Source organism: Anopheles coluzzii, chromosome 3, assembly GCF_943734685.1.
Source record: "Anopheles coluzzii chromosome 3, AcolN3, whole genome shotgun sequence".
NCBI lineage: Eukaryota > Metazoa > Arthropoda > Insecta > Diptera > Culicidae > Anopheles > Anopheles coluzzii.
Window position 1 is genome coordinate 1,670,436 of NC_064671.1, and position 576,716 is coordinate 2,247,151.

Below are 576,716 nucleotides of genomic sequence, written 5' to 3' on the forward strand. Positions count from 1 at the left end.
ATGTGTGCAAAATGCAGCTGAGAGCTTTAGTACCTGGAATTACCGACCAACTGCAGGGCAAAAAAATAGACATGCCACACGAAAATCGAGTGCATCTACCTTTATTTTTCTCCCCTTTGATGCCTCCCGCATGCAGCTGGGCCAAAAAATAACCTCACGATATCGCGATGGTACCACACGCACCACGCGTTCGTGGATTGTTTGTGCACGCAAACGTCGTGGCGCCTGTTGGTGCGTATAAATGACAACAAACTGTAGGCAGCCGAGTCGGGAGACCCAAAGTCCAACCGGCCAGATGGTCACGGGATGGACTCATGGGTGCTAGTACCGTGGTGCCGTCTCCCGGAGGGTCTGTTGATGCTGTTTTAAGCGTGTGTTTGCATAAGCAAATAGCTTCCGTAAACTTCGGTTCGCGTTGCGGCATGTTAGCCGGCGTCAGGTGGCATGTGTTTAGAAGGTTTTTTAGACTGAGGTTTTGGAACGTTTGTAATAGTAAAGGCAAGATCTTGTTTAAAACAGTATAAACTACAGAAATGAACTAGTTTAAAATGAATTCGAAGTAAAGCTAGGCGGTTGACTTTTCTTCTTCGCACTGTAAAGCGTACTTTGCGAAGGTGTGATAGAGGAAATAGAGAATAGAGGAGCTAGATGTACAAAAGGAGCTAATTTAGAAATCAAGTTTCTACGTTTGAATGAGCTGTATTCTTTAAATTAAATGGAGTCTGAGTAGACTCCGAACAAATAACTTCAATTGAGAGCTTAAATTAGGATTCGATTTCGGTGGTGGCATTATCATATGATTTGGAACACAGAGCACCTCAGAATGATGGATTGGTTGAGCTATTCTAATGCGTTCTTTGCTTCAATTAAAGCCTCGTACGCGACTGCAAATAAAAAACCAACCGCTACCGAGGTTCAGCTCCCAATGTCCCCGAGACGAGGGAACGAGTTCAAACCATCGAGTCCCCGCGTGTGTGTAGCGGCATACCCGTGTACAATAACTCAATTAAGATCATTCATCCCTCGTGAGTCAATCCATCATCAGCCAGAAATAATGGCATTGTGGTTTTCGGGTGACTTTGAAGCGCAGACAAAGCGAGTAAGCGAACAAGAAGCAGCGAACAGCGAGACAAAATAATGAATCCGTAGCACAGCCATTCTAGGAGGAGATGTGTATCCAGCTTTCCTGGTACCAGCGAAACGACTCTGGCAGGTCCAGGTTAAGACGTCCTTTTGTCCTTGTGATACCTTCGGAACTGTGGGGTTTTTTCCTCCTATTCTCGTTCATGCAGCAGCGTATAATTCGCCCGTAACGAGCCACACAATGGCACTCCTAATCGAATCCTTTTTCGTCCCCATCATGCACACACACGCTCACTCCTTTCCACGTGGCCGTCTAATGAGAAAGCAGAGGGATTCCCTCTGGTCGAGCGTCGCGCTCAGATGCATGCACAATGCGCACCTAATTAGCACCGTCTATCCAAATTAGAACTTGCCATACTCACGCGAGGTCCATTGAATGCTAGCAGAGAGGTGGTTCGTTAATTCTGGTTTTTTTTTTCTTTCTTCTGTTCACTCACTCTTAATTCAGCGCTTCAGGTTCTGTGCAAGGCGTTGCCTGTGGCCTCTGGATTCGAAGGTCTGCTGGTGCTTTACAACCTTTTCTCACCCCTTTTCTTCTGTTCTTGCAGCACAGTTACAAGGGCTTACACTCAGTCTCACCTGCTCGGGTCTGTCCGGGTTGTTAGATCCCGCATGATCCTCTTTTCTACCGATCTGGTTCTGGTTTATCATGTCTAGCAAGATGTTTCGCTATGAAGGTAACCTTTGTAGCATATGCTTGCCGAGCCTTCACACACATTCATCAGCGACAGCAGGGCTTGAAGAAGGTTGGGGCAGTTGTTGAATTTATTACTCAACACTTTTTTTTCGCTCCCTCCACTTGCGCGCTGCGTTCTTGAAGGCTACATGAGCTTTAACGGGCGGGCAGCGATGTAAAATAGACATGGTGAAGCGAAGCGATAGTTCAGCCTTATTCTTCACCTTGTTTTAAGCACTTCGCAGGGAGATATCTTCGCATTTTGGTGCTCTTTCTCACTCATCCCCGGAGCGAGATTAGATAGTCGCGCTCCATTAGGGGTCTGGTCGAGAAATTTGAGGACGAGGTCGTCGCGTTTCCCTTCCTTCTTTCAAACGCTTGGAAGATGGTGCGCTTGGTCTTGTTGTTGTGTTTTCTCGTACGAGCTTTCGTAAGGAAGTGTTACAGCGTGCAAGGTTTGCCCATTAGCACATCCTAACACTTTCGCCGCCTGTTGACTAATAACTGACAAACGGGTAATAAAGGGAAGAAGGAAAAAGAGGGAGAAAAAAAAACACTAACCACGTAATGGACGCGTGTTGATACACTCACCTGGATGCTAATCGGATCCCGTCCGTCCTGATGGCGCTTGGAATGTGTACATTCACACACACACAAGCTCATCACATACAACCTGCTGCCCAAGCAAGATCTTTATTATGATGTTTGTACATGACTATTAACACATCTGCCTGCGGGGGAAGGGTTAGAGCATTGGTTGAAAGTTTAATGCATTTTAATGTAATCGAATGCAGTTTGGCTCTCATAACTCGGTGGATAATTAATCTTTTTGAAATAAAAAAGACGAACCAATCGCTCGGTTTAAGACGGTTAAGATAGCGTAACGTCAATAATGCATAAGATAAGATGCCTCTCCGAGCGTTTGATCGAGCTTGGCGTTTTGATAACGCATTAAAGAAAGAGGTAAGACAACAAGTCCACCTAGCCTCCAGCTGCTGGTGGAAACTGGTTTCACGGTTTGTTAACGAGATTATCGCTGAGTTGGTGTTAAATCTGCTAACTGGATAATAAGGTGATAAATGGAGTCGAGACTCGTTGCCAGATGGCTCTGAATGCAAATCGTTACTGGCCTTGAGGGAAGGTGAGTTTTACGGTGTTTTGTTGGAAAAAATCCAAACATTATTTCCCACTGTCCCACACGGTTTGTAGCCTTCGCGGGCCGTTGTGACCTGCAGCAGCATTGAAATCTTTTGCCAGACTGAAGTCAGCACGCCACTCGCGAACGGAAGGGAGTGGAGCACGTGGACGGGAAACGGCGGACGCTTTTGACAGTTAGCCTCTTCACGTGACAAATTCCTGGTGCTTCTGGTGGTTTTTCGGTCGCCGTCCCAACTCATGCCGCAGCAGCTCCATCCATCATCGTTTCAACGAGCCGGCGATGACGGTGAGCGGTTGTTGATTGGTCGTTTTTCTGTGGGGGGGGAGTAACGTTGCGGAAAGCTTCACTCGCGGCAGGTGAAATATGTTCACTTGAAGCATCGCCTTGCTGACAACACGACCCATATACGAGAGCGAGAGAGGGAGAGAGAGAGTGAGTGCGGAGACTGCCGCCCTCGGGACGCCGGGAAGAGGCAAATGCAACATTCATCACAACGAGTCCCTTCGTGTGGGTTGCTCCACTCTCTGGGCCAAGATTTTCAGTGTGTGAGGCATGTGATACACCTCAGCACTCATAAAAAAGCGTCAAATAAGGCGCTTTAACGTTCGTTTGCACGAGCCAGTGCGTGTTGAGGTTTGTGGTTATCGGGGTGTTAAAAGGAAGAGAGTGCAAACACAACAGCAGCAGCAGCAACAAAAAACCAAACCTTGGAAACAGTTTTGGATGCATTCGTGCAAATGCAGACGAGCCAGAGACGTGACGGAGATCTGGCAAAACATAACACAACGCCTCAGCCATGAACCGATTACCGAAATTTTCCATGTGCGGCTGGTGTCGAGACGCACAAGGCGACCCGGGAGACGAGGGAGTTTCCCTCTCGTTTGCTTCGAACGTTTTGTAGCTTCTGGCACCGGCCACGTCCTGTCAGGGTGGGGCAGAGAAAGCCATCACAAGTGGAGCGTACTTGAAAGACATAAAAAGGCTATATTCTTCCAACCGCACGGTCAACCCTACAGAGTCACGGGAGATCCGGGTGCCGGTGAGGGTGAGCGCGATGATGCTACAAAACGGCCGACTTGGGTCGGTTGGTTGGGGGACTGTCCGTCGGGGAAGGGGAAAAAAACCAGCTCAATGTTTATGCAAATTGTTTTATGCTTCTTCCAGCTTGCACTGCTCCTCCCAGACCTGTTCGAGGTGTGTTTGAGACGGTTTTTTTCCATGTGAAACTGCTCTCGGTGTCTCTGCGACTCTGCATCTATCGGTTTGTGCTGTTTTGTTGCTTTTCGTTTCGGGTTTTTTGTTTCCCACTCTTGTCGAGTACAGTATGAAATACGGGTTTGCATACGGCGTTTTCGAGTGCGGTTGGAATTGTTCTAGCGCTCTTTAACGTCATTCAAGATGGATGAAGTTATTGAAGTGAAATTCTAAGCAAAATTGCATTTCATGTAGAGTCCCACAGCAAGAGCTAATTTGGGTGTCGCAATCCGTACATAAAAGACCAAATTAAATCCAAGATAATGTTGAAATGTATCGTTTTTCATAGTAACGCTTAAAGCCAAGATGGTGTAATCCCTTCAGCAGCTCTCCAAGCGATATTGATTTTCATTGGAGTTCTTAATGACTCACCATTAAACGAGTAGAGTGAGACGCGTTACCAAACCATTTCCCCTTTCGCTTAAATCCCGTCCCAAGCAGCAGCAGCAACAGCAGCAACACCGCGACCTGTGTCGTGTCTTGTGCAGCAGTAGTCGTTGGAAAAGGGCACACAAGTCAGATCCTCCTTAGGTGTTGAAGCACTGGTTCGAACGAAGGTGAAACAATCCATCTAGCAAGAAATAAAAAACGTAAAAAAGAAGAAAAAGAGAAGATACCGATAGAGTGAAAAGAGCTTCCTCCTACGCGCTAACGTCCGAACATGCCCAAGAGTCATCGTCGGTGAACCCGGTGAACGCGAAGAAAACGAGGACAGTCGAGGGACGGTGCATAAATTATAACGGTTCCCTATAAATCACGCGCTTAGTGGTGGGTCCTCTGGGGCAGGGGGAGGGTGAAAGAGTGTGTGCGACTGCTCGCCGTTGTTGTTGGCGAGTGACCCACGCTCACTCGCTCGCCCGTCTTCGGTCAAAGCGCGTCTGCCTATCGGACCAACGGTAATACCGACGTGGCGATGTTGTTGTATGAAGAAGAGACCTCCATGACCACCACTACCACCAACAGTCTCAGCCCGACAGTCTCCCCTACGGCGTCTCCGGGTCAGTGTTATCCAACAGGTCGATGAAGGCCTCTCGACGACACTCTCGAGTATCCCGGACGAAGCCTCCGAGTGCCTTCCATTTGCACCCTCTGCTGCAGGCTGCTGATCGGTTTTGCGGACCGTTGCTAAGTGTGGGCCGACGATCCGGCGAGTGTATCTGCTGGGTGAGTTTAGGCGTTCAAGAGGCGTTCGCCTTCTGGAATAACTCCTTCGATGTCGGTTCGAGTCCGGGTGTCTGTGTGTGTTTTTTTTTTGCGCGTGACACGAGCGTCGAGATGATTGACCGATGGTCACATAAATAGCCTTTTTGGGCCAGTCCACCAGTAGAAGTGGTTCAGAAGTGTTTCCTGTATTTGCCTTCAATTGATCGAGAGTCTTGAAGATGCACAGGAAGAAGGCATTGCCGCTGGAAGAGGGTGAGTCATAGGTCATTGTTTGTATTGCTAAGGGGGTTGGACTGTAAAGGACTGATCGTTGGACGAAATGCATACGACCGTTTAGAATGCAATCCATAGTGTTGGATTGAAGTTTCGAGCTTCGAGAGGCTTCTTCTACCGACTAAAAACCCACAAGAAGTGGCTAAGACTAATGTGATGCAGAAAAAAAGACATCGTTTCATAAATCATTCACTCGGATCGAGGGAGTGTACGAGAGCGGTGGCGTTTTGGCCTACTTTAAGTGGACATCCCTATTGCCCAAACAAGAACCATCGATCAAATTACGATCCCCACTGACAAAATTCGTCGGTTCCGTGGACCGTGGCTATTTCTGGCTGGTTTCGTTCCTAAACTTCTTGAACCTGTTGCAATCATGTGTTTGAATGATTAGATGCTGCCACGGTTACCCCAACAAACCGAGTCGACGCAGCCGGCGAGTTCTGCAGAAGCGTCTCAGCTCGTATGCTCTCTGTCGGAACAAATCTGACGTACACGACGCGAGCTGTTGTGGGTTTTGGGTATGAACATTTCGTGGAAAAAAATGCCCCAAAAAGTCCCCGTTTGTTTAGAAGTTGACCGCAAACCCTGGTGGAGTAGGGCCAGTAAAGGTTTACTCCTTCTGTCTTCCGTGGGGTGTGCTGTTTGGGAAGATTCTAATAATAACAATAAAGAACCAAATGATATGAGCATAGAAGGGGGTGAAACAAACACACACAAAACCTCACGATCGCCAGCCAAACGAAACCATATGACCGCGAGGTGTTTATGGCCGTGTAGAACAAAGCGTGTGCGCGATGACGATGGCGTTGGCGACCACCGAAAGAGAAACGCAATGAAAAACATACCAACAAACACACCATGCGGATTGGCGGTTTCGGTTACAGTTTAGTATAAATTAATTTAGTCGTAAACTGGTTTCCTGGTTCCGAAAATATGGTTTTGCGCGGCCCTGGGGCTGGACTGGTCCACGGGCGCTGTAAAACGGCGTCGGGTTTTACAGAATTATTGAGGAAGATTTAATGTTCGGAGTGTCCGGACGGCGAAGACCCAGCCGTTGGTAATAAATCTTCCTCCATCAAAAGCGACGAGTGACGCTGTGGATGTTGTTGTTGTCCGACGATTTGAAGCAGACTGTACGCCGGGTGCCAGTATGTTCAACCACGTTCTGTGTGGAGATGTTGCTGCTGTATGTTGTAGCGTCTCGTTGACTTTTCTGGCGATACATTAGATTCCAAAAGAGCCGGTTCTTGGGATTTTGGGCAAGAAGTCCGGGCCTTTCGGGTTGAGCCTGTTTGGGTTAGGTTTTATGACCATTTTTGCATGTGTCCGGAAGAGAAGTGAACTTCACACGTACTACTTCGGTTGAATGTGTCTCTCGAGGCGTAAATATGATTAAAGCCTTTTTACAATCCAATAACATGCAATAAGACGAGTGAACATAAATTAGCGTTTATTACCCGGACGACTTGAGGAATGATTTTAAAAGAATTGTTGTGATCTTCGATTACATTTTTACAGCTCATTGATTATTTGTTGAGCTGATGGAGAGGCATTTAATGAGTTGCTGTGTTTTTGTATAGCCACTCACCTCACCGCTCAGATTGATCGTATTCTGCAAACTACCTTTTAAGTGCTAATCAGTATAGATTTGCTCCTAGGGCTAGGGCACAATGACGATGCATTAGAGCATTAGAGGAATGCCTTAAGCCGTTGACCCACTCTGCATGATCGCCTCCGGTAAGTGATCTTCCGATTGAAGAACCACACCACCAATGCAGCTAAACAATCCGCTTCCATTCGCAAGGTTTAAGCTTCGTCGCGCACCGATAAGCCAGTGGCAATGGCTGCGCCGCGTCACCCGCGGAAAACCCCACGCCAAGCTTGAGGAATGTCATCTTAGAGCAAAAGAAACGTGGCAGAATGAGCAGATATGTGTTAATGCTGCGATTTGAGATTTGAAGGCCTTGGAACACCCTTCCAGGCTTCCTAGGCTGAGCGGTGGAAGGGCGAGCAAATCGTGACTTTGAGTCATGCTCGCGGTCGATGCGATCCACGGACAGCCCGCTGCAGTGGAATCGCATTTTGCTTCGCTGTTCTCATCGTAGCATGCAGCGAGCCGCTGTCGTACATTCCTGGGTACAATCCCGAGGACACAATCTCCCGCGGTCACAAGAGCGGCTAGAGGCTCCCCTGTTTCTGCCCGGAACATCCAATGATGTCTGGGGTGCACCGCGTATTTCTATTTCCCATGAATTGGGGAAGGAGTTGAGAGAAGGAAAGAGAGAGAGAGAGAGAGAGAGAGAGAGAGAGAGAGAGAGAGAGAGAGAGAGTTTGAGGGCGCGCGCGGGCTTTGCTGTGCGCGTGTATCAAGGATTCCAACGCGCGGGAATCGTGGGGAGGAAGAAATTCAATGGCACATAGAAGCGGGCGAGTGGAGCACTGCTCGGTGGGGGAGGAGGGAAGCAACAACAGCAGGAGCAGCAAGGAACAATAAAACGCTCATTCGGATAATAACCGGGTCATAAATCATCTGCAGGTGAATATAAATTTCTTCCAACCGCTTGCTCTGTGCACCACCCAGCACCCCTTACGGGTTCTACAAAATCCGGCCGGTCCGTCGTCCTTTTCGTTCGCTTCCACCGTCGTCCTTGCTTGGAGGGAAGCAGCTTCATGGAAGGGATCTTTTTTGCCTGTCTCTGTGTGTGTTTGTTGTAGTTCGGGAGCAGTTTGGTTGTTGTTGATGTTTTTTTTGTTTCTTCTTTTGCGTGAGCACTTTCCATTGCGGGCTGCTTTCGTGTCTTGGAGGAAGCAACTAGCATGAAGGGCGGCATGTTGAGATGACAATTTCCATAACACGAAACGCATACATAATCCGGCAGCGTTTGGATGGATGGTTGTGTGCCGTTTTGGCGGGATTTGTTAGTGGAATTGCGTTGGTAAAGTTTTTACGACACTTTGAGCGCGCGTTTGCGATATGTTTGCTTTCACTTTCATAATAGGAGCTGCATGGACGCTACTTAGCTTGTATAAATATTGAAACATTTAAGTCTTATGCTTATGTTTATTCTTGATCTTTTATATATCATCTTTCGAAGTTTAAATGTAGTTTCCAATCTGCTTCTTCACAAAGACGTATCGACAGAAAGGCAAAATTATTGCGTCGAAGCCAGTTGGCGGTCTGTTTCGTCTTCAGCGTACGATGACACTGTGATCGATGTTCGGGTTGGGGTTGAAATAAGAAAAACCAACCCTCAACAGTCTCTGTCCGTACCGTTTACGCGCGTTTTGGTTTGGTTTTGTTCTCTCTCTCTCTCTTGTTCCCGTTCTCCTTTAGAGCAGGCCCATTTCCGTCTCCATTTCAGCGCTGCTTCTTACACACAACTGCTCGCGAAGAAGGAATCTTCACCCGACGCATGTTTATTGTATTGGCGGCACAATTATCATAAGATTAAGGCAAATTGCCGATCATAATTGCGTATTGATTGCGAGCCGAAACGATTGATGACGATCAGCCGCGGAAATCGATCGCGACAAAGGGGGAAGGCTGGCTGGCTGGCTGCTTCTTGGGCTGGAAATTGCTCATATTTGTCACAGCACCTTCACAAAGCACCGGGGAGATCTTCTTTGGGGTTAAAGTGATGGGTCAACCGTGGCTCCACCACCACCACCAGTCCACGAAGGGCTAAGGACTATGTTTCAATCAATTCGATGTGAATTATTCATCTTGATTTGGTTTGCTACATCAATCAATGCGCAGCGGTTCGGAGCTTTTTCGCCGCGCATGGTAAAAAATCCCCCGACCCGACCCGGCAGCGCATAAAGAAGCGCAACATAAACGTGAACTCACGGTGGTGTTTCTCCCCCCCCCCTCGGCCAGTTTTCCCATCCACTCGCGTTAAAAACTCATTACATTTACCCATTTCCGCTTCGCACACCTGCGCTGTTGCTGCTCCGCCCGTGAGGTCGTCCGTGTTATGGTTTGCTGCAAAAACTCATTACAAAATGGATGTCTTCCTTTGCTTGCGTGGCCCCACCTGACCTTTGTGTCTGTGTGCCAAAGTCCGGTGGTGTTCGGGGGACGGGGGGCTGCTAAATGCATTTCACAGTGCCCGAGCAGTGCACTTAGGGGGGGGGGGGGGGGGGGGAGTGTGCATCAATCACAAATCAATAATAACCTTTAAAGTACGCCATTAACCCGACTGTGGACTGGTGCTGGAGCTCCCTCGTCCCATGCGCATTTCGGGAATGGGTGGCACGCGGCAAATCGGAACAAATGGGAAACAGATTGCTTCAAAGCAGTGGGAGTCCTCACACACACACACACACACACACAAACACGAATGTGTGCGAGGGCAGTAGCTTTCGGGTTGGCGAACAACAACAACTTTCCCGGAGACGCTTAGAACAGGAAATGGGAAACAAGGCGGTGGATCACAATCAGTGTGTCTTTGTTTTTCCGCACCGATCCGCGACGGAAAGTGTAAGCGCAGCCTGGGTGAGGTGTGAGCGCATCCGGTTGATGAGGTGCGGCGATGAAGGGCAATATAGATAGTTACACGGTGGATTTTCGGACGGACGGTGAGTTGTTTTCGGGACGAGTTGGTTTTTGTTATTTTTGGGGAGTTTTTAATGAAGTGCATTTGTTGCTGGTGAGCAGCAGTTTGTCCGATGCACAAATGAGCTACAAATCGTGGGGGAAGAATGGTTTAAATGTTACAAAGAAAATGTAGTTTTTTTTAAACAATTCCATAGCTAATTGCTCACACACAAATACATTCTACCACGTGTGAAAAATACGCATTTCAATCACTCCTGCGACGTCAATGTGATAAATGCCTTTCCATCATGGCCAACGACAAATGGAGCTCTTGTGAAGGTGAGGGCGCACCATTAGCCTGAAGCTCGGCAAATCCGCCGCCAAATCGTGTCACGTGTCGCTTATCAACAGGCCTTCACACAGTGCCAACCAAACCAACCTCCCCCCGAAAAATGAACTATTGTTTCTGTTGCATCGTTTCGGCTGCAACGTGCGCGCGCGAACCGTCACACCAATCAAACGTGGTTCCGTTCCGTTCTCGTAATTGCCCGTAAAGCCCACGTCCTCGCCGGTGGAGAAGGATCTTCGCTTGTGAAACGACCGTTTCTTCAACCCGTACTGTGCACTGAGCAACAATGGTGGCAATCTACGCGGCAGCCAACCTCGTCCAACCTGGACCTGGAGAGCGAGTGCGTTTTTCGGCTTCGGCCTCGGTCCCGGCTTGAAGCCTTTTTGCAATCAGCCCGTCAATTCTATAAGCGATTAGGTTAGTTCATCGTTTGCCTCGGCAAAGGGAAGAAACCCCGCTTGATTGGATCCCCGCGGGTGTGTGTGTGTTTGCCGGACCGTCCACCGGTCCACCACTTGGGGCCGGGTTTTTTGGAAAATGCGCGTCAAAATCCGCGCCTCGCGCCGTTGTTTGTGGAGAATACATTCTTTAACACCACCGATCGAACCGAACGATGGCTGGCCAGTAGTTGCCGCACTGTTGAAGCTGCCGTCAACGCAGGCTGTGCGATACATGATACTGCGGGCCCGTGCGGGCGACGTTGAGTAACGACCCGCTGTCAGAAGTGCCAAGGACGCGAACGCGGTGGAGATTAAAATATGACCCAATCAACACAGCTCACGTTCAGCCGAGGCGGAATGTTAAACGGTGAGATACTCGGCGTACTCTACCGGCTGCCCCGTGCAAGTTGACAGTTTTTAGAGAAATTCTAACCCAACGCATGATCGCACAAACACAACGAATCGAAAAAAAACCTTGCTTGAAAGTGTAATACATCTCGACGTTTCGGTGCAAAACCGTTGTCCGTTGCGTTTGCATGGTTGGTGGTTTTTTTGTTGAAGCCGATTGGTTTAATTAAGTTTCGACCTGGTCGCGCGTTTGTAATGTTATTCTCATTGATCCGACATGCAAATTGAACGAGGGCGGTGGAACGTTTGAGTTTTGAGTAGTCGTCGTCGTCGTCGTGAAAAAAAAATCGTTCCACTCGTTCCCTTTTCAGGGTCTGGCTGTAATTAGTTTGTGGTTCCTTTTACGCGCGAAAGGCTCGCCACCCCCCCCCCCCCCCCCTCGCGGTTGGGAAACTCGAAATTCAATTAACACGCCAACGTGCGACGCCAGATTAACACGGATAATCGAATCAAAGTTTCCACCTGCCGTCTCGGGGACGTAATTTCCGGAAGTGTCAATGATTCTGCAATTTCCGGCAGTCTGCCCCACCAGCTTCTTAATTCAATAATGCTAAAGCGAAGAAGTAACTCGCGCGTCGGTCGATCGGTTACGTCTTTGCGTGTCTCTGCGTGCTGGAGCGGCGGCCCCGCGAAATGACACAAGGCTCACATTGAAAATCGATCGAAAAAGTGAACAACGGTACAAACCCAAAAAAAAAAAAAACCCCTCACAGGCATAGTCAATTGTGCAATTATTTTCGGTGCACAACCGGATTTTTCGATTCGATGCCAGCACCTTTGCCGCGAACGGAAAAAAGGCATATTTATGCTCCACAAACACAATTTCAGTCGCCAATCAACAGGAACTGGCTTGGGCTCCACGAAACCCCCCTCTGTCCATGAGCTCACGAATCTATTTCGAAATTGCTAGCTGCATTTGGGAGAAACAGTATTCAATTTCCTAACCTCACCTTCCCTCCTCGTGCCGCTGTTTTGTGCGCTCGATCGCTCGGCCAATGTTTCGAGTGTTGTGCTGTTTTTATTTTCTAAACTACACACCCGAAAGCACGATTTTTATGTGCGTTAGATTATTTAATGCTCACTACACGCTTGGCCGCTGTTGGGGTTAGAAAATGGTGGGACACGCGAGGTAGGTGAGAGATTCCTTTCTACGCACCGTGTGCTTAGACTGTCCACACTTGGGGCGCATTGAATCATGGTGGTCATTGGTGGTGTCGTTGGTTAAAAAAATGCGCCGTTTTTTTTGTAAATTCATTTCCCAGCACTTTCTGTCTATTGCGCCTGTACGCGCCTCTACTACACCCCTTTGCTCGCCCCTTCCCCCCTCCCGCCGCTATCCCATTTTGTACTGTTTTCAATAAATATTGTTTGTAGCAATCAAACAGGAAAGCAATGTTTCGCTATGGCTACGAGGGCCGCGCGCGCGCCTCGGACTTTCCGATCGATTATTGCGAGTTTTTAATTAAATTTTTGGGGCAACTGCTGCAGTGTGAACGGCCGGCCGGGGTTGTCATTGTTTTGATCGCCTAGTTTGGTTTAGTTTTTGTTGGTGGGGCGAGGTGGGTTGGCGGGAGCGTCCGTTCCGGACCTGGAAGAAGCATTACGGGGGGAATTGTGTTTTCAAATCGATTTAGATCGGAGGCGTGTGTTTTTTACGGGGTTCTTTTTCCCCTTTTTTGAGTTGTGGATGATTTGTCGAAATGGAGGCAGCAAAATCAAGCTTCATATTTATTTTTTATGTTTTTAAGAATAAATAAACAATTAGGAAAATATCGTGCTTTTACGCTTTGGTAGCGTAAATATTCCAACATTTTGAATATAGAGCGACAACTTATCATATTTTTTTTCTTTTTTTTCAGGTGCGTGTTAGCTCATTGTTTGTGTAAATATTTTTCGAAAAAAAAAAATCTAACACAATTAACAACACTCCGCACAAAACACACGCACCAGCAAGTGAAAAAAGCGCCTCAAATTATCTCCCCAAACACGTGTACCGCACAACGGATGCATTGATAAAACAGCTTTCGTGTGAATTAATTCCTTAATTAGGAGTGAAATGATAACATATTTCCCCGGCCAGCACCTGGAGCCATCCACAAAACGAGGAGAGGAGGTGCAACGTGCGCTGGAGGTGGCGCTCGATGCGTTAATTGCGTACGTGAACAGGAAATAATCATCACCCTACATACATCCACACACACACGTGTACACGCTTCGTTAAAGCGCAAAGGGTCGGGACGGAGGGAGGGCACCGAAAGGGGAGAGTTGTTGCACGCTATGCTGATGCAGTCATTTGGCATTAATCCCTCCCTCTACCCTTGGAACTCGGTGCGTGTCTGTGTGTGTGTGGCCACAGTGCCCCGTGTGTGACGCAGTTTTGTTTATTTGTCTAGCGATGGGTGTGTAAAGTCCAATATGCGTTGATTAGCGTTAATTAGGACGAGAGATTAGATGGTTCTTTTGTGTTGGTATTTTTTCCCCCGCCCCACAGGTTGATGAAGTGCTGTGCGGTTGTGCGGTTTGTGTGCTGCTGCTGCTGTTTGTCCGATGCATCCAAATGTGTTAATTAATGAAAAGGTTAGCTTTGCATTAGCTCGTTGAGTCAGCAACACCCCTTGCTGATGATGCAGTGGGTTTGAAAATCCCTTTTAAAAACAAACTCCCAAGCTTAAAGAACGTACTTTAAGGGTACGCAAAACTAGACCGCTTTTTGCAGCCATCGGCAACCAGTAACCTCCCCATTGGTGCTATGTGCAATATTTCATCGAATATAATTGGCTGTTAGTGGCGGTAGAAGCAATAATTACCGGCACCGGTGGCATAATGTGGCTTTCAAACCCCCATCCCGGTTGACGACGGATGTCCGAGCAGCAGCCGCAGCAGCAACTGGACCATCCAGCAGGAAGAACTTTTGCAGTCTTAAGGGAATAGTGCGCAGACGGCTGCAGTGTGACCACCTTGAGTGTGGCTGTGTGTGGCTGTGTGTGTGTGCAATGCAGCGACGGTCGAGCGCTCTCCGGTATCGGTATCCCAATTAGGTGTCCTACCTTTAGGGGGCTGTCATCGCATCCTGCAGGGGCTCTGTGTGTCCCAGGAGCGCTCGGTGCGATGAAGATGCGCATGAGATGGGTTGCATAATCACATCCCAAACTCCGGTGTGGAATTTCCGCACCAACACCGCACGCTCACGGTTGATGAATTTCCCCCCCCCCACCATCAAACACACGGGGTACGAAGGTACGGAAGGTACGTTTCGCAACGTTCGCACCGAACACTGGCTAATGATCAGGAGTCGTTCTTCAAAACCTGTTTCAAAATTTTCCAATTTTCCATCGGAGATAAAGCGGAGGTTCCACTTCTTCAACCGTGTGCTGCCGGACGATGCTGCTGGACCGCTGTAAAATCGCTCACCGCTCGGATGCTGCAGCACACACATACACCATTGCTATCAGGAGTGAATGGGAGGGCTGGTTGGGAAATTTGGTCCAGCTCTCGTCCCGGATAGCAAAAGCTTCCCATGCGTTGTTTTCTAGTTGTGTTTTTTGTGTGTGCCTTCCTTCAGCCTTCCGTGCTGGCCGGGGATAGTGGTAGTAGCTCGTTATCGGGAATAGTAGTAGTACCCCAGACGGACGGATGGGGATAAACTTTACGAAAACCCTCCCTGGCGATGGCGTACCAATCGCGCAATCGCGCCGAGAAGGTGATTGCTTGACCATCGCTTGAATCGCATCGGAACGACCGAGCCGGAGTTGGAGTGTGAGAGACACACACAGACACACACGATGGCGCAGTCCAACACGGCTGGTAATGGCTAGTTAATGTTCAGCGCCGAGTGCACTTCTCTAGCGCTAGCACTCGTCCCCGTCCCAATGTCCCAGCGTGTGCGAACCCCCAGCAAAGTCGGTCTATGGACCCTAGACCGGTTCCTCCGGATTCGATGGTTTCCAATTATCTGAGCGGTGTTTTATTTGTTTTTAATTATATTTACCTTCGCCATTTCGAAAGGCAACTAATATAATTAACTCGAAAATTGTTCGGATTATGGTGCGATTGTAAACGTTGCCCATTCGGTGGATCGGTGGGTCCGTGTGTCTGCGAGCGTTGTTACGGCGAGTCCACCTTCGAGCATGTGATATCTTTCGTCTCGTTTTCCAGCAGCCTTTCGTGGCTTGAGCGCGAAGACTTTCGTCGCTGTCGCCATTAACCCCTTGGGTGACCTTTCGATGGGTTGTGATAGCACACACACACACACATGCACACAGAGAGCATCACAAACATAGATCGGAGCGGAGGGAAGGAAATCAGTAAGTCATTAGAGGATTCCGATTTCTTCATACCACGATCGAGCCGTTTTGTCGCCGAGGAAAAAAACACAGCTTTGCGCTTGGGAGTGCCTAATGATCTACTCCGATCAGCTGTTTCCGGGTCATCCTGGACCGTGGACCACCCGGGCTGGGGTCGTGCGTGCGAACTGCCAACACACTGCATCACTGCTGCTGCTGCTGCATGAATGGCCTGAAGGCAAATCGGTGAGATCGGGCCAGGTACTGCCAACCCCGTGAACAATGTCACGTGATTAAGAAATGCTCGCGGAAAGCCACCGAATGCGTTGATTACGTGATGCTCTCCGTGTGTGTGTGTTGAGCCGATAATGAACGCTATAGAAAGTTCAATATTGACGGTGTGTGTCGTGGCCGAGGGGCCTCGATATCAGATGCAACGGGAGACAGACAGTGGGACCCGTTGTGATGTAAACGGGAGTGCATTGGGAGTGTCGTTAGCGACCCTTTTGAAAGCGATGATTGTTTGTGATTGTTTTTGTTCCCTTTCTTTGCTTATCTAAATTGGTGGCTAGGTAGGTTTGATTGGCGGATAGAGTGTGATTTAATCGCTATTAGGAGGTATTGTTTGCTGTGTGATGATTGTTAGGGGCACCTGAACCTGTCATCCAATGTCTAATGGAGTAGATGTCCTACAAGAGTGGACATTTTAATGAATTTTCGCTCCCTAGGGATCATCTCCAATATAGATTAGTGTCGATGCAATGCCTCGATCGCTCCAAATTCCTATTCCCGCCCCAAAAAGAACCTCAATTTACTCTCAAACACCAAGATGTAACAGAAAAAAGGCCAATACCTTCCAATTGCCGAACCGAATCTTCGCAGTCCATCTTCATTTCCAATTGCATCCGTCTGTGTCTGGTCGTTTTGCTTCCTTCCGTTTCGTCCGTCCGTCTGTGGGGATTGGTGACGTGACGGCCACTTTGTTGCCACTCCCCATCCCACCCATCCTCCTCTTCCGGACGCTGTCACCAGCCGGGAATTCCATCCATTTATCGCTATAAATGGCCGTCCAAACGTTGCGCTCTTCCTTCCATCCCACATTCACCCACGCCTTCCCAATCGTCATCATCACTCGCTCTCTCTATCTTGGGTGAGGAAGATGGCGAGGAGTGAAGTAAAAAAGTACGACAAAAAAAAAAACACATCGTACATGCACATCCAACCCCAACCCCCGGCCGCCATTTCCAAACCATGGTCCCTAGGTCTGAGGACGCGCGGCTCACTTTTCCCGCTTGCGAGGGTTTGGCCGTGGCGGCGATAAATCAACGTTGACAGAACGAAAATAAAATCTGATTTATGCGCTCGGGTTTTCTTTGGGGCCGATTTCCTCCACTCCCTCCTCCCCCTTACCCCTTGTCACCCGTTGGACGGTCGGGTTTCGGTCGCAAGATTTCATGACGAAAGATTTCCAACTCCGCCACGGAACGGCCTCGGCTGAAGGACGGGTTTGCAGCAGCGAACGGGGCACATGCACGGGGGCATACGATGTGGCCACGAAATCGTGGTTTTCGCCGTCGCCGTCAATGCACGGCACCGTAGCAGCAATCGCGATGGTTTACTTTTTTGCCGCTCTTTTTCTTCGGGACCGCCGGTGTTTGTCTTGCCGGGCCGAGGCTGCGTTTCGAGGCCGCGTTTTTCGGCAGCGCTCTCTTTACGTTTGTATGCTGCATTTGGGAGGAGAGCCTTTTTTTGTTGTTGGCTCGCTGTTGTTGTCTTCCCGGTCCAGACATTGCTGGTTTTTGGCCGTCCCCGTGGTCGTCCCCGTGTGCGCCAAAACTTGCACGCGCTGTGGTTTCTTGTTTTGGATCTCGGTTTGGATTCTCGGTGCAGCTTTGATTGTTGGGTTTCGCCTTTTTTGCCTTTTTGCACGGCCACACTTACGCCCAAACTGTCAGCTTACGTTGTTCTTCATTTGACACTTTTACGGGATTTGTGGAAGGTTGGTTGGCTGGTTTCTTTTGGGCCAGTTGGTTCGGTGCCATTTCCCCCGCCGCAGCCGGTGCATCTGAAATCAATTCCATTTCCACAATGAGCTTCACATTCCGGAGTGGCTGGAATGTAATACAATGCAATGAATTAATTAAATCTGTCTTGCGGAACAAAGCAGCGTTTTCTTAGAGAAAGATAGAGAGAGAGAGAGAGAGAGAGAGAGAGAGAGAGAGGAAGAACCATGGCAGTGTGGCCTTGAATGACACATTCAGACATTATCGCGCTAGCGCACATCTTGAGCTCGTCGAAGTCCTCGTCCAGCATCTCATCAATTACGCAAGAATGTCAGTCGGTAGAGGGTCAGTTTCGATACCTAAGTAACTAAAGTCTTGCCACTTTTTCTTCTTTTACTCTGCATCATCTCCTTCCAATCAACCATTTTGCTATTCACCGCATTCGGGACATCCGGACAGGACAGCGTTTTTTTTTCTTGCTCTCCCCATTTTCCACGTTCCCCAAGGTTCTTCGCGTGCGTGTGCTGATGATCCGTTTGTTTGTTTGTTCTTTCTCTCTAGGTTCAGCTTTAGTGCGAATTGTCGCATCATCGTTTGGGTGTCCATTTCCACCTTCAATCCTTCGTCTCGGTCCCCCACCCCCCCCCCCCTCCAGCAGCAGCCCTCCCTTCCCTGGTTGCACTTCACTTACGAAAACTTCACTAATTTCTCGATCCACTCGGATTTTCTCACTTTAATGAGCGCGGAACCGACACATTATTATTTTGCACTGTACGGAAACTGCTCGGGCTGTGGTCCGCGCCAGCCTACCGGTTCCAGAACGGAAAACGGAGAAACGGTCGGAACCTGCTGCACGGTGCTCGCTCGATCGTTCGCTCATTATCGCGACGCGTCGCGTCGGGACTCGCGCAAAAGGGGCGAATCATTCTTTTATCCTTCCGGCGGCGTGTCAAGATGCGACGGCCCACCCGTCGTCGTGCGATCCGCGTGTACCCGCAGCAATCGATAAGGTGATCGAATTAGTTCGAACTCCCTTTTCTGGACCGCCGCCGAGGGCCACCATCGGGAAGATAAATTGACACATTCGTGTGGTTGCGGTTGCGCGACTCGGTCATTATAAGCGCACCGAGGGCTTGAGGGTGGAACAACAACAAAAACGAGCGTGTAACCGAGTTTTGTCATATTTCTCAGCTCACTGCGTGCGTTCTAATTAGATGGACGTAAATGAGCCGGGCGACGAGCCGACAGCATCGCGCGGAGATTGCGCCGTTTGATGTGGGAGACATCGAGATCTAGGCGACATGCTCCAGTTTCTTCGATTTCTTCCTGAAAGATGCGTTTTTTTGTTTGTGAGAGGTCACACAACGACAACTTCAGCAGCTATAATTATATCCGATAGAAATCCAAGACCAACCAGACAACGTTCTCCATACAGAAGGATTAAAAAACAGGGAACAGGAGTTGTTTTTCGTGCCCTTGCAACGGTTGTACCGCAATCGCGATCGCTGACACTGAGTGAAGGCTACTGGGCAGCAATTAAAAGCGAACATCAAATCAAATTGCCATTCCCGGGGAGCCAACGCTGGTAACAACGCTTTGTCTGCGGAAGCCATGGCGAGCTGAAAAAAAAACCCCAGCTAGACGCCGCGATAAAGAAGGAGCCGCCACGATAAGCCGCGATCTTTTGCAGGTCTTTTTCGCACGGCAGGAGGGAGCGTCGATGATCTGATGGCGTACGGGGTTGATATCGCGCAAAGGTGACAACTGCTAGTCGACAGCGTCGTCGTTGTACTCGTCGTCGTCGTCGTCGTCGTTCGGTCGTCACTGCTCGAAAGCTCAGATCAGATTAAGCTTTCAGCCGGGCGCGACAGCGAGTAGTGAGTGTCAGCTTGACAAGCCCCAAACGTCACTGTCACGGGGAATGTTTTCAGCAGAAAAACGGTTTACCTTTAGTGTCGTGTAAAAAACACACTAACGCATACACTTGCCTGCTCGGACATTCGATAACTATCGAGGGAAAGCGTTCGACACACTGCACTGACACTGGTTGGAGATTATGACAACACGCTAGAGAGTGATTCGGTGGTGATCGATCTGTGCGTTGACATCGTGTTCTAGGCAGCCTGATGAATCCTTGAAGAGATGTTTGATAAGAGCTGTTTCTCACTATTATTTTGAGTTTGAGTGCATTCAATCTGATATACAGAGCGAAATCTCGAGAGTCATTGAACTTATAAAACAGTTCTTCCGATTTGTTTTTATTTCTGGCTAACGATTGGAGATGTTTCATTGCAGCTTAATGTTTTGCTGGAGCCATAAAAATGCACTCGCTTCAATTCATTACACTTGTTTGCATTCGATAAGTTCAGTGCACCGACTCAAGATTTAACGATCCGGATTTAGTCTTTTACTGCACTCATCTTCTCACGTGCACGTCATCGTACCCTCTGTCTGTCATCGGGTTTCGCACCAGTTTATTGTGCAATCGTTCAGGCCTTGCAATCCTTCCGCACTTGCTGGCAGCTAGACGGCATCGAGCCAGCAAGCACAAAAAAGGGCCGTAACACCATCGCTAACACCATGCACCTCGGTAGGTGACCACACACACACACCAAAGCATTCTTGGTCGGTATTTCAGCTCGTTTGTGGTTTTTTGGAGTGAAATCCGCTACATAAACAAAGCGCGCGCGCTGGTCCTGTGGGCAGTGCTGCAACGGGATGAACGATCCAAATCCCTTCAAAACCGTCCAGCGCGTTGTTACTGCAAGGATCGTTAAAACAAAAAGAGGAGGAAAAATCACAAGAGAGATGCACCGTTTTACGGATGTGTCATTGTGTACCGGTGTGGTGCTGGCCTGCTCGATGCCTGGCTGGCTGCCGACAGCTTCTCACGTCACATCTTCCGGCGGGCTTCCTTGACCGTACCCAAGAGCTCTCGGCTGACCACGCGAGATAAGACCAATAAATTTTATAGATCATCATAAAATTATAGATTTCGACCGTTCCGCGGTGTGTGAGACGCTCCACGGGGCAGAGAGTTTGAACGATTTAGAACGAGGATCGTGGTTCGGTTCCTCGTTAGGGGTGTAAAACTCCGCAGCATCGTTTCGCTCCAACAGGGCTTTGGAAGAAGGCAAAATTTATTGGCTTTAGCTGCACTCCGGTGCTTGGTGCTTAGTGCGAAATTGCACCGGGATTTGTTGGGCCCGCAGCAGCAGTACCGAAGGGAGGGGAGGTTACACTAATCGGATTGCTGGCCAATGCTGTACAACAGTGAAGTGAAGTTCGATGAGTAATGCTGATCAGTCGTGTGAGGGCGTTGAGAGTGATTTATATGCAGGCTGATGCGGCTGAAGGCTATCGCGTGAAGATGAAAACATCAAACTGGAAGCTTTTCTCGCTAGACATGTGCAACCATAGCAGGAAGGTTGTTGTTTTAATTCCGTGGTCGTGGTTGGTGTTTCATGATATCTTTTTAATACGCAAGAGCTTTTCCATTAAAATATAACAACTCTATAGCCTCGCAGTTTTGTTTGTGGCAGTTTATTTTGCATACTTTTGGTCCTTATTACTCAAACATTCAAAGCTTGTGGATTTTTGATTGTGTTAAAATCTATTTCAGAGTAAGTCCAGTGAACATTATTTCACAAAAATAAATGTTTCTGATCGTAAAATGAACAAACAATCGCACCTGACGTTGATAAATAAGTGCAGGTGAATGATTTATGAAAATTTATTGTTTCAATATTGATTAAATTGATGGAAAGTATGCAGAGCCGCCGAAGTTGCCCCAATAAACTACCCCTTGCGACAGAGCCTAACTCGGAACGGTTCAAGCCAGCTGCAATTTGGTGCAACCAACAACCAACCGGTCCGTCGATGATCCCTCGAGGGTCTAGAGCAATTTGGTACCTTCCCATTTCTCTCAAAACCCTTCTGCCGAATAATCGATGTATCGCCTCAACTCGAGAGCATCGTTGAGCGTGGCAGTATGCCCTCAAATCCCCGCGGGTGCCATGTTCGACCAACAACAGCAAAAAAGCGAAAACGATTATTCAATACACCCCGGACCCGCTGCTTGGGGTATTTACGAAAATAACCCCTCCACGTTAGCGAACGCCAGGACCGGGTCCAGCGCTCGAAGCAGAAAAGCACAAGAACCGCATCGTACAGCAACAATCTGACCCGCTCGGGGGCTTGTTCTGCAGAGAACGCCACAAAGAAAATTACCGATCAATCGCGCATGGTCCGAAATGGGCCCAACTTTACACTCACTTACACCTCACCAGGGTCCCGGCCCCCGAATTCGAAGGACCATTCCCCATATGCGGCCGGGAAGAGCGGCCGTCTCCGTCCGTCATAAAACTGGAGCATAAGCAATGTGAAGATGCAGCACCGACTCGCACCGAAATGCACGCCTGCTGTAACGGCTTTGCCCGCTCCGAGATGCATGAGTTGCGATAAGCGCGCGATGCCAGGGTTTTGGGGAGGCTTTGCAGGAAGCAAACCATCGCTTAAGGCGTGAGAAAATGATGGGGTGATGGAGGTCCGCTTCGCCCAAAGGTCGAGCGGATTGGAATGTCGGCATGTAGCTCGAGCTCGGCGTTCCGAGGTACCGATTGGCGATCGTTCAATTCTGTATCGTCGTGAGTAAAAGTCGAAGAAAGGTGCTTTTAATTTTGGGTCTAAACTTCAAAAATAACTCCACGCAAATTATGAGTGCCTTTAAAATATTATTATTAACTCATTTTATGGTAATTCGCTTGGGTGGTTTTGTTATTCAAATTATAGTATCGATTGTCATACAAACATAAAAGAGTCTCGAGTTTTCGCTTGTGTTTGGTCTGATTTATTACACCATAATATCCAGAAAAGCTAAATGACCAAACCCACCATTGTATTTTCACCTTTTTTTCATCCTCAACCATCCCAAACAACCCGAAAAGAATGCAAAAATTGGTGGAAAATGAAACATTTAACCTTCTTCATTGAAATTGGCCGAATTGCCGACACGTGCATTAAACACTGCACAGTGAAGAAGAGTGTTATCCATTTCACCCCCTTTGCCCATTATCGGTAGAAAGGCCACACTCTCCCACGCCCTTGAAAGAGTCATCGGAGCCGGCAATCGAAAGCACAACAAAAATGCACAAAAATCGTATCATCTTCCAAACAACGTTTGTGCTGGGTGAGGCACCGATGAGCTTCGAACTGTGGATTACGTTACCGCGTGCTTTCGTTGTTTACACTTGCGTTTTAAGCGCGAGGGAGCGCACATTTTATGGCAATTTGTGAAGAAATCAATCTCCCTTTTGCCGGACCGGAGCCCTTTGCTGGTCCAGTGCTGTCCGGGTTGAACGTAATGCAGCCGCCTTCACCAAGATAGAAAGACTCACACACACACCAAGAGAGCGGAAGATGCTGTGGCTGAGGGCCGAACCATCGTGTAAGCGTGCCCTTAAACGATGCCGGCTCATCATTCCGAGACGAAAGGTCTTCATCGTCGTCGTCCCGTGGTCGTCGTTCGTTCGTTACCACCGGCGGTCCGGGCCCAAAATGCTCCCTCCTCTTCACATACACACACACACCTGGTCGTTCGTGATGCCACTCGGGTGGCTCGGAGGGTTTGTCACGAGAGATGACGGTGTTCGGTTGGGAGAGTGATGGCGCTGAAAGGCATGCTATTAATTTTCTGCCTGCCCTGCTAGAATTTCCCGCGCCCGGCCTGGCGTGCGTATGAATAGCATTTGCCTCATCTCGTGCGCTATTTATTTTAATTAATTCCATCATTATGATGTTCTTATTTGAATTTAATTAGCAAAATTCATGGCATTGTTTTATGACAATGCATCCGCATCGCGCAATTCACGGGCGCAATGGTGGTGGTGATGAGTGACAGTGACAGGGGAGGGGGGGGGGTATCTTTGTCTGTAGCGACGCGCGTTGAGGGTGGATTTCGTGGGGTGGAAGAAGAGCGATGAGGAGATGACAGAAAGCGTCTGAAAACGCGCGCAAAACGAGCGCATTATTGTTCGTGCCGCGTGGTGCAATGTGACGGTTTACGGAATGTTGTACAGCCCACCACCACCATCACAGTCCTATCGCTGTCACCATCGCTTCGCATCGATTTACGTGTTGGATGCACGAGACAGAGGGTACCCAGGTACTGCTCGATGTGTTCTGTGTAAAGTGAGGATGCGTTTTATCAACACACACACACACACAAAAGCAAACGATGTGCAGGAAGAGGATGTCACACACAGAAAAACGGAACAAAACGAGCGTGAAAGTGCAAGAAAATGTCTCTAAACTCGAAACGGGCGATCCACAACAGCAGGTGCTGTGCATTCGAACACATTGAACGAGGGGTAGGGGCTGTGTTAGTCAAATTTGCATGCCAAAACATGTCCCCCAAGGGCGAGAGAGATTCTGCTGGGAAAACTTCATTAATTAGAAAGTTTACACTCTCCCGGCAGTTTCGTGTCCTTTTTCGTGTATTTTTTACGGCACCACCCAACAGTTTCACTGTGCTGACCACAGGACTCACCGTATCATCGGCCGTTTGCTTCTTCATGTCTTCTCTTCCGCCCTTGCTTTCCTTTTTGCGTCGAATTCATTCATCATCAATTTTGTGCAGTATTGCTTTTGGAATGCAATTTGTGTTCAATTTTTTCCTTTCCTCCCTATCACTTCTCCCACACTCCCCCCAAAGCGAGAGAAAAGTGATGGGCTTTTCCGATGTGTTTTTCCCACCACTTGCATTCTTTGCCATGGTGAACAGCAACACTTTACCCTTCTCTTTCTCTCTCTTTCGATCCAACGTTCACCAGGCGAGCTTTCCACAGAAAACTCCGGTATTGAAATGTCAATTTTAATGATTTGATTCGTACGATAACGGCATCTCTTCTTGTCGACGTATCCAGTTTCCATTCCCGGAGCAGTTTCCCCTTGCCCGCCCGGGATCGATTATCGATCGTGTTCGTGCTCTTCGCGTCGGCCGGGTGGTGGTGACGATGGGAATAAAATAACAAAATATCAATTAAAAAGTTTAACAAGGGAAAAATCTGTCCGTTACCTTTTCGGAGTGAAGCGCGGTGAGTGGTTGGTAGGAAGTTGGTCGGGGACATTTTTTCTTCGTTCGATCCGTCAATGGCAACGAGGGAATGATCCTGTTATTATCTGTTTGCATTTGCTTTATCGCCACCATCATCATCATCATCATCAACTATGACACCCCTTGCTGGCAGGGAAACTCTCAGAACTTTGAGGAAATGCAAATTTTCCTCCACGTAGTTCAATCGAGATAAGGGTTTACACAAACTTCGTCAAACTTCAGATAAAAACCATTTTCACTGTCATTAATCAGACATGCTTTTAAATATACATTTTTTACAATTTTCTTACATGATATTTCCGTTTTATTGTTTATCTCCTTCAATTTGGAATGTATCATTTTATGAAATTATTTTGATCATTCCATTACCGGCGTCTGCATGTCTGGAATGTGTCAAATCATACACGTATCCTCAATGTCTGCCGAAAAAAGGCACACTCTTCCTATCTATCTTCTCCGTAACAGTTGAACAAGGAAATCCAACCATCACATGAAGAGATACAGCCCGACCAAACAAACCTCGTCTGATCCGAAAAAAAAGGATGCCAAAAGTGCGGACATTGGCCGATGGCACTGTTTTCAGTTTTTTTTTGTTGTTGTTCACCGGTCACTCACGCCGTGAAAAAGGGCAACACGGCAAGGAAAGCACGCGCTCTCACACACACACACCGTTGGATGTGTGTATTTGTACGTACGGTATTGTGTGTCGATGACTGGTACGATAAAAGGTTATGTTCATCTGTCAATTAAATAGATGACTTGGCAGAAGCCATTATAGCCCAGGGAATCCGCACGAGACTCCCCTTCCCGCGTTGAGATTGCCCAAGAACGTGGATCCCTTCGCTCGGAGCGCAGAAACTCCAGCTCCAACGCTCCAGCTCTAACGCCCACCGTGAGGATTGCGCTCTGTATGTGTGCGCTCTCGAGTGCAGAGCTCACTGTCCAGCCGTAAAGATAACCGACCCCAGCGTCTGATGATGTATGTGTATGTGTGTAAGTGGGGCTGCAATGTTTGGGATGCTTTCCGTATTCCGAACTGCAGGAGTCATAAGCCTTCGTTTATGTTTCCCCTGTGCGGGGAATGGGTTCCCGGGTGAATGCGGAAGCTGGAGATAACTTTTTCGCCTGCTCCAATCATCCAACAGCGTAGGGTCAGCGTAGGGCCCTGATGGGCAAGATACGGGAACGGGTCACGGGTACTTTGGAAGTTTACTGTGTGAGCCCGATGCTCTCCTGTTGATTATCACCGGCGGCCAGGCTTACGCGGACCAGGGTCGAAGGATATTGCAGATCGATTTTCCCTCAACCTCGGCGAAGAGATAGAGCATATACAGGGAATTGTGGGGTTGTCCAATCAATTAGTCTATCGGCAGTTGTTTTGGTAACTGGTTTGATGGACCAGTTCGAGGATCTTCGATTGGGAGGAGAAAAAATACTGCAACCAGTTGCAACTGTTTATTGGGGGAACATTGGAAGCAATTGGTACTATGGTTTGAGGTGTTAAAAAATACCATACAAACTAAACAAAACAGTCTAATTCTAAGCAAACTTCACGTTTTGCAAGACATTTTCTGTGTTTAATTCGAACCCAAACTGTGAGCAAAACTCTCAAACATTCATCCGGCATGGCTCTATATTAAAATACTTGGAATAGTTTGTCCAGCTCTGAACATACAGAAAAACCCCCCCGAAAAACTCTCAAACGAAACACTTAAGGGGGAATGCGTACCGTGCGGTGTGGTAACGGAACAAGTCATTATGACTATGCTCTTGAAACTGAACCTCCTCCCCGTCCGACCAGCTGCTCCTCCTCGGTTTACACAGCTTGGCATTTTTTGGAGCTCACACTCTCCTATTTCTGGTACGAATCGGTCCGCTTGCCTCATCGCCATTCCCACTCCTCCCGAGTGTGTTTTTTTGCTTCCCCTCCCTTCCCATTGTCCCTTCGCAATGGTGTGGGTGGGGGCTTTGTGGGTGACCCGGACCCCGAACCCGGAGTATTATTGGTTTCCATTCTGCCTCTATGCTGAGGGCGGGTATCGGGATCACAGCGTGAAGAACGGTTGTTAAACAGCATGATGCGAGATTTGAATATCGATTCGGTTTTGGAAGTTCTTCGTTGGCACTTTCACCCCGTGGTGGGTGATGAAGGGGAGGAGTGGGAGAAGGCGTAACGAGCAGTGTTTGAGAGGGGGCAGGGAGCGTGAAGCTACACGTGGATGACAACTATTCTTGGTTCCTGTGGAGCTGTGGAGCTATTCCAAAGAGGAGGAGGAGAAGAACCAATCTCCGGAATCACCCTACAGGAGAGGACCAGGCGGGTAGATAATTGATTTTCTCATTAGGGATCATTACGTTGGAGTTTTACCGGTCGATGGCGGTTGGGGCGGTGTTACTCTCTGTCTCTGTTCCCTAAAATCGGTCCCATGGATGTGGGGTGTGCTGCTGGTCTAGTAATTCCGTTCCCTGTCATTTCCTCGGAATGACTGGGCTACCGTTCCGAATTCGTCTTGGTAGAGTGGGGGGAGTGGACGGGTGGCCGATGAGCAGACACAGACGGGGGAGAGAAACAGCGTGAGCAAAACTATCACGAAGCGATCGCGCTTTGATCGAACCCGCGGGCGATAATTAACCTAACGATGCCGGGAGTTTTGGCCGCTAATTGAAACGATCGTTTTAATGGGTTTGCCTGGGTGTCTGCGTGCGTGTGTGTATGTGAGTGAATTTGAATTTCTCTCCGACTCGTCTAGGTGTGTGTTCTTTTTGCTAGTTTCTTTCCCCTTGAGGAAGTAGGTGGGTGGGAATCGTGTTGTGTTTATTTTGGTTGTGGTCACATGTTTTTTGTGTGTGTGCTTCCTCGCTTTCCTTGCTCGCGGTTAATAGAGGAGCTCATATGTCAGTGACACGATTGATTGGATTCGTTTTAATGAGCTGTTGAAGAAATTGTGCTAAGATGAACAAGGTATTATGTAGGTAAAATTAGCATAAGCAGGGAAACTTCATCATTTGGAAACATTTCATTCGCTTTTTTGGGGCAGTTTTGTAGAAAATGTTTCCTTCAATATGTTCCTTTTCTTTTTGCTTATGTTTTTTCCCCCAATTCCCTTATTGCTTTTTCCGTGATTGAGAGCTTCACATAATAATGTGGTTTGTTAAGGCATTTTTTCCACTAATACCTTTCCCATCTCCCCACTCCGTCGCTGCTCATTATTAGCTGAGCGTGAGCGTCCAAGCCCTCTCGAAGAGTTCTAGGAATGCTCTCGAAACCTTCGCCTTCCTACCGCGCCACTTTAATGAGCCCGTTTAATAGATGAGCGAGCGCACACCCTTTTGCGCGCTGTGGAGCTGTGCATTCCCGTGCTCGTGGGTTTTATGGATTGCCGCCCTTGACCGGCTCCGACTCTTCCCCAAGCACGGGTGCGGGGAGGCGCTCTCGAGTTTCCCCCGTGCGGATTGGCGACAGCCGTTTTGCCGTGGCGAAATCCCTCCCCTGCCTCACCCGCCGAATGCCCGAAAGGGCAAACATCAAAGGCAAAAGGCTCATTTAATTATACCAATGATCATAATTAAGATAAGACATTGGTGCAGAATGGAAATTTTATACATTCTGCTTTCTGGTTTTGAGTCTCCCCGTGCCGGCGAAGACCGGCGGTCGGGTTGAAGCTCTGCGCTAGAGGTTGGGATGCGTTTGATGATGGAACGGGCCCTCTAGGCAGACGGTCTCCACATTTTGCACTGTAGCTGTGCAGCAGCAGCAGCAGCATCTTCTTCTTCGGCAGCAGCGGCGACGGTGCAAAGGAATGAAAACGACACATAAAATGCAACAAGCATTGCTAAAAGTTTTTGTTGGTATCTTCTACTAGGGCGCTCGGATAGGGATGGCCATTTAAATAATTATGCTCATCGTTCTTTGAAAAACGGTGGTGGAGAGGAGCAGCGGCGGCAACTAACATCGCTGGAAGAGATCAGAGCGATCGTAGACCCTTATTTCATTCTTCTGCACAATCGATCAGCTCGAGGCGAATCGCGTTATGGAGTGGAATATCTTGAGAGCATTAATTTTTATGCGGTTCTTTCAAATTAATCAAATTAGTGTGCCTTTTTTACAAAGTTAGATAATGCTAATAATAAGCAGTTAAGCGTCAGTCTTTTGTCAAGTAAAAATGTACACCAACCATTCGCAAACATGTAATGTGATATGTGGAACGATATATGTGCCATCCTGCAAGCTCTTCCCATCCACGTTCTTTTACACACACACACTTTGCCAGGAGTGTGTGTGTCCTCCTTCAAAAACTTGTGCAAGCAATTCAATTATTTTTAATAAATAGCATTTGCACAAAAACAAACGCTCAAGCGCCCGCAACCAACGGGCGGCTTAAGTATCAGCACCACCGCTCCCCCACCATCCCGGGCATTATGTGTGCGGCGACACTGTGCAAAACATTTTAAGCCAAATTGCTAATAACCCTTATCACTAATGAACGGTATAATGAATGAAGCCATGAAAAATACCTCCACTCTTTCATTAGCGTATTTTACAAGCGAGAGCCCCAGCCAACCGAGCCGAGCCGAGCCGGGCGCAACGGCACTAACGTCACATCCCCTTGGTTGTAGTACCAGGTACTGCTGGCTGGCAGTAACATGCACCTAACAGCAGCAACAGCAGCATAACCACCAGGCAGTCAGTAAGCCTACCGACGCCGTCCCTTTCATTTCCCACCGCGCCACCGTGCCTGGCAGCAAAAGTTAATGAATGAAAAATAAATATTTGAATAAAAACACACAGGGGCACGGCGAGCAAGGAAGGGTGCATGGTTCTACCATCCTGCTTCTCGCACACCTCCGCTCATGTCAATCATATCGGGCGCTATATTCTTGCGCTTGGCGCACACAAGTAGTAGTAGTAGTAGCAGTACTGCACAAGTGCTACTGCTGCACAAACCCCAATCAGCTCCCGGCCCGCGGGTTTTGCATGGTCGTTTTGCACCATGACAGCGGGTGGTGGGCGGAAATCCGCGCGCACACCGCGTAAGCGCACGCGGGCGGGGGGAGGGGATTTTTCATTAGCTAAAATAGTAATTAAATTTAATTAATAATTCCCTCTTGCGCAGGTGCTTGATTATGGTTTTCTGCCATTTTGGTTTTCGGTGCGAATAATGGAGCCTAGATGCAAAACCACCCCTTTTGCGGGAGGTGGTAAGGGAGGGGGTGGTGTGTGAGAGCATGAACTCGGAGATGGTGTTTTGTTGCCAGCCAGCAAGCGCTACCAATCACCGGGAAGGAATAATAACGCGATTAATTAAAATCATACATCGAGTGAAGCATGTGATAAGGTGCGGTAAAGTTAAAAATTGGAACCAATCTCTGCTCTCTTCCCGACTGCTGTTACACTCTCCACCCTTCGGCCCCAATTGGGTGTTGGAGCTGTTGTTTTTTTTGTAGAGAAACGAGAGAAAATGCAACTAATCTAATCGAAACCGCAACCGCGCACCCAGCCAACAATCCGTGTGGCATCTCATTAGCGCTCGCTGTCCTGGCAACTGGCAACATAAACCGTGTTTGCTCAATTATGCAGCGAAAGAATACCACAACCAGGTGCGCAGATTATTATCCCGCCCGGCCTCACGTCCGCGCACTCCCACCACTACTCTTCGCCCGAACTAACTCTACCGGTTTCGTCACAATTAGAGACTAGTGGCTCTTAATTGATACCATGCGCTATTAATCACATACCATTCCATAATTGATTGTTATTCGGTGCAACAAATCCACCACCACCGTGTCCCTGTTCCACCATCCGGCCCGCCCCCTCTTTGACATGCTTCCGGGAAAATCCCAACCGACGCATTTCGCCATAATTTAGTCGCAAACTAGCTGCTCCACTTCTCCGCCCCGCACCATTGCAACGCCTTTCCATTCCGGTTGAAATCAATTCAACAGCTTCCCTTCTTTCCCTCTTCAACGTTCAGTTCCTACCTGAGTCCTGTCCCACGCATAGTTTGCATTTTCCATTTCGCCATAATACCATTGATGTTCTAATTTTGTTTCATTGAATAATTACAAGCTGGCTTCGGGTGTGTGCGTGGGTGTGGAGTGTGCCGTGGGTTAGTGGTGGATTTATTCATGGTGGAAAATGGTATCCCGGGTGTTACCTCCGCTCCGCTTTTTGGGTAGGAAAACTTTCACCTAATTACTGCATTTGATGCGACTGTGGTGGGTGCGGAGAAGGGTAAATTTTGCGCACAGCGAAGGGGAAACTGTATTGGAGAGTAAATTAAGCATTTGGAGCTTTGGTTGGAATAGAACAAGAGCTGGATGAATTTAAAAAAAATAGAACTAGAGCGATGGTCCTTATAGTTTTATGAGTTTCAATTCGGGAAAAGTCAGAAAACGTGAAATTACACATGGAAAAATATCGTTGAGCCACTTCATCTAAGAGGATTGGGACAGCTTTTCGAGTATATGAAGCATATTGAAGGGAAAAAGCACAACATAATCAAAGATTTACAAAAACCTTCTATTTAATGAGATCAAACCATTGATCTTTTCTACTGTATATTCTAAGTTATCTGCTTGTTGTAAGGTTTTTTGTTACATTTTGTCCGAATGAACCTATTTCCCACTAACCGGGATTAGCAGCTCTTTCCTCCACGCATCATACGTGTGCCAACTCAACCCAAACCACCGAAAACCAATCACGCCCGTTATGCTCCAGGGACCGCGAAATGATGCGGTTTCCGTGTATGAAACGATTCGTGACACCTTGAGCCACCCATCACCCGGTGAAAAACCACACCAAGGAAAGGATTTGGCCCATGGTCGCCATCCCCCATCATCGTCCCCCCATCCCCCATACAAATGATGAGTTTGTGGGTGGGTGAAGCGATGTAAGCGATGGGATTGACGCATAATTAGGCTAATTAAATGATACTGCATTTAAGGAGATGATCGAAGGAGGGGCTCCGGGTCAGTGGGCGAAAAGGAACGCATGCAAATCGCAAGATTAAAGCTCTTGTGGAAACTCTCACCTTCCGACTAGGTGGGTGAAACGGCCGTGCTCCACTTCTAATTGAATTGCGACAAATTGTGCCCACAAAACACCGAACCTGCTGGGTGTGGTGGTGATGGTGGCCGACGCGAATGATGGAGAACGCTGGTCAGTGGTTTCCCTGACCCCTCTCCCCCCTCCGTTCCAGGTCAACTGGAAACCAACGCTAACGTTCCCACGACAGGGCTCGGTACACCGCAGTGCCAACCTGCCTTGGCTGGTGCGCTTGGATGGAGACGCATGGTACAATTTCGGACGCGTTTCTTCGTGACACCTGGGAAATTCATTTCCCCACGCCGGCACCCCTTCTCCCTCGACCTCCATCGTCGTGGACGAACCTTCACCCAGGCTGACCGACAAGACGCCGTGGCTGCCGCCAAATGGAAAACTTTAATTTTCGATTCACTTCCCTTTTGGATTCCTTCCGCGCTCGCAACACGTGATTCGTGCCAAATGAAGGATCAGCTTCAGCATGGGAGGGAGCTGATTGCTGAAGGGGAAAAGAGGCAAGGAGGAAGGGAAGGATAGGACCGTCGTTCCCTGCGCCTTATCGCACCCAGAATGCCCTGTTTCATTATTTTAATGGCGTTTACTTTCACTCAACTGAATGACTCAAGCTGCGTGCCGCGTGCTGTGTGGGTGCGGAGGTAATGGACGTTCGTGGAGAGAGAGAGTGAGAGTGATATTGTGGGTGGTTCGGTAACTCATTCGTTCATCCATTTCTTCCACTGCCCCATTTCTACCATGCATTCTGCGCCAGGCCCCTCGGATCGCCAGCCCGCCCCGTAGGCTTTTGTGGTGATGAATTGTTTAATTTCTTTTATCTTCCATCGCACGCGAATGCCACCGATCCGGAATGGTGCGATGAAGTACAGAGAGCGTGGAGCGGCGAAGCGGGGGAAAAGGGCTGGGGAAAACTTATGTTCTAGATTACGCGGTAGGACGCGAAGGCTCGCGTTTGGCGGGGAGAGCTGTTTAACATAAATTTAATTACGTGCGAGCGCGTCGTTTTTTCGGGTGGCGGGACAGGAGGCGGGGTGGGTGGTGATGAAGACGAAGGGACGATTATGCAGTTCGCAGTTCGTATTATAAGGCAATGCCCTCCCAAGCCAGGAAGGGATAGGCTTTGCTGTTTCTGGGTGAATTTTCTGTTTTGCATCTTGATTTCGGGTAAAAGTTTTGATGAGACTTGAGAGCAAACCTTTCTTTTCCTTGATATATGGAGCTTGGTCTGTGTTGACATCTTTTGGGTTGATTTTATTAAAATAAAAGGAGCTCTAATGAGGGTTTGTTTTACTCTTTTCAGCATTTAAAGAAACAAACATTTGATAAGAGACGAAGCCTATTAAAAGCCATGATAAATGCCTCTATCTAAATACGTATAACACCTTAACGAGATTAAACGCAAACTCCGAGCTTCGTGTTTGTTATTATGGACCATTTTCATGAAACAGAGAGCTCTCTTATTCAACAATAAAGCCACTACCACAGCCAAAAACGAACCCTAAAACACTGGCCTATGATTATGATAAGTTCGCCGCTCGCAGGCGTTGATGAATGATGAATGATTCATGCGCGGATTAAAACGCAACATAAAAAGCGCTATAATGCGCACGCTAGATAAATCCGCTCAGTGTGCCAACCCAAACAAATGCCATTGGGAGCGAACTATTTATTTTTAGGGAGCTGGAGTTGATAGCGACTAGTACCAGCACGGGCTGTTAATAAGCTTAGAGCCACGGCTGTGTGAGATAAACTGGTTAGTGAGAAATTATCAGACGGCTAAATCTAAACATGTTTTATGCACTGCATTCGACCCTTACTTCGTTTCCAAACGGAAGCGCGTCTTAACGTCTTACCACACCTCGTATTGATGTGATTAATATCGTGTGGAGTGCATTCGCTATCTTATCTTTATGAACGGAGGATTTATTTTTATTTTTTTGAACACGAAGAAATGGGAAAAAGTCATTCATTTTTATGACCCCCTCGGCAAGGGTAGCGAATAGCATAATAATGCATTAAGGTGTGTGTTTGATGACCACTTTCTGGGCGATGAAAATAAAGGTCCGAATTAAATAATTGTGTAATAGCAAATCAAATGCTCTTTTTATAAACCCATCACAGTGAAAGCGGCTCGCATAAACTTCTAATCCTCAGTCCGACATCCAACGAAACTCCACAACCACACCCTGCCTTTGCACACCTTCCGATTAAAGTGCAATCATGAAATGCTAATTGGACATTATCACTTAACGCACGGCGTGAGGCCTCGCTTAGCTGTTCGTAAAACAATCAGCATGTGGCCGTTTTCCATGTCTTGGCTGTATTCATTGTACGCCCGTAGCTGCTTTGCGCCAAGACGTTTGCGCGCGGTCTTAGCTTTCCACATGGGAGACATGGGTCTGCCGCATGAAAGGTTTTATCTGTTCACACGCTCACGCATAATCACGCATCACGCGCCTTTTTTTGGGAAGGGTGATCTGCAACATGACAAGGGTAAGTCTGCCGGGTTAAAATCGAAACATTGAAGCACTCCTGGGGGGGTGGGGAATAAATTTGGCCTGTAACTTGTTTCGGTGGCCCACCGCTTCGCTATAGGTCATTTATTTTAACTGCTTCTGCTTTGTCGAAAATGATATACGCAGGTCGCGCTGCGTATTAGCGTATTAATGCGGGAAAGAATAGCTTTTATTATTCATAAACGGTCGTAAAGTTTGATGTTCAAAAGCACTTACGTCGATTTAAGGTGTCAGTTTGACTTAAGCAGGGGAAGTTGGTTGAGATCGAGAGACGGAGAGAATTAGAAGTACTTGCTGCATGCATTAGATGTGTAATAGAATAGTAAATAGATGAGATAAAGGTTGGTTTCGTAAAGGCTCTCGTTTTGAAGACTAGACTGTTACCGTTGGCGTTGTTTTATTTATGAAGATTAAACAGAATTATCATTATTCGTAATAAATAAAACACCATCCTGGTCCCGGTAAAGGTGTTGGAAGTGTTAAGGTTGAAAGATAATAACGAAACGACCGTTGAAACGATTTAAAGTTTATAGTTTTGTACTTTACTAGATGAAATTCATTATCAAGTGTATAATGTATCGTATTTTTGCATTATTTTCAGACTTTTCTACAAATCGGACTTCACAACAGGAAACTTATTTGGTGTGGTAAGTAACAAACAGCGAACAGTTTTATCTGAACACTTCACCTGGCCTGGTCAAGTGCTTATCAATAAACGCATTGGTAATAAGCCGTTCTGCTACATGAGCATTAACTCTATTGGAAACATCGGTTGCTTACCTTCGCTTCAATCCATGTGTATTGTTGTGAATGTTTTGCCGAAACGGTTCACTGTCCCGCTGATTGATTGCCCGGGCTGTAATTAATCAGCAATTAAATTGATTTCCAGTGTAATCGCTCATTTATCCACCCCGTTCTACATGTTTTCCACACAGAGCGTGTAGCTTTCTGAGCGCAATGTAGGCCCCGGAATGGGATAAGATAAAGTCGTACAATGGCTTTCATTGCTGATATTTGCTACGGGAATAAATGCTGCATTTATTCCCGCCTCCCCCCCCCCCCCCTCCCTCCGTCGAAGCAGCTGCAGAAATATTAATCACGTAAATATTTGTCTGTCGTCGGCATTAACGGTTTCTTGGGGCAGCTTTTTTCATCACACACCAAGATGAGCCCGTACAGAGCCGTTTTTATTACAACTCGATAAAAAATAATTACCCACCGCTCTCCGTTCACTCGTCCTCCTCGCGTTAATCAATTGCACCGCCAAAAATGGCTGCTTATTGGGCGCTTTTTTTATCAATTGAAATATTACACATTTGAGGTATCAATTTAAAAGGAAAAAATAATAAAATTCCTCCCCTTGGCAGCAGCAGCAACAGTGAAAAAAAAAAAAATACAAAAACGGGAACGAAACACTTTGCAAAAATTAATGACCTTTCTCTTCCTCTCTCTCTTTTGATGCTCACAACAAACAGCAAAAGGTAATTCCGCTTGGGCTTCTTCTTTCCGGCCAGAGCGTGCGCGCGCGCGGCCGGCTTCATTCAATTTGCGCCGTGCCGTGCCGTGCATACGTGTACGTACATCCCGGAAACGCGAACCCTGGTGGCGGTAATTAACGGTGCAATCTATAATGAACGTCAACCGATCCCTGCTGGATGATCCGCTCCCTTTCCCTCCGGTTCCGGCGAGGGTAGGATTACACTGTGGGTGATGATGATGACGCTGCTGACGATTGGGAGCAGAATTGGGAAAAGCAACTTGCAATTGATGTTTAATTACGTCATTACAGTTAAGCTCGTTCGGGATTGTCCGTCAGGGCCGGCGTATTATAATAAACTCTTTTTTTTTATTCCCCATTTCATTTCCACTTGCCGGTGGCTGTACAGGGCGGAAGAAGGAGAGAAGGGACGGAGGAGCGTGTGTGTGTGTGTATGTACTTATGCTCCATCAATGTTACCACTCACCGGACGGGGATGCATTTCTTTTGAAGTGAGATTTGTATCGGAATGATTAAACTAGAGGTTTCTGATCCACCCGCCCGTCCGGATGGGATTGCTCGCGTGCATGTGTGTGTGTGTGTGTGTGGACAGTCATCATTACCATTTGGGGTGGGATTCCGTTTTTATTTAAACTGTAACGATGCATTCAGCGCTGGGGGCTGGGGCGCGGTCCACACGATGACGCGAGGACAGAAAACATGAAATGGCAATCAATAATGCACTTCGTTTAATTGATGGATTGAGCGATAGAGTAAGACGGTTCGATGATAGCCGCCCGAGAGCGTAAACTCTCCCCCAGGGAGGTGGGGTAAACCTCGCCCTCTCTCTCTTTCTCCCCCCATCGTCTGCCACCTTCCATCGTTCGCATCATGCCTGGAAAACAGGGGGTTCAAGTGGTGGCGCTCTTGTTTTTCATTTGCCCCGATGCATTCTGGTCTCGCGTGTGGGGTGGAAAGAGCGAGAGAAAGAGGGCAAAAGAGACAGAAAGAGAGCAAAAGGAAAGCACTTTGTAATTAACTGATTGCTGATAAGCGCGGGAAATTAGACCCTGATGGGTTGTGTATTTATTTTTATACAGCTCTTTCTTCCCCAAACCCGCTTTTTGCCTGCAACGGGTTGCTTGGGAGGAAGTGGCGCGGTTGTGCGTGTGCATTTGGTCGTTTCCATTACAGGAATGAGTTTCATTAAGCTCAATCTGTAGTTTAATTGATGACAATGTTTGAAACATGTCCACCAGGTCGGCATTGATAGTAATGAAAACGGTCGGCTAATGGCTAGGAAAAGGGGTTGGCATTAAGGCGTGTTAAAAACGGTTATCGATCAAGTGAGCATTTTGTGTGTCTATGTATGGCAATGTGAGCGTTTCAGTTGAGTGAAGAAAATTTATCAGAAAATCAATCTAATGAGATAAGTACATTTAGGGAGAGAGCTTGAACGCAATATATTTACTTGCTATTTGCTCCCATGAAATAGTTTCTAAACTGTTATACAAACACTGCGTCTTGTCGTGTGCAAACCTCTTCCAATTAGCGTTTTTTTTCGTAGGCTCCTGCCCATCAACTTCAAACCCATCCAACAGGCCTGCGAAGATGAGCACGCTGGTTTGCTCCCGAAGGGATAATTAATTAGCCAAACAGCTCGAGGATATTTATCGACCTTCTCTACCTGAGCTCCTCGCTCTTTACGCTTCGAATCCTTTCGATTCATCTCGATCAATTGCAAATCGCACCGGCCTGCTCATCAATTGCCCTGCGGCGCGACGGTGTGTCGGCCGTATCACGTGCCCGATTAGATTGGTCGGCCAGATCCTAGCCAGAACCCTTCTTCGGTGCCATGCTCCGTGTACATCATTATAGCTGCGGCTCTATTCGTCACTATCAACGGCAGGGCTGGGGTGAGGAAGCCGCATGCTCTCTTTGCGGGAGAGCCCTGCTGCAGCACAATGTAACGCAGCTCTGTAATTGGCATTTTTGCGTGCAATCGTCGTTGTTTAATTAATGCCAAGGGCGGGACGGCGCGAGGGATTATGTTTCGTGAAAAGCGGGTGTGGATGGTCTGCATCTTACACTAATTACTTCCGCTCTGACAAAAGAAGCTCTCTCCTGTGTGTGTGTGGCTGTAAATTGTTAGCCCCGCAAATAACGGGTAAAATGGTTTGCAAATTGAAAATCGACTTTATACAACTACAGCAACTCGTTAAAAATGTGTGTGCTTTGGACCAAAGTTTTTCCACCATCCATCCGCGGCGCTGTGTGCCGCCTGCTGGCAGGAAAAGTGCATAACGCACACTGTGCTTTGTGTGTTTCTTGAACTGTTTCCAATTAAAGCAACCAATGTGTGTAATGTAGCCAATTACGAGCCCTTCTTTGGCCCTGTCCACGAGAACGACAACAGCAACGACGAAATAAAGAACACTGCCGTCCCCCAAAAAACCCAGTTGCCTGACAAGCTTCGAACAACAGCGGGTAAGGCCACAACATTGGCCGTCGTTGTTGTGCTCCCAACCAGTGGGGTCTGGTGGCCTAATGAAGGAAAACCTTAGGGGAAACTTATGCCTCCGAGGGAAGTGCGCGAGAGTGTATCCTCGACACAAGGAACGAATAACGCACACCACACAAAACCACCCCCGAATGCAACGCGCCCGACGATTACGACCCAAAAGCGGTGGCTAATGCTGCTGCTGCTGCTGCTGCCAAAAAGGTTCGTTCGTTAGCAAAACGGTGGCGCTTAAGGGTGCGGGGTGGGTGCAGGTGTTGGGGAGTTGCATATCGAAAATAGCAATATTCTAAAGCAGGTATGTCAAACTGGCGGCCCGCGGGCCGCATGCGGCCCGCGTCTATTCTGAATGCGGCCCGCGAGAGTATTTTGAGAATTGCTAAAAGCACTGCAAACCATTAATCTGTTATTACTATTTGTCAAAGTGTATTAAATTTTCCAGAGAAGAACAATTCTTTTGTTGGTATATTTTTCGAAACTAACATGAATGTACCCATAACATCTCATAAACTTATTCTACACAAACGTACATATCAATCGAGACCCTTAAGAATCATTGAATCGAATGCAAGCTCATTCGTATTATGTTTAGATTAAATATTGAATATTATCATGTTCAGGCACAGCCCTGACACTTCATATCGTGCTTAACGAAACACGAACATTCTTCGTTCAATTTCGAGTGTTCGGCTCGATCGAGTAGTTTATAAATAACCGTGAATGTCGCGAATAAAAGCTCTCTTCCAATTTTGCTGCACAACGAATAACTGCTGGTAAATATTAAAGGTTTGAAGGTTACACCGAAACGCGGAAAATAAATTATCCGAAATAGTGAGATTAAACAAGCATAATTTTGTGCACACTCGATTGCACATTCTGTATGGAAAAATAGATTTGCGTCAACTGTCTACAAACGAAAAAGGAATGAAAATAACTTGATACATACACTAGGAAACTTTGCAACAACTAGTGATTGATTGTCTGAATCGCATCCACGGCTCAAAACCATTTCCGATCATAGTTATTCCGACTTTGAATTCGGCCAAATCAAACCAACAGTTCCGTTCGGTGCCGTCCGAAGCCTATAGAGCCGTTTAGAGCCATTCGGAACCGTTGGAGTCATCGGTTGTCCCGCCGAATTTGTCAATCTCCATGCCCCCGACTGCCGAGTAAAGGATTCATTCGGCTCCGATTTTTTTCCGACCTTAGAATGTTACATCATTGATATTCGATTGGAGCCACTTCTGTTTTTTGTCATAATCATGCCACCAGAAATGTTACTAAAAATGATTGCAGGCAAGTTCGAATTATTTGTTCCCAACATTCTGCAAGACGGATTAATGTAATTTCCAACCTCCCCAAAAATCAAATCAAAAATGATATGATTACGCTTAAGCCTAAAGGTTTTAGATTAAGGATAAAAACAATCGAAATGCCGAAGCCTTGCAATACAAAGCTTATTAATAGATTAGCTCACACAGTCCTCAATTCCTCAATTCGCGAATCATCTCCCTTCAAGTGTCAAAAACAGATTTGCCAATCTGTATGGGATCACACACCACGACTCTTCGTCAGATAAAATTATCGTAATTTAAAAAAAGTTATTCGTAAAATACGGGTTCTTGTTATAAGAAATTAATATATATTCAGAACACTTGGAACTTGGAAATTAGCGAAAAATAATGTTTAAACACGCGTTATTACAATATTTCTCTTGATCTATCAAAAAATTGCAAGCAAATATTTTTGTTATTCATCCAGTGATGGATAGCTCGGATTGCTTGAAAAAGATTCACTACAGGCTGCTAGACTTCTCCTACTTCAGTGAAAAAGTGTGTTTGACAGATATTTTTCTCATATAATAAAAGAGCACTTATAAAAATAACATCGCAAATTTGTACAAAACAAACGATTCCATATAAGAAGCGAGGAGTACAAAAGGTCAATTTGTTTAACAATACAAATGTAAAAACGTATTTTACATAAACATTGGGGTATATTTTCCATTCTCAACTTTGCGGCCCGCGAATCACTGAAAATTTGTACTTGCGGCCCTCTGATGAAATGAGTTTGACACAGCTGTTCTAAAGGGTGTACAGTGTGGCCAGAGAAGCTCAAACTCAACGCCAGTGAGCACCCGAGGCCAGTGAGTGCGCGCTTTTCCCGCTTCCCAGTGTGTGTGTGTGTGTGTGTGCGTTGGCATACCGCGCTGACACCGAGCGCCGAGCGTCGCGCGTTTTTGTTCGTGGGAGATGAACCGGGAGCGAACGAACTGTGCCGGGCCTGGGTTTGGTCAGACAGACGGGGGCGCCGGGTGGATGTGTGGTGTGTTGGTCGGGCTGGCGTGCGGCAAGCGCTGGCAAAAGTTTCCAGTTTAAAAAGGATGTATAACGAGCTCGGCAAGCAATTTATTTTAATGATCGTCCGTTTGAAATAGAAGTTTAGTTTTGTATAATTGTACCGAATCTATATATTATAATGAGCGGGCGTTGTTGCTGGTGTGGGTGTATGAGCTGAACGCCGTACAATCATTTCCCCTCTCTCTCTCGTGGGGAGGGAAGAAAGAGTTTTTAATGGCCCACGGGGAAAGTGGGAAGGAAGGGATGAGAAGGGTCGTCGTAATGTGCCCGCGTCGTACGATGACTTTCTCACACACACGCAGGGTGGTGCTGGTGGTGGTGTGGAAATGAAAGCAATCGGAAATTAAACGGTTGGAAATAAAGGCGAGAAAAAGGACTTCGTTTAAGGAGCAGACCTCATGTCATTAGCGATTGGGTGGAATTATTGTGTTGTTTTGATCGTTTGGAAAAGGTTTCAACTATTTGCTTCTCGTTAAAGTTGTTTATTTCATCGAAGAAAAGCTTTTTCTATGAAGCAATTAGTTTAAAATTGTTTTGCTCACTTTTAATGACAATTTTTGAATGTCCAGCTGACTTAAAAAAGCATTCAAAAAGCCAGTTTACAAATCAATGATCGATTGTTTGACTGATTTCTCGACTCGTGCTGGGCATTCATCTTGAAACGGCTCAACTCACCATCCTTGTTGAATCTCGTTAGTGCTCTGCTCTGGCTTCCAATCAGCACCAAATGGCCACACAGAGTGAGTGAGAGAGAGAGAGCAGGACATCTCCAGTTGGTCCGCTTCGATACCGAAAGGCTTTGCATGAATGGCGGCTGCTAATGAGGAAGCCATTGTGTCACATCTTAACGAGCGAAGATGATTTCCCGGGTAGCCGGGTCGTCCCAGCTGTTTCAATCCAAGCAGCCATCGCCCCACCCCTCCTGGTTTGCATCACGTGCCTTTGCCACCAGTCGCTTCCTGCGTGTGTGTGCTTGTGCAGTGCAGTAGTGAACAGACAGACATAAGTCAGCATTTTCGACGGTTTTTTTTTCGGTCGGTGCGGTATAAGTTAGCTGCTACATGCAACATTTAAAACCCGGGCTGTGTATTGCAACATCAAAAGTCGTGCTGCGGTTTGTTGTGTACCATTTGTTTTCGGCGGATTGCAGTACGACCTCCCGCCCTCCATTCCCCCATCAGCCAAATATATGTGTGTCGTGACATTCGCAGAAGGACGCAGAACCCCCCTCCCAAGGTAGGGTAGAGCAAAGCGTCATCCATCGCACGAACGAGGAGCGCCCAGCAGCAACTTCCTTTGGAGCGAGTAATTATTTTGAAATTTAATTAAAAAATTAATTACAAAGAAAATAACTATATTGCAATAATGCCTTCCCGCTCCTTCCCCATTGCTCTGAACGCCCCCCCAGTAGGTAGGGCAGGGTGCTTGTTCGTCCCTTTTGGTGCTGTTGTTGTTGCTGCTGCTTCGCTCCCTTTGGGGCTGTGCGGCGAACAGCTGTGCGCCGGCGGCAGCGCAAGGCAACAGAAGAAAACGTGCTCTCGCGCGGAAGTTAATGAAACGTACACAAAGTGCATTAAAGTTTGCACTGTCCCTCCGATCTGCCAACGTTCCTACGCTCCCCTCACCCCCTGAAGTGGCCAGTACACGATGATGCAATAGAGAGAGAGAGAGCATTGGGAGGGAGTGAAGGCTTCGTTCGTTTAAGCGTGCAAAAGACTTGTGCATTTGAAGGAACGCTAGGAGCGCGTTCGTACGTGGTGCAACTGTGGGGCAGGGTGAATCCTGCCTTTGTTTACTTACCCATCTGCCGATGCTTAGGGGAATAGGGGAAGAAAAGGGTTTGAGAGGGGCAAAATGAAGCATATGTACCGGATCAGACCAGTTCGGTGCAGGCGCAGGGGTTTGAAATTAGGCGAGGGTCAAGCAGCTGATTGAGCGTTTCGGAGGTGGCTGGGAGGAAGTTAAGGGCACAGACGGAAGAGAGAGAGAGAGAGAGGTAGGGAGTTTGGTTCGCTTAACATGCAAACGGAGCGATCTTTAATGTTTTGCAACAGCTGTTACAACCATAATGTTTCTTACCGAAAGCATTATCAAAACTAGGGGCTGTGTGTGTCAATGAAAATTAAATTAGTTTGCTTTTGCACTGAGGGTGACGGAAGGACAATAATTTTGTCAAATACCGCCCTCTAATTCATTGTCATTTACTGAATTGTGGCTATTTAAAAACGGGGTTTTTTTCTCTGCAGGAAACACTTTGAACAATAAATTAAACTGAACCAAATTGCCAACCATCACCAATCTTGCCATCGACACCACTTTGTGCAATCCAATCAATTAGACGGTGGGAAGGTTCTACCCTTCGACAGCTTCTACCATCCATCCCTGGAACCGATGGGTGTCCATTGGGTGGGTAAATAAAGATGCAAAAAAGTGCGTACCAGCCAGTCCAGCCAGTCAGTACAGCACCAGCGCGGCGGACAAAGCGGGAAGGAAGGCGTTTGAATTTTGTTCCGCTTTCATTCTGCCACGCTTTTGCCACGCCGAAACCGATACCGAAGGCATTTGGGTGTGTGGGTGGCCCGGTGTGGGTGGCGTGTATCGTGTACTCTTGTCCAAGTGCCGCCCATACCCATCCCTAGCGCCCACTGTGGCAGTATAGCTGATAATTTAATTAGAAAATTAATTAAATTTCAATTTTATTTATTTCATTTTAAACTGTGTTCCGGCGCTGTTGGAACTTTTTGCACTCCGGCACAGTACTGCTGGTGTTGGTTGGTTGGTTGTGATGGTTTTGCAGCCTCGGCTGTGTGTGTATGTCCACGTGCTGTGTCTGAAAGTTTGTACCATCTATCGTTGCTGTGTTGTGTTGTGTGTGTTTTTTTTTTTTGCACTTTGTCAGAGGAGCGAAAGTGCCGAAAGGAGGAAAACGAGCTGGGAGGAGCTGATAGCATTTAGTTAAACAGCACAACAGCGACTGTAAGAGTGGTCCTGTTCGATTAAAACACTGTAGCAACAGCACGAGTACCAAGTGGCACGTTGAGTACGGAGGTGGATGGGGTGGGTGGCGAGCAGAATCCTTTCCGAAACGGGATTCATTTAGAACTGAAGTAGCCGATAGTTGCTGTTGATGTTGTCGGTAGCAGCAGTCAGTTTGTCGTTTATCATCCGTTGATACTTTTAACTAAGTTTTTTTTTGTATCTAAAGTAATGAAATGTAGTTTTTGGACAAAATTGACTTTATCTTCCATTAATTGAAAAGTATGCTTAATTTGCTACTACAAATCATATAAAACTTAAATGAACAGTATTAAAAGCTTTGAATTAGTCGGATTTGACATAAAAGAGTACAACAGTATCCCTTTCGTTTCATCGTTGTTTAATTTCCTCACACACACACACACTAGCCATAGCTGTTTACGATTGTTTCATTCCATATCGAGAAGAGAGAAAGAGATAGAGAGAGAGAGTGAAATAGCAAGAGTAGTATCACGGTTGGTCGGATAGTAAGTGAAAACAACAGGACTGTGGAGTGAGTTCGATATAAATTAAATTAAATTAAATGTGTATCGCCACCAACATCATCAACAGCCGTCTTTCCCACCGTCCCCTAAGCGTCTCGATAGAGTAATGGAAAATAGTTAAGAGATCCTTCATCCTTCAGCCCTGTTTTTTGCACCTCCCGACAGAACGGATCGTAGAGCCGAGCTGAGTACACGCAAATAATAAATAACATTTGATCAGAATCCATTTCATTGTGTACTGCTTGCCTGGTGGCTCTCTGTGTGTGTGTGTGTGGAACTCGGGATAACTGAAGGCAACCAAGTCGTTTAGTAAACTTCTCTTCTCGCATCAACCAACCCCCCCGGAGCCCGGAGCGGGGAGTGATAAGCACACACATGTACGTGTGTAATAGCTCGATTAAGCAAAGTGCTGCTGCACACACAGAGCAGCCACGACGATGGACAAACGAACGGTGGAAAGCTTGCCACTGGCAAAGGGAAAACGGAACGGACGGGAGCAAGCCAGGGAGTGAATTGTTACAAAAACGTACCGAGGAAACGTGATGCCGGAAGGAAGGAGCCACAGAAACGAAGTGAAAATTGCTTTTGGGGCCACTTCAAATCGAAAGCTTTTCATCGAAGTTTCCATCCGCAAGTAAGAGTGAGTGTCGGCTGAACAGGGGAGAGGGGCAGGTCGTATAGACCTGCCTCATTAAGCTACTCAAGTGGGAAATCCTATCCGTAATCCTTGCCTTTAGCTTCTCGCTCTCTCTCCTTTTCACATGTTCGGATGCTCTCACTTTCTCCCGGGTTTTCCTGCAATGTTGCCCGTACAAGATTGCTTTCTTCTGAGTGGACGATGGAGGAGCTTTTTCGAAGAAATCTTGCCCAGTGTCTAGTTTAATTGATTTTACCCTTCGTTTCCGGCACTCTTCTGTAGGGTTCTCCTTTGGCCGTAATCTCATCATATCCCTTCAGCAAATATTACCAATTGAAGCCGGAGCCTCTCGAGAAAGGTGCAAGCAAGTTGACTGGAGGCTGAGCTTTGGTAAACTTACTCGATTATAAGCAATCTCAGCAACTGGTAGGCTTCGTCGATTGCAACATTATGGCAGAGCAAACGATGCTATCGTTCGCAGAGCGTTCAGCGGAGAGGTTTAGCAAGTATTTGTTTTTAAGCTGATTTTGACGGGTGACGGACGGACTTGCCGGTAGAAAGTCAACGCAGGAAGACGCCCCGACCAACAGGCCAACGATTTGCGGGAAGTTTGTCGGAATAATCTTGCATTTTGGTTAATTAAAACTGAGACATTATCGAAACAATCGTCACTTTTTTATCAATAATAACTATTTTTCCTTTCAATGGAAATCGATTTCATGTTGAGGGACGCATCCGGCATTAATCTATTCCCACTGACATGCCCTTGCTTGCTGCTGTGTGGCCTTCCGCTCCTTGCAAATTCCCACCGCTCGACTCGATTGCCTTTAAAGCTCCTCTCAGTAAGCAAGGCAAGGCTTTAATAGTTCAGTTGACCATGGGTTTGCAAATAATAAGCAACTAACAGCGTGTCGTCCGTCCAGCAACAGCTTCACAATAAAATTATGAACACGAGCCAACCGAGACACTCATCGCCGTTGCATCGCCGCGCCTCCTCCTTACCTTACCAGACAATTTATTGGAGCCGGCTTTCAAAACCGAACCGTTTGAATCCGTTTATCACCACGCCACGACATCCCGTAGTCGGCCGGCAGCGGGTGCCACCAACGAACGAAGCAACACCAGCTGTCGGACGGACCTCCGATGGTGCTGGTGCGAGAAGACAGCACCGTAGGAGTAATGTGACGTTAATTAAGTTTTGCTTGATTAAAAATTTATGTAAATATCGGTTTAATTACTTCTTGTGTATTGTTTGCTTCCTTCCCTCGTTGTGCTCGAGCTTGTCCGTCGCGTCCACACTCCGTCTTGGTTCTTGTAGACATTGAGCAGGATTTTATCTTGCTTTGTGGCATCTCCCCGACTGCATGTTCCGTTTCTTTGGTTTATCTATGTGTTGATTTGCTCATTTATATGTTTCAGTTGTCGTTTGTTGATTATTTAACTCATTTCATGTACTAGAATGTTATATGTTCCATTGCAAAGGCCCAATGTTGCAAGGGAGCATTGAAATACCATTGCATAAAAACGGATGTGAGCATTGTCTCTGCTATCTTTAATCTTGTGCAAACTCTCGATGCATTCAATAGCCCTCCACGCCCTCCTTCTGATGCTTTTCCTTCGCATCCTTTCCTTCGCGACCCCGATCCCGCCCGCACAGTGTTCGCTCGCTCAGTCACTGCTTCGTCCAGTGGCTTTTGTTTATGCAACCGTTGATTTATGTGATTGGGGAGGCCGCCGTCGCCGCCGCCGACTTGTCTGTGGGAGCTGTCGGTCGCCCCAACGCAGGCAGAGCGGCATTGGGCAGGGCGGCATCGGTCGAGTGCTGATTGGCTTTAATGTTTGATTATTTGCCTGCCACGCTCGAAGGTAAATAAACAAATATCACTATCAGATCGAGTAATTAAGCGTGTGATTGAGCCAATGTTGGGCGTCTGTGCGGTGGCTGGCAGTGCAGAGGAGGGTCAGATTAAGGGAATCAGTTTTCTTAGAGTATTTTTTTTTGTGCTGCAGTACAGAATCAATAGTTACGAGTAATGTTTTAATCAAACAGAAATGATGGCTAGAATGATGATGTGTTCTTGAAATTTCACATTTATTTCTTCACAATTTCTGTTCTACGTCACGTTGAAAGTGTTTGCTTCAAGACTCAACAGCGTTTCATGCGTTTCGAAGCGATGGCCAAATCGGAATTCCTCGTCACATTTTGGACAGCTTCAAGTGGACAGAATCGTAAAATTGCTCCAGCTTATCTGGATTGCCTTCACAATTATTTTTTCGTAGCAAATAATTCTGCTTTCCGTCCATCTCGTGCTGGTATCAATTGATTAGGTGAAAATGACGACTGAAATTCTTACGAAAGCAATGTTTTGGTAAGGGGAAAACCCAATTCGCTTGTTTTAACTCACTTATTCGGGGTAGAATTTCTCACCAAAACATCAAACCTAAACCAAAAACTGATCAAACTCTATCCTCGTGCGGTGCGGCGACGAGTCGAAAGGGAACCCGTTTAATGTTAGCACCGAATCGGTTTCTATTCCACTCCGGTGGCCAATTTCACGGAGTCTCCTCCACTTCCCCCAACCACTGGTGGCCCGCATTGTGAATATGAAGAAACTAATATAAATTATTCAATCTCCTCCTCCTCCTCCTTGCTGGTCCGTTTCCACCCGTCGCAACGGCATCATCACACCAGGTTCCTCGGGCCAGAAGAATTGGAAATATGAACACATTTCAATTTCGAAACTCCATTAAAATGTCAATCAAACAAAAAAATAAAAGATGAGTAGAGGCCCCCGTCCGCCCCACTGCCACTGGTCGGATGGTCGCTTTACGTTGACTGGAGCTACAGCACACACACACATATATACATCGGCAACCACCGTGGCACAAGCGTGAATTGGTTAGCTGGCCTGGGTGGAAGCTCTGGGAAGGAAGCAGGAAGATGGAATAAAAGTACTTATTTATCGGATGGATTCCTGTTAGAGGTGTTTTTTTCTTCCTCTCTCTCTCTCTCTCCCTCACTCTCGCATTTCATTTTCATTGGCTTAGCTGGTTGGACATTTCTAAAAGGTTTTGTGGAAGACTCGGCCAAAAAAAAAGAGGTGGACTTCCCCAGAGCCAGTGAGAGGGAATGGGCTAAAATGCAAAAGAAATGCACAGTGAACCCGCTTTGCATGATGGAGGGGTTTTCGGGGGTTTGATGGATAGAACAGGTTTCTGGTTAATGTTTTTAACAGATACACGTGATCGTTGCGTCCGCAAAGCGCTGCATGAAGTGGCAGTTTTCCATCCCAACGGCTGCGAATGGAACTGTGATAATCAGCAACGATGTGGCCGATGATGATGATGATGATGAAGGTGGAACAGGTTCAACATACCCTCACGTTACAACATTTAATGCAGCTCCCGATTTGCATACAGAGGGTCCCGGGGTAGGTGTCTCGGTGGTGAAAGTGCTTGTTCAAATATTAGAATAAATTTGCCACGCCTGCCTTTGTGGAGCGAACGTTTCACACCGTTTAATTGCTGCAAATGGATCTCCAGATCGTGCGATAAGTAGTCGGTGCGTCGGATCAGCTGCGGATGAATAATGGATGAAAACGGTCAAAATATTAGCCCATTTCTATCAGCGCGAGCAGAAACATTAGACGCTTGACATTTGACCCCTTTCTCGATGGGAGTGAATATCACTTTGTTACCCGATTTTCGTATTTGTAGCACTTAATTTGTGTGTGTGTGTTTATTTTGGGCGGAATTTTAAATGATGAAATGCTTTATCCAACCAACCTTTTCCCACAGTTGCAGGCCCACATGCGCCAAGAACGCGCCCAATAGACCCGAACGATGATTAAAATCTAGACACTGAGTCTGAGCACACACACACTCAGGCCGGTGTTGTTAGCGATATCAGCGCTCCCGACCCAGTGGAATGTCAAGCATCTTAATAGACCTCAAATCGTTCCGCGACGTGCCGTTGTTGGGCCAGTGCCAAAAAACGTGACACTTGGCAGCGAGTGGCAGCATTACGCTCGATTGTGGGGCGCTCTCCCAAACGCCCGTACTCTCGTGTGTGTTTCGTCTATTTACCTTCATTAATTTATTTCAATTAGAAGCTGCAAACGCCAAACCGCCGGTATGTGGCGGCATGTCCTGGGGCCTGGGGTGCGCACGCCGACGCCAAGATCGCAACACAACCTGGCCTGACACGGGCTGGTGTGTTCCGCGTGTGGGGTTGGGATTGTGCCCGATGCTGTCAGGCTGATTTGACAGAACAATGGCCAATCGAGAGGTGGCAAACGCGTGGACACGTGAACGTTTGGCAGCAAAGACGGTGGGGAAATAGAGACACAAAATGAGGTCAACGTGTTCTTTTCTATTAAGGTTCGAAAAATGTTCTTGTTCTTTAAAGGTTTAAAATTTTACAACACAGTATTGTTTTGAAATACAGTCTACAACCGTAATCGTTCTCCAATTTTGTGCCACTGAACCACAAGTTAAATCAGACTCGAACCGAACCAAATACGGTAGCTCAACCGGAAACTTTCAATTGGCACCAATTAAATCCCTAGTATCTGTTGACCATCTATCAGATGAACGGTTTTAGATGGTCTTTTATTGGTATCAAGGATTCGGTTGCAAGGTGACAACAAGATGCTAGCTCACTTTGGAAGAGGGCCAGAGCGTAATTTAGGTCATGCAGTTTACAATTTGATCGATAATTGCCTTACACCTTTCGATTGCTTTGGGAACAAAATGATACTCTGAGCGGGTTTGTTTCTTTCCTTGAAATAAACAAGCTTTTCTTGACTTACCTGCATGACGTCACGTTTGGCTCGATGGCCAGTTGAAGTGGCATACGAACGGCACGACGATCCGGTCTACAATTCCGGACCAAAAGCGCTCTCCACATTCGTTTGAAGAACAGTTCCTTCGCCATAGGTACAGGATTCCGGGCCAACTGCTTCCTCCTCTCTCCCGTCTCCCCCTTCTCTTTTCCTTCCCGACGGACGTGTCTTTTCGTTAAGGTAATAATCACCTCAGGTGGATTAATCACGGGAGAATAAATAAATAAGGGGCTCAATTTATTAAGTGTCAGTAAGTGGTTCATTAGTGAATGGAATTGAGCTGCGTGGTGAGTGTGGGGGGCGACGATACGCCACTCGGCCACTGAAGAACGGTTGAATTTGCTGGCTTTGGGTTCGGGCTCGAGCCGGACCGGGCTGTTGCCTTGAAGTGTACGCAAGTACGCGAGGTTAAGTGGCTGACGATTGGGTGAGACAAACCGCCTAACCACCGCGTACCGCGCACTGTCTTTATGCTGGCCGTTGGCTCCGATGCAAATGGGCACAACAGACACACACACACACAGCTCACGAATGAATGGGCGAAAGTAATGAAGAAATTAAAGTTGTTCCTTCCACGTACAATCGCGCAGCCACATTCCCAATGGTTCTTGTTCCCTTTTTTTCTCTCGAGCTCGATCGCAAATGCGAAATATGATTTCGTCGGGAAGGCGTTGCCGTAAATCAATTATGATGAACGGGCAGGGCCGGGGCTGTGGCCAAGCCGCCTGAGAGACCATTCGGCGACCACGTACCAATAATGATAAATTATGGGACGGTGCGCCGGCTTGATGTTGTTTGCGCTCTTCCCGCTCAGCCCCCTGTATGGCTCCCCTAGAACTGGCAGCCCCTAGTGTGAGCATGTGTCGACCTAGGTGCCTGTTAACGAACGCGCTCCGATCATCATGATGATGATCAAGATTACGATCACGATGCGTGGTGGCGATGATGATGATGTTGTTCCTTTTTTTTATAAGGCCTTTAAGCCTCTGCCTGGGTCTTTTGCTTTTTGTTGGTTGTCGATTGGAAATAGAACAGTTTTGGAAACGAAGGAGAGAAAAAGAGGCAAAGAAAACAAACAATCTTGTTCCGATCGTGATCGAGGGCTTCGAGCGCGATTGAAGCTCACACGCGGGCTTGTAATCGGCTGAATTGCACTAAAGGAGAATGAAATGTCAGACATAGTTAGCGACAGCGGTGCGGGTGCTAATTTTTTTAACGAACTGAAACGCGGTTGAGGGTGATCATCGTGATTTGGCACAAAAAGCACCGAAATGGGAATAAGATCGATCGGTTTTGGTGGGTTCTGTTGGGATGTTTTTGATTCTATGCACGTGGTTTAGGCATTTTCTGCTAAGCATTAATGAGATTTTACACATAAAAGCAATGTTATTTTGTACCAAAAAACTGTCAGAATAGTTGAACCAACACTTTAACTCAAGTGTGTGTCTCAAACACACTGCACATCGTACCGGACGGAACAAACCGGAAACAAAGCCACTGGAAAGGATCGCACAAACACGGTCCATCCGCACTAATAAGGCCTTAAAGCGGAGCGAATTATGAAAAATTAATCATCAGCAATGTTACTCGTTTGCTGAACGCTTCACGCGCTTCGCTTTTCCGGCCCGTTTCGGAAGGAGGTACGCGAGCGCACCAGCACAACTGATTGAAACGTGCACTTTCTTAAATCGACCATTAATTAAACTAATGAACAACGAGGCGCGCTGCCCAAAACGTAATGAGAGCCATCGACCACCTTTCCCTTTTTTTTTGTGTGGCCTTTTTTTGCTGCCCAGTGCTCGCTTCCTTTTTTTCTGCAATTAAAAGAATATTTCCCGCTCGGTAAAACACTCGCTCGCGTTTATCACTCTTCGCCACCGTTCCGGTCCGTGTTTTGCGATCACTGCGGGCGTCTTTATCGATCGATTCCGTAGCGTGTGCGAAGAAAAGCGATCGAAAATCAACATCCACGGCCCAGGAGGTGGGGGGGGGAATGCAGTGAAGATGCACAAAAACCACATCACATTCACTACATAAGCTAAGCAACATATACATGGTATGGTTTGTACAGAAGTCTCTCTCTCTCTCTTTCTCTCGGCATATGGATGTGTCCAACGCACTTCCGTCTTCAGGTTGAGTTTTCCCCCGCGTGTCGTGGTTCGTTCTTACTCACACTGGCCAATGTATGTGTGTATGTGTATGTGGCAGTGTGTTTGCTCCCGGTGACTAATTAAGATAATTAACGATTTAATTCCCCATTAAATGCGATCCAATTAACGATGGATTTATGGCGTTTCGATCGTTATGTGTTTCGGATCGCACCGATCATCTTCCATCGGTTTCCCATTGCGGTGGCACCGCTGGAAATAGAAGGGGAACGGGAGGGGGACAGGTTGGTAGGGGAGGCATTTTCGGAAGTCCCGCCTCCCCCCCTCTCCTCTCTTTACCCTTCTACCAGCGATTGGTTTCAGATTGGAAGCAGATCACCTCTAATCACCTCTATGCCGTTGTCGCCGAGGTTCGTCGTCTTCCACCGCTCATTACTGGCCGAAAACAAAAAAAAACTCTCAAATGATGCCGCAATTAGTCAATGGTGGTTTAGTTGTTGACTGTTGAGACGTAGCTTTTTTTTCTCAACTGCTTTCGTTAGTTTGTTTGCTTTTTCGCTTTGTTTGGAAAGTTTTTTAGTAGTTCCTGTCGAGCCGGCCGGGTGACGCTTCGTCCATTTAACAAGCTACTTGGACGCTACTTCTTGCTCTTGTTTTTGTGTGTTTTGCACTGAGCGACTAATTAAGGGTAGGAAGCACTGGCATGTGTGTGTGTGTGTGTGTGTGAGTGTGTGGTGATATCTGCGTTTAATTGGGTGGTCCTCCTTCGGCAGCATGCAGCAGCAGGTCCGGTCGGTTCAAGCCGCCTCCAGGGTCGGTGCACAATGTTGGAGGCGACGGGTCGGGTTTTTGCTGTGCCGTCGTCCACAGCACAGTTAATTGGTAGAATGAATAATGTCACCCCTATTTTTGCTGAATCGATTCTTGATAGGGTGCAGTAAGTTTTCCAAAAGCAGCAGAACTCGTTTGTTTGATTCTGTTCGTTAGTTTTGATCAAGCAAGACGTTCTTTTCTTCGACCAATCCAAAAGGTTCCAAAGTTTCAATCTATTACAGCTGCAATCCAATAAACAGAATAGAAATGCTCCCATTCTACTGCTCCAGCAACGCTTTATGGTGCAACCCTTCTGCTGGTTTTTTTTCCCTTTTTCGTGCAATTCAACATAAGGGCTTCATAGTTAATGCTGAACAATTGCTTCTTGATATACGCTGCTTGACGTCTGGCCCCGATTGAGCATTACCGTTCTGCGCCCGTCTAGCGTGCGATTGGTCTTCCCCCAAAAGAATCCGAAAAAATACGTCCAGGTGAGAGAAATATTCTACTGCAGGCCCGAATAGCCTTCCTTCTCCTTCCTGTGCAACACTCATCGACATCCATCATTCTGATTGAGTGGATTTATTACATGCATGGCGTAAAGAGTTCCTGCCCAATTTTCTGCCACAGCTTCACCGTTCGCTTACTCCACACGTCCGCAAATCCCACACGTGAGACCTCTTATCGCTCTCGGAATCGTACGTTCCTTTACCTTCGTTTTTGGCCTGGCTGGCAAGGCGAGTGTTTCGCGAGCCCGACGAATCAATGTATGAAAATTTCATTTCCCTGTCCCCCTTGTGTGTGTGTGAGTGCGCTTTCAGCAACGACGGTTCCCTTCGGTCGGGCGGTGCCGAGTCCAATTTCAATCGAAACCGAATCATCGCTCCATCGTTTAGTCTTTGGCCCGTTCCCTTTTTTTCTTCCTCGGGACTCAGATTGGCCAGACCGTGGCCATCCCGTGTTTTGGGTGCCCGCAAGGAGAGTGTGTGTTTTCTCCTCCGTCCAAGGCACAATCGGGGAGAAAATTGGAAAATCAAAATTCTATTATCCGCATCTTGGATTGCACACCGGGATTGGCTTCGATTGTTGGAATACGTCCAACAATCGTTTATCGCAAGCAGTACGTGCTGTTTGGGTGTCAATGTAAAAGGTAGCCATTTGGTGTTGGCGAGAAAGGGCTAGACATCTTCATCATTTTGGAACACTTGAAGGGTCTTTGTTGAAATTTGCACAAAATACTTTATGCTAAAGATTTTAACGCACAACAAGTTCCGCTTAAACAATACAAAGCGATTCCATCCTTCGCCTTGGAGATCGCTCGCCTCACTTGTACTTACTACACACCATCACGACAAAGGGGCATTCCCGTCCCGGTAGCGAATGTACATTTTTAATGTCCCGCTAATTAGGAACATTATTAATTAATTCATTGATATTCAGTACATGCGTTTAATGAAGAAGTTTTGCTGCTGCCCGCCTTGTTACCGTGACCCAACCGGGCAGCCAATTCCCGGTAGCGCTGTCGGAGCCCGGAGCCAACATCTCACGGCAGGCGTTTTCCTCCCTGCCAAAGGTGTCTCTTGTCCCTTCTCCAGTGTGTGTGTGTGTGTGTGGTGCGGTGCTCGGTGCTTTTTTGCCTTTCCCGTGCATTGCAGTGCATCCCACCGGAGCAATGTGCGATCGACACGAACAGCGAAATGAAAAGTGATCCAAATGGTGGGGAAGGAGCAAAATGATGATGGACGGAAGCTGGCTGGAATGGAGCGCGATCGCCAAGCCATGACACGACATTCGCCATAACAAAACAAAAAAAAACCCTCACATCACAAACAGCCACTGCGGTTCGCTTGTAGCGCTGAGAGACGAGGGAAGACACCGATGGTGTCAAGGGCATTTTGCACCCTGCACAGTACTGCCCCGTTTCGCCTTCCAACAGTGCAGCAGAGCAGGATAGAGACGGAGCAGCTTGTTACGAGCAAATGAAGACGCCCCCGGGGGCCAGCCGCGCAAAAAGGTGGCCGCGAATTATTAATGAACTTATCATTCTTGTTTTCAATTAAACACGGATTCCCTGTGTGCCCTCCTCTTCGTTGCCCACCGTGTGCTGCACTCCGGCGATGGGTGCAGGTGAGCCTGCGTTTGCACAAATTGCACGCCAATGCAGCCGCAATGATGGAGCGGTGCTCTCTGCCGAAGTAAACTGTGTGTGTGTTGCAGCGTTTGCTTCTCTTTCCCGCTTTCCTTTTAAGGGGTTTGGGGGTTTGGAGTAAGAGGCTAATCAATCTGAAGCCAGACCAATTGGAGCAGATGAATGCGGGCAAGATCGAGGAAAGATTTGAACGTAAACGAAAGAACATGCAGCAAGTAGCATTGTGCGTTGAAGTATGACAGATCTGGATTATTCATATTTTGCATTTAATTAGAACAGACCGAAGCTTTGTAATGGTTCTCCGACCCACAACTTCATCGTTCGATAATGATGATCCTGACGAACATCCCATGATACTGTGCGAGATAGCAAGCAGGATGTCAACACGCCACTAATTAGCCTTCGTTTCTGGCAGTTCTGACAACTTCTGAGAAAGGTAGAGCAAAGGAGAGACAGAGAGAGACGACGACGACGATGGAACAGCTATACACCCTGCAACGGTACCAGCTTCGGGCCAAAATCAAACAATTGCTCTAATTATTTCCCATCATCGCCTTCCATCGGTGCTTGGTTTCGCCGTCGCCGTTCGTCGCTTCCTACTTTCCATCTCTCCCGGAGCTGCTCTCCCCGGGCTGAATGCATTCCAGGGAAGCAAGGAAATTGGCCCGGGCCCGCTACCGGTGCACCAAAACAACTGGCGCAGGGCTGACGAAGGAGGGCCCAAAGGACGAAAGATCCTGGTGGAAATCGTTCACTAATTGAGGGAATCCTTGCCGGGCCGTGATTGTGCTCGGGATACCTTCCTTCCATTCCCCCCCCCCCCTTTCCGCTCGTCCGCTGTTCTGGGTTGATGGCTGCCGATGCCAAACGTCACCGTTCAAATTTCATATCTTGCATCGTCCCTCCAGCAGCACCAATCCGCTTCCAAAAGCGCTTTTCCCTGCTAGAGTAGTGGGAGCTGCAGAAGAAAAAAAAAACACACAAACACACCTCCTCTCGTGCGTTCGAGTTTTTCCCACCAGCATGAGAGGCGGCCCCAGAAGCGAACGAACGGGTTTTGCCATGTGCATGTGAGGCACACCCCATCGTTCGCTTCCCTCCGCTTCAGTCCCCCATTTTCCGGTGGCGTTGACGGTGGCTCACTAATTGGCTTCATTTATTAGACTTCTTGTTCTGTGCGAGACATCGATAAGAACGCAAACCTCCCCCCCCCCCTCTCCCGAACGGTGGAGAAGCGGGTGGGGCTTTTTTCGGTGTCGCGTTTCCATGCATGATTGCCGTCCCCCGCACACACACACCCACATGCCCCTCTTCCAAAAGCGCGATGAATTGTGTTTTCGGATTGGAGGCGAAAACTTACCTCGCCCGTGTAAACGCAACGTCCCAGCGAGCGGAAAATGTGTGTGTCTGTGTGTGTGTTTGTGCATGAGTATGAGTGTGTACGTTGCAATTACATGAGCGTCCTCGGCAGTCCCCCATGTCCCCCCCCAGCGCAGCGCGCCCCCGTCGCTCAAGGGCTTAAGGCTTTAATTAATTAATTGATTGAATCGAAGCCGCAACGCTATTCCCGGGGCCGTCCCGAGACCAACCGACCGACCGACCGAGCACGCCGTTGTTTGTTGCGCTTTCCTCACTCGCTCGCTCGCTCGCTCGCTGGCTGCAGCACGGCCGTCATGATATGCATCATCCACTTCATCACCCGATGTTGGCCCGCTGCCCGCCGAGGAATGCCAGGGTTTTATCGTGTGCAAAGCGTGCAGGAATTGGTCGGTTTACTGCGAGGAACGAGGGTGCTGTATTGATGTGACGTGTGTGTATGTGTGTTGGTAGTCACCGCACTTAGTGACTGCTTTTAATGTTATAATCCAGAAGAAACTTTACAAAAGCTTGACGCGATGACGTAGGATATGAGTTTCTATAATTTATCGGTGAAGCACTTGCGCTATCATTCATTAAATATGAAAGTAAATTAAAAGGGAATACGTAAAAAAAAACACCAAACGTAGATAATCTCCGACACACCCAAGTAATCCCCCTGCACAAAGAAAAACCCTTACCTGCTGATGATGAAGTCTAATTAACCTAAATCTAGCCGCACGCCTCCAACCGTCCCCGCGCAGTGCGCCTCCGAAAATGAGTCCGGAAATAATCAAATGACGCTGTTCGAGGCCGGCCGGTACGTGTGTGCCCTGAAGGTGGGTGGTAATGGTGGTGGCGTTGTCCTTTTTCCTGCCCAGCGCCCATTTTTGCATCCTTCGCCTCCAACAGCCAAAGGAGGCATTTAATAGCTTCTTCCTCCCTCGAGGACGTCACTACGACGCTACGTCCGTCATTCCGGGGTAATTGAGTGTGCGCTCGGTGACGGGTGCTGCGGGTGGTTCGGTTCTGTTTGGGTGGGTAAGCCTTTTGTTCCTGCTATCCCCCCCCCCCCACTAGCCCATTTCTCATCTTTGCCCATGTTTACCTCTTTCTTGCCGCTTCCATCTATTTTAATGCTCTGTTTTTGCTTTGTCTCTTCCAGATTATGCGATATTATCAGCGTAATTAAGGATATAATTAACTTAAAAGGATAATACACATCCACCGGGCAAGGTAAGTTCTTTTCTTTTGATGATTTTGCTCTCTCTTTCTTTTTCTCTTTTCGGTCCCATTTTCTCCACTCTTTTTCCGTTTTTTTTTTTTTTTGCTCCACTGTAAAGATTTTGCCCGTTAATTATGTCGAACTGTTGGCAGAGAGAAAGACAGAGCGAAGGAGAGTTGACACACGCAGGAAAAAAACCACGCCATACCAGTGCCAATTGAATCTTTTCTTTTCCTTTTTGCTCTCCCACACAATGAGACCCCCATTTTGTGTCCTCGTAAGCTTGCAAGGGACATTTTCTTCAACTGGGGGAGCGCCAGTTTTTCTTGGTTTTCCATTCTAAAGAAATCGCTCTCTAAGGAAAAAAAACGCAGCTCCATTGTAAAGAAAAAATAACTAAAACCTGGGACAAAACACACCCAACCGTCGATCAAAACTGACTCCAACAACGGCAGTCTCCGTGTTTCGGTGGGCATTTTCTTACAGCATGCCATTTTCTTACCCACGAGATGATCTCCACGCCCGGGCGGCCGGACACACACAAAAAAAGGGGGAACGGGGTCGGCGTGCCGTGCAGCTCGGTTCGTTATCTGGCGCTTGTATCGTTCTTAATTTGAATAAATTAATTAGGATTATACCTTTGCGTCTTCTCTGAGCGGCGGTCGAACCGGGCCTGGGCTGGGCCAAGTGGAAAAGGAAGCTCAATTATATGGGTTAGGGCGGAAAGCGGCCGAAAAAAGAAAGGATTTTTAAACGAACCGTCATGGTGGTTGGTGGAAAATTGCTGCGAAAAATTCATTCTCTAATTTAACCAAGCGCACCCACAGGGCGTTGGAAGGAAAGGGGAATGTGTGCTGCATTTCAAGAGAGAAAGAGTAAGAAAAGAGGCTAGAAAAGAGGTTTTATTGTCAAATTTCTAAGAACCCTGACCGAGTTTCCCAGGGCGATGAGATTAGAAGAAAAATGCCTCCAGATCGGACAGCGTGTGTCCACTGAGTGTGTGTGTTTTCGGGCAAGAGATATTTCCCTTTTCATCGTGCATGGGTGCTTTAGTTTTGGGTGGCACTCCCACAACCATGCAGCAAAGGTGGCGGTTATTCCCCCTTAATTTGTTGTTCGTGCCGGAGTAAAATGAATGTCGACGACAGTAGTAGAAAAAACACCACCCCAAACGAGCAAAAGAAAAGGAAAACTCCTCCAAAGATTACACAAAGATGGATCTGGTTGCGCAGCGAAAGAAAAGCGTCCAAATGGTGGTGGTGGTGGTTGTGCCTACCTTCGAAAGGTTCGTGACAGCGAGGCGCCGAGTTGATTACAATTTTAATTGGATTGTGTGCCTTTCGGTAGCGCTCTGGAGGTGGGAGGAAAAAGAAAACAAAACACAGACAGTTGAAAACAGACCATAAAACGCATCCTTCCCTGTCCCTGACGATGTTGAAGCGAAACAAAACGCCACCGACAGAAGGAACCGAATTTTGCTACGACCTCCCCGTTCTTTCACTTTGTGTGTGGCTGCCGATTAACCTTCGGGGTCAGCAACGCAACCGAACACATCATACCACACGGGGATGTACCACAACAGGGGTATCGTTGCCCAGACCACCACCCTCCAATATCAACAGACCATCCTGGGCAATTGTAGAATATGTGCGAATAAAAAAAACTGAACCCCTTTTTTGTCGTTAGCTCAATCGAGGACCGTTTGGCTGAAGGTTTTCCCTTCTTTTTCTAGAGAATAGTTTTTCCTCTAGCTCACACACGGCACCGGGGCAGCAAGAAGGCCAACCTTCCCCTTTTTTATTTCGACACACACACACACGGAGTTCGACATAGGGGAAATATTTTGACACAATAATCCGCTGATTTATGTTGCTTTGCGGTGGTCCACGGTGGCCGTTATCGGAATGGCATTCTGATATCGAGCGTAAAATGATGCAATTATTCAAAGCAGGACGAGCACGCGGAGGCCGGGAGGCTGTGCACGGGTAGCTGCATGTGTGTGTTTCTGCTCTTTATTGTGATTTTCTCTTATCGCCTTTGATAAATTGCTTTCAAATTGTTTCCAACAGCGTGATTGGTGTGCACCAGATGATGGTGATGGTTTGAAATAGCAATGTTTATAGTGCAGGGAATGTTATTTGAATGTTAGGTGGTAGAAAAAAAGATTCCTCCATCGGTTACACGAGGGTGCCAAAGGACTTTAAATAAATTGAAGTTTTATTTTCACGCTTATTTTAAATTGGCTTTGGAAAATGTAATATGTAGTTCAAACTTTTAACTCACTTGGACTATTAAACGACTTTTGACAAAAGTAGAGATCGGTAACATTTATGGTTTAAATTACATTTTAAGAGGGAATGCTTTATGGTACAAATGGCTAGCATAATTCATTCACAATCGAGGAACAATTAAGTCGGCCGATAATAGTTCAAAAGTTTAACTTAAGTATAATTTATAACGATTTAATTCAACGCGACTCATACTTTAATATGGCCTGAACTTGAAATAAACCCTAACCGTTGTTCTCGTCCTCAATCTGGATACATTTTTCTGCACTATTTCCACCCCATTGCTAACGAGCCACAATTATTTTCCGAAGTTTGCCATTGCTCATCGCTATAACGACTTGTATCTCTCGCCCCAACGCTCGCCTATGGCTCTCTGTGTGTGTATGGATGGGTAGAAACGCATGCGTTTTAGTGTAGGTTAAATGAATCGGAGAAATTTAATTATCAACTACCCTTACTTACACCCGTTGCGGAATCATTCCACCATCATTCGCCTCAACCACCATCAAACAGCGCGCTCTCAAACGTCTCTCCCTCTGCGTTTGGTAATTGAAAATGGGAGAAGAATCACTGTTTGCTGCTGTGGCCCACCGTCGTCTAGCCCCCCCGGGCGTGCTGCGATTCGATTTGCATCACCATCTTCAGCCGCTGTTTGTCATAAATCCTGCCATTATTATTACATTTATTGGATTACACTTGTTTCAATTATTCATCCACCCCTCACCGATCAGGCCAACCGATGATGCTGATGAACGTGAATGCTGAGTGGGGGTACGGGGGCGACTGCTGGGAAAGCCCTGCTGGCTGCGGGAAATGAACCAATTTAATTAGATGCAGGGTATTTTTCATAATTAAATTCCATTGATTGATGTTAGCCAGAGTGCGGCGTGCGGACCATTACACGCTCCCGGTGCCGCTCGGGTAAGGAAGGACACTGGGAAGGAGAGAGAGAGAGCATGGGAGAAGCAATAAAGAACATTGCGAACCCCATTGTACATCTTGGCACAATCCATCTTCTGAATGATTGCTACGAGGTACGAGAGGAATGTTCTATATTCCCTGGCAAGACGTTTTCCCCTTAAACATTGCGAGAGTTCAATATAGAGATAGGAATTATTGTACAAGAATAGTTTACAAAGTTGGACATTACACTACAAAACCCTGTACTACATCAAACGCCCAATGTAATATCCTTGCAAATGTTCGATTGCAATTAGCTGTGTGGAGTTGTTTTTCCCTCCATGCTGTTTAATCAAAACCGTCCGTACGTAAGTGACTGATTGCGTGCCCAAAATCAATTAAATCCCATTCATCATCGAACCGGCCCGAGTTCGTAATCGCTTGCAAGGACATCGATTGTCTCACCTATTTCGCACGGGCGCACTTTGTTATCTTTCCCTTCTGCTGCCTCCGAGTAAACGCAACGCAACGCAAAGGGAGCACGTGCACGTGCTCCATGCGCAATGATTTATGCCAGCTCATCGTCCTCAAGAAACCGTTGTTGATTACGACATCATCTCCTTCCGCACCGGGCGCATGTTGTACGTATTAACGACAATGAATTCCCTCGTACAATGTAAGTCTTGGAACATCGAGGAACACTGGCTGAGGAAAGGTGTTCTAACAGGTCAGGTTTAGTGTTCGTGTTGAGCAGCGATGAGCAAGAGGCAAGAGGGTTTCCCTGCAAGTCCCTCCAAGAGGCGAGCTGGGGTAACGGTCAACGCAGCCGCAACAATTCGGCCAACCCATGCCTAATTAATGAGCCGTAATTTGTAGTTTGCGTTCTCCAAAACCCAACCGATGATTTTTTAATGAAGATGAAATTCTTCTCCCCACTACCAACCAATGTGCGAATGTATGTCGGATGGTTTGTGTGAGCACGGCAATATGAACGTTTAGGGATGTTCTAGCTAGGACGATACAAATGCGTAGTTTAAACAGTCAATCAGTACAATACCAAGGCACTTCTAAGGCCTTTCTTTTGTTACTGCGAAGAATCGTTTTAGCATGAATATTTGATAGTATAGAAAAGGAAAATGGTTGATTAAGGATCAGTAAATACGAAATACTACAAATTGATTCACCTTATACAAAGAAACGGGCGTTATAAAAATCACTCAAAACAGTAACCTATAAGTTAGACGAAATCACCAACCGAAATAATAGGTTTGACCCTGTCTGTCCAAACTACACTGCACCCCGAGCCAAAAGGGATTTATAATTAATCGGAATATTAACGCAAATCGTCTAATGGTATGATAATCTGTTTTTGATTATTATATTACGTGCAAAGAAATAAACGTGCCCTTACCAATGCCACTCACGCCACGCCACAAGCGAAATTGCCGGCAAAAGCGAAGGACAATCTATCGCATTCGAACTTTCTTTCCCTTTTGGGCTGCCATTTTCTCTGTCTACGAAGCTTGCCCGCCCGTCCGGCCACTTACCGGACAGACATTCATCTTTTTGTTGGCAAGGCAAGGTCTAACCTTCGGCTTCAGTTCCTCCCGGTTTCGCCCACAATTCCATCACAAATCCAGACACAAACCGTGGGGTTTCGTTGTGTGCTGGCTCGTTTGCTGGCCAACCAGCACCGCCAAGTGGTTTAGTGTTTAATGTATTTCTGTGTGTTAAACATAACGCTACTTCCTTTTTTGTTGATTTCTTGCCGAAGCGAATTAAACGCAAGCGGACGGGGGTTTTCTTTTTTTTTTTGCTACCGCGCTTTCTTCAAACCAGAGTTTGGAGAACTAGCATTATAAATCACTTAAGCACCTTTACGTGAGCAGAAACAATTTCTCGCTTTGCATGACCGCACCGAAGGAAAGGCACCGAACGGGTGCGCGGGCATTATTATTATTCAAATCAGTGAGCAATATGCTTATCAGCTTCATTATTATCACCATCGGGCTGGGTAGTGAGTTTGACGAAAGGGGAAAGGGAGGATTTGTTCCATTTTTTCGAATTAATCATATTCACTTGACGTTCATCATCATCATCAGCAGGTCGTTAGAGTGTTTGATTTGATCGAATCAACTTATTTTTTGTACCCTTATTTATAGTTTTTTGTGAGTCTTTAAAAGAAAACTACAATATGTCTCGTTAAATGAAGCATTGTCATTCCCTTCAAATGGGAATTAAAATGTAAATAGTTCCCGCACCACAGGTACAATGGAAAATACGACTCCAGACACACCACAATCGTCTTGAAGAAAAACACAACACCGAGCGGTCCTGTGACCAGTCCGGCTTAGCAGTCGGCAAACTGTACTCTCTTCATTGTCTTGCTGCACCTGTCAAAGTTCTCAACCCGTGAGCAACTCCACAACACGGCAAACTGTCCAGTTTCTTAACAGTAGTTGGGTTCGGTAAAAATCTTGCAATCCCGCCCAACCAAACCGAAACCACCTTGCCGACGAGTGTTGTGGTTTTTACTCCCTCAAAGAGAGACACAACAGCAGCAGCAGCAGCAGTGATTGTTTGTTCTGGTTGGGCGCGTGCAAAGGAAAGTACACAAAAATGGGACATAAAGGAAGCGCCCTCTAATCCCCTTGTATTGAGGAATGCAATTGAAAGACGGAATTATGCGGGGAATTATTACTGCACCGTTGCGTTTTCCAGCTGCTGCTGCTGCTGCTGCCGGTGTGAATGGGTTGTTTTTGCTGCGACAGTAAATATGTCGCTTTTCCCAGATTTGCGTTGCCCGCGAGGAGAAAGTGTGAAAGAAAATGTGTGTTTTGCATAGAAAGGAGAGCTTAACAGTTTCTTTTGTGGGTGGGAATGAATGCATTGAATCATACTTCATCAGTAGTATAATGTTGTTCCTCTCATTGAAGTTAGACTTTCCAACAAAATCAGCCTCTTTCTCCAAATTAGCTTGTACCCTTTTAACACACAACAAATATGCAATTTGTTTAATGTACTAGACATTCGAATATTCCTTCAAATGTCTACATTCCCCCAAACTTTCCACGGAATAAAGGTAACAATCCGTTTTTCGTCACGCCTTACCTGGCGCCTCCATTCCCTAGGAAGGCGAGGGACGCGCTTTGGTCCTTTCAGCGTCCCCCTTCGTCGTCCGTATGTGGGTCGGGAAGTTTTTTTGTTACGAAATTCAATTTAATATACGCTTACAAGTAATCAATCATCTCGACTATTTCAGTGTATGGGGAAGTAGCTAATGGAATTGAATTAAATTAAATTCCGTCAAAAATTGCTTCATTCTTAGGCTGATATCGATTTTATTTGCTTTCTTATAGACCTTTAGGAGACTTTCTTTGTAGTGCGCTCATTCTCCGTAGTTATAATTCCAAATTTTATAGTACTCAATCTTTATTTTTCTCTAATAAAGTCTCCCAATAAATGCTGCTTCCCGAGAAAACTGCATATTCATTTCCTATTGCAATATTCAGGAGCTTCCTTGAAGGTGTGTTGCGAGTTGCAGATTGCATCCTTTATGCTCAAATCAAACACCGGCAGCAGTCGCCTGCTTTGCTACCCCCTAAACATTCCCCCGTTTCTTCTGCAATAATACCTCCTGCAGTCAGCACATGCCGAGCCGGAGACTGTTGGAGGTACGCGCCACACTACCTTATCGTCATCGTCGATATAATTTCCGGTAATACGAACATAATTTCATTCCCCTTCCGCCCCGCTTGCCGCTCTCTGTTTGTCCATGTGTGTGTGTGTGTGTGTGTGTGTGTGTGTGTGTGTGTGTGTGTGTGTGTGTGTGTGTGTGTGTGTGTGTGTGTGTGTTTTTCCTTTTACAATCTCTCTCTTACACACACAAGGCACAACTTTATCGTCCTCGAACCACTTGGCGCGAGCGCGTGCGGCAGTGATTCGTTAGAAAAAATAAATGTATCGTCTTCGTGGTTCGAACGGTGCCAGACGCTTTTGCCCGTGCCGCTTGCTGATTGAACTGCCGGCTGAATACGCTTTCCCGTGCTTCGATGGAGCGCTCTCTCACCCTATTTCTCTCTCGTTCGCTCACTTTCTTTGGATTGCTTTTGGTCAGTCGCTCAGGCTTAACCTTTCCTTCGCCGACAAACTTTGCACCTTCGCCCAGCACCACCAGCACCGAGTGTCGCAAAGTGTGGTTGTATGTATTGGTGTTTGGAAAATCGCTCACACTCGGGCCACCCTGCTCCATCCCGGGCTCGGCTGCAAACAAGCAGCCCAACACAACCGAATCCGAAGCAAAATCGAGCAAAGGAAAACGAGGCTAAACAAAACAGCATGAAACGGAAATTGGAATGAATTCTTCGTAGTTCGAAGGCGTCGAAAAATGGAAAACTTCAACTCTCAATGTCGTGTTTGGTGGTAGTGGTGGTGGTGCTGGTGGTGGTGGTGATGTTGCGCGCCGGTTTGAAAGAAAATCAAAGTATGTCCTGGACGCGCTTTATTGCGCTGAATGTTGGGAAAGGTCGGGCACGCTGGCCGAAACGAGCGACACCAGGACGAAAGAGAGACTGTTCGGTGATTGAAGTGCAAAGTGTTTCGATTTTTGGGATTTGGATGCATTTTGTGAGTTTGATTTAATTTTGTTTTATTTTATCGAAGCTTAAACCCTCCTGGGCTCGTATTTAACATTTTATTACAAATTAGGCTTCCTGGTTTAGTGCTCATTAACAGTGAATTTTTTCCGAAGCCTCCCAAGGAAAACACTCCAACCTAATGCACAAGCCTCACGTCGGTAGCTGCTGCACACTGTACTTGGCACACTCACATGAAGGACATCGTGAGCATCGTCAACCTCATTTCGCTTTCTCAAGCACCACCAACCGCAACAGCATACGATCCTCCTCATCATCATCATCATCATCGTCACCATCTGCAACGAGATTGTCAAACAAGCGCGCCCTGCGAGACGCCGTGTCCTCTCGAAACGAACGGTAAAGTGTGTGCGTTGCCGCCCGGGGAGCGTGAAAATTTTGCGGAAAAGTGAAACATGCTCATCATTGGTTCTTTCTATATGTGTGTGTGTGCCGACGGGCACAAACCAACAAAAAATCCCAATTAGAGTCTGACAATTTACACTAATTAAAAAGTGGCTCCATCCAGCAGCAGCAGCAGCAGCAGCAGCATCCGGGAGGCTACGGTGGCGGCGTTAGGATGGCGTCGCTCGAGATGCTGTTTGCACTTGTGGTGATGGTTAATTTTACTTATTTTCCTTATTATCTACTTCTGCGTTCGTTTTCGGGGCGTACTGGAAATGAGTTTTCGAGAACCTCGTCCTGCTGATTCTTTTCTCTACTGGCTGTCATTAATTACGCTGCAGTACATTTGAACCAGTTTTTTTGTACGTTAAAAGGAAAATAACTACAACCAGTCTCTCAACCCTGAAAACTCGTTTATAAGCTTCCTTTTTGTGCTTCGACGGCAACACCTTCCGATTCGGTATCGAACGGCAAGAGCACGCCCCCTCCCCCCACCCGGAACGTCAAGCCAAAACCGACGGGTTAGCGTTCTCGATTTGACGCTCGGAAATTGGTTATCCTTCAAATAAACACGGTCAAACCCGGCGGTGCTGTTGGCCCAGTTGTTCGCTCCGCTTTGCTCGAATGAGTTTCTTTCCCTCGCGCTGCGTTTAAGTGAAAGGTAGCAAAATCAAAGTTCGACACAGTTTTCACGAAATAATAACGCAGCCACCACCACCACACAGTTTAGCACACTTTATTGTTACACTTTAGTGTTCCCCTTTTTGTTCTGTTCTCGCTAATGTTGCATTGCGAATCAATTGAAACGAAATTGACAAAGACAAATAGCGCCTTGACTGACACATTACGCATTGCTCGGGGAAAAAGAGAGCGAACATGGTACCAAAAAAACAAAAAAAGCCCCATTGATAAGAGAAACTAAAACACAAACAAAACTGCAACGTTTACATGAATCGGGTCTTCTTCGCTCGCCGATCCACCTCATCGCCTATCTGCGGCGCTTTTTCCCTTCGGTGCCGGTTTTTTGCACAATCGCACCACAATCAAAGGACAAATTGCTAATTTATTCAAATGTAAATTTGATTTCCTTTCAAACAGCACATCCTAAGCACAGGCACACAGAAAAGGAAAAAAAGCGGAGGGTGGAAAAAATGTGAAGCCTTCGTTACTCGTTCGGCCCTTTTTTACTCTCGCTCTCTCTCCCTTTTTCTGTGGCTCAAGCAATCAGATGATTCGTCTTGCTGTCATACCAGGGTAGTAGGGTAGGGGTTGACGCTGAGAAATCATCCATGTCCGAACGTTTTGTGGTTCATCACTGTCGCTATCCCTCGGTACGGTTTCGTGGGTTTTCGGTGGTGTGTTTTAGGACCTTTTTTACTCACTTTAATACTTGATTTATCTTCATCAGCTTCGAGAGGACGCTGCACAATGAGACGTTACAGTTAGAGACTGTGGGTAATGTGTTTCTTTGTGAAGAATTTTAAGCCAAATATTGATAAAAGCAGTTCGCAATTAAAGTTTAGGCAAGATTTTCTTACTTGAAATGTATCTGGTGAATAGAATTTTAATAGTATAATGGTTCCTCAGCTGATGAAAGCCAGCAAAACATGCAGTATGACTCCGATCAGGATTATCGACTTTATGTTAGACATATTTTCCTACCAATTTCCTCCATTTCACTCACACAAAACACGACGACATGAATCAAGCTTCTAATTTAGTGGTAGTAGTGGCAGAACGCAACCCGTTCCCAAATCTACTGGATCGACTCCTTCAGCTTCCCAAAAAACGGGAGCTCCAAATTGCATTTCCTTCCACCGCCGCTCCTTCCAACAACCCCAGCTCCAAAAGCCAAAAATTAAAGACACAACGTGCGCCATACTCCTTCGCTTGCCCCTCAACGGACCGACCGATGCTGATGTGCCGTTGTCAAACAGCCCGAGACATCGTGTCAGTAAAGGCTCCAGAATCATATCTCCCTTTTGCTGGTCGTCGTCGTTGTCGTTGCTGTCGTCGTCATCATCGTCGTCGTCGTCGTCGAAAAGAAAGGGACAGGGCCGGCCCCAGAAAGGATCGTCACCGGACATAACCGTCGGTAGTCATTAGTTTCCGTTTTCAATTTGGCTTCATATTGACTTCCCTGGGCCACCGTTGGAGTCGTCGCTGCAGCCGGCCGAACACACAGATCGTCATCATCGTGTCGTGCGGGTCAAAGAATGCGACGCAAGAGTGATGAATTAGGATATTGGATTCAAGGGAGCATTACGCTGGCTGGTTTATTGAATGTGCCCTTGACTGCTGGGGCAATCGTGCTGCTCCGGGTGCTGCTTCTTCAAAAGAAAAAGGCATGGTGGGGGGTTGGGGGGGGAGGAGAAAGGGCACACATCTCCCAAGCGTTCGTTTTTGAATCCATATTCGAGTTGATTTTGGAATTGTACTCGACCGTGTGCTGGCCGTCCTTGCAACCTTGCACCTACGCAAGCACATACGCTCCCCGGCTGGTGCTGGTGGATCGAGCAAGGATGATCGGGAAAATGAAATCCTATTTCCGGTGCGGATGTTGAGGTTTCCGGCTTAGGTGTCAAATGCGACCCCGGGGTCTCTCTCTTCACAGTGGCATCTCCAGCCGAAACCGGGCGTTGTGTGCACTATGTGCCATTCGATGCACCGAAGTAGTCTTTAACCTTTGCCAACCAAGCCTACGACACGAGATGGACTGGGGAGAATGTCGCAGCCCTTTCACAAACATTTTTGGCTAATCAACATGCTCAGAAGTCCCCGTCGCAAAAGGTTGATTTGTGATACTGTGATACGTCTGAAGAATAGTTAACATGTTGTGAATTTGTTTAGAGACGTTAATTGGCTTTTAAAAGTTTTACAAAAATCCTCACAAAAAAAGCCCAACACAATTAGTAATCATTCTAATTATCTACACCTTCGTCTGCGTCTTCAAACAACGCCGTTTTAACTGGCCAAATCACACACTTCTGCACACACACAGACACTTCCACCTTCTTTGTGTCTCCCTTTCTCATTACCTGGGAACTTAGGCGACGGCCGCCCACTACCGCCTCACGTTCACCGTGCTTCTAATGTTACACGAATGGCGTTTTGTTTTTACGATACTAATTAGACAAACTCTTACTCTTACTTCTACCGTTTCACACTCCCAACCACGGCCTTCCCCAGGACTCTCCCGAGCCGACGAGCAAACAACCGCACGATCGTGCGCTGCCGCTGCTGCTGCTTTGCTGCAGGCGCGTAATTTCTTCTGCTCAAACTTCTCCAGCCACGCCGAGAGGGAAGTTTCACGCTCTCGGGGGTTCTCCCACTGCCATCCTTGGCCCTTTTTTAGCGCCATCTAAAAGGGAAGGAGAGAGGAAAAAAACAGACTGGCACCCCAAACCACCCCACAACGAAACCGAATGCCATCCGGCTCTCATTGCTGGCGCACACGGAGGAGAAGAGTTCTACGCGTACCAAATAGAGAGAGAGAGAGTGAGAGATAACAGTGTGATGGGCGAGACATAGTGGTGGGACGGGCGAAGCACGCAGCATAACCATAAAAACCGTTTACGGTGAACCGACCCCACCGAACAGAAGCCTGTGGCCGCGCTCGACGCACGTAATGAGCTAATTTAGCTTAAAAATTTTCAACACTAATTGACAATTAAAAATCTAATTAAATTAACCGAGAAAACAAATTTCGGGCACCGCACCCGCTTCTGGTGCGCGCTCGTTTCCCCTCTCCCTTTTTGTTTGCCCCTATCCCTGTCAGCTCCGGGTGGCACACGACCGTCACCGGTGTAACAATAGCTGTAACAGAGGGTGTTTTGAACCGTTTTTTGTGCTTGATCCACACCAAACGGGGAATGATGGTTTGATTCGAAATCAATAGCCATTTGGTTCGTTTCATTTTGCAATCGAAAGTGTTTAAAGGAAATGAATTTAACCAAATCCCTTACCCATTAATTTAAATAAATTATTCCAAACAGTAGACGATGATCTTCTTCTCCGCCAGAGGAAAAAAAAGATTGCTTCCCTTTTTCTCGATTTTCAACATTGCAATTTAATACCGAAAAACGCCGCACTAATCCCAAACCGGTCACAAATCGGTGATCGCTTTTCAAATCGCAAAAGCCGCACCTAATTAGGGCCGCCAGATAAGCGGATTTTCTCTTTTATTTGCCTTACCTGTTTTTGCTCGCCTTCCTTCCTCAGAACCCGATCGGTAACGCCGCTCCCGGCGGCACTTTGTTGCGATCCGATCGTCAAAGATCGGACCGATCAGATTAGACGTGTGGTCCACGGACTCAAGGTCAAGAAAAATGGGACTTCAAACCGATCGTACAGCGCTCTTGCGGTCGATCGTTTGCTGGTCTAACAGCCGAACGCCGAACTAATAAGTCGGATTAAGTGGAATGGATTAGAGCGTGTTTTGTGTGTGTGTGTTTCTCTCCCTGTGTGTTGTAGGTGATGCCCGTTTGGGACGGTTGATCTAATTACGATAGCCTTATAAGGGCCGGCGCGCGCTGTGATTGGGCTGGAAAGCGAAGCGAAGGAAGAGAAAATTAGCATTAATCTTGTGGTCCGTTGCCCTTACGCTACGCGTAATTAGGACGTAATTCATTTCTCGTGACGTATCTCCCGGGGGTGTCGGTTTCAGAAAACCCTCCAAAAAGCGTTTGCTTATCATTCGTAGCATTAATCTTGCATCGGCCGACAAATGAACCCGTGCAGCATAAGATAGGGAATGGGGCAACAGCGAAACACCAAAATGCATGCGTGAGTGCCTTATCTTATCGTCTGTACGTGTGTGCGTGTGTGTGTCCAGGTCGGAAAGAGGGAACAACGTTGTCATGCCTTGAAGTACAATTTTTCATTGATAAAGCTTAATTTGACATGTTTTGTTTAATTGTTAGTGTTTCGATCCTCATACTGTCTGTTTCCTTTTTTGTGTAATCCTTTCACATTTTTGGGGCAGCAATAAACAAAAAGCAGCTAAGAAGTGGGATTGCACGCCTTTTTGTTGTTCTTAAAAACAACTACGAAAACATGTTTCACACACACAATTCCACGGTGTTACGGGGGCACAAGTCAGTTCGCGAGCACAGCAGCACAGGACGAAAATATCTTAATGAGCTCCAAATTCCTTCCTTCACACATTTGCTCTCAATTTTGTCAATCAGTTTCTCCCGTGTTGCGTCTTGTTGGCCACATCAGACGAACAATTCATGCATCGCTTAATTGTTATCGTCTCCGCTTTTGTCTTGCAGTTTGCCGGAGCAAAAGGGCAGACCGTTTGAATGGGTAAAGCACTGGATTAGCACGAAGTTTAGCGGAACTGTTCGATTACTTCAATAGTTACAAACACCTTTTTATGCAATAGCCGTACGCCGTTTCCCACTGTTGTGTGTTGTTGGTGAAATGATAATTATCTTTTATTTCCTTCATTCTGCTCCACATCAATCGGTGACCCAAACACCTTCCTTCCCATGTCCCGGTCCCTGTGAACCTTGTCAACCTGTCCGTCAGTCCGTTCGCGCAGCCGATTGAAGTCGTTCGCCGTTACGCGTTCGGCCCCCGTTGCCTTTTATTAACTGCACTTCGCCCCGGTTCCGCCAAAACACGAGGGGTCGTGTGCGACCAGTGTGCGGCGGAAATCTAGAACTGAAAACCGAAACCACTCACCTAATGAGCAGAACCACCTTCCACGATGCCAATTCCAACACCAGCGACCGGTTCGCGGTTCCCTCCGATTCCTCCGCACCTATTGCTAGGGAGCGTTGCCAGCCGAAGGAAGCTTAAGTGTACGTGTGTGTTTGTGTGTGTGAGTGATTGTGTCGCTGAGTCCGTAATGGCGTGCAGGTCGCGATTAGCGTATCGAAAAACTGGCGGATACTGTTCTTGTAGCAAACCGCGAAGAAAGTGCATTGGATTTTTCTGCCTTATTTTACTAATTATGGGATATTTATAGAAATTTCACATAAGCGTTTTGAAAAGCTTAACAAGACCAGGAAGCTTAAATAATGTAATCTTTCAATGGTTTTCCAATGCTAAATTTAACAAGTTTTAATCCCCATCGACAGCGCTTGGTGGATTCGATCGTCTCGAGCAGCCGTCGTCCGTCCCATTTGGCGACTTTCAAATTTATCTTGATTCCTTTTCGATCTAATTAAATTTGAGCGACACCTGAGGAGCGGAACGTACCGCAAAACAACGGGCCACGCACGGGTCCCACCAGCAAAGGAACGGTGGTGCACCGCAACAGCCTCACCCATCAGGACCTCAGACACAGGTAGGGCCGAACGGCTACTTGGGGAGAGCTGGGGAGAGACGGAGCGAAAACGAAAAACCCGCGAGGACGCGTAGCCAGCGACGTACGACCAGCGACTGTAAACGTGAGACAATAATCGGCGTCTCGGCCACCGGACTTACTTGCTTGATTGGGTCGTCGACTCACTCCTCCTCGGGAGCTAATGAAGTACGCCTCACTCCTTGCGCACTGCCGGGCGGAATGGAAACGGCACGGTAAAGAAGGGATAAAAAATCAACAAACCATATAAAGCTAGCTAATGGGATTTTTCCAGCCACCCTTGTGCCTGTCGGCCCTTTGAGCCCACTTTTGTCGTGCTCTTCCGCTTCGATTGTGTCAAAAAAAAAACCGACCGAAGTGGAGTACACCGTTTTTGGAAGCGCTGGTGGTGGTTTTGAATATAATTTAGTCATAATGAATTCTGCAGTTCGGACAAGTACCATAATACCGGCAACGTGGGGTCTGCAGAAAATGAGGCATAAACCTACAACAATTGCTCCTTATTAGGCTTTTGCGTTGTGTGTTTTACGAAAGGTAAAGGACGAGTTTTATGATAATTTTTGGAGTTCCCCTTTCGCGTTGGTGTACTTTGCTTCGAATCCTTTCCGTGCGGTTGGAAGGTGCGAAGCGGTGCTACCGTTGAGCAGAAAGATCCGATTTCAGCATCTTATCACATCACGCCCCGAAATTCGAGGAGAGAGAGCAAGATCGCGGCAAGGCTGAGGGAACCGTTTTTGATGAGGAATTTGTAAATTGGAACCAATTCCGGAACCGGTCCGCGGGTGTTTTCGTGAGCCGGAAAGGCGACTGACCGCATTCAACGTGCCGGCGGACCCACTTTCATGTGTTCTGCAGCGTGTCCCGCTACCGTCTGGTCGCGCTGGTTTATGGCTCCAAGCCGCTACTTCATACTGGCGGTTTTTAATTAATTTCTCGTGCTGCCTTTCCTCAATGTCCTACGAGCAGAAAAGCAACAAACAAAACAAAAAAACACGATCAGTAAATATTTGATTAGCGCATAAATTAGCACAACCATCGTGACAAGCAGCGCTAAGGGAAGGTGCTAAGGAGCAGGATGGTTGTGCAGGGGTAGTTTTATACCGTTGTGAATTTTTGGCCAACTTTTGCTCCGCTCTCTTTGGTAAGGGGGGGGTGAGATTTTATATTGCTTCGGGGTTTCTTTTCACCATATTTCATATCTCACTTTATTGGCAAAGCGAAGCAAAGTCTCTATCATATCTCACCGGTCTCTATGCGTTTCTGATCCTCGCGTAACAAACCAGAGGCATCACTCACATGCACAATTCCCTTCTCTCCTTCCAAGAAGCCTGCCTGAAGCTGCTGTTGCTGTGTCGTCGCTCGGAGAAAACGGAGCGTGAGAAATTGACGATGCTTGATTAGCGAGAAGCGGATGCTTCAATGTGCGCTAATAGATGAAAGCACTAATGAATCGAGCTCCATTAGTCACCGATTCATCTGCGTCCTTTTATCGGACCGAGCGTCCCGATATTGCTTCCAATGGCACCGGCTACTGTGACACTAGTTGTACTGGATGGTGCTTTAAGGATACAGAGCAATGGTTTAAGATAATTTTATATTTTTACACTTTGAATATTGAACAACAAATATTTCCTATTCTACATGCTGAAGCGTCAGGCACGTCATAAATACGTGACTCCAACAATATGCCTTTGATGCAACTTTGGTCGCTCTAGTGTATTTCATCTTAATCCTACCCATCCTTGTGAGCGACCAAGTGCAAGCTGCTCCCAAATGCCGCTAATGAGAATTTTCTCCTTCAGCTTCATCCCAAACTAATGCCTACTGGCCCTTCGCTAACCTATGGCCCTATGCGTCTTCTAATGAATAGTTCAGTCCCGTGGCCAAGCGTACGAGGATCGAACTCAGATAAGCTTTAGTGATAAGTTTTCGGTCACCATGTCCCTTTCTTCTTGCTCGTTCAGTTTTTAATGAGTTTATTGGTTTTTTGGATGAAGATGAAGTTTGAGATGATGGTGAGTATGCAGATTAATCGTAATAATTGTCATCAATGTTGCCGCTTTCTTGCTTTGTAAGACACTATTTAAATAATTGTTTTGCTTCTATTGCATCTCGCCAATGCAAAATTCAAAACTAATAACATCGCCTTAAACACAAACACACATCAATCACGCTGCATAGAATTATGATCTATTAAACCACATCTCCAAAGTCCATTTCGAATGCGAAAGCCTCGCATAGGAAAGCCTACGTGTCGGGCAGCTGGCGAGCCCAAGGGCCGAACCGTCCAACCATCCAGCACAGTCCAATCCAATCCAATCCATCTCCATTGCTCTCCAACAACCATCGCCATCCATGGCGCACGGTCGGTCGGTGGCAGCGAGGTCCGTGGGTAGGCGACGGCCCTGGATCTCCTGGGGGCCGTCCCCATTGCGACTCCCAAGACGCGGTGGCGTAGATGGCGTACGAAGTTTAATTAAATTTAATTAAATTTGAATTTAATATATCAAAGGGAGAGATTGTCAAGCGATAAGAAAGCGACGGCTGGAGCCACCCCCTCCTTCCCTCCCTCCCTTCTGGTGGGGCGGGAATGGGCGAAATATTGCTGGTGAGCGCGCGCGTGTTGCGCTGTCGACAATGACGATGACGCTGTTGATGATGGCGCTGATGACGACAATTAAGCTAGTGTGTGCGGCTCGATTCGATACTGAACGATGAGGCGGAGGAGGACGATGCTTTCTCACGGTCTTACCGGCGGTTTCTGCTTCTTCAGATGCAAATTTAGTAGGCGGTGAGCGAGAGATAGTGAATGATGATCGCTCTCGCTCTCTGCTGCTGCTCACTCGCTCTCACTGCTCGCACTGCCAGCAACTGCATCTTGCTCTACCATCATTAGTGGTCGGGCTAAAAGTGCTGAGGCGCTGGTCTCAGCTTTCCGGGCGTCCCAGGATCCCACGGGCGGGCGGGCGGGCGGTGTTCCGCACTCGCACTCGTTACAAAAACGCAACTAAACGGTAATGATGGCAGGGTTGCCTTCCCTTTTGTTCGTAACGGGTCGCCCTGTTCTCGTACGTTCTCTTCGAGCGCGCGCGAGACCCCACAAAACGATGAGACACACACTGATCACGCGTCGGAGCTGATGATGACAATAATGCTAACGATGTGGTTCCTTGCCTCCCTGTTCCTTTTTAGGTGTGAAGCGGGAGGATGTCTATATATGTGTGTGTATGTGAGTAAGCAAGATAGCTCATGCTTGGGAGGGTGCCTTGGATGTCTGGTGATGCTGAAAATGCTTCCGGAAAATGTGGCACCCAGGGGAAGGGCTGGAGTTGGTGGACGCAGGTGGACGAAGGCTCTCGAAATCGAAGTAATTGGATGCGAAAGGAGCGAACTGTTGCAAAGTTCAATTGATAGTTGCAGTAGTGAGTGAATCCAAGCCGGGGGGAAAGCAGAGCGTCAGAAAAGGAGAGAGCTGTAGTATTAAAAGGAGTATGGCGAAAGGATAGCACAGTGACATTAGTTTTCCATTTCCGCACTTTTTTTACAGGGAGAGCTTTTACCAGACGTTTGGAGGTAAGTTTTTGGTAGAAATAATTGATATTGTTACGTTATTTACACCCGAAATTATGCTCAATATAAATGAAGAAATGGAAATGGATAATAAGGTTAACTTTTGCTGTTTGAAGTGACAACTTAGTAATGTTTACTGATCCCATTTATTGTAATAATTGGATATTTTTGATAAACACTCCATTTCTACGATTTCTTTTACGTCATTAAATCAACTTCTGTGCTTTTAAATCCTTCTTCTTAAATTATCATACCCATTGTTGAATGCATCTTCAACCATTATATCTGAAATAACATCAATTAAAATTTATTAACACGCAACCATAAATTCCAATGATTTATGCTTCACTTGCTTTTCATCACAGCTAAAACTGAAAGAAAAACTTTCGCTTTTTTGTGTGTGTGTTGTGCGATAAGCCAATAAAGCCTCTCTCGCACACACTCTCTCCGATGAAAATGATTCAATTTTAATCCCCCTACACTTTACGCTGCAAGTGCCTTTTGCAACTTTATTAACTCAACTTCATCAACCGGCACCGGTCCTTCGATGCACCCGTAAAAACCCGAACCCCGGGCCTAGGCAAAACCTTTTGTGTGATGCAAGCCGGGGCTTGGATGAATTTATGTCACTACTACCGGCCCGAGTCCGAAAACTTGGTCCCAAAACTGCATTGCCCCCGTGTCGTCTCCCCGCATCCCACCTGTAGATAAACGCGCCTCACCATGTCGTTACGGCTACGAAACTGACACTCGGCTTCGCTCATTGGGGCGCCTGTCTTTTGTCCTGTGTTGGCGTCCGTCCGTTGCACTGCATGCGTTACGCTGCGGAGACTGCGGAGAATATTTTGCATCCTTCCTCGCATGCCGCCGGCGTGTGAAAGCGATTTTTCAGCCAACAAAGAGGAGCTGACCTAGAGGAGAGAAGGATGCAAACGCAAACGTTCAACAGATAAAATTTGAGCAAAATGAATGATGCAGGACTGAGTGCTGCAGTGGCCGGTGCACGCGACAAGCAACGTTCTCGCTATAAATATGGGTTGGCCGCTATCGGCGACACGGGGCGTACGGTGCGCTATCGAATCGCTTTAATTAGTGCATCCTTGTATTGAGTTCCAGCAGGACCACGACTACGACGACGACGACGGTGATGAGCATGATGATGATGATGATGATGATGATGAGGTGCACCATGATGACCGAACGGCTGGAATCGTTATGCATTATGACTCATTATTATTATTACCGGATGGTGGCAGTTGTGGTGGCTGATATGTGCGGGCGACACGGTGCCATGGATCGGTGGACTTTTCCGTCAACCGCAATCAGTCTCGTCCGGTCCGGTTCGGGGTATCATCGATATCGATCCTTTGCTGAGGGCAGGGCAGGGTCGTGTTTGGGTTGCTGAGTGGGCGCCGGTGGTTAAGGAAACAAATTAAATGGATATAATTTTAGGTGCCAGTCGTGCTTGTTGGTGCTTTGCAACAGTTTGTATCTGTTTGACTTGCTTGTGATATGTTTTTGTTTCTAATTGCTGGAGAAAAAATACAGAAAAGTAGTATAATTTCGTTTGTTTGCCATACATAAAATGTTAGTAAATTTTGTAGATGAAACATCTTTCCCCATTCAATCCAAATCTGTCCTATTTACACGTTGGAAGATTGATCAATTTCCAATTAGAAAAACTAAAGCTATTGAATGGATTTTGTTGAACGCTTTCATCAATTTCTCTATTTTGTTTATTCATTTTAGTTCAATACTGTCGCTGATTCTGCTCATTCACTTTTCATTTCCCTTTTGTTCCATTTGTTCTTTACTGTGTTTGTGCTCTCGCCAGCACACGATTGGGCTTGATCGTTGTTTATTTTAATTTAATTCAATTTAGTTTTAAAATATTTATTTCATCCCCTTGGCCTTCTTTTTTCGATGCTTTTAACGGTCCATCATTCGCTCGCACATGTCCTTGGTGATGTATCTCTTCCTATTTTGGTTTCCAATTCCGTTCGATTTTATTAATTGCCGGTCAAAACATCACTTTCCCTCCCTGCTTTGTAAACTTTATCCTCACTATCCTCACTACGAATGATCTACCGCAAAGCAAAGCCGTGCCATTTTGTGTGCGTTTTTTTGCTGCTTCTGCCCGAACCGAAAAGGCTGTATTTAATTAGTCGAGCAAACGGATCAGGGAACCGCGGAACGAGCGGGAAAACTTTCACAGCGTGAGAGCGTGAGTGAGCCGCCGGCAGGAATATTGAGCCTTGGAGCGCGCTTCAGTGAGCCAGCGAGAAAATCCACTTCCAGCTCCTTGCCGGGGCTAAACTAAATTTGCCAATGAAAAGCTTTCCTTCAAACCCCTCGCCCCCTCAGGGGAGCTTCCTTCCGCCGGCTGCTTGTTGAATGAATTCTGGTGAATTTAATGAAAAGTGAAATCAGAGCCGGAGCGTCGGTTGGAAGGGAGATGAGATTTCGCCGGTTAATTGTTTCCTCCGATGATTGATGATACAACCACCGTCGCTCCACCGCTGGTTGCCGTTTGCTGAATCTGCGTAGATAACGGCCCTTCGCTCACTGCAAGGGCTCTCTGGCGCAGGGAGAGCTGGGGTGGACGTAATTAGTGAATTATTTACATTTCCAGTAATTAGCAGGATTTGCTCTACACAATAGATTGATGTTTTCCATTCGAGCGAGAAGCGATAGCAGCAATCTTTCGCGACAGCAAAACCAACCCCCGGGCACACCACCTCCAGGCGCCACCGCGTGCCTTGGTTGGACACGTTTTGATGCTGCCAGGCACACCGCCCGGGCTGACGAGATTTTCGGGACGAGTTTCAATTAATATCTAATCAGCAACGTCGAGCACGTCAGCGCCGTGTCGCGCCGCGTCGTGTAGTATCCGGTTGACGCCGTTGCGTTAATTTTAAGGGCGTAGGCGTTACAAATTGGCTCCACACTATTAGCGGTGATTTATCTAGTTTTGGGGCGGCTTTCTTCTTCTGTTGCTGGTGGTGGTGGTGGTGGTGTGATGCACATTACATCGGTTGACATGGAAACAATATTTCAATTAGGCTTGAGTTAGGTTTGAAGCTTACACATATCCTTTATCGGTTTAGGAATAATCATATCAAACAGATTTCCGAGAGCTCAAATTTCAGTACCAAAGTGAAAATAGAATCAAACACGGATCTTTTACATACAACGCTACTAATTGATGAAATGTCATTGTGTGTAGTATGCTCTTTGGCACTAGAATGCTTCTCTCGATGGATTGAAATCAGACAAAAGGAGCCGCCGCTAACGAGATGGACGAGATCATTGTGGAACAGCCTGGAACTACCACCCACAGACAACTAATTAGCAGCGAGCCAGGCGAAAGCTAGATATATTATGAAATTCCACGAACTTATTAACTCCTTTCCTCCGTTCTATACACTACAAATAGAGGGACTGGATGCCTAATCTATCGACAATATTGCATATTACGGCAGGACATTAGTGGCCAGCAAGGCCAGAAGCACTCGCTTTGATCTGCTTTGGGTGATTACATCCCGGGGTTAGCATTTTGTCCAATTGAAGCTTTCATCAAATCAATCAATTTACGGTGAAATTTGAGCTCCGCACCGGTCGAAGGCGTTTGTTCGGTTATTAAATATGCATCCCAACCATCAGCAGCACCTTCCCGCGCGGGCGATATGAATTCCAATGTTTCACAAAACTAAATTGACACGAAACGGATTGCGGTGGGTGCGGGTGGGGATGATTATTGATTATTTGTAAGGCTTCCTCCCTTTTGGTGGTTGGAGTTGGTGGAGGCGAACTTAATTAAATTTCTCAATAATAATAATAACAATAATGAAACACGGGCTCGGGGTGGATCGAAAGGGGTTCTAGAGGGAGTTCAGTTTCGAGATTTCGATTCTACGATTCTAATGGAACGCATAATCGTTTCTAAATGAGCGGAAACGAAGAATTAAATCGAAATTAGGATCATTGTGGACGGTGGCAAACTGGTTTGCGCGCACGAATGTGAGCCCTAACGGCGATGCTCAATTAAAATACACTTTAACTTTTGGAGAACGCGCTTTCGGCTGCATTTTGTTGCGATGTTTCTCTTTGCTGGAGAGCGTCATTGGGCGTCCTTGGTGTACGTTTGTTCTCATATGGCGAAGTGAAGGATGATTATTAAAATCACATTAGAGAACATTCCAGTTTTGGACTGTGGAGGATAATTAAAAAACATTTCTTGAGTGTTGAGAATAAAACCAAAAAGAATTGGGGTGATATTTTAAAGTATAGTTTAATGATGTCAGTCTGAGGATCGATTCAAATGGCAAGGCAGGATTGACTGACAAAACGCTAACGGAAAACTTCAGGGTGTCGGAGAAACTTTTCCCTATCCTCAAACTCCCATTCCCGATCGTTCTCCTCTTCCACCCTTGCAGAGGCTGTTCCAGCAAGAAAGCAGCAAAGAGCATTTCCACCATTTCCACAGCTCCAATACAGCGTTTGCGTTACTTCGGGGTGCACCACTACCACCACGATACAACACCATGCCAGCGCGATCGGACGAAAGGACACACTCAACCCGCCAGTCCGCCCAGACTCACCCCCAGCTCCGACGACGACGCGGAAAGCGAAACTCGCCCGCTCGCTGCGAGACATTGGAAGAGATAAAATTTTAATTAAAAGCATCACGGACAAAACTGAAACATGCTTACCCCGTTTTCATCGTCACCATCACTCCCTCTTCATCACACCCCGTTTCGCCGAGTGCGATTGGACAGACACGCGGATATTATTACCTACCACCCCCTACCCCTCCTTGACGACGGGTGTTGGTTGGTTGGTTGGCCGACTTTTCTAAACTTGGCGGAAAATGGCTCGATGTGCCATTTCGCTCGGAAAAGTGTTCAGGGGGCCACCGTGGAGAGCAGGGGGGGTTCGAAGGAACCCCCGAAAAACTGCTGGAAATTGCATTTGTACGAAACAATGGTGTCGGAAAATGTTTCTACATTTTGCGCGCTCAAGTTTTTGGGAGCAAGCGGGCAAAGGGAGAGCAGGCAAGTTCTTGTTTGGTCGCGGGGGGGGGGGGGGGGGGGGGGGCAGACAGGGAGACTCCATCGTGCGCATCGCAACACGAAACGGGGAATCGTATCGCTTTTATGATTTTATTTCAGCACGAAATTGAATATTCATTACAAGTAAATGTTTGGTTTTTCCGATGGTGGGTGGGTGGGCGGGATAGGGTGGTGTTGGTGTTGCCTCCCAAAACCTCTAATTATATTGAGTTTAATTTTATCAATTTAGTGAACCAATTAAACTCCGATCATTTTATGGTTGTTTAAATGGTTTCACTTAAACAAAACAAGTTGCGTCCCCCTTTCTCGTATCAGGATTCTTCCGCTTTCTTCCGGCCCCGGGAAAAAGTGGGAGAGCCTTTCCCCCCCCCCCACGTATTTCCCTCCCTGCGCGGCAAGGGTGTCATAATTAGCCCGGAGCGACTTTCCGTTCTTTCGCGCTCGCACCATAATAATGAGCGAAAAATGATCATTTTTCCTTCAAATCGGGCTCGGGCGGGCGTGTTGCGCTCATTGTACGTGCCGCGGGAAACCCGAAGCGCGGCCAGTAAACACGAAACCCTTCTCCTCCGGCGCCCTGTCCGGTGCGGGAGGACAGATAATTAGTTATAAAATTATGGTAAGTGTGTATTTTCGTAGTATTTTTTCTTTAATTATACGCCACGCGGGAACCTGAAACGTACGCTCCAGTGTCTCTCTTTCTCTCTCTCTCACTGTATCCGTTTATTTGGTGACGCGCATCCTGGCTGCACAATGAGTGTGAGAAGGTTAAGTTTCCTCTATGCCGGTGGAAACTCCGGCACTTTTCTTCGCAATCCACAATATTCCCCGGCCGTGAGTGTCGCGCGAGTGTTTGGTTCGTTGCTGTTGGCCCGCTTGGGCGCCCCTTACCGAGCCATGAGTGAGTTGAAGTTTATCCCCACCACACCCACCCACCCCCGGTCACCCTCCAACGGGGAACGGGGATGAAGGACCGCAGTAAGCGAATAAGAATAACAACAGCGGCAATGGTAACAGTAGTAGTAGTAGCAGCGCATTTAATTACGTTCCGAACTGGAGCAAAATGGACAGCATGCAGCGGGCCCCAACCATCCAACCGACCAACCGACCGACCGTTCGCCAAAAGGGAAGGATGCTGAAGAAAACATCCGTCCGTGCCCCTCGCCACGGTACCTTTCACTTTTGCGTGAATTTTCTTCGGGCCAGGGGCAGCCCCGGGAAGAAAATGGTCCCGTTTTGCGCAAACAGCATCCCGGTGAGACGCAACGAAAGCTGCGGGACGTTTGCGCAACCCAACGTTTGGCGCTCACCTCGACGAGAGCGCGTTGGAAAATGGACACCCGCTTGCCTTTCTCGCTCACACTCAAACGGGTGGGGTGGTGCTGGAGCAGAGGCAAGCAGTGGGCAGGGAAAACCGTTTCGGTCGGAACGTGGGTTTGACAAGTTGGCGTGAAAATAATTAACGGAAAAATAATTGGATTCATTAAAGTTGCAAAGTTGTGTATTTTCAAACGGGAGGAGAGCTGAATGAAGGATGGGGACGGGGAGGGTGGATGTGACGGAAAAAGAGTCATCTTGGGGTTGGAGTTTGTTGGAGGGTGTCATTCTCTCTCTCATTCGTTCTCCCCCTCTTGACGGCAGAGTGACCGCTTGTCCCGAAACTGGCGTGTTTGTGATTATTAGTAGGAATATGTATGTAGGAAGCCCAATCCCCAAGGCGCTTGCTCATATCGTTATCATCATTTTCCAGCTGTGCGGTTAAGAGGCAGGGGAAGAAGGAGTTTTTTGGTGGGCAGAAGAAGGTGCACGGGGTTGATACCTTTCTCTACCGCAGCAGGGACGGTGTCTTGTTCGGTGTTGATATGGCGAAACAGTAGCGCAAACGTGCATTTAATTAGCTTGCACCACACGCCGCAGTAACACATGGCCCTGATTGGAAGTGTGGCACAACAGAGCTTGGAAGGGGGGTGTCACAACAAATGTTTTCTCTTGCTCAATGTTGTTTAACTGCTTTATTATTTCATTAAAAAAACAATATTTTATACACTTTACTGAAGCTTATTATTGTCCTAAATTATTCAAGTAAATGTGTAGATAATCGAAATAACAGAAGGAACACATTCCACGCATAATAAACTCCACCTCGCATAGATTGAACACCTCGTGCAGGGGGGATAAGAGCAAACATCTGACATCTCGCCACACTCGCCAGCCAGCCTACCCAGACATCAGCTGAGATGCGACTCGACCGGGATGCTTCTTCTCCCCGTGAGTTGCAAGCGTGACATGCTGCACGGTAAGGAGCAAGTAAGGATGGTGGTTACGACCCCCGGGAGTGGGGAGGAGGTTGCGAATAAGATAAACGCCAAGGCGCGATTGCCTCGCCTCGGTGTAAAGCAGCAGTTAATTAGGACTTGAAAAATTAATGAACATTGCTGCTGCTGCTGCTGCCGCTGCCGTCTCCACGCGAAGTGTCCTCCATCGCACTCTCCCCCTTCCTCACACACACACACACACTCAGCATAAACTGATTTGCTTGTGTCGTTTGTGTTGTGTACTTGCGATTCGTTTCCTGCTCCTTGTATACACACATACGGTTGCAGCAGCTGACAGAAGCTGCTGTGGTTCTCCCCCACAGAAGATGGTGTCTAATGGTATGGTATGCTGTTTCGAGTGCATCCGATCTGCCGAGTAGAGAGCTTGTGTGTGGGTGTGTGTATGTGTTGTTACGACCAAAGTGTTTGATTTTATTTTCAAAAAAAGGGCGCAAGAAAGGGACACAACAAAACCGAAAAACACATACACACCTTCACAGGCGGGCGGGGGGCGAAAAGCGGCGAAAACACGCGCGGCCCGCGCAGCATAAAAAGGAAGCGAGATGGGAAGCGGTTTTAATTGGAAGAGTTGGATTTTTAATTAATAAATAAATGCCATGCAATTTACATGTGCGCGGGGGCGTGAGAGCTACAACAGAGCGCAATGGGGTGGGGCGCAACGGGAAGCCCGGGTACCCGGGATTGGGTGCAATGTTACCAATGTTGTTTACTTCTCCCAGCCCTTCCGCACACCACGACCGTCGGCCGGTTTGTCGATCACGATCGGATTCGCGTTCGTGCGCATAAAAGGGAGCAAAAGTCGCATCGAACGAAAGGGGGGTGTGAATGTTTTTGCCCATTTTCCTCGGAGCTGCCCGGCTGACCTGCCGTGACGGGCGAGATGTTTTGGGGGCTGCATCATTAAAACTTCAATTATAGTTGAATTAAAATGTTTAAAATTAATTCCAATGTCTGTGTTTCTTCCGCAGAAATTCCGCATCATTCGGCCAGCCATCTCTGCGGGTGCGTGTCGGGCAGCTAAGGTAAGAAGCGGTATTGCAATCCTGCAAATTCATTTATTATGGATGAGCTTACATTTTCGGCAGGGGGGGAGGGGGGGAGCTAGTGAAATATTCAGCAGTACTGCACTGCACTGCCAATTAAGGCCCTATTTTACCTCCCTCTTGCTGGGTGTAATTAAACAAAATCTTGCTCCTCTCCGTCCCTGTTTGCTGCAATAATCATTACCCGGTTCCATTTTCAAAGATATCCTTTTTCCACATCAAAGGACTCCAAGCATCGTCTCCCAAAAACAGAGCTGAAAGCGGGACACAAGATTGGCCCAAGTCCCATGTACTTGTGCGTGTGTGTGTGTGTGTGCAGGCCCACTGCATACGATCGACTTCTTGGCAGCGTCTCAAACGGGGCGCGCTCCGTCTACCGAGCCAGGTTAGCCGTGAAGGAGAGCAGGAAAATGAAAGCAGGCAAGATTTAATTTCCCTCCGCACACTAACGCGCGACCGTGCTCTTCCCTGCTGCCCGTTCAAATTCAGTGCCAATTAACTCCATATGGTGGAAGGGTTGAAACTCCTCAAAGAATGTTTTCGTATGTGTGCATGTGTGTGTATTCTCCTTTTTTCCTGCAGCTGAGAGGGAAAAAAACCAAGCACGCATAAGAACTCTACTCAAATCTGCCCCCTTTTCTTCCCTTCAATCCTTCTTCGAGAGGGAAATTTCCCCGTCGGCTGCAAGATTAGCTTCAATCTGGAAAAAGTCCTCACGCTCTTCCGGCAACCAGGAGGGGGCGCTTGCCATAATCCTTTCCTTTTACCTTTGTAAGATTACGACAATAATTAAAGCGAAACAAAAGAAAGCAGCAAAAAACCCTCACTCAATGTGTGCGCTTCACTATGGATGTGTGCGAGCGTTGAGTGAAAGATTCTATATTTTAATTTAAATTAATTAAGTTTTTCAAAAAATATTCTCCCGCTCGTCAGGATTGTGTGACGTGTGTGCGAGCAGACAGTGCGATGGTTCCGGGGTGCATGTGTGTGAGTGTAGAGGCAATGCCAGCCGCGAGGGAAATTTTAATCGTTCCAAGCCCCGTATGTACCGATGGCAAGAGTTTGAAGCTGGAGAGGATCTTACTAAATTAAAGCAATTGTTGTCGTTGCTGTTGTGCTGCAGTCGTATGGAAAGGGATGGATGCGTGCGAGGAGGTTTCCTTTGGTGGAAAAATCGAGCACCTTCTAACTGGTTTTTCCTTTCCTGTTTTGATGATGCAAAGGGAAATGAAAAGTCTGTAGAATAAACAGCAAATAATGACAAAAATACTGCAAGAAGAGAGGATGTTTTACCTTATTTTATTCCTAATTATTTGCTTTATAATAACCCTGAAATGTTTTTAATTTTATAAGAGCTTCTTTTCCTTTACCAATCAAGTTTAATCTTGCCGGAAACCCCGTACACATTTCCTCGATTAGCTGAAGCATTAGGCCACGCACACGCAGAAGTAGATTTGCGGTGAAATAGCGTCTTTGATGAAAAGTTATAAACACAAGCAGAAGGAGCGTTGTGACATTGTCACCAAACTCTTTTTACCCGCAGCACAACTGTTCCCTTTCCACTTGCACACTTCTTCTTCTGCGTTTTAATTTCCTCCTTGCTGGATCAATTTAGCTCTTCCCTGCCCCGGTGTTATTAACCTACCCCAACGCGTACAAATCCTTCCAATCTTATCTAGCTCAAAGCTGTTCCTAGCTACTGCCAGTAATCAACCCATGTGGCACAGCGTAGCGCGGTGGTTTATCCGTGGGTAATGAGTAAAAAATAAAACGCACATACACACGCACGCACGGGCACACAAAAAGACGCTAAAACTCTCAAAAGGCTTCAAAGCATTAAACGGATTAGGGAAGAAAGTTGCGCGTTTTTCGGTATTTTTTTGTGTGTTAGGTTTCTCTCCCTCAAGACGGAGTGTCGGTAAATTGCTTACTTACCATGGAAGATGGGTGAATTCCTTTCCCGGCTTCCCTCGGGCGAGGTGGAAGCGTTCGGGTGGATGAAGAATTTTTACGGCAAACGGAAACTTTGCCTCGGAAACGAATCCTTACTGGTTGGAAGGAGATGCTTCCAAGAAAGTGTGGTGAGAGTGAAGGGAAATTAAAATTGTCTCTTCTCTTCCACCCGGCGCTGGTGTGGGGTTTGGTCTGGTTCGCGCGATATGCATACACCCCTCCCCCGTACAACCTGTGGACAAAGACTAACGGGGAAAAGGAAGAAAAGGGCTAATAATATCAATTAACTGAGCAGATGGTTTTCGTTGTGGAAACAATTACTTTTTTTTTGTTGCTTCCATTGGGGACGTTTAAAAGAAGTTTAATAACGGCAAAAACACAGTGCAAAGGGTTGGAGTTTATTAGCGAAAGAGTTGATAAGTGCGTAATAGATCCGTTGTATTCGCCTGCTTAAATACAGGACCTGGTAAAGCAACACTTTAGTACTGCTCTTTGTATAAATTTGGGTTGTGTTAGTTATTAGTAAAAGACCCATCAACATGAGTCACTCTTTGCCCATTTCCTAGAATCAAACATTGCTTCCCGAAGCTGAAAATAGCTTTCAAGCGGCTTCGTCAGTTTCGTCACCGTCAAATGCTAAATTGTTAATTAATTTCACTTCCAGCTTCTTTCCCCGAATCGAGCGCCATTCTGGTAATTGAAAAAGAAAATCCGGCCCGGGCAAAACTAGCAAAACGAAACACCAAAAAACTGTAACCATCGAAACCGACTCCCGACTCCAGCATCACCTCGGTTTGCTGGTGTAGGTACACGGACACTTTCCAATCACGCCTTGTTTTCCTCCCGTACCGTACCTTACCGTGTTTGCGATACAAATGGACCTCACGCTCAATATGATAAATGGATCGTTCTCCTTGATGCATCGCTCTCTGGTTCGTTCCCCGGTTTTTTTGGACACCCTGGAGATGGCTTTTGTGGAGGGAAGGGGATGCTGCTACTGAAGAAGCCATCCACCCCACAGTCCAGAGACTCCAGAGCTTCCAGCATGATTAGATTGTGGATGGGTGAGAAAACCGTTTTACCGCCACCACCTCTTCGTTTGTGTGTTTTTTTGGGCCCCTGTTTCTTCCCCCCATCAGCAAGCAATCTTCCGGTATTTATCGAATTCGTTCAACCCGAACTCATTTCAATTAAGATCAATTGTTTCTTACTAATTCGGTTTTCGTACACGAAAACGGCAATGAGAGTCAGTCCTGTTTGGAGTTTGGGTTCGTCGCCAACGTCCAAACGTCTCTTTGCGTCGGTGGTTGGTGTTGGTGTTGGTGGGGGTCGCCTACTCCATCGCTCACTCCGAAATTCTGCACGTTTTATAGTAAAATTCCATCAATCATCCCCCTGGCCATTCCCTCCGCTTCCTCTCTTGCCCCTACGTCGCTCCCCAATCAATTGCGGTTCGGAGCCGGAATCAAATGACTCAAGCCTTTGTTACCACTACATCCACACAAACCATGTCTAGTGCTCTGTAGCGTCAGCCGACCGGTTTGTCGCATCTCGAGGGCAATCAGGCAGGGACACCCCCCCCGCTGCCCACACAGACACAAAGCCTCCTTCTTTTCTGCTGGAGCTGGAATGGTTTCGCGTCTTTGTTTACTTATTTTCTAATTAACATCCGTCCCTCAATCAAATCTTGCCCTCGCCCTTGTGTGTTGCCCCTGTTTTCCCTCGCGGGCGAGCGAGTGAAACGGAAAGCAACGATAGCGGGAAAACCCCTGCAGCCAAAAACGTGCGCCGTTCGTTCGTTCGTTCGTTCGTTAGGTTCGTCTCGTACCGACCGAAAGGATGTGCCGGAGCGAAGGAGAGCGAGCAAGCGAGGACGAAAACAAGGACGAGATGTGCGTCCTCCTCCCCCTCCCCCCCCCAAACTCTTACCATTGCTTTTTTGTGTCTTTGGGTCCCCTTTGGCACAATTCAATTAGCGCTAAGACGCGAATGGAGCCGCTGCGGAGGATACGGTGGAGCGCAGATCTTCTAGAAAATTGGCTGCATTTGGAAGGAGGGAACGTTCCTGGCGTTTCCCAAACTCCTACTGGGTGGATGTGTTTGTGGGTTTGTGTGTGTGTGATAGCTCGGTAGTATCATCAGCATTCGATAGCTTTCTCGCGTTCTCAATTACATTATCCGCGCGTTCTAATCGTGCGATTAGTGGCCCTTGAAACGACGTGTTTGCCTGCGACGAGGTTTCGAGCGGTGATGGGCGGGGATGTTTGATTATTCGAGTAATTGGAATATTGTTGGAAAATGATCAATTTCGAATAATTACTTTAAGGGGAATACGAAATATGAAATGAGATTTTCGGGTATTTTTACATCAATTTTAGTAATAATGGATAATAAAAACAGTAACTAATATTGATTATTTTACAAACTCACACACACGAACTTATAAATTCTACTGAAAACTGTGATTCACATAGCAGGAAACTCAAAAACATTTAACGAATTCTCCTTTGTCCAGTGTGTGGAAATGGGGGTTTCCCCATCTAAACGGTGTCCTCGCGTGAAACCGTCCCGAAAGGAAAGCGATTAGATTTTTCGTTCTTTTCTCTACCAAAAAAACAGAAAAAAGAAAGGCAATCCAACATCCAACGACACACTGAGCGTCAGCAGCACCGGCACCGATTTTCCTTCTTCGTGCAATATTCTCACTCTCCCTTCATCCCCACCCAACCCACTTGCGCGAACTTTCGCCAACGGTTGGAGCTGCAACAGCTCCACATCCTAAGGAACGTTTCCACATGCTTCTCTCTCTCACTCTCTTAAAAGATACGCAATCTCTCTCGCCCTCCTGCTCATCGACCACCCCCAACGCCGTGACATCGTCCCGCACACCGCACAATAATGATAATTAAATTTTAATTAAAAATTTATGTCATTTTAACAAGAAGCTTATTAAAAATTGAAGGGTTGAATTAAAATTTTCTAATTAATGGTATGGCTCGTCGTTTTTTCCCTCCCACTCCCCCCTCCATCTCGAGCCAGAGAGGGAATGATGCTGTGGGGGTGGCAGAAACACTCACCATCTTCCCTTCTTCCTCCACCACCACACCCACCGACCCAATCGTGCCGTCCGCCCGGCTAAAGGGGTGGTTGCCATTTTTATCCTTTGGTGCAGCCGAAATTTCCCTGGCCCGGCTAATGGGATGTTGTTGATTGAAATGGGATGCTGCCCGGGATGGGTGGGAGGGATTGGGAAAGGGGGTTGGGATTGGTAGATGGGGCTGAAATGAAGCAAAAGTTTCCTGCTCGTGTTACGAACGCGTAATGAACGAACTCGATGGGTGGGTGGAAGGAGGAGGGTGGGAGGGAGCTGGCAGAGCGCGTGTCCTTTTTTCACGGTGTCAAATGCGCGCTCGAAGCGTTACAGTGTGTTACAATTTTCGTCAAAGTGTTACAATCAAGTCGCTTTTTATTTAGAGAAGGATAAAGAGTGTAGAATGTCGTGCTCTGTTCTGAATTACTTCTATTTAGTATTTCTTTTTAGCTGTCTATAAACGTCTTTAATTTTACTATTGCTTAAGGGCAAAATAGTAGTAGACGTTCGTAAAGGAAAAGATAGCACACACACACGCACAGTGAATTGCTAGAAACGATCGAGAAAACCCGTTCCCATGTTGGCTGCAACACCGGGTTGAACGGTTGCAATTAAATTCTGTACAAACATAAATATTGCAATCATTACTCCCATCTCGAGAGCTTCTTCTCCTCGGTGGATAGGACACCTACATCATGTGTGTGAGTGAGGGTCCGTTTCTGTGTACCAACCGTTCGCCTGTTCGCCGGGCGTGTGTGTGCCCGTTGCGCTGCGCTCCTTGTGCCTTGTGCATTTGCGCCTGTTTCAATCGGTGTTTCGATTTCGATCCTTCGACCGTCAAAGGTCGCTCCACTCATACACACACACCCATACACACACTAGGGAGGGTGGACTTGTAAATGACTGAACCTGCACTGGACTGGACTTGGACGGGCAAAGGCAAAGCAGGCGAACACGAAAGGGACGAGGAAGACACGCTGTCTGCACTTCCGATTTTCCCTCGCTAGGATTTTCTTTCAGGATGCGGAGGGGAGGCGGCGAGCGAAAGGGAAGGAAGAGAGAAGGAAAGCGGCAACTCTAATCGCTTTCCAGTCGCGTTTTCCCGCTGCACAGTTTTCCTTTTACTGGCAAATGGATGGTTGCTCGGTGGGAGAGAAGAGGTGGAAATCGGAAAGAGAGAGAGAGAGTGAGCGAGAGAGAGAACGGGCTGAATGATGGAATGTTGACCGGTGTGTGGGGGGTGATTTTCCGGCCAGCCAGTACCGTAAATGGGGGGAAAAGTCCGGGGGTGGCCAAGGGAAAAGTCCTTTTCGGGTGGCGGTCCAGGGATCGTTCGAAGTTCGTTCATTACGGTGTCGGTGTTGGAGAATTAGGATGCAAGGACGCAGACCGGCTCCTAATGGGGTGTACGGGTGTTTGTGTGTGTGTGTGCCCACGGGAGGGGTGAGTTTTAGTGCGAAGGGAGAAGGCCAGAGCGAAACAGCGGATGCCGGAGCGGGTTCGGAAAGGAGTCGAAGAATGTTTTATTAATTTGAAGTAAGCGCGGTCTGAGTGCGTGCGTGTGTGTATGTGTGTCTACAGGGAAGGGGCAGCTTCTTACTGGGGAGAACGGAATACGTGCCCGAACCCATTTCCCCGGGTGGGTGGGGGAGTGGTGCGTCGTTTTGGTGGTAATTGGGTGTTTGTAGACATTTCGGGACCCTACCACCCTTCTACCTTGGACCGGTTTGGCCGTGGACGGGGAGTTCGAATTTCGATCGAATGCCGGACCAAGAATGTTCCGCTTACCAGGCGCGAACTTTTGTGCACCGTTAGGACATCCACCCCACTGGGGTGGTTGGGTTGGTGCGTGGTAGTGGGGGTGATTGTTTTCCTGCCATTTCTATGGCAACTATAGCAACAGCGACAGCGTAGCCGTAGTGTTTATGTTCAGGCAAGATCAAGACAAAGCAGCGAGGGAACGCTCCCCAACAAATGGGTAAAAGCAACGACACGAAAGAGAGAGAGCACAACGAAGATATCTTAAATTTCCACGCGGTTTTTATTTGTTTTCCCCTTTTTTTCTTACATCTAATGACGGCATTAGCGACAGCACAACGCGACGCACCGTGGAAAGGGCAAACGCCGTACGAAAGAAGAGCGAGAGAGAGAGCGCGCGCTGGAGAGCAATGGGGAATGGAATTCGGTTTGCCGTCGTGTGAATGAATGAGCGAGAGAGCGATTCGTTGCGTCTCACTCGCTCCACCTTGCACGCACGCACTCTCCGCGGTTGTCGTTGGCAACGGCCGGTACCAAACGGTGAGCGAACGAGAGAGCCCGACGGTTCGAGACGAGTTTTACGCTCACCCGGCTCTCAGTTCACTCGCAGCCACGGTCGTGCAAAGACGTTTCTGCCTTCGGGAGGAGTGACGCGCGTTTGTCCGCTTTCGAGTACATCCATCCGCATACGTTTGTCGTGTGTGTAGCCCAAGGTAACCGTCGGTTTAGGTTTTTGGTGTTCTTCTGCTCCGCCAACATCATTCAGCTCCGGTAGGTGTTTCCGTGTGCGTTCGGTGGTGCTGTATCGGTTAGTTTTTGAGGCAAATTCTGCTTCCGTTTATTCCGGTGTGCTTGTGTGTGGTGACAGAAATCGAAACAGAAATTCTTCCGCTGGTGGTTGTGGATAACGGGCCAGAGCGGCCGTGCTTTCAGACCAATGATCCCCGTGTGCTTTGTGTGCGGAAGCACTGTAACAAAACAAATAGAGAGTGTTGGTGTCGGTTTCGTACGGCGCAAAACAAAGGCTAATATGGAACATCCAAAGTTCTGCCTTTAATGTTGTTGGTGACTACTGTGTTGTGGCTGTGCTGTTGCTAGTGTTACCCTTTTGAAAACGTTCGTACAAATCGTACTAAAAGTCCATCTTACGGTCGCTTTTAAATGTCTTCCCTAGTTTTGTGCGACCCTGTGCTTATTGCTTTTGCTCAAATTTCCTACCCCAAAGAAAGAATGAAACAAAAAAAAACAACAAGCGAATCAACAGAAGAACCACGCAGAGTGATTAACGGTTGAAGCGGACGATGATGATGAGTTGTGCGAACAAATCGACCGAACACACGACGGTCTGCTGCGATATCTGTTGTGACTCTGTGCGTGTGCGAGAGCAAGAGAGAGAGAGAGAGAGAGAGAGAAGCGTCCTGGCCTGTGTGCTATGCCTGTGCAAAAGAGAAAGAACGAATCCGTGGCCTCCCTTTTTTGCTGCTCTCCGTTGCCCTTTTCCGTTTTCGCACACACATCGAAAGCGAATCCTTCTTCGTCCCTGTGTGTTGTTTCCTGTGTGTTTGAGTGTGTGCGGGGAGAGCGGTGCGCTTGAAAGTGTGTGCGTGCGTGCGTGCGTGTGTATGTGCGGCGAGTCTCTGTCCCTTCACGAAGACGCGCCGTGTGTCGGAGTTTTGTGAGTTCGCGCGCTCGTTTTTCTCGCGCGCTCAGATCGCAATGCCTCCTCGCAAGATCAAAATGGCACACAAAAGACGGCACAAAAAAAAAAAACACGCACACACCAAGAACGAACCAAGACAAATCTCAGAGAAAAGAAGAGCAGACCGCGGGAGCAGCAGCAGCAGCAGCCAAACCGAGCAGACACAAAAAAATGGCAAACGTGCTGCTGCACAATTTGTTATGCGAAAGGGGTACACGGCACAAGGGGAAAGCGAGAGGGGTGAAGCAAAGGGTGATGGGATGTGAAAAGCCGGTACGAAGGGTGGGAAACGTCGTCGGAGATGGAAACGCGCGCGCACACAAGCGCAAGAAAAGAGAGAGAGAGCAAGAGAGCGAGAGGAAGAAGACGCGAGTGAAAAAACCAAAATGCTTTAATTAATTTAATTAAAATCCTCACTCATTACTGCTGCTGCTGTTGCTGTTGCTGCTGTTGGTTGCCGGCTGTTTTGTGATACGGGATGCTACGATGTTCCTGCGTTTATGTGTGTGTGTGTTTGTGTGTCTGCTATCTGTCTGGTGCTATGTGCGGTCTTGTGTGTGTGTGTTTTTTTTGCTGTTGTTGTTTTGTTGTATTTGAGGCAACGACGGCAGGCTTCTGTTTGACATCGAATTTGTTCATTTGCTTCTGCTTTTTCGATAGAACCATTTAGCCCTCTCTTTCTCTCTGCCTCAGTGTGTGTGTGTGTGTGTGTGTGTGTGTGTGTGTGTGAAAGTTGTGTAGAAAATGATGGTGATGATGATACTGATGATGATGAATGTCTCTAGTACGCGCCGCGATGATGTGTTCCTCCCCATAAACCCCCCTTTGCGGTAGAAGAAAAAACACAGCCTAATCCATCTTAATTTCCCCATCGCCAAAAAACAAAAAAGATCGTTCACTTTTATTGGCCATGTTTTACACATCCTTTTTCGAGGGGGGGTGTTGATTGGGTGGGAGACGCGAAATGCGATTGCACTTTGCGTGGAGAGTGTAAATGATAATTAAAAGAACGACGCTGCTTTTTTGCATACAGTAGGCCACTGTTCTTGTTTGATTTCTTTCGCACTTTCTTCTTTCCCGCTTTATCCCCTCGGTGGTGACACCACCACTCTCCGGTAGCTTGGAATGGGGGGAGAGGGCGAGTGTGTTTGATTTTGTGGTGTGACGCGCGATTAAAGTAGGCCATTTAGAAAATTAATATTTTCATCATTTTGAAACGGGGATTGTTTTCTCTCTCTTGTGTGGTTTGGTGTTTGCAGTGTGTTTGTGTGTGTGTGTGTGTTCATTAAAGAGAGTGATCCGCGTGAGTCAGCCGGCCACAGCGTGCTGAATGATTTATTTTGTTCTTGCTTGGTCGGGAAGGGCCTTTCCCTCTTCATCCCATTAATTGCTTGCCGATAACGATCTATACGAAAGTGGCTGTCTATGTGTGTATGTGTGTGTGTGTGAGTGATAATCTCTTGTTGGTTTGGTGTGTTTTTGTTACTTCCCCTGTGTGTAAATGCGTGCGTCTGTGCTCTATGCTCGCTCGAGACGCTTACACATTCCCTTTAATTGGGGATAGGAAAAACGAATTCCAGTACCATCGTATGTGTGTGTGTGGTGTGATAAGAAAAAAAGAAAAGAAAATTCGACTCGGTGTTCCATGGCCCCAACAAAAACAGAGACAAAAACAAAACAACACCCCTATGCATATATAAAAAAACCTTTTTTTCGAAAACCAATCTCGGCGTTGGAATTGAAGTGCGCCCTAAGTCGTGTGCCGCCGTCATGCCTCCTCTCTCTCCCTCCCCTTCTCTTCCCTTCTCTTTCTGTCCCTTTTTTGCGCGAATGTGTGCGTGTTTTCCCGACACTCCGTCAGCTCGTATTGAGAAGCGCGCACAAGTCGAGGGGGGGGGGCGGCTTGGGAGGAAAATCCATTCGCTAATTGGCCATTTCTCTCCTTTAGCTAACAACATTGCTCATACACACTAACGAGCGTCCCCCCCCCCCCCCCACATCCACCCCCTACTCCCTTCCCGTATGTTTGTGCGCGGAAGAAAGGTTCCGAGGTGGCGGTTACTTTGGATTGTGTGTGCTCTGTGGCTCTGTGCCGTGTGCGCCGATTTGGTATATTGTGTGCCGGGATATGGAATATGTTTGTGTGTGTGTGTATGTGTGCGGTAGGGTTTGATGACGATTGCTTTTGTGGCCAGCGGAAAGGAGGCGGCTGGAGGGTTTGTTTGTTGGAAAGATGCATTTTTATTACAGCAAAAGGGGGAGTGCACGCGCGTAATCGATAAAAAGGGCACTCACATTTGATTGTGTGGGCGGCCACGCGATTGGAATGCAATTTGGGCTAGACGAAGAGACGAAGTGTGTATGCTTAAAATCACAGATTAAATATCGTTATTATGTAGTTGAATACGTCTCAGAAATGTGTAGAGTATTGAATTGTGCTTAAATGTGATGTGCATTTAAACAAATAAGAATGTCAAAATTCAAAATTAAACAATCTTGTGAATGAATTCAATTTATAGTTCTTGAATAATCCTCAAGTAAAAGATGTAATTAGATAGAAATCCTTCCATCATTTGCGTCGAAAATAAATATTGCATCAAACCTAATCCTTTTCCAATTATTTCTACCATCACCCTTGCACCGCTTCCGTTTGGTGCGTTTCCCGACGGCTGTTGTGCACGCGGTCGGTCTCAGTAACTACGAGAAACGTCCAACAACACCGTTTCTATCAACAGCCCCTTTCCGTACCTCATCCTTGCTAACTGCAATAGCAAGGCAAACCCTACCATTCGCTCACACCTGGTGTGCAATGCTTCCAATATAATCGCAACCACTCGCTCGCACACTATGAAACGCAATAAAAAGGACAACATGAACGGTTTTGTCTACACATTCCAACAGCAGCATAGAAACATAAATGCGCGCGCTATCGAGCAACATGCTGCTCATCTCACCGTGTGAGAGTCGATGCTCTCACTACTCGTGAGAGAAAGAGCAAATGCGTTAACGCTCCCTCTCTCTCTCACACACTCATACATTCACTCAGTGTGGGCAAGCAAAGAGAGAGAGAGAGAGAGAGAGAGAGAGTGCCATCAAACTGAGTTACCATGCGTAGTGAGACACAGTGAGCTTGCGTTTGTTGGGCGCGTGAGATGAACTTGTATCTCACTGCTCGCCACACCAGCGCAGGGCGCACAATCGACGCATTCTGTTTCGCCGTTTTCCCGTTCTGGCTGATGGGGAATAGCCCCCGTCTCCACCATTGCACCACCCATCACACACACACACACCCCCTTGCGCGGCGGTGCGTGCGTATAGGGCCACGCGGTTTTTTGGGAAAACTCGTCAGCACGAACGCTGGGGCTGTTGACGTTTCAGTTGCCGTACGACAACGAACGCAAACGCATCAGCTTTTCGGGATCCTGGCGGTGTTGGCAGCAGTTTTGGGAAAATTCTTCAACACACACGTCGTCGTCGTCGTCGTCGTAGCTCGTAAGGACATTCGACCCATCAGGCTTGCTTTATTTTCTGGGGTTTTTGGGGATTTTCCCTTCATTTCATCAGTTGCCTACCTGGTCGGGGATTTCTTTAATTCAATTATTTTATTGCTCATTTGTGAGGCAAAACGGTAAAGCCAATAAATCGGTCCCTCGTTAATGGGGTACCAAACGTTTGGTGATAAGTTTTATAGTGCTCTGCATCCTTGGAAGCAATAAAATCAGAACCGGGCACAGCATGTGATGGAGGAAGACGCCGAGGCGTTGAAAATGGAATATTTTTCGGGCTTTTGTTTTTATCCCAACGCGCTCCTCTTATCGGCAGACACGGCTGCACGGCAATGCAGTTCGGATAGTTTTGGAGTTGAGTCGTTTTCAAAATTTTATTTTCCCTTTTGCGCTCTTGCCACCATTTGCGCCCGCGTCATATCGTAGACGAGGGGACGATTTTTTAATGTCCCTTCAACATATTTATTTATCTTCCTTTATTTCCACTCCTTCGCAGCGCTTGTTGTAGTTCACGAACACCGAAAGATCGTTTTTATCCCCTTCACTTTGTCTACCGCTTTACCCCCTTGGTACTAATTGTGTGTATTTTCTTTTAAACCTTTCTTCTCGTCTTTGTCATCCCGCTTCCAGGAAAAAGAGAACGTCGTCGATCACGCTTCCAGCAACCGAAAGAGGCTATTTGTTGCTTGTGCTTGTGCTTGTGTGACGACGTCGCTTGGGCTTCGAAAAACGTTACCAACTGTCTCGCCTGCAAGTGCAAGAAGGTGTGTGCAAGTGCAGTGAAAGAGGCGGCAAGCAGTGCTTCTTAATGTGTGTGATTAGGTGTGTGGTTGTGTCGTGTCTCGGAAAGCAATTGCGTGGTGACGTAAAGTGTAAAGTGTGAAATTGTGCAAAAGAAATAAAGTTATATTTGCAAACGTCTGGTCGTTCATTGTGGTGTCGGAAGCGCGACAAGTGAAGGTGTTGGTGAAATTGGTGTCTAGTTTTGTGTGAAACTGTGGCAAACGTCCATGTGCAATGTTGGTGTAATATGTGTACACAGATCTGCTGTTGAAAAATAGTTTAACAAGCCAACCCATTAAAAAGATCGATTAAAACTAGCTCTAAATGCGTAACGTATTTTACCCACTGACGCTGAACGATAGTTAAATGCTCGTCTGGTTCATTCGAGCAAACATTCTCACGTTCCAATACAAACGACAGATTTCCGATTGCTGTAAGTACTACTGTTTAATTAAAAATAATTGTTAACACAAAGCGCAGCAATAGCTAGGTGAAACGCGAGGTAAAGTGAAGCGAGAGAGAGAGAGTAGGGCCGCTTTCCAGAACCCTAAAAAGTGTCGTGTGAGCAGCAGATTGAGGAAAATATTTATATGATTTTAATGAGAATCAAGATAAGCGTTGCAAGGCCAGGAAAGCTAGAGCTGTGGAGGGGACACACAATAAAATAATAGGCACCCGGTTAGCGTGAGCAGGGCTTAAATCCGGTAGAAACAGTACAAAAAAACCGAACCATTCCTACTGCATTGGTTTGCCCGTCGTCCGGGGGACTTTTGGGACGACACGAAACGAAACGAACGCGGATCGCGAATCAAATAGTAAAATAAATAGCCAGGAAAACAATGCGCCAATTAGACAAACAGTGGATGCAAGTACTTCCACCGGGTGCAGGAAATAATAAATTTTATCTTATCAGACCGTAAGGGTAGTGGAAAGGAGCGCGTTTGAGCTCGGGCTCGGGGATGAGAGAGATGCGCGATTTCCAACATAATGTTAATCGGTTCCAAAATGGACCGTGTGTGGATTTGGAAACTGGGCCCAACATCGCGCACATTAAACATTGATAAGAAAACTTTTGCGAAAGGTTCTTCCCCTCTTGCTACTACTGTCTGAAGTCAGTCAGGGAAACAGAAAAGGTTCGTCGTCTACTCGCAATCTTTCAGCGCAAGGGTGAGCAGACCTAACCTAACGCGCCACGATAAAACGCGTTTTATCTTCTTTATTTGCTCGCTCAGTTTTACTTGTCCAGTTCTCTCTCGCTCGCTCCCTTTCTCTGTCTGCTTCTTCTTCTTCCTCTTCTTCTTTTTGACCGCTTCATACCCATTCGATTCGATAAGAAATGGAACGGAAGTGAGCTATAGTTTTGCGAATGCAGCGAAGTTGAGGGGCAAAAAGTGCATTCGAAGCAGCTGTTGTTTGCTGCCGCTGCAACGTCGGTCGTCGTGGTCGGTCGGTCGGTCGTCGTCGAGGTTGCATTTATCTGCTGTTTGCACTTTTCTTACTGTTGGTGGTTTCAGTGACGATAAGTTCGATTGTCGGGCGGACGAGCGTCGTCAATGGGGTGTGCTCGCTGATGAACACACACGGTCCGTTTGGTGTTTGGAGTGGGCTTGCAGTTTACACAGCGGCTCTGTGTGTTTAGCAGGTTTTTTTTTGTTTTGTTTTGTAAAGCGTGATTTCATTGCCATGAATGAAGCGTTTGTAGTTTTGCAGCAGGGAGTTTAACAAAGAGACAGGGAAGAGTAGACCGTTGTGCATCCAATCACCAACACCGAAGTGGATGACCCGTTTAATAATATTTGTATTATCTCTCTTTCAGACTCGTAGGTGAAAACTGCAGAAACGTAGAAGAGTGGCCAATTCAATGTGTTGTGAATCAAGAATAAAACCTGCGCAAATGAGTGTAAAAACCTCGAACCGAAATCTCTAATTACAACTTTTTGTGTGGCTGTACTGTAGTGTCGAATCAAGTGCATCAACTGCTTCTTCCGATAAGTGAACGAAAACAGTGGAAAGGAGAAAAACACAGAAAAGTGAAAAGCGTTAATCTGCTTCCCATTCGACGGGAAAATCCTCGTGTGTCCGTGTGTCCGTGTAGTTCTTCTTTTTTTACCTTACCCACCCACCCGTGTGCGTGTGCGTTGTCGCGGCCGTCCAACACGCCGTTACGACAAACGCGTCAGCCAAAATCCGTCAAGCTGGCCGCCTCAATAGCAATGAATCCCCACTACCATCCGTACTCGGATCTGTCCTCGCCACACTCGCCCAGCCCGGACAATGCCGGCAGCTACCCGCAGCTAACTCCGCACCATAATGGGCACGGTGGGGGTGGCGGCGGCGGTGGTGGTGGCGGCGGTGGTGGTGGTGGTGGCGGCGGTCCAAACTCGATGGTCAGCCAGATGGACGGGCAGCAGGGATTCCATCAGATGAACAGCGGCAACGGCGGTGGACCGGTGAAACACTGCGCCGGATGTGGAGGTAGGTGTGGAAGGGGTGGCTCAGGAAAGGGGTCGGGAAAAGTGGTGCCCGCTAGCAGTCGTGACTAATTGTTTGATCGTTTCACCTCCGTTTCCCCCAAACGCAGGCAAAATCACGGAACGCTTCTTTCTGCACGCGCTGGACCGATATTGGCACAACTCCTGCTTGAAATGTTCCTGCTGCGGTGCGATGCTGGCTGATATCGGTTCCAGTTGCTACACGCGCAGCGGCATGATACTCTGCAAAGCCGACTACTCCAGGTTAGTAGCTGTTTAAGTTTAAACTATTGAAACGAGATTGTTGAAGTTTTGGTTGAATACATTCAGACATTGTTCCAAGCTAAGCCTCTTTTCCTTTGAGTGTTTGGTAATTCAATACAGTGTTTGAGGGTTAGGCTTTCTCTCTTTTCTATTGCAATCGTCTCAAAACACCATAAAAAATCTCTTCATAACACCAAACATAAAAACATGTCTGCACGCGTGTCGTACAATCAATGTCAGCAGGGGTTCTTTCGAACGACGTTGCGTGGTGGCGATTTAAAACTTCCAAAATCGAATCCTCACAAGTGCACGCGTCTTGTGGTTTAAAAATTCTGCTCCCCACTCACCCATTGTCTAACCACAACAGTTTGTGTGCGTTTGTGTGCGGTTGGTACACGGAGGGTTTTTGTCTACCGTAAATAAAAGGTGTTTTCTTTCCCATTTTTGTGAAGGTGGAAACATGATACCCTCACACGGTGCGAGCCAAGAGTTCGAAGAAGGATTTCTTTTACGTCTTTGCAGCTCCGATTTATGTTCCTGTACGAAAGCTGAGCTTCGCTCGGTTTGAAATGTATTTCTGCTCCCCTCCTTGTGGTTTCGCTTGGCATTTGCATTGAACACTTGTTTATGTGTCTCAGCATAAATATATAATTAAAGCTAAGTGCTACGGACAAAGCAACACACTGATGCGTACGAACGGCTTTCCAAATGCAGTATAAAACACATTCTTCGGGTCGTGGTGCCGTCGTCTTCACTTCAGGAAGGAACACTTTTTATGAGCAATTTCACAAACGAGAATAAGTGCCGTCTTTCCAATTCCAACATCGCAAGGGGAAGGGAGCAACATCATCATCCCCCCGGACACGATACAAGCCTCGCTTGCACATTCTGACTGCTTGACGGGCGAGCGAGAGAGATCTGCCATTGCTTGTTCATGGTGCAGTCCACCCCGTTTTGTTAGTTTATTACTGCATCAAGCTAATTGCGGAATTGTGCCAAAACCAGTCCGCCGCCAGTTCGACCGGGGGGAAATGGAGTTTTATTTCGGTTCCCTTCCCTTCTTCTTCCCCCTTATTTTTGGTGGTCGCGTGCGGCTGAAAGATAGACAATGATTTGATTACGGCATCTCTCTCTGTGTGAGTGTACAATACAATAAGAACAACTATTGCTGCTGCTGCTGCAACGTTTCAATTCCATCCGACACGTGACGCTTTTAGGAATTATTTGAGCAACTCGTGCGTCAATATTGTGCAGGGAGGAAAAAAGGGAGGGAAAGAAATACAACCACCCATCCCGATCGTAGGCCAAGAAGATTGATTCTTGTACGTCTTAAAAACGGGTTGCTTGAACCTTTCTGCTGCTGCTGCTGCTGCTGCTCTCTCTCACTGCTACTGCTGTATGTGCAGTGCTGGTCGTACGTGTTTGCGTGCTTTCGCACTAATCCCGATCCGCTTTCGGGTTGCCTTTTCGTTTTCTAATTTGCTAAAGCCAAAGCTCACATCACTCTGGGGGGACCCACACACACACGCAACGCAATGGTGGGGAAGAGCCACGGGGAGAGGGGGGGGGGACTATATTGCAAAAGGAAACCCCACGCGCGGTCCACCCCGCTGCATGCAGCGTCGTGCCCTTCATGAGCACTGGATCGTTTCTCAATCTTCCGCAGCGCATGAGAAACAGCCCTGGCTCTGCCGTTGCTCTGAGTAATTGAATCATAATACTGCTAATTTAATTAAGAAAATGTCAATTAGAAACTCACTCACTTCGGGTGTAGCGGCCGGGCCCCCGGGTGCCTACAGGGGTGCCCCATCCCTCTCGTGCACTGGTGGTGATGGTAATGGTAATGGAAGCGAAGGGGAACCGCCACCCACATGCATCCACAGCAGCAGCAGCAGCAGCATTGGCAGCAACAGCAACATGAGCATATAGATGAAACGAGTTTGCTGTGGCACTGCCGCCGGCGCCGCCGCCACTGCTGCCTAGTGACGACCTAGCCTTAAGCCCGCCAGCAGCGGTACGCTTCGTCCTAGCCGGCGGGTGGACGCAGCCGGAAGAGTGAGTTGAAAAGTTTTGGCTAAATTAACTTCCAACATTTTCGGCAAGGCTTTCGGGATGGGTCTTAAGGGATTTTGGGAACGATGTGAAATGGGCAATATTAATTATATAAAAGCTTATTGCTTTGGTGCGGTCTGCAGCATTCCAAGATATTGCATTTGGATGTTTCTTTTGTGCCATAAAGTCCATCTTCGGATAGATTTTCAATTTAAAATGATTGTTTCCTGTCCACAATTTGGCTGTCGTCTTTGTTCCATAAACTTTTCAATGCATTCAAGCTTACCAGTACGTCTTGGTTCATTCTTAGGATCGTCACCGTTGAACCACGAGTCGTCGGTGAGTTCGTATGAGGTGCGTGTGTCTAGTGTTCCACCTACAAAACCCAGACCGAGGCGGCATGCGAACGAAACTAGCACGTTATTGCGTGCGTGCAGGAACTCCCCGTTTCACACACAAACACACACACACACACACACACACACGTTGACTCACATTCTATGTGTATGCCTCGGATGTGTACGTTCTCCCCCAGGGGTTGAAGTGTCAATCGTTGTGCGAGTCGGGCGCTTTCAGGGCTTCGTTCCTCGGGGCTCCCCAATTGCCGCATCCTGCACCATTTACGCTCGTTTGAGCCCATCGTCAGCTCGATTAGCACCCTTTTCCTCCCCCCCCCCCCGCCCATGCAGCACTGCCCGTGCTCCTGCCTCCATTTGGGTGGGTGTTGGAGGTTGACCGCCCTTTCTTCGGGAGGCGCTTTACTACCGTTGAACTTGCGGAAACGGATGGCGAAATGATTCATACTAGACCTTCTTGCCAACGCCGTGTGCGTGTGTGTGCAGGTGAGTGCCAGCTGAACCTTCGTTTTAGGTTAGGTTTTTTTTGTGTTGTTGTTGTTTGGTATTATTGCCTAAACATCGCGACTACACGTTCAATCAAGCAGCTACATACAGGGTTTTAGTGGATAATGGTTTTCACAATCGGATCTTGTTTTGGAGAAATTAGTGGAACGTTCTATTGCATTTAAATAGCAAGTTTTGTTTAAGTGTTAAATGAAGAATTTTTATAAAGAACCAAAGGAACATCAAGCCCTCATTTCGCCTCATGTTGGTTCGAACTTTCATGTTGGTTCAATTAATTAAATTAGTAATCTTTTCATGTTTCATCTGCAAACGATCAAAGATCATTAATGCATTATGTTTGAAGAAGCTCTAACATTCTTTTGAATCAAATTTAATTGCAACGACTCCTGCTTGGTCGAATACAACAGTAGCACAGCGGCAAAATTAGACCAAAAATTTCCGATTTTCTCATCTTACGTTCTCGCCTGCTCTCACCCTAACCTACCCACCTAACCCCAAATCACGCACACACAGTGAAGGTTAATGATGTTCGCAACGACACTGTCACTAATGATGTCAAAAAGGATACTCGCGTGACAAAAAAGGCTCTCATACACACACACCAGGGGCACATGCTCGATGGAGGGACCGGAAGGAACGAACAAAAAAAAAAAAACACATCAAGACTTGTGCCTAATTTGAATCCTGTCCTCGAGTGCCACCGCCGCCACCGAAGTTCTCAAATCAAGATGTTTATTGTGCCCTTCCCCGGTTTTACACCCTTCGTTTTGTTCTTTCGGCCCGCTTTTTTTTCGGTGCAACCGGGCCGGCGGTTCATTAGCGCGCGTGCGACGGCACCGAGATATTGGAGCTCTTTCGTCGCAACAAAAACCCACAAACGGCGCTCATCAAGTCGCCGGGCCCGTCAAGCAACAATGCAATCCCTAATTGCACATTGCTTTTATTGATTCTTGGCTGTGCCGCTCTCGCTCTCCCTGTTTCTTTCACACACGCACGCAAACGTGCAGAAGACTTTTATTACCGGTGCGCAAATGTTGCAAATGCCTCTGTGTGTAAAGCTCGTGTGGAGAGTTGCGCGTTGCATTTCGCCTTTAACCTAAACGCAACAAACACATACAAACACACAATGGTCTCGCATCTACCAATTACGAACATTGGACATGAACAATGTTTCGTAATCAGTAGCGATTAGGTGAGTAGCGATGCACACACCAAACTGGGAGCAGGAACAAGAAGGGATGGGCAAATTGCATACCACACTCACGACGCAATGCGAAATCAATATATTTATGCGAAATCCAGGGGCCGCTTGTGTGTCCTTTCCTTCATTAGCTGAAACTGTGTATCTCTGGGTGTTGCAATTGCGAGTTTTTGAACATTTGTTGCATCGTTGCACCTTTGCCCCGAAGGGCCAGATAAGGAATACATAACAGCGAATCAATCCAGCAGCAGCAGTACAGGCACCTTCGCTAATGATGGCTTAAACTGCTTGCGCTCGTCCTGGTTCCTTGGCGTTCCTCTGCCATCAATCAACGGTCCTGTAGCAGACACATCTTCAGCAGCAGCACCGTTCGATTGCCATCATATTTCACCTTCCCGTCTTCCAGGGGGGGGGAAGCTTTTCGATTCGATCGATCTCCAGGTTCCGCGATATGATCGCAATCGGACGACCCTGGGGACGTCCGCACTGCATACATCGCTGCCCTTGCCCGCTAATGATGCTACAATGTATCGCGTCCCGCTTCGCTCCCCACACCAAAATCCTCAAAGGGTTTTCGGAAGGCGAGAGACCTTTTATTTCCACTCGTTTGTTTTCTTCTCTCCTGTTTCTGCCACCCTTCTCTTCTAGTATGGTGTGTGTGTGTGTGTGTGTGTTGATGTCGTTCTCTCTACGTCGACGGCGTTTCGTTCGCACGCGGACGGAAAGGAGAACACACGAAACACGTCGAAGCGTATTGCGCAAATTAAAACAGCTCTAATCAGTGCACGCTTAATGAACGGGACTGTCTTGGGCTGACGCTCTCGCGTCTTGACCCTTTCGCCCGGTTACGGCTGCAGGGTGTGTGAGTGTGTGTGTGTGGGTGCACGTTGTGAACAAGTTGTGAAAATGCAGACTCGACTTTGGGGGATTGGGACCGGTTTTCTGGCGGCGGCGATTGGCTCGATGCAGTTGCGAGCAGCCGACTGGCCAGAGCCAGAGGACCGTGAGAGATAAACGATGACGTGTAAAGGGCACCGGGAGAGGTTCAGCAAACAAACTGGAAAACCCGCCGGTGGTTCTTAAGGTTCCGCGCTGCAGCCGCGAAGGTTGTACGCGGACGGTGAACGGCGTAAAAGGGCGATATCCGTTCGAAATGTTGCTTAATTTGACAAATGAAACGGAGGGGATTGGAAATGTAGTTCACATTGTACTAATTAACAGAGCTGTTTGTTTTTTTTTTCTTTCTGGAAAGCAGTGAGAGCAGCAAGATCCAACAAAATTAATGACTTTTTGATCATATCGCTTGGCGTTTTGTACTGCTGGTTCTAATGAAATGAGAGGGCCTGGAAATTGATACACACAGCACAACCTCTATGTCTTTGCAATCTAATTGAACTTGCCTAATACCGCCAACTTTGAGCAGCATAAAATTGTCCAAACGCCACGGAAATGGCGCTTCCCTTTTGCCCGGCCGTTAATCGCGTAGCATAATCTATCCCGTTTCGCCTTTGCTAATTATCCCTCATTAGCCATGTTCGGTTGAAACCAATCGCTATCTATCCTTGTGCCGCGCGTTCGGCACAACTGCGCGATAAAATCGGGGTACAATGTTACCCGCGATAAGCGATCGAGCTCGACGTTGGATCGAATCCACTCCCTTTTACCCCCATGTCCTGTAATCGTACGCCGCTGTAGTGTGATAAAGAACCTCCACTGCGCGCAGAAGGGGTAGAGGACGCCCTTTTTCCCCTTTTGCCCCGTTGCATCGAGCGAAGAGTGACTGCTGCTGCTGCTGCTGCAGCCACTCACACACAAACGAAACGGTTTGTGAACTTCGCCGTCACCGTAATGAGCATCGAATTCTCTTTCCGCCGCTCATCCGTCATGCTGCTGTCTGGCTCCGGCACTTCTTCCCAGCATTACACAGTCGTTCCGCGGGCTTTGGAGTGTCTGTGTATGTGTGTGTGGGGGGGTATTTTGAGCTGTTTTTTATGCTTCTCCTTTGCCTCATCCTGCGTGCTCCTCCGAGCGGCCACGCTTTATGGGCCCCGAATCCGAAACGTGCTCAAATTAGCAAATATACCCCCAATTTGAGCCACCGGCGGCTGCAAATTGAAACATTGTAGCCACAAATTGTGGGTTTGCGTCTCAATTCAGCCCGCGGCGAGCAGGAGAGGACTGCCGTCCCTGTATCGGGGCCTGTTTGGAGCCATCGGTTTTGACTGTTGCAGCGGTTGACTTCCCGCGTGGGATGATGCTATGCAGCAGAGAGAAAGAGAGCTCGAGGGAGCGCAGAAGAGGGAAAGATGAGTGTATAATTACGGATGTTTGTGGTTACATTAATTAAATTACTTACCTCAACCTGGGGCCCCAGCTGCATCGTGCCATTGCCACCGGGCGGGCATCGATGCTGTAACAAATCGTTTCTATTGGGTTCACGATGCTCGATATCGATGGTGTGGCACGATCACGTCGATGATGATGATGATGATGATGACCATGAAGGGTGCTCACGTACGATATTGATGGGCCCCAGAAGGGCCTGTCGATGCAGTAAAGCAAATAAATCGTTTTTTTTTTTACTGCAGAGGAAGAATTGCACGCCGGCGGCGGGTTGCAGAGCGATGGCAGTGCGCATAATTGGTCAGCCACACTCTGTACCTTTGTTTTTAAATCACATCTACTTCGTGAGGGATTAGAGAGATATCGCACTGCATTGGAGCATTGGAGAGGATGTATATTGCATTGCCACTTTTAAGCGTTTGTGTTGTGCTGGCTGTGCTATAGTTTAATGACTGCACAGCAAACAGGAAATCTTGCAGAAAGTGTAATCTTATCCGTTCGCTTCTAACCTCCAATGTACTCCAAGTGTGCCGGGACGCGCACTAATTGCTTCACAAACGGGATTAAACGGTCCAAGATGTTGTATCCTTTTGCGGTGCTCCAGGGCTTGCCGATAAGAACTCCTTCCTTCGAGCCTTGTAGGAGAGGGTCCTCTTTCTTCCTTACAGCAACAGTGAAGGAAAAAGGAAGAGCAAGAACAATCGCATGCGAAGGATAATGAATGTTCTTGTTAGCTGGCACACCTAGGCACGCCTCGGGCTTTCGTGGGTCGGTGAGAGAAACGTTTAATAACAAGCGAGAGACAAGGGGGAGCGAAAGCAAATCCGAATGGAAAAAAAGCATAATCATCAGCCGGATGTGCGCACCAGGAAGAGAAAAAATGCTCATCTTTTTTGTTATTATTTATTACATTTGCTGCGGGAAAGAGTTTCTGCGTGTCTGTGTTGATGTGCGAATTGTTCAAACGCTGCTGGCGAAACTGTTCTCAATCCTTCCTTTCTCACAATCGAAGAGTTTCCACTAATGAAAGCAATCACAAGTCGTCTGTTTTGTTCGCGATAATTGAAATCTGAAGGAGAAGAAGAAAGCGTTGCTTTATTGTTGCCTCTTTTTCCATTGATCATCAGTGTTGATTGTTTTATACTTCCATTAATCAGTGATAGCAGTTTGCATGTGTGATAATGCATTTTTTTATTTATAATCATAGTGTTTTGTTGTTTTAAGACATATTCGATAATATTTAACGTTAAGATTGATTTGGAATCCATTTTGCAGCAATAAAATAATTTGCAAAACAAATGCAACCGATTTCAATTAGCGATCGAAGCCACAGAAACAAGATTAAATTTCTAAACATGAAAGAATGGCGCCAACACAAAAGCCCTCCACCTGCGACGAAACATATGAAAATGGGAAATATATTTAAAAAAAAAGACCATCGGGGTGCATTCGTTATCAGCTAGAATATTCAATTATTTCGTCAACGCGATATTTCTAACAGCAAGCTCGGTCTGCTGGGCTGGCGCTTGTTTCTGTCGCTAAAAACAAATACTACACCACACACAGACACACATGCTGGGAAGTGTTTCCTTTTTTTTATTGCTCCACCACCCACACACACGTGTTGGGGGAAGAAGGATAAGAGATCCAATCTGGTTTACCCCAATTGTTTGGCTAGTCATAATCAATCACTGACCCACCTCTCGCCCTGAATTGGTTCTATGCTCGGCTGTACTATTCGCTGCCGTGTCCGTCAGCTTTATCGGGGCATTTTCCCCCCTCCCTGTTGTGGTGCGTAGTAGCACGTAGCGCCCTGGATTGCCTAAAATTTGTTCTAGAAATTGGCTCATGAAGCGGCCCTGAGTGCGAGGCAGCGCATAACACAAATTGTTCTAGTTGTATATAGTTGTGCCGCGCGGCTTCGCGTTATCGTTGTTGCGGATTTTCGCGCGTCCCTGTTGTCGTTTTTTTTTTTGTTCGCTCGCCTTTTCCGTTAGTTTCCATCCTCGCTCGTTTTTGTGTGTGCTGTGTTGTGTCCAACATGTTCAAGCCCTGCCGATGGCGCGGATCCGCTTGTTATCCGAAACGATGGCGTTCGCGGCAAGCTCTTTCCGGGCCAAACACTCAACACACTGTGTCCCTGCTGCATCTGCGGGCGCAAGGGCAGAGTGCAGCGCCGAAATGAAGTCAGAGAAATTCAATCAATCTTTTGTTTTAATCCGCATCCTTTTCGGAGCCCGCTGGTGTGGCGCCTTGCAACCCACCTCCCCCAACGGGAGGGAGAAAAAAAGTCCCAATCGACACCCCCCCGAATGATAAGAGCTTAGAGGAGGAAGTGTGTGAGGCAACAACAGCACTACACACACACATTGGGCACGCTACGCCATCGATTGGAAGGTTTGTTGGTCACTGTTCGGTGTGCCTTTTTTGCTGCTGAAAGCGTTCAATACGATCATTTGTACGCGCGGAACCGCTCTGTCTCTTCGTGTGTGTGTTATGTCCCTCCGCATGACTATTCCAATTAGTGTGCAACAGCAAAAGGACCTCTAAACATTCTCGGCTTGTTACGGGCTTAGATGAAGCAGGCGCGGGGAGGGACAGCTCCACCCCAATTTCCCCGATTGTGCCTTTTTGTCATTCTCTCGGGTGACACTCACGGGGGAGGGCCCAAAATCGAGCCTGAGCTGAATGACTGACACTAACGCGCAACGTGGCTAAGGGCACTTGAGTTCGCGAGGCGTTCCTGCATCTGGGGGCCTCGAAAAACGGGCCAACAAACACGCACACACGCTCACTCGACACGCATTTCCGTAGAAGCAGGAGAGGAGGCAGCTGTTTTGTTTTTATATCGATGGGCTGGCAGTTTTGGTTGCCTTGCCCGGCGGCGCCCGCAGTGGGTCGAATGCAATTTATGAATTTTTTAATTTGATTCCTCTCGACAACGAACTCTCTTGCACTCGACATGAGCGTTTGGATGGTCCAGCTTAGAAAAACGGGTTGGGTGCAGTGTTGCTGTGTTTGCTACAAAATTAGTTTAAAGCATTCTGTGAGCCTTTCGGACTTTCGGTGTACTGGTAGAGCGTTAGATGCAACCGTTGGGTAGCGTACGATGAATTAAAACAATCTGTTGAGCTACTTTTTAATGAAATCTACAAAGACACGCCACGTGGCCAGGGCGAACAGAGCGATGAGCTTCACAGCACAGAGGGTTTTTAATAATAAAAATAATGTTGAGCCACTCCCTGCTGCTGCTGATTCTACATATTGGCTTCTATTCTCTCGGACTTTCGCTAGAAAATGAATGATTCAACTGGCAAACAAAATGCCGGCTAAAAAAGTGTACCTCCTCTTCCCTACGATCGCTCATCAGAATGCAGAGCCACAACTCATCAAAACATAACTCTAGCAGCTAAATAAAAAAACTTCAAACCAGCAAACCGAATATCCTGCCGCCGTGGAAGCGGCTTTGTACGACGAGTGGTTAGTTATTTGATTTTGGCTTAATTGGAAAACAACTAGCCTTTTCGCTACGGCTGTCCCGTTGTATGTGGTTTTGTTGATCAAAACTATGTCATATTGGATCCATTGATCGAATCCGTTGAAATGCACATTCACTGGGATATGGAACAACATGCTGCGAGTGTGCTCCGTTGTTTAGAACGAATCGATACGGGTTGCATAAATTTGGTGCTTTTATTTTCCCAACAGAAGATAATAATATAATGCTGAAGTGAGTTTCGCAACAACAACCAAAAAAACAGACCCATTTCACCCCAAAAAATGTAATAAAGTTTCGTAAAGCAATCAAGATATCGCCTTACTTACCTCCCCGGCTTCACAAAAATGGAACCAATCAATCGATCAATTGAGCCCGTGCCCACGTCGCCAGCATTCCCTCATCCTTCCGGGTTTTGCGCACTTAATTGACATGCTCATGCGTTGCATTTCAATTACTCGTTCGTTACGGGGTGGGTGACGGAAAAGAAAGAGAGGGAAAGAGAGCACACAGTAACAACAGCCAACCATGCACAAAAAAAAAACAGGACGCTCGTTGCAGGACACGTCCTTGACAAGGTATATCACCCTCACACCCTTTTCTAATCAGTCCGAGGGCACTCCCGGGATCGAACAAATTTAATTATTCACTCCCAGGAGAATGGAAACGATCGTCATCACTGGGAGTGTAATGGAGGGGGTAAAAACGTTCAAAAAAGCAGGAAAAGGTGGTTAAAATTTAATTTCCTTAAAAAAACTATACACTCCTGTGCGCCATTTTCGTTTCCCCCTTGGATCATGTGCAATTTTTTATTGTTTTTTTGATGGCTTGCTCTCTCTCACTGTCTCTGAAGCGTTGGTTGGTTGGAATCGAGTCAATTTCATTGCCCCCCAGTCGTCCTCGCTCGTCATCGGGTTATGAAGAGGAGGAAGATGTAGCTGGCTGGTTCTGGTGGCCTTCCGACCCTTTCCAGAGACCGGGCGGGGAGACACCACGTACACATCCACGTACACGTCAGCTTGCAGATGAGAAGCAGGCGGCGGCAGCAGACCCCCCCATTCTCCTGACCTTTGCCCCTCCAGCCGCTCAGGAGGACCAGGAAGAGAGGGAAAATTTCGATGGCGTGGTGAATTTTGACGTCTCGCCGGTTCGGGTTCTAATTGACGAGGGTTGACGGGGGTACTATCGGTAGCTGTCACTTACGAATCGGTTTTTCGTTCTTTCTTTCCCTCTGTTTCCGTCGCTCTCTCGCTCTTTCCCTCGTCTTCGTTATGCCTGTTATTCCTAGACGAGGGATAATTCCTTAATTTCGAACCGCCTCGCTGCCCCGCCTCTCTGCGTCCGCTGTTGTCCGAGTCGTGTGGGTTCGTGTGTGTGTGTGTGTGTGCAGCATCGGAAATGTTACGTTGTGCTACAACCTACAACACACGGAGACGAAGACGACGAATGTGGTGGACGAAATGTAATTGGTTTTCTCTCATCCCTTTTCTCCCCAAGCGGATTCCTGCCCCTTGGTGTGGTGTAACCGGAGCTGCCCTGTGGCTCTCGTTCTACTCGTGGTTTGTCCGTTCTCGCATGTGTGTCTGTGTGTGCATTGGTGTGGTCCGATGCGGTGTCCGGTGCAGGGTTCAATCCCACGGGGAACTCTAATTTCGATGCTTCCCCAGCTTCCAGCTGTTTCCTCTCGAAGGCGCGTATTTTACCACCAACAAGGGACCGAATACCGCCTGTGTGTGTTGTGTGTATGTTTGTGTTCGAGAGCGTTTAAAAGAGGAATTAAAAACTTGTTCTTGATGGGTACTTTTTGCTCTCCGGTCGCCGGTGGTGGCCGCAGAGGTAAGGAAGTGAATCTGAAGCTCTTTTTCCACCTCCATATGTGTTTCGGTTTGATGTAACTGTCGGTTCGGGAAAGGTTAAAATACTCACAAACCGAATGTGAGAGAAAGGAAACTGTATCAACAAACAGAAAGTGTAGCACGTCGTGGGTTCGTTGGGGGAATGTCCGGCCAGCGAATGTCCTCAAAATAAATCAACATTTTTGCAGTGTGTTTCGGTTGTTGGTGCCACTTTTCCGGTTCATGGCAATGGTCACAGGAGTGCCAATGGGAGTGCTAGCTGTTTCTATTACACGCTTTGTGTGATCTACGTAATTGGAGCCGGGGAGAAAGCTGTTTTCTGCTGCCCTTGGAGAGCCGTAAGGCGTGAAAGACTGCATTTGGAAGCTGCTTGATGTATTATCGATTTAAGAAATTCTTTCTTCTTTTCCATTGGTGTGAGTTATCGAAAAAGAAACGCTCAAGAACACGTGCATCTTACGACCCAATTAAAAGGAACATTGGTGTTTGCGCGCTCTCTCTCTCTCTCTCTCTCTTCCTCTCAGCGTCTTGAACTTTATCCAGGCACAACCGCAAAGCAGCGGCGAGACGCGTCCATCCCGCGCGCACTGTTACGAAAGGCGTTGTGAAAGAAAATAGGCGGAAAATTAAGCAACAATTCATTTCCCCTGCGATTCCAAAACGGCAAAGCGCGCCCGCCTTTTCGCCAACGCGCGTGAAACTTGACCAACTTTTAGCAAGAGCGAAGGAGCAGAAGGAGCCAACGAAGACGGCATCGGCATGATCCACTCTAATTGCACAGTTGCACATTCCGATTTGTTTGCGAGTTCGGCTCCAAAGTTGTCCGTGGACTTGTTAGTTCTTGGCCATCTTTTTGTGTGTGTGTGTGTCTGACCCTGCGTATCACTTTTTGTTGTTTCCCCCAGTCGATTCGTTGGCTGATCTTTTGATTAAATAAAAGCTCTTCTTCGGCAGCCTCTTTTGGCGCTTGTTAGGCACCAGCTCAGAAGTGAGCGCATAAATAACAAGGAGAAAGGGATCGGGTTCGGTGTGGTGCCCAATGAAGCGAGGGCCTCTCATTATCGACAGCTAATCATTGCTTTCCCGCTCGCATCACAACTCCTACAAAGCGGCAGCCTTCAATCGATACGGTGCGCAAATAAAACGATTCGGCAGGAATTCCGAAATGGGGGGAAAGGAATCAAACGAATGCACCTTCCAGCACCACGCACACCGTTATTATTGGGCTCGCGAGCCGCGAGCTTCTTCTTTGAGCTCAGGTCGCTGGATCTCATAAATAACGACCACGACTGATGGCCACGATCCAATCGAACGGTGCACGATCGTTTGGCAGGGCAGTCGGTGGTGCGATGATGGTGCGTTTCGGGGGGTAACACATTGTTGCACAATGTGTGCTGCCAAGACCGTTGCGTGCCCATTTGCAAAGGGCTTAACGCCGCTGTACGCTTATCCCCTCGTGCGTCCCACCCTGTAAAGACATGTAATAAGACAGCTCGACTGTCTTATTATTTCTTTCGTCAAGTCTGTCGGTTGGTTGGGGTTTTTTTTTCGGCAATCAACACGGTCATTATTCGTTGGCCGCATTTTGATTTGTTTTAATTTGGTGCTCGACACGTTTCGGTGTATTTTTGCTCCCTTTCAGCAGCTGCTTGTTGAAGGTCCCCGGGATGACATCGAGCACTGGAGGAGAAAGCAACAAAAAAAGGGCACACCACGCAAGAATGCAAAACAATTCCTCGAATAACGATCGCAACCACGCATCCAGCGCGCACCAACCGACACTCTAATGGTGGTGCGTTGGTGGTGGTACGTGTATGTATATCGCTTACCTACCTTTCCCTCCTGGCAGCTGTGTGAGGAGGAGAGAGAGAGAGGCGCCTGCAGAAGGACGATTCCTGTTTCCGGGGCACGCAAATTGTGTTGCTGAATGATTGGTTCGTTAGCGACTAATGAGGAAAGCAGGAAGGATTCGCCCATACCTTTCATGCGCTGTGGGCCACTTTAAAAATGGAAGAGGCAAGATGGTAGAGAGCTTAGTTACTGAAGGAGGTTATTTTGTATGCGTTGTTTCGAATATCTTCGATAGGAATGTAAAATAACTTTAATAGTGGTGTTTGTTAGACTGGGGTTTAATTCAGAACTGAGGGTCAGTAAACAACGCTGCGTGAAACGTTTGCTTCTAAGAAGCTTACACTGAACTCACTGAAGGAAAGCAATGTTCTTGGCTTGGGTAAGAAGATGTAGAATATGAATGTGGATAGTTTTCCTCTATTAAATTGAAATCCTCCTGTCCGTGGTGCTTACTGAAACGTTCGTAATTAAACTTCGAATGAAATGCGCCTAAATGTATGCAATTGGCAAAGCTTCATACTGAAATCGTCCCATCGTTCTGTGAAGCAGTAATTCAATTCTTTATCTATCAAGGCAGAACATTCGCAAAGCAACAAAAATGCAACAAAAACGACCCATCTTTCAAATCTAATTGAGCAGAAAATGTGTTTACAAACACAAAAACAATACACGCCCGTGTGGTGTTAAATTAATTTAACTCTGTTTACCTTTCTTACGGTTCCGTAGTTCGTCCTTACTCCCCCACCTCGTTTTTTGGCTGGCACATAGAGCATCAGGAAGCAAAAACCTTCCTCCATACCCTCCAACACATTCTCCTTTTTTTTAAACTGCACCACACACACACAAGCTCTGTCGCAGCAGGACTGTGAAATGGATGTGAGTACCCCACGGCACTCATCGCAATCCAATCAACACACCGGCAGCCCAACAGGTGAATCCTGTTGCTAGAGTCTGTTCGGGCTGTTTCTCTCCTACGCGCTCACACCGCAGCTGCAGCCGCCTCCTGCTCCCTCCTTGAGCGATAATTCGATCAAAGACGCATGAAGCAAAGACGGGGGACGCAAGCTCTGCTGTGGTGCCGGCTCCACCATCAATTCAATCCCGCAAAATCCCTTCAGCAAATGAACCTAAATTCAATCAGCAAAATTAGCTCAACATGGAATCATCATCATACAATCAGACAGGGAGGGAGGTGGAAGATGGCAGCCGGCGGGTGTAGCGGTTTTCTCCAGCCACTGATCATCATTACAGTTAGTCATTTCCCCCGTCCGAGGAGGTTTCGGTGTCTCGTGTCGACGAAGAAGACACGAGAGACAAGGTTCGAGGTTTGAAGGCGAGAGAAAAAAGGAAAAACGGGAAAAATGGAACCCGAAGGAGGGAGCCTGCAACAACGTCCCTGGCTGGAAGTTGGTGGAAAACCACGCTGGAAGAAAATTGCTCCCAAGCCTTCCACCGTACCCGTGCCGAGGCCAGAAAACAAAGACGTCTTCTGATACGTTAGTACCATGCTGTGCCGCCAATCTTGGTGCTTGGTTTTGAGTGTCTTGCCACCACGGACTTCATCCCTGCCCTCGAGTCCGAGACTGTTGCTTGCATCTCTGCTGTGTGTCCCGCCACTGTTGCTGGCAACGGCCACACTGTTGCAATCATTTTCCATTTCTATAATCTCTAATGAATTTTCACCAGCCCAGAGCCGCACCCTCTCTTCCCGCTCTGTGTAAGTGTGTGTGTGGCGAGTAGCTGTGCAAATCGTTCGCTTCCTACTCTGGTGGTGTTGCTGCTGCTGCTCGTTCGTAGCTCCCAAGTCATATGCAGACACACAAAGTGTGCCAGTTGCCCGGGACGACCGCTAGCAACCATTTCAATTCTCTTCGATCATTCCAATTTATATTGTCCGTGCCGTTCGCTTTGCGCGCGTCAAAGGATAACCTATGTAAAGCTGGGGTAAAGATGGGGAACGTCGGTGTGCCCTCCATTTTTCGCCCCCACCCCTCTCTCAATGATCTATTTTGAGTGAATTTGCTAACAGACGGAGCCTATAAGGATGGACGGAGCCAGCGCACACAGTGTGGGAGGCTCTCACACACTACTCAACGACCCGACCCGGGGCAACTATATCGAGACGGCTCTCGGTGCTTGCTCGGTGTAAGTTTGTACTGTCGCTTTCACTCGACAGTGTCCTGTCGAGGGGCGTCGCTTCCTGTTTCCTATCCTTCCTTCCCGGCGTGTGTTAACTGTGGCAGCACTACCGAAACAACCGATAAAATTAATTTAAGTGATGATAAATGGGTGTAGCAGAGGGATATGGTTTGGGGGTGAAAAATATCATTTCCACTGATTGTACGCAATTTCATTGAGGCACGGGTGAAGCGCGGGGGCCGCCGAGGGAAGTGGAAACGCTTCCACACAACGACACAGAGCACGATGGAGCCAGCTCAAATTGGATGCGTAAAAGCGGTAGCCCTGGCCCCTGGTACATGTAATCCTTTCCTCCCGTGTGTCTCCGGCACCCACTATTCCATCGCTCCAAATTCCATTGAATTGACGAAAGGTAGTGGACGCATCACACTCACACATGATGAAACGATTCGTCTCGAATCACGATCACGGACGCAACATGGGTGTAAGGGAAACACAGAGAGAGAGGGAGAGCTCCAGGCTTGCATGAAGTACCATGCGCCTCCATGGAAAATCGGCCCCATCGTGCTTGGGGATAAGAGAAGTGGCAGGCAGAACAGGTCTATTAGAATGATAACAAGTGCCGGATTGAAGCCAACCATTTCATTCGGCACTAATGATCGGAGTGAAATTCACTACCGATGCTAACAAACCCCCGAAACCGACCCCTCATTCATCGTTTTAGCGTTTAGTTTGGCGTTGTGCTCTGTTTTTCTCCATCCTTTTTTTTGTGCCTCTCCAATCACGAACAGCCACCCTTAGTTACAGTGATTGCGTGTTATTTACGCATACGCATGGTGGAGATATGGGTGGGTTTGCGTGCGTACAAACGGTCGTGTAAGCATTTCCAAATTACCTGCCACCAGCAACCGGCAGCAGCAGCAGCAGCAGCAGTGACTTTTCGAACCGATGGCGATTGTTTGCGTGGAAGGTGTGTGTGTTTAAGGGTGCGTTCCGCCTATGTGCTGGAATGTCCGCTGTTACCATGAGTGCAGTGCAAAGCGAGTAATTAATACGATAAATTCTATACTCAGCTGGGTGCAAATTATTTGCTGTGGTTCGTCCGGGTTTCTAATTAATTTAGATCGATTCTAAGCTCGTTAAACGTACACTTTGGAGCAATTTAGTTGAAGCACTTTTAAGGTGTACGTTTTACAAAAGAGACAAGTTTTAGTTTAGGACAAGAGAAAGAATAGCACCCGCTAACTTCATGACCGCATGATTTCAATCAATTTTCATTGCCAAACCACTTTCAAGCATTAGCAATACGTGTTTGTATGTGTTCATGCTTTGCTCCGCTCGAATATCCACACCTCCGTATCTGTTGCTGGCTGTTCTCCCCCATTTCTCTAGGGATGCTAGTGAAAGGTAGTTTGGTCCGATTGTCCCTTTCAAAGCGTCAGCTGATGAGTGATCACAGTGGGCATGGCCACACATTGGACGCTTAGAATGACACTATTTTCATAAAACTAAAACCTAATGCAAAGTGGAAATGTGTGGAAAGAAGAAGTCAACGGTTAGTTAAAAAAATGGAAAACAAAAAAGGACACATTTTGGACATCAAACACATCACTTCTTGTCCACATTCCCACAAAGGAATAAATCATCGTTCCATTTCTCATTGCCAAATGCGTTTTCCCTTGAACGGCAGCCCGCCCTGTGTCCCAAGCACCAACCCCACCAATGGATCTGGCCTGTGTGTCTGCACGTCGTCTGTTTCATGATTTCTTCGTCCTGTCTCTCCCCCCTTTACTCGCTCCTCATTTAAGCTCCAATTCGTCCTGATTGCTGCGTCCGTCCGTCAGTGGGCGCACCCGGCTGCATCCCGCTCGTCCGCAGACGGCAAGTTGGCGACGAAAATTTCGCCCTATTCATGTCACCCGTTTGTACGTGTGTATGTGTGATGTGTGCATGTGTGTGTGTTTGTGTGCGAGTGTCATGATTTTCAATCACAATTGTGTATTTGATTTTCTATTCCTTCAACTTTTCTATGGCACATTAATTTCTGTGACGCACACTGAGGGCAAGAGAAAGGGAAGGGGAGAGAGTTGGGAGAAAATTGGAGTCATCTCCGTACTTCGTACTTCGATGGTGGTGAACGTTTTGCTGCTTGCTGGTCGATGTGATAGTGTGTGATTGAGGGGTGGCGGCGAGTACGACACGCTGTATGTGTCGTGCATGTGTTCTGTGTTGTCATCGTCGTCGTCGTCGTCTAGTCGCATTTTTGGCATTTCTTTTACTCGATCAAGCTGAAGAGCAACCGTAACAACCTTGACGAAGGGAAGCCTCGTTGGCTTGGGACGGGATGGATGCTTGTTTGATTCATTGGTTTCGAGACAACTCTACGAGCTCGTTTCACTCTTCCTTTTGCCCCCAAAAGCGAGCAGCAAAAATCATTCAATAAGAAACATGGCGAGGAAATGACGGAGGGAGTGCGTTTTTTCCTTCTCAAACAAATTCATTCATACGTCTTTTGGCAGTCAGCAGGTCGTGCGAGAGATAGAAAGAGAAAAAGAGAAAGAACTCGTGGCTCGTTGCTTTGAGTGAAAGTGTGTTTGTATGTGGTTCACTTCCGGTTTGCATTGCCTTCGCCTTGCAGACTGCTCGGGCTCATCTTCTTGGCAGCGACTGGCAGAAGGCAGAACGTCGAAGAAGATGTACACAATTAAGCTGTGATTGTGATATCAGCGCTGAGGTTTACGAGTCTTGAAAAGCGAACTAAATTAATCGTACAAGAAGCAACTTCCGGGCGTGCTGGATGTATGACACGACTAGATGAAGCATTAAGTAAACAATCAAATCTGGTTTCCTGGTGTGTGCATAATTTAGCGGCTCAATTTAAAATGCAATCTTGTTAAATAATTAAATTGAACGCTTTGAGAAATAAAATCTGCACTGTCTCGCGTTCCTCTTTTGGATAAGAAATAATCAAAAGCAAATCCAAACAGCCCGCGAACTCGTCAACGGCAACGGCCTAATGATAATGGCCCGGCCTGTCCGCTTCTGTCCCCTCCTTTGCCCCGGGTTTGATGACGATGATGGTGATAATGAAAATAATAATGATAATAATCGGCATCGTTAGTCGTTGCCGTTGGTATCACACACCGCAGACACCACCGAACGCCGCCCCGCTCGCTATCTCCGGGCTTCAGGTTTGTGTCGCCGATGATTTGATATTGCTGCAACCAACGTCGAACGCGACCCGCGGGAAAGATCAAGGTTTAAAGCGGTCTTACACCACACCCCACCGGCCGAAGAGATTTGCTGGCGTCCCCTTTCTACGGTGGCTGCGGAACTCTGCCGCTCTCGTTATGATGATGATGATGATGATTATTATTATTATTGTTGTGTTCCTCACTTGTTCCTTATCCGCCGCGGATGATTATTGCTAACGATCGTGCGCTTTGTGATTGCGGCTGGATGGTTGCTCTCTTTCGCTTCATCATCACCGGGTCTCACTTTCTCTCTCTCTCTCTGTTTCTTTCTGAAAAAATGAAAAATGTGAAAAGGCAACTTCACTCATCAAAAATAGCGAACCAGCAGCCGGTACCGATTTCAGCCACATGGGGGAGAAAACGAGGGTTGTAAATTGGTCAAATTTTCTATTTCTCTTTTGCCCGGGTGTGTTACCCCGATTTGCACCCCGGCGGGTGTCGGTGAATGAATGGCACGGTGGAGTACGCTGGTGTGGCACAAGTGGTAGGGGGGGGGGGGGGGGGGGGGTAGTGCATATTGTTCCCTTCAAGAAGAGATCCTTAATCGCTGTCAATGAGATCCTGTCGAGCGATTGTGCATTATGAATTCATTTATCCTTGCTTTATTACTTCTCCCTTTGACGCCGTCCCTTTTTTTAAGGGTGTGTATGTGTTTGTACGGATTATATCAATTCGGTTTTTCTTTTTTAAAAAGGACCCTTCGATCAGGTGAAAACAAACTCAGCACCTCCTTCTGCGCCGAAAATCGAATCAAACTAACACCCAACATCAAAGCGTGCAAAATTAAAGTGAACGTGAATTTCCGCTGCAGCAGCAGCAACTCTGCTTGTTTATTTTCTTGCTTTGCGCGACACCATTGCCGTCCCCGTCGTTGTGATTTCATGGGGAAAATCGTAGCAAATCACGTCGCGTTCGTCTCGTCCCGTCGCCGCTGTCGTCGCTCAGATGGCTTTTCTTGTGCGGCAAAGTTTTCCCTCGGCTTCGGTGGTGCATTCTAGAGACGTTTGGGTTTGCAAATTCACCATCCCCCGCCCACCTTTATCCTTTCTTTTGACCACTAGCCGTGAAGCTTCTCCTCCCATCGCCATCGTTAGAGGGTGTCGACAAAAAACGCGCCGAGCGCGCATTGTCATCATCATTCGCGTGCTCACGGTTTCGCGCTTGACTATTTCAATATTATTTCGTTTGATTTCGGGCTGTCCCTGCTCCCCTGCTGCTTTGCTGCAACCATCGCCCATAAGCGTGTTGGTTGTGCCACTCCAAATGGCGGGGGGAAAAAGGATGCTAAAAGGTAAACAGCATTGATCATAAATCAGCCAAACGCCAGTGCTTTTTGATTTATGCTGGTAAATAAAAGCCAGACACACACACAGAGAGAAACACTTTGGCGCTTCCGTACAGATTCCGTTTTATTCGGCACGTTCCTGCCTTCCACGAAACGAAACATTTACCTGCAGCTTCGGTTCGTTCGTTCGTTTGGTCGTGATTTTGTTTGCATGGATTTGCTTGTCTCTAAATAAAAAAGCGAATCCTGCTTGCTTCTTGCCCCTGTTCTGTTGACGAGATTGTTTTTAAACGGCAGCTAAATATGTTTATGCAACGTTTAGTGAGGTTTTATGTATGCTTCGTAATGAGAACATGGCAGCTTACAGCATTGCGTGAAAGGAATTTCCCTAATGAAGTGTTGGAATAAAGCCAAAAGGTACTTCTATGGCGACGTATCACTTCCCTCTGAATGCATTCGTTACTTTTGAAGAGGCTCAAGCAAGCAAACAGTTTCCTCTTTGGTATTCACGCGGTTGTGATTAAACATACACACACTTGAGCAATATTATTCGCGTGTATCAAACTTTACGGCTCAGTGGTGTTTCTGTGTGAAATCGACGGGAATAGTTCTCCAAAAGGGAGCGAACGCACGTGCTTTCTGCGCCCCAAAATGGATGCGCATGGTGGCGTGTTGTAGTGAAAGGGAGTTTGTCGAACTTCTCGTCGAACTGTTCGCTGTTTGATAACACAGTAACATGCGAAGCATGCTAACGACCTCCAACCTTAACACTAACATGTATGTGTGTACGTGTTTGTCTGTTGTGCAACACCGTAAAGGTGCGGAACCACTAATTAAGAAGGAAATCTAAAACGTGAGCAAAGTAGGGGCGGCCGGGCTGTAGAAAGAGCACATTTCTTTAATTTCTCAATCATCTCCCCGTGCCGTGTCTAGCCGTGTCGACCTCAAACAGATCATCCGTGGTGGATGGTGGTGGCTGCACCTGAAGCGCACAAGCGCGCACGCACACACACACAAACTCTCCACCCGAACAACAACAACAACAGCCGACCGGCGCGTCCTTGTCAGCAGCGCGCTCATTATCCTAGCGCATTGTGTTCGCCGCCCAGTCCTCCCCCTTAACGATGAAGAGAGATAAAGAGAGATAGAGCGAGCGAACGTTTCCCGAGGACTATCATGTTCTTTAATTAACTTATCTTATTAATTAATTAATTAACAAATTAATTACCCGTCGTGGCAAACAGGCGGTAGCAGCCGGCCGGCAATAGAAGAGCGACTGCGGTGCCGCGGGGGTAATATGAAGCTCTTCCGCTGTTGGGGTCCCCATCCGCCGCGCTGACAGATCTTCTGCAAAACACACACACACACACACACACACACACACACACACAGAGTTCGGTTTAGACTTAACGCTGGAGGGCTTTGAAGGGAGAGAAAGAGCGAGAGACAGCGCGTTGTCTGTGCTCATCAAACTGTGTATGTTCGACAGCATCAACCGCCGCTTCCACCGTGTGGCGTATCATGGACACTTTCGCCCCGAGGACTGATATTTGATAGTGGCTGTGCGAAAGTGTAGACATTGGCTGGGAAGAGCGACAGGAATAGTGAGCGTGGAAATTACAGGTGCATTCATTTTCACGGGCAGAAGAGGCCTCCTGTGGTACGGTGCGATTTGCATGGTGGAAAATTACGCTCAGCTCGACGATGAAGTCTCGCCCGGTGGGATTGAGTTCGTTTGTTGAATCGGGTAATCGATGGAGCCTTGCGGCGATAGTGGCCTATAATAATAGTGGTGATTTTTGTCTCGATAGCAGTAGAAGCGTATTATCTGACCACAACTCGCAGAGCAATTTGATAACGCATACATTAACAGCAGCTATAGGGTATCAAATCTCGATTAGACTCAAATGTTTGACATTTTTTTGTTAATTAAACGTTGTATAACACTCAAAAAGACTTAAACTTCATGGTAAACATACAATCATTTACCAAATAATTGGCTCTTGAGATAACATTCAACGTTATTTATTTGGTTTCCTTGAATATCTACTACCTGCACAACTCCAGCAACTCTCTCTAGATGTAGTTAAATTAAACAGTCGCTTGCGTGTGTGTGTGTGTGTGTGTATGCCACATCCGCAAGAGGCATTAAACTAAAACTTACACTAATTGGCAACACCCGCCCGTCGGCAGTTGGTGTGGCGGCGGGGTACGGCGTGGATCGTTCATTTTACTCGTTTGGTCCTTTGCTTCATTGTGGTTTTAGTGTGGCAGAGAGAGGGGAGGTGTTCGTTCTCTCCTTTACCTGTTCTCGCCTCTCTCTCTCGCTCTTGATTATCCCCATCTGGGGAGGAAATAGCTCAACATAACGGTGGTGGCGCACGGAGCACGGCGGCAGCAAACCGAAGGCAACCGAGGGCAGGTGTCTGAGAGGATTAAAAGATTTGACGTGACCCGAAGCCGAAGAACCGCGAACCATCACTTCGTGCGGCTTGGGCAACGGGCGTTAAGGACACACGCGGTGGCCTCCCGCGCCCTGCTTCGAGCCTCGGCAGGCACTCTTGGAGGATGCATTTTGTGTGCTGTGTGTTACGTGCCTGGAACTCGATTTCGTGCGGCGTGTGGCTTAAGGACACTGCCCCCCTTCCCCTCACCCACGTCTCCCTGCGTCCCTCCATCGTGGCCGACGACGACGACGACTTCTCCGATGACCTGAAATGAAGCGTTGGTTGTTGTTAATTTAAACTCGAAACTACCGAACGGAATATTGCTAATGAGGGCTTAGAACGTGCCCTTTCCGTTTGTCCGCCCGGGTTAGAAGAGGTGAAAGAGAGAGGCAGAGAGAGAGAGAGGCCGCGTTGTTGTGTGCATGTTTGCCTCGGCTGTGTGGGTGGTAACCGCCCTCCGGTGTCCTCCATTGTCTTGCTCAATGGGGCGGAGGGTTTGTGTTGGCACGGCATGGCCCGGCAGGGTGGAATTAAATTTAACTTTCGCACCTTTACTGGCCCCCCCCCGACAATAGGATCTCGAGCCACACAGGAGCGGACGATGGGGATTGATGGGGAAAGGGTAAAGTTTCGCCTAATGAAAAGGAGCGCCAAATGGGATGTTTGCATAGGGCCATGCATAATTAGAGACCAAACAATGACTCAATTATGCTTTCGCCTGGCGCTGAAGAAAGGGACAGAAGCCTTGGAAGAGGGAGGAACAAGCGGGGGGAGCGGACAAGAATAATGCTTCTAATTGCGATAGATTATTCGTCCTTAGAAATTATTAACGACCCGTTCGGTTCCGACGAACCTTCGATACCAGTCCGCCCCCTCCACACTCCCGCTTTCCGCTCCGATGTTCCTTAATTAACGACCGTTTGCATGATGATGTTCAACTCGTGGGCTTGTGGTTGGTTCGGTTCCGGTCAGGGTCCGGGTCACATTAGTGGTATGGGTGGGAAACATTGTCATGGCATTCGGTTTTCCACCTCCTTTTTCCCAAATCTCTTCCTTTCCGGTTTGTGTTTTTTCTTTGCAACGACATTTTCCACAACATTGATTACGCATTTCCCGGTGCAATATGCGATAAAGAGATTTTGCAAATGCAGTACCTTCCAGCGACACACACACCACTACTACCTTCCCTCTTACCAGTAAACTAAACTCCAAACTACGGACTATAAACTGTTAAATGGCGACACTTTCCACCCCCCACCGTGCGAGCCGGTGTGGCGAGAGACGGGCGTCTTGTTTGTCGAAGTAATTTTCACCCAACTTTAACACCACCCACAACACTTCCCCACTCTCGCTCCGACTGCCCCCCATTTTGCCTCACCTCAATGGCAAAACTCCTTATGCAAAACTGAGACGGAGAAGATGTTTCTTTTCCAGTGGGGTTGTTCCCTTTTTTTTTTTTGCTTCTTCTTCTTTTAGTGAAGTGCCTTTCGGTCGACTCCCAGCATCTGTTCGACTGTGCACTGTATGTGTGTGTGCGGGTGTGCGTGTCGGTAAGGGCGCTGTGTATGTTGTGTGTTTGGTTATGCTTGTTGACAGAGTTGATCAAACAAATTTCCCGTAATTTCCCGTCAACCGGTTCACTACCGCTTGATGTGTGTGTGTGGGAACGATGCGGGGGGGCTTTTTTGTGCTTGTTAGTGCTTCTCCGCACTGTATGTGTGTGTGTGTGTGCTGAAGTGGAGGGAGAGTGTTTGATTTGGCGGTACGGAAGGGGTGCTGTGGACCTGACTCGATTTACATAAGTGATTTTCAGTTCGCCTTCTTCCCGGCCGCTTCATGCCCAAAAGGGGAGCAAACGAGTCCTGCCCGCTTCTTCCTGGTCGCTGCTGAAGGCTTCCTCAAGTGCAGGAAGTCCATTGATTCGTGAAGAGCTGCTTTTGAACTCTTTTATTGCAGCAATGCACACTAATAAGTGCAGGAGGAAAAGGAACATAGGAGCCCTTTTGGGGCCTACAACACTTGTAATGAGGAGCAGCAGGCTATCGGTTAAAACAAATGATATTTTTCTTCTTTAAACAGTTCTTTAACCACTCATTTCACACATAGTATAAAAGGTAAAATGCACACACACACACACACACACACTTACACCGAACAAATCTCCGGAGCAACCGGAAATGGCAAAAGAAAAACCATAAGGTCGAGGTGTGTCTCTGTGTGTGTGTGCTACTCCCTTCCCCCCTCTGCCGGTTTCTGCTTGCTTGCACAAAATGTAAACGGAGAAAACACGATTAAACAAGCGCATGGGGCGAAGGAATATTCCTCGCTGGAAAAAGGATGGGAAACAACAAACAGCCGTCGTGTGCCGCGTGTCCGTTCAGCTCGGCGGTCTTGCTCGGGGTGGTGGCAAAAGCGCCACGGCTGGGAGAGGAAACACTTGGAAACGAAAACGGAAGGCGACACGACACGAACGACAAACGACGATGCAAACTTCCCGCCCCAAGATCATGGCGCACTTGTCCCCCCGAACGGGCCCTTGTTTGCTCGCTCACTCGAAACTGTGGTGGTACAGAGGAAAGGGAGGGAAGAGGAGAGGTTGGTGGTTGTTTTGCGCGTTCCGTCGTGTCGCCCAAGGACGTGATTTTCTGTTTTGGTTTGGCGATTGCTTTTTCGCTCCTCGTTCGCCTGCCCACTTTTAACTGTGTGTGGGTGGCGATGAGAGGGAAAGGTGGGTGGTTTTTTTGTCGCAGCTTCCGGTGTTTACAGTTTGGCGCGCGTTGTAAGTGTCAGGCGAGAGTGCCATGCCGTTTGCGCCTGGACGCGCTTCCTTGTGGTTTTTATCCCCTTCCACAGTCGGTCTCTTTTAGTGGTCTTTTTTAAGTGTTTTTTTTTTATTATAATTCTTCTCATAGTTTCGAATCTTAATTTACTAAATTCCGTATCTCTTCTCGCTCTTTCTCACCTCCCCACGCTCATGCAGGTTATTCGGTTCCGGTGCTTGTTCCGCCTGCCATCAAACGATACCCGCCAACGAGTTCGTGATGCGAACGACGTCCCACACGACGATAAACAACAACCTGAACAACGCCGCCAACAACAACAACAATCAAAACGGAACCGTCAACAACAACAACAACAATAACAACAACAACAACAACAACGGCCAGTCGGTCCCGCAGCACCACGTGTTCCATCTCAAGTGCTTCCAGTGCTCGAAGTGCGGCAGCCATCTGGTGCAGGGCGACCGGTACTACATGCTGGGCGGCAGCCTGGTGTGCGAGCCGGACTGGCACAAGCTGGTGAAGACGACCAACAGCCAAACGAACCCGCCGCTGCGCAAGGGCAAGGTCGGAAGGCCCCGGCGCTCCCGCGACTGAGATGGTCCCCGGCTGGGTCGTCCGCCGAAGATGAAGCGTCCGCCCGTGCCCGTCCAGCCGCCGCCCCAGCAGCCGCCCCTGTCCTCCCAGCAGCAGCAGCAGCAGCCGCCACCGCCCGGGATCGCCTTGCACCCGTCCGGGATGGGCGTGGACGAAGCGCTGTCCGCCATCATGGCCAGCCGGTCGGCCGTGGGCGCTTCAGCGGCGGGCGCGGCGGCACCGGGCAGTGCGGCCGCCGCCGCCGCCGCAGCCGCTGCAGCCGCCGCCGCTGCTGCTGCGGCGGCCGGCGTCATGCTGGACGATCTGGACCTGGCCACCCAGCGCAATCTGGCGCTCGCGCGTCTCAACGCGTCCCCGCTTCCATCGGCCGCCGGCGGTCTCAATCCTTCCCCTTCCAGCGGCGGCTCGTCGGCGGCGGCCGTCGCAGTGGCGGCTGCTGCAGCAGCGGCGGCCGCCGCCGCCGCCAACGGTCCCGACGGTCCGGCCCTGTACGGGCATCTCTACGGCAAGGAGATGGGCCTGATGCGCAAGCTCTCTGCGATGGACGATTTCGGCTCGGCCGGCGGGACAAACTCGCCTTCGTCAGCCGCCATGCGCACCTACCAGCAGCTGCTGCAATCGGACGGCGTACTGTCCTCGATGCAGCAACAGCAGCACCATCATCAGCAGGGGCAGCAGCAGCAGCAGCAGCAGCAGCAGCAACATCAGCAGCAGCACCATCAGCATCTTCACCATCAGCACCACAACCAGCACCAGCATCATCCGTCAGGGTCTGCGGGTGGCTCCAACTACAATCAATCTCAACAACAGCAGCAGCAGCAACATCCCCACGCAAAGTTTAACGGCGGACAGTTCGGTTATCCCAACGCAGGCGGACTGCTGAAACCATGCTACGACTACGGTTCGCCCCAGCAGCATCAGCAGCAGCAGGCAGTGGCAGCCGCAGCAGCCGCTGCAGCCGCCGCACTAGCCGCCCAACATCAGCACCAGATGCAGCCGCCCAATCAGCCGCCAGCTGCGACAACCAACGGCTCAAACAACGGCGTCGGACCGCCGATCAAGAAAGAGCTCGGTTATGCGGGAGCGGCCGACCTGTACACTCCGCCCCTGACGCCCTCCTCGATCGGAAGCGGTGGCTCCAACTCCGGCCAAGGTCCGCCCATCGCCGCCACCTCGACGGCCACCTCCACATCCTCCTCGACGACCGCAGCGGCTCTCTCCTTCATGAACAATCTGTACGGTGAGGCGGGCCACGGAGAACCGTTCGCCAACGGTCCGCCTGCATCGTCCACGGGCAGCCAGAGTTGTATGCGTCCGGGCGGCGGCTTAAAGGCGGACCAGCAGGCCGCAATGCTCGCGTCGATGGGTGGTGGCCGGGCGCCGGGGGCCAGCTCAATTATGAATAGTCTAGCGAATAGCGCCAAACACGAACCAAATACGCCGAACGATGGGCTCGCCAACGATCATCTTCATCATCAGCACCATCAGCAGCTCGGTGGCGGCCACCATCATCACCAGTTGCACCAGCACCATCATTCGATGCATCTTGCGCATCATCCCGGCAATGGTGGCGGCGGCGGCGGCGGCAACAACAGCGCCACACCGACACCGCTGAACGGGGCCGGCGGCGACGACGACCATGATAAGCTGTCATCGCCGCTGACCGGTACCACCTCGACGCTTACGTCCGACCTGCACGATCCGGACAATGATAGCAACCCGGACGGGTACACGATTCTGTAGATCGGGAGGATTGGGGCCCATTAGTGGCATCCCATTGTTACGGTGCCATTTACACTGACACGCGGGTGTGTGTGCCTGCTGAACCGTTGTGAATATTACTGATGGAATGGGAGACAGCACCGTCCCATTTCTCCCCCTTTTTGGCTGGCAAAGCGAGGCAAAGCTCCTGTGTTGGTGCTTGGGGCAGCTGCTCTGGGTACCATTTGGCGCATTTGGCGCGGGACGGACGGAGGAAAACGACTCAAGCGACGAAACCACGACGAATCGTATTGTGATGTTAAATAAATGAAAAATACACTAGCTCTAATGAAGGCACTGTACTGTAGTGAGAGAGAGAGAGAGCGAAGATAGCTTTTAAGAGAGACACTGAACGCGGCTAATAGAAAAGGCCAAAAAGAAGGGATGGCGTAGTGAAGCTTCTCTCCTTCACTTCTTGCAGCTTGTGATGTCGCTGTCGATTGATACTTGTAAAAATATTGGAACGAACGTTCGAATTGAGGTTTACTTTCTCTCTAGAACTGGATGGAAAAAAGAATACACTTACACAGACACATACAGCAAAGAACACTAGGAACATTGCAAAGGAAGCGAAGCAGATGAACGTTAATTGATCAAACAAAAAACGCAAGGAAGCTTATAAGAATACAGCGACTAGAAATTAGTGTTAAGATAGTTGTAAAAATCGAAGGAAACAATCCCTTAACTTTAATTCAATGCAACCGTGACAGTGCTGCAAGCAGCAGCAGAAGCAGCAGCACCATCAGCAGTAAATAGAGAAAAGTTAATTGCAGCTAGCCATTTGCAGCCCACAAAACCCACTCGGAATTGACGGCTGCTTATAAGAATCATTCAGACCCATACACACACAGACACACATTTAACTTTAAACTCAAACTCTCTCTTAGTCTCCTTCTTGGGCCACTTTTACTAAATGGCGACAAAAAGGATACCGTTAAGCGAATGCTACTGACTAACTTTTTGTTATTTAATTTATAAAAAACACACACACACAATCACGTTTTGCTTTTAAGGGTATAAACACACACACTAGTAGTTCCGGGGGAGATCCCCCGATTAATTAAGCGAAGCGGTGTGTGGACGAACCATCATTGCGCGGGCCTGTGCTTCAATTTTGCGCGCCGAAACGAACGAGCCGGGCTGCGAGCAGATGGTGATTGTAAATTATTGCAAACCTTGTAATTATTACCTTATCGTAATGCAGTTTAAGACGAGAAAATGTGAAAATCTTGGGAAGAAGATGAAAAATCCGGCACTTGAAGCTGAGTGACAAACCAGAAAATCCCCTTTCAACCGGTTATAGTTCAGCCAAAACAGAGGACAAAAAAGCTTCATTTAGCATGAATTTAATGTAACAGAAAGACACAACCAAACCAGGAAAGAGGAAGAGGAAACATGATGCTCAACCAGAATCAGTAAATGGAGGGGAGGATGAGATGTTTTGCATTCATTACAGAGTCACACCCAATACAAGCGTACACGAATGGAGCGGTCATGTTAGAGAGAAGGGGCTATCCGTGTTTAAATTACAATCGTTATTAAATGATGGATGTAAATTCGCAAGTTCAACACACATCAACACACCCGTAAATTCACCCACCAAGACCCAGCGCATAACAGAAATATGAACAGTCAAACAGTCACAGTCACCGTACCCGAGTGCAGGCAAGAAGGCGGAAATGTTAAAGGAAAAGAGCTTCTTTCGAATTGTTCCTTTCCCAATTGCAAACCCCTTTTTATGATCGATAGCATATTGATCCGAATCTGACCGAGCCAATACTCCCCATCACTACCATCACCAATACCACCACCACCACCATCGTTCGCTGTCTGTGAATATACGTTTTAATGTTACAGTGGATTTAAACGACTAGCGTGGATGAACATTATTACAAGAGAGTTACAACACTTCATGACAGTTGCGAAAAGTATTGCGATCGTGACATACAAAAACACACACATTCATTCAGGCTATTCGGAAACACTTCACTACCGAGAGCATTAACGCTAAAAAGGGGTGCATCAGTTCTTATCCCAGCAACAAAAAAAATGGAAGAAAATTGAAAAAAAGTAACCATTCAGTGAAAGGAAGAAAATACAGAAAATTTAAAAACATACAAAAAACAACATTGCACGTTTGGCCGCGTTTTCTTTGACGAAAGCTTGAAAGAACCTGATGGAAGGATGATCAATGGGTAAGAAAATTTGGTTCATTAATTACATTTATATCTCTTATTGACCTTTTATATAAAACAATAAATCCCAACCGATATTCCAGTAAAAACTGAGCCGTTGGAGTTGATTAGATTTCGCACGAATTTTGCTACATTCGTGCAACAAATTCCCGTGAAACCTTTCAACAGAATTAGTACGGCATTGCTGCTCAATCGAGACAGAAAAAAATCAGTTGAGAACAATCATTTTCAATCAACCCACTTCCAAGAACAAACTAGAAACATTTTATTTGCCCAACATGTTTGAGTGTCTTTCTCGAAAAAAAAAAGAAGGGGGCATTTTAGGGGATGGAAATGGGAAACACTGGGCCCACACACTGGAAATAAAAGCGATTAAAAGCATTACCATGCCACACACACACTGTAATGGCTTATCACTGCTGAATGCGGAAAACCAGGGCTTCCCGGCCGACTGCAAATTGAAAGCCGAATCTCTAAGGAAATGGAAGCATGGAGAGAGAAAAAAACAATGTGGCGAATGTGCTGCACCATAATAGACCAGCATTTAATCATGAAAATATGTGCACTCTAATGCTCAATACACACACACACACACCCTCTCTCTATGTAACGGCGCTACAATGGGGTGCGGGTGGGTAGCTCATTCTTTCTAAACGCTTTCCCCCATTCCCATCGGCCTGTAATTCAAAGAAGTCTCTGGTTGTGGTAAAAGATGGATTTCCACGAAGGAGAAAAACAGTCACACACACACACATACGAGAATGGGGTAATGGAACGAAACAACAACAACAAAAAAGTTTCTCCAAAGACGGTGTACATTTCGACGGCGGACGGGCAGGAAGCAGTGCGCGCGCGCCCCATATTCGTGATTAATTTCAGTGAGCTTTGAAATTAGCAATCAGCTAAATGGCCTGCCTACCAGTGCTGGGGCATTATTTTTTTTCCCCCTCGTGGCGCGTAGTAAAGACAGACGAAAGGGCTGTGCGAAAGCCAGCGAAGTGGAGAGCGCGAAGGGAGACGTCTTCATGTGAGCCGGTTTTATTTTTGCACCACGTGAATCGCGCGCGTCACAAATACGGTACACCCACACTGAGGGGATTGTATTGGCTTTTGGGAATTGATCGGCCAAGATGTCGGAAAAGTCGGCAAAAGGCGTGTTGCAGTTGAGTTTTGTTTTCCCATTTTGTTCCGGGGTCACAAAATGAAAAGTCACTCTCATTAACTCGCGCCGCGTTGCGCCATTCGCGTTTATTACAGAGCGCTGGAGATGGATGGAGTTGTCTTTGGGGAAATTTGAAATATTAGTATGGGATGTGCGCCTTATTGGTGTTATGTTTAATCGAACGAGCTTAACGGAAAGGAAAATTCATTCGAATGAATACGATGAATACAAGCAGACGCTGGCGTTACTTGGTTATTTTTCCAACCGATTGATAATTGCATACATTCAGGCTGAATAGTGAGCATTGCTTAATGTGGCGTTACATTTATTACAAAGCGCCTACATGTATGCAACGGTAAGCTTCATTATTTCCTATTAGCCATTTTTAACGTTCCAATAGCGCAGTAGTGGTGCAGTTTTCATTCTGAAGCAAAACAATAGCTACTAAGTTGTATACGTAATGTTTCAAACGTTCCAATAACGAAGTTATCCTGAAATTAGGCAAACCAATTACATCGCGCAGTACGATTCAAGCAGTTTTAGTGTTCTAACCGCTTAGAAATGGAATTGAGTTTTTCGTTGTACTTCCACCCTAAAAACAGGACCGAATCTGTCCGCCTCTGGCATAAAGACATTACACTAGCGCAGTCTTTCATTGTCGCTTGGAATTAGCTTCCGCTCGCAGCATCATCCCCGCAGCAAGAATCGACGCTCGGAAATAATACAAACAGCAGCACCAGCACCACCATCAGCAGCAGCATCATCATCATCGTTATTGCCGTCATCATCAACAAGCGGCAGCAACAGTAACAAACAACGGGGACGCATCCGCCCAGGCCACTGCAAAACCCATTCAAATGAGAAACGGCACCCGTCACCCGGCCTGACGGGAAGTGCTTCTTGGCGTGTCTCTCATTTCAACTCTCAACCCCCCCCCCCCCCCCCTTTACCGCTACGTTACTACGGGAAACGCAAGACTGCCGAGCTGCGCCGGCAAAGACATCGAGCAAGTTGGCTAAATTGCTGTATAATTAAATATTAATTTGTTCTTGTCTTGTGCCCAGCGGAGCCGACAACGGCGAGCTTCTGTCCTTCTGACGCCCGGCCATGCCCCCTCCCAGCCAACCCACCGCTGTCGGGAAGGAGTGCAACATCGTACCACCGTGCTGTGCAATTTCGGTTGGGGACAACAATCGCTTCACTTACCACGTAAGCTCTCCCCCACTCGCTCTACAAGTAGTAACAGAGGCTGGGAAGGTTGGTAGGACACAAAAAGATGCTTTCTAAAACGGATGAATTCACCACCACAGTAGCAGAAAAAATAATCGAAGGAAGGATGGGTAGGGAAAGTGTAAAGTGAGACGACGATGAGGCTGCAAACAAAAACACACCCCACACACACAGGCACTCACACAGAGAAAATGAAACGAAATTAAGTTAAATTAAATTAAATGAAAATGAATAGAAACACTGAGCTGTTTGTTCTTGGAGGCTGGGGAAGAGGAGAGAAGGGGGAGGGTCGAATGAGGTGGGTTCTAGTTGCGGCCACAGCAAAGGCACTCAGGCGCTAAGGACGAACTGGACAGGTACGCTGCCGGTGGAGGATCGCTCGGTCGGTTTAGCGTTTAATTGTGGGCGCAAAATTGTGAACCACCCCGGCACACGACTGAGGAAGAGAGAGAGAGAGAGAGAGAGAGAGAGAGAGAGATAGAGAGAGAGTGAGAGAAAGGGAGAGAATTTGATACCAGAGCTCACAATGGCTACGACAAGTCCTCACCTTAGCCGCCGTGCGTGTGGGTTTAAATTGAGGTTTTACCGGCACAGTGTAGTGGTGGGTTGGAAAACTGTTGCTGTTGTGCTTTCAGCTTGACCAGCTTCAATTTTGATCTCTTTTTTCTTATATCAAAGTAGAGTGTTTCATATAATTCTTATAAGCAATATTCAGTGAATAATCAGTGAAACAATTTCTTTTCGATCGAAAAATAACCACAAAACCTTGTCTTAATCAATGTCCCGCTTTACTCCAATCAACATTGTTAAGTGACTGTGAACAGGCCTCTCCCCCATTTCACACCTCCAACTAAGGGAGGATGGCCAATCGGCTATGTCCATCGATCGAACACGCTTTCGGAGTTCATTATTTCGCCCATTGACCTCCTTTGGACCGTTGCAACGGTTGGCTCGCCGCACACTAAGCGCATTGGATTCGAATATAAAGCAACCGCCCAGTAACCCTCGTCTTCTCATCCCTTTTAACACGCTTATCTCTCTCCTGCCGGGCCCGTGCAATCGTTTTCATTCGTAATTTTAATGAAGTCATGTACCGCTTCCGGTTTTTTTGCTCTCTCCTGCTCTTCGTACACTCCTCGAGACGCACCTTTTGCGCCGGAGGTACGGCAACGTGGTGCGCGACTCACCATGGTGCACACCAGGGCCTTTCGTGCATGGTGGAAAAGTTTTTCCTCTATTTTAATTGGTTGTTTGTTGGAGCTGCCGCTGTTCTGCTGGGGCTGGTTGAGGGCCTCATCAGTTCTATCCCTGCAGAAATAAGACCCTGCAGGGAGGGTGAAAAACAGGGAGAGAGAGAGAGAGCGAACGAGCAACCAGGCACCGAGAACACGAGCTTGCCTTGGTCCTGGGACCCGGGACCTTTGTGCCTTCGCCCCGCACACAACCGGCGCGGCCGACCGGCGGCAGGAGCCTATTGTTGTGTGGAAGCTTATTGTGAAAATAGAATTATAGAAACACAAAAACCTTTAATAAAGTTAATTAACGCCGCTTGTAAATGTTTCAAGATTTTTTGTCCGCAGGCTCCCTCCCCGCGTGGAGGGGTTGCGAGTTTGGCCCAGGTAACACAGGGCCAAACTCGGAGTGCGAGCCGGTGAACACACTGCTGCAACACGCTGCTCGCATTTTCTGCCTTCTACTGTGTGTGCCATGCTCTGTGTGTATGTGTGTTTCGTTTTTTGTGCTGCGAAAACGGTTTCGGTCGGGATTCTGCTCGGTGAAACAGCTCAGCCTTACGTTCTACTCGCCTTAAAGGGAGCAGCTCCGGGGTGTGACGGTCCCGATGGGAGTAAGGATGGTTCGAGGGGGGAGGGGAGGTACGATGCGCCACTAATTAGCTTGCCTTTAACGCTGCCCGGCGGGGCAAGGGACGAAGACAGGACGAAGACAGGTGGCTCCGTTGTCTAGAGACGAATGTTCGGGGTGGATTTTCGGGCTATTTCGACGCTTCAACGTTTCGCTTCCCGGGACGATGTTGCGATTGCAGGGTTGCATAGAAGCTTTGCTTTATTTACTTGCCATGGAAAAATGCGATGTAACAGATCGCTTTTGCTTGGGCAAATTGCATACAACCAGGCGTAATAGGTCTAAATTTAGGCGTTGCATGCTGAGATGCTTTACGGAGCCTAACACAAGGATACACATTCAACTGTCCTTTCTTCAAACAAACACAAACTCTCGTCACTTTCTTTGCCAGCTGTTTGTGGAACATCTTCTTTAAGAACTCACATTTCAAACGCTCGCCCGAATGAGATCATTTGACGCAACCAGGAAAAGGCGTGCCACAGTCATTTCCTTTTAACAGTTTGTGTCTTTTTCGTCCCATAGAACATCGTCCCTCCACTTGATTGCTGACAACTCGCCTGTGAGATGTGAAGTCGATCAATGGAGGGAAACCTTTAGGAAAGTGTACACGATCACCGACTGCTTTCACCGCACAGTGTGCCACTCCGTGAGCGTAATTTATTCGGAAGTTTCATTCGCAAAGAAAGTGCTGCGTCTCGAATGGTAACGAATGATTTGAATTTACGTATCCAATCCAACCCATCGTCTGGGACGAGCTAGCAGCGCGAAAAGATTTATTAGAAGAGTTCGCCCAGCTGAAGCACGCACTCACGCATTTGACCCTTTCAACGCATTCTACGGGGTGAAAGTGGCCACCCAAAAAATACGGGGTGGATCATCCGAACGCCCCCTTTTCGGAAGGGTTTGCTCTATAAATTCAGTCTCGATGCGTTTGTGTGACTGGCTGTGGCACGTTGAGGAGGAGGTTCACGTTGAAATTAGCATAAAAGAGTAGAATGTTGCGAGTAGCGTTGTTTATCTGCCCGATCTCGTGGCTGCTGATAGTGCACAAAATCAAACCAGAGAGTTTGTTTTATTACAACGCAGTGGCCTTTGTGGCCGTATTTCTTGCAAATTTGTGCTAAAAAGAAACGCCCGACATCGAAACTGCACCCTGCGCTGGGGCTGGAATTATCCGAACATAGCTCGAGATATAGCTCTGTTCGCCATTCGGTGGAACAGCCACTGAAACTGCTCGGCCCCCAGGTTTTCCGGGAAAGCTCACTAACATGCACCGAAATTCCAGTACACACCATTTCGGAACAGCCAATTACCTTAAATACTGCCACCCTCTCCCCCACCCCCAAAGGCTCACCACGGATTCACTGGAAGCGGGCCGATGTAGCAGGTCGGGCCCACCTGCTCCCACAGCGCCGAATCGCAGTACGGATCAGCAGAACCATCAGCAGCATTGAATAGCAGTCATCAACGAGATGACATCGAATTAATGCCATTTTGATAATTAAACCATTTACTTAATTAAAATTTCTTCTCTCCATCCATCCGGGAAGCCGGAGGCGACGGTGGCGGCACAAAAGAAGCGAACGGATACCATGTCACTCTGAGTGTGTGTGTGTGTTTGGAGGCAATGCGTATCATGTGTGTATGTGGGCTTCGAGTAACGTTCTTGCGGGAAAGGATTACTGCCTTACACACACAGCACTTTACCTCTTCTCTTCATTTCTTCCAATTCAGTTTTGAGAAATGTAACCCACACTCACACACACACACACACACGCAGAGAGAAAAACCGTTCCATCCATTTTCGGGATGCATCTTCCATCTCATTACCGACCAGGGCTGCTTATTGCGCCGGCTGCACGACTGCCGATGTTGACGTTCGGTCGCTTTTTTGGGGCCGCGTTCACGTCATTCCTCTTCCGGTCGGCGTACGGGCCGCTCTCAGCCGCTCAGTGGTCCAGTGGTCTGTTTGCAAGTCGGCAAAAGCCTTTCGTAACCAAGGCCCCCAACAAAAAACAATGACACTTCGATGATGACAGCAACTCGACACAGCGAAAGGACGAGCGGCGATGGCTACTATGACGACGACGACGATGATGATGACGATGTCCAAGGAGCATTTATTTAGATTGAAGTGTTATTATCCCATCGTCCCGAGCAGAAGCGTAATGACGTGGGTCTGTTGTGAAAAGAGAGAGAGAGAGAGAGCATGCCGGCTGATGGACTGCCCCTTCAGATCTCGTCCTTGCAGTGCTGCAAGGGCCAACGATTTCCAGCACAATGCAGCACACGATGCAGGAAATTTAAAATGGAACAATAGACGCTTTTCCAATGTCACATACTTGTGCTGTGCAGGGAAGCAGTGAGATCACTGCACTTGATCACTGATTACAGTAAAATGGGCTCGAAATGATACAGTGTACGCGTGTGATGAATTAAATTGTATAATTACATTCTTATCTTTTCGCTGCTTTGCTGTAATAATGAGCTTAAAAAATATAAAATTATATTTCAAAAAAATGTTTAATATACCCAGCTTATAAATAAATAAATAATACTTCTCTCAGTAGTAAACTAACAGCCATCACTGTTTGATTTACTTCACAACATCCTTTGGCGCTTCTTCTCGGTGCGTCCAACACGCCGAAACGCAACGACCGGTTCGCCGCTGGTTTCAAAAATGTTTTGTCCAAATCAAACATAATGATTGGCCAGTTCCGAGGAGAAACGCATTACGCAGGACGCAGGGAACGCAGGGTACTCCTGATCGAATGCACTTCAAATCACGCACACACATACACACTAAGTACTGGCCGCATTGACTCCACGTCCGCACAGATTAAGAGTCGTTCGTACCGCGACACATTACGCCGTTTTTGCTCGACTGCGTGCGAGCGTGGCTCGAGCGAACGCTCCAAAAGGGACGTGCTTTTTGACGTGCTGAGCAGCAACCGGGCTCGTTGTAAAGTAATTGAACGGGATCTCGGACAGTCCGCAATGAAGAGAAGGTCTCTTTACCGGAACAATAACCGGTCGATGTCTGCGATTGGCTTTTATTGGTGAACGGTGCTGGTTGGTGCATCCGATGAGCATGATGATGGGTTTTGGGATAATGCGCCGGAATCAGTCTCCGATGGACGGTTGGCGAAGTGGTTTGATTTGATTAGGACCTTCCCGGCCCCCCGTCCTACCACTCGAGTATTGACAGGTTATTGTGTGCTTTTATTCATGACATCCTTTTACGTCCTGCGAGGTTTGGGTAGAGTCCGCTGAAGAGTTGGAGGCTGCACGCATGTCAGCTGTCTGTATTTGGGCAACTTGATAAATTAGATTTGCTGCGAGTGTGCTGCATGCTTTTCATCAAGCAGGAAGAATCAAGCAGGGAAACAAGGACAGTGTTGTTAAATCATTGCTAAGGACGATAACAAAGCGTCCCAACAACTCCGAAGCACAACAGTTCGAGTGTAAATGTTACAACAAACAGCCCGTGCACAACAGATGGGAGCAATTTTTAGCAACATTCACTGCACAACACATTTCACAACACATTTGCATTCCCCTCCGGCTTGTTTTTGTGCATCATCGAGCATTGCACTCGCACGCTGCAGCTGTCTGCATATTAGAGCAGCATTTAAACATCGACAATCGGACTGCCGGAGTTTCTCACGTTACAAGACACCGGCCCAGGCGGCCCAACCCGGCTCCCAATTCCGGTACAAAGAGCCGGCTCCGTTCCGTTCCGTTCCCAACAGTTGTTCGGTTCCCATTTTACAATGCACCAGTAAGTGTAAGCGGAATGGGTAAATTGCAAATTGTGTTTCAAGGCGCATACAGAAGACGACCACCTCCAGCAGTGTGCTGTGTCTTGTGAAGCGTCTTGTGGTTTCAAAGGGCCGTGTCAAAGGGTCAGCGCGGGAGAAGACGAACTCAAATCATCTTCTGGCCCGAAAAACACCGGCGCCGGCGACTGCTGCATCCCGAGAAAGCGATAAATATTTGATGATTTGACAGACATGAAATTTCTTCCGGTTGGCAGGAAAACATGCTGCTGCTGTTGCACCGAATGCAGCTGTTGCAAGTGATTAGAGGAGGTGAAGGGTGTTTGGGTCTTGTACCAATGAATATTTCCAGTCGAGAAACGATCCTGTCGAGCTCGGAAGCACGTGGCAACAGCAGCAGCAGCAGCAGGTCAAAATGTGTGTTTAATTTATTTCGATCGAACCGGAAAAGCTCCAGTATAATCGAATCGGACCCTCCGCTCTCCCAACGTCGCTGTTTGTGTGATTCAATTTCGAATTTGGTGTCTTTTTATGTTTCGAGCTGGGGACTTCCCTACTTGACCTCCACCGATCGAGCACGTGCTCCATCATCGTGAGGGACCGGGCGTCTCCATGAGGTTTTTTGAAAAAGTACTCTTTTTTATTTAATTTTTCTTCTTTCAGGCTTATTCTTATCACGTTTAGAAGCTCACATGGGGTGTGGAAAAGGGGCAGCTTGCTTCCCACCCGGTAAACGGTATTAACATAAATTGAGTTGAAACAATCAACGTACGCGTGCACCGACGAATGGCCGAGTCCGAGCGACTCCGTTCTCGCTAACACTCCTCTCTCTCTCTTCCCTCCCAAAAACCAACCATACCCACCCGCCACCCTCACTCCCCACTGCTGGGAACGACTGGCGCGTTGTCAGGGATGGTTTCAACCGCAACTCGGGAGTGCCGCCACAGGGATGATTGCACGTAATAAGGCATGAACGCTGCTAATGATCTCATCCCACACACATACACACACAGCTGCCGAGTCTGTCCCGTAGGGCAACTTGCCCCCCACCCTTCCCACTGCTGGTGCGTCAGCTCAAGATGACAGTTCAGCACAAGGGGCACGGCAACCGAGCTGGCTGGCTGGCTGTGAGTGAGTCGTTCGAGTTGCTTTCTCGTCGCGTAGCGTCAATCGTCGGGCTGACGGGCTTTTTACGTTTGCCTTGGCTCGGTGGGGCAGTGGGGCCAGGGAGCCGTTGCGCTTCGTACGAATGTCCTTCAAATGAAACAGAAAAGGCAGCGAAAAAGAGAGAAAGAGAGAGTGGGAAGGCGATTTTCCCTCCACACTTTTTCTTATCGCCGCCTTCGCCGAGCAGCAGCAGCAGCACGGCCTGGTGGAGAAGAAAGGCTGCTCGAGCCTAATGATGTACATCATCCATATATGCAGTGGCGTACGCCTTTCTCCTCTGCCCATCTGCCCACCACCCGAGAGTGTCTATTAATGTAGAACATGGCGTACATTAGTATAATTGGACATTAGTGGAAATGAAAATTTTTGCCCTATTAGCAAAAGTGGTATTAATTATAGTGCCGTTCTTGGAGTGGTGCGGCTCTGTTTTTCTGACATGTGGGAGCGGAACGAGTGTGAGAGAGAGAGAGAGAGCGAAAGGGAGAAGTGTTGATTGGGACTGGGGGTGGTGCGAAGAGTAAAAGTTGCACCCGTTCGTGGCGTCGCAGCAGGAGAGACAAGGAACAAGGGGAACTGGTGGCATTTTCATCCCCGAAGCGAATACCGAAGCGATTGCGGAAGATGATTACGGGAGTGATAATTTGCACTAAAGGGTAAGTGTGGCTGTGTGTATGTGTGTATGTGTGTTTGTATTCTTTTTTGTTGTGCGAAGAGGGATGGGATGTTTTGTGCTGGGTGAAGATTACCTTGTGTGAGGAGTGTCGTTCGGGAAAAGGTGGAAATTCCTTCCATCCCAATGACGAACGTCAGTCATCATCGTCTCATCGGCTGACTAGCTTTTTTGTCTCTGTGTGACTGTGTCTGTGTGTGTGTGTAATTTGCCCAAAACTAGCTATTTGCTAATTAAATGTTAAAATCCATTCCAGCACTCTTTTCCACACTCTTCACCAAAATGAACAAATTACTTATCGCATGGTGATGGTTTTTGTTTTTTTTTCGGGGAAAGTGTTAAATTTCTCAAAAACGAAATAAAATTACCTCCCTTGCTCTGCAAAAAAGGTAAGCAAAAAGAGCAGAAGCTTTTGTGGTTTTTGTAGCTGCTGCCGTTTGCTAGCTCCATTGAGAGGCGAACGAGAGCCGAGCTGTGGAAACATTCAATTAATTGAAGCGAATGTACGAAATCCAACCAATTCGGCGCTAATTTCCCACATCGACCATTAAAACCATTTTCCCCGTGCACTCTCTGTGTCTTAGTTTGTGTGTGTATGTGTGTGTGTGTGCCTCTCTTACTTACCCATCCAAACAGTGCAGACACACAATGTGGTGCAAGCTGGACAGGTGGTGAACTCGCCCACCTCTCTCTCTCTCTCTCTCTCTCTCTCTCGCTCCACACACGTGATTTCACATACAATTTGAATGAACCTCGACAGTTTCCGGTTGCTTAAGCCGTGTATCGGGTTTTTCGGTATCGTTTGCGCCACAAAACCTTCCCCGGCCACCCCGGTCGATTGAGTTTGGTTGGGATGTCCGTATGTGTATGTGTGTGTGTGTGTGGTTAGGGCATAACTTTGGCACAATTCTCGAAGCCGCCCGGTCGTGGTTGCAGAAAACAAAATCGCTCCCACACCACAGCCCGGGCGAGCATGCATGTAAGAAAGCGCTGCCAGTGTGTGCTTTCGCCAATGTGGGGCGTGTGGGTTGCAGGGTGCAGCCGAGGAAAAGGTTAGCTTTTATGGCGATTATAGCGTGTCTGGACGACGACGCAAAACGTGTTCGTGTTCGACAGTGGCCAGTCCGTGTCCGGGGGAAGGTTTTTAAACGGAATAATAGTATTGTATTTTAAGTTAAGCTTTTTACTGTTGGAGATATCGCTTGCAGCAGAAAAGAAAGTTGATTTTTTTAGTATATTTAGTATACTTTTACTAAGCAATTTCAATACTCAAAATCTAAGTGATGTCAAAAAATGTCAATTTTTAGTACAAACGCTCCTTATCAAACGCAACGCACTGTAATCGTTTCAATAACAAAGCAATTGGGCTTACCTTCCACCATATAGACACCAGTATAACCCGCCAAAAGCACTTCCAGAACGCCCCCTCTAGTAAGCCTCCTCCCCCCCCACCAACACACACGAGCGGGAGGAGATTTGAAATTCAATGTAGTGTGTGCTTAATTAAATTTTAACTATCGGACTATTTAAAGTGGAATAATTGGTTTCGTTACGATCCTCTCGCCAGCTTCGATGCGGCACGAGCAAAGGCTGGTTTTCGTAGCCAAGCGCGCTGGTAGGAAAGGCTCGCTGTAAATACACACACACACACATACACCGAAGCACACATACACACGGATCAATGGATGAGATCAAATTTTAATCGTGCTCACGATACGGGTTGGTGTTTTGATACGGTTTGGCAATTGTCGCCACGATTAGGAAGGATATTGTTGTTTCTTTCTGCAAGAAAACGGGCAGATAGGAGACGCCTGAAATTGAATAAAGTTGTATTTGATTTTTATACAACTTTTTATATAAAATTTCATATAAAGTGTGTAAAATTGTGTGCTAAAAAGCGATTGATTTAATATTCACAAAACACAAAATTGATGTTTATGACAATGATTTATTTATGCATGATTTGTCTTTCCCTACAGAGCCTCGATAAGTCGATAAGAGAGAACAAAACGAAATGGTTTGCAGCTGACACCCAACAACAACAAAAAACACAACGATCATTTCGCACACGACACGCTTCACTGCTTCCCCCGGGTCGGATGCGTGACGTTACTCATTTGTGTTGACTGTTTGTTGTTTCGTTTTGGGTCCATTTCACGAGCCTCCACGGTTCCAAATATTTTACGATTATGACACTGCGAAGCTTGTCGTTTTTTTTAGTTTAATCCATTTTGCGCGATTTTTGGCGTTGCTTTATGTACGTTTTGTGTGTGTTTTGTGAACACACTTTCCTTGGAGATTTGAGGCGCCTTTGATTCCTCCCAGCAGAATACATGCAGCACAAAACAATCCATTGGGCTGTTGTCAGAAATGGGTCAAAGTTAATTTTACATACTAATGTGGGCGTAGAGCTGCGGCCAAAATAAAGCAAAAGCCTCCAACTACATGACCAGATACCATTCGAGCTGAAACGAATGAAATGAATGGTGATAGGGGAAAGATCAAATTTGCATTCACCCCAGCCACGCAGTGGAAAGGATTTTTCTCTCTTCCTTCCATCACACGAGTTTTATGATGTTTTTCGTCATACCTTTAATGACCCGTGCATTCCAGCGACATCGCAACTCATTTAATTTCTCCCCCCGTCTCCCCCTCAGAATGCTCCATTGGGACGGCAAAAAAAGGGAGTGATAAAATCCATCGCACGCGTCACATCAAAATGGGAAAAAAGTAACCAGCTCCGGTCCGGAAAAATCAAACCAAGCGCGCACGAGTCACGAAAGCCGATAATAAATTAAATGCGCGTTTCCTGTTTCCTGTGTGTGTGTGTGTCCCTCTGTCTGTCCCTGGTGTGTCGTGGGAGGAGAGTTTGAATCCCGTTCGACATTTCGACCTTTTTGGAAGCTTTTGCATTCTCACACACACTCACAGCTTTGCAACGAGTATGTGTGATGGAGATATTTAGCCTCTCTCTTTCACCATTTCGGTTTTTATGTTTGTACTTTACTTTTATTAATTCTCGATTTGTTTCTTCAGCCGTTTTTTTCCTCTATTTTCTTTCTCTGTACATGTGTGTTTGTTAGTTTATAGTAAAACATGATAAACGCATTGAATGACAGCGCTTGACATTTCTGACGCATCGACCGGCAAAAAAGGAAAGAAAAATGCATCCGGCCGGAATGCGGGATGATTGGTGCACAGCTGTCATTTTCTTGTTAGTTTTTGGGACGTGGGTGACACGGCGAAGCGGCAAGTGAATTTAATTTAGCATATTGAGCGTTACCAAATTGCCATATAGCAACACACACAAAAAAGATCGTGCATTGGTCCGCTGCCCGTGACGTCAAAGGGACAGTTTTGACGAAAAACCGGTACAAAACGTGTGATTGTTGTAAATTGAAAATAGCATCACATAGAAATTGTTTAATTCAATCAAGTTTAACTTAAAGGGTTTTCAAAAGTTTTAAAAAAGTCCTAAAAGTATCATTGAATCGATCGTTTGGATTTTAGTAGAAGAATCAATTGAAATAATTACGCTGAAAGTGGCTCATGGTCATCGACAGCCTAACTGCAGGACCGTTTTTCAAACATTCCCCACCAAAAGCATCGTAATGATGCACCTGCATCCTTTAGAGAACCCTCTCTCTCCCAAGTGCACAGTAAATGCAAGACAACAACGAAACGGAAGGCGGGAGTTCGTTACAGGAGTTTATTTGCACGTTTGAATGCGCTTTACCCGAAAGAAGCAAACCGTCCACACGCACGTTCGTTCGAATAGGGCATTTTCGAGACCAACGGCCCGCACAGCACTAGCATACAGCAGCACAAGTAAGCATGGCACGGGCTGGCATCCGTCGATGGATCTGTGTGCTTACTACGCCTTGCCGTGCATTGGGCCTACCAGTTAGGGGCAAGCTCATCGCAAACCGTGGTTAATTCTGTCACCAATCCCGTACCCACGCGCATACTCCCCTTTTGCCTTGCCAAACAGGGCGTTGTTTCGATTTAATTTCGCCTCCCATCCAGCTCGAAGCTGGTGGCAGCATTGACCCAGGTGGTGAGAACGCACCGTTTACCGGATAGCCCTGGGACGGTCCTGGGCAACTAGCGTTCCAGCGCACCAAGGACCTAGCACGGGAGCCGAATGGTTTCGAATTGATTAAGAATTACAGCTGTTGATGTTATATTGGCTTCGTGGCGGTGCGGACTGGCAAGGTTTAAAATTCCAGGCCCAGAATCGCCCGGTTTCGACGTTTGCCGTTCGACTCGCCGGTAAACAAATTTCCGCGTGGATTGGATTTAATCTGATCAGCCACTGGCAACACGTCCGACGGCGAGTGTTCCTAGCCGACCACCAATCAACGACGACGACGACGATGACGGTGACGATGACCACGATCCTACGCATCCTTGCCCGGATACTGCCCGGACCGAGGGCCATGCAAACAACGGACTCTAAAACCGGACCATTCTCCAGCAAGCTGGCAGTGCCGATCCGGGGCCAGAGTTGTGCCCGTACAACAGTTGGGAAAGTGGAAAACATCATTGCGTCACTGCTGGTCACGAGCTCGGTGAATTGGAGCGCGCGGAGAAGCGCGTCATTCCGTCTCCACCGTCACCCTTGCGCAAAAGGGGTTCCTTTCTTCCACCGCTTTGATTAATCATTCCGGAAGTTTAATTAACGAAATAGCGCACAGCCAATCGCGGGAAGTGCTGCAGCAGACATACACACACACACACCAAACCGGAGCTGCTGCCAATAGTTGCTCCTGCCCCTGAGCGAGACGTGCACGCCGAGTTTACAAGAAACGGCCACACATTTTGCTGTTGTGCCCTTCTCCCCCCCCCCCGCGCCTCTCGTGCAATGGCTCCACAAACATTGAGGGCTCCGTTTTCCCCCCGGTCGTGGTTCGAATTAGTTAATTAGCACTTTTCCAGATGAAAATTGGTCCGTACGAGCGGGCGCACACCGAACGGATGGGCTCTCGCTCAACGGGGATCATGGACGGGAGTCGCGCGCGCCCGATAGGATCGTACGCGACTAAAACCCCCACACACACACACCCAACGGTGATACGGATGGGGTTTGTGCTTTGCGCGCTCGCGGTAAAGAAACAGACAGTCGACGGACAACCCGGGCTCGGGCCTCATTACATTACGCCTTTATTTTTGGGATGCGATGGATCGGGCTCGGTGGATACACACGGGGAGGTTGCTGGTGTACTTTGGCGTGCAGGGGTTAGACATCCGGCAACGAGACGCAAATGACGATGATTAGCGGCACTATCGGTGGAGCGTAAAACGGTAACGGTTTTCGATCTGGATGGTAGCACAGCGGCCAAAAGAATCCGATGAGTGTGTGTGTGTAGATTTGAGTAGAATCACTTTTTTGGGAAGGATAATAGCATTACAACTTAACATTATTTCTTTTTTATGCAATAACTTAAGAGTAAGGGTTAAGACACGAAACTGAAAACCATCTAAAAGATCTTATTTTGTGGAAATGTGAGTTTTGTCGCGCTTTCATAACCTTTGGCTTTTAACTTATAGCTAAATAAAGTTTACCGAAGTTTGACCTACACTAATATTCGTCCAAAAAAGTAAGCAAACAGTCACAATGGCTAGTAATATATATTTTTTTCCATATTTTCGGTGTATTTCATTAAAAAAAAACATTTCCAATCAAATTTTCTTCTTAATTTGGGGATTGTCATCATCATCTTATCTTCTTCTTCTTATTTTGCTCGGCAACTTTGGTCCATCTAGACCTACCTAAGTCATTAATAACCTTGGTAATATGTGACTTGTAATTAGTGGTGGGAGCTCGGAATCGAACCTACCCGATTCCGATTCCATGTTCGGAATCAATTCCAGAGCCGATTCCGATGCTGGAATCGATTCCGATTCCGGAGCCGATTCCGGAGTCGATTCCGGAGCCGATTCCCGAGTCGATTCCGGAGCCGATTCCGGAGCCGATTCCGGAGCCGATTCCGGAGCCAATTCCGGAGGAGATTCTGGAGCCGATTTCGGAGCCGATTCCGGAGCCGATTCCGGAGTTGGCTCCGGAGCCGATTCCGGTGTTGACTCCGGAGCGAAATCAGTCCGGGAATCTCCATGAGAATGGATCTTTTACAAGTAAATTTGGATTTTTGCGGTTATCAATACGTAGTATGATTGGACCCAAACGCCTTTTTTTATGGCGATGCCGAAACTGACTCCGTTTGGTAGCCGATTCTAATTTATGAGCCATTTCCGAATCGAGAGCCGACTTCGATTCCGGAGTCGATTCCAGAGTCGATTCAGGAGTCGATTCCAGAGTCGATTCCGGAACCGATTCCGATTTCGGAGCCGATTCCGATTTCGGAGCCGATTCCGATTCCGGAGCCGATTCCGGAGTCGATTCCGGAACCGATTCCTATTCCGGAGACGATTCCGGAGTCGACTCCGGAACCGATTCCTATTCCGGAGCCGATTCCGGAGTCGATTCTGGAAACTGATTCCAGACCTACTATCCGGAATCGATTTCAGAAAACTGCGGAGCTAGCCGGAATCGATTCCGACAAAAACTTCATTTTTCCCATCACTACTTGTAATGTATTCGCAGCAGAATAAGTTAATGCTTTGTGTATGCTCGTTCCGATCCATAGGGGGCTTGAACCCATGACGACCATGTTGTTAAATCGTGCTCGTTAACGACTCTGCTAGGCGAACGCCCCAAAAATCACCAATCGAATTGACTGTTTTGTCATTCTGCAAAAGCTGCCACGTGTGTAAACTGTCACGAGAAAAGCTTCCTTTGACGGTCACATCGCATATGTTGCTAGTATTTTGTCCTCCAAATGAGATTTGATACCTTTTGAAGACTTGTTTTAGCTTGAACGACAATTATGCACACTCTATAACCTTATCCAATAGCTAAAATTCACTTAAAACAGCCTCGAAAGAAATTCGCTCGTCTGAAAACTGATAATGATATTACAAACGATCGCACTGCATGCACACGTAGCCATGTCCGAAAACCTTAACAACCCTTGCGGCTTGTTATTTCTAGGAAGAATGCCTCCCGAAAAAGACCCTCTCCCTTATCCTTTGATTCGTGTTTGCTTGCGTGTGCATGCACGGGCATGCAAAGAAAGCGCCGAAGCGTACAATCGGCGACAAGGCGACACGTATACGTGGCGTACTTCAGGCAAAAACCGCACCGTGTCCATTGTGTCCACCATTGTGTGGCCGGGGTGGCCATTGTTCCGATACCGCTCGCAGTCGCTGCTTTGATGTCGCTGTTTCGCCGTCTAATCGTATTTTTCCAACGAAATCAAATCGGAGCTGTCGGAGTTTTGGCGAGATTAATTAAAACCTCCCGAAACTCCTTGGCTGTGAGTGCGGGAGACTGTGCGTCCAGTTTCCGTGCAGGTTTTACCTGCTGAATGTGATCCGTACCTTTGCACCAAAAGAACCTGCTGCACACTGTCGAGGGAAATTCCTTTCTGAACAGACAGACACACACAGACCCCGGACATGATTCAATCGTTTTGCAGCAACGAAACACTGCAACCTCTTTGGACGAGGCTTAGCACGGCACAACTTCGTTATCGATCGCCTTTGAAGGCAGAACAGGAAGGCCATGGGTGGACAAGGGGTTCGAACCTCGAAACAGAAGACAACAGCCGAAAGGAAATGCGCGCACCATTGACGAATTTGTCATCCCATCCGTCAGCAGTTCGCAGAGCCAGAAAGACGATGGCAGCATGTCCGGTCCCGGGTGCCGTCGCTATCGTTGCGCGCCTCCTCCGAAGCATGTGTCAGATTTGAAGATTAGCTGCACCAAACCTTAGCCGTGTCCGCTGTGTCTGCTGTGGGACTCAAAAAAAAACAAGCACCGCAAGTACACAGAGATGCCTTTGCAAAGGAGGAACGACTTTGGGGAAAAAGCAAAGTCGCTTTCGGATGCGGATGCGATTCGGACCGGAATCGAATGCAAACATTTTTATTCCATCTTCACTATTCTACCGTCGGCGCATTGACGCATTGTTTCCGTCGGTGAAAGATACGATCGACCGGACCCGCCAAAGTGTGAGTGTGTGTGTTGGGGAGTATCATTTCCCCCAAAATTCTGTACACGACGCCATACGGTACTGAACGGTACGGTTTTAGTGTCGCAATTTGTCTCAATGTCAGCATACACACACGTTCAGCGCTGGAAAACTAATTTTCCGGCAAGTCCGGCACGATGCGAAACGACTTTGATGAAAACGGTCCTCGGGGAAAGAGTGTTTTTGTGCGCGGGCGGGGAAAGTGTAGAAAACAGTCTCTAGGTGCGTAATGGTCGCAAGAAACTCGCCGGCAGCCGTTGCGCAGGGAACACACTCTCTCTACAGCGACTCGACGACTGTGTGGACATTGGCACATTAACGAATTTATCCGTCAATCAGCCAGAAAAGATTCGCGGAATCGATCCAATCCGCGTGTGATTTTGAGAAGAGACTGGTATGGGAGTATAATAGCAATCACGACACAGACGACACTAAAAAAAAGGGTTATTGATGGGGTTTTTAGCTGATGAACAACATTGGACGATATGCTGGATTGTGTTAGCACTTTGAACGCCAATTGGAGATCATTATTTCTGTGAAATATAAATCACAATATGGCGGAATGTTGGCGTTAGCTCATTTCTGATTCTGGGTTCATAGCAATTTTCACGAAGTACCTCTTTTCTTCACACAAGCTAAGGAAAGAGTAAGAACAAGATCCGATCGTCGAGGCGCTTAAAGAGTAATTGTTCAAAAATCATGAGACATTAGGCAACACCGACTATTTCTAAGAATATTTTTGAAACAGAAACCATTTCCTAGTAACTTGAATAGCAATATCAATTAAGATGTTAAGGTCTGGATGATGATGTGACGACATTCTGATCTTCAATACATGTCATTGTACGATATTACCGATCAGTTTGGGTTGCTAATGGAATCCGATACAGGATCTTTGGATTAAATCATATCTGACCATGCAAAACCGGACATATCTACGTGTCCTAGCTTGAAATCTGAGAAGATAGATAGCTATAATTATTGATTGTTACTACGATCATAACATCTATATCAAGGACTAACTACTCGTATCTTGTTGCTGGAACTAAAGGATCTTGAGGCTATATCATTTGGAGGTCTTCTTCTTGATACCGTTAGCAGCTAAGAGAGTTATACTGATGTAGTTAAGTTACTAAACTTGATTGGGGGATATCATAATAGAGAGATATTACACGAAGAAGTTGTATAAGATTTTGATGATGATCTCACTATATCAAAGATCTTGAGTTGAAGATATCTTATAAAAACTCGATTTATATTGAGTTCCAGATATTCCAGACATTATAAACTTTAAATTCAAACTAACAACAAACTTCCAAAACTCATCAGATCTGTCCTCATTCGAGCACATTTGGCATTAATTACTTTCGAGTTTATGTCAATTTGTTACACACCACACCCACCCGAGCTAAAAGCCCACCTCACATCGAACCAAACAAAATAGCTAATTGAAACAGTTGACGTAAGCATTAGCTACACTTTTCCACAAACACTTCTTACCCGAGCTGTTGCGAACAGAACCGAATGGCAAGTTGCAACAACTCCAACTACCAAACGGGCTCTGTCCGTTTGCTCTGTCGTCGTTCCGTCGTCCGTCAGCCCCGGGTCGAACCCCAGGACCGATACGAAACGCCCGATAGTCGTACGTACGCGCGGCCCAACCGCGTGTGTAGGTAGCAAGTTCGACAGTTAGCCACCGACAGGACCGATCAACTCCAAACACTAAAGAACCCGCGCCCCTCTCCCCCAATCCGTCCTGCTTGGAGAGGAACATTATTTATTTATCGTCCGAAGTTAAATTGAGTTTAGAATTTCAATTCGCGACTAATCAAATTCACATTTTCGCCAGATATTATACACAAAATCGACTTCTCGCGCGACCAGACATGTATCGTGTGGCCCCGTGTGTACGCAGGTAAGGTAAAAAAGGTGACGGTCCTCTCGCCCATTCCGTCCTTTCTCCCTCGGACACGGACAAATGCACTTTGCCAATTGACTGCAGTTTCACCCGTGCAAGCAGTGCAGCAAGGTCATGTCGGTCGTCTTCCGGAAACCGACCATGCGAGTGTTGATGAACAACTCCTGCGGGTCTGCTGCCCCGCGCTCGTCCCGGCCCGAAGTGCCACGGGGTAGAAAGGTAGTTTTGCAGACGACCGAGCCATCGTTGTGCATCGTTGCAATAAGTGCAGTGCAGGACCGCCGGTGCCTGCACGTACAATTTGCACAGTGCACAATTGGTAGCGGCGCGAGCGAGCAAGCGTCGAGGCCTCGCGGGGAGTTCCCCGCGGGGACCCCGTGAACCCGGTAAACTGCCTAGTGTGGAAGTTTTGCACTCGACTGCACACACCCGCGGCCAGTTGCCCGGAGTGCGCGCACGCGGTGCATTAGGCTAACAAAGCGCCGGCCAAATCACGGCTCTCGGGTGTGTGTTGGTGTAGTTGCCGTGTGGACGAGAATCCTTCCCGTGGAGCCACAGCCACATAGGAAGGAGACGACAGGCGCATAAAAAGAACAAACACACACACACACACATCAAGCTGCAACCGGACCGACGGAAAGGACCGCTTTTTGTGCGTTTTTTTTTTTGTTGGTTCACGATGCAACTCGGATTGCATGGTGCATGACCCGTTGCACAATACTCACTGCACGCACTGTTTAGACAGGAAACAGAACAAACCAACAGAAAACTGCGGACTACTATCGGTGTGTTCGTTAAGGTTAGTGGCCGTGTTAGTCGCGTTTTTTTTTTCGCGACGAACCTCCCGTGTTTCTTCTGCTCTGTCCTAAAAAGGCAGTCTCCAATTTCGGCTAAACGTTCCATGCCGGAAAGTCAGCGAAAAACCGCGTCGTGTATGCAATTTTTCAACCGATCGAAAGTAAACTGTGCAATTAGTTATTTGGCTGAGCACGGTAAACAACGTTAGCACGGGGGGGTCAGCTTAGGCACATTGCTGGACGAGGGTTTTCGTCAAGAGGGAAATGATGGAACTACAGAGAGAGAGAAAGTGTGTTTGAAGCGGGATTTGGGATGTTTGAAATAAAAATTATTCGCCCAAATCTGTCATACTCTAGCTTACATGCCGGGAACACTCCAATGCACTGTCAAATGTGTCCTGAAACTTCCGCTTTTCAATGATTGAATCACGAAATGCGAAGCCGGATTTGCATCATAAATAACAATACGCTCACCACTACGCTGTTGCACCCAAAAACCTTATCCAACGGAGAGGCTCGTTCGACCGGGTCCGTCTCATAACGATAGGTTCATCAGCAGGAATGGCATGAGCTAGGCCTGCACATACACACTCTCGCACTCTCTTCCGGACATTTGACAACCATTTGTCAGCTGTGTGAGCAATAATTTAATAAAACGAATTACCTTCCCCACTTTTCCCTGGGAATCGAAGCGAACCTTTTTGGGGACCAGAAGCGTTCGAGGTTTCGAAGCGTTCTAACGAATTTCAATCGAACGTCAGGCCGAGTTACATCGTGCTCGGTGGAGATGGTGCAATTTTATCTGCCTGTACCGCGGGACCCATCATCATCACCATCATCGCCGTAGTCGTTGGCGTCATCGTCGTCCATGTTCTCCGGCGTTGTCTGACAGGGTGGATTGTGGTATAAAACCTACCACCGATGTGTTTTCGCGACAATGCATTGGAATTAGAACTGAAATTGTATTACTCGCATTTGGCCTACAGATTGAATGGGCGTGGAATTCTTCTATGAAATTAAATGTCCTCTTCCTGTAAGATATTCATGTCTAACAACTACCGTTCATCTCTCATCACCCTTTAAAGCATATCTTCAATTCCCCATTCTAGGACTTTCGGCGATGAAGAACAGCCCAACAAACTACTACACACAGAAAGTGACTAATTCTGCTCTGTCTCCCTCCAACACAGTCGATTGACAACATTCAACAAAAAGCACACACAGCAAAAAACCCTCCCTGCCCATCCCCGAAACCGAACGCACGTGACACATTCGCCCGCGATGCCCGATGTGCGACGAAATTGAATATTGTCAAGCACAATCCGTTCAGCTGTCACTGGAGTTTTCGCATTCGACCGACCGGCTGCACTGCCTTCTGCACTGCACTGCACTGTGTACCGGTGTATTTCCGGTCTTATTTATCCTTATGAATAATTTCTGCGGCTTCAATTATGGCTCCTCGATGGTTCGATCATTCGTGTGTGTGTGTGTGTCCGAGGACCGGGTACCGGAACCGATCGGCAAATGCAATCCAACTGTACGACCAGCCGGCGTTTAAAGCGTGAGTAGACGTGTCCGTGTCCGTGTCGATTTGCTTACTTCCGGTGGAGATTCCTGTGCACATTTTGCGGACCAGGTTTTTAACTCACTTGTCCATCAAAACAGCGCTTAGCTGAAAGTTGATTCGACGGTGAAAGTCACTACGGTGCGTTAAATGTGTATGGGCAAGTGTCGGCCGGTTTTTTCTTCCTCCCGCACTAGCAACTTTTATCCTCACGGCGAATTGTTTAGGGAATTGTTTCAACACACACACACACACACACACACACACACACACACACACACACACACACACACACACACACACACACACACACACACACACACACACACACGTCGTGGTGTGATGCGTGTGAAACTTTGTCGCCAGGTTTGTCCGGAAATTGGCCGCTTTTGGACACCGGAACAGGCGTTTGAGCTCGAGCTCGTTCGATGGCAAAACTGTTGCAACCTGTGCCGCGTGATTCGACACTCGACACCAACACTTGTGGACGTCTATTTTTTCGTTTGACGTTTGAGCAACAACGTAAGCAAAACTCCTGGTGGACTAAACGAACAATGAAGTCGTTTGAAGATTAGATTGACGGGTGTGATTTTGGAGATTTTGGAGGAAAAAGCTTTGAAGTGATTGTGACATGTTTTTAAGTAATTGTGTTGCTATGCACGAAGCAAAAAAGTGAGCGTTATTTCTAAATCAATTCAACACCACGTCACTTTTCCTTTTCCCCGAAATTCCACCCATTAGCACACTGGTTAACTGATCAACCAAAGTGCAAAGTAAATAATGCAAAAATTCAAGTCACAGACAAACACAGGGCCAAAGGATCAACAGCCACAAAAAACTCTCGCTATAAAATATGCTCCAATTTGCAGGATATGCAGCCCTGCAGTTCGCCTTAAACAGTAGAGTGTCTCGTTAAAATAACGATTTCAGTGTCGCTTCTTCCCGCTTTTGCAACGGTCAAAACCAGCCCAACAAAAACCAAAAAAAAAACACAACCATCGCCCTCAGCTCAGGCATCGATTTCAGCGCAAAACGTCCTCCGATCGACGTCCTCGAGATCATCATCATCATCATCCGCAGCAGAGGCATCATTCGCGAAATCTTCTCGCGTTCGCCCTGTCCGTTCGTCCGGCGGGGCGCGCACCGGCCAAGCAGTGATTAAAACCGGATCCCTCCTCTTTTCACCCCCTTCCCAGTGCCTCTCTCCCTCTGCCTCCTTCCCGAAAAAGTCGAACCGTTTCCAACCATTATGTCCGAATCAAAGTAATTGGCTACCAACGAGTCAGTTTAATTGGAGCCATATTTTTTCCTCACACTTGCTCACTTGCCCAGGGACGCGAATCCATCCGTTTCGGTTCGCGTCGTTTCTGGCTGCGTTTGCGATTTTTCCTTCCACCTTTTTTTTCTCTCCTTCCTCCCCATCTCTCACCTCCCCACGGTCACTGGGGTCAACCGGTGTGTTGCTCTGCTGCTGCTGCTGCTGCTGCTGCACATCCTTCATGCCGTTTGGTGTGTGATTTTGATGCGAAATCCAAACGAGATGCATTCGTCTGCGCGTCTTTGCCGTTGGATTGCATTTCTGCATCCAAATTTCCCTCACCACACGGAGGGATTTTTTGCTGTTGTTGTTGTTGTTGTTGTTATTGTCGTGTGGTTCTTGCATGGGGCTTTGGTGTGGCCGGGTACTGCCTGCCCGTGCTGGCTGGTTTGTGGTGGCCGTGTGGCCTGTGGCGATAAACTTTATTTACTTTAGTGGCTTGTTTATTTGCTGTTGTAGGCGTCGTTTGTACGCCATCGACGCCATTGTTCGACGTTTTTGGGATGTGACCACTGGATGTTGCTGAGTGTGTTGTTCTACAAATAAATTAGGCAACAGTATCGATAGCGATAGAAATTTGCAAATGTGTGACTCCACACACAGACACGGAACGAACAGTGGAAACAAGCAACAAAAAGTGTAATAAAAAGCAAAAAAGCCTCATAGTAAAATTGCACACAATTGCACAGCTTCTTTGTCCTTGGGTTGTGAGATTGGGAAGTTGCAAAACCACGCGACCGTTTGCTGAACATGTGCTGTGCTGCACGGCACAAATTATTCATCATTCAAGCCCGAGGTTCTCGTCGTTTTCGTTGCATTCGTTGCCCGACATTGCACACATTTACACAAACGGTCTTCTCCATCCACAGTCCCCCACCCTAAAAGTGCACCAGACTGCACCGATGCACCGTATCGCCCCGTTCAATATGCTTTCTTCTCGCTCTTTTACAGCCCCGTACCGAGTTTGTGCTGCCGTCTGTGACATCGGAGAACGGTTAACGAGAATTCCAACAGGTTGACCACTGCAGAGGGAGTCTTTTCGGGCATCACGCTCTCGCCGTCTCCCATTATGGTCCAAATAATCAGTTAATTAATTTCACATTTGATTAAAACATAAGCCGCCCAAAATTGCATACCACTGCCCTCCCCCAGAAAAAAGCGCTTCCGAGCCGATAAAATGTTCAATTAAAATTAATTCTCCTATCTTTGCCATCTTCCACGGTGCGACAGGGTTCTGATTTTCTCTCCTCCTCCACTTTCCTTGGACTTGTCGCTTTGTTTTCGTCATTTACGGAGCGGTTCCAGTGCCTTTTTGGAGTCGCGATCGCGATTCGGTTGATCGTGCCGCAGCAACACACACACACAGACACAGACACAGTACAAAACCGGTAAGGATGTGTGTGCCGGCGGCGGCTGATTGACCGTCTTCCGTCTTTTCCGTATCGACCTGGATCTATGTTGGTTTTTTCGGGCTGTGTGCATTCTTTCCATTGCGCTGCGAAGCAAAGGGGTAATGTTATCAAATTTTCGCTCCATCACTTCGGTAGGCTACATTCGAATTCGTTCGCGGAAAATAATTGGACTCGCAAGAGATCAAACTTGTCCCTAAAAAGAGCAAACCTCATCGCGGATAGTTTGATGAATCGCATTAACTCTCGCAGCCTAATGATGTGAAGGTCCCCTATCGCGTTTGAGCTGCGCCCTTCACTGAACCGCACTCCTTTTTCTTTGGGCTATCCCAAGGACGTCTCCGTGTCCGAAACACTCCCCCCCCCCTTCCCCTTGGCGTGGAGGCATTTTAACTAACTCGTTCGTTATTGGGATGCTTTTTTGGGCGCTGTTTTGGAGTTGTTTTGTGGGCTTGCGTTGGGCGTTGGGGAAAGCTGCTACCTGTCGGGAAGCATTTTAATGAGTCGTTTCTGTTTGTTGACATATTTCTTAGAACTGAAAGTATTTCTGTTCATTCATTAATGAGCAGTTGGTGCAACAATGTTGCTTAGTGGAACGAGGTGCATTACTGGAGCTCGTATTTTCTATTTTAATTGATGTTCATGGTTTGGTTATACCTTTTGTACTCAATTTCAACGTTTGTAAAATCAGTCCAAAGACATTTAAAACATCCAAAATTATAAAAATGCTTAAAAAAATCCAATTTTGTTTTTGTCGACTTTTGGTCCTTCGAACCGGATCACTTACTTGTTAGTTTAATCAGTTCTGTATAACAAGTGAATGAAAACTAATCGTTTGATCCTCTGAAGGCTTGACTAAAGTATAAAAATGAAGCTTATGATGTTACTTTTCATACGTTTACATACTATCAATTGAATACGATTTTGTTAAGTTCATTTCCACTCCCTTCTGCATCGCTTGCTGCCATCTCCGGCGATCCTATTTCCCCTCCAAAAACCACCCACAGACACCGTCCCGCGCGAAAGAATACAGCGGCTGATTGAAATAATTTTGTCCCATCCTTGATCAAGCACACGCTGATTAGCACACAAGCACCTCCCTGCCTTTCCCCTTTTCCCCTTCATTGCGTTTCAAAACGCTAACTAACTAACTACAAGGTTGTACCAGTTCATAATTTTATATTTGGCCATGCATGCCACCTCACCGACACCGTCATCACCCCATTTCCAGCAATGCTCTCCCCAGCAGTGATGATGGTCGTGGAAAGACTTTTCCACCAAAGACGCGATCTCCGTGCTGGTGTATGTGTGGTGTGTGTGTGTGTAAAGTGCACCATTTTGCGGTCGGTGAGTCAAAAAGCGGCGTCAGACACAAGTTGACAACTAATTTGGGTGCTGATTTTGGTACGCTAAATCAACACCAGCATCCTCCCTTCCCCACTCACCATCCCTCATCCCCTTCCTCTCCCCTCCAAAACGTGTCTCGGTAATCAACGGAACACAAACACGATTGATTATGTGCATTCAAATGAGGGCAAGGTGTACGGGCAAGGGGCACCGCATTGCCACCGATGTGCAGAAAAGGGAGGGCCGAAAAAAACCGCAAAAATCAAACATCTCTCACCCGGGGCGAGAGGGAAAACGGTTGCGAACCATTCATCGAACCAGAACTAACGATTCGGGAAAGGTGTCGGAAGGGAGGTTGGCGGTGGGAACGTTCAGTAATAAATTGGGTAAATCAATGTCATCATCAAATCTCTACCTTTTCCTTCGCTGTGCGCGCACGAGGACCGACCTCCTGTTGGCTCCTCTCCTGAAGGTGACAAAATGCGCCCGGAATTGAAAAATACCGCGTACCTATCGACGTCTTCTGGCACCTCTCCCCGGGAGCCCTCTCTCTCTTTGGGGAAAAGTTTCACGTTAAATAAATTTCAAAGACATCGAAATAATGTATTAGCTTCAGCTTTATTGAGTTTGCATGCAAGGCAGTTGATTTTGAGCACAGCCCCGGTTTTCCTTCCACTTCCACAACCGCACGCAGCACACACAGCACACAGCACACAGAGTGAAGAGCTCTGCCACGGGACTGGTCGCGTTTCCTGTGGTTTGGCCGCCGTGTGGCAGTACGAACTGCACGGAAAGCAAGTACACTCTTGCTGTGGAGTTCTCCGGTGGGCGTTCGGTCGTGGTCGGTCTATCACTCTTGATTCGCTTATCCTGTTAAAAGCGGCCAAGGAAGATCTCTCGCTCGCTCGCTCGCACTCACTGCGCTTTCCATTTGTACCATCTACACCAGCAGCAGCTGAAAGGAAATGATGGAGATGCGTTCAAGACAGCGCTCAACAACCAGCCACTGGAGGGCTGATGGCAGATGGCAGAAAAAAGAAACCTCCCAAACCTCGTCCGCCCTCCCTTTTGTGGACACACAGAACGGGCCACCGAACAAGAGGCGAGGAGGGAAAAATAAATGTTTCCCGATTCCGAACACGTCGTCTCCTAATCCGTCGTTAACGAGGCACGATTATGGGATGATGTGTCTTCCACCTTCACCGGGGGGCCCTTCCGAGACTTCTTGGTTGGGTTCGTTTTCGGGGAGGTTCGCTCGAGGCAACACTTGCTTCTTCACGTTTTCATGGGCGTTTGGGGGTACGTGCTGTGCGCCAAGACGTTTGGTCGTGTGCACTTTTGTCGCGAGCGTTTTGGTTTTGGTGTGGCAAATGGCCCGGCAGCCCGCGTTTCTGTGCAGCACTGCAGCGCTGCACACTACTGCTGTCAGCTGTCAAATTAACAAAATTCGGATAGCTTCAGTGATAAAATATTATTTCGCTCCTTGCGCGCTGCGTTGAGAGAAGGGGAGCGAAAAGGAATAATTGAAATCTTCCGCCACATGGAGTGCTAAAAGGAAGCCATTTCCTATATCGCTCACGCGAGCAGAAGGACACATAATTGACCCCATGTAATGAGCGGGTCGAAGGCAGGAACGCATTAGTCCACATTAAGCGTCTCGTTCCATCCCATCCTTAAGCCTGCCCAAATTGACGAAGCATCCCATGGCCCGGGGGATAAAGTGGGCAAAACACGTAACCGGATCCAGCGGAAAATAGGCAACAACAAAAAATACAAAAACCCTGGAACAATGGGTGGTGCTATTTTTCAGCCTCGCCATCATTTATTTCCACCCGGGTTTTGCAACGTGTCGCCCGCTTTTCCCTCTATTAATTGCTGCAAATTAATTTACACGTGCTAAGCTCCTTAATCTTACTTTCTTTTGCCTGCTCCCCCCCCCCAACCCCCCAAAAACTCCAGTTTTTCCGGGCAGCGTACGTGAGATCGGCTTTTTTGGCGAAGGAGGTGGGGTTGGAGGGATTGGGGTCTGCTGCTTGAGGTTGCTCCTGTCGATGTTTCGCTGTCGAAAAACAAGTCGAAGCAGCAACAACAACAAAAAAACACACACACACAGGAAGGTAACTAACGGGAAAACTGTGGAATCACGCTGGAGGATTACCCCATCGAAGGGCGAACGAGAGAGAGAGAGAGAGCGAGCGACGAGGGAGATAAAAATACGTCATGGCCATCCTCGATGGTGCTGGTGATGGTGGTAGTGGCACGCTAATCGTTTGCCTTACAGGGACCATTGTTTTCTTCAAAGCGACGTCAAAGTGAGGATAATTAATTTTAATTCCCCAACCGTACGGGACGGACGGGGGAGAGAGCAGGATGCTGCATGGTAACCGTAAGTAGAGCTGCCGCTCAAGCACACCCCACTCACCCCTATCTTGGATGACTTGCTTGGATGGCTCGGAAAAGGTAAATTGGTCTCCTCCCGAAACCGGGTGGCATGCTTTCATCTTTGCATCCTTGCTGTGGGAGTGTGGGTCGGTCAGTTAGGATAAAAATGGATCAGCAGCGGCATCCGGCAGTCGGATGAGCACACAGACACAGCACACAAATCCTGCTTAATTATATTCAAACAATAATTAACACATTTAATTGTATTTACTGACGAATTGATAAGTGACCTGCTAATCCTATGGAAAGTGTGAAAGAGAGAGAGAGAGAGACGGCCGCCTGGCTACAGTTCGGCTCGGCTCAAAAGGTGTTAGGGATTTTGGGGGGTCCAAAATGGCGTCGTTTTTTACCACCTGCTTGGTGCGATGTGCAGCACGTGTGTGTGTGTAAAGGTTGGGGAAGTTGTACCCTTTTGTAGCGCAGCTTCACACACGCCGACACGGCTGGACGGATGGATGGATGGGTGGCTCGATACGGCAAAACAACACAGGCTCCAGCGAAAATGCTTCCAAGCGTCACCCGCCTCACCCATCGCTTCCCGTTCCAAGGATGAGCTTCAAAGGAATCGTTTAACGCACACATGCTCGCATCCGCAGACACCTCGCTGCTTCTTCGGAGGCGGAAAAGGGGCAAACGCACGCTTGTCTCCTTCACGTGTGTGTGTGTGTCTGTTTTTCCAGTGCGATAGACACATTTCGTTTAATGGTGCTAAAGTCCTCGTCCTTCACCATCCCCCCCAAAATCCCCCCGATCGCACACGTACGTATATGCCGGATGCCGAAACACTCGCCCCGGAAAACGGACGCTCCCTCGGTCATTAAACGAAAGAGCTACTAATTAAATACAATGTGAAACATAAATAAGACATAACTTCATTAGTTCGGCATTGTTTGTAGGGGGGGAATGGGGGGGGGAGGTGGAGATTGGGCACAAAACGGTGAGTTAATTGGCGCATACGAAAATGACCATCTCCGGTTTGTCGCCTTTCCTCCCGGTTCGCCATTTACCTGAGCTAATGTTGTCTAACGGCGTGGAAAGATCTTTTGAAGTTGAATGTGTTTCTTTTTTCCGCATTGTGTGTGTCTCATGGGGATTTAGCGTGATGGAAGGAAGGGGATGGGATGGGTCCTGTGACCGGGGTTTAGTCTTATAACAAAACTGTAATTATAGAGTTCAATTCCTTCGAAATAATGTTAAAATACAAGAACCAAGCATAGACTTTTCAAATACAATTCCGTTTCCATTTTCCGTCACAAAAAAGGGTGAAAAAACCGCTGAACCCTTCACGGAGAATTATGCATAATTGAACGTGCTAAAACTGTCTACATTTCAACGCATTTGCTCCCGAAACACTCACAGGCGGGACAGTTGGCATCGAAGCAAAACTGTCACGGGAAGGTGCCTGAAAAAAAACTCCCTGGAACCTTTTCTCGATTGAATAAAACCCGTCGACCGTTTGCTGGCATTCTTCCAGCAACTTTTGGTACTGATCATTTTTTTTTGTAGTGCCAACCCCGAGACTGTGAGATAAAACACACACACACACACACCAAATCCAATCCGGCGCTAATTCCAGCGCCAATCCGTCCGAATGGTGGACGTTTAATTCGCTTGATCTCCACCCAAAAGCTGAACTTGAATAAATAAACATCACCGGCAGACGTAGAGCGTGGATGGTAAATCATTTTCCAAATTCGAATCCCAACACCATACTGCCATACCTGCTCATGGTGTTGCTGAAATTCGTGCCATTGAAAGTACAAGCTTTGCTCATAAGGAAAAACATAATCAAAACTTTAAAATGCTCTGTGGGGAAGATAAAAAACCACCCACCCACCAAACGTCCTTTGCAAGCTGTCAAAAACCTGCCAGCTAAAAGAAAACAACGACTATTCGCGTATACTAACAAAAGCCGGCAGCTCATGCGTTAGTCAAAGGCCTGCTCCCAAGCCTGCCCAAAAAGCGTCCTGCCGCCCTTTGCACTTATACGCCTACAGTTATGCAAGCAAGCTGTTAAAAACTGGCTCCAACAAAAACCATGCGATTCATAAAACCAATCAAAAAACAAAACACACCCGCTAGGCTGAATCAAACAAAAACAAAACAAAACGCAAAAAACGCAAGCCTCACAAAACTGTTTACCCTCACCTTCGTTGTGTTTTAAGCTCAAAATTCAAACAGGATTAAATGATCGGATTTTTTAAACTCTCAAACTCTCAAATAAACTCCCCTCCGCGCCAAATCGTGTCCGAATAATGACGCGTTGTGCAAAAAGTGTGCAATAAATGTATAAAAAAAAGGCATTGATGCTGCTACTGCCCCTGCGGTCGCTACACGCGAAAGAACAAAGCAGCAAAACGAAGCAGTGTTGTGAAAAGTATGATTAATATCAACAACAAAACTTCCACTAATTTTCCAACCAAACGGATCGCATTAATTACAATTCAATAAACATCAACCCCGAGGAGGCCGTGGGGCGAAAAAACTCCTGTCGAACGGACTGACGGGACGGGACGGAGCGGTTGAATCTGCTTTTGACGGCTTACGCCCGGGAAAGCTTCGCCTGTGAAGGAGGGAAAATGCGTCGTCCGTATGCAAAAACCTTGCGTGTGGATTGCTGCACAATAAACTGTTTGGCGAGCATGTGAAAAAAGATATATTAAAAACACATGACAGCTTCGTTAGAAACGGTAAAGGAAGTAGTTGAGCATCGTTTTAAAATGGCAATAGATGCATCAAACTAGCTTTAAAAGTAGTCAAAATGGGCGCATAAATGAAAGTAAAGAAAATATTGCTAAAAACTTAACATCATTCACTAATAACAGACTCATAAGAGAAACTTTCTGCCTTATTTTAGGTGTAATAACAGTCCTGCTAGCTGCTGCGTTTACAAAAACACCCACGCTCGACGCCACGTGATGAATCTATGCGTTTGTTCCAGAACGCTCATTACACCGTTGTGCTTTGCATTAGCTCAGAACCTCACCTCATAACGCACACTCTTCTGCATGCTCGCATCGTAAAACATGCCACTTTTACCGCCCCAAACACACACATACACATGCGTGCCGCCCGAACGAGGACGAACGATGGAGCGAGGCGAGTGGGTTTAATTAATTAATTCTATCCGGCCCCGTGTGCTGACGGCTTCGGATGGCTTCGGATATCTTTGTATTTTACACACCTCTTCGCGCAACCAATTGCTTCACTCGCACGCCATTTTCCACCCCCCTCCCACCCACAAGGTGCGGTCTCGGCGATGGGAAATTGATCGAATGCTCGGCTGATAATTGTAACGTACATAATTAATTTCCACTGCAGACGTCCGCCAAACCCACCCCCGGTCCGCTCCCCGATCCCCGTTTTTCTGTGGTTTGGTGTGTGAGTAAATGGGTGCGTGCTCGGCTAAAAACTGTTGTTAGCCAGCCTGTCAGTGCCAGCGCTAATCATCGTTATATTAAAATATTGATACCCATCATTCATGCCGTGGCGTTATTTAGCGCTGCGCTGGTGTTTTGGAATGAAAAGTGTGCTACATTTAATACGCGGACTTATTAGTCGTAAGCGTTTTCTTACAGTGGGATGTAATTAATAGTAAAATTGGATACATTTCTTTATTGATTAACGTTCAGTTTGCTAGCTGGAATGTAACAACAACGGTTTAAAGTGTCTCGATGAGCTCGTAATGCAAACAAAAACCATACAAATTGCATACCTTTAGGCGTTGCAACGCTAACGTACAGTGTAATTACAAATTGCATAGCTTTAGGCGTTTTTGTGTGAAATTCCACAACAATGTATTCTGTGTATTGAACAGCCTTTCAAACATGCATACATGAAACACGTTCTCAGAAATCGAGCAGGGACAACATTCATTTCCTTCGATGAGTTTTCCCAATCACTCAAAACGCAGCTCAAAGCAACCGTTCAAAGTAACTGGGCCTTTGAACCCGATCGACATCAACCGACACCGATTGAGTTAACCGGAAGTACACCAGCAAAAACGCCCCGTTTTTATCGGAATCGAGATCGAGAATGTTGCACACGCAACCCGTTGCCTTGCTAGAATTGCAAGCGAGAAACCCCTACACAGGACACACACACATACAACCAAGTGATCGCTGTAGAGGGCATGATGAAGAAGAGGAAAAAAAGCCCGCTTCAAAACACGGGAAAAACCACCCTTACCTCGCCAGGAAAAACAAGCCCCTCTATCCCAACGTATGAGGCCGTTGTGTCATTCAACGTGTCGGTGTTCGGGGTGTGTGTGTGTATATAGCCATCTCGGCGGCACACCTCGTTACGGTGCGCTTGGGCTCCCCCGCATCACGCCCCCTACAAGAACTCGCTTGATGCCGATGTACAAAGGCAGTCGTCAGCGGCGCTCTCTGGCTCGTATCTGGTAAAACTAATTAATTAAAATTTCCAGCAGTTTGTTTAGAAATCTGTGTACGCTGTATGAGCCTGTGTGCGACGCGAGATGTGTGTGTGTGAGAGAGAGAGAGAGAGAGAGGGAAAGAGTTAAAAGCACGGCAATACCTGTCTCAAGCTTCCAGCGTAATGTATCCTATCTCTCTCTTTCCATTTATTTCCATTCTAGAAGGACACGCTTTTCCACCCAGCAAACACACACTCACACATTCCACGGGCCCCAGTCTCAACCCAACCCCTTCCGCCTCACCCCATTCCCGTCGCTACACGTGCTTTTCATCTAATAAAATTCATTACAAAGCTCGGTTTCAACTCGATTGAGTTTCACATAGCGTTTGTTAATTAAATTTCTCCATTGAAAATATTTTATTCCATTTCAACCGACGACCGACGGGCTACGTTTGTGTCTGTGTGCTCTGCTGCCACCGGTTTCAGTAGCAGTATGGTGGAAGGAAGGTGGAGGTGAAAGTTTCATTATCAGTTTTCATTATGTAAATTTAGAATTTGATCTAATTGAGCATGCCGATATGAAACAAATTCGTGCCGCAGCGGAGCGAGGCGAGTGAGCGAGTGACTGTGGACGGGGAAAGACATTCAGCATGATGATCACCTCCTCCCAGTCCCTGTCCTTACCGTTTGAGTCCCAGCAGCATTGGAAAAGGAGAGCATTTCCCGTTAATTGTCCACATCCGGGAAGCGGCCAAACCGAATCCAATCCGTCTTGCGCCCGGACGCTTGATGAGCCCCGAGTCGGTACCTTGCGCCGTGCTGACAAAAGCGAGCCCGAGTTTCGTTACCATCATCGTCGTCGTCGTCGTTGTCGTACAATTAAACGACCGTTCCATGCTTCCAGGCACGGCACTCGGACACCTATGCATTCGGCCTGTGGAATGGTCCATCTTCTTCCGGTAATGATGATGATGCAACGCGTGCAAGGCACGGGCGAAAGCGGACAAAGCGTCTGCCATGCCTGGAGCCGGTTTTTGGGGGCCCGGCCAGCTCGGCAACGTGACACACACACACACACGCAAGCAGGCAGGCACACGGCGACTCGGACACCCTACGGGTACGATGTCGTTGTTGCAGAATAATCGCCTCCTCATTATCACTCACCCAGTGCTGCCAGTGGATCGGAGCGTCGTTTTCGGAGGTGGATGAGTTTCACTCGCCGGGCAATGGCATGGGTTCTTTCGTCCGCCCTTCTATTGTGTCCCGGGGAAAGGAAGACACACCACGATGCCTCCAAGGCAATAAGCACTCTTTTCGAGTTTCATACCTCTCTATCGCACTTTTGTCGCAGTGAGGAAGTGGAGGTTCTCCCCCGATTGTGGCCGAAAAGGCCCCCCACAAACGGACTCCAAACCCGAACTCCGGGCGCGCGCGTGATGATGTGTCTCTTTCGCCAAGTTCCTGGTCTGATGTGTCCAACGAAACTTTAAAGTAGGGTTCCCCTGTGTCCACCGTCTCGTCCACCTGCTGTCAAACTCTTCCCTCCCCGGGCAGGGGGATGGAAACGGAAGCGACAACTGGACAACTGCTCATTGATGAGACAATAAAGGGATGCACGGTATGAGCTGCACGGGATGGAAAGGGGTACGATGCTGGACGCAGGCAGGTAATGTCATCCCGTGTGGTTTTGCCATGCGGTCTTCGAATCGACTGTGTGCGACGACCAGCGTGTGCGACGACCAGTACCATACACGGGACCCCCTCTTTTCGCAACTCGTCACTCACACCGACGAACGCTCCTTCGGTCAGTGTTCCACCCCCGTGCGAAGGGACCCAAAGCATCATTATCATCACCATCAGGCTCCCTATTCAGCGGAGAACTATTTCTCACTAATGAAGGTGCATTTCGCCACACGTTTATTGGTCGTTCCTCGTCTTTTCCAATGGTGAGAGTGAGAGACAGAGCGATAAGGGAGCAATTTTTGTGCACCCGAGTTTTGCTGTATGCGTCTGGATAGCGAAATCCAGAGCTTCCTCTTCCAAAGTCCGGCGAAAGGATTCACCTCGTACCGAAAAAACGAACCCCTGGACTAGGGGGAAATTGGAGATTAGAGTCTGATTGTATACTTACCGGCAAACGGGACCGGGAGCACACAGCACGCATTGATTTGTGCTGGTGATTTGGAGATAAACTACTGCTGGCAAGTCGCTGTTTCGAGTCGACTTGTGCTGCAATTACCAGCCTTCGTTCGTACCATCCAGGCGCCGTGTCAATGGGTGGGTTTCAAATTCTAATGTGTCTAAACCTTTTTAACGATAAAGCATTGAGATGAGCTGGTGTTGAATAGTTCGCTTTTACATTTAAAAGTCATCATTTGAAGGTGTTTTTACTTATTTTTTGCATTCATACCGAGTAAGCAGCCTAAAAGTATGCAATCCACACTACAAAGCTATCCCAAAAGCGTCGAATGACGTTTGCAATGATGGAATCTGGTTTTTTTTTGCATAATTATTATGAAGCTTTCGAATAAATAAACATTTCAAAAGACTATACAGAGATAAAATTATATATTAAAAAAGTAACATCCACATGAGTTATTTTCAACAAAAAACCGATTTACCCTAGCCGGGCCTTTATTTCACCACCACAATAACGAGTTATCGAGTCAAGAACTTAATCCTACGCTAATCAAATGTAGCTCCCTTTCCCTCCCTTACTAATCGCTAAACATCCGCATTCATGGACTGAACACGAAACACCCAAACCCAGGTGAAAATAATCCTATTGGTGTTTGGTGCTTTTTCCCTTCCACTAATTCCCCTCACTCGCCTCAATACCCCCTACCAAATCAGTGCAGTTCATCAGTGCAACGTGTTAGCTTGGGGTCCAGTGAAGTGAAAATAAAACCCAAACCGGGTTGATTGTATCACATCGACCAGATCTCTAGTAATAATCTGACATGCAAATCCCACCGACACCGCGCTGATGCTGCCTAAACACAACAATCTGACAAAAAATACGAAAACTCAACACACAAATCTGCACAAAAACGGGCACCCGCATCTATAAAAGGTGACTTTTTACCTCTGACCGTCTCGCACCCCATCCACCCAAATCGATTTTATCGATTGTTTAATGCACTGATGTTCGCCTGGGCGTATGCAATCCGCACCGCACCAGTGCTGCGGCAGTGGTATAATCTGGCTGTTAATTAAGAAAATTAGAGCGGGAGGGCTGTGCGAGGGCATCAAACGAAATTAATAATAATTCGGTGGTTTCATTAATTAAAACAATTGAAAATATTGTCCCTAAGGGGGTGGTGGTTTGGGTCATCATGACCAGCGAACCAACATGAAAATGGCTCCCTCTTCGCTGCTGCTGCTGCTGCTTCCCCTCGCGCTGAGTCAGTTTGAGGTTAAGCTTAATTTAATCCAAAATCAAATGAAAACCCTCCAACGAACGGGCTGCTGTTTTTTGGAGAGGGGGACAGTGTATCAACATGAAAATTAACCAAACCTGAGTTAATAAACCCACTCACTCACACACACGCAAACACCGGCAGTGTTGAAGGCTTATCCCTTTTTGCCCCGAGATGCTTTCAAACCAGACGGTACACATTTTTGTACATTGAATTCAATTGGAACAGCCTTTTTGCATTCAAAAAGAGCATTTCATATCCTCCCCCCCCTCCCCCTCACAACTGTTGCATTCCTCCACCGTCCGGCCCCAACAATACATCACCACTTCGCCAGCTGTACAGTGGTTTCGAAGGCACATACTGTTGATGTTGCACATTTATTATATCATAAAATTACAATTGTGCACGTCAGCCACATTTCAACCGGGCCTTGTCTCTGGTTCCCCTTGCACCGCCCACTCACGTTCACAAACGAGGCGCAATAAAGTGGCTTTCACTGGCACCCACTGGCAGCACAACTACTCTTGGTTCCGGCATTCACCTCCAACGCTCGGTGGTTTGGTGGAAAAAAGGAGCACAAAACAGTGGAAAAAAGAAAACACACGCACACACGCACACACCAAGCTGCCCACAATCGTTCTCTGCTGCAAAGCTCTCTGACCTCCTCCCCGCGGCGGAGCATGGGCGAATGGGGAAATTTATCGTTATTATTATCATTATTGTTATCATCGTTGTTATTATCCTCATTATGATACAACTGATTTACCTGCGGGTTGGTGGGTTTATCCGCGAGAGGAGAGGGCACTGTGGACAAGGCTGTTGAGCTGTTTTTTTTTTTGCTTTCGCCCCTGTCCAATGCCGCGAGTTTTCACCAACAATATTGAAGCAGGTGAGCAGGGAAGAAAAACGCACGTAAAACACATTCGCGCATTGTTGCGCATTTTATGCTGGCCCTGCCCTCGCGCGGTGTCACGCGGTCCCTCACGCGTCCATCTGCCTTGCTCATTTGTGCGGTGCCTAAATCCTAGCCGCATTTCCTTTCCGGCATAATCGAGCAGCAGCAGCAGTAGCAGCAGTGTGGCTGTGGTGGTTCTTTTATTCTTTTTATTAGCTTGTTGCAGGGGCAGCGAAATTGAATTTTTACCGCCCAATGGGGTTTGAATTATTGGACTGTCAATTGCAATAATGAGCCTAGCTTTGTACGTTATTGTTTTATAATTGTTTTTCATTGCTTTCCATTGTTTCTTTGTCTGTTAAATTATTCTTTTAAATTCTAGATTGTCGTTTTATTGTATTGTTTGGCGTGACTATTAATTTGTTGTATATTTTATAAGTTTTATCTTTTATGTCCTTTTTATATATTTCACTGTTCCTGTTGCTTATTTTCTTATATTGTTCTTTTTTATACATATATATTTTATACAATTTATACAATGAATATATTGGTTTTGCTTATTGCCTACAAAATTTTATTCTTTTTTATATTTATGATCTGTTCCTAACTTCCAATAAGTTAGCTGTTATCATCAACACCGTTTTGTCCTCTTGCTAGAAGAAAAAAAAGGTCTCGTCCTATCTTTATGTCAATCATAGGGACTATTTTTATTAGCAAAACAGCACACACATACACATAAAAACTCTCTCTAGTTTGCTGCCATACACACCAACCCAAACCATTGCGTCTCTTTATGAAAAGCATCCAATTACATAAAGCAATTTGATTTGTGGCTAGCGCAGCACGATCGGATCAACTTGTCCCTTGTGATCGCCTAATGCTGCTGCCTGCTGGTGCACATTTCAAGTGTAAATGTGCACATTAGCAGGACGGTCCGATCCGATAGCGTGCAGTCAACGATGCCAACGACGCCAGCAACTTAACATAAACGATGAGCCTGCAGTGATAAGAGCGATCGGTATGGTACACAATTCCGATTTTTTTTAACAGTTTTCTTCAGGGGGGAGGACAAAAATCGTGTCACCGCCACGTCGTCGCAAAGTGTGGACAGCTCATCCGTACCCTCCGTCCCGAGACTCCCGGGCTTGGGCATTACAGTAATCTCGCTCTAATTTACTATTATTATCCTCCCGCTTGTTCTCGGTGCGGAGCGATTTCGAGGCCGGCAAAGTGGACGCGCGCATATCACAGTGAAATGATCGACAAGGGAGAAAGTTTTCCCATGAAATCCGGCGCTCGCTGTCGCTTGTCCGGGGTCGTATTTTATTTCTTACACCCCTTACACTCCTACTCCACTACTACTACTACTCAAAATTTGCTTCCGATAAGCATCAACAATTATCGTCAAGCGTCACTGTGTGGCAGTGTTGGCTGCTAAGCGCTAAGCACTTCCCAAGCGGGCTTACCGAGGCAGTGGAAATACAAAAAAAACCCCAGGACATTCTGACAATCCACACACATTTACAGCTAGACAACGTACCCGGGGATACGAAATGTGAGAAGAACAACGCTTCACTTTCTTCACTCTCCACTCTATCGGTGAAACAAAAGCAATAAAATTTGATGATGTCTATTTGTTCGGTCCAGTCGTCCAAGGTCCAGTCCATGGACTAAGGTTGGAAGATGTTATCGATGAAATGAGTTTTCAAAGAACTAACTCCAAAGCCCAAGCCACTGGCCGTCGATGTTCCAGAGGATACGTGCGTCGTGAGATGGATGAGAATGGGTCCCGGTTTCGTTCTTTCTTCTTGCGTAAAAAGAAAGGAAGTGGACATTAGCTTCTGCTGCTGCAGAGAGAGAGAGAGAGGGAGCGAAAATACCGGCAGCGGTAGGATCACTTCACGTAATGGGTGGATTTGTTTGACGAGCTCGCAATTCTTGATATGTGAAGCCTGGTGAAGTTCTGCCGGTGTAAAAATGTGCTGACTTTGAAACGGGTTATTTGGTGTAAGCTTACCACAGTTAAGGGCAGTTTGTCGCTCATCGCGCAGAAAAGATCTCTTGTGTTGTTTTTTGGTAAAAGTTGCACACGATACCCCCAAACGCGACCAGGGAATTCTGTGTTGCTGCAGCAAAGGAAAGCAAACTCCAGAAGAAGAAGAAAAAAAAACCTAAATCACCCGATAATAGATAGACGATAGCATTGTTCCTCGGGATACCAAGTAATGTTGTTAAAGCGATGAGCCATTTCCTTGCGCGTTCGAAGCGACCCTTTCATTCCTCTAAACGCTCCCTACTCGCACATTGGCAACTCATCGACAGTGCAGCCGCGAACGATATCTGCGACACTTTGCACCAGCTACCCGTCCACGCTCCAATTGGAACAAGGACGACAACGAGGACGACCATGCCACCAGTAATCGAGAAGATACACTCCACTCCACGTGCTGGTGTGTGGCTCCGTGCGGAAGGCGCAAGATACACCACGGACCACGGCAACGAAGAGAGACAGAGAGAGAGAGAGAGAAACTTCCATAAACTAGGCATCCAGAGCGCACCAAGCAGCATACCCAGCGTGTTCCCCTTTCTCTCGTGCTCGACCCTCGCGCTAGTCCTCCCTCTCTTCCTCCAATCTCTTGATTTTTTGCTGATTTTATGGATATTCAACAGAACGGAGAACAGAATACAAACGCTCAACTGGCGATGCCTTGGAAAGGAGCTCGAGCGCAGTGCGGCTCTCCTTGGACCAATTCCACCCACCAGACCACCCACAGCAAAAACCCCACACCCTTTGCCATCAGATTTGAAAATCTCGACGTTTTCCCGCTGCGTTTTTGTGTCTTCCTTTGTGTATGTGTGTGTTGGTGTATGTGTGCATGATACTTCTCCGCTTTTATGGAGAGACGATTAGGGGGATCAATTGTCAATTACGTTTATCGCTCTTTTATTGGTATCGACATCCTTTTTTTTTCGTTTTTCGCTTTTTTCCGTAGCACTCCAGTTCGGGGCCATGGAATTTTTGGGGAATTCTAGCGCCGTGTGGCCCTGTGTGTGTGTGCGAGTGTTTGCACAGATAGACTCGTGGCGCGGTTTATTGTTTGTAGGCATAAATAATAAAATCCTTCAAGATGGCGAACGATGGCCATAATTTTTCCCGCCGAAACGGTTGGCGTTTTGGTCGCTGGGAAGGTTAATTTCTCTTCACGTCACGATAATGGAATAATGGGGTTGCGATTACGCACTATGCGTCAAGTGTCCCAATCCCTCTCCGGTCCGCGGTCGACCATATTATGCAGCAGTGCATAAATCAAGCCAGTAGGCAGGAACAGACCAAGCCACGACCAGAAGAGGTGCTTGATAAAACAATAGAGCATTGGTGGGATGTTCCCTACGGGGGAACGGACTAAACAGAGAGAAAATGTGAAAGACGGTAGTACCCCAAATTTGTCACCAAACGGTTCGGCGCACCACACAACACACGCCCAATATATCGAACCGATTTTGCAACCGATTTTTCTTCCATCCCTTGATAAATACAATAAATCATGACCGCATATGTATGCGCTTTTTTGGTTGTCTTCTTTCGATTGCTTCTCCTGCTCTGCGGTGGACATTGAGCAACACTATACGCAAAGAGCGGGGAAGAAAAAACGTTCAATAAAAACACAACATCGACCATCGAAAAATGGGTATTAATACACGGATGTATGGGGGCTTTTTATGTGGGCATGAAAAGAGTGTAAAATTGATACCCGAACCATCGCCATCATACGGCACGCCGAAAAGAAAAATATATTTCCATGTGGTGGATCGCGCGCGCGAAAAAATGAATGACTGTGAATCCCTTCAGGGATGCTCAACCTGTCAATTCAAGGAAACGTTCCGTTTGTCTTTTATAGACGTCAAAGCGCCTGGATTTGGAGCTGGTCTCGTGGTACAGTCGTGTACTAGTACGACTCAATAACATGTCCGTCATTGGTTCAAGCCGCAAATAGATCGTGTGTCCCCATACGTTTAAAACTCTGACTATCCTCTTATGGCAATCAATAAATCACTGAAAGCCATTCCCATTAGATGGTACAGGGAAGAGGCCTTGACCGACAATGACTGTGTTGAGCCAAAGAAGAAGAAGAAAGCACCTAGCGATCTTAATAACACACACTGCAAGATATGTGAGATCGTCGAACAGCTTGTATTGCTCGTCGTTGCAGCGGCTCCTTCTTCTTCTTCTTCTTCTTCTTCTTCTTCTTCTTCTTCTTCTTCTTCTTCTTCTTCTTCTTCTTCTTCTTCTTCTTCTTCTTCTTCTTCTTCTTCTTCTTCTTCTTCTTCTTCTTCTTCTTCTTCTTCTTCTTCTTCTTCTTCTTCTTCTTCTTCTTCTTCTTCTTCTTCTTCTTCTTCTTCTTCTTCTTCTTCTTCTTCTTCTTCTTCTTCTTCTTCTTCTTCTTCTTCTTCTTCTTCTTCTTCTTCTTCTTCTTCTTCTTCTTCTTCTTCTTCTTCTTCTTCTTCTTCTTCTTCTTCTTCTTCTTCTTCTTCTTCTTCTTCTTCTTCTTCTTCTTCTTCTTCTTCTTCTTCTTCTTCTTCTTCTTCTTCTTCTTCTTCTTCTTCTTCTTCTTCTTGGCCTGCTCATGTACGAGCACGTCTAGTAGACATGGCCAGGTCGCCAATCCGTTTCCAGGAAACTCGGTCCTGGGCTGCAGTCCTCCAACCACGGCTGCATCTGATCTCCCACAGGTTCGACTCCACCTGATCCAGCCAACGAGCTCGCTGTGCTCCTCTACGCCTCGTGCCGAACGGGTCGCTGACGAGTACCATCCTGGTGGGGCATGACCGGCTCCTTCAGATTCTTCAGATTCCTGATGTCTCAGAGTCATATGTGTGCACTGGTACTATGAAGTCAAGATATCCTAGCTTTAACCGTCTAGACTAGGTTCTTTGAGGTGAAGTGTATTCTGAGTCTATAAAAACAGTTTGGCAGCCAGCATCCTGGTGCACAGTTCAGCATCCATGACCTTTGCAATCTTAGACGGTTTGAAAATGGCGTTCACCTATCATTACCACTACGTAGGTGTGTTAGTAGAACCAATCATTAGTGCCGAGGATCTCTGTGGTACACCAATGATGTCTATATCATGAGCATATACCTGGACCTGGATATAATTAAAGAATATTCCAAAAGAATTCAAAATTATTGCAATAAATACACATTAATACATTTCGCCATAAAAAGATTGCCTTTCCCTGCTCTTCTCATCCAAAGTTCTGAAGTCCTCGTACCCAGCTCTACCAGCTCCCACCCCGCAATGGCATCAATTTTTATGTATAGGAAAATAATTCTTCCATCCCTTTCTCCCTGTTCTCTTGGCACCTCCATGAACCACCCACAAAGGATATACTGTTTCCGCGTCGTGCCAATTCTGTCTGTGTGTGTGTCTGTGTGTGTGTAAACATGCATAAATATGCGCCATGAGCCCATTTATTAAATCAATTTCGGACGTCCCGACCCGCACCGACCATTCCGCCAATGCCGGTTTCTTATTATCAATTACGTGTTGGCAAGGCTGTTGTTGCACATGTGTTTTATCTTCACCAATCAACCGGCGGTGTGTGTGTGTGTTTTTTTTGTGTTCCTTCTCATCCTATCAACTCCCCAGAGGGCAGGGGCAAACGCACATAGAGACGCGGGGCGCATCTATTGGCGCAACGGTAAACGCTCATAAATTTGCTCCCTCCAAATTCCGCTCCCAAGCATGTAAAACGCGGTCCTCGGTCCTCGATGAGTGACAGGCTGTGTGTGTGTGTGTGTTCTCTCCGCAGCATACACATGAATCATTGCATCCACATAACGCCCGTTATCGTTAAGTTTGCTCGTAATTTCGGGGGTTTTTATTTTGCCTCAAATGTGCCTCAATTGATCTACAGCATCCCCTCCGACTCCGAGGAAATATGTAGATTCGTTGGCCCCCACTCGTCGTTTTTTGTCACTGTCACCGTTCGTTTGAATGACAAATTGGTGCAATGTGTGATGGGACTAGACCCGTGGACTATAAAGCGGTGTGTGCAAAGTGGTGTTGCGAAATTAGGAAGACGATTTTCGGCACGATAAGGTAATTGAATTGCTGTATTAGATGCTGGGAAGGATGCTTCCCCCCAGTTTAACGGCCCATAAAGCACATTATAGGCCCATTGGGAAGGGGGAGACGAAGGCAGGCAGGCAGGCTGGAAAAGATTGCCCCAAAGAATAATGAAACGTGAAAATGGATTTAATTTCACACATTTTCCATCCTCGCCCGGGTCTGCGTGTTTTCCCTCTGTCTCTACCCTGTACGGATGTAACCTTGCTGTCTCTTCTCCTAAACGAAGAAGCAACACTCGCTGATTGGGTTGATTATGATTGATTGTAATCAGTTTATTAGCATCCGAACAACTGGGACCACAAATTGGGGAAAGCGCACGCATGTGCTCACGTGTTCGTCTGTTTGATGATGGGTACGTGAGACATCTTGTACGCTTTTCTTCGTTCGTTCCATACGGTTGAGCAAAAAAACGGAAGCTTCTTTGCTTTCTTCAAGATCTTTGCAAGACCTTCTAATTGCTCCAGACGAAAACGATTTAATTTTAGCGCGTTTTTTTTTGTTTCGCCTCCCAATTTATTCTCCAAAAATAGTGTCCATTTGCCGGCAATCGGATTCTCTAATTGCTTTTGGATCCATCCAGCTCGGCGCCCCGATTTTTTGGACCACATTCAAATGTTTATCGCGCTGTTTTCTACGGAGTGAAGCAGCAAAACAGCTATTAGCAGCACTGTGCGCCCTGCAAATGCGTCCATCGAACGAAGAGTCCCTCCCTTCAAAGCGACTACACCATTACACAAGCTAATCTTTTAATGGAAACTCATACAATTTTAGCTGGCTTCCGGCTGTGCGGAAGGGATGAGCGATAAAGTGGATAAACCTTCTTCCTTTCCCTTCCAGTCGCTCGAAAGCTTCTTCATCTAGATGCCGTTTGAAGATCGTGTCGTTTTGGTCGAAAATGTGCTTTTAGTGGTCCAAAATGTTTAATGTTTAAATATTGAAACACGAAACACGCTGGCTAGCTGGCCCGGCCTGGCACGGACTGGCACGGACTGTGGAGATTCATCATCAGCGCGGGCACGAATCCACAATTAATGCACGACACAGCCTGTACGCCCCACGGTGCACACATTCCAGCGAGCGATTGATAATTCAAACAAAGATTTGTTCGCATTTCACGCGTCCCCGGTATGGCCGGAAATAAAGCGTTTTGTCCTTCCGTTCCGTCCGGCTGTCAACTAATCGCTTCAAATCACAAGGCACACGCGGTTGATGAGTCGAACTGTTTTGGGTCCGGTGCAGCATCATTACCCCCTTGGAGAGGGAACGAAAAGGGTGCCGTCAACCTCCCTGATGTTTGGATTGATTATAGTTTAATAATAATTACACTTATCAGATCCCAATCAAGGCCGTTCGGGGATGTGTTGGAGCGAGAGTCCTTCCTGCCCACGTGGCTTGATTCGTTTGCTTTTGCAATAAAAAGCGTCGCGAATTGGTTCGCAGCTCACAGCTCGTGCTCGGACCCCACAGCAGACACTAATTTGCTAATGTTGTGGCAGATAATTTTGCGCCACAGAGGGCCAAACTAATACTATCTTGCTGCTGTGTAGTAAACAGTAAAGGGTGGAGCTTTTAAGGAAATTAGTGCAGTGAGTTTTGGTGGATGTTGTTGTTTGACTGATTGACACCATCGCTCGGTCTCGTGCGTTATGTTTTAGTGGCAGTTCACCCGTGGTTTTGTCGGACATTGCACCTATTGAACGAAGCAAAAAGGACATAAAAACGGTGGCCATATTTCACACCATCAACAACTCCATCAACATCCCCATCATCATCGATGGAAGCACACACCAATTCTTGTCGAAACTGGACCAAAAGCTGCAATTCTTCTGTGGGACGATCTGTGTCTCTGATAAGGCAGCCGAAATGAAAGCTGTTATTAGTTATTGTAATTATTATAATAATTACACTTATCAGATCCCAATCAAGGCCGTTCGGGGATGTGTTGGAGCGAGAGTCCTTCCTGCTCACGTGGCTTAATTCGTTTGCTTTTGCAATAAAAAGCGTCGCGAATTGGTTCGCAGCTCACAGCTCGTTCCGACCCCACAGCAGACACTAATTTGCTAATGTTGTGGCAGATAATTTTGCTCCACAAGGGCCGAACTAATACTATCTTGCTGCTGTGTAGTAAACAGTAAAGGGTGGAGCTTTTAAGGAAATTAGTGCAGTGAGTTTTGGTGGATGTTGTTGTTTGACTGATTGACACCATCGCTCGGTCTCGTGCGTTATGTTTTAGTGGCAGTTCACCCGTGGTTTTGTCGGACATTGCACCTATTGAACGGGCAATCCGTTTTTAAGAAAAAAGGACATAAAAACGGTGGCCATATTTCACACCATCAACAACTGAATCAACATCCTCATCATCATCATCGATGGAAGCATACACCAATTCTTGTCGAAACTGGACCAAAAGCTGCAATTCTTCTGTGGGACGATCTGTGTCTGATAAGGAAGCCGAAATGAAGGCTGTTAACGTTAATGGGTAGCAATAATGAGACCGATGATGGGGGCCGTTTATTGTTCCGGAATAGTTACACACAGACAAAGGAGGCCTCTTTTCGGTACATGCCGCTAAGTTGCTTTTACCACATCAATCTGTCGGCTGTGGTAAGCTGTAAACATTTATCTTATCGTAGCTCTGCTTCCTTTCCTTTGGCGATGGTAGCCGAGAAGTATGACTCCTTGCGCTACGGAAGCCTACAAAGAGGCTGTATAGTAGTAGCTGTATAGTGAAAAGAACAAACATGTCTCTCTCTCTCCCTTGTGTCTGTAACTCAATCGTGAAAATGATCGTCCATATTTCAAACCTAAGCTCCCCTGTCCCACCCCTACACAGGTCCTACTGCCCCCTGGTGCCAAACCGAGTCAATTATTTCATTCGACCACTTAAAATGCGGTCTCCAACAACCGTTTGTATGCGTTTTGCGTCTAATTAATTGCGCACTGCTCATTGCAGCCCTGCGGTGGGTGCTGCGTCTCATTGTGCGCGCGTTTTCCCGAATGAAAATGGATACCCGCTTTTCCATGTGTAAAATGGAATGGAAGGGAGTGTGTTTTGAAAAGAAATTTTGCAACCCAATTTACATGACGCGCGCGCGGTAGACGAAGCTCATGTGCTCCCACCACCTGTTCGTCGTCATCATCATCCTCTTTTCCTCATCATCATTTATAATAGAGTGACCACGAAAATGGCAGAAGCGCTAATTGGCAGCGGCGGTTACCGTGGGGTTCGTGGAAAAGGCCACCGAAGCCAAAAGTGGTACGGGTGGAAATTAACGATGTAATAAAATATATATGTACGTATGATACCATGTCCATCCATCCCTCTCCGTGCTGCCTTTTCAATTACCCTCGCTCATTTGAACGGTGTGGCTGCGCTTTATTAGGCTCGAGCCTCCCTTACCTCCATCCCCCATGCTTTGTTTTGTGCAATCAATGCAACCAGTTACATGCACTCTCGATGCTGCCCCCTTATAGACCCCACCCATGGCTATCATCTAGCAGGGCAAAAGCTCCCCGAGGCGGAGGACACAGCGCCGTTTGGTGCCGTTTGCGCTGATTTGCCGCTACCGAAAGCGAAATCATAATTAGTTTAATTATTTCGCATTAATAACAACAGTCTGGTCCGGTGGGGGGGGGGGGACGATAAAGGGAGGAGGTGCATATGGGTGAAACATTAGCCGGGCGCAAAATTGTGCGAGCTCATTTTCGGTGGCCGAAAAGGGCTTTCCCCCTTCCTTGCCTTTCCGGAACTGCACGTTGTGGAGCTCTGTCTCTCTCTCCCTCTCTCGCCATGCTTTACTGTTTGATTTTTGGCGTGTGAAATTCGCGTTTGATTGCGTGTGGAGCAGTGTCGATGTATTTATGTGTGTATGTTTATGTTCCGCGACAGGAAAATAGAGGACAGTTCGTTTGGGGGATTTGGTCTCAAATATTAAGCTTTTGTTTCTAATTAAAGGTAAACTTTTGATAGTTCGCTGGAACCAAGAAAATAGTGCAATTGTTGGTATTAGAGGCTTACACTGTACGCGGTTTTGTCAGTTTTGGTTTGTACTTTTAGGATAATTATCATTTTTCCCAGGGATGCATTGACGAATCGTAGATTGTGGCAGTTGGTGGCAGATATGTATGCTGTCTATTTTAGATTTTATTTTTATGTTGCTGATTTTTTCAAATAATTTTAGTTATACTAGTTTAATTTAGATTTGAAGCTTCAATATTTAAGTTACTCAAAAGCTTCGTTCTTACAACTGGTGTGTGGTAGCTTTCTGTTGTTTTGTGTGATGGTTCGTTTCAATGATATTGCTTGCAAACACAGCGCTTCCAGCGTGTTTGTTTTTTGTCCTAGCGAACAAAGAGAAACATATGTGAAAGAGGTATTAATTAAGAATTGTTTGAGTTAGTGTCACTATTACATCCTGAAATGGGCTTTTCTTTACCACCAGTATGATTGCAACGGCTTTTTATAACAGTTCAAACGTGTATGGCAGTATTTGACAGCAAGAAAATGCACAGTGGGATACCACATTTCTGATGAGAATTGATTTTTGCTTCAACTTTTTGTGTCGGATTAATTTCATGTTCAATTTAGTTCTTCAGTTGTAAAAAGAAATTGGAATCGAATTTAAAATTATTTGTGAACAAATCAGCAAAACATTTGCCCCCGGACTATTGTTTTATGATATTCAATATAAAATCATCGAAACTTTTTCTGTCCGCTATCGTCATGTGCGCGTCCCACTGTTTGACGTCCCCGTGCCGCTGTCAAACTGTTATGAAACAGTTGTTGACGTTTAAAGCACCTCGTTCGCGTAACAATTTTCACCCGGAACCGTAGTGTTTTTCGTCGAGTGAAAAAGTCCACTTTCCCGGCCATTTTCCAGCAGCAAAATGTCGTTCGCCCTGCGTAGCGCTCGCCTGGCCGCCCTGGCCCGCCCCTCGATCCGCATGGTGCAGTCCCGCGGCTACGCCGACGAGATGGCCTTCACGCTGGCCGCCGCGAACAAGGTGTTCTACGACAGTGCCAACATCCGGCAGGTCGATGTGCCCTCGTTCAGCGGTGCGTTCGGTATCCTGCCGAAGCATGTGCCGACGCTGGCTGTCCTGAAGCCGGGCGTCGTCACCGTGTACGAGAACGATGGCGCGGTGAAGAAGATCTTCGTCTCCAGCGGCACCGTCACCGTGAACGAGGATGCCTCCGTGCAGGTGCTGGCGGAGGAAGCGCACCCCGTGGAAGACCTCGACTCGTCCGCCTGCCGGGAGCTGCTGTCGAACGCCCAGACCCAGCTGTCCTCCGCCTCGGGCGATAAGGACCGCGCGGAAGCTGCCATCGCCATGGAAGTCGCGGAAGCGCTTGTCAAGGCGTCCGAATAAATCTGCCTGCCTGCTAATAATTCCCCCTTGCTCTAGGTCCTGGCGAAAAGGATCCGTACGATAAATGGTAAGACTAGCTGAGCTACACACCGGCGCGTGTCATTTTGGCTGACCTTTTCCTTTCTTTTACACCGGCACAGTTAACCCCGTAAACGGAACATGGGATCGGGAAAACCCCAATGCCAATAGTTGGACGCCGGGAATCGGATTCGCTGCATTATGCGTTCTAGCGTGTGTGGTAAACTACATCAAATTGGGCGAATAAAATAGAGTTGTTCCTTTAAACCCTCTCACCATCTTATGTTAAACCGGCCGCTTCTTTTACTTTCCTATGCAGTAGGCGCTGGAGGAGTGGGGTTATGAAAGAAATCTTCCGGACGATGGCAGGTACGAGCTGAATCGCGAGCCGGCAAATTAAGATTTCATGCAAGTCAGTGAGCAAGTCGTATGCAACTTTTGTGTAATATCTGCAACTTGGATGAAAAGACTGATGAAAAGATCAGCTTTTGGTGATCTTATTGTTATTTTAATGCAAAATATTTGTAGAAAAATGGTCATTATTACAGTCCTGCCAAGAAGTACTTTTACATCTTTGTTATATTGAGAATTTGCTTCAATTGAACTTGAATTTCGGTGAGTAACACCTCATTTCCAAAGAGTATTCGTTAAATAGACAAGATTACAGTAATTGAAATGAGAAGAAAGCATTTCAGAAATCCTGCCAAGTTCATACATCCTTAAAACTCAACGTTTATATTCTCTTTAAGCAAATTCATCGATAGATGGTGTCATTTTGATCACACGTCTTTTACTTAAAATTGGTAACGATATGCTCAAATTTGCTCAAATCCCAAAAATAACGATCAATTTAAAAGAGCCACCCTTCGATCCGAAAATCGAACGCACCGACCGGGACAAAATTAACGTCATTCCCCCTATACCGGTGTGCCTCGGGTGTCGTAATCATGGCTAGCAAAACAGGTAAGTGTGATAGTGCTAAGTGGCCGTAGCACGCAAACACAAACTGCACATATTAAGTGTGTGTGAATGTGTATTGGTGCAACGGCAATGGTGTATATCCGATTAACAACAAAACCTTTCCTGTCCCTTCACCTTCGTCTTTCTTTCAGGCCAGCCGGTCCCTCTTGCGAGGGGAGGGGGGTCTGCTAATGGAGTTCGCGTCGCGGAAAAGCAATACCGCATGTAAGGCGAGGTCAGTCATACAGCGCGGGACACAAATGTAGAACGGGTGCGATTTAAATGCGGTAACGGTTGTGACACGTGGTTTAAGGTAATTTTCAAAAAGGAGAAATTTGCACTACAAACACTTGACACGAACAACTACATACAATGATAACCTTCCTAGGCGTTAGAAAATAAGGAACCCTCTCACACACTTGCACAGCACACACTGTACCATTACCGTACCATTACACTATCGATGACGACGACCCACATGCGTTCCGGTCGCAGTGACAAACGGTCAAACAAATTTAGCTAAAATTAGGTTTTTTTTTGTTAACAATTTATCAAAAATGCACCCAAACCCAAAACCGAATGGCCTGTGTGTGTGTGTGTGTGTTTGTGCCTGCACTTTAGACTTTGCTCTCTCTATATTTAGGGCATCGCGGTGCCATGTGCTATGGGGTGCGCACCCATCATCATCGTTTTGGTGCGCGCCCCATAGTGTGCCGGTCGCTCCCTTCCAATAACGGTTGCGGCGTCCACTCTCCACTGTCGTCGTCGTCGTCGTCAGTCACGTTCGCGTATTCAGTTCGGTTCTACAAGGCGCGGCACGAGGAACTGCCTGCGCTGCGCTGCCACAGGGCGATGATAATGGTGTGCACCGATCGGTTTAAATTTAATCAGTAAAAGTATCCCCCAGTGTGTGCGTGTGCCTGTGTGTGCGTGTAGTAGAGAGGTATGCCAGCATGTTTTGAGGGTGTTTTTGTTAGAAGGACAGGACGGGGGAAGATTTGTTGTGGAGCAATGTCCAACGGGAACGTGCGTGCGGGATGACGCCGGGCCTGGTTTCTACGTCGTACATCGTTTTGTTAGTTTTTGCGGTCGACGCAGGGTATCTTCTCTCGACCGGGAATCGACCTGTACGTAGCCTGTGACCATGCTGATAAGCCTCGACTGACTGAGAGGCGGCCGCGGGCGTCGTTGCTTAGAGCGCGCGTGTGTGCGTTAGCGTAGCTTGAGCTGTTCCTTGATCGCGAGCAGCTGATAAGCGGCGGGCGAGAAGCGTTGTAAAGCCGGTCCGGCGAAGATCGATCGCACTGTAGTGTTGCACTGGATGCAGTACGGTGCAGTGTGTCGGCACTCAGTTTCCCCGAAAAGCTTGTGTGTGCGTGTGTGTGTGTGTGTGTTCCCGTACAGAAGGTACAACTGGTGCGGAAAGGAAGTCCGTCACGGAAGCAAGTGCATTCTAACCGGCCTTATGTAACGACGCAACGGCCGGTCGACATGTGTTGAGAGAACACGATAGTGTTTTGTGAAGGAAAGAAAAGAAGGTCAATAACATTCCCGCGCATCCATGATGGCGCGGCGCGTGTTCCGGCTCCGTCCTCCGAGTTGCATGTGTGTTTCCTTATGGAACTCTCTTTCTCTCTCTCTGTTGCTTGTCGTCTTCTATACAATGCACACATGGGCAACATTAACGATCAAAATTTCGAGCGCGAAATGCTCAAAAAATGTAAACTCGCTGTCTCTCGATCGAGGGCTTTTGTTTGTACGTACACACAGACACAGTGTAAGATCGCGAAAACAATTCAAACGGACCGAACAAAAAACCTGTTTTTTTGACCATCTTGCCCGTGTCTGTGGATGGAGACCGGGCCGTCTAACCTTGGACAAAGTGTATGTGCTTGTGCTGGCTGTGTTGTGTCCAGGTGGTGTACGATAATTAACAAGTGCACGGCCGCATGGTGAGGGTAAAGGTGGACCCAACCAAGTACTCCACAAGGTTGATCGGAATGTCGCGGTGTTGTCTGCGGAAACTTGAAAGACAGCAAATGATTCCTTCCCTTTCAACCGTTTACTTTAGAAAAGCGATTTAGAACGCCAGAAAGTCGTTTGCCACGGCGTCATAAATCCACTCCACACACGGTTGCATCACAAATTCTAGTGTGGCGAACGGAAACAATTGAATTATGAGATTAAGATAACTGCAACTCACCTCACCAGGCGATTGGCGTCGGTTAAATAACGGCGTACGATCGGTGCGTTTGCGTGCGTTTTGTGGGCGCGGAGACAGTTCCCATCAAAGGTCAAGTTCAACGCCACGACACGGTTGTCACGGACACGTGCATGACGCATCGAAATGAGTGCGTTAGAAGCAGTAGAGACCTCGTACCATTTGCACAAACCAACCGAATGCGAGTTTGTCCATGTTCCCCCGAGGCCATCTACCTTTCGGTTGATGGCGACTTGTTGCTGCACTTGGAGATAGGAAGTGATGTGCAGTGAAACTGCATCTAAGTGTGTGTGCATAGACAGTTGCAGTTTTGCAATCTCGTTGACCCCGTTTCAACGGCATCAACAGCTGGCAGTGCATCTGCCGGCCCCAGACAGAGTTTGTTTTTCTTATCAGTCGTGAGACAACGGAGGACACATTCTACATTTTGCTTTTCCACTTCCATTCTGCAAAGAGAAGGAAAATGAAAGAATGAAAACTGATAAGATCCAGATGCACCTCAGAGAGAGATGACACTTTCAATGACCCTTGAAGGGTCAAAAGGTCATAAAAGGTGATAGAAATGATCATATTGAACCGTACATCACATCTGATTGTGTTCCCGTAGGGTAGTACAGGTTAAAGTCAGCATGATTTAAGCAAAATCCCGCCTTACTAATCCCGATATCAACGCCTCAAAGCTTTATGGCTTTTACCCCCCTACGTGATAAGAAACGTGCCACACTAAAACACCTCTAAAATCGTGTGTTTGCTCTTATCAGTGTATCGAGCTATCCAGTAATTTCCAAGCTTCTTCAAGATGGTTGTTTCTTCCTTTCCAGACCTTCGTCCCGGTTTGTGTCCATCCTCTTTCGTTCCCTGTGTAGCACACACCAAAGACCCACCCGCCAGACAGTGCAAGCATGTCGGGCGAAACGCACCACTCAGCGGCGGCGGAGGAGAACAAGGTCCGGTACCGGCGGACGCAGAGTGTAACGCGGGCGGAAGAGATCACCAAAAAGGAATCGGAACAGCGCAAATCACAGCCGGACAAACCGTGAGTAAGCAGCAGGAGGGGTAGGCGTAATGACTCATCCCGCTCATTTGGTGACAAAAGTGCAACCGTGTTTAAGACCATGGAGGGCTTTGGCAACCTTGAGCTTGTTCTGCCGTGTCATGCTGCCGTGTCGGAGCGAAGGTTCTGGGGTTGCAGCCTTATGTTCTGGGTCAAGGGAGTTCTGCAGTAGCAGCAGCAGCAGCCGTTATCAGCCGTTGCCGGTTTGTTTAACTCATTTGCGCGGGTTTTGCGTGATCATCCGGGGTGCACGTAACGAGGAACTGCCCTTACTTTGGCAATGATACGTCCAATGGAACTGATACACTGAGTGGGCATGTCGATCGTAGGGATTTCTTGCTGTGGATGAACCAGAAACGCTGTGTTTCATTATACAATTGCATTAAATGTGCACGCAAGCAGCAGTTTTTTCCACCTGCAAAACGATGACTTTCAGCGTTTTGTTGGTTAATTCTAAGAAGCCGTTATGCAGACACATTAAATGTTCGTTCGGCCAGACAACATCGTTGTCTAAGCGCCACTAATGGGCCATTGTCATTCTTTGGGGGGAATTCTTTGAATTTAAAAACCATTTGCTCTCTTCCCACTTTGCCGGCAGATGTCACCGACCACGGGATTCGCTGTTCTCGTGGAGTTCCGGCTTCGACAACTTCACCGGTCTAGTCAATTGGGGCTTTCTGCTGCTCACGATGGGAGGCATACGGCTGGTGCTCGAGAACTTTATCAAGTACGTACTGGCCCTGATGCCGCCCGACTATGTTCACTTTCTAACGGTTGTGTTCGATCTTGCCAGATACGGTATCCGCGTCGATCCGGTGCAGTGGTTCACGGTGCTCACCGGCAAAGGTGAAGGTGAAGGTTATCCGTCGGTGTTGCTGATCAGCTGTAAGTATTATCCCCCCCTGGTGTATTGTATCGGGGCCGTTTGTCAACCGATTTTTTGAAACGATCGCGCTGTCCTCCACAGACTCCCTGGTGCCCGTCATGATTTGCCTGATGATGGAGCGTGCGCTGGCGAGCGACATCATACCCGAAAGTGCCGGAATGGCTGTACACATCGTCAACATTATCGTGCTCGTGCTAATCCCGATGGTTGTGATACACGTGAAGGGGCACATATTTAGCTTAGGTAAGGGGTCGCGGGTGCGAAATGAACGGGTTCGCGTATAGATGGAGTCGTTTTAATTGCCGCTTGTGTAACAACTTCATTCGTGCCCGGCCAGATATGACTGCGATACGGCTCCGTTTGAAGGCGCACAGGCCTTGAACTTGTGGAACCCGTGCGCCCCCGACACTGGCGCTGTAATTAGTGTAAGGGCGTTACGGAACGCAAACACCTCCTCTAACGTTTCTCTCTCTCTCTCTCTCTTTGCCTCCTTCTTCTCGCAGTGGGAGCTATGACGGTATGCTTCATCTATTGCATACTGTTCCTGAAGCTTTGGAGCTACGTGCAGGTGAATCTGTGGTGTCGCGCGGAAAAGAAACAGCACCGACACAGTCGCTCCGGCCGGCGACAAAGCATAACGATAGCGCAATTGCGTAAGTAGCACAACCTTCTCCCCCCCCCCGATCGACCGTTTGCTTTTTGCTAGTTGACCTAATCACGCGCTTTGCACTCCCGCGCTTTGCAGAGAATGGAAGGGAACAGGAAGCGGAACGTACGGCCAACGGAAGCGCGACCGGTTACTGCAACGATAAGGACAAAGTACCGGCCCTGGTACACTATCCGGACAATCTGCATCCGGTCGATCTGTTCTACTTCCTGCTGGCGCCGACTCTCTGCTACGAGCTGAACTTCCCCAAGACGAACCGCATCCGGAAGCGGTTCCTGATCAAACGCATGCTGGAGGTGGTGATCGGGGTGCACATCGTGATGGGTCTGTTCCAGCAGTGGATGATCCCGTCGGTGCGCAACTCGCTGGTGCCGTTTTCCAACATGGATCTTACAAAGACGGCCGAACGTTTGCTAAAGCTTGCGGTAAGTGAAGGTGTGAAGGTTGTATGTTTGAGGTACTACTGACCGCACCGCGTTTTGATTTGTCCGACAGATTCCAAACCATCTGATGTGGCTGTGTTTCTTCTATCTGACGTTCCACTCGTTCCTAAATCTGATGGGCGAGCTGCTACACTTTGCCGACCGGAACTTTTACAGCGACTGGTGGAACGCGAACAACATTGACACGTTCTGGCGCACGTGGAACATGCCCGTGCACAAGTATGTACAGGATTTTGATTAGAAATGACGTCCATTTTAACGATCCTGTCTCTCGTTCTTGCTCCCCAGGTGGTGCGTTCGCCATCTGTACATCCCAGTGGTGGAGCTCGGCTACTCCAAGGTGGCCGCTTCGGTGATCGTGTTCTTCTTCAGCGCCTTCTTCCACGAGTATCTCGTCAGTGTGCCGCTGAAAACGTTCAAGGTGTGGGCATTCACCGGGATGATGGCGCAGATCCCGCTCTCGTTCGTTGCCAAGTACATGGAGACGAACTACGGACCCCGGTGGGGCAATATGCTCGTGTGGGCTTCGATAATTCTAGGGCAACCGTTGGCCATCATGATGTACTATCACGACTTTGTCATCACCAACTACAACGATGTGCTGGTGTAAGAAGGGATACACTTTTTGACCACACCATTGTGCCAAAAAGAGAGAGAGGGAGAATGCGGACATTCCACAGTACACACATCACGTAATCTACATTCACACACACAGACTGCTGTCCATCATCGTTCCACGGCCCGTCGCCGAAGATCGCCAATTTGTACATCTTTTTGATAAAGCCGTTTTTGTACAGGTTAATGTTTTCATGTTTTCTTTTGTCTTTTTTTTAATAATAAAAAAAGTATTTTGTTCTTTCCGTCACTTTTTTACGAGACAATAATTCAGTTTTGTTTAATCAACACGTTCCTTCGACTACCAACGACAAAACGATCTCATTATACTCACTCTACAACTTGAATGTGATATATTCGCTTCTCTTCCTCGCTGATCGGGACGGGCGCCTTCGAGAGCGGATCCTTACCGTCGGCACTCTTGGGAAAGGCAATCACGTCCCTTATGGATGGCGCATTGCACAGCAGCGCAACGTAGCGATCGAGCCCGATGGCAAAGCCGCCGTGCGGTGGGGCACCACTTTCCAGCGCGTCCAGCAGATGGTGCAGATGGGCATGCTCGATCTTCAGCACATCCTTCAGCACCATTCGCTGTAGCTGGCTGTTGTGTATACGGATCGATCCACCGCCGATTTCGACCCCGTTCCATACGAGATCGTAAGCTAGCGATCGAATTTTGTAAATGTTTTCACTGCAACCGTCGGACAGGGCGGCCGCATCTTCTGGGTGGGGTGCCGTAAAGGGATGGTGGGTGCTTTCGATCTGGCCCGTCTCTTCGTTCTCACTAAACATGGGGAAATCCACCACCCAGAGGAAGTTGTGCGCGTGGGACTGTCGTTTCGGTGCTAGATTGCGCTCTTCTAGTGCTTCGTACGTAGCCAGTCGTATTCTACCCATCAAGTTTTGCTAGAAAAGAGGAGATTTAGTGTAAATTTCAACAAGTAAATGGATTATTCAATAATACCACTTACAACGTAAGTTTGCTTTCCCCAGCCAAGCAGCAGTAGATCGTCCGGCTGCAAGGACAGTTGCTCGCTCAACGCGTCAGCCGATTCCTTGCCAAGTAATGGTTGAATCGGTCCCGAACTCCACTCGGGCGTCACTTTGCTCTGGGTAAACTTACAAAAGTTACTCTGTTTCGCTATTTCCTCCAGCGATTTCTTCAACCCCGTAGGCAGCTTTCGAGCTTCCTCCGCACGAACAACGACTCCGTACACCCGAAAGTCCTGCTGCCGTACACCTGCCGGCATAGTAAGTCCAGCCCCAAGCGTTTTGGTCACGTTTTGCAGTTCATAGCCGAATCTCGTGTCCGGTTTGTCACTCCCGAATCGCTCCATCGCTTCCGCAAGCGTCATGCGTGGAAACGGCGCACGAATGGGATTTTCGCTGTAGGGCCACGATTTCGTCAACACTTGTTCGATCAGCTGGATAACGCTTTCGCGGTCGGTGAAGGAAAGCTCGATATCGAGCTGGGTAAACTCGGGCTGCCGATCGGGTCGGGTCGATTCGTCCCGGTAGCAGCGAGCGATTTGGAAGTAACGATCGATTGCTCCCACCATCAGCATCTGCTTGAACTGTTGCGGGCTTTGGACGAGTGAGTAAAAGTGTCCCGGTTTCCTGGACGGGACGACAAACTCTTGTGCCCCCTGTAAGGGAAGTTCGGGTTGATGAGTTTTTCAATGGAACGGTGTCTTCTTGTTAAAACAACATACCCCAGGAGTTCTGCGGAATAAGGTGGGCGTTTCGACCTCCACGAAACCGTAATCGTTGATCATACATTCTCGCATCCGCATGATTATTTGCGAACGAAGTCGCAGGTTGTGCTGAAGGTCGCGATTTCGTAGATCGATGTACCGGTGCTCAAGGCGAAGGTTTTCTTTTGCTCGGTTGTAGTCCTTCACGTTGATGGGAAGTCGTTTCTTTGCTTCGTTCAGCACCTCTAAGCCGCTCACATGGATTTCAATCTCTCCGGTCGGGTTGGTTCTATTTGCTTGACCTTCAGGACGAGGCTGTACCGTTCCTGTGACGCGCAGGATTGATTCAAAGGCCAATCCATCCAAGCTGAACCCTTCGCTCACTGCTTCGGGTAAAAGGGCTTGCACCGTGCCGTAACCATCGCGCAGAGTGAAAAACTTATTCATCCGGGAAAACTCCAACCATCCACACAGCGTGACTTTCTGGCCGACATGGGACAACCTTAACTCTCCACAATTATGAGAACGTGTTGTGAATTGGTTTGTCGAGGACGAGGACTTTTGCGGTGCTTTCTGCTGTGGCGAATGTGTTTTAAGCTCATTGAGCTGGCTCCATGTCGTGGTGGTGTTAATGGCACGCCTTTGCTGAATGATGTGATTATGCTATAAGAGAGGGAAAGGCCATTGAATGCAAATATCGTATCTGCGACTGATAACGGAGAAGTGGGATGAAAGCCTTACCATTCCCGAAGCACAAGACTGATGCAATGATATCTTATCGAAGGACCCATTTTTGCAGAAGACTGTAGGGCCTAAACAGGGCGGCGAACTGCAAGCAGCATGCACGATACGACATACTTTACTCCTTAACATCGTGATAACTTTAAACAAAACACTTAACGAAATAAATTAACAATTTTTGTGTAATTTGTTGCAATGCGTAACGAAATAATGAACCGGCAGCAAAAAATTATTTGTTGTTGTGGGAGCAAAAGCTGTCAGAAATCGTTTGACAGCATTTTGACAGCGTGCGTTTTGTTCGACATTCCTACCCCTCGTAGAAGGCGTTTTGTTGTGGATTCGGGGTTTGTTGACAAAAATACAAATCTCGTCTCTTCCCCTTCACGCACTGCACGTGCTTGTTTCTAGTGCAATAGCTTTAAGCAGCGATAGAATTAGAAAGTTTTAACCGAATATTGTATAGTTTTAGAAAATGAGCTCCCGTAACGTGATGTCCCGTCTGTTGGTGTTGTCGTCGGTTGGCTTCGGTGGCTATCTGACTGGAACGTATCTCGAGCGGAAGAGGCTGACCATAGCCAGTGATTATATAAACACCGGCAAGGCAGCGGAATCGTTCTGCTCCAAACCCGGCCTGCCTATATTTGGAACCGTGTCCGCAGCCACTCCCATTCCGGCCGACAGTCCCTCCTCGGCGGTGGTGAATGTGAGCCGCGTCGGACAGATTATGAAGTACGGATTCCCTGGGCTGGACAATGTACGGTCGTTCGACGATTATGTGCTTTCGTACGATCGAAGGACACGTGTTGCTCACTGGGTGTTTGAGCATCTAACGCCCGCAACGGTCAAACACAATGATGCAGTGGATCGGGCCAAGTGTGACTTTAAGCCGGACGAAAGCATTCACCCGTTCTTCCGCTCGCTAAACACGGATTACAAAGGGTCCGGGTTCGATCGGGGCCATCTGGCAGCGGCGGGAAACCACCGGATGGAGCAGAAGCATTGTGATCAGACGTTCTACCTCACCAATATGGCACCACAGGCAAGGGAAAATGGATTGATTTTGTTGGATTTCGTTGAATTAAATGGTTTTGTTTCCGCTTTTTAGGTTGGAGTGGGCTTTAACCGTGACAAATGGAACGATCTGGAACGGTACGTGAGAAAACTGACAAAGCAGTATCCAAATGTGTACTGCTGCACCGGGCCGCTGTATCTGCCCCGCCGGGAAGATGATGGGAAACTGTACGTAAAGTATCAGGTGATCGGATCGAACAACGTGGCCGTCCCGACGCATTTCTACAAAGTAATCGTAATGGAAACGTCCGACGGAAAGCTTGAGATGGAGTCGTACGTACTGCCAAACCAGAAGATAGACAACGGCACGCCAATCACGATGTTCCAAGTGCCACCGGAGACGGTTGAGCGAGCTGCCGGATTGCTGTTCTTCGACAAGCTGGCAAGAAACAAGCTAGCCAAGATAAATGGCAAAAAGGTGTGAAAGGGAGAGTATTGGAATGTGCGAAATAAAGCTACCGAAACCAAAATTTCACTATTTCACACCAAATTGGTGGATTTTTATCACCAAAACAAAAACGACCGACAAAACAGCTGATTGTCGGTTTAAAAAACTGCGTAGCAAAGATCTCACACACACCACTACACGACCACTGTACGACAGCGTTTGACAGCGGTTTGTTTATATTTAGCTGTCCGTCGTCTTTGGACTGCGTCGTTGCGTTGTTTCTCCGTGACTTGCGACTAGTGAAAGTGAAATTGCGTGTTTTTGTGTTTTCCTTCCGGAGTTTTCCCCCGTTTCCCTAACCGATTGGACCGTTCCTCCACCCCACAAATACAATGCTGAACGAAGAGGTCGACGATACGGAGTTCTTCCAGCAGGACTTTACGACGGCCTCCGACTGGGAGTTGTTTAATGCGCGGCTGGAGGAAATATTTCACGAGTGGAAGCTGTCGTTTGGTCAAACCACTTTCCGGAAGCTTGCCCACCACGAGCTGGCCAGCTGCCGTTGGAATGTGACGCGCGAAACGATAAAGTTCGCGGACGTTGAGCTGCAGGTGATGCACTACCGTGCGCAGCTCGAACCCGACCTGACGGAGGGAGCGGAACCCGTGGAGCCCGTTTCCGGATGTCAAACGTTTGTGGATTTGCTGTCGATCGAGAACGACTACTGCATGGCGTACGGACAACGGTCCGATGGGGATGAGGACGAGCAGAAACTTCATCCGCTGGCGCAATGGTACGGGTTGCGCGAGTTTGTGATCGTTGCGCCGGTGAAGAAATCGATCTCCAACGAAAGCAGGATCCGCATCCTGATGAGCTCGGTGCATATTGCGGTGTCGGAAAGTAGCTGCGATGTGCCCGTGTTTGTGCAGGCGATGGACAAGGTGCAGCACGTGTATCTGGGCGTGTGTGAGTCCGGCCCGGTGCGCATGTCGTTCGATATTGTGCATCTGCATCTAACGCCACCCACCTGCAAGTATCTTTCGGGGCTGTTGGAGGTTTTCAAGGGCAAAATTGGCGTAGCGTACGTTGATCCTGTCGCGGTGTCGGTCCGTTTCACCTACCAGCTGGCACGTTTCGTTTCCGGCAGCATTGTAAGCGATAAAAGTGTCCCGTTCACCGAGGGCTGGACTGGGACGGACGCCGTGTCCCTTCCGTTCGGCGTATCGATCGATCCGGTTAGCGAGCTGATCGTTCACTGCACCTGGCCGCAGGTGGCAGACAATGTGGTGGTTGATTCGCAGACCTACTCCGACTTTGATCCCTTGACGGCACCGCTCTGGAGTCTACGGGCGCAGTTCGAGGACACGCCCGTCTGCTATCTGGCTGACTGTCTGCAGGAGTACCTGCAAATTTCAGACTCGCGGCGCGCTCTAACCGAATACTTCAGCGAACTTGCGTTCGGTGGCAACGCTCCGCCGATCGAGGGCGCTAATCCACTCGATCTGCTCACGGAATCGAAGATTCCACGACTGTCGTCTGTGCTGCCGGGCAGAATCGTTGCTCCCAAGGTCGCTCCGTCCAAGCTCGAGGGCCCACTGAACGACGAACAGCTGAAGGACATGCTGTACTACCTGTTTCCGGACGCACAGCGTGAGCCACGGTGGCCGTACGCCGCATCCGTCACCGGACCGGCCGAGTTCGATCCGCTGCGCATCAAGTCGGCCAATCCGGACTCGCTAGTGCACCGGCTCGCCACCCTGCTGGCCCTCTGCAATGCGTGCTTCGGGGGGAAGCGAGCCGTGGCGCAACTGTGGGCCGAATTCGCACAGGAAATGCGGTACCGCGTCGAGCGCTGCATACAGATACCGGGGTAAGTAAGGCGCGGAATGTTATCATTTAAATTGATCTTTATTGATTTGATTATTGTTATATACAGCTTGTATTTAATGCGTGTGTCCGCCTGGCGTACAGCAGGGGCTGGCGCTTTTGCGTTTTCGTTTTAGCTTTTGTTTAATTTGCCAGGGAGTGGGAATTTATAGCGTTTGTGGCGCACCTCGGGGGGTTGTGTTTTACTTTTCGTTTAAATATATACGCGGGTGTGTCTGTGTGTATGTTTCTAGTTGTGTATATTGTATAAATATTATTCGAACTAACTCGTCTCGTTCTCGCCGTCTCGTTCACACTTCTCTTAGTAGTAGTCCGCTCTTTCCTCATTGCACTTGGTTTTTATCCCGTTCCTCCGCCTCCCGTCCGATGTCGATCGGTCGCAAAGGGGGGATAAGGATTAGTTTTAACAATTAAATCGTTCGATTACTACACCAAACGGAGATTTAGAGGGTACAGAGTGAGAGAGAGAGAGAGAAAGAGAGACAGTGCGTGTGTATGTGTGTGTTTGTGGCTATTATTAATGATGCCATCCTAACGACCTTAACACTAGCGATGGATGATGCTCCTATCAGAACTTTACAACATCGTTTCGGTTTCCTTCTTCTTCGCCTCCTTTCAAATGTTAACTTTCAACTGTGTTCATTTTTCCCGTCTTCATGTAATGTCAAGTTTTCGTATCGGGTTGAAGGGATGAAGGGGTTGAAGGGGTTTGGAATGAGCTGATGATGGGTGGGTGGGTGAATTAGGAGAAGATGGGGATTGGAGGGAGCGTACCGACAACGGAAAACCTGACATCAGTTTCCAACGGCGAAATGGGAGAAAAAAGATATCTACTTAAAAAGTAAACGAGAGTAACGTTTCCATTTCCTACCCTTAATTAGTCATATTACACTATTACACACTAGCAGTTATTGGTCACGCTTCCTTCACGACCACGTGGCGCTTACATGGAGTTACATGGGAATTGTTTCAACACATCACGCAAAGCAATCAATCAATTGACCTGCCGTTTGCTGTCCTTTCTGCCATCTTTTAAACATTGCATGGCCTACCTATTTACCCTGCTCTCTCTCTCTTTCCAACACACACTTTTACATATCTAGATGAATGCGACCGTTGCTACTACGACTAACTACGTTATGCAGTGCGCAAATTGAATGAAATAAGGCTACGATTTGCATCATGCGCAAGCACCTTTCCCGGACACGTGGGGATACGCAACCGTGCGGAAAGCTGCAGCTGGTTGCGCGCCGCACGTCCCTTAGCTAATGCTTGATGTTGAGTATTTTTTCCAGTGGTTTTCTGTTGGTTTTACGTACAAAAATAGATCCTACAGTGGTTTCCCTTCACACAAACCTACACACATGCACACACACAGTACTTCTAATGCACTTCCTTTTCGCTTTATAGTTTATAGCGAATGTGTTTAAAAATAAGTTACGCCACGCTTAACGTGTTTCTTTCTCTACCTTTCGCGTTGTCTATCAATATTTGGTGTACGGACATTAATTTTGATGTTTAATTGCTAATGATGAATTTTAGTTGCACTTTGTTCTGCCTTCTCTTTCTTGCTTTTTTTTGAAACCGAATCGTTTTTTGATTTTCTTGGTTTTGTTCTTGGGTTGGGAAGGGCAAATGAGTGCTGCACACGCAGTAAAGGCCCTTTCCTTCTGTATCTGTAGACGACGAAACAAAACAAACAAACAACACCTAATACACACCAGGGGTTAACTATTTCGTTTCAATTCAATTCGTTTGTCTTACAAAACAGCTAGCATTACTCTATGTACAGTTCAGTAATTACTTATCGCTAGGTTTTAACCATATCCACCATCTTTAGTCCCTCCCACGTCCTATGCCAATCCCACTATCTTAAACCCAAATTTTTAGACCTTTGATTTGATGTTACTGGTTACATTGTGTTATATCGATTGTGTTGCTATATTTAGATTTTGTTACTAATCGACAATAGGTTTGGGAATTGCACTGTACTTAGAAACGAGCTACAATTCTCTGCGCACATTCGGCGGATAAACACAAACAACAAAGCATCATATTGCGATGCTTGTATGTGAGCGTACGCCTGTGCATCTTAACGCTATGCAGAAATCTTTCCGAAGATTTCCCGTCGATCGCTTGTTAACTATCAAATGTTAAACATAGGTTTAGCACACGACGAAGACGACGACGACGACGGTGATCTAACACTCTAACACTTGTAATTTACGAACAAACTTAACAACTGTGTATTCATATCGTTCATATCGAGGAGGAAAAAGGACCACGGGGGTTTGGAAGTTTTGTATGAAAAAGCAGCGCAAAATAAATAAAACCTAAGCGCCTGCAAATAATTAAAATACCCCAACGATGGAATGGAGTTTGGAGGGTTTTTTTTTCGGACATCCATCCGACCCGTTCAACAGTTCCATACGTTGGGTTATTTCAATTGTAGAGAAGAGATTAAATAAATGAGCGCACTGCACCAAACTACATTCCTACATTGCTGACATTGCTATTTGGTCCGTTGTTTTGGAAGTGTTACAGTGTGCGTGAAATTTAGCGATGAAAACCTTTAAATCAACATTTGTTTCAAACAAACATAGGAAAGTGCAGAGAAAATCTCAGAAAAATGAAAAATAGAGTAAAGCAAACCGAAACATTGTTTTGTTTTATGATGTTTGTAAGAAAAACTAGAACCCAAATCGGGGGGAAAACCAACAAAACACACAAAAAACAGTACAGAACCAAAAAAGCAGAGCCATAATGCATAACACGCCACAGGGCAGAAACCAATGTGATAATAGCGTGTGGGGAGGGTTTTGTTTTCCCGGAAAGGAAGGTTGCGATGATTATTTACAGGATACGGTTACATCGCACCTTCGCTTTCGCGGTGTGTGGGGTGGGAGGGTTGTGGTTGGAAGTAGGACGAACGTGTAGGAGAAGGGGTGAGAGAAACTGGGATGAGTACATATTGTGAAAGCCCGCTTTGCTCCGAATGTTTGCATGTGTACGAAACAAACTGTATTGCATCATCCTAAATATCCGTTTTGTTTCCCCTATTCCGCTTTCTGGGTGCGTTTTTTTCTTCTTCTTCTTTTTGGGATGAATCGTTATCGCTGTATGCTTTCTATTAACACTGCTCGCCAGCCGCGCGACTATTTGCCCTTACTATTTGTGCTTATTCATTTTCATACAATCCGATAAGTTTAAACTGCTACGGGTTTGGGTCGTTTTGTTTCGATAATTTCGCCTCCCTTTCGGAAGCATATGTGGATGATATGTGTGCGTGTGTCTTTTGCATGTGTTGAAATCTTAGCTACGCACGTCTTAGGTGTGTCTCAGTCGCCGGTCGATTCGTTTATAGTTCACTCGTTTCTACTACTCTTACGGCTACTCTTAAGAAAGGCCCAGCATTTGTTATGCTTCTTAAGGATACGACGCGCTTCCTTCGCTTCTAATTAGACTAAACTACAACTCCCTCTCTCTCTCTCTCGCTCAACGCTCTACAATTATACTTATACTCTTAACTGGTCATTGAAATGTTTACGAATAGTGATTTTAAATATTATATGTTATCCCGATCTCTCTCTCTCTCTCTCTCTCTCTCTCTCTTTCTCTCTGCTTGCTTGCGCACTCGTCAAAGAGACTGGCTTGTTTTACAAGTATATTATTGCCTACCGTTTGCTAACTGCTAAACCCTTTGGAGGACACCGTAACGTACCGCCGTCCCCACCACTGTTACATTTACTTCACCCTTACCCCCGTTTTCCAAAAAAAAAAAAACAATAAATCCAAAAGAAAACTCCCTCAGTACTGCAGGTTCTCCTTCAGCCGATTGCAGTAGTTCTCCAGCTCGACGTACCCGGGACCGCTGGGCGAACCGAGCAGACTCTGCAGCGGTGGCGTAGTTGGCCGACAGTCGCGCACCTTCAACCGTGGCTGGGGCGTTCGAGCAGGCCCGGTGTAGTCGCACCGTCGCATCGTCGTGGCCAGTGGGATCATCGTTTCGTGCTCGTTGATTTCGCTGTACTCGGGCGGGGCTTCGTCGGGCCCGGCCGCACCACCGCTAGACGGAGCGTCCGGCACGATCAGCGTCAGGGTCGGCCGGCGGTCGTCGATCGTGGGGCAGCGCCCCGCAACCGTCCGGCCGTCGGCGGGTAGTCGCTGTCAGAAAAGTTCGCCGTAATCGTGCGCCGGATCGCCGTATCAGGAAACGAGCAGCCGGTCTCATAACGGCACCATGCCGCCGTTGCGGGCCGTCGGGTTGCGCGCCATGTAGATGTCCATGTCGTGGTCGGTCCAGTTGTCGGACGTGTCGCAGTAGTTGTTGAGCGTGTGGGTCGAGCCGGCGGTGGAGTAGCTGGTAGGGGCGGGAGAAAGGGGAGGTCGTCCATTAGAGTACCGAGAAGTTTAAAGGGAAGTGGTCAAATGTGTTCGGTGCGTTGGTCCTTTGAAGTGTAAGATCCACTTGATACCGCAATTGGACACTTAAGGGAAAGGGTTGCGTAGAGTTCTTGGGATAAGATTCCACTTACCGACTGCCGGGACGGTGCTGATGGGTGTGAATGTGCGCTCCACTAAGCTGATCCCGCGATCGGGACCTTGGCCGGGTGCGTCTCGTGCTGGAAGCGATGCTGTGGGCCGGTCCGTGCACGATCGACCCGGCGTAGGACGCTCGGGACATGCGCTCCGACGCGGCTGCCAGTGACTGTCGCGACTGTCTCAGCTCTGTCGAGGACAAAACACAACGCTCATTGAATACACTGATGTAGTGTTGACGGGAAAACACACTCCATCCCTTACCTGGTCGAGAGTTCACCAGATTGCTCGGGAAGGCCGACCCGAGATAGCCGCGCTGGGAGTGGTTGGAGAAGCTGTGGTGCGACTGTCCGTCCGCGATCGAGCGTGCCTTGCCCACCTTCGGAACGCCGCCACCACCACCACCGCCGACGGCCGAAAAGTGCGACACGTGGCTGCGCAGATCGTCCGGGATGGCCTGGTTCTCCATCGGGTAGATGCGTGGCCGCGGTATCGAGCGGCCACTGTACGCCGACACCTGATCCCAGTCCTGCTGCACGCCACAATGCACCGCGGAAGAGAATGCAGCAAGGAAGAGACGAATATTATCAGCATGAGCAACGAGCAGGCGGGGAGAAGCTCTGTTTTAACACCACACCATCACCATGACCGTTGTTATCTTCATCATCATCGTAACCATCACCACCATAAACAGCGTCACTGTCAGTGTGTCATTACAATCGTTTCTGCTTGACGCTCTGTCCTGTTTTTTTTTTTTGTTGCGCTTTTGCTCCGAGTAGCGCCGTGAAAATCATTATAGCTATTACCACCCAGCACACCAAAACCACACACACACCCATCACCATAACCTCTAGTTCACTCTGTTCCGAACGAGCTGCCAATTGCAATCAGCGTTTATTGTCCTCCTCCGCTCACCGGCGCAGGTCGCGCGGGACGGAACCATTCATCTCCTCATCGCCATCAGCCACGTTGGCAGGTTGCATCCCGGGTTGCACTTCTTCTTCTGAACAAATGGCCGTTTTCCTCTCACTCGCTCTCTCTCTCTCTCTCTCTCCCTCTCACTTTTTATCTATCTTTTCCTACTGCAAAGCTCCACGTGTTTGGAATAATGGACGGAAAAACAAACCACACACACACACAGAGAAGCGGGAGGGAAAAACGTGAAATAAAACAGAAAAGAAAATGAGCATCCGTAGCTGGGAAGAAGGAAGAAATAGTAGGGGGGTGCCACTCTGGGACGCTCTAGGTGTCGTGTGGCCCAGTTTTTCCGGATTATTAAATGCGATAAACATGATAAGCTAACAAGAGCCATGCCATGCCACAATGCATCTCGGTCGTACTTTGGAGCTTTCTTTCCAACCTTTTTTTTTTGTTGCCACTTTTCTACTTTGTTTCAGGGCACGTGCTAGGCAAGACCAAGGGACGGGGGTTGCAGTGTGCATGCATTCAGGCGCGGTGGACGGAAGAAATTAAAGTTAGCATTGAAATTAATGGAAAATTGCAGCTCGTTCCGATGCACATGGGGGCGGAGGGCGTGGGCAGCATTGAATTAGAATAATAATTAGAGTGTAAAAAAAAACAACTGTTTCTCCCTTTCGTTTGCCTTAGAAGCGCAAAGCGATCAACAACACCCTGGCTGGAGCTGCTGCGGGAAAAAATGGGAGTGAAAAAGGCAAACGAGATGCAGTTCGGGGGGATGGTCGGAAAATCGCTTTCATTTATCGTAATCGGTGAATCTTTCCCTGGCTTCCTTCGCCCTACATGTGTGAGAAAGTGGCACACACACACACACACACGATTGTCAGTATGGATCGTCGGAATATGCGCTTTCGAAAGGCAGATTGCGGCAAACACATATATTTGGCGCTGCAATTTGGCGATAAAATCACTCAACCAGATGACCAGCTGGTGTGTTTTTGTGTGTGGGTGTGTTGAGTGGAAAAGTGGAAAACCCCGCGTTTATCGTGTCGGTTGCATTTATTGCACATGGGGAGATCGGAATTGATGCAACCGTAAATGTGCATGTTAATGGAGCGTATTTTAAATTAACATTCGCCACGGTATGTGTGAGCACAATAATGGCACAATATTGTAATTGAATATTTGCAATATGTAGATTTCTAGTGATTTCAAAACAACCCATCAACACACCATTGAAGTGCATTGCAAGTAAGTGTTAGTAATGCTACGCAATGCAATCAAAGCTCTGCCAAGCAGCGGCATTTGAGTATCATTAAAATCATAAAGCCCTGTTTCGAATGTCTTTTTTATTGCAAACACACAACACTCATTAAGGAACAAAGTTGCTCGTTCGCTGTTCCTGTTCCTCCTGTTGTTAGATGCACATGCACCACACTTACACATCCACAAACTCTATCCTTGCATTTTCTGGTAATCCTTTAATTGTCTTCCGAATATTCTCACAGTGTTTGTTTAGTGCCGTTTACGAGCAGCGGCAGCGGCAGCAGCAACAGTAGGAAGTTTTGCCCCTTAAACTCAAATAATGGAGTCGTAATGCGAGAAGTGTGATTGATGTTGTTGCACAAATGGCATTATAGAGCTCTGTTGTTGCATCGGGGTAGGAAGGGGGTGTTCGGGTGGCACGGAAAGGAAGGAAAGAATTTTAAAATTTCATTACCCCAAAGCTCGGGCGGAATGCACAATTGCACTTTTGTCAGCCGGTGGCTGGGTCGGAAAGTGAGAAAAGTTTGCTCATAAACGTGATTCTAGTCAGGCTTGGCTTTCAAGGGGCGAAGGAAAGAAAGGTGAGGTACACTACGAAGGAGTCACGTTCGCGAACGATGGAAATGGATCCTGGGTCGTACCGGCGGCTGTGGGTATTAGCCCGTCGGAGTCGAACTTGGACGAGGTGAAAGTTGTGTCCCCTTCCCGACATTTCTTCTACCCGCAACGGTGTGTATGTGTCAGTTTTAATCACATTTATTATCGTTTTAAAGTTACATCGGTGCAAAGATGCAGCGTGCAGTTTATATTCATTTGCTGGTTGGAAATGCACACCAGTTTGCTTGTTACTGAACTTTGACTTTGGCCTGGAAGACACTTTTTCCTTCCTCCGGTGGTCGTGGCAGCTAGCTACTAATTTCATTGCTGCATCGTCCGACCTTTAAACCGTCAGACGTAGTTGGTGAGTTGATGAAAAAAAGAGAATGAAAATAAACCAAAAAAACCGTCACTACTGTCCAGCAGACCTGGCAGGTCCTGGCTCTGTTTGACGGTGACCACATTTTTGGACACTCTGCAAAACCGGGTATGCACTTCCGACTCGGGCTGTCGAAACTGTGATGCAAACACACACACAGTTTCGTGCGGGTGGTTGAAAGTTTTTCCGTGTGGAAAACTCTCTAGTTAAATATTTTTACTCCCCATGCCTCTCTGCCGCACGGCGGAGCGATTCGTCATTTATTTGGCATACTAAACGAGCGATCCTGCGAACGAACGTGAATGGATGATGGTTTTTGCCCGTCCGTAGATGCATTTTTGGGGTTTGCTATTCAAAAAACGCGGGCAGCATTATAGGGAACATACAGTGCAGAGGAACTCTTTGCAATGCAGTGTAAAATTAATTTCCGTTTGTTAAAGCCGGGTTGGGTTGGAAAAGGTGAACAATTTGGGGGATGGCCAGCCATGCTGAAGGCCGGTCGCGCTGTCATGCTGTTACCAGCCGATACACAAGCGAGTGAAAATGGGTAGGAAAATTAAAAAGATGGAAATATATTCATGAAACCCCTCTGCTGCACCGTTTTGCGTTCGACAACAGATGTCACGGACATGTCCTGCATTTGGGAATGCTTTTGGCGATGCATTGTAGAGGCGTATCTGGAGGAACAACCTTGAGCTTGCAAGTCGTCCTCATTTGGGTCAGTTTGTAGAGATTTGCAAAGTATTTCTTACATGGTTTGGTGTGTTTCTTATTTTATTTTCCAACATGAAATCGATCCTCGGTATGGTTTGTTTTCCTGTTTTCCATCTATAAAGTTCTGTATATGCCTCTCTCTATGTGTCTCTCTGTCTGTTCTGTTACGAAATGCAACCTGTAGCAACTCTTGTTCCGGGAAGCAGCTAGTCTTTGGTAGAGCTGGTAGATCCTTCGATGTAAAGACGCTGCAGTTCGGTGGGATCAAGCTTCCTCCCAACGGGGGCAGCTTCTTCATCGTATATTATGGCGAGTATTATATTATCATTTACTTAGGCGTTAGGATGTTAGGCGCGCGCAACGACACACAAACACAACAATTACAGATAACCCTTACGCTAGGATTAATCGATGAATTAGTACTAAAAGCAAGATTTTAGCTACCACAGTTCACTAACTACTAACATCTACAACTATTGCTACAACTACTACGATCGTTCTAAAACGTTCACGGTTCGAGGATGCCGCACCCCTCACAGCTTGGTGATCGTTAGTTTGTTACGGTTGCCAAATATGCTTTTCTTTACCTTGTGCGAGTTGAACGCGGACAGCGTGGCGAGCGAACCGAGCGGCCCGTTCGGGCTCGGCGTCGGTCCGCAGCAGTTGACGGGCAGGCCCGCGATCGGCAGTGCGCTCTTCTGCTGCGACAAGGACTGCAGCTTCTTCGAGCGTCTTCTGAAAAGAATCCTGGCGTTGTAGACAATGCGTTGTTGTCGGGCACGAGGGGGTGAGTGCGAGTGTGCAGTGGTGGGTGGGGGGGACAGGGTGCAGGTGTGCAAGGGTGCAGGTGTGCAAGGGTGCAAGGATGATGGGTTGAACCGATTGTGCAGAGAGAAAATAAAAAATATAAATAAAAAGATAACCAATGGTGCAGATGTGTAAAGAGAAGCGAAAGAGAGTCATGAGAAGTGGTGCGTGACTTGAGCAAGCATATTGGGAGATTGGGGTTTGGAGCATTCAGGATTAAAAACAAGAGAGTTGAAGGAGTTATTTCGGCAAAAGATGTAGGATTTATCAGCATTTTCCAACAGAGTCTCTTGCTGCTTGCTGATAAGTACTACATGCTTGCCTTTTCCCCTACGGTGCATTCCTACCTGCTGGCGGCAATGAAGACGATCACCGCGACAATGATCGTGCCGCAGATCGCCGCACTGGCCGCGATCGTAATCTTGTCCATGTTGGACGCTGGCGAGGCTACGGTGCGCACCTCCCGGCACTGGGTGTAAGGCACGGTGTCGGGCGTTACGTTGATCTCCTCGAGTGACACAACGCACACGATGATGCACTCGGCCGATGGTACGTTCTTGATCTTGAACTCGCGCTCGCTCGCCTCTAGAGGCGGTCCCTGCTTGAAGCTCTTGTCGCCAAACAGACGGTAGACCACGCGGAAGCCGAGAATGTTGGCCGTGTCCGAGTCCCACTGGATGATGACCGAGTTGTCCTGGCGTGAACTGCAGAGAAGGTGTGTGAGATACGCTAATGTCTGGTGTATTGCTGTTCAAAGGTCTTACCTGAAAGCGTTCTTAACCTGCACCTCCTTGGAGTCATCGATCTGAGTACCTCGCTGTGGTGGGAAACCTAGCACAAGCGGAGGTCGCTGCTTGTGGGGAGGCGCGTTATTGCTGGCACCGTTCGTGCGCCAGTTCTTCGTTGCAGGCGTTTTCGAAGTCGTTGTGGTCGTGGCAGCAGCTGCAGCAGTAGCCGTTGAGGCCGTGGTCGATTGTTTCGTTGTTGCCGGTGTCGTTGTGGTAAGCGTTGTGCTGTTGGAAGACTGAGTTTCGACCGCGTAGGTCGAAGATCCTTGCTGCGTAGTGGTTGGAGGTGATGTAGCAGCAGTTGTAGCGTTGGTCGTACCGCCAAGCGTTGTCGGTTGCGTCAGCAGTGTGGTGACAGTAGAGGAGGCGGTCGTAGTACGTGCGGTGGTCGTTTTGGGCAGTAGAGACTCCACCACACCGACTGGACCTTCGAGTGCTACCTCCGACTCGGGGCAGGTGAGCTCCTCCGGCTGGATCGAGTAGAAGCCACGCTCTCGGAAGCGATTGGGAGAGCCACAGAACTGGGGATTACGTTCGCGTGATGTTACCTGGAAGATACAAAGGATGGAGACAATTGCAGTGAAGCATGGAGAAGTAATTGAGCCTTGAATCTACCTGTAGATCACCATTTCGGATCCATTCAGCCACCCAGCGCAGTTTGCAGTCACAGTGCAGGAAGCGTCCACCGAGGGACAGACCTCGCAGGGTGCGGTTAAGATGCGCCAGCGCTTTCTCCGGCACAGTTGGCAGTGGGTTACCGTCAAGTGCTAGCAGCGTCACGGCCGGATTGCCCCGGAAAGCTGTCTCTGGCAGTGCCGTGAGCAGATTGAAACCAATATCAAGCACACGCAGCTCACGCAATGAGTGAATGGCACCGACCGGGAACTCGGCCAGCAAGTTGTTTAGCAGGCTGAGGGAGCTGAGCGTTTTTCGTACTCCCGAAAAGGCCGTCTCGCCGAGACTTTGAATGAGGTTCCGCTCGAGATTGAGTGCGGTGAGAGCGTCCAGCCCATCGAAGGATTTAACACCTGCTCCACCCGGCAGCTCGCGGATGCCGTTCTGTGAGAGATCCAGGAAGGCAAGGGTGCGTAGTCCACGTACCGCTTCAGGCACTCGCTTCTGCTTTGTGCCTTTCAGATTGAGGTTCTTGAGGCTGGCCTCCAGCCCACGGAAGGCGAACGGAGCGAGAGTGACATTGTTATCGGAGAGCTTCAGTGTGGACAGCTTGCGCAGTCCAGCGAAGGCGTCGTTCGGTACGGAATGTAGACGGTTCTTCGACAGGTCCAGGAGGTTCAGGATGGTCAGGGGTTTGAGCGCTCGGATCGGTACCTCCTCCAGCAGATTGTCCTGCAGGTTGAGGTTCTTCAGCACGGCCTCCTGTCCCTGGAAGGCTTTATCGTCGATGCGTCGCATCTTGCAGCTGCTCAGCTGGACGTTGTGCAGCTTGAGGTTCACAAACAGGCCGCCTTCGAGCTGCTCGATCGTGGAGTTATTCACGTACAGCAGATCCAACGGTGTCGCACGCGCATACTTGTCTAAGGCTTCAACTAACACAGGAAAATCAACCTAGAGATGGGGGGAAGTGGAAACCGATGAGTTTGAGCGATCGCATTGGGTGACCCTCCATCACTACTCACTTGATCACATTGAACGGACAGCTCCTGTCCGAGGTTGTAGGCACATAAGCACGAATTTTGCAGATCGGGTACCTCCCGCTGCCAGGGGCACTGAGCCATCACCACGGTAGTCCGGGCGGTCAGCACCACTAGCAGGGCACCGACCGACACCCACCAACCACTAGCACCGCGTCGTAACATGACGTGACCGTGCAGATCGGCCAGAGACTGAGTGCAAAGAAACCCGCAACAACAAAAAAACAACACTAAACACAAAACGTAAACGATCGTAGCTGTCTTTACCGCGGCATACGGACTCGGGCCCTGCGTGGACTGCTTCTAGCAAACAGTTTGCGCACACTTTCACACCTTCACCTTTTCCGTTCACTGACCGGACATTGGGACATGGGGCACACGTGTGACCTCACCCAGGGGAAGTGTCCTTCGACCGAATCCGAATGGGGTTCGTCGTCACTGCACGCTGCTGCTGCAAACAGTGCAGGCTAGCGTGTGGATCTCTGGGAGCTCTGTCCTGCTACAGGTTCGGGACCGGATTAGCGCGCGTGCCCACACCAGCTCGGGCGGACGGTGCGGAGCAAACGCCCGACGGCCGACTTCCGAGCGAATTTGGCTCTCGCCGAAGCGCCCCGAGACTGCCGAGACGGCGCGTCGTTTCGCGCACTAGTTCTCGCACCGTTCGCGATCTATTTCGCTTCCGCCGGACCACGCCGGATGGGTTGGCAAACGATGCAGTCGTGCAGATCAGGATTTTCGCTTTCGTTTCGATGCACCGTGGAAAATCCGGGCCGGCCGCTCTAGCTTCTCTAGCCGTCCTGCGTCGCTCCGGTTCGGTTCCTATCGGTTCGGTTCGATGCCACCGTGCAATCTGTAATTGGAGAAACACAACAATTCGTTAGCAAACATGCAGCAGTAGACGGTGGCGGTGGGTGTGGTTGGACGGGAAATGTGATGCACACGCGATGCACTTACACACACACACATACGTGTTTGGTGAAATGAAACGGTATGCCTGCAGCGGGCTTTGGATTGCGCTTTTCTGTTGTGCAAACCGTCCCTCGCTCCCCGCACTTCCTTTGGCTGATGATCGATCGGTGTCAAAACGAACGAGTTGCGAACGATCATCAAACGGCGAAGATGTTTGCGAGGGAAAGGTGATGCGGCTTACAAGACCGTACGATGTTTTCTAGGCTAGCCTGGTGGCTATATTGACGAGTTTTCAGGGAGTTTTGCACGTGAGCGGGCATATCTGCGAGCTAGTTGTGTCTTCGTTTTTTGTCCACTTCTTTCAACTGTTGCAAAAAAAAGGAAGAAAGCTTGGAGCAGCTACTGTTAACCATTGGTATCTTATTTTCAAATAAAATCTAATGCATTTTCTTGCCATAGATTATATTCGGTAAACCAGAACACGAAATAGCGAGAAGCAACGCAGTCCCGCAAGTTCTCCATCAATCCCTTTGACAAGTTTACAAAGCACTTACACTAATGGGTTTAATGCTCGAAAATGACCGACTAACTGCCCTGCTTAGTGGCTGCAACTCAAACTGACAGCTCGCTCCGGGGGCAGCTCCAGTTCCTTCCTTTTCTCATTACCCGTAGGAAACTTTAGACTTTTATTTCTGCGACCGACCGATAAAGCTTGGGTGCCAGTCATGCTGACTGGTAGTTTTCCCTCGTGGAAAACCTTCAACCGAAAAGGCGAGAATCCCACCAATGCGAGAATTAGTTGATTGAAAATAGAACTCACATTTTTAATGAATCGATCGATGAATGGTGAAAAATTGATGCTTTCGCCCGGCGATGGGAACAGTAATGGAATGAACAAATGGTTTATGAATAGTGCAAATACGCAATTGTGTTCGGCAGTGGTAGCAAATGTAATTTTCCCAAAAGCTTGTTTGCTGGCGCCATGCTTTCCATTAACACAAATCGCTCCTCCCACAAGTCGCTTGCATTTCTTCGCTAACGAGGGAATGCATTTTTATCTACCATAAAGCAGGATGATAAATAATGACGAATTGTTCTGGCGAATGGTGAAGCTTCTGAATGATGCAGTCAGGATGGATGGACGAGCTGGAGAAAGAGCGTCAGAGATGGTGGTGCGGGAGTTTTGTCTTTCGTTTGCTTTCTCCTCAAGGAACGAACAGACAAGATCTTGCCCAGTCATGGTGGCTAAGAAGGTTGCGGTCATTGTTTGATACTGTTGTTTTTCCTCCTTTTTCTGCTCCAAAGATGGAGAAAGAATTTCGTTAAAATTTAGACTCCAAACGAAGTTGGGGCAGTGTTGTAGCAAGGAGAAGCAGAATCCTATTTGATGGTTGATTTCGATACTGACGACACGGCACGATGTGCAAAGTGATAAAGTGGCAGCACTATGCAACGCGATCTGCCCACTGACCGGAGCACCATATCCATCCTAGCTGGGCTGACCATAATGTCCATTCTCGAGGAGCCGGTTGGAACACTGAGCCATTTTTATTTCTTTGCCTCGTACACATCTGTTTGTGTGCCACTTTTTGCCAGAGAGAGAGAGAGAGCGAGCGAGATAGGACTTGAAGATTGATTACGGTTTGTCCAACCATCTACACACCACTTGGTTCTCGGTTGTTTGTTCTGCGTCTTGCTTGAGGAGGCCAGTGGAGCGTTAAACCGACCATTGATAATCGGAATTGCAAGTGGTGGACACGAGCTGGAGGCGTCGGAAATGAAATAGATTGGAAAAAAGGCTCCATTTTCGCCATTCGCGCCATTGGAAGGTGAGGGTGGTTGGGAAATGAATCGAAAGTAAACATTTGGGTTGGCAGTGTTTCAAAAATTAATTGCTCATACTAGACGATCAGACAAAGAAATGGGAGAGACTCGTAAGTGCAGTTCAGGATGTGACATGTTGTTTTTTTTTAAAATTATGGATAAATTGTACTTGGAAGGTGTAATGGTTTCAGCAACATCAATTACGTTCATAATGTCCTGCATTCCCTAGACAGTAAACAACCCATTGAAATGCATTACATATTTGCATCGACAAAACATTAAGCCCTCCATTACAATTGGGGTGTAATAAACCTGGAAATTCAATTTGCATGCTCATCTTTCCATCGATAATCGAGACACGGCCGGTGCGAGTGTTAATCGCATTTATGATTTCAACTTCAACGATCATCATCGCGCGGATCACCCCAATTGATGGCCTGTCGGCATTGTCGACTTCAAAGAACACCTACCGCACCGGGTGCCACCTCATTTGTCTTGTTCTGGCGGCGTGTAAACGCGCTACTCAATTAAGCCTTCAACGTGTGTGGGGGTTGTGAGCGTACTTGCCGCCTCCATCGTACCGCACCGAACTGGGCCAGTGCGATTCCTGGAAGCGCAGTTGCGCTCCAGCAATTACGCAAATTTAAACATGTGTCTGTGTGTTGTGTTATTTATGCCAGCCCTTCCTCTTTATGCTGATTTTTGCTCACGCATGGTACACTTTCAATGCTCTCGTAACTCTTGTAAACGGTTTTATTTTCACGTTCAAGTTCACACCGAACCGCTTGCGCTTGTCCTACTCGCTCGCTCTCTCTCTTTCTCTCTCTGCTCCGCCATCGTTTCCGGCCCATTGCAAACACCACCCCAATTCATTCATCATCAAAGCCAATTGTTGCTATCGAAGCATGAACTTCTTCGTGCACTTACACGCCACCAGCAGCACAGCACAGTGGGCTGGGAATCAGTGTGCACCGTGTAAACAAACGGCTTAAAATCGGCAAAGTAGCGGCATTTGTTTGCCTTGCTGTCAGTAGGTTATTTGCCTGGCCTCTCTTTCTCTTTAGCTTCCTCTGATTTAGCCTGGTGAGGGCTTGGCGATACAAAAAAAGCACACGTGCCCTCCACCTCGCTACCTACCCACACGAAGCCTCAAACAGGTTACACACTGCACGCAACCCGGCACTTCCGCATCCACGCCCTGCGAGTCTACTTTTACGCGACCGCATAAATATTCAATCCAATTTTCATGATTAAGGTCATGCATGCGATCCTTCGGTGGAGGCCATGTGCACGTGCGTGGTCGGGCGGGTAAATTTGACGTTTTTCTTTTTATGGCAAAGGATGATTTATAGGACGTTAAAGAGCGCCGGTTGGCCGGGTTCGCTTATGAAATTACGCGAAATTTAAGCTTCCGTAGACGGGAAACCGGACGTGGGAGTGATCGAAGATTAGGCTGCTTATGGTTGGCCTGGATGGAATTGGAGGGATGCTGTGAATAAATTCTCGGGCTATTTTTATTGTGGGTTATTGTACGCTGCCTTACATGCATAGGTATTGAATAACGAAAACATACCGTGTCCATTTCGTCGAAGAATCTCACTGCAATGCTTTCGCTTTTGTAACTTCCATCTACAGCCGTTCCTATCGATTGATTCTAACTTTAACGAGACGAAGCGTTTGCGAGTTTGGAGCGAGTTTGCCCGAATTGAATCATGTTCGTACGTGAGCCGATTTTCGGAGTGTAAATTGTGCTTCCAACCGGGTCCACCGGGTTGCATTGGATGGCGAGTGAAAAAATAACATTTGGAACAGTTTTGCCATCGCTTTTGGGGGACGAAACAAAAAAACAAAGACAGTAAACCAAGGCAAAAGGAAAATGGGAAAAGTGGAGTTTTCTCTGCTCTTGAACCGGTGAAGATTGCTGATGGGAATTGAGTTATACGTTTTGGAGGGTGATTTAACAATGCTCGGAAGCGATCGTTTGGGGAAAATCGGGTTTCGAGTTTGGTACAAATGATAATAAAACGCCATCTCCAGGCGTTCATTCTTGCAGCGTGGCTAGCTTCGGCCAGTTAAATCAGGGTGAGGTTAAGTTGTTTATTTGTCCTTGCACCGTACCGCACCGTGTCCGTTGGCAAAGACAACCGGTTTGTTGGGAAAAAGCACAGTAACTTTTTGTTCTAGTGCTCTTTCAGTATTTGCGAGGAGCTTGGGTTGTTTGAGGCAAGGCTTGGCATTGTGGTGTAGAATGCACCGGTTTGCACACATGCACACTGGCTTTGATCGGTTGTGGTTCAATCTGCTACGGTTCTATATTTATCTCGTGCATTTTTATGCGGTTCTCCATTCTCCATATGCTGCAACGAGAGAGGGTGGTGTGTGCGAGAGCGCGCGTTCGATTGCACTCGTTTAGCCCTTTCACTTTGGGGATTATAAAGGAAATGATATAAACGGTTGGGTTGTGTTGGAATTTGCGGTGGCACGGTGTTTAGTAACAGTATTATTCAATAACGTTTCATTGAAAGGGAACAAAAACATGTAGGCCCGTTGGAGAAGCCTTTAAAGCGCCATAATAAAATGTAGAATTAATTGCATAATTTGTGGCTGATACGTCTCTTTCATAAACTCCTGTTGGAATTGTTTCCTTTTACCGTCATCCGACATCTCCAAGACTGCGTCCTTCTTCGTTAAACGCAAGACAAATGCATCCATAAACATGCAGCATCGTAAAAGTGCATTGATGCGGCATTCCTCGTTGGCTGGTGAGCAGAATACCACTGCCAATGTACGTAATAACGTTTTCATTACCCACCTTGATGTGTGTTTGACAAGTCAATTTTGACCGATCACTCAAAAGCTCACATTACGTGCCAGCGGAGCGAGAATGGCATAGGTGTTCTGCTACATTTGCTTCAGAGCTACTTGCTGCTGCTGCTGGCTGCTACTGCACTTCATAAAATGTTACCGAATTCAGTCGGTCGGTATCTTTGGGGTGATAAATCATTTTGACACTCTCTCGCTCGCAACGAAACCGAAGTTGAAGTAGAATCCCTCAACCGGGGAAGCCAACCAGAGACGGCCAATATGTCCTTCAGGTGTGGTGGAGGATGCGAAGATGTACGGTGTCGGTTTCCGTTCTTCCCGTAGCCCAAGGGAGTAACGCATCGGAATCGGCGAAAGAAACATGCCAAAGTGACAATCGTTCACGAGACGAATGAAACATTTTTGCAGTAAGTGGCAGTCAGAATGGAAAAGTGGAGGATCGAGTATGGGGAAGGCAAACTAAGACGAGAATTGAGTGTGTTTGTATGCCCGGGTCCATCCGCTTAGGGCGGTGACTGTGCTGTTCTGTGCATCCCGGGCCCGGGTCTTGACTTGGAGCAATCGATCTTCACTCGTTTGAATTCTGTGCCCCTTCATGCAGTGCGGGATATTTCTTTTTTCTTGACGCGCTCCCTCTCTCTCTCCTTCTCTCTCTCTGCTTCACTTTGCAAGATTCAAGGGCGTTCTCGGGGAGTTTGTCTTCGTCATTGGAAAACCATTGCAAAACATCAGGAAACCAATTACAGCAATCGTAGCTAGCGGCGGAACCCCGTTGAAGGATTGAAGTTTCTTTTGCGCCTCGCCGCCACACCAACGCCGCGGCCGAAGGAAGGATATTAAACGCTAACCGAATAAATCATTCCGGTAACATCTTTCTTGCCACGGTGGATTTTTTCCTCTTCTTATCCCGCCTCATCCGGTGCACCGATGGTGGGTCGTCGATCCCCCCTGCCCTTTTATGCTGGAGTGTGTATGCAAAGCAACATGAGCATAGCACAGAATGTCGTCTGCAAAACGGAAATCATTCGAACGTTGCTAGACGAAACGAAACAGTTTTTTTTTTTCGTTCAACCAATCGATCTTTGTACAGTCGTTCGTCCTGCAACGCACCTCCGAATGGAGCGACCGAAGAAGGAATCGATGACAGGTGAACCTGCAACAGCGAGCAGTGTTGATCGTGCGCAAAAAAAGAAGTAAATCTCCGCTGCTTTGTTTGTTGAAGCAGCGATTTAAACAAGCTGTAATTGGAATTTGATTACAGCGTGCCCGGGCTGGGATGAATGCACTTGCTGATTGCAAACGTAAGTCCTCTCTTTGCCGGTAAGTAGCGAACCAAAGTGGTGAATTACTGATCTGTACATCAATGGCAACAATTGATCGGTGCTTGTGTAATTGCTGTGCAGCGAGGCGAAGTCGTCGATAAGAGAAGCAGTGTAATCAAACTCCAGAAATCAGGAAGACGGTATCGGTAATCGTTGGGAAAATTGGAGCGAGAGCTGTGATTGATTGAAGCTAGTCAATCCTAATTGCAGACAATAAGGTTGTTCTTGTGTATGATGGCTAACAGTTAACTGCTAGTGGAGATACTTGACAGAGACACAAAAACCGAAATCTTTCTACACCTCAAACTGCTTTGTATCACATAAGTAGCTACTCCACCCGCCATTGATTATGCAACAAACGCCAGATACCTTTTCCACCTCTTCAATTGAACATCACTTTAGTGAAGGTCGGACCCAACGCAAAATATAAACACCCAAGACCCAACAATGCAACCAGCAGCCAGTGTTTACACTCGACCGGCGCAATAAACAACGTAAACCCCCTGCTTGCCCGAACGGTTAGCAATTTTCCACCTGAGCAGTCCTGAGTCCGCAGGTGAAAAGATTTAGGAACCAAGTCCGAAAGTGCTACGAAAGTTCTCCTGCCCCCGGTGAAAAGAGAGTTAAAACCGGGCACGATGCATTGAGGAACCATGACCCGGGTTAATGTTTCATTCTTTATGCACCGTCGTCCCACCCGGCTGGCAGTGGAACCAGTTCTGCTGGGTGCATTCCATTGAATACTCGCGAACGGTGGCCTTTCCATTGTCTGTTTGTGGCGCTAGAGGCTGGCTGGCCTCGTATCTTGGGCATGGTGAGATGACTTATTTTTATACGCTGCAATTGCTTTTAACCATCGAAGTTACATGAGGCTGTGTGTGTGTGTGCTCTGGGAAAGGGTGTGTCCGGCGTTTTTGTTTGCCTTTTTGGTGGACTTCGTGCGCTTTGGATCTTGAAAGTGGATGTGTTTATTGGACTCTGTTGAACTCTTGGTTCTTCTTTAGTTCGTAGGCGCCTTTAATGCAGTGTGCATCGAGCAATGCTTCTCTGCTGGACTCTCGAATGATACGGGAGTTTACATGGAATGCACTTGTTTGGGTGGTGTGTAAGGAAGAATTTTCGAGGAAGCACATTCGCTATGCACATTCTGTTTGATGTTGGCTGCTTTCTGTGTGCATGCAGTTTCGCAAAGCTACGATGTGGTCGGTACCTAAATCAAGGCTTTTGATTGCAATTTCACTCCACTAGAGCTTCCATTACTGGAGTCCATACCGGTCTGTTTACTGACTGTGTGTATGGAGAAGCCCTCAATAGAAACCCGGCCATAAAACGGCCGAAAACAACACAGGAAACAGCTCGATATCAGCGCTGGAGCTGCGAAAGGTAGGCCCCATAATGTGGGTGATTAGATTTCCGGCTGCATATGGTCGAGCAATTGGGCATCGTTTCCTCTTTTTTTTCTGCACTCTCGCAATGGGATGTTCAAAGTAGCATATTGAGCCTCGCGATCGTATAGGTCTCGTGAGTGTACTTCCCATTTTTCCCAAGGCTGGGGTCAATAAAGAGGAACAGAAAAAAATACACAGAGCGTCCAAATTGCACTCACCCCCGCTCACAGGTGATGAAGACGACGATAACGTGCGGAAATGTGGCTTAACGAAGAGGGATCTCGCAAAAGGTGCCTCTCGTCGGTGAAGAATTTGTGGAATTGGCAAAAAGCTTTCAGACAAGTTCTCTGTTAGCATCTCGAAGTTGGCTAGCTAGCGTGGATTTTGCCGTTGTTTTTTGTCGTGTGTGTCCGTGTGTTGTCTACGTTCGCTTGCTCACAGTACATCCTTTACTTGGCCCCGGGATGCCATTTCTGGTCGAAAGTTTTCCCCCTTACTGCCGTGTCCCGTGAGTTCTCCATTCGTCTCTGGAGCGGACAGTAGTGGCAGCAGTACCGGTAAAGCACATTTATTCTTGCCCATTTGGTGGAAGATTTGTAGAAATTGTGTGCCCTGGACGGGCACGGGTATAAAGTAGTTTATTAAATGCCGCCGCGCACAAGCGAACCCAGCAGGCAAGCAGGCATCTTTTCCCATCACAGGCCCCGTCCGGAGGGGAGGAAAAAAATTGTATCGAAAAACAAGTATAATTCTAGAATGTCGTTATTTCGTAATAGCCATAAATATATCGGTTCCCGATGGCAAACGAATTGGCGCTGTTACGGGCGGTTACGGTCGATATAGGATTGGCGGCAAAAGTTTCCCGCCAACTTCTTCGGTTGGGCTATTTTGTCTTATTTGGTGTGCATTTTTTTTTGTATTATAAGAGACTCTGGGGGAATGGGTTCTGTCCTAGGTGGCCATAAAATAACGACCCTTGGTAATTCCTGTAGCTTTCTGTCTGCTCACGGGTTACCAAGGTTTCAGTCCGGCTAGACGATTGATGGAGTCAGTGAGAGAGGAACTGCTCAAACCTGTCGGACTACGGAAGAGTTAAGAGACGAAGTTTGTCCAAAGTGGATGTAAATTATTGTAAGCTTTATAATTGCAAAAGTCGGATCTGTCTGGTGGTGTCTTTGCATTGGAGTAGGTGCAATTTGCTGCTGGATGTGTGAGGCAAAATGGGACGTAATGATGTGCTCCATTACTTGTCCATTCATGTGTAACAAGCTCTTAATGGGCATGTTCGAGGATCCTTTGGGAAAAGGCAACAGCAAGCAATTGCATCAGAGTGCCGCTCTAGTTGATTTCCCCATGTGTGCATGTATTCTTGAAAATGGAGCTTTCGATTGGCGAAGAGGCTTCCTGTATTGCCAGGTTTAATTCACAGCATGTATACCTCCAGGACCAAAGATCCTGCAGGTTTGTCCTGGAAAAATGGGTTTATTTAATAATTAATCACAGCCCCACAGTACACACACACACGGAGCCTGTTCAGCTTCCATTGGAGGCCTTTATGCTGCTAGTGTTTGACAGCGCCCTGCAGAGACCGACCGACCGAGCGAGTAAAAGCATAAAACAAAGCGCTTGTCCGGGAAAAAAGACCCATCGAATTATGATAAATCTCCTTCCGGAAGCTTTTGTGGGTTCGGGTCGGATGTTTTATGACTCTCGAATGCGCAATTACTCCGTCAGTGCCCGTACTCACGGCCAACCCCCACAGTGTACACACGGGAGACGCTATTGTTTCACGAAAAGCTTGGAGCCTGGTTGAGCATATCAGGCAGAGCCGGGGACGGTGCAACTACATCGATGCAGAATTAATATCCCGTTTAGCATAATACCGGATACTCCGAGCAGAAATGTGCTGCCTTTGTCTCTTTCTTTCCTGTTCCCGGTGCCAACGGCAGGAGTGAAATTTTATTTCCTCATTTTTCCTTTTGCTTCCCCGTAGCATTTTCCAAGGTACACCAACAAGTGACTAAATTTCGTATATATTTTCTGTGTTTCTTTCTGTTCCCATTTTCAGGTAAGTGCAGTTGTCGTCCCAGCCTCGTTTAGGGTATGCTTTCCAGCTTCCAGCTTTTTCGATGCATTGCTTATGAGGTTCCGCTTTTCCCTTGCGGAAGCAGTCGTCACGTTGGAAGGCCCGGAATGAATAAAGTAGGTGGATGATATTTCGGCACCGAACCACTCGGTGGGTGTCGTCGTCAAGCGGCGTCCCATACGAGGAAGTGCACACGGGAGACACTTGGTTGCATTACTTATTCATTGCACAAAGAAGGAAGAGAACTGCTGCAGGGTAAACCTGGGGGAGGGTGTCCCTTGAAAAGGAGAAAAAACACAATCTACACAATAGCAAGAACGAAACACCGCGCCCACAGTTGGATAAAATCATTGGATCGATCAGTAGTGACAACGACGCCAACTTAAAGTACTGAAATGTACGCGCGCCCTGCGCGCAAAACACGGGAGCCGCCTGCACCTTTAGATCGTCCGGATTTAAATCGACGACTGGGTGACACGTTCTGTCCCGAGCAATCCATCAATCATGACCACATCCCTCAATCACAGTGCCTCAACCAAAAAGCAATTATTAATCACTTTCGCCAACAATCGGTTGACATGTGTGTGCATCGAAATGTCAACCTTTGTCTGGCGGATGTTAATCAACGGCGTGTGTGTGCACCGGGGCGGATTGATGGTATCCGATGCTGCCAAGATTGCGCACCTGCAGCCTGCATCGGGCCGTAGTTGCACCGGCGCTCCATGGAAACACGTACGAAATTCCTCGAGCACACACACCGGCTGGCAGCGATGCCGATGTGCCCGTTTGATGCCCGTCGCGGAGGCTTATACAGCGTTGAGGTTTTTGATCTCGTACGTGTGTTGTGTGACTGTGTTTTCAGCCTTGTCATGTTGGGTGAATGGAGAGGGTTTTTTTCGTGTGTGTATGTGTCCCGTCTCCTTAGCTCCGTGGCTTCTGTCATCTGGGGTTGGTTTTTATTCTTGCAACTGCAGCATGTCCTTGTCAAGTGATGGGCTGCAGACACGCCGTCAGTCGGGGGCCTTTTTTCGGGACCCTCCTTATGATAAAGGTGATGACAGCTGGTGCTGAAGGAAAGTAAAGAAAGTGAATAAAATTGTCATGGCCACGTGATGCGCTTCCGTGGTGTGGAGCATTCTTTTTCGCAGAGAGAACATCATGTACGACTTGTGTCACGCATCAGCAATGCATAAAGCAATTCAAATGCTTGTCGCGCTTTAAAGCAAACCACCCGGAGTACGTGTATGCTTAAAGAAAATCAGCTTTAGAAACGCTCATCGTACTGAACGCGACTCTAATAGCTTTGTTTGTGCCTTCAGTTCACTGTCGACCCATAGATCTATCGGTTCAGCATAGCCGTTCTGCTGGTACCGAAGGATGCGCACAGAATAATGCAACTGTTTCGCATCGGATGCATCGTCGCAGCGAGCGAAACGGGTGCGATTAGCCCTTTCGCTTCGCTGGCACATAACCTCCTCTATCATCCCATTATGCCCGGGATTGCGTAAACGGTGCATAAAAGGACGATGCTGTTGTTTACCGCTCGCCTCGCTCGACTCGCCTGGCGCCATTAATATTTCGCTCGTGTAATGCAAGCGTAATGCCGCGTAACGGGTGCCGGGAGTGTCCGTTGCGACACCAGTATGTCGCTTCACGCCGGTGTTATGTAAGAACAAAGAATAAAGCTCCTGTTAAAATGGCAAGAACAAAACGGTGCCAAAAGGGATGTATCGGAATCGGGAAGATGGATTCTGCCCGCGGAGCGGGGAAGCACAAAAGCCACGGACGGATGAGGATAGGACGGAAGTAGTGTGGCATTCGCTTCCGATCGGAAATTGCTTCCAGCATTATCAGAGCATGATTCTAGCATTTGTGCGGCAGCGAATCAACGGCATCATCGTCATTCGAGTTCGATGGCTTTCCGTTAGCGAAATGATGGAGAAAAAAAGTAAAAAATGGCATCGTATATGTGTCGTACGAGTGGGTTTTAAATGTTTCCCCCTCACTGTGCACACATTTTGTCATAGTTTATGACGATTCCCTCTCAGTGGGAAGGAAAACGTCGCGACAGTACCCAGGGAATTGTGACGTTAAAGCTGCCTGATGCGCTGTCAAGCTTCAATGTTTCGTTATCATTGACCTTTTCTGTGAAGTGGCCTGGAAAAAAGGTGGCTGTAGGCGAAGGAAAGGCCATTCATCTTTCACCGAAGGTGTCGTTGGTGTCCGCGCAAGGCTCATCGCATCAAGGGGAATTAGAGGTGAAATGTCGAGTCGCATCTAATACACTCGGAATGCAACGTGCTGGAAGCGATCCCAGTTCTGAGATCAATATTTGGTACAAAATTACCCTCCCCATTGCGGGATGGGCAAAAGAAATGTTGGACGCATTTGATGGACGGTTGTCCTCCTTTCGTCTGTTTGCCAAACCATAATGCATTTCAGTGAAAAGAGTTATCTGTTTACTCCCTCTGGCTCCATGTTCGATTGTCCAAACACAGTCCAAACGCTGACCGGCACGGGCACGACGCTATAAAAGGAAATTTTTCATCTGTACTCTACAAAGAACCCTCGACGTATGCCGTAATTGAGCACATCAATTGAATTATGTGGGTTGAGGCAGAGTGGAATGCAGAGAAGGGAAACAGCGCTGCAACAAAATAAGATTATTTTTCCTACATATGCTCATTTTTCCAACTGAATTACACACACACACACACAGTCGCTGCCTGCATTCTTCTTCATTCCTGAGCCACTTTTGCTCGGGACACATACCGGGCAGACACGGAGACACTGATTAGATGCTTCTTTCGCGCTTGGACGAGATTCATGAATTTCATGACGGTCATCACCTGGGGTCGGTCGGTGGACATGCATAGCACGGTTCTCGCAGGAACGGGCACTGCCATTTTTCTTGCCCTCGCTTTCACCCCGCGGGGACATACAATCGGGTCGAGGGCGTGTCCCGGGTTTCGCCGCAGGCCAGTGTGGTATGCACTTGAAAATTGCAGCAGCATGCTTTCAAGCGGCGATGCAAAATCTCGCAAGACTGAGTGGTCCCGGGTTTTGTTCGTCCTTGGTTTTGAGTACGCGGACAAAGGCATGGGGAAATTCAAGCATTCACATACGCGGCCGGGGACGTAGAAAACGCTGCGAGTGAGTCAGCGGTGGTGGGAAAGCTATCTAAATCGGAAAATATGTTTATCGTTATGGACCGCTATTAGCGTTGTTGTGCTTTTTTGTGTGTGTTTCGTTGTTCCATCGTGCCATCGTATCCATATCGAGAATCCCTATTGCGGTTCGTTTGCTTGAGGCCAGCTTCTTGAACCGTTTTGCTTGCTAGCGGGCGGTGTGCCTGGTGGCATGCTGTGGTAGTTTCGAGTAAGCGCAAGTCTTGCCGTAAGTTCTTCCATCGTACCGATGGTCCGTTAGTGAGCAAATGGGAAGAAATTGTTCCAACGGAGCATCATCAACCACGTCAAGCATGCGATGGACAGCACCGTCGGTGAGCGCAATAACGAAACAAGGACATCGCGACAGAATGGAAAATGAACCGCACACACTTCCTGCACGTCTTGCTGGGCTGCTTGTGGTGCGCTTCCTACGGTGTGCAAAAGAACGTGGCACTCTTTTAATTAGAGCGTGTGGCGGCGGCGGCGGAGGTCATGCAATCACCGGGCCGAATGGCATCCCGCCGATCGGACCGGCGGGCAGGTTATTGCGAGGTTAGTTATTATTTACGACATTATCATTACGGTTATTATCTTGGGCGCGATCGTGCCGTAATCGGTATGGTTCTTAATTCGCTGTCAGTTCATATTTCCTGGCAGCTTTGTTTTTCGCTCGCTCGTGTCCTGGGAGTTGAACGATTCTTTGGTGGATGCTTCAAGGGACGATTGAGAAGGACTGCTCTTCTCTTCCAGTTTGCAGAGAGCTTTAGACACTTGATAAGCAGCAGTTGTAACAATCCTTTTGCCGTCTTAACACTTTCCTGCTAGGGCAGAATAAAGTTTTCTGATAAATGACTGATAAGACGGACGCTGAGTTGGTGTGGTGCCTCTTTGGCCTCTCAGGCGCAAGGATAAATCATCTCTAAGTAGTTTCTTGTGGCATTTTTTAATGATAAGTCTGGAGCCGATTTCGGCCTTGTCCTTGTTCTTATTCTCCCACAGTTTGTTCAAATGTTCTCAGAGCAGGAATACTTCAGTAGACGACTCCTCGGAAAGAGTAAATGACATTCTGTAGAATATCCAAACAGCTCACCCGCTGGCTCAGTAGTTGGACAATAAAGTTGTCAAAATAAAACTGCCAGCCTGACAGCAGCAGGACAAAAAACGGTCAGTACACTTTAGAATGCGATGAAAACGCAAGAGTGCAATTGAAAAAGCACACGACCTGCAGCTCTTTCCATAAATCACGCGACGTCCGACAGCGACAATCTTTGACCATTTTTACCCTCTGTTTGCTGGGAGTGTACTAGTGTTGGGAATTTCGTTTAAAAAAAGGAACGGAACGGAACTAGTTCATTTTTCAAAAAGAACGGAACGTGAACCTGGGGTGCAAAAGAACCGACCCAGAGCTTAGACGCCAAACTGTCATCCGGGGGGGGGGGGGGGGAGTTTGGAGTTTAGTATTTAAACAACAGTATCGCCGTTCTAGTTCTAGCGATGCATAACTTCAATGCGAAACCATACAACAGTACAGAGGAAATGAGAAAGCTCTCCTCCAAGCGATGAAGCTCAACTGGTTGGGATATCCCACCAACAGATAGCGCCATCAGCTTTTTTGCTATTTTTAGAATGCATGAGTCGTTTGCCGTCTGCTAAACGAAGTCTTTCTATATTCCGTGTAGGTAGAGTGCTTGAGTCGTTTAGAAGCCGTTTAGTGGTCGTTTAGTGGATTTGTGGCACTTGGGTATTCCTGTGAGCATGGGAGAGTGCACAGGCAACACATACTGTATGCGAGAAAGAGTGAACAGTTATCTTGCATGCAGCAAGCAACAGCCGGACAAAGCCGGTTTTTTTAAAGAACGGAACGCACGAACGACAACACCTTGCTAACAATATTGAAGCGGCAAAGACCGGAACGGAACGGAGTGAACGGAAAGAACGAATTGAACGGAACGGAATGAACGGAACGGAATGAACGGAAAGAACGGAATGAACGGAACGGAACGATTTTGTATAAAGGATCGGAACGGAACGGCCTACATAAAGAACGGAACTTTTTTACTAGGTTCGGACCGGAACGGCCAACACTAGAGTGTACTGTTACTCAAGCACAAGAAGAGTCACTTGTACCGAGGACTGGAGTGGAGTTGAATCGGAATAAATAAAGCAACTGGGACTACTGGGAGGAGGCACTCCTCCGGACAAACAGTAGATTTTATGTTTTTTGTTTTTTTTTTCTTCTTCAGACAAACATAAGCCCAGTAGACGAATGCAAGAGCAAGACCTCTATCTCCTTCTCTCTGGGAGCCACTCGTGCCAAATCATCGCCGGTGAAAGCGGAACCGGCGTGGCCAACCCATCGGGATGGGTTGAAAACGTGGTGCAAACGAAGTGCTTAACCGGGAAAATAGTACACACACATACATCAAAATACGACCCCTTGGTGTGGGACGGCGTACGTGAAATGTGCGGACCGCGTTTCGTTAATTTATAGGTCAAGTCTGGCGTGGCTTCCCAGCGTCTTCCAGCTGGAGAGTAGTCCGCACCTGCACGGGAAGCACCTCCCCGGAAAGAAAAATAGCATACGCGTGCGTGTGGGGCTGGTGTCTGCAGGTTTTTCGTGCCAAGGTGGCCAACCATACCGTGTGTGTGTGTGGCTATTGTGCATTATAAATTCCCAGCTTCCCATTTATCAGCCTGTGCGCTCGCAGATCGACACATTGGTGAACGTTAGCTCTTAATTAGAGCTCACTTCCTCGGAAGTCATTACGGGCGTAGTGTAGGGCAAGGGGGGACCATTCGAACTGGCGAGGGATAGAGTGGCAGCAAGTCATAGACATAAATTAAGCTTCAAAAATAGTTTTCGCGTGGCCTGGAGAAGAGCGCGTGCCATGGAACGGGGCGTGGTGGTCGTCGTTACCGTTCGGCTGGTAATTAGATTGAACTCCGGGATCTGTGCTCCGGCAGAGTGTCTGGTGAGCTCACGGGTTGTGCGAAATTCCAACGGCGCCTAACACGCTGGCACGTTCGTGTCACAATGCAGAAGACTTGCGTTATCTGGAACACGGCCTGGGTGGGTTCGTTTCTTTCTTCTTCCATCCCATCTACACCTGGGGAGTCTGGGAGGTCCCGTTTTTTTGGGGGAAACTGCTGTGGGTCGGAGCACATTCAATTAAGAAGCCAAGGTGCTAAAGGTACGTACGGAAGGCTCTCGAATCGGGCCGGGCGCAATTTATCGTACCGCCGGGCGGTTAAACGCTTCATCAGGTGGAGGGGGGGGCTGTTGCGTGTGTACAGTCCGCCGGGAAGGTTCATTATGATTATGTCGTACGAACGAGGCAGGCTGCGTAGGAAAAACGCCGCGACTGTTATTACAACCAAATGAGGCGATAATATGATTTTTATTACACCCGGTTCTGCTCGAGTGTGTGTGTGTGTGGGGAAGCGGTGTGTCGTTAGCGTCGATTTTGGTTTTTAATTTGAACGAACGAGCCCGAACACGAGCGCGGTAATAGGACAGGCTTCATTCCAGCCCTTCGGTTCCAGGATTTATTATGGCATGTCATTAATAACCGGGATAACGTGTAGCGAACCGCCCGGACATTGTTGTTCTATCGGCGAACGAACGAGGAAATGTGTGGTTTTATTCACTTTATTTTTTGGTCGTTGGGCTGTTGTTTTTCCGCCACTTTTCGTCGATGTAAAAACATGTTTTTCCTGCTCACATTTCACCGCCAAAATGGAGAGGAGAGGGATGGGGACCGATGGGGACCCATGAAATATGGGTGACAGTCTTTTTATTTGTTTGTTTGGGCGCGTTTTGTGCGGTCTGGGAGTTCATCTTAGCCCGTGTGCGGATCGAAACCGAAAAGACATAATAAAACGAGCGAAACATAATTTAACACTCTACTCAAGCAACTGTGTTAGGGAAAGGTTATGGAGCAGGAGGTGCAAGGCCCGTTCTATTTATTATTGAGCTCCAAAAATATCGTTTATCTTGGCGTTTTGCGATAGTAGTCGTCCAGGTTGCAAAATAGAAAGGAAATATCGTGTCACGTGGGAATTCGGTTACGATCTCAAGGTTTTTTGTTTCCTTCGCAATCAGCTGACTTTTTGGTAGCAAGAATGCATTGAAAGGCTTTCAATCCATAAAACACAGCTTTGTGGTTGAAACCGATAATCTCCACAAGGTGATCGGGTTTGTTTTTTCCCTCTTTAAGCTAAGCAAACGTCAGTGCGATCATTTCTCACGCGCTGGCCTCAATTCCGTTTTTGATATCTTTATGGGTTTAATTTTTTACAGTATTTGCTCTCGATGTCGGTCACCGTCTCTCGTCTCCCAGCTAGCCAACGGGTAGCACATTGTTCTCTGTGTACACTTCTTTCACAACAGAAAATAAAAAGGGAGCAGAAGCGTATGTATAAAATATGTTTGAGGCAGTAATTAAATTTTGTCCAACCCAGCAACAACGGGCGGGTTTTGCGACATTTTGTATCAATTTCTGCGCTCGCTTTCCGCTGCACAAAACCATTCTATGCATCGTTCGTTCCAGCAAACGTTCGTTAGCACCATTTCGCCCCGTTGTGTTCGCCGACGTACGATGGCTAACGACACACAGGACATGACTTTGTTAGTGCTGGCGGAAATGAATTTTCCTAAACGTTTTGCGAGCTAACAGCAGCAGCAGCAGCAGTAGCAGAAGCAGCATCGTACTGTTCGTTTATGAACTGTCGTTACTATTTGTCATCGGACTGCATTACCTGCCCACTGGGTACTGGGTACTGGGGGATTGCCGGTTGGATATGCTGGGGCAACAGTCACACCACCTGGCTACCAGCTCTCGTATGTTTGTGCCTTTTTGCCGGTTGTCATTTTTATGAAGCATAAGCATAAAGTAGCACACCGACACCGACCGAGAAAATGTGTGTAGGATGAAATTTCTGTTATGAAATGCGGCAAAAACGACCCACCCGCACAGCGCAGTGTCCCATCCTTTTACGTGTATGACTGTCGATGGAGTAAATGTTATAGCGGTGTGACCCATGCAAATCTAGATCGATCAGCACAAAAGGGGATGTCTTTTAGTGTGCTTTTTGCCATTTCCATTTGAGTGACTCTTAAACATTCTAGCAAAAGTGTTTTTCTTTGAATCGTTATACTTTTACTGGTTTGTTTGAGGTCCAAAGGTCCAAAAGGTTCTGATCATACTGACCTAGTTTTACGAGTGGTTACTATGCAATATAATTCATATTTTCAATTCTTAATACGTCACTAACTGCTCCCTTTAGCCAAAACTTAAAGCGAATGGCATCGCGTAAGAGCTTTCGAATGTCCTAGTTAGCGTCTTCCGATTGGAGTATCTTCCATTTCCGTTGAATCACAGCAAATTGCGCACCGCCACACCCGTCCGGGCTCTGATGCGTGTGTACGCTGGCACAAGCCATCACGGCTGCAATCACGTCCCTTCACCGGAACATGTGTTCTGCGCCCTTTTTCGAGCCCAAACCTCACCGCCAAACATAAACAGCTCGCGTGACGCGCGTGCCGGGTGAAGTTGGTTAATTCATCTTCATCGCTGCTACATGATTTGCATAACACACAGGCAGGAGGAACACATCCACATCGCCACCGTACGCCGACAAGCATTAATCCATCATCGTTGTTTGGATGCTGTGTGGCAGCTTCGCCAGGCAGTTTCGCCCACCATCCACCCCAAGCCCTCCCAAGAGTTGTACGAAAATGCGAAAATGTAAGTAGTTCTGTGGCAGCAGCCGCCGCCACACAGATCATGATGGTTGATCTTGTCGTTGATGTGGTTATTAGCCAATCTGCACCATGCTCCATGTTCTGCGTGCGGCGGTGCTGTACCGATGAGGTGGAAATGTTAATTTATGACCCAATCCACCCCGTCGTCGTGCGTCGTCGCTCATTTCCGGCCATCGAGTTCCGATCCGTGGGCACACCGTTTTCGATAGTGATGAATCGTGCGGCGATGCGGCACGCTCGCCAAAATCTCGTTGTAACGCGGGGGAAAAGGTGATGTCGTCATCAAGCCCCACTGATGGATGTTGATGGCGTTGGTGCGATGCACTAGAGGCACAGTTTTTTGTTGTCGTTACGCCTCATGTCCTAAAAAGCCGCCTGCGTGGCGTCTCCTACGGGAAGGTAATGACCTCCGGTACGCCCGTGGTTGGAAATATAGGGCCAAGGTTGGCTACGCAAAACAGGGCTCGGCTGCTGCACGCCTTTCCTTTTCAGTAGTTTTGCATAATAGAGTGCTTCTTCAAACCAAAACGCCCAATGGTTGGCGTTCCCTTGAAATCCCACTCGAAAAACACGGGGGGGAATGTCATTAGTGCGAAGTTCTGGTGGCATCGATCGATCGTGTCGAACCGCGCTCGTCTAGCGGCTGCATGTAGGTGACAACGGCTCTCCATCAAACTCGCTCGATCTGGGCGAGCTGATGGGACGGAGAAGGTGATGGAAAATTATGCAAATCGAGAGGATCTATCCCATCAGTCGCGCAATCCCTTTATTTTGTGTACTACGACCGGTATTGGTGTCGTTAGCAGATTTGTCAACATTTGCGTTCCGAAGCATCGGAGGTTTAGTCCCCACACACACACGCACACACGCACGCATACGAAGTGGATAATTAATGAGTAGTTAAAGGCACGGTTCGTAGGATGCAGTTCCGATGGTCGCGTTGCTTCATTAAGGAAGCTCCAACTTTAAGTGCGGCGCATCCACACATGGACGCAGCTGTAGAGGGCGTACACACAGCAGGACTGAAGCACTAGCAGCCAAGGTGCAGCATGTTCATAAATACTCTGGTGTCTCTTTCCATAAGTTCGCTCGTGCGCGCTTGCAGCTGTATAGATCTTGTTTTATGCACTCCAGTTTGCAGCATGTGTGTGAGTAGAAGGTACGTTTTTACGTCGAACAGAGTATTCGAACCAGTACTAAACGACCATCGGGAAGACCGACAACAGCAACAGCGGCAATAAACATCGAACACTTGCTGGCAGTTTTAAAACAGCAAACCCTCCTCTCCTAAAGTAAGCGCCCGGGCCCAGTGGGGTATCTTCCCGCTCTTTTTACTTGAGGTTTTGTGCTGTGTTGTGTGGTGCAAATTTTTAACAGACAACACATTGCACATCGTACACCGAGCAGCGTCGAATGTGTAGCAAAACATAAAAGTGCGATCGAGAGCTACACAACTAGCTTTAATCGTCCGTTTCACAACATTCTAGGATGGGAAACGTACATGAAGCATTTAAACTGTTTTTTTTTAAATGTGCGACCGCCTTGACGCTTGGGAGAGCAAGCAAAAAATAGAAAGGATACACACAAAAGAAAGGAAAGCATGATATAGGAGCTTTAAAATCGTTCCTGCAGTAACCTCTCGGGAGCAATCGTTTCCGTTCCGAGGTCGAAAACGAAGCAATTTCGCTTTATTTATCACGGTGCAGTGTGTGCGGAATCTTGCCACGTGCTTTTTTTCTGTTGGTTCTGTTAGCTCCTTTCTTCCTTCTGTTGCTGTTGATGTCGCCAGTCAGGGAACGCTTTGGTTTGTTTGGCTTAATGTCAACGGGTTTTGCGCCATTGCGCAAGGATGCCTCGTTGTTGTTGCTCTTTTTGTGGGTTTGTTTTTTTCCCCTCCTAAAGATGGTAAATAATTTGACTCTACCATAGTCTGTAACACCGTGCTGCGAGAGCTGTATAGCATATATGGCTCAATAATCGCGCCTTACGCCATTACCGGAAGATCCGGCTCGAAGGACCAAGTTTACGATAGCGAGGGGTTTTATTAACCGCATTTGATTTATGCTCGTGATCGGATATTTAGAAACTTTATGACAACCGTTACTCCGGTGCATACGACAGAATGCAGCTCGGAAGACACGCAGACGAAGGGACGAAAGAAGCTCGGCAAGGATTTCGCGTAAGGATTTCACCGAACACAACCTAATGGCGTTACGAACCGCTGCGCTTCTCGTTTATAGCTTCTCAGCATTCCCGGTTCTTTGGGCCATTTCCAATGTTTTCCCAGTATGTGTGTGTGTGTGTAGGTATCATGCGCAAAATACTACTACTGCCATTGCTAGTAGAGCGTTAAGTGGCAACCACTTAGCGGCTGCAGGGTGTAAATCGCTTGCGAAATATGATTTTCTGATACTTACGGGGCAGTGTGCTTTTCGCTTCGGCGCCGGTTCCGCTCAATCTCCTTGAAGATCGTTGCGGGTTGCGGGATGCTCTGCAACGATAACGATAAAAGATGATACGGTATTATGAATCGAGAACAAAAAGGGGCTTATACGTGAGCGAGAGAGAAGGATAATAGAAGGACAAGCCAATTGAATTGACTGTGATTTGATTTCGGACGTGCTGGATGGAGAATAGAATCTTCTTAATGGTGGGGAAAATTAGACACGTTCGGAGTCAACAGGATAGAAGTGATTCAATTTGGGATGCTTTTAGGATGTTTTGAAAGTGTTTATTAGATTAGAAATTGAGCTCCAAAGATGGAGGCGGCGATATCACGTTTCGTTCATCATTCAAATGAGCTTTTTGTGCCGCTTTGTGTTGTGAAGTAATAAATAATTAGCCATTTCCAGTCTCACAATACCAATTTCACTCACAGAACAGCTGTCCACTATCAGCTAGGATTTAGCATATCATGCAAAAGCGCAACCAGATCGAGGTTGTGCATTTAATTGAATAATTTTTGGTGGCAGCAAGCTTCGGAAACCGCCTCGGTCTCGGGTTTGATTTTTCACCACATGTGCATGTGTGCCTGTGTGCGATAGCGATAGGCAATTTGGAAGTGTTTTATTGAAATATGGTCGCTGCTGCGGTCGGGCCCCGGTCATTATGCGTGATTATGCTTTTCCGCAACGGGTGGCACGCTACCGGGAAACCTATTACCATTAGTGTTGGCACGCTGCGGTTGTTTAATTTGTGATTGTCAAAAATAGGGAGGCAGGGCCCAATTTTTCGCTCCCGCGTATACGCCACGATGTGTGTGCACTCCACGCGGCACCATATTGCTGCGGATGCAAAAGAGTGGCCGGTCCGGGGCGGGGACGCGGTTTCAGGTGACGTTAACGGTAATGGTGTAGGAAGCATCGTGTTGTGCATCGTGTCGGGGAAATTAGTTCATGATAAAACCGTTTAAACAGCCGTAAATATTAATGAAACATCACAACGATTCACAGCTGCTGTACAGCGGTACATCAATAATAGCCACGATACATGCATGCCGGTGGTACGGGGAAATTCGGGAAAAAGTGTACTGTTCCTATCTCTTTCCTGAATTGTTGCTAATTGCCTAGCACATTTGTAGTGTTTGTGATCGTTGAATGTTGATCTTTTTTTTTGAAGTTGAAGCTTAAGGTATCGTAGTTCGCAAATGCAATTGCAAAAATCAGGCTTTTCCTACAGATTGCGAAGCTTTTCAGTCAATTGATAACATTTACCATCCTTTTAATTAATACTTTCACATGCCTGAATGCTTCCATTCTGTGCCCATAATCCAATTTACAGTGCTTTGCATTAAAAATAATTAAAACAATTTCATTAAGAAATTAATATTCCCTGCCTGTCCGATCCATTTTCCCTCACTTTTTATTTGCAATGACACGAACCAATCAGTCTCGCTTCGGACCTGTTAAACGACCGTCGGGCCGATGATCGTGACCGTTTATATGGCAGGGATTTTCGATAAGCGTGAAAGCGTGTTTTTATTGCCTCGGACTGGTCATCCGATCCGACGTTCATTGGATTTAAAATCGAAGCTCGAAAGGAAAGCTTCTGGCATGGGAGAGACGGAGGCAAGAACAAAAGATGCCAATTTGAATGGTTTAATAAAAAGGGGTAATGGTGTTTTTTTCTTCCGCTGTTGTTCTGTGCTTATCCCACATTAACTGGAAAGCGTAACTATCGAATGCGGAAAGGAGGCGACAGTTTTGTGTTGAACGGGTTCAATTTCACAGTAGGATGATGTGGATGATGCTCGCACTGCTCGCTTTGGGATGGATGTGGCACAGTGTGAGATCGAAAAATGGTCATCCCATTTCGGAAGGGAGCCGAAGCGGGTCGAAGGGATGGAAAAACAAATTTAATTTGCTACCGAAAGCACAACACTGCCACCGTTCCCTCCGGGGGGGCTTATGCAGAAAGTGCGTATATGTTCCGCCTGTCTTTTCCGACGCTTTCCCCGGGGTCCCCGGTCGTCTGCATTCGATGATGTTTTTAACCACCTCATTTTGGGATACAGTTTTTCTTTCCCATCGGCTTACTGAACGCAGCAGCAGAACGGGAGGAACAACAACAGCCGGTATGGGAAGAAAATCGTTTTGGGGTAAGCTGCAAAAAGCTCCCTTCATCATTATTGCCAACTTTCCGGCGCCATTTATATTCCGATCTGATCGGTAACCGGCCGAAACTGAGGAAAACTGGGGGATGATGAAGTGATGCTCCGGCCGCCAGGGCGGAGAGTGGACAAGTGGCGTGTCTGCGGTAATCGATTACGGCCGGTATAATGGGATTATGTTAAGGAAACGGGCGTGGAAGGGCGCGAATGCGGAAGACAGTCCATTGTGTCCGGATTGATCCCGAGGAGGCGAGACGCGAGCCCGATGCTCCAGCATAAAAGGCCGAACCACACGCGAATGATACGGTTGCGGGGCGCGTTTGAGCGTGAATCGTTTGATCGAAATCGAACGTAAATATACCTCAAGCAATTGGTGCTCGGCTTGTCGCTTCCAATGTGTGTGTGTGGGTGCGTGTTTGTGTGTTTGCTCGAATCGGGCTGGAAAATGCTCTCGGCAGTGGGTGGTGGTAATGGGTCTGTGCGTTGTCTGTTTTTCTTCCTCGACCGTAAAAGGACAATGACGGAGCGCGTCAGTACGTGTAAATAAATATTTATTTAATGGCCAAACACACACACAAACTGATAGGGGTTGGGGTGGTAGGTGGTGTTGGTTGAGCTGACACACCTCCTCCATTCATTGCGAAAAAGCAACCCCCCTTTTTCCGCCGGCGGGTGCGGTAGAGTTTATTACTGGTTGGGGAATTATGCGCAATCGATCATGTTGAAAATTTCAAGAATCGAAACGCACCACAAACGGAGCGATGGTGGCTGGTGTGAGGAGAAGCATGCTGCAGCAAGGCGACAGTAAATCCTTTCATGGCATTTTTGTGTTGTGTGTGTGTGTGTGCGGAGAGGGGAAAAAAGCGCTGGAGCAATTTTCCTACAATACCTACCGCTTTTCTCTGCTCCAGCGCATAAAAGAGAAGGGCGAGAAGAGCAGAGAGGCGAAGAGAAAACAGCGCAGGAATGAATCAGGATCATGTCTGCGAGCCTGCTGCATTTTATTGCACAAACAATGGGCGAGCTGTGAACGGAAAATATTAAGCCTTCACTGATCCGGATGTTAGGCCGCTTTTCAACGCTTCTTCTCGCTTCGTTCGCGTCGTGCTTTTCTCTTTCCCGCTTCGTCACGGTGTGCGCCGTGCGAAAGTATCAACATTTGACGGATGAATAGGTTTTAATTTCGTTAAAGCGCATAAAATGGACAACAAAACATGATAGGCGCACAGGTGGGCCCGTTGCCCGACCTGGTCGTCCGTAAAATGGAGACGCGCGCGCTGTGCGGTACGGTTGGTACGGGTTTTTATTGCCCGGCTACGTGCAATGGCCGTCGTTCCGGGTGACACACGGATTGTGGGTCGTCGGAGTGGTCGGAGTGTTTTTAAGGACTCATTTTTTAACCACGATAGGCATGGGACATGGATCCTCTTTTTATTGGTTTACCAGTTGTTGAAAGGTGTGATGATGGCCCATCAGTGATCAGTGAGCTTATCCAAGCATGAACAACGGTTGATACTTTTAAAAGCATCGGCTCAAGAAACTGTGAAGGATCGAGCAAAGTGTTCAGATATAGCTGTCACCAATAAGCAAATAATCCAAAAAATAGTTGAATATGTTTTGGTGTAATTAGACATAATAAACATGATGGATTCTGTAATCTCATAACATCATTGTTATTTTCACTGCTGAGGTTCTGATTCCAATCGTTTACTGTAAAGCCATCGAATGGCGGGCCACCACTCAGTGCAGTATTGAATCACCGACATTCCATGTTTTGTCGTAGCTACGCTGGAATTTCTCTTGGCACGGTCTCGCGTGCTCAAACCCCAGACATTCCAGCCAGAAGGCAAAGAGGCTTTCGAGGGCAAAATTGTATTCACCATCGAGCAGCAGCATGCGTCGTGTGTGTGTGCGCGCGCGACGAAAATTCCTGCTTCCGGCAGTGCTTTTCCGGTGGCAAAGTATGCACACACATCGACCCACACATACACACACACACTCCGACGATGGAATTCCGGTCGGGAACAATTCAGCCGGTTCCTTCCTGCCGATGGCGTAAGAAAGTGTATTCCATTGATGGTAGGTGCTGTCGTCGAGCTGGTAGGCAAGTGTGTGAGTGTGTGAGTGTGGCAAGATCACATCTCACTCAACAGCTCCGAACGGCGAGTGGCTGAACGCAGGTCAGCCAGTGGTGCAGAACCGCTTACTGGTGCCGGTGAAATGGTGGGAGGCTGGGTGAGGTCGCCGAGACGAGCCAATTGGGTAATTGGGTAACTGAAGACGACCGGAACTTCCCGTGCACAGGTGTGTGAGTATCGGTAGAAACGCACACTCACACACACACACACGTACTCACTGCTGTGAGATTGCCGCCCTTAAGGATGTGCCCTTGCCACTTGGAAAGAATCAAAGTCCGAAATCGAGCAGGGGCTTAGCTCATATCCGTTCGTAAGTGGCTATAAATAAGTAAACCCACGCCATCATGCTGATGTTGGCGACGCCGTCGCCGTCGTCTTCGTCCCTACCTGGAGTAGGAACCTTCTCCCTGTGTGAAGCTCCTGCTGGTGGGGTTAAAAAGGCCCGACACATATGCATGTGAAAAACGGGATGGAAACGAGGGATTGTTTCTTTGTCTTGGCAGGGTACGCTCTCTCAAGTGCGGAAGCTTTGACTGTGAATATATTGGGCCGATTTGGCTCCGTGCATTAAAGGTGCTTCGGTGTGGAAAAATATGTTCACTACAGAGCCATTTGGCATTATCGGAGCACGGGGCCATTGAGAGGAGTCATTTCAGCTGATTGAAGTGGGCTTTCGAGTGCTTTGAACAGGTAAGCCGTCAGTTTCAACAGATGATTGCTTATCATAATTTAAAAATAGAAAATTCTTATCCTTTGGAAGATAGGTTCTCAATTTTAATGCGTTTTTGTTTGAGTTGTTGAAAGGGGTTTGGCTGTCTCTTGAGTTAATTGAGTTTTTTCTCTTTCTTTTCTCTCCTTGCAGGTATGTTTCCGATAAGCAACTTTAAAACTTCCTTCTGGACTAACCGTAAGTGTGCTTTTTAGATGGGAAAACGAGAATGGGAGCGCCACTTTTCATCTCGCGTGGCATCCCTATTCACGAAAGTGCAACTCTTTGATTAAGAACCGTTGCAACCGGCAATGCACCAGTGCCTGCCGGATGATCCATTTCACTTCTATCTTTTTGCATTTTTTGCTGCACTATCTGCTGTGTGTGTGTGTTTAAAATGGATGATTTTTCTGGTAGAGCATGGACCGCTCTACACACGGAAAGGCAATCGAAAAGGTGTTCATCCAATCGAAATGAATCAATTTATTTCGTTCTTCGCCACGCCGAAACACTTTTCCCCGCCCGCGGAAGTGGCCGACGAACATCAGCTCATTCCGCGTGAGATGTGACGAAGGCATCTCAAGCCATACTCCGTCACCGTCCGTCTCCGACACCGAAAGAAAGCAAAAGCGACTGAAATGCGGAAAAAATGTCTTAAGCCCCTTGTGCTTCCGGCAGTTTTTCGGGGCTTTCGGGTTTTTGTGTGTGTTGTTTTCCCAATGCCTTCTAGTGCAATATAATTTTAATCACCGGAAAATTTCACATTTCCAAAAGATTTTTATTTCCTTTTCTCACTCCCTGGGGCGGGCCTAGGCGTGGTGCGCGCTATCGGTTCTGCTCAGTTGGATGATTTTAGCCACCGACCGGCTTCTCCACCGGCTCCCTTCTGGGTTGGGCTTTCTACTGTTTCGGCTGTGATATCGGATTATCGTGACGCTCTCATCCGCGGCACACAGAACGAGAGCAAGTGAAGGGGGAAAGGGGAGAAAAAAATACGACAAGCCCTTCACACGGAACGATTTTTTGGATCGAAATGATGGATAACTGGCAGGCTGGCGGCAGCAGTAGCACGGGAAACGTGGTGAAATGGGAAATTTATTTTTACAACTCACGAAATGCTCCAAAGGCATCCATTCCTCCCCCCCCCCCCCACACACACACACACACACACACCCAGAGTGAAGGAGAAAGCGCAATGAATCAATCGCATGGTCCGGTGTGATCAATGTTTTTTTTTCGTAATCTAAGGGTGGGTGCTGCTTTTCATTCCACGATGCTGCACGAAAGATGAACCAGCGCTGGGACGCGAACAGTCGTCGTGAAAAACTGCACGCATGAATGCACACTTCCGTGGGTGTGCGGCTGCTGAGGCATTTGAGGCGTTCGTTGCACGGGTCTGTGTGTCTGTTCGTATGATCGATATGACTCGTGGTGTTGGGGTGAGCGGAAGGAAGAAGAAGGGTACGTTTGCCATTTTCGGTATGCTTTTCAGGTTTCGTTTGTTTCTCTTAAATCATGCAACGGTTCGATATGTGGCGTATTCATAATTTACATAGGAGCAAAAACCGCATACGAATTGAATTGAATGCTGAAAAATGTATGCTTTACCGCTTATTTATGGATGTATTCGTGTTTATCTTTCACTGTCACGAGCTATGACGATAGCTTTTTAGTGCAGGAGCAGGTTTATGAGCATGAACAAAATCGAAAAGAAAACTTTATTATTAGTCTCTCTGGCTTTGGGCCGGGAATGGTTTCATGAAAATGGATCACTTCCGATCGAAATTAATCTAACTTATTTCTAAATATGCAAGAGTGTGAGTAGAGACTGTTTTTTTGTACATTCTTTCCGTGTTCCTTCTGCTGAAGAATAAAAAGAAAACAATTTCAACTCTACCGAAAGGCGTAAAATCATCATCAGCAATAAAGGTTCATTCCGCGGCGTAAGCGGAAGTTAATTGAATTCCGTAAATTCAAATTCGCCAGTCTACAAAGCGGAAATACCCCAAAACAATAGACTATTTATTGGCGCTCGCAGGGCTTTCCCTTTTTCCCTTGTTTTTGCTTCTGCCTTTCCCTGCCCGATGATTTTCTTCTCCGATCTAGGGCAGGGCTATTGATTCGCGGGCACTGATTTGCTTTCTCCCTGAAGGAAGAATCGCTAATTGTGCTATAATTACTTGATCGATCGGCCGAGCAAAACGCTGACAATTGCAGAATGTCTATCTTTGGGTGAATTTCGCCTGGATTATTTATTTCACGAGTTTTAGAGCAGTAACGAGCGGGAACGAGAAAAGGCGAATAAGACATTCCCTCTTCGTTCCATGCGCTCTTGTGTTCAAAAATTAAACACACAACCATCGTTTGGAGAAACCATTTTCGCCATTTGTATGCGCCTGTAAGACTTGTTAAGCTTGCCCAGTCCGCTCGGGTGCCATTTGTTCTTGCCATCCAAAATAGGGGGAAAGTACGGTGCAGATACGGTATGCTCGCTTTATGCAGATTATATCGTAAATATCGCTGCATCTCGACGAACCATCCGTGGCAGCGAGTAGGGCAATGATTTAGTGGGTACCGTGCGTTGGATTGGTGCACACCAACGAGACCCCCCGAGCAGAGAGAGAAGCGGTATACATTTCGGTTCGGATATTTGCCACTGGACGGCTGCAGATGGATCCTCCTCTCTCCCACTTGTTCAAGTGCTTGCCCCCGGGGTTTTGGTGGGAGCGAAGGCGAAGCTGGAATTTTAAAAGCAGCACCATTTTGCCAAAACCCGCGAAATCCGAAACTGGGGTGCTCGTGGCAAAACTCCCCCAAGAGAGAGAGAGAGAGAGAGAGAGATAGAAAAATAGGGGGTTGGCGAGTGTGTGTGTGTGTGTGTGGGCACGGTGCTGTGTGTGCATATTAATATTGAATTACAAAAGTGTCATGAATCAATTATGGCAGGTTTTCCTGCTGCTGGCTCTCTCCGTAGCGTACTACCAGGGACGCACTTGGTCACTTGGTGAATTTGTGTGTATTGTGTGTTGGGTGTGCATGTGAGAGCGAGAAAAGGATAACAACGGCAAACGGGGACAGGGGAAGCTGCATAAAAAATCCAAAACTACCCAAAACCGGAAACAGCGCTAGTGACAAAGCCGTCCAAGGGTAAGCGCTGGCAAACAAGCCAAACACGCAAAAAGGAGAACTTACCCCTCTCTCTTTCTCTCTTTCTCCTCCTGCACTCCAGACTAGGTACGGTGGGGAAAGGATATGGCGAAATATAAACAGAGGGAAAACACAACATTTGCCCGACATTCATGTGATTCCATAAATATGCTAATTCTGCTGCACATTCGTTTTACGCCATTTTGTCGCCGGGGCAATAGAATGGGAGAGCGGGAGCTGCGGGACGTCCATATTGGATAATGCAAGATCGGGGTGTGTGTATGTGTGTCCCGTACCGGGGGGTTATCAGTTAGGAAAACGAGATGCGTCCGATACAATTTCCCCGAAATAGGGCCCACACACACACACACGCACACACAAACCCACAGACTAACTATCGAATTGTCCACTTTTATGCTTGAAATGGTCTGCACCTGGAAAGGCACGACCAGCGTGCGGTGGGACGAGCGGCGGTTCGGTTTAGTGAAGCCGGTGGAAAATTGACAAATTTGTTAAACATGGTTCGTGTATGAATATTCACACACAAACGGATAGTGAGGGCTTGTATTGTACTGTTCGTGGAATTATAACTCCAGTCTCAGTGGGAGACGGAGAGGATCCGCGTTGTTGTATCAATGCATTGTATGGTGTGTTTTAATTATTGGAGCGCTACTAATTACAGTTTGCTACGGAGAGTAGGATTATGAAGCGCATTGATAAGCTATAATTTAATAAGCTGCTACTCACGGCTCGTGCTCGCTCGGTGGAGAGTCAATTCTGCAATAAAAGAATAATTAAAACGAATTAATTGCCGGTAGGCGTTTGGAAAAGGGATATGAGTGGCTGCAATTTAATTATATTCATAAAACAGAAACGCCTAAACAAGCGACTTATTAGTACACGTCCCTTTGCTAACTAATGCGGATTGTTTAATTTAATGAAGTGCAGAGAAAAAAAGCATAGATTTATAATGCTTTCGCTCGTTCGTTTTTTGCCATAAGCCACCCTTATGCAGCCTTGGCCATAATTATCTCCAGCTGGTGCATCCATGTCATCGACCGGATCGACCCTATTAGCGAAGCATAATGTTCGATGACATGCTGACACTAAACACACTGCCCTTGAAACTGATCTTGGCCGCTAGCCATCAGCCAGAGGTTTATCAATTTGCTTTGAATGGGCACTGTGCTGCTTATGTTGGCGCGCGTTTTGGCCATTTTGGGAGGGGCGTAAATTGCATAGCACACAATGCAAGTTTTAGAACAGCTGTGTTTTTTTTTTGGTTTGATGCCCGTTCGTTAGAGTTTATTTCGCCTTGGCTGTGAATGGGTGCTTTTTGGGTGGTTTTGGAACCAACAAAATAGAGGGTACTTCATTTCCGGCGAATTTTGAACGGAATAGTGAACGACAAATTGTGGGTTTGCTGTTGGCAGAGCAGCAAATTGATTTAAATATCTTTATCAGAACCGGGCAGATCCCGAAGCCGATCGATTGTGATCCTTTGTTTGGCGATGGAAGGAAGAATGTATGTTTTGGCCGATGTCTCTAGTCATAACTTCTGGGGTTGGGAATGTTTTGCTTGCACACCGTCCACAGGCTCGGGCGGTTGTGCGGCGTTGTGCTTTTGTGTGAAAACACACATTAGGTTTTGGCTTCACTTTTTTGTTGCTGCTGGATTGCAGCGTTCATCGAACATTGGTTCGTTTCGTTCGTTCGTTCGTTCGCTGTGTCAGATTTCACAAGAGCACAGAAAGCCAACCGTTGATTATGTTTGACCGGATTATCGATACAAGCAAGCCCACTCGAATGATGCCTCACAGGGGTGCTGTTCGGTTCGGTGGAAACCACTTTTTCAAAATCCCATCCCAACCCCACGAGACGATCATAAATTGAACGACAGGATTTTGTGATCGGTTTTCAAGCACTGCACACTGAATCATTGCACCGTAACACGTGTTAGCAAGCGTTGTTTTAGCCCACCAGGCCCACCAGCACACCGGAAGCGGCTAAATTCCGAATCCGATTTATCGTTCATCAATTATTATTAATGCAAAACGTACCGCTTGCTGCGTACGTTTGGGAACAATGCGCAATCGAAAGCTAATATTGACGTCGTGCCGTAGAATGGTGTGTTCGCTGTGTCGGGGGTCCTTTGTACTTTCGTATCGATTCACATTTTTGCAATTTTGCAATTTCGTCGTACATAGCCTGAGTGGTCGTATCAATTTCTGAGCTAACCAGAAAATGGTACCTCGATGTGACGAGGCTGAAAGAGATTATTGTTTGAATTCGTAATGATGAAGCTGCATCATAATGCTTATGGAAAGTTTACCATGATCTCATCGTAATCACAATTAAACCATAGTTTGTATGACATATTAATGTAAAGAAGACAGGGAACCCTTTTTATTCATCCATTTATTGGTTCATTTATGTTTTCCGTATCTCTGAATCTTTACGCACTGCCATTACAAACGTTAAACACTTTATCGATCTTAATACAATCTCCTGCAGCTACCCCTTTCCGTGCGTTTTGCGTGTAAAATACTGCCACGGTTTTGCAAATTAGCGGCATCCGGCTTCTGCACGCGTTCAACCTCTCAGCCTCAATATCCTTTTAAGTCGTAGCTTCTCCTATCTTATGGTGGAATTATCGCGCATTATTTGCCTCTACACAGGCACAGTGTCACACTCGATTCACCCAATGGGCTAGCGCACGCTTCTCCTTCCCAGCCAGAGAGCACACTTGAAGCATCCTGCCACGGTGGCAAAGACCCGGAAACCCGTGTACCAAATTTGGCATCCTTTTAGCGTACCAAAGGGAGTGCGCTGGGGTGATGTTGGGAAGGGCGGGATGCCCGGTTTATCAAGCACAAAACATCCGGCCGCCGGTTGTACATGGGTAAAACACCCGCGTTCGGCGTGCAAAACGGTACGCTCCCTTGGAGATGACGTACCATGAACACCTGCAACACCACCATGCAGGTTGGATTTTTTTTTCTGGATGTCGTTGTAGCCGTCGTTCCTTGCTACGTAACACACCTCCGCTTTCGGATGTAATTTTAGAATTTTACATCCCATGTCCTCCCCCGCCCGTTTTCCGGTATGCGGGTATGCCCCACAAAGCTCCGAAATGTCGACTGCCGACGGAAGAATGCCGGCAGGTTGACTGCTATATGAAGAAAAGGAAACGATTGGCGCCGTGCCCAGGATTGTGAAGCTCGTGGAATCCGTGCGGAAATCCAGTTACACACGGTCGGTTGGCTTGCAGTGCAACGCTCAGGTCGTGACATTGTTCACCTGGCAAAGGAGGCAAAGAAGCTGCTGCAGGTGGTAAACCTTGCAAATCCGTAAGATCTGCAACTCTGGCCGGGATATCCTGGGAGGTGTGTGCGCGTACGTGTTGTTGATGTAAAAAGGTGACGTACACAAAGAGCTGGAGCGATGAGTTTAAAAGCCAAACGCAACGTAACGTTCCGGCTGCCTGATGACGGTGATGATTGCACAGAAAATGATGATCCAGTGGGAAACTGGCTGTGCGGGTCAGCAAGTGGTGTTGATCCTGACACGGGGGTTTCTCGCCGTACGTGATGCGATCAGCAAAGCTTAGCATCGCAAGCGCCGTAAATTGGATGGTGTCCGGTGGGTAAGCTTGTGTGTTTGTGTGTGTGTGTGTGGGAAATAATTTAGAAATCAGTTCACTTTTCCAATCTTCCGAGCCATCGCGACTGGAGTGAAGATGTATTGCACAGGTCTTCGCCGAACAAAAAACACCCTAAACATGAATGTATTGCTGAAGGGAATTTGGGAACGATTCTTATCATTGTAGTAGCGTTGCAAAGTAGCTGCAGCCTCTCTGTGTCCCGGCTGCTCGGTTGCGGTGGGAGGGCGAATGCAGAAAAATGGCCACCAGGAGGCAAAAAGATGTTTATCGGATGAAAGGCACACGATTCCATCGGCAAGTCACCGAGGGCAGCTCGTTTAATCTTCCTCTGCCACCGTTATTGGACGCAACTTTATGACGGTTTTGGCGTGGTTTTGCCGCACGCTATCGATGGCAATGTGCGAACAAAGCAGAATGTGCAGCATTCTCGGTCGCGTTGCATGCTACGACGCGTGGCTTCCGGTAAGAATCCCGCTTTCCCGCTTAAGCGAAGGACCTCTGCCATTAAGCATTAAGATAACGGCGGGTTTGTGTGTGTGGGTTTTTTGTTTTTATTACAGTTTCCCCTGGAGAGATACCGCAAAATGGTCAAGGGAATAAAAACAACAAACTTTCATACACGCTCCTCCGAATGTGTGCGGGTGCGTGTGATTGTTTTGTTTCATTTTTGCAGCCTCCAGACATGGCTGGCAAGACGATTGGCTGCAGAGCTGCAAAGGCCGTTGAAAAATAAAAACAACGCGCGTATAAACATCGTCATCGGTTATTTGTATTTTCAGCTTTCCCGCTTTTTCGCCCTACCTAGAGTGTACAATTTTCCAATCGGCCATTTTCCTGCGGACAAGATGGGGAGCCTCCGATACCGATTTGCTTTGTTTCTTTTGCCCCAACCATCGGTGTGTGTGTGTGTGTGTGTGTTTTATATCGCCTTTTTCCGTTGCGGTGCGCTTAGACTATTTCACCGACGCGATGACGCGTTTGTTATCATGAAGCTTTTCCACGCGCCATACGCCACACGCTCGTTGCGGTATTTTCTGCACCACTGGCAGCGTCTGGTGAATGGTTGGATGGATTTATTTCCAACCGGTTGGTGCTATTAAACTGTTCGTGGGCACTTGCTTCGCAGTCCAGTGCAGCTGGAAGATGCTATGATGCTTTTAGTCTACCGTTTTCCAACGCTAGCAAACGATTCATTTCTCCAAACAGATAGCTCTGTCATCATTCTCGGCCACTGGGTCAGTAAATACTCTCCTTGGATAAAGAATTATTGCTTTGCATATTGCAATACGTTCAAAAGTGAAGATTAAGGTGAAGCTGCATTCTATTAGAGTTCAGAATTTGTTGTAGAAACTATTTTCTTTTTTCTGTGAAGTTCACAGGAGCTATTCGTGCAATACCCAGGAATTTCCTTTCTACTCAATCAATCTGTTCCAATGATTCTCCAGATCAACTGGCCCGGCCTCACTTGGCGTACAATTTGCTCGAAATTACACAAGCGAAAAGTCAAAGGCAGATCGCTATAATGAACGTGCATAAAAGGCAGTTCCGGCACATCTATTACCTCTTCAGCAACGGTGCCCGATCGCTGGAACTCAAATAGATGAATACCTTCAATTGAATTAATTGGCCCTTGACTATGCATGTCACGGAGAAGGAAAAGTGCCCACGCTTTCAGGACTGCATCCGCTTTTCCGAGTGGTCGTTCTTTGCCCTTTCTTTTATCGACCGATTTACCTCTTGATAGAAGTTTTTTTGTTGCTGTTAGCTATGCCTTAGCCTTTGGTCGATCTTTTCCGCCATTCAGGATCGATTAAAAGTGGAGGAAACGATGCACCAAGATTTCCTTATTTTCCGCTTGCTGGAGTTTTTCGTTGCGCCACTTCTCATCCTCGTACGACTTACCCTACTTAATGTCGCTGAATGCAAGAAACTTGGAAGTGCAAGGACTCGAAAGGGGCTCGAACGAAGTTAAATCGCCACTGAATCGGAAACACTTGGGAAGAAATATTTGATGCACCGAGCGGATCGTTTATCTTTAACCCCTCTTTTACCGTCCTACCTCTGGCTCTAGCAGCTGCTCCAGGATGAGCTTACGACGGTCAAAAATTAGTTCTCATTTTCCACTTCCCCCAGGCTCGGGGAGTTGATTTAAAAACATTTGCTCCGCTTCATTCAGCTGCAGGTTCTTTGCATTGGGTTGGGATTATTTCACCCTGTGCATCGTGTGCGCCAAATGGGCAACATTTTTCGTAATCACCGAACGTTGCGCGCTGCCACTGAACAGAACTGCCGGCGCAAGCAGCAGGCAAATCCACTGATGCCGAAATTGCAAACACAAGTATGTCCTTCTTTTCGCTTTATAGCGGACTTCCTTTTCAAGGGACCGTGCTTCAATGGGGGGAGGGTTATGTTTTCGGCACGGATGTTGCTCGTAGTGAAACTCTCCAAACATCATGGTGCTTCCCGGCAGCATAAAGCGAGCAATTGGAATGTTAAGATAAATCCCCGTTTGCCCGGGAACTGCAGCAATCAATGTGTCTGCGGGCATGTGCTTTGTATTTATTTATTTTCCGAAGTGCTTCATAGAAGAGTGAGTCTTGTTTTTGGCAAATGGTGCTTGATGTTTTAAGGGAAGAGCATAGAGAAGGTGTTTTTTTCGTACCTTTTGGTCCTAAGCGCTAACTTTTGTTACATAAACGTTGGATTACAACCGTTTTGTTCTATTCACAAATGGCAAAATTAATTCCTCACTTCAGGCCGTCTCCTTTCACTTTTTGGCCCTCTTCCTTTCGCGTAAATTAAATCACGAGAAAAAAGGTAGCTGCATTGCCAATGATGGACGAAGCATAAAATTCCGATTTTGCAACGCAACATAAAACGGTGGGAAACCAAGATTTGAATAATTGCAACATCATCATCATCACCCACAAAAGCGATATGGGTGGTCGGTCGTGGTGTTTTAGCTGAATATGGGTGGCGCAGTGTCTTTTTTGTGTCCCTCTACCTTTTACCGCAACCTATTATTTTACACCCATTTTCACCTTCTTTGTCGCACGTTCGTCGTTGGGATGGCATAAAGCACGCTTGTTATCCGCCGCTTGCCGCCATTGTGGTGTGGAGCATCGTGGGAGTTTTCGGGCGGACTTACCGCAGAAGACGACCTGCAAAACACTCTTGACCCACCTGTGCAGCAGCAACTGCTTGTCCATCACAGGGCCCACGGCAACCGTCAAACTCTTTGGACAAACATTCTATCGCTGGTCGACGGTCTGAGCGTTATTTATCATATTTTATGGGACAAACCGAGCAAACGAAAGGCAAATCTGCAACACCAGCAGCATCAGCAGCCCGAAATCTTTGCACGCCTTGCGTAACTGCAAAGATTATGATAGACAATGGTGTCACTATGCAACTAGCTGGCCGTGGTGTGGGTTGGGGATGGGTGGCGATGCGAATGGTGCGAAGAATTTATGGTTGTGAATGGTGAACCACAAGCCGACGACACACCGAGACATAGTAGAACTTGATGGTCGTCACAACAACACAACCGGTTTTGGGACCATTTTACGCTGTCACTTAGGACGATCAACTCGCACAGTAAAGGCAAAAAATATCGGCGTATAATAAAAAAAAAAGAATGTAAACAAAGCGTTCAAGACCGCCGTTTTTTTGGTGGGTGGGATTTTTTCTCCCTTTTCATTCCATAATATACTGTGTGGGAAATTGGTTCACCGTGTTGCTGAAGAAATGAACGAACCAGCTGTGAGGGAAGGGTTGGACCGGCAAGTGGAAAAGGCAAATCTCGTCAGAGGTGACTCAACAGAAGGTGTGCGGGTGAGCTGTATAATAAACCAGCCAGACAATCGGGTCACCGGAGAAGCGCGATCTAATTAAGGCACGACGAAAAATCGTGACAATCTACTCGCCGGCGAGGGGCATTTTTCTTTCGCCTGTGTTGCCCGGACTACGATCGCTGAGGGAGAACAGGTAGCCTAGCAGCTTGATTGACTGCTTCACTTTCGACCAATCTGACTGTGCGGGGGGAACTGTCAGGCGGCGTTTGACGACAAGCGTGGATGTAAATTAGGGAATGAGGTAGATGCGGGTGTTTTATTAGATAATTGTTTTCGTGGCTTAATTGGTGTGTGTGTTTTGCAATCTTTAGCCTGAGGAAAGACATCAATTCTCTGTTTAAATCCAATCAAAATTTTATGTATGTTGATTTAAATAAATGCAATGCTTTAAAAAACTTATCACAATGGCCATAACTAAAGAACCATTTGCAGCACACATAAATCCCACTAAAGAGAAACACCGAAAACTAAAAGCAATCTTCACGCCTGACCTTGATTTGTTGCACCCATTTGTGGCTCTCGCATTTGTTTCTCCACGTAACGTGTAAAAAACAGCCACGAAAATAGCCGCTTCTTGTGCGCAAGTTCCGTTTTTCCGGTTGCGCACGCTACTAAAAGCGGCTCCGAGATGCAATTTCGAAACTACCGTACGTATCGGTGGAAAATAATGATAAAAACTATCAACTACCTGCTGGGTGTATCTCTTTCCAACTATATCCATCATCATCATCGTCGGCACCAGCGTGCTCATAATTTCAGTTCACTTTTGCAGAAGAGCCACGAATGCATGCGAGATAAAGAAAAAGTTCAGGCAACATAGAAACAACAAGAAATCATCAGCGTAATTGAACGATAGTCGGCCAAACGGAGCTAATCCGATAAAGCAGTTAAAATATGAACCACCATTCCCGCGTACGATCGTTTCACTTAAACTACACGAGTTCCACCGAACACACACAAACACACACGGTAGTGCTGCAATTCACGTGCAGATTACAACTGTGTTACAGTCTATAAAATACAAAACCACATGCGATGCTCCAATTCCCGGGCACTCACGGGTGGATTTCTTCGCGCGGGAAGGCACTGAAATGGTGGAAAAGGCGCGGTGCGTGTTTCAATAAAACAACGACTGCGGCAACAAATCTACTCTAAATTGCTCATCCATCCGTTCGCGTATAATATCGTCTTCCGTGGTTCTCGTTGCAACCACTGGGGAAGGAGGAGAACGATACACCACCGTCCACCACGGTGGTGGGTCCTTTACGTGGGACTCCAGGGCAGCACCCCTTGCGGGCGAATGGTTGGGGCAGTTGTTGCAGTTGTTGTTTAATTTAATTAAGCTCTAATTCAATCGTATTTACGTTTTCCTCCACTTTAGCAGTGCGCCGAGCAGAGAGTGCTCTCGTGCGAGCTCGAGGTTGAGAGAGAGTGAATTCCCCCAAGCCACACTACTATTGACGACCCGCACGGGTGTACGCATCTGCACTTGAGGCTGTACGATTCCGCTAGGAATCGGGGAAAAGGTCTTTCCAATTGTTGTCTTAGGACACGGGTAGAGTTCGACAGGAAAGAAGCTTCTGAATGAACCATTCAAGCATTCAAGGCTATAGGAGCATAAGCAGAGAAGTGGAGAAAAGCAAACAAAATCTGCACAACTCTTTGCACAGCAAACACATCGCGCAGACCTTCCTCAATGACAAGCATGTGCCTGGGTAGTAAAAAATGGACCACTTTTCTTACCATGTGAACCCCAATCGTTGTTCCGTATCATGCCGTGATCTACGGTCATTTTAACTCCCCACACACACACATAGCACCGAAATCATTTAGCGAGAGTGGTAAGAGTAAGGTCCCGTTAATCCACCCGGCTGAAGCTGTAAGGGCGTCCACTATGCTATCGTTTTAAACATTTTTCCCTTTTTCGGAATTACCTTGGAGACGAAGACGAGGTTTGGGTTTCATCCTTCATCTATGTCAACGAAGCAAATGTAAACAATTTAAGACATCATTAAGTTGTTACAAGCGGGACGGGGTTTTGCTTCATCTACTACTTGTGTGGCGACCGTTATGAATGGAAGGGAGGAGGAAGTGGTCAGAAGACATGCACGGTATGTGAGGGAGACTGTGATGCTGGATGGCACTTGCACCATGAGAATAGATGCTTCTTTCTCATATCAGTGCATTCCCACGGGCATGCGTTCCTTTGAAATCTATCCAACCTATTCTCGGCATGTGTATGCATCGCTTCTTCTGCTTATAGAGTTTGCATGTATGTGTGTGTGTGTGTTTGTGGTGGTTTGGTGTTTATTTTTCATTTGGTAGGTATCATAGCATGCTGCGAAAATGAAATAATTTCCACCTTGCTTATCTCGTTGACTGTGCGGGCCACAGACTCAGAACCCACCGGGCGTCCGCAGTTGTACTTCATCATTAGGCAGCTAGAGCTAGTAGCTGGAGCGGAGAGGAGTTCAGGTCGCAGAGCTATGTTTCCCGGAGTTTCCTTTTTTAATAAGAGCAAATTTCATCTTATTCACTAGCTCATTTATGCGTTGGTAAATTCTAACGAATGACACTGGCAGGTATAGAAGCGGAGCAACTCCCCCCCTCTACCCAAAATCATCCTCGCACAGGCTGCCCCGTTTAGCTAACACGCAACCCTTGGGGCAGCAAAACAGGGAACGTCCCCCTTAGGGTGCAAGCTCTCCCTCGCTTGGGGCTTTCGGTAGTAAATGAAGATAAGTGGCCAACGCGAGCTGCCCCACCCGGACGGCTCTCCAGCCGGGAGACTTATGAGAATTATGATTTATGCAGTGGGAATTTTCAGAAGCGCTACGACATGACTCTCTGTGGTGCGATTGCCCGTTTCGCTCCGTCCGCATGTATACACCGGGTGGTAATGGTCGGTTCTCATCAGGGTTTGCCTTCCTGACTTCTCGCCACACGCCACATGCGCCGACCCTTGCATTCTGGCGGTAGATGATGTTGGTGAAGCAAAGTTATGGCAGTTGTCCAACCTAATCCGATTAGCGGGGACCGATTTGTGGCGTGCTTTCACTCGATACAGAGGAGAGTGCGATTTATCCACCCGTCTAAAGAGCATCCGAGTCGGAATGCATGTCTCTCTAGCAAGGTCGTTGGATCACAATGTTCTGCTTAGAAAATAATTAATGAAAGGTAAATGAAACCCACGCTTAAAGGTTGGTTAGACCAGCGCAGTTTTTTCTGTAGTAAGCTCCTCAACATGTTTAAAATTGCCTTCTGGGGGATGGTTCTTTCTGCCGGTCCTTTCTTCTTTGTTTTGTCTTGAATTGTTAACAAGGATTAGACTCCTCGGGGGTAATTGTGTGAGATAAACACGCTTTCTTCTTTGTTGCATACGGGCTCTGCTGCTCACCGTCTCGGTTTGTTCCACACCGTGTTAAGCGGTACGCTAATTTCATGGTAGGATTTGGCCTAACAAAAAGCGAGCCCAGTTTTCCGCTCTCAAAACGCTGTGCCCAAAAGATTGTTGGGCATGATAAATTAGTGTCGCCTTCCGTTGCTATCCTAGTCGCTAGTTCGCAGTGCTCAGACATGGACGTCCTTGAGCGGTAAGACAAACTCTTCCGTACAATAGAATCCATGTCTCATGGCACAGGGTGGGGTGCATGAAGAGTCGTCGCAACCCCACGGTCAAATGCACTGGGAATGAATCTCAGCAAGGCAGAACGGTGCCAATTGCTGCTTAAAATCCAAAGTGCAAGGAACTTCCGGGTTTTAAGCAATGTTCGCAGGGACATCGCCCCGGGGGCGAACTGGAAACTCTGGCTGTGTCTAGCGTCTTCTGTGCTGTATCCGGGAAAGATGAAATTTTGCGTCCATTCTCCCATTTCTTCTTCCCCCCCTTCTCCATCCCCACACACACACACATTGGGAGAGTTTTCCATCATACGTTCGAATCGTCGTCCACTGTAGACGAGAAGGATAAACTTCCAATGTTTGCTTTGTTGAAAGATTTTTCTCATCTTCGATAAAGTGCATCCAATCCGCCTCGGGTGGGGGACGGGAATGGCTGGATCGTGCTTGTGGAAGGATTAGCGCCTCGAAGAAGGCAAGGACCCAGACAGTGCAGGACAGAACGAGGCAGAGAGATAGACAGAGAGAAAGAGAGTATTCCGTGTGCGTCTGTCGAGCCAACACGAACACTTTTCCGTTTTCGTGCTGTTACCATTGTCGGACGGGCATAGTACTGTGCAGGGATATTTCGGTGTAGGAGAATTCCAAAACCTTGCCGTGCCGTCGGGTGAGCAAGAAGTTTGAATTCTACACACTCTAAGCACACACGTGCACACACGCGCTGATTGTGCACGGTGCGAAATAGAAAAAGTTTTTCCTTGCAACTGCAACAACTACCCTCACGGTGGGCGGGCGTCGGCGGTGTGTGGACACACACGTGCACTTGTGCAATGCCCGTATCGCATTCCTACGTGTGCGTGTGAACGTGATTTTACTTGCGCAGAACTTTCGCTGTTGCTGATGCTGGTGCACTTGATCCCGAGCCCGAGAGGCGCACAGTCGTCCTGGTACGGTATTGCAATGAATATTCCTTCCTCTTGGGCTGAGTGAATTATTGTTATTATTATTGTCACCCCTGTTGGGAGAAAACTGCTTACGTGAATGTATACGCAAATGTAGTTTTCCACTTTCTTCAAGTTGCGCTCCTACCCCGGGGAAAGGGTTGGAGTGTGATATCAGCATAAAATTCATCTTTTCGAGCTACTTGAACAGACCAAAGTGTGGTCGTTTTGTGAGCCACTTTGGGGTGGGCATTTATTGAATAAGTATGATATTTTTTTCGTCCCCCACCGGAGGAGCATCGTCATTTTTGTCGCCAGCGCTCATATGTTTAGAGGATATGAATAAATTTCGTGCCTATCGTATCCTTTCTGCAGATGGTCGTTCCCGAGTGGCAATAGCGTGCGGATGGGTTTGGGCATGGAAAACCAATCTTTTTTCCCCCGTTCTATGCTTTGGATGGATATTGATATTGGATTTTCTTCTTTCTTTCATCGAAAGTACGATTTTTTCCGTAATAGAGATTTTTTTCAGTAGTTTATCATTTTCAGTAGTTTGGAGTGCACACCAAACACTCCCAAGAAGGACTGCTGGTGTGTGTGTATGTGAATATGAGTGTTTGAGGCATATGTTGCGGTATGAAGTGAAAATAACAACAAAAAAACATTTATTTTCGATCCCCAGAAGCGTCCAGACACGGAGAAGCGGAAGATTTCTATTCATGAAGTTTATTTTGTGCGATAAAAACACTCCCAGACAGGTTTTTGGTGAAGCATTTCACTTCACTCCGCCACACGAGGGAAGTTTTTTCGGCATTTACCACCCAGTTCGATGGCCGTCGGAATCATCGATCACAGTTTATTTATTTTGGGGTGTTATTTTTCCTCCGTTCGAATTATTTTGGTTCGGTCGAAATGGACCGACCACTCGTCGGCTATCAACACGGAGCAATCGGACGGCAATATTCCTTTGAGAAGACATAACAAGAATGAAGGTCGACTGTGGGTATTTGTAGACGTATAATGGTCTGTAAATTAATTACTGCAGTATTCTTAAAACAAGCGACTTGTTCTGCATTCAAAGGCAGTGTGCTCTTAAGTGTTATTTAGAAATGTAAAACAGCATTCGTTACCTCATTCCGCTGTAGTTTAGGCAACATTCCAAAACAAACTAGTCAGGTGAGATTGGTACGGTTGATTAGTTGGCTCACTGCAAGATTTATGCACGAATCTGATCCGAAACATCGTGCGTTCCGCTAGATCGATCGCCGTGGAGCGAAGGTACACCCATTCTCTACCACAATAAGCGTCACGCGCACGCGGTCACACGTGCCACGCGTGTCGTGATCGGTGCAAAAAACAGAGGGAGTGAAGGATTTATTTTATGTGAGTTTCGAAATGACCAGCCACGGGGGGACCACGGCGACGATCTGGCAAGTGATCAAAAGTTTTGGCGTTTTTGGCGATCGTGTGTCCATGAAATTAGGAACGAATGTAATCACGCTGCAGTGACCCAGTCAATCAGGGTGGACAGGACCGAAAGGACCGTCGAATGGATCGAACGGAGCGATAGCATAATGAGATTACGGTTGCAAGAAAGCAATTCAACCGTTCCAGAGGAGTGTCTTAAAGTTGACAAATGGAAGCGATAAAAAGGGCAAAATTGTGCTTCATTGTTTCCCACGGTGTAAATCGTAACACACAGTAACAGTGTTTGCCACACATCAACGGCAATAGAAAACATACTAGCAAAAAAATACACATACTTTTACTTCAACAGGAAAGAAAAACAAAGCCCCATTCGAATGGGGAATTTCGAACGACGCCTTTTTGTTATCTCAATCGCGCCCGTCCGAGGGCTTCCTTCCGATCCGACAATCCATCCTTGGCCATAAATCATTCGATTATTTGTCGTAAAAATCCAATATTCATGGTCCCGAGGGATCCACCCACTTTCACACGCGCGCTTTCGTTTGTGTTGCCGGTTAGGTTGTTTGCCGTTTTTTCCTGCCCCGTTTTCTTCCGATTACTTGGATATCGTCCATGAAATAGGCATAACTATCGCTCATCTATCGATGCTTCTCGGTGGGCCAGCCTGTGGCAGCGTGTTTTTTTCTTCTTTTCTTTTGCCCTGGCCTTCTCCCAGGGTGCCCCGAAAACCGAACTTCTCACCCGAAAGTAACATGATTGACAGCTTTTCTGGCAGCTGTAACTGGGAGTTCGACAAGAAAAGGGATGGAACCGAGAACCATTCCGCTGGACCAGCGCCAAAACATGGAATCCCCCTCGGGTGTTAGAGAGAGCGTGGGGGAAGAGTCTCGTCAGAACTAGAAGTCAATATTAGGATTCATGAGACAGCCATATCTTCACGCGTCTCCATCGGACAGATTAGAGAAATGCATTTAACATGAGATGGTTATGAGCGTGTGTGTGGGTGAGTTGCGATTGAATTTATTACGGTTCGATTACACTCTTCGAATCAATCCAAGGCTGGTTGCGCAAAAGGAGGTAGTCGAATCCCAGCTAGACGTGGATGTGAGTGATTACATTCAAGTGTAATAATGGGACCGTCCCGTGTGTGTTTGTGTGCGCATCTCCGGTACAGCTCAGTTGCCTCATTACGCTTCACCGGACTCGACATTGGTCGGTGCGCGTTTTCTTGACAGCTTTCGGTAAAGACCCGGTTGCGTCAATTATTGCGAGCGCACGTGTCCTTCCAGCTGGAAACATACACTTTAAAGTGACACACATTCAAAACAGAATCTGTAGATGGGTAAAACACGCTAAACTTGCTCTACTTCAAACGTTCGTAGCAAGTCGGGTCAGCTGTCGTTGACAGTGGCTAAAACTGTCGCAAATCACATTGATTGCATTTTGGTAGAAGAAAGGAAGAAGGAAACGGCCCGACATGGGTCACATTTTCTGCAGCGTCCGTGTGTGGGTGCGTGTTTGTCATTGCTCTGACCTGGGGACGTCCCTTAGCCACAAATGTCAGCTGTTGTTTGGTGCTGCATCCACTGTCAAATGTCACCGTGCCTCGGTGGAGTAAGGGTCAGATGACATTACGATCTTGGTTTTACGGCTTAATTAATTTCACTCCCCTCCAGTCTCTCGTACGCTGCTGCGAGTGCAATCAATGCACATGGCCAAGGCACCTCTGTTATCGATGACATTTCACCGATCGGAGTTCTCTTGTTTCCCCGCAGTTGGTCCCTATAGTTTATGAAAAATCAATCGCTTGTGCTTTCAACCATCAACATCCTGTGTTGGGAAAAGATGGGGCAGGATACGGCTGACACAAATTGAATCCGACCACCATATCCTCCACTCAGTTTGGTGTGTCCGAATGGGTGACGCATCGATGAAGATCCTGATCGTCCTCGAGTGTGCGTTAGCTTGCGGACGGATGATGACAGCGATATAAATAAATCTGGTCGGTTTGATAAAGCCGTAACGCAATGTCGCGACTGGTTTTCAGCACTCTGGCACTCTCAATACAAAACAAAAATGGGTGGCAGGGGGGGGGGGGGGGTCTATCAACCAAAACTCCCGCCACACCAACTCGTTGTTGTTGGTTTAGTGAACTGCGGGGAAATGCAAACTTTATTGATTGATTACATCAAGTTTATCAATCAAAGTTTCCGCCACGGCCAAGCATCCTTTCCGAACGGCAGTTGGGTGGTGGTCCGATTTGCTTGTTTTGTCGCTGGCAAGTTGGCAATTTTGGTTTCCGATTACGGCGCCGCCCGGTGCGGCGGTCAAGAGCGGTGCCCCGGACTTGTAGCGCAGAATTATTGTCGCGACCGAAACGGAACAGTGAACAGTTGTCGAGTTGTGTTGACTTGCCGCTGACTGATTGGAGTTGTTGTAGTGCTGGCAGGGGCGTGAGGCGCTTGTCGCCGGTTAAGTAAATGCTGTATGTTTCGGGGATGGACAAAAGAGTGAAACGGCGGCACTTACCAGCGATGGTTGGGATGTTGTTGCTGGAAGATAGAAGTTCCGCCTGGATGAGAAATAAAAAAACGATGGAATTGATTCATTAAATAGTTTCTGCAACAACTGTTTCTGCTATTGAATGTCTGATGAATTTTTCCTGAATAAAAGAGTAATGAAATATATTCTCAAACAACAATTCTATCGCTACCACATGAAAAGTTTAGCTTGAAGTTATGCTATTATGTGCTGGAGTCTTACTTTTGGGAAGCTTTTTATATATAATGAGTACAAGTACAATACAAACGAGCAATCAGAAGTTATTTTAGCTAAGAGCTTCTCTTCCTCTTAAAATCCTCTTCCCGGTTAATGCACCCTTTGTTCAACTGTCCGATTCGTGTGGTACAAACTTGTGCTAATATTTGCTAATAATTAGCACCAAGATATGCTCTCTGGTACGAAATTGAGACGAAATATTATAAGCAGAAACTCGATTGCAAACTCCGCTGGGAAATAATCCCTCCAGCTAGAGTGGGGACTGCGCTTAAACGAGCCTACTTCAACTAGATTATAATGCCTCCACAAACTATCACTGGGGAGCGCGCGCGACGATGCGAAAGCTTTGCGGACGATTCAATTACCGTGCCTGAAGACAGTGCAGCCGGAGAGCAGCAACCCTGTTAATGAGCTTGTTTCCCCGTTTTCCCGTGTCCAGCGCCACTGAACCGTGCGCTTGGACTAAACTGATCACGGCCACTTTTCGATTAACGACCATAATCAATTTCCAGCCCTAATCGACCGAACGTTCGAACCACAACAATGGTCCGTTTTGCTCGATTGTGGTGTGTGCGGTTCAGGCTCGCGCGTTTAAAGCTTGCCACGGACTGTGTGTTCATGCCGTCCGTGGTGGTTTTGAGGCGCAGCAGCAACAGCACCACAAACACCAATAGCCCGCTTATTATCGAGTGCCGAGTGGTAAACTCCTCTTCTTGCGGCAGGGTGAATGAATTGTGTTGGATCGATTGATAATTACATGCACCGAAAGATGCACTGCACGTTGGTGTGCAATGGGTGTTTAGGAGACTTGTCCAGGTCGTCTCGCTTTGCTGAAATTGGTCACCCTGTGTGTGTGTGTGTCTCTCTCGGTCACCGGATGAAGTTGACCCAGAAACGAGAGCACTTTACGTCCAGCGTGTCAAATGCAAACGTGCGCTTAAATGGGAACCATAAAAATATTGCCTCGCAACGAGGGAGAGCGACAGTGTGGCCACGGTAGCTAATTTGATTGAACCGCTGGTTGGTTGGTCGGTGATCGCTCGGTCAATTTCGAAACACGGTCCGTGTATCCGTGCTCCCGCATGCCCTTCGCAACGAATCTAAACCACAGTCAGCGCACCCCTGCGGTGGCGTATATTGCCACACACTCACTGGAATGCATGCAGGCACCGGCACCCCGTAATGGAGTTCTTAGCGAGTACGGTGCGGAGTACCTCAAGACGCCCGGTGTCAAGATTCGTGTGAACCTAGTAATTCTTCTCGCGTGTTTACAGCGTCAGGAATGTTGTCCGAACGGCGGTGGCAGTGTCGACGGAGCTACTAGCTTGCTACTTGCATCGACGGGGTGCAGGTGCATCATTAAAACCAGTCCTTTTCGCGTGTATGATTTGATGAACTGCATCGAATGGGCTCCATTTGGATGGTATGTGTGTGTGTATGGTTGTTGTTTTTTACTTCTACTGCTTCTTACTGTCGCTCGCAGTTCAGTATATTCTGATCACCCGGCCGGAAAGCCATTTTCTCACGGTCAATTCCCCAGCCGCAAGTATGTTGCACAGCGTCTCAAACGAGCTACTTGTTAGGGAAGGCAAGTAGCAACAAAATAAAGCCGCCAAATGGCATACAAAATCGATAGTTGTATGGTGTGTCGGAAAGGGTCAAACCTGTTGGTGTTGTTTGCAGGCAGCTGAAGGAGTTGAGGTTGTAGGTCGACTCGACCCCGCAAGCCATCGTTAATCTGTGCGAACGTTTGAACTGTGGCTAATGTAGGGGATTATAGCTGAAGCCTCCGAAGCATGCATAATAGTGTCTAGAAACAGTGTTCTCACTAAGCTGCTGCAGTTGGTGGATATTTCCCAGGCTCACGTGGAGAGCTCCCGTCGTGGACGATCACTTTCTTACGACAGTCTCCGAAACTCAGACGGCCATTACATGGGCCGGAAATGATATCACTCATATCTCGCACCGAGCATGTCTACGCAGACGAAACATTCAGCCCGATTCGAAGAAAGTCCAAGTAGCGTCATCGACAGCGAAAACGGCATAACATCATCAGCCGAGCCGGGTGCGTTGGATTGTGTCACTCGGACGCACAATCGGCTTCCGAGAAAAGAGAGGAAGAAAAGCGCCGACATCTAATTGAGATAAACGTAAAATATTCATTCCGAATGTTTAACAAAAAACGCACGGCCCGAAACAAACGCAAGCCAAACTCGACGTTGCCGATTCCGTTTGCTCGTAAAACTCACAATCTCATCGCTGCAGATAATGGCATGGGGTAGCCAGTTAGAGTGAGGGCCTGCGTTACATCGTCCGGCTGGATGGCGGATGCATGAATTAATGCAAATGGTTCGTCGGGCTGCTAGCTCCCCTCTTTCCTGGCGCCACTACCACGTCAGTCGTAAAACCGTAAGACACACAGTGGTTTTGGGTGTTCGCTTATAGCGGTCGGAAGTGACGACAAAGTTACCCCGAAAACAAAAAAGGCTAAGTCACTGTCACTTTTCCCATCGCATTCGACACCTGCGGCACTTCTCCTTGGGGGGGGAGAGAGACCCGTGAGAGTAGCTTTAAGCCGGAGAATGCGTGGCGTGGTGCGTCTGTAAGTGAAAATGGAAATGACGGAAATGCTACCGAAAGAAATCACGAGCTGTCATAGTGGCGGTGGCGATGATGGTAATTTCAGTGTCCAATGTTTATTGTGAGCTTTTTTGTTCGTTGGTGACGAGATATTCAACATCCTCGCACCGTCTATAAGTTTATTGCAGCCTTAGGAGTTGGGAGCGGTTGAATATCCTTTGATTTGAATATAAATCTTTTTTAGCTGCAAAGGCTAACTTAGTATTTTGAAGCACTAGTAACAATAAAAACTATAGTTTCCGCCCATTTGCTAGCATTATAACACTCAGATTTTGATATTTAAAAGCTTCTTTCTTAAATGCTAAACGCTCTGTAACTCTACCACGCCGACTGAAATCAAATCGATCCTTCCTTGAGTAAAGTGCAATTTCCATTTCAAACGCTGAGACGGAACTGATGTTGGGAGTGATTTTATTCTGCACTTTTAATTTCATCCCAGACCAAGCCCTCTCTTTCACACGATAGTGTACTATAACAGGAGAGCCAAACGCCGAGAAAGGTTTCGGTTTTCGATTAAAAAATTCCAACCGATCCTTTGTTGCGTTCGGTCCGTTTCAGCTGTTGCGTTGATGGACGTGCTGGAGATGCTTTGCGTGGTGTGATTTTTTTCTAGTTTGTGTTTGTTTGTCCCACAAAGATAGACTTCCAGCTCGAATGGAACCCTGCATCCTTCCGGAGGTTAGCACTGGCACTATTTTCTTTGACTCGTTCTGGTTTTGGATTTCACTAAGGGTTGCGGAATGGGTCCACTTTCAACTAGCGTTCAGATTTGGGGCTTTCCCCGCCGACAGATAACACTACAGCGGAATTTCTCGTTTAAGCGTGCCACAAAAGCGAGAGCAAAAGCGTGCTTTCAGAGCACGAAACTTGGCAGGCTCGATCACTGTCATCCGTCACTGCGCTGTAGGCAGTTGAAGCCGCGAAAACAGTTTCCTAGATAGATCTGCAGTTCCATGCTGCAACTATTACATTTCATTTGCATCAGCACCACGCGCCACCCATTCGCGATGCGTTTGGTTGTGTTCCTTTCCATGCATTGGAGATGCATATCCTCTTCCTTCATTTTTTCGCAGTTTTTGTTCGCCGAAAACACAAACTGAATTCAAAATTGGTGGAATATCGTTCTGATTGACGATAGTAGGGAGGTAAAAAAAAGCTTGTAGAAAAGCGTCGTTCAAAAAAAACCCAAATCCATAGAATGAAGTCCGCCAGAAAGCAAGCAAAGGAAGGAGGCCTTTGTGTCTTTGTTTCGAATGACCAGTTTGCATGACAATTTGCCGCATACAATCGCCCTACCAATCCCCAAACACACAAAAGCTTCCGTACTTGATATTGTCCATTCCGAACGATGATGATGATGATGGCGGGTGATGATGGTTGTCTAAGAAAAAACTGTCACGTTTCAAACTGTGCGGGCGCTCGGGCGCTGCAAAACGGGGTGGAAACACAACTACTGTGTGTTAGCGCAAAGTCTTCTTTTTGTTCTCGTTCCAGCCCTCATTTCCATCAATCTGCGGTGGGCTAGGCCAGGGAAAAGCTCCACAGACAGACAGACAAACGATTCTCGATTCCATTTCCGGTCCGTTGCGGACGATCTAGTGACACACGACGGTGGTGGACGGTGACGGAGTGTGGATACGATTCGGTTTGCATTTTCGAACGTTAAGTTAACGTTTTTAACCTGCTCCTGCTCTTAGGTTGGTGCACCAAGTTGCTGCGGCTGCTGGCGACTGGAGCACGATCCCGGGAAAACAAGACTCTCAAACGCCCCGAGGGAGGCTTGCTCGCGTTGAGACACTGAAACGTTACCACCAGGAAGTGGAGCGCATATCGTGAGGAGGGAAAGGGATCGTGGTGACTTTGGAGACATGGTTCCGTTGTTCACACTTTGATAAGCACAAAAGTTATTTGCTGGTCATTTAGGGTGTTGGTTTTCCCACTTTTGTGAGGATGAGGGCAAACATATTTAGTTCTTTCCAAAAATACAAGCACCATCACTGGACGACATGGTGTGAGCTTGCTCAAGCATCATCTCAAACGAGTTTCACCCTCGCTTTTAGATGGTACTCGTCAGTTTCGTTAAAAGACTGAACATGAATGCACAGGATTCTGACAGCATTATATCGTTGCGGTCCAACGGGGGGAGGGCCTCTCTCTCTATCGCTCTGCGGTGCATAACTTTTCGAAGCTTTCAAACCGTACAACCGTGCGACACAGGGGTATAATGTCATTCCGATGCACTAAAAACCACACGAGACTTTGTATAAAGCGTAGCAAATGTCATAAAAAATTCAACCGAGCGAACTGTGTGGCCTAAACCCTTCCACACTAACGATGCGAAAGGGGGTTCCCTTTTTTAAATGTGCATCAATTTCTGTGCGATGGCAGTGCAAAATGCAATTGCATTTGTGAGTTGAATCGGAAGCAGCAGCAGCAGAAGCATAAGTTCATGCAGCGTAAAAATAAAAACGCTCTTCGACGTTCGCGCGCATGCAAATGAGAAAAGGATATTGCACTCTGGCAGCACCACACAATTCGCTTATCACTTCCGGCAGCCATTTGTCACCGTATTTGTAGCGTCAATCAGCTGTTCCAGGATGTTTGAATTGTGCTTTATGTGAGTGTATTTTTATGCTTCTTCCAGCGTAGAAATCGATTTTTCTCAACCACCCAAACTCTAATCCAAACACGTGAGAGGATGTATGTTTGTGTGTGGCGATTGAATCGTTCCCCGAAACGCCACAATTAATTCACGTGGTTGTACCACACGACTCGGCTCGGGTGTATGTGTGACACAAAAACGTGTGACTGCTCTTCCGGTGGGTGGCTGTCAACACCGGTTTTAGCGTGCCCAGTAACCCAATCTCCGGTTGGCGCACAGGACCTATCCGTACAAAAAAACTCCGCAAGAAACTCAGCTCCAACTCGATACTGCCCGTCTGATGGATGCGATATGACATGACCCAGCCCGAGCAAACTAGGCAGTGGTTTTAGAGGAAGAAGGGGTGGCATCTCCTTTGCTCCACAGCTTGGCCAGGGAAGTCTAAAGTGACAGAAACTTTTACGAAACACTAAAGCCCGTCGGCTTGGACGTGTGGTTGAGATCATTCTACATCACCGCGGTGCTCTCCATCCCGCTCCAAATATCCCCCTTCTTGTGGGAAGACAATAAAGAAAAGTTTTATTTTAAATTAGCTTCTGCTGTCCCGCTCTGTTTTTTGTTGTTGTCCAAAGGACGGCTGAAGGGCTGTCCAGTGACTCGGTGATGTTTCGTCCTCCTGCAGTCAAACCCAAACGAACGCTAACGAAAGTGTGTTTTATTTTACTCGATTCCATGCTTTGCCCCTTTGTGATATGAAGAGCGTGTAGTCGTCGGGTGTGACACTTGTGAAGTGTTTGGGCACCAACTAACCATCAAACAGAGGAAAAAAGCAAATGGGAAAACAAAAAAAAAGGTTTTCGAACGATTTTTTCTACTACTCGTCCATGTGTGTGTGTTTCTGTGGTTTTTCTTTCACCAACAAGCTCCAGTAAAGAGTAGTCACTTCTTTTCTAAAGTTGTGCCACTTGTTCCAGTAAGTTAACCACTTCTCGCAACCAGAAGCTGCCCTAACGGTTGGACTTTTGTGCATTCGATTTCGTGTAATGACGTCTGGGGAAGGAACAAACACGAGTGGCTAAGGGAATTCGGGAGTCTTTTTGGTTCGCTTCCGACGCTGTAATTGAACAAACCACCGCTGACGGGTCTGGCTAATGAAGTTCGAAAGAGTCTTTTAAAAAGTGAGCTTGAGTTTCGTCCCTGGTCCGCTCGGCCTTCAGTCCAACGCGGCGAGTGAGTTAGTGTGAGTGGTTTGGTAAGGGAAATGAAATAAGCGCTTGTGAATTTCCACCGGGGTTCATTGCAATTTCGTGTCTTGTGCACAAGTGAAGTAGATGCATGTATTTTCTTCTCCCATTCTTCCTTGCCGTCCTGCAACTGCTTTGGTTTGTATTGTGCACAGAGTGAGAGTGTATCACAAATGAAGTGGAAGCTTATTTGCTACACAATCCTCCTCCGCTTACACGTGTTTCAAACCCGGGGCAGAAAGGGTAAGCTGTAGTAGAGCACGTGTTTTTCAGCTGGTTTTCCACACTGTCCTTTCTTTTCATTAGGTTATGTTTGCATTGTGCGTCATGCGGAGCAGTGGGGCGTTTTGTTTTAATTTAAATTGAATTTTAAATGCTTCTTTGTGTGTTTGTGTAATGGTAAGACTACAGCATGAGTGTATGAAACGTGTCTAATGAGGAAAAATAGTACAATAGAGCAGGGGCTGACACTGGGTATCCTGGAGGGTGAAATGGCTTTTAAATGACTAAACATTAAGGTTAGTGGAATTGATTTTAACTCTCTTGGTTTCGCTTATTTTACAAAACAAACCATGATTCTGATGGAATATTGAAATGAATTCCAGTTCTTTGCTTCAATTTTCCCATCGCAAGTCACTCCTTGGTACCATTATGTTGTTCCTACTCTACAAACAATCCCTACCAGCACACTTATAAGGCAATTCGATTCCACTTAGCGTCCATCATCCTCTGCCTAACCGGCTGCAAAGAAGCGTGTAATTGTCTCGCTTCCGATTAGGTCATACCGGTACTATTTTGAAGACAAACAGCAGCAGGGAAACATTCTCACGCGAAACATTCCAGCATAAACGGGCAATGGCAACGAACCACCTACCAACATGAAAGCTGTTGTGATTTGCAAGACACACACGTGGGGCTCACAACACCACATAGGCCAGTCGCCGGACAGTGGGCAAGCTTTCTGCTGCGGGTCAAATACACACACACACCTGAGAGGGACGATTTCCAAGCATGTTCCAACAATTGCGTACCACAAAAATTCCACACTTGATTATGTCATCGGTGGAATGAGCGGCCAGACGACACTGGAATGGTGCAAATATTTGCCGACCGCTCGTAATTGTCATGCGATTCGCTTTTAGTCTGCGGGTGAATTCTTGGAGAGGTCTTCGGAATCTTCATTATCTTGTTTCTCGTACCGCGGTATGGAGGTGTTGAAGGTCCAAAAGTGATGCTTGATTGGAATATCTTGCTCGAATGCAAGGCAAGAGAAACTGGAGATTCTACTTTAAGGGAATGGCATGATTTTGTGACTTGAATCCGCTCAACACAATCACATGTCACATCCTCTTCTTGATCATTCTTCCAATGCCATGATTGGCACGGGGTAAGAATTAATTACTTCAATTGATGCTCCTCGGCTCAAACTGGATAACATCCATCCATACTCAGCATCAATCAGTATCACCGTAACGACAGGGCTCGTTTGGGCTGAGGACGCAACGCGATCACTGATGAATGACAGCTGCCCCATCCGATCCGTCACCCCAACAGGGGTGGGTGGCGAATGTCAAACATAATTTAAAAGTATCATGCCTTCAACGGAACGAGCTCAATTTCCCGAAACCGAGATTGCGGTGTTGATTTTGTTTGTGTGTGCCAGCACACCCATTTCTCCGTTAATTCTTCTTGTACGCAACGAGAAACCGAAAGGCAAGGGCGCCGACGCCCGTTGACTGATGATTTCATCAGAACAAATCATTTGGTTCATTAGTGAAAAATGGATATCAGCACCCTTGACTCCTGTTCCAATTTTCCAGCCGAGGCTGGAGGAGAACATTGATTCGGTTCGATCGGAGCGAAGTTTGTTTTCAATCAAACTTTTCTTTTCCTCCCGTTCAGGAAAGCTCCTGCTGATGCAACGTGATACGCACGTACTGCTGTTGTGGCTCGGCTCGAGGTCCGTTTCGGGGATCGGGAAATCAACGGAATAAATTAAACCCAACGAAGCTTGAACGTGCGTTCGATTAAAATCGAGCCGACCAAGCCCACTGTGACAACGGGCTGTCACAGAAAAAAGGAGCTATAGCGATAGGACCGCTGCTGTTGTTGATGAAGCACCTAAAGGGGAAAAAATGGCAAAATGATATACGCAGCAACATTTTATGCTGCTGTTGCAAAACTGTGTTGCAATGTAAACGAATATTGGAAGGGAAATTCAATATCATATTTTCAATATCGGAAAAAATAGTTTTTCGTGTTTTAGGTCATTTTTTCTAACTACGAACTATCGTTTCGATTTTTTAGAACTCTCGTTAGCTGAAGCCTGTTACAATGTGCAAAAGGACCTCCTTCTCCACACATCCAATCACTCATGCATGAGTCAGCAGTGGGAATTGATCCTCTTTTTCCCTTATCTAATCCAATGTAACTAACCGACTTGGGTTTGGGCTGGGTGGGAAATTAAATGAAGATAAATGGTTTCTTCGAGAACGATGGAGAGGAGAACAGGAGCCAGCCACACGCCAAAGCCAAATCCAATGAGTGCATTACGGTGTCCCATTCTCAGAACGATTGCTGCAGCTCTAGTTAACGACTGTGAGTTTGTCATCGTAACCCTGTTCTTGGGTTTTACAATTCTCGTTCAATTTAAAGCGATTCGGAGCGCTTCGTAAATTGCTGCACAGCCCAGGAACTGCTAGCGATGACACGATGTGCTCTCTATCATTCGAATCTCTCCATGGACTTGCGTCCGGTACCGGTTACTAGGACGGGCAATAAAAAGAAGCCTGCCTGCCTGCTCAACATTACATCTTCTTTACGTTGTTCCATGAAAATTGTCTTGCACTTCCACTCCCAGACTGGGGAAATATCTCTTTCTCAGCTGAAACAAAAGCACAAAAAGCAAGAAGAAGAAAAAACACACAGCAAATAATTTGCAAACTGATGGAATTGGAAATTCCTTGCATTGGCCCCACATAAATTAGTAAATCACGCAGACGAGAGCGAGAGACGCCGAGCCTTTTGTTATGTTTGTCTTTTCCTTCTCCCATCCCCAAGGGTGATAAATGTGTAGCCCATTTCGTTTATCTCCTGCTAAGGCCTGCTGCCGCTTCCACCCACCTCACCGGGTTCCGGGTGCTTTGGAATGCCGGCATCGCTTGTACCGGCAAATGTCGTGCAATGTCTCAGGAGAGTACGCGAGATTGTGTGTGAGTGTTGCTCGGCGTTGGCACCGAGATGTGAATGGAATAAATTTCTTCCCTTCAACCGGCTGAGTGGAGTGGGGGAATGGAAGGGTGGATTTGTGTTGCGGTAATCGTCTACATTTGAAGTAAAATGGTGTAATACGGGATGGGGGAACAAATGAACAAAAAAACAAGTAACAAACCACGACAAAATACCAACGGAACGCTCCTCCAGACCCCAGATGTCTGAGTTTACCAGCTCCTCGTCTGCTGCTGCTGGTAGATACACAACGGAGCAGGTCTGTAAAATATGGCTCTAGCTTCGTTGGGGTTGGTAGAACATCCTGTGCGATACTATTTTTAGAAAACAGAAGAGCGTAACAGATTTTCTGCCACAAAGAGTACACAAATTTCTTAACCGAACTCCATTAGTAGTTCGATCGATTATGTTTGTGTGCCTAAAACTGTCAATGCCAGGAAGTTATTCAATTCCGGCTGGGTATTTGGGCTCTGAGAAATTGAGTTGCCGAAATGTTCTTTGATGATGAAAGTGCAACCGAGAATTTCACACAAATTGGTTGGTCCTACGGTGCTTGTAGAGTGTAGATAAAATTCTATTCTGTTAGCAACAGCTGACTTCGTTGTCAATGTGCTTTCGTGCAAGTTGGGTGTTTCATGTCCATAGCCAGGATCTCGCACATGGGATCACTATTTGAACGCGCGGGAGATCTAAACTCGGTCGCTTGATTTAATTTGTGCTAAATCCTTTTGATCGGCGCGGCGTACAAAGTAAATAGGCTATGGCAGAGGGTGCATGTTCTGATGACCAAAATTGCAGCTGAGCATATAATAGAGCTCACATTCACATTAAACATTGAAAACGATCCAATTGAAAGCGAGCTAAAATCTGAATTCAATTTAAAATTCTTTCACGCGATCACATTCTTTAGATTCTTTCAGTGCAATTTGTTGCTGCAATTCTCTCTTTCAACCGTTTCGCCTTTGCACGCTCTGAATTCTATTCGTGCTGTTTTTTTTTGCCATCCCTTTTTACCCCATTAACATCCGCGGTCTGGTGCTTTATTGATCTCGGCTGACGCGTACCGTAGCCTTCGCTGGGTTCGCTTTTGTTTTCGCCCATCTAGCGTTGCAGTGTTTTTATGTCCCTTTGCTGCAATTTTAACTACCAGCTTCTGCACCACAGACAACCTCTTTTACCATACATACAAACGCACAAAAAACTACTACCCCGCGCCAACATTCCCGTGCGTTTTGGAATCTGTCCCGTCCTCGGCAACTGGCAACAAGGGTCTAGAGAACCGGGGCGTTATAGAAAGTACGGCGAGCGCATAGAATGGTGGACGTTTTTCGATGACAAATTTCTGTACGGTTCATACTTTATGCCACTGCTGCCGTCGTGTCCTGTCCTGTCGATGTGACAGACAGTGCCGGAGTCGGAGTTTCGGGAGGGTTTGGGAGCTGGAATGAATCCATTCGACCCATCGGCCTACAGCAGATTCACGCTGATGGTTCGCTCGGAAAATATTCCACCGAAAATAATAACCACATGGAGTGAAGCTTTCGTAAATGCACATTTTCCTCCATCGCTTTATCCGGCGGCACTCCTGCTAGTCGTTCCGGAACGCCGTGTGTCTGTGTGGGCCGTTGTTGTGCGAGCAGGTCCTTTTTGCTGTGTGTTTTTGTTTAGCGCTGGATTAGTATTTTTTTGCATCGGGACAGAATCATATAAACACAATCACATGGACCTACGAACAGACACACACGCCCAACGGATGAACTCCAGCAGCGTAAGTGGCAAGAGTCGCTTCAGGCGGCCTGCAGTTCGATGGTACAGGATGATGAGGAGGACAAGATTCTAATTAAATTTTGTGCGCCATGGGAGGCAAGGAGAGAGCGAGAGAGAGTGAGAAAAAAGCGAAGCGATTCTTGGCATTAATTAATTTTTAAGATCATAATAAATTTCCCGCCCGTGGAAGGATGAAGCAGAGGTGGGATGCAAACACGCACAGAGGTGTGGGGTTGTGGGTGGCTGTGGCTCGGTTGCTTGGAAATGAATCCAAACCCAGGCAGAGACGGGGTCCGCCTGTACTCGCGGAAAGGAAAATGATGATGCTGATGATGTAGTTCAGCATGATGATGCCTGAAGTAGGCAATGAAGTTGAAAGAAGACGCACATACAGACACACACACGTACGCACTGACAAGAAGGCTCGTTCGTCCGACTATACAGAGCAGTAGTAGTATGTCCTTTAACGTACGAGGCTTTTGGAGAGAAGACGTTGCACACACCTTCACGATACCAGCAGAAGAAGAGGGGAGGGAGAGAGAGAAGCGTCCGGAAAATTATACCATTAGACTAAGCCGCATGGATGGAGTAGATAATGGTATTATTAACGCGCTGCCGCGTACCTCCTGATGTTTGCATAACTATGCAGTGGGGGGAGGGGGGATACAGAAGAGAACTCCAAAAAAGAAACCCCAAGTCCTGCGACGCGGCACCGTACACGACGTACATAAACATTTGTAAATGTACACCTGACACGGGTACTTGAGCGCACGGAAACGGTCTCGTGGGGCCGCTTTTCTTCTGATCCTCTGGGTGGCATGGGAGAGCACAACTTTGTTTTTCTTCTTCCATCCGCACGAGTTTTTTGGCGAGACGGCGTTGTTGTTGTTGTTGTTGTTTTTGTTGTGGACGAGAAGTTGCACCGTGTGCCTTCCTCCAGAACCACTCCACGCTCCGATGTAATGGTGGCGCCGTCTCGACGTCATCCGGACGGTACAGCGGGAGTTCCCGACCACGATACCACCTCCTGGGAGGGAAGTTACTGCGCCAGACCAACGGTTCGCTGAAATGTTTTCACCCAAATGGATGCAATGTAACGCACTACACTGCTGTGAGTCGAGTAGAGGGACACTAGCAAAGAGACATTCCCTGGGTTGGCGTCCTAGTTTTGTGGGAACAAATGCCGCGTGGGAAAAGCAAAAAAAAAAATTCTACGTCACCCAACCGTACTCGAACAACAATAAAAAAGCTATAATCGTTGAGTTCTTAAAAAATTTGCATTCCAGTAGCGAAGGCAGGAGAATCAGGGTAAACTTTTGCATGGAGGAAGGAGCCAGGTCGGTAAAAACGGAAACTATGGTGCTAAAGAAATTCCACCGCACATCGTTAGGGGTAGTTTTGTCTCAAGCTTCTGGTGCTTCTCGTGATAAAACAGTTTAAAGAGGTTATACACAAGAATAATACAAAAAGAGGGGTTTGTTATTTATGGTGTCATTTTACTGATCCCGAAAATGATTAAATAGAAAGAAAGGCACGGCTTTGCCGCGATAGAAAGGGTAATTGGAAAATGAATGATGAGTTTGAATGTCATAAAAATCCCACCTCTGACGTAAATGTATCACCACATCGACATTCGTGCCGCATCAATTCTTCCCAAAAATGGCCAAAATTCTCTTAATGCTCCTCCGCCGTTGGGGCAGTAGAAAACGATTGGAATAAAATATGGCATTTCAATAAGGACGACATCGTCCAGATGTCACACCACTGGCGGAGAATGAACGTCCACCAAGTGACCATTAACGTGCGTACGACGCACCCTTGACCGCATGATAAATGGATCCGAAGGCATAGGCGAGGCGGGCATACACAAGCACACACGAAACAGCCGCAGGACTCCAGCCGAAACTAATATCCTGACGCTTCCACCGTGTCGACGGGGTGCTAATGGTGTCGGTTTTCAACGCGCATCGCCACGATTGCTAGACCTAGACCTTGCTGGGTATGCTGATGGATGCAAATGACAGAAGCAGATGAGACCGCTTTGTCAGGGCGTACAAGGACGCGTTGCATTTGCACTCACCGCTCTTGAAAGGTTAGAAAAACTACCGCCTCGCTGGGTGGTTTAGAGAAGTGCCAGTGGTAAGTAAGTTTCCACGGCACGACACATTCCAGTACACGATCTATCCACTCATTGAGCAGTGCGATCATCATCATCATCATCATCATTACCATTAATACGCCTCGACGTGGGGACGCACGCCAGAAGAAAGTCATTTCTTTTCCCGTTTTGTATGAAAATTTCCATTTTCCGGCTCCTCCTCCGGTAAGGTCGGGTTTTGATTTAGGGCTTTCGGGGCACGGAGACGGCATGGAATGGACACAAAAGCGCAGATTAAATGTCGTCGTCAAACAGCCAGCTGCCCGTCTTTGCACATCGTTACCGATGCTGGGGACGCTTTGATATCCCGGACACGGTCCTTGGCGCGTTCATATCCCGAACAAGGACTTCTTTTTTGGTGTATATATGTGTGGGGGGGAATGAACGGGAAAAAGTCAGGGCAGGGCAACAATATTCGATATGGTTGATGAAAAGCTGAGGGAGCGTGAGGACGCAAATGCTACTTAACATAAGAATAATGATAATGGCTCGCCAGCCAGATGTGAGGCAGCTGCTCCTTGGTGCCATATTTTGGAGTGACTTTAGAGGCATAAACCATGGTGCATGGAGCGATATACGTGGCGTATCGGTGCGCTAGGGTGGACACGCTCGGAGCTTCATAAAGTTCCTTTCTTTCTCGGTTTTATGTGGTCCATTTCAGACGCCTTCATCTTGAAAAGAGGCAAGCTGTGGGTGCTCTTTTCACGGGCAGAGCACATACATTAATTTGTCGTTCTCAATTTGGCCGACATTGTGCCGCGGGTAGTCCCCTCGCAAGCCCTTTGCCTACTAGGGTGGTGGTGTGCATTAGCGTTCGATCAGAGCTAAAAAAAGAACTGCTTATTGCAGTCTATCCTTTCTGAAGCTTCGAGTGGATTTTCCCTTGTTTCCCTGTGAACTGAAATTCCTTTGAGAAAATCCACAAAAGCTGTGTGTGTGCGCGCGTCATTTGCATGATGGGAAGAATGGCAAACTTCACTTTACGGCTCTAATCTTGTCACTGAGAAATTGATTCATTTTACGCTGCGCCGAGCATCGAACCGTGGATTGACGGTGGTGGCAGCGCGAATGTGAGACGTCTAGTGCATCGCGGGAAACATTCACTGCCACTTTGCATTTCACCTTCGCTGGCGTGACCCTTTTAGGCACTTTTTTTTCTCCCCCCGGGAAAGGCCCGAAGAACCTCAAGCCATCCATCGCACCTTAATATATTGAGGCGATTCACCACAAGCGCGTTCGTCGTCGTATGCATCCTTGACATGCTTTCTCCCAAAGCGCTCTCTCAGAAAACGGGGTTGGAGGAAGAGTGTGATGGGTTGTTTCCATTTGTTTCCGTTGCTAAATCTGGGTGATTTTGCACTCGTTTCGTTGTCATTTCGATTCCATTAAACTGTCTCAAGATTGGCGCTTCTTTTTTGCTCTCTAAACACACATACACGTTCACAGCTCAGGCAGGCAGAACAAGGAGAGTTTGCATCGTGATTCTTTCTTGCCTTCCAAGCCACCTCAAAGCACGGCTACCCCTTGGTGGCAAGCAGATGCTTTATCCTGCCCGGGAGAAGGTTTAGGAAGACATTTTTTGTTTGCACGTTCCCGTTTTGGTTCGTTCTGCCATTTTCCATTCTGACTAAGAATGTCCGGAACATTGGTGTGTGTGGCCATCTTGAAACCACTGTTTCCTCGGGAGCACCGGATACAAAATTTGCAGCCGTCACCGCATGTCGTTCTTAATATTTTGTGTGTCTCGTTTCTTTTTCCTACGCCCCGTGTGTGTCAAACGGAACCGAAAATAAAGGATGCTGCGTTGCAGAGATTTTCTCTGAGAGCGACCTCAATTCTTAGCCGTGGAAAAACGGACGACGGGAAACCACTGGCCGCACCGGGAATGAATGTACTGTAAAATTTTAATGATGTTTGTGTTGATAAATATTTTCTATAAATCCTGAACGACCAACACAAGGGAAGATGCTTGTCTTTGCCGCTTTGGATGAATAGCAACTGACCCCAGCTGGTTGTGCGTTGCGTTGAGGTAAGAGGGAATAGAACCCCCGGGGAAGAAGTGATGTGCAAACTGGTGCCATTTTCGTGGCCATTTATTTTCCACGTTCTCATACATCCGGGAACTCGTGTGGTTTGTCTTGTCGCAGCAGCGTCTTCGTGTGGTGGTGAAATGTGGACTGTCGGTGGAAGTGTCTCCCACTTTGACCACTAGCATAGGGACGCTAAAAGGGTTGGAATGGAGAACCTTATTTCTCTTCCTTTTGTTAAATACATAATTTATCATGTTCTTACTTTTCTTTCCATCGAACCCATGTTTCATGCAACTCAAACGATGCATACAAAGAAGAGATAACTTGGCAAAGGCGCATTAAAGAAGCACAAAACTTGGAACGTTAAAGCATACGCATAAAGTTGAGAAATAGATTGTCTATGGAGGCTTGTTTTTCGTACAAAGTTGTACCTACAACGCTGATATTTACCTTCAGTGACTAATACTTTCTAAACTAACCCAAAGCTTTAATTGTTCCTTTTCTTAATGTTCCAAGCTAACGATTCTGCTGTTTATTTACAGTACAGTTATCTTCCATCTGTTACGTTACAATCCAGTTTAGTTGTAGCAAAAACACCGAATCACCGTATCTTATCGAGTGACAGCAACACGTCGGCTGGATCAGCTAATTAATTGTAAAACAAACTCGCCCGACCAAATGCACCCAAAGAACGTAACAAAACAAGGCAAGAAAACACAAAAATGCTCTATCCCACACCGGTAGGCGCGGAGCGGATTAGTTAGAGCGCGAAGGGTTTAATGTTATGTTTTGGCTGCACGTCTTACATCTTTACTGCGAATCTGTCGGTGCAATTAGTTCCCGGTTTTTCCACTATTTCCACCCAGCCGCACGGGCAGAAAGAACGCACGTTCTACTTGCGAACCGTCTTATCGAGTGAGCAAGTGTGTGAATCCGTTAGTTTCCGTCGATCCTCCGTTTCTACTGAGCCCAGGGTGGATGATCACCAGGTACGGGCGGGCGGGTTCGTCGATGAAGCAGAAACACGCACCCAACACGCTATCGGTTTGCGTGTCCGCTCGCGGATGATTGCAGTGCCTTGCTGACGTTACCGTTGTGGCGAGCCCCGGCTGCTATAGTAGCACAGACGCACAGCCGCAAGTCACCCGAAGCGGTCGGGGAAAAAGTCGGGAAATGTTTCGTTCTAAAGCCCGGTACGGTTGAACGCACCAGCGAGCTTTGGAAGTGTGGAGAGAACGCACCGGGGAAGAGAGGTGAGCCAAATGTGGGATGTTTTCCCGACCCCGATCGAGAGTTGGGGGGAGCTGATAAAACGGGGGCGCACGGGAAGAGCCGCTCGTCAGACACATGTGGCTTTGGGTTTCGGTGTGAAAATGTTAGCTGCTTCCCGCATCGCCAACCAGCGGGCACTAATAAATATGATTATTGAACAAATGAATGAATTACTCCCGTTAGCTTTTCGGGTTGGGGGAGGGGGGAATAGCACACCGGGCGGCGGCGGATGTGGTTCTCTGTGTGCAGGTATGTGCAGGTGTGTGTGTGCTAAGGAGGAGGAGGAGGCGAGACTGACTCCCGGCTTATCAGGCTCGCCGACCCAGGGAAAGAGTGCCTCTGGGAGTGTGAGCGTTGTAGTGGTGGTGGTGCAAAACATGCGTTACAAGCGAAACATTCCCGGTCGGTTGAATGATGATGGTGGCAAAGGAAAAGTTCCTACCCTCGGGTGGGAGTACTGCCACCACCCGGTTGGGGATGTGTCGCTAAGTGCATGATTTACTGGCAAACTGTGCACTAGACGGCGTTTGCCCTTGTGTAACATGCTGCACCGGGCGTCGTTGAAGTTGCACATTTCGTTTGGCCGAAACGCGCCACGTTGGGCCATGGGCCTGGATGGGCAGAGACGACAGAGTTTTAGTGTAGTGGTGGGATGAGTTATGGGCCCGGGTTAGTTTATTTGACGTCTGGTTGATCAAATTGATGGATGGGAATGTGTCGCTGATAATAAAGAACATGGCAAACTGGAACTGCTACACGGGTTTTGTGGGAAGCTTTTTCCCCTTTATCACATCTGTTTCCTTCTGATAAAAGGGGGCTGTTTTTATTAATTGCATTATTATTTACTGTAATATGTTTAGTATCGAATGCATTCTCTTGTTGGTAGTCAACGTGTTGGAAGGGGATTCATGTCTATCGTTCCATTATTGAGGTAAAAAATACTCATTGCAAACACCAAGCTTGGTCCTTTCTTCTTCAACGCTTTTAACAAGCATCAGATCGTGTCAACATTCTCCCATCAAAGGAAGCTTTGCAGTCGAGCTTTCAGTGTGAACAAATGTGTGTCATCTGCCTCCATTTAGATGCACATTCTGGTGTGGCTGAGCCACTGTTCAGAAAATGGTCAGATCATTAGCCAGCAATCAAGAGCTCATCTTCGATCATTCTCGGTTGGGGTAACGGATGTTTCTTTTTTTTGTATGCTGCACATACCTGTGTGCTCCCAATCGCTGACATTAATCACTCGTTAGCAGCCCATAAAGATCGACCACAAACGCTTTGCTCCATAGTTGGCTGGAACTCCACTTGCTTAGCAGAACGGCTCAGCTGCTTGTTCCAGCCCAATGAGGTTGGTTTAGATGTTTTCCTCCATGCTCATTTTTTCCTTTGGTTTTTGCTTCATTTAATTTAAAATAAGGTACCTCGTCTTTCAGCACCATTCACGCGTGCAGTAGCATGCGGTAATGGGTCTGTTTAGTCGAGACCAAAACCGGCCAAACAAGCCCGGGCTTGATTGCTGTAATCGTTGTAGCGTTGCCCTCAAACAATCTCGCGCCCCACGATCAACATGTCCGAGCTTTTCTCCTCCTCCCCCTCCCCATCGGCACTGCTTGAAGATGCGCCTGGCAGCTTTGGTGGTTTCTAAAACTGTGTTATATCATCAACGCTTGACCGCACCTGCAGCCCGGATCGGACCTCCCCGGGACCGGTTTGGACCCGCTGGGCTTTATGTTGGCGCATCATGCTGACGTTATATGGGGAAAGCACAACGGGGAGCGATGAGGACCAGGGAAAGCGTAACGGGGAGAATGCGCTCCAGATGGGAACAGGTTTCGCTCATCACTTCCCTCACTTCCGCTGAAGCTCCCTTGTACCGGATACATCGTCCTGGCTGCAAACTGCCGACTGCATAACTGACCCGTTCCGACCGAAAACCAATCAGCTCACGTCAGTGTCCGTCTGGCTGTGTGTGTGTGTGTTTGCGTGTGTTTGCTTTTTGGAGAGTAAAATGCAATACCGAAAGCTTAAAACATTCCACACGAAGACTGCAGCTCTCTCGGGCCTGAGTGATGGAGATTAGCGTTTGAGTGGTTAAGTCCGGCTGCGAGTCTCCAACGGCCTACTGTTTCACACACACATACTCTCTCACATTGAACTTTGGCGCGAAAAGCCACGCCAGCAAGTGGAGTGAGTGTACAGTGTCGGGTGGATTACGCGTTACGGTGATTTCCGACGGTGGCCATAAATTTTCTCCCAGATCGGATCGTGCTCGTCCCGTGTGGAGGGGAGTGCCCGTATGTGGGTCAGTGTGTGAAGCTTCGATGCCCTGTGGCGGTGGCCACCAGTATCAGGTTTCTACCCAGCTCCAGAGCCAGACAATGTACCCGTACTTCTTCCCCCTTCTCTCAGAACGGGTTTATCCAGAATCTAACGCTTTGTGCACTTGTGGCAAAAACGGGACTCGGCGCGGTGTCATCAGCGTCAAGCGCGCAAACGGCCAAAAGTGTAACGCAACTTTGGAGCAACGTTTGCGGCCAGGCAACCCTCAAGCAATGGCAATGGGTGACAGTGAACTCGGGCGAACACTCCGGATGACTTTGCATGCGTTCTATATTTTACCCGTGTAATCCGTAGGATTGTTGCAACAAGGCCCTCTGTGCTGGTCCCCATTTTGCACACGATTTGTGACCAGACACGGACGCTACAAGCCGCAAAGGGTGCGGGAGAATGTGGAACGCATTCCGAACCCGAAACGGAGTGCCAGTGCGTTAGTACAGGCAATTTGAAATCGATTGCAGTTCGGTTGGTGCATACCGGCCCAGACGGGAAACAAATGACAGGCTTTCGCATTCATTGTAGGATCATTTTCAAACCATTTGCGCCAAATGGCTAAATTGTGTTCTAGGTCTATCAGATTGCGTCACGTTGTGCGTGTTGGGGTCAAAGTGTTGGTTTTGTTTCGGAATGATGAGATAATTATCACTGAAAAGGAACAATGCATTGGGGCCGGCTTTGGAGGGGTACTATACGTTTACTTTAGTCCATAAAACATGTTTGAATGTTTTCATTTCCTTTCACGTGTTATTGTTCAATATAGGGCCTTGATTTGGAATAGGAACAAGCCGATAAACTAACACAATCCGTTGTTCCTTACTTCTCCCATAATCATTGCATAAAAATCACAAACAAAACGTGACGCAACGCGTGTGCCGTGGCCCCGCAGATAACGGTCAGCTTTAAATAACCTCCTTAGCCGTAACCCCTTTTTGCCCTCGAAAAGCTCCCAATTACAGCATCTAATCGCATCCACAACACACGAACGCTTTGTGATAAAGGGGCTCCGGCTAAGAGATTTCTTCCCAATATTGCAAGAAAGGCAGCAACGAAGAAACGCGTAAGAAACGGGTTAAAAGCGGTCAAACGCAGGCGTCAAAAGCACCTGTGGCGGGCGTGCTAGTGTGGAGGGTTAAAGGGCGCACATAAAAAAAACGGTACCCTCCATTCAAAACCGCCCCCCTTGTGCACGTGAACTGAATAACGCCCGGCTACGGGTAACCTTTTGTTCTGCGTCGGCCAGGTTTTGTTGTGGAGCCACCGCCAGGTCCGTTTGTGTGGCGATCGGTTTTTTTTGTTATAATTGGATGAAAAAAGGGTTGTACAGAAGAGAGAAAAAAATCACACAAGAAAGGAAGGAAATCTGTACAATCGAGAGGAAAAACATAAAAAACACACGCACAACCGGTATCGAACGAATTCGCGGTCTTTACCGCGGCCCGCCATGGTAAGTAATGTAGGTTAACAGGTAGTACGCAATGGTCGCCCCCCGAGGGCAACCAAAAGGGGCGCAAACCTGTGCGCACAGTGGATAAGAAAGTAAAGCCCATTTATTGTGGTGCGTTTTCACCTCTTTTGCTCCCCGTTTTGCCGTCGATCACTTTCAATGGAAGCGTGGCTTGGACGGAAAGGGTTTTGGAGCATATTTTGGGGAGGGTTCGTGTGTGCGAATTGGCCCCAAAATAAAGCCTTCACCTTCACAGCCCCTGGTGTCTGCAGCGAACAAGAAAACGCGGGGAAGGGGAGCTTTGAAGCTACTAGGGTCAGTCTTTTGATTTTGCACCTTTTGTTTTGTGGCTGCACGGTTGTGAAATGTTGCGGTCCACCGACAAATGGAAAGTAAATACACCGTTTTGGGCGCGTGTGTGTGTGTGTGTGTGTATGTGAGAGTGTAAATCGAGGCTAATTTGGGTGTTTAATTAAAGGGCAGCGCGGTGCGGTGAGCATTTGATTAATAAGATTGTACGAGCAGGGCGCAAACCGACGACAATCGAGCGCTTCTTACCGGAGCAAATGGAGGTAAACATTCGGCTTATTAAAGCCCCTTTTCTTCCTTGTTTGCTCGTTTATTTTCGTTTGAGTGTAAATTGATATCACTCACGCCAGCAGGGAGCAGGGAGTGGGAGAGAAAATGGACGATTATGTTGATATGACGATATGTCATCCCGGGGAAGCAGCTCCGGAAACTCAATTTCAGCATTCCAGCACAGGCCAAACGGCCGCGTGCCATGCATCGGAACCTTGTTGGTGACCTTTCACGTAGAGAGTGCCCGGAAGGGCAAAGGGCGTCACGGAAAAAAAACGCAGACAAACAGCCACACATGATGTCCTCCTCCTCGCCCAAGGGCAACAAGATCGGGTGTGGTGAAGAGAAAAATAATTTATCATTAAATATGTATGCGAGCCGCTCATTCATTCATCATTTGTTTTCTCCCCGGTGAGACCGCGCGCGCCTGTGTGTGTCTGTTTGAGTGCTGTGTTGGCCAATTATCCTGTGCCCGGTATCCATTTCACCGGTCCTTTTCAGCAGGATCATGCGAATTGGGCTGCTCACGTATTCGTAGTATATTTATAGGCTGGAGGCCAATGACGACGACGACGACGACAACGGCGGGACGATGACTTTCGGTGTGTCGGCCACATGTCGTCGGTAAGTTTTGCGCTTTTTTTCCTCCTGTTTCCACGAAACGCAATCGGCAGTGTCATGTTGCTGATGTCCTCACACAGCCCCTCTACTTCCTCTGTGCGGGAGGATCACTTTCAAGCCAACTTCATCTCCGACTATTGGGGATTAGATGCTAAGCGCTCCTTTCCGAAAGAGCAATTTCCGCGAGCTCTTCTCGCGTGGACTGGAGTGTTGAGACAATGCACACACACACACAGACACACAGACACGCAGACACACAGACACAAAAACAATAGGGGAAAAAGTACAACCGTCCCTCCGTCGCCGTATTGCGGTGTAAATAATTCATGCGCATTTTATTGTCCGCGGTCCTAGGGAGCTCGTGGTAAAGCGGCTCCGGTCGCTGGATTATGTTCGGTGCGTGCTTTCACAGCAACAAACGGTTGTGAGGAGCCTTTTCTCCTATTGTCTTCCCTTGTATGGTTTTTGTTTTTATTTTTTTGGTCTACGAATTGCTTACTTTTGGCACAATATGCATTCTGTACGAAGGGCATTGGGAAAAAGGTAGCCGAAAGTGATCGTTCGTTCTAAGCAGCTGCATTAAAGGGGTTGATTTGGGTTTGAGTAGCTTAAGAGGCTTAATCGGTTGGGAGTATTAGGTATAGTTTCAGAGAAACACATTCAAAAAACAGGGAGCATTTTTTTAATGGTGTGAAATTGCATTTAAAGATGAAGAGAATTTAAAGCTGTTTCATCGTGTGTTTGTATTGCTTTCAAATTTAATCTGCAATCAAAGAAACATTATTTGTGAAGCGTACCACACAAAGAAGCTTTATAGCACTAGATCATATAGTAGCTAGCACAAAACTTGCCACCTCGACTAATCCAATTACTAGTTTCACGCGTTTGTTTACCGTGTGCATTGCTAATTTTGAGAAATTTCCTCAAATGCACTCTACATCGCATTATCCTAGTGGAGCAAATCAAACATCGTGTCGTTGCATTTCGCCTGCATTCGTTGTTCTCGCTCAATCCCAATCAAACATTAATTTGAACTTTTCCACACTTCCCCTGTCAGCATTTCAATCGAACAAATCATCATCATCAACGTGTGCAATCACCACCGGTTCGGTCGTGCTGGTATTACGCGAACCGTCACAATCGGGGCATCCGAATTGGAGATGTATTGGTGGAGGGGCCCGTTCCGTGCGCCCGCAGGTCGGTCGGGAAAGCCAAAAAGCTTGCTGCCCGAAAGTCACCCGTGGACGGGGAAAGAGCGTGTGTTTGAGGAGGAGCTCGATATTTGGGTTATAGAAAATTATAATTGCAGATCATTTCGGTCTCCTACTTTCCTCGATTTGCTCGGGCGTTTGAGGCAATGGGTTCGCTTTGCTCTTCTTTTCTTTATCTCTGCCTTTCCATCGCAAACTTGTGCCGTGGCGGTCTTTCAGGGGAGGAGGGTGTAATTACGACTAATTGAGGTACGTCGTGCTCCAGCTTTTTTTTTTGTGAGGGGAGACAGCGGGTGTTGGTGGGTGGGTACTCTATGGGAAGCTGCTGACGACGAAAAGTGTCCCGAAAAAGAAAACACTACAGCAACACAAACGAGTAACTTTGAAATGCAAGAGAAACAAGAGCAACGTCTGCTGTAAGAAGCGATTGGATGGGTGTGGGTGTAGTTCAGGAGGGTGATAGGGAAAGCTCGGAAAATCTACACCGAGCACGTGTGTGTGTGTGTCGGTAACGCAAGCTACTGGTTTTTCCGTTTTGTGAAGGTGTTGGTGCTCTGTTGGTGTTTGTGTCTTCACAGCAACCATCACTCGGTCAAGTTCAATCGTTCAGCAAGCGCGCTGAAAGCTTAAAGCCAGTGATTACCGCAAGCGTGTGTACCACCTATTTTGCTCACTATATTTTCCCCATCCGCATGCTCTCTAGTTGTGGGGAGAAATTAGTGCTCGCCAAACAATAGCACCCATGGGTGAGCGAAGAAAAGAAGGAAGCTGTTGTGGGAAGCGAAATTACACCAAATTTCGTAATGCGCGTGCGGGGAGAGGTGGTTGTGGGTACCCCAAACGTCATCACCTACCAGCGAGCTAGCTGCTTGTAATCATTGTTTCTTGCGTGTAGGCAATGTCATTGCCATTAGTGCTCCGTGTATGACGTGCCAACGGCCAGGTAGGCGGTTGAGGAGCTTCTCGTAATGATGTTTCGCTTTAGAGCGTGCCCCAGTTACGTGCTGTCTGTGATCTTTGCTATCGCCGATGAAACGCGTACATTCTGTATGGAGAAAGGAGAAGGGAGAGAGAAGAAAGTAATTGGATTAATAATTGTGATATACATTTATTGATACGTTTCGTGCAAGGATACGGTTGCACACATCCTGTGGGCCGTGCCTTAAGGGAACGGGACCGATACGGGCGAAAATGAAAAGTAATTCAATTACGAACAATTTTCTGTCAATGAAACAGTTCCGTTGATTGCTTTCAAATTTGGAAAAAAATGTCCTGTGACATGAGATTGAGAGTGGGGGGTGGATGGAAAGGTAGAACAATCGCTTTACTTTCTCGTTAACGTTTTTACTGTAAGTAAGACAAACGATGATTGGGTCTATTGGGAACTTCAAAATTGGAATGTTTTTTGGTCCTGTCTTATGATCGTTTCTATTGAAAAAGTGTTATTAGAGATTTTCAAAACTGTTCCATTCATATTTCTCCCTTCAATTATCATTAATAGTATCAAACACATAAACTATTCCATTAAGTTTATCGCGGTGGAAAAGCTTGGAAATCGAACAAAGCTATTCGAGCCACACCAACAGCCACAGGGCACACTCCTTTCCTACGACCCCCTACAACTGGGTGATTTGAATAAACTTTAATTTGCGCACGTTAAACATACCCCTTTCGGGTGGGTTTCTCGCAATAACAAACTTTCGTAATGAATAAATATAACTATTTAGCTATGCCAAGGTATGCCACCAGCATCCACACCACCACACCTCATGCGCTCTATTCAAAAGCATAGCGCAAAGGACGCACCATTGATTCGCAAAGCTCCGGAGCAGCTCCATTGTTACGCGAGTACACACACACGCGTACTCTTTCCAGCATCCCTTGCGCAAAGCTCGGCCCATCCCGTTGACAGAAAACCCCGCGCGTTTGTTGAGCGAAACCACACAAGTAGAACAAATATTTACAAATCGAAATTGATAGTGGTTACATTGTGTCCCGGTTTGTGCAGCTTCTGGTGCGGTTCAACAGAGTCGCGAGGAGGAAAAAGGATTTTCGTATGAAACCGCGATTCTGTTAAAGCTTTTGGATCCCCCCCCCCCCCCCCCCCCCCCCAGCGTATTATCACAATGCTCGAGAAGAGAAACGTTTTTAAAAAAGGAAAGCAAAATCCACAACAGCAAACTCTCGCAAGGAGTTAGCAAGAAAGTCACAGTCGGTAGGAGGTGGGGTGTCCTAGAACCGAATCTAATCTTCCCAGAGCAGCATGTTTTGTTCGGTAAATGCGTTTGGAATATTGACACGGTGACGAGGTGAAGCGAAAGCAACACAGAAGCGCGTGGCGGGTGAGCTAGAGAAAAAAACGCTTCCACAGAGATAGAGAGGACTACGGAAATGGTTGTTGTTTATATGCTAAATATTTGAAATTGTCACCAAAGTCTTCTCAAGTCTCCGGTATGTGTGGGTCTGTCTGTCTTTCCTTCGCGGTGTCACGAACCCATACTGCTCGGAGACGACATCCCTGTCTGTGTTGTCGCATAGCGGACGGGGCAAGTATCCCTTCTTGAATCACCCTCGAATTAAAGCAACAAAAAAGGGAGTTTTTCTTCTACATTCCCGTAAAGTGTCGGAGTGAACCTGATTGCTGGTAGAAGCAGCAGTAGTAGCCGCAGCAGCAGCAGCACCGTGAAAGCGAACGAAATGAAGGTAAACATTAGCGAGCAGATATTGTCGTTTGCTTGCTTGCACGCCTTTTCGCCTGATTGTATTTGTACGACGCGTCGTGAGCGTTCACGGGCAGGGCCTTGGGTTGCTCCTTTACTGAGTCACCGCTCGCTACAGCTTTGCCGCATTTTTCAGCACTCTGGCGTCTCTGACCCCTGGTTTCCATTGCCGATGACAGTGCCGGTTTTAGCGCCACAAAAACAAAACCCTCCCCTTGGAAAGAAAAACCAAGTCGTCGTCGTCGTCCCAGTGCCCGGAATTCATGTATGCTAATGTTATTTATGGCACTTCGGTTCGTTTCGTGCACGCATGGAATCGGGAGTGAGCAAATTAGTCCGCTATTTGCTGACTCGTTGTCTGCACGAATTCTATGTGTGTGTGTTTTATTATTTTTTAAAGTATGTCATTTTAATTCTGCGATATGTTGGAGGAGTTGGAGAAGGGTCTTGCAAGACGTCAAATGGAGGTTCTTGATATACGGGATACGGGAATATCTCACAAGACCGTGCCCAAAATGAAGTTAAAGTTTAATTATTGATGTAGAAGTAATAAAGCAGGATTCTTTAAAAGCCTCGGTGTCTCTGTTTCGCATTAATTAAAAAAAAGCATCACTTTGCTACGGCTCGCAGGATGGAAGGCCTGATGTCCTTAATGCTCAGTTTCATTTGCTCACTTTTATCTTTTTTTTTAATGAAAAAGTTCTCTTTGCGTACCATAATTTATGTGGTGCTTGAGTGTTGCAATCTTAAAACAGTCACCACTAAGTTGCAGTTTTAAAAGAGATTTCTGCGTAGTTGGCGATGTGGCGAAAGCGCACTCCAACACATCAGAAATCACTCGCCACAACTGACACTCACACAATGGGACACTTTTTTTCGCCCTTTTGTTATTTAGTCCTGCTTCTACACCAACGAACGTCGACGAACGACGCCAAAGTTTGCTACCACTGTGTGTCGCGTCGAGATTCATCTTCATTCATTTTAATTATCCACCCTTTAGGATGGTTGTCCGCTTCTGTTCGCCGCTACCACGTGCACTAGGTGGGATGCTACGTAATGCTATTTTTGCTTCCTTGTTTTGTGTGTTGTGGAATTGTTCTTTTTTTCCTCTCTCTCTTCTCAGTACCATAACACAATACTAATCTAATCAACTTATCCATTATGTGCTTCGTGTTACTTCCGAGCTGTGGTAGAAGAATGGTAGCGCGCATCATCCTCGTTGGATTAAAACCACACGTTGGACATGCCGATGAGTCGACAGCACCGCCACCGGGGGGATGTTCTGGAGCTGGAAATTTGGTTAACCCAGTAGCACCCTGCGGCTCGGGAACGCTTCCAGGCGTGATATCATCGGGTTTTGCAGTTTTGTTCCCGGGCGATAGGTTATTTCGACAGCTTGTCATACAAACACTTCAAGCTTCAACCATGCACCAGACGAGATGCTGCTGAAACTAAACCAATTAATTAGATAAGCTCTCGCTTTCTGCACTTCGGTCGGTTGGACAAGATTTTTGCCGAGGACACTTTCGTGTTCACCCGGGAAATGGCGGGAACATTCCTTTCCAACATTGGGGACACATTCCACAGACGTTGACGAAACGGGCGCGCGTAGCGAAATAGAAAGATTTAATTACCATACAATTACATTCCCATTAGACTAATGAAGAGAAATTAGATGCTGGGATGCCTGTGTGTGTGTGTGGTAATGGCAATGCGTGTTGCGTATCCAGCACAAGAAGGCGTCGGACGAACGAACGAACGAACGGGCGCTTGCGACTGACGCGATTCGGGCAAACGGGAAGATGTCATTCATCGAAAGGGCTCGAATGCACGTCCATTAAGCCGTAAATAACAGGGTCGTAGGTCTTAATCTATGGGCAACCTGGAGCTGGAAGATACCGCTCCGGTGCTGCTCCAATGGTTTGACGCAGCGTTGGAATTTCTTGGGCTAAGAATGTGCCTCCCCTTGAAGAAATGGAAAAACGGCAAGCCACAACACCGCGACATCCGAGCTATGTTGGATATTTTATTTCTGTAAGATGATTTGCACTTTCTTGGGCGCCAAAAAAGGGGGAAAGACTCGTGCATTGTGCTGGTGCTCCGAAGGTGTAGAGAAAAAGCCACTCCGATCGTACATCTTTGCGTTAAACGATCTGCTCTAACGATGACGACGCCGGTGTGCTGGTCTTTACTAGGCTTCACTAAAAGCCGTGCCTAATCCTACACGGAAGCAAAATAGAGCCCACGAGCGTGAGATATTTCACGCCACCGGGACCACTTCTCGTTCTTTTCTGTGTGTTTTCCGTTGGTTGGTGTTTTCGACTTTAGCAGGCACTTTAACGCCTCCTAAGAAGCGGCTCAGCCTCTAAAGTGTAAAACACGCTGGGTGTAATTAATTTCGAAAATTAATTCTCCACCCGGTGAGGAGAAGCAGACCCAGCCCGGCCCACCAACGAATGAGGCGGCGAAGAATCCGAGAAGAAACTTTTGTTCTGAGCGCCTCTCGCCGAATGGTTGGAGCTTGTTCTTGGGTCTTTTACGCTTGCCGGAAGTACGTCAGCCGCCAAGTTTCGGTTCTTTGGAGGCTTGCGGTACGGCCGGTACAAATTAGTTTCATCGTCGTGTAACTGCAACCGCGCTGAAGAGCGTTCCGGAGCCAAACAACTGCAGCTGAGTGTCGTTGGAGGAGCTTTTTTATGTTGGCTTCAAAGACTTCTTAGCTTTCAAGAAAGTGTTTCAACACTATTTGACCCTTGTTACTTAGTTGCGCATTGTACCTTTTCAATATCAGTAACACAATGTGTAAAGAACGATGTTGCTTGCACACGGAAACACTAACGCACAGCATTTCCAAAGAAATGCACCCGGAAGCACATACTTAATACGCTACGAATGTCTCCCACTTTGGTGCCGAAATTAAATGCGACCATATGGCGTACATGGGAACTCTTTAATTAATGTTCTTACCCCAAACTTCTTCCTGCTGGAGTTGGAAATCTCTCGGTAAAGCAGGAAGTAGTAGCAGCGATCGTTTAAAAAGATAGAACCCTCAGCGCACTCTCCCCGCTTAGCAATCATGCCAATGTTTCGTTAGTTACTGCCGCGGGTGCACTTCCGCTTGCATCTTCGGTGCTCGGAAAGAACAAAGCACGTGGCTCAGCTGCCTTTACCACGCGTCCACGCGCGCGGTAACATTGTCACGCGGGAGTGTAAGTGCATGTGCAGTCGCTTTCTTCGCTTTCTCTCTCTCTCCCTGCGCTACCAAAGAGAAAGGCAACAATGAAGACAGCTAAGCGATGATAATTTCGACATCCGCCTTCGTATAAGGAAATGAATGGTTTTAATTGTCGTTCTGTTCTACAGTGGAGGAAGAAAGAGAGGGAGAAAATGTGACCAAAAATGTTTGTCCTCCGAGCTCGGTTCGGAGTTTTCGGTGGTTCATCCGGTGGGACAAACGGAAATGGGCTGTAAAATTGCATTTTATGTTGTGCCGTTACAAAGAACCTTCTTCTTTCAGCAGAAAGAAACGTTAACGATAGTTTGCATTGAGTCATACTTATTGGAAATGGAGGATAGACTGGTGGTCTATACGATGTTACTCTTTGTTGCTGAAAGGGACGACTCTATGATTACAATATTCTGGATGCTATTTGGCAAAATCCCGAACGTCAAGGATTGATTGATTTGACCTGAAATCCAGCAAGCTTTTGCCCAGGCATTATCCATCCAGCACCAGAAGATTGTGATTCATAATTACTTCCCCTCAGCTCGATCCTTTCTCCGACCAAAACCCCACACGACCGTCGATAACACATACAGTCACTGATGTGTTCCTTTCAGCTGCATATTTATCAAACGCAGCCTACGCCAACAAAGAGTCTCGATTCTTTGCACACCTGCAGGTGTATGGCAAGAAACAAACCAGTGTTTAACCATCGTACACAACATCAACAGCACTCGAAATGGGACCACAAGATGATTTAATATCGCACAAACACGAACCATTAGCAGCCCAGAGTGCCCAGAGTGCCCAGAGTGCGTGTGTGTTGAACTGTGCCTTGACGCACCGAAGGTTCTCCGGGGTCGTCCTGCATCATCCCAAACGATCGTAGTGTTTGAAAACGAAAATTGCATTCCAGGCTTCTACCGTTGGACCTTCTGCGACCAATAGAACTGCGCTTGAGCTCTGAGGAACCAGTGCCTGTTGGATCTCGGGGTTTCCCGGAATGGAATCGTAATAATGTCAATATTTCATCGTTCCACATCCGGGCTCGAGGGGCAGTGATCGCATCGTGTCCGGCAGTCCTCGCATTTGCTTATTGCTAGTGTCGTGTGTGCGTGTATGACGAAGGTCTGCCTGGCACAGGGAGACAATCATCCTCATCACAAGCCGCCGGCGTTTGATCGGTGTTCGGAGTGTGTGTGAGTGTGAGTGTTTCTGTGGTTTTTGCAACACAAGAGGACGATAAAACCTACGTATGTCCTTTAGCAATACAATGCAAACATACATACATACGGCCGGGTCGCTCTTAACGCGCGCTAACATGGAACGCATTGCTACGATGAACGAAATCTAAACAAGGCAACACAGTGCGCGAGCCTTTGGCGTCTAGCGACGATGATGGTTCGGTGTCTGCACCGCAAGACAAACACGGTTTTTCAGTCGTTAGTGGAACTGCCAGTGGATGGGCACTACAGCTGCCGCATTATTATTTATTACATCCCGGGCCCCCGTTGTAAGCCACAAAGCGAAACGAGTACGACATGGACTGTGGCTTGCTCCGCCTAGCTTGGACCATCCGGTGGGTTTCAGTTGTGTTCAGGGATGAAGTTGCCTTAGTGTCTTGGCGTGTGTGTGTGTGTGTTACTAGCGTGGTTTTTCAGGGTGTCAAAAAATAACGCCTTTAAATACGCTAAGCCTCTGCAAAGACAGGGTGTTTTGGTCTAGGCTCTGAGGACATTATAATGCCAGCAGTATACCCTTTTTTGGAGCTGGATCAATAAAAACACCGGAATCATGATTTGCTTTAATTATTAATTCAAAGAAATTGCTGCAATCTTCAAACACGCACAAGCCTCAACACCACTTATAAGAGAAAAACCATGTCACGCCTTTAACTTTAAACAGTTGACACAAGCAACTTTGTTTTGCTTGTTGATGGAGGGTCACACGGTAAAATGTTCTCACCCGCTTTTTTCATATTTATCTTCATGGGCGGGGTGGTAGAATCATGTATCATCTGGCCGTCCTTCCCCGAGCTCGTTGCTTTTAATGGAGCTAAAATGGTTTGAAGGATTCACCTCTTTTTTTCTCTCTCTCTCTGGGGGTCCCTTCTTATCAGATTGATATATGCGTTACACCCACCCCAACCACAGACACACACAGTGGCAAGTGATTGCTGCTGAATGGGGGTTAGTACACACACACACTCTTACATGTGAATGGAAAAAAGGGTACTGAAACAGACAGTCAACCATTGTGTGTAGGTGAAGGAGGGAGCAAATTGTGGTCGTCCACAACCAGCGTGTAGGTTACGGCCTACGGCCTGATATGTAACTGAATCCTTGCTCGTAAGGATGATGAAACGACACAGATGGAAGGCAACAGCAGCGACAAAAAACCGGGTATGAAAATATGCGAATGCCTCCGCACCCGTAGTTCTGGGCGTGCGTGTCTCTCGAAGAATGGTTCTAATATGCTTCTTCCTTCCTTCGGTCGATCTCCCCATCCGCACTGAAACAAGTACGCACTTTCGGTGGTCGCTCGGTAAACACAAGGAGCGCTCCCATCCATTGTGTGGGGTAGAAGAGAGAAAGGGGAGTGTACCGTATTTGTCATCCGAATTTTCCGACGAAAGCCTCCCGCTCTAGGCTCTGGCCAGAACGTCCAGAGAGGGTTAGAGGGCTGTACCGAAGGCTTAAAGGATAGTGTTCGGTAGCTTACTGGCATGCACGGCAACTGAAAAGGCGTTTGTGTCTAGGCCGACCATTTTTGCCCCCCCCCCCCCCCCTTTTTCCTTCCCCATTCCACCCCACCCGGACCGCAGTCGGAAACAGGGAGGAGAACTTCGAGAGCGTTATTTGCGGTTTTGCAAGCATCAGCCAACACTTGACATATATAATTTCGTGCTTGTTGCCAATCCTTGCGGGCATCGTCGTCGTGCTGGCATCGTCTTTGCTGGACGAGGTTGTGGGGTTGTGGTCAGGAAAGCAGGGGTCATACTGAGAGGGTTCCCTCCTTTGCCACGATGAGACTTCGTTCCGATGATCGTTGGTTTTACAGTGAGTGGACGTTTGTGTTCGTTTCGCTCGAACGGGGCAAAACACCGGGGGGTGAATGGAAATGAGCGGAAAACCTCAACAAGCGATTGAGGGGCCGATTGTCATGTGGTGGCTTTTCTTTCCTAGTTTTTCATTTGGAAGGTACGGGAAGGGTTTTTGCTTTTCTTTTCGCTTAAAGTTTGTGCCACACTGTGAAGAACGGAACAGCCAATCCTTCACAGGGAGCGTCCGGGAAAGCTCTTTGACCACGTTTAAGGTTGTGGAGCAGATGGTTCGGCATCTCGGGGGTGCTTTTTTCTTTCTTCTTTCCCGATGCTTTCCTTTCTTCTGCTGCTTACTCGCCACTTTTTTTTGGGGTCGATCGCCCCTGCCACTCACGCGGTGAAGATGCTGCCGACGCACGAGGTTCAGGGGCATCGCAGTAAAGCATCGTTTGTTCGTTCCGTCGTTGCTGTTCCGCGTGGTACAGTGCAAACTGGGGTGCCGTGTGGCTTCCACAGCCGAGAGAGAAAAAAGCTTCCCCATTTCCTTCCCCTTTTACAAGCTAACCAACTAACCCACTCGCGCGCCAGCGTACCAAGATCTCGTGAGATTAAAATCAGCTCGCCTCATCATCATCACCATCATCAGCGGCGTCATCATCATCATTTGTCTCGTCTTGGCATGCCTTCCGTGTAGGCTCTGCTGGGGTTGGCCGGATGGCCTCCAAACTTCGGCCACCGACGTTTTTCGCTCCATCATAACAACACACTCCCCCTCTTCCGTCGTTGGACCACATTGGACGGGGGAGGAGAATAGAAATTTGAGGGCAACAAATCCTTTTTTTTTTTGTGCTGCCGGGTGGTCTTTTTCCACTTTGGACACACGCGCAAAAAAGATGAGTGTGTGTGTGTGTTACGAAAAATGGCATTTTCTTTCGAAATGAGGTAGGAGGGACCGTCAAAGTGGAGCAAAATAGAAGAAGCAAAAATAAGAGTCAATTTTAGTACACGCATTGTCGTTCGTGCTTTAGCAGTGCTTGTTGAGTGATTCTTGACGCTGAAGACATTTCGATGGAAGTCAGTATATTAAGGGTATTTTTAGATCTATTCTTAGGAAATTGTAAAAGCTCCTTTTTGACATCCTATAATGGTAGAACAGTTTCTTGAGTCTTTGGGACGTATTAGAACATCGAAAACACATAATCTTGTATCATTTGCACGTATATGGTTCATGAAAATTTGCCTACATTTGTAGATAAAGTTAATAACCTCCTAATACTGCCGCTCTTAAAACCTGTCATGGAGAAATTTCGAAATTACGATTGAAAATCCACTCATCTTCCTCGCAACGAAATTTGATCCTCCCTAAACAACCTGGAAACAGTTAGACAAAGTGCTCAATTTAGCAAGTTCATCGGATCGATAATGGCACTTGACACACGGTGTATGCTTTATGCTTTTGTTTTGCAAGCAGTTACCACACCGCACTAATCGACTCCAATGAGAGGGGAGAGAGAGAGCGAGTACCGTTCTAAGAAACCATCCACCCAATCGGCAGCAGTCATCCTTTGCCAACCTAATAAAGCGGAACCATCTGTGTGCCCTTTTTTAACCACATACGCACACAAACAGCCCGCAACGAATTGCAAATGGAGTGCGAAAACCGCTCGCCCAAAAACTTATGAACCACTCGCTTCCCCCGTGCACAAAACGAGCCCTCTTTATGGGAGGTTTCCTCGGTTAACCGTTCACACATAAGGTGTCGCTATGGTGAGGTTTGCCGAGTTCATTTCCTTTCCGGTTGCAAAACCCGAAAACTTCCTCGGTTTGCATACACGCACCACACCGGGCCTGGTAAGGGTGACCGCTGCTTATCGACGTGCACATCCGGTCGATTAATGGGGCCTTGGGGCCGCCCCTGCCAGCCAGCCAGCCTGATCCCTTCGAAGGCACTCTCCGGTAGGTAAAGATTGTTTGTTTCGCCCGTCGGCACGTCACCACCGCCCTTGTAGGGCGTGACCGCAAGCCGCAGTTTTTGGAAAAACGGTTACAAAGCCATTTGCGGATTTACCGCTAGCTTTTCACCCATTAGTCACAACCAATCGATCGGTCAATGGCGCGCCGGGTTTGGTGGGTTTGGTTGTTTGGAGTTTGGCGATGGCTTGGAGAAACGCACGGCAAACAGTTCGCGGTTTGGTGATTCTTCTTTTGCCAGCACCTTCTAAGGGGGTCGAAAAAAGTTCCTCAACACCGTGAGAGATAGAGAGAGAGAGGGATTGTCGAGAACCAAAGCCGTCGTACCCTGGTTTCGCTAGAAATCGGCGTTTTGATTGATAAGGGTTTCGTGGATTTGATTAATTGAATAATTACTTTCGCGTGGACGGTGTGAACGCGTAAGAGGTCAATCAAATGAAGCACATCAAGTGGAACAAAACCATTTGCAACTGACCGAGGGCTCCCTTAGCGAATCGTAGGAGAGATGGAAGATGACAAAAAACGGCAAGGGGAAAAACTCTTACTAACTTACAAAACTTGCAAACAGCGACCATTTGTTTACTTTTTTTCGCCTTTTAAAGGGGCGAAACTGTATGCTGCCGTGCCTAGAATCTTGATGGCACAGAAAAGAAAGTAAATTGAAATCACTCGCACGTACAAAAGAAGCACGGAAAAACACGGTACACTGTACACAAATGAAACTCTACCCAAAACTGTTCCCCGAAAAAACAAGAAGGTGTCTATCTTCCGGGGGCTTTCGTTTCAACTGCACACCGCTGCGCTCCTGCGCGCACTGATGAGGGCCCAAGGGCTGGCAGAAAGGTCAAAAGACATCAGGAAATCGCACTTCCTCTGGCAGGAAATAGAAGGGGCAGAGTATCTTAATAGGGTGAACATTGAGGACGTTTGAAAAAAAAAGTCATCCGCACCATCTTCAAAACTTCTCGGCCCATGGCACAAATTCTTCTTAAAGAGTGCTGCTGGACTGCTGCTGTAAAGTGACCGGGGAGAAAAAATAAACAGCAAAGCAGAAGGATACATTGTCGCCCTCGTCAAAAGGAAGTCGCCGGGAGTCAACCGCTGTTTGGGTGTTTTGTGAAATGTTGCGGGGAAGTGTGCGTTCGGGTGGCAAGCGGCAGGGTTGAAAATGGAAAAACCATTAAACATGTTTTTCTATCCAATACCACCAGGCCATCTACGAGGGTTTTGTGGTGCCCTGCGCACCAATGCCGATTCCATTAGAGAGGCTGTGAATGAAGATGAAGAAGAAGTAGCAGCAGCACTCCCAAACACCTCCTTTCTGGTGGAGTGATTTCTTCTGGTGATTTCGGTACCATTAAAATCCTACGGTTCGGGTGCTTCTTGAAGGTATTCTCGCTCTGTGGTGTATCTTTGCCACAACCGCCTCTCGGCTTAAGCTTTCGACCCAGGCGTAGAGCAATTCGGTCGGTGGTTCCATAAATCTTGCACCAATTCCGGATGGACCGGGTGACAGACGCACGTTGTCTGTCCATCTGTCTGTCAGTGTGTGTGTGTGTGCTTTAGAAGGACGTGAAATGTGATGATTTTGGAGAAGTTCTGTCCTGGTCCACCCATTTCAATTCGACCCCATTTGTTTGGTTATGTTTTAGAACACAGGATTCAATTTTAGTACAATCACTGTTTGGACCTAGTTTAAGCAAAAGAAATGCAAAGAAAAATGTTAATTTTGCTTTAAACTTTTGCCACACAGTGCGTAGCGTTCTGGATGCCTCTCAATTGCAAAGCACATTCCAGAACGGAAACCCACCATAATGTGAAATTGCGCCTCTCGGAAGCCTTGCAGCAAAGAAAAAAAAACGGTTCAAAAGTAAACTTTCTTTTGCACGACGAAAAACGATTTCAACCCTACACCCCTTCTGGGTCCGGGGACCGGACATACGCCAAGATCCGGTAGCCCGTAGAGGAGCAGGAAGCAGGCAAGAAAGCGTAAAACTTTCGCAAACAATTTCTTATGTTTATTCAAAAATGCCTCGCCGTGGAAGGAATCCCGCTGGCTGGCTGGCTGACTGGGTTGCGGGTGTTTTATCGGAAGAGATTTGTTGTTCTGGGCAAAGGCAGACAGTTTGCAGTTCGTCACCCAGTGCCAAGTGGACCCGGGGCAGCGGCAGAGACAGGTTTAAATGCATTCTCGGACGTCCCAATCGGAGCCGGATCGCGTCAAAGGTAATGGAATTATGTTAAACTTCCTCCTCAATCCCATAGAAAACAGGCCGGAGCGCGGGGTAGATAGTGCGGTAGTTTGTAGTGTCGCGCCATGCCCACCCGGTCGATGTTGTTGATTTGTGGAAAGTTCGTTTTTGTTTTGTGCGATTCAGTACGGCGTTCCTTTTTTCGCTTTTCCACTAAAGTTTGCTGCGTCTCGGGGAGCTTTCCGGGGATTATGGGCCGCTGGTGGTGGTGGTGGTCTCGCTTTATTCGCGTCGCGTTCCTTGCAGGGGCCAAGAACTTGCACTCAATCAAAGCAAGAAGTTCGTCTTTGGGGTTGCGTCGCTTGGTGGGTGTGAGAAAATGTTTTCCGAATCGCAGCAGGATGTCCCATGCTGCGGAGGAATTTCTGCATCCGGCTAAGGATTGCAGGATTTCTGTAGAAAGTCGACGCGACAACTTTTGCGCTAACGCTTGCAGAACTTTTCGTCCACGGTGGTGCATGGTGGAAAATCACTCAAACTCTCGTCACAAGGGTAAGATGTTTGGTTTCGTTCGCACCATCCCGTTTGGGGGCGGAAAGCGGTAGTTAAAGTAGTTAAGTGTGAAGAAAACGGCTGACCCGCATGACTGATTGTGAGTTGACAGGAAATTATTAAATCAATTGTCGAAAGGGAACTGTTCTTTTTCAATCGGAATGGGATGGTTTGGGCACAAATTTGGAACAGGTAAGGGAAATTGCATTGAGCAGACATAACCAATCAAAACCGGCAGTCCGTAAACCACATGCACGATATCTTAGTTCAACCCCAATTACAACAGGAACGAGCGCGCGCGCGCATACAAAACAGCACAACACGTGCAATAGATTTTAATTATCGTAACCCAATTCCGTCGCTGCCTAAAACTGTAGCTGAAACCTAAATTTTCAACCACATCAAACAGAAGAAAAAACAGCCTACATCCCGCAAGGAAGCGTTCTTGGCCCTACTGAACCAAATTCCGGCCAGACGTCCAGCAGTGTGGCGGTGGATTATTTTCATTCCTTCCCACAGCGGGCCGACTAGTTATTCCCATCCAATCTGTTCAGCCAACAAACAAAAAAACCTGCCTGCCTACCTTGGGAATGATCTGCATGTTAATCAACACGTACGGTTGGAGAGTGTGCGTTATTTAGAGCACAGGTATTATTGTTTTTTTTTTTTGGTTAAAACCGTAAACCCGAAGCGAGAAAAAAACAATAACACGTATCTATCGAGCTGGATAAAACAAGCCTTCAATGAGCCGAAGATCGCAGTTACTTAACAGACACACGCAGGGCAATTTTCCTTCTCCATTCGCATAAAGGGCTTTAGTGTGTGTGTTTTTTTTGCTCATTGTAATTAAATCGATCTTCTACGATGTTTTTTTTTCATTTTATTTTTAACCCTTTCTTCACACATTACAAGCGCACGTTGCTTTCTTGTTAGCCCACGTTAGGCGAGGTGTAAATAGATAGATGGTTGGATGAATGTTTTTTTTTCTGTTATCCCTTGTTACGGGGTTGAGTTGGTTAATTTTTCTTGAGTATTTCTTCACGCAGGTTTTCCTTTTAGTTCGTCCAAAGTCATGCTTTCAGCTTCAAGGGGATGCAGTCATGATAAGCAGTAACAGTAGCAAACGAAGATGTGCTTTTCACACATACCGCTGCCGCGATCGATTACTTCACGCAAACTCAAAGTGCAAACATTTGAAGGGGGTTTTAATTGCCACGCAAACTAATGCTAATCAATAAATTAAAAACCTGAAGTAAGTAAGAAAGGGCCTAAATACTTGAATGTTTTGCTTAACAAAAGAAATCCTCCCTTTGAAGGGTTCAAGAGGAACGCTAATCCACCTCAAAAGCTCTCATTGAATAGCGTCTTTTAGCTGACCGGCATCGTAGGAAGCATTGATAAAGTAAAGCATACCTTCGATTCGAACGATGTAACGGAAAAAAGTGGCGTAAAACACGGTGGGTTGATGGCGCGCGCGAGAGACTTGCGATGCGATAAGCGACGAACGTATCCGGACGAACGGATGCGATCGAGCGAGGGAACCAACCACCACGCTAGAGAAAGCGCTGCACTCTGGAAAAGCCGTTTTCCATGTGGCTATTTAAACGCTCGAAAGCTGAACGGTACATTTTCCAGCACGCTATGGACCGGCTCCGAGCGCACGTAAGAAAATTATGTGGCGCAATAACGCAACCTTCCAAACAGAGAGGGAAAGAGAAACAGAACATCATCGATCGATGGGTTTTCTATCTGATGAGTGTGGCAGAAGCGGTGTTTTGCTTTTGTTTTTTCAACAGGTTCCTCCAAAAGCCTTATTGTGTTGTGGGTTCTTTCCTGCCCCGATACGCAACAATAAATTCCGCTTCCCTTCCTGTCCCGGCGAGCTGGATGGGTCTCAGGTATCATTCGATTGGCGGTGGCAAAGAGAAGATGCTCGTGCGTAAGTGTACCGTTGCTTTGCTTTTGCATCAGATTAGACGGAAAATTGAACGTTATTCATGCGAGCTATTCTCGAGCGCTGTGGGGACAGAATCGTCAAGACCTCATTTGTCGAACGATCGAACGATTAATGATCGTTTCCCGAGGGGGCACAGAGAGTGGCTTTATTGTGCCGCCGCGCCCTTACAAAGCTAATCGAATTGTAATGAGTGTACGGATGGGCTGTAAAGCCTCACCTCGCATTGAGCTTCTTTACAACATTCGTTGGCAATAGAAGTTGTGGTGTGACCCCAATCGCAAAATGATTAAAGTTCTCATCGAACGTTTTTGCTTCCGATACGTGTGTCTTCTTTCACCATTTTTTTTCTATTCAAACCACCCCGAAGTGTGTCTTCCTCGCGCCCTTTAATGTTAAATGACGGCTGAAGGGAGGGTTGGTAAGTGTGTTAATGCGCTAATAGGTTTACAGCTTCGGCTTCACGCAGTCACGGATTCGCACGCACGCTTTTAGTACGTTTTACTGGCACGAGCACAAGCTTGTCGATTTGGGCCCAGCTGAGTGGTCGGTATTTGCGGCACCAGTTTGCACCGATTAGCGGAACGCGATGCCAGCGAAAGTTGAATCGAAATTGCAAATGAAGCTTCTTCGATCAAAAACGATTTCAAGCGAAGATGAATGACTAACTGTGTGTGTTTGTCTGTCTGTTTTAGCATCTTTTTCCCATCAACGAAATACTTTAACACTTTATCGCGTGCATTAATGGTGGGCTGTGGAATTTCGCATAATGTATCCAACTCAATTTGGACAGCGGCACAGCGATTTAATGTGTTTTAACCTCAATCAAATGTGTGTCCGCTTGTGCTCTGGAGCGTTGGCAACGCAAAGCAACTCAATCCTAATCCAAACCAAACCAAACGACCGACATTCCCGGTCCCGTTATCACACCCGTGTATTTCATAATTTTCCGCAAATAAATACAAAACCATCCGTTTCGTATCGCTCCGTACAACTGCACCGCACCATCGAGAATACAAATGTCCGTTAATGTTTTTCTTTCTGTTTTGTTCGTGTTCATCCCTTTTCCTTCCGAGAGTCCCCAAGAGTGGCCTGTGTGGCTTCAGTTACGCTTTGTCACCACTTGTCCGGTTGTATGTGTGTGTGTGTGCGCTCCCCATTAACGTTATCCAACCCTCACCAACCGTATGTGTCACTCACAGGCAGCAGGACAGGAAAAACGGTACCCCCGGTGTTGTTTGGTGGACAACATTCCGAAGCATTGCTTCGCCGCTGCGAATAGTGCAAACGCCATACGAACGTGCAAACAGCACACTTCCTCCTTCGCTTTGTAGGTTGGCAGATTGTGTGCAGATTGACCTAGAAAGTGTGCACTTTTTCTAGCGTGTGCCTCCGTGAGTGTTGTTGGTGTGGTTAGACGGGGTGACCGAGCTGCTAAAAGCCGGTTTTGTCTTGGAACCATGGGAGAGACGGCGCTGGCCAGCCCTTCCGAGGCAGGTTCCTGTTTCGACGACGATTACAATCTCCCTCTGTGGGACACATACACACACACAATCCATTGCACTGCACGAAATCGGTCAATTCGGGCGGGGGCAGTAGGAGTAACACCTTCGGGGGGACACAACTCTTGCTACTCTCGCTCTCTGTGTCTCTCTGGTACGGTCAGAAACGGTTGTTACAGCACGACCCAGGGTGGGCTTCGATACACTCGGGTTGGTTAATTTATGAGGTGCCTCAATTATAAAATAATAAACTCCCGTTTAGATGGGCATAAAGGGCACGGAGGAGGTCCATGCAGCCCTAGCTGGCCAGTTCACTTCCGCCAGTGTTAGCTCCGGTTTGAGCTGACGTTAGAATACTGCTTGCAGGCGTGTTGAGGGCGTAAAGAATGGTTGGGATTGTATGTTGCCATTGCAGCACATTAAATGTAAGCCCCGGTGGGACAAGTGTTTGTGCTGGTGTCCCCACCAAAACATCTCAATTGCACACCGGCAATGGGAGTAAAAATATGCCTGGGGTTTTATTTTGTATTTGTCGTAGTCCTTGTTCATGACGTCCCACGAGGCGTGCAGAGTTGAACATATCGCAGAAAATTGTTTCGATATTCCGATCGCAAAAAAGGTATAAAGGGGTGTCGGGGGGGGGGGGGGGAGGAAACATATTGATCTCGGTGTGGACCTACACCACAATTGGTGGCCGTTGGCTGGCAAGGGAATTTAATTTCACTCGCTGCACCAATAAACGTCGACTGTGGACAGTGTTTCGAGAACGGTTTCGCGAGGAGGCCAGTTTAGCTTCATGGGACATTGCGTTGGATTTACTGTGCTTTTGGAAAGGTTGTGATATTTATCGTTCACTTTCCGAACGGGTTTTGAAACGCGAAACAAATGAATTATTGGATCGGATGTCCTGTGTGTGATAGCGCTGTAGTAATTGAGTTTTTGTGGAGTTTCCTATGATATTTCTGTCTCCAGTTTGCTGTTAACAGCTTTTCCTATTTCATATGCAGTAGGTGTCATATTTGGTCATCAAAAACATACAATTACCTATCTCTCTCTCCCTACGTCATGTCTTCGCTCAGAAATACTCCCAATTTTTATCATAAATTTAGCACACCGATGACGTAAAACCGCATTTCCTTCTCTCTTACGTTACGATCATCAATCAACGAACGGCGATGCGCTAAATGCTATCGCTAAATGCTATAACCATACACACACATACTGACATTCACGCTTGCATGGCGACACGGGTCCGAAATAATAAATGCGAATTCGTTTCCTCCTCCAGCACACGGCCAAAGACGCTAATTACCTTCCCCCGAACGTAAGGTTCCGTTCTTTTTGGGCCACTTTGCTCCCCTCCCCAATGGCAGAAGCAATGGCAATGGGTGGTCTTAAAAGTGTTATAACCACACCACACCGGTCGCTAATCAATATTTATGTTTATCTATCGTACGAAACCACCGAACCTGGGTGGGTCGACGGCCGCTCGCCTTCGATTCGATGCCGCAGTCGTCACGTCGCCGATGAAGAATTTCTTTATTAACCCCGTCGGCTTTCGAAACACAGCGGCTGTGAGCGAAACGTGCCGGAATGTGTATGTGCGTGCGGTTTGTTTAAGGGCTGCTTTATAGGTTGTGCCTTTTTTGGGCCCACTTTTGCGAGCAAACATGTAGGGCGAGAGAGTTGGTCACACATATCACACAATCGCCGGTTCAATATATCGCCCGCAGGCGGCAGGACGTTCCCTATCTTTCGCACCCCCCCGGGGTTGATTGATGTGTTGGTGATAATAATAATAAAAATGAGACAAAATTCGTCATCATCCCCCGAGGACTCTCTGCCGCTCTTGTTTTAGATCTGTGGGCCAAAACAGACCGAGAGAAATGTTTTATACGTGCATCAAACGGATAATGTCCGTATTGCAATTGCGCGTATCGGAACAAAAAGGGCTCTCTCGAGAGCGCACATGTGGGGCACATTTATTTGCGGTCCACAAGTAGCGGTCCTTTTTTTCATTTTTGTTGTGCATCCAACCTAACCACTCCACTTGCAATGCAATATTAGCTCCTCTTCCTGCAGCACATCACAATATTGGATATTGGCGGTGGTATATAGCAAAAGGAGCGTAGAGTTTCGTGCTGCTGGATTGCTGTCAATCCCTCAGTTCCGGCATCGTCTCACGCACAATCGAACGCAATACCATTTAATCGATCCACCACACACCAGCTTTCAGCACAGGACACAGACCGTGCCGTGAATGTGCGCTTCTGTTGCTCAGCTGGCAAGGCAAGAATGTGCAAACCACGGTCGCAAACCAAGAACCTAGTTGGGCGATGGGTTGCCGGTTCGTTAATCTAGCAGATTGTTCTTCCCCAAACCACCGTCTGCTGCCACAAAAGCGAGGGGAAGGATTAGATCCGGAGTTGTGTGGTTCTTTTCGTAGTGCTGGTACACCCCTCACAGACCCAATCCCATGGAAAGGAAGCAAGGTAAATTGATTATTACGGTGCTGTCATGTTATCTACGCGAGGAAATAAGCAAAAAAAAGAGCAGGAAGATGGCCATAGCAAACGAACAGCATCGTCATGGTGATGCGCGAAAGGGGGTTCTTTCACCGCATGAGGCTGAGACTTGAGGTGTAATGGTGTTTGCCACGTTCTTGCAACCAGAGTGTCTTACCAAACGGGCGTTACCACCATCCGTCGAGGAGCCGTCGAGACGCGCGAGAAATCTCGTCAAACCGGAATCAGCATCATCGGCGCAGCAGTGCATCGAGCCCTGAGGTGGGTAATGATGTTTCCAGGCGAGCCGACAAGAACCACCTTGCAATACACGAGAGGCACCCTGAATGAGGCCAGGAATGTTTCTTTTTTCCGCCATCGCATTACCATGCTGTTCTTCATATTTCAATGCCACTCCAATGCTGTATGCAAAGCGATGTTGCGAGGGTTAGGGAATGAGCTTGATCAAGTGGTGCAAGAAGCTGATCTCTTCGTTTCTTGTGATCTTGTATCGTGACAACCATGGAGGCAGTTAATTTGACGTGTAGTTTTACAAGTGAACGAACTGTTCGGGTGGTTCTAATAACGGGCAGATGAGCTGATCATAACCTGTTACACATCGGTGGTTTGCGTAGCGTTTGGGGACAAACATCCACTAATTAGTGGAAGATGTTTATAGGAACAAGTCATGTGCTTATCTGATTTTATATGCATTTCTTCATTAGATCAGGTCGTTTTGAACAGGTTTTAATTATGTTTGATCTTTAATTGCGTGTGATATTGGAGTAGTGAGTACATCCTATCACACTTCACCATCAGACTCGTTATTCACGCTCGACCTCTTCAGGCAGCAGTCTGGCGGCGTTCTGTGGCCGTAAGATTGTCACTAAAATTTTGGACCCCCTGTGGGTTTTGATCCGTCGCTCATGAGTTCCAAAAAATGCTTAGTAGACGATACCCGATCGATCCACTCTCAACATGGGGACCTCAACACTATCCAGGAGAACCATTCTCAACGCTTCTCTGCGGTGCAGTGTGTGCTCGCTCAGAGGGTGCTACTACTAAGTCAAACCCTGCGTTCACATCGAAAAATCGTAAACAAAGCTCCCACTGAAGCCGACTTTCCACTAAACGCAACGCGAAACCAAATATTGCTGTGTACTTTCTCTGCGTAGTTTTACAGCAGCGTGGTAATAAAAGTGATGCACGTCGTGTACACACCGAAACATAAATTCATAAATAAAGAAGGCAAAAATCTAACGATGGGCACAATAAATGACAGCTCGCGAAAGCCAGCAGCAACAAACACAGCAGCTCACTGGACACACACTGATAAGGGAAAGGAATGGGGTATTGGAGCTAAGGGGAAAGAGAAACAAGTGTACTAAATTAGTCATTAATGGGTCTGAAAAACACGTACACCTTGTGCTGTTGTCGTTGCTTTGTTGCTGGAGCCCTTGCTCCACTGCCACTGACCCGGTAACGCCGTAAATCACGCGACCTCTCCTCGCCGGTGGAAAAACTGATGCTTTCCAATTTACGAACGAACACACTTAACCTTAATCACTCGTTTTATGTTATTGTAATTGAGCGCGATCCTATCGGCCGGCTGCGAGATTTTCGGCAAGATGGCAACACGATAACACGTCGCCAAATAACCTCCACTACACTCACTTTTTTTTCGGGGCTTTACGGGCACAAAACTCTTCTCGTTTCACTTCACCTCCCAAAAAGGGGAAGATCGGCCTCAATCAAACGGCCAGTACGACAACTACACAGTACACACACACACACACACAGTAACACTACACGCACCGAAACGAATTGAATCAAGGCGGCAAGAGCAGCTGGTGGGATGTGTTGTGGGACACTTTGCAATTGAAAACGCAATGTAATGATCGCGTATGATCACGCCGAATTAACTTCACTTAGAAACAATTCCCGCTCCCAGAATGGTTGGCTGTATGTGGGGTTGGTGCTTGGGGTATTTACATATTCGTTTTACGATCGCATTTGGGAGAGTTTAGGTCCCAACAGTTCCTTACCGAAATACCGACACGTTCTCGCACTGTGTACGGTTGACGCAATCCTACGCCACCGCCACACGCGCTTGTGGAAGTGGAAAGAATTCAATCGCTAACGGCACTTTCTTCTTTTGATTTCTCTCGCGTGCGCTTTTGCTTACCGGGCGAATAATATCGGGGACACCTGTGTGTTGCGTGTCAAGCGATTGATTGACTCATCCCTCCAGGAACGAGTCTTCTGGAAGACACAGTAAGTGGAAGTGGGGAAATTCCGCGAAACAAACATAAAAATCAATCGGAAAAGTTTGCTGCAATTAAAACCGCGAAACACTGTTCTATCACACACACGCGATCGCGAGAATAGAAAAAATCCTAACTCTACTCTAACACTTCCGATTTATCGAACGACCGTTTTCGATGGAACAACTTCAACTAGCCGCAAGCAACGAACGCCCGTTTTCACCAGCGCTGCAGCTCGGACTCGCTCGGCCCGCTCGTTCGCATACAGACACACACACACACACACGAGATCGTGGCGAAGAATGGGAAGTTCACCTTCGCGGCAGGGTAGATCCCGTTGCTTGTTCGCTCTCTTCGCGCACCGAAGAAGGCCAACGTTCCCGTTTTATGTTTCTTTTCCTCACCGTTCGTCGTTGCGCTGGCTGGGTTTTGCTGGGTTTGTGTCTGGTGTTATCTTCTCGCACGTATCGAACACTCACACACGTGTCAGATGTTTGTTTGTTACACACACACACTTATGATACACACACCGATCGCGATCGCGCGCCCGCATAAGCAAGATGAAAAAACGGGCTGTGCGTAATGATGTATCTCCGCCAGCAGGGCCGCGAAGAGTATGTTTGCTCCGGCTGGCTCGAACGTTCACAGGTGACTAACTGGTGGCGCACACTGCTCGGCACGGCATGCTCCCGCGCTCGGCTGCGATGCTGGTGGCTGGCCATCGGGTGGGCCACTCGCGCACAACAACACTTACCGACGCCGCGATCTGCTCGCGTTTTCGCCCTCCGCACAGCATCTCTTCTGATATCGCGATCGCGTGTGCTGCTGTGTGAGTGCGGTTGATGTTACTGCTGCGTCTGCTTACATTGACGGACGTTCTGTACCACTGTAATTCCAGGCCGAGTAACCGTCACCGCAAACTGTTATCATTTTATCGTTGATGCCATCGTTGTAGGTTTAGGCGCGTGCCAAAACGAACTTCCTACACTCGCTCGCTATCACACCGACTTTTCGCGACCGGTGTTTCGGACGATGAAGTTTTCCGTACCGCTTTTCCGCTGTGAATGCGCTCGGCTCGAGAGCGGCGGCAAGCATAAAGCCTCCCGCAAGGATAACCACCAACAAGGCTGGTGGTCGGTCGCATCCTTTCGGGAAATTTTGCTCACGCTTTCTCCCGTGCGGAGAAAACGGCTTTTGACTGGATTTTCCGGTCGGATTTTTCGCTCTCTCTTCCACAGTTATGGTCAAATCCCTCACAGCATCCGAAGGGAGATGCCGGTGCCGGAAAAGTCGTGTCTATGTTGACATTCGCTCTCGCAGTCATGACGCAGTCACTCAAACAAACTCTCACTCTCTCGTCGCTCCCGCTCCCCGAACACAGTCACTCAATCCGGCATGGTTTGAGCGCCACGATGTTGTTGTTGTTGCTGTCGCCACCATCATCATCATCATCGTCGTCGCCTGCATCATCGGGCCAAAGTAACTGTTCTTTCGGGCCATTCATCTAGGCGGTGGCGCGGTGGGCAGCGAAAGCTTTGTCTAGCTTTATTTTTCTATCTCGTTTTCTTGTCCCCTTTCTTCTTGCATCGTTTGTTGTTGTGTGGTTAGTTCCTTTTGAGTGGGGGATGCCGTACCGTAGCTTAGGCTCTCCGCAGGTATGCGCTACTACCCCCGTGACCCGTCAACAGTCGATGGAACGCAGGGTGGGAAGTTTCTGTGTGTTTGTGTGTGTGTCGAATGGATAAATATTGTTTCGCGAAACGCACAGAACTGGAGCAAGTGGCCGCCCGCACTCCCGCAGTCCCGTGAGTGAGATTCATGTTGTGTTGCACATTTTTCCTCGATGTTGCTGGTTTACCACACTTTTTTTATCTACTCTTCTACGTTTCTCCTTTTTTGCGCTCTGTCTCTCTGCAATGTCTAAGATGATGTGCTACAAACTGCATAATCACTTACGTTAGTGCATTTTAATGTTCTTGCATTTATCTCTTTTTTTGCCATGCAATTCTTGTTGCTTTGAAGATAGTTTTTCTTTCCTTTGTGGTTTGTCTTTCTTGCTTTGTTTTGTCATCTCCCATTTTTTGTATTCGACTGGAGTTGGGTGAAAATGTTCTATTTGTATAAAGAATGAAGGCATTTAACATTTACTGCGAATTTTAAAGCCCATTTCGCTGACATTCTAAAGGCACGTGGAAATGTTCAGAAGCGTCCAAATTCTAGCTCATGAAACTTATTCCGGAAATGCCTTCACCCGGCGCGAATCTCTACGGTCAGCTTCATGCCCTTTCATCTCTTTCCTTCCATTCATCTACACAGCAAACGGCGGTTGCCATACCAGCACCGCTTGCTTGGTTCGAAATGAACTCTACGCGTACGTTCCCCTCGAAATGAACGCCGCAAAGAGAGGCGCGTGCCATCAGAAAATGAACTTTCAGCATGCTTTCGCAGCGATCGAACTCTTCCTGCTCCTTCCACGCGCTCGGCTGTTAGGCTGTGCTTTATCAGTTCATATTCCAACCCACCCCAATCCAGCCACCCACCATAAATCCCATTCAGAATGACTTCCGCTTCGCACAAAGCAGGAAGCAAACGCGTTTCCCCCGTCACCTTTACGCCACGCAGCGACCCGCCGGTATTGATTAGCAGCGAACTGGCCACAAAACATTCGGCGCAGGAGCGTGGCGGATGCAGATTTCCGAAAACGGCAATAAATTTTTCATTAGAACATTAAATCACAAATTAATGAGGTCGAATCCCTGGTCCTTGGCTGAGGGAGAGTATCGATGGAGGGAAAAGGACCTTGCCATAATTTAAATTGTGCCACCACTTGCGCTTTTTTCGCGCAGCCCAACAAAGGCACGATTCAATTTGGCAGAAAAATGGCTTTAAATCTGTACGCAAACTGAAGGCACGAACGGGGGTGGACATTTCCCATGATGAGTGCGCATTAAAATTACCATCGAATCGCTTCATCTTTGATGCGCAAAAAGGATAAAGCGCCGCAATGGAAGGAATTTGGAGGCAGATCGAAAACGCTACGAATCATTAATTACGTCACGAGCAAAAACTGACTTCCCTTGAGCGCTTCAAAGGCAGTCCGTCGCCTTGTGGAGGTCCTTCTTCTTGTGTGCGGGAGGCACTGGAAGATAAACCGCGGATTGACACATATGTCAGCTGCCATCGTAAATCGTTCACCTCGCGCGGGCGCGCACGTGCCCCCTCGGCTCGAAGGCGTTCGCTGATTAATGGCTTCCTTTCGGCCTCAATTTTCTCTTATCATTATGGTGTGCTGGCGTAAGGACGGATGGAGGGGCGTCGGGGGTTAAGCAACTGCCAAAAACATGCCGCAAAATTTACATGAAGGTGGGAAAAAGCTTGCCACAAAAACAAAAGGATGCCACTATCTTGGACGCCTTCCAGTGATGTGCCTTGGGGGAGTGGGTGGGAAGATCAGCTATGTGTGTGTGACCGTCACCGTACATGTCCTTTGGCTCAATATTGGACACAAAGTAGGTTTGTGAAAGGTACGAGATCTAATATATTGTACTTCGTCCTTCTGCCGCCTCCTCCCAAGCACGCGTTACACTTCATCTGGAAAACAGGACCGGAAGAAGGAACGCAAAACCACCGGGAAAAGCGTACACTACACACACACACACACACACACACACACGCAGACTTAATTCAGGCCACCGCCAACGAGGATGGATTAGGGCGAGTGTGTGGTTAATAAAATTCTCCATCCGCGAGGGCGTTCGGCGTCTTCGCAAAGGTCAATAAATCATTCACGTTCCATTAGGCAAGTGGTCTACGTCTACTGCGAAGGGATGGGCAGAGGGAGGGCAAAAGGCGTTGGGTGGGTGTGTCTCGCTGATGACGTCAGAGAACGCGCCCCGCCACACCGAACGCCTGGAACGTGATCGGTAGCGACGTCACACGACCGTAAAGCCGGAAGCTGCCGACTTTTCGCAAATGGCATATCGTCCCGCCATATTCGCTCTATTTGGGGATTATATTGTTTCGTCTCTCTCTCTCTCTCACACACACACGCCTTCTGAAGGATTCGTTTTTCCGCCACCCCACGATTCCCAAACGGCCAGAGGCACAAACGGCATTTTAAAGCACCCGGGGAGGAGGTTCTACAAAAATATACAAACAAAATTAGCGTCCACAGGAAGTTAAAAGCCACGCCATTTCCATTTCTGCTCACGTACACCCGGGAGCGGGGAGCAGGTTGATGCCAGGTTTTACTGGGAAGATTTCTGAGGCCGCAGACGAAAGAATGTAGCAAAATGCAACAGAAATGAAACAAAAATTTATGGTAATGAGGATGATAGATAGACGACGACAACGACACACACAGAGGAAAGGATAAGGAGAAAAAAGGTAAATTAAACCGAGAAGTAGAAAATCATTTAGGATTGACAAGGGTTATAAGAAAGATGTATGAGTTGAAGGAAGAAGAGCAACGACAGCAACAAAAAACTGGGTCCAATTTCCATAGCAACGCAGAGGTAAAAACAGACATGACAATCAACTGGGTTAAGCGCTTCGTGTCCTTTTTCTTTGTCGTTGGAGAGTCTTTCTAAATACTTTTGATTAGTAAAAACAATTTCCTTTTTCTGTGTTGCAATAAGACTTCTGTTCTGTTCTTTATGCAAAACAATAATTTCTTCCCTCTCTCTCTCTCTCTCTGTAGCCAAACTTTTATTTCATTTCATAATGCCTCAGCACCGTTCGGTTGGTAAATTATGCCGACTGCTTTGCGTTCTTTATTGGATTTTAATTGACTGCTGAGGAACTGCGGGCGGGGTACTGCTCCAACTGCAGAGAAGGTGTGTGTACACGGCCCCACGGAAGGAAGTGATTTTGCGAAATGGTAATGTCGTACCAGCTGTTACACAGACGAACGGCATGCCACAGCAGTGATGGTTGGTTGGTTGGTTGCTAAGCAGATCGGCGGTACACACACAGTAGGCGTCGGGGCATGTGTGCAGGAAGGATGGAAAAATGTTGTCATCTCGCACCAGAAACCTCAAAGCGAAATGACGACCACCAGTGCCAGTACCAGTCGGAGCGTGCTCAATCGTTGGAATGGCCGACCATCGGCCACCCAGATTCCTCTGTGCCAATAACCACAACATCGTGTTTGGTGATGCTGGTTGTTAATGGCTGGCGCTTTGCTAATGGTGGTTAGATTTACTACTCCCAGTTTGTTTGTTTTTATAGGTGCTACTGTCCAGCGAGGACTCTACTGCTGTGGACACAGTGTTTCTCACACTCCTAAACCAGGGAGGGCGTTGCTGTACTCATCTCAATTACTCAAACGGTGTATTAAAATAATCGAAACACAATTTTGCCACAACGCGCAGCAAAGCCCAACACGATGAAGTTGTAGCCAATTTTCGCGCCATCGCCTACTACGGCGGGTCAGTGAACCAGCACTGGTTGGTTGGTTGTGTTGGAACCTTGAAAAGTTGCTGCTCTCCAGCTCCAGAAATGGCTCCAGATACCGACGCAACCTCAAAGTGGGAAGCTATAACCCACCGGATAAAGAAGGCTACACCACACACACCATATTACCATTATTTTCCAATTGTTTGCATCTTTCTTGCCAATGTTTTTGCCTTCTCCCCCCCCCCCCCCCACATCTTTGTTGGAAAACTTTGATCCAAAAGGCATGCAAAGATAACCTTCCAAAGTTTGACTGTGCGCGCGTGTGTGTGTGTTTGCGAGGTTGAAGTTGGCCATGCACGCAGCAGATGCAGACGCAAACTGTGTGCAAAAGCAGCTTCGAACCGGCGCATAATGACGCAATGAGTGGGGTAATTGCACCGCGTGCCTCTTGGCGTTTGGGTCGGAGAAGATTTGCTCTTCTTTGGCGTTAAGTGTGTGACTGGGTGTGTGGTTAGAGGATGATGCACTAAATTGACACACTTTGGTGGTTTCGCACGGAAATAGATGCAACTCTTCACGGCTCTTATCGTTCCTGCTGATCGTTGTTTCGGAGAAAGACACGTTTTGCTTAACCCACAGGTGCATTTTATGATGTCGCACAGATTTTTCACACCGATAGTCGAAAATAGCACAGAGAGAGAGAGGAGAGCTTATGGCAATTACAGCCGTACTGGAAGTAGGGGGGAAGTTGCAATTGAGTTGCAAAGTGAAAACTTCAATTGCAGCTAATCAAGAGCCAAGATCGAGATGCTTATCTCGGCAAACGATCAGCAAATATTTGGTGAAACTGGGATAGTGCGAAATGATGGATGTTGCGTTTAACAGAAAGTTCAAACAAAACGGCATTATATTGACTCCGTTGGTTGTGGTTGGTGCATATTAGGAAAGCCAGAAAGTGGATCAGTTCAGTGATTAATTTTGAAACCAAACACACAAAACGCACAGCTTAATCCTGTCTTAAAAACAATTCATTTGCAAATTAACTAAGCACCAGATTATTATTTAATCTCACCTCCACTGCAAAGCTCATTTCCCGTGCCCATTAATGCGCTATATCAACGAAGCGATCTCAGCACGAAATAGCAGCGGTGCCGAATTGTGGGTTCGTTTGTTTTCCTTACACAAACAAGACTGCCAGCTTTACGGGTAGTTTGAAGTGATTAAAGGAATGTTTAAATCAAACAAACAAGCAGCAACAGCAGCAGCAACGGCTTCTCTCCTTTCAGCTTCACTGCCTGCCACAAGAGTTACAGTTTTGCACCGTTTCTTCGACCCTGCTAAACGATCCTCTTCATCAACAAGATGTGTTGGTGCAGAAACATAAACCAGACACCAAGCCAAACTCATCTACTTCATTTAGTTCCCGGTTCGTTTGAGCTGAAAACCTTCCCGCGGGAAGAAGCACTGGAGTTTATGATCCTTCCCAAAACAATTCGCAAAGCGGGATTCCTATGCGTGTGTGTGTGCTGGGAAAGACGGTGTTTAAGTGTGTCTGCGGCATCTTTCCCTCCGCCTAACAAGCGTGTTTGTGTTGCTGCCACACTTCACCGGGCATTCTCTCCAGTGTCCGTTCCTCGGTTCCTCGGTAATGGTAGCTGTTAAAGTGCATAATCACCTAATATGATTGTTTCTAAAACGTGGCTCCGACACAAGAATCCGATCGATCGAGCGATCGTGAGCTAAGACGAAGAACAAGAAGAAGAAGAAGGCATGTAAATGTGGCGCTTCGGTGGGTGTTTTGTTTTATCATGCTTGTCTTGTACGTTTGTATGTATGTTTGCGTGCCCAAACGATGTGTGTGTGTGTTTGTTGTTCTAACGCGTTCTTTTGCTTTAGAACATGGACGCTTGCCAGCTGTCGATCACGAGAGCACAATTAGGCCCCATCATCATCCACCTCATCATGATGCTCGTTCTGAATGTTTTCTCTTTCCGCCTCTATCTCTCTCTCTTCCGCAGCGTGGCCAGCGGATTCCCGGACTCGAGAACCTGCCTGCTCCACCAGAAGCTTCAGATGCTGAACGTGTGCATGGAGCGGCGCACGCTACGTGACGGTGGACTCCCGTTTGCGATGCGTTCCACCGGACCAACGGCAGCCGCCGCCGCGCCCACCGATCAGTCGGACGAGGAGTTCTTTGACTGTTCGGACGATGAGCAAGAATCCGGCGCAACGGGCCGGCTGTCTCGGCTCGGTAACATGCTGCTGGTCAGCTCGGACGAACCGCTGTACATTCCGGTCACGCAAGAGCCCGTCCCGAAGACGGAGGATCAGCTCGAGGACGATGCGGAGGTAATGCTGAAGCTCGGCCCCGGCAGTGAGCTGTGCACGCAAATGATGAGCGCCTCGCTGCTGTCCGACATGGAGAGCTTCAAGGCGGCGAACCCGGCCGGGCAGCTGGAGGACTTTATCCGTTGGTACAGTCCGCGCGATTGGATCGAGGACGAGCCGGTCGACGAGCAGGACCCGTTCGGGCGGAAGGGACATCTAAGCGCACGGATGCTCATTCCGGGCAACACGTGGCAAACGGTTTGGGAAGGAGCGCGTGCCATCCCGGCCCGGCGCCAGAAACGGCTGTTCGATGATACGCGCGAGGCGGAGAAAGTGCTACACTTCCTGGAGTCACGTACGATCGGCCAGATAGCGCAGCTTACGATGGCAACACTGTTTCACGTGGGCGTGCTCACGCTGACGGCAAATGCCACGCCGGAACGAGCCGTCGTGCCGGCGTTTGATGAACTGATTGACCGCATGACAGCGGCCTGCTGTCGATTGTCGCGGGAAAGCTGGACCAGTGGAAGCGGCGCAGCCAGTGGCCCGGGGCGTGCCAACTCTCAGACAAAGTACGAACAGCAGTTGCTCGCCGAAATGATGCAGCTCGAGTGCATCGTCACGCAGGCCCGCAGCTTACGGCGAAAGCTTTTTGCAGCGCCGGGCGAAAGCTCTTCGGTCGACGCGGAGAAGCTTTTGCAGGGGTTGCTTCAGTCGCACGAAACAGATCTACCAGAGGGCGCTAGTAGTGCAATCGCTGGCCGCCTTATGGTGCTGTTTGCCGAGGCCAAACGGGCGGCTAACGAGCAGAGCGACCAACAGACCAAGGGCGGCAATGTACGTTACTTTCATGTACGGTGGGTACGTTCAACAAATGCAAATGACATTCTTTTTTCCCCCTCCATCTGCAGAGCCTGCCGGATCCAATCGAAAAGCAATTTACTCTACGGCTCAGTGGCAACACCGTCAGCAAGGGTGCGGGAACGCCACAATTTCTGAGGTTTGTAGTGCAACATAAAAGCTTGTTTAATTGTTGTTTCTAATCGCTCTGTTTTTCATTCCATTTACAGAGCAATTCTGATGCCGCAAGAGTTTCGTCTTTGTGGAGCATTCAGCCGTAACACAACATTTTATTGAGCGAACGACTGCTGCCTATCCTGTAAACTGTAAGCTACACACGGTGTTGGGATGGTTAACCAATATTCAATTACATGTATTCCCGAATCTTTAATCGCGTTCAAATATAATGTTCTGTTTAAAGGATAGTTGGCATGCGAACGCTCAGATAATCCTTCACAAATGGTTAGAAATATTGAGAAAACGAGTTATGACGTTATGGGATTGTTTTCGGAAAACATGCCTTTTTCTCATTTTCCCATACATATCACAACACTATCCACCGACACCAGCTTGTCGTACATAGTAATGAGTTTAAAACTTTATTCTTTTTATATATTCGTTTGCTTACGCGTGTACTATTATCATCATCACCCCTGCTATCGTTTGCTTGTTTTTTTCTCTCTCCTCACTGCCCCGCACCCCGTGTTCCACCCTACACGCCGCCATCTACGGGCACACTGTTTGGCCACCTGTGTCTTTCATGTATGTATGCCACGCGAGCTCCATCATTACACCGTTTCGTTGGCTTCCGCGGGCGCCATCGCGTACTTTAATGGGCTTTCATACCGGGATTACGTTGAAATCACACGCGTTCACCGGATCTTTCGGACGCATTCGGACGGGGGCCCAACATCAAGGTGTGTTTGTGTTTTTGTTGTTGATTAAATGATTTGTTATACACATAGTTATTGTTACCGTGTGGCTTGCTTCCATATTCCCGTACAGTCCTATTCCTACATCCTACAGAGAGGAGGGGGCAATTGGGGGGAGGGGGGTCTCGGGAACACTTGCTTACTTCTGCCTGCTCTGCCGACTAAAATAATGGCAGGTGACGGAGAAAAGAATGCAAAGAGCGAGACTGCACTCGCTTCACTTTCTTCGTTTAAGCTCTAAGAAGACCGTATATAGAAGGATTGATTTGACTGTTTTGCCTTAAACAAACAACTGAACGTAATCAACAAACGAGAGGGACATACATTTTTGGGAAGAATAAACGATACGCGATCATTAAGAGGATGAGAAGGGAGAACGATTACTTACAAATTAATGATTAGTCACTAGCTTTTCATTCCGGCGCCGACGCGGTTGCTGCTCTTTCACACTCAACCCACAACCGCCAACGGCTTCTAGGCTCCTTCTTCTACCTCGACACATCACTGAGACCCAGCTATCACCGGTGCTGGAGCAAACCCGCTGTGGCCTATCTCTAGATACGACAAACACTGTCTAGCAGATTACCATCATGTTTTGTTTTGTTATACCGTAATAAATATATATGTATATGTGTGTATGCATGCCTGTATATATATAAAGAATACATCTGCTCTCTGTCACCTAATGCACCTAATGCACCGCCGCGCTAGTCTCTCTCTTTCTGTGACGGTACACCTATCTTCGGATGTGGTTGGGATTTTCTACAAAGGGGACCTGTAACCTGACGCTTGCTGCCCTGGCCAAAAACCGAGTCCTATACCTTAGACTTCGAGGTCAAACTAGAATTTCGAGTTTCGTGTCTTCGTCTGCTTCGCCCTCTACTGTTACTACGGGAATTTACTTATGGCCGACAGAACGTTTCGTTTGAAAATTGCTCACGCTTTGGCCGCGCAATAGCTGCGCCAAATTAACAACACATGAAAAGAAATCTGCACCTTCGTCGGCACAACGCCACCTCGCGCGTCCGTCCGTGTCCTATTCTGCATGCTAAATACGACGCTACCGCTACCCTTAGGCTTAGTATTCGGTTTTGAATAGTTGTATGGATGCTAAGATTTTGTTTGTTTGTCACAGTCAATCCTACAATCCCGACCGGTTTTCTACTTTGACCACAGCCACCGACCATCAAACACCGCGTCTTCCGTCCTCCGTTAAGGGATATATTACGAAACCAAAGACGGGGTCCACTTGCTTACGGGAGGAAGTACTTTGGAAGCGTCATGTTGTCTTTTGTTCCTGTTGAACCATTCGCTACTACTGCTAGAGAGAGAGGGGAGGGGAGAGTGGCCGAGAGGGACCCAAGACAGACTAACACTATCACCTGGAACACGGTCGTTCTACCGAAGTTGTTCTATCTACAAAGCTACCCCCTGAACTACCCCTGAAGAACGGCTTACGACGAGCGGGGCGACAGTACGCGTCACCCGGTGCCCTCCGTCCGAGAGCCGTTGGAGCAACGGCTAGCAGCACCAGCAGCTCTCGGAACGACGAGGGACAGGACGCCCTAGATGAGGCTTATGATTTTGCTGGTATCCTTTGCGCGGGCCAGCGTCTCATGTCATGCCCGGCCAAAGATGGCCGACACATCGCCGGTACTTTGCGAGTGCGGCATCGCGCTACCGTGATGATGATGGTGATGGTGCGCGGACGATGTCGAGGACGCGTACTTGGACGACCCGTTGATGGTTTGCGTACTGCCGCTGGTGCTGATGTGGTGGTGGTTGTTGTTGTTGTTGTTGTGGTGGCTACTGCTGCCACTTCCACCACCACCACCACCACTGTGAAGACTACTGATACCGTGGTGGCCGCTGTTGTTGTTGGACAGGTTCGTTAGGCCGGTGGCAGTCACTTTCCGGACGTTGGTCAACCGATGCAATGAGGATTGCTGTTGTGCCGTTTCGAGATCGGTTGCTACAAACAAAGATAGAGAAGGGTAAGGAAACGATTAGTTGCCTGCAATCAATACCTCGACAAGGTGCAATGAGCAGAGCCGTTGGTTGATGCGCGATGAGAGTTAATGCGCATTGTTGTGAGAAGTATGTGAGAGGACGGCGGATCGGAAATGGATCAAATGCACTGGTTACGATGAAGGTGTTGGGACGCGATGGACACACTGGAGGATGTACCCGATGCTAATACAGTTACTCAACAATGTTGAACGACAAAATGAACGATCCAAACACTAATGGGCGAGTAGAGGGAACGGACGATCCGGGGGGGAACGTACAAAATGCATCACCGGAAGTGGAATGCGTATTCGGGGCATGCAGAGTATGAAATCCATACCTTTGAAGGCTCTATTCTATCACACTTGATATGACTCCTGAAGGAGAATGGGTTAGTCTGTAGAGCAGTCGGAACATAGAAATGATAGAAAATAATAGAGAGAGAGAGATTGTCAGCCGAATGGTTTATCACAGAGAGGTTTAACATATCAGTAAACATTTTAACAAATCGGAGCTACAGAGTAGAGCAATATTAGTACAAATCGAGCAAAACTACTTCATTTCAAAGAGATCGCTGTGTTTGGTATTTCAATTTTCCGAGACGATGCTGATTTTATGAACGACAAATGTAACGTCACACTGCACAAACAAATGAATCATGATCACCACTCGCACAAGAACGCTTCTGGATGCAAGCAATTTGAATGAAGCAACCGTTATCTAGCCAATTTCTTACGTTTCGTTTGCTTTACTTCCAACTAATTCATCAATCACAATTCAGATTCTAACAAGTGTCCAAAGGGTGTCGTTTCCAATAGGTCTAGAAGAAGGGAATGAGAACAAATCGTTTGTTGGTTGGTCTTCGTTCTGTTGATGGTCTATTTTTTGTGTGTGAAAGGAAAGCAAAGACGGCAAGCACTTTATGGCGCGTTTGCATACCCACACAACACACGGCGCATAGATGGGGCACATACAACACGCACACACATACAACATTTAGTAGAGAACTCGGTTTGTTGCAGGATGTGTGATGTGATGCAAAACATCAGTTCGGTTGGCGAAACAGATGATGAAGGGCGACGACAGGTGCCCGGACAATGCTACTCAAACCTCAACACACGCACACACACAAAACAGACATTGTAGAACTAACCTGCAAAAGCAAAAGCTTACAAAAGTGGGGAGGGCAGTTAAAAGCATCGGTTTTGGCAGGATGGCAGATGGAAGGCAAAAAGGCACTGCGTTTCGTTGTTTCGAGCGGCGATGAGGACGATTTGTTGGAACGTTGCGATAGATGCATGTGAAAGAGCGCTTCGTCACGCGAATGTTCTCATTTCTCCTTCTGCTTATCGAATATCGAAATCAGATCCTTTACGGTAGTACAACTAATGAGCAGCTTCGTTAGCGGTTGCTTCTGACCACCACCACCACCACCACCACCACCCGAAGCCGAAGCTTTACCGTCGCCGCTGTCGGTGGGCTTGCTAGCTGTTTTACCTACGGAAGCGCCGAAAGGGCGGGGGAAAAAGAGAAGCAAGGAGGCGCATTCGAAGCAGCATTAGACCGGCGGACAGCCAAGCATTACGGACAAAGACACAAGGACTTGCATGCAACGGTGCGTAACGTCTGCAGTAACGGTGCGGCGTTACGTCACGCATCGTGGAAAGCTCCAACACGGACAACAGCACGCGAGTGGAAAAAGGGCACCAACTGTTTACCGAATAGCTCATACGCACACACACACACGCAAACACACTCAAACACACAACCATAGATTGGATTGGATGCGTTACCTTTGACGCGCTCTTTGGTAAACCGTAGCGTACGGTTGGAGGGAGTCTTTATCTCTGGCAGGATGGTGTTTGGTGTCATTGGCTGAGATCGTTGCTGCTTGTGTAGGAAGTTCAGCTGGGTGTCGCTGCTCTCCTTGGACTTGGAGCCGAAATAGGCCTTGGACGCGCTCACCTGGAGCCATTCGTGACGGGCCGCCTGTTCCGGAGTCATGCGCTTATGAGGATCCCACCTGAAAAGAGGACAAAGGCGAGTTAGTAACCCGGTTTATCTAACATACACTCTCCCTACTGATCGTATGTTTCATAAGATCTCAAAGAAAAGTTTTTTCTTAATCATTCTTTCATTCATTCGCTCAGTTTTCCATTCCACTTGTGAGGCGCCCTTGTGGCACCTACATTTTTCCTGCATTATTTCGACTACTACCACTACTACTACTACTGCGCTGGGGTCATTAGAACACGCAAAGCACGGTTGCCGGTTCCGGCGTGTCTCGCCCAGTGGCAGAGCGCGATAAATACTGACTGCAGTAGAATTTCCCTACCAGGCCACAGGGTCAGCAGGACGGTCGCGAGCGAGGCCAGTCAGCCACAGCTAATCCTAATGCACGTTTTTCGATTTGTTAACCATTTGCGACCGAACCATCGGGCCACCGGCTTGAGCACACAAAACCCCCAATTTGACACACTTGGCACGCAACTGGGTAACAAACGGCCGAACCTCCGTAATGAAGGAAACACTCATTCACACGCCATGAAATACTCGAAAACGGAGGAAAAACTAGGAATCGCTTTTCCGGGGTTTTACGTCAGCGTGAGCGAACCGCTACGCGGCGGCCATGTTCAACGGGTCCTCGACTCGTCGGTCGCGGGCTTTACTCGTAGGCGGGCGCTGCTTTAGTCATAATTATGAAAATGTTTCCCCTCACCTTTTGCCCACTCCGGTAAACAAAACAGAAGAAGAAGAAGAAGAAGAAGAAGGAAAAAACTTACTCCAAACATTTGCTGACGAAATCGATGAACACGGTATCGTTGCATCGGAGCGCTTGGGACAGGGTCTTCGAGCCTGGCTTCCTTTTGCGTCCCTTCGAGTTGGTTATGCACCGTGGCACTCCTCGTGAATCTGTACGCCGTTGCGGGAAATGGTCGATGAAATGGAGCGGGACATGGCCGAGGAACCCGGAGAAAAAGAGAAGAGAGAAGGAGAGAAACATAATATTGTTAATCATTTTGCTGCCGTTTTGCTCCTTGAAGGGAGAAAGAAGAAAGCATAATCAGGTCACGAGGCCACCACTCGCTGCCATTTCCGTTCAGTGGGGCCGTTTTTTGTTTTTGCCGTTGCCGGAGGTACTGACCGAAGAATAGTCGTTTCCTGGTCGCCAGCTGGAAGACCTCCTTGGACGGTACGCCCAGAATTTCCATTATGCACGCCAGCTGCTCGACTTCATTCTCGCCCGGGAACAGTGGATAACCGGTGTATAGCTCGGCCAAAATGCATCCTAACAGAGGGAAGAAAGAAAGCAAGAAGAAAGATTTCGATTATAGTTTACAGTGTCAGACAAAAGTGTTTTTTGGATAATGAAAACATTAGCCAAAACAGATGTGAAATCGATAAACAGAATTATCGCATCCACTGAAATGACGCAAAAGGGCGCATCCTCGTAGTGAAATCCCCTTTCAACATCGATCAGTTTGCAAATTAGTTTCACCTACACAAAGCAAACAATAGTAGGGGGGGGAAAGAAAGGATTAACCCCTTCACAGTGTGAATGTTCAATTGACCAACTATCCCTGCCCAACCTCGCCGGAGCTTCCACCAACTGGAACAAACCATCCGCACACATCCGCACGTATATGTGTTGCATGTTCGATTCAATTACCACTAAGTGGTTAGAAGCGGCGTGAAAAAGGGTGTTGAGTTAAGTGTGTATGTGTGTGTGTATGTATGTGTGGTCCTTCCCTTCCCTTGCCTTCTCCCTTCAAACGACGCATATTTGGTGTCAGTCGATTGAGCATGCGAAGGGTAATGGTGGCGCGGTGCACTACTACTATTCAAGGCCCCACTTAACACCCTCGCGCTCCTCGCCACAAACTAATTGAACACTAATACGAAAAGTGCCCTCCTGAATCAATCGTCAATACACAGACACACAAGCACACACAATTCAAATAGAGCGCCACAAAAACCGCCACACTGGATGGTTTCGGTGTTTTTCTTTTTTTGCTTTACGATGCACCATAAAGTGAACGATCCGGGTGAAGTGCGTTGTACCTGCGACCGAGACGGACCCAGTTAAACGTTCCCATATCGTTGTTGCTCATCGTTCACATACACACATTCATTAGCCTTTGCTGGTTATGAGTTGGCCAGGAATTTACATAATCATGCAACGCGCCCCCCTTTTGAAGTAGATCCTTCCGTGAAGGATCCATCCTCTCCATGCGAACTTGAACACTGTTGGAGCAGCAGCGCGTGGCTTTACATGCTCGTCGCATGGCACATTTTCAATTACAGTCCCGGACGTCGTTGATAAAAATTTAAACAAACACTCTCCCATTGCACACACTGCGCAGTGGGCGCGGGTGGTCACATAATTTGCACGCAAAGCGCATTGCAGACCCACATTCACCCACCTCGGGGAAACGGACAGAAAGCGGCCAGTGTCGAGGCTTTTGGTGGAGCTGCCACCGGACGGAAGGTCAATCGATTATTTCCACGTGCATGAGAAACTGAGAATCATACGGAAGCATACACACATGTGGTGTACGCGGGGAGGGGGGCCTAGAGTTGCTGCAAACGATCGTGACGAAGATTGGAAAAAGCTCAACCCGGTGGCTGAAGCCGCTTGATTGTGTGTTGTTTGTTTTCCAATCGGGAACACCCCCTTGCGTCGGTGCTCAGTCAGATGCATTTCCATTTGCGCGCATTCGCCAACATGCAATTGGAAGCTTGTGGCAATCAAAATTGCTGACGACGCATAACTATTATTCTCCGGCACCGGAATCAAATCGTGAAACACCGTGCGTCTCCATCGAAGCGGAATGGGAAAATGGAATTATGTTTTTATCCTATTTGTTCTATTGCTTGTCGTAAGCACTCAAGTTTTTAAATCCAAACATGTGTTTGCTCCATTTAAATGATACCTATTTGTGCTGTTTTGACCCACCAAACCAACAAAACCAATGGTGTCTACACACCATTAATCATTCTCTCGATTGAATTTTTAATGCTCGCCATCCCACAAAACTTTGCTGGCCTTATTTACTCTTGCTTCTGCTTCTTGCTCCGTGTCATTGCTCCCGTTTCGCAAACAGGCTGGCTGGGCGCCGCGTGGGATCGGATTGATTATTCGGTTAAATATTCATTCCCTTTTCCGACACTATTCGATTAATACGGAGGTCAACGGAAAAGGGAACATTCCCCCCCCCCCCCCCCGTGATGTGGCGTGTGGGTGGGAGAGCTTTTCCGCTGCTTGCTGTCAGAGGATCATCTAAAATTCATTCGGCCGTGTCACCAAAATGGGCGTAAAAGACAAACTCAACAATAAAATGAAACCAATAAAAAAAAAGCCAGACCATTGCCCCGGTCGGATGTATTTGGATTTTTCGGGCTTTTTCTTCTGTACTTCCCGCTTTCTGAGGCCCACTCTGATGGCCATGAATTTGAGCGCACCATGGAAAAGGAAGGGCAGAAAACGCGGGCGATGCTTACCTAAGCTCCACATATCGATCGCTTTGTCGTAGGGGTAGCCGAGGATGACTTCCGGTGACCGGTAGAATCGCGACTGGATGTAGGTGTAGACCGTCCGGTCGGAAAAGCATGAACTGCCGAAATCGATGACCTTTATCGTGCTGCTGCCACGCTGTTTCAGTAGCACGTTTTCCTGTTTGTGTGGAAGAAAAGCAAAGATGCAATGAGATCAGCGCGTTCAGAATCAAAATCAGAATCAATTTCCCCTGTCGTAAGCTTACCGGTTTCAGATCACAGTGAATGATGTCCAACTCGTCGAGAAATCTCAAACACTTGACGATCGAGTTGCAGAACCGCTTGATGAGGCTCAGGCTGAATCCTTGATAGTTGTTCTTTTTGATCAGCTCGTACAGGTTGAGGCTGCGCGGGAAGAGAGAGAGAGAGAGAGAGAGAGAGAGAGAGAGAGAGAGAGAGAGAGAGAGAGGGAAAGGCACAAACAAACAAAGTTAGTGAAATGCATCAATTAGCTTAACGGCCATATGTCATGCACGGTGCCCATTTGCCATAAAACGCAACGACCGGAACTGTTAAATAGCGTGAAAGGGAAAAGTTCGCCCAGAATGACACAACAACTCGTGTGAGGAAAAGTTTGTATACCAAAAAAAACAACGTCCCACCGTGGGCCCAATCTTTTAATTGCAGTAAACGGAAACGACTTGGCTGCTTTTGTCAACTTTTTACATTACCAGCAAACAAACGCATTTGCTTTGGTTCGAACCGTTGGTAAAAATAAACAAAATTAACGCGCTGGTTCATGTTTGCCGGCAATGAGCAAAAGTTAGTCTATAATTATGTCATTGAATATTGTTCACTTGCCCCGAAACGCGCTGTATGTTTTTCTTGGATACCGAAAATATATCTCTTGGCAGGATTGGTTTCCTTTCCTGGAACGGCTCTTATCGTACCCGCCACAGAAAAGGCAACTTGGTGGTTTCTGCTATGGTGTAAGACATTTGCCCACTCATTTTCACCGTTGCCAATGATACCGGGACGGCCCAAGGCTACACAAACACCGCGCGTTGTTTAATACCGTCGGGTCAGAAAACCCATCTTCCTTCGGTCGCTGGCTGTGCTTTTGCTACGGATTTGGCGGGCACGCTTTTTGCAGCTGCTGATCCTTGCAGCATGATAACGATCCACAGCGTTGCCTCCTTTTGGCAAACAACTTAATGGCAGCGATTGCACGGAGGCACGCCAACCTGTGCCCCCCGGGGCCGGGCATTTCCTCATAACTAATTGCTTCAAATTAGCTGGGAAAGGCATAATCCATACATTATTTGAACGGGAGGCAATTTTTTAAAAAAGCTTTCGCAACAAATGACACACCGAAAGCGGACGACCTTTCACAAAGCACGTTGGTTGCACGGGGTAATTTACCTGAGCATGGCATGCGCTCCCGTGTAAAGACTGCACAGCGAGTGCATCCTATTGTGTGTTGCAGCCAGCTCAGTTGCCTACCGTGACCTTCAACTCGTGCATTATCACGAGGTCCTGCGTTTACTTTGGGGTGGATAGAAATTCGTCCCCGGTGCTGCACAAACCAATGTTGCGATGAACTTTTCAGAATCAACAATAGAGAAGCAAAACCAGGGTACAAGCAGCAGTGCAAGCAACACGCACCGGCAAAAAGGGTGACCATAATTGCACAAGTTTGCAGTAGAAAATAATGCAAGAATGTCCCACGAAGTTACCGTCACAGCCGAAGCAAGAGAGATGGAACTTGCGATACCATAGCCCACCCATGACTTGTTTGTGTTGATTTATGAAGGTCGTTACAGCAATGATGCATCATTTGTGGATAAAGTTTGACATATTATGGTGAATTAAAGGAAAGTTTAACGAGACGGTGAAAAAACCCGTCGTGTAAGGTGACCTTCTGTCTGGCAACTTCCTACCCTTTAAAGCGACATATGCAAAAGTTGCTCAACCCCACGCGGACGGTAGAGAAAAGGATGATTTTTCATCAACGTCAATAAGATGTGGCTTTGAGGCGTTGGTGCTGCTGATTTCCCACGCTGTTACAAACATCGCCCGCGGCTCGTTTATTCTTAGTTGCAGACGAAAATAGAATCTCAACCATAGTAAGTCGTTTCTTGTTACATCAAAGTCTCGGAAACTTTGTCCTTAACCAAACCAGCATTCAGCAGCTCGACTGCAGCTCGATAGATTATGATAGTGAGGCACAACAACTACCACCCTCCACTACCCTAGAGTCCGATTTGAATGACGTCCGATGTTTGTCTGTATAAAAAAGAAAAAAAAAAACATCCCAAACGCATGGGAACTCTATCATCTGGCTAATGTAACGGTAGCTCCCACAACGCAAGAGTGAACATCCATGTACGAGGAACAAGTTTACCAATGGATGTGATTTTTCATTTTTACCTACAAAACTTTATCGTTCCTCAAGCACCAACTCCGCAGTGTCCTTGTTGCGCTACTTCCTCCCAATGCGTCAAAGGTTAAGCCGCCCGCCGGTTCTGCGTCACGGGAGCTGACCGCAAAAGCTCACACGCATACTGCCGGCATACGCAAGCATTGGGTGGGACCGGTGCGTTATTGTTATAGCAGGAGCAGGAGGAAAAGTTTACACCACAAGTTTACAAGGAGTTTTTTTCTGTGCTGTGTCTTTTTTGCCTGGAATTATTGAACCAGCGGAGCATGGGGTGCGTGCTACCAAAAGTCGAGGAGCTGTGGCAAACCGTTTTATTAAAGTTAATTAGTAGGCGGATAATAGTTTATCGTACGCTCCGATCGAAGGGACAGATAGTTGTAAATTAACGAGAAACACCAACGAGAGAGGGGGGAACGGTTTGTTTGTTTACAAAACAAACACGGAGGGTATTTCTGAGTAGCAGTGTGGCTTCTTAGAATGAAGCCTACCTAGCCTAGCCTAGAAATCAGATTATTTTTCATTGGATGGTGTTTTAATGAAGCTTTGTGATTTGTTTGTGTGTTGGTACAAAGAACCAAATTCAAAATGGATTGTAATCAAACCTGAATGGTGCGCCCGAAAGAGCACATATCGCCCGATCAATCGTTAAAAGCTCATTAAAACACGGGTCAGAAAGCTGCGCCCATGAGTGCGCAATTGTTTGCATCATATCTATATTGCAATATACAATTTTTCAATCCGTCAATCATAACTCAGCCCATAAATCCGGCTCGTTGAAGCTCGTTAAATGTTGAGCCCACCGACATAAAAACCAACCCTGTCTGTGAGTTCCGTTTTCCACCGGCACATCACAAAAACAATGCTACACACGCGCGCATATTACCTCATTCGAAAGAAAGCAAACCATCCCGCCGCATCGCTAGGTCAGATGGAGAAGGGTGGATTTATCTTTTGCTGAGATTTATTTGCATATCATCGGTGCTGATATCGGTGAAACAACAGCCCAGAGAAGCCAAAAAAGAAGCAGCAAAAAAACGCGCCATCACGAGCAATTCATCATGAAGCAAAACATTTACCTCCGTGTAGCATAATGCTCACCACCAGGGGTGCGGGAAGGTAAGATTTAATTAAAACAACATTTCGACTACGGCAAACAAGCTTATCTGGCCCAAACTATCAGCCAACCGGCAAAAATCATTGCGTTGCTCCATTCACCCTGGCGCATCGTCCCGCAACCGAGGCACGAGGTTATGTTACGTCGATGCGCCATGTTGCGGTTTGGGGCTTTTTTTCGGTTGGTTGACCCGCTGCGATGAGGGTGCGCATTCTCTTCACTATCTTTCACCGGGAACCCACCCCGGGGGGAAGAAGCCTCACAAATGACGAATTTCCAATGAGGGGACAATGTTGGGAGGTCGGAAATTCGGTTTACCCGTGTGTTGAGCGAGGGGAAATGAGATTGAAAGCAAACGTTTAAGGGAAAAGGGGGAAAAACAAAAACAAACCACATTTAAGACGCGCGTGTTGGTAGGAGAGAAAGAAATCAACACAGCAAAACAACAACAGAAACCAAATTCACAAACCACGGAGGTGGAGGTGGTTTTGTTCGATAAAAGGAGAAAAAATGGCAAATATATTGGATTTATTTTCGGTTCGCAATGGATTATTTTTAGCGGCAAAATCAAAATAAACACTACCGCAGACCGTACGGAAACGTCCAGAGCACGTTCAGTGCTGACGAACGGCAAAAGTTTAACGAGTAAAATAGGGAAAAAATCATAAACTAACTGGTAATCCTTGGTACCTTGGTTCAAGCAAAACAACTCAAGCCCCACTGGAGCTGGAGTTAGCGGGGGCAAGTCTAAAAGTTACTCACCGTGTTGATCGACACTAAGAGGATTTGTGTGGGAAGAAAAACTGCGCTCTTCCCTTCCCAACATATGCCATACTGCGTTTTTACGGTATTAAAATGTGAAACACAAAAAAGAATCCTCAAAAAAGTTCAGGGGCAATTGGAGAACATGAAAAACTTTGCACTTTGCAAACGCAAATTCCATTACCAACCTGTCCAGTGTCTCTGGGTCCGAGATTGGTGGTTGACTTTCAGGCTCCAGGTTCACTCGAGGCGGTGATGTAACCGTAATGTAGAGAAGCGAAACCTCTACAAATCTGCCCCAAAGACTTCAGGTACAGAAGTTTCTGTTTCAGCTATGTACCTACACCCACAGAAGACGCATCGCCGATGGTTTGTGCCGAGCAGAGTGCATGTTCCCACTAATAGCTACCAAATTGCACGCCATTTACTATCGGGTGTGGAAAGATTTATGACGGGTTGGTCGCTCGTGCCGTTATGGACGTAGGGAAATCGACCCACTGGAGCTATTGCTCAATCAGACCCTGCGGTGTACGATCCGCAACGTTGTTTTGCATGGCATCCACCACAGGACACGAACAAACGCGCTCCCTTACCTCATAAGCTCGAACGTGATGCAGAGATGGTTGCGGAAGTAGAAGTAGTCCAGCATGTGTATGACATGGTGGCTTCCGTCCGCGTCCTTCTTCCGCAGCTCGTCCAGTATCCGAACCTCGACGAGGGCCTGATGGTGGAAGCGCTTCTTGTTGCGGATGATCTTGATTGCGACGTACTGCTTGGTTTTGTGGTCCAGCGCCCGGATCACCTGTCCGAAGCTGCCCTTGCCGATAATCTCCAGGATCTCGTACCGGTAGCAGATGTGGTCGTGCACAATCTAAAAACAAACAAAAAAGCAAAGGAAAGCAAAGGAAAGTATGTTAATGTATCAATTTGTCAGTGGAGCGGACTGCCTGGGGGGCGGAAGCACCCCATTTCCTCCTTACCTTCTGATAGCATCCGTTCTCGTCATCGAAACCCGAGTTCGCGCCGACGCCCGGCTTGGCGTTGATTTTGCGTGCGTCCAGGCCAAGATAGTAAATTTCCTTGTACTTTTCGATTTCCTGCTTTTCGAAGTCTGTCAAGTGTACTCCATGGTAATCGAGCGCTTCTGCAATGGAATGGGAGAAAGGAGAGAAACAAAAAACGAATCAGTCAAACCGTTCCTGGGAAGTTCGCTCTGTCGAAGAGTAATGCGGACAGGAAATATTAAATTAACACCATCCTACCGGTGGCCACACCCAGCCCAAGCGGAGAAAAGCTCTCGGGAGCTATCCAACTACTTTCCAGAAATGTTCTTTTCCAGCTCACACCATTTCCAGCTCCACCTCCGAGCCCTGGGTGTAAATGAAGAGTAAGTTTTGATGATAATAAAGACGTACCACGGTGTGCATAACTCTCGAGAACAGCGCCAGGACGCGTAAAGCATTCGTGTGCGCGTTTAGTTATTTATAATTCACAACCTCCGGGCACGTGAAGCTACCCGTGGCAACTTCGCCCGCTCGTCTCCGACGGCTTCCCTACGTTCTCCGTTCGCCGGAAGGCTTTACTTTGCTTTATCATCCAAAACGGTTGAATGGTACCGCAGCATAAGTGCAGTCCGCGTGCCAACGTGCCATCCTGAGCTGTAAGCGGTCGGTTCCGTGTGTGTGCAGAGCCGTAAACGTGCCGCATGTATATGGTTCATTGGCGAGGAAACGTTGCTGATTTGGCATTCCGACATTCGGTCGACCATCCACTACACACTACGAACGGCTGTGTTTACGAGTGGTAGTGTGTTTATGTGTTAGCGTGTGCCTACTAGCTGCTGACTCATGGCAAGAGGATTTCGCTTGGGATTGTACATTGGACAAGCGCATGACACCGTGTCAGGGCGTCACTTTCGCGTCAGCGAAAACTAAAAGACCATTTTCTGGCACTAGACATGTTGGTGAATTTCGCATAAACAAGTGTAGTTATCTCTTAATCATCTTGCACACCGCGATGGCCTTGAAACGTAATATTTCAAGGATATATTTTCCTACACTCGTCACCATGAGTCGGCAAAAGAATCCTTTCAAACCTTCTAATGGAATGAGATTCTATTATTAGAAACCAGTGCTACCATATAATGAGATACCGGAAGGACATAGAAATATCTCTTTTTGGACAAATTCCACAACAACTGCTTTTCTATTTTATGAAAATTCCATCTGCTCAAAATACATGAAGACAAACCATTATGATGTCTTGCTTCAGGTCTCTATTGCTGTTCTACCGGGCACGTTCCATGTAAAAAGCGTCCCCACCCGCTGTGCTTGACTGCGACAGCACTGCAGATAACTCCACACTCACGGTGCCAGTTCCGGCTACAAAGTAGCGTATTTCCTACCCAAACAGAAAAACCCAAACTTTTTCTCCAAAATGCTACTCCACACTGCCTAAAATCGTAACATTGTAACAAGCGACATCTAGGCGGCCCCCGTGTAATGTCGCTTGGGGGAATTGAATGTGATCACCCAACTTCCGCTAGCGATGGGGAAGTACGTTCGGACCCACCACGCCCTACCTTTCCGGGCGGCAAATGCAAATTGGCCTCCTGTCTTTCGCCAGCGGGTTTGCCAAAGTCTCAGACACTAATCACTTTCCGTCTGGGGTTTCTGGCCTCACACTACGGAAACCCATATCAGCGGGCAAGGTGAGGGCCAGTTTAGTTATGCTCACCCCCGAACGGGAATTAGAACCAGGCCGCCGGAAGGGAACCCCTGCCCACACGCTCGATGGAGGATAACGACTGCCAAACGAACCTTACGACACGCAACATGTATTGTTCCCCCTGTCCTCATGAAGCCCGATACAAGACCGCAAGACCACACGAGCCCACGAGGACCTCGCTATCGCTATCGCCGGTTCTGGGAAGGCGTGCGCCCGGCAAATGTGTGGTTTGATTGTTCGGGCGGAGTTTTTACCGTTTGAACCAGTTTGAAGGAAGAAGACTGCAGCTATTTAGTTCGATAGTGTAGAACGGCGTCTTTTACTCCCGCCCCAAGAACGATTGGCCGCGGGGGCGGACAAGGGCCATAATAGGCATCGATTGCCGCAAGCTATTCAGTTCCACCCGGTGATACCCGGTGATTGTGCGGTGAGGTATTGTCATCTGGCCGTAAATCCAGCTCGGAAGCGAACTTTACCTGACAGGATCGACATATTCATGATTTATTTTTAACTAACAAACAAGCGCGATTGAAAGCAATGTTGGGGGGCGCAAGGCGGGACGGACAAAATCTATAACAAAATAATTGAATTGATTTGGTATGTTGAAGCTAAACTTAGGTCACCTGTGTGGGGCTTTGGCCAATCGGCTCCTTCGAATGCTACTGACGTTGATGTTCCTTTTTACTTTTTGTTTTATGTGTTTTACAATAACAAACGTTTGTCGTAACAACAAAATAACAGAAACAAAAATACAAAACCAAACTCCCTATAGCTTCGATGTGTGTTATATTCAGTCACTGTCGATGGAGCTTCGTTGTAATTTTTGGCGAATCCCCAAAATTGCCTCTCCTAACCTCTACCAGCTCGAGACAGTGCGAAAAAGCACCACATACGAGCGATAGAGCGAAAAATCATCCTGATTCGATTTTCCACCCTTGGCGATTGGAGAGGGACGACAAAAAAGGCGCCCAAACGAACCCTCGATACGAAACAGCCAACACGACACAACGATGTCGATATACTCATGGAAGGCAATGATGATGATGGACTGGACCTGAGAAAGTCGGCACTGGCTTGCCAGGTGCCTAACGAAGTTATTACTCGGAAATGGAAAAGGTGGCTCTATTGCCATTTTGGAGCCGGGCGCCGGGTCATATTGAATGCGTATTTCGTTACTTTGTACGACCGGGTGACGTCAAGCGAGAGAGAGAGTGAGCGAAAGGGAAGGGGCGGGCAGTTAGGCGTGGTGGAAAAGAAAAATTGTTATTGATAAGGCATTTACAATAAGCGAAGCGAACGTATTACCAGCCACTGTTACACCATCACGTGTTTGGGGCTTCATTTATGTTTTGGGCTCCTATTAGTGCCGCATGGTTGGCATGGTTGAACGCATTGGGGGAAGTGCGATGGGACCAAGCAGGGACTCGTTAAATTCGCAACCAAGGTTTGTTGAACCGGAAGGTTTTTGCTTCTGGAGTTCTTTTTTACTAGGCTACCTTATTTTTGCTTGGAAATTGGACGCATCTTTCCGTTGAGCTCATACAATGGGAAATGTTATGTTGCGAAAAGTCATACATATTTCCCGGAACTGTTGTTATCAGCATTATGCTGGTGTCTGCAAACACATGAATAAATTCGGACGTGTTGAAGCCGAAAGCAGTTAATCGAATCACTTACACCGTGGCTAACTATACCGACGCCAAGTGTTGCCTAGGATCATTTCCTAGTAGCACACGAGGCATTGTGGCACGTCGAGAAGCAACGTGTTACTGACACTAATCCCCGCAGGATTAGCTGAACCCATAAACAGGACACGTTTCACTGAACGTGTGTGTTTGTGTGTGTCGAAGGCGACGAAACGACACCACAAGAGCTTCACCGCCTGCTCTGACCCGATTCTTTGCGTCACTAACGTCAGCGAAGCTGATCGATTTCCTTTTCGTATTTCTGCCCTTCTAGACACGACAGTAGTCAAAACGACGACGCCCAAAAACGTTATCCTCCTTAGTTATAGGGATTCACCAATCGTCTTGTACTTACTTGCGGGTGTCATCGGTAGCATCGGTTTGTCATTTTCCAGCTCGGTCGTGGTGTTGTTGTTGCTGGAGGGACTGAGCGGAGGTAAGGCGTTGCCGTGAGCGTCAATCATGTTGGTGCCGGTGCCGTTGCTGCTGCGGCCAGCTCGGAAGACGTTCCTGGTACCGCTCAAGCCGGCAAGCTCCGGCCGGTTCGCCTCGTACAGCTGCTGCGTTGTCTGGACGCGCTCTCTCGAACACTTCCCACTGTCCAGCTGGATCTGTCACAAGAACGAAAACAAAAGCAAACACACACACACGCAGCACAGGATTAGATAATGAGATAACTTCGCTTCTTATCTTAATGAGTTGAATAATATGCGGGACCAACGAGGGAAGTGATTTCGATGACGGTCGATGTCTGTACACGAAGGCAGCACCTTGGTTGATGGTGGCGGCGGCGGCGCTGGCAACAGCTTTTCTCCAACATCCTTGATGGACTGTTGCTTCTGCGGCAAAAGGCAAAGGCAACTAGATGAGAGCAGCTTCTGGCGGATCGATTTGCGCGACATCTTCACCATCTCGACCGCAGACTAATTGTGCACAGTCCCCTTGAAAGTATGCAACCGTTGTAGACCTAATACAACCACCGCTTTTGCACGAATCGTAACTTCTGCTTCCACAATAAGGTTTGCACATTGTATGCACCTCTTGAAGAAATGCAGTAAAAAAAAAACGTTCGCCCACCGAGTGGCATTTGCCTTCCAACGCCACGCACTGCAGGGTAGAAACTGAGCGCTATCGGGCGTCCCACGACACCGGGGCTGTGCGACATTAGATTGCAAAGTCAAACGTCACTTATCGTTATCAAAAGTGCGAATATAATAAAGACGCACATACACACACACAATCACATACAAAACGCTGGCTTTGATTAAGTTCTTCACGCGTCCGTTGGCCTCCTCCAGTGTGTTTGATTTGCAATTGTTCTGTATTGCGAGCACAACGCTTGCAACCGCTCCGAGCACTGTTCAAGAGGGTGTTACAAAACAATGCGATACGGAACGAACGCCACTTACCATCACATCTCGCATTTTGCACTTCACACAGGCTTCCACGTTTAGCAGCGTCTATATATTTCCTCTTTGAGCAACGAATAATTCCAGCCCGCACGTTCCAGGCGTTTTGGGCCCGGTACAAACTTTCTCACTGCTCACTGTGCTGCGTCTGGCTCGACACTCAACCGACCGATGAGTGCGCCAGCAGCTTATCAGGGCGACAGCGAATCTTTCGTAAGGAACGATGCGCATATAATCCGCCGCCGCGATTTCCCTTGAATCGTTGAGTCACGCGAGTGTGGCGTTCCAAGACGTCATTATTTGCCGATGAGCCATCCACGGGGGAAAACACACACACACACCGGTGAGTGGAAGGGGGTACGAGGCAAGGGGATTAGCTCACGGTCGCGACTAGATAATTTCGGAATATTTACACCTTGAAGCGGAAATGCATTTGGATGATAAAAATATGGCGTATAGCACGCTCCGATGTACTATTATTGTAAACAGATTCTCCGTCCGTCACAAAGAATGTGATTGGAGCATTCCTCTGCTCCTTTGCGAGACAGGTGTGCATTGGCAAGCAGTCGCTAATTCGCATCAAGAAAAAGGGTGTGTCTGGAGCTGGTCTGGGCAGGGTGATTTGAATTATCATAACAAACACTCAACGATGCCGGTCAGGTTCTAGATAAATCAACCGAGCGCGACACTGTTCCCCTGCGGCCTCCCCTGCACCTGGATAAGCCAATTTAAAATTAATTACATTTTCATTTTCTGCCGGTACCACCCCCTTTTGTGCTAGGGTCCGGTTGGGAATGAGAAGAGCATGATTCGAATGTCACGTCTGGGCAAACGTTCCCCGACTGTTTCTTTGTAGCTCTAGCAGCAGTTCAAGGTTCAGGGTTGACCAGAGTGGACACAAAATCGATAAGAAAACGTGGGATTGGAAATTGCTTTGTGTCAGACAGCAAGCTGCAGATGGTGCTTCATTTTGCTATTTGAATGTTGATTCGGAGCACTCGTCTAACTAATCAAAATATTACAAAGATTTGCCATGTCATCTGGCAAAACCCGTTTTTCTGTTGTGCCATTTAATAAGCCATGCTTCCAACCAGCCAGTAGTAGTAAATCATGAATCAGACGACCCACAATGTCGACCTATGTTTGTTTAGAAAGCGCCAGAGTTGTTTACTCGATGTCTTTACTAGTTTACAATCATTTACTCCACTCCAATATGCACCAATGTACACCATCTGGCTCACGATGCGCCTTATCAGCGGCAATGCGTCAAATCTCGCCGAGCAATGTAAGTAATTGCCCTCCAGCCGTTCCCAGCTGCCGTTTATCAATTCCTCGTCTTTGATCCGATTCCGTCAGTAACGACAACAAAGACAACAACATATTACGCTATCTGTATCGCGCTTCCAAGAACGTCTGAACCCTGCTCGTCGTGGTGATTGGTGAAGCCTTGCAAAAGGATGACCACCCGCGTGTGCGGCTCAGCGTTATCGGTCGGCCCGAGGCAATGCCTTTTAACCGCAGGAAGTTGTCGCACGGGCTGTCAATCACGGTCGCAGCGAAGTGCATTCACTGGCGCAAAACCGATGCACCGGAAGAGAGCGTTCCGATCTGCCATCCGATAGTGCAATCGAAGGACGCTGCTCGCGGTTTTGCATTAACGAGATGATGAGCTGCCAGAGGTTAAAAAGTCAATCAGACCTACAGACAGTTGTGCGGCAGTCGTGTTTTGTGTTTTACTTGTTACCCTGCCACACAACCTCATCAGCCATCCTCGGCATTCCCATTATCAAGGCAAACGGCAGTAAAAAGCATCGTTGTTCTAACGTTCATTCATTCAAGCGCACCAAAATCGCGCGATTTCACTCTTTGTTTGCCGTTTGTTTTTGCTTTTTTTTGCCGCGCCGTCTCAAGTGGTCTCAAGTTTGTAACGGTCGGCGCACGTGTTCGTAGCCTTCTCGCTCTCTCTTTCTCTCCCTCTCTCTTAGTGGATCGCAGCTGCTACGTCAGGCACAACGCTTGAAAGTGAATGCATAATGGTTAATACCTCCCTCGCGTGTGCCCTCAATCCCACCCGAAACCACAAATCCGGAGAGCCTCCCACCGATAAGCTGTGGTTCCGCCTTCATACCACACACACACACACACGGGCACACAAACCGAGGCAGCTTGGGGCTGAGATTACCAGCTTGTGCAGAGGCAGTACCGCCATCGTGCCGCGTGGAATGCGGGCGAACGAACTACAAATCAGCTGAGCTGAATTCCAGTTTCAACCGAAATCGACACCCGGCCTGGGCTCGCCCGCAGATTAAACATTCTGAAGCTGGCTGCCTTTGTTCTTTTCTCCAGCGGCCTCGCGCACACGCTTTGCTCATGGCCAAATTTGTGCATGGCCGATGGATCGCCTCTGTTCGGCGGCGATCGTGGATTGGTCGAGCGGCTTTGAGCCACTGCAAAATGTCGCCCGTCGTATGATTTATCGTGTCTGTGTGCTGATGAATGGTGCTGAGCTGAATTGAGAGCGTGATAATTTATTGCACGCATTTGCAATTTGCAAATTAATAGTTTTACGCGAATGATACAGGCTTGTGCGCACAAACACAAAGCACAAAACCCAATCACTCGCTGCGAACGCTTTTAGTTTTCGATCCACTAATCCCGGGTTTTATGACGATGCCAAACTGTTTGAAGTATCCCAGGGGCAGTACTCAAACGGAGAAACGCTTTCTATCCCACACGTAGACCACATCTTCGACCCCAAAAACGTAAGTCTTCCCAGTATTTATTATCCTTCGAAAACGCGCGCTTGGCCAGTCAACACCATAAAGACTTATTGGTTTCGCATTTAACGACTTTATCTTCTAAAAATACTCGCTCCATCACATGCACACACGTTTCCACGAAATTCCTTCGTCTCCCTTTTGCGCAGAAAACAACCAGGAAAAGCGGAACCAAAACCCCTAGGCTAGTCCGGCCCGGACTGGCGTAGCCATAAAACTTTTTTCCCCTTCACTCCTCCCCTTCTGGCACGGACTGGATCGGGACTGGATGATCATAAAATTGGATGAATTTCCAACCGGACATCATATGGTAGTGCACATCTAGAGCGCACCCCCCCCCCCCCCCCCCCCCCCCCCCCCGGGGGAGAGGGTGCGCACACACGTTCAGGGAACGCCACAGCGCAGACGAAAGGTTATTAATGCCCCCCTCGCAGTGCCCGCTCCTGTCATAAAATGCGTTCGAACGCCTAAATGGAACATGCAACATGGGTCAAAAAGGTAAAAAGAAAAAGAAAAAATTTCGCACTTTTGCCAATTTGTCCATCATCCCCGACCTTTTTGGTGCGCAAATGGTGAACTTTCCGACGCTTGTGGGCTCCGCTGCGGTGTCGATTTATTGGATCCTTTGTCAGTGTGTGACGGTGGTGTGTGGTGTAGTTTACACGTTTATGGCCACACCAGGGCCACCCTACCGCTGCATATCAAACGAATAATTCGAAACTTAATTCCCGGCCCCGTGCATGTCGTTGGTGAAATTAGTCGCTCTTTTTCACACACACACACACACGACACATCCTAAGATGCAGCGGCGCTACAAATCGGTTGCAATAGCGCATCCTCAACCCACTAGCAGCTCCATTCCTCTTTAATTGGTTTCGCGGAGCTGGTCCAAGCTGCCATACCATGTGAGCATCTTTTATTGCAGCTCAGCTTCTTAGGCTTTGTGCTCCATCTCCAGCTTGCATTAGAAACTCACACACGTACACATACACTATCACCATACGCTAACTGTACACGCAGTGATAAATGAGAGCACGAGATCTTTGTTTGAGCAGAGGGGAGAGGTGTTCCACCAGCTGCATGTGAGGTGCGAACGGTGAGAAGTAGATGTAGCGAACGAAGCGATCATAATTACTTCCCTGCAAGCGTTAATGGTAAAATTGTTCGAAAATCGTTTCGCATGCAACCGGTACAATAGTGTGCGCTGCAGTTCGTGCTGAGTTCGCCATGAAGCGACGCCCCCCGCGGCGGGTGGAGAAAAACTCGGAGAAAAAGCTCTCAAATAGGTTTTCAATCAAAGGCATACCATCAATCACTGGTGCGCTGTAGGAAAGCTTCGGAGCGAAGATGAGGCTTAACTGCTTTATTAATTACAAACCGCAAGTACATTGACAGCTCCGAGAGCGCAGATCTGAGCTTGGAGTTCAGTGCTATCAATGTCACTGGTTGCTGGTTTCACAAGCAAAGCAATCAAATGTGCTCACCGTTGTGTGGATAAACGAAGCGAACCTAATGATCTTAAAAACTAGACAAGTCTTCAATCGCTTCTAGCTCTACCAATAACTCTCCAGTAGAGCGATTTTTCTTTTCACTTTTTAATTAGTATGCACTGCTAAACAAGACACCCACGCAGACGCTTACTGGCCCAGACCAGACCAGACCAGACAGCACATTTGCATAGGAACTAATAAAGCAGCGACATAACACTCCGCTAAACTCCACGGCACATTCTTACGCTTGTACGCTTGTGTTTTTGTGTGTCCATGCAAGATTGTGTCTAATCGCGCATGGGCGTACAGGCCCGATGTAGTTCTATCAACGATCAGGGATTGACAAAGAAAAGTGGTCCAGCAGTTTTGCCGTGTGCGAGGGCGACGAATATCTTAGGCACGCCGGCTACCTCGGGGCCTCCAGCACCGGACCAAAGCCTTCCTGGGGTGGTGCGTTGGTAGTAGTGTGTGGTACACCCTCAACTAGCCCCGTTTCAAAACTTGATTCCTGTCGTGGAACTGGTTCCTTTGGCTCGTGTGTTGCGGCTGGACCAACTAGCACTACCAATTAATGTTTATCGAGTGTTTGTGCTTTGGATTTCAAAATCACAAGAAGTTACGCTTGTTTTCTTGGGAATAGTGTTAAAATGAGGGGGATTTAAGAGAAGAAAACATATAAACAATCTGTTCGCAATAACCTCAAAGATAAAACAACATAACGCTTAGTAGGCTAGAACTGTTCCCATGCCGTCCAGTTAAGCTTCCCCCCTATGCTTCTGATCTGTTTTCAATCGCTTGAATAACACACCTTCTGGCCAGCTGCCAGCGTAGATCGTGTACCGGGCTAATGCAAGACTTCTCAAATTTATAGCAAACCGGTGCATTGAAGTAGCTCTCGAAGAACGTTGGAGCGTATGGCTTTAAACGAACACCCCGCTCAAGCTGTCCCAAGGTAATCAATTCCTGCCCAACAGCGAACTTGACGCGATTTCGGTGCCAAAATAAACGCATCACGAACGAATGCTGGGGGGAACACCATTCTAACCCGTTAAAAGAGTGGCCACGGTCTTGGCTTGTCGTGTGTACAACCCAGTACTTAGCCAAACATTGCCTAGTGTGGAGTGGAGTGAAGTGCTGTGATAAAAATAGTTCTCACACCCCGAACCTTCACATGGTTGCACAGCCAGACGAAAACTATCCTTACCATCGACGGATGTTATGGGTTGCGATGATCCACCGGTAAACATTGCACCGAAGACAAGCGTTTGGATTCAATCTTGCAACGCGCAGGGTAATGTTAAAGGAAATGAAAACATATGCACACTGACCGCACTGATCCAACACACGCACGTACGGACCACGGGGGTGGAAAGAAGTGTATTTGGGCCGTGAATGCATGCACACACCGCCGCCATGGTGGGATGATAAAATTGTTCGACATTTTAGTTTACATTCCGGTGGCAAATCACTGCCGGCTACCGGGACGGGTGGCGTGGTAATTGATATATTACGGATGGAGGAAAATTGGTTACGCTTTCCACACGTGTGGCGGGCATGTTTTTCAGTTCGTCTTCTGCTTGCCGTAGATAAATATAGGCGTAGGACAAAAGACTCAGGGCTAAATGCATGCATGTGGCGGAGAAATTGAGCCCATGTGTAAGCGGGATGCTGGAAGGTATGGATGCAGTTGAAAATCACAAAAAATCGCTGGTTGTAAATTAGAAGAAAAAACCCTTTCAATCACTAGCGCGTATTTACAAGCAACGGCGGCGTACGCGGTTCGCTGCCACGGGGCGTACGTATATGAATGGGTACTGGGAAGCAATCAATATGTTTTTCACGAAGGGCTGTGAAATTATATGACCGCCAACGATGAAGTGAAAAGTGAGTGCGAGTGGGTGGGTTGGTGTGTGTTTTCGAAGCGATCAGTCTATGCGTCCACCGGTAATGACGTAGCAATCTTGTGTTTTGCATAACCACTTGGTTGTTTCATTGCAGTTTAAAGGGCGATGCCTGCATCCACCCTTAGACGGATGATCTACAAGCGTTAAAATCATTTACTATTTCTCTCAAAGAAATAATTAAAATTGCTCTACAAAACATTTAATTTATTGTTTGCTGCTTGAAACATCAACAGCGATCAATATTTTGAACGCAATTGAAAACACCTTTCGATGGAGTTGAACGACCATTTTATCCCTTGAAACCGCTTGAACCAAACCAATCCGGTCAATGACGATCGTAGATCAAGTGCGGACACAAAGTAGTGACCGAAAGGCGAAACAAAATCTAATCCCATCTACCCACCAACATCACAAACACACACGCTCAAGTGACGCGTGCATTCCTCCAAAAATGGTTCTCTATTCGGATTGGCAACTATATTTAGTTCGACGTTGGGTTGTGTTTGACGTGCCCGAATGCTACTCGTTCGACCTCAAGTCTCAAACAGAGCAAAAGAAAAAGAACTCGTGCCTCGATCGATCGGTGTGACGCGCGCGTTGTTGGTAAACAGTGTTTCCATCATCTTCCGCCTGGTTCCTCGTGTGTCTTTTTTTGTTCAATTCCTCATTGTTTTATTATGTCAGGGCCAAACTGGTTCGCTTTAGTTTCGAGTACACACACACATACCCACTAAATCCCTTCAGGTCACACTTCCTCGCGCGGAAAATCCTCACACCCTGGCATGTTCGTTCCTCTTCCGAATTCCGCACAGCAGGCGTGCAATCGGACGCAAGCTGTGATCGCAGCCAAGATCGTCTTCGCGATCATGTGCATCTGTGTCGGTTAACAAATTGGCAGTGTTCTAGGCCGAGCGAACCGAGAATCAACTGTTTTGTGCGCTTTTCCGTACCGTTTCCGTGTGTATGTATGTCTGTTGGTAGCTTTTCACTGCATGGTCTCGCTACGGTTCATTTCACGTTTGCTAAAATTAGAATAATTTCGCATAGCCATGTAGTAGATCGGGTGTGTGTGTTTTTTAACGGATTCGGACAAATTTTGGATCAATTCCTGGGTCGAAGCTGTTTAGATTTATTAGCTGTAACTGTACCCTAACCAAAGCGAAGGTAGAGAGTCATTACCGTTAATGATACAAATGATTAGCAATTGCAAAGGAAATTAATTGAAATACCACTGCTAGTACACAGTGCCAGTCCCTTCTTGTTGAAAATGTGAAAATAATAACAGCGGATGTAAAAGTAATCTTCAAGGGCATTTTTGTCTGATCTCAAACTCTCAATTTTGCTCTCAGTCCTTTTTATAGCATCGGAAGGTTTTTCATGTATCAAAGAATGACGTATTGTACAGGCTCAAACCTTCTAAGCTTGATAGCAAGCACGGTTACACCATCCGTAGGATTTACCCGGCTCACTCGCTTATGCCGGTTGATGAAAAATTCAAAAGTCGTTACACCTTTGCCAAATATTCAGCTCGATGCCGGTGCGGGAGGAGGATGACGTGTGGGAGATTTTCACTTTCATCCTAACGTAATCACCGGAATCCCCACCAACAATGGTGGAAGACGAAGAGGCCTGGCAGAAGCACCAGCCGGAGACGTATTTGAATGCCAATATCGTGGGGCTCACGTCGGTCCCCCCCCTTTCCACCCAGACGAATCGCAAGATACACCTGTCCACGGCTCGACTCATGTTTGTTGGTTTTGGCCGTTGTATTTTTGAGGGGCCCACGTTGTTTGTTTATTCTGTTTTTGCCAATATCTTGTGCGCCATCTTCTTCGGCCGACCCCTGGCAGGGGAAAAAAGATACGTTAAGCAGCGCGCTCACGAGCACAGTGAGCTTCGGGTCGGGATCGGTTTCGTGTGTAAACCGCGCCAAAGCCCATATCGGCATTTGAAGCACGTTTTTGACACGTCGCAGGACATAAAATTCTGATACTGTACTAACCGCTGTATTGGTCCGCGCCAGCCAAGGGAGAGCGCGGAAATGGAGGGGGAGTGTCAAACCGTGCATACCAATCACGGGTGGCACGGGTAGCAGGGGAACGAATGTTCATGTTAGCTGGGAAGCTATTTAGCACAACGAGCAACGAGTCGTTTAGACGAGTCGGTGAGAAATGAGCTACTCCCCAGAACAATGAAATGGAGAGGGTGTAAACATATTAGGACGCTCACTTTGTACGGAATGCAAATTATGTAACGTTCCCGCGCTTGTTGGCGTGCATGCGATATCTACGCTATCTACGCGAAAGAGACGTAACGGCGTTTTTGTGTCATCATTTTTTTTGACGTCAGCATAGAAGCTGTTTTGTTAATGATTGAAAACAAAAAGTTAGCTGCCACGTACAAAGCTCTAATGAGCGGGAAAAGCGGGTCAGATGCATCGTTCAGCACGACATCAACATCATCAACTTTAACACAACTGTTGTAGAACTTTGAGCCACTGGAAGATAAATCTACCAAACGACAACAAAATGCCACTTTTTGCCACAAATGTCTTCCAAAAAGCATCGTTCACACGTGCAGACGAACCGACAGCCTTTGATGCAATCCTCACTTAACCCCCGCACACAGACACACCGAAAACGTGACGAAACGAGCACGACGCCCGAGCGTAATAAGTGTCATAAGCCGTTGCCAGCACTCCACCAACGAAGCCACCGCTGCCAGCTGCAGTTGCAATGCGCGGAGGACGTCGGCTTCTTAAGGCATTAACTCACATCAATTCGCGGTGAAAAAGCCTCACATTTGGACTCATAATCTCTCCTACCCCCGCGCGACCGTAGGGTAGAGTGTGCAATAATGGAGCCGCGACACGTGATTGGCGTACATGTACCGCTGCACAAAAGAAGTAATTAATGTCTTCCGGTAGGCTCTACCCGGCTCTAATCTTTATTCCAAATATGGTCGGCTATCTTCTGCCAACAGTTGTGTGTCATGTGCACAACCCACGACGGTAGGCCCTGCCAGCACACACCCAGAAAGCCCAACGACCCACCGACGATGAGGTGGAGGTGTATCAAGTTTCACGCACAAACACACCTTTAAGAAGGTGTAAACGTGCACTCCAACCTCCACGGACCAGCTGTGTTGCTGGGTGCTAGTCGCCACCGTCAGCCGCACGACGGGTTGCATTGCAGACGTAGCCGCGGTTTGGTCTGTGGCGTCTAGCGGTGAGAACCCGTGGGAGGATCATGCGTGGCCCGCACGATGTCGTAAAGTATGATTACTTAATTTAATTAACATCCATTGAAAAACGGTGCAACGGAGTTGGAGGCAGTGTTGGCGGCGGTGGAACGGGCGATTTAAGGCGAGACAATATTTCAGTCTCAGGCGGGACACGACAGCTACCCAGGTGGTTCTGGTTCTCGAGTTCTGGATTGCCGTATGCACGCAGATTGTAATCGTTTGCGTAGGAACGGATCCACTCCCGTTCTTGGGAGTTTAGGGCGGGTGCTTGGGAAATCTCACCACACGCCTAAAGCCCGGTTTCGCATTGGGTGGTTAGCGTGGAGAGCCACCAACCTCCAAACCACAAGAAAACCCGCTTTAAATTTGACGAGCAACTGTCAAGGGCAATATTCTTAAACATGAGTAAGCAAAGGGTTTACGCAACGCCGGTGCTCCCAAGCCATAAAAGGTAGCGCGTGAACCTTCATCTTTCATCCCTCCTGCGACCGAAGACGACAAAAAAAAACATGAAGGAATAAATTTGAATAATTCCTCGAATTTCAATGCACCTCCAACGCCCAGGTCCTACAGGTTTGGGGGCCTGCTTCCCAGGAAACGACCCAACCAGGTAAAACGTGACGAGTGCTTAAATTGAAAGAACCACCTTCGGCAGCGCCCAGCGATCCCAAAAGTTTTTCGGGAAAAGGTTTGCTCATCATGACGATTAATTTAAACCCCTCACATCCTTTACCTGTGCCAGATAAGCAATCGCCACCGGAAGGTCATTAAATTTTAACCGTCAGTGGCCATGGAAACGATGAGTCGTGCAGTCTTATGCCATTGTTTGGAAAGGAACCTTTTTTATTGGTGTTTTCTGGCATCCGTAATTACCCAAAGGTTCTGACAGGTTCTGAATACAACATTTCACTTACATAGATCCTCTGTTTGCTCGTCCCAACCGGGAGCCAATTAATGGCCACTAATTGAAGGCACTTGGGTGTTGAACCTCCGAACAGTTCCTCGAAAATATGGTGTTAAGATTCGGAGGCTCGGTTCTGCTCATGATGTGTTTCCACTTTCACTTTCCTCGCTGTCTGTTCCGAATGATCACGCCTTGTTCAACATCTGACGCAACAATAAAAACACACACACACCTCCCGTGTGGTGCCGTGACGCACGGCAACGGTCCATCTCCGCCGATTTGGGCACTGCAGCTGGTGCGATGATGTTATGATAATTCTAATTAACACCACGCACCGAAAGTTGGCACGAGAAACGAGAGTTTACCTCACCAAATGCCCTCCTTGGTACACCTTCTCTAACCGTTGTGTACACACACAAAAAAAAAGGTGAACGAACTGTGTCACACCATCTCCTCACCTCGTTCATCATGATCACCTCCTAAATTTTTGGCGTACCCGGCGTACATGACAGCCCCGGCCAATATGGATAGCATACCTCCGCCCGCCTGACAGTGGAAAGAGGAAATGAATAATTACACTACACAGCAAAGCGAGAACCGTGTGCCGGCCGCATGTGAACTTGACTGACTGACTATTGCCGCGCACGGCCGTAGGACGGCCGTGCAGAACCCGCTGAACCAACGACCTAACAAGCTGGCTTGCACATAACGAGACGCGAAGGAACGTAAACTAAATTTATCCTATCGAGCGATCGCTCCGCACAGCGATCATCGTGACTCATCGCAAGCTTGAACATGATCTCTTCAGCTTGTCACGGCTTGTTGCCGAGTGGGAAGCCGCATTGGCGGCTTCTTCCGTAACACGATGCCATCTTGAAACCCGGAAAAATACACCGCCCTCCCCAGGGGAGTTTTCCGTGTCTTCGTTACCATCTTCAATTAGCGGATACAATTTCTAGTGAAAAGCTTGTTTTGCTGCCTTTGCTGTGTCCACAGACTGGTTGACAGACTGCTGCTGCCGCTGCTGCTGCTGCTGCTGCTGCTCGAGAATGTTTGCCTATCCATCATGGTTTTCGGTGTCAGTCTCGCCTGTCTGTCTTGCAACAGCTGCGAGTCGGCAAGAGACAAAACGGCAACCAGGAAATTCCAAAACGGTAGTTTTAGTTGACGAAACAATCGGAAAAAATGTCCCCGTGGCGTCACATTTTTGCTTGGGAAGAAAAATGCTAGCAAGTGCAATCAATTCCCTTCCCAGTTCATGTTCCCTATCAGATGCGTCTGGTAAAACATGAAGTTTTGGACAGTATTCGGTGTGTGTAGGCCATATCTTATCTGCACTCCATTATGTCCGCTCGGTTGGTTACCACTTGTCGATGGCTTGTTTCAGTCAGTAACTCACAATTCCACCTTTTGATGGCTATCGTACACCGATGAGGCAACAGCGGAACAGCTCCCTGTGTTGTTCTTGGACGACTTCGCCGTACTGAAATTGACCACCGCACAGTGGTGGTTGTAACTGGTGTTTCACGGCAATCTGGGTCTGAGCCGGCCCGCAGGACATCTATGGGGAATAATTTATCTTCGCTTCTCGGTTCGCTTTTTCCACCCATCCAACGCTGCTCCGGTAGATTAATTAAGGCTGCACGAATAATTAAACCACAACAAAGAAAGAAGCACACAACTGGCTTGGTCTGGTTGTTCCACCCTGTTTCCGCACCGCACTGCACTTTGCATACCGTCCTACGCACCAATCCACGGCTCCATTGAGGCATACTAATGCGGGCAAGTGCTGCGCTTGGAGGAGGGCGGCAATCATAATATGTAAATTAAGGAACGGAGCGCATACGGAGTGCTCCGAGCATTGGCACCACAGATACAATAAGTTTCAGTTTGGCAAATTGACAGCTGCACCGCGTCTTGAATGGAGCGCATGGTCAGTCAGTGTCTTCGGGGCTGGTGGTATTGTAACAAAGCAGAAACATCCAACCCTGCAACAAAAACCCACTGTCAGTAAGAGGATTAACATTCTAGGCACATGGAGTCACGCTCAGAAAGCACTCCAGCAGATCTTTATCGAGATAAGAAACATATTTTCTTCTGTTACTGCTCGCAAGCGATGATATCTTCTGAAGGCATTCGGTAAGGTTTAATAGAATTAACTTGTTCTTCCATCTCTAGTACCATGTAGCGCTTCCCGTTCCCGTTAACTATCTTGTTCTACAATATTGCTTTAGTCATCATATAACCAGCTGAATGGTATTTGTCTGGATCTAAAAACAACATTCACATGTTTAATCTCCTAAAAAATTACACATTCTACATCAACCCCGATTACGTGAACCCATTTCTTCCGACTCGGAAGCGTACAAAACGAAATCCCTAACAAGCAAATGCTCGGGCTTTCCATGGCCCGATAAAAATGGTTGCTTCCTCCACTACACCGTTTTAATCGGAAACCGTCGAAAATGTCACAATCGGCACGTCCTTCCTGTTAACGACTTCGACACCACACGGAACCCACGTCACGTCCTAGCTGTGCGGCCTTTCGTACCTTCGTCAACAGCACCGAAAAAAAAATCAACAAAACAAAAAAGCTCCAATCTCGATGCTCGAATCCTCCCTGTGCCATCTTCGCTTTGTGTCCCCCTCAACAACGCTGTGGGTATGCTTTTATGGAAATGTTACAAATTTATTATCATACATACACTCGTTCCATTCCATAATTTGCCGCAGTTGCTTGTGCGATGGGCTAGTAGTGCTTCAGCATTTCGGTACCATCACACTCTTCCGACTCCGACGTACTCGTGGGGTACTGGGAATGAGCATTGAAGAAGCGAGCAATTGCCGAGTATGTGTGCAATAATCCGAGCAATTGGATTTCTTTACAGCACATCCTTTTATGCTTTCTTCGCCGGGTAATATCTCGAATCGAATCTGAATTCTGTGGCCCCCTCGTGACGCTCTTCGGCAGATATGCTGCTTTCCTTTCCCTCCAGGGCGCGGTAAGTTGATGCTCAATTACACTTAATCCAATCAGCGGCTAAACGAGCATCAACTACCTTCACTTCACGCGGTGGCGGAGAAGATCAATTGAGTGGTGCTGCTTTCCCGAAATTGCAAGAAGCTTATCGTAGGGGTGGCGCATCGATTGGTGCAACATGTGGCTTTTTTTGGAAAGCGCATGAACTGTGAGCGCAGTTAGTTAATCTTATCCACAACAGAAATTAGATAAAACGATTGCAGGAATGAGTTTGTTTTTGCGAAGATAGATAACATCGATTCTTAGAGGTGAAGGAAGTGAATGTACGTGATTAGCAAGGTTTACGATCTCCCGTTACCACGAACAGTTCGTTAAAGATGTGATGATAATTAGTAAAGTATAATAAAATTCAATGAAACTTAGCGCTTCTCCTTCTAATCAGGTCTTTTTTTTGGCAGCAAGAGCCTTCAAAACAACGGCCATTTTCGCAACGTGTGTGCCATTGCTTTCATGACCTTGACAGACAGCCCCAGCACGGGCATCCAACGCACCCCCAACACCCTAACGGAAACCAATTTGCGAAAAACTGGTCAAACATTTCGGTTGGCTCGCGGTCGATGCCTTTTCCTTGGGCGCTCGCGGGCTGGAAAACGTGCACGGTTTCGGATTTCATTAATATTTTACCTTGAAAATGACCCGTTCGCCTCCCTCGACACACGGGCTCGGGGAATCGAGTATGGTCTTGCGTGGTGGCCCCCGCAAGGGAAAGCAAATCCTTCGAGCATTTGGCATTTAATTAAACGCCTACGTACCTACTCGTACGCCAGCTCGGCTGGCTCCATGTGTAAGGGGAAAATTGGGAAGGAAAAATCCACCGCATAAGACCTTCACCGAGACCGATGCGAGGTGCGCTTTGTTAGCGTTTTGGGGCGATGAAAGGAAAAACGTGTAGAGTAAAGAAAAACGTACACACACACACACTAAGACCTCCAAAATGTACCGCACGCACACGCCGAGGTCCGAGACGAAAGGGAAAATAAATAAAGCAGCAGAACGAAACCATTATCAAACGGCAGTGAAATCGCGTCCGAATCCGCCCCACATCATCACCCCTCTTTCGGTCGCGGGGAAGAAACGAGCGGGGAAAAGTGCGTCTGTGAAGCGGCGTGAACAGTTTTTCGACTAGCGGTAGGTCTCACTCATCAAATTCACTTTCGCTCACGGTGCGTGGACTGTGGACGAAAACGGAAACCAAGTCGAGGGTATGGCTGGGTAAAGGGTATTCCGTCTGAGGGGTATATCTCACTTCTTGCCAGCACCAGAGAGTAGAAAAAAACGGTCGATAGTACTACTATCGACACAAAACGCGCCACCACGACCACCAAGCATACGAGAAATACAAAAAATACGCACCTAGACCGAGGCTCCCAAGTGACTGGCGCAGCGCTGTGTTTTTGGTGGACTTGTTTTTTCTTATTCCTTCGTCATTTCTGCAATCCGAGGTGGGTTTTCTTCCGTTTTAAAACACACACACACATACACACCACAAAAAACGGTTGTCTCTCGGTTAAGACGGAAAAAGAAAACACAACATAAGTGAGCACGAGGGGCCACGAATAACGCCGGTTTTTTGCACGAAGTACAAACAAACGCGGACGCAGAGAGTGTGTTCTACAAACATCAATTCAAAAATAAAAGCAAGGCACCATCCTTCGCCCCAAACGGGCCCCGTGACAGGTGTTAGGGACCGCCGCTCGCGAACGAATGAAACGGAAGACAACGAGGCGCTGCCGTCTTGCCGGCCTGGTTTTGGCCCCGACCCCTCTAGCGATTGTGAGGCGGGGGATTGTGTTTTGAAACTTTAAAAATCCTTTAAACGCAAAAGTGGTGGTGCCGGATTGTTTTCCCGGCTGTCAGAATGGGTGCTTTGGCCGTTTTACGATCGCGGAGCCGGCCAGCGCGCAATGGGGGCTCATACACGAGGGAGCGTGATGCGATTGTTAATGAAAATACGCTTTCTGTGGGGCGAGGTGAAGTAGTGAACGCTGAAGACGCTAGTGAAGCTTTTTCCGGTATTAAATCCCTCCAATTTAGTTGAATGTGTCACTTAAGTCATGTCCTGTTTTATTATCAAACAACATTAATTTATTAAAATTCCAACAAACTTTACGGCCCCTGACGTTTGACCCAGACACACCGGGAGTGTGCGCGTCCTTTTACGCCTCGTTTGAGGCCATTTCCGCGTAAGGTATCTCTGCCGTTGTTGTGTTTGTATTTATTGTTACCAAATTTTATTTTCGGCTCTTTCCACATGCCGTCCCTTGTTTTTGTTGGTGGCGTTTCGTTGGTGCGATACTCGAAAACTGCAGCGTATTGTGCTGCACCGACCCCAACCCCACCGTGCATACCGAGCTGTCGTTGCACTTTCTGTCCGTTCGATTGGAACCGTTTTTTTTTTTTCATTCCCCTTCACCAGACACTATCAACCATGGAAACTATGGAGCGGGGCGCGATGTCAATCCGTCCCGGTGTGACCATCGATTCCAGACCGAACAGGAATCGATACGTCAGCTTGCGAGCGAAACGAAGAAGGTCGCGCACAGTGTTGTGATGATTTGCCATGGTGGTGGCCAGGGAGTTGCGGGGGAACGAACAGCGCCCTCACACAAATCGTGCCGAGGACGCAGACCCGTCAGCGGATCTCACTGTGATGCGTCAAGTTGGACGCGGGGAGGCGGCCCAATGCATAAGCAAGATGAACATGCTGTTTTGCAAGGTATGTCCCACTTAGCTGGCAAACACTTTGCACTACAGAATCCACCGACTATCGTGAGTCATCGGCCATCGCGTGTCAATTAGTGAGAAGTTGTCGTACTCATGAACAACATGCATCGTGAGTCAATCAATGTGTTATAAGGCTCTCTCTCTCAGCCTGTTCGCGTTTTCCACCGATTGATCAGTGAATCATAAATCGGGTACGAAATGGACTTTGTCCCTCCGACAAGATGTCGCATGCTGGAACTCCACATCACAACAGATGCGTGTATCAAACAGCAATCGAAATCAATCACGGCTTGTTGCCGACCAGAACCAAAACAACAAACTTTACGTTTGAAAACACACAAACACACACACATGCAATCGCGTTACGTCTTGCGTAAAGCGCTAGCGAAAACGTCACCGCGTGCGTCTGGGGTGGTGCGTGTAACATTGAAAAAGTATTTTTGGCAACACCGGTCGTCACCGTCACCGACTGCACCGTCGTGGCCTAAGCAGAGCTAGGAAGCGGACGGAGCTATTTTTACTGTCGGGCCTCGGTCAAACGAGATCGAATTGGTACACAGAATCACGACCAAGTCCTCCTCACATATGTCCCGCGTGGAAGTGATCTTTCGATCTGTCGATGATGAGGTTTTTCTCTCATCGAGCGGTGTTGAGAGAGCGGCAAAACCACACTTTGAAAAGTGTTGAAGAACTTCCTAATATTCACTGTCGCTCGGTGATGGTGTGAGCGGTGTAGCAGCGGATGATATTTCATGGATTACAAAACATCTTGCCCACACATCCCCAGAGTTCCCAGCCCTGAGGTCTGATTCATTGCCTCATCCAGCTAGAAGCTGATAATTGAATGTGCTAACAGCTGCAAACGAGCAGCAGCACGCCCGGAATGTGTTGCACGACCCACGGTCCAGAAGACGTCCGTAATTGGGGACAGAACCGTGCTACAATCAGTACGTAATTGGCGCTAATTTTCTAATGCATCACCACACCACAATAACACTCGGGGCACCAGGCCGCATCGCGTCGATAATGATTTAACGGTTTGTTGAGCTGACCCACTGCAGCACCGAGCAGCCCCGGGATGATAGGTTAGGGACGTCTAGCAAAAAAAAAAACTAGATCCAACACACACAAACACACACAATCCAACTCCAACCGGCTGTTTGAGGCGGGTCGTACGATAATTTTAGATCAAACTATTTATACCTGGTTGGTGATTCTTTTATGTCTGGTCTTATTTCCTTGCGTTTAAATTGCATCACTCTTTGCCACTGCCGCTGCCACCATGGCCTCGGCCGCCAGAGTATTTAGGACGCGGAAAGATTACGATATGCATCCGCACCTCCGCCAACTGTGCCAAACCTCAACCAGCAAGGGGATGAAGTGGATGGCGCAAATTAGTTTGGATCTGTTCCAACAACCAGCTGACCAACGAGGGAGGGATATGCTTGCGTGACATTACTGCGTAGCCAAAGTTTACGCTTAACTTGCAGATTTCCGGTGCAAACGCGCTATCGCTAATCACTTAAAATGCACTTTACTGTGTGTGTCGTTCCGATGCTTGATTCATCCGCATCGAGCTCTCGGTAAATGCCAACCGGTACAATTGGAAGCGCTTTTAATTGGTTCCCGGCACAGCAGCTGAATGGCAGCTAATTTACACAATGATCGGAATTCTTCTTCTCGAAGCTTGAAGCCGGAAAAGGCAGAACTAATCAGATGCTCAGCACAGGAAAAAAACAAGATCTTTTATGGATTCTTTTGCGGACATGCTCCGGCTGCATGTTCCAACGCTTTAGTAAGAGACGATACTGTGCTGGAATTTAAGGCTTTGGTAAACTGAGAGCACGTCTTCTGAACATCGTTCCTTGTCATTCCACCATGCAAGATGCAGTTCCAGGTTAAAACGTTCTCGGTCGTTTCTCCTAAGGTAATATGAGTGCACTCGTTTGTTTGCACTTTTTTACTTGCTCCCAACAAGGAACAGCTAACGGCCACCGAAGTTCTCTTCCTTTCCGATGGATACGGGAAGACATGCGTTGCGTTTGTGTGTGAGTGATTCATGGCCATCCATTTTGTTATCGAACGCCTCTGTCGGTGGAAGTAGTTCAGGGACAGTGTTCGGGGCAGTGTTGGCAGGGCAAGTACCCGGGGAGACTCGGCAATGCACCTGGGATACATCGGCCATAGCGTGGAGTGAGTTATCGATCCAATCTTGGAGCTCATCAGTCGTTCTCCCGGTGGGTGTCGTACTAAAACCCTTCGGTCGACCCAATTACCTTTTGGACGTACTGTATGTACCATATTCTATCTAGCCTTGAGAGGTGGTACGCTCTTTTGAAGTTGCTAGTACACTGCAGGAACTGGTAGAGCACTGCGTACGCCGTACTTCGTAACGTTATTGATGTATACGCAATGATTGCTAGCGATAACCTAATTTTTGTCATTTGTCACCCTTCCGTTAGGAGTTTCTACCGCCCTTTCTCACACATACGGTGTTGTACGCACACTCTCTGAAATCAAAACATTCAGTTCGTGATAGATTAGATTTCACTTCCATCCCATAACCGTACCGGGGATGGATGCTGCGGGAAGATCCCGTCCCTGGCGACTTGATTCCAGGTGACTGAAAAAGGCATAAGGCATGCTCGAACCTCGGGCAATATAACTGTACAAGCATGCCCGCTTCGGAACGGCGAACCGGATTGACTCGCTCGGGTGGGAAGTAGGAAAGATGCCGGGGGAAGAAAGTAAACACAAAACAACCCGCCCAACCGTCGTCGGAGCCAGGTGGTCAGTCAACGCATCCCGCGGACACGCCGTGAAAGTAAAAATGCTCCCTCACACTCACACGACCATAACCGTGGCCCTGACAGCATGGCTGCATATGGTAGGACAGCGTAGAACCAGCAGAAGCGGAACCTGATCCCGCAGAGCAGGGCATACGGGTGGATGGGGACCACTGGTCCAACGATACAGCGACTACACTAACAAGGCGGCTGGGCTTGGGGAAGCAGAACTTGAAAAACGAGTTGCTGCACTCTATGAATATCTCGTGTTCCGTTGTACACCCTGTTGGAGCCGTTTGGAGGGTTTGGTGGAGCTTTTTCTCTCTTAGTTTTCCAGTATTTGCTTAGGGCTTGGACGCGACGCCAACAAAGAGGTGCGTCTGGGAATGCAGCACGGTGTGAATGATGTCCCGATTCCACTGCACTTAGGGACACACCTGGAAGATGTAAAAAAGTGTGTGTGTGTCTTTCAAGTTGCGTCGGAGCGTTGCAGTTGAACGTGTTTCAAGAGCTTGTTTAGTCGGATGGGCCAGACCATGTCGCTGCAGCGATGTACAGAAGAAGATTATCCAAAGCGGACTCCAAAATGACTGTAATAAATGGTTTCAAACACGACCGTTTGCATCCTCACTCGCAACAGCAACAGTATCGAAGCAATAACATATTTTATTCGCCAATCAAGCCGATCGCTTCACTAAAACGTTCCGAGTGTGGTGGTTTTCGTTTTCGGAGTTAACGCGCGTTTAATTAGAAACATAATTTCTCCATTATTAGCAGCAGGCAATCGAATATCCACGAAGCCCGTTCACAGCATGGGGCACAATATGCTGGTCAAACTTTCGAGCAACCTTTCTTCTGCCCGTCTGCTCGTCCCGTCCCCGTAATTTCCCCTCCTTGGGTAATTTCCTTATCCGTTTCGCACCGAAAATCCCTTTCATTAGCGTGGCCATTGATCGGTCCGTCGATCGAGCGGGGAAGCCACGATTCCGGTGATTGGCCACCTTCTTTGTGCGAGCATGCGCGTGAAGCCCCCTTTTTGTCTGTGTGGTGCACTGTGAGAGCCTTCCCCCTGGGGACGATGCTTTCGGTGAAGGTGAAACCAATCCCGAAAGGCTAACGCTCTTATCAATCAACGCCATCGAAAAACACACAAAACGGTGAAACCACCCTACACGCTGATGATGGCACCTTCCTGCCTGTGTTTGTTATCACCTTCCGCCCTCTCACCACACTCCACACCACACTGTGTGTGTGCGTTATCGCAAGTGCTAATTAGCGCTGGACCGTGAACCGAACGTAACTTTCCTATCACAAACGACACAGGCGTTTGCACTTAGCATGAGCGCACACACTCTCACGCACACATGCACGGAGAGATTGTCCTTCAATTGGAGCGATAAACTGCTGGCGCGCTGGCGTGCATCCTTGCTCGGCTTTCATCATCGTATTGCCCCACGTTAATAATTCGCACAACTGTCTGAACGCTACCAATCACTCTCAATTAGCTCACCGGGGCGCCATCTTCCCAAGTCGGAAAGTCCACGAACCCACTGTCCGCCGGGTGGCGCAGAGAGACGCATTACGCACGATAAGACGTACTTCTCATAGGTCCAGTGGAATGCATGGACAGAAGATTGCTTCACAGAAGCGTTTCATCTTCCACGCTCTTGTTGTCCACTTGGTGAACCGTTCTTGGTCTTGGGGCAAAGGTCTATTCCCGTGCTCCCATCATCATCGTGCTGGAGATGATAGTGCAGACGGCAGCAGCAGCAAGATGAAGCAGCAAAACGGGAATGATCACTACAAAATGCTACACACCATGACTACTGCACTATTCGTTGAAGATGAATAGAATATTGGTTGAAAAAGAAACCACATCCACCACATCTCCATTGGTCCCATTGTTATTTAATGGTCCAACCGGTTCTTGACGAAGCAGCAAAAGAGATGCAAGAAAGAGATCATTAACCTTAGACGAGAACCTAGGGACTGAATCAATCGCTAGAACGTACCCCGTTTCATCTCCCTCGCCGAATATATTTGGAGGGATTCTTCAGAAATTTGGTCAACTTTCGACAACGCTAGAGTTGGTGGAAACAACGTTATTCTTTATTCTTTTAACAAACGTATTAGAGAACATTACTTCAAAACACACTAAATCTCAATGAAACAAATGTTCAATATGTGTTCCTTAATATACGAATTCCCAACATGTCCGTTCCCCAACAGACACCTCTTCCGGTTTGTATGATTCAGACAGCCTCCTTTCGTTGCCCCCCCCCCCCCCATCGGTTTCTGTTCTCACCCCTGTTTGTCCACGACTTCTGGTGACCTTCGCACGGGCGGTTGGCCTGCTGTTGCTGGAGTTGCTGCTTTGCTTTGCGCGTTTACCGGGAGAGAATGAAATTCCCAACCGAGCACACCGAGAGAGCAGTTAGGTAAGCTCTCGGAAGCTTTTTGTATTATTTAAAGTTCAATTTCATTTCTTTTGCGTACGAGTGGCCTCTGGCTTCCCGTCTGGCGTTCCATCGTGCCCTCTTCTTCTTGCGTCAATACTACACCAATTCTACAAACGAGCCATGACGCGTAAAGCTGTGGGCGGCAGGTTCAATGATTCGAGCGTCGAATCGGAATGGTACAAGATTCAATTAAATTAGCTCCATTCCTCGGAAATCCAATGCCAATAACGCAACTATGGGCCAAATACCTTACGCTGTATACTTGTATCGATTACGTGAAGTGATTGTTGAAGGACTCCGGTTCGTACACAATGCGCTACAGGTCCTATCCAGGTGAGTTGTATATCCAGAATCTAGCTACCTACAAAGCATGTAATTTCCCTACCCTGAGCAGTAAACTATAGTTTGATTGGATTGCTCGTACCTAAATATTGCTTACCCACCCTGAAGTCTTTCACGTTGCATCAGCAAATCGACAAATATTCCATCTTTATGCCTCACTACGTCCGTACTTGCAAATAGTTTTTGTGAATGAATCCAGGTGGTTTGTGTCTTTGGGCCCATCGAGCCCGCCCAGCGAGCAATGGATCGTTTTACTACGCAAATATAACGCAATACGGCGCAATGTATCCGGTCGAGACACGACTTCACGTGGACTAAACATAGCCATACAGCAAGCTCTTCCCAATATTTTGATTTTTTTCGTCACCAGAATGTCCTGACCATGGGCCAAGAAGTCAACGTCACGTGGCGTGGCGTTATTGACTTCACAAAACCCTGACCTGCTTGCTTTTCTGTATCGCTTTCTGTGTCGCTCGCAGTGCATCTCCTTGAACTGCTGGGACAGCTCAGGCTATCCATAAGCCGTTGCAAATCTTGTAGAAAGTCTCATATCGCTCTCCTTCTCTGTCCCATTTCCGCTCTCTCTCTCTCGCTGACAATGTATCTTTATCAACGTGGGGGAAAGTTTCATTGTTTATCCTTTATCCGTAACCTCGTATATCCTATTCACCCCATGGATGCCTGCCCGCCACCTTTCTGGGTGCGTCCCTTCGAGTGAAAGTGGACTTCATTTAATCTTCGGTCAACATTGCCATTCCCCGGTTTCGGTCTCGGTCCTGTTGTTTGAGATTGCTTTGCAAAAAAAAAGCGAGTAAATTTAGATTAGACTTACATCATGCCGGGCGGCCATGCGCCCCATGTTGACATACGGAGGCTAGCGCTCTTCAAGCGACGTCGCGTCGCAATAGAAGACATCGACACGCACATCATCATCATCATCAACAGCAGCAGCATGATCATCCGCACCCTCTCTGCCCAGCCCCTTTTTGCCGCCGTGAAAGAGGTTCGAAAGGTGTTTGCTTAAAATTTCTTTTATAGATCCGCTTTAGCGTTAGCAGATGGGTGGATTGAGGGTTTTTCGTTTTTATTGTAGCTCCACCACCACCTCATCTACCGTCGCTTCCGCCGGCAAAGAAGCGACAAATGAAGCTATTAAGTGATTTAGTGCGAGAGGGAAAGGGAAAAACCAAACAGCCCCAAGGGGCCGCGCACAAGGGCCTTGGTTTGTAAATGGGATTAAGTGCGTCGGTTAATGTTACGAGCGTCGGTGCGCTTGTTATTGCAAGAAGGTCTGAAGAAACAAATTTGAAACAGTTACGAGTGCATCATTAAGGTGAGGTGTGTTTTTTTGTTTTTTGTATGGATGTGCAAAAGATATGATTAGCTTAGCTACTTATAAAGAGATTGTATTAGGAAACTAAACGTCAGCGTCGTACGTAAGAAAAGGCTTCTAACTAGATAATTGAAATTAATTTCATAATTAGATGTCCATTAATGAAGATAACTCGCATGATAAGCTTAATTGTCCCGCCATTTGGGCCGATTTCATCACATGCAAATTCCCTCGTAATATTTCCCATATGACCCAGCATCTTGCACCATTGCACCAATTGTGACCTCGCAGCCGCAGCTTGCCAAATTGTTTAAATTTCGTACCACTCGACGCCGCAACGCCTTACTTGCCCGCTGATGATCTAATTTTAATGAGCGCTCATCAACATCACATCGACACACAATTGTCCGGCGAGGGGTTTGCATCATTTGCAGCGTCCCCGCTAGCGCCAGCGTCCAATCAAAACCCCAACCGCGAGCTTAGACAAAGTCTTCGGAGGCACAGTCTTCGATGGCGCAAAAGCATGTCACGGGGCGGCAGGGCTTGGTCAGCAAATGGTGCCCCGCGGGAGAAGGTGCCGTAACGAGAGGGAGAACCCATGGGGGCGCCTCGTCGGCAACGGGGCACAGTGTGCACACCATTAACGCCAAACTGCAAAGCAAGTGAAATCGCGGACTGCGGCTGTTTTCCGCTGCGTTACATGTCCGCACCAAGCAAGCAGGCAAGAAGGGAAGGTGTTGCAAAAATTATTGTTGTCAGTCACCACACAAGAGCCACGGGTGGGGAGCGTGTGTATGCTTTCGCAAATCTAAGACACTCGCTCGCTCGTGCGCACAAACACACACACGCTTGAGGCGCCGTAAGCGTTTTTATTTTCGCAAAAAAGTCCCCCCCCCCTTGAACAGTGCCATCGCTTCTCTTCCCCTCCCAATGGGTGGTTGGTGAAGCGTAGAAATAAGGTCGCGACTGTTTCGAAGGTAAAAGAAAACAAATGGACGAACGAAAACGCACAACCTTAACGCATCTCCGCAAAATATCCAGTCGAGGAAATTGTTCAGCCGGGTGTTGGTAATTCATATGTGTAGTTTTCCCAACCCTCGCTGTCTGCCGCTGTACCTGCCACCCTCACGCCCGCTTATTAATGGGCAGTTTTCGGCTATGGGGGGAGAGAGGGCCGCATTTGCCACCGATACACCACCGTGAGCCGTGAGAATTCGTGAGCCAGCGCGTGAGCCACTCCACGGATGGACGGGCGGATGGACGGTAACGACTGTTCACGCTTGTTAGGATTTGGAGCAAACACCTCATTTACGACTTTATCTACTGTGTACCGGTGCTGCTGAGTAAGTGAATGTGCCCATCAGCCACTGGACTTAAGCAGGGCCGGTAAGTGTGGCGTTGCCAAAGGAAAAACGCCCCGCCTTTCATGCCCATGGACAGGGTGCAGTCGTGGTCGAAACTGCACACGATCGATTGTGTGCAGTTTTCCCCTTCCCTGCCGTGTCTAAGTGGGGTGAGAACATGTGAGTTCGATTTTTCCAACCTTGCCCCTTTGAAGTGGCCCCCACAATCGGTTGCCGTACGCTTGTGAGTCGGTAGCAGGAAAATTGGTGTTGTTTTTTGGTTCCACGCACGCACGTAACGATTGCGTCAGCCGTTGCCACGAAATATGATGCGCTGAATCAACAGGTTGGCGGACGGAACGTCACTCAGCAATGCGCAATCGGGTGAAAAGCTTCGCGATTGATCATCAAATTAAATTCAATAAACCAATAACGGGTGAGTTTTCGCAATGTTTCGTTTCAGCAGTGGTACATGAAACACGCTCAAGACCTTTAAAATCACACTCAAACCTATTTGGACCTTAACTACGTCCTTCATGTCTGCGTCGTTGATGTTTCCTTTTCGCGATTCATTAATTTTGCAATTTTATTTTCCTGTCACTTAGCTTTATCGCTTTCCCGCCGTCGCAGATGATGCTCATTACCCCTGCCCAAACGACACCTTTCAAGACTCGTTAACAGCAAACCAGCTTCAACCGGGCAGTGATTAATGTCAGGAAAAGCATCACCTACCAAACCCTTGCACAAACGGCCATTACACCATGGTGCGACACAAAAAGAAACAGGCGCTATTCCGTCTTAATAAGGAAACACTTTTCCTTTGGCTCAAACAAAACCCGCTGGATGCGATCTTTGTACGCTACACTAATTGTGGACAAATTGAGGCACCACCAAGGCACCAAGTCGCACACACATAGTCAATGCGATCTTGTTGTCATCGCTGTGCCCTCCAGCTTTCAATTTAGTAGTTGCTTAGTGCGTGGCATAATTTATTGCTGCCCTTTTCTTCCCCGCCGGTCACCGGTCGTGCACGCACGATGCAAATGGCTCGACATGCAATAGATGAACGTCGCACGCAGCCTGTGCAGCTGTCCCGTAGGCTGATCCCCTCCCATTTTAGGCAGCGGGGCAGAGAGTAGTGCATCTGACCAGTGCGTGCCAATCGGTGGGCAAACGACGCGGCCACGACGACGCTTCCGGAAACAACCGATTGCGCTTGAAAACGCAACGCTTGCACCATTGCACCCGCGGGCACAGCATCACCGGGCGTTAATTTATCACCCCCGAAGGGTTTCTCACTCTCTCGCCGCCACTGTCGTCGTCACGGTTCTGCTGCAGCTCGGGTAATAAATTGTACACTTCCTACACCACGCAGCGCAGCTCGCGGCCACAAACGATGGACAACACACACTCTGTCGCTTGCACTTGCGCAGATTGAAACTGAACTCTTCAAATTATGGATGGCAAACGAAACGTTGTCGGCTACATTTGCTACAAACGCAACAGCTCAGGGCAGCGCGTGCGTTAAATAGCCAAATGGACAGTAGGGCTCGGGCGAATATGAAAGCAACCGTCAAAACATTCGAAATGGGGATTTCCTCTTAATTTTGTCGGAAAAATAAAACAGATTAAAAAGAAAAACGAAAACGAAACGTTTGCTGGCAGAAACGAAAACGAATCCGTTGCACAACCGTTTGTATTTAGGAGGTAAATTAAAAATGTGCACAAATAAGCAATCGAAAAAAGGCGAGCTGTGGACGAGGATAAGACGAATTTTCATTTTCGTTTTTATGTGATGTTGCTGCTACTACTCGTCAACCATGTTAAATATTTACCAAAGAAAGTGAGTTAATCCAGTTTTACAGACGAGCAAGCGCATCATCTTGAAGCGTACTTTTTTTTTAGGGGCGATGGCTCTATATTGAGGTTAAATGCGTCACACACACACATGATGGTCAGCCGTTCACTCTAGAACACAGCACAAGGAAGAGAGCGAACAAGATTACTTTGCTTTATAGCGCAAAAAAAAGCAACGGCAACGGCATGATTGTATTATTAATTGCCAGCACGATTAAGGTCACAATGTCCTCAAACAATCCACTCATTATCAGCAACATAATAAAGCACATTGTGTGTGTGTGTTTGGGCACTGTGTGGTCCCCGGTGGAAGCATAAAAGAAGCAACGCAAAGACACCCGACCGATGATGAGACGATTGCGGACGGAGCTAAATGAAGCTGAAGGAGAATATTAATTTTTCAAACAAATGATTACGATTTTCAACGGCCTCCTCCACTCTCCCTCTCTCTTTCTTTCACCCACTCACACACTCTCCGTTGATAAATGTGAAATGTGACGCACAGATTTACATGCTGCCGGGTGGGTAGCATAACGGTGCTTGGCCACGCGTTCAATGTGTCTGGACTGTTTGTTTTATGTTACAAACAAACAAAGACACACACACACACACACACACATAGACACTCTCGCCCTCGGATCATTTGCGATAAATCTGACCCGGTGCACAACGCTGTGAATGTGCGTAATTGTGTTCTGCTCAACATCCGCCACCATCGCCACCATACACGTCCAAAAGTGGGAGAAAAGTGCACCAAAGAAAGGGTGACACAAACACACCCACAGCATGGCACAGGGAGGAGCATGGAGGGGGAGGGTGACGTTAGTTCTGCTTTGCTGACTCCAACGCTCCCAAAGGGGATGGAATGTAAGGGAAGAGGGAAGGAAATTAAATGATGGAGCGGGCAGATACGGGCAGGTCATTTCCCTCTCTGGACACGAGCACAAATACACACACACACACGCGAATACTAAGGGCTCTGAAAGGGGTGAAAAAAGAGTACATTCAAATAGATGTAACTAAAAAAGGGGTTTATAATTCGATATGCCATACGCAACACGGCATCGGTGTCCAATGCGATTGTATGTGTGCAGCATTTTGTGTACATTATTTTCCCGTCCGGAGGGATGCTCTACGCTCGTCGCGATAAGGAACCGAAAAACCCGTTGCTTGGAAAAAGGGGTGAAATTGTCCAAAACAGGGAGGGGGATGGGAGTGGCACCGGACCTCTCAAACGCATCCGGTAAATGCAGTTCCACACCGCTGACTGCATTAAACTGCTCATTTACAGCGATATTAGCGAGCGTTAGTGACGGCGATGTTGTACACCTATACCCATCGGGGATGAATTTCTCTTTCACTGATGAGGGTGGGAAAGGGGGTTGGGGGGGGGGGGGGTGGAGAAATTCAGCCCAGGAAAACACGGGCGTGCCTGATAGGCCGCGGGTCCATATACAGCCAAATTATAAGTTCATTGCGTTTGAACTGTGCGCGTCGATGTCGATGGCGTTAGTTACATAAAACCATTTTGCCTCCTATATTCCTCCACCAAACTCAACAACAAGCCCCAACAACGACCCAAAAAAATGCTGTTATTTGATTTGTAATTTTAACAATTTTCATTTTGCCCATGAAACCACCGCAACTCCATTTTCCGCCACTCCGCTTCCGCGGCGTTGTTTTCTGGTGCGTTTTGCTTCCGCCGTGCGCCGTGCACTGTTGTTTGATTTTCTTCGTCTATTTGTCTTGCTTCATAATGTTCAAGCCAACCACTTTATATTGGGGCGGTCCGTACAGTTTCCACAGCCCCACAGCCGAGGAAAACCCATATTTTTCCCCGTCCAGCACACCTAGGAGGAATTGTGCAACAATCGATCAAATCGGTGGCGTCGGCGCCTGTTGCAAGGCGTGAAGTAAGTGGCAATGTGCAGCGGCAAAAGGTAAACTATCAGTGGGCAGTGCATACAGTTTCTTATCGCGCTGTTTTTTGTTTTGTTTTGTTTTTGGAGGAAAGAGGCTGAGAAGAGGGAAGTGTGGCAAAACACTTTCCATTGCGTCACACGATAGTTTAGGCGCTGCGGTTGCGGTTGCTTGGACGGACCCGTGTTGTCGCCTTTGTCGCTCGGAGACCTTGCTCCATTTGATAACAGAAATTAAACGGAGTGCAACACGATGCGGTGTCGATGATGGCGTAAGATCGTGAAGCAAAACCAGTGACTCTGCTCCAATAACTTTGCCCCATCCTGTGTGGCTTTTACTTCATATCGTCGATTGTATTTATTACATGTTGGTACAGAGATTGATTGATTTATTAGTGTAGCAATTGAAGCTCCATGTACCAATTTTCCCCAAAGCTTTTGCTTGATCTTTGTCTCACTTTGGGTTTGAGAGTTTTCTTTTTAAACAAACTCTTCATTTTGTTGTTACTGCAGCACAATTGCCGCCGTTTCCTCATTCGCTTTGCGAGTAACAAACAGCGAAAACTGTAAACAACACACATGCGGCATAACAAACATTGTCGATGGCCATCACCAAGCATTTGCCGTCGCATTCGGAAGGAAAGACAAAACTGTCCTCCCCCACCACCCAACCCATCTACTGAGAACCGATTGACAAACTTTTCCACGGCAGTCAGATTCTTATCGCAGGGTTATAACTAAATGACATCGTCGGGGAGGTCCCTGCAGGGGGGGGGGGGTTGAACTTTTTCCCCTTTTCTTCCGCTTTTCCACACCGGTTTGGGTCTCCATTCAAACGCGCTGGAATTGCATTAGTAATTGGTTATAATTTATGGGAACCACAATCGAATACTCATCCCTCGGTGTGCACGGAGCAGGCACAGCACAGCGAAAGGAAAACCATTGGGGAAACCTTTGCTGCGGAACAAACCACCCATCCCGTGTTTGCCCCGGAAGCTCCGAGTCCGATTACACGGGCGGCATCGTCTTTTAAGCGCTTGTGCGCTCCCTGGTAGCATGCAATCGCGTATTACGTTGCGAAGCATTTTGTGGTTGTGGGTTTAGGCCCTCCCAATCCCCCCCTCATGGAAAACAAAAAAACAAAAATACACAAATACACCCAAAACCCGATGCGGTCGGTCTGCGCTCTAGGCACAAACGGTGGAAAAAGCCATCGAGTAAATTGTATAACAAGATAGTTAGACAACTAATTGATCACCAAACAATCCCCGCGACAGTTGTGGTAGTGAGCCCGAACTTCAGTATCGACAAGCCCCGGTGCCCTCCACCCAAAAGAGTCTCGCTTCCCGGTACGCTTTTCCGGGTCAGGAGAATGTTTTTGTTTAGCGTGGTTGGTTTATCGCCGCGCGTTGAGCCTTCCCTCGGCGCGTATGTATTCGTTGCCCTCGTGTTTGTGCCGTTGCCCCGTTGTTTGGCGTGCTGGCTGGGTGGCCAAACATTACCATTGCAACCCCCTTTCCCGCGACACACGTGTAAACCATAAACGGTTGTACACAGCACACGGGCACATACACAATCTCGCGCTTGTTTTTGTCACTGCAGCAGTAACAGGCCGGGTGACTTCCGGTTAGAATTTCCAACGCTTTCACTCCAACTCTGCGCGGCTAGTAAAAGGGGGAATGGAAAAGGGGAAATAGATACAAAATTTTATTGTATTCATTACAATTGCCACAGGCACACACACGCATCACATTCTGGGAGTTTTTTTAAGGTTTTTGTTAATGCATGTGAGGTTTTTTCTTCGCTCACCTCACTTCCGTCATTTGTCGCGGGTTTGTTTGTAATTTACAGCATTTTGCCGGCTCTTCCACTACGGTAGCATTATTGGGGCAATTAGTTTGTGGCTCTTGCTTCGTCCAAAACACCCCAAACAGTGAACCGCACACCAGCACCACACCAGAACAGAAGCACATTTTCCAACGACATGCAACGACCGGCTGTCTCATCGCCAAGACCGCATGCGTACCGAATCCCCGAAAGCCCGATATGAAGAATGCTAGTTTACGACTGTTTAGACCGCAACGCCGGGACCGCTTGGGTCCACCAGAGGGTGAAAGTTTTCCTCCGAAAAACTACAGCCCCAAAACTGACGCTTTGATGAATTGTACCAGCGATTAGAGTAGAACATTTATTCGTCTCCCTTTTTGGGGAGGGCATTAGACAGAAGGGAAAAGGTAGACATATAGAGGGGGTTGAGGGCTTCACGGTTGATCGGTTGTCGTCTCGTACGTCTCCACGTAAAGGTTCACACACAGACGGGGGGGGGGGGGGGGTTGGGAATATGGATATAAATGGTTCCAGTTACTGAAATCGTTATCAATCACGCCCCGGGGCAGTGGGCAGAGAGCTGGCGGAGAGTCAATTCACCGTGTAAGGGCCGGGAAAAGGGAGCAGAGCCGTCGAATCGATGCGGTTTTTTTCGGGGGGGACGGCATTCGACGAAATCAATCAATTATGAAATGAAACGTTCACGGTGGTGTGTGCATCACGGTTGTAAGGCGAGAAGGAAGAACTTTGGGCTGATGGAGGGACTCGAACGCACTTGAATAGTTAAAGTCTTGCGGTAGAATCATTCAACCCCCTTCTTCGTTTGTGTAGATGATTAAAGTACAATTGGGAGGAAGTTTTGTAAATGGATTTTATTAACCTCTCAATAGACCGAATGCCTCGAAAAGGGTCATGTAAAAACGCATCGAAGCATGTTGATGTAGCCTTGGAATTTTCATGACAACGTTATTCATTATTCATTCAAGCATTAATGGTTTTAATAAACAAGTTGAGTTTGAGATTTTCAACAACTGGCATTAAAAATTATAGCACCACTATTGACCTCTGCCCATGTGTGACTATTATATCGTCTGGAACCTGCCGGAAATGGTTCGTTCTGTACCGTCTTGTGCTTTTAGCGATAAAATGTTGTCTGTCTGCCAACTAAAACACGGTCTCGGTTCAGTGAAAATCGCTCGGCTTTGCTATGGTACAACTTTGGTAAGTTTTGTAGGAATGTTTGCGCTAACTTCGTTCCAATATTATTGCCATCGATTTTTCCTGATTGCATACCAAATAGGCGTTAGCAGGCTCACACAAACACACGATTAAAACACAAGAGAAAACATTCCCATTTTGGCTGATCCAGCAAAAACAAGATGGTCGACAAAACGGAGTTCCATCTACCCGGATTTCTGTCTCCTCTTCCAAAAACCAAACCATTCCCCCCTCCCCCCTTCCGGAACGACGTAGAACATGAACAAGCTCAACAAAGGATGCTGTGAGGTGGTTGGAGTTTCCCCCCATCCCATCCTGCACAACACAACAGTCACACACCAACACACACACACGCACAAGCTCACCCAAAGACCAAAGCACCAAGGATGGGTTGCCGTCACGTTCGTGGAAAAGCTGGAAAAGCCTACGGAAAAGCGAACCGTACCATTGGGCAGAGGCAGCGCGTTCTTTATGCTTTTTGTTTTCATCCCAGCGCACAGCATCACACCACTACCAACGCAACGCGTCGAGCGATCCTTGTGTGAGTGCGAGAGTTTGATGCTGTGTGTAAGTGTTGGGGGGAGCAGATTCTATGCTGTTCCTTGTTTCATCTGCTGTACCCCCTTTATGCGTTCGGGGTGTTTGTATGAGTGTCAGTCCTTTGCGTGTGTGTGTGTGTGGTTGTAACTGTTCCCGAAACGGCCCCACGGGATGCTGTGACGTCGGGCGGACACCTCGCTGCGAGTGATTGTGTGTGTGTAGCAGCTGGTGTTTAGGTTAGCATGTGGTATTAGATGGATAGAACCAAACTGTCCGTTCACTTTTGCTTTCCATTTTCTAAGCTTAAGAAGACACAGAGACGTTCAGAGAGAAGGACACACACGACACAATTTCACAACCCCAAGAACTACTGCGACCATCATTACCATCACTTCCCAAACGTTGGATGCTGCAAAAGGGAATAACATTTTCCACCGTTCATAGCGCGTGTCTTATGCTTACCTTTGCACGTTCTTCAAACGTTCGTCTTCGCACAAAGGGAGCGTCAGAACGTCTGCTTTGAATAGGCCTCCTTCTCGACGGTGTTCGCCTCGTGCGACGGTGGCTTTGTTTTCTTGTTCTTGCTCGCTTTTAAGTTTCTTTCCCACTCACACACACACTCTCCTCTATTGCATCGAACTAAGAGCGTAATCGGGGGGGCGCTCGGGGTGGTGACGATACGGTGCAGAATGTGAGCTCTGCTGCAATGTGTTCTTTGATTTGTATGCTGCACACACAAGCCCTGCTACTCTACTCGCTCTGCGCGCTCATACACACCCGTACCCGTACACATACAGACCCACACAAACACACACACTGGTATGCACTGCTTTGCTCCTCAAGACGTGAAGATTGCACGCGAATTGCGCGCGCCCTGACTTCCTTTCGCCTCCTTTGATTGCCTTTCGCAGGGACAAGGGACTTTGATGCCCCAACACAACTACCGCTCCAAGGGGGTGGCCCTCACACTTTTACTGATGCACCAGAAATGCGCACTTTTTACTTGGGATATCTTTCTGTTTCCCCCGTAATCTGGGATGGGGAAAGATTGTGTGCTCTATGGCCCTGCAGAAAATTATGCTTTGCTGCCTTTTCCAACACACTCACACTGTTAGTACACACACACACACTTCTGTTACACTGTTATGTTATGGAGGGTGGACCCGATGGAATCGGTTGCAGTTGGTTCTGTAGTGACCAAAGCCGAAGAATGCCCGTCGTTTTTGCTAGCTAGAATCTGCTGCTACGAATAAGACAGTCGCAGCCTCTTCTTCCTGGGATGAAGACTGTTTGCTCGCACGCGCGCCTTTGGGGGGTTGGTTTCCTGGCAAAACTACTTCCTTCCTGTATTACGCGCAACGAGCTGTACTTTTCTTAAAGGGGCTTCCGTTTTATTCAGCTTTCCTGCAGGCTGCAAAAATGCACAACTAGCACGGGCTATCTGTTCTGTTCGCTTTTGCACCGGAAGGGATACTCCGAGTTGGTCGAAACTTGGCGCCGAGGGCGTATTGGCAACGCAGACGACCACGAAGAAGACGACGACCAGGGAAAATCCGAACCGTACCGCACTTGTTTCACTTCTGAGCGGTTGTATCGCAGCAGGCGTAGCTCCAAGCCCCAAACACGCGCTGTGTCGGGATCCGTGAGCGGGAGAGCGATGTTAGACAGCGCGAGAGAGAGATAGCGAGAGTTGAATGCGTGCGTGAAGTTACGTTGTTATGTTGCGAGGAGTAGGAAGGGGTTGAAAGAGAGAGCAGCATGACCGTACGGCAGTTAGGGGTGGAACAGAAACAGAGAAACAGACGAAGAGAGCACGCCAACGGTGCGAGTTTTGTGAGCATGAGAGTGCTGAAGGGTGAGCGTTTTTTTCTTTTTTTCTACAGTGTTCTTTATGTTCGGAGATAGGAAAACATTGATCCCCGCATGGCCCCTTTCCGTGTGCTGCGCACCACCCTGCATGCAGCTCCGCGGACGTGCAATACAACGGTTGAAGCAATGGCATTAGAGCGGAAGAAACCAAACAAAGAGAATGATTGGTACCAGAGCGAGAGAGCGAGAGAAGAGTTTGGGTGTGTGAGAAATCCGCCGAGCGAAGGAGCATACGCAACATGAATCACGCTTGGAACGCGTTTGCTTATATTATGCGCAACATAGCATAAAATGCATTTATGGTGCATTGAGGGTTGAATTTCACATATATGACAGCTGTCATTTTGATTTCTTGTATCTGTATGATGTTTAATAGCTATTAAGAACTGAAAAGAAGCATAATTACTGTATCTTCCTTGGTTTTAAGTGCGCTACCCTTCAATTCAATGGTTTTGCATGTGATTGAATAATTTTAAAACGGAATCAGAATTATTAAGTTGCTAAAAAGTACGATAATTTCCCTATTACTGAGATACATACTTGTATAAATTGAGCTCAGCATGAGCAACTTTAGCTATTACTAAAGGTTTGTAGTAAAGCGAAATATTTTCCAAAACAAAAAATTACATACAATAAACATTAAATAATGAACTAAATCTAACTGGAATACCAACAGAATTTCCAATTGATTTCTCATTTTCATTTTGCTATCGTGGATGTGTACCTTAAGCGTGACGTTACACTTTCAGATAGATGCGACAAATCAAAGTCGCAAGGTTGTTTGTTCGTATCACTTAGAGCAAATACTCTTCGAAGACATTCAAATTTATGAATTAAAAATGTTAGCAAAATGCAAGGAATATTTATTTAATTTTCTGTACTGAAGTAAGGGCAAGTTAAATACCTTATTGCTGCCCTTTTCCAGTGGGAACAAGGTTGAATAGTTTGGTAGTCGTTTCGGTCGTTCGGTAGGCTAGTCGTGTCAACTGCACTCTCCCAACGTTACACTCAGCCCCATAAATGGTACCACAAACGAAACCCGATTGGAGTGAGTGTTTATTGCTTTTAGTTTACATTCGATTTCACCCCTCGCCCACCCACCCACAAACTTTAACTTACTTCTGCACTGTAAGCTTAAATCGAAAGAACTGTTCGCTTGTTTTTGTTTTTTTTTTTCGATGCCAAAAAGGTGAAGAAACATGTTTCCGCTGTGTCGTATGTTCGTTACAGAAGAGTTTGGAGAGAAGTTTGCAGTTGAGGGTTAACAACCGAAACCGAAAAGCCCCAAAATGCAGTAAACAAACGACAACACGAACGTACAACGTACGCAAACATGTGCGTAGAATTAGCTGGCTGTCCACCCCGAAAACTCGGAAGTAACACCGTCCTACAGCCCCCATTTGGCACCTGCACGTGTCATTCGAGCATGAAGTAAATCTCTCCACAATCGTCTCGGCACGGCTCCTTGCGGCCATGTGCGTGGGCACCGGCTGTTGTTGGAACAGGCGGGAGAAAAAACACAAAAAAACAATGACAGCGAAAACTATTTCCGGAACGGACGAATTTTCTGAGTGTGTGCACCTTTTCACGTGGCACATTTGCAGGAACGTCCACACAAATCAAAACGAAAGCCACACAGAGCGCACCGGCTAATGCATGGGGACAGAGGAGGGTGATGGGACATGGTCAGCTGCACCATAACGTGCTCGTTCGTTGGAGTTTTGCGTAATGAGGCGCTCGTTTTCGGGCTGGGGAAATGCGACGACGACTTCATTGTCGCTAAACAGGATAAACTGCTAAGCTTTTAGCGCTTGCTGGCCTCCTGGCGATGGTGACGCTTGATCCGTGTCGTACACATGCAGAACAACACGGAAAAGGGCCTCAATGGACAATGGCTCACGAATGCAATGGAGAGACGGACAAGCAATTGTCCGATATAATCGTTGTCATTGTGTTGTATGAGCAGCAGTAACTGATTGTTCAATTCCACTGTTTTTTTCTGTTTTAATTGTCCTTTTTGTCTGTGTTGCAGTAGAGATGCAGTCCATTTGTTTCAAAAGTCCCCAACCACATCACTTCCTAAGGACTAATCTACTTCCTGTGTGTTTGTGTGTCCCATTTAGCTCCATTTCCGACCAACGTGTGCACATTTTGTTCACGTTTCTGGCCGTGTAACTCCACTGTGTGCACATGTACTTTCCTCCAGGGCTCTCGTAGAGCCTACATACAAATCACCGTCACGAAACGAAAACGTTCCCAAACATCCGACATCGGTACGGGTTTGCACCAGCAACGGAGGGGCGACAAACGACATCGATAATCAAATTAGAACAAACGAAAATGAGGCCATCCAAAAGGGAAGTGCTCGGTTTGTGTTGACCACGCGGAAAGGATACGAGAAGTTGGTCATCCGAGCGTGGCACAACTGTGTGCCGGGGGAAGAGAGGGAACCGCATTTGTGGTCGCGTGTTTCTGGACAGTGTGGCATTTTGGGAAGCCGTACGAAAAGCGAAAGGCCCCGCAAGTGTCTCTCCTTGGCGTGTTCAGAAACGTTTTTCATTTGGGTGACACACACAGAACAATCACAGCAAACGAGTGGGAAGCGTGTGTGTTTGTGTTCTTTATCCCCCTATTTTCTCCACTTTAGGGGAGACTGCCAACCACTGCACGTTTCCGTGCACGATCTTCGGTGCTTCGTCAGCGGTCATAAAACGAGCTGCCGGCGGTCAACATTGTCAATGTGAAGGCCAGCCAAGTGAGGAGCATTGCGGAAGTCACAGACAGACTGAGCGCACCGAGAACTGAAGCGTGATCGAAGGATGACGGCTTGTTTTGGACGACGATCGAGCAAGCTGCTGCTGCTGCTGAGACGCATTTTTCACGCGCACAAGGAGTCGCGACGCTCGATCGAATCTGTTCCCCCGATTTGGAGTGGCCGAGGGTTAGGGTGAACTATCTTCTGCAACAGCCGATCGGTTGATTAATCGACCTGCGCTGCTGGGTGCTACTGGGTGTGTGGGGGATGGTGCTTCATCGACAAGATGCGACCCTTGGAGAGGATAATCCCGACCCGACAAGGATGTGTGTGTGTGTCTAACTTCGATCGGTAGTCGGTTGTTTATTATTGTCTCGCGTACCAAATCGGTGAACGGTGACCTGGACCTGAACCTGATCCATAGAAGGAGTGAAGGAAGTGTTACGAACGGTGAGACATGCTTTTTAAAGTCATTTTTATATGGCCGATGGAATCTTTTTACCGTTCTGATCAGTTCATTACACGAGTTATTGCATTATTGTCTGGGGCATGTTGATGATACACGATCAAGAACGTTTGTTTTAATGTATTCTGAGATGGGATGGTTGTATCCCATTCAAAAAATCGACTGAATTGGATTTAAGAACTAATATTGGGGCCCTTTCCGTTGTAAGTTCGTAGGCTGAAACTTCAGCCTGTCAGCTGTTTGCATTGTATATCAGTTTTCGAGCAGCTATCTAAGTGGGTATAATATACAGGTGGACTTATCCCAAGGTGTATGAATTTAGAAGGCTGATTTTTATCGCTTCTGCTTCTGAATGAAGATTTTAAGAGTGTTTTGAGTATTCGTCAAGTCTCAAGAAAGCTTGTTTGAACAAAAGTTTTCACCCATTCTGTTAATAAGTGACATTCGAATTTGGTTTCAAAAAACATGCTATGAGACCACCTGAACTACATACACTTTTATTCTAGATTCCACCACGTGATCTCTTTAATGCACCTTGGGGTAAATGTAAACAACACCGTGTTTTCGAGCAGGTACTCGAATCTAATTCTAGCTTTGATGCTAGAATAATCTAGACTGAAAATTGCAGGCTAGTTTTTTGTGTGGTTTTGAATGGAATGTTTACATGATTTCAGGCTCCAACTGTCAAACTCCATACAAAAAACTGACTAGAATCGTGAAGGGCCCCATTATTGAATTAAAACTACTCTACATAAGAGATTTAAACCACAAAATGAGTTTCCGCAACGAAAGTAATCTGTTCGTTGCCATAGAGACGCATCGCGCTAGCAATCAACAACAACAACTTGCTCCAATCCCAGCGATCGATCGATCGATAACGAGTTTGTTGTGATCGTGAAATCGAAAGTTTTGCGTTCGAAAATCAGCGCCTACTAGACGCATCTTCTCTGCTTTCGATCTCGATCGCGATCGCGATCAGCCCCGCTCATTCGGAAGTCGCTCCGGAACGATGCGGAAGAGAGCATCCGCTTGGTGTTCCGGACGGGTTGGTGAAGAGCTCCAATCGCAACTCAATATGGCCACGGCAGAAAAGCAGATGTGATTAATTAGCGTAAAAGGCAGATTAATTGCATAGAGTGGGGGGGGGGTGCTTCCACGTGCGCGGTGCGCGTTTGATGATGCCCGGGGAGAGGCCGCCCGGTACGGTAAGCAAAAAGGGCAGTGTGTTGATTTTGGAGAGCAAGTTGGCAATGGTCAGGATCGTGTGTTTGGAAAAGAAAGTGGTTTGCTGGCTTGTTTGATTTGCTAAATGCCCCCAGGTACATCAAAGAACTTGGCGCGGTTGGTCAATTAAATCGGTTTTGAATCTCGTGTGCGGGTGAGCCAACCCGACTGAAACCCCTTTTGTTGTCCTCCCGAAGCCTAATCAGTGGAGTAGTGTAGCGTCCGTGTAATCAATAATGTTGTAAACAAATTAACTACTTTCCATTCCTCTCCATTTCCTTTTCCACTCACAGCTCACACAAAAATAGATACAAAACCGTCAACTCAAAACATGAAGTTTGTACCGTGCTGCGTTGTTATTGTCCGAAGAATGATGGCTCGGGCTTACGGTGAGGTTCTTCGATCCGTGTTTTCGGCCCTGTTTTGGGGAAGAACGACAACCTTTTCAAAGTAAAACATTAAACCGCGAAGCTAAACGATGGCTAACTTTTTTTAATGACAAACTTTTTGGCCAAATGCTGTTTTGGTTCTGTTCCGAGAGGGCGGTTCGGAATTATTCGCGGACAAACAACATCGGCGGTTTCATTGACATTTTTGTGTTGCTGCTGTAACCTTTGGAGAGCAAAGGCCTCGATCTTTTAACAAATCCAAACCATTTTGCTAATTTGAAGTGTTGGGATATGAAAAATTAATTTCTCCCGTTGTCACGTCTTTATTTGCACAAGTTGTAAACAGGCGGATAAAGGAGTGTAAAATGCGTATTTTTTTTGCTACGACTCGTTAATTTATTCCACTTTCAATCCAATATGGGCACGGATGGATCTCGACCTGACATCTCTATCAGCGTGAAGAACCCGCGTGCAATAAATAATCATTTGCATACTTTTTCCCCCACATTAAGCACAATTGACTGTGGAACAGAACACGGCGCGGCGAGACACAAATACAATGGAATCGCTTTCAGCTCATTTCCTGATCATTAGCAGCTCTTTCTTTTCGTTGTCAGAATATTGCACCACTTTTTTGTAGTTGCCTTGTACTCCCTAAAGGGTTAGAAGAAGGAGCTTTTGCTGTTGGTTGGTTGCTATTTTTGCAGCGGCATTTCGCAACCAAGCATTTCAGCGCTGCCCGAGCACTGAAATGGGTTGAAAAGTTTTGATTTGTGAATGGGGAAACTTGTGTAATGCCTTGAACGAGCAGGGCGGCCTTTTGGTTTGTGAAAGAGCGAGACAAGTTTTCCACCCCCCCCCCCCCCCCCCCCACAGGTCCTTGGCGAGGGTTGTTCGCTTTGGAGTCAGGTTGCGGGTGGGAAGAAAGTACACTGCCGGAACCAGGAATGACTTGACTCGAGGGGGACTCGAGCAGAAATCGAACCCAGAGTGTGACAAAGCACGCTGTTCACTATCTACCCACCCACCTACCGAACCAGGCACTCAGTGGACAGGGAGTGAGAGAATGAAGCGCACCGCGCGCGGTGCGGCCTCACCGAAGGCCACGGTTTACGGTTCGCTTGCGCTGGCCGCCAATGTCAGAATAAATCATCTTTCTTCGATCGGTTGCGATGCGTGCGTGGCAGGTTGGGCAGGTCAATTTCGATTTGCCGGTTGTGTCTCACCTACGCGATAAACCGTCCCCGCGGGAAAGCTGCCCGGACAAGGACGATATTGTGTGTGTGCGAAAGTCGGCAACAAAGGCTGAGAGTTGCTGACCGTGTGGTCATTTGAAGTTTAAGGACTTACCACTACTGGGCAGAAGAGACGGCGCAAGAACACGGTCACAAAGTGTTGCGAGAAGTAGTTGTAGACGGCGTATCCCATCAATACCTGGAATGGGAGATGGAGATGAAAAGCAGTCAAGGAATCGGTAATTGAAGATTTTAATTGCAATTCTTCATATTTAAATGCCAATAACAACAACAAGATCAAGAGCGATATATTATTGAAATGTGATTGTGTCTATTTCGCTCTTTGTTTACACTCTAGAAATAGCTTCCTTTCCCACTGAAGCACGCCAGCACGTGTCAAGCGTCTTAGCGCCAAACATCGCTATTCTCAGCAGGCCTGGATCGATACCGTTGCGGCCAACATCGTCGTGGTGCGCAAACAAACAGCACCACTACCATTCCTGGCTACTGTGATCACCGGTTTGGCAATAAACACATCACTCTAATGACATATCTCTCTCTCTCTCGCTATCTCTGTACAGCGGCACTCGTCACCATGAGGAAGTGCCCTTCCCTAACAGCAGTACCTAACGATCACCTTGTGCGGCGATCTCATCCTCGAGAGCCTTGGATTATTAGACAGGACGGGCAGCGGGATCACTCGAAATGGGCAGATATGCACGCCGCACAAACATCACGTTTCGCTCAGCATCACGAACCGTGACATCACACATTCGTTGTTTACATCGATTGATTGCGTGCTGTGTTATTGAAACAGTGGCGTTTCTGGCTTGTTGTAACTGACGTCCCCTCCACCCCCACCGGCCGACCCCGCAACCTTACTCACTTTCAGGTGAAACAGGAAGCTGCAAACCTGCCCGTATCTGCTCACCGGCGTTTCCTCGTCGTCGCTCTTAGGATTCATGAAGCTTCCGTACACACGCGCCACACACAGATACACTCATCTATTGGGTAAACAATGCAAAATCACGACACCGAACTATGAATCTCCTACACTCTGATGCACCACACGCGCACACACACACACACAGTGGCACTAATCCAGTGTAGGGAATTAAACTTTCGATCTCTCGCTACTGCTGGTCGGTTCGAATCGCGGTATCGAGATGAGCCTCCAGACATCCAGGATCCATTGGGCTCCTGATGCGTACTGTGGTCGCCTCGCGCGCCCTATCACGTATGCAGGCAAGGCGTGTGTCACACCAAAACGCGCCACCAAGCCCAGCCCCGGCGTCGTACGGTGCTACAGGGCTTAAGGCCAGCAAAACGTGCCCGGTAGAAATAGAACCAATAAGGTACGCGCGAGGCCATTAAGGGGCACACGAAACGGTGTGTGTGTGTGAGAGAGAGAGAGAGAGAAGCAGGGGAATTAGGCGCAAAAATGAACAGTTAGAGGCGATGGAGGTAAGAAGGTAATGCACGTGCATGGAACCGGTGCCATAAGGAAGGCTTTCCGATGGCTGCAATCCGCCGCCACCCGCCAACCGGTACTATTACCCTTGAGGTTGCGGCGAGTTGAGCACATTGGTTGTGCAGGTGGAAATGGTCAAAATGTATCGCATTGTTGTAATTTAATACAATGAAATGCATTATTCATGTGTGATGTTGAATTGTTGATTTAAACTTGATTTTGTAGTAATTTTAGTTCGCAAATTATCGTAATTTAACTGCAAAATGTGAAACTTCAAACCGTTGCTACGCGATTGCATACTTTTAGGCGTTTTAGAACAAATCGGATTTTGTAACGCACAGGGTTATGATACAAATATTAAATTAAATATTAGACAGTTGCATATCCCACTGTCTAACGGCACGAGCACGGTTAAGTCGAAACAGGTTACACGAAGGCCATCACCATTAGTCCGGCGTTGTACCGTTCCCCTCCCCTCCTCTCATCCAATTACTTCGCGCAGAATCGCACCGAAGCAGAAATCGCCATTCATTAGTTCGCACTTTCTTCATTCATTTCGTACTTTGCTTCGGATAAGAAGAAAAACAACCGGCAACACACACACACATGCTTGTTGGAGACATTCACGTACTCACCCTCCCGCTGGAAGGAAGGAGGTGGTTAGGAGAACGGTTTTATTGTAATACCGCGATGCTATGGATCTACGGGGGTCAGTTTGTGCTCGCGGCCCGTATGCAATTGGCTGGCTGACCATCGTGCACATACGGGCCGTAGTTTTTCAACTCGCAAAAACCAGTTTCGTTTTCGTCTTACATGATACACGATGTGTTGTTAGTTAAGTGTGACAGCAGTATCACTACTACATTCGGCTAGTCGTTCGGTTGTGCTTAGAGTTAAGTTCTCCTCTCTTCCCGCGCTTTTCTAAACGTTAAACCTCCAGTTCGAAGAGGAGGGCAGTGTTCGATTATCATTTCTCTAATACATTGTATCCTTTACTCGATCTCCCCCCCTCATTTCTCTCTTATGGCATCTTATCGAACGTGTAGTTTGTGTGTTTGTAGTGTAGTTTTGTTCTGCTTTTCCTTGGAATCTTGGTTCTATCGAGAATAAATAGAGACTCTATGCACGAGAGACAGCACTCTCGGGCGTAATAAATACAAATTAGGTCCATAAGTTAGGTGGGCTACCTATCTACTAGCTTACAAAACGTACCTTATCCTACTCTACTCAAAAACCATCGGCACCATCCGGATGATCAGGTTTATCGTATTGAGGCGTCACTGCTACACGTCTTTGCGCAGACGAGTGAGTCTCAGACTGTATATTTGGCTTAACCGTTCATCCGGATTCATCGCGGAACTTACTGGAAAAACAGTAGTACCTCGTCGCTATCCTTACCTCTCTCTCAACTACTTACATCCCTATATACCGTTGGAACACCTTCGTCTAAGCGTATTGAATCGTAATGGCTATGTACAGTGCGCGTGCGCGAGGGACGGTTGCGCTAGTTCACCGCTAGACATTCGCTCAGCAGCACATTGTGCAGATCGTCCATGTCCGTCCAATCTTTGCGCTCGTTGCGGATGACGATGTTCCGGATGCATCCCTTAAAGTTTTCCCTCATCAGCAGTGTGCCGCTGGAAGCCGCATCTAAACGAAATTTTGAACGAAAATTGACGTAAATTCAAATGCTCATGATGAAACGATCAATCTGACCCCAATTTCTTACCTGGAAGTCCACCAATGTACAATGGAGCCTTTGTGTTGACCCGTCCAAATCCGTTCGTTCCGTGGGGCAACAGCAACGAAGGAGGGAACTCGTTCACCCGCAACGCCATCTGATGATCCTCGTACAGTGCCGAGATGTTGTGCCACCGGTTATCGCAAAGTGTGTACTTGGAGGGCAGCGATGTGGACAGTCGCGTCGGATTGCCGTCTCCATTGTCCACCGAAAGGATTATCTGGAGACGAAGATTATGTTGTTAATAACGATTCCATCACCTCTTTGGACGGTTTACTCACATTTCCATTGGAGATCTCTAACGATAGTGCGGGGAAACCATTGATCTGGTCGGCTACGCTCATGAGAATTCCGTTCATTTCCGACGTCCGAACCTCCAGCTCAATCTCCACAAACTTTCCTACGTTGAAGTTGCGTTCTTGAAAAGCAAAGCAAAGGGTGGGTTATCAATCAAGTAGGAAGCACTACACCATCCTGCAAAAACCAACTCACTGTAAATGGCGTACGCATCTCCGGGGAAGTAGGAACCACGCTCGATGCGCGGGAAGCACTGGCCCACGTGCAGATGCCGGCCGGGCCGTGCCAGGTCCTGCGTGTTATTGTTCACCACAAACTTCCGCAGGCAGCCCTTGAACGCTTCCGGCCGTGGTTGTAGCTCCCGGGGCAGTATCGGCACCTCGTCCGGCAGTCCACCGACGTGCAGCGTGCTGGCCGCGTTCAGTTTCTTTGGTAGTTTAAGTTGCGCCGAGGAGTGCCCGCTGCCGACCTGTACGCTCAGTTTGGCCTTCTTCTTCACGCTGCTCAGCGTCACGCGGTACCACTGGCCATCGTTCAGCTTCGGTGGCAGTAGGAGCTGTTCGCGTTTGCGGCCTCGCACGGTCAGCTTGAGGAAGCCATCCTTCAGCGACAGCATGATGAAGTGTTTCGCTTTCTCTTTGGTTCCCTGAGGAAGACAATTGTGCTTAGCATCATCACTATTTGTACTGTCATAGCCAGGATACTTACCAACGCCACGAACAAAATGCCATTCGGATAGAACGTCCGGAAGTCGAACTCGATGTCAAAATTACGCTGCCACATGTTTCTCGACTGGACCGTCACCACGGAATAGCTTTGCGGTTTGTCACCGTACTTGAACGCATTCGGTTCGTACGAGTAGCTTCCGACCTGCAATCAAACCAAATGGTAACTTATCATCTGCGTGAAACAACTCTGCACCGACTAGCAAACGGATTTGTGATAGCACCAGCTTCGAAATTACCTTCCGAACAGGGGTACGAGACTCACGGAAAAGCGTGTCTTAAGCAGTGCAAAATGTGTAATGTCGGCATGGGGATTAATATAGCCCGGTTAGTAAATCGATGGCGATGATGGTTGATTAGAGTTCTGTGCTTCGTAGTCGTGTTTATAGTATTCATCAGTATTAATTCTACACCAAACTAGACTAAAATTACCCCTACTCTATCCCTTCGAAGCTCTACACCCCATTGTGTTTCCTTATTGTCCTGAAATCCACTTTGATCATGCAAACAAAAATCTAAGATACACTAACATAAGCCAACCGTTCACCAATTAATAAAATTGCTTAAACCTAAAATAGCAGTCACAGTACTACCACTGCTATCAACGAACTACGCTACACTATGAAACCCATTTCCAGCGTGTGTTTAGTGTTTAACAATCGTCTGCTTCTTCCTTTGAGTTAGTAGCATTTTCAACACTCTGTAAGTACAGAAAGGTTAAATGTGAGATAAAGTATTTGCTTTGTAATACAACGATCAATGTCTTAATCTAAAGCACTTGCTACAGAGACCCAGAGGCACTCCGCTCCAAGAGCATGTTAAAAGTGACCAAAAGAAAGCTTAAAATAGGAGTGTTTAAGTGTATATGCTACCTATCCGCCAGCTACTTACACGATGGCAACCTTCCGGCGCTGCCTTGAAACTCCTTCCGATTGGTTCCGTTTTCATGAGTGCCGTGTACAGTCCCTGACTACCCATGGGCGGTCCGGTACGGCCCATCTGAACGTCGGTAAAGTTAAGCGCTTGCCCGAACGAAAGCGTTTGATTGTTGAACACCACGTTCGCCACGACACCCTTCAAACCGTCGAACACCTTCGCCAGCGATGCGAACGCCGGATCGTACGGTACACCACCGATGTACAGACCTCCGCTTTCGCCCGGCATGTTAACCAGCGAGGATTGCAGTGTTCGAGACATCTGAAGCTTGTCGTCGATTCGCAACTCCACGTGACGGCCCTGTTTGACGACCGCAAGCACATGATACTCGCCATCGTTCAGTGTGCCGTTGGAAGTCAACTCTACCCGTCCAGTGCCAGCATCCATCCACAGATGAAGACGACCCTCAGACAAGAACACGGAATAGTTTCCAAACGTATCCTTCGCGTCGTAATCATCGTGAATTCTGCTCGGATACGCAGACAGAAGCAGCAGCGCATCTGGCTCCATGGTACGGAACACGAATCCAAAGTTGGCTCGCTTCTTCAGCGGGAACGACGGGAACTCGACGTAACCGTCGCCGAAAAAGCCTGCTTTCACGATCGTACTATCGCAGGATGTCTCAATGCCAAAGTGTGTCGTACTGTCGAGAGGATCGTAAGAAGTGCCACTGATCTGCAGTCCCTTCACACAGCCCAGGAATGCGTGATCTGCTCCGGGTGCTTTGGTGGTGCCCGTTTTGAATCCAGGAGGAACTCCTCCCAGATAGTACTTGTCGCTGAGGACTGGTAGCATCGAGGCACCGATCGGTTTCGTGGGTGAACCGAGAATATTGTCCAGCCCGTCCACCTTCAGCACACCTTCGTCCGTTCGAGATTTACGATATTGGCGGGATGCTTCGACAACGACCCACCGGCCTGTGTTGTATCGTTTGGTGGTGTTGATCTCAAGTCGTGCGTCATCACCGTAATCCACACGGAACACCAAACGACCTTGATAGAGTGTAAGCGATACTGATCGATTCTAAAAGAAGAGTTAAAATGCGTTAAAAAGAATCCAATGGGAGTATCTACACGGCTACTTACATTCTTCTCATCCAATGCCAAGAAGATGAGTGCATCCTCATCGAGCGTTTTGAAGCTAAGACTCAAACTGAATTCCACCTTATTGAGACGACCCGTGTGCTGCAACACCGCATATCCATTGCCGTTAAAGTTTCGCTCGTTTGTAGAGCTGGCAACCTCCTGCGGCCCTAGCATAGCTCCCGCACACTTGCCACTGGAGCTGGTAAAGTGCCACAGTCCAAGCTGCCGTTGATCGACGTAAAGCTGGCTGACGGCCACACCCAATCCTTGACTCGGCTCCAGCTCCGGCACACGTAGATCATCCGGTATACCACCAACCCAGATACGTCTGCTCGGTCCAATGTTGATCGTGGAATACGCTGGACTGCTTGCACCGGTCACAGGACGTGCATTGCTCAGGACACCGGCCGGCAGCATGTGCCGCACGTTGAGCGTTCCCACGTTGAAGGTACGCGTTGCATCAATGAAGTACCAGGCGGCATCATTCTTCAGATCACGCACCTCGATCTCCTGAGGATGGGTCATGGTTGTGACTGATTCACCGTCCAAGCTCCAAAGCATACGAATCTTGCGCTGTCTCAGCTCGAGCGCTATGAAACGACGATCATCCCCTTCAATGTATGCCAGTGGTGAGTTCTGAACCTTTGGATTCGTCAGTGCGATCGACATTACGATCCGATTGGTTGTGGAAGGTCCAAAGGTGGCTGGTGCGTACGAACGTATACATTGGTCCGCTGATTCCATCGACACTCGGATCTGTTATGAAAAGAGAAGTGGACATATTTTTAGAATCACTATCATGTATTAAAGCACATGGTTTGTGTCACTTACGCCCTCCGCAGCATGCTTTGCAAGTGCTATCTGATCGCGCAACTGCTGCAACTTTCCCGAAAACGATTGATTCCACGCCTGGAACCGTTCATCCTGTATCTTGCCAAGTGCTTCGATGCCGTTCAGCTTGTCCTTTGCCTTGCGAATGTTGCCAAACGTTTGCGATACGTTCTCTTCGGCCATTCCGAACTTGGTGTCCCACTCCGGTTCGAGCGATTTCAGCTTCAGTTTCAGCTTGTAAACGTCACTGTTGAGATTGATCGCATCTTGGCGGACGAACTTCATCTGCTCAGACACGATGCTCGAACGGTCCAGATCGGATTGCACTGTTTTCATCGTTTCACCTCGCTCCACCTTGCCCAGCTCGTCCATGAGATTGTTGTTCTTGATCGCCGTCTGCCATATCTGATCCTTAAGGCTTTGGACACTCTTCTCCTTCTGGATCATCGTTTCGTTCAGTGCTACAATCGTAGAAGATGCATATTGATTGCTCTAAATATAATGCAAAAACAGTAGTTTCTACTTACCAACAGCCTTGTTGAGTTCTTTATTCGCACGGCTAGTCAGATTCGTAGACACTCCCAGTGCCTTTCGGCTCTGATCACTGATTGTAACGTCGTGCAGTGGATGTATCAGCTGATCGGCCTTCTCAACCATGCTGGTCGCATTGTCGGCACTGGACTGAGCGGACACAATTGCGGATATAATGTTCTCGTACGCTTGACTCGCCTTCATAGCTTTGGCCGATGCGTCTTCGGTCGTTTGGAACTTGTTCTTAATATGGTCCGCTTTCGCCTTCAGCTGCTCCGCGTGTCGAAGCGCTTGCGGGATCTGTGTTTCGAGCAAAATACTCTTCTCCCGGATCAAGTCTTCCGTTGCATCACTCAACCCATCCAACAAGAATTGTAACGTACGGTTATCCTTTTCCAGTTGATCGTAGTTATCTCCGAGCTGTTCCAACGTAACATCCGTATCGGACATTATGTTGGTGTCGAGCAGTTTCATAACTTCTGCTTCATCTTCCAGCGCTTTCTCATACGCAGCACGAGCTTTGTCAAAGTGCTTCTGATTGGTGGTCTGATAGACCTCCGTCTCCTGCACGTGTCGAAACACCTGCACGGTGTAGTTCTGCAGATGATCTGCTTTGTGGTGTATCTGTTCGATCTCGAACTTCAAATCATCCAATCGTCTTGCTTGCCGTTCGACTTTCTTCGAAACATTGGACCAATGATCGAACTGCTTGTTGGCACACTCCAGCACTGTATCATCGAATTCTACCGCCTCGGCGCGATCGCGTATGTCTGCCAGAAGATCTTTCGCTTCCTTGACTGCAAGTGGCAGTTTTATATGATGATCACCAACTCCGTAGTTCTTAAGTATCTGGATTGTGTTCCGCAGATCACCATCTATCGCATTGATTTCTTCAAACAAATCATTAGCACGCTCATTACACTTGTCGATTTCCTCTTCGCGCGCTGTCAGACGGTTGTCCATCTTCTGCAGCCGCTTCGTAAGTCGTGTTGCATTGCGCGTAAGCGGCTCCGCAAAATCGGCCATAAACTTTTTCGCCATATCTTCCGCTTCTAGCAGTCGAGCTACTCGGTTGGATAGTTTGCGCGTTTTTGCTTCATATTTCGTGAGCTTCACCCAAGGGGCCGGTATGCCGTTGCGATCGATGTGAGTCGTTTCCTCTGCCAATCGGCTAGCCAGTATTTCAAAGTCATCGATCAGTGTAATGGTGCAGTTATCGCAAACTGAAACAAATTTAATCGTGAAATATCATAGAGATTTATAAACGTTTCGAAATGCTTACTCTTGCACCGGTAGTCCTGCACGATATGCTTGGGCTGTTCGCAACGATCACACTTTCTACCGGTTATCCCCGGACGACAGTGACACTCGCCCGTGAAATGATCACACTCATCGGACATACTGCCCTCCCGATTACATTCACACGCCTCGCAGTGTCCATTGTCCAGATGGGGATGGCCAAAGTATCCCCGCATGCAACTATCACACAGTGCGCCGGTATAGCCCGTTTTACAGATGCAATGCACATCGCTACCTCGCACCGTACAACCACGGGCAAAGTTTTTCCGCGTCTCGGGACACGGACACGGCGAACATTGGCCAAGGTTAGGATCACCGTAGAATCCTTCCGCGCATCGTTCACAGTGCTCGCCTCCTGTGTTGTTGCGACAGTTCTAAAGCATAGAGGGGATAAGAATGTTTAACAAACTGCTCTAAGAAGACCGATTTCGCAACTTACCAAGCAAACTCCTGTTTCTGGATCACACTCCTCACTACGTCCATTGCATCCACAAGGCACCACCTTGCCGATCATATCATCTATGGTTGCCCACTCCAAGTCAACGATCGGCAATCGATGACGATAGTAGCCCGGGCCCGGATTCTGACACGACAATCCACTGTATTTTGGAGTACAACTGCAACGCTCCACTCCATAAGCATGGTTGTTCTCAGCTCCTGCCACAAAGATTCCCGTATCAAGTGTCACATTTGTAAGTCTGTAATGGTATGAAATATCCACGGTTAGTCCTTTAGTCAATTACAGTCGTTAAAACACAAATCACACACTCACACAACTTGCTGAAAGTCCATCGTGGTTGTGCCTCGCACAAAGATATGCCGGACGTTTTGCAATGCCGTCATCAGAATGGTTCGATTGGCCCAAGCACCATCGTAGTGATTACGCCAAAGGCTTCCCAGCAAGCGCACCGAGTGTGACTCTACCGGCTGTCCGTAGCGGATCGTTTGCTCGTAGAAATCTAGCACCAGATTTTCGTGCGTGTGTAGCTGTACCAGTGGAAACTGACGTAACGATGGTTCGGGAATGTTGATGGTCGCCCCGTCTGTGATCAGAGTGAAATTAAGCAGTCCACCATAGCTGGCGGTACGATCGCCCAGAAACTGAGGTGGGAGCTGGAAGTACAGCGGATATCGGAACGTGGCGTACGCTCCGATCGACACATTGCCCGAGGAGCTCGGTATCAGCTCGAGATTGTTCATGCTGGTAATGTTCACATCTTCCCGGTGCATCTGCGTGCCCTCCAGCTGCAGTATCACGACGTAATCCACCTCAGTGTGACCATCTTGTCGCTCCAGGTACTCCACACTCAGGTTACGTGATCCTGCCAACCTCACCTGGCCCCACGAATGATCGCTTTGCGTACATTCACTAGCTCTGCCGAAGCAGAAACATCGAGTACATCCTTCCGGGTGGAATGCGGCCAACCCGAACGTACCCTGCCGACAGATATCGCACCGCTTTCCGTACACCATTTCCTTGCACTGGCACTGGCCGTTACGATCGCAGGGGAAAACGGTCCCATTATGGCTCGGCAGTGTACCCCGCTCGTCACACGCACACCGATGGCACGTTGGATAGCCGTAGTAGCCCAGAGCGCACTCATTACACTGCCGACCAGTGTATCCTTCCTTGCAGCTACACTGTCCCGTTTCTCTGTCGCAAGACTGTCCGATCGAGCCGACTATGTCACAGGCACAGTGCTTGCAGCCCTTCTGGAACTCATTGCCCCAAGTGTTGGCAATGCACGAGCGACACTCTGGCCCGTGGCTGTTGGCCGGACAGATACAGCGCCCGGTATCAGGATCACAGACATACGCCGCACTGGAACATACGTCACAACCTGCAAGTAGAGTAAATGTTGTACTGGAACAAATCCCCAAACTCTCTTTGAGTATGAGTCCTTACGCTTGCATCCTTGTGCACTGAAGCCGTAAAACCCAACATCACACCGATCGCAACTGGTGCCCGTGACGCCCGTCTTGCAGAAGCACTGTCCCGTGTGCAGATCACAACCTTCCAGCTCACTGCCGTTCGTGTCGCAAGAACACGGTATGCATCCGTTACCGGAATTCAGATCCCAGTAGCCCTTCCGGCAGAGATTACACTGACGGCCCTCGATGTTTGGTTTGCAGTGGCACTGGCCCGTCTTTTGATTGCAGCCTTGGCCAAGGGATCCCTTCGGATGGCAATTGCAACCTGTAGAGAAACGAGGGAAAATGAGAACGAAAAGTCGATTAAGTAAGATTCTACACAACAAGTGGATGTTAAGCTGCGGATGAAAAATCGAAACCAGATCAAGTGGTTGAATCGGCGGTCGTATCGTTTTGAAAGCAGTGAAGACAGACTACATACGGGAATCAAACTCATCAAGAAGTGTTTAGTTTAGGGCCGTAATAGTATGATAAACATAGAGAGTTTAGAGCGGTTCGTGTATGTTTCCCAACCTTTCGCTTTTTCCCTGATTTCGGGGAATCGTGGATGACTCACGATCCTTCACTGTACTCGCTCGCGGCATGGGATCGCACGCACTCGCGCCCGCTTGATGAAGATCGATCGATTGTGCAAAGAGATGGAATGGTTGTTTTGCGAAAATAAAAGCACAGTTTCCTCGAAACAGTGGTAAGGAATCTCAGTCCCGGTGTGTCCCTTCACGGGAGAACGTTGGTCGCTTAATAAGTGTTGCTTAATTGGGTGCGCCCCTCTCTTGATCTCCCACTCCTCATCCAAGCTATTGCGTCTAAACGATCTCTTCCATGTGAAGAAAGTGATCGAAGTGATTTCCAAACTGGACCCATTCTGGGTTCCACCTCGTTTTTTTTGTAGCTCTTGTGACGTTGTGTCAACGGGATGTTCCCTTTCTTTTCGGCGGACCTCGATCGATACGATCCAAGCGATCACACGATAACACACGTGCTGGGCGAAGACTGCAATTTTCTCATAAATCTTGACAGTTCGTTGCAGGAGCGTGGTGGCAATGTTGGCGAGAAGGCGATCGGTATCGTTTTTCAGGCCGTTCTGTTGTCGCTATCAAAATTTTACTCCAGGCAAGAATGTTACCCACTTTTACGAAATGTTATGGAATGCAACGGTGAAATGGGAAGCGAGTCGAGCGACAGTAAAGGAACAGGAACTCTTTGGACAGTGTCAAATTATGCCATAAATCTGGTTGATTTATGCACTGACATGTTGCTGTAACTCAAATATTTGATTTTCCATTATTTATAGAGAGTAATTGGTAGTACCGTAAAGAACATGTTTTACTCCAAAAATATATGTTCGCTTTACAATACACGGTGAATGTACAAAAGTTATGATAGTTCTGCAGTAAAAACCGGTGAAGTTGTTCTTCGCACCGCAGTACGAAATCTGCTCTGCCAATCAGTTAACACTGTTTCTAATTTATCTCAACCACTGCTGAGTAAAATCACGACCCCAGCGCAACGTTGGCATCGGATATAACTCCGCACCCGGTGGCGGCGGCTCCCATTAGCATAGCTGACGAGGGAGGGCAGCGTCGGTGCGATCTTTCCTAATGAACGGGAAAAGCATTCTTGTAGCGTGCCACATGCCGGCCCCGGAAGGGTAACATGGAAACTTACTTATGCATAAACACATTATGAGTAATGTGGCGAAATTTCTATTACATTGCACCCACTTTGCCCCGATCGTCGGAGTGCGGTGGAGACTGGCGGTAAAGTAAATATTCATGCTGTGAAAATGTTGTATCGAGTTCACAGGAGGTCCCCCAAACACTGCACACGGACGATCTTCGGGGGGCAGAAACATCGGACACCGGTTCGGGGTACGGTGCAGAGTGGAATATAATTAAACGATTCGCACATCGCACCGGGAGATGCGGATCGATCGTGTGTGAAGGCCGTGTATGCTTAGATCTGTAGCACGATATCAAAGCTATCGCAGTTCAACATCGCCATTAACACCTTCGCGAAAAGGATTAGATAAGCTAAACCATGCATCTTAACACACACGGATTTAACGCTCTGTTTCCCACCCAGGTAGAGGCAGATTAGTTTATAGCTGGTTTTTGGTGCTACACCCTCAGCAAGAAGTGATTGGAATTGTTTTGCTATTCCGAATTAAGTTACATCATCGTTCGGAAAGGAAAAACAGACAAGACACACGCACACTCGCAAGTGGGCCTACAACAAGGTCTAAACAAACTTTTCCAGGGAAAAGAAGGGAGCTCAATCTAACGAAGGTGTAACTTTTATGGGGCGCCAATTCGCGAAGATTTACGGTTGTTTGCATTCCCGGAATAGATGGAAGTGGAGTCATTTGACAGTGCGTGAGACTGTGGTGGGGTAAATCGTGCCATTATTAAGTGATTACTGCAGTTTTCCTACGAAAAAGAAATATTTCGAGACTTAAAAATAGAGTTTGAGATCATCTTGGCGATAGGATTGGAACGACAAGATGGATCGTATGGCTAGTTCTAAACAATGAAAATAGTTGTTGTAATATGATGCGTAGGCATTGAAATATGATCATCTTTTCTTTTGTAGCTTTATAGCTGTTGAACTTCAAAATTATACAACAAAATATTTAAAAACGAAGCAACAGTTACAGAACTATTCTACTAGATCCTAGTCTTTCCATCCAATTAACACGTATTATTGAAACTATTAACCGAGATCTATGAACAACAACAAGGCCATTTTTCTCTCGCCATGTTTTAGCGATAACCATCTTGTTTGATTATTTGTATGCATTAGCAACACTCATCGCACAAACACACAGCACACAGCGTGGTGACAATTTACAACACGAGCCATCAATTTATGGCACGTCATTACGCTCGGATTATCTGCATGTTTCACGCACGCAACGCAGGAGGAAGCCTGGAAGTCATCCCGAAACGGCTCCTAGTGCGGCTCAGCCCAGATTGACTTCTCAGCCCATGGTACGCAGGGTGACAATAATTTATCGGCCTGACCGTTTGATCTCGCAGAAAATGTGGACAAAAAAGCAACTCTCGGATGACAAGAACAAGATCGTGAAACAAAACGGCACGTGGACCATGGAAGTTGCTCTTCCCCCCAGTAGTGCGATAAACCCAATTTACAGTCCATTTGGACCGAATGCACACACCACCCGCGATAACGATCGCCATAATTTATCGACTTTTCCCTTCTCATGATGTCCCTTGAGAACTCGTGCGGCCCCAGAATGCAGTTGGCAGCTCAGGGAGCTCAGGGAGCCGGAGAGCCCGAAGAAGGGAAGAATTTACGGCATCCTCAGAACCGGTAGCCGGCTATGCCTATTAATCAGTCATACGAATGTGTCATGGATGTGTCTGCTCACTGTCTGTTGGACCAAGCGAGCGAGAGTGTGCTGTGATTGTTACATTTGCCACCGGACGGCCGAAGCTGCCAACCCAACCCAGACGGCCGGTCAGTCTCGCGGGCGCGAGATTCGGCTTACGTTTTATTATTATTATTCCATCTAGTGACGGGGTGCAGATCATCGATCCTCGTGCGAGCACGAAGAGCACGCTGTTCCTATAAATATCGTCGGCACAGCATAAACTGCACCATCCGAGAGTCGAGCCGTCAAGACCACCTTATGCACCAGCTCGCCACAACCACCGCCGCGGCTAGGGTGTGTTTAATGTCCCGAAAAAACACAAACTCCCAGCTTCTGGTAAACTCTAACGCCAGGTTCCCGCTAGACATGAGAACAGAGTGTATGCGTGTGTGTATGTCACGTTTGTTTTCATTTCATCCGTGGTTTTCTCTAGACCGGAGGTTCACCGTCTCTTCCCATCTTTGCTGTAGAATCGGGGAGGCCACCAAACAGCGACAGTGCAGCAGACGGCGGTAGCTGGTTTGATTGATGTCGGCAAAACAGGAACATCTGTTTCGTGGCCCGACCGGAGGGCAATCAGGCAATCGGGCTCGTCTTTTCGGCACGTTTACCAAGCGTCCGAACTTCAAAAAGCTTTTTAGAATATGCACATGAGCGTGAGTGATCTCTTTCTCTCTCTCTCGCTTTCTCCAAATGCTCCCCTCGCTCCCTCGTCGAATGTTTATGGCGTGTTAGGGGAAGCATGTTAGTTGTAGCGTCCGATTTGTCTACGACAACTTGTTTGCATTCTGACCCATCACAGCAAGTTGAAGGAATGTTACAGCTTTAATTATCTACCACTCTGTGGTGGATCTTTTAGGCTGTTAGTTTGATCACACAGAGTTTAGTTCGTTATTTTACTTTTTCATGTCCCACTTAAAGATGCTCTTGGGAGCAAGAATCCACAGTGGTATGTTTAATGTCAGTGTGAAGACATTGTCAGCTATCATGTCACATTCTTCCCAGTAACTGCTCTATCACTGTATCGTTTCGTCGAGTTGCTGTAAATATTGTGAAATCGTTTTTCATAATTTTCAGTAACGATCAGCAAAATGGCACCGGTTTGTGTCATAAAACAAACATCGACGCGAACGGTTTTGTTACGCGATACGTTTTCAATGTGGAGCCGATGAGTTTGTTTTGTCTTCGAAAGATCGAAAGTGAGCAGTGGAGCAGACATCCCGCCAGTTGGAGTTTAATTTACAGCGCTCCAATAAGATAGATAGCAGTTGGAAACGTTTGCACAAACCGATCGCTACTCTGGGGAAAGGATCGTCTGCCAATGGTATTAATTTCATTAGACACATGCACTCGGACCCGAATGTTTGTGACAGTTTTATCGCATTCGGCATTCGGAAATTCAAACCTTGGTTCCATAATACCAAGTAGTCAAAAAAGAAATCACCGAACGGAATCAATAAAGAATCGTGTGTCGTCTATTTGCCACCCGATGGGTTCCCAATTCCACTGAAGGAAAAAACATGCAGTAAGCGTTTTTTTTTCGGGGTCTTAATTAGTCACCGTTTGGCGCTGTAACAATAAAAGAGACAGGTTTCGAATACACATTCTACTACCACGACAGCAAAATGGAACGGTAAAACGGTTTAATTGCGTTCGATGTTCAAATTGGTCGACGGTTCCGATCCGTCGGACATCGGGCATAGCCAAGCGACAACATGATTTATCGACAACTAGCATCCGGATCCTGCCGCGATCCCGCAATGCCCCTAGGGGAGGAAGGGAACGCCATGGCCCATCGCGGTGGGTCTATTCACGGCGGAAACATTGGACCCGAGCCACATTTACGAGTGTTGTTCCGCAAAGCGTGACTTTCTCATTTGTTGTACAACGTGTTGTACGCCATCCGCCAGTACCGCCCCGGCGCACTGATGAAGGCAGCATAGCTGTTGACACCGTGCAAGTTTGGTTCGGGGGACATTAGAAACAGTGGACGGTGTCGACGAGCCCGCACCACCGTATCGAGTTACTTGTTTTGGTAAACTCCAACCGGGGAGCATGGTCCCCAAGCGTGTGGAGTCACCGTTGGAGGAGACAACTGGGACACTGAACGGAAATGTTGACCAGAAATGTAAGCTAAATGCCGTTGGCAGTGGATGTGTAAGAATTCTATTCTGGAGTTCAATTCCCTCCTACCGTGTCCTAGCGTATGTTCTTGGTACTTTCGTTGCAAGGTTCCGATTTGTTAGAAATCGGTCGGTGTCGGTTGCTTTACCCCGCGAGCCTAGGCATTACGCGATGCCGCCTTCGCCGGGAGGAAGTGTGCCGGACGAGTCGGCTCTCGTGTTCCAGTGAAAATTGAGCAATTACACCCAGGCGAACCCTGGCCGGCAGGCATTGGCCGTTGTGGAAGGCACCCGGCACTTCGCAGAATTTCGTCCACACAGGGCGCAGGCACGCCAATTCGCGGGATGCAAATCGCGCGGTCGCGATTAATCCGCAAGCAAATCGTGCGCGCTGCGGTGCTGCGGTGGGCCAACGGTGATCATCTTTCGACCCAACGACCGACCCTTCCGTGGCTGACCATATTGCCCAGGTAGATCGATACACGAGGGAATGGTGAAATGGGGAGGTCCAATTGCACGGCACATGTCATGCAGCGGTACTTCGGGTCCGTTGATCGAGCGCTGGCAATAGAGGTACTTGTCCGTTCGTCCATATTTCGTCAGTTTGATCAGATGGTTAGAAAGCGTGCCTGTGGGAAGCATGGATCGACGAAACAAGGAAGCAAACGTGCGAATCGATCGATCGGGAGAACGTTGGAACGTTCCTTGGCATATGGTGTAAGTGTCAAAACGAAACGTTTCCTTTTCCGCTTTGTTAGCAGAGCCAGATATTGGAGCTCAAAACGAACGGGGAAGTTTACAATGTTGCCATCGAGCATCGAGACGAATCGCATCGCAGTAGGTTAATCGATCGATAACAGCACTGCCTTTAGGCTCAAATTGATCATAAGGGCAATCATTGTTGAACTCTGCTACATACTGCCAGAATGAAAGCAAATGCAGTTTAATGTGTTTCTTTTTGTTTTGCCGTTGCCCATTTAAGTCCAAAGCAAGCGAGCAACCCAAGCATTTGCGATTCTCGTTGAACTTTTGCCACGGTCGGGACGTGAGCAAATGAGCTAATTTATGTTTCCCGTGCCGTGCGCTGATGACATCAAATGTTATATTTAATTTTCCATTCATTACCCGATAGCTGATAACGGGGCACAACCGTGTTTACATAACATTGATACGACGCCCCGTCTCGAGGTACGATAGTCGCGCCACAGAACGCCACCCGCCACTGCTGGCCCCTTTTTTGCGCGTGTGTGTGATAACACGTCCCATAGACACAGCAACAATGTGAAACAAAACCTTGACACAAACGTTTAACGGTGCATGTTTTGAAACAGCGCCAGCGTTAGCAAAAATGGCGGATGTTACGTGTCTGCTGCAACTGAACTTCCTGAACGAACCAATCTCTCAATGGACGCTCCAGCGTCCATTCATCGATGACGGCTGGAACAGATCGGCCAATAAAGCGCTCGTGAGTCACGGAGTAAAACGTTGGGGCTGAGATCGGTATGGTCGAGGAGTTGTGGTTTTTTAATGCTATTCAGTAAAATAAATCTGCCATTATGCACGAGTACCATTGTCATTTCGTTATTCAACAGTAACGACGCCGAGGGAGAGAGCAATAAAATTTCATAATAGATACCAATTTCCAGCCTCTAAGTTGCGAATCTTTAAGTGACACTTCAACTTTATGTCCCCGGAGAAAGATTACCGTCATCGATGGGACAACACCACTCGGCTTGCTTGGTCGGTTTCGGCAAACGGTCTGCTGCTTTTATGATTATGGGGGGCTTTGCTTTGGTCGATTGATCCGTGGTTCGGTTGGATTTCATGATGCATTAGCTGTGAGTTGATAAATAACTGTCGTTTCCTTCTCAGCAAACAAGAATAATTAAATTACGAAACAGTCTTGTTTTTAAATATTCAACCAGCCGATATGCAGATGAGGCTCTATTTTAACTCCGCAGCATAACACTGACCCCAGAGAGACTAACAGATTCTTCGATTCACCCACAATGTGCTGTTCCGAATTGCCTCCTAGGAAGACGAATGTGGCTCGCAGTGTGTCTCTGTGGTTTCACTCCCTTCTTCTGCTCAGCTCAGTCTTCTCCAGGGGGTTTTTGCACGCGTGTGCGTAGAACAACTGCAAAAAAAAGCTAGAGACACATTTAAAATGGCAAATCAGATGGTTGAAATTTTGCGCGGATCGTCCGACCCATGCAAAGAAGCCGAGGAAGAAAAAGCTCGATACCATGGGAGATGGGAGTGAAGCAAACGCAAGCGCCTTGAAGGCGTTCTGCGGTTACCAAATTCGGCGAGTGTACGCGCCGAACCGGTTGCCGGAATTCACGGAAACATTTCCACCACATTCGGAATTAGAGGGGGAGGGGGGCTGTATCGAGCGGCGTGTATAGAATCTTGCGTGTTTTGGGACGGTTCTCCTGCCGTGCCCGCCTGTTTTCCTCTAACGCACGTCTGGAGCTCTATTATGAGGTCATCTCATGGGAGCCATGAACGCACCACGAACCGCGCTGCTCTGACCTTCGATGTATGCGCGATCTTATCGCGGCTGCGTTGATTTCGTTATCCAAGCAAAAGGAGAACGGTTCATGATAGGTATTTGATACATTTGTCTAAATCCTAGGCAACTTTCGAGCTACGCAGGATTACAGGCTTTACGGGTTCGAAGAAGTCGGGCAGAGGTTTCAAATAATTCGCTAACCTTGAACGAGTTCAGTGGCTCTCATTGCGTGAATTCCAAGTTTCCTACTATTAATCATGCTCTCGATAGAGTTAAGCGTCTCTTAAACGTCTAGTCGAACCGTTCGGCTCGAGAAGTGGCACTCGAAGTGGCACAACACTCTGTACAACTCAACGTCTGTAATCGCGTTCCTATATTTAAACCCCCCACTTCAACCCATTTAATAGTCGTCATAGAACCGCACGCACGGAGACAACTCTCGGCGACATCATAACGATCCGTATTAATCCGCGTACAGACACCATAATTGCACTCGTTTCCCGTTCGGCTTCCTCCGCCAACTTCTTTGCGTGTCTCTCAAAGGGTTTCACACACTCTCAATCCCCTACTCCCTGAGACTCGTTGAGCTCGTACTTTTGCACGACACTGGCACGACAGTTGCAGATATTCGCCACGCCGGAGCGGAGAGCCAAAATGCATCGAAGAGTGCAACTGCCAAAGTGGTCGTGGACTTCTTTTTTTGTAGAGTATGAGATGTATTTTCAATTAAACTTATATCTCGCACCGGTGACTTGGCTCACTCCCTACCGATATTCTGGATGGCAAGTCGAAGTTCTTCTTCGAAGTTATTAGAAGTTTTCATCTCTTGCACCCGATGTCTCGCGAGTAGAGTGTGTCTACGTTATTCGGTGGTAGAGCGGATGCCCGTCCAGTTCACTTCCTACGCACGCATCTGAAGTCAATTATTTTTAAACCCATTTTATTTTCCTTCTCGCAATGCGGTTGTGTCCCTCTTCTTGTCGTTTTCATGAGCCCTGTGCCAGCTGCATTTTGGAGCTGTGCAATCGACTCCCGTCGGATTAATGAGCGTAAAAGAAAGCGAATGTGGATGATACTTTCGCTCTTAATGGAGAATCTTTTTTCTGTTTCTCTCCTTTCGCAAGGGCGTACCTTCATGACATTTTGTGGATTGTTAAGTGCGTGTCGTTTGCCGCAATTTGTCAGTATGAAATGTTTGCATTTCATCAGCAATATCAACATGCGGACGAGAGTGTTAAACCACCACCCCACCCTACCGTATCCCACATACGACAAGCTGACCTTTTTTGAGCAAATTGACCTCCCTTGCAACAGCTTCTCCCTTGAGGCTTAGCCTTTTTTCGTTGGATGGGGTCTCTTTTTTTCACTCAACATTTCAACGGATGAAAGGGATATGCTCTCTCATAAATTATTTACCCAGTGCGCAAATAGCCCGCCCTTTTAAAGGTAGCACTCGCACTCGCTGCTTAAGACCCTGAGGAGCGCCCGATAGGAGGAGACGTGTTGGTGAAGATATGATCATACTTTAACCCCAGAAACCGGAAGAAACCAGCCAACAAACCAGTTTCCCACCGACCACAGGCAGGAAAACGCAGCGGCGGCAGCATCATACATGCTTCATTCATGCTTCGCTCACACACTGCTGACCTAACGAAAAGGGCATTCCAGTGTGCACCGCGAAGGGGAGTGGAAGAAGAAAAAATCCCATCCCACCGCATACGCCGTGACACATTGTCCCGAGCAAGAGAGCAAGATTGTGGTTCATTCATGGAGCAGCAGTTCCGCGACATAAAACAAGCATGTACAAGTGATCCCCGTACGCCACGGACGACCGTTTACCCCTTCCCCATGTTCTCCAGCTCTCTAAGACTCGCTGTTGGCATGTTTATTTGATTACTGCTGCACACAGGCAGCCCCATTTAACGATGCCACACGAAAACATTGCTACGAGATGGATCTCGTCGACTTCAAAACTCCAACGACCACCGTGCACCGTTAAGGTGCCGTTAAGACGGTCTGCGTCACAGCGCGATATGCCCTTTGAAGAATGGTGTCCCTTTGTGCTGGAGATGTGCTTGAGAGCAGCGGGTGCGGCGGCACTCTGGTTCCAGTACCCCGAAGGCTTCCTTTGTAGGGTCGGGCACACTCAACGTCTCCTGTCGTATGCGCACCCACAAGTATCGCCTGGAACGGTGTGTCGAAGTCGCTAATTGAGTGTCATTCAGGTTCGTGGTGGAAGCGAAGTGAGAAATGCATCCAACAATGCAAGAAGGTGTCTGGCAGGAAAAGTAGGACATGGCGCTAAATAGAGAACCCGATGCATATGGTGGGTGGAAAGGAATGTGCTCTGCACAGACATAAATAGGTTGCGAATGTGTAACAGATCGTTTTCTTGCTGGTGACAGCTATAAAGGATACCATTATTCCATCCATTGTCGCCCTACGCGGGGCATTAAATTTGTTCTACACGTTTTCACCTAATAATCTCGTTAAGTATCGCACACATCGGGGAGTATTGATGGGCATCATTTATAAGAATGCTTCTCTTAACCACAGTCCAACATGCAACAAATAAAAAGAGAAACAGCCTCCTCGTTTAGGTGTGCAACAATCCATTCCGATGCTTCGACTGCAACACTTAAAAAAGATATCAAATGGTTGGATCGGATTGAGCTGCTTCTTCCATTGACTTTCCCCTGGTGGGATAATCCTCACCAAAGCTCTCCGAAAACAGGCATTAACTTTGATCATTTGTATGCCTGTTATCTCTGACCTGATCGAACCGGCATCTGCTACTACTACTGCACACACACACACCCGATAATCTGCATAATATATTGCCCAACCCGGCGGCACAATCTGTTAACGCGCACACCCCGTGCGTTGCTCTGCACTGCATTGGGTTTGGTTATTAATTTATCAACTACCAGATAACCGCAGCTCGCCTCATGCAAGTGGGAAGAACCACCAAGTCGGGGAAGAGAATACGCTCGAGTGCATCCCGGCCTGTGGTACACACGCCTGGTGTCGCTCGTTAAGGCGTTAGAGCGCGCCGAGAACCGCAAAGAATATGGACAACAAACATCTAAACATCGGATTCGTGGCGTGTCGCGACGACAAATCTTCTCGCCCAATCTTCCCCCCAGACGCAGCAGCCACTGCTGATGCCGCGAACATAAACATCGCTAAATTATGGCTTCACCGAGTCAAAAGTTAATTTGCAGCGATTTGAAAACCTAAACCCACTCACTCGCCTCTCGGTGCGCGTTCTTCCGAGTCGTATGCCTTTTTGCTCCTCCCATTTTCAGCTGCATCAAACCCAAAACATCATTTAGGAAGTTTGGTACAGGACGGAACGGAACATGGTACCAGACAACGTCGCGCCACCCAGTCTCCAGCCCCAGCCCCCACCGTGAGGATGAGTGTTTTGAGTTATCTGACAGATCCGATCAGACCGTAGCTGATGTTGAACAAATCTGACAAAGATTGAGGATGGATCGGTGGTTGCCGGTGTGCCCCGCAGGGAGGTGGAGATGAAAGTGCATCACACACAGAGCCACAGCAATCTTCCCACACATACGGGGACGGACGGCCAAGCCTCGCTCTCCCGCAGACCACGTGGGAATACAGTGCGCGTAAAAATGTATCGAAATATCTTCCGCAACATCGCTCGCGGGGATGAGCCCGGCTACTATCTGTTGCCCGGGTTGCCTGTCTCTGCTGGACAGTGGCGAACACGCACATGAACATGAACCTCCCCCGGATGCAACAGTTGCCAGTAGTTGTCATGGGCAATTGGTCGAAGTATCAATCATTTGCAGCCCACAAGCTATTTGCAACTGGCTGTAGGGTAGGGTCGAGATGGAGAGAGAGAAAGCACAAGAGATAAGTGAAAGGAACGTTTATTCTGTGCCCCGTTCCGGCGTTGTTTGAACAAAAATGTCACGAATAATCTTCTCCGATGCTCCAGTTATTTGTGCACCACTTTTCGACTCGGCAAATCGTGTGACTGTTGAGGAATTTTGTTGCAAAAAAAACCTCGAAGATAACGAGACTCTGCTGGTGTTTTACAAAGCTTTCACAGTGCTGATTTCCATTTGTGGATGTCTGTTACAATAGATCATCTGGTGTACTCGGTACGTGGTAGCTGCAATGGGCAATGAATCTCAATCGCTGCCTCTAGCTCCTTAACAAGCTGTCAAAGTCACACACCGATCATGACAAATGAGCTAGAGCAGTGGAGATTGCAAAAAATCTATTTACTTCTTGACACCTACCGGGGCCACATTTATTGATGGCTTCCGCACTTGGCACTTATTGATAAGAACCGCTCTAGCGACAAACCAGAGCTCTCAAAGGCACCCAGATCTAGCCCGACCCGAGACACGATCGCTTAAACACTTTCAACTTCTGTTTTTGCAGTGCCTCAAAACGAAATGAAATCCCGCTCACACACCACAAGCGGGCAAAACAAATCATTCGCTATCCATCACGCACACGTCATGTCACGGACCCCGCCAGCCGCCAAGCACATTTGTTATTCTGCCCAGGATAAAAGCTTTCCCTATAAATTACGTCATTTTATGGTTCGAAACCAATCGCCCTCCGCCACCGGAATGCGGCAGCAGCGCTCTCAGCCACACATTGATATACATTTCGTATTCGCGGCATTCTTCCCTGCAAGCATTCTCGCTTGCGCGCTAACCGTTCCGATTCTTTCGGTACCTCCGTTTACAAAAGACTTGCCCTCAGAGGCATGAGAGCGTGGTGTAGTTCATTTTGCAGTTTGTGCCGTGCGACTCGTTAGCTTTTGTAAGTTACGCCCCGGCAAATGCCACCGTTGGCGGATCGTTGGCCTGGGCGAGCGAGCAGAAGAGTCGTCGTACCGAACACCATTTGCATGCGGACACTAATGGCCGCACTGGTCTGCGCATACCGGCGCTTTCGGACCACGGCTCAGAACGGGCTCTACCTCGGCACTACCTTTCATTGATTACGTGACTAATTTAATAACACCGTCTTGGTGAATCAGTTCCGGATCCCGGTGTGTTGCACAGTGATGTGTTTCTGCCGCCGTTCATTCCAGAGCTTCTGGTCGGCACCGTTTGGGGGGCCATTGGCTCCTCATGATCGGTGTGTGTGTGTTTCTTTACGTTGATGAAACATGAGACTCCGGCTTTCGCGCACTGATGTGGCCACACATCGAACCGTTTGTTCTACGTGGGTGTTTATTGATTTTAAACTGAAACTAAATAGCCAATCTCGACGACAATATTGTGCCACAAAGATCTGCTGTGCTGTCAGCGAATCGTGTGAAGAAGACGACGATCTTTTCCAATCTTCAAACGATTAGGTTATGACAAATGTTTGCAAAAAAAAAGTTACACAAAAAAGTTACACACTCTCCCATCCGCCCGGACAGTTTATGTTTACATTTTTATGCTCGTCATCTTGCGCATGGTATGATGGGTAGGGTCTAAAATAAACCAGTCATGACCTACCCGACACAGTATGTAGCACAGCTGCAGAGGAAACCACCGATCGCGCGAGACCTCACACAGTAAGGCGCGCTTGCACTGGGTAAAAGTGATGGGACAACATTGTGACACCAAACGCACCACACCACAGACAAGAGCAAGAAGCTGTAGGTGCAGGGCGCCGCAAAATTAGCAGACCAAACAGACGATAAACTTCACCATCGCATCTCATCTCAACACGCCCAAAGGGGATGAACGCGGAATTGTTTACCGAATGCGTGTGTTACGTCTCACGATCGTTACAGCGCCGAGGTCGCTCTTGGGAAAGTCGCCAAAGAGCTTGCTTTGTTGGGTCGCTGAAAGCAATTTATTTCCTCCCGAAAATGTTTACTCCAGAGCATGTTGGTGTTAGAATTGGCTTTAAGTAGAGCATGCAACTAATGAGCTAACGTCTACTAATTAGCACTCTTCGGTGGTCTTGCAAATCATCTACACGTAGCATTGGAGCACGTAATTGCTTGCTCCAACATAGACATGTTTACTGGAATAGGAAAAACATCAGAATTTACAGCATCTCATAAAACGGGCACCGTTTCCGCTCCCATTTCGCTTCGGATCGCGCCTCAGATCGGTAGGGCGGCTACAGCAGAACACAACAGGTAACTCACCTCGCATGTGCATGTGCGGATGCTTGTAACATTTGTAGCGTCTCACGTGTAGGACGCTCTCGATCGTGGTGGCACCGTTCGGGTGGTGCTGCAGCACGTTCTCTCCCAGCTGATAAATTTCCCCATTATCCGTCAGATTGTGCGGATAGTGCTGGTGGTGGTTCTGATGGCCGGCACCACCACCACCAGTATCGATGTAGATGTAGTCGGTAGTTTCATTCCCGTACGTCTTGGCAGGGTTGGTTTTCTTTGGTAACTTCAGGGGTCTCTTTCGCGGTTTGCGCGGCTGCTTTGCCGGACGCTGTTTCAGCGGCGGCACTGGTACATTGATAGGTTCGGTCCATGGTTCCTTGCTTTCCGGACCATTGCTAGGATATTGGGCCGCTTCACGACGCTCACGGATGGGCACATAGTGGGCAGGGTCGTCGGCATCGATCACCGACTCACCCGACACGAGATGAATGCGGTTCGAGCCAACGTACAGCCCGATCGTCAGCAAACCGAGCACCGAGAGGGTAAGTACCGTGCGGCCAAACACTAACCAACATTGGCGACGCTGCTGAAACGTCTCATACTGCTGCTGGTGATGGCCGTTCGTGGTCGCTCGTTCGTCCATCATCGTATTAGTCGCTCGAGGTTCCTCCCATGGCGCATCTTCCTACCGGTAGCACATACTCCCTTTTACACGACGGATATGGGTAAGCAAAGACACTATGACACTACTGGAGCAGCTTCCTATTTCCAGCTCATTTCATTCAACACAAATGCTCTCGTACACACACAAACACACACTACAGTGGACACTGTTATCAGCTAGACGCAAACTTTACGATACCTTTTGCACTCGCACTAAAGAAGTAAAAAACACACCAACCATTGAATACAACAATGTAGGAGTCGTGACGTGTAGATGAGAATGAATGGGCGGCGGAAAAGGGTCAATAAGAAGGTGGGTGACGGTGAACTTGCAACATTGTGAGTGTTTCAAAGATTGGGTCCTCTACTACTTGAACATAAAGCATAACTGGAAGGGGTCGAGCATCGTGGAGCGTTTCGCTGTTGATAAGGGTAGGTCGGTACTGATAACATTCCAGATGGGATCGGTACTTTTGGCACAGTGTTAGTGAAGTCTTTCGTCATCGTTCTATATGTCGCTTGTGTGTGAAAATATTCACCTCTAGATAATCTTCTTTTGTATATTTCTTATGAAGGTAATTCATTAGGTCTAAATCTAATTTGATGTTTGGCTGTTCGTACTCATCAAGCTACAAGTAGGGACATTGCAATGCACACCTATTAATTACACCCCGAGTGCTTTTCGCTTCCCACTAGGTGGCACACCATGCGCAGCTACTGTCTCAGCACTATTTCAGCCCCAAAAGAGCTCACTAACAAACATTTCCTAGCGGTGCGCGGTTCACTTGACCCATATACTTACAATTTTTTTTGTCGATGGTGGCGAGTTTCGAATCACTGCCGCCACCGTTGAAGTCGCGGATTTGGAAGCAACAACAAAAATAGAAAAAAAGCAAAACCACAACACAAACACAAAACCTGCACAAATGGGCAACGAAGTGATTACTACACTTCGTCGGAGTTTGATTTACTGACCGGGCGGGTATTTGTTTACTTGATGCTCGTTTAATTAAATCATGCCCCTATACGCGTGTGTGCGTGTGTGGCAAGGAGTATCCTCTTGTCTACCGCAACCTCCCACCCATAAACAAGAAAAAAACACATCAAACATAAAGCATCATCGGCACCATCAACATCAAGCAGAGAGCCCGTCCGTTCCCACCAATTTTCATCGAGTGGAAACGCACAGATGAGATCCCCGCGCCTGGCCACAGCCGCCAATGATGTCGGGATGTGGGAAATGATTTGTCGGCACTTTTTAGCTTCGGCTTCTTTGCACAGAGGGGGCCCCTGATGAAAGAAGAAAGAGATCCTCCCCGGAAACTCAGCTCTGAAGTCTCCCCGCGTGCGCCACCGGTAAGTGTACTTTGGCACTAATTTGATGTAACCGCGGACCGCTGTACCGTGGAAAAAGCCCCAAATAGGGGTGGTCGATTGGAAGAGGAAGAAGCGGTCGATAAGTGTGAGCTGAAGGGATTGGATGGAAAATTGATCTTACACCGGTTTGTCTAGTTTCTACAAAGACCTTCACAGGTCAATGCATCAATTTGACACCGTGAGCTAACCGCCCGCTGCAAGGTGTTTTAGTGATGAGCTCCATTAATTCCTGTTCTTCATTTCTATTGCACACTTTTGGAGATTGTGAAACAATTCTGATGCATCATTTCTCGTCGGATGTTCGTTGAAAGCACTGCTGAATGAAACAATCCCTTCAAAGCGTGTACTTCACTTTGGGTCCTCCGATTGTCCGTATAAAAGACCCCGTTACTCCAAAAATAAGTATAATTATGCAATCAAACTCATAATGTATAACACTAGCGCTAATGAACCGTACATGATCATGTGATTCTTCACAATATTTTCCACGCATTCGTCAGCCCAACGTCTTCCGTTCTTCGTTACAAACCGCAAACGCTGGCACGCACGAAGCAAAGCAAAGAAACATAATGCTCCTCCAGAGTACAGTAACAAAAAACAATCACCCTTCACGAAACGCTCCCATCCCAATCGATCTTCATCGAATGCGTGGTGGCGATTTTTTGACCACTCCATCGCCCATCCCCTAACCTTCACAGCCGCCCGACAGCCGTCACAAAACCACACACAGACACACGCGGAGAGCGACTCAAAGCACAATACATAATTTATGTATTATGATTTAATGTGCACCCTTTCGGTTCGTGCTCGAGTTTGAAGCGTTTGGTGGGCCAGACTTCTTCTGTTTCTTTTTTTTTTTGGGGTTTGCGTTTGGTTTCCTCATTGTTTCTTCGCGCCCCGTCTTCTGCTTTAGCCAGCAATTGCTACTTTTATTGTATCCCGCTGTCGATCGTTTCTTCTGCCGAGGAAGGAAGGAGAGTGGAAAGGCGCCATACGATCGTCCACACCCACCCACGACCACCCAAAAGGCGCCCGTACGCCGTCATCATCCATCCATCTAACTGTCTATTCTCTGTCTCTCTCTCTCTCTCTCTGTGGCTGTGTGTGTCCCATTCTAATCTACCGTTTCTTGTCCTGGAGTGAAGGTTCTGCCGTTCCGGTCACCGTCACTGGAGCAAAGATACGCGAACGCGAGCGTAGCGCGAGCATAATTAAGCGGTTCAAAAGATGCTGAAATCCTAACCGCGCAAAAGAAAGGGACACACTCCCCGGCCAGGGCCAGAGGGCGGTTCCAGTGGGATGGTATCACAAACCGGTGGGCTTTTGGGAGTTAGGGCTTAATCTTCGTCCCCATCTCACTATTCACCGTAGCTGAGGTGCTGTGCCGTGTAGCGAGAGGGTCTTCGCGATCATATGGTGAAGGTTCTTTTTTTTTTGGGGTGGCCACGCGAACTTCGATTCGTACGCTTATCTTATCATTTTATTTACTGCCTCACACGACCAAACCCAACTGTCCGTAAAGTACGGGGATGTGCTTCGTTGGTATTTGGTTGCGTTGTGATTTCTTCGAATTTTTACATCAGATTAGAGTTGTTACACAAAACTCACAACTCATTTTTCAATATTCTCGGTTTTGCGATACGGTGGGAAGGTGCGCAACAATTTCCGCAAACAGACCAATGTCTGCGATACATTCATCACGTAAATTCGCACACACGGAAGAGTAACAGCGTGTTCACGATTACAAAGCCCCACACACGCACACACACAGGCCACAAAAGGCAACATATTCTTGGCCAAAAACCACCGCGCGTATCGCGTTTCATTTCGCAGCATCTGTTGATTACGTTATTTAACGATGTCCCCTGGCGTGCACACTGCCATCGCCACTCCACCCGGCCCCCTCCCCCAAACGTGTGCCAATCTGGTGCCCTGAGACAATCAACCTTCACAACCAGAGACAGAGAACAACGGAACGAAAGAAAAAAAAAACTGTGGGGCATTTTAGTTTCTTCATTACACCGATGGCCGATGGTCTGTAATTTTTGTTTGTTTTTATGTTTCAATTTTATGCCTCCTCAGCTGATAGCCGCCACTAGTAATCCTGTTTAATCTTTCGCTCTCTCGTGCCACGGTGCTTTCCAGGCAGGCGGGGTTTTTTTGTTGTTGCAATATTTATGCCTTCTTTTGTTGAACGCTTGGCAAACATTTCGTTTCACACCGCGGGACACACCGGGTCCTCTGGTAAGCGATTTTTCACGACCACAATTTTCTTTCACCCAATTAACGCACGGTATTATAGGGTGCTGCACACAACACTCCCGGGGACAGCATGGAAAGGGGTAAATAATCTGGTAAGTGTCAAGAGCAGTTTAACGTTGTCGTTATGTGTGTGTTACAAATAGAAGCCCTTACGGGGAGATTGAATACCTTCACAAATAGCAATTTAATGGTTTTACGGGACATTTTGAGACACTCGATTTTAATCGCTTTTTTGCCCGCGAATTCACTCCGCTCCTTCCTTTGACCCTTCTCCTAAACCGCATTGCCCATCTTTTTTGGCTCATTTTCGCTACATTTTTTCGAATCACACAATCGCGCGCGTACACACACATTAAAGTCCACCGAGGGACCACCACCTTTGAACCACATTTCGGGACGGGAGAAGGAAACATCAATCAGAAAATCATATTTCTTCGGTGCCGCGGGGTACGTTTTGTTGCTTCTGCCATTCCGGACCGGACCCTGGGCCCGTCCGTTCCTTCGGGGGCTAACGCAACAGCACTTGGCGGCGGTGTGCGGTGGCGATGACGGCGACGACGACGACGATGATGATGTACGCTTTGCCGGCGAGCTTTGCGGGCTCGAGGGCTTTTTAAGGTTTCCCGAGAACGCACACAGCCAAAAACTACAGATTCCGATTCTTTCCTCTTTTTTTGTGTATTTGTGTTTAAAGGCTTCTGCCAACGGCGAACGTGAAGTTGCAGGCTTGGAATTTGACGTTTAGATTTGATGTTGCTTTTCAACACTCATCTTTCGGAAGCACTGTATTTTTTCTGGGTTTGGTAAAGTCACAAAACCACCCGAAGGTTTGGTTGGGTGAAGGGTTTCATGACTTGGATTCGCTACCCTTTTTTTGCTCGCCGAATTCAACGACCCTAACGCTCACTCTCGCACACTCAAACCGGATAGCACTTTTGCATGAAAGCTTAAGAATTAATGTCACAACATCACTTAGACCCTTTTTTGTGCTAAGCACTAGCCCGCACTCACCACTGACAACCTGGTCCTCCGATAAGCGGAGCGGATCTTTTGCGGATTAAAACCTTTCTTGCTCTGCTTTTCTTCCTGCGCAAAGACAGCGTGTGTGCAGCGCGCAAGCTTCGACCAAAAACACGTGCACTCGCGACGAAGCTTACCGAACGACTCGCCCGTGATGAGAGAGACTCCAAGCGCGCGCGCGCGCGCCTGGTTCCCTCGCGTAGTGCGTGCGTGCACGAGATTCAGTAAGGGAGTGAGTTCCTTCACCATAGCGCGAGCGTGAGAGAAGGAACGTTTGATGCGAACAAACGCAAACTGCTCGTAAGGGTTGGTTGGGGCCTTGCTGTACGGGATTCCCTTTTGCAGGGGAGTTGCCGGTCAGAGAGCGCTAGGTTCGTGGGCGATACTCTTTGGGAGAGTTTGCCCCATCGATGAACGCTTCGATGTTCATCCGATCGCGATCGGGAGCTCCCCAAGCGCGAAATTCATTCGAATGCACCAGCTGCGGTTTATCTTATTCGAATTTAGGAACTTTAGAAGAGTTTGCTTTCAAAAACATTTAATCCTTTAATGTTGTGTACCTTGAGAAAACCATTCTGAATGCAAAAAGATGTAAACACTACTATTCAATACATTATCGTTTGAAATTCAGTAGACAATTCCCAACAATGTTTGCTGCAAGACGACTCCTTAGCAAAAATCAACCGAATCAATGCATCCCTGCTGCAACGAAGTCCCCTTTTCTCGTCCCCGCCTTGGGTCCGGATCGACCGGTCGATGACAGTTTATGAATGGGCTTTGCGTGTTGTGCAATACCTCCAATACGCCCTTCCACCAAACCGTCCACTTCAAAAACCCAGTCGGAACGGTGCTACAAAGTACACGGTAGACACTGGTCCCGCAGGTGGACTTGTCCTCTGGAAGGAAACAGACAGCCCAGCAACACCATACGGGCGACACGGAGGAAGAAAAAAAAGTAAAATAAAACACAGAAATAAACATGCGACTTTTGCCTCCCTTCGAGCCAGCCTCCGTGGGCTCGCCTCGCGATGGAATGGAGAAGTTTATGCACACAGCCACCAACCAAAAAACTACTCCACTACCACGCAAACCCAATCGGGTGACCGTCACCGGGGGCGCATACGGGTGGGCAGGAAGCTCAACGAAAAGCGAAAGAAAACCACCTTACACAGCCCACGCATCATTAAAACGAGACCCAGTTCCGCGAGTCCGCAAAAAAAGGCGGCGCGGCACGAAACGCAGCGCCTCTCCCAGGGCTCACCAGACCGGGGCCGATTTGTTTTGTGTTTTTACCTTTGCGCTTGTCTTAAAGTTTGTGTCCAGCGGAAGTAGGACCTAGTGGGGGGAAGTGGGTTCCTTTGAGGCTGGCTTGATTCATTGACAAACTGCCCTTCCCTGCCGCGAGCAGGAATCTGTGTGTAAAGGGTTTATGAATGAATGCATTTTTTTATTGGTGAAATCTTCAAACTGCAGAGCAGCGTGGGATGTGGCTGCACGTGGGACACAACACTGCCTGCCAGAGGAACACAATCACCCCCCCTCTTTTGGTGGGGACACACCGATTAGCGCGTTTGTTCGAGTCGTCGGAGGGAAACAATCATCGGACACAGCGGCATCGGTGTGCTAACGTGCGATCGTTGTCACTTTCTCTGGAACGGATAGAATTTCACCAAAAACAACACGAAACAAGACATTATTCATTGGGGAAATGATGACTTTGTTTTGGAGTCACGTTGAACGGTTGTGGGATGTAAAGGGAGACCAGCATAAACAGCTGCATTTATCTTCGTTTTCTATCATTGTGGTTGTGATAGGAAGCATTGAGTGTAAACATTTCGAAATGAAATTGAAAGTTTTCTGGATGGAAAGACGTCTTTAGACATTTAGGCCATGAATTGTGTATGGGAGATTGGAGTGGAGTTAATTCCAGTGCAAGGTTTTCGTGTGCGCCATTTCAGACATTATTCTGTGCCAGTGAAGTTGCCCTGTTTGTAAAAAAAAAACCGCTCCACCACTCAAAAGCTGTCATAATTGTAAGGCCACAAAGCGTGAGATTACCCTGAAGCTCCGTTGCAGCTTGTCGTGAGTTCAAACCCGCCAAAAACGAAACGTGTTGGTGTTCAATGTTGGAGGTGAGAAAACCCGATTTCCGCCACCGAGTCTAGTGTGCCGTTGGCGTGGGCAAAAATTGGACCAAGAGCGAGAATTGGCCGCCTCGACGCTGGCCTAGCCTAGTTCTTGCGGTAAATCCCACTAGCTCGCGATCGATCACTGATGCATTACGCGTGCGATCAATCGATGCTGGGCTGCCGCAACAGCACAGATTGACAGGTCGGTGTGAAATTTATTTAGGTTCAGGTGCGGTATGGGTGTTAAACATACACACACACACAGAGAGACTAAAAAGGACGCCGGATATGGTGGGCCTAACCCCTAGTCCACCCGTTTGGGCCCCAAACGCGAACCACAAATAAGGAGACAACAACGGCGAGGACTATGACTCAATTTCGGTCCGCAACACACTTCTCGCGCTCGTGGGCAGTGTTGGAACATGTAGCGCAAAAGGAAGTTTGCTCTAATTGACACGGTTTCCACCGATTTGGACGTTGTCCGCCGGATTGACCGGTTGTTGGCGCGATTGTGCTGCTTTGTGTCTGTGAGAAGCGCTCATAAAGGAAGGTGTCATATATCTTTAAGGCAACTGTGTCGGGCTGATGCTGACTGCTTCGATCCCGATCGACAGTAACATCTCTATTAGAGTCACACTCAGTTTGTGTGTGTGTATGTGTTGATTGTGGCTGCTCCTAATGTGCACGAGACCAACATAAATCTCGTTACTTCGCCCATAAATTCCCGCCACGGGTTGAGGTGAGCAGAGTTAAATTTGAATTATTACGATCGGGCCCGCTCGATATGTTACAACCGAGTGCGGCATCGCCGTAGTTAATGCTGTGGTGTTGTGTTTACCTCTCACAGCCCTTCCCACTGCCCCCCCCCCCCCCCCCCCCTTTGTTGCATCACCTCCGGGCAGAGGGAGAGGCCGCGAGATCTCGGCAAATGCAGCGAGAGACTCTAAGTGCGCACGCTCAATCAAACGATCGATTCAAGATTCTATTCGAGCGCCGTTCCAACCACACCCAGCCTGATACTGTCTTCCGGCTAGGAAGTTTCGCAAGTCCTGCCTGCACGTTCTATTACGGCAGAGGCCGCCAGAGTGTACGATGATTAGCATAGTCAACGGTAGGGCATAGTTCCAACGGGCCCGAAACCGGGCGTTGTCAGCGCGTTGAAGTGTGTTTCCCAGCCGTGGTAGGCTGCCTTCAATCAGAATCAGATGCGCGAGATCTCGATGGCGTGCAAGCAAATTTGTTTGCTATTTGCCAAACCCACGGAACCACGGCTTTATTGTGTACACCACCAACCAACACATCCAACCAGCATGCCCGGATCAAACCTAAAAGGTGCGGGATTGCAAACGGAGTCTGCGCGGGAAGTGAGCGCATAAATCATCGCAAAAGTCGTTTATAATGTCGTTTAATGATATGCTCAAAGTAAATATAATAACCACTATCGAACGAAATTCCTGCGGGATAATTTTGCCAGATGCATTTTCCACGTTTTCCGCTTCTTTCTTCAAAAGGGGAATGGGTGGAGGGGGGATGATTTGAGCTCGTTCCCCTCGTGCCCCCGAGAACGGGCAGGTCAACGTAAAGTCAAAGAAGCGGAACTGCACGCGTTACGTTCATTGGGCCAGTTGGATGATTGGGCTCTCGACGACGACAACAAGGCGTCGTTTGCGTGAAATTGAGTCGTTGATGGGTAAATTATTCAGAAAATATGGCGCGTTTTTAAACGCTAGAAGAAGTCAGAAAGGCAGTGCCTAAAATACTGTCAACATGCTTCACAAACTCTGAAGATACGGAAATATCTTTAAATTAAGCAGGAAAGCATTTCAGCAATAGACTTGTTATTGATCATCCAATATATCTGGAGCAAAGGTCACTGGACAAGTAAGGACTGGAAAAGGCAACAGTCGAGAGTGTTCCTTTTACCAAAGAAGAGAGCAAAATGAGTTCTAACAGGCTAACAAAAAAGGAACCAAGAATGCTAAGTGAGCAGGAAATGTAAACACCGCAAGAAAATGGAGCAAATTATAGCACATTGTTCGTAGAGGGAGAGCCTTAGAGGTACACCTTACTCCACTCCAAGTTGTCACGTTCAGCACCAAAGAGATACCTTTTCGTATCTTGTGCATCTTATCGACAGAAAATTATTTTTTAAAAAGACTGCCCGCTTATCTCCCTATCATTATCGTCATCGGCATCAGCGAATGTCCAACGATCCTGTTCTTGTACTTGGGCTTGTTCGTGTGAGCGTTTTTGTTCCTTCAGAACATTCTTTTTCGTATCTCAAAACGTAACCAGCAGAACAGAAGATCAACGCTGTGCCGTGAGCGGAACTCGTGTTTTTGGACTTTCCTTAGACGTCCGTTGGATTTAGCCCAACCAAGACGCCGAACGATAAGACGAGACCGACCGACCGCCGCTGTCGGCATGCAAATTATGATTGAGAATCGGCGAACGGCGAGGTTATTGATTCTTCGGTTGGAGTTACCTCACAAGACGAGCTGGAACACGGGATCACAGGACGCTTGCCAATAATGACTTTATCCTTTGGACTGGGGGCATGTGCTCGGGGCGCTTGAGGGTTTGTTATTTTATTCTCTGCCCTGCGTTCAGGATGGTGTTTACATAATGCGAAAAATGAATCGCGTGCTGGTAAAGGTAAATTATCAATTTACCAAGAAGAGTTTGAAATTTTGATGGATTACCTGGCACGCACATTTCTTTTTCGTTTGTTTTTGTTGGAGCATAAAGCTGCTTTCTTGGAGAAATGCTTATAAAAATTTAAGGTTTGAAGATCTATTAGGATCTTATACATCTTTCATTTCGATACGTTCTTCTCTCAAGTAATTGAAGTGATCAACAAATGTCAGTTGTCATTAACACTCTTTCGATGGACCTCATCAGTTAAGAGCAGACGGCAAATCATTCCAAAGCTTATAATTAGCAGCTTGTTAGTCGGTGCACACATTTCCACCTGATCCTTCGACCACTCCGAGGTGCTAGAAACACTTATTCCTTCGCTCGACAAAACCCGCCTGGAAGATGCGCCAAATCGATGTGCTGCAACGCGCCTCCTCTCAGCAATTAAAGTGCAGTTAGCGACGCTGTTCGGTGCTGTTGTGGCGGCCTCAACTTGATTCGTTTTTGACGCCGCGGTCACACGCCAAAAAGGCGCCCGGGCTTAGCACCCGGGCCCGACACACGAAGCGATCGAGCAGTCATGCAAACTGGCAATGAAGAGGATCAGGAATCGAACCGGTTGGAAAACTGCATTTTGTTTTCATTGCCCGACGCGATAAGCATACCCTTTCGCGTCGTTCGATTGACTGGCAACGCTCCCGGAGCAATATTCTCCTCCGTACTGCCCGCACCTAATCTAGACTAGACTAGAGCTTCACTATTGCGTGACTTTGGGCAGTCACCTCTAGCATCTCGATTGGTCAACGATTTGAAAACGGAACGTGTGCAATCCGGGGCACGATTTTTCATTTGCCATTCACTACACTGCCGCCCCGCAGATGCAGTTGTAAATGGGTTTCCATATCTTATTCGCTTCTAAACCGGGTGACCGGAGGACAGCCCCCGACCGCGGTGTATTGGCATTTCGTGACGCGTTGATTTAGTGCGATACCTAAATCATTTAATTTCCCTCACTTTTACGATCGGCAGAGATGCTTCACCGAATGCGATCAAATCAGTTCCATTAGCGGGAACGCACGCAACGGATTTGTGAGAGGACCTGAACCACATTGGTCGTTTAAAAAAAGCTCTATAGTTGTGTTGATGCAGTATTATTTATGCATTTAGTGACACAAATAAGCCTTCCTTGTGACAAAGTAGCTATTCTGTACCGGAAATGAGCCAATTGATTTGAATTTATTAATTTTTATTAGCTCATCAAACCAACCCCAGAACGACCGCAAAGGAAACGTCAACAGATCTTTACTGCGCTACCCAATCGATGATGATAATTCGATCGCTTTCGGGGTAGCTCCCTCCGTGGTGCTACAAGGTGGGCATAATTTTACGATTTGTGTAACCAGTTTGCACCTCAAACCATTCCACCCATCGTTGATTAACGAGCCACTTATGCCACCGTGTGCCGTATCTCGCCCGCGGGACTCGCCGTGCGCTGGCAAATGGATTATTTTCGATCGTTTGCAATAAACTGAACCGCAGGGTGGTGGTGGTATGATGATCTTGCCATTTCTGCAATCGCCGGCCGAGGAAGATTATTAACGCAATTTAACCACGCCACGATGATACTTTTGCCACCTTCACGTTGTTGAGCTGTGGGAAACGATGCACACAGCAAGACTATTTGCATTCTGGACTGGTAGGTGCGTTTATCTTATCGTCAAGTACCGCACTTTGTTAGATCGCTTTGATGCGGTGCTGCCGTGACCGTGAGTGTGTGTTTATAGCAGGCGAATCGGCGAGAGTGTGAATGTTAAGCAGCATCTGGCAGGCAGGTCCAACTCCCACGCAAGCCAACGCAGCTGAATAAATTCCGCCCAGCAAAGAGGCTGCAAATGCCACTGGAAACGAATCGTTTTCGCGCTTGCACGAACTTTCCCAACGCACAAACAGCGTCTTCCAAACGTACTCCAAAAGTGCTCCATTCAGCTGCGATGCTCGGTCGGTGCAAGCCAAGATGCACGGGAGATCATCATCATCTGCAGCAACATTTCTCATCCCTACACCTCCATCGGCTCGTGAAAGGTGTTGAAGATGAAACGACTCCTCGATCGCTACAGCCAGAGAAGGAGAGATCAAGCTCTCACCTAGAGCGATTCATAAATGTGCATTTAATGCGCACCGTTGTGCAGCGTGTTGGAATGCCCAGTACATGAGTAGAAGAAGACGGTAAAGCGATCCCCTAAACAACGCCATCAGCTGGCTGCAGCGCAAGATGAGCGCAGCGCCGGTGGCAAATATTTACACGCATAACTTATGCTTGCTAGGTTGCTGGTTTGCTGCCGTCTGACCGGACTCCTTGCGAGCTGCTTCCGGCGATGGTATGATTGAGCAGATAAGAAGTGCCACTCGAGGTGCCCACGGTTGGTAAATATGTCTCTTTTTATACATGATTCTCCCATGCGGGATCGTTGTAGCCTTTTGTGCTCTGTGGATGTGCCTTTGTGCATCGCTACAGCCCGCAGATGAGCAAGCAAATTAATCACATTTATTTGATGACGAAATAATTTGCCATCGTGTAATGTCTCTCCTTATGATAGCATTTCTGGTGAGCCAGTGGAAATGTAGAAGGGAAATTTATAGGCTCGATTTGTTAAACGGAGACGTTTTTCGTTGCTTTGTATCGGGTGAAAGTTTGGGAGTCTTTTCCAGCATTAATCCAAGCTGTATCATTATTATTTTATCAACTCGAAGAGAAGATCATGCTTTCCCTGCATTTATACCAGACACCTCGATCCAACCATTCACACCATTCATTTGATCTTCCTTAATCTTAAGCCGAACTCGAAGCTCACTGCCTGCTCCCGAGGCAACCGATCATTAGGCATGTAATTAATGTTTTACCACGGAAAATTAATACCACTCGACAGTGTACAAAGTGCGCACTCGCGGCAGTCGCGTAACCAACGGGCACCGATGCACCGATTGCAACGACACACATTGCGGCCCACACAAACACCGGATCGACCGGACTGCTGCTACTGGAATAGCCGCTCTCGGAGTCTTTTGGTTTTGGCCTCGATTCGGAACGGTAAGGCGGTAGATCAGTCACCCGACGATGAAACCCCCTAAACAGCCCCCAAATCCGTGTGCGGCTCGAAGTTATAAATCATTTCTCACAGGACATGGTGGGTCCCTCCAGTCCCACACGCACTTCTCTGCCGCTCGCACAGTGCAGAACCGGAATTCAAGCGGTTAATTTGCGATGGCGGAACGCCAAATTCTGCCCCAAAACTGTAGAAACACTAGCTCTCAGCGCATAAGGCATAGAATCGTTGCGGCTTGTGTCTGCGCCTTACGCACGCTTCTAGCGCGAGCATTAATTAAAATCCAACGCCGCAGGAATGCCTCCCGCAACAAGACACATAATTAATGCTGTTTAACACTCCATTGGCTCAGCACTTCGTCCCGACAGTGCCGGGAAGGGATCCGACTGGATCAATTTGTTTCGTCACGTCGTGGGGAAGGATTCGTTCCGAGGAGCTCCCTATCGAATGCGATCTTTGCGCGTGGTGCACAAATCATCACGGTCTGCTTGGGAAAGGCCGCAAAAGAAATGACCCTTTGGAGGTTTTTTTTTTTGGAGGAACGACTTTCTTTCCAAAGGTCAGAAGGTTCTTTTTGGAAAGTACTCTGTCCAAGCTAGTGAGAGATAAATCCGATTACATTATCAGCGGGATCGCGTTCAGCCCACCAGGCCAGTACGTATGTGGCTTGCGAAACGTTAAGCTTTCAATTTACGATCCTCAAACTGATGCGCAAATAAGATTCGTTTAGCGAAAGGTTAAACGGTTTGAGTAACTCTTTGACTTTTTACCATTTGCCATGCAGGTGATTGGAGCATTGGTTTTTTGGCTGACGTTAAGTAGGATCAAAAGCGGTTTAAAGTGCATTTTCCGCCTCCGGTAAACGATCTTTTCAGTACGATATTTCAAGTATGCAATAAATACTTTTGGAACCAATATTCTAAATGATTTGAGCCTCTTCAAACATCCACACAAATCGCTTCGTCTTCGTCGTGTTTTTCAATCCGTTTTCTCCTTTCAACCAGTTCGCTGGCTTACTGACCCAATTATCCAACCCTTTATGGTACAGCCGCCCGGCTCGATTCTAACATGCACCGGTTGTAAAAATGCACCGTTCTCCCCCAACCATAAAGATCAAGTTGATTTTTTCCGTCACGAAAAGCGCGTCCCTTCTTGCGCTCCCCCCTCCCGACGATCAGCTGCAAAGTGGAAACAAGTTGCAAATGATTTATCCCACCGCAGCCGCCGCCTTCACCGCCACGCTATTGCAGCTTTGATATCCCAGTTTTTCGGAGTCGTTGATGGTCGGAACACTTTTTATTACCTTTCCCCCAAACCGAAACCGTGACGCTGCGGAACCACGGGGATTCCGGCCTTTCGGATCCGGCCGATCCATGGCAGCATATATCCCCATGCTCTCGGGCAGCCTGTTCCGTGCCTGCTTCGTCGTTGGCGCTCGTCGGGGGAGTAGTGAGTACGACATGGGAGTTGAACGACAACAACAGGTTTATGCGATGATTTATTCCGCACCATAAAGCTCTAGAAATCATGTGAAATGATCACACGGGGTCCACGGGGCTGCTGGGACCGTACCGACGCGATCGCGAGATTCATTCATAAACGTCTAATCAACGATCGGAACCCATCGCTCAAGGGGTCGGCTGGGAGAGGTACTCGGGCAGTTTGGGGGTGCCCATGTGGGGTGAGTTATTGAATGTCTGATCAGAGTTTATTGCACATCATCCATCTGGTGCCAATTCTAAGCAGCAATCATTCGTCATTCGTAGCAAAAAAATGGCATAGTGGGTTCTAATCCGGTCGGTCGCGATTATGCTGAACATGAGCATGGTGGTATGTAGCGATTTATAAGCGAGACAAGTGCTTAATTAATTTAAATGTTACATTTGAACAGATTAACCACTGAATCCGGCTGGAGCTAAGACGACTGGCGATTATGATTTGTTTAAAGTGGAATTCTCTGTTTTTACCCCCTTCACAAGACGCCCTCGCGATGCGATCCACCGACCCAGACAAAGATCACTCAAGGTCTCGCTGCCCTGCATATCTCAATCAAAAAAAGGGCCAGTAAGGGTGAGATTATTTTTTCAGCACCCTGTAACGGGGCCGTCATTCGCTTTTTTACCTTCCATCGCACTTCTCTTCCATCTTTCGCTCTAATCCGAACCGCCCGTGACGGTCCACCGGGGTAACGGAATAAATCAATTAGTACAACACACGCCACGGCAACCCCCCACCGTAATGGCATCGGTTGTGGAGTGAGGGATGAGAAGGAGAGGGAGGAAGGGAGGGTGAACAAAAACAAAATATCGAAAAAGCCATTTATCTTCGGGTACGATCGCACCGGCCCGATAATACGATGGGCACGATCCTTCAAACTGCACAGGTCACCCAATAGATTGAGGGGGGAGGGGGAAAGAGAGTGTTGGGTGGATGGAAAATGCAGTCATAGGGAACGTGCACACCAAGTTCCCTGTTGGAGGATAAATGGAAATAATTCAATCGACTCACGATTTCCATCAAACCAAAAGCACACTCGTCAGGCGGTCCTATTTTTGCTTTACCATGACCACCGAAAACAAAACGAGACATTTCAAGAATTTCCAAGAGCGAACGAGAAAGAGAGAGAGAGCAAAAGTGATGGAGAAGGGCTTACACATTCGCTCGAACGACTAGAAATGTTTCTAGCTTTCGTTCGGGCAGGGTAAAGCCTGAAATGGGATGTATCACCCTGTGAGGTTGTTCCACTAATCGATCGACAATCTCTGCTCACGGACGGATTGACATGCTAGTTTCTGCTTCGTGTATGTGTTTGGAATAAGAATTCAGTATTCACCTGCACAGGACTTTGGGTTTTTGATGCAACACCCCACCCACGAACTCGCCCCCGGGCACAGCACGGAGAAAGGGACGCCGTTTGCACGAGCAGGATATAAATAACGCTAAAAGTGCCATAAAACAAACTGTCAGGCGCGATCGCGGAAAATCGCGAAATTATCACCAACGCCACCCTCTGTGGCCCGCTCGGTCGGTGGCAAACAGCAGAAAAACAACGCGCAAGGGTGCAAGTGCACTAAACTGCACTATTCATACCCCACCAGCCTGGGTGTCTTCCCTTTCGCGTTTGCGTTCCACCAGACGCACGGAGTGAACCATGGTGGCTCCAATTTGTCTGATGATGCGATTAATCCCATTTCCACTCCTTGGCTGCACAACCTTTTTACACACACACACATGCACACCGAGTTGGCAGTCAAGATGCAGCAGCCGGTGCTGTTTTGCTGCCGGTTTCTGTTTTGCTGAGAAACCCCCCGGAGGGGGTTAAGAAGGGAACAGGGATGCGCCTCATCCTCTTCTCAATTCCCCCTGTTGCGGTTTTTGTTTTATTGCATTTTAATGTGCAATTTCATAACGGATTCATGCGGCGTGGCAACACCGGGTGACACTAGCGATCGCCGACGAGGCCGTTGTTGTTGTGTGCGAGCGCGCGCGCGTGCACGCCAGGAATTCTGATCAGCTGCAGTTGCAGGCTCGCAACTTGTTGACAGCAGCCGGGTGAGGGTGCGAGGACAATTGGGCGATCGAGGTGAGCCTTCTCTCGCTTGTCTCTCTTTCTCTCTCTTCTTGCACGCACATAAATTACCATTCGGAATTTATCGCTTGCAACAGCCGGAACAGCAAACGGTGTCGTGCACCAGCAGCAGCAGTCGGCCGGTAAGGTGCAATTGCACTTCTGCTGGTGATGATGATGTTGAATTGCTCCACCGATAAAGGAGGAATTGGTTGGGGATGCTAGGAGGGTGGAGAAAGTGGATTAAATGCCTCTTTGTTGCATTCCGGGCGAGGTTTTGGGTTGGGCATGTAACATGACGTGCTAGCAGCTGAGATTAAGTCGAGCAAAAAGTCTTGAAACAATCATGACTGGCTGAGTCAGCGATGTCATCATTCAACTTTTTTTGGCAGAGATTTGTAGCTCTAAAGCAAAATGTTGATGTTCTACTCGATGGCTTTGGAAGTTTGTTTCAACTTGAAAGTAAAAAGCGTTTGATGTAGTTTTGCTCCAGATAAATCGGTCAAGATCAGTGAAGCATTGATGCTTTTATAACCGACTTGCTGCACTGAAATAATACCTTTTTTGTGATTATGGTTGCATATTTCACATTTCAAAGTGCGAAGAGTAGCAACACTTTCAAAATATTACTGTAGGTTTATGCAAAAATACAAACATTAACCTTTTACTTGAAGGCAAACATTGCTGTACAAAAACATGCTTGGTTATAACACCGCAGTCGGCTGCAGACCTCACCGATTGAGCTCCAGGGTTGATTTATACACTGTGATACAACTGAGACTAGACCAGTTCAAGTCCGCCGCCGCCTTTCTTCTCAATTCAACTGCCATCAAACCAGCGTAACCGGTGATGAATCGATTGAAAACCATTTGAACGCGTCCAACCGGAACGCCGCCGTCGATGATCGCGATGCACATCTTCAAGTAGTCAACGATAGACTCCCGGCAGATGTGGGCCATCAAGAGTCTTGTGGGGAGAGGATGGTTTTTACCTCCCCATTTCGATTACAACACGCCACTGCCCCGGAGGTGTCGAACCGGGGAAAAGAAAGACCTTTCCCAATCCATGTTCACCCAATTCAAGCTTCTTCTGTGTTAATAAAACTCATCTTTATAACGTCCGATTTGTACTGCAACATTCCGCGCGGGGTTTCTCCGCTGCTTTACATTCAAATTGCCCCAAAATAGAAAGGTTATCATTCGAAACGGAATGAACAAAAAAATGTGTGCTCCCTCAGCTGCGTGTGTCGAAGACCCGGGTCCTCTCGAACGACAAGCTTTTATTAATTTTATTCAATAAAAATTCCGCAAAGTCATTAGTTTCTAATTGATTTATTATTAATTTTCATATCAATAGCACACGGGCGGGAGCGAACGAGTGAGGCATAAATCCGGATCCGCCAGCATAAGACCCAGGGCGTGCCGCCGCCGTGTACGCAGGATGATGATGATAAAGTTGTACATTTTATAAACTTCATCCCCTTCCTTCTGCTTTCCAGCGAGAGTCTTTCTTGGGGCGCGCGCCTCAGTTCAATTAATTGTGGCACAGAGAGAAGAAAACAGAGGAAGAGAAAAGAAAAACAGCCACGTCAGGGCTATTCCCCGTCCAATACGTCGCTCGATTCGATCGATTTTCCCTCACCACGATAAGTGACCGCATCCGGGGACGCACGACCAGTCGGACGGCCGGCCAAGTCTAGCCCGGGCCCCTACGTCTACGCAAGCACAAAGTCTACAAAAGCAAATTACTCATCACACGATGATGGCGCGACTAGGCGCGACCTCCGAACCACCGTCCGCCGGCCACCCCCAAACCATCCCTGTTCAAGCACATTGACCACACACGACGGCGGACGGTCGTTGTTGAACGGGAGGTAAATTGCCGCCAAGACTACCGCCAAGGCTTTGTCGATCGGGACAACGTGACGCGGAGACGCTTGGATCGCGATTAATTTTCCCAATGAGCCGGCACAGCGCAACAACACAACCTGCCACCGCCTGCCACCACCACGATTGCGATATCTGTTGCTTATTGCAAAAGGGTGTGTGGACAAATCAATCGAGAAATGCCGCCCAGCTCGATACTACCGTACACGCACCGCCAATCGGGTCGAAACGGCGAGGCTGACGGTTTGTTTGCGGAAGCAAGGTGTCATGGCTCAAGGCGAGTGCGCGTTTGCTTACCCGGGCTTGTGAGTCAACCATGGGGGGGGGGGGTCTTCTGTGTTGACAAAGCGGCCTACGCAAATTTGGCAACCCTAAAAAGTCAACAGTCCGTCAGCTTTGTGAATTATTTGTCCCAAAAGCGAAGGCAGCGAAGCGCAAGCGGAATTGACGGAGTCGACGACCAGGCAGAAACGGGACGATCGTCCGCGGCTTCTTGATATCTCGATGGATAACGCTGATCTGTTTGCTTTTGCAGCTTATTACAACGATCACACCGACAAAAACCGGTTCCACCGTCATCGTTTCACGTTTCGCACAAAATACATAAACTTCCATCAGCCACCAATCGCCTCAAAACCAAACCCCAAAAAAGTGAAATAAAAATCACCCAAAAAATTGGCGATCGAAGTAAAACTTTTTAATTAACTCGCAACGGCTCGTCGTCGTCGCGTGGTGTTGGACACGCTGGCGCTAAAAAGAGAAGCACGAACCGATCGCTGACGCTGCTGCCGTTGGGACGATGCTGCTTTGCATGCTCCAGCAAAATAATTACCCCATCGATCAATCAGCCAATTTTATGGTTCATGTCTCGCATTCTGCCCGCTGACCGAACGGCGATGCGCGATGTGATGTTTGTTTACTTTGCCCAAGAATGAGGATGAAAGCAGTCCGTTTTTTTTGGGGGCCAGAAAGAAGAAAAGAGCATTTTTTCTGCTCTGGAAATGGTTTATGGAGTATTTTCGCACACTTGCATGCTGCACGAACGATCCGGTTGGGAGTGTGGGTTTTAGGGAGGATTCTTATGGAGGGATGCAATCAGCATATTAACGAGAGAGCTGAGAGGAAGCATGTTTGGCATTTGTTTGTTTTTTATGGGGCTTGCGGATGGTTGTAAAAGTTTGAGTGATCGGTTTTATAGCAATCAAAGCGTTTGACTTATTTATTGCTGTTATTAGCATTAGCGATCTCTCCTCCAATAGCAATGTTTCAGAAGGCTTGTTTTTTATTCCAAAATATGAAACTTATTAATTTGTTATCTTGCCGTGATAAGCCAATGTAATCCAAACGACTGCAGAGATGCTGCAATCATTAATTTACCCCATGGGCAACCGCATCGTCGGTTCAGCGCCATCTACTCCGGTGGTATGGATTTAATAACTTCATAATCAATAAATTGTAATCTACGTAAAAGGTAATAACGATAACAATAAAATTAATCTTGCCGCCGCGACTCGAGCAGCGACTGAAGATCGTGTGGTGGCGCCTCTTGGAATACCGTACGTGAAAGCATTCTACATACGATCAGTGCACGATCCATGCCCTTGCACCAGTTCTCCAGAGAGAGAGATAGCAAACACACAACGTGATCGTGGCTGTGTGTCTGTCGGGGAAGTGCATTTTCATTTAATCGTTTCTATCGCTGATGACTATCGACAGCAAGCCCCAGAATTGAGTCGTTCCACTGATGGATGCCGATGTTTCCCAGCACGATCTCGATCGCTGTTTGAGTTTGCATTCGTTTCGGTGCATGCTACCCACTTCCGTTGAGATCAGGGCACGAAAGCGACTTCATTCTTCATCGAACTCTCCGTCAATTTGCCGTGCTAATTTGTTACGGCTTGCAAGGGAACAGAAATCAATGTAATGCCACCTACCTTCACATGCACCCGGCTGCTCGTCGGACAACCCGAAGAACTCTTCCCGGCAGCGATCGCAATGGATGCCCTCCGTGCCGACATTACACTCACACTGCCCACTCACAACGTTGCACACCGTGCTGGCCGACCCGTTCACATTGCACGCACAGGCCGGACAGTCTAGATCTAGATTGCCATAGCCCACCTGTGGACAGCGGAGGAATACAAACACACAACAACGACCATGTTTAAACCGCTCCACGACAACGATTCTCGGGGCGATACTTACATCGCACTCGTCACAGCGTCGGCCACCGTAGCGCGGCTTGCAGATGCACTGGCCCGTCGTCACGTCGCACACGTTCTCGAGCGCGCCCAGTTCGGAGCAGCTGCACGGCTCACAACCATCATCCGGAACGCCCCAGTAGCCGGTTTTGCAACGCTCGCAGCGCCAACCTTCTGTATTGCCACTGAAGAAATGGACGAAACAGACGGGGGAAACAAAAACTCGTGAGAAACACTTTCAAGGGCTCAATGACGACGTTCCTCTCATCATACTTACACACATTCGATGCATTCTCCAGTTTGAGCATTGCAAGGCCCTCCATGACAAGGACAAGGCAGACACTGACCACCGATCACCGTAGGCTCACCGTAGTACCCATCGTCACATCTGAAAAATCGTAACTCCAATTACGCTAGATCTCACTTCACCGCTTCCTAAACCACCTTCTACTTACAATTCACAGTGATCGCCCGTGTATCCTTCCGGACACTGGGTACAAACGTACTCCGAAGGATCGGAACTCCCGCCACGAGACTGACAGTTGGGCGAAAAGTTATTGCTGGGACTCTCCAGCGGACAGGCACATCGCTTACAATCGTCTGGCCGTCCAAGAGTCGCATTGCCGTAGAACCCGGGCAGACATCGTTCACAGTTTGTGCCGACGGTGTTGTGCAAACAGAGACCACACTCGCCCGTCTCGAGATCACAGCTCGCCGCATGCCCATTGCACATCGAGCAGGGAATGCAGCGACCGACTCGTTCGTGCGTGACACTGGTTTCGTAGATGCGCACGTACCCAAAAGCACACTGCTCACAGGAAGTGCCCCGATAACCCTCGGGACATTCGCACAGCTCAATAAACCCGGAACTGCTAGCAGACGAGTCTGTTGTGGAGTGGGATCCGGAAAACAGATCGGCTTGCTCCAATACGCTTTCCACCTGGTCGGTGTGATAGGTTCCACGCAGCAGTACCACTTCCACGTCCGTAAGAACTGCCATAAACTGGGAGCGTGTGACGGGATCACCATGATACTCCGTTCGTCTTAATCTAGTGATGATATCCTTTACCGTTCGCGGCACGTGATACCAGCTGTCCTCCTTCAGCGGTACCGTGATTGTTGCGCCTCCAGTCTCTTCATAGCTCTCCTCTCCATAGGCTATCTTCATGCCATTTCTACCAACCAGTATCAGACTTGGACCGACCGTTGGCTTTCCACTCGTATCACCGCGCACCGTAATCCAATCCATCTTGAACGTTAATTGTGATCCATAACTGCGCAGCAAATTTCCCAGATATCCTTCCGGTGCCTTCCAGTATACAGCCTCCGTTTCGGGCATCTCAAACATACCGAACACCAGGAATCCTGTGTCGTTGTCCTTCGTAGGCACGATATGCTCACTCATGGCCAGATTGGTTACCGTCCAGCCTTTCAGCGTTGTGTAGCTACTATTCTCAACGTGCGCCACCGAACACTTGGTCCCGACTCCAGAGCAGTAACACTTGAGACATCCATCAATGTGATCTTCATCCAGCGCAAAATATCCTTCATCACATCGATCACAGCGCTCTCCGACGACGTGGGCCTTGCAACTGCACCTCTCATCGCATTCCCGCCCCGAAAGTGTGCCTCGTGCATCACAATCACACCGAGTGCACCGATCGCCCGAATGTCCTGGCAAGCATTCCGTGCACTGGGCACCAGTAAAACCTTCCAGGCAACGACACTCTCCTCCAATCGGACTACACTCTCCAACCGCTCCGGGAGATGTACAATTGCACGGAAGACATGGTTCTGGATGGTTTGGCAGACGATCCATTGGTCGGTAATAGCCCGGAAGACATCTTTCACAGTTGACGCCGGTTGTATGGTGGGTGCAATTCTGACACACTCCTCCTCCACTCATTTTCCCCCGAATGCTCAGGCTAAGGTGTTGCTCATCGACAAGCTTATCGTAGATGCAGGACTTGGCATGACCATGGCACTGAAACAAAAGATCGGGCTGTTAACGTTACGCTCAAAAGGAGACCAAGCAATCGGTTACCTACTTCACACTTCTCGCACTTGTTCGCTGCGACCGGAGTTCCGATGCGGTACGGTCGTTGGTTGTAGAGGGGACAGCATCGATCGCAATTCGCTCCGCAAGTATTATGCACACACTCACACTGCGGTTCGTTGTCGATGTTGTTGTCCATGGTTTTGCACTTCCCGGCATGGCCCGAACAAAAGCATCGTCCACCGATCCGCAATGATCGGATCGTGTAAAAACTTCGCTGTAAGAATAAACAAATGGTTCGTTGATGAGTGTTTACATCGACGTTTCAACGAATACAGCCGTGCTCCTATGAGTATGCAATCCGCTGTACATTGAAAAGAGAAGTTCATAGAAAGAAACATTTCACGCTGCTGAAAGATTTCGTGCACATGAAACATTTCGTTTTAAACCGCTCGTTTGCAATGAAAAGGGAAATAGCGTATTGCCCATGGAAAGCAAAACACCCTTTGCCCTTTATTTCGTTCATTATTATCAACAAACCCCAAATTTATTCACTCACCTGTGCCTCTGCAGATTGCATACGCAGCAGCCGTATCCGTACATATCGCGCTAGGGTGAAATTTTGCAGCTCAGGCGAAGTGATCATTTCACTCGGACGCCCGCTGATGATGGAAAGATTGATTTCCCCATTTTCCAACGGTTCCAGCGAGGAAAACTGTGTCGAACAGATCACCTCGGTGTCGCTCTTGAAGATGTAGTTCGCGGTGTACGCGGGCAGCCCGAACCGCTCCCGGCACTCGGTGTCGTCGGCCGCAAAGTACTGCCACGCATCGTACGCCCGTCCGTCCATCGATTTTTCCAGCACCCAGGCGGCGGGCAGGGGCGAAATGGCGGCACGCATCGTGAAAAACACTATCTGATACAGCTGGAAAGGACAAAAGCGAACACAGAACGGAACAATATAAATGCCTGAAATGCGTTTGTATCCGCGTGTACCCGTTCACCTGAAACTATTTAACCACCCGTGTGCCTGTGTGTTGACCAGTCAATGCGAAAGGATTTTGCAGAGATGCATTCCAATTATCCCATTCATGCGAATGGGGGAGGTCGGGCGAATTCAATGCGCAATAAAAATGTACTATAAAACAGCAATTGGCAGGCCGGATTGCACGTTCGCCAACCGCATCGCATCGCCGACGTGTTGCAACATTGGAAAAGTATTTTAATTTGGTATGGGAAGAGACTTGCGGGCGGTCGTCTGTTGCAATTTTGCCCGGGAGCTTGCGAGGAATTCGTGTGCAATCGCATGATGGGAAAATGTAACATAACACTAACATGTTCTCCGAATAGTTTCTCTTTCGTTAATGAGCAAATAAATGATGTTTTAAAAGAGGATTTATTACAAAAATTAAGATTCGTTAAGATCGACAATACCAATTGATTATCGATCCCCCAATCATTCCATTTTGGAGAACATCCTCGCCTCAACTGTCAGAAGTACATGATTTGTACGAGTGGCATCATGTTCAATTACTCTCCCAATCATTTCTTGCAACAAAGGCTTTGCTCCAGCTATGGTAATCACTACCCAAACAGGCAGCCAACCGATCGGAAACACTTAATTGGCTCACAAATAACACCCACGACACTTTTCCTACTTAGGTGCGCTTCGAATCCTCCGCAAACCGTCGCGTACCGATGCATTCGCGGTGGTCCACCGATCGATCCACACAAAACCCACAGCGCACGGGGTGAAACCTACAAATTTGCTCGTTCTGCTCCCCTCATGACGCTACGGGGGAAATTCGTCTCGGGCATCGCGGTGCACCAGCGGTTCCATTTTTGGTGCACGGGCACATGGTCATTATTGTAAAACAAAATCAAACCAGCCCCGTTTGGAGTCGCGACGCCATCGGCTCATGAAGTGCTCTGGAGATCTGGAGCAGTATCGGAACAAGGGGACAACCACAATTCCTCCCAGAGCTAGCCAAGCAGACCGGCTCGAGATGGTGGGCACGATATTGCCTAGCAGAAGAAAACTTCCCCCATTGACTAGAGCGGTAGATAAATGTGCTCCGCGGGGTTGGGGTGGCCTTTATTTTGAAAATAATTAGCTCAATCATAATGCTGAGCCTCCGGTGGGGCGCCCTGAGGAAAGCCGGCGCTGTACCGAGCAATCGCTCAAAGGCAAAGGACACTAAAGAGGGAGCAAACAAGTCGGAGCGTTTTTCATCCTATCTAGCAGACCTGTCCCTCGAGAGAGCGCTCGGGATCGCAATCTGCAGCGCACTCAGCAAACAGACACACTCGCAGAAACACAATCACACACGCTCCAATGGAACGGATGCTGATGCACAAAAGTCGTGACATTCTCGCAAGCAAACAATTATTTTCTAGCCCTTTTATGGTCACAATTTAAAGGAGAAAAGTTCACGTACGAATAATGCGCGGCTGGAAATCGTCAACGAAGGCAGCCACAGCAGCAGCAGCAGCTTGGAGCTTAAGTTGGAGCAAATCGGGCACGATACTCGGACACAGCTCCAGACATGCCCATTTATGTTATGAGTTCGCCGCGACGAATCAATGTTGAGGGCGGGCGCTGTGTGCTGGTCTTGTTCCGAATGGTACACACCACAAACCATTCCCGATCCATTCCGTCGTCAATATCCTCCAACGGTGAACGGTGCACGTTACGATGAAGGGTTCGTGTTCCTGTGTTTCCGAGTCCTCGTTGTCAAGAATTATGTGTAAATCAAGCGAGCCAAGCGGTGCGACAATCATGCTGCAGAGCGCAACATGTGAGGGAATGGAAAGGCTTTAGAACATACCAGCCACATTACTCAGCGCAGCAATGTGACGAACAGCATGTCCGGACGATGTACACCCGCGGCTAGCAGTGTTTGTGTCCGCGCGAAAAAGGATGTCCAGTGCCTAATGGGGGACGGCTGGGAGGCTACGTTTTGTTTGACGTCTTATGGCACATTCCACTGGGGAACGTGCAAACATGCGAATGTCATGACCAAAATCAGACTGAAAATTCTATCATGAGAGTCTAAAGAGCAGACTACGAACACCGCACACCGGCGGCAAAAGTAGCGGGGTATGCCATCTACCAACTCTGATATATGACGAAAAATTGCACTCGTCGCCGCTAAATTAATGAGTAGCATCAATCCCATCAATCTTCCTCATCAGCGAGCCAATCAATCGGGCCGTAGCTAAATCGAGCACGGATCGAACACATTTTCCAAGAAGCCGCAGATCTCATCTCTCTTATCCCTGCAAACAATCGAGCGGGCAAGAGGAGTTCCGGTCCGAAGTGTTTGCCCTTTGCGTGGCAGAGTGTGCAGTCGACGCGCCTTGTCCAGCGCGAAGCTCTATCAAAAGACTTCAACCAGCGGGGCGGTGACGAACCTCGATAATCTTAACGAGTTTCCTACCGCATTACATTTCACCTCGATGAAGATGTTTTCTTCCTTTTCTTTACTCTTTTTTTCCTGGAGCTCTGGTGGGGACATACCCCAGCCGAAGGTAAAGAAATCCGCTCAAAAAGTAGGTCACAAACGCGACACAATTGAAACGCAATGACAGAAGCTTACGACCCCAAACAATCGGAAGACTCCTCTCTACGCCCCAGCGGCCAAAGGGGCCAAAGTGTAAATGGTCCTGATTGATGCTCAAAATGGGCATCCCTTTGCGTAAACACCCAGTGGAAGCGATTTAAAATTGTTAGCCGTTGCCGTCTGCTGCCCATCCCCAACGGGCAGGCTAATGGCCATTCATCAAATGTTAATCTTTTAACAAACGATACTTTAAACACTGTTGAAATGGCTTTGCAGTGAGGTGGTGCTTTTTTTTATTCCTCTTCACTCCCTTTGCTACCTAATCGAGCTACAAAGCGAAGCACAATGCAGCCGAGTTTGCGGATGTTGCCCTAAGAAAAGCTTTCAAATTTCAAGAGCTTTTGCCTTCTTTCTTCTCTGTTGCTGTCTGTAGGCCCAACCGTTTGCAGCTTGAACAAATTTGACGAAACAATAAACATGAGCGCGAGTTGCGTTTGGAGCTTTTTTTTGTTGTCAAAAATTGCCGCCATTTATGGGTGTTTTTATGAAAAGTGCAAACACTTTTTTCGGAAAGGAACCGAAAACAGTTAAACAATCAAGAAACGACCCATAGTGCATGGGCACCAGCAACATCCGTCGCACCAAATTATTCTGGATGCAATTGGATGAGGATGACTCAGTACGGGTGTTGTCCCAACGAACCCCCGGCGCTGCTTGTTTGAACGAATTCATTCAACAACTGCACTAACCGTTAAAATCAACAAAACATTACGATCCCTCCGAGGTATGTAGAACAGTGTCTGGGCATGGACATTCCAACGCAGACAATTCAAGCGCCACATGCCAGACGTTGGCATTGATACCCACAGAACCGCGGTTTTAGCTGTGCGTGTGTGTGTGTGTGTTTGAAGGAGCATAGTTTTCAAACAATCAAATATTGACAAACATTTGGGAAAGAATGTGGGTAAAAATCTTTCAAAAATCGATACCTGAATCCACTCTTACTAAAGAAACCGTACTAAATTCAGTATTGCTCATGGTCAGAATTGATTGAGTTGTTGCAATGTGACCCTAACCTTATTTTGAAATAGAAAACGAGAAGTCATTATGACTGTTTATTTTCATTGGAAAGTATTTACACGAGAGTTATGCTAACAATATCTAGAAATTGTTTCTAAAAGTCCATCATTTTAAGCTCCCAACGCAGCCCGGCAGGCTCGGAAGCTCTCCAATAGCTCACTCATGATTGAACAGGGTTGCCGAATAATTGTGGTCATTATTATTCAAATTCAAAGAATGCACCCTTTTTCCACTGCAACAAGCGTCGGTTTTGGAAGCGGTCAGTGTCATTACCCGGTCGCTTCAAACGAGTTTCCATTCGGGTGTCTCTAACGGTTGTGCTATCGCCCTTCTAATGCAGCGTCGAGGCATGCGTGCCATCACCCCGACCACACAGAGCTGCAGAAATATAAATATCATCTCTCCAAACATTTCCTCATTCGAGAGGAGCAATATTAATAACCACAATAAGCGTAATGGCATTCGAAGAGCCCATACCAGCCCGGGCCAGCACAACACAACACGGCAGGAAGAACGTCAAGGAAGGCCACCCTTTTGCATGCCGGATCCGCTCTGAATGCACCTGAAACCCTCGGATCGGGTGAGATAGAAGCATCTCTTTCTTGTGCCACCACCCCGAAGGTGGTCCCCGTGCGCTTGAATGGCGCTGATCGACTATGTAAATAAATACGCCCGGGAGAGAAAATGAACTCACACCACAGCAAGACACTTCTGCTTACGTTGGCAAGTGCCATGGTCGTTTTTTTCTCTCTCTTCCATTTCGTTTGTACCTTTCATCTACTTTGTCCGAGGCAGCCCCACCTATCGGCTGGGTTACATTCGAATATGTGTATCCATCTCAAAGCTACAACAGCACAGTTGCACAGTGCGCACAGTTTTGATTTAATTCAATTGCCACTCGTTTTGCATGCTCCCGGCGGGTGTGATCGTGCGAACGGGCAAAGTGTTCGAGCGGTATACACGCTGGACATTAGTGACGTCCAGCGGCGTTCACTAATGAGCCGGTTTTGTACGTGCCGGCATGGTATCCCAACTCCACCAAGCCCATGATTAGCGGGCAAAGTTGCGAATTATTTCAACACGTTTTATCGCAGCTTAACCGATGCATCCATCGGCGTACGATCGGTGTTCGAGTGTGGTGTGGGTTCGCTTTCCAATCGGTGGCACCGAGAGTCGTGTATCAGGGATAGATATTAAGATGTTGGGAGCGTTAAAGCGTTGTAAATCGATTATTGCCGTCAGCTTAGTGTCCTGCAGCAGGTGTGTATGTTGAATGTTGCACGTTTTGATAGCGATTGGCTTTCGATTGGAGCAAATTTTTATGCACGAGTCGAACATGCACTTTTGCATTATGCAAGCAAAATGGTAGATTGACTTCAAATTGAGGGTATTGAGATAGGATAAGGCTTTAATACAAGTCGTAAAGAAAATGCACAAATATAATAAAAACCATAATTGAAAGCTCTGCAGGTTAATCAGCTAATGCTCACATATTTAACTAATTTTACAATCATCATAAATATTGGAGACCTTTACTTAATGTTTTCTATGACATATCGATGCACAATCGATACTAATCAGCTCAAAATACCAAAAACCCACGTTAAGGAAAACCACCGTGAAAGATCGCGTCTTTCTCTGCCCACTAAAACGTTCGATCGGATCCGATCAAGATCGGTCTGTGCGATAAGATGAAAAATGTTCGACACGATCCTCGATTGTCCCGTTGCCTAAACCCATCCGACCATGGAAAATAAGCAAAGGAAAAGCTTGCTGAATGTGGTATTAATTAATGACAAAAAGGATGTGGTAAAACATACACCCCAAACCCGTGATGACAATCGGTCGAGAAGGGAGAAATGAGACATGCTGCTGGAGGGCAAACACACAACGACAACGATCAACAAGAACCGGCAGCGCTTGTAGCAACCAGCTGTTCCGATGTTCATCGATTATTTACCGTCGCTGTCGAAGCTCGAGCTACCTCCCAGGTATTGTCGTGATTAATGTAACTGCCAGCTAGCAGGGGGAGCGATTGGTGTTCAGCAAGCCAAAGGCGTCGACACGATCGTTTGGGTTGGTTTTCTGCACAGCTTCAAAAAGGGACAGTTTGTTCAATACTGCTGAGCACTTGTTATGATTCATGATTAATGAAGATCTCCTGTGGTTATAGTTTTAACAACATTATCGCTTGTGCAATCTGTGCTCTGCTCACAGATGGTTGAGATAATTTCTCAAAAGTAGCCAAAGTGATGGAACGATAATTCAATTAATGTTTACCTTTACCCACCCTTGGGCGTCCAAACCAGTACGAGCAGCACGAACAGCACACAAAAAAAGGTTAAAAGCTTTCTGAGTTCCGAATGCGTCCGATAATTCCGTCAATTGCCGTGCAACTTGAGCCCATCATTTCGTTCCGGCGTCGCCAACCAACCGTGCGATCATGTGGAGACATTATGCGGTAATATCTTAATTTGGCCCGGTTCGCCTTCAGCAACAGCGCAACGAAATAAAAAACAAACCCAACCTACAATCAAGGCTCATAAAATACGATTCAGTTAAGTGAGTGCTTCCAGTGAGCATCGCCCGTTCGCGTACGGATTCATTTAATCGAAAACTGTCGTTCGATTGCCCCGGCTGCCGGTTGGCTTGGGGTCGTAATTTGACTCTTAAAAGCTGCACCCCATTGGGACTGTGTCCCGCATACGCAGCCGATTCTCCCACACGATATCGACGGGAGTTGACCTTTTTCCGGCGAATTGCTTCGAGAGGATCCAATTTGTAGTATCAAATTTGGCGTACGCGTGTCTGGGGTAATTTGCATTTTATTCCAAGACAACAAGAGACACGTCGAAGGTGATTGTTTTTGGTTCAAAATTAACATTGGTTGAGGAGGAATTAATAGCAAAAGGAAAGGAAGTAGCTCATGCTTGCAGAGAGTCATTATTTAAACAAAACACAAACAAACACTTCACCATGCAGGGGTTGTGCATCGCTTACTCAGTTCTACCGCATCTTGATTAAAATAAACATGCACAAAAACATTCTAAACAGTCGCTTTGACGGTTAAAAATGGTTGTAGAGTTGTACAAATAATATCTTCAACATATCCTTGCCGTTCTTGCCGCTGGAGGGCATTTCTCAGGCACAGTTAGGGGTAGAGAGGAAGCAGCAGAGCAAATTGTTGTTCCCGTTCCTGGCCTCCAGCTCACACATGAAGAACAAGCTGTGATGGTGATCATGTTTCAAGCGCACCGAAATCGAACTACCGCATCGTTCTGCGGTTCTGCCAGCGTGTCGGTTCATAAACCAGAAGTGTGTTTACAAACTACTCGGTGAGGGAAAGACAAATAAAGCCGCTTCGAGACTACCAAAGCATCTTTGCGGATTTAAAAGCTTTATGGGCGAGAAGGTTTTTTCGAAAATGTGAAGACTCTTATTGGTGCTTTTACATTATTTTTCTTGAAAAACGTCTCAAAAAAGTAAGCTGATCGTACTTTGTATCCTACTCTTGCTTGGTGGTCCCTGAAGTGCGTTTTTTTCCTGACATGAGATATCCATTTCATCTCCACCGATGCTAACACCCTTTTCTCACTATCGTTTACTAGGTCAGTGATAGTGAAACTAACCAAAAGCTAATCGGTCGAAATATACCAAAGGGAGCGTTCCAAACAAAACTGTCTCTCTGTAATGGAAATGACTGCCTCGGGGTTACTACTTACAAGTTGTCAGACTGTGCTAAGCTTTCAGCTGTAGCCCTTCAGCCCTATTGCAACGGAATGGTATAAAAGCGTAGCGAACGCAAACAAAAAATGCCAAACCTACTTCACTAAAGTGAATCCGAAACAGCTGCAGGCCTAGATTAGCTACCGGAAACATGCAACCTTCACCCTTCCAAGCGAGTGAAGGGCCCTAAAGCGGTTGAGTTTTTGTGTCTCATGAATTTAGCCCCATTTTTTCGAGTCGCATTAAGCAGTCCCTCATTCCGTAGGCGAGATTTTCCCCTCGATAGAAAGTGTGACGCAACAGTGATGGGTTTTATAGTGATATTTGATAGTTTTGCGGCAGCATTCGATGAAATTATCAGATCAAATGGATATATTTATAGCATTAAGAAAAACGTATCACATGTTAGCAGGAAAACACACACATACGGAATATATTACAACCAAATAGCCAACCGCTCCATGTTTGTGCAATGAAGAAATTATGACAATTCCATTTTTATGCATTTCTGTCACGCAATTCCACCTCAATTAGGCTCACAAAAGTACTTTCCAAATTCCAATCACCCAGCCCACAAATGCAGGTGTCCCTGGTAGGCATTCAGCCGGCGAGAACGACAGTTAACGACAACCTCCTCTCGTTTAGATATCAACATGCAATCCCATCGGAACCCCTTTCACAAGCTCACCAAGACGCATGCGCAATCAAATTGGATCGTTTTTTTGTTGTTGGTGTCCAGCACGCTTTAAAACCGTACCGAACGTGTCCTGCACGTTGGTCAACGGCAATGCTTCCCGTTTTGGCTGATGTGCTGGCTGCAGCTAACAGATCACGAGAAATAAAAGAGAGCGAGAAAAAAAAGGCAACAAGAAAGGAGGTTTACTGTTTTTTTACTTCCTCCCTTTGGTACTTCCACCCACGATCCCTTGCCCGAAAAAAAAGGGAAGAAACAGGAACATCACACACACACACACGAGTCGGACGATTCACACTCATTAAAACATTCTTTTTCCCTTTCCCGGACCTACGACAAGCTAAATATGGCAAGCGTGCCATATAAAAAAGGGTAAACTGATTGGGGAGCGGTGAATGTGCTCGGAAAAACTCGGTTGGGGATGGGAAGTCTTGGTTGTTTGGTGGCGGTTTTCCGAGCAATTGCTTTCGGGAGCGGGCCGACCCGCCGAGACAGGCGTCAGGTCTAAGTCCGGCGGGTCCAGTCAGCCATCCAACCACCGCATGCCCATATCCTAGCACACCGAAAACAGGTTGATAGCATTGTGTCCACTTCCAATTACTGCGCTTTTGCAGTTATTCTCCCGTGTTCGTGTTTGGTGGGCCCGGGGAGGTGTTTCGATTCGATCTACATCGGCACCGCCCGGGACCTGGGTTGGTTTGCCGAAAACGGAATTCTTGACCGCTCCGGGGTACACCTAAACGGAGCATCTTAGAACGTGGTTGATCTTCTCCCGGCCCCGGTGCTATGATCGGATCAGTCCGTCCGTCAGTGCGATAACAGGCGGACAATGAATATTGTACGTGCTGTGTGCTCTTGTTACGATCGCAATTGATCGGTACCGGGCGGCGTTTTGAAGTCGTTTCCCGACCAGACCAGCCCGGCCTTAAATGGATAGACGATGAAAGGGTCCAGAGCCATAAAGCGACTGTAGAACGGTTTTCTATGCAGCATGGGCTGAATTTATTAGCAGTTTTCTTTGAAAATCTTACACTGAAAACTGTATGTTCTCACACTGTTGCTTTACTTTTCAAAGGCCTACAAACGACTTCAAAGGCTAATGAGGGATTTGACACATGAACTGCAATCGCGTCCTCTTAAACTGCATCGTTTCCTACCTATAAAGGTTATATTGAACACCAATTCTCACATCGTTAAACCAAACCCTTCGCCGGCTCTTGCCTCATCGCTGCCGCAATCGATCTTTTTATACTTCTTTTTTTTGACTAATGAAATTACACTCGACCCAAGCAGTCACTCGCACATAAATAAAACATCCTACCGACCGGCGATCGCATTTCCAATCGCAACGACGGTTTCCTCTTCTCGATCGATAATGCAGTTCAGATTTGGAAATGTGTGTCCGATCTGCGGCACTTTTTGGAGTGAGCCCAATGCTCAGAACCTTTCCAACCAGGGCAAAAAGGTTCGACGATCGATAAGCACAACGATCGAGGGGGCACTGCAGGACACAATCTTGGGCTTGGACCGGGGGAAGAGCAAATTTAAAAGCACTTTACACGAGCAATCTCCAAAAAGCCCTTCCATTTTGGCGGGAGATTAATTGCACACCCATTTTTCAGCTGCCTAACGACCAGGAAAGTGGTTCCAAAACCCGGAGCTGCATGAGAGTGCATTGCGAGACACATCTGTGGCTTTGTGTTTTGTGTGGCTTTCAGGGATGAGCTTGGCTCGCCCGATGTGTACCTGTGCATTCCGGAGCGAAGATGCCGGGATACGAATATGGAGTGCCGCTCATAAATAAGTGCAGCATCGATAATGAGAGTGAAGGGCTCGATGCCTTTTTGGAGTTGTACACATGTGTGCGTGTGCGTGTGAGGGAGAGGCACTTTCGTGCGATCAAACGTGAGGTGGGAATTAATTTAATTATCAACGCTCGGGACAGTTCCTCGGGGAACACCTCCGACGGCTGGTTAATGATTGCTACCAGAGTTTGTGCTTTTGCATACCAAGTAAGGATGTGTTAAAACATCGATTGTAGAATGGATCGGAAGATTGTAAACGAATTTAAATTGCGTGATAAAAATGTTTCTTGAAAGCGAGCCGAAAGGAAGCATTAAATAAGAATTGAGCAAATGTTACCGAAACAGCAACAGTTTTCTTTCTACGCCCAAGCTTTTGTATTCTTGAAGATCTTCCAATATAGCTGTAGCTACATCAAATACAAAAATATGAAAAAGCAATGTCGATACTAGGCATCTTTCTCCCCTAAAAAAATCAAATTAAAATTCCTGTCTCAACCGATAATAAAACGATGTCCCATTCCAATGGCACACAACGTCTATTATTTCTGACATGTGACACTGTGGCTCTGACAGTTGCGTTGACAGGAGTCCCCCTAAAGCTGTCACAGTCTATCACAGCCAAAGGCCAATGTAATTCCGTGTGATAAAGCCCGCATTACCCACACCGAATATCTTCGACACTAATTTGATGACGGCAGTTGATGTGCGCCTGACGGAACGGATAATCCCCAAGGCATTCGCTACCACACAGTTAGACACCACAGTTAAGCCCTCGCACTGCTGCTACCCAGGAGTCATAATTTGTATTCAAATCAAATCGACACCTTCGCTAGGAGGTTCCCGGTCTTCCCGGTCTTCCCTCACGCACGATGTTGGTGTGTCTACACTGCACTGGAGAAGTCGTCCCGCCTGAGCCGACATCACACCAGACTCGTGCGCGTGATGCTGCACGATCAGAAGATGCGTCTGGAAGAGCGGCCGGAGCCGGTAGATGTGTGTGATTTCAAAACATGTAGACCAGATCTCGCTTCAAACGGATGCATTTGGACACAGACAGCGGGACAGGGTGATGTAGAGACGGGAAAGGAAGTGGCGGTGGTTAGCATAAACAGATCGATCTGTGTGCCGCACAGCGGTGTTGGGAGAGATTAGAAACAGATGCACGAGACTGTGGAGCCATCTGAAAATGCATCGCAGCTCTAAGCTGAACACGGCAGACACGTCTCAACATTCGTTCTGCGACAAGTTCTTGGAAGGTGATGCTCAGCATCTCAGATGGAGATACGATTGGCTAAGAGGGTATGGAGCGAAGAACGACTCCTTCGAGCACTGATGGAAAGCGATAGAAGTATCCAACAAGATAAACAATGCTTGATGTATGCATGTGAGGTGTAACAAAATGTGTTGGAGTGGAGGGTTTAAACATTTTACAAAACATTCTAACCTAACCTTGACACAAACATCTTTAAATTCTTCTTTCAAACTCTTACAACGCAACAGGCACATCTTTCCCTAGTCTTTCCCCTCCAATTAACCTTCGATCGCTCTTCGTACCTCAATCTGTCAAAATAATACTAACCAATTTGACACTTCCCATCGGGCAACAAAGGTTAAGCAACAACTCCAAACGTTCTGCCAAGTAATGGCAACTTCTCTTTCTTCGTCTGCTCAGCCCCAACTGCCCCACTCTGGACCACATCAAAGCGAATCCCGAACCTGCCGAATCGTGATCGTTTCCGTGGAACATTTGTGCGCATCTTCGCACGGAATCTTCGCAACACCACGGCCACAAATCCAGCCAAAGCCAGCGTACACTTACCTGTCCGAGATCGAGATTGATCGTCACGCGATCATTTTTAGCGCCTTTCTGCAACGTCGGGCTCTGCCACCAGCTGTTCGTCCCGTCGACAATGTTCGTGATCGGATGCCGCTTCTCCGGGTCGGGATTGTTGGCATCGCAGATGCCGCACTGGGAACCGCGCGAGCTGCTTGGAGAATGTTGGAGAAGAAGCACGGCCAGAAACATACCGAAATTAATAATTTAAACATAACATCCCATAACACAGCATTCCCCAACTGAGGTGCCGGCGAAGCGCAAATTCTAGCATTGTGAGCCTGTTAAGGTGAGGTATTCTTACCGTCCAGCGCCCTCCGCCAGTCGGCAGTACTCCTCGCGGCCCGTCTGGCCACAGGTCGCGTTCACGGAGATTGTCGCCCGGAGGGCTACATTAAAAAATGATGGCCATAAACCGGACGCCTTCGGTAGCTGCTGCTCGTAGTCTGTGGTCGCGGACGACACCGTCAGGCCGGAAAGTAATTTTAGCTCTGCAAAGATACGAAACAAACAGAATGCACGGTGTAAGAAGCGGCACGAAACACCTCGCACAGTTTTTGGAAACTGAAAATATAATTAAAACGATGCTGCCAAACGGTTGAGTTAATCACAAACAAACACACATACACAGGCGCGCGTACAGGCGGTTACGGTGTCTCATGGAAAGATGAAAGAGCGCACGCCATACCATCACTCAAGAGTAATAATTTCCCCGCGCCCCATGTTCTTGCTCGTGGTAGCTTCCCCGCGTAGCTGCCCGGGAAGCAATAATCGTTCCAAAAATATATCCTGCGTGTTTGAAACTCTTCTTCACATAGCAACACGCACACACACACACACACACACACGCTCGAGATGCCATTACATTTGTCAGCTAAGAAAGGTCGTAAAAATTGGGCCCCGGAAATCCAGAACAAACCCGTCTCATCGCAGCCCACACTCAATGTTCGGGGCTGCCCCATAACATCACAAAAACAAACAAGATCGTCAAGCGACCCCAAAAGTACAAGCGGTGGCCTTGCTTTAACGATGTCATGTCACCCATTTAGTGCTGGAATTTCTCACGGTGCATAAGTTCTCGATCAGTGCGGCGAGGTGACAACTTCACCACTTCACCGAAACCCAGTACGACCGTGAGTGCGTCGTCCATCTTCATCGTCGATTGGGGTGCTTGCTTAGCTGGCAAGTTTACGACGGCTCGTAATGGAGGCTGAGTACTGAGATGTTCGATTGTGTGGTGTCTGTTTGTTGTGTGCCGAAAATTATGAGCACTCATTTGGCAGTAAAACTTAATCGATACATTTATCACTTTCTTTTGCCGGTTCTGTCGTTTCCTGGCCGGGGAAGATTGATGCAATTGCGCTTACCCCTTTGGACGGTGTGTGGTGTGTGTCAGATTTATAAGACGCATGGTCAGAATTTGACTCTGTTGCAGTGCATTTCAAGCCTTTTTACAACCAAAGAGAAAAGAAGAGATGCTGCAGGAATGAAATAAACAACGGTGGTAATAATAGTAACGGCCGTATGGAAATAGATTGATGGTATGTGAGTTGGTCTGGGGTAAAGAAGCATAATGACCAAAGACGAAGAACGACCACCCCGTGCAGCTAGCGGAGTGATGTGTGTGTGTGTGTTGAAGTTCCAGAAAAAAACAGCGTAAATTAAGACGTTAATCCTTTGACTGTTCAAGCGAGAAGAGAAGGCATTTGTGTTTGTTGAATTGTATTTGGAACGCGAGAGAACGATCTTTTAAAGTCTTGTGCATTGAAAGGAATTTCAATGCCTTTGAGGTTCATATTTATTGCAAAAACAGATAAATCAATGCTTATTTCAAGATTTCTTTGTGATCGTTTTGCAAACTTTCAACAACTCCACCAGCCGCGATCCTCAGGCCACAAATACCTGTGGCCTGATTGGAACATCGTCATCGTTGAGCTGACCAAAAATGGCATCCAAAATACATTCGCCGTCTCGCAAGAAGCACGAACTTTGGCAAAGCCACTTGTTGCACGCCATATACAATATTCATCCTTGCAGCCAATCTGCAAGGGATGTTGTGGTTTCTATCCACATTTTTCTCCCCACACTCCCCGCACTGCCGAAAGCATCGTTTGTGTCTTTCTCCCCCAGCATGAGCTCCCCAGCACGTGAATGCACAGTTGCGCGCGCGGGAACATTCTTCGCCTTACAGTTTTATCAATTAGGCAATATTTCATAATTAAAGACACAAGCACTCCACGAATTGGCCCTGCTGGGGCAGAAGGGGAGCAAGGGTAGCTATGGGCTCCCGGCGGCACAGCTCCAAACAGATGGCGCGACATGCTGCATTATGAAAATTTAATATTGATTTAGTGTTGGCGATGGTTCGCTGGCTCGCTCGCGCCAGGATCGTGCACAGCTTCGTCGTCTAACGCTCTCTGCAGTGCCCTTACCGTTAGGCCGTGGCCCTACACAATGTTTAAAGCAGGTTGAAGATGTCTTTATTTTGCGGGTTACCGGGAGGGGTGTACACCTTTGCCACCCTAACCCTAATGCACCTCAGTCTCAGGGGGCAATAAACGAGCGCGCCGCTTCTCTATGAATAAATGTACATATGTGCAGCACACGATGAAGACGATGACTACGCCGACGACCACGACGACTGCGGCAAAATTAATGACTTTCAGCGGCTTCCTCGTAGCATTTTCGCTTTGTTTTCTATGATTTCTCCTCTAAAAGCACCTTTTTCCATTCTGGAAGCTAAACCGGGATAAGATGGCAGCGATAGAGATATCCCGATAGCTCCAATGGGTGGGCAAGCGCCAACATAAATGGCTCTTGTTTTCGAAATGATTTATTGATGCTGTTTTGTCGACTCTCCCGCATGCCCTCTGGCCCTCTGCTGCGAGGCTGCCGTACACATTCCGACAAAGCACAGAAATTCATTCTCCCGTGCGGCAAGCACACTGTTTTTTCCCCGATGCACCGATGGAGTGCGATGAAGCCGTCGCGTACGTGCCATGCATTGTCGTTTATTCAATTAACACGTTTTTATGAGCATTATGAGAGGGCACCCTCCCCAGCCCTGGTTACTTAAGTGAGTTGGTTAAACAGGTGTATTTAGCTAATAATGCGCGGTGCATTGACGATGTTTACCATCGGATTCGTCGGAGGGAATATTCAAAGGATTGTCTTTGCTTTTAAGCAGCCATTCAGGGTTGAATAAAATCGTTTCTTTGTCTCATCAAATCCTCCCCCCGGAGCTAATTATGACATTTTTAATTCCCTTCCAAAAATCGCTTAATATGTTGAAACAGCTTCAATTATGGTACACCACCCAGCACAACCTCGTAGCACACGAACGATTAACAAATGCTTCCCACGCACCCGTATGTTTACTTTTCGCCTGCATAGCCATGTGGCTTCCGAAGCGCAACCTTCGCGAGGGCGGTAACGCACATATTAAAACGCAACAATCGAATTTCCTCCAATTGGAAGCGAACCCCGTGTGCAACATTCGCTTGAGGCGGGCACAGCGGGCTGCCGTCATTAAGGTCCGTGTTGCCGATGCACATAAATATTCAAATTGTCTTCTCGCTGGGTTTATGATCGTATTTTACGCCAAATTAACTTATAAAATCAAGACACACACAGACAAACAGCAATATCCTGATCCCGGGTAGCATGGATGGCGGGGTGGACCAGCACGAGACGCCCGATACACGATGCATTCCCGGTCGGTCAACGAGGCAAAAGTTAAATTTACTTTCGTCCACTAATATTCTTCGCTGGTACCACGGACGCACCAGAACCGATTGTTCCAGCCCCAAAACATCGATCAACGTTCAAGGCGTCTCCGTTTCTTCGCAGCAGCCTTTGTGCGCACCAAAACGGCGAGGTGAAAAATTACCTCACCAACGCTACAGCAACGAGCAAGGAGTTCATAAATTTCACCACCAAACAACAGAACGGCGAGTCAGAAGAGATTCTGTTTGGCAGGTTTTGTGTGTTTGTGTTGTTGCAGCAGCACAACAAGGGAAGTGTTCCGTGAGCATGTTATTCTTACCCGGGTTTATTTTGCACGTAAATCATACCGCTGTTCGATCGTTCAAATATGATCAGATACAACAAAACGGTATCGACTCTCTGGCTGGAATGGTTGGATCTTCCAAAAGGAAGCCTCCATTTGATCATTTATTTCGTTTTTCACTGTGGAAACAATTCGGCGTGAGGCAAATTACCACTCCCTACTCACCATCGTTTGCACGGACAATCGATCCAGAATCGATCCCTTTGAATGAGCGAGCAACACACATTCGCATTCTTCCCATACGCATACGCACTCCCCAGCCATGTGCATTTACCACCGTTTGCGAATAAGTTAGTGGGACTTCTTAAGAGGGGAGTTTTGAGGCGGGCAGGCGAGGAGAAGTGTTTCATTTTAACCAGCACTAAACACTGTTTGTAAACATGCTCCGTACGGCAAATACATGACGATGTGCACTCGGGAACGGCGGGATGCACACGCTAGGCATAAAAGATGTGTCTGCTGTGTGCAGTTTTCGTTATTAATAAGCAAACATAGCAGAAGAACATCATGTAAAGAACAAGGCTTCAAAGAAACAATCTCACAAACACACGCACAAATACTGCAACACGGTCGTGCAGAAATTTTAATTGAAATTGTATGTTTACTATTTCACTCCAAAGCCGTGTCACTGTGACGCGCGAGCTAATGGACAATTTGTAAACACAGTTTTCAATAAAAGAAGATATCTTACAAGCCCATCTCGTTGGCTCGTTTGCTACATGAACAAGAAGACAATGAAAAATAAGCCCGGTGCAGGAACATCTTCGTTTTGCGAGTTACGTTCCGCTCTAGTTCACCTGATAGTATGCCATCTAGCCCGCTCTGCCCACGGGGACGGTGCCCTACATGGTTAAAAGCAGTAATTTACCCTAGATTTACACACACTCGCTCTCTCTCTCTCGCTCGTCGTGAATGAGATGGGCCTGTCACAGTGTTACCTGTGACCACCAAGCACTGGTTGGTACTTGGCACCACCGCCTTCTTTCAAACGCACCAAACCGTTAATGCAAAGACTCTTAAACACTTTGACCTCCGCTCGAGCGCACCAGAAACGGTGCAGGTCGCCGAACGAGACGACAACGGCTGAATTAATGATCTACTTGTGGAGGGGGCTAAGACGCAGCACACACAAAAAAAGATAAATCTTTTTTGTTAACGGCTTGGTGACTAATGGCGTGTGCGGCACGAAAAGCTCGTGTTAGTGTGTGTGTTGGTTTGCGCTTCATTCAAACAAACCGCGACCCGCGTGTTCCCGCCAATCGTTCACGGCTTCGCTCGAGCGTCATCCGTCGCACTTCTCGCGGTTCTCGGTGACGCTATTTTTGGCCGAAAAGGACATCCCGCGGCTGCGGTGCGGAGGAGCGCAGGGACACGCAGGGGTCGCAGAAAGAAGCAATTAATGTGCCGATGCAGAAAATAATGCCACGCAAAGGCGGACGGGGGTAACAGCATCATCCGGCGCAGTGCGTAAGGTAGGTGTGTGTGTCTGCGCACACCCGGTTGGACGCACGTGGAGCATGCGCGAACCGACAGTGACAGTGAAATGTTAATGAACCTTAATAACCGATGGAAAAGTGGGCAAAGTTGGGTGACAGTTTGGAAAACAGTTAGCTTTAATTACTTCAAAAATGGTGTAGTTTAATAACTTATTTATTTCACTTCAGTTTTCTACGACAAGCGACCATGGCATGACGCATCGCGGAGCGTAATCGATTTCGCACCCAAACCTACCGCTTTCCATAAACAAAAAGGTAATATATTCAACGAGACACCGATTTCCGCCCGCCAACTCTCGTGACACGAACGGTACGAGCGAACGGTTGGATAAAACGAAGACCAGACATGACGCGGTGCCCTTACTCTCAACCCGTCTGGCGAATGATACGTCACTTCCGGGCGGGCAGACACTGACTAAAAGCGGCGGTCCAACCGTGATCACCGCGTGACAGATGACAGAACGCGTGCGCGACGCCCTGACGCCCTGTCCCTTCCATTCCAGGGTGGGCTTGCCCCGGAAGGGCAAGATTTCGAGTGGTAGAGTGAAAATAAATCTGGTCACATACACAAAAACCCAAAACGGGGAAAATTACTTCTAGCACGAGGACGCAGCGCTGCGGTGACGAATTCTGGCACGAGCGAAAGGCACTAGAAGAACCAAAGACCAGAGTGACATAAACACGGACGCGTCGTTACGCGTCCCTCGTCTTGTCAAACCAGAACAGAGAGTCGATGGAGAGTAAACAAAAAAAACATTATGAACTTGAACCGAGATCGACACCCGGAGGCACTTGACACTGGAGGTCTTGTTTGTCTGAGGGCGCTCGGTGCTGAAAGACATTCACACTACCAGCAGCAACAGCAGCAGCTCGCGATGTGATATCGATAATACGACTTAATTACATCGCTTTTCCTTACATGGCTTCGAACAAGGAGAATGCTTTCCTCTTTTACTAGCAGACTCATATCAATTAACTGTAGCAGCGTGACAAATGCATTGCTTACTGCAGATTATCGACACAACGGCGGGTGTGACGACTGCGGAAAAAGTACTCCTCCTTCACGAGACACAACCCCGGCGTATGATTAATTGGATGAAACCTAGCCACTACAAACAAGCAATTGGATGCTTCTTGGTGAAGTGTTTTCTTGCTCCCAACCCCAACCCCGGAGGCCAACGAAAGCAACCCATTGCAATGACCGGAGTGCATAAGGGAGTGTCTGCATTCTAGAGTGTGCTAAACACCAGCCATGATCCCCAATCAGTAGCTCGTTTTTGCCCGGCTAACAACAATCTTCCAGTGCGGCGCAAATTGCCCGTCGGAAGAAGCTGTAAGTAAGTCCCCGCGCGCTGGGGCGCGCTGGGAAAGTGTAAGGCGTGAAGCTAATTACTAGCGACTGGCGACTTGTTTAGAAAGTGTTACATTACTCACTTCGATGAGTTTACTTGGCTGCCGGTTGTTGCGTTTAATTTTGTTTTGTTTCGTTTTGCATTGCGAATGTTCTGTGGACGTGGTTGCGGAGCCGATGACTTATGAACCATCCAAACCATCTTCTTGTTATTGCTCTTCTGCATTCCATAGGAGCAAGTAGCACGCCGTTTAACTAGTTTCCTATTGAGGTTACTACCAATTGATATTGCGTTTAGTGCAGCGCCTTCATCTCGGCAAGGAAAATCTTGTTTCAAAGCCCCAAATTATGGTTTATAAAATTGCATGTGTGTACAACAAAGTTTGCTGATTGATTTAAACCATCTTTAAAATAGTATTCCCCTACGTCTTAAACAACCACAGCAAGCTATTTATTCCCAAATCTTCATTTTCAACTCGATAAAAACAACCATAAACACAACATGGTTCCCCTTCGTGATGATACCGAAAACCCCATGTTGAAGGACTTTCCCGAGGGCTTTAACACTCATTCCCTAAATGTTTGTCTTCCTTCCTTTTTTTCCCTTTTTTTACACCTCCCCAAGAAACGATCGAACCGGTCGATCGCGTGAGCCGCCGTCGCGTGAAACCGTCCCATATGCCGAAAAAAGGGCAAATCAAATCAAATCCACACACACAGAACCGAGAAAGGCATTGCACTGCATCGGCAAGGCGCCATCTAAATTACACCGTGCGCGCGGTTCCTTTGTGCATGGCTGTGCATGGGTATATCTCCCCTTTTCGGGAAGTGTCTGCTCCCATTCTTCGGCACCCTTACGAGACGAGTGCCGTATGTGGGCAAATTTCGATGTCGATGCACGATCGTGCACGGGGCAGGCGATCGCGTACAGCTCAGCGAAATTACTTTGCATCATTTGCATGCAAGTGGTTGGCTGAAGTGGCTGAATGCAGCTCTGTGGGGGGTGGGGTGAAGGGGGCACAGGGGGAGTAGTGCCTATCGGTGTGACCGGTATTTGCTTGTTTCCTTTTTTTGGGTAAAGAAGATTATCAACGGCACCCTTAGGGCCGCCGCCGCCGTGTACGAGAGCGCCTTATTTGGTGGCATGGGTGTTTCACTGTGTATTTTCCACGCCTTTTGCGCGTAGTGGTTGGCTACGGGCGGGTGGACAAGCGATATTACATCAAAGATAATTGGGGTTTTAACACACACTGACACTCCGAGTCGGAGCCACCCGTGTCGCTTCGGTGTGATCTTTATTAAGGGGTTTTGGCGAGATATTATCGGCACATAAGGTGGAGTTTTTGAAAACATTTTGCTACAAATTAAGAACGAGAGCATTAAAATGGCGTTTTACACTCGCACAGATAAAGCGACAATATTCAGTGCACATTGTATGTTCGCCTCGTTGTCTACTTATGTTCAGTTCCCATTTGTGGTATCATTTGTTACGCTCTTGACCCGCCTGACAGCATTGACCTGCCGCTGAAGTGATAATCTCTCTCAGCACGCTTCCATGCAGTTCAATGTGTTTCCGTTACTTTATGCTGATCGTCCGTGCATATCTGCCACCCTCCATTCTTGCTCGTTACTCGTCTCGTACAGAGCTAAACCTCATAAACCTAAACCGCCTGCTGCACTTTGCACCCTTTGCGCATCCGAGCTTCCCGATGCGCGGTCCCGATCCGAGGGTGCGTTGATTTGTTTATGCGGCCATCACTCTTCCAGCACCGGTATCAATCCAGCCACCGCACGGCAGGATGATATGGAAAACAGCAGCAGCACTACCACCAGCATGATCAATCCATTGCACCCGGTCGGATGTGGCGTGCGTTCTGGTTTTGTTGCCGGTTTTGTTTTTGTCGGTATCATCGCCGTCGAATCATCTTCTCCCTGGTCGTGTGGGAAGGCGCACACGCTTTCAATGCACGCGTACAGCAGGGAGGATCGCTCCGCGGGAAGGCAACCGGTTTCCCAGAGGGATATCTTCCGCAGTACAATCTCGGGGTACGATCGAAGCCAACCCTAGCGGAGAACAGTGCACGATCAAGATCGTCTATCCGTTACCGACTAGAATGGTTTCCAGGCAGTGTGCAGGCAGGCTGGAAACGGGAGATTGCATTTGACGTGATCTACCGGTAATTGCATACTGCAGTGCATCGTTCTGCCACTCACTCGTGACTTTCATGCTGATTGGGAAATTTCTCCGAAACCAACTCCGTCCGGATCATGCCCACAGTTGAAACATCATAATTTGCCTTTCATCGGAACGTCAGTGAGACGTCCTACCAGCTGAGTCAGGTGGACTCATCGCATCTTGAAGCTGTAGTGTGTGGATTTCACTATTGTCAAATAGTGTTTGAAATTTGTCCATCTTGAGGCTTTGGCAACGCACTGCATCCACTGCATAGTGATTTGCGAGCCAAAACTACTTTTCTGCATGTACTACATGTCATTACTCGCTCATTGACAATGCCACGAGCGGCTCATTTGTAAGCTCATAATGGGTACGTGTGCATGCCAACGAATGCCGAACGGCTTTACCTTATGGTCGCATCGCAACACGCGCAAGAATAGTGCCCACCGCCCCAAAGCCCGCCCGTTTTACCGAGCTTTCACGTGGCCCCACTCGATGCGCAAAAACCGCTCCGCAAGAACCTCTCGAAAACCTCATGCATCTCGCTGGGCGACCTGCCCATGATGCTGCCCTCACTCTCGAGATGAACCCATGAATTATTCATCTCGTCCAGGGATGTAGGCGCAATAGGCAAACGTGCCCGCCGCCACAACGAGCTGCCAACAAGCCGACGCTACTCGCTGAAGTACTCACTTAAAATGGCATTAGTCGAGTGGCGCCTCAGACCACCTCGAGCCGACGAAAGCTTCTTCGCGAGTGTTGCATCTACCCGTGGACAGCTGTTTCTAGTTCCACTGCCGCACCACAACAACACCGCAGGGATGGGGCGAAATGAGGGAGATCTTCCTAAAGGGTATGATTATCGCTACTGGCTGTTGCCGATCTTGCAGATTGTGGACCCGCCGTTGGACTTTCTGGCAGCATCTTTGCAATCACACAACAAACCCAGCCGATGGACCACGACAGAGCGAGAGAAGAGTGCTTTATTATGGAGAAGGGAACGATTCCGTGATTTGCACCTTATGCAAAAGTGCAACCCATCGATCAATGGAATCCCAAGCGATCGGAAGCCAAGATTGGGTACTCTGTGTGTGTGTGTGGCGTCAAGGCAAAAACAAGAAGCATCTCCGTACATAAAGGAAATTATGTTCGGACCGATGTTCAACGTCGACAGCGGGACGAGTGAACAAATTGCGCAAGCCGTGGGTTTACGACTGCCTTTTTGCCACATCACACATTTCAGCAACAGCTGGCCGAGCTGTGGTTGATCAAGCGGAAACATTACACTGCCGACAAACTAGCAGATCCTGCAGGAAATGTGTACAGGCTTGCTCATTGAGGAGAAATTCAAGAAGAAATGGGTTTCTTGAGTTGGTTCAGAAAAAGTGTTGCACATTGGGGAGTTGGAAATTGGATCAACTGAATGCTTACAGGGTTTCTTGTCTCACCGAAACAAATCCCAAAGATTTACTCTCATATCCATCCTCCGCCGGTAAACATTACATTCAAGTTTAATAGCCTGACAGTATAATATCCACGTCACAGATATTTTCAGCATAAATCATCCTTCTTCTCTCACACACACAAAAACAACCATAAAACTACCACATTTCCATACTGAATTTGTTTGCTCTCGCTCCTGATCGCTGAAGATCTTCGTAAACATCCAACAACCACGGCAGATCACGCACTTTATCGAGCTCATCATTCAAATCTGCAGCACCATAAAACCAGATCGTTACTGTCCGCACGGGGGGAAAATTTACGACCCACGGGCGACCGCGACGACGCACATCGGTAGCAGGCAGCAGCATCATTGTTTTCTTGTCTTGTGTCTACCGATCCCCTGGGACAACTTTAAACAATCACTGGCATGAGCCAGCCAGCAAGCCAATGCAACATTGCGCACTGACAACGGTGCGCAGGCAGCCGCACACAAACAGCCACAAAACATACAATGACGAATGAATAATGGGCCGGAATGCCGCAAACAAAACGGAACCGAAGGCAATTAGTTGCTCCCGAAAATGTGCAGCCAACCCAACTGTCGATCAATTACTCTAAAAAGACGAAACATGTTAAGCAAAAAAATCAATCTCATCCAGATGCCTGCTTTGAAGATTCAGTTCAGCATCCGACACGAGTTCTTTCCAGCCGTCAAAAATACGCATTGTTGTTGGCGCATCTTTGGAAACGCTTTTTTCCAATTTCTCCCACACCTCACCTAGCAGCTCATCCATGAGAAAGAAACTCCATCGAAATGGATCGCTTTGCCATTAGGAAGCTTATCTCGGCTAAGCGACGTAAAGTGACAAAAGTGATAGCTTCTACACCGTTTCAAAGAACCTTTATTGTGTCATTCGATGCTCATAAACGATCGAATCCGTCGATGGAGCTAAAGAATACACCCACCACACCCATCAAAACGTTAAGAGAGAAAGAGAGACTGTAGAAAAGGTGTCGACAGACAGTGCACGGATGCATTCCGAGCGGGATCCGATTAGCTAAACGGGGTGGATCGACATCAAGATCAACAAATCGTGTGCATTGTGCCGCCGGTCTGTTCAGCTATCATGCCGCCCTGATACGTTAATGACCATCGAATGATCACGCCCGGACAACAGGATCAAACGCGGGAACCCGATCGTGCAAAAGCGCTGCACTGCACTGCTCGGGAAGATTGATCGGGAAAACCTAACCCCCTGCTCAAGGGCGGCTTTTTGTTTGGGATAACGGAAATAACGACGATTTTATTATAATTCGACCTCGCCCATTGCTTATCTAAATCGTATTTTAAACGATGCATTTTGGGCAGTTGCCATGCAGTGAAAGGTGCAGGTGCAGGGAACTATTCTTACCCAGAAAAGAAAGCTTATCATTGCTTTTAAAATATTGTTCAAGTAATAAAATTCTGGAAGGATCATTTTTTCGTATCTTAAATTGAGGACCTTAAAACTTCAAAATGATACAATAATCGTGAACGAATTTCTCACGACGTTCGAAATCCTGCTTCCTCTTGATGCCTCAGCACTCTTTCTCAGCCACATAAACACACAGCCACACACAAGCTCGCAGCAATTCATCACGCAAGAACGTGCAGTAGCTCTTGGCCTGATAATGAATTCATAACATTGCTGCCCTGAAGGGTGTGCACCGATTTCAACGAGACCACCCAGAAGCTACGCACGCACATGCACTTGCTGCAGCCAGGTTCGGGTGATTGAATTTCAATAAATTTACTCTTTTCGCCTTATCTGCGCCGCAAATTACGGACGGCGGGCAAGTGGCGCTTTCACGCAAGCTGCAATAATGTGAAGTTTGATCAACCACACGATCAAGCCCGTCCGACCGATCGCCTTCAGGTTGGAAGCAAACTGACAGGAAATTAATTAGCTTCACCACGAAATGTTTGCTCATTGAGCCAGGGAACATTCCCACCGCAAGCAAAAAAGAACCTCACGGATGCGCTGTGTATTCCCAACGTGTCTTAAACTGTAGCCCTCCTGCCACAAGAGATCTTGCGCCTAATATGGTAGATGGTTTCAGGATACGAGAAAAGGCCTTCCCTCAACGCATCGGTCCTGAACCCTTTGGCTTGACTTGACTGATGGAGTGCTCACGGGACCTTTCAACGTCCACCAGCGTTCGTGTAAAGCTTCAGCAAATTTTCAGCTCCCAAAACCAAACCAGGCGCACATTTAATAATCAATTAGTCGGTGCACCTTTTTTTCGGAGGCACCGCACCCGCCTCGAAGGTGGTCGTAAATCATCCAATGTTGATCTTTAATTATAGACGCGAGCGCACTGAGATGATGGAAAGCACTCATTGCATTATGAAAAGTGTATTTTTCCTCATGATTCGCAAAAGCAAAAGCATCCTTCCTTCACGGTGAATCAATTTGAGTCGATAAACGGGAGCATAGTCCCTCAAAAGCGTTACAAAATAACGCTATTTAATTACCGCCCGCTACTGTAACGTGCAGGAATAATTGGAATCGTACTAAAATAACATACTATAAATAATCCGTCAAGCCATTTTCAAAAATAAACTTCAAAATTACGCTCAATTATTCCGTCGAGCCGGACGGTGTGGGAATGAGCCGTAAAGGATGGATCGTTGTTTTACGACCCTTCGAGCGTGTTAAAACATCCTGCACCTTCCTCCCAAAAAAAAACAGAAGTGCTGCCCTCGGCGATCGGCTCTCGATTATCAATTAGCAACCAATTTTTCATTAAAAATAACACATCATCCGCTCATCGGACGGCCACCGAGCAGCATAATTAAATATTGATCCTTCGGGAAGAGTTCGGGTTCGTCGCTCCGTTCGCTGATGCCATATAATTACTGGATATTTGTTACAAAATATGAGCTGTGCATTTGTCTGCATTCTAACAGCACAAGCTACAGCACGAGTGTGTTGCTTTTTTTCTCCTTTGAAACAGATAAATAAAAGCCACTTTTCGCTCTCGCTTTTCTTTGTTTCCCCCCGCTTCTCATTACCAATTAGAAGGCGAAGGATAACAACGACCAACGGCCCACGATCACGAGCGAGGTTCTAGGTTTTTCGGGAAGAGGGTCTCGCGGCAAGATTCTTGACCGCCCGGGTAGCATTATTTATGCTCGTAAACTGTTGTTGCCGTGCGGCAAGCGCTCATACCTGATGTAGCACCTCTACTATTTGCTATCTCTTTCTCTATGTTACGCCCTTCTCTTTCCTATATTCCCTCGCTAGCTAGCTTCGAAGGGCTTTGAGACAATCGCTTTCGCTGAAGAGTGCTCATCACAGACACACATGAGAATCACACAAAAATGCAGAAAATAAAGAAAGCCGCCAAAAGCTACTCTACTCCGACTGCCTTGGGAAGTGATAGGAGTGTCCACAATCATCTACCAAACCCGATGAGTGCGATACAATCTTGGACACTTTATGCTTTGCGCTTCCTTCAGTCAGGGGAAAAAAGGGACACTAATGCTCACAAGCGTTGCGTAGCGTTTCCCACCGTAAACGGATGCGACACGACCAATTTACCTGCCCGTGGGTTGAAAAGGGAACGTTTTAAACCTCCTTCAAAACACACACACACAGAGGGAAAACAATCCCTCGAGCACAATCCTCGATAAAAACAAAAGGGACCTCGCATTGTGGGACCAGCTGTCTGGCGCACAGGAAACGTTCACTGCCAAGAGCCTTTCGATTGCGGTCCTTCGAAGGTTCGACCGGCTTCCTCCCGGCTGTGTGTTACCGATGCGGGTGGCAGATTTATGTGTTCCTTTATCACACCTCTACCACCTCTCCATGCAACGAGGGCAGGAAACCCAGCGTAAAAACCAGCAGCAACAGCAACCAGATGCCCCCGAGATTCATTCCGTATGTGTCCTTCGTACGAATAAACATTTCTAAACGCAGGACCGAGTAGAAGAGGCAATCGCAGACGGACCAGGAAGCTTCCACCTTTTCCACGAAAACGCACTCACAATAACGCACTCAACAATGCGCAGCGGAATGTAAGCAATTAAAAAGTCCAATTGTTGTTGGCATCTACCGGAGGTCGGAGCTCCTCCAGCTCACCAGGGAGCCCGGCCCTATTCACGATCTCTCAAGCATGTGTTCTTTGAACGTCGAACGCGATGTAGAGGGAGTGAAAAGGTGATTGAAGCTAGCCACACAAAGCTATGCATCGGCAAAGGGAAGATGGTGATGAACTGCTTTTTAAATCGCTTTTGTTCGTAACGCCACGAGACCGTCGAGTGTCTGCTTTCTAGCAGTTGGGCTGAAGCAGGTGGGTCTTAACACACATTGCTGGATTTGTGCTTAATTTATCAAGAACCAAATTAGAACCAACGCTTTTGGATTTGTTTGAAGCAACACTCAAAAGAACAAAACCATTCCACGAACAACGGCAACGAAAACAACCAGCCAAACCAGTTATTAAACGCGTGCTATTACTCATAACCCTCCACCCGAGGGTATTGTAACTTCATTAGCACATACAACCCTATAATTAACAGTCACAAATTAAAGCCTCACGACCCGAGGACCAACCCGAGCTAACAAATCAAAACTCCACGTTCTTATTCTAATCGAACGCGCGTACGCACCTTGCCGCCCGGAGTGTCGTGGCCGATGATGTCGCCAGATCTGTCTCGTACGCCCCTGTCGGCTTCGCACCACGACCGGAAGAGCCGTCTCGTCACTAACGCCCGACTCATCCCCAGCCGGCAGTGGACCGGTTGGTTCGGGCTGCTCCCCATCTACGTCACGGCTTTCGCGCCGCAACATCTCCTCCACCGTCATATCGTCGCGATCGTGCTGCCGGATCCCGGTCACGGCACCAACGCTCAGCATCAGCAACGTCACTAGCGCACACCGTGCCACGAAACTCTGTCGTGTGGAACGCATTTTGAAGCTGACTTTTTCACTTTTTTTCCTATTCTTCCTCGCTCACACACTCACTTTGCTCTCTAACACTTCTTCCTTTCTTATACCCCAACACACACGATCGAGGCTTCCGTTTTGCCTCCGTTGTACGATCACACTACGATTATTCGCAACAAATATCGCACGCTAATCACTGCACTGGCGGGCAACGCACTTGCTTCGTTCGCATTGTTGGCACACACTTCTTTCCGTACACTTGTTGTGCTCACTTATCACAAACCATACAAAAAGAGGGGGATCTGTGCTAACTACGGCGCACCACTATTATCGACGTCTTAGGGGTGAAGATTCTGAAAAAAAAGGAAATGGAAGAAAACGTGATGTTTAGTTTGCATGTTGTTGCAGCGCATTTCACATAGTATTTGACACGATGTTCTGATCTCTCTCTCACTACCCTCCTCGAAATGAACGTCTGCTATGGAAGCACATTTTATACACTCGATAAACAGTTGATGACACGTGCAAATCAGCATCATTACGCTACTGGTGCTGGTTTTATGCGTCCACCATAAAAAAAACCATGGATCGATCTACATCGTTTCGTCCATTTCCACCCGGTGTTGCCAACGCGCACACACGATCGCACAGAACCGGTAACGAACGGCCTCGAGACGATGCTTCCAGCGGTTGTTGTTTTTCAAGATCGAATGTCAAAAATCAGCTGCCCCAGAGTCTGTAAATGAGAGCTCCCACCGGCCGTTCGCACGCAAACCGGTTCCTCGGCACCGGCAAAATACCTCCCTGTTATCGCTATCGCGCGCCCCAGCTAGTCCTTCCTTCACGTGGTGAAGTTTATTGGCCTGTGCCGCAAAATAGTATCGTTGGGCGAGAAAATTATTCAACTCGATTTTCGGCATTTTGATCATCGACCGAAACCTCAACCCTCGGTCCAATCACAGACGGGTGGTACATATGAATGTGATCCACACTAATCTGTCAGGGCTGCCGCCCGTTGGTCCATCGTATCCTGAAGGTTTTGGTAGACGAGTAGATCCGTGTGTGGAATTTGTAGACCTTACGGATTACAGACCACCAACCGAACCTGTCTACTGGACGGAAACGTTGATGCTGGTGAGAGGCGTTTGTATTGTTGCTGAGAGAGGTGTCGCCTCGGCTAATTTACCTTAACGTATTTGGTATTTAAATGTTATGCCTAATCTATCGTCCAACGGCCACTTTAAATCAATACGTGAAATGTCGCTGGAGCAAACAAATAAGCCAAGTGAAATCTAGCAACCGTATCTTGCCGCAATAATAGAGGAATATGTATGCAAATGTGTGTCTTATGTTGAAGCAATAATATACAAAAAATGTCAATTTAGGCTAGCAAACTCGCTACAATTCGTTTGCAGCAGAGAGCCACTGTTTGATCTTGTGTTGCTATCGATTATACCTTCAATGAGTATCTCAAATCTCCAACCAAACACAATCATTCCGTGAGAAAGTAAGCCCGATGCGCTTTTCCCGAAACTCTCCGCGACGTTTACAACCGAGGAAAAGGTGTGATCTTAGGGCGGGAAAAACAACACCTATGTTTCAATTTTATTGCTGTCCATAAACACCAAAGGGCACACGCTCTGGTAAACAGAGCCACAGAGTTTGAGTTTGGAAATGTGTTGTCAAAATACGTACATTCCTCCAGGCCAACCGAGATTCCAAACAATCTCTACTCATTTGTCTTCCTCTCTTTGTCTAGTACAAATTACTGGACATTCCCCACATACACTCACAGGCAATCGGCACACAAAAAACGTGAAAGAAAGGGAAGAATAAATAAGTTACATCTTACTACAACCGAGCTACGGGATAGTATCGTCTCTTGAAGTGGAATGTGTGCAATGCAGGATGCGTTCATCGAGCAAACGACCAAATAATGCGCTCGATTATGTAGCCCAACAAGAGACCAATACAAAAAAACCGCCAATAGTTTGAACCTCACCGGCAACCCTTTCATTTTGGGCATTATTTTGGAGCAATGAGCAGGAGCAAAACATCGACCCAACAAAAATAAAGAAAGAAAAGAGGCTCTCCACTTACCGACTTCATCAGCACAATCAGCGCCAAGGGTTTCGTACGCAGGAACCGTCGTCTGCAGCATTACCATCGCTGCCCGCCATCACCATCATCATCGGCGTCTGCGTCATCGAGTGCGTTCCTCTGGCTGCACTGACTTTTGTACTGGCCGGCGACTGGCTGCAAACCACGAGGAAGGCGCGATGAAAAATGGCATTGCATTGATAAGGGCGTCTATAATTACTTTCTTTCGCAGACGGTCCTGCCGCAAGCGGTTCGCGGTTTTGGGGGGCAACTTCTGCAGGGTGTGTGTTACGGGGAACGCAGGAAACAAGAGGAACACGGCACTGGACGGTTCCTTTGCTAAAATATCCACCAACCTTTTCCTTCGCTGCGTTTTTTAATTCTTCCTTTGCTCACGCCAAAGACTTCCACTCGGGCACTTAAAGGACATTTAAATTATGACACCAGCCCGACACAATATTTCCTCTTGTTTAACCACTTTATTCGCACGCTTTTCGTTACAAACACAGTGTTGCCGACACACACACACACACGCTGCACTGACCTTTGCAAGTGTTGCAACAATTACCGCAGACGCGTGATCGCTCACGCTTTCCTCGGTGCGCTTCCTACGCTCTTTCACTGAAAATGCACTTTGATCGTGCGCGATGCGGCGCTGATCGATAATTTCTCACGCACTCCTCCGATCGGCTTGACAGGTGCCTCCACCCACCGGGCCCACTCGATCATTTTCTCACACCGTATCTTATCGCAAGATCGTGAAGACAAACACACACACACGAACATACACAAACACGCTACTTTTGATGCGTTGCGGATTGAGTTTCCTTATGCTTTGTGCCGCACACGCACTCGCAAACCCGTGAACAGAACGTGTCGCACCGGTGCTGCTGCTGCTGATGCCTTGCCGACGTCGTCTGATGTGCGGATTCGGTTTGGTGCACTCGCGGATTGGGCTATTTTAAGCTCCAGTCGAAAGAACACCGGTCCGCAGCATTGTCGGCTCAGGATGCAGCGTAGATTGTCGCCGTTCGGTGACGCGCACCATCGTTAAATGTAAACGTTTTTACTTCACTTGTTTGCACAGAAAAATGGACACATTAATGTACCCTTTTTCTTGCAATTCTTGTATCAATTTTCTATCTCACTGCACTTATATTTTATCCGAATAAACGGTTATCTTCCACACACGCTACGCATCGCAGAACGACCGACTGTTTCGAACCGAGCGGTTGAACATCCCGAAGCAGACTGATCGGTCGGAAGCAGAAAGATCGTGAAAAACGACGGTTCTCTCAGCATCCGCACGCATCTCGCTCTTGCAATCAACTTCTTCTCGCGATGCGGTTTGTTTACGTGTTTAGTTTACGACATTTCCCAAATTGTTCTACGTTTAACTCTGTAAACTTGTGATGTGTTAGAGTTATTTTACTGTTTAATGATTTTTTATGTTATTCACTACAAAAAGCATATGAAAATAGTGATTTTAATTCGTAAAAATCACATCACAGCCTAGAGAGTTTGGGAGAAACGAATCAAGAGAAGGGAGAGATGTCTGAAATGAGAGAGAATTCAATGCAACTGCGGCACAGCAGTTACATTTGCCGGTAGACAGCTCCATGCTCCACGTGGTGTTCTGTGTGAATTTTGAATTTGATATGCTAAAGCAGGCAGGTGAATTGATATGTTAAAGATAGGTGTATGTTTTTGCATACTGTTTGCGAAAAGTTTTTAACAGGATATGTTCACTTCTTTGTTTTCTATGTTTTCCCATAAATGTGTAAGATGTAGAGAGCTTTAAGTTCAATGTTCTTCTTACACATCATCAAACATAGTTATTAAATGATGGGTTTTCTGCAAAGCACAAGCACCAACTTAGTAATAAGCCAAAAACAACGCCCAGAAGAAAAAAAACCTTGGAAGTTCACAGTTGATGAAATATTTCACAACCCTCTGCGTGAAATATTTCAATCGTGCATTGTTGCATGCAAACTGCATACTATGATTCTGAAGATGCATTTCAAATTCTACACAATCATGAAAACAAACCGTCGATTACTTTTTTCTGAATTTTCCCACATAAATAGATGTTTAGAGTTACTCTGTCTAACTAGAAGAAGAGAATCTAAGAGTATGATCATGTGCTTACTAAAGAAAGTAAATGCTTTTTGAAAACTGTACCTACGGAAGAGGATCAAGCAGTGTAAGTAATGCCTACTCTTTTGCTTTGGCGTAACGACCTTCGCTGAGAGTCTAGTCAGACCTTCTTAGCATATTAAATAACACATGTTATCTTTATAATACTATTGCATGATGTAAATAGCTGATAAATTGTATCTTAAGTCCATCGATCAACAACGAATTTAAATAATGTGTCACTTCCCAGAACACCTACCCATTAACTGCCTGTCCATTTCCATAAAACACAACCAATCCGCTTCTCGCGAAAAGATTTTCCATAACGCTCCATCCCACGGGAAGTCCCTTGCGTTACTTAGTATTCTCCATTCCAAACCTCACATCACACATAACCCACTATCATGACCTTCCTGCTACCCGTAATAAAAACCAGTTCACACACCCAAGTCATCTAATGCTCATTCCCGATGCAACTTTGCTGACCTTTCCCCGAACACACTTTGCTAATCTCTCTCTCGCGCTCCACAATTAGCTAGCACCATAGCGCCTGGTATCGGTGACGTGCACCATCGCATCGCAAAACGCTACGATCGATTCCGTACAGATCACGTGCCTGGATGCGACTAGTAACCGGAAAGTAACGATCGATCGGTCGAATAAAAACAGACTGCAATTCTTATTCCGCTATCGAATGGTTGGTAGTATTATAATGAGTGGAATATTTACTTTTCTGTCACGGCTCATGGCGCACGTCACGTACGTCAGCATGGTGGTGTCGCTACCGTCGCCGAGCTCCCGTCGTCTGGATAGAGGGAGCTGCATTTAAACGACTGAGGGATTATGATAAACATTCATCCATTGCTGGCTACTGTCCCATGAAGTTGTGCTGATAGAATTGTCACTGTTTCTGGAAATATAGTAATTGAATAGTGTTGATTTCTTCGGAAAATCATCAACATATCTGAGTATTTGGGAAAACTCAAACAGAGTGTGAGAATGATGGATTTTCCAGTGTACAATTTTTCCGGATATCAAGTTATGGCTTGACCCAAGTTTCGCTCTCTCAAACAAAGCCTCCATGGGGGATTTGATCGCCACCATTGCTCTCTCTACCTCCCTCTCTGTACAGAGAGTAAATAATTCAATTTTAATTGATCACACACATCTATCTTGATTTGCGCACTGTGCGCTTCATCTCCGTCACCTCTCCGGGGTGTGATTACTCACCCCCTGTAAGCTTAACACGCGCACCAAACTACCACCGATAGGCAGGCATTAGTCAGGTGTGGTCTTCCCCGTGCATCAGAACACTCGACTAGTGCACGATACTTCTAAACCGGCCGGTTTGGGGCAATGTGTTAGTGTACCCCTTCGATACTACGCTCACACGCTTGCGAGTACTCCAGAAGCTTACGATTCTCGATGTACGATCGCGGAGAGATGGATCCATGGATCGATTTTCGTTCATAAATAAACACGGTCCTTCGAACAGCGAGTGATATTCCGTTCGACACGCTGCCACGGTGGAGTTGAACGAGAGATCCACGTCCACACGTGTACACCGCCATTTGGATAGCACACGCAAAGCTGCTCGGCTTCGACAAGTGTTGTGCTCAGTGCTTTGTTTTGTTGATCAATTTGATAAGTGGTTCGAGCGGGTGGCATATGTTTTCCGGTGTGTTGATAGCGATTCACACGTGTAATCGATTTCTGTGCTCCAGTGCGCCGTCAACTGAACAGTACTTGCAAAATGGCCTCCAGACAGCACCGCACGGGAACGCACTCACTAGCAGCTAATGGAGCTGGTGTTCGGTTCGCCATCATTCTTGTCTGCACTGGCCTGCTGGGAGTCGCCATGGCTTGTGTAGGTATATTTGCTCGCTTCCCTACTAACGCGTATGCTCGGCGAGATGTGATCTAACAGGGGGAGAAGATGATGACCCTTACGCTTATTCTTCGATTTCATTCCAACCCAGAATGGAGGCTACAAGATACGGGTGAAAAAGATTGAGAACTGTGCAGGAGCAGACGCAATCATTACTGCCGACGAAAACTTCACCGTGGTGCTGACGAAGAACTGTGAGATCAAGTCGCGCGGATGCGTACGGTTTAAGGACTTTAAGACGGGGAATGCAAAGTACACCATCTCGAAGGACGGCGTGCAGGTGATGCAGGGTTCGACGGACATCTGCGATCAAGCGTCCCGTCCGAGGCGTACCGAACACATTGCCGAGCTGCTCCGGAGTTTGGGTGTACCGGAGAAATGTCCTATTAGTGCGGTAAGGGTTGCTAACGCTTACCCTTCTACGAATGTTATTGATCATAAACCACTTATTGTCTTTGTAGGGTCAAATCTGTACCGAACCCAGTCAGGTGGTGAACATCAATCGCTTTAAGCAATATCTTCCTCTTGCTCGGGGAGCAATCGCTGTCGATGTGGCCGTGCAGCACGATTCGGTATGTGTCGTGAACGTAAACCTAAACCGTACCGTAAACTAATCTCTGCCTTTCTATTCACTTGCAGGGTAAAAGCTGCTTCAAGATACGTTTCGATATTACGAAGTAGGTGGAACCTAAACGTTTTGCATATGATCGCTCAACTGCTGGAGAGTTCAGCTGCTATGATCCAAAATCAATTGTTTTGTTTAAAGAATAAATAGAGAGCTTTTGCAAGGAATCATTGTTGGATGTCTTTGGACTTATTTCCTATCATTAAGTTACTGTTGTTTGAAACGTTAATATCACCTGTAGGTGTTGTTCTAGACTTTAAAAACGTCAACAACAAAAGAGTTGTTTATACGTTGGTCAGAACACTTTTTTTGTTGACATTGAACACTATTTGCTGGCGCTAAACTGATCCCGGGTTAAATTACGTACTACGATCTACTAGATCTCGCTCTGAATACCAAAATAGCACTTTGTAGATCAACAACTAACTAAACACTACATATATGATCGAGTAGAAATGCTTTCGATTTTTGCAAAATTATAGAGAGGAAACACACTTTAATGCAATCTACCGATTTATAGCTCAAAATTTCACACCCCGATCGGGCACCATCGGTGTTGGTAATTGTTGGTTTGAGCTTCCTATGGCCAGAGGCTCACCTACTATTAAACATTCATTTCCTGTGGGATACAGGTAGCATACAGCTATATAACTCATTGCAGAGAATATATAGTTCATCACAGTTGGACAGACTGCTAAAGTGTCTAAAGTGTTTTTTACAAAATGCTGCCCACCAAAGTTTACTTCTACGCTCTGTTGATCGTTCTCATCGTTGCCCGTGGTTCTGTAGCATGCGTATGCACTCTCAACCTGTAGCCTGTACTTCTTTTTAGACTAATTTTCGCTCACTTTTAACTACAGAAAGATGGATTCTCCTTAAAAGTGAACAAGATCGAGAACTGTGCCGGACCGGACGGTGTCATCACGCTGAGCGATGATACCGCCATCACGCTTGGGGACGACTGTTCCCTTAGTCTGCAGGGATGTGTTACGCTGAAGGAGTTTAACACGGCAGCCGGTAGTGTCAGTGTGTCCAAGAACGGTAGAGAGATGTTTAAGAAACAGATCGATGCATGCAAGATGGGATCAAAGATTCCGTTCGTAAAAGATTTCCTGCCCGGTGGTTTATGTCCTCAGAGCGATGTAAGGAATTGCGAATATTGGCGAGTTGGAAATGTATTTGAGTACTTTGTTTTTTTTTTTTTATTATTATTATTCTAGGGCCAAATATGTGCCGATCCGGACAAGAAGCTCCCAATGGATCGTTTTAAGAAGATGCTGGGCATTATGAAAGGTTCGATAGGGATAGAGCTTAACCTGGATCACGATACGGTTAGTAGAGATTCTTCTCTCTTTGAAACTGGAGATTTAACTTGAATTGCTATCATTTCAGGGCAAAAGCTGCATCAAAATGGAGGTTGAAATTTCTAAATGAAACAGCGATTGATTTTTACAAAATGTCCAAACAAGTTCAATAAAACTTTATTACTAACACAACAAAACGGTGTGTTTAGTCTTGGCCTAATCAAACGACACAGTAATTGAACAGATATTATGACAATTACTTCATTTTTTAATAAACCGGAGCTGTTGCATCAAGCCGTCCGACTACTCGTGACTGTCTGATTGAGGTTGAGCAATATTATTTAAATAATACTCCGCCTATAATCCATGCAATCCTGTACTCATATATCAGGATAGAGTCATTAATATGTCATTGATCTTCATTACCAGCGCACCCTTCTGCATGGACCCAGACATGTATCGGGAATATTACGTGACGTGATCGTAATTAATCACGAAACAACAAACACAATCAGTGAAATTTGGTCTACAAGTTCTAGTCAAAACAAAACATCCATTTCATTTCCTGATCATTTTTTCATTTAACTCTGTTACACTACAGCACCGCACCGCGTGTCCGATAAGCACCCGTGCACTTAATTACACCGGAAATGTATCTACAGTTCAGTAGTTGCATCAGAGGACGCTTCGCAGAGAGCACTGGCTGTGCATTTGTGCTATAAATATAAAACGGTAACACGGCTCATTAGTTTATTTGTGCAGTTTAGTTGCGTGGTATCTAGCAAGAGTAGGATGAATTCTTCTTGGAGGGTAGTCGTGTTCCTGGGGCTCGTTATCTTGTGCCACTCCAGAAGAGCAAAAGCTTGTGTAAGCAAGAGAACTGAAGAGAAGCTTTCACTTCCAATCCAATTACTAACATACATTATTCGTGATTTTGAAGAACGGTGGCTATGAGATGATCGTCCACAGTATTGAAAACTGTGCCGGAGAAGGACAGATCGTTACCATCGATCCCAAGTCTACCGTCACGCTGATGGAGGACTGTAAAGTAAAGTCCAAAGCTACGGCACGCACCGTGGGATTCAAGACGGCTATGGTGAGATTTAGGGATGGAAGCACTTGATCTTCTAGCTTCTTCTCACACACTTTTGATCCGTTCAGATGGATGTAACGATCACCAAGAACGGCCTACCAGTGCTGAAGGAAACGGTCGACATCTGTGCGAACCTGGAGGAGGCGTCCGGCAACAAGGAAGCGGCCGAAATCATCACCATGTTCGGTGTGCCGGACCATTGCCCGGTGGCCGCTAGTGAAATACGTACCGACGAAAGCCAAACATACAGCTTGGAGAAGTATAAGCAACATCTCCTGGTAGCACAGGGTCGTTCGATCATCGATGTGCTTGTGAAACATGACAAGGTACTAAGACAATAAGTGAATGAAAAGAGGCGATATTGAAATGCCTTTTCTTTTTTTGCAGGGTGAAAGCTGCTTCAAGATTGACATGGAAGTTACTTCACCAAATCTGATCGGTTGATGAGCGAACTATTCCAAGGTCAATTTGATGTGGTAGTGTTTCGTCGTGTCTGCCTATGAATCCTAAACCTATGTCACCAATTCACGAAGGTCAATAAACATGTTTGAACAAATCCAAAAACTGATCTCGCATGCAACGTGAAATGAGTAATTAGTCCATTCGAGAGTTGAACTTCACATCACGCACTGACCTTTTCGATTGCTTTACTCCCCCATCCTCTCGTGCGATCGTAATTTACTAAAAAAAAACACAGAGATAGAAACGATCATGCATACAACCCGAGTGAGATCCAAGTGAGCAGATCCTCTCATCTGAACCGATTGATCTCACCGCCTCACACAACAGGGTGACTCCAACTCAGTTTTGATTCTGTATGCGCATAAAATTGGTTCCATTCAATGCTTCTTAAAATGATAGTGTATTGCCTAACACGTGTTAAACACGTTCAAGGTGGCGCTTTAGGCGCTGTAGAGTTCAAAGGAAAGACCCGTAAACAAGCCGGGTTTGTTTGACGAATCGTGAATGAGTCACACTCTGCTTCATCGTAAAAAAGGCGGCCCGAGATGCCGCTCCATTCATAAGCCAAGTGACCTCGCAGCGAGAAGGAAATGGGCAGCTTCCATGTGACCGTAGACCATTGTCAAGATCAATGACATCGCACGGTGTGTGTGGAGAGGGAAATTTAGTTTTTAATTTGCATGTTGGGATTTTTACACCCGTCGCTTAAGACATCAAGACATTGCGAGATACACAAAGGACCCGATGGATTATTGAAATTTGAAGAAGACGCTCCAACTTTGAGCAGCAAATTATTCCAATAATTGGGTTTGTCAATTAGTCAGTGAAGTAGTTAACATACCAAAGTTATAAAACGGTCTCTAATTGTCTGGAACTATCGCCTGTCCGAAGCTACAAATAACAAACCAATTTTCGGCACAATTAAAATCGGCTAATGACGCCATGCGGCTGACATGCAAAACCGTGCCGTACTGGGATGAAGCCCATCAAACGGGCCTCTCTGCTGGTGCTGACAAGTCTTTATCATGCTGCTTCCCGGCGTAGTTCTGAGTGCGCTTTGTCTGTTGTTACCGATCTGCGGAAATGCGATTCCCACGCCACCGCTGCCGCCGACCCGGGTCGAGCTGATCCCAACGATGCCCAGCAGCAAGGACACTGCCGAGTTGACGAACCACATCGACCTTCACCGGGCCAAACGGAACCTGGACATTGGCGGTATATTGAAGACGATCGGTGTCGGGGTGGATGTCGGTGGACCGCAGCTTAACTTCAACGCGCCCAACGTCACGCTGGATACGCCGCTCGGGGCAATCGTGTGCCCGGAAGGGGGCAGCCGTAGCCGACGGGATGATGGAGGTGGACGGCGAGGAGAGGCAGAATCGATGGAGATGAGTGAGGAAAGAACGGAGCGGAAGGGAGGCAATGGATTATCGATAAAGTTTGGGTTCTGAGCAGGGGAGCGAGTTTGACCGGTGCACCGAAGCCTATGCATCTCACGTGTTTCAGTTTGCGTGTGTGTGTGTTTTTGTCTTTTTTATGTTTTATGTTTGTCTGATGTAGTACGAAGAAGCCGGGATTTTGGTTGTAAAAATAAAGTAAACATTTACGTCTTGGTGGTGTTATAGATTTACGATGGGTTACAGTATTCATACTCTCCAGTAGTCTGATATCATGTAACTTAAGCTTTACAAAGATCAGTTCAAAGATCGTTACAAAATAAACAATACACCAAGCCCACCAAGCCCACCAAGAACCTTACAAATTGAAAATTGGAAATAAAAACACAAAACATGAAGCAACCAACAGCATTGCAGACAAATAAACAAATCGCACCCCTTTCGCGCTATCACACGATCGCACTGACCCACAATCACGCCCCCTCGCGGGGTTGGCTTCCCTTCGAAAAGGGCTATTGCACCACCACCACCACCACCACCGATCGTTCGCACCCCAAAGTGGGTGTATTTTTGGGGAGAATTTGTAACCAAAACTTACCCGACCGGCCGTTGCGGTGCGAGATCTGTTAATGTGTGGGTACGGTCTTTCCCACCATTAAGGTCGGGCGGCCCTGGGAGCTGTTGTCTTTCCCTGCCCGCAAACGGCGACGACCCGCAGACCCGCAGCGGTGGCCTTGCAGACAGCGAATTGTTTCGCGAGACGGTTTCCGCCGAAGATCGGCAGCAGCGAGATCGGTCGTCGGACGGGTTGTCCACTGTCTTCATCCCTTCTCCAGCAACCGACACAACAAAACAACGGTCCAAATTTTCTGCACCACCGCTGGTGACATATAAAAAGATCTTGTACCCGAACGAAGCACGTTATCCAGCGATCGTCTTGTGGCGGAGAAACACACAGGTGTCGGAACTGTCCAGAGCTTTATCCAGTGCAAACGCAAGTGAACACGTGCTCAGAATGAAGCTGCAGATTGTGCTGTGCGTTGTGTTGTTGGCGGTGCTGTGCTGCTGCGTGTCGGCGGAGGAAACGGCTGCGGACCGTACCAAGCGGCACGGATATCCGGGCTTCGGTGGTGGATACGGCCATGGATTCGGCGGTGGATACGGTGGATACGGTGGTTACGGAGGGTACGGACACGGATATCCGGGTTACGGCGGTGGCTACGGACTGTACGGTGGTCATGGTGGATACGGTCTCGGCCATGGCTACGGAGGATATGGCGGACACGGCTATGGAGGTTATGGTGGATACGGACATGGCGGCTACGGTCATGGTGGATACGGCCATGGTGGATATCCCGGCGGTTTCGGAGGACTCTTCGGTTAAGCTCGTGAAGGTGGCCCTGTGCGCAGCGAAGGATTTCAAATCAACGTTCGGACATCATCATTAGTCACAGCCAAATATACCAAATTGTGTTATGTTTACTTGTTATAAATGTGTCGGCCTAAAAAGAAAACAAGGAAAGTGATGTTAAAAATGACATGAAAAAAGATGAACAAAAAAACAGGTTGAAAATCAAAACCAACAAAATCAATCAACTGAAATGTAGCAATATTCGCGACACAGACACACATTCGTCGGCATTCGTCGCCGTGACTCACTCACTCACTCCATCCCATCGTATGAATAAAAACCCGTTCCTGTAACATTAAAATTGCCTTTCTTTTTTACACGTTCACCTTGAGCATAGCTGTGTTGATACTGCAAGAAATAGTTACACTATAATTTCGGCCCCAAAAAGAGCAAAGGAGTTTCTGCGACAGTAGGAGAGTAGTGCAAAATCAAACATCAACCACCTCGTGACAGTAATCCACCTCCAGTGTCGCAGTAAATTTGAACTTGAACTTTAATGGACTGTCATATACCGCCACGCGATACGACTTCCGAACAAGGAATCGGCACTGCATTTGCGTTTGTTTCTTTCAGCATTCCACATTACACTGGCATCACAGTTCACTTGATTATAATCGCTTTTATTTACTCGAAAAACTGCATGCTTTCATAATTATTGTCTAGAGAATCTTGGAAGTAAAATCAAAAGAAAAATGACACGATCGAGAAATCGAGCTGCCGCTCAATCCGTTTGCGCAAACGTTAAGTAAACGAAAGCTGATTTAAAACAGGGAAGTGAAGTTTATTCCTCCTCCGCAGCGGGGGAGGCGCTTCGATTTGAGAGAGAGATACATGCTAATAACGTTCGCACGTGTCAGTGCATCACACACACACACACGCTCGATGCAGCTAAATGTTAAGTTTGCATTCATTGTTGGTTCTTAAGTATGGACAAACCATCATCCAGTATCTTAGGTAATTTGTCGCGTTTTTGTTTTTTGTCTAAACTTCTTGTTTTTTTTTGAGGTAAACATTATCTCTACCAACCAATTGACGGTGCAATCGCAGGATTTTGAAGATAAGTAGCAGATACGTGGGGGGGATCACTTGGGATCGCGTATGACTATCGGGTGTGTCTGCATTAACGCCTCGGGTCGGGATCATCATTATGCTCTATTTACAATGCTGGCAAACCGAAGCTGCGCGCGACCAAACAACAGGCTTTTAATCGATTCGTAAACAATCACACACACAAAAACGGTCTCCGCCAGTGCGAGACGCGAACCCGCGGTTAGCCGGGGTTCGCGTGGACTCACTGTGGAACCAAACAATAGCTGTCGCGGCCTGGTTAACCGCTTGCCACCGCTCCTAGATTGGTGGGCGGACGTCTTGTGTTGATGGTGTCGGTCGTAACGAGGAAGATGACTGGACTGGACTGGTGGAGAGGGTGTACTGGGGGGGAGGTCGGGTAAAGTACCATATTGCACCACGCCTTACTTGTTGGCCGCAATCTGCTTCATGCGGTTCAGGGCGCTGCCAGCCTTGAACCATTCGATCTGCTGCTGGTTGAACGAGTGGTTCAGCTTAATCTTATGCACCTTACCGTCGGTCTTGATCTCGCAGTCCAGCTGCTTGCCCGGGGCAAAGTTGTTCAGGCCCAGGATCGAGATCTTCGAGGTCGGTTGAACCTGCGCGGGAGGGAAAATCGAAAGCACCAACGTTAAACTCCGTTCGATTAAAATCCGTCGCACTGTTTACCTTATCGTAATCGGCGGGGTTAGCGAAGGTCAGCGGCAGCAGACCCTGCTTCTTGAGGTTCGTTTCGTGGATACGGGCGAACGACTTGGTGATGATGGCACGGGCGCCCAGATGACGCGGTTCCAGGGCGGCATGTTCGCGGGACGAGCCCTCGCCGTAGTTCTCATCGCCGACAGCGACCCAGTTGATGCCCTTCGACTTGTAGAAGCGGGCAACATCCGGCACTCCGGCCCATTCGCCCGTCACCTGGTTCTTGATCTTGTTCATTTCGTTGTTTTCGATGTTGGTGGCACTGTGGCAGGGTAGAGAGAAGGGTACAATTAGCATGTTGGGTTAGGTTCTGAAGCAATTTTCAGCATCCCTACCCAATGAACATGTTGTTCGAGATGTTGTCCAAATGGCCACGGTACTTCAGCCACGGGCCGGCGGCCGAGATGTGATCGGTGGTGCACTTGCCCTTAACCTTGATCAGGACGGTCATTTCAGTGAGATCCTTGCCGTTCCACACGTCGAAAGGCTCCAGCAGCTGCAGACGCTGGCTCTTAGGATCCACATCGACCTTCACGCTGGTGCCGTCCTGTAGGAAACAGCGCGAAAGAGAAGGAGAGAGAGAGAGAAGAGATTAAAATCTTGACCCATATAACACATTTCCTTCCGAGCGCGTTAGTATCGGAGCGTCGATTCGGCGCATGCCGCCATGCGCTTTGCCGACAACAACTGATAAGATAAGGGCAAGCGATTCGAGTGAAAGGGTTTGAGTTGGGCAAAGGAATGGGGGGAATCATTCCGCCCAACAGAAGGACTTTGAACAGCTCCAATCACGTGGCATTCGAGTAGAGCGCGTGGCCCATCCCCCATCCGAACACTTACCGACGGGGGCGCTTCGTAGGTGTCCATGCCGGGGTCGAACCCCTTCTGGGGCAGCTCATCGCCGTACGGCGAGTCCAGCTTGAACTTCTTGCCATCGGCACCGGTCAGTTCGTCGGTCAGCGGGTTAAAGTTCAGGGTTCCAGCAATCGACAGAGCCGTCACCAGTTCGGGGCTGTCGGAAAGGAAAAATCGAACCGTTTTGATATCACACGACAAGAAGCGCACCTTCCGCGCTCTACCAACCTCGTGACGAAGCAGTGCGTGGCCGGGTTGGCATCGTTACGACCGGTGAAGTTACGGTTGTACGACGTGACGATCGTGTTCTTCTCGCCCTTCTTCACGTCCTTACGGTCCCACTGGCCGATGCAGGGTCCGCAAGCGTTGGCCAGCACGGTGCCGCCGAACTCCTTGAACGTCTTCGCAATGCCGTCGCGCTCGATCGTGGCACGGATCTGCTCCGATCCGGGCGTCACGTTGAACGGAATCTTCGACTTCAGACCGTGCTTCATGGCGTTCTTGGCGATGGAAGCGCAGCGGCCCATGTCCTCGTACGACGAGTTCGTGCACGAACCGATCAAACCGACGCGGATGTCCATCGGGTATCCGTTCTTCTTCGCGTTCGCGCCCAGCTTGCTGATCGGGTGGGCCAGATCGGGCGTGAACGGTCCGTTGATGTGCGGTTCCAGCGTGTCCAGGTTGATCTCAATCACCTGGTCGTACTTGGCGCCCGAGTCCGCGGTCAGCACGCTGCCCTGGTACTTGCCCGCCTCGGCCGCGATCGCCGACCGGCCAGTCGAGGCCAGATAGTCGGCCATACGCTTGTTGAAGGGGAAGATCGACGTGGTGGCACCGATTTCCGCACCCATGTTGCAGATCGTCGCCATGCCCGTGCACGAGATCGAGTCCACCCCGTTGCCCATGTACTCCACGATCGCGCCGGTGCCGCCCTTCACCGTCAGAATGTCGGCCACCTTCAGGATGACGTCCTTCGGCGAGGTCCAGCCGCTAATCTTGCCCGTCAGCTTCACACCGATCACGTTCGGGCACTTGAGCTCCCACGGGATGTTGGCCATCACGTCGACGGCATCGGCACCGCCCACACCGATGCACAGGCCACCGAGACCGCCGCCGTTCGGCGTGTGCGAGTCGGTACCGATCATCAGCAGACCCGGGAACGCGTAGTTCTCCAGAATAATCTGATGGATGATGCCGGAGCCGGGCTTCCAGAAGCCGACGCCGTACTTCGCACCCGCCGTCGACAGGAACTTGTACACCTCCGAGTTAATGTCCTTGGCGCGGGCCAAATCCTTCTCGCCGCCGATCTGCGCCTCAATCAAGTGATCGCAGTGGATGGTGGACGGCACGGCGACCCGCTTCAGCCCGGACGAGATGAACTGCAGCATGGCCATCTGGGCGGTGGCGTCCTGCATCGCAACGCGATCGGGCCGCAGGCGCAGGTACGACACGCCCCGCTCAATGTCCTGGTTGGCCGGATCGTCCAGATGCGAGTACAGCACCTTCTCGCTGAGCGTCAGCGGGCGGCCCAGGCGCTTCTTCACCACCTCCAGGTTCTTCTGCAGCTTCTCGTACGGCAGGTACACATTCTGGTCGAACTTGGACAGCGCGACCTTCGAGGCGGCGGCACACGACGCATGGAACTGGCGCTCCTGCACATCGACGGCGTACCGGGCAACCTTGCGAGCCTGCGGAAGTACGGAACGGTAGGAAGGGAAGCTGGTTAATCATTTGGTAATATGCGATTACATTTGCTACATTGGAGCGTGGAATTGCATAGAAACGCAAAACAAATCTAGACAGTCGATGTTGATAAGCATAATCAGTGTGAGGGGATGTTGGTAGAAAACAGAAACACTTCGCTTCGGGCGGATGCGGCGGCGTTCGATCTTTTTAGCACGATTGGTCTTGTTTGACCCGCAAGGGAAGGAAGAATCATCCAGAAGAAGCCGCAATACGTGATCGATGCAAATTGCAAACACTCGTCGGACAAGAAGGAAGGAAGGCAGCTGCCGCCGCCGCCGCAACACTCACGAGCGTGAGGAAAGGTAAACAAAAATAGAAAATACACCCCGCGGCGGGCGCGAGATAGAGGCCGGAGGCAGTTGGGTGTATGTGTGGGAGAGACTTTGATCCGACACGTGATATTGGTGGGGAAGGTGGGGAGGTTTCGGGGGGGGGGGGGGGCTTCGTTCCGTAACGTGCAAAGCAACGTAAATAACAACTCAACCAGCCTACTTAGCCAGGACAGTGCCGTCGAGCCGGCTTTTGTTCCTTCTTTTACGGAATGGGGGGAGGGGGGGCAAACCGGTTGCACTTCCCCTTTTTCCTCGTTGACATTTCGTAAGCACCACCCCGTTGGCCTTGAATTGGTGCCCAAAATATGCCACATTCATTGATACTCCTCGCGAGCGTGCGAGGCAGGAGGCCGGCTCGACGTTTCTTATCATTTCGTTTCGTTCCAAGAAGAAACGTCATTAGGTGTCACACGCTAAGAAAAGGCTCGAACGGGACGGGGGGGGTGGGGGAGGCTTCCGAACACAGAAAGAAGAAAAGAAGAAGCTTTACGCTACAGTTTCCTGTTATCTATAATCACTTAAGCCTTTGCAAAACCGGACAATTCGAGATAAAATCAGAACACCCACATCTTACGCTGGGGTGGGAATGGGAGAGCGTAGGGGGCTAGTAGCAGGTAGTGGGTAAATTGCAGTTCCAACGCGGCGCCATTTAAAATACCTGGAAACCGTTTTCATGCACGTTTTCACACAGATCGTGGTTTCACAAATTCACACATCCTCACCTCTTCCTTCCTCACCCACGAACGGTCGTATGGTGCGGGAAAAGCGCAGTAAGAAGAAGGCTCAGAAGAAGAGCTCGAATTTTCTCTTAGTCGGATCGATTATCTAACCAGCCTACTTGATGATGAAGGGGACGATTTTCTTCTGGGGCCAATGTTCTACTTTTCGCAATCGCATACACACACACGCGCGCGCATTCACACGCACACACACACACATTTCATCAAACTGAACAGCGTAAGGAGCCCCGTTTGGAATAAAAAACACTCCAAAAAGAATTGCCCTTTTCCGTGTGTCCTTTGGTACCATACCTGAACGCTCAGCAGACGGGAATACTGCACCATCGTTGCGGCACTTGCTTTAGGCTGGAAAACTCAAACAGCACAGAGGTCAGCGGATGCGTCGGTATGTTGTTCGGTGCAGGCGGAACGGTACGGATGAATCGGAAATCTTCAGCCTTCTCAGCTGGAAGATGAACTGTTGAATGGAAAACGGATCGAGTTAGCCAAACGGTTACACAGGTCCGGCTGCGAGTGCAAAGTGAGACCGAGTGGGAAATTTTTAATGTTACCTAACCAACCCGCGAGAGAATCGAATGAGAATGGTTTTGATGGCCCGTTTTGCGCGGATGTCAGAAGCAGCAGCAGGGGCAGTCGTGAGCAGGCGGGTTGGGTTATGTCAAGCCGTTTGACAGTTATGCGTAGATCGCGCATTGCATCGGCATGGAAAGCTTAGTTTTTTACTTCTCTTTAGAGCTATTCATGCAGGACATGGATAACAAGTTTATTGAAAGTTTATTAACATCACAGAAATTTAGATTTTTGTTGTAATTCATATAAAAATATAGATGTCAAAAGTGCACAATCAACATGGCGGTGAAGAAATTCAGAAACCTAACCTGGCTTTCTGCACATTTCCCATTTGACGTTTCGTTCCGTCAACAGCGGTGTGCGAGTGGTTTGTTTACATTGTCTGCGATGCAATAAATTGGTGAAATAACAATCTTTCGGCGATTAGTTTATCGTGCAATCGTTGATAAAACAACGCACACTACTCAGCAATGGTGAATGTTATGAAAGGCGTGCTCGTTGAATGGTAAGAATCGTCACTTTTCCTCTTGAATACCTTCCTTCCGCCGTACTCAAAAGCTTCTCCCTCAATCTTCACAGTGATCCGGCTATGAAACAGTTCCTACTCCATCTGGACGAAACGCAATCACTGGGGAAGAAGTTTATCATACAAGATTTGGACGAGAAGCACCTGTTCATTTCGGTCGAAATCGTCGAAGTACTGCAAGCCCGCGTGGACGATTTGATGGACCGCATCAGCTTCCCGCTACACGAGAAAGAAGCTTAAATCTACCATTCTGCCGAAGCCGTAGCACTCACTACCAACCTGTAAACAAACTCTCAAACTCAACTCCAACAAGATGGCCGGTCGCGAATCGGGACGTATCCGGGAGGCGGACAAAAAGCGAACCCTGGACGATGCCGCACGCCAGCGACGCGCGCGCAAAGCGCTGGAAGCACTCGAGCAGGACAACTTCCACGAAGACCCGCACGCGGACCTGGTCATGTCGAAGAAGGTGCCCAAATTCAGCGACAATCTCGATGGCAGCGGACCGAGCAAGAAGAAACACCGCCGCACGAAAGGGGCCGAATACTATCGCGCAAAGTATCGTAAAACGTTTCCGCAGCTGCTGGATGAGGAACGGCAGCAGCGACCGGATCCGCCGAACTATTTCAGTGCCGCTGCACCCGCTTCCCGGCTGCCCGAGCGACACTTTTGTGCGGTGTGTGGATTTCCCTCCAGCTACACGTGCACGGCTTGCGGGACGCGATACTGCTGCGTACGGTGCTTGGGTACGCATCAGGACACGCGGTGCTTGAAATGGACCGCTTAGAGGACTTAGAGTGAGTGGGTGAGTGAGTGTGCCGGAAAGGGAAGGTATATTATAATAAACTGAAATCAATTCTCATAACTTAAACGGAAAAAACAGACACACAGCGCTTTGCTCCATTTGATGATGTTTATTTGGCATCCTAAATATGACATAAAAATTATTGAATTGTCTAAACACGGTACACGTTCTTGCTGTCTCCGCAATCGCTTGTAATTTCAGCCCATGCCTTTTCCTTCCGCTTTGAATAGTGAAGTGTGCGTCTGCCTTTGATACACGAGCGATCGTACATATGCGTGTGTATGTATATGCTATATGTATATTCGACGAGTTTATATATATCTTTAAACTGAAAAACCAATTAAACACACGTTTCCATTTCGCTTCGTCGTCCACCTCACAACGAACAAGTAACATTTTGCGATTAAATCTTAAATCCTCCTCTCAACCCGTGCCTCCAACACTGCCTCGGGGCAGTGGAGTGTTCCGTACCCATTATTTACAATTTCCTAACTAACGCGCAACATTGAACGGTGAGAATTCGATTTTATATCCTTTTCCATGTGTCCAATTTTTTTTTATAATAGATCCGATAGCATGTGAAACTATTCTCAACTGGCTCACTGGCTTTGTTCTATTCTCTGCGTTTAATAGTTTAGTAATAGGACTGTTTTTTTTCGTTCTTTCTCCCTTCGTTTCCAAAGCCCTGATAAATCGATTATACGCTTTGGGGCTTTTCCTCCCATTCTGCCACTGGCTTTGCCTTTTTTCTTGTGTTTAATTCTGCAGTGTGCACCTTCATTCGAATCCATTTTCGAAACCGTGCGTTCGACATCCATAGGGTGAGTAGTAGTGGTTGGTAGTACGGGTAGTGGCCATTAGTAGTAGTAGTAGTTAGTAGTAGTCGTACAAAAAGTGTGGTCTTCAATCCAGATTTCCTGAATCGTTTGAATAAAATGCAAACCCACATTTTCCACATTTCCCTTCGTTTTGTGCGTGGTTCGCGGTTATGCCTCTGGCTCAGTCAGCTCGTTCGCTTCCTCGAAGCGCGCGTTTTTTGTTTTATATGTAATTTTGTACCGCTACCAAAGCTATATAGGTTTAATCTACGCTTTCAGGAAATGTGGACTATTCGCTATCAATTTAACTACGCTACGCTACACTTTTGTTCCTACATTTTTATTTTCCCCGGTAACTTCCCCAGTCCCTCGCTTCGCGAGGGTTTAACTAATAAAAGCGAGGGAGAGCATCAGCAGCGTTAGCAACAATAGGAACAAGCACGCCACGCATATCATCATTGCCGCGGTCGATTAAGCTACTAAATGTGCGTTGTCCAAACACAAAAAAGGGAGACAGAGCGGCCACTATCACTGAACAACCGGCGGAAACTTGCCACAAAAATGCATTTTATGCGTTTTGCGCGTGGGATGCGAAAAATGCGCAACAGAGAAATGCGCAGGAAACACGTGGGGTGTATAATTTATCACCCCGCCCTGACACCTGCCATTCGAGGGGTGGGCATAATCCGGATGGATAAGCATCCACGAACACAATCCGCGTTATCCGCGGGTTGAGCTTTCTTCACACCTTCCCACTTCCCCTTTGGCCACATCGGAAGCTCAGCGAATAACAGGGTTAAAAAAAAGCCGTTAAAGAACGAACCACACAAAACAGCAAACAACACTGCCTCCGAATGAGGGTGGTGGTGACATTTTACACGGGGCGAAGCCCATTCAAAGTGCAACCGCTGCGTGTTTAATTCGATTCCATTAATGCCCCCAAACACGGATGCAAATGGACGCCAACGCGTACACGTTATGCTGGTTAATTCTGCCGCCTAAAGGAGAGACAGAGAAAGACTTTAAAATTTCCCCCATTAAAGCATACGAATGCAATGGATGAAAATAATGCATTGGAAATTGGGAACAAACACAAAATTCTTGAAAATACATTCATTCAGGACGATGCAACGCGCTCGCTTGTTTTCCCCCCATCACACACCCATCGGAGCTTTTTCGCTTTTTGTCCGTTGCCATAGCATCATTCCCCGTACTTTTCATTCCACAAAGTAGCCACTAAAATGCAGCCGAGCATGAGGCTGCTGCCCTCGTCCGTCAACTGCATTGTTTGCTTTGCGTTCTTTTCGCGCTTTTCCTCTCTCTATCTCTCTCTTGTTTTTAGCACATGTTTTTCTTACTGGCGTGAAAAATATTTCCACTGTAATTTCATTCATTCGTTTCATTTTTTTTTCGTCATACATACACTTTCCCGGATATCGAATCGAATTGTTTGTGCTCGTTATGTGCTGTTTACTTTTTCTCGTTTTCCCCCCTTTCCATTTTCCCACATACGGTGGCTAAAAATGCTACTTTTTTCCACCACACTCCGATTTTTTTGTTGCCGATTTTTGCTTCATTTGCTCCATAACACGGGGTTCACTGTTGCTGATATGTTTATAATGTACACGTGTTCCAGACTGCCTTCCCTTCTCTTCCCTTCTCTTCGCAAATGCAAGCTTATTATTATTATTTGTGCCAAACTTTTCTCGTTTCTCTTTTTTTGCCTTCATGCTTTCTGGTTTCGTTGTATGCATTTTTGCAGCATACAAATATGTTTTTTGTTTCAGTTTTCATGAGCACACTTCCCTTTTTTGTTGCTACTTTTCTCACCTCGGGCGATACATTTATACAGCGATATAGTGCTGCCTATCTCGTCTCGTTTTTTACTCTTTCTTTTTCAACCTTCCGATACATCCTTCCGTCATGGTGCAGTGCCTTTTTTTTGCCTTTAATTTTCCTCCCGCTTCCTCCCACAAATTGAACAAGTAAAAACGGGCGCACGCGGCCGCCGCCGCCAGTTGTTCCTCTAATTAAACACCGAACACACGTCAGAATGCACATCGTCAGCCGGCACATTTCACACTATTATCGGGTTGATTTTCACCAACGTCTCTTTTGTTTTTTTTTTCCTCTCGCCTCTCCCCGCAGCTTTTGGCTATTGTGCCTTTTTGTATATGTTTAAATTATGGGTAATTTCTTCACTTGTTTGTTCACTCGTTTCTTCGTAAATAACATTTAATTGGTCCTATGGTTACGAGAGCATTGTTGTGCCAACGTTCCTCCTTTCCCTTCCCAGTACACCATTGGCTTCTTCTCCACCCCCCCCCCCCCCCCCCCCCCGTTCCCTCATGTACAGTGTGGGAGGAAAAAGCAGACCCCCATCCGGTTAGCATTTTCGCAGCCGATTTCAATTTTTGGGCCTTTTTTCCCCCTCCGATGGAAAGTATTGCATCGTGATGGATGCACACACTCCGAAAAGTGCATCGGAAATGCATCAAACGCGCTAATTTTGATGCATTATTTGCGCTGGCAGCTGGCGCATGACGGTGCAACCCGGGCTCAATCAGTGTTTGTGGCTTGGGAAATAGTTAATTAAGGACAGTAATTGCAACTAATGTGCTTATTCGCAGTACAGATTAGGTTTGATGTGTTGTGTTGGTGTGGAAATATTCATTTCAAACAGTTGTGGTTGAGGTTTTTTCCTCCCCGGCAATCAGCTTGCGTGTTAACGATAATGAGACTTATAACCGCTGTTCAAATTTGTACAAGTGCTGCAAAATGGCAATACTGTTGCACTATGAAAGTGCATCAAAAATAAATAACCTTAACGCAAATAACGTTCAGCGTAGAATAATGCTTTTTCAAACAAACTCAACAATTTTCTGCTTTGATAGTGGAAAATATTACAACAAACACACACAAACAACTTTTTTTTTGTATTTCCATGCATTAATGAAGTGCAATTCAGCTGTGTTTTCCTGCAAAAGCTCTCCAACAAAGCCCATTGCAGCGCGAAAAACTCATCCAAACACACAGCCCACCCTTCCCCGTACTGCACGTTGTGTGAAAATTGCAATTCCCTGCACACACTGAGTGATGATTGGAGAGTTTTATTGCGTGTGTTGTTGCCTTGCCCTGCGGCCCCACAGCTTTGTTCGCCTTCCCAGAAAGCTAAAAAACAAATGCATCGTGTTGCATGGTAATGAGCGCTCGTGAAGCAGTTCCACGAGCCCATACGCGGCCAGCTTCACCACACACACACACACCATGGTGCACACCTCTGTTTTGGCCATTATTTTGGTGAACCTCTACTACGAATTTCCACCCCAGGAAAGCTTGCCGGGCAAGAATATTGGGCAAACAAATTGATAATAAATTTCCCACCCCCGGGGGGCGCCGTTCGCGATGTTCCGGTGTTTGCATATGGTTTCGGCACTACCCTGCCAGCTTGGAAAAGCCACACGGACGCAAAACCAGACGAACGAACAGCGTCGATGTGTGCAATGTGCAGTTTTATTTCCCGCGTCACGGCTTCCGGGTGCAACAATGAAATTAAACTCCGTTCGAAAGTTCACACACCCGTGCTGTGTGTGTTTACCGGATAAGCTTTTCAACAAACATCCGGCGGCGGGGGTGGGGGGGAGTGACAAGGGATCGCGAATTAACGCGGTCCAATAACCGTAGAAGGTTATAATTGAATGTGTGATTTCATTATTTCGTCCTTCGTGTCGCTCTGGGCACAGAAAAAAGGGAGAGAAAGACTCCGGAGAACGACCCGAACTTTGCAACTTTTCTTTCAATTCGTTTTCCACATACACACACACACACACAATTCCATCGAAATCGGCGAATAATCGAACTGGAACGATGACGATTGCTTTTTATGACGTACGAATCGCCAACGGGGTCCCGTCGGGCAACATCGACAGCGACTTGTTGTTGTAGCACCAACCGCCAACGATCAGCCAACCATCGATGGAGCCATTTTCCCGCGCTACAATGCGTTTCTGATGTTGTGTTATGTATCTGCCTGGTGTTGGGGTGTGGTATTAATGGGTTTTTATTTTATTTTGTCCCTTCTCAACTTTAACCTTCCATGTCGTGTGATTCCATGCGGTCAACCACCAAGGCGCCTCCACCACGTTAATGTCAATTTGGAATTACATCCAATAAATTATGGGCCAATTTTGGTGCGCCAAATGAGCCATTAATAGGAGTGCGGAACCAATCCCGGAAACCCGCTCTATCAAATTGCTTGTAACGAGAGCTTTTTTATTCATTTAAAATGTAAAAGGGAGATTTCAATTTCCCATTTTTTTTTGTTTTTTTTCTTTCAATTAAATCTCCATTTTTCACATTAACAACTATAATTAAAGCTTTCAAGTGTGTAGGTCGAAACGATCTCGCGTGTAATGTACACTTCCGTTCAATTAGACTCATTACACCCATACGAGCTTCCCGATGGAGACGCCCAGTCAATCTAACTAACCGAGCTTGAGAATGTGTCCTCTTCTGATTGAATTATAAACCACCATATCGCAGTTTTAAGTGACACTGGGCTGTGGAAAATTGCTTCTCCATCTAATAGTAGCTACGGTTCAGTCCCCTTTGCCTTTCACTAACCCACAACCAAACAATATAGTCTCTTTGTGGGGCTCTATTAAAAAAAAGGACAATAAAAGCGATATTTTTCTATGCTGTCGCTTTTTTCATCTCAATGTAAAGGGCGAAATCGATTGAGACTGGAATTTTCAAACGAACGTAAGACACGAGACATTCATTGGAGTGTTTTTTGAAAAAAGAAGCTTCTACACCTGCCCGGATCGTACTGCGCTTTCGTCTAGCAGCACCGGATTCAATCCGTTTATGATGCTCATTTTCACCCGCATTTCGTCTCGTGTAATCGGATAGCAGCTTACATGGAATGGTGGATGCGGCGCCATCAAATGGCGAGAGCAAATAAAAGCACCCTTGCCTGTGAGCCACACAGTTTAGCCACCGTGGAATGGCAAACGGTCAAGAATGCCAGTCGTAGAAAACAGAACGGGAGGGGGGAGGGGAAATGGGTCATGGAATACGATCCGAACGACTGTTCAGATTTTGGAGCAGATTCCTCCCATGCGGCACCACCATCACCGCCACCACCTGTTGCTTCCCAAGGGCAGTGGCCAAAGCCGTGACGACGACGGCGACGACAACTCGTTTCGGAAGCTGCGAGAAAAACGTGTCCTTTAAGCTTTCCATTGGTTTATTTTTATACCAGAGTGTGCTTCAATGAATGTCCCCGCCGTCCTTGTGGGACAGGTCAACCACTAGACCCAGGGCGCACGTGCTTCAGGTGTCTTTGCACTGTCCCATGGAACACACTGCCGAGGGTGGCATTGGCGGTTTTTTTTACCGGGAATTCCATTCGACTGGTTAAACTAACCGTGAAAATCATAAATATTAACTCAATTGTTACGATTATGTTGTGCCATTCTCTGTTTCGCTCTTTCGCGCGACAATGCACACGCGAAGTGAAGTGGATATTTCGTGCCAGTCCCCCCCTCTCCCCCCACACTGGTGGCCGCACCGCACCGCACCGAAAGGCACGATTGATAATGGAGGTTCAAGTTGGTGGGTTGGCGATGGCTTCGATGTGCTTCATTGGGGGAACTTCTTTTGTTAGCTTCAAGCTATGTTGATGCACACACACGGTGCATGGATGGGAGCAAACACGTGTGAAGGAGCCTTTTTTTATTGTGGAGAGATTTCGGCTTCGGTTTGGCTTTGGCCGGGATTTTATTTATCCACATGTAGACATCATCGGCGGATTTGTTTGTTTAAGTAGGTCAATTGTTTTAATGCGAAATCATCCTGCGAAGGGTGAGTGATGTGTTGGCGTGCGGAAAGGCTTTTCAACTCGATGGGTTTATTATTTGACTGCCAACTCCCGACGAAAAAGCCCGCATGCAATTCAAGCGAGAGGTTTGACTCAGCCAAAAAGCACTCGACACGGATGCGGTTTGTACTTCATATGCAGCATGCAGGGGGGGGGAATAGCACAATGAAATTTGCACCCCTTTTTAAACAGCTGTACAAATTCACAAATTTCGCAAAAAAGGCTCCCAAAAAAGGTTGGCTCGATTTGTATTCAAGTGCGGTGTGTTCATGGGAGTTGCTGCACTCAAATAGTTATTTCTAGCAGAGAAAATCATACCTGTTTTTAACGCTATGATGTTCCCCCCGGCACACAAAAAGCTCCACGCAAGCACACGTGTGACAATGTGAAAACTTTTTTAATTATTCACCCGTTGTTGCTCCCTTTCCTTGCACGAATGAACGAGTTTAATCCATTTTCGAGACACAATACAGGCGACCAACCTACTGGCAGCCAAAATAAAGCCATAAAAAACGCTCGCCACACGCTACACGGTACAGCATCGGTGGAAACTTGTGCATCCTCTATATATATTGTTAGAAAATAGACAGCCACACGGCCAAGCTTCCGGTTGTTGGGCGTGTGGTGCTTGTTTGCCCGGAATAGTTTTCCATCAACCACCACCCTGCCATAATAATGATGAACCGTTTCGCACGAAACAGCACAAAAGGTGCTGTATGCAGCTGCAGACAAACTATTTCGTGTCATAACCGTCGAAGAGCATCGGGCACAATGTTGTTGCGTGCGCTTGGGAGGGGGGAAATGCATACCGTAAACTACCACAACATAAGGAACGGGGTCACAAAAGGAGCACCGAACGGGTTTGATCCTGGCCAGTAGAGTTTACAATAATCAGCAAAGCGTTACACTTTCCCAGCCCACACAGTACACAGCAATGTGCTTTCGGGCGCTGTCTGCTGTAGCTGTAAAATCTACTCGAGCACAACAACAGACACACGAGCACACACAATATTCGACAAGTTTTCATTGTACACGGACGAAAGCTTTGGACGATTACTTTCAATTAAGCTAATTTATTGGTTCGTGTTTTGGTGTGTTTGGCCCTGCAATGTTGGACCGAAGGGCAGGACCGACTCTGGACTCTACGATTGAAGCAGAGTGTCCTCTGCAGAGGGACATGGCGCACGTATCGTGGATTAATTCCCACCCGACGAAGAGGCAGGAATGGGAAAGAAAGCACTCCTGAGCGCTGAGCAAATGGTGTGGTGTTGGGCAAATTTGCTGCAAGCAAAGGCGGAAGACAAACGTGAGGTCAATTAAATTGGAATGTAATGAAATTTTGTAAGTAATTGAAGCGTTGTGAATCGTGAGCTTGATTGGTTTTTCTTTTCCTTTTGGGCAGTGGCGTTTGGAATCGATAATTGGTAATGATGAAAAATTGACTCAATTTGGTTTGGCTAGCATTTCAGTGTGGAATTGAGGGAAAGATTATAAACAAAAGAGAAAGCTGCTATTTAATTAATGATTCTAAACCAATGGTTAGTCCCGATGATTAGATCACGAGTGGCAAACGGACACACAATAAAAAAATGTTCCAAAGTTTGACGACCCCTTTTGGATCATCAAAAGCCCCCCCACTCGTGAGCTGATAATTCTTCAAAGTTTAAATTACGGGCTAAAACAACTGACACAAAAAAACCAAAAAAAGTCGCAACACTCTCGGACGAAACTTTTGATCGGACCGAAAATGTCAAAGAAAGAATCATATCCGGGAGTATTTCGTTGCTCCCTTCTTTTTTTGCTGAAAAACGTATTCTGTCCGCTTCCAGGGCTATGTTCAGGGTCCGCTCTTAGAACACTTTTAATTCAAATTAATCTCATTAATTATGCAATTACTAATCATAACTTAATCCAATGTTGCTTTTGTGCTTCCCAGTGTTTCTTTTGCTGCAAAGCTGGACAAGAGATCATCCTGACGTGGGGCACTCAGCAAAGGATGAAAGAGGGATTGGCCGGGTTCTCTTCACATTTTTGAGTAACAAAAAAGGGGCAGGAATAGGATGTAAGTGTATGCAAAGTGAAGCATAATGTAATTCTCATCCGGTCCTCATGTTAGGACGCAATCATCGTTGATCGAAAGGGCAAACTACACACAAAACCCCGGTTGAACGTCTGCTGGCAAATGCTGCGCTCGGGCCGCTGGCGCACTGTCTTACGGGCGATATTTTTATCACTACACTTACGCCACTGGTGTCCGTTTTATTTGGCCCCAAGGAAATGATTGTCCTTTCATCTTCTCTTGGACACTCTCTCACACACACACACACGTGTGACGAGACAGGGCGGATTTTAAGCGTCCAGGAGCCCTGGGAAATCAACGTTTGTCCTGCCGTGCAGGAGTAGAAATTTGTTACACCAGTGCTTGTATAATCCCCGTCGCTTTTGAAGCCCCACTTGGGCCACTGTCCAACGCAATGTCCAAGCTAAGGGGACAAGCGTGGTGTACACGCAGCAGACCGAGTGCCGTACAACACACCCTGCTGCCGTGCCAAGTCGTTTGTATTTTAATTAAACCCATTTTCTGTCTTCGTTAGTTGCCCCTTCGGTGGGTGTGTTTTTACATGTTGTAGCTCAAGTGAGTGTGTCTGTTGTGTTCTGCTGTTTCCTATTTTTTTGTGTGCATCGTAGCATCGGATCAAAACGGGAAGCTCACTGTGTTGGTACACAAAAAAGAATTTACCATCCTTCGGGGCTTTCATCCGGTGGCTGGAGACTGTTATCCTGAGCGCAGCAACACAGCAACCCACTCATAAAGCAGTTGATGGAGAGAAGTGTATACGTGTGTGTGTGTTTTTAGTGCATTTTTTAGAGGAGAGAAGGGTCACTAATGCCAACCACTTGCAGTAGCAGCAGGTGCATCCAATGGGATAGGAACACGTGTTGGCTGGTTGTTTTATTACCTACTTTGGTGAAGCAAGCAAACATTCCATTCCATGGTTTCCCCTTTTTTCTATTGTTGCGATGGTTTTATTTAATAAACAATCTCTTTCAGTTGCAAGCTTAAAGCTCATTAAAGCTGCAAATGCCTAAACTGCCGGAAATTATTGAACATAGCGCAATTTTGCATCGCAATCACATTCAAACTCGCCCGCTATTATTATGCCCACCCATTTGGGAGGCTTTAAATTGAACTGTATCCATTGAATTTCAGTGCCCTCGATGATTACATATTCACAAACCATGACACCACAACCATAGATCGAAAAAGTGCCCCACTTTTACCCTCTTACACCCTCTGCGGGTTCATTTATGTATATCCATGCCATGCTTAATCACCTTGGGTTGGTGTTTTAATTAGCTTTTCCACCGAAATTCCACCGGACACCGCTCGATGCACGCCTTCCCACACCGCGGACACCGCGGGGAAAATGCAATGGGCTTGTGGGAAGGGATTTTTTTTTGGTTCGGTCGCTTCATTACTGCCGGTGCCGCTGCACCGTTTCCCGGGAAGGAGGGCTGTCATTCGCGGTGCATAATAATTCCTGCACGCTTTTGCACAATTTTAAGCCATTTCTCATTTGCACCGCTACTTATTAATCGCTACCGGTGGGGGGAGGTGAGTAAGGGGGGAGGAGTGAGAGGGAAGGCGTGTGGGTAGCATGGGGAAATCCAGTACACACTAATCTACGGTAGTAGTAGCAGTACACATGCTGAGGGAGTCGAGGGAAGAGATGGCGACGGTCTAATAAATGGTCTGTAGCGTGTTTTCTCTTCCTTTTTCTCTCTCTCTCCTTTTTCTCTCCCGCTCTACCGGGATGCAACCGTGTTCTAGAGGGAATCTCCTACACGTTATCTGAGCTCTAATATGCAGCAGAATGAATAATAATGTGTACATAATTTTTCCACCTCAAAAACAAAAGCATGCCCCGTTTTCCATTCCAGTCTTCCTTGAACGAAGACGCTTATTAAATGTTCCATTTTTTTCACTCGCCGCACACCTTGAAGGTGCATTCTTTCTCGCTACCGTTCTTAACCGGTTTTTATCATCTACTTGGGAATGCTTGAAGGAGCAGCTTACCTTTGGGAACCTGTTTTCTACGTATTTCTCCTTCCAAAAAGGCATTTCAATAGGATTTTCCTCGCATTTGAAAACATTTTCCTAACCAGTCCACCAGTATTGGCACCACTGCAAAATATCACCCGTGACGCGTTCATTCACCGGAAGTTCCGTGGGTCGCCGTGGGTGGGACATCCCATTAACTGTTGGTGGAGCAGTTCGCGTGCTCCTCCGGTCGCACCACCGGGGGAATTTCCTCGTACGGCCGAACGCCGGACAGGCGCTGATTCTCGCGCACCTTTTCCACCTCCTCGAACACCCGCAGCAAGTTCCGGCCGGCCAGCTTTTCCAGCTCCTCCAGCGTCCACCCATCGCCCAGCAGCTCGGCAAACAGGCGCGGATAGCTCGAAACGTCCTCCAGATCGTGGGGTGTGCTGTTTGGAAGGGAATGAAGAAGAGAGAGAGAAAAACACACACAAAAAGGACAAAGAAAATTTATCGATGTGTGTTAGAGTTAGGTGGTGCTGTTTTTTGTCGCTTGGGTGCGTGATTTTTTTCGTTGTTGTTGGGCAGGGCGCTTTTCATTGTGTGTTTTTAAGGAGGCTGTAAATTCAAAGCGAAAGAAAACCCCGAAAGAAAAGTAAAAGCAACAAATCTCGCACGATCTTCGCATGAAAACCCCGACCGTCCCGAAGAAAAAGTGGCCCATTAAGCCGCGACATACGAGGCGTTGAGACACACCGTAATCATATTTTCTTCGCATTTTGGCATTCTTTTTTTTCACTGTTTTTATGAGATGGGATGGAAAGGCTGTATCGCAAAAAAAAAGACGGAAAGAGTTTTTGCCAACAGTCATTAAACGAACGCCGCGCCGAATGGTGCGTGAATCTTCTCCTCGGCGTCGGGGGAAAACGATGGGCGAGGGGGGTCAATTTACGAGCTCTCTCCGGCTTTAGTTTTCGTCGAGGGACACCAGAATGGAATCACTTTTTTATTTGCTCGCTTGAGAGAAGAAGAAAAAAATAGAAAACTGCATCCTTCACACTCAAACGACAAGATGGCTAAATGATGAAGGAAGGCCGAGCGACCGGCTTGGTGTTTTTGTTTTTTTTTCTCCCTCTCGCCGTCCCGGAGTGGTCTTCAACGTTTTGGGTCCTTGAGCTTTTTATAGTGTGTCTATTGCTGTTTTAGTGCGCTGTTTTTATGGCGCAACCGGAAGCCTCTGGCAAAGATTTCGGTGTGTGTGTGTGTATGTATGTCGTTTGCTCGTCACTTGCGGAGCTAATGAATGGTCGCGGCTTAATAAGCCGCTTTCGAGGCGTTTGAGTTTATCTCTCGAGGGCGCGGAAACGAGATTAGTTTTACGAATATTTCGGAATGTTTGAAATTGGGCAAAAAAAAGCGCTATTTACATGTACACTTACAAATTAATTCCATCATAGCCGGCACCTAATCCAACGTGGTCTACGCCAGCGATTCGTCTGATGTGATTTATGTGTGCTGAAACGAGAAGATGGAAAGCTTTTTTTAAAAAAAATATACCAAAACTCACACATTTCGGGGAAATAGAAACTCATTTCAGTAAGTAATGCAGCTTCATTGTGTGTAATTTGTATTCAAAAACACACAAAGTCACAACCAGCACGCAGCCGCTGGAAGCGGACATAGTAGTAGTGGTGGTCTTTGGCAAACGACACCCGCGAGACCATCGACAGCAAACGACATTCCAACGCAAAGGCCAAAACGCACCAGCACCATTCATCATTCCATTCCAACGGCATCGACACTATCAACGGAGGGACCGACACTTCCCATTTGCTGGTACGGTGCTCCTGAGCCATACAATGCCGGCTTCGTTTATGAAAAGCTGGTCAACCGAGACCCGTTATGCACGGTCAGACATTTCCGAACGAACAAAAGCTCCCCCAACCTCCGGCCAAGCAGTAAATGGCAAAAACCAGGCCACCGGGCTACTAAAGGATGAACACACAGTAGTCGATGCCTTTTCAATGACCATTCGGAGTGCATTCGAAGTGACATTCTTCCGATTGCTGTCGACCACACCAGGGCCAAGGACCAACATCGTGTGGTTGGTTTTTGCTTCTTCATTTTTGGTGAACATTTTTTTTGAAAGTGAAGAGAAGACAAGACAACTTCGCACCATTTTCACTTTGAAGTGAATTTTGAGAATGGGGAGAAAAACCCCCCACAAAACCAAAAGGACCGTGTACGTGTACGTGGTGAGGAATAGAAGCAAACCGACTTGCCCCATACGATGCCGACCCGCGTCTCGACAGGAAAGTGGCAGCCTTTGGCACATTGGCGATGCATCACCAATCGAAAGTGCACCGGGAAGTATGTGTGCAAATACACACACTCAAGAGTGCTCGAGAGACAGAGAGAAAACACAAAAAACGTGCCAGCAACTCGAGCTAGGTCATATAAACACGGCAACTTACCGACAGCTACAAGGGGCCACTACAGAGAGAGAGTGTGTGTGCGCCCGTGTGATCTAACAAGAAAGACCGGGGAAAAGTGCCGCTGAGAGTGGCACGGTTCGCGCGTTCGACAATGCAGGAAAACACCAAAACGCGTCTCTCGCCGACCGATTGTGCAACCGACAGCGGAAGCAAATTGTGAACGATATTATAAACCAAGCCAGAAGAATTGTGCACGTATTTAGGAGCGGCCCGGACAACTACAGAACGAATAACGATGTAAGAAGGTTGTCTGTTGAGTCGGGATAAGCGAATGCAAGAACTGGAAGATACAGAAGAACAGTACGGAGACACACACATTGCCATCGAATGGAAATGCGTTCCTTTCACCTACCGACAACACCATCACCAGCGCAGCACAGTGCTCGAGTGGAAAACATTTTCTTTTGCCTGCGCTTCTTTACAGCTCGGTAAGCATCAAGTGAGCGTCGTTCTGCCATCAGGCCAAACGGAAGTGTGGCTGTTGTGTCAGTGTGTGTGTGCTCGATGTTTTGCCAACGTTTTCCCTTCCACCCCAACTGCTGGGGAGGGGGTGTAGTGTGCACAATGCTTATGCAGGCAGGCTTTTTGCGCAACCTCAACCGGTGGCACGTGCAGTACTAAGGGGAAGAAGCTCTTGAAGAGACGACGACCCGGGTGGAAAACCCGTGTGTACTCGAACAGGCAGCCGCACCATACCCATTGCCTTGTTCCTTATTTTCCACCAATTTTCCGAGTGTGGTTTCTGGCTTTCATGGAGCGATAAGTTTTACGATGCAACACCACCACCACCACGATAGGAGCTGCAGGACGTTTGTTGCACGTGGTGAGGTAATTATGTTTTGTGCCTCGGTGTACAAAAGCAACAGGAGCGTGGTTGAAGAGCCTAAAAAAAACGGATAGGTAAGGGCAATAAAATTGTGCATCAGCTAGTCGGTTTTTTGCTGTTGTTGTTTGTTTGTTTGCTCATTTCGATGTTTTCCCGGTGCGCGCTTGAGATGATTTAGTGGGGCGCACTTTGGCTGGAAAGGTGATTAGTTTGTTTCATTAAAACTTTACGCGTGTTGAAACCAGGATGGGAAGATGCACTCTATTACCGTATGTTGAAGGATTTGAACAGGCGTTGAACGGGTATATTTTGTACATAAAGTGTTTTAATAATTAAATGTTCGTTTTCAACCAAACCTCTGAAGCAACGAAATGTATTTTTTTACATAAATTTCACTCCTTTTCCCTTGCAGAAAAGCGTGATTTATTCCACACCGCTTATCTGCTTGCTGCTTCAGCGCACAAGCAAAATGGAAGCTTTTTTAAACAGTGAAAAACCATTGCCAGTGAATTCCGTTTCCCTTATTGTGTATATAATAAAGTACAACATTCTGTACAAAATAATGTAGCAAACCAGCCTGACGAATGTTCGGTGTTCTCTTTTTGCATTGACTTTTCCACTCCAATGACAATCCTTTTTCCACTCCCCAATCCCCCCAGCGAAAGGTGTGATTTGCCGAGGAAAAAAAGCAAAAAAGAAGCTTCTCAGCACACTCAGCCAGAGTGCGGTGTGGCGTCTAAATGTGCTGTTGCTTTCCGCTTGCTTATGCACCACCGGACGGACAGTCTGACCGAGGACCACCGCAGCTGCTGGGACTACTGGTGGGATAAGGGACATGTTTAACCGCATGAATATGCATATAACCTTCCATCGATAAATGTCACTTCGGAAGATGTATTAGCTTGTTGCTCTGCTCCGTAAGGGAGAAGAGTGGACGTACAAGCACAGGAAAAAAAAGGTGCCACAATGAATGTTCCAAGAAGAGGTTGTCCTTCTTGGCACTGGCATCCTTGGTGTGTGTGTGTGTGTGTGTGTGTGTGTGTGTGTGTGTGGGATTGCTTTCACAGGCCATTAAAGACGAGTTGGCAGCGGTGGCGGATTTAAAGAGCACTTTAAATGAAGCTAAGCAATGAATAATGAACGAAAAGGGTGGATGGAACGAGATGCTCTAACATGGCTGTTTGTGTGATGTGTGTCGATTGACTTAAAGTAGAAGTCATAAATGAGGATAAATTTTCAAAATAAATCCAAAAAAATGTCCCCTAACAAAATCGACAACTCAATCCATCCAACGACAACCAACGAACAGATACTTCAAACTCCAAACTTTCGTCCAGCAGCATTTCAGCAGCTTAAAAATCACAGAAAATCGACGAAATCCATCCCGCCCGCCTGTCCATCCCGCCCATCGGCACCGTTTTATTGGAATAAAGTTTGAGCAAATTAAATTTTCATTGCATAAAAAATTCAAATTTCCTCTCTCTCGCTCACCGCGCTGCTACACAGCTCGTCCAGGCTCGTCGCAGCTTCCGATGGTTGGAAAATTGTCGTCTTCCAGCCATTCCCAAACGGTGGTTTGGCGTCAACGGCAACGCCATACAGTTGGTTTTTTTTGGTGAGTGAACCTACTCGTCGAGTGAAAGTTTGCTATGTACGAGTGCAGATAAATACAGAGGTAAAATGGTAAAAGTATGGAAAGGAGAAAGGAACAGCTCTTGTACCTTTTGCTGCATCTTTTGCCACTGCTGCCACTGTATGCGCTGTGCTCTTTCCCTTAAGGGGTAGAAAAGCTAGGAGCTGCATGCCAACCAAACACTCACCGGAGGCTAGCGGTGGAAAGTTGGCGTGAAAATTGCGATACTTCTAGCCACCAGTTCCCCAATGGAAGCTCTCCTGCATGCACTGTGTGGTGCATCCACCGCTGAGTCTTTTGTGCTTGTCACAAAACTAAAGTTTGTGTTGCAGTGTTGTGTTGCGCTAAACCCGAGCCGAGGCGTTGGGAGGTACATGCCGAAACGAAACGCAAACGAAACGACAAACCTTTTGGGCCAGGTGACGACAGCGGGATTGTGTTTCGGGAAGTTGGAATCAGAATATACTGAAATCTATAGTTATTTTTTTCGTTTTCGACTAAAACGAAAATTCATTGGGTGCGATCGAGAGGGAGTACTGGTGCACATTGGTGCATCGTTTTCGTTTCAGAGGGCCCATGAATAATGCAATGCTGTAGCGAGGAGGGGCGTACGATGCGTTTAGCATACTCGATGGCGAATGTGTAACGCGTACAAAGGTGTGTGGGAATAAATATTTTAACAAATATTATTCACTGCACGGCGTTGTGCAGCAGGCACGAACGGTGCATATGTTTTCTCCTTTCGGCCGTTTGAGAGCGTGTTTGTGTGCATGAATAAAAGCCAACACAAATGAAATGCTCTCTAATGACATAAAAGCAAAAGTGCTTTGAGCAACTTTGCATTAAATCCCCGAAATTTAATGTCCTCGATTTCATTTCCGCCACTCGGAATACGAAATGAAATAATAATGATTATCATTACGGACTGCGACACGCTTCAAATCACTTCAAAAGACACACAACGCCGAAACGGCCTCGGCCGATGCGCTGGTCCTAAAATGCGATAAAAGTTAAAATCCAACCGATCGTGGTGGAAACTCGAAAGGAGCGGGAGAAAAAAGGCAAAAAGTGCCAATTCCACAATTCCTAAGAAATTTAATTCCTCACCCAATTAACGGAAATAATGCGCATCTCCCTCCGACTCTCCGTTGGCAGCCGGATTTAAGCATTTGTCTTTGGAGCGCTGCTGCAAAAGTGATGGCGATGATGCCGAGCGAAGGAAAATATAAAACACAGCCAGCCAGCCAGCCAGCCAGCGATAAAAATCACTTTGCTAAATATTCTGCTTCCGGCGACGGAAGTCGGAATGCTGGGGGGCTCGTGCCACCCCGCCGGAGTGGAATTTGGGCCGCGCTCGTGGAATCGGTGCCAGAACGCATCCCAATAATTTGATATCGGGACGAATAAATCTAAATTTAACTTTTAATTCAGTTATCAAAACAAATTATCACACTTTGCTTCCCCTCCGTACGTCCCTTGGGTGGGAGGTGTGTGTGCGATGGATTTTGCCTTCGGGCGAATGTATTTTCTCATTTGGTGGTAAGATTTTCCGTGGGACTGCTAGCAGCTGCCTCTGGGAGAAGGAGGAATGCAAACGTTCGCTTGGTTTTTGAATGTTTCCAATTCCTGCTCGGTGCTGTACAATATCTTGGAGGGAGGAATTCATAAAGTTGTACTGCTTTTTTAACGATTCTAGTGGTGGTGGTGGGAACAATTTGTCAGAAAATTTTTAAAACCCAAACGAAGGCACACAGGGAAGATATAAATGTGTCGTTTGGTTAACATTCCTCGCCCAAAACACATATTCCACCAATGCCAGTCACCACGAGAAGAAAGGTCATAAAATTTTAATTAAACGACACATCATTTTATAACATTTCATTTGCATTCCTGGCATCGTTCGGCCGCTGGGTAGGGGAGCGCTTTTTTGCTTTGATTTGGAAAGCTTTTTGTCGCTTCACCAACACATCAACAACCGAATAGAAATAACCAAAAAAATCCATCACCGTCTCTGGGTGGTATGTTTCATGTTCCAGGGTATTTCAATGCTCCCAATGTGTTCCTTTTATGTTTGTGTGTGTTTTTGTCTAGTATCGTTAAACGAAAGAAGAAAAAACACATTTAAAAACGGAAGCAAGGATGGTGGAAAAAAGCACCCAGCATGTGGCTCAATGACTCCCCTTTTTCCTTTGAGGGAAGATGTGGTTCCCCTTACGGGTAGAAACATGCTTAAATCCTGCAAAGAGACAGCTTCAATGAGAACCCCTCATAGCGCTATAATTACTGGATGAATTGTCGACCCAACCGCTCTCTTCCAGCTGGGTGATGCAAAAGAATGCCCTTTCCACTCTCAAGCCATCACAAGAAGTCACGACCGGAGGAGACCCTCCAAAAAGGGAGGCTCTTCATCTGGTGAATGGGAAGCAATCTACAAATTCTTGCATGTCCACTGCACAAAGCATGAGAAAAACCGGCGGAAAGCTTGTCACACGATCCGGCATGGAGTGGCCTGGTAATTTGCTGTTGGAAAGCTTTGAACGAGAGAGCGTGCAGCATGTAACAGCGTTGTAAGGGCAGTTAATCGTCTACAGGTGCAGGTGCTTAATTTTGATGATATTAAAACGGATAAAGCGAGCATTATTAGACGAAGCTTTAAACGAGTTAAAATGAATGATCGTCAGAGAGGGGCCGAAGCGGAGGTTAAATGTTTTATAGCAGACCTACCATCCATCTGGCATGGCTTGGAGGGAAAAAACATTACAACATCAAGATTTGCATCCAATTGGAATTCCTGTTCTTGGAAGGCTGCTGGCTTTATTCTACGTTTTATTCGTGCGAGCTTTTTGTTCCATTTTATACGCATTTTTGCCATTCCACACACTACAATGTAAGGAGCGTCAGCTTTGGAAGGAGCTTTTTATTGGGATACTTTTTCAAACGCTCGTAGACTACCATTGGTAGTGCGGCTGAGGGCATTGCAAGAAACACCTACCAATGTGGAACAATTTTTCTATTCCACGAAAGCCTGTTCACGCAAAGTACTTCAGCTGCATGGAGCGTGTGTTTTACGATTGAATTGATATATTCTGGGAAATTGTTTACTACACGTGTACAGTAAGCTTTAATGCCGAACAAAACGGCTGCTTAGAAGCAAATACCGTCTGATATGCTTTAAGCTGTATTAATGCTGGCTATGAGCGTGTTGCCGAGCAAATATGGAAAGGAATTATGCCAGCAACGATAATCGCTCGAGTGCAATCATGCGATTCTAATGTTTGTCGCAATGTGCGTTTCAACTCACTGGGTGTCGTCATGTTACGCTTTTGAGCTTAAAAGTTCTGAAATTTTGGAACAGTTTCGCACCCTTCAAAAGCTGACACAGCTGATGTGACCGGATGTTGCGACGGTGGTTTAATATACAAAAAAATGGCACTTCCTTCAACGTTTCAGACGTCCACGTGTCAGACGCGCAGAGTTATCCGGCTGATGTGGGTTGCGCTCTTTCTGAGGTTCTTCTCAGTAAATAAGCTCACCGCTACACCGCCATCCTTTGCCGATACCGGATGTGGTTTTTAGGCTAGCGAAAGTGTCACTTATCTGGTGGCATACGGCGACGCACACACTATGCAAAGAAGCACACCGCTCAAAACTTTAAATCGGTTTTATATGCTAAACAGTCTTCGAGCGGTGATGTTGAGTGTGTCAAGTAGAGGCCCTTTTTGCTCCATGATGCCGTTGTGTTTGAATATAAGCCCGTTTTTTGCTAGTATCGATTAACGTTATTCGGTCAGTGTAGTTTTTCAAGGTTTGGTGAGGAAAACAAAGCATGCAAATGTGTGCGATAAGGTCGTTTTGTGCTAAACTGTTCTCGTTAAGACTGTTTCTTTCTTGTCCTAAGGAAAGAAAGCTATTAGAGAAGGAATAAAAGATACGATCTGAGAGAAATTCAGTTTTACTTATTTGCATATTTTTTATCCAGAAGCATAACTGTGGCTGATTAAATTGACTTAACGAAGATAAACTGATATAATTAAGGTTTCTCTGTTTATACTTTTATATTTTTATATTTTATTACTCGTTTTCTTCTTCTATTCCAACGATGAATTCAAAATGTTCCACCAAACACTGTGCCGCTGTAAAACGAACAGCTGACAGATCCAGAGTGACCAGAAATACCGATTTATCTGTATTCCTACCGATTTTTTATAAGCCTACCGATTCACAGATGACCGCCCTAAAACTACCGATTTTCCATTTATCCTACCGAAAATCACAGATATTTGATTTTTCAGTCGTTTAAGCTTAATCTGTGGCGCTTGGGATGCTATTTCAAGGATTGTTAACCACATTTGTTACTTAACGCGCTGATGCACGTTTGTTTGCCTGGCACTTTTTATCCGTTAAAATTTAATGTTCATAATAAGTAGAAAATGTCAGTTGCGTGAATTCCGAAAATTTCTCATCAAAGAAAGTCATTTAAATTTCAATTTGAATCTCGCTGTCGGCGGTTAAAGCTTACCCGACAGACAAAGAGAATGAAATTTTCAGGCGAGGGGACCCAAGCGCCACAGATTAAGCTTAAACGACTGGAAAATTGAATATCCATAGAAAAAAATGAAAGCTCCACAGCTTCATTGGTTTGATCAATAGATGGCGTATTAAAACTGATTATTATATTGCTATCCTTTTCTTGCAATGTGTTTCGACAAGTTTCATCTTATCATGACCTATATAGCCTTCTAACTTTCTGAGCAAAAATCTATATGAATGGTCGTGTGGTCAGATACGTGGGTACCGACACCAACGACCATAACTCAAATCTCACTTGCTTCAATACTGGTGGTGTTCATTGGAGTTTAGTATTTAAACAATCGTATCGCCGTTCTAGTTCTAGCGATGCATAACTTCAATGCGAAACCATACAACAGTACAGAGGAAATGAGAAAGCTCTCCTCCAAGCGATGAAGCTCAACTGGTTGGGGTATCCCACTAACAGAGAGCGCCACCAGCTTTTTTGCTATTTTTAGAATGCATGAGTCGTTTGCCGTCTGCTAAACGAAGTCTTTCTATATTCCGTTTAGGTAGAGAACTTGAGTCGTTTAGAAGCCGTTTAGTGGTCGTTTAGTGGATTTGTGGCACTTGGGGAAGGTAGAAACACACGGTGGGGGTCCGGCCCAAGATCGGATCCGAAGTCCGTTGTTTTGGGCTGATAATTAATGAATGGCGGATGGAGCGCTACCACAGGGAGAATGCGCTCTCTTGCTCATTCTTCTTCTTCATTTGGCACAACAGTCGCTGCCAAGGCCTGCTTGTACCCACTAGTGAAGTGGGCTTAGCTTTCAGTGACTTATTGGTACCATAGCAGGATAGTCAGTCTATGGGTGTAAGTCTATTCGGGGCTTGAACCCACGACGGGCATGTTATTAAGTCGTTCGAGTTGACGACTGTACCACCAGACCGGCGCTCTCTTGCATGCCTTTAAAATACACGAGGTGCTCTCACTGAAAAGAATGCTCGCTCGCGCTGTTTCATTGTATTTTCCTTATACCCCTTCCTTTCCGTTTCTTCCCGAACAAGCTGCACTAGTGCGAGCGAGACACCGATACCACCATGCCGCTGCGAGAAAACCAAACTGAGCGCGCAGGCTGAAAGTGAACGCACACATTCACACATGTGTAATTGTGTGAGTGCAAAAACTGTGTGGAAACCAAAACACGCTCGCGGCTCTGCGTAATTCCGTGTACTTCCAACCGTCTCCCCCTGTTTCTACATGCCCCTCGTCTGAAAGTCGCACACTTTTTCATTCTCTTTGCTAGCAGGATAATCATGAAAATAATTGATTGAATTTAAATTGTTGCGTTCTGAACAGTGCTCCTGCCGAAATCTGCCAATATAATCTGGCCACACTGGCTCGCAGGGCAAAAGCTCGCCCGAAAGGTCAATAACCGTCGCAAAACGTCAAAAAAGACCGTCGCCAGCGCCTCCAAATCGTTGCGAGTTTCGCTCGCTGGCGACGTCGGTTTGCAGTACATGCGACGCCGGTTTTGACGTTTTGCGACGGTTTTGCGACGGTGGCCGCCAAAAGCTCGCCTTGCCCTGAGGGCAAAGTGACCAGAAATACCGATGTATATATATTTGGGTTTGAAGGAAAAAATCTCAATTTTTTGTAATCATTGAATGATGAAACTCAGCCAAACCATCAAATCAATCTAAATAAACCAGCGAAAATCAAATTACAGCACATACGATAAAATCGTATCCAATGGAGCACTGCAGTGGTCCTAAGCGGTCGCGTGGAGCCCCAAGAAAAAGAACTTGCCACCACTGAGAAAAAAGAATGAGCATCTTAGTCATTCTTTGGTTTAGAATTCCTAGTACCATTTTCAGATCAACACTTCAGAAACACCTTCATTTGTGTAACCGCTGAACCAAATCTAATCCATATCCTAAGTAAAGGATGCATATTCTTTTGAAATGGAACTCTTATTTTGCGCATTAGTACCCCCCCCCCCCCCCCCCCCCCATCACGCTTAACACTTCTTTCGATTTCACTTCTTTCAACTTGAGTTAAGTTTTGAGTTTTAACCTACCGAAAACTACCGATAAAACTTTGATGCGCCTACCGAAAACCGCCAAAATAATCTGGCCACACTGGACAGATCACACTTTTGACAGCAGCTGTCAAATTACCTGTTCAAAAAACTTCAACCGCCATAACTGAACCAAACAGCAAGCGGTAAGGCGACAACAACAGTAGTCCGCACGAAAAATCCATAATTGTAGTTACTGTTAGTGGTTAATTGTGCAAACAAATCAACACCAACCATGGATGATGATGTGTTCGCCACGGACGGTGATGTAAATGCCCATTCGGAGGTAGTGCTGCAAACGATCAAAATGATGCAGCATCCGGCTTACGAGAATCCGTACGAGTGGTCCACGGACGATTTCGAGGTGGGGCGTGCGCTGGGTCGAGGCAAGTTCGGGCGCGTCTATCTCGCCCGCGAACGGGAAACCGGCTTCATGGTCGCGATGAAGGTGATGTTCAAATCGCAGCTGACCAAATGGCACGTCGAGAAGCAGCTGCTGCGCGAGATCGAAATCCAGTCGCGCCTCAAACATCCGCACATTCTGCGGCTGTACACCTGGTTCCACGACGATCGACGCATCTATCTGGCCCTCGAGCTGGCTGCACAGGGCGAGCTGTACAAGCATCTGAAGGCGGCACCGAAGGGCCGGTTCGATGAGCGGCGGTCCGCCCGGTACATATCGCAGGTGGCCGATGCGCTCAACTACTGCCACGCGAACAACGTGATTCACCGTGACCTCAAGCCGGAAAACATTCTGCTCACGGACGAGGACAACATCAAGCTGGCCGATTTCGGCTGGTCCGCTCACACCAACTCGAACAAGCGCAAAACGATGTGCGGCACGCTGGATTATCTGCCACCGGAGATGGTGGACGGGAAGATGTACGACGATTCGGTCGACCAGTGGTGCTTGGGCATCCTGTGCTACGAGTTTCTGGTCGGCAATCCGCCGTTCGAGTCACAGACGACCCAAACCACGTACGACAAGATCCGGCGGCTGGACATCGTATATCCGCGGCACATGACCGCGGGTGCGATTAATCTCATCTCAAAGGTATGATTTACGAGCGGCTGGGTGGGGAGCATTGGGTGGCGTGTGAATGGTTTATTGAAATGTCTTATCGTTTTTGCAGCTGCTGCGCATTCCGAGCAGCTCCCGGATCACGCTGCGAGACGTCATGAACCATCCGTGGGTGGTGCAGATGAAGAAGTAAATGCAGCGGACGGACACTTTTGGTACTTTATATGTATATGTAAGCGCTTTTTACACTGAACTGGACAGTATGTGTGTTATGATAGGTCAAATCGGAAAGCATTAGTTCGTGGTATTGGAGGTGGTAGCTTAAGCTTTTTAAATAATTAACTTGATTAGCTCATTAGCTTGATTGGTAAAAACATTCCTTTGTTGAACAGTTAACCCCCCTTCCCAAAGATATCACATGTGGACAATTCAAATCCGTATTATCCTGTAATGCGCATAACAGATTGCATTTCGCTTCTATTATGATTGCAAGGGAATTGGAAACCATTTCCCACTAGGGCCAGTACCCATTGTACTGATTGTACCGTAGGATGAATCTAGATTAATTGCACGGCCAAACAGATCCTTTGTATGGGCACTAGACCCACAATCCGGCTTAACCGTTTACACCAGGATTCGCTGCAAATCCGATCCTACACACGCCGTTGATCTGTATCATTCCGTGTTTCGATTTCCATAAAGGACTCGTTTCTATTTGCTTCCGGTTTGAAGCGCATCCGGGCGTTACAGCTTGCAAACGTGCTTTGAAAGGCGCGAGTAATGAAAAGACCGCTTCCCTTTCATGTGGTTCGCTTATGCGGCGCTGCTCTACCCTGTTTGTTCCAGCCCTGCCCCGGAAGTATTCGAGCCTGTCGATTGATGATATCGCACCCACTTGCGGTATGTGTGAAAATGTGCGCTAGGAAGTGCACTGGGTCACTGAAGTCGGGAAGCACTCTCATACAAATCATGTGCAACACGCGCCGCAACGGTGTTGGACGGTTGCATCAATCTACCACAACCAAACGCCATCAGCCGTGACAGTGAAGGATGATGGCTCGGCATGGGTTGGCATACCAAACCGCTGCCGATAGGGTGAATGTGCATGCAAATAGGGAGAAAAAAGAGGAACGAAAAAAGAAAGGAACGAAATGAACAATTTCCACTTACCCACTGCATCCTGCACCGAGGCGTTATCGCTGCACCGCAGGAACTTGTTGTAAAAGTTTACCATCACCAGGCCGCGATTTTTCGTCACCAGCTCGAGCACCTCGTCCTGCACGTTCCGGCTCGAGTTGCACAGTGCGTGAGCGGACGAGTGGGAAAAGATGACCGGTGCCTGCGAGGTCGCCAGTACATCCTTCATCGTACCGACGGACGACTTCGATAGGTCCACTATCATGCCGAGGCGGTTCATTTCGCGAACGATCGTCTGTCCATAGTTACGCCGGCGGAAGGGATGATCCATGTTTCGATGCGGTGTGGTAGATTGGATTGTGCAAAACAGGTCGTTAAGATGATGGTGAAACATGAAAAAAGAAATACAGAAATTGGAACATCATGAAACGAGAGAAAGAGATATACAGGAGTAGAGTGAAAAAGTTATCAGCCATAAATTGGAATACAAATGGGAATTTATCCCGAAATGGACAGCGCGCGCGAACCAGCTGCCCTCTGCCTACGATGAACCCACCGAGACAAACTAAACTAGTTTGAAATTGAAATATGGAAAAAGAGCGGATTTCCGGTACACAAAAAAACAAGCCTCACTGTCCTGGAATACATGGGTGAAGGCCAATGCAAACACGAGCGCGCGCGCGCGTTTCCTCCAACGGGTCAACGATGATGACGAACTACGTGTTCGTCCTGTGTTTGATATGACGTTATCATTGCGACAGGGAACTTCTAACAACTTGTTCCAGTGCCATATGCCGGGCCAAATTCGGTATCCAATTCGGTGTCCTACAACGGACACACATGTGTGTAGGTTTCCGCCAAAAAAAAAAAAGAGTTACGAATCGTGTGGAGCATAACTCATTTTTATTTCCTGCTCTAGTGCACAAAAAAGAAGATGCAGCATTATACGAAACACACTGACATGCAACGAACTAACAGCATTGTGACAAAATCTTAATTGGAAAAATTTTGAACATCTCTCTCGTGCGCTAAACTTTTGGACTCTGTGCGCGGACTCATTGAACGTCGTACACTGGCCAGGAGATGCGCTGGCTATACGATATTCAATGCAAGTTGTTCATGAAGTGTGTCGTGCATCAACAGAACCGTGTGAATTCACATAATTTCCTAAACTTACACTGTTAAAAATAGATACTTTTCAAATTGTACACAAAACCGGGGATCAAAAGTTGTTACCTGCATCCGCTATTGTAGATAGAGCTGTTGAATCCAACCCATCCCGGTCAAAAACGAATCTTGCTTCAAAGTTTTGAATCTAATATTACAAGCACCAGCTGTCGATGGTATGATGGTGTACACACACTCGGGGTAGCTCCGATAAAAGAACTAACTAACTGGCCGGCTGGCTGGCAATACACTGATTGTCCTGCATGAGTTGAGCGCTGGTTGTTGGCACTATGTTGGCACTGGGCAAGTGAGGTTCACTGGGCTGAAGAACAAAGAAGCGATTCCACTGTAATAGGAACAGCTGGTTCGTTTTATTGTAACGGCCGGCCTCGTGGTGGTGACCGTGTGTGCTTGTGTTGCAGAAACCGATATAGCAGTTATTTTGGACGGGACTTTTTGTAGCATTCCTACCCGGCACACGGCGTGTCGAAGACCAATTTGGTTTTTCCAACCGGATGTTCAACAATTGTTTCACGGTGATAGTGCTTTGGCAGTCGCTATCGCTCTCGTAAGGTTGGTTGCGCGTGCAAAAAAGCATGAGACCATGAGAATTGAAGAGAAAATTGAAAACATTACAATTTTCATTATTTCTTTCCGGTAGTATATACGGGCAGTGATCCTTTGCCATTAGATGGTGCAGATTTTTGGATAAAAACTATGACAAATGGTTCCATTACTATATATAGCGTTATTGAAATTTGCAGTAAATATATAATGGAGACTCTTTGCATTTATTTGTATAATTGTATAATTGTAATAAAAGTTAACAACTCAATTCTATCGCTAAACACAACGGCAATCATTGTACGCTAGCCGTTAGATGCTTGAGGTCGTTATTGTCCCAGAATCATAACCGAAAGCGTACAGAAATTCATTTGCTCATTGCCGTGCCTGAAGTGGTCCCCAGAGACATACACACACCCGCAGTTTGCAATGGAACGAGCTGGCTCTTCAGCAACCGAAAACGCGGCCAAACCAACCCGAGCACAGCTCACGGAAAGCTCATGGAGTGGTGAAGGAGCAGTGCAATGAATAAATTTTCATCATTTTCCAGTCGCAGCCCCAAAGCGAATTAGTGTGAATTGGGGAGAGGGGAAATGCGTCTGATTGTGTTTGTGTGTTTCGTTATGATTAACGGATCGCTTTGTGCACTTCCGCCCGGAAGCGAGTGTTTAGTATAATGATGCCCGCTCGCTGTCAATTGTAGCAATACGGTCCGGGTTAGGGTGGTGTTGGGAAGTAGTGCATCGCCGTCCTATGCCCGTGTCAATGGTGTGTCTGATGAAGTTAAATTGCATTAAGAAAGTTTGTCTATCATGCTGCGCAATATGCAGCGCCGAGTCTGAATTGATGCCCCAGTTAGGTTGGTTTTGTTAATGTGCCTAGTTCTACAGCTAGTTTCCATAAGTTGAGTACATTTTATGGCAATTATTCATATTCCCTATTCTTTTAGTGGCTTGCAGTTAGGAATGAAGCAGAATGAATAAAATGCGCTGCCACTTTATGAGATGCAGATTCGATTACCTTTCTCGGAGGTTATTACAATTTAATCGATTTCGGTGCCAATTAGAAGCAGCACCACCGCATCAGCAGCAGCAGTGGCATAGGAAAGCTGGAATTAATTGGACTCCTTCGTTTGCGAGCCAATCAACGACCCTGTCGCCAAGGTTTTGCCTTCGGTTCGAGTTCCGGGGTCGGGGAATGACGAAAGATAATTAATTGGCCGATCGGCGTTGATTTGCCCGCCGAGCCAAATGGTGGTAATTTGATCTTGTTTATTCAGTTCTTGATGACGTATGCTTACAATAACAATGTAACAATGTCTTATCTGCTTTGTGCTAAAGATAACTTGCAACGTATTGTTTTCAAAATTACTGAGATTTTGCTAGAAAAATTGGTGCTTTTAACGATGCTGATGGAAATGGATATTTAATCTACCTTTCTAACGATATGGCTGGCCTCATTATAGGGCAAAGAATCCTTTTGAACAAATACCAACCTCCCATAAGCACGGACAGGTAGAGAACGTAAGTGATTAAACCAACCAAGCCAAGGATTGCCACAAGCGACAAGGACACTCCACTATCAGTGCCGGTAGAAAGTGCATAAGTGAATTTAGCTTCCAATTCCAAGGTTTGGCCCAACCGATGGAACCACAATGACTCCCTGCTGCTGCTGCAGCTGCTGATACTGCGTTCGATGCGACTGGCCATCCTTTTGCAATTTTGGAAAATGCGGGTGTTTAACTCTTCGATGGCCACACGAGCACACTACATGCAGCAGTCGCCAGAAGGACGTGGCCGTCCATCCATTCCGGCCAACCGTGAGTAATCTCTTAATTATCTTTTATGGTCCCCGTGGAGCGCTTGGACTGTAATTATGGCATAACGATTGAAGGTGTGCAGCAGATTAGAAAGAAGCTCGGTCGCGTGTAGGTCCGATTCATCGGGGAGCATTATATTTTGCAGCGGTTCAAAGAGTTGGCGTAAAAATGAAATTCTATTTGCAAGGACCTGCTTTGCTCTGGGCCAGCTCCTGTCTCTCTGTGCGATGATGATGGGAATGGGGATGGATCGATTTTAGGGGAAAAAGTGGTAATAATGCAAAAATAGACAATTACCTTGCCGTAAGCCGTTAGTCCACCGTGTCGGATGTCATACTTCGGTGCATCCGCATTGCTCGAGTCGGCCCACGGGGTGTGGCAGGTGGAGGTGAGCGTCATGTACCGTACGCCGAGGGCGTAGTAGATGCGCAGCACACCGAGCGAACCGCCGAGCGAGTGGCCACCCTCCACACCGATTAATGAACACATTTGACGGTTTTTGTGCGCCTGTATGATATCTACATTGAATGGACGAATCAGAACGAAACGAAAGAGGTGATACCAGCAGCTAATTAATGTCAACTTCGGTAACGGGACGATGTAAATCTTGGAATCTTGGAAATTGGAGTCCCATCTCGCTAATGGGTTTGTATGGATGATTAAGGCACGGCACCTTTCAGGCCATTACTTACCGAACGTGGATGCACAGGATGTCAGATGAGGAGAGTAGCGTTCTGTCAGTCTTTTAATTACATCGATCTGTTCTAGCGTGATTTGAACTGCATCCTTGTGTTGTGCTTCGCAGGGCACGTACGCTGCCCAAAACTGAAATGAAGCGTGAAGTTAAATAAAGAAATGCATTACAAATCTTCTGCGTATGTAATTATTGAGAGTGCACCTTATAATCCCTGCTTTGACTGGAAGGTTACATTAACGCGGATAACAACCCACAAGGACATGCATTAGCACAGTGTGTTTAGGTAAATATAATCTAGATCCATTACAATTAGCGGCAACAAAGGATCCGCAAGACGTCCTTCAATCGCGAAGGATCAAGACTGTGGTTTCGTTCGCTTTTGAAATCAGGCTTATGCTTTCAATCGAGCAAATGAGGAGTGTAAATGGATTACAATGATCCAGCCCGTTCACGAAACATCTACTCTTATCAAATCCTATCTATTATACAACTCTCAATTGAAATTCCTTGTTTGTGTTGGGTAAGTGTAGCGTGTGCTTAGCTATTATTTCTTTAATGCAAAGCCAAAACCCGCAACCATTCCGACGAATCTCGTTAATTTACTTCAACCTTCTCCAAGTGCTGGCAGACGATGACGGTGTATCTAAAAATCCCAAATCTGCAACCGTCTGCACGTAAATTCGTGACTTCAAACGCACATTAAAGCGGTGCGCAAGCAAGTGACCTTGTGTTGGTGCTTGGTTGGAGCACCTCCGTGCCTCACATTAATAGGGACCCCACATTAAGGCAGGTCGGTCGAGCACAGCTATCTGCCATCTCATTCCCTTATGGCGAAGGTGGTGTATTCCTGTGTATCCAATTAATTGAATGCGATCCCGGTTTGCGCACAGTCGTCTTTGTGCACGTAGCAGCACGTTGGCGCCATTTCTGGGTGTAGTGAAAATTAATATATCCTCCAGCTCCCACGTTTCTGCATCCTCTAGCTCTGTCTCTCTATGGCAAGAAGCGAGTAGATTTAAAAAGTCATCATGCGCCTTGTTTACCGGGAAAAAACCCCCCGACCCGGGTAAGGCGGTTACGCCACCGTCGCGAAAGCGTGGCGAGAAAGGACAAGCTTGATAAAATTGCTTCCCATCAACCGTGGTGCGCTCCGGGAACTTCCGGTTCATCGGACGGGCTCGGTTAGCCGAGCTTGTGTTGTGCTGTTCGGTGGGTAAGGTAATTTTAACTACCTTTAAACGCGGCACCCAACCCCAAGCATGGTCGATGGAGCGTATTTTGAGCGTATTTCTTTTCAAAGCTCGCCGATTGTCCTTTTTTTTTTGTTTCTTTCAACGCCTACAATACATTCTTTCAAGCTATTCAAGCCAACTTTTCTGTGTTGCTGGAAGGTGGAATGGTAGCTACTACGCGCGATCGATAAGCCTCGCCAGCGTAAAAAGCGAGCGAGATCGAGATTAATTTACATTATTTTTCAATCAAAGGTTCGACGCTGTGAAGAACGAAACCAAAAAACAAAACAAAAAATGTTTGGTGAGATTGTGTTCACACAACAATCGTCCGTCCTGTTTGACGCAAAAACAACGTTCGTGCGTATGTACGTTAATGGTGTTCACTTTTTCTTCCAACGCTCGTCAGGCTTGGGGTGTGTGTGTGTATGGAGGGGTAAGATAAATGGTGTACTCTAAAGAAACAATACCAAGGCGAATGTGGAAAGAGTAATGTGGGCAAATGTTGTCGATATTGAATGTTGTAAAAAGGAAACATCTGAAGGTCGTATCAATTTCGTATCCCTTAGCTATACACAGATTCTCTAGATGGAGAGAAACACAGACCCCGACGAGTGGTGTGGCTCAAGCAATGAACGTCAGGAAGGTTTGATTTAAAAAGATAACATCTACTCGGTGTCAGAAGAAACAAATTGATTGGTTTGGGAGAAACTTAACGCATTGTCATTGAAATTTATAGCTGCTGAAACTGTTGCCGTCTTCAAATTCAATTCATTACAATCGTATTTAATATGAAAATTGTTCGAAATCATAAAAATAGCATTTGATAGTATCTTTTAATGAAGCGTTAACAGCAAAGGGATCAGTAAATTAGCCGAAAACGGAGTTTTATGTCCTTATTTCAATTATAAATGATCGCATCAGCTATAACCTATTCCGACCGTTGATCGGGGTGCGTCACCTTCAGCAGCATCATGATTGAAATGGTTTGCAAGTAAAAGCTCCAACCCAACCGATTGCGTTATCCCAATGTTAGCGGGATAAAATTTAATGGTTCTTAAAATATATTAATAACCCCAAAAAGTCGCTCTCCGCCCCGGTGTATGATCGCCATGAAAATGTTTCGGGAAAAGTCGTAACCGGAAGCACCTTGACGCAGGTTCGGGTCACCGTAGATCCGCCTGCGTACCCTGGGATAAAGATAAAGTTTGCGCTGGACCGAACCAGATTTGATGTGAGTGTGATGATTTCGGATCGGGCAAATAACAAAAGCCAAAGCGGTCAAAAGTTAAACCGATGACTGCAAATAGAACGTTCTTCGCGGGGAGGGGGCGGATCGTTCTTTGTTCAGCGTCCAGTAGAACGAAAACAGATTGCTTCGAAGGCTATGAAACGCGCAAATAGGTGATTTTGACTGACACGGGAGGAGGTCTTACGGAGGACATAAATTCGTTGTTCGACTGCGACATTAAAACCGTTTGATTAGAGACGCGATAGCACACGGTTTGCTGCGCAGGTTGTTCCGATCAGTCCGAAGCACCCGGCGAACGCTTGCTTTTATGAGCTATAATTTGCTAAATAACCCACATGATGGCACGCTACTGTGGCGAGTATTATTATACAGCGTTTACTGCCCGGCCACGGTCTTGCGAGCGCTTTTGTGCGAGATATACATTGTGCCGTACGATTACAATAGCCCTAATGAAGTTTGAAAGAATTTCATTTCGATGATAAAAAAGCGGTAGCTTTTATGTCGAAGCGATAAAGTGTGAGTCCCCGGCGATAAGTCTTTCGGTAAAGAATGTACCGCACTGCTGCGTGGGTTCTATTTCTTGCAGGATCGGTTGCAGGAAGGCGCAGGTAAGGAACCCAGTGGGTCATAGAAAGTCGATAAAATTAAACTTAAGAGCTACTCTACGCTACCGCAGAAACCTTACAAACGACGATGTACTTAACCAGAACAAATACGACAGCAAACCAACTAATAACAAGTTGGGAATGGGTTTTTTCGCGTTTTTGCGTAGCGCACTTTCTACCAACTTGTACGACTCGTTCTGCCACTCGTTGGCAAATTGAAGAGAAAATTCAATTCTCCCATGGCGGAAAGCTGTGTTCTGTGTTAACGTGTGCTTTACGCCGGTACCAGCTGTTTGTTTTTCTTTCTCGTTTACCAGAAGAAACGGTACTTCATCCGTCACTCGATGCAACAATGTAGTCGAGGAGGACGACGGGAAAGGCTCAAAAGGGGCGAAAAAAAAAACCAGGAGCAGAAACCGATTTGCACGAACGAGCGAGAGCGAGAAGAAAAAAACTCAAACTCCTCGAGAAGGATCGCGTTTTGAGTACCTTTTCCACTTGTGAACCGCTTGAAGGGTCATCGGAAAAAGTTGCGGTTTCGGGCTGATTGAATGAAAAGTTTTTTGGCGAAAGAAGCGAACGAAGGGCGGCGGCGGGGCTGACTGCACGGAAACAGCACGAATAGCGTGGTTGATTAAAAATCAGGATCGCAGAGGAAAAAGTATGAAGCAACAAAACAAAAAAATGAGGGAAATGGTGTATTTCCGATAAGCTTCGAAACTGTATTTAAGATCGAAAGAAGAGATGCACTGGGAACAGCAGAGAGAACTCACCTGAGCAGAAATTCGACCACGCTTAAGCCGTTGCAAATCCGTATGACTCCAGGCACTCTTCGACCAGGGCAGTATCGTCTTGAGATCATCGTCGAATCTGTCGGGAGTGGAAGCCGGAAACGGAGCGAGAGTGACATTAAATCAAGATATGACCACGTAGGAACATGGCCGAACCGCCACAGAGTTGAACTAAATTGAAAAAGTTACTAATTGGACACACTCTGTGACGGGCCGTGGTGGTGACACACGAGGCAGAGAAAGTTTATACTTGCCGAAAATCGTTTAGCTGATTGTGAAGGAATTTCCGTATGTTCCACGGTAGATCGTTGTGACCATCGATTAAAGGCACTGTGTCGAGCAGCTGGGTAGCGACCTGCATCCGCTCCTCGAGGGGCGCACCGGACGAAACCTTGAGTGCCAATGGGACGGCTACTCCGGCTGCTCCGGCAATCAGAAGTATGGAGGTCACCGCTAGCCACTGTCTCGAAGGAAGATCCCACTCTGGAAGCGGATGGACGGGCGAATGGTGCAAATGGTGTTTGATTAGTTTCTCTATTCTAACAATAACACTAGAGTGGAAAGATTACTTTTATGAATAAGAAAAAGTAGAACATGGCCATTGGAAATCCCTCGCAAGACATGATTGATGACGCTGTGTGTTAAGACGCTGTCCAGGAGGTTATTTAATGTGACTCCAACCAGGACTGTCGTTATTTTTTCTTGTGATTAAAGACACACAGGTTCATAAAAGGGAGGTTTATAAGATGCAGCTGTGAGAAATAGTAAAACATGACATGATCCTCGTTTGCATATCATCCCCATCGTGCTTAATGCACAAGTTGACGTTGCAGGAATGCAGTGAGTGGATTCTCAGTATCACGATTCATGCCTCCAAACGATGCACTGTGTTTACTTGCACTAAAAATACATTGTCACTTAACGAAATGCAATTAAATCATTTTATCCCGTTTGTTTGCAGGGGAATTGCTTCCTATGGGTGTAAGAAAGAAGCACATTTCCCAGGACGTGGGCACTTTGCTCTGTTAAAATGCGCTGTTTTTGTTTGTTCAAGGAATTATCGTTGCTCCCAGCTTACGATCTGGGGACTGGGCAGGGAACCCATTACGCGCAAGAAGGAAGCCCACTAAAGGCAAGATAAAATGCAATCGTCCCGTCTCTGGTGGTACCATGCTGTGCGACGGTCATGTCGTGCTGTCATCGCCCATTTCCGGCCAGTGAGATGGAGCGAGTCGCTAGCCTCCTTCTGCACCATCACACCACTGCTGATTAGCATTTATTTGTTGCACAAAGTGTTCTAACTCCAAGGTTGAAGTGAAGTGGTGATGTCCAAGGGAAAACTTTCAAGAGGCAGAGAGTGCTGAAGAGTGTGGAGTGCTTGGAAACTAAATTGCAACGATGTTAATTTGCGTCCTTTTGACGTTCACGATCGCAACCATTCCAGCATCAGGCTTCGCTTCAACTTAATCTTACACACTTTTTGCCAGCCCCAGGACGAGCGCCGTTTATCCGTTCAGACTTTGGGTTTGTTTTTGTAGGATTGTGTTGGACGAGTGCCTTTAGTCCGGGTTTGGGATTGGTGTAGCGGACTTTACTGAAACAGTCTCAGCAATGCCAGGGTTATTCCAGGCAACAGATTTACCCAATCTCTGGACCCTTGGACCTCGGGAAGTGTAGTACATTCATTAGCAGTACACAAAGGTACGGGAGTGCGTTTGTTCAACTTCCTGCTTTTCGGTAGAGCTCATTGACGGAGATAAATGTTAAACATCGTCGTCCCTCGCCGCTCGTGAATTCCATCCGACACGGAACAACACCCAGTGGCGCACCGTCACAGGAAGTGTGCGAGGTTATGTTGTGTTATTTCCACGCAGAGAGTGGCCTGTGTTTGTCTTCTCTGCATGATGAATAAATTATTAGAAATTTAAATTTGCTCCACTCTCCCACCAACACCTCATTCGTCGCTGCTTTCGACGAACCTTATTGTGGTTGGGGGTTGGCGCCTTATATTGCAAAGCCATTATAGTTATGCTCGGTTGGCGCACGACCAAAACATTGGTGCGTTGGTGTGAATCACGGTGCAAAGCTGGCGAAATAGTTGAGCACAGCAACTATTGAAATGCAAACGCAAAGTTGTTGATTTCGAAACGTTCGTTAGTGGTGGAGCGTTAGGTTTACCGGATATTAATGATGGTCTAACCTCAAACCCCAAATCATTCCGGCGGGAGAATGGCGTCCGGGAGACCGCAACCTACATACCGTGGTTGGAAATAGTTTAACAACGTAATCTTTCGAGGATCATTTGAGTACTCGGGTAGTTTCTGTTTGTAAGGCTCTTGTGATTTTTGGTTGAAATTTGGGAATTTGGGAGCTTAAGCCAGAAAATGTGGCGAACGTCCTGAGCTAACAACGTGATTGAATTCTGAGTAGCATTAACTAAACTTCCAAAGACAACTCTCGAGGGCCTAAGGTCCTCCAACCAACCTCATACTTACTTGATGATCCGGAACCGGTACTGCTCGAACCTCGACTCGGACACTGGCGATGTTTCCACGGATGCGGCTGCTGTTTGTTGGGCGTTCCGTTAAGGCTGCAGGACGAAGGAAACCCATCACCACCCCCCATCACCCCTCCCATCACGCCGCCAGGAATGATGGTCGTCCCGGGCGGAGGGTCCAGCGCCGAACCAAAGTACTGCGAGGGATTAAAGTTGAAGTTGCTGATCGAGTTGGAGAAGTGATGGTTGTGCGATGCGATGAGGTTGCTTTTGGTCGAGCCCGAGTACTGATTGATGTTGCAGGAACTTGCATGGTGACCGACACCGCCTCCCGCCAGCCCGGAAAAGTGTCCCGCCAGTGGTAAATCTCCATTTGCTCCGATTGTGTTGTACTTCGCGGGAAGATTCAGCGCATCGTAGTTGGTAATGTAGCCAGCGGGGACCGCGTCCGGATGGTGATGGTGCTGATGGTAGAGATACATCTGCCCCGCTGCATCCAGCCCAGCGTCCTTCAGTGGCACATCCGCACCGGTCTCCCCATTCCGGTAGTAGTAGTGGTGATGCAGATAATTATCATCGAAATAGTAAGGCGGATATGGCTTCGTGCCGGTCGGGTCAGTTCCATTCGGAAGCGGTGGCGCGACCGTTCCGTTACCGTTCATCAGGTCCACCATCATAACGGGAAGTGGGTCGTTCAGCTTCGACTTGCCATCGGCGGGCATGGGCAATGAGCCGGAAGTTGTTTTACCGTTTGTCGACGATTTGGCGGATTTCAATGTTGACTTTAGTGTCCCACTCAACGAGCCGTTTGCGTTGGAGGCAAAGTTGAAGAGATCCGGCTGATTCATAGTTCCAATCAGTCCGTCCACTTCACGACAGTACACGTCGACGTTGGCGGGTGGTATGGTGGGCTGGGCGGTCGGGTCGTACATCGGCTGCTGGTCTGCGTGTGTCGGTTCCGGTCCGGATGCAACAGGTTGCTGCACCACACAGCCGTATCCGTAGGAAGGGCGTCGGTTGAGTAGTGGCGGTGGAGGAGGTGGTATCATGTCTTCACTGTACGAGTCGTCCTGCAAGAGAAGAGAGAGAGAGATAGAGAGATTGAACGAGGCTTTCATATGATGTTGCTGAACAAACACAACAAATTCTTTGCATAACTGATATTGGATTGTGAACATGAACGATGGAGTGTATGGAATAGAGCTTGACTGTACGGAGCATCGTTCATGAAGAATCGTTTGATTTTCCGCTGTGAGTTCCAAGCAGGTCCACTACTATTCGTCTCTCTTATAATGAGTTTATTATAGACGTGGAATTTCTCGTTTTCCATTATACAAAATACAACGGAAATGCATTTAGGATGCAGGTTATTAGTGCAATGTATTTCTGCCTTCTAAAATTAGGACATAGAACAATTCCTTAATCACGTAATAAATGACTTCGGAAGTGAAGGGAACTCATTTTTCTCGTTAATCCCTTCTGCAACAGTCAGCTTCCCAGCCAGCTTCCCAGCGTGTCGTTGCAGCTGTTGATGCAAAGCTTCTCGAAACAGAGGATGACAAACTGGGGCACATTTAACGCATCTGTATCGCATCTTCCACCGAGTTCGAGCACTTCCCTGCACCGAAACCACGATTCCCAAAGACCGGAGATGCAACTAATGGTAATGTCGTCCCGGTCGTAAGGAAAAACCGCAAAACAGACCGGAAAAGCACAACAACAGCATGGATCACGCTGCCTCTCGGTGCCTTTGCAATGGCAGCAGAGAAATGATCTGACTACGCCAGATGGAGCGGATATTTATGACGCTGGGCCGTAATGGAAATGAAGAGAATAAATGCCTTTCCGTGCAAGGGGAAATGAAACGGTACGAACCTGGTAGGCCGAACCATGTTCCATATTCCACCGGCTCTTTCCAGCTCTTGTAATGGTTTGTCTTTTTCGCGGTTCTTTTTTCCGGTCCTGTTCCTGCCTCTCTGTACCACTATTTCCACCATTTCCATGAACCAAAAGCATGCGCTTGTCTCGTTCGTCATTTTTCACGTCCGTAGTGCTTTTTCCTGTGTTATAATTTCCTCGCTTTTCGAGTTGCTTCCGTTGTTTTTAGGCGAAATGGATGGTTAACAAGCTTTTCTATTTGCATGTGTTTTTTTTTTGTACAGCAGAACTTTTTAGCTCGCTTTTGGCTTTGTTTAAAGATAAAATTTGCGTCTGATTGCTGACGAAGAAAAATGGTAAATCTCTCGTAGAAAGGATAATGAAGAAGCAAAAAGTCGAGAATTTGGCAAGCTAGAAAATTAAAATATGGCCCAAAAAGAGGCGAAAATCGCAACTAAAAGGACAGCAAAAGATCATCAATTGGCTAGGGCACTAGGAAAGCCAGAATACCCAGCTTTGTTGCTTCATCACGTCTATGGTTGGAATTAATTTTCCTCCTTTGGTCTTTTCAGTTTCACTTTCGTTGTTATTAATAAGCTTAGAAAGGCTGCTCAGCAGTGAAGTTTATTTACAACGCTTTCATCAATCTGCTCAAACGAACCGATCAATTATTCTAATGAAGCGCTGCTTTCATCCTGTTTGCTGTGTCTGCATAGGAATGAAACATGATTATCACTGCTTTTCCCTTACCAAGTCATATTTTGCTTGGGTATTTTCGTGTTTTTGTTAGAATATACTGATTAAAGCAACGAATAAATTGTTCACCTTCATTTGTTTCGTTCAGTCTTTCTGGTGTGCTTTGCAATTTCAATCTACCGGTTCTCCAAGGTCACGTTTCAAGTACATCCGGTCAGTGCTAAACCCATTTTAGTACAGCTGTTCGAAACGAGACCAGCCGTTTGTATCGATAAAATTGAAGAACCTTATAGTCCCGTGTTCTGGAACCGTTTTCTTGAGCTCTGTTTTTATTTCGAACGGACGAAAGTGAGCACGGAACACAAATTGTGATTGCAAAGCCGTAACAATTGTGTTTGTGTTATGTTGCTTCTCTTTCCTGGGATGTTGTTTTATGTTCCCTTCCCCGCTGGTAATGTTTCGTAGCTTGGTGTGAGTGCATTTTATGACATTCAATAAAAATCGCATGAAACAAATATTAACCTCCAGCCAGCCGGGGTGAGATGATGAACATGGCAAGTCGAGAAATTCGGTTGAGAAGAGCAATTGTGTATGATAGGAAGGAAGGCTGGTGAGGTGTGGTATGGCCGCTGAAATCGTTCTCCACACACCGGAAGGACGTTCATCACTCAGAATGGGGTGTTGGTGATGTGAAATAATCAGCCGTGGGCTAGGTCTAGGAAATCGAATGCACAACACAATGCAGTTGGATCATTGTCGACGGTCCTGAACAAGCATCGTTGTGGTTTTAGCTTAGCAATTTCAAGAGTGAAGGTAGTCCGTCTTATGAGTAGCTTGTTTTTCGGAGAAATTAATGCACATGAGTTGATGAGTTTGGTTAGGCTTGGAATCAAACATCGGAGGAAATTATCATTCTAGGAAATGGACTACCGTAAGCAATTTTAAAGTCGCTGCTGAAAATGTTTCAATTGCGCCCTATCAGAAATGCTTCTCAGACGATTTAAACAATTTTATACGAGAATCACATACAAAAAGTGTTTAAAACTCGCATGAAAGAATCTCCTTTACTATGTTCTATGACCACACATCCCCGGGAAAGATTGAAAAGTATGTGTTACCTTTCCGATTAAAAACAGTGGAAGGACATTAAAAATTCCATTAACGGCGACAAAGCAGCTCCCATTGCTGTGTGATATTATTCAAAAGCATTTAAATGGAATGCAAAAGGGCACATACAAAACGGGCTGCAGATTTTTTGCATCCCAGACGGTGTAGTGTGTGCTCTTTGCACTATCATGTTCACAGTTTCTTATCTTTATCTCTTGTGTGCATGTTTGACCTGATTGCATGATGCATTTTGGGGTGAAAGTTGTGCAAACCATTGAAATGAAGAACCACAGACACGTCCGTTGGCTTTTAGTTCGCAGCCATACCTGTTTTTGTTTGCTCGGTGCTTAAATACGTGGAAGAGTGAAACCTCAACACAGAACTAAACATAATCTGCATTGATTAAAAAACTTTCTAAGCGATGCTGGTAAAGCCCATGATGGATGAGCCAAGCTCCAAACATTTCCAAAAAATTGTTTATTTGGGAAATAGATAATTTATTATCAGCCAACACAGACAAGGGAAAGCAGATAAAACCTATTCCCCTACTATGGCTACCTTTACCCAAAATCAATAAATCTAGACTGTCCCAAAATGCCTCGAAATCCCCCAAAATTCCCATACTCTCCCTTTTGGACGGGACACTCGGAGAATGGAAACAATTCGACCGATACTATCGGAATGCAACAACTACGGCCAGCTGGGGCGTGAAAATGGAGTGCCAATTTGCAAACGGAATTCCCTCCCTCCCTCATCATGCCGAAAACTTCGAGAATCCGCTCACGACCCTGTCTCCCTGACCGTCATAGGTAAGTGTTCCCCAATTGAATCCTTCTTAGTCTTGGAACTCCAACTCCAATAAACCTTTCCTCCACCAATCGCTCTTCTGTGCTTAGCACGCGCTCGGATCTTTGAGCAAAACAAGAATTTGCAATTTCCTTCCCTCTGTACGCTGTTCATGGGAGAAACACGGGACATTCCATAAATAATACTCCGAAACCATGGCCGCAAAATGGTATGGTCAATAAATTTTGTCTATGCCGGGACGGAGCTCACCGGGATTCCTTGGGTTTTGCAATCGAACGGACGGACGATGGTCTGAAGTCGGTCGGATAAGCTGTCCAATAATTTATGACCGGAAGTAGCCATCGACGACATTCACTCATGACAGGGAGGGAGAACGAGAGAACCGTTGTAGGTTTTGATCGCGGGACGTAAAAAAGGGAAAGTGGATCGCTTTTCGGATCTTTTTCGCTTTCCAAAGCAATAAAGTTTTGTTTCGTCGTTTTGCGTTCGCTTTTCCAGATAAATAACTCGTCCCGTGTCAGTCCACACAGCTCTACTTCCTGCTTACATGTGAATCTAGATTTGGAGGATCAACACTCTGCGCTCTCTTCACCAGTTAGTGCACGGGGTAAGTGTTTATGTTTTTACTTTTTCCGACAGGGTTTGACAGCTGTCACCTTTGCCGGAAGCGCAGAAAAATGGATCCATGGAATGGAGAATATATTCATCGTACATCAAATTCCCGAAAAAGCCTCGTGCTCTGAATAGAATTCCAATATCTGTGAAGGGATAGCATTCTTATCAGTCTTTTCTTCATTTCCGGAGTGATATAAATGCCTTTAGGAAATGAGGAACGAACGTTTGACGGCGGTTGTGTGGGCCTTTTATGTGTGGTTTCGTACGAAAGAGGCTTCAGCAACACGAAATGTAGCCCCACTCGTCATGGACACATCAAACGAAGGCCAAAACGCGGCATGTAGATGATGTGCAAGCTTACCTCCGTATAATTATCACCCCGAGAGTACGATCCATGCTGGCAGTCGAATGTGAGCACGTTGGCGGCCACCTTACACGCATTTCCGCTGACTTTTCCGGCTGGCCCAGTGGGAGCAGCCGGCGGAGGAGGCGTTGGAGTGGGAGTCGAAACGGAAGAGGTCGGTACGGATGCACCCGTAATGCTCGAGTGTCGTTGCATCGCTGCGGGTGCTACACTCAAGTCGCCGGTTGATGTGGTGAGATGCTGTGAAGTGAGTTGATAACAGGAGGAATTGATGCATTAATGGTAGTTTTGCACAATTTTCACGCTATGAGAAAACTTTGGTCGGTGTATTTCGGAAGTGTAGGTCGTCGGAGTCACGTTTGTCGGATGCTGTGGCAATGGTGTTGGTGTTGTAGAGTTGGAGTATAACTTAAACATCAGTTAAACAGTGGCTTTCGGCGTGATGTTGTCGGAGGATGTGGTTGCAAACGGCAGAAATGTCGAAAATGATACGCATCACACGCGACTAGACCGTTGCCAGTGTGGGAAAGATCGTTTATGTTAGCCGCAAAACGTCACTGCTAATGGAACTCGAAACAGTATGGGAAAAGGAGCAGCAAAAAGCAGGCTTCAACCGTTTCAGTTAAACAGCCAAACTGGAGGAACCCCAAAAAGGGAGATACATCAGCGTGGCAGACAGTGCCCGAGTTGAGTGAGATGCTGGTTGAGTTTTCATTAGCAAATTAGTTTTCTCAAGCGCCCTTTCGTCATGCCCTAGAAGCCGTTGATGAAGAGCGTCCTGTTGGTCCTATCGTTTGTTGTTTCGATGCTGCTGGCAGGGAGAAAGCTAATTGTTTCTGTCATTGTGGAAATTTGAAGCCGTTCTGGAAACGGTTGAATTTGGGCCGTTTAGCTTCGGGTGTGTTGAATTCAAAGCGAGTCTCCAGTCACTTGAGCGCTGTAGAGCTGCTGTAGATAGGGTCTTGAAATTCTTGGAACCATGAGTCGGTGGATGTAGAGAAACGTTTAATGGTCTTGTCTTTTCCTGTTCGATTCATGCTAATACGGCATCTTATGGGAGATAGAATTTGTTGTTACAGTACACCGTAAACGGCCTGGAGCCAGTATCATACATTATGCTTTTATCTATTTGTACGTCGAACGATGCCTTCAAACCGCCCATTTTAGAAGCGAATTGTTTGTGACAGGTACGTGAGTGTAATGGAAGCGTGTTCAAAGTGATGCAACATAGCTCACGGCAGTACTCTTCCAAAGTCTTTTAGCGTGCTAACACAGAACTCGTCTAAGGGGAGAGACATCAAGAACAGTGATAACTCCACCCTCCGAAGATCAATTCAAACCTACCACCGACCAAACCTACACCTCCAAAATCGCATGGAAATAAAATCTCAGTCGAAACGAAGCCATAAACGAATAAACACTTACCAACTTTCCCATGGAGCCGAACTTCTTCTGACGGTCCTTTTCCAGTCGCAGCAGAATCTGTGCGTTCTGCTCGCACGTGTAGGTGTGTTGGCGAGGATTTCTCCTGTCCAGGCTGTACTGATATAATGGCCTTAATGGATTCGGTATTATCTGTAAATATTTGATTCGGAGAAAAACGAAACAGAACGACATAAGCTAAGGGGAAGGGATGCTGCGCCGTGGAGCAAGAGGAATGGCTAATAACAACAAGACTTTTGAAGCGACGAAAGGGACGAAAGCGATAGAATGAAATCGAAGATGAGAAAAAGAATGGCCTGAAAATAGTCCGATCGAAGCGATAAAATGGCCAGAGTAATGTGAAGTTACTAGGCATTGAATGTGAGGGCTGCTCTCGAATAGTGAAAGTGTAGAGTAACACCGGAATCAGTGTCGAATGCCTTCATTCAGCAGAAAGGCAACCAAACTTTGGCATCGTGTCCGGCAAACACATCAAGCTGAGGGCTAATTGGGATGAAACTGCCAGCAAAAGTAAGGGAATGATAGATTAGCAGACCATATTAGTGACACTTTCACACGTCCACACATCCTGCTTGGGGCGAACCACTCTGGCCGTGATCGGAAGAGCCCTGTCAGCTATTTCGTCCAGAGTGTCAAGACCACAAGCCTACATCATGAGACCGAACAGGCTGTAGATATGTATTTGATGTGTGAATAGCACCATTACGTACGGTTATTGGTCAATTTGTGTAATTGTGAGCTTTATTTCGTACATTTGGAGGTGATGTAGTGTGGTGAAGGATCGGTAAGATAGAAACAGAAAGGTTTTAGATGATTCGAAAAGAAATGAAAGAGAGATGCAGAGAAGCATGCTGGAGAGAAGGCAGAAATTTGCCTTGCCTTAAAGCAATGTAGTCATTTGATACGATCGATTGAGTAATGCAAATGGTCTTTAGAGTGAGTTGAAGTACCAAATGGGCATTGATGAAAGGTTTGCAATCGTTAAAGGCAAGTGTGAGAAGGTCAATTTGCTTTAAAAAATCAACACATTCACATTCCTGAGGTTGTGATGTGAGCTTGAATTAACCTCAAATGAAATATGTAATTAGCTGCATTCATTGGGGCAGTTAAGAGCTATTCAACAAAATGGGAGGCCCATCCGTTAACCTTCACTGTGTAGATGATTCCTTAAAGAAACACTTGAACTTACGGATATACTTCACTTAACTCAGGAAAGTAATTGCTTCTAATCAATGGTTAGGTTCTAAATATAGCTCCCGAGGCGGGAAAGTTTCTACCTCTAAGAATGAGTGTGAGCTTTAAGCACTTTCATCATGTAAACCAAAGCTTTTACCCAAAGCAACTTCTACCCGCACCACTTGACCGGAGAGAACTTTCCATTAAAGGTCATCGTCCTTTTCAGGCAATTTTCACACCAGCAGGCTTGGTGCTGTAAAAGCATCAGTCCAATCGACGTCCTTGAGAAAGCAATAACGACACCCCGCCTCTCAACCAGAGTGAAAGATGAATTTTCAATTTGAATCTCAGGCGATAAGCCGAAATGTTTAATCTGGCTTATTCTATTTCGTATCGTTCCCAAAGCTTGGATTTGTGAGGTTTCTCTGGTAATGGGACCGAAAACTTGAAGTTACGTTTTGCTGGCGTTATTCGATTCCATTTTCATTTCTCTCCTGCTTATCTTCATCGCAGGACAAAAAACATTCCATCTTACCGTGTCCTTGTTCTTCCCTCCAACGTATATCAACAGCTTCCGAGTCGCTCGGTAATATTGACGTAATATTTCGCCCACGGTAGCTTCTTATTCTTATGGTCTACGGCGCTTCTTGTACGGAAGTATGATGATAACGTGATTAAGAAAATTAATTACAAACTCCCATTCCACCGGCCTGACGACGTCTGCTGACGGCAAAAGAAGTCATCAGGTCAGCTGCAATGACTGGGCTTCCGTTTGCCGTCGGCTCTACAATCGTTGGCCGTGTGGAGGGCGGTCTTGTTGGCGGTCAGTATCGAAGTGTCAAGACGTTGGTCGTTCCGTTGTATAAATGATATTGACCCAACGGAAGCGATTATCGACTAAAAATAGAGGAATCCGTGGAATTATTTTCGCGCAGATGGATGGAGTCTTCCTGCGATTAAGGAGATTAGAAAACGAGTCAGCGACAGGGATTTCTATTCCCCTGTTGAGAGACACATTAACTTTTATAGCCTCGGGAGCGTGATGCGTTTATGAGATCGTGAAAGATTAAACAAGTGATTCCAGGGAATGGCTCAATGGAAGTTTGTTTTAATCTACGAACTTCTCAATGAACTGACGTTGTTCTAAGGACTATGCTGGAGCAAGTTTAAAGGAAGTTTCAAGCATAATCTGAGTTATTGAAAATAAAATCATAAATCACGGCATCTCTTTGGCGTCCTGCATCCTTTATGAAGAGAGAGAAATATAATAGCCACTGTAATACCACTCCAGCTGGTTATTTTCCATGTCGACCTTCAACTTCAACTTGTTATCGAGTAAAAAAAACTTATATCAAAGCGAACGTCAATGATTAACAAACCATATCGGTCATTTCATTCTCTTCCACCCCAATGCCCCATTCTATTCCATCGATGTTTGAAAATGGATGAAAGCAAAAGAGCGAAACAGGAACGAAAGGAAGCAGCAGATGAGAAGGAAATTCCTGTAATAATGACTCACTTACCTCCGTTTCCGCGTCGCAGCTGCAGAGTGACAGCGTGCTTAATCCACCCGGACCTCGTTTGAGGCTGTTCCGGCTACCGACCGGGTCCTGATGGTTGGTGCTGCTGTTGGCATTTTTCAATATCGAACCACCACCGCCAGCGCGTGTCAATGTGGCAGTTGCGGCGACCGTGGCAGAGATGGGGTAGATGGTCTGAGCCAGCTGGACATTGGGATGTTGCTGCTGTTGCTGCTGCTGATGGTGTTGATGGTGATGCACACGATAGTGTGTGTGATGCTTGTGGCGATGGTGCTGCTGCTGATGATGCTGCGGTTGCTGGGGATGCTGGTAGTCCGACTGAGACGAGGAGCAGGTTGAGTAGCTATCGTTGTCATGGTGCGGCTGTTGTTGCTGTGCTGGAAGTTGTCGCGAGTACTCTCGCAGCTTTTGCTGGTGAAGCAGGACCTGCGATTTTATCGTTTGGTCGGTGTTATTTACATTTAAATTGGATTTGCCGCCGTAGCTGTTGCGTAGTGTGTGGAAGCGTTTAAAATCGTCACTGAGCGATGCTTCCGTTTTGACGACGGTGGGTGTTAAATTTGTCCCCGGAGGTCGACCACTGCTGGCCGCTGTGTCCAGTGGGTGTGATGTTTGCTCCGCCGGACCATGCGATGTGGATTGCGAGGTGCTGCTGCTGGATGTTTTCGACCAGCTCTTGGCTAGACTGGAACCGGCGCCGGATCTCGTAGCGGTCGTTCCGGTCTGTTGTTGCTGTTGCTGATGATGATGATGGCTGAAGCTGCCACCAGTTCGATCCGCTCCGTACTCCACGGGGCCACCATTAGAGGTTCGTTCAAGGGTGCTTGTGTTTGATTTTTTCAATCGCTGATGATGACTATTGTTACGTTTCAGGGAACCCCCGGTATGGCTGGCTGCACGGCCATGTTCGGTAGTGTTCGAGCCTGTCGAGAGCTGTCCCGGTGGGGATTGCACTGATTGCGGATCGATCTTTCCGTTGTGTTTGTGCAGATAGCTCTGTTTGCTGCGATTAGTGTCTGTCATTTTGTGATGTCCTACTTCGGAACGGTGTTTGAAGGAACGCGCAGTTCAATACAATTGGAGAATGGCCGTTTCGCTGGACCAACACTTTACTTGAAACGTTTTACGTTTCCAACCATTATTTCCTATCAAATATCAATTGGCACTGCCAAGCACAAGAATGCGAGGAGGACATCTCTCCATTGCACCGAACACGTTCAGATCATTGCTATTTGAGAACAAAACAAAGACTTGCAATTAATGCTGCGAAAAGGTAAACTATACCTGCATTGATAACGACAAATGGTCTTTAATAAATTCTGGAATCAAATAATCTTTGGTTCCTATCACTCTCTCCACTACCCCAAAGCATATCGATAACCGCAAAGCTGACAGTCCATGTGAGAAAGTGATAGGATGAATGTTGCCCTTTTGAAGCCAACCTTCACAGTATGAAAAGTTCGAAGCACGAAGGTCGAATGAAAAGAAGCAAAAAGCGATGGAAAACCCCTTTCGGTGGTCGGTTGTTTGTCGCTAGTAGGAAAATGTGGAGCAAGTTACTAACGAGGTAATGTCCTTCCACTAGATGTATCTTTGGCAACGGATTAGCTTCCAGCTGCATCGGATTGGCCAGGGTTACTGTGGCTACGAAAAAGGTTCAAAATATCCCAAACATCGTTAAGAGCGAACCGAAGAACTATTCCTGTTAGAAAGACCCTGTTTAGGTGGAATGAAGCTACCTACAGCAATGTGCACTGACTTGTGAATATTTTACGTTACGCTCACAGGAAGAATTGCATGGAAATTGTGGTCGTTTTGGTTGGGAAAAACACATACTTGTTTGGGACTCGTGTTCGTTTGATTTCTGCCAGTTCCTGCTTATTCGTTTCTCTTACGGTGTATGATCCTTATTTGCAACTTTATTTCAATTATTCTTTAACCCCATGTTCACCTGTGTGGGTTTGTGGATGCTTTCAGTACTTCTCCTTTGCCACAAGGTATCCCGAGCAAAAAGGATATCTTATTTTAGTATCCATGGTGAGTTTGAGTGTCGTTCGTTCATGCCCTTATCATGTGGTTCTTCTTTTAGTGCAACTGTGCCGGGAAAGCTTGATGCGCTTTTACAGGGCTCGTGAGAAAGGACTATTTTCTGTTGGAATGTTCTTTGCATATTGTTGCAGTCTTCTCAGAAGGTCTCGTGTATTGTTACTTGAATTTGAACATGAATTCATCTTGTGTTCATGTTTCGAGAACCACCTCGTTTGCCATTGATTTCCCTGAGGCTCGCTGGAAAGTCGCCTGATGTATTGTTAAACCTGTAAGAAATGGAAAAAAGGAATGATTTATTGTACAAAAGCTTAGAGATTGATTTGGTGTTGGTGATGTGTGCATAATAGTGTTTGTCTGGAAAATGATGGTTAGTGTACGATCGAAGGATATGCGTCAGTTTGCTTAGAACGAGGCGCATGTAATATATTTACTTAGGACAATCTGTTTGCTCGCGCTACAATGCATAAGACTGCAAATTTTGCCAGCCTTCATCGAAAGGTCCAACATACCACCCATGTTTATCAAGATATTGATTTGAATGCTATTTCACGAATATTCCATGAACTTTAAAAGAATCATTCTTAGCAAAAACAAGCTTGTGTAATGGAACAAGTAATTATAATCCTGCGAAGGGGTAGGGTTGTGGGCTAAAAATTCCCATGATTGCAGATACTACCATGACGAGATAGTTCCACGGAATTGTCATTTGTGGTGTATCTTTTTCCATGAAAATCCGCTCCATGGACTATCATTACCATGATGTTATCGTTTTTCACCCTCTCCCTTGCTCCGTGATAGCTTGTGGTTGATATGTTCATTAACCTTGTACAACAATCATAGACATGATGCTGGAGTGTGTTTGTGGTTGACGGCCGTGAAAAGGTCGTTTTGATAGGTAAATTGAGCCGTGTACGCAATGGTTAATTGTAAAATAATACATACGATGGTGATGTTAAATGGGGCTTTCTGATTTCCTGTCCAGCATCGGGATGTGTAAAAAAGCGTCCCAATCATAGCTGTTGTAATTGCTTTCATGTTTAACGGTCATAAATCTGTTTCGTCTCGGCTCATCAAAAGAGCTCGCACAATTAATGGGAGTTGCTGTGCGTCATGGGAGGAAATTGATATGTACAATCATTGTGATTTATTGCTGTTGGTATGTTTGTTACTTAACCGGTAATAAAACATGGCAACAAATACATCATCTGCAAAACGTTTCATATTATCAATAATCTAATCGATTTTTTGGGATTTTACAAGATTGATATAAAGCTGGAAATTGTTTTAAACTTTGATCATAGTTTAAAGAGAAAAATATGTTATCATCTTGTTCTTCAAACCAAAGGATGTTTATCATTCATTTTAACAACTGATTGGCTGATTAAGCTGGATAGACAAATATTGACCTTCGAGGAATGTGTTGAAAGTGACCAAGCGTCTCGTTGTGTTTGTTTTGTGTTGCTGTTGTCTTTGGAATCATTCTTCCGCTTGATGCTCATCAATGACGTAGTTGTTCGTCTAATCATGATTCCAAACATTTTGACCAAATTCGGTGAAATGATTTATCCTATTAAGGCTGTTACCGAATCAAGCGAACAAATATCGTCGTTCAAGCGAGCGTCGAAGGAACGTACACGAACGCACCAATACGAAGAAGCTAGGAGCAATGAACAGCAAGGAAATACTAGGTGAGGAAACCACGATAATGTATTTATGTTGCTGATGCTTACGTTGTTGCTGAAGCCGTGCCAAGGATCATCGGCAACGTAAAACGCTGCTAAGCGCTCGGCTGATGGGCAACGGGCTAACGAACGAGCATACACACTTGAGATCCGCTTGAAGCTAATAGAGGTAGCTATGGTGCTGCGGTGCTTAAAGCTCGTGGCAATGATGTTGCTGTGAGCTTGTTTCGCTTCTCTCGTGCGTTTCCCAGCTCTTCGCTCCTTGTTGATCCCGCTCAAGTGCTATTTTTGTGCCATTTTTCCTGAGCAAGAGGACGGCTTGCGGGTGTGTTGGTTTGCCTATACATGTTCTCATCATTGGCCATGTGATTAACGCTGAGTTTTGTAGCTTGATAGCGATCCAACAACAAGCAACAATGAGGGGCGAATTCACTCATGCGTCCTTTATAGGGAGAGTCCTTTCGGTGGTGTGAGTTTCGCCAATTAATGGAAGAGTATAATTTTACCAATAAATGTTATCATTGGGTGAGTTCATTAGTTCGAACAAGTGAAACAAAAGGTGATGGTGAAACGTTTGGGAAGTCTACGTGAAGATATCTTAGTAAGGTTTGTTAATTCCTGGATTCGGTGGACGATGGATCCGCCTGGTGTCTGGTAATTCCATGAAAGGGGGTTACCATGAATCTGTATCTAGTTTTTGTATAATTGCATCAGTTTATTACGGTTAACAATAACAATGTAGTATTATACTAATCCAGAACTACTTACAAACATATGTATATGATAAACCAGACAGATTCTGAGCAGATCAAACGAATTTCAGTTACTTGTTCCTGCTTTAATTTAAATCCAATATCCGCTATCATGTTCGATAATTTGATTTATCCATCAGGATTTCCTCAGGATACCTAGGCCTTCGATGCAATTTTCACGTTCAACACCGATACTTCAGATCTCATCGTAATTTCCACTCGCTCGGGCCACCAGTAACAACAACTTCCGACTTACATAAGCCTCGCGCAATCACGAATTCCGATAAAACGGGGCTAAATCAATAGCGTTTGGCTTCCATTATTCGGTGGGGCATGTTAAGTATTGCGGACGTGCCTCGAATCGAGCAGCACGTTTGACTTTTCGGGGGAGTTTAACGAATTTATTCATCGTACAGTGTACTTCCCGCGCTCGGCGTGACTGGCGGGCTTTGTGCTTTGTTGGCGTAAAAGGATCAAATGGGATGAAGCACGAAAAAGCGTTCGCGATCGGGAAACAAATCACTTTTGCCCGCAGGGGTAAGCTTAGTGGAAGGTGGATATGAATATATGTGTGTGTGGTGGATACCTGAATTTCCTTCTCCATCAAATCACAGGCGGTTGGAGCAAGATTAATCTTTCGAACGAATACAAACGGATCGTTCTGTTAAATGGTCAATACTTTTTTGTTGATGGTCCGTGACGAAGTGAAAGACCGAAATTGGTGCTAAGATGTGTTTATTAAGGGGCTGTAATGTGTTGTTTCGCGCTCATGCGGTGCTAACGAACCTCAGTCATGCAGGCAAATTGTAATCAAAAGTTATTTATTCCCACAATTTGTAACAGTTGACCTGCGATGGTTTGTTCATACATTTATAGCTTTATGGCATGAGGATGAATCTTGTAAGCATATGGAATTCACAGAAAAACACTAATGGATCAAAGATACGCCATCGAAGGATTTCAATACGCTTTTGTTTTCAATCGATTGAAACTCAAATACCGAATCTCTTGCGCCACCACGAAAAGCCTAATCGATTGGCAATCGACTAACGTCAGATCCAACCGTTCTTCTTTTTGTATGTCGAGTAATTAAATCCCTCGAAGGATTAGAAAGTGCCGCATCATCACTGGCTTATCTGGATCTAGGGATCCAAACAAAGAGCAGAAACCGCATGGAATTCATTAATATCGAAAGGTTCACCGTGGGACAACGACCCTTGTGTGAGTCGCTCGTGTGAATACGCAAATGAGGATGGATCCGCCTCGTTTAGAGCCTTTAAAAGCCAACCAGACGGAGCTTTTTTGCCATACCCCTTTTGACTGTCAAAGGAAAAAAACCTGTCGAACAAATTTGGCACTGACGAGATCTAACGACGTCCCTGAGCTACTCGCTTTGTTAGTGTGAGAAAGTGTCCCAGTCCCACGAAAACAAGGCCCACGCACGTACGTATGGGTCAGACAGTGAAAAGTGAATAAATATTCTTTCGCATCAATTAGTTACGCAAATGAGTGTCCCGCATTCGGCAACCTTTTAAGCCTCGTTTGATGGGCTTGCAGGGAACGTTGAGCGATATCTAAAAGCACTATGATTTTTCACATGTTTGATGTACGCGAGTTTGATGCAGCTAAAGAGGAAAAAACAGGCTGGCCCTTTGGTCGAACCACTTTCAGCGTGATTACGGGGTCGCTTGGGCTTCTAAAAGTGACAATAAATTGAATGTAGGTTAATTAATCAAATTGCTATCCTGGCCAGTTCTGACAGCTGCCAGAGCTGCCAAACTGCTAGTGCTAGTGGATGGGCAGGGCAGACACAACATCGTTGTCTATGATAGAGCAGCCGAATAAGAGCATCGATCAATAAAATGGCGATGGTGAAGAAGAGCAAAAACTCTCCGCTTGTTTGTGTTCGTTTGAGTATGCTAGATGCATCGATAATAGGGTATTGGCGACCATTAGGCCTAGCGAACCGGAAGCTCCACGACCAAGCCCGCGCCCACCATGTGGTGTGACTGTGTGAGCGTAAATTGATTTATGATTTATTCATCAAACATAGCTCAGCATAGCAGCATACCACCAAGCGGCAGCAAACACTTCTCGCTCTCGCACGACACTTCCAGCCAAAAGCGTCCGACGCCAGAGAGCGATGCCCTCACAAACAACTAATCCAATAACCGTAACATAAACCGCAGACATCGGAACCTCCCCTAAAATATCCCTTCGAAGCTGCCCGATAAACAGAGCAACATTTTCTCTAATATGTGTATGTATGCTTTCGATACACAGCCATGTACGTAAAAAGTGTGCTTATCCTGTTTCCGAGTCCTGTTGGATGGGAAAGTACAGCTCAAAAAACACTGCACGACTGTGTGGTTTGAGTATGTTGGCAGGGTAACTAGAACATAACGATATACCATGTTCTGGTTTGAATGTTTTTGCTTCGGTTCTGGGAAGTTGTTGATTTTTCGCTTCAATGCACTTCTGAAGAGCCACAGTGAATAAAGAGCTCGTTATTTCTACTTCATTTTCAAGCAGTTTGAGTAGAGTGGGTTCAATTTTAGCACGGAATTTGTTGTTCAAGTTGTGTTCATATTTGAATATTTAAATTATTGCCTCAAAATAGCATGTTATGAACAAAAACATGTAAACTATCATATTAAGATGATTTCCCCGTTCGTATCTCGGCACTCGTAAGCGTTAAATCCATTTTAGAATGCCATTTCACGCCCGAGCAACGTTCGGTGCTATGCATTTTAAAAATGCATTTATAATCGTTGATTGGAGTCGCTTGAACGAGCCAATTGCTTCCTTGCCACTGCATCCCATTCCCGCCCTACCCGCCGTCGAACGAACGAACGAACGAAACGTGCCCTAGTTATTGCAAGAAGCAAAGTGTCTAGGGATCCATGCACTGGAAAGTGTAAGCCGTGTGCATGTTCGCTAGGTGCTATTTAATCGCTCAACTAGAGCAGCACAAGATGCTTCTGGCAGCAGCCGGCCAGTCGAAGAGAGGGAAGCGGTTCCTGGGGACAAGCTGTTTAATGGATTATTTTATTATGCTTTATTGCGCTGAATAAGTTTTGAATGAACAAATTGAATTTCCCGATCAGGGAGCAAATCGTGCTGGAAATGTTGTGCCATTAGTGTTGGAATGTTTTCCTACAGCTATTTGCTAATGGTCGTGCCCTTATGGGACGTCATAAACAATATTTTCCCTTTCGCAGAAGTAACGCATTAGGAAATTCCACAAAATTTCCTCAAGTTTAATGAAGTGAAAGCTTCGTTTAAACAGAAATTGGTTCGAATTTCGAGCCACAGAAAGTTTTGTGTCATATTTCCACTCAACCCTTTCCACAGAATAGTCCACAGACGAGCCAACCGCTAGCTTGCCAATAAAATAGTGACCATTTTACACCCGCAGCCAACCACCAAATTGGAACGAACATGAATAATGCATCACAATTGGTAGTGCAGCACTCTTGACATTCTGGTGATTGACGCCCGTGCCATCGTTAGCCTGATTAATGGCACGTTTCGAAGTTAAATACACCGGAATGTTGAATTATGGTAATGGTAAGGCTGACAGTGGGCTTCAAGATGAAACAAACGAGCCAAATGAAATCTGCGGTTAATGTGCTGCAAAATGGCTATTTATGGAATCATTCATTTGAGGTCAATTATGGTGCATTTATGCGGGAGCTTTGCGGAAGAGCAAAAAAAATGCATCGCTTCAATGAGGGTAAGCTCTATTATTGTTGGTTTGTTTATTTCTGATGATAGTTTATGATGTTTGTGGAACTGATATTAAATTTAATCGCAATATTAATTTTCATTTCCACAACCCAACTTAATTTGCCTTTTCAAATAACTGTTGAAAGGATTATATCAATGTTTGATGATCTCTTCAACGCCATTCGGCTGACAAATGTCTGTATATTTCAAGTGTTTTCAAATCTGTTTTGGGTAGCAAATCTCTTTGAAACACGTTTCATTGTAGAATGCATCATGCAAAAGGCCTGCGAGCTTTCCAATTCGGAATTTCAAGCTACACCGTCAGGCAGATCAACCGTTAGCTCAAAAACGCCATAACGAACGAAGCGTGGCGCGTTGCACGGTAGACCTGTTCGTCGGAATAGGTGTAGGAATTTCGCCGCTATTTCGCATCGACAGCACTAGGAAGGCAATCGATCTGATGAACGTGTTGCCTGTAGCATGATCTTTGGCGTTGATGCAAAACGCAATCCTTTCTCCCTTCAGAGCGTGGTTGATTGATTCGAGAAAATTGAATGATTTTCCCAGCGCTTCTTCGAGCGAGGTAAAAAAAACAGAGGATTTTGGTGTGTTTTGGTCCAAAAGGCTACCGGAGAGGCGATGTTAAAAGGTGAAAAAACATAACCAAAACGCGTTGTCTTATCAAAGATGTATGCATATCATGCTTTACTCCTTGTACCGTGTTTGATTATTTCTAAGAGCTCATGAATATGTGCAGCTGATCTTACCGTAAGAAAGCATCCTTTGCCCTGTCAGTTTGTTCGATGAGCCGTTCAGATGATGTCAAAAATCGAACGATGTAAGTTGAGTGGTAGCAGTTCACCCTTAGCTATGCAAAATGTACCTTCGCAGGGAAGTTTTTGCAAGCGTTGCAAGAAAATATTTCCACTTTTGCTGACTAAATGCTGTCCCGAAGTTTGTTGTTGTACTGGGCTCTCCTCTTTCCAGGGTGTTGGTGGTTGTTTTGTTTGTGTTGGTCGGAAGTTTGCTTGTTGCTTGATGCCTGTATCCGTTCATCCGTTCCATTCGAATTCGATTGAATTTTCCCCCGAGGAAGCGGATATCCGGGGATGGCGTTAGCGTAGGGCAGTCATTCTACACGTGCTTCCAAAAAACACGGCCATTCATCGTCGTTGACTAGTTGAGGTCTGGGGATAGTAGGAACAGAACCCAGCACATAGAAAAGAAGCGAAACTTTGGAACAGCGAATGCCATCAATAATGAATTTTTGACCATATATCTTTCCATTTCGAAGTTGGAAGGGAGAAGTCGGACTGGTCGGTTCTAATCGTCATCTGGGAAAGATGTCGTAGATGTTGTTGTATTTTTTACATGTGTCTCCCACTGGTCACAAGCCTCATCGCAATCACAAATCTCATCACAGACCGTTGACTTGTTGGAGGATAAATGATGGTACAAGGGAAAACTGTTGTCGCCAGACGCTGGGTCTGCGAATTTATAGAGAAAACAAGAATGTAAAGATGTCCCTCGAGTGTGTTGCGATAAGGATATGAACAGTACGGCTCTTCCGGTTAGGGAATGGAACTTCGTTTGGAGATGTTCTATTGGGGAGCCACGATTTGTCTTTTAGGGATAATTTCAGTGGAGAAATAGAAAGAGCAAACGCTGTTTGAATGGAGCAAACGATTAAACGAATCACAATGCAAGAAATTAAGCAAAAATATTCATTTACAATTATCACCATCGTGGAAATCATGTCTTCATTAAAATGGTAATCCAAACCCAACCCCATTACGAATCAAAAGATCATCTAGAAAAAAAGAAAACCACAAAATGCTAAACAGTCCTCAAATCGAGGATTGATTCTTTGATCCGCTCAACCAGTTCGGCATAAATCGACAGCATCGAATGCAGACACGTGTTGTGAGTTTTTTTTATCATCTTTTTATACCCATGATGGCAGTGAACAGAAAAGGCCGCTGGCAAGAGGAGATGTTTGCTGAGTGCGTAGATATCCTTTTTAACATTTTGCTGCCAAACTGTCAACCCCAGTGTGATGTGAAAGGAAAGGATGTTTGTGTGTGAGCGTTTCAAAGGATTGAAAAAGTTGAAAAAAAACATCGTATGATAGATAGAAATGATACTTTCGGGTAGAATGAGTGACGTGTGATGCGTTTGGTAAAAAGGGTGGATTGGTTGAATTAGGAATATCAGAAATCACAAACAGAGAAATTATTCAAAAAAGTTGAAGCTCGTGATTTGTGAGGTTAAAAACACACCTTTAAAATAAAGCAAACTTTATACCGTTCATTGATAATTGTTAATGACATTTCAATTGACTCTCATTTTTCTTTCAATCCTTCAAAGTTTGCACAGATCCTAGCACAGATTTTATCATTATTCATATCCCACCAATGATTTGTATTCCGCAATCAGCACGTACGTTAAATGCACAGATTGAATCTATTTGTCGAATGGTCGGTTTCGAGCTTTTGACACGAATCTCCATTTATGAGACGAAATAAATTAGAGAACATCTCCTTCGAGACCGGGATGAATCTCGGACACACCCAACACACCGAAGCAAAGGGATACAGAAAAACAGATCTGTGATTGCTCCCAGCCGTCGGGCCGTAAACCATTGGGAAACGGGTGGACGAACAAGCGATGTAGAAAAACGACGAGTGAAATTAAATTAACCTTTTTTGGCCCTACATTCTCCTTCTGGGGTCGATGTTTTTCTCTGGAGACCTTGTTCGAGCTCCCAAAACAGCCCGGAGCACATTTTCAAAGGCGCTTTCATGTTGGCTTTTCACTCATGAGCAGACCAGTATGTTTTGTATGACGTGAAATGTGCGAGGAAAATCCACACGAACAAAGCGTCTTTCTTGTGGCATAGTGTAGGAACGTTCAATTCAGTTGAGAATGGTATTTATTTGTTCTAAAAATTGTCATCAAGAATGACTGCACCACGAGCACTTCAAATGATCGCCTACGTTTTGTCGATGCTGGTTTCTTAGATTTTTGATTCAATTAAAAGCCAGTGGTTAGTAGTTTGCTCGTTATGCAAACGAAGTCACAGGGGATACTGAGAAAAGGCTCAGAAAAGGGATATATTTCGGGACAAAAAAACATGCGAAACTTAGAGACGAACAGTTTGATTGGTGGAGAATTTTGGGAAGGTCTAGGATCCAGGAACACTCCCATCGGTTTGGTGAAAGATGACGCTAAATAGGAATTTCTTAAACAGTGATTAAGAAGAAATGTCATTGGCGTCTGACAAAGGGCCTTATATTTAGGGCGAGCTCTTTGCAGTTTGTTGATGTCCTTCAGAATGAGATTTTATCTTAGCATTAATCCAACTAGGGGCAACGCTCACTGTATAATCATGGACATATATTGAACATAGCTTGGAACGTGATGATGTTTGTCAATTCATAAAACACATCTTTACAGTTACAGACAGCATTAACAAGAATTGTGAAAATCCAAAGCCTTACTTGGCCTTCATTCTTAATCGTTTTATTTTTACTCCTCCACAGTTGACACTACTGGATAACGTACTCCGAAAACAATTATTTTGATGGAAGGTTTATCAAAAAGAAAAAAAGAAAGTGAAAGCTTTCTAACAAACGCTTCACCGGCGAAATGTACTCGAACGGAAGAGTTGTCTGAAGCGTCTGGTGATTTATTTTTCGACAGCCTGAAGCTGTGAGGAGTTGACTGAGATATGGGTTAGTCTATATATCTGCAAATACATGTGCCGTTGTGTGGCAAGAGTTGAAGATGTCGGCAAGATATAGTGTTGTCGCTTTTTCCACCATCACGTTTGTCCTTGTGCCTTCAAATCAAGTCGTCTTGCGACATTCATTGGATTCTGAATCGTGCTTCTGATTCCTTTCACTGATTGTATTCTTCAGCCTTTTCAACAACATACGGACCTTTTTTTGTTTGTTTCGTTATCGACACGAACAAGAGTCCCTCGGCGCGTACCTATCTCGAATTGTTCTGCTTTAAGCTTGATGCAGCAAGAAGCGCTGTTCAGTGCGCATTCTGTGGCCATGACATATCTTCTTTTGTGTTTACCTTTTTTTTTTCCTGCTGCCTTCTGTTTCTGCTTGTTATTTCCAGAAGTCATTTCATTTTAATGTGCTACCGCTTGATGGCCGATGGTTGGGATTTGTTGTTATCTTGGAGCTTTTTTATGCACGGGTATATTCCTCAATGGTTTCATTCGTCTCGTCAGTTGGTTGTCTTTTCATCTTCAAGCTCTTGGAAAGCTCTCCCAAGCGCAAACATGTACATGTGTGTCACCGAAACCAGTGGGTCGCAGCTGTCCACTAGAGGCAACCCTTTGGGAGACCTACATAATATTGATCCTGTCGTGCTCGTCAGATGTCCCCGTGGACTTTGTGGACTGCTGTCGACCGTTGCAAAGGTGGAAAAATTTCAATAAAGTCGCTCACCCAACGGTGAAATGAAATGTGAGCCCATGTGCTGTAAGGGCGTGTGAGATCGTTGAATGTGGGAGTGAGCCATTGAGACACGCAGAACAAAGACAGGCGTACAAGGGTGTAGAAGCCATCGAGAATGTAATAAAGTTGAAGATATTTGTTCACAATTTAAAGTACGTGACTGGTTCCAGTTGGCCAGATGGCGAGAAGCGAGGGATGAAGGAAGGTTGGTTGTTGAACGTGTGGGTCACTCGACTCACAGTCGCATGTTTACACTTATGAAGATGGATAGGCAAATAAAAGATGGAAGTGTGCAAAGCAAAACTACTCGAATGTGTAAGGCTGTTGGAAATAGAAAAAAAGGATCGTTGAGTGGAAACAAGAAATAGATGGAAAATCTCACTCAAAGAAACCATTTGTGTGACTGTCAGTTGTTGAGTGGAGTGACGATTGAAATCCAATTTCGTCCAAAGACTTTATTATGTCAGCGTACAGTAACAAACCGGGAGAGTGCATTTACAGGCCAAGTGTTCCACTTTGTAGCAAGGAGTGTTGCGTAATATATAAAATAAGCAATCATGTAGCATTAAATTGAATTGTGTAAATGAAACTGCATTCACTTTCAATCGAATCAAAGCATTTTCGTCGTTTGCGTAGATGCTCAAAGACCATAAAACGACACGCTCAGTGGGAGAGCATTGAGTTAGCCTTTTTGAAGGTGTCTTTTTTAGCTGTCTTTCCTGGAAGCACGATTACTTATTGTGAAGCTCAGGGCAGGGGTCGTTTTAATACGTGTTTTGGAAATTTTATGCTTCATGTCTTCCGCTCCAAAAAGCACAAACGACGAAAACCTTGAAGCTGGTGAAACATAAAATCCCATTCATAATTTTCCCCTGATCACCTTACAAGAAGACGTGTAACGTAAGAAGCCTCGTGCAAATGACACAGGTGATGGCTGTTTTTAAGACTTTAAAGATAGGCCGCGCCAAAGGCATGAATGAAAAGCGAAGGAAGCCATCGCTTAGACTGATTACGGGAGTACCTGGGTGAAAGTAGGGCAAAAGTGTCTCGGTTGGAGTATTTTACGCTACAATATTTTAGCAGCAAAACAGGGGCAGCAAACAATGAAAGAGACGAGCAAAACGAGTATGGTTGGTGTTTGTCAAAGTGAAACAAGCTAGCATTACGTGGGGACGTGGTCATGAGGGTTGTTGGGAGTTTAAAAATTACTGTTCTTTCAAAGTTTACCTCTCTCTTGAAGGGGGCCTAAAACCAAGACACGCCTTTACTGTACATCTTCGGCGAAAATTCAAACACTTTTCGGAAGGGCCTCTGATAACGGTTCGAGGTTGTTGAGGAAGAAAGGTGAGCAAGAAATTAATTTGTTAATGCAACACACACACACACATCCAACGCATTGACGCTAGAGGATCCGTTGAAGGTGTCGACCGGGTGGGATGATGAAGGTCGAATTGAAAAGTTTAGACATCGTTGTTTCGATCATTCCTCGTTGTTTGTTTGTGTATGTGCTGTATTCCTGTGGGGATTAGTTGGTTGCGTTTTCCTTTTGTGTTTTGAGGTGCTTGGAGAAGAAGAACGAATGAGTTGGATTAGGACGTCGACATGACAGGTTGAGCATAAGGGCATGAATAATTGATGTAAAAGAAAAGGCGTCAGCACATGCGTTACAATGAAGGGGAAGAAACACGTACATTGGCGGCTGGTTGCGTAGATTGTTGTACTGAAGGTGAGCTACGAACGTGTTGCAACACTTTTTTGCTGTTAATTTAGATTATGATATCAATTTATACAAAGGTTTTGGATCCAATGAAACATTTCGAAGAATTTTGTAAAATGTGTCGCAATCTTCTAAAAAGTACGGGAAGATTTTTCTAAGAAAGGATTGCCTCTTGTCACACGTTTTACTCACAAACGCATGAGCTGTAAACTTTCTTCCATAAAATGTGTCCCCCAAAGCAAAAGTTTGTTAATGAAGACACTCTCGCGGTGCAAAGTGTCATTATAACGAAATTATGTCGTTAAGTACGCGCTCATAACTTTCTCACACTTCATTTATTGAGATTCTTGCGGAAGTTGATAACGATCTACCACAAGTCTGCAGTTACTTCATTGTCGCCCCACGGAAGTTTAGCATATTGGAGCACCGTTGTATGTGGAGGCTCTTTCAAACATTCTGCACACGTGCTCGCTCCCATAATGCATGTTGCTTGATCTGTCACGATTCATGTTCGCCAACGGCAAGCACCGCTTCTTGACATGAATCATTGTCGCGTTCTTCACGTGTCTGGCGCTCCTGCTTCATTGTTTCGTTGTATATGTGCTAGCGAAGTGTTTTCAGCTCATACAGTGTTCTAGAGAGCTCTTAGCCATTCGTGAGAAGATGCTCCATCCCCGTAACTAACGAGCATTGTTTTAAAGCTCATAAATCAAATCGTTTAACAAAAGGAATGCACGATGGTGCCAGAGAATCGCGCATACTGTTATCCATACGAATTGTGCGTATTTCCGGTTTGTTACGAATGGACCAGGAAGAGTACCGTACCAGCTGAAAAGAAGGAAGAGTAGGCAAGGATGTCATAACGAGCAGATCGATGTAAAACGTCTTGTTGTTATGTGTAGCAACAATGTGGTTTTAAGGCATTGTTTCAGGAGGGGTTACGCACAGCGTAAGATAAAAGCATCTTCTGCTTACGAACAGAAAAAGCTGGGCAAAAAAAGTAGACGTCACCTTTCAATGTCACAAAGATCATCTCCAGGCCGCACAATGAGGGGATGGTAATGCATTCTGTGCAATGAAAAGCAGATAACAAAATGGACGTTTTCTTCCACGTTATAAACCCTTCTTCTAGGATATCTCGCTGTAATACATTTGTTGGTTTTATTACAGTGGCTGTATCCCAGGCGTTATGCTCTGTCCCTGGGTCTTCAGTCTCATGATATTGTTCATTGGTAAGAACAAAGGCGGGTTCTTGTGCCTACTCGGTGAGATTGAAACAACCCTAAAAGAGGCCTTGTTTATGCTCTTTTCCTGGGCGCATGGTCATCCAATAAACACTCCAGTTCCTGCACATGATACGGACGTATAGTGGGAGTAGCTTTTTGCCGAATTCGCCCTTTACCTTCTTGGGCGTATGTTTGGGATCTTGCTGAGTGTGGAAAGCTTCAAGTGCAAGGTATGTGTCAGGAATGCCGCAAGCTCAATAAGGTTGACGGCCTTGAAGTTTAATGTTCTCATAATGGTCCCATATTATTCATGGGTCTTGACGAGTTCTAACGAGGGAAAGCGTTGGAGACGAAATGAAGCAAAATCGGCGTGGTAGCTCTTTTCCAATAGAAAGGGTGTGAGGATGCCGAGAAGAAGCAATGGAGATGAAAGTGGCGTGTTATAAGCTTGGTTATAAATTTCACTTATGGTTGACATAAATAACCCAACGACAAAACACGAATGTGACATTCGGCAACACCTTAAGTCTGAATGGAAGAAAAACGGAAAGGTTAAACGAAAGTTCGTGTGGGTGTGTTTCTGTTTGCAAAGTGGCTCTCCTACCGTAAAAGATGTCCCCTGCGTGGAAGAGAACTTTTTCTTCCGTTACGATAAGCACATTTCGTACCAAATTGAACACGCAAATCGATGCTGTAAAAGATGCTGAAATAGAATTTCGTATATTATAACATTTCCTTGAAATTTCGTCCTTTTTCTTGTTTTTCTATCCCAACAGACGCGGAAAAAACTTATTTATTTTAAGCGAAAAATACAATTTGCTGGTCCACAGAAGGTCCTTTCCACGCGCCTAAGAACGCAGCAAGCGCAAACAACATAACGGCCACCGGAATCTGTTGACAAAACCCATCGTTTAAAGCTTCCGTTAGCAATTCGATAAATTCGACGCTGTTGTTAAAACTTTGCACCCTCCAGAAAACCGTTCACACTCACCCAGCCAGCTTTCCTGTCCCACCACTTCTTCAATTCTGTTGCCAAACAAACCAGCAAACAAACAGGTCGGTGAAAAGGCGGCAAAACTTATTAAATTTCGTGTTTTGAATTACAGCAAACACAGCACCCCTGCAATACGGCACTTGACTGCGGGCTGCGAAAGTCTCAAACAACTTGCGGAATATTATTATTTGTTTTCGTCGGCATTAGACTGCTCCTTCCCTCCTATTTTGCCAGTGTTTGCTGCCAGGGGCTGAGGGCGGAAGCGACAAGAGCCTGTGTTGGCAACAATTGAGTGGGTAAGGGTGTGTGAAGGTGTGTTGTTCATTTCAGCCAGCAAAACTCTTACATGAGAATAGGTTATTGTCGAGGTGTTGGAAAAGTTTAAAGTTTCGTTTTTTTCCTAAAAGGACACGAATTTGACGCTCTCCCGCAAACGATGAAAAGTCTACGGCTGGTTTTTTTTGTGAAATGTGTATACGTCTACAAAGCCTACCGCTTAAGAGCGCACCAACTAGATAGGAGTGGCAAGTGAAAAACAAAATAAAAGTTCCTAACTTCTGGCATCGCTTTCCGCGCTGCAACGAGGTGAGAAAGTGTAATACGATATGTTTCAAAGTTATTTTTCACTTCGCTTTGCTTACCTTAACAAATCCTTCCCGATGAATACGACAACAGCTGTTTCTGGCTCGCTTTTCCTTCGCGCTTGTTTACGTTGCCCTGTTCAAAGCCGTCGTCATGTATAATTTATTCCCCCTTATTCCCAATTGGCATCTTACAATTGGCACAGTTTTCCGAGTCAAGAGAAAACAACAACAAATGCCCCTAATCCTGCACACGAAAATCCCCGCGCCGCTCGACAAGAAGCGGGGAAGATATTAAATTCCCGACGTGCAAAGCATTATTTCTCTATAATCACACAATCCACTTCCCGCGACTTCACCGGCTCCAAATGGGCTTTTGTGCCTCGCTTTCGACTTTTATGACTCGTGGGATCCGACACAACTCCGGGAAGCGTCGGTTTTATGGGGTTTCCCGGGCACAAACTATGAAACACTTCATTCATCACAATTTAGGAGCTAAGGCTTTCGAAAATGTACAGCATGGCGCAGAGTGCGAAAGGAAGGCGGGCGCTTTGGGTTCGCTTTTTCCACCCACGAACGAAAAGCACCACTCAATCGAGAGGATTCCCCCGAACGATGTGCGGCAATGGACGGGTAGCCGTGGATTCCGATCCGTAAGCGGCAAGTCGTAAAGCAACGGGCTTTACGGTAGGGAGCATTCCTCTACTCTCGCACATTGTTTGGCCAAACTCACTCCACCCGCTCAAACTTTCGCCCGGGTGAAAATCAAAGGTAAATGTAGAATCTCGTTTTGCCTCAACAACCCCCAAACGCTTGAACATTTAAGATTCCATTCCTACGCACACACACACATATACACACACAGAAACGACTCCCACTCAAACACACACTCTAATCACACGCAGGCTCGCCGAGGAGCAAACTTTCGTCGAACGAGCAGAGCAACCCGTTCCCCCAGCGTTACTCGTTTCGGTGGCGTTAATTCGAGTAAACTGTGTTATGATTATGAGACATCGCAGATTATCAGCATCGGCATCGTCGGCATCAACCGTCTTCTCAGCGTTGTCATAATTATCATCCCGCTTTACTCCCACGGCTCGCCCACGAACGATCACCGCATTATCATTATCGTCACTGTCAACACGTTAATCTTCTCCCTGCCTAACGCCGAGACGGGGCGGCTCTGTAGTGCTTTCGGCTCTAAGCCGGCTTTTGCACGCAGTTGTCAAGGAGATATAGAATAGAAGCGCCTTTCCCACGACGAACGGCGGTAGCATATTCTTCGCCAAACTCAGTTAACGCCTTTTTATCGTTGCGTCAGTATCGAACGACTTCTCCTTTTATGGAGGCGTCCGTACGCTCACGTAACGTCTTCTCCACGCGCAAAAATCACGCACCTTTGCAATACACACACATACACACACGCATGATCGAAGGGCAGCTTAAGAAGGGAACATCTTCACCACAAAGATGCCTCCACTAGCTGCCGCTTTCTTTCGAATTGCTGTGTGAAAGTACAAACGCGCCACGTTATAAATCGCCCATAAAGCGTAATGTATGCGAATATTTTTATGACGACCTACACACCTTCACACCAACGCACACGTAACATACTGCCACAATTCACTCCACAATGGGGCTTTAGTCGTCGCTCCAATACATGATCCTCTGTGCCAGTGGACCGGCTAGGTTAGGCGATTGCGAGCTTGTACCGTGTGTTGGTCAGTGGACACGCTAGGAATCTTTTGCTGGAAACTTCCTTTTTATGCTTCCCTTCGATAATATATTTCTTTTTGCCCACGTGAACACTCTACCCATCGACGGTTGGAGAATGGATTCGACGCTTACTGCACAGGAAGCTTCCACACAATCGCATCCACACACACATACACACAGACACACATTCCACAGCACAATTGCGGGGTGAATTATTATTCTGTAAAATCGTGCACTAAATAACTTCCTCGCTCTCTGTGCGCTACACTCGCACACGTAACGCGGCACGTTCACTGGATGCCACCGGGAAACGTGCGCACCACCGCACCGAAAGCAATGCACTGTCACTGCAGAATTGGTGGACTACTACTGTGGGGTAGGTAAGGGTGGGCACGGAACGGAACTCGCCTGAACAATTGGTTTCCCGTCTTGAAAACCGCCGTTGTATTATCATGGTTGTTGGTTTCCGGCTTTCTTTTGAGAGCCAGGGACGGTTCCAGGGATTAGCGAAGCCGCTCGTTACACTTACGTACACTTGGCACACACTGCAACACGCTGACGCTGGTCAGGGGCTGAGCGGGGATGAACCAAAACGCCAGCACAAATCGACATTAGAGACCTTCTGACGCGGAGCACAAAACCGATTCCACTTCACTTCACTTCAATGGCGCACCGAAGGGATGCTGTACCGCCACCGCCAACACACAAAGTGTCTTCAATGTTTCGAGCGCGCACGACGACGGGATATCTCCTAATCACTGCAAAAGCTCCACCATCTACGCTGATGTCCGGAGCTAGACTGGAGATTCGAGCTAAAGTTGTTTGGCAGAATGCGCTGTGCGCGCCGTGCCGTGCCGTGCCGTCCCAGAGAAACGATGCTGTCAGATGCTGCGACGCACGAGGGACAAAACTCACAGCATACTTGGTTCTGGTTTTCCCCTACCTACGAGAGGGGAAAACGTGGACCGTGAGTTTGACAGTTCGCCTTCAGCATGGTCCCACGCTTTGTACAGTGGTGTTTGTGCGCCTGTCGACCAAGTATCACAAACACTACCAAAGGGGAAAGCTTTTCATTCAACGTTTCCACAGCCTGCCAGCCAAACACGCAGGAGGCAACCGGTCTCGGATGTGGGTCACTGGTGCACGGTTGACGCTTGTTAGTATTAGAGCGCCCGCTTGTTTTTGCTTTCGTTTGCTAGTATGTGTGTATTTGCGTTCGCGTTCAGCTTGGTTGTGAGAAATGGGACTAAATATGAGTGGGATTCAATGCGGTGTGCCGGTGATAAACGTGATGCGACGAGAGCCGCGTGGAAGCGAATGAACTCGAACTGCCCTTTCTCTTGTCGAACGAGCAAAACTTTGACGGTTCGCTTTGAATAAAAGGTTTGATTAGAAACTCGGTTCAATGAACATGAAATGGTTGCTAAATGGAGGTGGAAAGTTTGTTGGCAGTATGGGAAGTTGTTCGCAACTGTGATAAAGGTTCAGAATAAATAACACGAGTAATGGATATGGCGGACAGTGGACCACTTAACGGAGTTTACGGTTAGTAAATTGATATTCTCTTGATTAAAGTGAGAGGTATTTTACCATTTTTTTATTTCTTTTCATTATCTACAAATACTTTAAATAGTCTTCTGTTAGTAAGTGAGCAATTACCACGAAATTTACTTACAAAGCTCCTCTGCTAGCATGAAGCATGTAAACAGCAATGAATGCCTTTGCTAATTGGATCTTTGCTATTATAAGCCGCCTCTTAACTTGTCTGGCTAATGACAATGGATTCCCCCGGAGCGGGATACTGCTAACGGTTCCAGCAAACGTTTGTCACTGAATGTGATTTTCCATTACCATTTTTTAAAGTCTCAGCATAACGCCTTCCCACCATCCAAATGGTGTCTCCTAATCTGATTCAACTAATTTGCAGCTTCCACGAATCACGCCATTGTCAAACACAATGAAGCCATAGTACCCGGCCAGCACCAGCGCCCGATGCTTCAACTGTCAGTAAGTGGATTTCGTGAAGAATGTTATATCTATGCTTAACCTCCAAAAGAGCTCGAGAGTATGCCCCCCCGATAAGAGCCTGTCCCGAGTTCGGCGAAGCTTCGTTCTTTTTTTTTTTTGTTCCTCCCATTACACATTCGCGGCAGAAGTGTCTTCATTATTGACACGTACATAGCCGCGTCTGTCGTGTTTGTAAGCTTCTAGCGTACGCTTCGCTTTTCCACGAAAACAGTTGACCAGCTTTTGGGAAGCCCGCGTCGCCGGGCGATGATCGCAGCAGGAAATCTCGCTTTCCGGCTTGCGTCTGGTGGGTCATAAATTTATGCTCCTTTGTTCCTTTGGGGCTGCTGTTCGTGCTGCGATGGGTCGGCTGCAGTAAGGGGTGGTGGTGTGAAAATATCTCAACTGAAAATCGACATTTTATACGGTACATTGATTTTGAATAGCCGCTTGGTTGAATGTTTGTCACGCAGACGGAAAGCTGCTGAGGGCATTAGCGTCTTCATGCACCATCGTCTGCACCAGCGTTGAAAGTAAAGAAACGGAGAGCGAATTCGTCTTGCAGACAATTTGCCCATCATGGGGGTTTCGAGACAAAGATCGACAATTTGTGGAAAAGGCAAATCGGTTTTCCCCCTGTGCACGTTTCGCTGCGTGCAATGTAAGATTTAAATTTGGAGTTGAAATTACCTGATATGCAGCGAGATTCGGGTTAGATACCGGTCCGAAATAGAAGACCAAATATACATGTGCAAGACAGCAACAGAAACCGCGGTTGTAATTCAGACTGCAAACGAACCGTACAAACCACCTAACATGGTAACGTAGCTGTAACAGGATGTAACAGTTCTGCAAAAATGTACTCAGTGAGCTCTAATGTGAAAAATTATAGTGACGTGTAAACGAAACAAACGCGCATTGTTCATGCTGTGTGGCGAGCATTTGTGGTGCGGTGCGGTTAAACTTTTTGCCAGCATACTGCACATGTACCGCTAGATGAAAGTTTATTACGCGAGGGTATCCTTTACTTTAACCAACGTTTTTTTCTTCTTGGAAAAAGCAAATAAAAAACAAGGTAGCCCTTCATGCAGCTTTATTATGTTGAAAATACGCATGACCTTTTTCAACACCCGAAATGATAATGTTTACTGAAACATGTTAGCGTTTGCAATGGCAAGAGAAACGGCGCGAGAAAGTTACAGCAGGGATTGGAGGCTGACATCTCGCTGAATGGTAAACGAATAGAATTTTATATGATTTAGCAAGTTAATATCAAACAAAAGAAATTACAATTAATATCAATAAATAGAAAATCATCGTTCCTTTATCGGTTATACAACAGTTTGGATAATTCTATAGAAGTAACACTTTGGTTTCTTAGGCATTGGGCACTCACAAGAAACCCCTTAGCTTTGTTTTACAACTCTGACCAAGGCGGCGTCTTCGAGTGTAGGAACGATGCAGCTGTTTCATGCTGTATACAAAGAAGAATCATCAATCAAAATTGACATGTTACAAAACGGCTGTTTGTGCACCGTATCACAGGTTGTAGCAAATAAACAGCAGGAAATATTATCCGGCATCTTCATCCGCCAGACAAATGATACTGTAATATCGCTCAAACAGAACACAATATGCATATCTCGTACTTAAAACAGAATCCTATCTGACAAAACGCTGCACATGGACGATGGTGCCTGCAGCACCTAGCCCGGGTCTACTTAACGTTTGAGCTTCCGTAAGCCACGGTACAGCAAAGCATGGTCTTATGAAATGTCAACAGACTCGCAAACCAAACACCAAACACCGTACGTTTCATCTTTTCTTGCGCTAGAAACTGCAAACCAGCCCGTCAGCACAGCAGGCTGACAGGCAGCAGGCTAGACCGGGGCCGCCCCCAGAGTGGTACGAAGAAACCAATTTTGATTTCAAACCCCTGACTCAAATAAGCCTTTCCGTGACACCAAAATCAACAACCACCGGCAGCACCCAGTTCCAGCGAACCCATTCCGGGATGGTAAAGAACAACACGCTGCTAGAAATTCAATTTCAAGCCCAGTATTACTGGAAAAATAAGATTACACTACCTGGCCCTCTTTCTATCTCTTTCTCTCTCTCTCTCTCTCTCTCTCTCTCTCTCTCTCTCTCTCTCTCTCTAGCGTGCACTCGTCCTAAGCCATTCCGTTTGGTGCCATGGTGCCAAACAATAGGCAATTCGTGTCTTCTGTCACGCGAAATGGAATCAACCGCAGGTAATGCGGTTTGACTTGGGCTCAAACTACACTCTGTAAGTGAGGTTCCATTTTGTTAGCCACATTTACTTTGTTTTCAAAATAGCTACATTTTTCTTTTGTTTCATGTTTGCTCGATTGCAAATCGTGGTGGAAACTTGACAGCATCTTTATCAGGAGATGATTTAGCGTTTGGAATTTAAATAAACTTTGAGTTCAATAGCTGAGAGTAAATTTGTATTTTCTTTAAACTTTTGTTTTTTTTTTGTGTTTTTTTAGGGTGTGACTGCAATTTTCCTTGCGATTTGTGTCTCCACAAATCCAAGGAGCACCATGCGTCTCCATCTTGATAGGAAATTAACTGGGCGCCTCCACCGCCTTATAACGCCATAACTAGCTTATTGAATAAAAGGTCATATGTAGAAATCATGTGGGTCAAATTAAATGTGCTTTTGCGAACAAAAAGAAAACAACACTGAGAAGCTTTCTATTGTCAAAGTTTACCACATACGGTTCAAAAGGTCTGAATCTAAACGTGTTTGTATTACTTGTAATGGCGGTAACAAGTCCAGTCCCCGTACGATTACAATCGCTGTTTTTATTCCCATCAACCCTCGCATGGTAAATCTCGCACAGGAAGAGATCGTTCCCACACCAAGCAGACGCACACACACACACACTCAGACGCACATGTTTGCCCTTTTTCCCCTGAGTATGAAACAAAAATCCCACTAACTGCTGTTACTTCTACTAATGTTGCCAATGTTGCGTATCGTGTTGCAGGCGAGGGATCGAAAAATGATAATACGCAATCTCGACGCACTTCATGCTCCTGGTCCAGGGGAAAACAGGAAAACCTAACCCCCTAACCCCGGATGCAGGAACGGCTGCTGTCGGCAATAATCGTAAAATTTTATTATTGGAGTTTTACGCGAAACCCATATAATGCCTTTATTCGTGCACGGTTGGGAAAAACACACGGACGGATGTGTTTCCGTTTGGTCGTTTAAGGAAGATATCGAGGACAAGAGGTGCGAAGGTGAATGTATTACCAAAAAAAAAAAGTTAAACGGATGAAACGTGTCCACCAGTCATTCCCCATGTTGGCAGATAATGTATTCTGTTTCTATCGGTTGTTGAAAAAGCAGAACAGGGAATGTAATGGAATCTAATTTCACAAGTTTTGTAGTCACTTGAGGAGATTTAGGTCACATGAAAAACATGAAAAAGTGTTACATGTTTTTCCATGTTATAATCCTATTTGTGAACAAGCTACGAGCTTTACGCTTCATTTTCGTAAACCAAAACTTTTCAAATGAAAATTTAAAAATTGCACTTCACAGAAAAGAAGGGAACGTGACGCAGTCGATCCGCAAATTTGTTATTCTTTAGCAACACAATTAATTCATAACACCTCTTTGCTTTCGCAAAACTTTCTCCTGTTCTCTAACCTGATTTATCACACCCAAGCCCTTTTTTAAACCTTATTTTTACTGCTTATACAGTTTAGTGAAAACTAATCACATTGTGCCAAATGGTTCAGCGGCATATTGAGACCGATGCTGGAAAGAAAGTAATAAAAAACGGTGTGCCAAAACATAAAAAAAACACTTTCACCCCACCTTTGGGCAACAAAACAAAAGCGTTTCAGAGAAGAAATAATGAATTTTAACCGATAAAACCAGCACAGGGAAGGATTGAGCAGTGGCGTTAGGAATGGTTCGAACCGGCTGAAACAAGAGCAGTTCCAGTTCCTCATAATGGATGATGGGACACACCTTTAACAAAATGGGTAAAGTGTGACCAGGGCAACGGTGCGGGGTGCCCGAAAGGTCCAGTGTAAAAGGTTCATAATTTATTATTGCAGAGACATCGGGGTCAAAATCTGAAAAGCGCTTAATTACAACCGTGGTCCGTGCGAACCGTGCTTTTGCCGGTTCGTGGTGGAAAGGGCACAAGCCGCCGGATCGAGTTAATTCCCGGCACGGAAGTCGGAAAATTCAAAGACAACAAATTACACAGCAAAAACACGCTGCATAAACAGCTGACATGCCGCCATCGCTCCATCGCTCTCGAGCTACTAGATCTTGCCTGGCAATGGAAACGAGCAGGAAGGCAGTACCAGCAAAAAGTGGATTCTTAATTAAATGGATGCTTATTTGAAAAGTTGCTCACAATCATTGCGCTACGTTGGAGGTGAAACCATTTTCACTACAAAAAGCACCCTGAATGAATGGACACCATCGCCATTACCTTCTTGAAGGAAATTCATCTTATTGCTAAAGTTGGCAAAGAGGGCGCTCACCGCTCGTCGCTTTGTTTTCTCAAGTCCCTTAGTAAATTTAACCTATTTAAATGCGATAAGTGTAGTCGTTAGCGAATCATTACCTACTGAACGCTCGAAGGCATGACTGAAAAGGGGTTTCGGTGCAAAATGAAAATTCCTTTAATTAGGAACGACGAAGCCGCTTTCATAGTGTTCAAAGCTGGACGCTTATTATGCTCGGCAGTGTGGTATTACCTGTTTGTTTTAATAATTACCAAATCAACGTGATTTTAGTTGTACTGAATGGTTGGCAAATTATGTCTTCCAATTTGTAATGTTATGCAAAGAAATTCATTTAAAAAAAACAACATGGCGGGTTACAGGGCCACTTTCAACAGCCATCCATTGGGAACCATCCAGCTTCCTGTGCCCATGGCTATCCGTTGTAGGGTGCTTCACCAGAAGCACCTATCAATTTGGCGAATCTTTTACGCCGCCGAACTCGCAGCATCAAGTGCTTCTCTTCCGAGCGCTTTCGGAGCGATAGGCAATCAGAACGTGGTCATGAACAAAAAGTGCCCACGTTTGAAGATACGTTCGAGGAAGCCCGAAAAAGTCACGCTGGAACCGGTTGTACGTACTTCAACCAGTAAAGAAGCGGTAAGCGTATATAAGAGCCAGATTACCATCTTATCTAGCACAGGAACCTCCAGTATCTTCGACAAAAAGGTTCCTACTGAAGACATTATTCAGGTACGTGGGGCCAAAGGAGGACAAACCGTCGGTGATTCACTGTTTTTAGGAGCTTCCTTCACGATGCTGAACAACGTGGAAGCTTTTTTCCTGATTCGAGAAGATAAAAAAGACTGGAAATATTCAAACCAATCAACCAATTAATGTTCGAAGAGTTACAAAGCACTTTTAATCCCCATTAACCTTTAACCAATTGTTCTTCTTCTTGCATCGCCAGATAAACGTTATATCACACCACGTACACCCAATACCTCCTGAACAAGGTGAAACAATTCACTCTTCCCCATCCACTCGCCTGCAATTGCTGATATTATCCAACCAACAGCAAAAATAAATAAATAAATGCCATCTAATCTTACGTTGGCTAAAATTAGGTTTTATTTCGGTCACGTGCTGCTTGCCACCAACTGTTTTGCTCCTGCGTTACATTGTCTTTTCGATGCTGGCGTTCCCACCAGGGTAATATTGACATCACCGTAGAAGGATACACATATCGTGCAATCCGTACAAAAGACATCTGTATCAGCATCTCAATATATGTTGGTTCTTTTTTTTGTGCACCTCACGCCTGCCTGGGAGTACCGAAAGGGCGTCAAAATGAGATTGTGTAACTCACACACGTTCTCGACAGACGCCGCGCACACAGCGAACAGTTACCGACCCGAAATCAGATAGCAGCTTCTCACAATCGTGCCGAATACCTGCACGGTATTTGATGAGCCCAAAATATCCGTTTTGCCATGTACGAGGCATTCCCCCAAAATTACATCACATGCAAACAGACAGCGAATATGGAGCGTAACGCTGTAGCAGGAAGCGTTTTCTGGCATTTTCCCTTCATTCCTTTTGTTTCATTGGCCAAACATCATGGCGCTGTTTGAAGAGCTGTAGCGGGTTTTACGACAATAGCTTGCATACGTTGTGATGTGAGCGGAAATTAATTCGCAGAAAACCGTCGAGATGTTTCCGCTCCGAACGTTGTGCTGGCGTTGCTCCAAAGGTTATCGCGCGGAGAAATGTTCCGCTTTGTGTGTGACAGGTAGCTAACAACCATGTAACAGGTTGAGTGCTCACTTTTTAATTCATTCCTTTTATTCAATTCATCCAGTAAAGACACGGCGTAACAGCTTTCGTGTATTTTTTTTCCATTTCTTCCATTTTTCCGAGAAATGCATTCTACTGGAGAGCTTTCAGAAGCACTTTCATCAACTTTTTCACTCCCCATACGGTCATACGCGAGCAACTCATGTAGTGAGCTTTGGATTGTTGACATTGTTCGTTTTCTGCGTTAAATGTAATTGGTTTGATTACATTGGGTATACACAATCCTTTTCCACTATAAATTCTATCCTTATTGTTCTAAACCCTGGACAGTTCTTTTAAAGACTTTGTTGCTGTGATTCAACCTTTATTTCCCCTTTTTACCACACACATTTCCTATAATTCCTTTCCCTCTTTAAACGTGATTTACGAACCGACCAAAATTCCAGCTCTTCAAGACTCTTCAGCAAAGAACTGTGACTCAGAACAATATGAACCCTTCCACTGTTTTCAGAATGTAATGAGGCGAATGAATCGTTCGCGCTGTACAGCTCAGTGAAGTTCATTCGTTTGTTAGTTTTCCTCAGCAACTCCTTCTTCTCGCAGCTTTTTCTTCGTGATTTGAGTGGAAAATTGTCCCCGTTCATCCCCTCGCAACACAACACCACCATAAGGAAGTAGTTTGCAATTTGCAAAGCCTTCGCCGGCACGATTTCAATCGGTTGTTTGTGCCTTAACCTTCCCCTCTTTAAATAAATGGAGGGTTCTGCCAACGGAAATGAACGAATCTGGCTGTGAGGTACAAATAATTGCCCGAAATGGTTGCCTTGCTTTTGGTGTAATGATACAGTTGAAAGGCGACGAGTGACAGAAACAGAGAAAACGACTGCCGGCAAACGGGGTAGTGCTGCTGAAGTTCTTTCGCTGAAAGTCACGTTCAAAGCACGACGACAAAGGGGCAATGATCCATTACTGGGGCGGAGGACCGGAAGGGGCATCTTGTAGGCAGGTTTTCCTTGTGACGAGTAAAATAAATCCAGAAAACGTGCTGGAATGCGTTTGCTATTTTTTGTCCGTTAAGGGAGATCTTTTGCGCTCTTGAAAGAATTTTAGCGCTGGTTGAAATGTGTGACGGAAGCTATTGTAAAGGAGATAAGTGTCGGGTTACGTACCCTTTTGTGTGATAGACAAACGCTTGAAGGTATGATCGTTTGAAAAGTATCGATTTCTATTATTTTAGCATGCTGACAACGGCAGGAAGTAAAGCAGTGCATTTGTTAATGTAAAATTTTCTAAAAGTATCGTACATTATATACTTTGAGCCAGCTCATGAACGATGTATTTCTTTCTGATGAAAATGGTCTGCTTTGTATTTCAAAGAACTGTATTTAATTTGAGCTGAAGAATGTGAACTCAAACTGACACAAAATTGATTTAAATTATGATGCACAGACCATGTTGCACATACAGATCACTTGCATCGAAATGGACTAACCTTAATCTACGTAGACAGCCTTGGAAGGATCTCTCTTCCTACGCCATCCGGCAATTATCTCCTGCACCTCGTCCAAGCTCTTGCCCTTGGTTTCGGGAATGTAAAGAAACACGAACCCAAACGTCAACCCAATGCTAACGGTGAACACCCAGAACGGAAGGTATGCACCGACATTGTCAAGCGCTATCTGGAACAATTTCAACACGGCAAAGATGGCGACACCGCTCAGAATTCCAAACAGGGCGTTCGCGTGGGCTCGAATGTTTTTGGGGAAAATTTCACTCATAATTGCAAACGGTACAGTGGCCATCCCGAAGGCGTACGAAATGACGAAGAACAGCAGCCCAACGAACGAGACCCAGCCGAAGCTTTCAACGTTCACGCCGGCCGCCTCGAGCGTAAAGTAGATAGAAACGAGCAGCAGCCCTATGCAGCTTCCGACACCAGACCACAGTAGCAGCGGATGTCGGCCGACACGATCGACTAGAAACACCGGAAAAGACACGGTCACCATTTGCACAACACCAAGCACGATGGACATTTGCGCGTCGGTTAGATCGCTGGAAATCTGGGAAAAGATGGTCTGTGCGTAGCTCAGGACTGCTTGTATGCCTGACATCTGCATACCCAAAGCAAGAATCAACACTATGATGAGATTGTTACGATAAGCCGGCAGAAACAGTTCTCTTATCGAGCCTCGTTCGCTGGCTGTACGTTCGATGGATTTCCGGGTACAGTTGAGCTCTTCCTCTACGGCCGACGTTCGCCTCAGCCATTGTAGGCTGCGTCGGGCTTCAGCAATGCGTCCCCTTCCGAGCAGATAGTGCGGGGACTCGGGCATCCACACGAAGGTGAGCAGAAATAAAACCGGGCCAACCATGGAAAGCCATGCCAGTGTCTCGAAGCTAACGTAAGGCCCGACGGAGTATTCGAACAGTATTCCTACTTTGGCCAGTACCGTGATGAGTGAAGCGGCTGCACCCCGAACCCCGTCCGAGGTGATCTCCCCGATGTAGATGGGAACAATGCCGTACGCTACGCCGTACGAAATACCGAAGAGAAAGCGAGCGATGTACAATAACAGCGCCGTCCGAGCTAATGCGATCATAATCCATCCGGCAATCACGGGTAGAGCACTGGCAATAAATGGCCACTTGCGTCCAAATCGGTCCACAGTGAGTCCGGCAAGTATCATACCAAAGATACCGCCGATGGCTTGAATTGATACGATCCAGGAACCGTCACCGGACGTAATCGATAGCGGGGGGTTTGGTACGTTGAGGAGCTTCGGCAGGGCCGGCGAAGACCATGCGTTGGTGCATAGAACCATAAAGATGCAGAGAGTAGCTAAAGAGAGAGAGAGAGAGTTGGAAATGCGCAATCAGAAAAAGAACAACGAAAATGCCCAGGAATTTGTGTGTCACTTACCAGAAAATGATGCCAAGTACTCATTTCTGTACAACAGCAGACGCGAAATCCACGGTGAAGTAGTCATGGTGACGGGCTGAGAGCGAATGAGAATCGTAACTTTCCCATTTCAAGTGGGTAGACATTTGGCCAAACAAAAACAAAACTTATCTTCGTGTGTACCGGGCCATTAGACGTTACGCTCCGATAATGAGTACGTTTTTTGCACTCTGAGTGAACGACAAGATGTGCGAAAACGAATAAACGCAAACAGAAAGATAATGGTGGGAAGAGATAACTGAGACGATTATTGGGGAAATAAACGCTAGCGCAAAAGTGCACGCTGCCGATTAGGTTGGCATAGGTCTTCGTCTATGCTTTTGAGTGTGTATTAACGCTGCTTGATATTTAACTGCTTGACTGCAAAATAACGTATTTGTCAAGTTGCACATCCTCTTGTTTTAAAGACAGATGCTTTAACCGTTAAAATAGCCGTTTGAAAAGTATCAATTTCCATGTGTTCAGTATGCTGACAGTAGATAGCCATTTTCTTATCTCTTATAGCATAATTCATTAATACTTTATGTGCCTCATCATAATCATGACCCAGTAAGCTTAGAACGAAAATTCAACATTTTCATTGTTCGTTTCACACATTTTCATTCAATCTGCGAGCGAGCGGAACGTGCTCTGCGTCAAATTTTGATGAAGTTCAGATTGAATTTATGATGGGTCAGGTACGCGAGTCATGAAACTTTGGCCCGTGACAGAAGGTTCGGCAGTTCAGCTTAAACCGTCACACACGTTGTGTACAGACCGTACCAGAGCAATGCCAAACAGGAAGTTTGTACTAGTGATGGGTAGCCGGAATCGCACCCACGGCTCGGAATCGCTTCCGAGCATTGCTACTCCGGCTCCGATTCCGAAAAATTCAAACCGTCGATTCCGCCCGGAGCCGTCCGGAGCCGTCGGAGCCGTCCGGAGCCGTCCGGAGCCGTCGGAGCCGTCCGGAGCCGTCCGGAGCCGTCCGGAGCCGTCGGAGCCGTCCGGAGCCGTCCGGAGCCGCTAGTCGGCAGCCGGAGCCGTCGGAGCCGTCGGAGCCGTCGGAGCCGTCCGGAGCCGTCGGAGCCGTCCGGAGCCGTCCGGAGCCGCTAGTCGGCAGCCGGAGCCGTCGGAGCCGTCGGAGCCGTCGGAGCCGTCCGGAGCCGTCGGAGCCGGCCGGAGCCGTCGGAGCCGTCCGGAGCCGTCGGAGCCGTCCGGAGCCGTCCGGAGCCGTCGAAGCCGTCCGGAGCCGTCCGGAGCCGTCGGAGCCGTCCGGAGCCGTCCGGAGCCGCTAGTCGGCAGCTGGAGCCGTCGGAGCCGTCCGGAGCCGTCAGGGCCGTTGGAGCCGTTGGAGCCGTTTGAGCTGTCCGGAATCGTTGGAGCCGTCGGAGCCGTCCGGAGCCGTCGGAGCCGTTGGAGCCGTCGGAGCCGCTAGTCGGCAGCTGGAGCCGGTCGGAGCCGTCGTAGCAGTTGGAGCCGACGGAGCCGGTTGGAGCCGTCCGGAGCCGGTCGGAACCGTCGTAGTCGTTGGAGCCACGTTGACCGTTGAGACGTTGGGACCGTCGGGGCCGTCGAAGCCGACAGAGCCAGTTCGAGCCGTCGGAGTCGTTGTAATAGTCGGAAGTCTTCTGAAGCGCATTAATTTCCCGATATCAGCGATGATTTCATTTTAAAAAAACAGCTTACGAGTAAAAAAAGAGTCTTCTTCATTTATTGCTCTGAAGTTTTTTTTTGTATTTTTTTTAAACAATAAAGTCAAAAACAATTGTTTGCTCCGTATATATAGGGAAAAACTATGAATCAAACTATTATTGATCTTTATTTTCATAAAAGATGGACGGATGATTGATAGTTATATTCTTTGTCTTGTCCATGTGCCATCATGTTATTCGGTAAAAAACAAGTGCGGCCTAAACCATACACGTTAGTCAATGTAAACAACCGTGCAAAACTGCCATAATTACACTCGTCTGCCTCGTTCGTATTTTATCAAACCCACCTCCCGTCATAGATCTATTGCTCCTTGACCTCCTAATTTGATTCATTTTTTTTCCTATGTATATATACGGAGCAAACAATTATTTTTGGCTTTATTTTTGAAAAAAAAAAACACACAAAAAAACTTCATATCAATAAATGAAGAAGACTCTTTTTTTACTCGTTAGCTGTTTTTTACAATAAAATTATCACTAATATCGGGAAATAAATGCGCTTCAGAATGCTTCCGACTATTACAACTACTCCGACGGCTCCGACGGCTCCGACGGCTCCGGACGGCTCCAACGGCTCCAACGGCTCCGACGGCTCCGCCGGTTCCGGACGGCTCCGGCTGGCTCCGGACGGCTCCGACGGCTCCAACGGCTCCAACGGCTCCAACGGCTCCAACGGCTCCGACGGCTCCGGACGGCTCCGACGGCTCCGGACGGCTCCGGCTGCCGACTAGCGGCTCCGGACGGCTCCGGACGGCTCCGGACGGCTCCGACGGCTCCGGACGGCTCCGACGGCTCCGGACGGCTCCGACGGCTCCGACGGCTCCGACCGGCTCCGGCTGCCGACTAGCGGCTCCGGACGGCTCCGAACGGCTCCGGACGGCTCCGAGGTCGGAGTTTCGCACCTACCTTCCGGAATCGCTTCCAATTTTGGCGGAGTCATCCGGAAGCGATTCCGGATTTTTGTTGAATTTACCCATCACTAGTTTGTACCAGTTCCCAAACTTTGCTGAGTGACAAAAATTGATAAGGAAAGTTATGTCGTTCGTAATGAAAACGATCCATTCATTGCGCACCGTTGATAACAGCGCAGATCATAAAACTCTAACTTCTGTTCTAACTCTAACTCCAACTAACATGCTCTATGTTTGACGATTTGGGCTTTATTATTCGTTTCATTTAGCTGTAAATACGCAAGCCTAAACACCAGTCATTCTGTTTATTCGTTAACAAATTTAACCATTATCGTATTTAGATGACCACCATAATTTGTTGATAATTCCAATACACCATGCACCATGAGCGGTAATCGAAACCGTGTATCGTGTGTTTGGAAGCTTTAGTACGCCCGTTGGCTCGTTATTTTTCCCATCCAATCCGCTTACTAATTCATGGCACGAAACTTCATACCGTTTCGCTACGGAAGGGAACCGGCAACTGCCGAGTTGCCCAAAAGCCCAGAAACCAAATAAACAAACAACCCCGTGTGGAACTGGAGAAAGAAAGCAGCCTTGCCAAACAAACACGTATTTACCTTTTCCGCAAACCATTGTTTCGCCCGGTGGCTAACAGCATTATTGTTACTGGCTTACCCCAGAGTTCGTAATGCTCGTTTACCGCAGCTTTTGGTAACGATTTGCCGAATGGCGGATGGTGTTTTTCAGAATGCCAGCGAGGACGCGACACAGCGAGCAGGAAGTTTGGTGGTGGTGGTGGTGGGCGAATTTGATAACTTTTTGGCCATCGTGAGCTGATTTGTTGAAGCTGCTGGTCCAGAGAAAAACCGCGCCAGTGGTGAAACGGATACAATCATTTCCGAGTGACTGTGGCATCGACCGCAGGCTTGTGGATTTCCCCCCCGCCCCGGGGCAGCATACATTGAATTTTATGGCTTGGTAAAAGATTAACTTCACCGGTTTGTGTAATGACTTTGTTGCTTTGGTTTGCATTGGATTTTGAAATTGAGTTCTTGGGAAGTCGTTCTATATCCAATTACTGTTACTGCGGGGTGAATGAATGGGTGCAAATATTGATGGAATTATTGCACAAAAACACAAAACTACTATGCAGTAGCGTTCAATATTGGATTTCCTATAAAAATAATGTGCATTAAACATGCTAAAAATATGCCTTTTCATTCAGATCAAATGCTCTCAAGTAATAGAACGAGCACTGAACAAAAGCAACCTTCAAAGCCACTTTGTCGTTGCAGCTCTTTTCACTCGTATCCGTCGTCTACCGCCGCATCAAGATTCTAACTCATAAAACTGAAATCATCCCACTGGCAAAAGACTCGAACCCCCGCCAGGACCATCCGAGATGGGCGCATATTTGCAATTCCAATTTCAGCTTTTATGAAGCGCACTTACGTTCCATTACTGCTGGCGCTGTGTTCACCAAGAAACAAGGAACCCTGCCAATACGTTTGTATGCTTCCGTAAAAAATCCGAGAAAAGAAAGCGCAAGACAGCGCTCGGAGCCGTTGGAGAGAAAAAATCATTAATGAAATCGTCTCATCTTTTTTGATTGATGAGGTTGAACCATGGGCGACTCCACGCTTCCATGCTCTTTGATTGTTATGAAGCGATTTCTATTGTGAATCGGGGCCGTAGGGTATCAATCGTTCCTGCGAAGCTCTGCGTAGTAAAGGTAGGTAGTATTCGTGGCGCTGGGAGAAGGCAACAGCATCACACCATAATCGATTTCCTCCGAGAATAGTCTTGAATAATCTATACAAATCAACACACTGCTGCATATTCAATCATTACAAAGCATTCGAGCAATGTGTTGCGGGGCGCGAGCTCAACTAGTATCAATATTTCACTTCGGGGTGTTATTGATGTGTGTATCGATCGATTATACATACATTAAACGGGATGAGGTTGTAGTTTAAGAAGCATTTCGATTAGCTAGTTGCCGTATCATTAGTCTTTTTTATCAGCTCCGAAAAAGGAGTACGGCCAGTTACTTTAATTAGAAGACCGTGATAAGATGATTGCGTTGCTTACTTTTGACCCAAGATACGCTGATTGACCAAATCCTATTTCCTATCCCATTCACCAAACGGCGGTCACACCAAACACTCAAATGTCATCACATCGAAAGCAAACAACATCACTGCTCTCATTTCCCTGCACCGCACCTAATCATCATCAATGCTCATATCCTCTTATATTTGCAGGAAAGCTTCTCCTACTCGACCACGCACGCACCACGAACGGTTCTAGTGGGAAAACCGTCTGTCCAGACGATGGTTTCAAAGGGTGATTACGACGATACTTATGTATTCTAAGCCGCCCCACGCCCCAAAGAAGCGCTGATAGTTGTTTACACAAACATACGGCTCGTTCCGAAGCAACACGCAGACGACAGCCGGAGCTGGCGTGTGTGCGTGTGAAACCATTTTATCGGCGTCTCGTGTGCCCGATGGTGTTGCAAAGCACATCTTCCCTCCATATGTGCGTTGCTGTGTACACATTATAGATGCAAATTGATTATTAAGCCGTATCACAGGCGTCTGTTGGTAATTTATACCGTCATGAATCGACGCGGGAGAGCGGTTGACGCTACAGCAGCTACATCCTCCTGCTGCGTAAGTTAAACGTCTCCCGAGGGACCCGTGTGACAGTGAACCCAGCACGGTTGAATCTTCTTATCTAGCACCCTTTCACTGTCTGGACGACTCGGCGGGAGTCGGGTAAAATTTGTGGCTCAAATTTCATGTCACGAACTAGTTTTCAATAATCATGTGCTCCACCATGGTGAGGAGCATGGATAGCCGTCTGTAAACAAACACTTTTTGCGTGTGAAAAGTGCCCAAGCTCCTGGGCGAAAAGCTACAGCAGCAGCAGCAGTGTTTGCATATTTACCGATTGCGATGGAAGCGACTCGAATATCAATTGAACTTTCGGAAAGTGTCGTTATGGTGCAGCTAAGGTGATGATTACAAAGCAGGGAAAACATTTAAAGGTTCTCGATGGTTTTCGGATATCGAGTGATAAAGACGACTGCGACATTGATTCTGAAAGCTCAAGAGTGATATTATTTGGTGAAATAATAGCAAAAAGATAAAGAAAAATATGAATATTTTTTGACAAATTTAATAACGGGGAAATTGTGTTCAATTTTTCTTTGAAAGATAAGAACGAAATGAAGCAAATCTTGCGGTCAAATCCTCTATTTATTCAATGCTTGAATCCAAACGCTAAATGACCCGGTATTAAAACGACTTACACAATTCATTCGAAAGCTTAAGCTATCTGCAGAGTATCAATTCTTACTTGTGCTGCAATGAAAATCAATAGATTCGATGATAACACGGCTTATATGCCTTTCACGATTGTCGTATATTCTCCTATCCTGCTGAGTTACTACATCCAACACAATCAACCACATTACGACCAACCGATGTGTAATAAGTACACCTTGATCAATTTCATGGTCCTATGAATAGAGCATCCCTCTCTTGCCCATATCACACTGTCCCACCAATACAACACGCCCATCCACACTCCTGCACCATAATCTAGTACACAATCGTGCCGCAAGGTACAACAATCTTCTTCTTCTTCTTTGGCTCAACAACCGTTGTCGGTCAAGGCCTGCCTGTACCACTAGTGGGATTTGGCTTTCAGTGACTAATTGATTTCCTCCCATAGCAGGATAGTCAATCCTACGTATGGCGGCACGGTCTATTTGGGGATCGAACCCATGACGGGCATGTTGTTAAGTCGTACGAGTTGACGACTGTACTACGAGACCGGCTAACAACGGTACAACAATAATCCCCAAAATATAAATATTCCTCATGCCCACCCAACCTTCACGCCCAGCACCGATGTGAATTGAAGAATCAAGCGAAATGGACAATTGTGTGCCAAGGATACGGCAACAAACATTGCGCTGGACCATTGCAACTACCATGAAAACATTCCTGTCACGTTCGCGACCCACATACATTATTCATCCGTCCCCAAAGTAAAAGTAAAAATCCCACTGACCCGCGGGACCGGGACGAGATTAAAGCTTTGCTCGGAATAGAACCAGAACAGCGGTACAAGGATTCTCACGATATTTATCAGACGGGTGGGTAGGTAGTAGGGCTGTTTATAATTTTGCCTCCCATCAATGTCACGGCCAGAGTGACAATGGCATTCCTGGCCGGAGGTTTTGGCTCTTCACATCACAAACTCCCGCTAGCTGCGAAGACCCGTTGTCAGAAGAGATTTTCGAACTCAGGCACGGGGAAAATTGAAGTGTCATTTTTCTCCATTTTCACCACTCATTATTGTGGCGTTACTTTTTGTGACATCTGGGCCCTTGGCTGCATTATTCTACAGCCGTGCTCTGTTCCTTGTGGCCTTTCGAGAACATTTTTCAGTCTCAAAAGATTTGCTACCGTGTGTATCGGAAAGGGAAAACATTCCAAAACTGGTGGAGTGTAGAGGGTGGGTTTTAAGCTTCGTGAAGGTAGCTGCAAAACAATGACGAAGCACATAATCGGTGGTAATTTGTCATAAGAATGGTGGTATTCCATGGCCCTGGCAGGAGATTTAGGGTGGGATTTTATGTAACGAGTGATTTCATATCATCAACAGATAAGACCAAGAGAAGGCATCTTAAAGATTATGGATATCCTTCAACCTAATGAATACATTTGCTTGCAATGCTTTAAGAATGCTTCTGTCATGAAAGAGGTAAAATCATCTATATAGTTTTGGTTGAAAAGAACAGCTTGGCATAGATCCAAAATATACACTTAAGTCGTCCTGTTGCATCTTCTGAACTCTTTAAACTCAAATAAATTTAAAGAAAAGCCTATTATTTATGGTTCATGTTTTGGCAACGTACGGTAAATCAGTCGATGCCTGCAACACATGTTCTTCATTTTCCTTATAGGAATTACTTAAAGTGTTTTGCCCAAAGTGCTTTTAGTTTAACGATAATGGCATCTTCTAAGCTGATTCTTCATATTCATCTCCATTGACCTCTTCCCTGGAAGCAATCTAAATCGTCATTTTCCCTCAAGATTTTAACTATTCGATGACACCATAACCCTTACGATGGAAAGAGATGTTTGTCGTACAGCTTGGGTCATATCGGGATCAGTTGGTTTTGTCGGTGATTAACATGCCATTCGTTAGTGGAAAAGGTTTTTGTGAGCATATAAATCCTGGCCTGTTTGGTTGGGACACCCTAAGCCACCGACCACCTGAACCAAGGTGTGTCCACGTACTCTCCAAGGACATCTAAGCCAAGGACCATACCAGGACCTGTGCACTCTATCCTGTGTTGCAATTTTGAGCATAGTTTTGCATCCACCACCACACTCATACATATAACCAAACAACGGAACTCCCTTTTGAGGCATCTGTAAACGTTTTTCTGTATCAAAGCTGTGTGTCTTCGTGGTATTGGTACGACAGGAACGTATCCACTACACATCCTCTCTGTCGCACTCTCCCTGGGTGGAACTATTCCATTTTCCGGCCACGATGAATTGAAAGTGTCCAACGGGGAATCATAGTTCAGGCGCTCCGACCGGGCAGATAATAATTTAAAATATTACATGCACCATTACCGCAATGCACACTACAGTCAAAGGGAAGAGAAAGGAAGAGATAGAGAGTGGGAGAGAGTTCCATAGAATGTGGGTGGTTGATGGAGGCGGGTGAATGTTCTCATACCCTCAACGGAAGCAATGGAAGCTCAGCGCTAAAAAGAATTATAAATTGCAGCTTGAAAAACTATACACCATCGTTTATTATCGTGTAAACGGAAGTGAAATTGTGGGAAAATGTTGTTCCCACACTTTTCCTGTATGGTCGGTGGTGTTTGCTTTCGCTCTAATGGCTTGTGATTGTGATCTCGTTTGCATGTTGCAGTTTGTGTTTTGCATTTGTTTTTAGTTGTGGTGCATGTATACTTCATTGCCTGATGTATTTCATTCATCATACATGTACGAGTGATGGATTTATCGTCTTATAATAGAGGAATGCATGTCGTACTGAAATTAGGTTAAATATGATAGTCCAACCCTTAAAGCTTAAGTTTTGTTGAGATTCTTTGAAAGTTCTCTTCTACGAAATTATTGTTTAGCAAATGATTTAACATAAGACGCTTTGAAAGATGTTGGAAGCTTAATCGCCACGTGTATGAATCGAATATTGACATTTCACAAACGGTTTAAGATTTAACTGAGTAGAAGAGAATCCAGTCTTCAACACAGAATTAGACTGAATATTGTTCTGATCATCTTCTGCTGTCTTGTGTTCTTTAGATGGCTTGCACGAAGTATGAACCGCTTCATGCACTCGACTCATTTCCTTCATTTGCTCGATTACTCCAGTTACATGGCACATGCTTGTTCTAACATCATTCTCGAAGGAGAGGGTATTGATTGAAACGAAAGCATGATTAATGATGATCCAGCGGTGAGTTGACAAGCTGTTGGCGAGCATAGTTGACGAGAAATTACCTTCACATCGACACTTTTACGTCAAACTGATGGAAAAAGACGTTTGTTGCTAAAGCATGTGTTAGTTATTACGAGATTTGTTTTTAATATTGATGAAATGTACAAAACCCATTTATCTTATCTATTTATGATCTCTGAATAACTTCAGGTAATTTCTCAAATATTCGTCAATTGTTCTCCTTGACAACTATCAATTGACTTCTGTTGTATCCCTTAGCATCCTTAAGCCTTAATTATGAGGTCAATCACAAGAGAATTGCGACGAGATTCAATTAAACCATAACCGTCCATTTTCAGACACATGAATGTGTAGTCGCTTTGTGGCGTATTCCCTTTGTGGGTCTTCTCGTAACAATTTATCCGCAAACATTGTACAACCGATGACGATGAAACACGATTGTTGTGCGATGTATCGTTTGATATTTGCCGATTGTACGCACAATCAGTATCACCATCTTAATGACATTTTATCACAAGCACACGCGTATCCGGCACTGTGCAGCATCGATCAAAGCACAACTTGTCCGTAAGCTCTCGAACTCGCATTCACTTCTATGGCTCTGTATGACTGTGTGTGCTCAGCTCTTTCACAACTAACACTGCACAGGTCCTTGGAACGTTGTCTGCTTTGAAGTGTCACTTAACCGCAGCAAACGAGCCTGTCGCTGTCAAGTTAATAACTAGCAAATCCACTTTGGGCCGTACAGAATCCGTCCTGATTATCACAACTCCTCCTCTCCAATGGCACCAATCCCGGCAGTCATAAGCCATCACTTCATCACTCCCACGGATGGCGTTACTTTCGAAACGGTGTTAAACGTGTCGCTTCCCATCGTTCCCCACGGCCCAGAGGCAGCGTTTGATTGATCGTTTCTGTACATCAGGCTTCGCAACAGACCGGAATAATCGAAGGGGCGTGTGGGAGAAAATATTTTGGCAACCATGAACCAAACGGTGGAGTGTGGTTGGGTGACATTGCGCCACATTTCGGTCGGCCCGGTGGAACGCATCGTTAACACTTGTGCGCGTGGGCTGATGCCATACAATTCTCATTAGATTTGTGTCAAAGGATATGATACATGATATGTGATTACGTTCGAAACATACCGATGCAAGAGCGATGGAATGCCTTTTGTTTGTGCACACAATTTGCACGTGGTTTTAAAGCGATTGTACTTGTGTGTAAGGTTGAATGAACTGGCAGGTTATGATAATCAAATCTTTTGATTATGTTTTCTACATTTCAGGTTAAATAACGTGTAATAGCATTTCATATGATATCAAACAGTCGTCATTGGTTCCTTAAAAGCCTTCTTTCGCAAATTGTGCTGTACTGCAAGAAAAAACTCGAGCAAAGAAAATCGATTAGTCATCAAAGGTTTGCTACACGATGCAATGGAGAACGATTTTTGGACAAAAGTCACGTTTTGCAACATCGTTGTGGGGAACAACGAAACGATTGAAGTATACAACACAAGCTTAATGCTGAATTTTGTTTTTGAAAGTATTTATACGTCAGCTTAACGTATATGAACAATTTTGACGTTACCTGTTTTACTTCAAAACATACCCAATGGCTTAAAAAATAGTGCACCTAATTAGCATGTTTTAAAGCAAAAATTAAACGCAATATACGACCCACTTCAAAACTCATTTATACCGTGTTTACTACAGTTTGCGCAACACAGCGTACCAAATCTTGCCAGCGCCATTTAATGAAATCTCAAACAACATCCCAAAGCGAGTGCCTTATCTTCCAGCGATGCCATGCGAAAGCTGCAATATAGTGGCAAATCTGACATCCTGCTCAGTGCCACAAAACGTTAAGAAGGTGTGCTCTGCCTAACACCTTCCATTCATGCTGAGGGAAGAGTAAAAGTGAGATGAAGTGTAAGCACATCTCATCGACTGGCCACGTGAAAAGCATTCAGGTTTTGTGCACGGAATGCCATGCAAAGCCGACGACGTTAACAAACAACGCTCAGAGACCGGTTGCGCTTCATCCACTCCGGTTAAGGCTGCGGTTCTTCATTAAGACGGCCCAACATTATGGCCTCTTGTGGCGGGCTGTCCTGGCATACCTGGCGCCACGGTGAAGGTGCAAATGAAACTTCCTGCATATGTCGCGATGCCGACAGCAAACTGACGTAAGATGTACTCAACGCTTGCGTCGGAACGTACCCGACAAGCACGTGAGCAACCTCACTACTAAAGCACTGTGCAATACCGGTAACGAGCACCATCAGAACGTCGTTACTTTTTGGGGGCGCTCTTCTTGGGATTGGGCCACCGAGACCCGGGGTAGCATGCTGTAACCATGCTTTATGAACCTTTAAGAGCTCGTTCAGCATCGATTGTTCCTTGCTGCTATGGATGTTTGCATGTTTACCAACGCTGCTTTCTCGCCCTGGTTGCCCGGACATGGAAAGCATTGTTCGGTGCACGTTTATGGTAGTTTATTACACTCGCCTGTCCCTGGTAGCAGCGCAAAGGAGTCTTTTAACCTCCGTGCCGGAATATTGCTCGTTGGTCTACACTACAGTGTTATGCTTCGTGAAGAGCAAACCACTTAACACTGATGTTGGTGTGGAGGTTGCTGCCGTACCGTTGACATGGTAACGAAACGCAAATGAAAGTAAAATCCTTATCTTTATGTCAACAAAATTGCAGACACGTGTTTCGATCTGTTTAGAAGCAATGTATTTGAAAGAAGTCACAGACAAACCACACACACACACTCTCTCACCTACAGAAGAAGATGAATAAAGAGAGCACAAAATAAATGTCTTAATTTTATCCTGCCATTCCAGATAACGGACCATGGACCGCGTCCCTCTTACGTTGTATTAACTCGTTTTTAAACCCTTCCCTTTTTGTCGGTTGTTCCGGTAACCGGGGCTGTTTGATATGCATGAGGATGGATCCCTCATACGTCACACAACTTAATCATTTCCAGCTCCATCACATCAGTCAGACAAAAGAAATAGCTCCCGTTATAGAGACTATTTATCAGCCGTTGAATATATTCTAAAGCTACTCCTATTCCAGTTTCTTCCTCCTGCGGGAACACTTTTGCACGAGTATATTGGCCACGCGACATGCCATCGGCTTTGGGCCACACTTTGGGGAAACTGTCACATTTCCTACTGTCTCACGCTTGATTTCCCACGTACGAAACTAGAATTTCCAATTGTGCTCCAATTTCCAAGAAGCTCAGGCAGGCAAGCTTCCCCGCACGACGAATGGTAAGTTATTTTATTGCCGATTTATGAACTTTGCATGCATCCTGGGCTCCCACAGCAGGAACAAGTCATAGATCTTTTGCTGAATCTCTCCTCCTTCGCTGCAGTCGGTAGTTGGCGTAGAAACTGAAAGCTGCTTCCTTTCGCAATTTCCCATTCCGCAGAAGCCATGATAAACGGTCCCAGTTTCCCAGTTTGATAAATCACCGCTCGACGATATGAGTTCATGAAAGAAGATCGAAGTTCAACATTACGCAAAGGGGCAATGGAAGCAGTGGGATGATTGCTTTCTGCAAGTTATCATCAATTGATGTTGGAAATAAAAATGTGTCACAAATATTCATTTATTTGAATATGAGCACTGATTTTATGATTTCCACAATCATAAATCGAATCTGTTTGCTTAAAAATTACGATACATCGTTACTTGAACTTATGAGCCTTCCAATGGTTCAACTTTTCGTACGAGTTTAAGTTTTTTACGTAGCTGTGAAATGGTTTCAGAATCATGCAACCTTTCATGGTACAACATCAACGGTAAGGAATCCAGGTATAATTGTTAAAATGCATGGCTGTTCTCGTAAGTTTTACCCGTGCCCATGTAAGACGATGGCGTCGAAACCATCCACCAGAATTATTCATTACCATGGGTAAACACCAAGCGTGCATGCGGGAATCGATTAAAAATTCCATTACCGTCCACAAAAGCTTCCACGTGCTGTGAGCATCTCATGTTGCAGGAAACTCGCCAGGGATTACATCCTGAAACGTGTCTTAAAATCTCCCCAGTTTTTAAGAAAAAACAACCAGCATCCTGCATTCGGAAGCTTGTTGGTTGCATAACACTGCTTTCGTCACAACTCACTTCCCATCTTCCTGTATATTGCTGTTTAAAAGACAATTGCCTTTCCTCAATTATCGCTTTTCAGCACTTATCGAACGATTGTACATTATCGTTGTGTCTTCAATCGTGCAAATAATTGTCACCACTCCACTACCGTTACGATAATTGCCACCAAAAGCGACATAAAACAGCGGTAATTTATCCGGTAACAGGGCGTATTACATCTTCATCGCACAAGGATACGCCGCTACTTAATGGGCTGATAAATGGAATAATTAATGTACTCTCCCTCTCTCTCTCTCTCCTTGAGGAAATAAATCTTCACTCTTATCATTACACAGTAATGGTGTCGCCCATTTAGTTGCAATCGTTACACTCGTTATCTGTCGTTACCGGGAGGCCAAATCGGTGGTGGTTGTAACACACCGGGGACCAATAAACACTTTTCCGTGGGTCAAAGAGAAAACACAATTGGAACGAAACGCTTGTCGAGTAATTATTCACAGCAAATCACTGAAATCTGACAACACATGGCACAGTAGGTGTTGACAGCGATAGATAAAGTGAAACATAAAGTTTCGCAAAATGGACTCTAACGAGTTCAGTTGCACTGTGATTACAACATAATTCAATGCATGAAGGAATATTATATTATTTATTTCAATAATCATGCAAATTCGAAAACATCCTTTAATTGTGAAAAATATTTCAACATTCGTTAACTTTCACAGAAAATAGCTTCCAAATCCTTAAATTATAAAAGCCTGAACACACCGGCATTGTTCTCCGCATCCCGGTTACACGAAATTCATTATCGCTGGTCTATATTGCCAACATCAAATTATGTTCTCACTCGGGGCGCTCTTACATAACACCGAGTTTCCTTCAAGTTTTCCCCAGCGGAAAATTGCTTAAATTTGCCAACCAAACCCGTCGACCGTCTCGCCCGGTCTCACGAAAGTGCGCGCACAACGCGTTGTTAATGGGGCACGTTACAAATCCCCGTTTGCCCCGCGCGAGATGTTGTGGTACAGGTGCGTTTTGGCCGTATCCAGCCACATATTTGGTTATGCGTGCGGTTAAATGGGTTCGGTGTTGACTCGGTTATCTGTTTAGCTTATTTTCCGAGCCTGGAGCCGGGATTTTGCTGACAGCATTCATGTGGCGAGGTAAATAGCTAGCGCATGAGCTTGTCGGTTGCAGCCAACCCAACGGTGGTGGCAAACATTGAATGAAACGATGCATAACCGAAATGGGGAAACCGGTGTGAACAGTGTTCCTAAATCCTAAATAAGGGACTTTTGCTTTGTACAAAAACACCACAAGCCAACCACAACTTTTCTGTGAAAACGTAGACTGACTTTTTCCATCACATTTCGTGTTATGCAAGATAATTATTTCTACATCATGCTCAGCAAGATAATGTACCTTTTCCCATCCTATTTTCTGTTCCATACCTGAAACCTGAGTTAAAGGGTCACTCACCTAAAGAAAAAGTGAGATCCAATTTTCTTTCGATTAGCTTGCATCGTATTCTGCCACACAATCAGTGGGCGAAAGTGCATTCACTCCCACATTCCCACCTCATTGAAAATGATCTTTCTTTTGTTCGATTTGGGGAACATTTTGGCACCAGCTGGCCACGGTGTATTGCATCCCACTAATGCATCCAACTAAAACATTCTGACTAATGTCTGGTGGCATAACAGTGTCGATGAGCAAACTTCAAACTAATAGCTATTCAATCTCGCTTAATATAGTTCGTCTAGACAGAAGACAATCAACCAAGGTGCAGACGATCGTTCTTCGATTATTGTGGTTGTATATTTTAACGTTCAAAATTGAGAAAGAAAATAGTTTTTGTTAGATATTGAACTTAAATCATTATGTTATGATTGCAAGAGAGAGAATGCTAGAAATTCTTCCTCTGCAGACTGCAGGCTAAAACCAACCAAAACCCTTACTTTAATGACTCAACTCAATTGAGCTGTTTGTTGCAAACCAACCAACCCCCAAAACAAGTTTCCTTGCAGGATTAAACCAAGCGTAAAATTAATTTCCACATCCTATCCACTGCTGCTGCTCCTGCTACTGTTCCTACTAATCCTGCACCAACTGATCTAATCGAGGAATTTGCTCAATTGAAACAGAGAAACAATGAAACGTACCTGCCAACTTCAACCCAAAGTACCCAGTAAACGTCCGGCGGTGACAAGTATTTCAATCAATCGGAAAACTTTTCTTCCCAAAGACTCCGTAAATTACTAAACTTGTTTCAATTAGTTTCGAGGTTTGCGGCACACGCCCGCTACACTCCCACTGTCTCTCGTTGCTCGCGTAGTTGTTCGGATTTCTTCTCATGTCCATTTGCGTGGAGTTTTCTGTTCCGTTTCCTGAAAGGATTTTGATGAAATACATTCCAAGTAAATCGTAGCTTAAAAGCCAACCCCAATGACTGTGCCCAATCCCATCATAAAAAAGTGAGTTGCATCTTTTTTACAATGCATTCAATCTGTCATTTTGCGTTTTTTCACTGAACCTTTAATTAAAAATGATACGCAATCGAAATTGATTTTGATTGATTCGGCCATAACTCAACCCATATAGACATGCCAAAGCCTCCCAGCGCCCTGCAAGTTTATGCTGCTGTTGCAAAATATCCCAATGCCATAAAAAAATCCTTCCAATGTGTTGTTAAAACATCCCTCTATCAAGACAAAAAAACAATGCGGATCCAATTACATCCAAACAGTTTTTGTTTCCCAATTTTATGGGACTCTCTTTAGTCTCCGCAACAGAAGGCGCACACACTGCAGCAGCCCGAGGACGTTCCGCGCGTTCGGTGGTGCTTTATTTCCAGTTTAATCGCGTTCTGGGTTTCAAAACCATCAGCACAAATGATTCATTTGTTCTTGCCCGTGCGACATGAAATATATTTTAATAATATCTAACGTTCCCGTGTATTGGGCGAACGGGTCGGCGCGATGTGTGTGTATGTAATAAAATTAATGGTTTTACATACAACACTCGTAATGTCGTGTGTACCTAGAGCGAGTTTTTTTTTTGTTGTCACTGTGTCTCTCTCGATCTGTCTCGCTACTTGCTGATGTTGCTGCTGACACCGTTGCAGTAATACGGTAACGGCCTGTTTTTGGGAGGCAATTTGTCGGGGTCCCTCGTTTTTCGTCGGGGTTGGTTTGTGTCACATGCGAGCGAATTATGGCGTGGTCTGACGTTGTTAGTCATTTGAAAGGGGCAGCAGGGAAATAAATTTTATTTTCCGTGTACTCTTTAGCGTTGTCGGACGGAGTTGAGCAATATTTGAGCCAGAGTTTTGACTCCTTTAAAAAGGAAGAAAGAAAAGAATACCAATACTTTTTGCTGCGCTGTTTCAAAAAGCGTCATAATCAAATTATGGAAACAACATACAATTAATTTCCACCATTTTGTGTTTAACCCATAATTCGCTTCTTGTTAACAAACCACCCCTTCCAACTTGTTAAACTTTTCTTTCATTTGAAAAACAGTTCTAAGCCCGCGTTCATTATAGTTCATTGAAATTTAAACATTGTGAATTAATTACCCACCATTGTGGAGAGCAGGAATTTATTACGCCCCCTAATATCAATGGTCTATTGCATTTGACTCATAATTTTCATCCTTGTCCTGTCCATTTTCCAGCTCCATTTTCGTTCGCAGCCCGCATCGCCAGCACACCAGAAACTTATATTATAGCTTCGTAAGTGGCTTTCCCACTGGAGAGCGGCGGGTAATTAGTTTCGAGGCAAGAAATATGACTACCAGTCCGCTTCATACCAGTCGAAATAGTGGCAGAAAACAGGAACCAGCACGCGGAGAAGCTTCCTATTCGTCTGCTTTGTCCCACGCTTCGTTAGCTCAATTTATTCAAAAGCTATGACCCATGAGCAGTGAATTTGTTGCAGGCAAGCGTGTAGTACATCTGGCGATACGATTCGTTTCCGCTGCCGAGTGTGACGCAGTGCAAAACTCTGGGTATAATCATATTTCCTTTTTCCCTGTTCTTTGCAAAACCATGGGAAGCTGGAATTGAGTTGCACGACAGAGCGCCGTCCGATGGCAGCGTGCTGTATTCATTGTAAAGCCATTCTCGCAACTCTTGTCGGCAACAAGTTTTGTGCAGCATTTTCTGTTCAAAAAGTCTTGTAGAAAATAGAAAGCCGAGTCGGAGGAGGAAAGGCTAGCCATGTTGCACTTCCTGTTGCAGTGCAGAAAATCTCTGCCACCATCGCTGCTGAAGCAGGTCACCAATTCATATCAAGGACAAAGTAATCTTTACGCTCTTGTGCCACTCTAATCTATGTGGCCTTTTTCTTGTGTTTTTCCTCCCACCAGCGACCGCTGCGTAAAAGACAAGGTAAAGCAAAAGGCATGTACATTGAATTCGATTTGTTACGACCATCGTAAACTGTCCAGTTCATGTGGCACAAAGAGCAATCTGATTGGAAAATCCCACAGCTTTCTCACCGCAACACTGGCGTTGGGTGGCAGGAGACACGTTCTACAGGCTTCGCCCCGACTACGGTGTCATTAGAATTCTTTTCTCTTCCATTTTACGAGCTGGGTTTGTTGCCGTCTGCCAAACGAAATAATCGGCCACATTGTGTGACATTCCTGGCCGTGCGCTTGCTTTAAAACCGAAAGTAATAGACTTTACGATGCTGTGGCAAGACGGTGAGCTAAAATATTAATTCACCTTTCCAGCGCTTTCTTGCGCTGTAAGTGTTTGCTTGCTTTCCATTGCGAAAAAAAGCTACCTTTACCACCTTACCATTTTGGTTCAATGAACAAAACAAACAACACGGGATGAAAGATTAACTGGAACTAAGCCAAAGTGCACTTACCGGTTTTAACTTTTCCAATGTCCACCGCGTACAGACTTTTGCAAGTCTCGGTATCAATCGATAAAAGTAGTCACGAACTACTCAGCACACACACACTCTGGGATGCAACGGACTCGTTTAATAATGAAAAACCAACTACCCACTGCACTGTGCTGTGTGACATTCTGTGACATGGTGTTGGTATTACTAATGCATGTTTGGTCACTCGGCTCAGTTGGAGTAGCATTAAATCGATCGAAACCTTCGACCCCCAACAACACGCTGATGCTAATTTGGATCGGAAAAATGTTTTAAGAAGAATTAGAAACTCTCTGCACAGCAATGTTTACCAAACCCCAGAACAGAAAACGCTCCACTGATTGAGCAAATGGTTGAAAAAGAAGTTTTTATTGAATAAATCAATCCAAAAAGAGGAGATTGATACAAAAGAGGAATGCAAAAATCAAACTTTGCCCAACTGCATTGAACCATTTCCAGTTTGGAAAGTTTCTGTTTCCATACGACCTAACTGTGTGATTATGAAGCGTAGCTGATGAATATTGAACGCTTTTGCTCAACCTTGCGTAAAAAAGGTATGGAAGAATACTGTTTAACTTGCTACTCTAATCATTTCTATCAATCATGCTTCTTTTTCTTTACCGTTCATAATTGATCATTATAAAACACAACCTTCATCAAACTAAAATCATTCCATGGTGGACGTTGGTGGAAACAAAGCCCTCCACCCACAGCACAGTCTAATCAGAGAAAAGCTTGCTGACAAATTGCGAATTTACAAATCGACCGAAGCAACACCGAACACGCTCAAGCATGACAGGGAAGGAAATAACACTTTTCCGCTGTCACGGTCGCTTTCCATCCGAAACTGCCTCATTTTGTTTATTGTTTTTAACATCTGTCATTGAACCGTCTTCCTGTTCCTTTTGCGCATTGCTCCGTTTTCCGGACAAGATTTATGATGCTCTCATTACGGACAAGAATTAATGCTAAAAAATTAATGATTTGGCAGATTTTATGTGCACGAACGGTGCGAGAAAATGTAAAAACAAAAAAGTAAAGGAAAAACCAACCTTAACCGCACTTCACAAAGATACAACACACACACACCGCAAGCCGTGTGTAGCCAGTTCGACCTTCAAGAGTTTCGTCTCCGCGTCCCACGGTGGTCCTTGTTTTATCTTATTTAGCAACAAACGGAAAGAGTGCGTTGGAAAGGATGTTCTCCTTCTTTTTTTATTCGTCAAATTTACAACCGGCACAAAGTTTCAAACCCTCCTCGAGCTCGGCGCAAGAAGGAGGTCATGTCCTTTCCGCTCGGACAACGACCACTATCGCAACCAAGGCACAGGGACACAGCGAGACAGGCAAAATATCATCCCTAAACGACAGCATGACAAATGAACGGCAATTAGGAAGTTTTCGTTATCTCCGGAATTATTTTTCGCTGAGCTCTGGTGCGGTTTCCGAACCGCGATGGCTGTTGTTGTGAACTGATAACAATAATTCGCAGAGTTTCAGCGAATGTTCCACGATGACGATGGTTTTCAAGTTTTTAGCATGCAATCAGAAATGCTGCTGGAATTGTTTAGTTTCGAACGAAACACTGTTGAATGACACCAAACCCGTCGCATTTACTTATAACCCTTGAAGTGGCGTTGCTTGACCGCTTTCTGCCCAATTAAGTTTAATGCCATCGTGCATCATTATCTGAGAGTGAAATCAAACAATAAATTCAATGAGAATTTACAGCTAATAGGGTCATTCGTCTCAATATTTCGTGTCGAAATGCTTTTATTAGCTTTCTTTGAACAACTTGTCTTAGCTGTCTGCAACAATAAATCCAAGCGTACCATACCATCAGTAGTTTATGTTCAATTACCAGTGAAATGAGTCCCAGTTTTATTATTATTCAATTGCTATATTCAAAACTGAAAGAAAGTCAAATCCACAATATAGTTTATCTTCCTTTTTCTTTCTTTCTATCCCCAACAGGTTCTGTCTGTTTTAGGAAAAATAAAAGTAAATACTTTGTCAAATTAACCAATTGACAAAGCGCTACCAACATACAATAAATGATTTTGCCCACAAAAATAACCCACAATCTGGCAAGTTTTTATCGTGCAGTGGGTTTGATGAATAGGTGAACCGCCACGGACGCTTTTTGCTGGCGCAGTTTTCACCTACACTCAATGTGCTTTTGTGCGAAAACAAACCAACCAACGCAAAGCCAAAACAAAAACAGAAAAAAACACAAACTAACAGCAATTATAAATAACTAAACCTCGAAGTTTTCCAGAGCTGTGTGTGAATGATTGCAGCTGCAACTGCTTTTATCATTGCACCAATGTACAGTTGTGGATGCAGTTTGTCGATGAGTGGGTTTGGGAGGAAAAAACTTGCATTTGGAAGTTGTTTTAAATTTAGAATGTTTTGAAAAAAATATAAATTAAATCTGTGCATGGAATGCAAACAGTTCACAACCTGCAACGTACAGGTCTGGCAATAAAATAGAATTGTTTCATACGGATTGCAGCGGAGCGAAACTAGTTTTCATTGCACGACACGAACTCATGCACGTTCATGTAGTTCGAAGCATTTAATGTACAAACAAGGGATTTTTATTTTTTTGAATATTAATAACACAGCATGCAATCAAACCGTTGCTTTTATCCTCTTCACTAGCAATACGGGAATACCAAGAGGTTTTCAATTTGGGAGCAATTTAGTTACAGATAGTATTATGAATCCAGAACAAATTATAAATGTTATTGCATTCTTTTGCGATAGCTTTCACTACTTCTTAGTACATCTGTGGACATAGTGAATGTTTGCTTATTGCAATTTAACGCTGTTTCCTAAGGCAGCAGATACGCGCATTACATTTTGTATACCTAGCAACACGATGTATTTCAGCGATTCGCGGTTCCTTCGTCAACTAAGATTGAATGACGCGAATCTCGCCCTTGAATAGGAAAGCAGTCACAGCCAATTCTAAGGAAATCTTTTACGTTTATGGAATTCTTCACCGACTAACACGCAATCCATCACAACGTCTCGTACCACGCGGTTCGCATAACAGACACCGAACGATATCATAACCATCGTTCCAACGCCAGTGAGCGCTCCCGTTAGAATGCAATCCTGCAATCCCAGGTGCAAGATGTCACCGTCTCAAACGTACCACTTGAAGAGCAAGATGAAATATTCTCGCTCGTTACATCAAATGTAAATATTATTTTATGACCCAGGGGAATCAATTTGTCTCGCGTACACAGACGGACGATACGATAAGGCAAGACGCTGAGCAATCGAGTGATCCTGTGCTTTAAAGGAAGAGAATGCAAATGGAACTGGTTGAAGAGAAGAGGAATACCGAAGTATGACCTCTATAGCAACTTTCTTCTTCAAACAGTTTCCTCTTCAACTTGAGGAGAGATACTGCACATCTTGTTTATTCAGCCTTTTAAGAGAAGTTTCCTTCTAAGACATCAATCGTAAAGATACAGTGCTGTTTGCACTTCAAATGGTATATCTGTTGAACTTACATCACCAACACACTGTAGAGAGGTTATATTGAACAATATTTATCTTCTAATAAAAGAACATTGAAGTCGTCACTGTCTGGGAAACCAATTCCATTCAACAATTTCTATGTGACTTCTGTGTTAAATAAGATGTATTTAGCGCTGAACGGGTTCTTTCATAAATACTCATTACATCTATTTACCTACACCCACTGGAAGTAAATGAACCGTGTCATAATCCGTTGTCCTCAGAGCTGGATGCACTTACTTTACTGCAAACATCTCATTTAAACACAAATGACCCACAATTAAACTGGTTTACTGGGATATCATACGAATTACAATATTTGTGGTTTGCGGATGAATCTATAGCATACCTTCAACAAACGTTTACAGTAAGCTCGTTTACAGTATGAAAAGGAAATAAACGCTTAACGTTTCGCTATCAATTGACGATAACAATTTATTTAATTGCAGTGGCATGTTGCAAATGAAATTCAAACTGCTTGATGGTTTGTTGGTCGATTATTCCATAACCACAATCGACAGTTGATTGAACAACTATACCCAAGCGATCTCATGTCACCGATAGAATCTTTTGCTTTGCTTTCCAAGGAGCAATACCGGCATGCAAAAAAGCACTAACATAATGGTCCATTTGTTTATATTCAATAATCATTTCACAGCAATTGATGTCATCTACTAATCAACATTTTAAGCCTTGTTGCATTCAATACACTATTTTACTCAAAGATTCAACAAAGGCTACACGTGGAACACTTTACATTCGTAGTTTCAGAGTATTGAAACACTTGTTCATATCCAAAAAGCCATAATCATATTCATCAAAAAGCCAGTGAGATCACTAATGAATCTCAAATTAATCATTGGATTTATTCGTCAGATATATAAAACAACATTAGTAATGAGAGGAAGTTCCATTACAACTCTATTCACTCAGCATATTGTCAACAGAGTCATATGGAGCTGGATTCAACTGAACTCTTTTCAATGTGTTGATAACTACCAAACGACACGTTTAGAATTGCATTTGGACCAATTTCCAGTGCTACAGTTCCCTTCAGCATACGATGACACAAATCGGAGACGTAATTGGCAGACATTAATGAGACAGACGAAGGGCAAAATAACGCCACCAGCTCAGGCTGTGAAAAGCTCCAACGATGGAAAAAGGTTGACTGCCGATAACCGTTTTCACATTTTGTAAATCACGATCAAACTATAAGGCTGACCTCTATTGCTGTTGGATAAATAATTTATTCAATCCATGGACGTGATGGGAATGATACTAACCGTGGAGCAGTATATCCTGTTACGTTATAAAATCATGTTTCATAGTACAGCAATGTAGGATTTTACGAAGCTTCAATAGTTGGTGTAATTATTGGCAGAAGGAACAACATAACAACTCTGTTCACATAGTGATTTCTCTTAAATTGAAAAGAGTTGCAAGCAGAATGATTAGTATTTTCCTGCTGCATTGAAGTATAAATCGTTGAAAAAAGGGGTGGAACTAAAAATATTCAATAAATTGCAACATCAATTTTCCATCAATTCCCTTTTCTTCGGTTACCATGAAATGCCGTGACTTTCGATATTACTACACATCGTCCATGGCATATAATCAACACATAGGAAAGTTACCAACGATAGAATATTGCATGTGCACGATTGTAGAAAATGCTTACTAACACCAAAATAGCATTTACAGGTCAATGGTAAGGGTAATGGATTTATGATGGAAACTTTTCTACCAGTAACCGCTTGTAAGGCTGAAATGTGAAACAACTGAGGAGGGTTTCGCTTGCTCAAAAGCTGCATAACGAATAATAACAAAATAATAACCATTCTTCCAGTTTCAATCGATATCCCGATCACACAACTCAAATGTTGATTAGCCATTACCCCGAGATCACAACGTCCTTTCCGTCGGCCTCAGAGCATTCAACGCAAAGTTATGCTTTGAAACACATTTTGCAGGTCTCCATTGTCCTCCCAGAAGCAATATCAACCGGTATCAATTTACGACTATGGATGGAATGCTTCCATAACCCTTGTCTGCCGGTCGGTTTTATCCCAGTTGCGTGCTTTTACCGAGGAAACAACAAAACTATTTCGAAAAGCGTACAACCTAAGCAAACGACCTCTCTGCGGCCTCATGTCTTTGAGTAGTTGTGAAGGTTGGCGTGATGGTAGGTCTTTGCGCTTGAACAAATAACCGTAAAATGTAAACAAAATTATCCCTACAGCTTCCATGGCTATCATCCGGCCTCAAGAAGCCTATTTCTTGGCATGTGCTCCAGGAAAGGATGAAAGTCGGTGAATATCTTCGGGAGAGTCGGTTCTTTGCCGCTGAACGTCGCTGAAGAACGTTTATGGAAGACTTTGAAACCAGCTTAAGGGGTTTCTTGGCACAGCTGTGTATATGTTCGTTGTGTTGAAGCCCTTTGCAAACGCGTACGCTCAATGTTTTCTCACCAGAACGTTTCAATTCATAAACATTGTCCTCACAAGCCATAGGGTGCAAAGGCAACGAAGCTAAGTTGTATCTTTCCGTGTTCCTTGTTCGAAGCAATGAATATCTTTACAAATTAACACCTTGTCAGAACATGAAACTACAATGTTGGCATATTCTTGTTTAGTCTTAAACTATTCACTACTTACAGTGCGATAAATTGGGTTAGCATGAAAAGAGATTGAATTGGTGATTCAATTATCTAATTGTTCTGGAAAGACTACCAAAATCGAACATGAATAAGGCTCATTTGACATACCTGAACAAAGATGATATTCTCTTCAGTTGAACACGATACAGAAAAAAACCGATGAGGGAGCGAAATGGATGTTGCAGTGGAGCTTTTGTCGATTTGTTTTTGTCGAGAGTTGACCAAATTCTGTAATCAGTGGATACACAGTTATAACAACCGTAACCAACTCTTCTTACAGCAAAGAATGCCGTATACAACATCCATTCTAATGCCACAACTTGATATAGATTACTCAAACTCGGTCGATGCTGTGATGTGCAGTTGTGTCCTTTTTGATGACGACATAAAAAAGAAACGCTCGATCAACGCGGAATCGCTTCATGTTAATCGAATTTTAATGACCTCCGTATCAGCGATGCTCATCGTTTGCGATTTCTTCAGGCGTTGAGATTCCTTTTTCCGCGACCTGAACATGAACATGTAACAACCAGCAACACATTGTCTCGCTTCCCATCATCCCCCGAGGTCATGTTTCTCCGGTCGTTGAGGAGTTGTTTCTGGAAGATGTTTAAAGTTCCGCGTACATGCTGCAAAGGACATTCAAACAATTCCCACCGAAAACAGCTTCGACGAATGGTAAAACTCTAAAGCAACACTCCACCTTCCCTTCCTACCAGTGGCGATACTAGAGGCGCGAAAATGGGCGCACAAGATAAAGATAAAATTCAAATTTATGCTCCACTCCAACTAATGAAAAAGGCATCACAACAGCGCCACGTTCTTTCCTGTCCTACCTCAAGGCGCTTCCGTGACCGTGAGTCAGGCCGTGGGCGTTCGGTATGTTTGTTGTTCCAGTTCGATTGTCTTCCGGTCAGTCAGTGGTGGGCTGGTTTGGTTGCGAAATAGGATCGATCTGTTACGGCATGGTGGTTTTCTTTTTTCACAGTCATTCGCATTGCTGCTGAGTTCTACGATTCTTGACCAACCGTACCACAGAGTCCACCATTGCACATCGTAAACCGTGGCGTTCCAATGGCCCAAAGAGATAGCAAAAGTTGGTTGACATAAATTCTGCATCCGTTCCTTCGATCCCAGACACGCTGTGCTTTACTGTGCCAATGTCCGTATCCTCATGGTGGGCTTCCATTGTAGCTGGTACGTTTCACTCCTGCCGGTAGAAACAGGTTGGAAAAGTACTGCTCGATCCATGCGTTTAATGGAAATTACGATGCCAACCACTCGCTGCGGCTTCTTTTACAACTTTCCCTGATGAACTTCCATCGCATTCTCACACGGTCCAGTGTGGAAAATCCAACGGTTCAAAGGAGGAATGAATGCTGAAACAGCGAAGTACTTTTCGATGATAAATCAGGCTTGAAAGGTTTTGCTAATCCATTTGCAAACAATATGTGGTGGGATTAAGTCTTCTCTATATTTTACGTTGTAAGTCTTTGAGACTATGGAATATATCGAAGGGTTTATGTGTTTAATTTACTTGCATGCAGTAAGTTCAAATTGTTTCAATACGATTCTTCATTTAAAGCAAGATATATATTGAATGGTACAAGGTAACTCACACTACCAAAGAACAATTTTAATCGATTATATTTTTCGTCCTTTTACCATGATGAGCGATGCGATGGGTGTAGTATATCTTGTCTTAAACTGCGCTACATCGTGTCAAACACTCTATTCACCGATATAAGTGATTTGAGATCACACTAAGGATGTTTCTTCCTCGAGCGAGAAGTGACAAGTCGAAGCATCTTGCTACAACGCCCCCAAGGCCCATGAGCCATGTTCGCGAATGCAAGCAGAACAAGCGAGTTTTAACGAACGAAATTGAATCAATAAAATATTCATCGTTCGAGCAACGTAACACGATCAATGCTGCAAGGGCTCAGGGAAAAGGAGACGCCCAAAGGAAGCTCTAAATTAATGTGAAACAGTGTTTCAGGATCAGTGTTTCGCGACGTCGAGCATGGTGATAGAGCGTAATAATTGATTTTGCTCGAAGGAATTAGAATCAAGTCGATCTTGTCCGCCCACTGGGAGGAAGACGTGACAATCAATGAGACAACGATTTGCAAGTATGTCGCTCGATTCAATCTAATCCCGATTATTTCTAGACGTTTTCTAACACCCTGCACGTTTCATGAAATAGCTTAGCAATCCTATTCGCTCTTTAAATTAAACTTCGATAAATGTATTTATTCCCTCCATAAATCCATGAAATTAACGTCCAATCATAAATTGCACCGATAATAGTCGTAGTTTACAAAATATAATTTCATGAAACAGAAACAGGAACAACTTCACAGTCCATAAATATTATTCTTCTTCAGCAACAATTAACCGGCTTCCGAAGTGAACCGTGCCAAACTCCTCGTCTAAGCAAAGTGTTCCTCCCATGCGGAACCTTTACCCAGCGGGAGCAGATTGTGCTGACGAGGAGCGTTTCATTATTTTCCGCTGTAAACGATACACCACTGTGAAATCGTTCAACGTTCCCACCAAAAACTAACGGGACGCTTAATTTATGCTCATGAATATTAAACCGATCAATTTTCCCAACCGTTCGGGTCTATCCGGCGGGACCCTAGTGGGGAAGGTTATAGTTAACTGTTTGCTTACTTAGTCGCTGGCTGATGCCTGATCAGCTGGAAACTAAATCAAACTGTATGCTCAGCTAACTCAACCATCGAGCGGCAGAATATCACCGCCCCTTGGAGTGTTGTAAAAGCGAAGCGGAAGGTCGAAGCGATCCATCCAACCTGAAATTTGAGGGAACGTTTGCTTCGACAAGGGATACCGTCGGTTTGATGCGTTGGCAATCAACACGTTAGCAAATCCGAGCTTTTCGATGCCTCCATTCCTTGCTTCCGGGGTAACAAACAAGTGAATGATTAAGATAACACTCCCCTGGGTGTGGTGAACGATGAACGAAGGGAACTTGAGGCTTCTATCAAACTATTCAGGAAGTCAAAATAGAAGACTATTGTTAAAGGTTCGTTAAAAAGTCAGACGTTCAAAAGGATGATCTTTATTTCGATAACATCAAAGATTGTAAGTTGCATTTTGGAGATGCATGTAACATGCGCTCAAATTAAACTCTCAACAGTGGAAAGATCAGAATTCAAATCTAACCTCGTCCAACTGAGCCTTTTAAAACTTTGGAATACATTAATCACTCGGTAAGATTCAGTACAAAAATAACTATTCCCCATTCGAGTAGAAGCTTATCGGCTTGCTTCAAGAGTACCTTAGAGCTTAATTCTTCAAAACCAACTGCAACGAGCATTTCCTAGCCTTCATTTAAACAGTATCCTCATACCCCATAGTCGAATAACCAATCCAATCGACCACATCAACCAATCTGAAACCATCCAGAATGCAGAACTCAATAGGAACGGGTAAAACTACTGTTATCCTTTGGAGTCTCAAAATGCCTTCCAGCAATCTTCGAAAACCAACTTCATTTTTAGCCATCGTTCCCCTTCCATCGGACCAACTAAAACTATTTGCTCTGCTGAACTTGGCTCGAACTTGCCCCAGCTAGACCCGTGTCTCTTGTGATGGAGGTTATGCCCAACACCAAATCCCACGGGTCGATTAATTTAACTTATGAGTTTTCCATTTCTACCCTTTCTCGGTGCTCGCTCCCATGTTTACAATCTGCCACAGGATTGTCTTTTCCAGTGCAGTGATACCATTCCCAGGAAAATACTCAAGAATTCCAATCCACTTGGTACTGAGCGTGCACAATAAAATCCTGGCTACAGAAACCTCACGAGGTGGAGACACTAGACACTATTTTCCTCTCGATTAAATTTAACCTTTCCTTGTATACCATACGTCCCAGCCTGTGGGCAGATAATTTCATTTTCCAACCGTCCCGAAGGACAATAAAGAGCGGTGTGATTATAAGATCCTCCAACGCCCCGGACTACATTTAAACTCTGGCGAGTTGGAATGGCAGTACGTCGGTTAATGGGACAGTTTGTGCTTTCGAATGTAGTTTTAATTAGTTTTATGGCATGTAAGCTCCGGAATGAGCTCTCCAGAAGTTGGCCAGATTGTTTGGAGTATGAGACATTATCGCGTCCGATAAGATTGAGTCCGCTGCAACGGAATGATTTATACGAGGACTGCGAGCTTTCATCATGTTTCAGGAGATTAATCTTAAGAACAAACTTTTCAATTCTAATTTCTAAAACCTCTCATTATCCCTTTATCAGGAAAATTCCACAGATTATCAGTTGAAGATTGGATCGGGATCGTTTGCAATCCCTTTCTAAGATTGCTCAGGGCTTTCGTTGGAGTCTTCCAAACTGTGTTGCGTTTCCCCTTCTAGCAGGTTGCTGACCTCGTCCATTACTTCCTCGTCCGACACGAGCACCAGCTCTATTGGTCCCATGGGCACGTAAGGTCCACCGACGGCATAATCTTGTTCCTCCTGCTCCTGCGGAACGGTCTCTTCCATCTCCACAGCAAGTTCTGGCTTGGGAGATTCCTCCGGCCCAAGTTCATCGCCATTTGCCGTTTGCTGTCCGGGCCTGGCACTGGTTTCGACATTGGCTTCCGGTTCATTAGCCGCCGGGGAACCGTACCGAGTATGCAACATGTCCAGCTTCGTCGTAAGACTGCTGCCCCGACGCATTGTTTGATTCATTTGCTTCAGTAGCTTCTGACTTTCGTTTTCAAGCCGCTCAAGTCGCTCGGTCCGGGCCGATGTGTACTCACGCTCCTTGTCGGTGAGGCAGGACAGGTCAACCATGCTCGATTGCGCCTCGCCCGAGCATCCCGGCACGGGAGATGAGTCCGATTGTCGGGCCATGAAGCCATTGTGGATCTCATCGATCTGGGCAGATATTTCGGTACCCCGGTGGACCGTTTTCGAAAGCCTGCTGCGGAACTCCTTCGCTTCCCGTTCCAGCCGCTCCAATCGTTCCGCCAGTCGCTGCAGATACTTCTGTTCGTCTTCACTCAGCACTACCTGCTCGTCCGTCTTGGATTGGGAGGTCTCGCCCGTTTCCCCACTCTCCTTTTGGACTGGAGCCTCCGAAGGGGGCGCCGTAGGTGTTGGTGACGAGTAGCGGTCCAACCTGGAATTGAGCTCGGCCATTCTTTGCAAACGTGCTTCCCGCTTCCGTTGGAATAGTTCCTCACTCGACAGCTCCTGATCCGCGTCAGAGTGTGACGAAGCATCCGGGCCTTGGAGGCGTTCCTGCGTAACCGAGGATTCGGCACGTTCGTCCATTACTGCCATCTCCAAACATTCTAGCTCCTCCTCGCTCAACTCACTGGCGCTTTCGTTCTCGCTGTACTCGCCCTCGGCATCGTCATTCCCTGTGCCGGTACGCTCAAAGTCCTGCTCGTCGGCATCATCGTCCTCCTCGTCCTCATCCACCTCGTCCTGGCCACCCGCGGCAAGGTTCATCAAACGAAGAAACATATCCTGTGCCGATTCCGGATGACCCGCATCATTGTGCCTTTTCTTACCCTTTTTGGAGGCCGACCGACGCTTCTTTCGCAGCACCACCGCAGGAATCTCTTCCGGCTCCTCCCGGCCCGGCTCGTCTTCCTCGAACGGAAAGATGGGTAAATCTTCGATCTTTTCATTGCAGAATTGGTTCGCCCGTTCGACATTCTCGAGCGATTTCATGTCCGACTCGCTGTGCACCTTTCGCAACACGCTTGCCACGGCGAGATGGTAGATATTGGACAGAGAGCTCCCAACAAAACACTTATCCAATCGGCCGACCATCTGGCTCCATTTGACCATGTCTGACTCCAAACCCGTTGTCGCTCCTCCACTGAAGCCTGGTGACTGTTGATTAGCCAAACTTGACTTCCGATTCACATGCGTCTCTAGCTCGTCACTACTACCGAATTGTTGTACAAGTCTTGAACTCGACATGCGACTTCTACTAACTACAGTAAGTCTAAAAAGTTACCATACAAAATTATTATTTTAGCCTTATTCTGTATGTATAATTGAACCAAATTTGCCACAAAATGTACTGTCATCTATAACCCTGCATGCTATATTTTAAAACAAAAACTCCAAGCAATCACTCTTCAAAGTTAATTTAGATTAGCTTCTACCTGCCGTTCAACGCTATCATTTCACCAAAGCACGTTTTTAATTCTTAACAACTATGAAATTGTGTCAGACACAACCCAGCTCAGTACAATTACCAAAACAACGGCGACGGGGTAGAAGGGTGCCCCAGCAGAAATGCTCTAAATTGACCCATTCACTCCACAATCCAGGTTCTGGGTTCCGGGTGTGACACTTTGCAACGGCAGCCATCTGCAGTTCTGGCACTGCTTGATGAATAATAAATAATGCACAATTCGCTTCGAGCTCTCTCGCGTTCCAGTGCCCGTCTGCTGGACCAACGTTGACCGCAATGCGCACCGATTTTCGGCCACTATCGAAGCTTTCCATGCAGTTCCAAGCACAACCTTTCCCTTGTTTCTCCCTTCCCCCCATTTCTCGTCAGAAGAAGAGGGCCGCTGATTCATTGAAACCTTATGCTCGACCGCCCAAAGCCTTCGTCGAGTGGTGACATGTGACGCGAGACTAGACGTTAGATATTCATAAAGCTGTGAAATAATTCACCGTACGTGAGACTGGCACAGTTACCACCGTCACACCATGGTCCCCCGGTACGGGCAAATGTAGTTTAAAATTGCACGTTCGCTAACCCAAAGCGAACGCCGTCAACGGACCAGTCAAAATGCAATCGGTAGGATATGCTGGCGTGCATAAATAAATCACCAGTTCGTAAATCAGATTTATGGCCATAATGAATAGAATTAATGGGATGACTTCGTGTGGGCTCTTTGGTTCTGATTCGACTAGCGAAACGTGAAACGAACTGCCTGCAAAATTCGATCATCGAAAAGAGTTAGTGATAATTATAACACCACTTGTTGTAACATTCGACACATCTGTACAACGGGTACGAAAGGTACTAGGTTGTTGTGTTTTAAATTTGGAGCAAAATAATTAAGCTGATCGAATTCCGAATGTGACATTTATGCCTTTAGGCAAATAAGACGAATGATTTCGTCTCAATTGATCAAAACAGGTGGACCTTAGACAGAGCTTTGCTCTGACCTTTCACACTACCGAACCGTTGTGTTAGCAATAAGAATAACATCCAAACATGACTGTATACCTACACTTTTCCAACGAAAAGGGCACATCCCATCTGCACTCCATGACTTCGAAGTATTTGTGCAAAAATAATGCCCTTCATGGTAGCATGGTGCCCAGCAGCATCAAAGAATTGCCTGACAACGGACCGGGTTTTCAGAGCTGTTTTGTGGAGTTACCCACTTCCGTGGGCGCAATGGTGGAATGGTCAACGGTTGAATAGCGGCAGACCGCTCGGATAGTTAGCTACCACCATTACGGTACGCTTCTGATGGTTTCCAGCGAAAACCTCTCTCGTTATCGCTTCGTTTGGTTAAATTCCACCGAACAAGAGGGCAGGCCTGTTGCCATTTGCCGGCTGACCGATGAAATCGTAATGATGATTTCACCAAATATCATTTCACTTTTCTGCGAATGAATGCTACGATACGGTACAGACTGATAAACACTAATGGTTGCAGGATATTTGACCTGGAGATTGATATTTGATAGGCAAATTACAATTTCAAGTGACGGCGTTATCATACAAGTTTGTGTATTTTACACAGCAACAGCGAAAATTTAATGATAAGCATTTGTTGAAGTACTCATTGTCCTTTTTGTAGCGGCTGCTGTACTGTACTAGCAATCATTGAAACATGCACGTCATATCATATCAACAAGATGGCTAATTATAACAGACAGAAACAGTGCAACGCTGTTCCGGGAAGGATGAAATCGCAATCATTACTGCAGCAAGACAGTGTGCAATAATACATTTGTAACTGGCTTTATGTGGAATTAATTAAAATGTTCGTTAATATGCATTTAATTCGCGGAAACGTTGCGAATGCAATGCATCGTTTGATAGTATTGAACATACCTTCACGCTAAATGATTAGTTTGAACCTTTATTTCCAGTAAACCCAGTTTTGTTTAGAGCAATGAGTTGTATCAATATTTCTAAAATATTTAAGAGAATTCAGATTAATTAGAGACGATAAAAGCTTATTTGATGCTTGTTATGCTCATTTCATCCGACTACATTGTACATTGACTATAGTGTGCAACACAAGGCAATAATATTAAAGAAACTTAACTTGTTTGTTACTCTGTGATCTTATGGAAGGATAGCGGAAAGTATATCCTCATCATGCTTCACCCACAGGTGGAAAACTTTTCATTGAAATCAACTCTTTCCCACATTTTCACTACAAACAAATCCGTTTAGTGATCTCAGAGCAAGTCTCAGCTTTCTCGAATGGTTTCCCTTGTTATATTTGCTTAAGTACAGCTCTTTTAAAATGTGAGATTATTTAAGATTGGTATATTATCTCGTATATTGTCTTATTAACTTTTCAATGTCTCTTAACAATCCACGTTTTACAATGATGACGGTTACTTCACCCTAATACAGATGCAGTCCATCCCAAACGTAATAAGAGCTGCACACAAAAATCATCCACCATCGCACCATTGTAATTTCAATCATGTTCCAGCCAGAGGGCAAACTTTTACCCTTCAGACGATAAATGAACAGCGTGCAGAAAGTGAACATCGCATCAGCTCAAGAGCGCACTGTTCCGTTTGGATTTATTGTTTCCACCTTAAAAATGCCCGTAACCAACCTGCGCTCCTTTGGCGCTCTCTCTCTCTCTCTTTCTCGCTTTGTCCCTCTAGATACGACCAACTAATGCAAATGAGTTGGTCACCGAGTAGAGAGAGAAAGTTACGCCACGTTCTTAATCGACGTTATTACCCGTGCCACTGGAGTTCTAACACAAGACAAATAAAAGCGGTACCAACTTTTACGAAAACTTGTAGACCACCCGACTCGCACTCTCCCTTTCTTTCTCTCTGTCTCTCTGAAAAAAAAAAACATAAGTGTGAGCTTGAAAAACGACGCACGTCAAAATGGTGAAACTTTTCCTGCTTACGTTCCCAGCCTCACCACTCCACTGCACCGCACAGGGACTAGCAGAATACGATCGCTGGTAGTAAATGTTAGTACGCTTTGTCTTTATCTCTCAGCCACTTCATAGGTATAGATGCGCTCAAGTGCTCAAAGTGCAGACGACGACGAGTTCCCAAAAGCGAGCAAATCTTGTATGCAGAACACTCCGTTTTACTGTTGGTTGGAAAATTAGTTTAATCATAAACGTGAAACTTTTATCAAACGGTTTCCACTTTCCATGCTCCAATTTTCTTCTCTCGCCCAGTTTTTCTATGCTTTGAAGTTGTGCTAGATACGTCGAAACCAGTGGGAGAGAAATCGGGATCGATTCAAAGTCTTCAAGGTTCGATCAGTTGTCGATGCTTGATTTGGCCATCCATGGCTCTATCCCATCGTCAGTCAGGTCAAAGGACAACTTAAACATAACCATTGCAGATGGGATATCTTCTTATTTCTTATTCCGTCTCATGATTCGCTCCCCAGCGCTCCATATCACTTCCACCCAGTTCCACGCACAGTAGACGAACTTTTCAAACCATCAGCTCCAAAAATAACCATCCCGGGCTTGAACTATCCGCAACACTTTCGTCATTGTTAGCGTTTGCTAAAGCTTACAGAATAGGGACAACGGTGGCACCATAAAACGTGGCTATGATTGCATTGTGGTGAGTGGTGACAAACTTGGCCCGGCTTGTGGCGGTGCCTGATTGGGATTATTGTGTTTCGCTTGCCACACTTTTGCGCCGTGCTTGCTGTGTACAATTTGGCAACGGCAATGGTAACAATTTTCATTCCAAGAACCAAAGCACCAAATGATCTGACGGGTAGCGTTACCGAGTAGATGTAATAATTGTTTTAGGAAACATACTTCTCAACACAAACAATAACACACAAAAAAACAATTCAACCATACACCTTGGTATACCCCCACAGCCCTGCTAACCATCTCCATGCGCAGAAAGGGAAGAGAAAGTTTTCCCATTTCGATTATATCTGTCCCATCGTTGGGGAATTACCGTGATGGAGACTTACCGAATTGATCCCCGACGTTGCTACCTAATCATTATTAGCAAAGTAACGAAAACCATTCTCTAAGTTTTTGCGTAGAAATCTCGCAGCCAGCAGCAGTAGTAGGGCGAAAGAAATGGATCCTGCTGCTCTAATTTGCTTTAATGAAATGAGCATCATTTGAATGATAGCTGCTAAGTTTGGCAAGCTTCAACAACGAATAGACGCTGGCCAGTTGGTTGCCAGTTTATGCAAATTTTGTCACTTTAGATAGCTGTTGCCATTCATTGTGTATTGCCTTAGAGATCTGCCAACGAGTCTAGTGGTGTTAATTTAAATGATTGCTAAGCTTCCACTGCTAAAAGAATAAGTTTTAATACAGCATCTACACATCTTATCAAACAGTCGCTTTTAATTTGCTTGCAAAGCTGGGACTTCCACAGTGCAGAGCATACCCGGCAGCAATCTTATAAACCAAGAGGAAGAAAAACGTATCTCTAGCTAGTGTGAATATCATCCTTATACTCATCCATTTGCCAAGGGAAGGTAAAATTGAATTAACTTTTAGACGTGTGCGGCCAAGTGACAAATAGCTAGAGCACGATTCTTCCCAGCACCTGCTGCTAGAGTACCTGGTGTCGAGGCGTCCAACAGTAGCGGTTCGGGTGATGATTATTGACACGGAACTTCTACTACCCTGCCCCGAAGAACTCGGCTCGATAAACTCGGCTGCTGCTGCTGAGCAAATGGACCGAAGATACACACTGACGCCTCGAACTTTGAATGAAGATTGATGGAGCCGAGCAGAGCGTGTTGGGAAGAATGGTGTGAAAGTTATTTGAATATTTATTCATTTTGCTTTCTTTCCCGATTTCTTCTAGCCCATGAATCTTAGAAACTTCGCTCAGGTGTTGCCATATTGGCCACCGTTTCGGGCCAAAAGGGAAGAAAGAAGATTACCACGACCGTTCGGTGCGGAGATTTCTAATAACAAACGCAAATGAATCTTGACCTCAATCTTGCACACACTTTGCTACCAATCTCTGCTTGTCATTCGTTTGCAGCCTCCAGTCCGTTTAGATGTGGATGCAATTGCTATATACAGTAGTAGAAATAAGCTTTTGAACTTATTTAAAACAATAGGAATTTCCTTTCAAACCTCAAGCTGTTTTTTTTATTAAATTTGCCATAAATACTAATTAACAACATCATAAATTAGTCCCACCTTTACCTGGCATGATTAACACAATCATGATTAATGCTAATTGTAATTCATTCGAACGTAAAGATGCACTCATTTCCCCTATTTCAATAAGTTTCCGCGCTTACGATCACGTTGCTGAGGTCTAAATTACTCTCTTTAATAGCCGCTCTGTCGGCATAACTCATCACGACCGGTCTCATAAAAGTATCAATTCTGCTGCTTCCAGCTAAGATGGATGCAGGAAGCTTTTAGCAAACAATAAATCTTTCAGTATCTAATTTTAAACCTCACAATGAGCACCGATCTCTTTCTCCCTCTCCCTCTCTCTCGCTCTGTTGGCAAGCCGCTTCAGAACAGATGTAAGGTTTTGCAGCGATGAATATTTTCACCCGACAAAGCAAATTTCCAGCCTCCTCGTGGGACGGATTGTGAAAACAAGGAAAACAGGTTGAACGAGAAAATATTAAATCTACATTTTTCCTCTCTCACCGACAGATCGTTTCGACTGGGCGAATAAAACGCTCGTGCTGTGGGAAGCTGCGCTTGTCAAGGCTGTTTGTCTTGCATGATTGCTCAATCGGTTGCGGTTACGTTTCATCTGTTTAATCACAATCGCTCTAATCCCTCTCCCTCGCCGGTTGTTTGTATTCTCTCTCTCTCTTCTAAGCCAGCATATCGTCTAATCGCTAAACGCGGTTCAGTCGACGAATAATGTTCTCAGTGCGACAGCTATCCGAAGGATAACGTTGCCCAAACGCGTTCGTTGGCCACTTCAATATACTCTCATATTTAGTCTTATGGTGGCATTTTCGCTTTGTTTATAAATAGACAAAATCAATTTCGGGTGGTTAGCCGCTTTGCCCGACTTCGTTCGTTTGTTTCGTCGCTGATGCTCGGTTTTTCGACATGAGGTTATCACAAAAATAAGCGTGGTTAATGAATTGCGTGAAATCATGAAACAAACAATCGAAGGATTAATCACCTAAGTATTTAAATTATATTTCGCCATCTTTTAAGACAATAATTGGATTATTTTTATAAGAGTACACATTTTGTTGAACAAAGATTGTAAATAAAGATCCTAGCTTTGTTTTCTCGTCCACCTACTAAACCGCAACGAGAAAGACACTTCAACCCCGCTGCCTAACCCTAGTGCGCAATCGTAACGAAGATCTTCGTCGCGATCATGGTAATGCGCGCGCGCATACGCACAGTCGCTTGTTTGCTTGTTGCGGACGCTACCGTGCAGGAAAATCGGGCCCCGTCTTGCCCCCCTTCAAGAACACCCTCCCAGCCAGCAACCGGGTATGATTTTAACGGCTTCGGTGAGTTTGTCGGTCAACTGCACGGCGGTCGACCAAAAATAGCTCAGTCTAAACGATCGCTGCCACTCGAAAAGACATCTCCCGTGTGCTTTGTTCGCGTTTCTGTTCCTTCTGGTTAGTAGATTGGTTAGATTTTCCATTTTGCCGTTTTCATTTTCCGCCCAATTATTGTTCCCATTGTCGGTGTGTCGGTGTGTACCCTGTCGGGTAATGATGCAGTAGTTTAAATTTACATTGCGCATCATCCATTCGTTCGCATTTTTTTGTTTTTGATTGTGTACCAGAAAAACAGCACAATTTTCATCAACAGTATCGTAAATGAAAAACAACCGATCTGATCGTCTGATGGCGACGTAAGAATGAAAGAAAATTCCGCCAATTGGTTAATTAATCGTGACGATTGTTTCGCGTGATCGTGTACTTTGTGCTCGTGGGTTTGCAGTGAGGTTTCGAGTGTCAATCTTTCCATCTCCCTCTGTTTTTCACTCTTTTTCTTTTCTTTCTTTCTCTCTCTCTCTCTCTCTCTTTTTTTCTTTTCCCCCTACTTTTGGGTTGTGTTTGCTGTTTGCAGAGTTTAAGCTACGTGGTGAAATATGGGGGGCGTACAGTCGGCCAACGATGGCCGGGAAACTCAAACATCCGACAGGGAGTCTTCGCACATGTCCAATCACACGCCCCCGAGCGTGCCCGTTCCGGACAGCGTGGCCGCACTGAAAACAGATGTCGAATTACACGATGCCACAATCCCGCCGCAAGAACAAGATGACCCTGAGCCGGTCGGTGACGATGCACAACGCTCAGCGCACGATAGTGATGCTGCGGCCGATAGTGACGATAGCATGACGGAAAAATGTCAAGCACGCAAGATGACCGTCGAGTTGGCTAATTTCCGACGTGACCTACAGCAGAAGCGACAGCTGCACCAGTCCAAGCTGGTGGCGGTAAAGGACGAGCTGGAGCATCTGCGCAAAGCGCTGGCAGAGGAGAAGCGACGCAACCGGGCACTAATCAAGTACGTCCAGCAGCAAGAGCTGCAGCTGACAAAGCAAGCGAACGACGGAGAGGGCGCTGAAGAAACCCCAGCGTGTGGTGCCGTGAGACGCGAAGCGCTACAGATCGTAGCGAGCGGTGAGAACGCACCGCTGGAACCGGCCGAACGAGTGAACGCGGAAGCTGCGGAGCATGAACGACACGATCAGAGTTCATCGGCCGGCGGACAAAGCGTCGAGCGGGCGGACGACGACGAGCGGTTAGCGTTGAAGCGAGAGCTGGCTGAGTCACAGCACGCGCTACAGTGCACCACCGGTGAGCTGCTCGAGCTGCGCCACGAGCTGGCTCAGTTGAGAACGCAGCTTCGCGCACAACAGGACGAAGCCGAGGCGGAGAGCTCGCGACAGTGCGGCGCAGCACGGACACTGAAAGCAGAACTGGCCGAGACGCAGTTCCGGCTGCAGATATCCCAGGCGGAGGCACTGTCGCTACAGACCGATGTCGACCAGCTGCGCAATCAGGTGAAATCGCTCAAGGACGTGATCAAGGCGGGAAAGGAGATTATCGCTATTCGGGAGGATCAAGTTGAGCAGGTAGGGGTAGAATTTAGTGTGTATTAGTTGTTTAGTGACTCTTGCATCAAGTGAAATGTGTAAACATACTGAGTATTCGGAGAGATGTGATCAAGTTCAACTAAAGCATAAACGTCATGTCCAACCAATCACCGCGTCATCATACAAAGCGAGCATACCACGCGGCATTAAACCAGTCGCTGCAAGTTCGCGCCAAACATTTATGCGGCAGGTGTGGAAGATGTGGTTTACTTGCCCAGTATGTAGACACTATGCTTCTGCATCGCGACGCCCAAACACACAGTGCCAAACACACGCCACATGGCAATGTGAAGGTCGCGCGTCTCTCTCTCTCCCGGCGCACCACTCTCGCCCTTTTCGTTCCCAACGGGCTGCTAATTATCCGGTCACTCGCTTGCGTCGCGGGATGGGGTTCAGGTGATCTTACTCGCGCGCTCACGCTTGCCCAACACATGATCTATGGACGCATTGATCTTCGTGCGGGCTCTCGCGAGAGACGCCGGCTGACCTTTGCTGAGGCGGGGGATGGTTTTGTTGCCGTAAATGGGCATGAATGAACGTTTCGCGCGCGCGTTCGAGCCACAATTTGCCGGAAGAATGAATGGACAAACGAGAAGCACGACAATATGCCGTTGGACAAGCTTCATAAAGCCACGCGGAAGGGCAGGTTTCGGAAGCCTAAAGTCGTTGGACCAATGAAACAATGATTTTGGATCGTTGTTGCTTGAAGTTTTTGATTTTTTTGCGAATACATGACGATGCTATGCTTTAGTTTATCATGTTTCTCGTTCTAAAGTGATTCGTAAAAAACTACAAAGTTAGGTTCAGTTGTAGTCATGATCAGCGTCTTTTTCAATCGCATGATTCATGCTCATAATATATTGCAATTTGACTCAACAAACAATGATCAAGTGGTTCAATTTCACAATTATTACACTAGAATCATCTTGATTAACGGGAACTGTGTTACTCACGAACAATTCTCAATGACTCACAAACAATAACAAGAATATTTGCCCTCTCTCTCTCTCTCTCCCACGCTCAGCTGAAAGGAAAACTACGCCAGATAGAGGACACACTGCAGGAGCGCGAGCTGCAAATTATGTCCGACGATTTGCGTCGGGAGTATGATCGACAGCTGACAAACATTCGCAACCTAAGAGATCTGTACGAGGAGCGCGAACGTGTCTCGAGAATGGAGCGCGACAATTTGGTCCGCCAGTTGGACCTGAAGAAGAACGAACTAGCGACCGAGCAGGAAAAGTAAGTACGGCGGCCCCACGGAGACACCCACAGACACAATGTCTGTCTCGCCCGCGATGAGATGTGTGCCAAGCGGAATGGAATGGATCGGAAAATATTACTACGCCATACTCGCCCGCCATACGCCGTCGTGTGTGCGCAGGGCGAGATGTGGATATTTTTATTTCCTCGCACAAATATGCCATTCCGCTTTATTGCGCTTTTGTCTACAACCGGGGGCTGGGCGTTCGGCGACAGAGACAGTTTTCTTTTTTTTTCTCTCTCTTTCTTGACACGAATGATTTGTGGTGCATCTTGCTTTCAACATTTCGTGCATTACGTCTTTGCAGAAATAAAAACCTGGAAGCGTTGGTGGAAAGTTTGCAGACGGATCTGACCCGGCTACGGACGGAGCTGGAGCAGACGCAGGATAGGTTGGGACAATCGCAGGCCGAATCGAAGCAGCTGCAGCTCGAGATGGGAGTTGTAAATCAGTTCATTTCAAAGTTCCTGCTCGGCATGAGCCGCAAACCTACCGCAAGCGACATCAACATCGACAAGCTGGCAGCCGTGCTGGAAGAAAACCGAGATCTGTTAATCGAGATGACTAAGGACGAGGCGGAAACCATCGATACGGGAGCGTTCCTACCGCGTGCCCTTTACGACCTAATCACGGAAGTGGACGAAGCGAACGAGCTGCCGCCCGGTAACGATGGAAAGGAAGAGGATGGGGCCGAGGCTAGCGGCGAGGACGAGTTCACTGATGTGCAGAAGGCATCGCCGGAACAGATTGCTGACAAGTTGCCAAAAGTCTGGCGGGTGCTGATTGAGCTCGTGAACCATCAGGAACGAGCCCAGCCGGTCCCGTTTGTGGTAAGCGCACCTTTTCACACACATTCACACACACACACATGACATGCGAAGGATAACGATGAAGATGATGCCATGGATTTTGATACCATTTTCCAGGAAGGCGGCGAGAGCGAGGAATGTCTCAAGTCGGTACAGACACGCAACGGACCGAAAACGGTCGTTAGTGTTAGCAAGACGTACATCAAACTTAAGGATTTAATATTGGAGAAGAAATCGCTCAAGAAGGAAACTAACCGACTGCGGACGTTAAATTCGCATCTCGAGCGAAGGCTCGATTCGCAGGAGAAGCGTCTGAGTGCTGTGAGTTTGGAGCTGACAAAAACATGGCATCTGGTGGGGAAAATGCAAGTAAGTTCTATGGAAATCTGTACACTTTAACAGACGTTAGTTTAGCAACAAATCGTAAGCAAATATCTCAATATCACTCATGCTTCCTTGCTCTGTGCCGTTTCAAATTAGCGCCAGCATCGTCAGCTACACACTCAGGAGCAAATTCTACGCTATCATCTGCAACAAAAGCGCCGACTGCTCAGCGAACTCAAGGAAGAGCTCGAGTACTGTCGTTTGAAGTGGTCGGCTGCGCGTGAGAAAAACATCGAATCCGAGGGCCAATGGAAGTCCTTAAAAGCCGACTTTGCCGCCCGTCGAAAGCAGGACTCGCTCAACAACTCAGGCGAAAGTGGCTACAGCGACGAGCAGCCGTCCGACGAGGAGGATACGCACGTGAATCGGAAGTCAAGTTTGGCTAATCAACAGTCACCCGGCTTCAGTGGAGGAGCGGCAGCAGGTTTGGAGTCGGACAAATGGAGCCAGATGGTTGGCCGATTGGATAAGTGTTTTGTTGGGAGCTCTCTGTCCAATATCTACCATCTCGCCGTGGCAAGCGTGTTGCGAAAGGTGCACAGCGAGTCGGACATGAAATCGCTCGAGAATGTCGAACGGGCGAACCAATTCTGCAATGAAAAGATCGAAGATTTACCCATCTTTCCGTTCGAGGAAGACGAGCCGGGCCGGGAGGAGCCGGAAGAGATTCCTGCGGTGATGCGAAAGAAGCGTCGGTCGGCCTCCAAAAAGGGCAAGAAAAGGCACAATGATGCGGGTCAGCCGGAATCGGCACAGGATATGTTTCTTCGTTTGATGAACCTTGCCGCGGGTGGCCAGGACGAGGTGGATGAGGACGAGGAGGACGATGATGCCGACGAGCAGGACTTTGAGCGTACCGGAACAGGGAATGACGATGCCGAGGGCGAGTACAGCGAGAACGAAAGCGCCAGTGAGCTGAGCGAGGAGGAGCTGGAATGTTTGGAGATGGCAGTAATGGACGAACGTGCCGAATCCTCGGTTACGCAGGAACGCCTCCAAGGCCCGGATGCCTCGTCACACTCTGACGCGGATCGGGAGCTGTCGAGTGAAGAACTATTCCAACGGAAACGGGAAGCACGTTTGCAAAGAATGGCCGAGATCAATTCCAGGTTGGACCGCTACTCGTCACCAACACCTACGGCGTCCCCTTCGGAGGCTCCAGTCCAAACGGAGAGTGGGGAAACGGGCGAGACCTCCCAATCCAAGACGGACGAGCAGGTAGTGCTGAGTGAAGACGAACAGAAGTATCTGCAGCGACGGGCGGAACGATTGGAGCGGCTGGAACGGGAAGCGAAGGAGTTCCGCAGCAGGCTTTCGAAAACGGTCCACCGGGGTACCGAAATATCTGCCCAGATCGATGAGATCCACAATGGCTTCATGGCCCGACAAACGGACTCATCTCCCGTGCCGGGATGCTCGGGCGAGGCGCAATCGAGCAGGGTAGACCTGTCCTGCCTCACCGACAAGGAGCGTGAGTACACATCGGCCCGGGCCGAGCGACTTGAACGGCTTGAAAACGAAAGTCAGAAGCTACTGAAGCAAATGAATCAAACAATGCGTCGGGGCAGCAGTCTTACGACGAAGCTGGACATGTTGCATACTCGGTACGGTTCCCCGGCGGCTAATGAACCGGAAGCCAATGTCGAAACCAGTGCCAGGCCCGAACAGCAAACGGCAAATGGCGATGAAGTTGGACCGGAGGAAACTTCCAAGCCAGATCCTGCAGTGGAGATGCAAGAGACCGTTCCGCAGGAGCAGGAGGAACAAGATTATGCCGTTGGTGGACCTTACGTGCCCATGGGACCAATAGAGCTGGTGCTTGTGTCGGACGAGGAAGTAATGGACGAGGTCAGCAACCTGCTGGAAGGGGAAACGCAACACAGTTTGGAAGACTCCAACGAAAGCCCTGAGCAATCTTAGAAAGGGACTGCAAACGATCCCAAAGCAACCTACCTCGTACGAAAAGACAACCACAGCAGATTGCCAACTACTGCTGATAGTTTGTAGAAAGAGAGAACTTGTGGGTGATTTCTTTTGCTGACGAAGAGGCAAACAGAACGGTCTTTAATTGAGGTAACGGAGGCGTCGTAATCGAAAACAGGGTGAATCTACTGAAGTTATATCAAATATGTTTCATAAGCAAAGCTACTCTAAGTGTATTCTTTCCAATTTAATAAACCATATGTATTATTTCTACTCTAATTTATTGGAAACTTTACTTTTGAACATCCAGAAATATTTGATAAATTTTTTAGAGAAAGGGCTAGTTCAATGGAATGTTACTACGGATTGAATTGTAGAAAGAAATTTTACCAGTTATTGGAATAGGAATAGAAATGGCAAAAGATTAACAAATGAAGACTAAAATTAATCAGAATCAGGCACCACCATTGCTCCTTTTGCGTATTGATTCATCTGGTTTCATGGCCGGAAATAGCAACACTTCCTTAATACTGGTACAATCGGTTAAAAACATGGCCAGCCTGTCGATACCCAACCCCCAGCCTCCAGTCGGCGGTAAACCATACTCCAGGGCAGTACAAAAGTTCTCATCCACCAGCTGGGCCTCGTCATTTCCGGCGGCCTTTTCTGCTGCCTGTTGCTTAAACCGTTGCCGCTGCACAGCCGGATCGTTCAGCTCTGTATAAGCGTTGCAGATTTCCTTCCCCATTACAAACAGCTCGAATCGTTCCGTCAAACCGGAGCGAGAGCGGTGGTACTTTGCCAGTGGGCTCATAATTTGTGGATGATCACAAATGAATGTTGGATTGTGGCAATTGCCTTCCAAAAACTCACCCACTAATTTATCCAGCAATCGTGCAGTGGTCCTCGGTGGTTGGCAGTCTACGTTGCGTTGTTGGCAGAGTTCCTCTAAAAATTTAGCCGCTTCCGGTGTGTCCAATTGGTCTGCGGGGGGAAATTTTACGCTCAAAACTTCCTCCAGTGTATCAATCATAGATATACGCTTGAACGGTGGAGTAAAATCAATCTCAACCTCATCACCTCCATGACCTTCAGGATGGTACTTGACTTTGAACGACCCGTGGACACTGTGCACCAGGCTAGATAAAAGCTGCTCTGTGATTTCAATGAGATCGCTATAATCTGCATACGCCATGTAGAACTCGCACGTGGTAAACTCTGGATTGTGGGTCACATCCATTCCTTCATTGCGAAACTGGCGTCCTATTTCGTACACCCGATCAAGCCCACCCACGGTCAGCATCTTCAAGTACAGCTCGGGCGCAATGCGAAGAAACAGATCCATATTCAAATCGTTGTGATGCGTGACGAATGGTTTGGCGGTTGCTCCACCAGCGATCATATTCATCATTGGCGTTTCCACCTCCAGAAAGCCCGCACCGTCCAGGAATCTACGTATGAAGCTAATGATCCTAGCTCGAGTTACAAAGATAGACCGAACGTCGTTGTTCAACATTAGATCCAGGTAACGCTGTCGGTATCGGGTCTCTTTATCCTTCAATCCGTAATGCAGATGGGGCAGCATGTGTAGACACGGTGCCAGCAGCTGTATTTGCTTTGCCATTACCGACAGCTCTCCCTTCTTCGTTTTACCCGGCGCTCCTGTCACACCGATAATGTCGCCACGTCGCAATCGTGAAGTTTCGTCGTAAAATTGCTCCTCGTTTGGATACACCGCTGCACTGGCCATGATTTGCAGCTTCTGCCCTTCTCCGCGAAGATCGAAAAATATCAACTTGCCACCTGATTCACGGATTGCATGTACCCGTCCCGCCACACTGACGCTCACATCATCCAGCGTACCGGAGACCGGTATATCCTTATACTTGCCAATGAAATCACCAATCGAAATTGTCACGCAAAACTTGTGCGGATAAGGATGCGTTTCGGGACGTTTTTTTAGCTCACTCACGGCGACACTTCGCAGCTTGAAGTATTCGTTAGGAGAAATTCGTTCTTCCACAGATCCGGTAAAGGAAAACTTTTTATCAGCTCGTTTCGATTCCATCGTAGGTTGTTGAGTCTTTGTTTCCTGCTTCCCCTGCTCCGCTTCATTGGCCGCACAACGATGCATTTGCCCACTGAAAGAAAACGAAGATGTTGCATCAGCCAATGGTGACAAGAAACTGTGACGCAC

The 576,716-nt window shown here is 47.0% G+C and overlaps 22 protein-coding genes across 44 annotated transcripts in view; 14 read left to right on the forward strand and 8 right to left on the reverse strand.

The window, feature by feature from the left end:
• The first annotated feature begins 98,951 nt into the window (after positions 1–98,951).
• LOC120956454 (LIM domain transcription factor LMO4) lies at positions 98,952–125,637 on the forward strand. Its single transcript, XM_049608884.1, has 3 exons — positions 98,952–99,213; positions 99,320–99,473; positions 125,241–125,637. The coding sequence occupies exons 1-3, from the start codon at positions 98,952–98,954 to the stop codon at positions 125,635–125,637; spliced, it is 813 nt and encodes a 270-aa protein (XP_049464841.1).
• A 291-nt stretch (positions 125,638–125,928) lies between these two features.
• Positions 125,929–127,380, forward strand: LOC125907560 (AT-rich interactive domain-containing protein 1B-like). Its single transcript, XM_049610643.1, has 2 exons — positions 125,929–126,264; positions 126,448–127,380. Exons 1-2 carry the CDS (start codon positions 125,929–125,931, stop codon positions 127,378–127,380), a joined length of 1,269 nt encoding a protein of 422 aa, XP_049466600.1.
• A 50,563-nt stretch (positions 127,381–177,943) lies between these two features.
• On the forward strand, positions 177,944–178,858 carry LOC120959459 (ATP synthase subunit delta, mitochondrial). Its single transcript, XM_040382855.2, has 2 exons — positions 177,944–178,617; positions 178,691–178,858. Exon 1 carries the CDS (start codon positions 178,068–178,070, stop codon positions 178,548–178,550), a length of 483 nt encoding a protein of 160 aa, XP_040238789.1. The 5' UTR covers positions 177,944–178,067; the 3' UTR covers positions 178,551–178,617; positions 178,691–178,858.
• A 1,432-nt stretch (positions 178,859–180,290) lies between these two features.
• LOC120959456 (diacylglycerol O-acyltransferase 1) lies at positions 180,291–185,664 on the forward strand. 4 transcript variants are annotated; one of them, XM_049608883.1, is made up of 9 exons: positions 180,291–180,471; positions 182,549–182,785; positions 183,402–183,530; positions 183,597–183,688; positions 183,771–183,932; positions 184,193–184,342; positions 184,435–184,781; positions 184,852–185,018; positions 185,088–185,664. In XM_049608883.1, the coding sequence occupies exons 2-9, from the start codon at positions 182,652–182,654 to the stop codon at positions 185,407–185,409; spliced, it is 1,503 nt and encodes a 500-aa protein (XP_049464840.1). In that variant the 5' UTR covers positions 180,291–180,471; positions 182,549–182,651; the 3' UTR covers positions 185,410–185,664. The 4 variants fall into 4 exon arrangements, with proteins under 4 accessions (XP_049464840.1, XP_040238786.1, XP_040238785.1 ...); XM_040382852.2 differs by having other exon boundaries at positions 180,292–180,471; positions 182,571–182,785; XM_040382851.2 differs by lacking the exon at positions 180,291–180,471 and adding an exon at positions 180,742–180,935 and having other exon boundaries at positions 182,571–182,785.
• Positions 185,586–188,099, reverse strand: LOC120959455 (aspartate--tRNA ligase, mitochondrial). Its single transcript, XM_040382849.2, has 4 exons — positions 187,850–188,099; positions 187,127–187,771; positions 186,386–187,060; positions 185,586–186,320 (listed from the first exon to the last, which is right to left on the reverse strand). The coding sequence occupies exons 1-4, from the start codon at positions 187,979–187,981 to the stop codon at positions 185,745–185,747; spliced, it is 2,028 nt and encodes a 675-aa protein (XP_040238783.2). The 5' UTR covers positions 187,982–188,099; the 3' UTR covers positions 185,586–185,744.
• Positions 188,100–188,190: 91 nt separating this feature from the next.
• On the forward strand, positions 188,191–189,390 carry LOC120959458 (endonuclease G, mitochondrial). Its single transcript, XM_040382854.2, has 2 exons — positions 188,191–188,888; positions 188,955–189,390. Exons 1-2 carry the CDS (start codon positions 188,322–188,324, stop codon positions 189,342–189,344), a joined length of 957 nt encoding a protein of 318 aa, XP_040238788.2. The 5' UTR covers positions 188,191–188,321; the 3' UTR covers positions 189,345–189,390.
• A 145-nt stretch (positions 189,391–189,535) lies between these two features.
• Positions 189,536–303,075, forward strand: LOC120959453 (rab3 GTPase-activating protein catalytic subunit). The gene is made up of 4 exons (XM_040382843.2): positions 189,536–191,178; positions 301,501–302,647; positions 302,722–302,810; positions 302,881–303,075. Exons 1-4 carry the CDS (start codon positions 189,701–189,703, stop codon positions 302,945–302,947), a joined length of 2,781 nt encoding a protein of 926 aa, XP_040238777.2. The 5' UTR covers positions 189,536–189,700; the 3' UTR covers positions 302,948–303,075.
• Positions 191,198–295,959, reverse strand: LOC120959451 (leucine-rich repeat and fibronectin type-III domain-containing protein 3). 8 transcript variants are annotated; one of them, XM_049608881.1, is made up of 12 exons: positions 293,244–295,956; positions 248,779–248,821; positions 233,492–233,521; positions 224,559–224,632; positions 202,841–203,705; positions 201,819–202,769; positions 201,180–201,751; positions 200,763–201,119; positions 200,196–200,340; positions 195,999–196,263; positions 195,731–195,923; positions 191,198–195,555 (listed from the first exon to the last, which is right to left on the reverse strand). In XM_049608881.1, exons 5-12 carry the CDS (start codon positions 203,018–203,020, stop codon positions 195,423–195,425), a joined length of 2,796 nt encoding a protein of 931 aa, XP_049464838.1. In that variant the 5' UTR covers positions 203,021–203,705; positions 224,559–224,632; positions 233,492–233,521; positions 248,779–248,821; positions 293,244–295,956; the 3' UTR covers positions 191,198–195,422. The 8 variants fall into 8 exon arrangements, with proteins under 8 accessions (XP_049464838.1, XP_049464837.1, XP_049464836.1 ...); XM_049608880.1 differs by having other exon boundaries at positions 195,999–196,266; positions 293,244–295,955; XM_049608879.1 differs by having other exon boundaries at positions 200,196–200,343; positions 293,244–295,955.
• Positions 303,076–303,226: 151 nt separating the features above from the next.
• LOC120959454 (dual specificity tyrosine-phosphorylation-regulated kinase 2) lies at positions 303,227–362,045 on the reverse strand. Of its 8 annotated transcripts, none has more exons than XR_005752198.2 (12): positions 361,753–362,035; positions 360,982–361,065; positions 320,169–320,424; positions 316,382–316,545; positions 315,995–316,272; positions 311,352–311,490; positions 311,092–311,263; positions 308,735–308,878; positions 308,373–308,502; positions 307,383–307,612; positions 305,930–305,986; positions 305,444–305,554 (listed from the first exon to the last, which is right to left on the reverse strand). XR_005752198.2 is itself a non-coding variant. In XM_049608882.1 (12 exons), exons 1-11 carry the CDS (start codon positions 361,828–361,830, stop codon positions 306,360–306,362), a joined length of 1,725 nt encoding a protein of 574 aa, XP_049464839.1. In that variant the 5' UTR covers positions 361,831–362,038; the 3' UTR covers positions 305,464–305,554; positions 306,326–306,359. The 8 variants fall into 8 exon arrangements, 5 of the variants coding, with proteins under 5 accessions (XP_040238778.2, XP_040238781.2, XP_040238779.2 ...); XM_049608882.1 differs by lacking the exon at positions 305,930–305,986 and adding an exon at positions 306,326–306,409 and having other exon boundaries at positions 305,464–305,554; positions 361,753–362,038; XR_007452582.1 differs by lacking the exon at positions 305,930–305,986 and adding an exon at positions 306,743–307,086 and having other exon boundaries at positions 305,465–305,554; positions 361,753–362,045.
• An 899-nt stretch (positions 362,046–362,944) lies between these two features.
• Positions 362,945–439,250, reverse strand: LOC120959450 (laminin subunit alpha-1). Of its 2 annotated transcripts, XM_040382836.2 has the most exons (23): positions 438,979–439,242; positions 436,602–437,231; positions 421,714–421,900; positions 421,395–421,560; positions 409,267–409,632; positions 408,760–408,984; positions 407,167–408,695; positions 406,989–407,099; positions 406,716–406,896; positions 406,445–406,631; positions 371,689–371,979; positions 370,555–371,623; positions 370,222–370,480; positions 369,766–370,156; positions 368,480–369,706; positions 367,953–368,413; positions 367,122–367,877; positions 365,992–367,059; positions 365,084–365,245; positions 364,571–365,021; positions 364,360–364,496; positions 364,067–364,298; positions 362,945–363,987 (listed from the first exon to the last, which is right to left on the reverse strand). In XM_040382836.2, exons 2-23 carry the CDS (start codon positions 436,900–436,902, stop codon positions 363,842–363,844), a joined length of 9,903 nt encoding a protein of 3,300 aa, XP_040238770.2. In that variant the 5' UTR covers positions 436,903–437,231; positions 438,979–439,242; the 3' UTR covers positions 362,945–363,841. The 2 variants fall into 2 exon arrangements, with proteins under 2 accessions (XP_040238770.2, XP_040238771.2); XM_040382837.2 differs by lacking the exons at positions 362,945–363,987; positions 364,067–364,298; positions 364,360–364,496; positions 364,571–365,021; positions 365,084–365,245 and adding an exon at positions 365,338–365,800 and having other exon boundaries at positions 438,979–439,250.
• A 3,278-nt stretch (positions 439,251–442,528) lies between these two features.
• LOC120959299 (uncharacterized) lies at positions 442,529–443,797 on the forward strand. The gene is made up of 4 exons (XM_040382587.2): positions 442,529–442,981; positions 443,094–443,396; positions 443,464–443,574; positions 443,642–443,797. The coding sequence occupies exons 1-4, from the start codon at positions 442,868–442,870 to the stop codon at positions 443,681–443,683; spliced, it is 570 nt and encodes a 189-aa protein (XP_040238521.2). The 5' UTR covers positions 442,529–442,867; the 3' UTR covers positions 443,684–443,797.
• Positions 443,798–444,223: 426 nt separating this feature from the next.
• Positions 444,224–445,105, forward strand: LOC120958530 (uncharacterized). Its single transcript, XM_040381401.2, has 4 exons — positions 444,224–444,421; positions 444,488–444,769; positions 444,848–444,958; positions 445,020–445,105. Exons 1-4 carry the CDS (start codon positions 444,350–444,352, stop codon positions 445,059–445,061), a joined length of 507 nt encoding a protein of 168 aa, XP_040237335.2. The 5' UTR covers positions 444,224–444,349; the 3' UTR covers positions 445,062–445,105.
• A 490-nt stretch (positions 445,106–445,595) lies between these two features.
• On the forward strand, positions 445,596–446,592 carry LOC120957691 (uncharacterized). The gene is made up of 4 exons (XM_040380010.2): positions 445,596–445,798; positions 445,872–446,027; positions 446,093–446,350; positions 446,412–446,592. The coding sequence occupies exons 1-4, from the start codon at positions 445,724–445,726 to the stop codon at positions 446,466–446,468; spliced, it is 546 nt and encodes a 181-aa protein (XP_040235944.2). The 5' UTR covers positions 445,596–445,723; the 3' UTR covers positions 446,469–446,592.
• A 2,306-nt stretch (positions 446,593–448,898) lies between these two features.
• Positions 448,899–449,267, forward strand: LOC125907561 (neuropeptide-like protein 31). Its single transcript, XM_049610656.1, has one exon. It carries the CDS (start codon positions 448,899–448,901, stop codon positions 449,265–449,267), a length of 369 nt encoding a protein of 122 aa, XP_049466613.1.
• A 626-nt stretch (positions 449,268–449,893) lies between these two features.
• Positions 449,894–455,392, reverse strand: LOC120955398 (probable aconitate hydratase, mitochondrial). 2 transcript variants are annotated; one of them, XM_040376235.2, is made up of 7 exons: positions 455,286–455,392; positions 455,026–455,191; positions 452,145–453,604; positions 451,902–452,073; positions 451,397–451,608; positions 451,032–451,323; positions 449,894–450,961 (listed from the first exon to the last, which is right to left on the reverse strand). In XM_040376235.2, the coding sequence occupies exons 2-7, from the start codon at positions 455,056–455,058 to the stop codon at positions 450,767–450,769; spliced, it is 2,364 nt and encodes a 787-aa protein (XP_040232169.1). In that variant the 5' UTR covers positions 455,059–455,191; positions 455,286–455,392; the 3' UTR covers positions 449,894–450,766. The 2 variants fall into 2 exon arrangements, with proteins under 2 accessions (XP_040232169.1, XP_040232168.1); XM_040376234.2 differs by lacking the exon at positions 455,286–455,392 and having other exon boundaries at positions 455,026–455,279.
• A 248-nt stretch (positions 455,393–455,640) lies between these two features.
• On the forward strand, positions 455,641–456,070 carry LOC120956162 (general transcription factor IIH subunit 5). Its single transcript, XM_040377535.2, has 2 exons — positions 455,641–455,809; positions 455,884–456,070. Exons 1-2 carry the CDS (start codon positions 455,775–455,777, stop codon positions 456,068–456,070), a joined length of 222 nt encoding a protein of 73 aa, XP_040233469.1. The 5' UTR covers positions 455,641–455,774.
• A 73-nt stretch (positions 456,071–456,143) lies between these two features.
• LOC120956161 (zinc finger HIT domain-containing protein 1) lies at positions 456,144–456,714 on the forward strand. Its single transcript, XM_040377534.2, has one exon. The coding sequence runs from the start codon at positions 456,144–456,146 to the stop codon at positions 456,615–456,617; it is 474 nt and encodes a 157-aa protein (XP_040233468.1). The 3' UTR covers positions 456,618–456,714.
• Positions 456,715–467,138: 10,424 nt separating this feature from the next.
• Positions 467,139–521,087, reverse strand: LOC120956163 (uncharacterized). Of its 2 annotated transcripts, none has more exons than XM_040377537.2 (12): positions 520,781–521,087; positions 501,309–502,554; positions 498,592–498,741; positions 497,164–497,406; positions 491,698–492,769; positions 489,457–489,685; positions 489,185–489,281; positions 485,321–485,453; positions 484,926–485,146; positions 481,112–481,373; positions 468,816–468,891; positions 467,139–467,825 (listed from the first exon to the last, which is right to left on the reverse strand). In XM_040377537.2, the coding sequence occupies exons 2-12, from the start codon at positions 502,347–502,349 to the stop codon at positions 467,591–467,593; spliced, it is 3,759 nt and encodes a 1,252-aa protein (XP_040233471.2). In that variant the 5' UTR covers positions 502,350–502,554; positions 520,781–521,087; the 3' UTR covers positions 467,139–467,590. The 2 variants fall into 2 exon arrangements, with proteins under 2 accessions (XP_040233471.2, XP_040233472.2); XM_040377538.2 differs by having other exon boundaries at positions 520,777–521,087.
• On the forward strand, positions 479,022–480,317 carry LOC120956165 (aurora kinase B). The gene is made up of 2 exons (XM_040377540.2): positions 479,022–479,974; positions 480,054–480,317. Exons 1-2 carry the CDS (start codon positions 479,156–479,158, stop codon positions 480,132–480,134), a joined length of 900 nt encoding a protein of 299 aa, XP_040233474.1. The 5' UTR covers positions 479,022–479,155; the 3' UTR covers positions 480,135–480,317.
• Positions 521,088–529,911: 8,824 nt separating the features above from the next.
• LOC120959202 (facilitated trehalose transporter Tret1-like) lies at positions 529,912–531,566 on the reverse strand. The gene is made up of 2 exons (XM_040382440.2): positions 531,469–531,566; positions 529,912–531,387 (listed from the first exon to the last, which is right to left on the reverse strand). Exons 1-2 carry the CDS (start codon positions 531,533–531,535, stop codon positions 530,042–530,044), a joined length of 1,413 nt encoding a protein of 470 aa, XP_040238374.2. The 5' UTR covers positions 531,536–531,566; the 3' UTR covers positions 529,912–530,041.
• A 36,970-nt stretch (positions 531,567–568,536) lies between these two features.
• Positions 568,537–574,798, forward strand: LOC120957511 (restin homolog). Of its 2 annotated transcripts, none has more exons than XM_049608531.1 (6): positions 568,537–568,649; positions 569,107–570,118; positions 571,164–571,381; positions 571,711–572,233; positions 572,330–572,581; positions 572,693–574,798. In XM_049608531.1, the coding sequence occupies exons 2-6, from the start codon at positions 569,129–569,131 to the stop codon at positions 574,514–574,516; spliced, it is 3,807 nt and encodes a 1,268-aa protein (XP_049464488.1). In that variant the 5' UTR covers positions 568,537–568,649; positions 569,107–569,128; the 3' UTR covers positions 574,517–574,798. The 2 variants fall into 2 exon arrangements, with proteins under 2 accessions (XP_049464488.1, XP_040235688.2); XM_040379754.2 differs by lacking the exon at positions 568,537–568,649 and adding an exon at positions 568,812–568,976.
• The window catches only part of LOC120957512 (lysine--tRNA ligase-like), a 2,300-nt gene continuing 367 nt past the window's right edge, over positions 574,784–576,716 (reverse strand). For both annotated transcript variants that reach the window (XM_040379758.2, XM_049608532.1), the window contains exon 2: positions 574,784–576,660. In XM_040379758.2, the coding sequence (XP_040235692.2) occupies positions 574,974–576,660 (1,687 nt within the window). In that variant the 3' untranslated portion in view covers positions 574,784–574,973. The remainder of the gene's footprint in view (positions 576,661–576,716) is intronic.

Bases quoted from the DNA above. Each gene is read 5' to 3' on its own strand.
- LOC120959451 (XM_049608876.1), bottom strand. From the start codon at position 203,020: ATGTTACGACGCGGTGCTAGTGGTTGGTGGGTGTCGGTCGGTGCCCTG. The intron at 202,770-202,840 runs GTGAGTAGTGAT...CCCCATCTCTAG, and splicing joins TGTCCGTTCAATGTGATCAA to GTTGATTTTCCTGTGTTAGT. The intron at 195,556-195,730 runs GTAAGTGGAATC...CGCCCCTACCAG, and splicing joins CAGCACCGTCCCGGCAGTCG to CTACTCCACCGCCGGCTCGA.
- LOC120959454 (XM_040382844.2), bottom strand. From the start codon at position 361,830: ATGAATCCTAAGAGCGACGACGAGGAAACGCCGGTGAGCAGATACGGG. The intron at 308,503-308,734 runs GTCAGTACCTCC...AACGGCGTACAG, and splicing joins CAGGAAACGACTATTCTTCG to ATTCACGAGGAGTGCCACGG. The intron at 305,555-307,382 runs GTAACGCATCCA...CTTTGTTTGTAG, and splicing joins TACCAAAGAGCGCGTCAAAG to CAACCGATCTCGAAACGGCA.
- LOC120957511 (XM_049608531.1), top strand. From the start codon at position 569,129: ATGGGGGGCGTACAGTCGGCCAACGATGGCCGGGAAACTCAAACATCC. The intron at 571,382-571,710 runs GTAAGTACGGCG...ACGTCTTTGCAG, and splicing joins CTAGCGACCGAGCAGGAAAA to AAATAAAAACCTGGAAGCGT. The intron at 572,234-572,329 runs GTAAGCGCACCT...ACCATTTTCCAG, and splicing joins CCCAGCCGGTCCCGTTTGTG to GAAGGCGGCGAGAGCGAGGA.
- LOC120959453 (XM_040382843.2), top strand. From the start codon at position 189,701: ATGCTGAACGAAGAGGTCGACGATACGGAGTTCTTCCAGCAGGACTTT. The intron at 191,179-301,500 runs GTAAGTAAGGCG...TCTCTTCCGCAG, and splicing joins CGCTGCATACAGATACCGGG to CGTGGCCAGCGGATTCCCGG. The intron at 302,648-302,721 runs GTACGTTACTTT...CTCCATCTGCAG, and splicing joins AACAGACCAAGGGCGGCAAT to AGCCTGCCGGATCCAATCGA.
- LOC120959299 (XM_040382587.2), top strand. From the start codon at position 442,868: ATGGCCTCCAGACAGCACCGCACGGGAACGCACTCACTAGCAGCTAAT. The intron at 442,982-443,093 runs GTAGGTATATTT...ATTCCAACCCAG, and splicing joins TGGGAGTCGCCATGGCTTGT to AATGGAGGCTACAAGATACG. The intron at 443,575-443,641 runs GTATGTGTCGTG...ATTCACTTGCAG, and splicing joins TGGCCGTGCAGCACGATTCG to GGTAAAAGCTGCTTCAAGAT.
- LOC120959450 (XM_040382836.2), bottom strand. From the start codon at position 436,902: ATGCGTTCCACACGACAGAGTTTCGTGGCACGGTGTGCGCTAGTGACG. The intron at 421,561-421,713 runs GTAAGAATACCT...TTCTCCAAGCAG, and splicing joins CTGGCGGAGGGCGCTGGACG to CTCGCGCGGTTCCCAGTGCG. The intron at 368,414-368,479 runs GTAAGTAGAAAC...CTACGATTGTAG, and splicing joins AGAACTCAACAAGGCTGTTG to CACTGAACGAAACGATGATC.
- LOC120956161 (XM_040377534.2), top strand. From the start codon at position 456,144: ATGGCCGGTCGCGAATCGGGACGTATCCGGGAGGCGGACAAAAAGCGA.
- LOC120955398 (XM_040376235.2), bottom strand. From the start codon at position 455,058: ATGGTGCAGTATTCCCGTCTGCTGAGCGTTCAG. The intron at 451,609-451,901 runs GTAAGTGTTCGG...TGTTTCCTACAG, and splicing joins CCTACGAAGCGCCCCCGTCG to GACGGCACCAGCGTGAAGGT. The intron at 451,324-451,396 runs GTAGGGATGCTG...ACCCTGCCACAG, and splicing joins TCGAACAACATGTTCATTGG to TGCCACCAACATCGAAAACA.
- LOC120959456 (XM_049608883.1), top strand. From the start codon at position 182,652: ATGTCGGGCGAAACGCACCACTCAGCGGCGGCGGAGGAGAACAAGGTC. The intron at 183,689-183,770 runs GTAAGTATTATC...TGTCCTCCACAG, and splicing joins GTCGGTGTTGCTGATCAGCT to ACTCCCTGGTGCCCGTCATG. The intron at 183,933-184,192 runs GTAAGGGGTCGC...TTCTTCTCGCAG, and splicing joins GGGGCACATATTTAGCTTAG to TGGGAGCTATGACGGTATGC.
- LOC120959459 (XM_040382855.2), top strand. From the start codon at position 178,068: ATGTCGTTCGCCCTGCGTAGCGCTCGCCTGGCCGCCCTGGCCCGCCCC.
- LOC120958530 (XM_040381401.2), top strand. From the start codon at position 444,350: ATGCTGCCCACCAAAGTTTACTTCTACGCTCTGTTGATCGTTCTCATC. The intron at 444,770-444,847 runs GTAAGGAATTGC...TTATTATTCTAG, and splicing joins GTTTATGTCCTCAGAGCGAT to GGCCAAATATGTGCCGATCC. The intron at 444,959-445,019 runs GTTAGTAGAGAT...CTATCATTTCAG, and splicing joins TTAACCTGGATCACGATACG to GGCAAAAGCTGCATCAAAAT.
- LOC125907560 (XM_049610643.1), top strand. From the start codon at position 125,929: ATGCTGGACGATCTGGACCTGGCCACCCAGCGCAATCTGGCGCTCGCG. The intron at 126,265-126,447 runs GTACTGTCCTCG...TCTCAACAACAG, and splicing joins AGCTGCTGCAATCGGACGGC to CAGCAGCAGCAACATCCCCA.
- LOC120956165 (XM_040377540.2), top strand. From the start codon at position 479,156: ATGGATGATGATGTGTTCGCCACGGACGGTGATGTAAATGCCCATTCG. The intron at 479,975-480,053 runs GTATGATTTACG...TCGTTTTTGCAG, and splicing joins CGATTAATCTCATCTCAAAG to CTGCTGCGCATTCCGAGCAG.
- LOC120956163 (XM_040377537.2), bottom strand. From the start codon at position 502,349: ATGACAGACACTAATCGCAGCAAACAGAGCTATCTGCACAAACACAAC. The intron at 497,407-498,591 runs GTAAGTGTTTAT...CTCACTTCACAG, and splicing joins TCGGCTCCATGGGAAAGTTG to CATCTCACCACATCAACCGG. The intron at 481,374-484,925 runs GTAATTGTCTAT...AACTATGGACAG, and splicing joins GACTAACGGCTTACGGCAAG to ACGATCGTTCGCGAAATGAA.
- LOC120959202 (XM_040382440.2), bottom strand. From the start codon at position 531,535: ATGACTACTTCACCGTGGATTTCGCGTCTGCTGTTGTACAGAAATGAG. The intron at 531,388-531,468 runs GTAAGTGACACA...CTCTCTCTTTAG, and splicing joins GTACTTGGCATCATTTTCTG to CTACTCTCTGCATCTTTATG.
- LOC120959455 (XM_040382849.2), bottom strand. From the start codon at position 187,981: ATGTTAAGGAGTAAAGTATGTCGTATCGTGCATGCTGCTTGCAGTTCG. The intron at 187,772-187,849 runs GTAAGGCTTTCA...CCTCTCTTATAG, and splicing joins AGTCTTGTGCTTCGGGAATG to CATAATCACATCATTCAGCA. The intron at 186,321-186,385 runs GTAAGTGGTATT...CCTCTTTTCTAG, and splicing joins GGGGAAAGCAAACTTACGTT to CAAAACTTGATGGGTAGAAT.
- LOC120959458 (XM_040382854.2), top strand. From the start codon at position 188,322: ATGAGCTCCCGTAACGTGATGTCCCGTCTGTTGGTGTTGTCGTCGGTT. The intron at 188,889-188,954 runs GCAAGGGAAAAT...TCCGCTTTTTAG, and splicing joins TCACCAATATGGCACCACAG to GTTGGAGTGGGCTTTAACCG.
- LOC125907561 (XM_049610656.1), top strand. From the start codon at position 448,899: ATGAAGCTGCAGATTGTGCTGTGCGTTGTGTTGTTGGCGGTGCTGTGC.
- LOC120956454 (XM_049608884.1), top strand. From the start codon at position 98,952: ATGAATCCCCACTACCATCCGTACTCGGATCTGTCCTCGCCACACTCG. The intron at 99,214-99,319 runs GTAGGTGTGGAA...CCCCAAACGCAG, and splicing joins ACACTGCGCCGGATGTGGAG to GCAAAATCACGGAACGCTTC. The intron at 99,474-125,240 runs GTTAGTAGCTGT...ACGCTCATGCAG, and splicing joins TGCAAAGCCGACTACTCCAG to GTTATTCGGTTCCGGTGCTT.
- LOC120956162 (XM_040377535.2), top strand. From the start codon at position 455,775: ATGGTGAATGTTATGAAAGGCGTGCTCGTTGAATG. The intron at 455,810-455,883 runs GTAAGAATCGTC...CAATCTTCACAG, and splicing joins AAAGGCGTGCTCGTTGAATG to TGATCCGGCTATGAAACAGT.
- LOC120957691 (XM_040380010.2), top strand. From the start codon at position 445,724: ATGAATTCTTCTTGGAGGGTAGTCGTGTTCCTGGGGCTCGTTATCTTG. The intron at 445,799-445,871 runs GTAAGCAAGAGA...GTGATTTTGAAG, and splicing joins CCAGAAGAGCAAAAGCTTGT to AACGGTGGCTATGAGATGAT. The intron at 446,351-446,411 runs GTACTAAGACAA...CTTTTTTTGCAG, and splicing joins TGCTTGTGAAACATGACAAG to GGTGAAAGCTGCTTCAAGAT.